We start from the raw sequence: 480050 nt of genomic DNA, 5'->3' as shown, positions 1-480050 counted from the left end.
CGCATGCAAGGTTGATAGCTGGTGTCTGGGCCTGTGAAACGGATGTCCCTGGCAGGATGTATAGTACAGTACAGTCCTTACACCAGAAGAATTTTACTGCTCACTAGCTATGGACAAGCCGCTGGGAATATGAATGAAGGAAAGTCGAAGACGAATCACAGTTTGCTTAAAATGTAGTAGAGGAGATAGGACTTCACCTACCTGCACATCAGAGCGGCGCAGGTCATTGCATTGAGAGCTCAGAGTTGCAAACGGGGCTTACGGGAGACTTCAGCGAGGAGGCCATGCTTGAGGTGAGATTCAAAGACTCACACGTTTAGGAATCAGAGTTGCATGAAGAAGATATTCAAAAAGTGGTTTACTGGGGCAGCCGGGTGGCTAAATTTGTTAGAGCGGGAGCTCTGAACGACAGGCTTGGCAGGTCCATTCCCACATGGGCCAGTGAGCTGCTCCCTCTACAATTAGATTGAAGGACGATGACTTGGAGCTGATGGGCCCTGGAGAGACACACTGTTCCCCAGTATTCCCCAATAAAAATATAAAAAAATTATTTAGTCTTTAAAAAATAAAAAAGTGGTCCACTGATTTGACCTTCAGGTATATGAACGATTCAACTGATACAGTTAAACCCTAGACTGCCCTGGGTTTCTTTTTCATTAGTCACACTTGATCTTTGACTAGGTAGTGATGGTCAGTCATTTAATCTCTCAGGGCCTCAGTTTCCTCATCTGTAAAATGAGACTGCACCAGATGATCTCAAGTGGTTCCTTTCAGTGCTTATTTTCTGAACCCAACAACAGAGCAAAGTACAAAGGCCTGAAAACACAGTCTGTTTAGTGTCAATGGGGTAGACCAGTTGCCTGGCACTGCAATGGTACTACATAAGGTTAGTGAGGGAATTGGGGCCCGGAAGTCCTGAATGCTGAGGACTTTGGGCTTGTTCTTGGCAGCGCCGGTCAACCATTGGGAGTTTATGACCACAGCAGTGACCTGCTCAAGGTTGTGTTTTAGGCAAAGTAGTGGGGATAGTTTGGAATGGGGTAAGACTGAACATGGAGGTACCATATGGCAGGCTACTACAGCAACATAAGGTGGGCCTGAAAGAGTTGCCAATGGAAGTGCAAAGGCAGAGGCGTGTCCAGGAACATCCCGAGGAGAAATGGCTGAGACTCAGAGTGGCCAGAGCCTGCAAGCGGCCGGCAGATGGAAGCATAGGAGATGAACAAATTCTCCAGGCTGGGTGATGGCATTCGTAGGAACAGCGGAGTCAGAAGGAGGGAGGATCCTGAGGAGGGCTCTGCCCTGCCAGGAGAAATGCCAGTAAACCTAGGAATCAAGAGGCGACCCTTGACTAAAGGAAGGACCTCTTCCTTCTTCCAGATCTATCAGCAAGTGCTCAATCTGTCTAGGAAAACACTGCCTGAAAGAGAGACTATGCTAGGATACATCCAAACCACACCACACCCACACCCCGATTTGATAAATACCATTTCTTCAGCTGCATTTAACACCTGTGAATAGACTCTGAAGACTTCAAGTTAGGTTGCTGCTCTCACAGACCACATAGAGGGGGGAAGTGTGGGCAACGGGACACGATGGGTATTGTTTCAAAGATCCATTTATTTAAGAAATATTTGTCGAGTACCTACTATGTGCTAGGCACTGTTCTGGTTACTTAGATAAATCAGTGAACCAATCAGGCAAATTGTTCTATGCTTTGGAAAAAATAGAACAGGACTGGTTGGCAGGAGGCCACTAAAGGAGCCGTCTAGGGCGCTGTAAGAGTTCCATACCTTGATCTGGGTGGTGGTTAGATGAGTGTATGCAGAGATAAGAGTCCATTGACCTGTACACTTAAGATGTGTCCATTTAAAAAATCATAAAAATAGAGCAGGGTAAAGAGATTAGGAGTGGGAGAGTGAGTTGCAATTTTAAATAATGTGGTCAGGGTAGGCTTCATAAAGAACTGCATTTGAAAAAGACTTGCAAGGTGAGGGGGTTTCTTTCTCAGTGAAAGAAATTCTTTGAAGGCCCATCTTGCCTGGAACTCACCAGAAAAGGGCATGCTCAAGCCTTGTCCTGGTGAGTTTCCCTCACCTAAGCCTTCCGAGCCTTCCTGGTCATTGGGAAGGAACTCTTCAGAACATGTCAGCTGCTGTGCTGTTGCTGATAACGGAAGTGGCTCACCTGGAAATCCTGACCCTTGTTCTCTCTAAAAGAACTGTGCCAGATTTCAGGGTGCCTTGTCAGGTCAATCATTGAAAGCGTCTCACGCACGCAACAAAGAAACAGTCATTTCTAAAAGGGTGACAATGCTTTTCAGCTTTTGTAGTTCGTAATTTCCTCCAACTGTGTGTGTGTGTGTGTGTGTTTCTTTTCTTGGCAACACTCCCGTGTATTTCCATGATGTGGGTTGAAAAGTTGGGGAGGTTGCCAAGAGAACTAGCTCACTTTTACTGAAAATGAATTTCCTAGAATATTTTTCTACGAGATAAGAGCTAAGGGATAAAAGATATGTTTAAAGGGAGGTGATACTGCCTGTATTCAGTTCTTTGCTAAACTCAGTGGTCATTTAAGCTAAAGCATTTAATGCCAATGGAAAGGTAGTCGTGGCCCACTAGGTGTTACTGTAACCCATGCTTGGCAGTCAAGATTAACTCAGTTGGAAGATGAATTCTTCACAGCCATTGTCTAGACCAGCTCCAGAATTTTAAACATGATACGAAGGTACCTTTTATACGAATCTGACTTTTTAATAAGTAAAATTAGCAGCTTCGACTAGTCTGCCTACTTTCTTTTAAGTGATATTTAAAATAGATACAGATGATATATTCTATCTCTGCCAAATAATTTTCCAAATTCCTTACATGCTTTTCATTTCCTTTACTATTTAATGACTTCTTTTTTCTGACCAACATTTTAAATTAAAAAATTGGATTGATTGCAAGAGTAACAGTAAATGTCAGGTAATTGTGTCTGTTATTTTGGCTTAATATTTCTGAGAGGTTAGGAGAAGTATTGTTTGTGGGCACATTACTAAAATTCACTTCTCTTTCTTTCATAATCATGATATGTAAATGTATAGGATTAATCTACGTTTTTCTTTTCTACAGGATACATTAATAACCTACTATCTATCTACATAGAATGAAATGAACATTACATTGAACTTATGTTGATAATATAACACGAGTTGAACTTAATTTACATAATTAATTTAATGAATAAATGTCCCAAATATCCTGTGATCATTGTTAGTATGTGTAGCCATGTTTTCATGCAGCTGTAAGAAGTGCGTATGTATTACCTTATGCTCTATTTTCACAATTGACCATTGTGTTATGAAAACATGTCTACCTTTCTAACTTTATCCCTCATCCCCCATGACTGGCATGCTAAGCTCCCCCCATCCCAATCTGTTTGCAATTCACTGAATTCTGAATAGCATTTGATACTCCCTCTGCTTGAAAAGTTGTTCTCTTCTCCCTGATCTCCAGCTCCAAAGTGACTTCCTCTGGTTAATCTTTGCCCTACTCTCCCCCAGACAGTAGCTTCCATAGCATTTTGCACCTTACTTCTGGGGAAGCCTTTATTTCATTGTATTTTAACTGTTTATCTGTCTCCTACCCAATGCACTGTGAGCCCCGTGAGACCCAAGATGGAGTCTTCTTCTTCTTGGTCTCACTTGGCATAGAACATCTCCACGTGCCTATTAATTCTTGTAGAATGAGTGAATGGTCTGCATCGTCACCGTCTCTGTGTGTGTGCTGATAGCTGTATAGTATTGTCTTCTACTGATGACTTCATCATTTGCTATTGTGGAACATTTATGCATTTTCCATATTGGTTTCCAGAAATAGCTGACCAATCACAACCCACCACTATTTTAAGGGCTTCTAAACATCTTCTTTCTCTCTGGTTCCTATTATTTTGTGGGTTGAGATTTGATCTTCTTTACGTCATTCTAGAAACAGTATGCCTCCGGTACAGGAAAAGGTTTTGGTTTATTAGAATTAGGACACGTGTAAGCCTTTGTTGCTGTCACTGGAGCAATAGAAAGAATGGTATTCAAGTTCTTCCATAAAGTTATAGCATTCTATGCTGTGGATGAATACTGCCTTCTTTAGTTTCCTAAATTGTCTAAAGAGTATGTGTATATAAACAAAACATATGTGTGTGATGTTTATAGGTTGTCTCTATTTGTATAACATATAAACAATATATGTGTGTATGTTAAAATATTTATATTTTTATACATTATAGATAGACAGATAGCCTTCCCATGACCTCACTGAGGCAGACAAATTGAACGCAAAAAAAAAAAAAAAAAAGAGAAACAAATTGTTACTTATCACATTATCAAAGAAGAAAATTCTGGAACTATTATGCACTGGCAATGATTATGAGGAAACAGACATTCATATGCTGTCGGTAGATGTGCAAATTGTATAACTTCTTCAGAAGAAAATTCAGAAACATAGCAAAATTTTAAACATACATGCCTGGTGCTCCAAAAATTCATGTCTAGGAATTTATCCTAGAGATGTATTTGAACATTTACACAAAGGTGAATGTGCATAGATATTCATTGCAGCCTGTTTTTTACTGCAAAAGACCAGAGGTGGCCTCAATGTCCATTAATGGAGGTCACATCCATACAATGGAATAATAATCAGCCATTTAAAAAAAAAATTTTAAGGAGATCTAGTTATGCTGTTGTTTGGAACATCTCCAAGACATATTAGCATATAGAAATGCAAAGTACAGAAGAGTATATGTGTGTAAATAAATTATGTGTGGGATTTTTATAGGTTGTCTCCACTTGTGTAACATTTAAATAATATGTATGTGTGTGTTATATTTATATGAGATGAATATATAAACTGGAAAGAGGCACAGAAATAAGTAAAAATCCTTATCTCTAGGGAAGGCGACTAATTTTTCACAAATGTCTTCACATGGTTGAAATTTTTTTACTAGGTTCTGCTTAATTTTTTAAATTTAATTTCTTATTTTGGTCAAAGTCATAACGCATATATAGTTTAAAACCTCAAGTAGCACTACAAAATTTCTAATGAAAGACAACAATTCCTCACCCACCACTTCTCACGCTGTTTCCCAGAGACAATCATTTTTAACTTTTAGTTGGTTCTTACATTCACTTTCATATTATTAGTAACATGCTTTTATTGCCATTTTGTGATGTTTGGCTCTTAGACATTATCTATTGACTTCCTGTGATGGGTGAAGATGATTTAAAACTCCCTTACGTATCCCACTCCCAGCACATCCTCTGCGCACAAACACTCACACTCCCTCCATTTGCCCGTCATAATTAAATGTCCACTTACAATTAAGTCATATTCAGTGGGCACGTTATTATGAGTATGGAAATACTGTTTACGGCGAAGCCATGTATACTATGATTTCATTTTCTTTCTCAGAAGATGTTTGAAGGGAATAATTGCCTTTTTCCCCCATGGACTTTCCCCCCATGTTCCTACCGTTAATTCAGTCCCCAATCTTCTCACATAACCATAAACCTTCTCACAGGATAGTCAAACAAGTCATGTGTCAGTTTCCCTTTTCTCCCCCTTGAGACATTCCGGGCTGTTGTCTCTTGTCCCGTTGTTTCAGTATGGCTAGATGGCTGCCATGCAGGACTTCCTTTCATCATCACCCCGAGAATGCCTGTTGTTCTGCTCCTGGGAGTTACCAGAAATTGCTTAGTGAAAGGCGCTTTGGCAGTAGTGCTGTCTCCTGATTAGTACAGGATTAATGCTTTTTGAGGAGCAGTGTTTCCATCCATGAGTCATTTTAACAGGGTTTGACTACTTGTGTAGGATTTGAATCTGAGGTGACAGCAAAAAAATCATCTCTCTGATGTTTTCCTTGGTCTGCCCCTCACCTCCTAGCTCAGAGTTCCACAAATTCCTCAAATACGTCAGTCAGGCGGTCCCCAGAGGCCAGCTTAGTAGAGAGGGCTCAGAGACAGAGGTGCCTAAGGACCAGAAGCAAGCACCTTGCATTCCTTTCCTGCTGCCACCAGTGGCTCTAAATATGTTGCATCCACAAAGAATTATTGTCTTCTATCAGGCACTGCCATCCCCAGGTCCTTGGAGCTTCAGAGCAAGGAAAGCTGTCCTGGGGCTATGGGAGAAGGAGAAATGTAGTTACCGGGTGGGGGAGGAGCGGGGGGGGGGAGGGGGAAGAGTCTTGTTATATTTTCAGTAGGGTCAAGATCACTGACATGTGGACTCCAGTACCTCACAGCATTTTTAGACCCCAAGAATGATCCAGAAGAACAAGGGGTAGAGCTAACTAACAAAACCCATGCTACACTCAGGACAGCTTTGTCCTCTAGATTAGCAAGGACCTGCTAGTACATAAAACTTGTTGCTTCAATGCCGCTCTTTCCTTAGATGAGGATGTTTCTCACATTTTCATACTTTGAGAATTCTAGCTGACTCTTCTTCCCCTCACCACTAACGGAAATAAATGCCAGTATTTAAAACTCACACCCAAAAATCTTTGGCTTTTTAAGGTATGCTTCATCTGAAAGCAATTTCTAAATCTACATGTATCAAAACTAAACAATCTGTGACATCTGATTGTAGGGCCCCGATCAGGAATTACTCAAATTCCATCCCGTGTGTTAAAGGTTACTGTGCTTCCCTGAGTCCCAGCACTTAAGTCTTGTATAAGCGTGTATGTCCTATGACTCACTTAAAATCATTTAATGTCTTTAAAACGTTGACAATCACACGCTGACAGGTGATTATGTCTGCTATGCTGGCTGGTCCTAAGCAATGCTGCGTGACAGCACGTGCAGAGCAGTCATTTTCAAACCTTTTTGCCAAGTTTTTTTTGTTTTTTTTTTGTTTGTTTGGTTGTTGTTGTTTTTAAACTATTAATATAATATCTTTAAAGCACGTGTATCATGTGTAAAAGAGAGGTAGGAGGGGCTGACCTGTTTACATCAATGGTGGGACCCCAGTGGCAGGTTGACAGGAAGTTGATGAAGTTTAACTTCAGGGAGACTTCAGGGATGCTTGTAGTGTTTTTGTTTGCTTGTGTTTGTTTTTAAAGAGCCTACCCATCCACCAATCGTATAAACTTCAGGCTCCATGAAACCTGGTTCCACCTGTGGCAGAGCCCCAGCGCATCTCCCCTCCCCCTCTCCTCTTTAGCCCTTCTCCATGGAACCCAATACTCTATGAAACCAAATAAAAAACAAGTTGTGAGGTGGTACAATCATGGACTAGGAATCATGAGATTGGCTCTAAGGCCTGTGCCAGCTACCAGCCTCAGTGCGGTCATTTGACCATTCTCAGACTTGGTTTTATTATCTCTGACAGGGCATCACCAAGGTCCCTTTCAAAAGTAAAAGTCTTGGATCCAAATCCCCTGGAGCCACTTCCTATATCCTCTCACAAGAGCTTGCATTCCCAGGCTTGTTCTTCCTCCCTGCTGGAAAACTTCATGCCACTCCTTTGTCATCTGGGGCCCTGCCCAGGCTCCACTTGGCCCACCTTCTCTAAGCAAGGACTTCAGTGATTGTGACGGGATGGCTCTCTCTTCTCCCCATGATTCAATATCTCCTCTCCCACTAGATATCTGTTGAAAGAGAGAAACAACAGGTTATAGCTATATGTTAACCTTTCCAAGGGTATCTTCATTTTAAAGAGAATTAATGTTTTATTTCAATGGCATAAGTCTTTAGGGGTGAAATTTTAGGCAGTGGCTGCTGTCACGTCTGAGGAAAAGAGATCCTCGTGTAGCTCTTGAAGCAGGCATTCTTTCAGAACCCATCAAGTCACCAGGGGCCACTGCCCATTATTTTGGAAGCAATAGATCAACCCAGGTTGAAGGATACAAGAGTCCTGTCAACGTGGGCACGAGGGGAACTTCATCTCACTTGGAATGTCACTTGCACTAACATGATTAGTAGGTAAAACAGTAGTGTGGTGGAGACTTCAGTTGGCCAGCCCCACATCCATTCTCTATTTCTTCCCTCGTCACAGACCCTGACATTATTTGGGGCAGCAATGTGCCCAGTGAAAGGACCACATATCCCAGGCTCCCTTCAGCTAGATGTGGCTATGTGACTATGTTCTGGACAATGACGTAGGGTGTCAGATGGGATGTCCAGGAAGGCTCTAAAGGTCAGTAAAACATGCCCTTTTCCTTAGTCTTCTTACCTACTAGGTGGTCATGATGGCTGCTGAAGTGATCGCCATCTAGGATCTGAGGGGACTTTGAAAATAGAAGCCATTTGCTGAAGAGGGTGGACCAGAAAGATACAAGGAGTGTGGGTCCCTGAAGACATCACAATGCCACTCCACCAGCTGAGACCGCCTCTCTCTGAACTTATTTTATGGGGGAAAAATAAGGTTTTGTGTGTTTAAGCCACTGTTCTTCAGTTAACTCTCTCATAGCTGAATACAGTTCCTCACTGTGGTAAGGTAAGACCATACGGTAAAACTCTGCCTTTTTAAGAAAGAAGTCAGCGAGTAAAAATATAATATATCCTATGAGATAGAAACAACTTTGAAACTCTCAACCAACCACCCATTTTATACAGAGAAAACCGAGGCTCCAGGGGAGGGTGTGGCAGAGCCAAGCGAACTTAACAGTTTCAATGGCCCCCTGTCACATTCCACTTTCCCCTTTGAATTGTTCCAATTAAATGTAAATGCTTTTTAGCTATTAATACAGCAGAAGGACACTTTTTTTTCAGAAATGGTGGGCATTTTTGAACATTTGTAGCTTTAAAGAAACCAAAATAGGGAAGTATATATCCATTTTCCTAGACAATGTTCTGTTGGGACTCACTCAAGGAGACATTTATTTAAACCCCAAATCCCAGAAAGTTAGACTGTATATTCCAAGGAAAAAGGGGGAAAAAATGGAAACACCTTCCTATTAGCATTAGTGGATTATTGTTCTTCCCCCACAAGGTAGAAGACAAGTGGGTCAGTCACATGTCACCTGTGTTACAATCTGGAGTTGTTTTGGAAGGAAGTGAGCTTCCCAATGCTTGAGCAATGCGAACATTATCCCCGCTTTGGGGAGCATACGCTAACTCACATTCTCTTTGCTCCCGAAGGATCTGTCTCCCTTGCACCTCCCTCAGACCAATCTGTTGCGGCTGCTGTGGCTACAAAATCTTTCCTGGTGTAAGACGTCGTGAGCCATCTTTGGGAAGCAGGGATTTCGTCTTTGTGGAGGGATTCAAGGCTGTGTTTGTTTCATTTCTGCACGTCCTGTGCACAAGCCCCTATAGTAGAGCTGGGAGTACAACAGCAGTCACCACCTGGATGGGAAGTACACCTGAGAGGGAAGGCAGGTAGGAAGAGAGGAGGGGCCCCTGATTCATTCTTAGAAGTCACAGGAAGCTTCTTGAAGAAGGTGACATCTTAAATAAAGACCTGGAGATTCTTCCTCCACTTAGTCACTGTTCAGTGGTAGCTACTGTCATGTGACCGTTGTTCACTCCTGTTCCATAGACTGAGGTAGGTAGCAATGAGGTGGTTCGAAAAATAAAATGCCCTCTCTCTTCCATCCCTTGAAGTCTGCAGACGGTTCTATCTCATTTGCTCCGGAAGGGGTCAGAAGTCAGGGTCAAGGGCCAGAGATGCTTTCCTCCCCTGAGGACACAGTGTCAGGAAATGCCAACCTTGGCACCTTGGAGGTCAGGCCCAAGGGAGTATTCTGGCAATGGGCAGCAGTGTTTATGGCCGTGGTATATACATATATGCATATATAACTCTGAGATACAATTTAAAAACCATATAATTTACCCATTAAAAGTGTACAATTTAATGGGTTTTAGTATATTCATAGAGTTGTTCAACCATCTCTACATTCAAGTTTTGAACATTTCATCGCCTCAAGAAGCCCATCGCCTTTAGCTGCCACTCCTTAATTCCCCTATGTCCCTCAGCCCCTGGCACCCCCCATCTACTTTGTCTCTATAGCTTTTTCCTATTCTTAACATTTCATATAAATGGAATCATATAATATGTTGTCTTTTGTGACCGGCTTCTCTATTTGACATATGTTTTCAAGATTCATCTGTGTTATAGGGTGAGCTTCCTTCCTTTTTTATAGCAAATTATACACATAGATCATTTTTCGTGTACTTCAGGTTGACATCCGGGCCAGTATCTGACAATAAATAATGCCAATGACTTATGTTCTACAAATATGAATAAAGCAAATGCCACTTGATGCCTAGGGTTTTATGTCCCCCAAAGCTTTCCAATTCATCTCCATAGCTCTCTCTCTGCCACCCCCATCCCAGTCTACCATCCTCTGCCTCCTGCTCCAGGGAACATTCCTAAAACGTGAAGTTAGGCTTCAACAGTGACCTTCCCACCCTCCTTTGGTCTCGAATAAAGATAGAACTCCTGGGTGTTCTATCAGCACTGCCCCACACTGGGCCTCCCCATCCACTGTCTCAGCTTCTCTCTTTTGGCTCCAACTGTCCTAGTCTTCTTGCAAGCCCTCTTACTTGCCATGGTCCCTGCCCTCTCCACTGGAGGCCTCTGCCTGGAACAATCTTCCATCTCTTTCTTCCCTTGACTAATGCCTGTTTGTCTTTCAGCCCCAGGCCAGCCATCTCTTCCAAGAGAAACCGTTCCTGACAGTCACATCCAAACCCCTCATAATTCTCATAGCATTCTGTAGCCTTCCTTTGTCACAGAGCTTAACCCAGGTTCAACTGGACATTTGTGAGTGTTTGATTAAGGTCTGCCTCCCCTCTAGACTGAAGCTCTTTGAGGGTGGGCCATTGCCTGGTTTTGCTCATAATTGGATCCCTTGGATTATAAATACAGAAAGCAAGTAGGTACCAACATTTATAGAGTGCCCCTTTAACCAGACACTTACATACACTAACTAGCTCATGCGATCCTTGCAATAATCCTGTGCAGGAGATACTGTTAGCTTCATTTTACCATGAGATCAATGAAGCTGAGATAATATAAGCAAATAACCTGCCCGAGCTGATAAGAGGAAGAGGAGGATTCTATCCTGGGCCTATTGAATCTCAGTTCTAAGAGCTTTCCACTAATATCAGGCTGTTTCTGGATTAAAGAGCATGTATCTATTCCGTTCAAGAGTTATTAGATAAGCCTCTGTTCACAAATGCCAATTAAACACAGAAAAAAGAGCAACAGGACAAAAGTCTCTGCTCCAAGGACAGCATAAACCAAGAGCTGCCGTGATGCCAGAGAGAGTGTCCTGATACCTGAGACTCCTAAGAACCTCCCCACCCTTGGTCAGTTTCATTCTTATTGGCTTGCTTATCCACATATCCAAGTGGAGACAGATTATTTCCTTTGGAATTTTCTTATATTGTCTTATTTTTGGGTGTCACCCTTTTTATTTCAAAGAGCACACTGTTATTTCCTTTGGGAATTCCCCCCCCCCCTTTTTTAAGGAGGCAATGCCTCCACCAGGAAAAACTGGTTACCAGAGCCGTCAGCAGAGGTTGGCTGCTTTTGCATAGTTGTCACTGAGGCGTTTCCACTTAAAGCTTCTCCCGTCACTTTGAGGTGGCCTCAGAGCACATGAGTCGAGGCTCATCAGTGATCTCATCCTGGACCTGGTCCAGCAGTGGCATGCTTTGTCATCACAGGGCTCGTAGCTGACTTCTTGTTAATGTAGTTAAGTCATTAACAATTCTTTTCCAACCAGGAATTTCCCAATTAATGCTACATGGGGAAAGGATGGTCAGTCAGGCCCCTGGTGGTAGGTCATGTTCATATTACAGTGACAGCCCGTTTAGGGGAGTGGCTTTTGCCCAACCTAATGGATTCCTTTTGCTCTGAAGCATTCTGGGTATGCTCTTCAGTAATCAAAACTGCTGGGCCCCGTCTGTTTCCTACAGAGATAAATATACTAAAAAAGAGTGTCTCTATGCAGACAATAGAATATTATTCCTGCTGCAGGGAGAGGTTCTGGGGGTGAGGCTGTAGTTCTCACGGCCGGTACTGGTTGGGTCTGCTGATTTCCCTCAGCCTCAGTCCCCTGGTGGTCCTGGGCCAGGACCCCAGCAGCAAAAAAGGGAAGATGGCCCCCGTTCCTCCAAGAGGAGTGGGAGGCTCTAGACCCCCAAGCCCTTTCCCCAGGAAAGAAAAAAAAAGCCATCCTGTATGATATCATTTATACAACATTCTTGAAATAACACAATTATAGATGTGGAGAAGAGGTGAGTGATCGCGGGGCTTACGATGGGAGTTGGGGGGATATAAAAGGGTGACATGAGGCAGCCTTGTGATGGGGGGACACTTCTCCATCTTCGTTGTTTTGGTGGGTACACAAAGCTACACATGTGATAAAGTTGCGTGGAAACACAGTCACAAGCTTGTAAAATCGATGAAATGTGGGTAAGTTCTGTGGATTGTGGATGATGACAACGTAAATTTCCCAGTTTTGATATTGTCCTGTAGGTGCTACAACGGAGGGAGGCTGGACAGAGAGTATACTGGACTTCCCTGCACACTTGTTTTTCTCCTGCAACTTCTTGTGGATCTATCGTTATTGCCAAATAAAAATTTTTTTAAATTGCAGTTGGGTATAAAAAAATTTTTAAAATTTAAAAGCACCGTAGGATATTCATGTACATTTATAGAAGTAATATTTTATAACTAAGACTAATTTGTGTGGATAAGAGTATCTATCTACTCATAAATCCCTCCCGCCAATTCAGTTTCCTGTGTTCTCTTCTGCTAAATATAGTGTTAAACAACATTTTTGGTACGATAGTCTTGGACTATTGTATTATTTTCTAGATTTTTGCTAGCAGAATCTAGCTATGATATGTGGGCAGTAACTGGGTCAACTCGTTTGAACACTGTGGTTACTTTTGTAAACATCTCATGGTAAATCTTGTTGGAGAGCTTCTGTGGTTCCCCATGGTGGTGGTTAATTTGCTCATCCTTGGGGCATTTGGAGAGTTATCAGTGTTTTTCATGACTGTCACTTCCTGAGCTTGGATCTTTATTGCACTTTCCATATTTGCTAATACATCTGATACCTTTGAGGTATATCTTTAAAATAATGTGACTTTTTAAAAGCACACAATACCTACTGACCTCCTATTAGGCACCAATTGTTTTGCCCATGTTATTGTATATACCATGTTTCCCCGAAAATAAGACCTAGCCAGCCCATCAGCTCTAATGAGTCTTTTGGAGCAAAAATTAATATAAGACCCAGTATTGTATTGTATTATATTATATTATATTATATATTATATTATATTATATTATATTATATTATATTATATTATATTATATTATTATATTATATTAGACCTGGTCTTATAGTAAAACAAGACTGGGTCTTATATTAATTTTTGCTCCAAAAGACACATTAGAGCTGATTGTCCGGCTAGGTCTTATTTTTGGGGAAATAGGGTAGGATTCACACTAATCCAATGCAAATGAGTACTTCCTTTCTTAAAATACAAATATGTGAAATTATTTATCTGAATGAATGATCCTTGAACGTTGTTATCTTAGCAATGCTGTTATTGTTCACAACATTGTTGAAATTCTCCTTTTGGGCTTGTTTTCTGACTCTGGCATATTCTTTTGACTGCTCTCAGTTGTAGAAAAGTTTTTACCTTTTAAAGTTTAGAATTTACCTACCTACCTCTCTCTCTACCTATCTACCTATCTATCTATCTACCTGCTTATCTACGTACCTACCTACCTACCTAACCTACCTACCTATCCATATATCTACCCATCCATCCACTCACCTATGTCTCTCTGTCATCAACAGTAATTCAGCACGAATTAAAACAATGAGGTAGTATTTTCCACTTGCCGGGTTGTAGAAAGTCATCACCAGTACCAGCAAGGATACTGAGAAATAGGAACTGTATGCATTGCCGGAAATAGTTTGAATTGCTACATCTTTTTGGAAAGCAATTTGGCAATATTTATGTCCAAAACCTTTAAAAATGTTCGTACCTTTTAATGACTCATTCTGCTTCTGGGCACATATCCTATATTTTAAAAAGTTTATCCAAAGTGTCATCCACTGCAGCAAATATCTAATGGACAGAAATGGAAACCAAATTCATTGCCTACAGAATACATTCCAACCCCCAATTTACTGTAATGTTTTACTTCTGTTATGATTTCTTGCATGTACTTCCTTGGGTCATAAAGTTTATATTTATATTGATATCTTCCAAAGCACCTAGCATATAGCAAATGTTCTGAATAAATTTTATCTACACATTTTATAACTTACTTAACCCTTATATAGCGCTTATCATGAACCAGCACTGTTGAGATATTAACTTACTTCAGAATCCCAAAACAACCCTATGAAATACGTTCTTCTTCCTCTTTTATACATTTTATAAGTGGGGAAACGTGAGTCACAGTGAGGATAAGTAATTCTCCCAAGGTCACACATCTAGGAAGGAATAAAGTGAGGTAGAAAGGTAGGCAGCTTTACGTCCAACTCTAGACTCTTAACTGCTTCTCCAGCATGAGCAAACACTCACAGAGTGTTTATACATGTTAATTAAATAAATAAGAATCCAGGAATAAATTCACAAACCACCATTGAGTAACCACGGTACATTTTCTTGATGAAACATTATATAAGAATTGAAATCACGTTTTCAAAAATTACACATCAGTCTGGATGGATGCTTATAACACTAAGCAAAAATCGGGAAGCAAAATAGTACGTGGTTATGCGTACTATCTTGTGCAGAGCGAAACGACTGGAAGAAAATACATCAAAATTACGATGGTGGCTGCAAATCAGAGGTGGATTTTTCCTTGGCTTTTTTTTTGTTTTCTTTTTGTGGGCAGGGTTGGTTCTTTCAGGAGGCTCTGAGGCAGAATCTATTCCATGTCTTTTTCCCAGTTTGTGGTGGCTACAGGCCATACTTGGTCTTGCTTGGCTTGTGGCTGTATTACGCAGTCTGTGCCTCGGTCCCACATGCCCTTCTAAGCATATTAGTCATTGGATTTGAGCCCACCTGTCACATAGGACTTGAGTCCTGCTCCCCGCATAAGAACGCAGGATATAGCGAGGCCAAAAAGGAACACCCATGGAGATATAGATAGGGGAGTCATACCACTATATTCTCGCTGGCGGCTGGGTTGGAGACACAGGAAGCAAACATCCACCAATACCCCAATAAGGGCTCTTCCTGCACCTCAGTCTCCCTGGCGGCTGGGCGAGAATATAGTGGTATGACTCCTCTATCTATGGCTCCATTGGTGTTCCTTTTTGGCCTCACCATGTCCTGCATTCTTGTGCGGGGAGCGGGAGCTGAGACCCCGCATGAAACCACCCTCACCTAGTAGAGCTCATCTTAACTTCTTACATCTCCAAAGACCCTTTCTGAGGTTCTGGGTGAATATGAATTTGGGAAGGGGGGCACACTATTTAACCCAGTAAAATGAGTAGTTTTTTTTCTATTATTTTACATTAGCAAAATAGAAGTATTAAGAAAACAGAAGGGGTAGCGGATTAGCTCAGTTGGTGAGAGCATGGTGCTAATAACACCAAGATTTCTGGTTCGTCCCCACATGGGCCACTGTGAGCTGCACCCTCCTTAAAAACAGAAAAAAGAAAAGAAAAAAGAAGCCTGCGCCAAGTCTATTAAGTTAGGTAGATGATTAAGTCAGATCAAAATAGTTGTGACTGAGAGTAATATGGTTAAAAGACATGTTTCAAAACGTTTCAGACAAAGCAGCATGACCTTGTCAGGACCTAAGGCGAGGGCCGTCCATTGCTCAGTGCTGGGCTGTGTCACCTGTGGTGCTGTAATATACCCACAACATGAGGGGCACTGCTCTCTCATTTCCTCAACTTTCAGTAACAGTTATGACACACAAGTGTCTTATATATTATTGATGGGGGTGGGGTGGGAGAATGCAGGAAAGAATGAGGTGTTCTCACTTGGGAAGTCACAGTGGGGCCATCAAAGGAACCCATTAAGCCCTGCTGCAGAGAGCAGGGAGAGCGAGGCACCTGGGACAGCTGCATAGTCACAGCCACCCCCTAGCAGGTAGGCTAGAGTTCCAGCTAATTTCATTTGCATCTCAAAGTACCAGGTATTTCAGCGATTTATGCTTTGCATGTATAAAGAGCCCACCACAGCACCTGCAGCAAGAGTCAATACATCCTGATTTCCAGCATGTGTATCATAGAGACAGGCCTCTCAGCACTTCTATTTTGATATAAAGAGTTATTTAAATGTGTGTGCTCACATGCTCGTTTGCAAATCAATCTTATTCAAAGACGTTTCTTCAATGCCATTGTTACTTTTGGCCTGTCCTTCTCATCTCTCCCCTGGTTTGCTTGCTTACATAGTCTAGCAATTTTACCATTCTCTTCCATCCTGCCCTCAAATTCAGCCTCCTATTTCTAAGGCTTGAAAGGTGTTTGTAAATTCTTTCAATATGGGTTACAAATTAATCCTTATACACACTTTAAAGGGACCTACCTTAGTTCCCCCAAAATAAGACCTAGCCAGACAATAAGCTCTAATGTGCCATTTGGAGCAAAAATTCATATAAGACCCAGTATTATATTATATTATATTATGTTATATTATATTATACCTGGTCTTATATTATATTCAAATAAGACTGGGTCTTATATTAATTTTTGCTCCAAAAGATGCATTAGAGCTGATGGTCTGGCTAGGCCTTATTTTCTGGGAAACAGGGTAGCAATACCTTTAACAGTCGCCATTCACCTGTACCTGCTTATTGTCCCCGTACAATGTCCAGCCTAGTTCCTTTCTTGTTAAGTAGGTAAAATCATTGCAACTGTGGGGGTTCAGAACGAGTCACCGCAAGATATGCATCTGTGGTATACAGACTGTTTTGTTTGTTTATTTTAAGGAGAGCGCAGCTCAGAGTGACCCATGTGGGGATCGAACCAGCAACCTTGGTGTTATTAGCACAATGCTCTAACCAACTGAGCTAACCGGTCACCCCAAGACCAGACAGTTTTGAGGTAAAGTCACCTTTAGCCCCAGGCTCAAGAGGAACTTCTGCCCCTCCCTTAACCGCCTAGAACTGCCCCATAAGGGATTATCAGCAATCACCTTTTTGATCCACTGCATAGCAGGGCAAAGTTCTATCTACTAAGTATCTGCTCTTCTCATCATCCTGCAATGACCTTTTTAAGCCCCCAAGGCACCTTACCTCATCCCTAGCTCAGACTGTCTCATATACCCACTTTCCCTTTCTATCCCTGAACCTCTCGTGCATGTGGGCTCTCTGACTCTCTCAAGTATATGGGGTTCCCATACATGTGTATGTATTAAAGTTGGTTATTTTCTCTTGGTAATCTGTCTCATGTCTGTTTGATTATTACTAGCCCAGCCAGAAGCACCTTGATGGTGGAGCGAAAGTTTCTTCCTCCCCCACGCTCCCCATACACAATCCCTTCTTAGAAATTCTTCTCTTACCACAGGCCAGAGGGAGATACCAGGACTGGGGTGAATGAGCTAGGTTGTGGCAAATGGAACCTTTCCCAGGAATTGAGAATTGGGACAGGAAGAACCTCTCTTTGGAATTTGGACATGGGGATGGAGTAAATTGTGAAGGACTAGACCAGAAGGCCAACAAGATTTGGGGACAGTAGCAAAAATTAAATGTTACACGGATGGTGTGGAGGGGGAATAAGGAGAGGAAGAGGGAGAGGGAGAGGGAGAGGGAGAGGGGGACAGGGGGACATGGCACCTTGAGCTGAGCTGCCTCCCTGATGGCTCAGTTGGTTGGAGCGCATCCTCTCAACCACAAGGTTGCCGGTTTGACTCCCGCAAGGATAGTGGGCTGTGTCCCCTGCAACTAGCAATGGCAACTGGACCTGGAACTGAGCTGCGCCCTCCACAACTAAGACTGAAAGGACAACAACTTGACTTGGAAAAAAGTCCTAGAAGTACACACTGTTCCCCAATAAAGTCCTGTTCCCCTTCTCCAATAAAATCTTTAAAAAAAAAAAAAAAAAAAAAAAGCCTACAGTAAACACCATAATTAATAATTAAGTATGGAAACAAATTTTTTTTTTTTTATATTTTGGCAATAAGGCAAGTGTGTTCATTAATCGCTGAAAAGCAGATACCAAGATGGGTCTAGAAGTGTAATATATTTATTGGAGGCAATACTTGTGAAAGATAAGAGAGAGAGCAGGACTGGGCAGAGAAAGCCACAGGCCTCAATGCAGATGTGACACCTAGGAAAGGAGATGGGAAGGAAAGAACAGGAGAGGGAAAGCATTAGACTGCAGTGCAGCTCTGAGAATACCTTCACCAGCCCTATGGGGTGCTGCGGCTCAAAGATTTCCCCTAGAGGAGTCCCGTGCTGGCCAATAAGGTGAATCCTACCACTGCCATGCTCACTCATTGGCTGGAGGCTGCTTTGGAAGTGCATGGCCTCAATTCAAATCTGAAGGAGATCCTGAAGATACCTGCAGTCAGAAGCTGTGAGCTAACTACAGTTTCCAAGTCCAGTTCTGTTTCCAAGGGGGATCTGAGAGGCACACCTCCATGACTGCCACAGGATATCCATATAACCAATTCTGTGTAACATTGAACTTTATCCTAGTCAGGACATAAAGAATAGGAAAACATGAGAACATGTTTTAGAAAAGAAACAATACTGACATTGAGAATGATATGAAAATGTACGTACAAAATACCAAAGGAATGTAGAAATAAATATTTAGAATAAGTGAGTAAAGTAAGTTTGTTACATACAATATCCATTTAAAAATTTAATTGCAGGGTTGGCTCGATTGGTTAGAGCACTGTGTTCACAGCACCTACATCGCCGGTTCAATTCCCACATGGCCAGTGAGCTGAGCCCTTCACAACTAGATTGAAAACAACGACTTGACTTAGAGCTGAGCTGCGTCCTCCACACTAGATCAAAACGAAACAAAACAAAAACAACTTGACTTGGAGCTAATGGGTCCTGGAAAAACACACTGTTCCCCAGTTAAAAAAACAATAAAAAGTTAATTGCATTCCTACATACCAATAACATAAAAAATCAAGTATGTAGGAATACTATTAACAAATGATATGCAAATTAACAAATGATGTTCTGTTCATACAGAGAAGTATAATACATTATTGAAAGAAATACACACATTCTTGCGAGCACACAAAAAGATCGAACATATGGAGAGACAGACCATGTTCATAGATTGGCAGAATAAATATTGTAAAAATGTCCCTTCTCTCCAAAAACTAAGTTTTTTCTTTTATTTTTATGGAAATTAACAAACTAATTCTAAATTTTATATAGAAATGCAAAGGACAAAGAATAGCCAAAATATTATTGAAGAATAAGGTGGGCAGACATACTTACAAGACTTTGCTGTCAAGACTTATTATGGAAACTATGTTAATTAGGCAGTGTAATATTGGTGCAATGTCGATAATGAAACTAATGGAAGAGATTGGAGACTCCAGAAATAGGTCCTGCATATATAGACACGTGATTTATGACAAGTATGGCTCATCAGAGAAGCAGGGGGAAATCTTTTCAATAAATACTGCTGGGCAATTGGACATTCATGTAAGGAAAATAAAACTTGACCCTACCTCACACCTAAAGTTAATAACAGGCTGATCAGAGATTAAATGCTTAAGACAAAATAACTTAATTTGTAGAGGGTAATATAGACAATACCCTCATGTTCTTGGAAGAGGGAAAGATTAATTAAACAGGACACATAATGCATTAAACATAAAGAAAAAGATTAATAAGACAGTGAAACACAAATCACAAGCGGAAGAAAATATTTGTAACACGTAATGAGAAAGGTTTATACTTGGAATATACAGAGAAATTCTATAACTCGATAGAAAAAAGACAATAAAGGGAAAAATGAACAAGCGATTGGAACATACTTTATAAAAAAGTTATATCTAAATTGCTAAGAAACATGAAAATGAGTAGTACAATCTCATTAATCATAAGAGAAATGTCAATTAAAACAACAACGTGAAATGACGATACACGTACCAGGAAAACTAAAATTAGAACCACTAAAAAGAATACAGCATCACTTACATACTAGTCCTCTCATTTTTGCACAACCTGAACTTAATCATGAACAAACATTAGATAATCATAAATTGGGAGACATACTACAAAATAACTGTATCCTTCAAAAATGCCAACATCATGAAAGATGAACAAAAGCCAAGGAAAAACCAACCATTTTAAAGAAAACTAATCAGACAGAGAAATGCATTGAATAACCCTGGATTGGATTCCATACTACAAAAATAAAAATTGCTACGATAGAGGACATTTTTGAGACAATTGGTGAAATTTTAATAAGATACAGAAACAAGATAATAGTATTGTTTCAACGTTAAAATTTTGATTTTGGTAGTTGTACTATGATTCCATAAATGAATGCTCTTGCTCTTAGGAAATAAATACACAATATTTTAGGATTTTAGGACTAAAGGGTCTGATGTCTGCAACTTAGTTTTAAATGTTCAGGAAAGTAGATATATATAATATAGTATAATAAAGATAGATACATAGTAAAACAAATGAGGCAAATGCTTTCCACAGACTAGATTGATCAAAGATACTGGACAAGCCTTTGAAAATGTAATCTATAAATTATTATTGATTTATGCAGAACAGTTCTGCGAAATCCTCTTCAGTTACACTAGTGTCCTCAGATATATTGAGAGAATGGGTAGATGGCCATCACTTCCTTAGCAGATTCCCATAGATCTCTTCTATGGCTGGTTACCAACTGCTTTTTTAGACATTCTAGAAGACTAGAGATCTCCCAACTCAGTTGTCTCCCTCTGGATGGTAGACAGCACATTACCAAGGTTCAGTTATCTTTGGCTAATGGTTGTGACATTTCCAAGCAATAAAAGAAGGTTGGTTGATGGAGTTCATTGAAGAGATTATAGCTGATAGCAGAGACTTGCTTTGCAAACCCAGTTTCATCGTCTTGAGCCACAATTTAAGGCTGTTCATTTATCATCATAGGAAGATTAGAAGATGCCATAGTCCACCCGAAGGTAAATATTAATATTCGTTTATGCCTGGCAGCTTCCTCTTTTCAGCACAGACACGTCCGTGCTCCCATTTAACCTTCAGTCACAGATGCATAATCTCCTTCTCAGCTGAAGCACAAAGAATTACAGTTCAGAGTGATATTTTAAACTAATAGCACATCTATTTATGCATACACCTAGCCCAGTACTGATCAGTAGCCTGGGTTGTCTCTACTATTGTTAGAAATTAAAACCATATAAGGCCCTGTATGACAATTTTTCTCACACCCAAAAGGAAAAAATCCTGGAAGAAGATTACTTCCACGATACATGGTGTTTTTAAAATCATCCGCAGTTTACAATATACCCGAGGTCATACACACTTGTATTTAACTAAAGAAATTCTGGAAGAATGTACCTGAAAACGATAAAAGTCATAAGGGACTTGTGAAGGTTCACAGATGAGAGACCCCAAATTTTTTCACTGTAAAGCATTTCATATTTTAAAATTCAGGAACTGTGTGAGTTACCTATTATTGAGGAAGAAAAGAAAAATCCACAGCTATCTGGGTGGACTCAACAAAAATGCAAACTTGACTTGAGAATGGTGTAACTACAGTTTTCTGCCTCTGAATGCCTCTTTTGTTGTCCATCAAGCAGGTGCTGTTAACAGGTGGCAAAGAATAAGTTGAAGTTTATGAGGTTAAGTGAAAATAAAGGACACCTGCCCCTACCCGTTCTTTGGCAATCTTCTATCCAAAGATAAACTTAGTACATCACAAATGAAGTTTGTGGCATTGTTCCGAAGAGTCAGGATCCAATGAAATCTTCTCAGTGCCAAAGGGAATGATTTCTTTTATTTATTTATGATTAAACTTTTTAAAATTAAATTTATTGGGGTGACATTGGTTAGCAGGTTTCAAGTGTTCATTTCTATAACACATCATCTGCCTATTGATTGCATTGTGTGTTCACCACCAAAATCAAATTCTCCTTCCGTCACCATATATTTGACCCCTTGACCCTTTTCTACCACCCCTCTCACTTATATGTGGAACCAAAACTAAACAAAAAAACTGAGCTCGTAGATACAGAGAACAGACTGCCAGAGGAAGGGACAGGGTAGGGGAGTGAGCAAAGTGAAGGGGGGGTGTGTGTCAAAAGATACAAATTTCTTGTTATAAAATAAATAAGTTCTGGAGACATAATGTACAACAGGGTGACTATAGTTAATTATACTGTATTGCATATTTGAAAGTTGCTAAGAGTCGATCTGAAAAGTTCTCATGACAAGAAAAAAATTTGTAACTATGTATGATGACATGTGTTAACTAGACTTATTGTGGGGATCCTTTCACAATATATACAAATATTGAATCATATATCGTATACCTGAAACACATATAATGTCATATATCAATTATACCTCAATTTTTAAAAAATCTTGTGTGCAGAGAACATAGTAGTTCCTTTTGCTTTTTTCTTGAGGTTCTCTGAACCTTCTGGGGCTGGCGTGGTCTGAGTCGACCCTCCTCTCAACAATGAACATAAAATCAACAACATGACCACCAACAAAAATAATTAACAGGCAACAACAAGAACAAAAACGACCACTACTACTTACAGCTCACTTACTCGGTTCCAGGCACCACGTTTAAAAGGCACCTCCCCATGACTTGGGGAATCATGGGAAAGCTCCCTGGTGGAAGCAGCTTCCATCACGAGCTTTGAAAGACATGTAGAATTTCACTGATTTGTCCATTTAATTTTTCTATGGTTAGCAAGGACCTTTTAAGTCCAAGGCATTATGCTAAAGCAAAGAATATAACAACGACAGAGAAAGATGTAACCTTGCCCTCATGGGGCTTACAATGTATTGGGGAGACAAACACGAAACGGATAATTATCCTCAGAGTGGGTGTGGGAGAGGAGCGTGCTCCACTTAGAGGACGAGCAGAGGCAGGGGCCCCGGGGCTAGAAAGCGTGTCTGCTGGAAGGTTCTGACGAGGGGTGGTGAGAGATAAGGCTGAAGAAGGGACAGGATGAGATCACCAACCTGGTAAGTCATGGTGTGGAGTCTGGGGTTTATTCTGGGCTGGTGGATTCCCTGCAGGCAGTGATCAGATCAGCATTCTAGAAAGTTCATGTGGCTGCTCTGTGGGTGCTGGATTGGAGGCGGAAAGCCTAGAGGTGGGGAGTCCGCTTCTTACCTGGAGGCTGTTGCTGCAGGCCAGGTAAGACGCGATGGTGGTCTGGACTAGGGCAGGGTGTGCTATAGAGAAGGGGAGATGGGCGCTGTATTCAGGGTCTAGCGGAGAATGACGGCCCCCTCTCCATTTTTCTGTAAGAAGGGGTTCTTCCTCTTCTTTCCCTTGCTCTTTCTCTGCCCCCTACCCATAGCATTCAAGTAAAATGTTCCACTTCTGGAAAGCAAAAGACTTTGTCTCTTCCTCCTGAGCCAGGGACAGATAGACTCCTGTCTCCCTCTCTCTGGCAATGAGAAGAGATTATTTTTTTCCCTTTAATTCCCCTTTTCCCTGTAAAAGCTCCAAGCCAGGAGAGGGGCAGGAGCAAGTCTTCATGTAACCCTCCCCAACCCCGGAAGCAAATGTGTGCGTCTGGAGAGGAGGGGCGGGGGAGCTCTGGGTTGGGAGTTGAGAGATGGGGGCGAGGGGGATGTTTATTCCCAATGCTACCCCCTCCTAGGCCTCCTTGAGCAGGTCCCAACTACTTTTCTATGGCTTAGTTTTTCCTTCACGGTAAAGCCAGAGGCCAGGTTAAAATCCTGTGACTTGTAAACTAGATTTCAGAAAAGCACTGGCAGAAAAGAAAGTCATTTCAGAAGCTGTGTTTACTTTGGTGGTTGATAAAAGAACATAAAAGGCTCTGATTGGCGCTATTTAAATATTTGATCCAAGACTGATATTTGCATTTAGGGTGAAATGAATTGATGCACATTATTTATGATTAACTCTGAAGCTCAGGGGAAGAATAATAATATACTGAGAAGGAAGATAAATTATCCTGATCACGAGTAAAGTAAAGCCCGTGCTATCAGCTCTTCCTCCTACTCACTAACTCCAAGTCCAAGTTGCTTGTACATTTTCATATGGCCTTAAAAATCTATTCTCAGGCGGACCCGGTGGCTCCAGTGGTTGGAGCTCAATGCTCCTAACACTGAGATCACAGGTTCAATTCCCACATGAGCCAGTGAGCTGCACCCTCTACAGCTAAGATTGTGAATAACAGCTCTCCCTGGAGTGGGGTGGCTGTGAGCAGCTGGAGTTTGGTGTGAGTTGCTGATGCTGCCATGGGCTACCGTGTGCTGCCATGGGCTGGGCTGCTGTGTGCTGCTGTGAGTGGCCAGCAGCCAGTGTGGGTGGCTGACAGCTATCGTGAGCTGCCATGAGCTGCTGTGACTGGCAACCGACTGCCTCAGCCGTGGGGGAGCTCAAGGCTCATAATACCAGCATGGGCCAGGGAGCTGTGTCCTACACAACTAGACTGAGAAACAACGGCTTGAACCAGAGTGTGGGGGGAAGGGGGAGACGGAAGACGGGGGAAAAAATCTATTCTCAATGCTTTCAAAGGTTTACAGGGTATGGGGAAAAATGCATGCAGTTGAACTAGACACTAAACAGTAAATACCAACTGCCTCCCAATGAAAAGCTAATGGTCTTCGAGAATAATCTATAACAGATCCAATTTAGCAGCCAATATTCTCCTGCTAATGGTCAATTCACTTTCAGCAATAAGGATCAAGGCAAATGACCTAAAGTTTTTTGAAGAACAGAGTACAATGAAAGGATTGCAAATTGTTCCTTTATCTTTAAGCATTACTCTCAGGAGGAAAATTTCAAATTGCTAACTGCCACAATATTGGACAAGTAGGGATTTTCCTACTAAGGGAGCAGAGAAAGTGACAAAAGAGGGCGGGAAACTGGGAAAATCAAATCCTTGGATCTGTGGCAAGATTGGAGCTGTGAAAATAGGATCAGACAGTTGTCTAGCCTTCTCTTGCGTTAGCCTGCAAAGGAGCCTTCTGAATGCTTGTTGCTTGTTTTAATGGTATATTCACACCAGAATCAGATACACCACTGCAACAAAAAATCCTGGATACATTTAACAAAATCCACCCATCTTCCAGGGAAATACATAAAAATCACCTTTTTTTTTTCCACTTTGATCTTATAAGTACTTCTGAAATGTCACCTGATTCATGATGGTAAATAGCCAAAACGAATTTAATGACATATGAATTGATTAAATCCTACATCAAAAGGAATCCTTTAAGAAGGAATAACTGCAATGGGACAATCAAAGTATCATGGAAACATTTTGGAGCTAGAAACAACTGTGAGATCCTTTTCTGAACAAAGGAGCTGAAACCCAGGCTTTAATCTGCAATTCCCTCCTTTTTTTCTCCTGAATTTTTTTGATCCTAGGTTTAAAAAAAAAAAAAAAAAATTATCCCTTTCCCTCACACCCTACTCCACCCATTTCATTTTTCTGTTCTCCTTTACATCAAAACTTTTCTAAAAACCCATGGAAGTTCAGAACAAGCCACCCCAAAATGTGCCTCTGTGGTATGTAGATTACTTTGAGCTAAAGGCAATTTTAGCTTTAGGCTCAAGAGAAACTTCTGCCCCTCCCTGTAACTGCCTAGAAGAACTTACCCACAATAAATGATCTTCAATGATAATCTTTTTGACCCACCTATATGCAGGACAAACTTCTGCTTCCTAAACACCTGTTTTATCGTCCTGCAATAACCCTTTGAAGCTCCCAAGGTGCATTTCGTCATCACTAGCTCAGAATGTCTTGTATACCTCAATCCCCATTTCTAACTCTGAACCTCTCATGTATGTGGGGTCTGTCTCAGGTATATGGGGTGCCCCTGTGCATGAGATTAAATTTGATTTTCTCTTGTCAATCTGTTTCCTATTGATTTGATTATTCAGCCAGCCAAAAGAACCAGAGTAGGGAAAGGGGATTCTTCCACTTCCCCACACCCGTCATACTTCCTCTCTTGACTCAACTGTCTTCCTATTCTCTCTTGCACCTACTCCACTTAGGTGTTTGACTCCACCACTTTCCCCAAACTGCTCTCATCCAATCCTCACCTTAGTGACAAATCAGGAGCATTTCAACTCCTTGATCATTGTCTCTGTCCTGCATTTGGCAATCATGATACTTTGATGTAGTCGAAGTTCAGTAAGGGTCAGCTCATGTACAACCTTATCGACCATAAGAAAAAATTCCAGGCTTTATTTTATCAATGACGAAAAACCACTGGAGAGTTTTTCACAGGAAGTCGACATGATCTGACTTATGATTTCAGAAGATGACCGTGGTGGCTTTCAGGAGAATAGGATACTGAGGAGGATGTGAGCAGGGAGATGAGTAAGGAGACGCTTGCAGAGGTCCAGGAGAAAGCTAATGGTTGAGAGAAGGATGCAAGGAGGGAAGGAATGTGTACAGGAGGGTAAGGGGACAGGGTTCGCTCAATGTGTTCATCATTAGCTGACATTTAAAAATTGCACATTATTTTCTTAATAGTTATGTTCTGCTTCAAGAAGCCCAGTAGAGCAGACACACAAAAGCAATTCTAAGAAAAATGCTGATGAGCAACTGAAGACTTGATGTCAGCACTTGACTTCTTAGAAAAAGGAAATTGTAGCCATTGCTATTTCTATCATTGGGCAAAAACAGAATGACGATGTCACTGGGTTTTGCACACAAGGCCAATAAGAATATGATAAACCTCTGGACTGTGTTGGAATTATTTCAGATTATTTCCTTAGGATAGGATCCCAGAAATGGCATTATTGGGTCATTGTGTATAGACATTGCTAAGGCATTTTGCCAATTTTTTTCGTTGCAAGAATAGAATGACTACTAGATTTTAATATTTATAAGATGGCTGGTTGTGACTTATTTGAAGAGATGAAAATTGCTTCCATATTGGGCCTTTTGAAGTCAAGCATCCTCTCCCGTGTCTCCTCTAACAAGTTTAGAAAAGAGATATTCATTTATTGGCTTATGAATTCTTTGAGCACCTACTGAATTGGGGGCTAAGAATACAAAGATAGAAAAAGCACAGATTCTGTCTCAAGGGACCAACAGCCTAGAAACAGGCGATTAGACAAGACGATAGGTAATTACACGATGATGTCAAGTGTTATGTTACAGGTGAGCATAGGCTGTTGTGGGGCCAAGGAGGGGCCCCTGACCAGGCTGAAGTACTAAGGGAAGGTTTCTCAGAAATAATATCACCAGAGCTTAGTCTTGAAAACGGGACAGGAATTTTGGAGGGGAAGTGGGGCAGCTGAGAGCACTCCCACCAAAAACCCAGAAGGGAGCAGGAAAATGGAGTGGATCAGCAAGTTTGAAGAGTAGGGTATGAGTTTCAGAAAAGAAGCTGGTTGTTGGAAGGGCTTAGGTCACATCCAGCAGGCATATCATGGAAAGGTTGGAATTTATCTAGAAGGTCGTACTGAGCCAATGGAAAATGTAACTAAGAGTTTATTATATAATTCCTGTTAGCCAAGCAATGGTTATTAAATAAACTTGAAAAAAAAACCTTGAAGATAAAAATTAATTCCCTATATCCCTGCCACCCAAGTCAACCACGTTTATGTATTTCTTACTTTTAAACATGCTTTCATTATGGAGTTGTATTTGTTTTACATGGTTGCTGCCATGTGTTATTTTCACATTTCTATCCTGCTTTTTTTTTACTTAGCACAACTGGAGGAATTTTGCACATGATTTCAAACTCTTCATTGATATTCTTTTAAATGGTTACATAATATTTCATTGAGTTGATTTGTCGTAGTTTACTTAACCATTACCCAATTACTTAATCATTCTTTTCTTGACCTCTTCTGTGTTTTTCTCTATTACTAGGAGTAGTGGTGTAATAAACATCTTTGTTCATAAAGGATTTCTTTTCAAAAATATTTTAGAATGTTAGATTATTTCCTTAGGATAGTCATACAGGCCAGTGAGTAGTCACGCACCCCCGCCACGCCCCGAAAAACTTTTAAGTTTTCTTTCCTATAGAAATTTTAAGTTTCCTTTTCCTTAAGTTTCCTCCCCCCCCCCCCCCCGTTTTTTAGTTCCTACCCCTGCTTTAGATAATTACCCTAAAACTTTTGATTCATACTTGTTAAATGTAATCACGGAAGCCTAATGTTCTCTCCTACCCATCCTGGGCCTAACTCCTGAACAATTAGTGACACCTGAATGACAGGTTGAATGGCCACAGACTCTATAGAGCTAATGGATTTATTAATTAAAATCTATTTTTCCTCATTCAGGGGCCTTGGGGATACAGAGGACACCCCAGCAAGATTGCCAGTCGCAACCAAAGAAGCCAATGCACTCTTCCAGGCAGATCTCGGGACCCTTTCCTCTCATCTGAGATCAGATGAAGTGAGAGTTCCATGAATCCCCAAATAGGTAGGGACAGCTCTACACTTTGTCCAGCAGGAAGCAGACACAAAAGAAAAGACCTCCTGTCCCTCAACTTCCCATAGAGATTTTATGGGGATCATGACTCTCCAGGGGAAAACAAGGCAGGCAGTTAGACAGGCATCGGGTCTCTGCATTCCTGCACAGAATGCAACCGCCCAAAAGACCTCCCCTCTCTGACCAAAACTTCCTCTTTTCATTGTAATTATCTACCCCTATGAGGAATAAATGGGTACAAAATACCCAACTAGATTAAACTGGACACTCACACCTGCAGCAGTAAAGGCCACAACGACCTTCACTTCACCTGGGCCTCATTATACAATCATTATAATATCATACATATGCCAGGAAGTCCGTTATAACACACTGAATTCTGGGAAGGAACATGCGCACTCTAAAAAAATGAGGTAACAGCTTCTTGTCAATCAAATGGTCCCACACCCAGAAAGGAACAGCCCATTCTAGAGAAAAGAAGGATAAAAACTCCAAGTCCTCGCCAGTCCGAGCCCTTTGAGCCTTTGGAGACTTGCTTTTGCTCAGGGACCAGTTCCAAACCCTGTGGAGTGTACATTTTCTTTTAATAATGAGCCCCTGAGCCATTCTCTGCTGCTTGAGTCCACTCCTATTTCTTTGGAGTGTACTATCTCTTCTAATAAACTATTCTTTCATCACTTTATTTCTGTGTCTCGCTCAATTCTTTGCTCAAGGTGCCAAGAACCTGGACACCGCGCCAAGAACACACCACTCTCTGGTAACAATAGGATCCCAGAAATGGAATTATCTGATCAAAGTACAGAGATATTTCTAAGACAATTGTTTCATTGAAGGGGTGAAATGATTAGATTTCAATAGTTATAAGATGGCCATTAGTGACTTATTTGAGGAGGTGTAAACTGCTTCCAAAACAACCATTGGCCATGGTTAACCTAGAAGGAAAGAGATCTTTTTTTCAATGAGGGGAATTATTTTTAGAAGCTCTTAAGTTCCCTGTCATTGGAAATATTTCAACTCTCTCTCCATCTTCGTGGGCTCCTGACTGCCTAAGTGATTTCCATCTTAGGTGGAAGAATGGTCCATATCAGTGTTTTCCAAAGCAGCCTGCCCATCAGAACCATGTAAAGAGCTTTTAAAAGTTAGATTCTAGATTCTGGGGCTCCACCCCAGAGCTGCCTACTTAGATCTGTACACTGGTTCTTACCATTCAAGATGATAAAGGAACATGAAGCTATGAAAAGTCTTTGTGTTGGGCAATACAAGTGGGTGAAAACAATTTAAATTACTTAACTGTTGTTCTAAAAGTTGTTTTAAAAATAAACATTTAAACAAATTAAAATGGTTTAGATGGATAATACTAAAGTAGGAGTTTGTTCTTCCCCCCCCCCCAAATACACAGTGTATGAGGAAAAAGACTGAGTAGTATACATTCCTGTTACTTATTAACTATGATTGGAGCCCAATATCATCAATGTCATTTAAGAAAAGAGTTTTATGAAACACACAGATGTCTATTACTATTCACTCTCTGTTTTTTTGTTTTTTTTTTAGCTGCTGCAGCCAATTTTTTTTTTTTTTTAATTGGGGAAGGGGAACAGGACTTTATTGGGGAACAGTATGTACTTCCAGGACATTTTCCCAAGTCAAGTTGTTGTCCTTTCAGTCTTAGTTGTGGAGGGCGCAGCTCAGCTCCAGGTCCAGTTGCCGTTGCTAGTTGCAGGGGGCGCAGCCCACCATCTCTTGCAGGAGTTGAACTGGCAACCTTGTGGTTGAGAGGACGCGCTCCAACCAACTGAGCTATCCGGGAGCTCAGCGGCAACTCAGTTCAAGGTGCCATGTTCAATTTTAGTTGCAGGGGGTGCTGCCCACCATCCCTTGTGGGACTCGAGGAATCAAACTGGCAACCTTGTGGTTGGTAGCCCACTGGCCCATGTGGGAATCGAACCGGCAGCCTTCGGAGTTAGGAGCATGGAGCACCAACCACCTGAGCCACCGGGCCGGCCCCCTACTCTCTGTTTTTTTAAAACTGAATTTTGCTTATTACAGGGCCTCTTTTCCAATATTATCTCTATTAATATTCTTAAAAAACTGTCAAATAAAATTTGTATTGATTGTAGAATGAAGATAGATGCTCTTAAAATGCAGAATTAAGATTTTTATTGGTAGAGTCAAGGATTTATCCATGTTCATTTGGGAAGAGTTTGGATCCTTTCCATTCTCCTCAGGATGCCTAATTTTGAAAAAAACTGGGGATATTTTGTTATAGGCTAGTAATAAAGCAGGAAGATAACTTGTCCATGAGATTACTTGATACATTTTTGTGTTTTTAGAATTAAGAAAATGGCGTAGTAAACATTCGTTGAATAAATGAGTGACTATATGAGAGGTTCAGAATGACTCACTTGAAGACGTGCCTCTGGTATACTGATTATTTTGAGCTAAAGGCAACTTTAGCTGCAGACTCAAGAGAAACTTCGGCCCCTCCTTTAACCATGTAGAAGAACTTGAATTAGGGGCTTTGCCCACAAGCAATTATCAGAGATAACCTCTTTTGACCTTTCTATAGGGCAGGACAAGCTTCTATTTACAAAGCATTTGCTCTTCTCATCATCCTGCAAAGACCCTTTGAAGCCCCCAAGGCACCTCACCTCCTCCCTAGCTCAGAATGTCTCATATACCCACTTTCCCTTTCTAGCTCTCAACCACTTGTGCATGCGGGGTCTCTGACGCTCATGTATGTGGCGTTCCCGTACATATGTATGTATTAAATTTGGTTATTTTCTCTTGCTGATCTGTCTCATGTCGATTTGATTATTTAGACCAGCCAGAAGAAACTTGAGGGTGGAGAAAATTTTGTTCCTCCCCCACAAATGAATGCATGGAATACGCACATGAATGTGCATGATGAATATATGGAAATATATGGAAAGCTTCTATGGAAATGTACTTATCCCGTGTCGGACAGATCCTCACAAGCTTTGTGGTCATTAGCAAAATACGCAGTTTTTCCTAATCTCACTTTTCACCTGTAATATGGAGACGATGGAACATAGCACAGAGGATAGTTACATAGTTTAAATCAGAGGATGCAGTGCCTGGTGTAGTGAGTGACATGTGAGCTATGACTAGAGGAGCTAAAAAAAAACCAACATTCTTTTCCTTCCCATTCAAAATTTAAAACTATATATTTTTATCAGAGAGGGGGATCTCAGCTTCTATTTATTCCCAACCAACTCTGTCACATCAACTTCTATAGATAATGACGTTGTTGACATTTCGGTAGGAATTTTTAAAAAATTCTATAATTAGTGCAAATCTCATAGTAATGCAAAATCTGTCTTTCTTAAGAGCTTGATATATGCTAAAAACTTGAGTATCTCGAGTCATGGGAGGATAGATTGCTCCAGGATTGTGTCAAGCTTTCTGTATTGAATCAAAATTTGGGGGGATTGGGAGGAGAAGCCTCCATTTTTGTCCATAGCTCTCCAGGGGATTGAGAGGTATAGCCATGTTTGGACTCTCCTGGTCCAATTTTCAGTGTCACAGATGAAGACCTGAAAGACTCATCCACAGATGGCCCCGTTTGAGAGTGGTTTCTTACTGACTTTTGGTTTTTACCAGACTCACTAGATCATTGATCCTACTTATCATTTCAATGCAAATTTTAACCCTGTCTTTTGTACTTTATGATTTTGGCCCCAATGCTGTTGTTGAGAGTCGGTACCAGGGAGGACAGACCATCCTCCTAGCTTTGAGGGCCACCAGTGGCATTGGCTTGGGGCTGGTCTCTGGGCTATGTAAACTTGGCTGATGGCTCCAGGCCAGTAGTTAAATTCTATGAAAACAAAGCCACATCTGCACACTGGTAGAGGAAGTTGGGCAAGGGCCCTCCCTCTGCCTATTCAAACTGGTGACTGGAACTCCTAAGCCTTAGATCAGCCACAAGGCATTGTGGGAGCTGCTGGAGACAAGGCAGCGCAACGCAGTGGTTGAAGCATTTGGGCTCTGCAGCCACATGCTGAGTTCCTGTTCCAGACCCCACTGACTCTCTGCGACACCTCAGGCAAGTTTCCTTCTTTATAAATGAGGATAATAATATTACCCACCTCTTAGCGTTGTTATGAGGTTAAATGGGCTAATATTTATAATGAACTTAGAACAGTGCCTGGCATTTAGTGAGTATGAGGTAAAGGCCAGGTAAGTGCTTTCTTAAATGCTTTTCAAAGCACTTTCAGCCTGTCTTATTTAATAAGGAGTCCCAGATGCCTCTTAGAAGGACAGGGGATTGGATCCTCTCAAAACACATGCTGTTTTGAAACATGACTTTCTTTACTGGGTCACTAAATAGTCTGCTGCTCTTCTACCCACTGAAACGCCCCGACCAACTGGCTGGTCTTCCTCTAGTGAGACAAGATGGAACCCAGCTTTCTTCGAGGACCCCCAGACTGTTATATTAGATCACACCCACCATTTTCTGCAGTCAGCATATACCAAACTCTGCCAAGGCTTGGAGAAACGTGAACCTTATTATCTCCTTTGACAGAGGACCTTCGTATCTCACCATCCGGGTCAAGATGACAAGAGGTGGCCATGAAGTTCACACAGTCAGAGTCAGTGTCACTGAGTAAAGTCCTTTCATCCACAGAAAAAAGGATCTAATTCAGGCTCCACCTCTGGAGCTAGATTAATGTTTTATCAGACTAACACATCATCAGTTATTACATCCGACCTTCCCTAAAGTGTCATAAAACAATGAGGACAATTGGCATGGGGAAAGGGAAATATTAAATTGCATTTGCTTTTTACCACTTCATTACTTTAAAATATAGTAACCACTATTCTGAATTTTGTGCTAAGCATTCTCTTGCTTTTCATTGTAGCTTATCATATATGATATACCCTAAAATATATTTTTTAGTTTGTGTCATGCAGGGTCTCAGCTCCCTGCACAAGAATGCAGAATATGGTGAGGCCAAAAAGGAACAACAACGGAGCCATAGATAGGGGAGTCATACCACTATATTCTCACTGGTGGCTGCGTTGGAGACACAGGAAGCAGGAGCCACATGATCTGCAACCTGCCGTCCACTTCTCTGCCAACCAACCCCTTGCTAGCTGCAATCCACACTTGCTAGCTCAGCCACAACAGTTATATCAGTGGCTAGTGGCTAACCGGTAATAGCTGATGGCCAACTAGTCACAGCTGATGGCCATCTACTACCCAAGCCAGCACCTTTCCACGTGAGGCCAAGAGCCTGGAAACTGCGCTCTGGGGCTCTGTCCCCACAGTTTGTTACATGTTTTTGAACTTTCTATAAATGGAATCATACTATATGCACTCTTTTGTGCCTGGCTTCTTTAGCTTGGCATTTTCTTAGATTTATTAGCGTGGCTGAGTGTAGTAGTGCGTTCATTTCATTGTGTAGCATTCCATTGTGTGACTACGTCACTCTAGCTACTCTGCTGTTGACAGACATTTTGATTGTTTCCACTGTTAGATTGCTGTTACAAATCATGGTGCATTCCTACAGATTTTGCCTGCTGCCCTTGTGTAAATGTAATAACCTTAATTTTTTGAAGACCATAGAATCTAACAAGTGACTGCACTTACGTTTCTTCATTTGGACCTCAAAATACCTCTGTGGGATGGTTCTTCTGCTACAAAGGATGTTGAAAGCTGGAAAGAGCATTGCTCTCACCCTGATAATAAGAGAAAGCTGGGTGCATGACAACATCTTAATTTCTTGCGCAGTTCACACAGCTGATGTTGCAAGGCAATCAAGTAGCTGGAATTCCAAGGAGGAAAAAGACCTACCAAGTAAAGATGGGATGCATGTTAGACCTGCAAGTGGCAATATCAGATAGATAGAGTGAGTCTGGTGCTTGAGAGAGGGGGCTATGAGTTGGACAACAATCAACTTAGTTTATGGATTTGTATATATAAAGCCCCAGGACTAGAAAAGACTGCTTAGAAAGGGAGTATAGATACAGAGAAGGAAAGGGATGAAGACAAAAGTCCATATAACATGGATACTTAGAAAGGGGAGGAGGAACCAGTACAGGAAGAGAGGCCAGGGCAGAGGGAGGAGACTCACAGAGCCTAAAAGTATTTTGAGGACAAAGAAGTCAACTGTGTCAATTACCTGAAAGATCTAGTCAGGTGAAGATTAAACACTGACTATTGCCTTTGACCATGTGACGTTATGATGACCTTGAGAATGGCAGTCACTGGGAAAGTCCAACTGGGGCAGGTTCAAGAGCTAGTAATAGGTGGGAAAGGGAGCAGGCGAGAGAGGCAGTAGCTGAAGTGGGATTTGGAGTCAAGCAAGAACATTTTTTCAAAGACACATGTTACCCCATCGTGTTCTGGCCAACGGGAATGACCTGGCTGAGGCACAAATCCCCATGGTATAAAGAAGGGCTTAGTGCAGGAGCGGGTCCTTGGGAGCAGAAAAGTGTTGAAATCCAAAATACAAGTGGAGGATTTGGCCTCAGGGAAGAGCACGAAGCCTTCCTCATCTCTAATAGGAGGGAAGGTGGAGCTTGCAGGTACCCACACAGGCAAGCGATAGACTTGGTGGTAGAGGCAAAGCAGTTCTTTTCTAACTGCCTCCCTCTTTCTATGAAGTTCAATGGGGGAGGGTGATTTGAAGAGAGAGGGGAAAATATGAAATAACCATCAAGAAAGCAAGGAAGGGAATGTTTTAGGAAATTGTAGGAAGATTGACAGATCCTCCTAGTTGCCACATGAAAGCTGTGGTCATAATTTTGAAGTAAGTCAATTCAACTTGGTTTGTGCAATTAAAAAAAAATGTATTCAGCTGTTTAGAGGTAGGTGCATAGTCAAGGGTGTTGGGTTAGACAAGGGTTTGGTTTTTCCTAGGTGTAACAGCTAGGATATTTTTGATTGCAAGTAACAGAAAACCTCCCTCAAACTAGCTTAAACAATACAATGAATTATTTAACTTAATGGGAAGTTCAGAGACAGGTCAAGCTCCAGGGTTGGTTGATTCTGTGGCTCAATGATTTTATCAAGGATCCAGGTTCATTTTTTGTTTTCTACTCCACTCTCCATTATTGTTTTCTTCTTACGGCATGTGCCTTGCTTGCGACATGACTTGCTTCTTCATTCACGTAGAGCAGGAGAGAAAGCAGAGCTTTCACTAGCCAGGCAGCGCACGGCTTTTCCTTCTGATCCTGACAATTACTGTGGGAATGACTTGTGCTGACTGGCTTCAGTCAGGCCGCTGCGGGAGGGCCATGGCATGACTAGGATGGGTTTAGACCCGTGGCTCTCAAAGCGGGATTTTTGGAGCAGCGGTATTAGCATCTCCTGGGAACTTATTTAAAAAGTAAATTTCTGGGCCTCCATCGAGACCTATTGAATCAGAACAGGTGTGGAACCCAGCAATCTGGGCTTGAATAAGCTTTTCAGGTGATTCTGACGCTTAGTAAATTTTGAGAACCACTGGCTTGGGAAGTATGGTGAGTACCATGAATGGAATGAGGGTTCTGTTAGGAAGGAGGGTGTGGGAACAGACATCTGCTAGTGTATGCTAGACCAAATGAGCATCTTAGAGTGAGAGAGGGTCAGCAGAGTTAAGGGTGTTTGCAAGGGAGTGATTCTAGGGATGGGCCCTGAAATCCAAATTGTGTGAGAAGGGAAATGAGGACACGAAGGAATGATGGATAGTGGAAAAGTGAGGTTAGCAAACTGAAGATCTTGATGAGACCGGAGAACTGAAATGAGCTGGCGGGCTAGACTGTGTGACAGCCATGAGAATGCATTCACAGAGCTCCAACTACCAGGAGTGTAACTGACCAAGGGCACTCTGTTTGCATAAGATCCTATTGACCATGGGCTGCTCCCAGCCAACAGATGAGTGAGACAAGGGCACTACGCTTGCCCATTTAGGGGCATACACTCCTTAGATGGCTGACTTTGGCTCGAGGACCCTTCCCTGCCCCCACAGCTTTGAAGAACCTTCTTTAGACAGCACAGAAATCCAAGAATCTCCCACCCAACCTTCTCTCCTATTTTCCTTCACTGCTCTTAGACTGTGTCACGTCCTACAGCTCTCCCGGTCTTACCCAACTCCCTCCCTACTTTTTTCTCACACAAGCACTTCCCTGTTAAAGTCCTTGGTTTTTAATACATTTATTCCCATCTTGGCGTCTACTTCTCAGAGGACTTAGATGAACACAGAAGACGATGGCTCTTGAGTAGAGTTTGAACCTGAGATGATACGTCAGGCATTGTGCTATACGTGGAGACTAAGAAGTAGATAACATGGTGCCTGCCCTGTAGGAGAACCAGTGGGAGATAAAATGCATAACTGACCACTGCAAGACAGCATAGGAAGGGCCGTCAGAGACGCCCCGGCAGTCCCAGCCGCCCTGGAGTTGACTGGGGCATCCTTCACAGTGGTGGGAAGATAACACTTTGGGTAGGCTGGGTATGCCACCAGCTGAAAACACACCTGCTCATTTAGTGACAGGCCTGGGTCATGCAGGGTCTCTAGTCCTGCTCCCCGCACAAGAACGCAGGCTATGGCGAGGCCAAAAAGGAACACCCACGGAGCCACAGATAGGGGAGTCAGACCACTATATTCTCAATGGCGGCTGATAGAGACACAAAAGCAAACATCCCCAACACGGTGTCTTCCTGCACCCCCGCCTCATTGGCAGCCGGGTGAGACACAGGAAGTAGGATCAACACGATTCGCAATCCACCGTTCACTTCTCTGCCAACCCACCCACTTGCCAGTGTAGCCATGGCAGTTATATCAGTGGCCAATGGCTAACTGGTTACAGCTGATGGCCAACTAGTCACAGCTGATGACCATCTACTACCCGAGCCAGCACCTTTCGACGTGAGATCGAGAGCCTGGAAACTGCTCTCTGGGACTCTGTCCCCGCAGCCTGTTGTTCAGTTGCTGGCCTCTAAGGTGTCCCCATGAACACCTGAGTGGGTGTAGCTCAACTACTCCACTGAACGAGCACGACCTCCGTGGATATCACCTCCCCATGGCGTATAAGACAATCCCTCCCCTGTTTCCTTTCACTGTGGCCATCAGCAGATAGCATCAAGGGTATGGAGAAGAGGCGCCAATATTTTAGAAAGATTTGGTTAGGATAAGGACAAAGTCCCTGTTTTCCATCTGCATTTTCCTGATACTTCCCTTGGTGGCTGTCACCTTGTATTGAGAGCTTTTGCTTCTACTGACCTCAGCAGGTGGTTGTGAGAGATCATGAGATAGTGCTTGGGAGCCACTCTGACAACGGCGAGCTGCTCTACCATGCAATGCTTGTTACAACTCTGTCTCACTTTGTCTACGTACAGCTGAGGCAAGGCCTGAGCTCCCCTCCCAGCGGCCTCTGCGCTCCCAGACTGAAGAGAATGTCGGCCCCTTTTGGACTCTTAACCTGGAATCCAGGGTCCATGAATGGGCTTGAGGGAGACTGAGGCTCCTGGAGTCATGTGTGCACTTTTGCGTGCGTGTGTGTGTTTGACGGGCATAGGAGGAGGTTGGGTCTATAGCTTTCATTATTTCTCAAGAGTTTGTCATCTCAAAAATACTAAGAGTGAGCAACTTCTTTTTAAGAGAAAAATATTCAAACCAATCTGTAGAGGATACGAGTCTGGGTTGTGAAAATTTTGCCTTTAAATAAAGCAAAGTTTTTGCAATTCTCCACTTTTAGATTAAAAGGAAGACCCCTTTAGTTTGTGGTAGTTAATATAAGAAATATTATGGAACTCTGTGGGATAATAAGAAAGGGGGCTGGTTTATGGAACAAGTAGGAATTGATTTTGTTTCTTACTAAATTCTATGTCATAAGAGGATTTTTACTACCATTGAACACTGTCTTGGGAAACAGAACTAAAAAAAAAAGCATTATAGTTTTTCTTTTTTCTTTCTTTGTAGACGGTTAATTTAAGTAGACGTGGATATTTCATGTCAACACGTGAAATGTTACAGGTACAACAGATGGCTGTTGGAAATTCCATGACAAATTTAACTGTGGTACAAAAATGCCAAAGGAGAAAAGTTTTCAAAGCCTGTTTGTCGGCCCTTTCCCCCTTCAAACACTAGAGGGAACCACACACCACAGAGACGGCTCCCTTCGTTACCCGAACCCGCTATTGTAACGCGAGACTCCCTTGCGGTGTATTGCATTATAGGCACAGAGATAAGCAAAAACACGGAAGAGGAGTACCTTGTTCCATTTGTATACTTGTCGTGAAGGACCCGGCAGTCCTTTCCGGTGTCTGTCCAACTCTGGAGGCTCTCAGCAACCCCAGAGGGAGCTTCTCAGAGAGCAGCTGATTGCCTTCCTTCAGAGTGAAAAGCCAACCTCAGTTCCTTCCTTGACAGGTCACTGAGCTGGTAGATTAATAGATACACCAAAAAATTAGTGAACATGCGAAGGCATGTATGACCTTTATTATGACCTAGTGGATGAGGAAAATGATGATATCAATGGGAGATTGACGTCAGGTTCATTCACTTATTTTTTATTCACAAATTTCTGTCACCTGTCCATGCTACAGACTGCTTATATTCGAAGTGTACTGACTCAAGCACTGATGACAGTTGGAGGGAGGTCTTTAGAGGCTGGCCTTCAGGCTGGTTTTTTTTTGTTTTTCACTTGTAGTAAAACGTAAGTAACAAAAATTACCATTTGTAACTATTTTTTAAGTGCACAGTTTAGTGTATGAAGCACCTGTGCGTTTGTCATGCGGCGTCTCTGGTCCCGCTCCCGCTCTTGGCGGGTGGACACAGAGTACGATGAGGCCAAAAAGAAACACCCACAGAGCCGTAGATAGGGGAGTCATAGCACTATAGTCTCGCTGGCGGCTGGGCTGGAGACGGAAGCAGAAGCCACATGATCCCCAATCTGCCATCTACTACCCGAGCCAGCACCTTTCCACGTGAGGCTGAGAGCCTGGAAACTGCTCTCTGGGACTCTGTCCCCATAATGTTATTGTGCAACCATCACCACCATTGAGCTCCAGAATTTTCTTATCCTCCCAAACTGAAATTCTGTATCTGTTATACAAGAACGCCCATTCCCCACTTCCCGTAGGCCTTGGTAACCCCCATCCTACTTCCTGTCTTTTTTAATTTACCTATTCTGTGTAAGTACCTCACGTAAGTGGAATCATACAATATTTGTCCTTTTGTGCCTGGCTTATTTCACTTAGCATAATGTCTTCAAGTTTCATCCATGTAGCATGTGAGACTTTCCTTCCTTTCCAAGCCTGAATAATATTCCATTGTATGTATAAACAAACTTTTGCTTACCCACTTAATCCATTGATGGACACTTGGGTTGTTTCCATGTTTTAGCTATTGTGATTAATCTAGCTATGAACACGGGTGTAAAAATATCTGCTTGAGTGCCTGCTTTCAATTCCTTTCTTTTTATATCTAGAAGTGGAATTGCTGGGTCACATTGTAGGTAATTCTGTGTTTAACTTTTTTGAGGAAGTGCCATACTGTTTTCTTTTTTGTTAATTTTTTTTTTTATTATTGGGGAATATTGGGGAACAGTGTGTTTTTCCAGGACCCATCGGCTCCAAATCAAGTCATTGTTTTTCAATGTAGTTGTGGAGGGCGCAGCACACTGGCCCACGTGGGAATCGAACAAATGACCTGGGTGTTATGAGCTCCATGCTCTAACTAACTGAGCCATCCGACTGCCCTCCCATACTGCTTTTTACTGCAGGAGCACCATTTTACACTCCCACGAGCAATGCACAAGGCTTCCATTCCACATCCTCACCAACACTTGTTGTCTGTTTCTTGATAATACCCATCCTAATGAGTGTGAGGCGGTAGCTCATTGTGGTTTTGACAGGCTCTGACTTGGACTAGTCTTGTTCACAGTTTTACCGGTGATTTAGATGGAAGCAATGAAAGGGTACTTATTGGACTTATTAATTAACAGAAGGTGGAAAGCAAAGCTGATGTGTTACATGACAGAATTGGAAACCAAAATAAAATTAATCACTTATATTAGGGGTTGGCAAACAACATTCCGAAGGCCAATCTGGCCCGCTGCCTGTTTTTGTAAATAAAGTTCAATTAAAACATAGCCATGTCCATTATTTGCATATTGTCTACGGCTGCTTTCGGCCTACAATGGCAGCATTGATTAGTTGTAACAGAGACTGTATGAACTGCAAAGCCTAAAATACTTACTATCTGGTCCTTTCAGAAACATGTGCTGCCTTTTAGGTTATATAAAAGAGACATTTCATCTGTATCAAATATTCGTACTTGATGTATAAGAAAATCAAGTACATAATAAAGAATTGGGGATCCATGGTTTCATAAAAAAAATGTGATTATTTTTTCTTACCAGTCGATTTCTATGACTCAACATTGTGATGAAGGAGGCTAGAAAAATTGGTTGTGATATTAGACCATGATAATGGGAAGAAGTATCTAGAATAGTGCTTCTCAATCTCGGCTGCACATGGGAATTACCTAGAAGCTCTACAAAGATATTGATGTCAGATTTGGGGGGAATTTGGTGTAAGTGTTCTGGGGGGTGGCCTGGGCATCAGGATTTTTTAAAGCTTCCCGGGTGATGGCCATGTGCAGCCCAGGTTGAGACCCTGAGACATTCCTGTTCTGCTGGGCTAGGGCCCAGTCACACCTACGGTTCTTTCCATGTGCCCCACTTAAGGGAAATAAAGACAAGCTGGTTCCTATTCAAGGAGGAGTCAGAATTGTGAAAGGACAAGAATCCATTTTTATAAAAGGAACAATTGAGAACATCCAAACATGAAGACTCTGGAATGACAGTAGGAAGTTTGTACCTGGCATTCAGTCTTTGAGGGCTGTCTCATGGAAGACACTTCTTCTTGTGGCAGGCTCAAAAAGAGAAGCTGGGAACAAGAAGTAGAATGTATTAGCTATTCTTATTAGTTTTTATAACATCAAAATTTAAAGACAGCACGGTCCAAAGAGGGAAGCAGTGAGTCCTCTTTTGAGGGACATACCGAGGGGTCCCATCCACCAGATCAGTAGCAAGGATGTCACAATACAGATCTGGGAGCGGATGGGTGAAAGTAACAGTCAAAATAACCCAGTCCCAGTAGAGGACACTGACCGGTGCTTTCTGATACCAGGCATTGTGCTAGGATACTGCATTCTCTTATTTGCGAGTTCACACCATTCCCACGGGCAGGGGACTAATATTTTTCCAGTTCATGTTTGAAAAAGTGGAGGCTCTGAGGCTTGTCCAGTGTCACACGTGACCCACAGCACCTTGATGGATGCTCTTTCAGCCTGGGCTTCTCTGATTCTAGAACATACAGGGTTCTAGTAAATAACCAAAAATACAAGGTCGAATGTTAGCAATAATGAGGCTGTATTTAAACAAACCTTTGGAACTGATCTATGCAGAGAAGAGGTGGTATGTGAAAGCGTTAGCTTAGAATCCCACATGTCAGAGCTTCAAGGAAGGCGAGAGGTGATTTAATCCACTCTCTCCCTCCTCAGTTTACAGATGAGCAAACAGCCCAGAGAGAGTCCTGAGTTTTATCCTGGTTACACATTTAATATTCAGATTTGCTGACTCTAGGAGCCGCTTTCTTGCCCCTGCCGCCTTAATCAAACAGTTCTACCCTTGCCTGAAACACTCTGGAAGCTCAGCTCCTCTCAGGGAATTGCTTTCAGAGCCAATCCAGCCGGTACACAGGAGAATCAATCTCTTCACTTTATTGATACATTTTGACTTTGATTCAAAATAGCATGACTGAGGTTCTGCTTTGTGCTCTAGACTTGAGTCTGAATGACTCATGACTAATTTGCAAGAATTAAATCAGCTCTCAAAGAATGCATATTGCCACTATTGAGAGAGCTTTGATTTCCAAATTGCTTTAAAAGTAACATCCAAGGAAGAGTTGCCAAAGACCCACTGAGTAGGGTCAGCGTCATGGGGCAAGCCTGCCTGGGGAAACTCGAGTGGGAGAGTGTGGCAGTCCCCGTTGGACACAGTCTGGTGTGTTTGCCACAGATCACCCAAACTAGTTGCCACCCAAGAGAGAGGCTGCCTTCTGGGAAGAGGCTGCCAAGCTAGGGTGTCATATCTCAGTTCCCCACCTCTATCCACTCACGCCAGACATGAGTGTCACTTCTGGGCAAAGGTGACAAGGAGAAAGGTGTGCCTTTCCTACTCTGGCTCATTTCCCAGCAGGCAGCTGAGTGTGAATCCCTCCCACACCCCAGGGGAGGGTGGAGACACAGGAGGGAAAGAACCTGGATCAAAACCAGTTTTACCCTTTATTGGAACACGAAGTGCACTTTAATTTGTTAAGCGTTAAAATATGGAGATTTATGTTATAGCAGCTAACCTAGCCCTAATACAGCTACCAAAATCTGATTTCACTAAAATGTAAACATAAACACAGAACCTGTCACAGTGCCTGGCACACCATGGCCTGCAATAAATGTACCCCGTTTCCCCCAAAATAAGACCTAGCCGGACAATCAGCTCTAATGCATCTTTTGGAGCAAAAATTAATATAAGATCGGATCTTCTAGTATATTACGTAAGACCCAGTCTTATACTATAGTAAAATAATACGGGGTCTTATGTTAATTTTTGCTCCAAAAGACGCATTAGAGCTGATTGTCTGGCTAGGTCTTATTTTTTGGGAAACACCGAGAGGTGCCAGGAAGTTCTTATACAAGATTCTCAGAACATACAGCCTGGAAAACCAAAAAGTTGTTGTAGAATAAAGTATATGGGTGGATATTTGGCAAACATGGAGTAATTTATTAAAGGAATGGAGAATTCAGGTCTTATTCATGTCTCAGGAATGCTCTAAAGAGAGTATAAGTCCACTATTGTTCTTCAGTGTATAAAGGAAAGGAAAATGTAATGAGAATAAAATCAATCCTAAATGAGAGAGAGAATATAATATAAAAAGCAGCCCAGGAAATGAACATGGTCAAATATTCCTCGTCTTTGGTTTTAATGGTAAGATTCAGAAGACACTGACTGTTAATGGATTTAATATTGCAAAGGAGTTTATCAGGCTTTGGAAACCATAGAATGCCTGGCGTTTGTAGAACTGCCTAAAATCAGTTAGTGCTTCCTTGAACAAAGCACATACCGTATATCTCCCATCAAGGTCCCCTGGCCCACCCTTCATTCCAGAGTGGAATTCCTTAAAACATCCACAGCAGATGGTTGTCAACTTCTGCTTGGAGGCTCAGCGCTGGGATCCTTGGGGAGCCACAAGGCCGCCCACTCGTTACCAGGCAGCTTTAACTGTTACAGAATTCTTCCCTAGACTGGGCCAACAATCTGCCTCCCTGGAATGTTGGCCCATTGTTCCTACATTCATCTTCTGGTGTGAAACATAAATCACTTTGCTTTCTCCCTCTTGATGGTGATAGATTAGAGTTAGACCTTCCTGGGTAGAATACTGGCCTGGACATTAACTTAGCTATTGGACCTCAAATGAGTTGTTTAAGCTCTCATTGCCTTGATTTTCTTTCTTGTGAAGGTTAAAGTTGGTGAGTACTATGTGCATAAAGCATGGAGGCTACAGCCTGGAGCCAAGTATTTACCTAATAGTTGGCAGTCCTGAGTATCATTATTACAGGCTTCACTTCTTCCTTCTGCCCTGCCTTCATTGGGCCTTGTCCTGTAGAAACGAGGCACTCAAGCAAGAAGGGGTGCACTGGCTCCTGGGGTAGGAGTGCAAGGAGTATAATTTGGGGGCTGGGTCATTCTTGTTGGGAGGAGGCCTTTGGGATGCCCCAGGAGGAAGTCAGGGTCAAGGCTTGGAGCCCAGAGGTCACTGCTCCAGGGTCGTGGTGTTTGGAGGGAGAGAGCTAACGGGGAGAGATTCAAGCTTTTCTCTCCGAATGTCCAAGCCTTCTTCAACAAGGAAGAAGCCAGCCAGGGTTCAATGGAGACATTCTGTTCACAAATAAGAGACTGTCACACTGGAAGGCACTCCCTTTTCTTGTGTCCCGTGGGATTCCGAGCTCAGTAAATGGGGTACAAGATGGAACCTCTTGCTAAATGGGGTCTTTTTGCTCCCCTGGATCTGGGCACTACCGTGTCATGAAAACAGCCTAAATTTGTGTCCCCCCTTTTGCAGCCACACCTAGTGATGATGTTACTCATTGACTGAGCTTGTGGTCAACTAAACCTTTAGCTTGTCTCCGGAACCACTGTTAAATACATTTTCCTTTTCCTGAACATGTATAGCTGATTTTGGAAATCAAATGGGGAAATTATAAGAAACTAGTACTGCTTCTATCCACTTGTAAGCACTTAAACACATGACAGTATTTTATTAGTAATATTAGTGTTATCCTTGTTAGGTTTAGTTTTCCTGATTTCAGCAAGCCAGCTTGTTGGGACTGAGTACTAGTTCTGTCATATCTATATCTATCTGTCCATCTCTCTATTATCTTTCATCTATCTATCTATCTATCTATCTATCTATCTATCTATCTATCATCTATCTATCTACCACCTATCTCAATCTACCTACCTATGTAGCTTTAGCCTCCCAGCTTCAAATGAGGCACATGTTTGACCAGTGTGCTTTCTGAGTCTTTCCCAGATATTAATGTAACAAAATTATCTGATAGAGCCTGGTAGAAGGAATTCCACTGGAAGAAATCCTGCTGTTCCACTTTCCTCTTCCCTTCTCAGAAATATATTGCTCACCAATGTTCACAATTTTACAAGGAGAAAAATTTTTTTACTGATGTTAGCATTGTCCTCACTATTATTCAAATTTAAACTGCAAATATCTGTGAAGGAAACATATATTAATCCCCTAAAAATCCTAGACTGAGCGAGTCAGTGAGCATGAAGATCCTGGGCTGTGGAGAGAAGGCAGAAACAGAAGGAGGCGAAGAGGAGACAAACCAGTGAAGAAAGGCGCCAACAAGTAGAGCACAAACTCAATTTCCATTCCACACTTGTCCTGGGAAGACATGACACAGAGAGTGTGGTGGGTTGAACAGTGGCCCACATAGGATATAGCCACATCCTAATCACTGGAAGTGTGAAAAACGGGTCTTTGTAGATATACGGAAGGATCCTGACTGAGATGAGATCATTCTGGATTATCCAGGTGGGGCCTTAAATCCAGCGACAAGCATCATTTTAAGAGATGGGCAGAGGGGGATTTGCGGCATGAGAGGCAAAGGCCATGTGAAGACCAAGGCAGAGATTGGAGTGACAAGGAATGCCAGGAACCACCAGAAGCTGGAAGAGGCAAGGCAGGATTCTCTCCTAGAACTTTCAGAGGACATGTAGCCCAGAGGACACCTTGATTTCAACTTTATGGCCTATAGAACTGTGAGAGAATACACTTCTTTTGTTTCCAGCCATCAAGTGTGTGATAATTTGTTACAGCAGCCACAGGAAATTAATACAGGGGGTATTTCCCTTCCCCAATGAACTCCTTTTAGCATCTGGAGGACCTCCTATGGAGAAGTAAACTGCCTCTTCTTTCTCTGACAGTCTCATAACCATGAGGAAATAGGATGTGAGACTTAATATTAAGTGAAAACACTCAAGCAGGTGATTAAGGAATTAATGTGTTACAAATCAGATGATAACATCTCAGTGAGCAAGAGGCATCCAGCCAGAGTTCATAGACATCTAGGAGGCCTGACAGGCTCTGGGGAGTCACTGGCAGGTCTGGCCTGAGGGGAAGAAACGCTGCCTGGGTGACTGGCGTGGCCATCTTGGATCCCAGTGAGGCAGGAAGGTGGCTAGGCCAGCTGGAATGTGCACATGACAGGGAGTCATCCAGGCCGGGACTTTTCTGTCTGCTGGAAAGAAGCATTTATCTTCTCTGGCCCTCAGCTTTCTAAAACGGAAAAAAAAAAAAAGATATTCTAGCTCTAAGAATACTGCTGTAGGCTAATTTATTCATGGCTGTGACACATGTAACTTTTAAAAAAAAAAAATAAAGTCCCTGGTGTGGGTTTTAATAGGGCTATAAATATGCATAGACAATTCAAAGAAGCTGTCATTTGGAGTCTGCATGAGACTGTTCCTTTGTACCAGGCGGGATAGTCTGGCTTATGCTATGGTAACAGCCAACCCCCAAATTTCAGTAGCTTAAAATAATCAAGATTGTTACATGCTGGATATGACCCTCTTCTCAAAAAATTTCATATATTAAAGTCCTAACTCCCAATGCCTCAAAATGTGCCCATATTTGGAAAGAGGGTCTTCAAGAGGTAATTTAATTAAAATGAGGTTATTAGGATGGGCTGTAATCCAACGTGACTGGTGTTCTAATAAGAAAAGAAAATTTGGAGACAGAGACAGAGGGTAGACGATATGAAGATAAAGAGAGAAGATGGTCATCTATAAGCCAGAGAGAGAGGCTTGAAACAGATTCTTCCCTCACAGCCCTCAGAAAGAACCAGAGCTGCTATACTTTGCTCTCAGGCTAACCTCTACAACTGTGAGAAAATAATTTGTTGGTTAAGCCATCCAATCTGTGGTACTTTGTTAAGATAGTCCTAGCAAACAAATACAAAGGTTTTTTTTATTTCTTGTTCATACTAAGTACATTGGGGACTGGCAAGAAGGCTTTGTTATTAATGGTCACTCAGGACCCCGAGCTCATGGGGCAGCCACCATCTTGAATGTCACCGGTTGTTGTGCTAGAAACAAAGAGAGCTCAGGAGGGTCTTGCACTGATAATTAAATGCTCTGTCTCAGAAAGGCACACCTCACTCCCTGGCCAGAATGAGTCACACGGCCCCATTCAACCCCATTAGGGTAGAAAATGCAGTCCTATGTGTGTTGGGGAGGTGGTATTACAGATCCTGGTCCAAATGTGGAAACATGCCTGCTGCGTATGAAAAGCTACTCAGGACCTCAGAGCTGGTAAGTGCACTCAGTTTACACATTCCTCCAAAGAAAAAGGAATGCCTTGCTGTGCTCTGCCTTTCAAAGTCATTAAAATACTCTAAGCCTGCATTTCTCATAAAGAACTTCGGAAATGTTTCTCAAATTGGCATCCAAGTCCCCTGAGTTTTCTATGAGAAATTGTGTTCTCAGTTTGATGATAGTTCCTAAAAAATAATACAAACGTGATTTATTTTATCTGGATTATGAGCCATCAAACTTTCTGTGTAAAGGGCCAGATAGTAAATATTTCAGGCTTTTTTGCAGGCCATATGGTTTCTATTGCAACTACATAACTCAACCCCCTAGTGCAAAAGCAGCCATAGACAATACATAAATGACGTAAATGAATGGGTGTGGCTGTGTCCATAATTAATCTTTAGCTACAAAATCAGGCAGCAGGCAGGATTTGGTCTATGGGTCATACTTTGTCGATCCGTGAGCTATGCAATTTTATCTCCCAAATGCAACAGCATTCTTAATCTATTTTAGCCCATTGGAGGCCAAATGATATAAAGCTTTGCTGGGTAAATGAACGTTTGTCAATAGTTCCAAGACAGAACATTGGTGAAGGAATGGAGTCATGACAGGGCACCCAGTACAATCCTTGAGCTACAGGATAAACAACCTACATGTGGCAGATGGCACCCCCTTCAATGGCGGCATCATGGAGGGACTTGGACAGGAGCATCTGGAGCCAGATTTGCCTGAGTTCAAATCCCAGCTCTGTCACTTACTCTGTGTCTCACCTCAGGCGAGTTACATAACCTTTCTGTGTCTCAGCTTCCCCTCATTTGTAAGGTGAGACTGGAAGCAGTACCTGGTTGGAAAGGTTGTCAGAGGCTTGGCTGCGTTGATCCCCATGAAGCATTTACAACAGCTCCTGGGACTTATTAAGTGCTAACAACTGTCTAACTGCAGGTGAAGATGCTTTCACTTCTCTATGCATACCAATTGTTACAACAATTCTTTAGGAATAACTGGGGTAGGAACTAGGCAAAGAAAACATGTTTTCTGTTCTTAGTACCAGCAATATATGGAGAAGCTACCCATTCAATGCTGAGTTTAATAATGCAAACTGGCTAGCCTTATATTCGATTGAACAGGATAGTTTTACAGAATAATCAGATGGCCCATGACTAAAACTGGCATCTGGATTCCGCTTGCAAGAAGACTTGGTATAACTATGAGGTCTTGTATCCTAAACTAGCAAAGTCGTGAACATATTTATGCAATTTTTTGTAACACACTTAAATCGTTAATATTATTGAGGATAAAACACAGGACGAGATTAAATATAGAACCAGACTCCAAGCTATAGCTTTCTAAACCCAATGAAAGCAATTACATTTGCCACATGAAATTGTGTTGTTAATTTGAAAATTTGACCAATTTTACAGCTTTTCAAAAATCTGTAAATGCATTTAGGTTTTATAGTTTTATAGCTCCTATATAGTTTATATAGGAGCTAAAAGCCAAAGGAGATAAAGGAGCTCACATATAGGTAGGTGCTTATACCTATCCAAGTTTACTCATCCTCAACTAGAATGGGAGCTAGAGATTTTTGTCTGTTTTGGCCATTGTCTTCTCCCAGATTCCTAGAACAAAATTATATTCTAGATGTTTAATAGGTGCTTAAGAAGCATTTGCTAAATTATGTTGAATTAACATTAGAATGAAAACAGAGGTCAACTTTAGATGTCTATGAGATAGTCATCTGTTCAAAATAATATTGTCGTGCAGGGTGGCATGCAGCGTGTCTGGTCCTGGTGCCCACATAAGAACGCAGGACATGGTGAGGCCAAAAAGGAACACCCAAGGAGCCACAGATAGGGGAGTCATACCACTATATTCCTGCTGGCGGCTGGGTTGGAGACACAGGAAGCAGAAGCCACATGATCTGCAACCTGCTGTCCTCTTTTCTGCCAACCAACCAACTTTACTTGCTAACTGCAATCCACTCTTGCTAGCTCAGCCACCATCTTCTTGCTAGCCCCCATTTTCTGCATGAGTGGCCAATGGCTCACTGGTTACAGCTGATGGTCAACTAGCCACAGCTGATGGCCATCCAATCACAGTTGATGGCCATTTACTACCGGAGCCAGCACCTTTCCATGTGAGGCTGAGAGCCTGGAAACTGCACTCCTGGCTCTGTCCCCACAAATATCTTCACATAATTTCTCTGAAATAATAATTACTGAAATGGGAGAGACTGCTAAATTATATCGCCGAGTCTTTGGTATAATTGCCTGGAGTTGTGTGTGTCTTGGCCTTGACTCTTGCCCTATAGTAGCTAATCTATGCTCATCTGGACTTTTTGAGATATTAAGTAACAAAAACCTAACTGAATCCAATTTAAAGAAAGGAAAGATTTTATTTTTTAAGGAATTGAACAACCAAGTCATAGTAAGGGTCTGGATGGGGGGTGAGGGGGTGGTCCTTCTGGCCCTCAGAAACACCTAGAACAAGGGATTTAAATAACACCAGGAAAAACTCAAAACTCTCTCCATCTCCTCTCTCTCTCTCTCTCTCTCTCTCTCTCTCTCTCCTCTTCTTCACAACAACTTGCCTCTTTTCTACATTCTCCTACTGCAGACTGTCTTCCTCCACAGGGCTGGGGCGTGGCTATTGGATCCTTCCTTAGCTCCAATTTGAAAACCCTGGAGAAACATGCTGATTGATCCACCTTGGGATGGGCCCTTCCTCTGGCCCAATCAACTGTGGCCAGAAGACCAACTATACTAACCCAGCTTAGGTGTTTGCTTGTCTCTGTTCACTGTAGTTCTCTTAGCTGTGGTCAGAGGAACAGAGTTGTATAGCACAAGCATGGACGCTGGCCACCCTCTTCTCAGTATTTGTTGAAAGGGAAACTAGAAACCCACCACCACTTATGTTCACACACAGACGTTGACTTAGCCTGCTGTCTCAGCTTGATAGTTGATTTCTTGATTGCCCATCACAGCCTACTCTCAGTAATTAGTCTTGATCTGCCTGCTGCTCATCCCTGTCGAGAAATCTCCTAAACTCCCAGAAATGCCCCATCCTAATACAAAGCCCGTGCACACCACAGGCTATACAGCATCTAGGATGCTGGAGCACAGCCCCAGGCTGGCACTCAGTCGGCCTCATATACAGTATTTAATAAAAGGGTCAGAGCTGTGGGGTGTGCCCGTGGGCAACAATGTTCCCGGGGCTCTGATCTCTTCAGGTGGGACCTGAGGTCTGAGGTCAGCCCCTTTGTGTCAGCCCCTTGCTGGATTTCACTCTTTCCCTTGGGTGCACTTATCCTGGTTGAATTCTACTGATTGCGAGGTGGTTGTGTGTCCGTGCCCCCATTTCCTCTCCACTCGTGCCCTAAACTCCATTAGGGCAGGCATTCTTCTTTTCGCACTGCAGGCCCAGCACCTAGCACATTGCCTGGCATATATTAGGGACTCAGATAGCTGCATGGGGTGATGGGTAACAAGGGCTTGGGGCGGGGGAGGAATGAAGCAGGAGACTCAACACGAGACTCGGGGTCAGGAAAGACATCCCTGAAGGAATGACCGAAGGCTGGGATCTGACGCTCAGGTGAGAATAGTCTGGGAGAAAGGTGAGGCACAAAGCTCCGGAGAGAACAGGTAGGGTGAGTCCCATGGGCAGAGAAGTCACATAGTGAATTACTACCAGAGCCAGGCCTAGAATTTGACTCTGCACTCCCTGTGACAGTCGAGAGAGCCTCTGGTTTGGTTCTGTTCTAGAAGGATTGTAGGAGGTCACTCTTTTTTCAGCTCTAACATAATTAAAATAGTTACCCAAGCACTCAATCCCAATCAGAAAACTCTTAATATTTAATATTCTGTTGACTGTCAAGAGGAAACACCAGTGCATTAACAAATGTTTAATGGGGACTTACCACGTGTAGGGTATTCACAGAGATTTCCAAAAATAGCAACCCATTTTTGTGGTTGTCCTGGGAGATCTCTTTACATCCAGTGATTGCACCTTGGATCCATTTGTCAATTAAAAGCACTGCATTTATGGAGGTTCTCCATCAAGTATTTGCATCCTATCTCTCTTGCTATTTGGCTTTCTTCTCCAACAGCATCTGAAAATGGAGCATGAGCTCACATTCCCCTCTGCTTCTCCTGGTTCCCTCTTCCCTCTTCTCACCACCCTTTAGGGGGCTGGGTTTAAGAGACATGGCGACAGACTGTCCAGCTCAGCTGAGTCCTTCAAGAGTTGTCTTGTGGCCTACAAAAATCATCCTTCCTCTGTATATAAGTAGAACCTCCCCGAGAACACCAGGAATCCCTTGCCTTTATAAAATGACATACCGGGCATACAGCAGTATTTGGTGAATGAGTTCCCCTCTCTCCCCTTGTAGACCCACATCATTCCCTCTCCATTCCTTTTGCCATGGTTTGACCCTTCACAGTGATAGAGTTAAGACTGGACTGATCATGTGTTTGTAGTGTTGGGGTTCAGGATACACTACTCCAGCACGTGGCCCCTTGGCATATTGAATATTACAGGCTGAAGGAATTTGAGAAATGACAGGTGCAGGAAGGACTTGCTGACCTTCCCGTGAAGCAGGTCATAAGACCTTCATGTGAGAGGTGCCCTCCCTACACCTGGAGGAAAGGAGCATCCTTATCTCCAAGACAGAGGGACGCTGAGAGGAATCAGAACACACAGGCCTTGCCAAGTTTCCCCAGTTCACGACACTTACCTCATACCCTTGGCTCTTTCATGTTCCTCCACCATTGTCTACTTTACATCAAACGTAGCATAAAAACACTCAGGTTTGGGCGCTCAGATGGCTCAGTTGGTTAGAGCGTGAGCTCTGAACAACAGTGTTGCTGGTTCGATTCCTTCATGGGATGGTGGGCTGTGCTCCCCACAACTAGATTGAAAACAGCAACTGGACTTGGAGCTAAGCTGCACCCTCCACAACTAGATTGAAGGACAACGACTTGACTTGGAGCTGATGGGTCCTGGAAAAAATACACTATTACCCAATAAACAATTTTAAAAAGAAAAAAGAAACATTAAAAAACACACCACTCAGGTTTAACCATTTCTTTGGGTCTCCATTTCCTTATAAAGGCCCTTGGGTCACGTAAGACTTACATTAAATAGATTTATATGTGTTTCTCCTGTTAATCTGTCTTTGTCAGTTTAATTTTCAGACCCAGCCAGGGACTCTGAGAGCATCAACGACATCTTTTCCTCCCCTATAGTAGTGTCTTCATTAGAGGAGGCCAATGTTGACATTTCAAATTGTCCTTTTGTTTGGCACCTGGGACGTTTTTTAATACCCCTGGGGCAATTGTCCATAGTAATATTCTAGGTAGGTCAGTGGTATCTATTTGGTACAATGGGAGAGGGGCGATTAGAAATGGGCAGATGGGGAGGGTCTCCTTGTATGTACCATGGGACAGCCTTCTCTAGACATAGTCTGGACATCCCAGAAGGCCTGTGTCCATTTGGGTCTTTCAAGAGGCAGAGGCCAAGATGGAATGAGACTTGCAGGGGATTTTTGGGGGGACTTGTCCGTGAATGGTAGAGAGGACAGGGAAAGGAGAAGGTGGGGATAGCCTTCAGAGCAGGACTCTGATGTGATACCTGTGAAAGGAGAAAGGGAAGGAAGGAATATTATACTATTTGTGCCTTATAAGAGAGTCAGAAATAAGCTTTAGTAATCTCTCTATCTGATTTTAAAGTCTTAAACTAGAGTTAAATTTGTGGGAAAGAGAGACAGAAGCAAAGGGTCAACACCAACTCACAGTAGAAATGTTACCTTGTGATAATGCTGTTGCACATTTTTTCTCAAAAAACATGCATTGCTGATTCCTCATAACTAATGGTCGCAACAACCCTTCGATTGTAGAACTAAGTTGATGGCATGTATTATTGAAAACTTAAAAATGAGGCATCTAAAGCCCAGAGTGGTTAAGTGGCCTACCCAAGGTCACACAGCGAGCAACCATAATACTAGAACAACAACGTTTGCCTTTGGACTTCTAGATCTGATATCTGTGCCGAAGAGGAAACCCAAGTTTCAAGTCTGGAAGTTGAAGAAGGAAGCAGTGTTTGGAGCAGATTGTGCCCTCTACAGCTCACGATGAAATTCTGTTCTAGGAAGAGGTTCTAATACAAGGAAGTGTTTACAAGTCAGTGACCCCCAATGAAGGTTTATTGTCGGCCATAATACCAGATTCTGGTCCAAGTGTTTAATCTTTTCATCATATGTTCTAGACTACATTATTCGAAAGAAAAAGCTCCAAAAGAGCGTATCTGAAGACTCAAATATCCCAAACAGCCAAAGACATAGGTAAAGTAAAGCGCTGAAGGTGGACGTGGTTGTCAAGTGCCAAGGGGAGGAAGATGATGGATTCACGCAGGGCACTGATGCTCAAGACCTCTGAAGATGTCACTTCGCCTTTGGAGCCATGGTTCTTAAGCCTGGTTGCATTTTGGAAGCACCTGGGAGGCTTCTAAAAATCCCGGGTCCAAGTCATACTCAGGACCAGTTATGTGAGAATCTTCTAGAGGTGGGAGCCACAGCACTGGGAGTTTTGAAAGCTGTCCTCAGCATCAGCCCAGGTTGAGAACCACTGTGCTACAGTGCCTAACACATAACCACTTAATAAATATGCATTGAAGGGATAGATGGGTGAATGAAGATCGGCAACAGAACTGAAAAAGGAGAAACAAATGAAGAAGCCAAACATGGTTTTTATCCAGATGGAAATCCTGAGATCCTCACTCGAATTTCAAAACAATCCTGCTAAGCTTAGATGTCAGGGTTGTAAGCTGGGAAGGTATGCTCTCACTAGCAGATTCACCGACAGCAGCAAGAAGGAAAGATGTGACACCCTGAAAGCAGAGTAAGAAATATATAAACCCTCCAAAGCAGGAGACAGAACACCAAGGAGAGTGGTGTGGGGCCATTTAATACCAGGGCAAGCTGACCTGCCCCCTCCGGTTTCCCTGAAGGCATCGTTGTATTAGAACAAAGTCATAATTGATGTTCATTGTGATGCTGAATCATCCCTCAAAGGTGGTCTGTTCCATGGAGGCTAAAGCTGCTCCAGGAGCAGAGGGGTACCGGGAAGAGGGCTGAGCTGGTACCACACCCTGACCAGAACGGCGGTCTGTTTTTGGAAAGCTTGATGGACTTAGTAGTTTTAAACCTAGAAGTGGTGTCTACTTCTTCAGAGGTGAATATTAAATGTCTCTTCCTGTGAGGCAGGCTGTCCCTTTGTCAGAGGAAGCCCCTTGCTGAGGGTACAGCAGACGTAGAGCTAGTGATGCACAGACCTGTGGGGGGAAAACCGGGTCTGGTCCAAATACAGATTTCTCAGACTGAGAATTTGGTTTTGCAAACTGTCTTTTTTTCTGTTTTTAAAGGAGATTTGGTATTTTCTTAGAGGAGATTTTATTTTTCTCAGCAGGGAGTAGCTTGCTCTGTCTGTAAGATAATTGCCCGTTCTTGGGAGTTGTGTATATTCTTGAACAAGCAGGAGATCCAGATCTGAGTTTCTGTGGGAACAGAAGGGCTCTGCAGACTTAAACTTGACATCCCACGAAAGGAAAGACTATGCAAAAGAAGTGGATATATCTTGGATGCAGGGTCATTTAGGTCTGAACACCCCAGAACATAAGGATGTTGGGGTTATCACTTTCCAGTGTAATTTCTTTTGTCTCACTTAGGGCCACAGTGCAAGCTATTGGGAGGGAAGAGGGACCTCACTGAGATGAGTGGCCATTCCTGCTGTCAATCCAAATAGCTCAACACTAGGTCAGGAAACGAGAATCTGAAAGGTGAACTTTAGACAAAGGGAACAGGAAAGGTCCCTTTCTTTCTCTGCACTTTCATGTTGGTGTTTCTGGGCCTCATGTACAGCAATGCAGGAGCTGGCACTTCTGTTTGGAAGCAGACTGAGAACCAAATGGTTAGGAACTCTGAGGGTGGGTCCAGGCTGGGAGCCGAGCATATAGCCACATCTACTTGAAGTTATCAGTTGTTCTTTGAGTTGCATTTTCTTTTCTTCTGTCCGCTGAACAACACTGCAGTAAAGCTTGGTTGAAAGTGACCACCTCGCCCCTGAGAAGCTTTGGGGAGAATAAGGAAGGTGGGTCCCACCTTGGAATGAAGCAGCAAAGGCGGCCAGAGAGGGGCTATGATCAGGCGTCACCAGCAGAGGGCAGAGGTGCGCAATGGAGCAGTGAGCTCTCCATGGTGGTGAGCAGCAAAGGGAGGAGTGGGTGACATCCTGACAGGCAGAGTGGCGCTTAGCAGGGACCTGCACCTAGGCAAGCGGGAAGCAGCCCCACGACGTTCACAGAACTCTCTGGGAGGGGGGACACATCAAGGGTTGCTAGTTCCTGACAACTAGCAAGACAGGATTGGAGCCAATGTAATGTGAGTATGTGGTGGAAACAATCTCTAATTATAAACCGTTGGTGTGGGGACAGAATCCCAAAGAGCAGTTTCCAGGCTCTCGACCTCACGTGGAAAGGTCGTGGCTCGGGTAGTAGATGGCTATCGGCTGTGATCAGATGGCCATCAGCTGTAACCAGTGAGCCATTAGCCACTAATATAACTGCCGTGGCTGTGCTGGCAGGAAAATGGGGGCTAGCAAGAAGATGGTGGCTGAGCTAGCAAGCGCGGATTGCAGTTAGCAGGGCGGATTGCAGCCAGCAAGTAAGGTTGGTTGGCAAAGAAGTGGACGGCAGTTTGCGGATAGTGTGGATCCTGCCTCCTGTGTCTCCAACCAGCCACCAGCGAGACTATAGTGGTATGACTCCCCTACCTATGGCTCCGTGGGTGTTCCTTTTGGGCCTCACCACATCCTGCGTTCTTATGTGGGGAGCGGGACCAGAGACCCCACATAACAGTTCGACTTAAACATTTGGGAGACGCTTGGAATCAGAGACCTATGTTCAAAAACATATCCGCCACTTCCAGCTCTGTGACGTCAGACAACCCACCCATAGCCACCCAGTCTGAGTTTCCTCACATGGTAAGAGGAGCAGCTAATATTTATCCTCCAGACCTCTTAAGGTTGTTTTAAGGAACAAAAGAAGTGAAGCTCAAATATATTTTCTAAATGGCAAAATACTATGCAGACTTAAAGTGTTATTTCATCTTTGAAAGTTTTCCAACTAAAATGATGAAACGTTAAAAATTTTTGCTTTTACAGATAATCTTGGTCATTAACAAGAACTTTAGGGTATTCTATCCCACAGTTTTGGGAAACTCAGGAGGCGTCTGTCCTTGGTTATTCATACCACTGTCTCCCAACTCTGGGACTGTTCATAGGAGGCAGCACATGGAGGGACAGAGAGGCAGAGTGGGGTGGCATGTTCATTGGTGACTTACAGGAAAAAAATAGAAGCTGCCTCGAAAGCAAATAAATAAAACGCAGAAAAAAGCAGCTCAGCATATACCCAAGATAACCAGGCAGAGAAAGACATATTTTTCAAGTCATGAAATGACAGTTTAAAGAATTGTAACATGCTGAGTTAAAATTCATGAGGTGATTGGTTAATCAACAATTTCTTATTCAATTAACTTTAGTTTGATAAGCAGCCCTTGTGGGCAGGGCACCGTGGAAGTTACAATGTTAAATCAATGTCCACCTTGCCTTTCAGGAGTTGAAATCTCAAGAAGAAAATACATATGTGCAGAAACAGTGGCAGGCCAGCCAGGCATGAGCAGTGAGGTCTCCCACCTCCCGGTCCACAGAGAGGTGCTGTATGTGTAAAATACACATGGATTGTCAAAGCTTGGTACCAAAAAACAAAACAAAACAACAACAAAAACACACAACCCAAGCAAACAAAAAAACGCAAGATGTTAAGATATTTCATTAGTGAATTCATACTGATTACATGTTGGAATGATATTTTGGGTATATTGGGTTAAATATAATATATTAAATTTTTGAAAACTTGCTTTTAAATAGATGAGACTTAGTTATCTGATTAATGTATTCATGTGGGAGCCCTCACATCTGAATGATGAGGTTTAATTAGATGTCACTGTGCCTCTGGGAACACCATTCTCAAGGGCCTCCCACCTTCTTAGCATGTCTCTTCCTCTTCCACTAGCACTGCCGTCCTTAAAATGTAGTTAGAAGGCAGAGTCTATGTCCACCTAAATTTAATCTCAATCTGATTCCAATCGAGAGCCAAATAAAATGCTTGTTCTGTAAGTAGTTTCCCAGACTCAAGGGAGCAACACAAAACACATAACGAACAACAGCAGATTCCTAATACTTCCAACGCCTGGGGCCAGACGTGCTTCTGTGGCCATTCAGTTTCCTGCACAGTGGGAAGAATTCTGTCTCCTGAGCTACCTGGTATGGATGGTTGACTAGATGAAACACAGCCCGTTTAAAATCTTTTAAGCTTCCAGATAATGTGTGCCACGCACTAGTACCTTTACCAGGCTGATAATGGCACCTGACACTCAATGGGTACTTGTAAGTAGTTGCATTGATGAATTATCAACGTGATTCTTTAGGCAAGCTAAAATCCAGTCAAACGGAAGAAGCACGGAGGCTACAATGTTTTTGTTTTTAAGTGGTTAGTGATGGAACGTTAGCCCTTTGGAGATTTTGATTTTATTCTGCTTTTAAAAGCTGCACCAAATCTGAACTTCACATAGACAGGGCAGCACTCAGGCCAGTGTTGATGAAGGGTCTATACACTTGTCACCACTTTCCCTCCCTCCTGGGCTGACCGGCTCTCCCTCAGCGTACTTGTCACCCACTTCTTTTCCCCTGCGTGGCGTGAGCCTGCGAGCTCTCTTGAGATTTTCCCTTTTGCAGGACTGAGCCACACAAAAAAGTGTTCTCGCAGCTGCTGGCATGTTCACCTCAGCAATTCTAGAAAATGCTTTGTAATGACTAAGTAGAAAACATGTCATCTAAGGGGATTGGAGGACTAAGTTTTCAAATACAAAATCCACTTCCATGTAGCCTTGTATACCAAGTGTTTCTAGTGTAATTGGGGGAATGAGAAGAGCTTTGAATGACTGACCAGATGAATTTCATATGAGAAATTTAAAATGTTGGGTGACTAAAGAGTTTGAACACCTTTTTTTGTGTGTGACTGTATTGGCTATTCATGCACCTTTTGTGAGGGATCTGTCAAAGTCTTCTGCCATTTTTAATGAGGTTGTCTTTTTATTGCTGATTTGTAAGCATGGTTTATATTGGTTAGATACAAGTTCTTTGTCAGGTATATATGTGTTGTATTTTTTCCAAGTCTGTGGTTTGTCTATTCATTTTCTTAATGGTTATCTTTTCATAGCTGAAATTTTACGTTTTGATGACATGAGTTTTTTTCAGTGATTAGTGCTTTTTGTATTCTGTCCAAGGACTCTTTGCCCATCCCAAGGTCATGAAGTTATTAGGCTTCCTTGTAGCCCCTTCATGCCTGTGGGTGTTACATTTAGGTCTATGACCCATTTTGGATTCGCTGTTGTATATGGAGTGAGAGCAAAACCAAGGTTCAGTTTTGTGCCACACGTATGTCCGGCTGTTCCAGCAATGTTGTTAACAAGACTTTCCTTTCTCCATTGAATTAGAGCCAATGTCCAACAATCCAAACGTCCATCGACAGATACATGGATAAACAAGTCGTAGTATATTCATACAATGGAACACAGCTCAGGAATTTTAAAAAAAGAGCAAACTGTGGAAATATGCAACAACCTGAAGGAGTTATTAAAAAACATTATGTTGAATGAAAGAAGCTAAACAGGAAAAAGTTCTTACTTATATGACATTCTAGAACAGACAAAACGAATTCTACAGTGACAGAAAGCAAATCCGGGGTTGCCTGGCTGGGGATAGGGATGGAAACTTTCTGGCATGATGAAAATGTTCTCTGTCTTGTTTTGGATGTTGGTTATATATAGGTAACAGCTGTCAAAATTCACCCATCTAAACATCTGAGGGCTGTGGATTTCATTATATGTTAATTACACCTCAATTTAAAATATGTTGAAAAAGAAAGAATTAGGATATAAACCTCTCTGGCTTATGCCCAAGCAATAGCAAATGCCCTCCCTCTCTGCAGATGGCTTTCTGGTGAGACCTGGGGAAGGGAGGGAACCGTGAAGCACACTTTACCTCTCCCTGGTCCTGAGACTGTGGGAGAGATTTTTCAAAACACTGGTTAGGGCACTTGCCTTGAAAACCAGCTGAGTAAATAATGGGACTTTGGTGAGCTGTTTTTTTTCTCCTCCGTGTTTGGAAATTTGAGCCTGGTATATCTTTCTCAAGCACATTTCATTCAGAAGATAATTTACATTTGCACAAAATCATGGCTTCAGCCCATCTGCTCAACAATTATGTAAGATCCAACACTCATTAGAAAGTGACATGCATTGATCTTAGTGAGCGTAAGAACTTGAGTGCTTGGGATTCAAGTTCTTCTAAAATAATCCCCAGCTTTGTCCAGTTACCATACCTGTCGTTTCTAACGTGGTTTTTTTTTTGTGTGTGTGTGTGGTTTTTTTTTAGCATCACAGTTACTATCCATTTCAGGGCAACTGAATCATTGGGGAGCTTTAAATTCTCAATGGCTACCCCAGAATTTGTACTATGATTAAGCAGGACTATGTTGCCGGTAGTGGAGGGGTGTGGGCTAGAAGGAGTTGTTTGGTTATTTATACCTGATGGTTTTATCACCAAAGATGATTTGTAACAACGAAACAGCTGGAACAGTAACATGATTCATATTAATGTATGCATGGAATTGGGTTAGGAATGGAATTAACATAAATTCTGTGCTTTGGTTTGCCCTCAAAAGTTGAGACTCCTGGTTTATTTACAGTCTGCCGTTTGCACAGCCAGGCAGTGATGTTGCTGCACAGATGGCGGGGAAGGGAAGGCCGTGTGCTATGGATCAATGGGTGAATGTCAAGGTTACAGAGTATGGGTGCAGCTCTTCAAAGAGACCAGAGCCCTGAGGAGAAGGCAGATGACAACAAAGGCTCCTTTTGTCTTCCAGAGTTCTTAATCCTTCCATTCAGTCCCTTTGCTCTTGTTTCTTCTGCCAGAACTTTAGAGAGGCGGGGAGTTGAGAGCACAGTGAGTTGCCAGCAGCAGGGTGATCAAGGCAGAAACTTGTGGGAGGCCGGAGCCAGGATAGGAGCTGGAGCCACCAGACTCAAGGGCATTAGCAGGAAGCTGGGGCTGTGAACCAACGGGAAGGTGGCCTCGGAGATACTGGAACTGAAGGACAGGCCAGAGGAATGGTCCACAGACCTGACAGAATCGGAAAGCTGGCATGGTGGTGGGGAGCAGGGGCAGGAAGCACCCTGCTCTTGGGGCAGCAATGAGGCCAGGGAGACAGGAAATGCCACTGATACTGAGGGGAAGTCATAGTCCACTGGGGAAAGAACTGAATTCAGTCTCAGCACTGAGAGGTCTCTGGACGGAAGGTAAGTGCCCAGCCAGAAAGTAGGCCGGGGAGGTTGCCATTAGGTCGTCTTCTGTATTTATCCCTCTCAGCCTTCCATTACAATTCATTTCCTCCTCAGGCCAAGTTCACTCCCACAGCTGAGGAAGTAAACCCCACTGCTACACAAGGGAAAAAGCTTCCATCTCCCAGCTCAACTCTCTCTCCTCTGTCTCCCAATTATGTCTGTGTGTGTGTGTGTGTGTGTGTGTGTGTGTGTGCGTGTGTGTCCATCCCAGGGAAGAGTGAGAAAGATACCAGAAGTCAGAAGTGTTACACTTATGGTTGTCTCTACAGGGAAGGAAAAAGTTTTCCCTGACCATCTTAGGCTGGCTCTGAATATTTAACTGACAAAGACAGATTAACAGGAGAAACGCATACACATTTATTGAACGTAAGTTTTACATAACTTATAACCTTCATAAAGAAATGGGGACAAAAAGAAATAGTTAAACCTGAGTACACTTATGCTAGGTTTGATGTAGTGTGGACAGTGGTGGAGGCACATGAAAGAGCCAAGGGTATGAGGTAAGTGTCGTGAACTGGGGAAACTTGGCAAGGCCTGTGTGTTCTGATTCCTCTCAGCGTCCCTCTGTCTTGGAGATAAGGATGCTCCTTTCCTCCAGGTGTAGGGAGGGCACCTCTCACATGAAGGTCTTATGACCTGCTTCACGGGAAGGTCAGCAAGTCCTTCCTGCACCTGTCATTTCTCAAATTCCATCATCTTGTAATATCAATACGCCAAGGGGCCACATTTTGGGTTAGCATGTCCTGAACCCCATCACCTCCCACAGGAAACATGAAGCAAAGGGGCATGTTGTATTGACCCCATCCACTACTTGGTTCTCAATATATATATATTTGAATACGTGCATGAATAATTCAGAAGTACTTCGTAGTAGGTTTTTATTCTTCCAAAGGCCATCTTTGTAACTATATGGTTTCAAATATTCATAGTCTTCTGTTTCGTGGGATAGAATCCATTGAGTCTTCCCTCTGAGCCATCATGAAATACACAGGCATTAACTTCCTTCACAGAATCTTGCAAAAGTAAAAAACTGTTTTTATTCTCTAATGAAGTTAAGTGAATTAGAAACTGTAGGGTCTTGAAAACAGGATGGTTCTTCCAACCAGCTGAAGATGTGAGAACAGAGGCACTGACTTGATTCTGAGTCTAAAAAAGATAGACTGTGCAAGAAGCTTTGCACTCAGCATAGCCAGCCATCTTCAAAGATGGCCTCAGCATCACCTGGGGTATCCTGTCCTCTCTCCTGGCCGCCAAGCTCTGTTAGGGGTGGCTGGCCTAACCATTCCCAAGGTCCCTGCCTCCGGCACTGACCAAGCACACTTACGCACGTAGCTGTTCTTTTATCAAAGTGTCTCAGTATCACCCATGTGCTCCTATGACAGCTTCCATTTACTGCGTACCTAGTACCCTGTTTCCCCCAAATAAGACCTAACTGGACAATCAGCTCTAGTGAGTCTTTTGGAGCAAAAATTAATATAAGACCAGGTATTATATTATATTATATTATATTTTATATTATAGACCCAATCTTATAGTAAAATAAGACTGGGTCTTATATTAAGTTTTGCTCCAAAAGACTCATTGGAGCTGATGGTCCAGCTAGGTCTTATTTTTGGGGAAACAGGGTAGGTGCTGGCCAGAGTGGTGTGGGCTTTACACATATGACCCTGTTCAGTACTCACGCTGACCCTAGAAGTAAACATTATCCCCATTTTCGGATGCAGAAACTGAGACTCAGAAAGTAAGACATTTGCTGGAAATCAGAGTTGAAATTCATATTCAAGACCTCCCTATTGCAAAGCCTGTTCTTTTTCCTCTACACTATTCAGATTTCTGTATCCTAAAAGCTTTTTAGTTCTCAGTGGTTTTCTATTGAAATTAAATATCTGGAACAGTTTGAAACCCTAAAGAGCTAATGTCTCCGCTATGCCAATTGAAATACAGCAAATGCAGATTCAATGTAGACAATCGTCAGGGGGCAGCTGAGGGGCAAGGAAGTAATAATTGAGAGAAAGGAGAGAAATTGTGATTGTTTTGTTCTAGTCTGCAGAAGTTCAGGAAAAGCCACAAAATAAATAGGATGCTGTAGGTGTCCTTTGTAATTCTTTTCTGGCTGTTTAGCTTCTGACCCATCTTGTGATTGAGGTTCCTCACTTATGAGTTTGGTGGCCTAATTTCCATCGTGTAAGATATTGATATTCACTTTGCTAGCCTGCCTTGCAGCTGGGCATAAGAACATCGCCTAGAACCTTCTGACCAGACACATCACCCTAGACTTTGATTTGGGAACACTCTGGAGTGGCAGCAAGTTTGACTTCCTGGGCCAAAGGTGGCAGTGTACTCAAGGCACTGTGACTTTAAGCCTCCAGGTCATGGTGGCCTGCAGCACATTCTAGGGCACCGTTCCTAACTCTTTCACCTTGAATATTGTTCTTCAGCCCCTCCAATAATTCTGTGAACCATCCAATTTCTCTCTCTTAAAAATAACAGCTACATTGAGATAAACTTTATATATCATAACATTCATTCTTTTAAGATATACAATTTGGTGATTTGTAGTATATTCTCAGAGTTGTGAACCATCAAAACTATAGAAGATTTTAATAATCTTCCCCCCACAAATCCATACCCATTAGCAGTTACTTTCCATCTCCTCTTCCCACAGCCCTTGACAACCACTAATCTACTTTTTATCTCCATGGATTTACCTATTCTGGACATTTCATATAAATGGAATCATAATATGTAGCCTTTTGTGTCTGCTTCTTTCAGTTAGAATGATATTTTCAATGTTTATGCCTGTGGTAATATGGAAATAGCACAATTTGTTTATCCATTCATCCATTGATGGACATTTAGGTTATGTTCACTTTTTGGCTATTATAAATAATGCTACTATGAATGTTCATGTGCAAATTTTTGTGTAGACATACATTTTCAATTCTCTTAGGTATATACTTAAGAGTGGAATTGCAGAATCATATGGTAGCTTTTTGAGGAACTGCCAAACTGTTTTCCATAGTGGCTGCACCATTTTACTTTCCCACCCGCAATGAATGAGTTCCATTTTCTTCACATCCTCACCAACACTTTTTATTTTCTGTCTTTTTTATTTTAGCCATCCTAGTGAGTGTGAAATTGTGGGTCTGATTTGCGTTTCCCTAATGACTAATGATGCTGAGCCTCCTGTCATGTACTAGTATATCTTGTTTGGAGAAATATCTTTTTTAATCCTTTGCCCATTTTTAATTTTTTAAAATGTTGAGTTGTGAAGTTTTATTAAATTTTTATTGTTGAGTTGTAATATTTCTTTGTATAGTCTCAATACAAGTCCCTTATCAGATAGATTTGCAAATATTTACTCCTGTTTTGCAGGTTGTCTTTTTACTTTCTTGATAGTATCCCTTTTATTTTTTAAAGTAATTGCAGTTTTACAATTATTTTTAACCTTTTAAAGCACAATTACTTTTTTTTTCTGTTTAAAGATTTCATTGGGGAAGGGGAACAGGACTTTATTGGGGAACAGTGTGTACTTCCAGGACTTTTTTTTTCCAAGTCAAGTTGTTGTCCTTTCAGTCTTAGTTGTGGAGGGCACAGCTCAGCTCAGGTCCAGTTGCCGTTGCTAATTGCAGGGCGCACAGCCCACCATCCCTTGCGGGAGTCGAAACTGGCAACCCTGTGGTTGAGAGGACGTGCTCCAACCAACTGAGCCATCCGGGAGCTCAGCAGCAGCTCAGCTCAAGGTGCTGTGTTCAATCTTAGTTGCAGGGGGCAGAGCCCACCATCCCTTGTGGGACTCGAGGAATTGAACTGGCAACCTTGTGGTTGGGAGCCCACTGGCCCATGTGGGAATTGAACCGGCAGCCTTCGGAGTTAGGAGCATGGAGTTCTAACCGCCTGAGCCACCGGGCCGGCCCTCAATTACTTTTTTTTAAAACTTTTTATTTTATTTAAGTGGGGTTTTCCAGGGCCCATCAGCTCCAAGTCACATAGTTGTTTCAATCTAGTTGGGGAGGGCGCAGCTCATAGTGGCCCATGTGGGGATCGAACCAGCAACCTTATTGTTAAGAGAACTGTGCTCTAACCAACTCAGTTAACCGGCCTCCCCCTTGATAGTATCCTTTGAAGCACATGTTTTATCAATTTTGATGAAGTCCAATTTACCCATTTTCCTTTGGTTGCTTGTGCTTTAAGGTGTCATAGCTAAGAAACCATTGCTTAATCTAAGGGCACAAAAATACTATGCTTTCTTCTAAATGTTCTATAGTATTATCTTTCACATTTAGGTCTATGATTCATTTTTGGTTAATTTTTTGTATATGGTGTAAGATAGGGGCCAGAATTCATTCTTTTGCTTATGAGTCTCCAGTTGTCCCAGCCCCGTTTGTTGAAAAGACTATTCTTTCTCCATTGAATAGTCTTTGTAACCTTGTCAAAAATCAATGGATCAGAAATGGAAGGGCCTATTTCTGGACGCTCCATTCTAGTCTATTGATCTGTATGTCTATTCTTATGCTAGTATCTTCTGTCAAGAGTACAACAAGCATAATCAAGAATCAAGAGAACAGCAGAATTCTTAGCACTGGGAATCCCTGACGAGTCCACTAAGCAGTCCATACAGAGAGTCTCAGAGAACATGCCAGCTTTCCACGATACCATTTCTAGACCCTACCAAGTACTAAAAATGTCTGCATGCACTAAAGGAAGAGGATGGGAGACTGGAGGAGAGTAGACTGCACTTCTTTTGTACTCCCTATTATGTACCAGCAAAGGGGGCAAGCCAGCATTTGCACTCAGTGGTTAACTTGGGTTCATTTGTCACACTCCAAACAGTATAGAGGGGATATTCTAGTAATAGATTGCATGTGTCTAGGGCCTGATTACAGTTTTGCTTTGACTTTGGCCACCAAATACTTTTCTGGATATGTCCTATTCTTCACATGCCCTTCACCTCTCTTCTCACATCAGGTATAAGGCTCTCAATCTCAGCCTCCCAGGCTCCACTGGAGCCCACAGGGCAGCTCTGCCAGAATACGTGATGGCCTATTCTCATGGCTTGGGCCCTTTCTCAGCCATCTTCAGTCTCATATTCCCTGTATTCATTTCCTACTGCTGCTGTAACAAATTGCCACAAACGTAGTGGCGTAAAACAACACAAACTTATTCCTGTATAATGCTAGAGGTCAGAAATCCAAAATCAGTTTCACTGGATTAAAGTTAAAATGTTGGTAGGGCTGGTTCCTTTTGGGGAGAATCTGTTTTCTTGCCTTTTCCACTTTGAGATGCTGCCTGCATTCCTTGGCTCGTGTTCCCTTCTTCCATCTTTAAAGTCAGCAGCATAGTGTGTTGTTTCTGTGGTCACATCACCGTCTCTTGTCTATGGTCAAATCTCCCTCTTCCTCCTTCTTGATAACAACTCTTGTGATTACATGAAGGACCCACCCAGACCGTCCAAGGTAATTTCTCTCAAGATCCTTGATCACCTCTGCAAAATCCCTTGTTACTAGAAGGTAACATTAACAGGTTCTGGGGATTAGGACATGCACATTTTGGGGGGACCATTATTTAGTCCACCACAGCAGGTGTGGCTTGTACAGGCTGCATTGGCTGTTGAGAGCTGGAATCTCCTCTGGCTGGTGGGGTCTCTGCCAGTGGTCTCTCTCTGGACTATATTTTGACTCTGGCCAGTTGTCAAATATTCTGAATATCGTCCCTGTTATCAGCCCTCTTTGTTAGGGTGATGAGTAGATATGAATTTGTAGGAGGCTGAAATAGACAGCTAGTGAGCTCAAAATGTGTGAAACTGATAAGCGCCCAGCTATGAGAAAATCAAATGTGAGTCAAAAAAAGGAAAATCATATGCAAAGTCCAGGGATGGGTCCGTGACACAGCCTGAAATAGTGGAGACAGTTAAGAGAAAAGTCACAGGAAAGTAAAGAGCCAAGTTTCTTGATCTGCTGAGCAGGTAATAAACAACCTGATCCTGATCGAAGGCTTTCTGGAGTTTCAATCTGACCTGGACCCAACCAGAGAGACAGCCTGGGGACCCAACCAAGAAAGATGACGCAGAGTCCAGTCTAGGCCTGGAAGTAGAACTCCCGACAGGACTGGCAGGAACTACCCAGAACTGAGCGTGCAAACACAAAACACTTATTTCCCGCTCAGGACCCTGAACCTGTACTGGGAGCCCATGCCTTTCCTCCCTCCTTGGGAGGCGATGTCTCCCAGAGAATAATCACCTAATGAGCTGCATCAGAATGGCTTGGTAAAATGCAGGGTCTGGACCTCTTCCCATAACAATCAGAATTTCTGGGAGTGGGGTCCTGGAATCTGCATGTGACTAGGAGGGGATCATTCTTAATTGTTGAAGTTCCCAGGCTGAGCACCGGGAATGGCATATGTGAGGAGCCTCAGGAACACATAGAGTTTTGCACAAATTGTTTGAGTCTCCCATGAGTGCAAGTTAAATGGGAGAAGACGCCAGAATCACCGAAGACCTGAGAGGGCAGATAGGTTTCTACTCACTAACTATTGGTGGTTGCTGCCTGGATGGTGGTGTTGAGATGAATGATGAGGCCTTATCTGGGTTGAACAGGAAGAGAGCAATGATTAATTAGCAATGTCTGCCGTGGCCGCAGGTTGGGGGTGTGTGTGAATGTGTGCCTATTTGTCATTTCCTCCTAGAAAGACCCAGCCATCCTTTCTCGTTTTATGATGAGCTATAGTGTATGTACAAAAGACTGGATGGAAACATAGATGTACACTTTAAAGAACAAAAATAAAATACATTCTCTTAAACATTTCTCTAGATGTGTTACCCAAAATCTCCTTGGGTAACACGTGGCATTGTCTCACAACTTTTTTAATGTCTCATTTAAATAAATCCCTTTTGGCATATGTTAAGTCCAGTGCCTTTAATTCTGTCCTCAGAGAAAAACAGAACAGCTGCTCCTGCTCTCTTATTCAATATGCCTCCCTATTTTTAAGAATTCAGTTCTTTAGAAAAAAATTAATGAGACTCTTCTATTTTAATGAGTTACTTGTTTGGTGGATTGGCATTTTTCCTCCCCCAAGCTCAAAATTCTTGGTTACAGAGAAAAATTAGAATAGAACATTGAGAATAGAAGGAATCCAATATCATCCAGCTCTCACTTTTCACAGATGGCACAAGAGGTTCAGGGAAATGGGGCACCTGGCTTGCCCACACAGCAGTCAGAACTATCCTGCCTTTTAGTTCAGTTACTTCCATCAGACCATGACAATTCAACAATCAGTGTGTTCGCAAGTGAGAAGATAATCCCAGGACAAAACATGGTTGGGCGTTCATTTTTCACACACATCAATAATTTTCTCTCTCAAGCCCTTGGGTCTTTTTGCCAGAGGGCTTCAGATCCACACCTGAGGCAGACCAGAAGAAGGGGGCACTAATTCCCCAGGAGCAACATTTAACCACGCAGGAATGGGAATGGATGGTTAACTACCTCTGACTCCTCACCCTTCCTTGAAGGGACAATTCTGAGGTATCTGTTCCCTCTGTCTCAGAGGCTCCTCAGTAGGCCTGAGCCCTGGTGGCCCCACAAGTGACCCTCCCATTAATGTGCCCCTTTTTCACCTTCCTCTCTCACTGCCCTACTCCCTCATTGTGCTTTCTGAGACTATCTCCCAATAAACCATTGGCACCCAAATCTTTATTTCAGGATCTTCTTTTGAGGGAAAGCAAACTGAGACCATGCTTTACAAGAAAAGAGCTGTACAAGAGATGGGAATTTAGGAAATTGCCGATAAGTGGATTTCCAATGATGAGTAATCTCCAGGACCAGCTTTGTAAGTTATGGAGCTCCGTGCAAAGTGAAGATGTGAGGTCCCTTGTTGAAAAAGTACTAAGAATTTCAAGATGGTGACATAGAGCATCAAGCCAAGGACAGAGTTCTTCTGAGAAGAGGCCTGTGTGACAGGCTGCCCACCCCAACACTGACCCTGGCAATCTTTCTGTGTAAGAATTACTCCTGTCGATGATGGCACTGTTTGTTGAGCCCTCACTGTGGGTCAGACATGTGCTAAGCTCTTTAGATTGCATTATGCCATGTATTCCTCATGACAATCCCATGAAATAGATATCACACGTTGGAAAATCTCCTGTTGAGGACTTTTCCTGTGTTCCTGGAATCATGGCTAAGGTTGAAAGTTACCACACACACACACACACACACACACACACACACACACACACAAAAGCACCAAGTGTACCCACTATGGTAGACAGAATAATGGTCCCCGAAAAGTGTCCACATTCTAATCCCCAGAACATGTAAATGTTTACCTAACATGAAAGAAAGACTTTTAAGACATAATTAAAGATAAAGACCTCAAGACGAGAGATTTTCCTTCATTACGTTGCATCTGAATACCCTTCCTGGTTGGCAGTAATGTCACAATACGAGGTAAAAAGGTCCTGCTCCCCATTACAAAACAAAAAGAATGGCAGATATTCCCTGTCACTGCTCCTGGTGACAAGTGTGGGAGCATGTACCAGGCTTGGGCCATCATGCTCTGGGAGCTGGGTCTCTGACCCTCAAGGAGTGAAGCACAGGTACAGTGAAAGATTATTACCGGTTGAGGCAGACAGGCATCCAGGAGCCCGCGGGAAATGTCCAGGCGTGTGGGGCCCATATGGCAGTGACAGCATCCTAAGCAGACTGTCCCTCTCAGCAGATTCTGGCGACATTCCCAGCTGCTGGTGCTGTTTGTTCCAACCCATTTCCCAAGCCTTGTTTCTCAATATTCCCATTATGTCTATGGGTTACCCACTATCCTTTCAACACATTGTTTTTCCTACTTAAGCTTGCCTGAGTTGACGTCTGTGTGTTGTCACCAAGAAACTCAGACTGTCACACTTGTCAGTTATGCTGGTTACAAGAATTTGTTTTTAAAAGTAAGCATCAGGATCCCCATATCCTATTAAAAGACTGCTGTCTGGGGAAATCAGATGGGACCCACCGCTCCTTGTGAAGGACCATTATGACTCCATATAAACACAGAGTCTTTGTGAACTGGAAGTTCTTGGCTTTGATGCCTTTTGTGAATACAAATTTCATTCTGTTACGGTTCCCTTAACATCTCATATACAAATCACATTTTGAAATTTATCTTTTTTTTTTTAAATCAAACCCTCTGTCGTAGGCTTGTGACACCTCTGTGCCCATGTCCTTTGCCAGATCCGTGGCCTGTGTTCCCCACGTCCATAAACTTACCTTTCTGATTCTGCTGCCTGGCCCCCAGGACTCTGACCATAGCACTCCTGTTCTTTCTAGCCATTGATGATTTCTCTGATTTTGATCTCCTTCTACTAAGCATTCCCCACCTCCAAACCAGGTCCTGGGCCTGACCTGCCTGACAGCCCTGACCTGCTTTAGCCCACGCCAGGCACAGCAGCCGATAAAGGATTCTCTGTGGCCAGGTGCTTAGGCGTTTATTGCCAACCAGATATAGGTGGTTTATGAATGCTCTATCAGAAAAGGGTCTCCAGGAATCGGTTCCATGGTTGAAGATCTGGAAAAACAAACGTAAGAAAAGGATGCTCAGGAATTTTCTGAAAGAACGGTAATGGAACGGACTTGCCCTACCAACAATTACAATACATGAGAAAGCAAGCTCATGTATAAACACGGGTACCGCAGTAATACACAGCTCAATGGGACAGAGCTTGCAAAACGAGAATTAGAATCAGGAAGGAAAGATACATTGTTCAGTCGGTGGTATACATGGACAATTGGCTAGCCATTTGGGGAAAAAATTCAGCAGGCTCCAACACGGAAGGGTGGTGTGCTTCGTGGAAAGATGCCAACAAATACAGCCAAAGATGTAAAGTTTCTTTAATGGCAGGTGATACTGAAGGGTGTCCAAAAACAACAGGGGCAAACCATGCAGACGCCAGGGGAGTGTGGTCCCAGGTGGAGACCTTCCAAGCCCCAGATGCTCCCCAGGAGATCACACATACCTAGGATACCATTCTCTTGGCAAGAGAAGCACACGCCCTCCTGTTCTTGGGGAGTCTTTGTGCCCCCTCGGTCTCTTCTGACTGTTCTGGAAAGTCTGGCTCTGTTCTTGGTCTAAGTAACTTGTTTCAAATTGCTCCTGGACTTTCCTGAATGTTTACTGCAAGACAAAGAAAATTAAAGATCAATTTCTCTGGCTTTGTAGCGATATGACTATGTGTTGGCAGGGCCAGGCGTCAGGCCTGTGTAAGGACTGTTCCTATGGATTCCCCCCACACTTCTTATTTCACAGTATCTTCCAGTTGGACCAAAGATCTAAATATAAATAATATTAGTAATAATAGTCCCAACGTGAACAAATATCTGAGAACAACATGAATGACACATTTGAGAAATGGGAAAAAGATATGAAAATAATTCTACAACAGAAAAATACAATGGCAAATACACGTATGGAAAGATGTAATTCTCAAAAAATTAAATGCATTTCCCAAGAATGAATCTTTTTGTTTTAATGATCAGATTGGAGAGTGTGGGAAACAGACATTCTTACTTCTGGAGAGTGTTAGTAAAGTTATCTCGGAGAGGAATTTGGTAAGAATTAGCCAAAGTTGAAGAGTACATTGCTAGTAGGAATGAAAAACATGGTACAACCATTTTGGAACCTAGATTCTTTCTTATAAACTTAAACATACCTCTACCACATGACCCAATCAGTACACTCCTGGGTACCCAAGAGACATGAAAACATGTGTCCACACCATGTCATGTACAAAAATGTTCATAGTAGCTTTACTCATTTTAACTCAAAACTGGAAACAACCCAAAGGTCCATCAACAGATAAATACACAAATAAATTGTGGCATGCTGTGCCATCCTGTCCATCCACTGGAAACAAGAAAAAGGAAGGAGCTACTTTAATGTGCAACAACATGGATGAATCTCAAAGGAAGCCGGACACCAGCATATGGACTGTGTAATTCCATTTCTAAAAAATCTCGAAAATGTAGGTTAATCTACAGTGACAGAAAGCAGATCAGGGCTTGCCTGGAGCAGGGAGTGGATGGAGGGACAGCCTGCAAATAGGAAAGAGGAAATTTCTGGGTGACAGAAATATTACCGTATATCTATTAACTATGCTAGTGGTTTCACAGATAGATTTTCATAGGTGTGTGTACGTATATATGTACGCATATACATATAATCTGTTAAAACCCATTAAATTGTACATTTTAAATAGGTGAGTTTATTGTATGTAAATTATATCTCAACAAAATTGATTTTAAAAGCTTAAGAATGCATTCTCTTTGACCCAGCAATTCTGCTTCAGGAATTTATTATGCAGAAAAAGTCGCACAACTGTGCAAAGAAAGGAGGAAGGCAGGAATAATCGCTGAGTGTTTCAATAGCCTCTTCTTTTGCATTAAATGTATCTAAGATCATTGCCTCACACAACTTCAAGCTCTTTATTTTATTCTTTATACCTGGATTTATTTCCATGGATTGTGCATCCCCCTGCAAAGCCCCAGAGAGCTGACTGTATTGGTGCTTTCAGAATTAATTTATGGGACTCTGAGGGCACTTGACACGGTCTCCTTTGCCCAGGTAACCCAGGAATTGGCTAATATTTTGTACCAGACAGATGTTCTCTGGAACACAAAACAAAATGCCTGTGCCACCAAACAAACACGAGGTCTGAACAAATAGAACAAACCCATTATTTTACCATATAAACAGCATACGGAGGCGGGGGAGGAGGGTGGAACAAAATTAATCTAGTTTCTGGACCATAAACATTTTAGTTTTGTTTCCAATGATTACATTAGCTCAGAAAAATTTAATTTTTAAAAACCGTATGTATGAATCATCTTAGAGCTCAACCTGGGGCAGGGGGCATATTCTGAATAAATGTACACCCCATAGCGACAGACGACTGTAGATAAAAATTCAACACCCCTTCCCCCTTGATCTAAAATTTTATAGAGAATTTAGAAGACTGGAAGAATAAAGTATTGCTGATTGTAATCGGGTCTCAGTAATGGAATTAAGGTGAACAAAAACTCAAAACGTGTGACAAACTCTGTAAGGATTTATTTAGTTGGGAGAACAGTTTCTAAAAGGGAATTCTTATTGCAGTTTCATTAAGAAAATTAGTCTGGTTGTAAATATTACCTATTGAATCGTTCCTTATGTAACTCCTTGTCATTCACACAAAGAGCACATTCATATTGGGAAGCTGAAATGGGAAAACAACATATGGTTGACAAAAGGCATGTACCCAGATTTTTCAGAGAGCGTCTCTCCCCAGCAAACACAATGTCCCAATAGCAAGTTCCAAAAGCTTCAAAATAATAGGTGCTGTTAGGGTGAGGGCGTGCGAGCTGCAGGGGCAGGCGCTCCCCCTGCCCAGGCTCTTTGGGGTGGGGGTCTCAGGCTTTCCTACTTGCTCTGAAGTCTCTCCTTTCCATTCAGGATCAGTTCCACTCAGGCCCTACTGACGCTTATCAAATAAGTCACTGCCTATTCATCCAGGCTTCTGGGAGAGAAATTTCCAGTATTTGTTATTGGTGGGGGAAGTCAGTAAATCAGCAGGTGAATGAACGTGCAGATTACAGGCTAAAAATCAAGATTTCCTTTCTTCTCCCATTTCCATACAAGGGTATGTGAAGGTGTGCACGTGAACACACACACACACACACACACACACACACACACACAGAGACGCAGGTGGGCCTGGAGGCAGGAGAATGGGCTTTCTGCTACATCTCTGCCACAAACTGTATGATTTAGAACACCCCCACACATTCGAGACCTTGGTTTCCTCTTTTATAAAATGAGGGAGGGGGATTAGATGCTCACTGGGGACCAGCCCAGCTCTAACAACTCAGTGACTAGGACTGTACTTCCCACTGTTTAGAGGAGAATTCCATTAGGGGGTTAAAAACAGACCAAATATACAGAGGGTCTCTACAGTGGGGACAATGAAAGTGCTTGTTCTGAATCCTAACCACCCCAGTGATCAATTGTCACCGTCCTGATGGGAGCCTGCTGCCATGGGTAACCTCTCTTGCATTTTCATTTGGCCCCATCCTCTTCAGAGCACTTCCCAACCTAGTTCAAATGCCTGTGATTATTATCTAAGTTCAATTACAGTAGTTAAAGTAGTTAGCAGATAATCACCGCAAAAGAAAGGCGTGGAAGTTTTGCTGGGAGAATTTTTTAAGGGTCAATTAGAGTTATTCTTACTGGAATGTCCCAGTCAGGCAGCCCATGCACCTCCCAGAGGTCTCCCGTGAGTCCTACAGATGCCAAAAGGAAGCTCCTCAAGAAAGGAAGCCCAGCTACTTTTCTACCCCAACAAAGAGCAGCTCATGCAAAAATAGACACACTGCACTTTTTCAGTTATCCATTGCTGCGTACTAAGGTAACCCAAAATACACTGGCTTAAAATAGCCACGATTTTATTATATTTCCCAATTATGTAGTTCAGGAATTCGGGCAGGGCAGGCATAGTTGGGTGGTTTTTCCACCCCATGTGTTATCCATAGAGGTCATTTAGTAATGGTGGCTGCATGGGCAGGTCTGGGGTTGGGGGGTGGGTGTGGTGGTGGTGGTAGTTCAAGATGGCTTTTCTTGCATGTTTCCTGCTTTGGCAACAATGGCTAGAAGGCTGGGCTCAGCTAGGACTGTTGACTGGAGCACCTACACTACACCTCACAGGCATAGGGGTCTCCAGGTATGTAAACTTCTTCCTCAGCTGCTTAGGGCTCCTGCAGACTATTCCAAGAGGCCAGGTAGAAAGTAAGACATCTCATGATTTAGCCTCGGAGGAGCCAGAACATTACTTCCACTGCATGCTATTGATGAAGGAAATCACTAAGACCAACCCAGATTCAAGGGGTGATGAATGAAATTCCACCTGTCAGGGGGATGAGCAGCAAAAAACTTGCAGCCATCTTTAATCTATCACATTCATCCCACACCTAAAAAGAAAGATACCCATAGCGGGCCCTGTGGATTTTCAATAACCTTATAGGATTGACTGCCTCAAAGGTCACATACCTAATCAAGTACACAGGGCTTTCACCTCCATGCCCGTAACACTTAACCCAAGTGCTGGTGACTTAACTCTAATGGATACATCCTGTGGTCTATTTTCTCTGTGCTACTTAATTCAATCTCTTCCTCCTTCTTATCATTTTTCTTCTCCCTTTTGTGTTAATAATAAATATGGTGTTTGTCTCAGTCCGTTTGGGCTGCCATGACAAATACACAACAGACTGGGTGGCTCAAACAACATTTATTTCTCACGGTTCTAGAGGCTAGGAAGTCCAAGACCAAGGCACTGGCAGATCCTGTCTGGTGAGGGCCTGCTTCCTATTTGCAGACAGCTGTCTTCCGGCTGTATCGTCAAATGACCAAGAATAAGACATCATTTCTCTTGGGTCTCTTCTTGTAAGGGCACTGATCCTATTCCTGAGGGCTCCACTCTCATGACCTAATTACCTGCCAAAGGCTCCACCTCCAACAATCACATTGGGGGTTAGGCTTCAACCTGTGAATTTTGGGGGGGACACAAGCATTCAGTCTATAGCAGCAGTGTAAGAAAACAATCTGGAGATAAGCATAAGTAATATATCCTTCTATTCTTTCTGCTGTGTACACATATTTATATTTATATTTGTATACATATGTGGGGACAGAGTCCCAGAGAGTAGTTTCCAGGCTCTCGGCCTCACGTGGAAAGGTGCTGGTTCGGTTATTAGATGGCCATTGCTGTAATCGGATGGCCATTCGCCACGGCTGGGTGGCCATTAGTTGTTACTGGTCAGACATTAGCCACTAATATAATTGCTGTGGCTGTACTAGGGGGTGGGTTGGTGGGTTGGCAGAGAAGCGGACGGCAGATTGCACATCATGTGAATCCTGCTTCCTGTGTCTCCAACCCAGCTGCCAGCGAGACTATAGTGGTGTGACTCCCCTATCTATGGCTCCGTGGGTGTTCCTTTTTGGCTTTACCATATCCTGCGTTCTTGTGTGGGGAGTGGGAGCTGAGACCCCGCATGACAACATATTTGTAGGGATGGAGTCCCACAGAGCTGTTTTCAGGCTCTCGACCTCACGTGGAAAGGTGCTGGCTCGGATAGTAGATGGCCATCAGCTGTGATCAGATGGCCATCAGCTGTAACCAGTTAGCCACTAGCCACTATTATTTTGTATATAACTGCCGTGGCTATGCTAGCAAGTGCAGATTGCTGCTAGCAAGTGCAGTTAGCAAGCAGATTGTGGATTGCAGACCATGTTGATCCTAATTCCTGTGTCTCTCCCGGCTGCCAGCAAGACTGGGGTGCAGGAAGATCCCTCCCTGGGGTGCTGGCAGATGTTTGCTTTTGTTTCTCGACCAGCCACCATTGAGAATATAGAGGTATGACTCCCCTATCTATGGCTCCGTTGTTGTTCCTTTTTGGCCTCACCATGTCCTGTGTCCACCCGCTGAGAGTGGGACCAGAGACCCTACATTACAGTATTTATATTTGTAGTTTACATTATTGGGAGCACTATATATATATGACAAATCTTGCTTTTTAAATAAACAACTCATGACCATTTTCTTAAGTGATCAAATACTCCTTACATTATTATTATTATTATTTTTAAGGAGGGCACAGCTCACAGTGGCCCATGCGGGTATCGAACCGGCAACCTTGGTGGTGTTAGCACCACGCTCTAACCAACTGAGCTAACTGGCTACCCCTGCATCTTTTAATGCTCACATACGATTCTACTATGTGGGTGGGGCCATAATTTATTTAACAATTTCCTAATTGTAGTTCATTTAAGTTGTTTTCAAATGTTGAATTTAATAAGTAATACTCAGAATATTCTCACATATCAAACTTTGTCCATATTTAAAAAATTATTTCTTTCAGGGAGTTTCTGAGAAATAGAATTTGTGGGTTGAATGAAATTCTTCTTTCCTTTAACTTCCGGGTCATTTTTCCCTTCGGGATTCCATTATCTCTTAGATAATTGGTCCTTAACATAAGCCTTCACCTTTTCCTCTGCATATGACTGGTTGGTAAAGTCATCGAGCCTGGTAAGAAGTGCCTAGGAGTTTAAAATCCTTCAAAAAGAAATAAAAAGATTATTTTCCAGTGGCAAAAATATATTCCTAATAAACCCAAAGAAGTAAACACAAACATTAGTGAAAGCTATTTAAAAGATTAATAAAGTGTCTGGTTATGAAAAACATCTCCAAATTTCAGTATTATGTATAAGAAGAAAATATAATTAAACTAGTATAATGCTCATAAAAGCAGACAAAAATACAAAATGGTTGAAAATTATTTAATGTGATTGGAGAAAAACATTATGTTCATTTAAGGACAGGAAATATGGTAAATAATTCTCTCCAATTGTAAATCAGAGCTTTAACACCATTCCAATTAAAATTCTAATGGCGTGCTTTACAGAACTTAATGTAATAAACCTAAAATTCATTTAGGAAAATAAAGAGAATATTGATAAAAAGAACAGTGAAAGACAATTAACCTGAAAACTGATTTTATTAAAATACTGAAATAGTTAAAACGTTATTTTTGGGGATTTGGTCTAAAACATAAACATAGACCAAAAGAACAAAACAGAAATGGAATAGATCGTAATGTATATATACAATTTAATATGTGAGAAATCAAACAAAACAAAGGAAACAGATAATAGAATAATAATTTAATTGGGGAACAGTGTGTTTCTCCAGGGCCCATCAGCTCCAAGTCGTTGTCCTTCAATCTAGTTGTGGAGGGCGCAGCTCAGCTCCAAGTCCAGTCACTGTTTTCAATCTTTAGTTGCAGGGGGCGCAGCCCACCATCCCATGCAGGAATTGAACCGGCAACCTTGTTGTTAAGAGCTTGCGCTCTAACCAACTGAGCCATCCGGCCACACCTAGAATCATTATTCTTAAAATGATAGTCTCTGTAGGTAGATATCAATAAGGAGAAAAATTGATTTGAAACCACACCTCTCATCAGGAATGTTAAAGAATAAAACAATATATTTTTTTAAATTGTGAAAACTAACAAAAATAGGGTACCAAAAGAGATTATTAAAGAAAGGGATTAATAAATATTTTTCAAGCAATGGAAGTACTTGGCTCAAAACAGAACATTTTAAACAAACTTAGAAGATCAGGGAAAATGTCTATTCCATATGTCGCTTTTAAATGACAGAATTTCTTATTTCATGAACTGAAAAATTCTGGAAATGATCATACCTCTGGATCCTGGGAAGCCACAGCTGCTTACTTGCAGGGGAATTTGAGATGTACAGAGGGGATAAAACCTGCCTGTAGACCTTCCCACTGGTGACAGGGAACCTGTCCAACTTCAGGTAACAGTATCCAGAAGAGGCTTGGTGACCAGCCTAGTGTGCAAGGTTTTCAACTCCAAGATAAAGTGGTTATTATCCCAGGCAAGGGCAGACACCAGCAAACAGGTCTGTGGGGTAACATTTCTGCAGAGCTCAGGCTGGTGAAGAGCAACTGCGGGCTCTTCTGTGGACAAGAGGGAGGGCCTTGGAGGGAAATTATGCAAGTGAAATTCGGGCTCACAATGCTTCTACATCACGCTGCTTATGAGATTCCAGGGGTGGCCCTGAACCTCAAGGGCAGCTTGGGTGGAAGATCTGTGATGAGAAGGAGAATGGTACATCTTTCACCAGGACTGTCAAAGAAGCCACGTGTAGCATACTGGTTTTTATCCTTGAGAATTTGAGAGCGGGGGTGCCAGCTAAGCTGAGAACCAGTCTGAATCATATCCAAGTTGATCCCATCAATACTTCTGTGCCTCCCAGAGGGCAGAACATTTATTGTTTCCTTTATTGTTTGAAAAGGGAAAAGTGGCGAAAATATACCCTGCACCATTTCCCATCTCAACAGACATCTTTTAAAAATGGAACAGCTTCACTTGCAAGAAAAACGCCTATTTTAGGAAACCTACCTCTTGTTTTACATATCAGATAGATCAGATACATTCTTAACACTGGGTTAGAAGAAGGGGTTCTATTTTAAATACACACAGGGCAATTGACTATATAAGGGAACCCTGTGGTGAAACCATTTGTAAAGCAAATGATCATTCCTTGAGTAAATCTGTCTCTAAATCTGGATTTTCATATTCTATATCAGATTTGCCTGAACGGAGTGCTCTCTACCAATTTATCTTCGGTTCAAATTAGAATTCATCTGTATCCATGCAACCTTTAGAATATCACTGCTATAATAAGGTACCAAATACGTATGTTGTAACAGTCCAACTCCATCCACAGCTTTAGCTCATTTTTGGTCTTTTATCCATACTTCAGAAAATGTAGATCTCTTTTTTTGTACAGCTCCCTTTGTAAAACATTAGGGCTTAATACACAAAAGAAGGATCCAAATGGCAGCTAATATGTGAAAAGAAGGTCGGTCTCACTCGTAATCAGAAAATGGAAAATCGGTGTCCCCAGGACACCTGTCTCTTCCAGGTTTCAGCTAGGTGGCTGACACGTTTCAGAGCAGAGACCTCAGGGTACCCCATGCCTTCCCTTTAAAGCAGAACCATGCTTACACACCCTAGCAGCAGACTGGACAAATGCTCTATCAAAACAAATGCTAAGTAGTTTTAATTTGTGGGAAGAAAATGCTGTTTGGAAAGATCAAGTTCTTAGTGCTCTGCAATAGTTTTCACTGTGGTAGGGCTCAGAGTGCTTGGAGAAAGCACTTTTGAGGTCACAGGTCCAGCCCCGTTATTAGTAATTCATTTGCTTTAGCACATAAAGGAGATAATGCGTTTGGGGGCCTTTGGTCCAGGTGGTCAGCTCTGCCAGCAATGATTTGGAAGCGCTCCCGAGTCCAGAGCCCCGTGGGCTGCTGCTGGCTGGTAAGGAGGCCACCCTTTTGCTACAGCTGCTTGAACAGCTGGGATGGAGGCTTCTTCCTGTGTCTGGTAAAAGCCAGTTTCCAGGTTTAGCTGACGATAGTGTGTTCTGCAGCCCAGACCCACCAAATGCATATGGGATGCTCTCAGATGCCCAGGGAGTCCTTCTTGGTGAAAAAGTCCATTTTCATTTTCCGCATCAGACCTGACTGAATTCGGTTCTCACTTTATGTAAGGTGACATTCATGGTGTCACCTGGTTCCCCAGGCACATGGTATCCCCATAGGGTTGAGTGAGATACAAGAGTCACATTTTAAAATCTAAAGTGGATTCTTGTGAATTTTCAGCACATTCTGTGCTAGGTTCATTATGAAAAAGAACTCTCTAAAATGGGAGACAATAATGTGTAGCAACCTTACATGAAGCGTGACTCTTACTTATTAGTCTAATTTAGACTAATCGGGTAAACAATATTTACGCAATGTCTCCTCAAATGTCAGTGGTAATGGAGGAGAGCAATGCTATAATCTACCTATTTTGGACCCACAGATAGCCAACACATACCTTTCATTGATTTATAATTATACAAATCAGTGTTTGATAAAAAAAAATAAAAATCACCCACTAGTTGATCTACAGAGTGGGATTGCATGAAATGATGTTCTCTCACAATTAGAGTGCTTGTCTTTTCATTGTTTTGCTCAGGCTGGTGCTGAAAGGAGCTTGCATTTCCCAGGATCCACCAATTAATGCTACAGAGAAGGAACCAGGAAGTGTGCTTGTGAGAGGAGGAATTGGATTTGGGACTCGCGTTTCTACAGCATTTTCTGGGGGAGGGCAGAGGCAGCTGGTTTTTTGTTCCATGGAGAAATCGGCTTCGCTCACGTGATCATGGCACTTTAATTCCAATGTTCAAAGAAAGTCTTTCATACGTCTCTTTTTATCAGTTCCCCCAATAGGCAAGTGAAGGCTGTGATGTCACCATCAAGATCCCCTTTACATGGTTCCCAATTAATGGATCAGTCAGGACCAGTGCCATCATCCCTGTTGAAGGGCAGGATTGAAATCGCTCTAGTCCAATTTCTAGCCAGAGGAGAGGAGGGAAGAGCCCAGAATCTTAATATGCCAACGCAGAATTCACCAGAACCATGGAAGGTCCAAGTCTAAGCCCTTCCCTAAGCCACCCCTCCTCCCCGGTGGCCCCATTCTGTGATATCTTACTACACCAATTGCTTTGTACTCCTTCTCAATGTTTACTGCAGTGACCTTTTATTCTGTAATGCTGTCATGAGTGTTTGTCTTCACTCATTCATTCAGTAGTGGGTTACAACCTTGGATTGGATGGTCAGGCCTGTGAAGAGGTGATACTGGGCTGACACCTCAGTGATGCACATTGCCAGTTGGATTCCGCGAGAAACAGACTCTGGGATGGAGATGAGCATACACTGTGTTTGTGGGTGATTAGGAAGTGCACTTGGGACCAACACCCATGAATGGAGAGGAAGGAAGTAGCACTGGGCAGAGGGAGAAGCTAAGCCAGATGCACTACCAATGAAAGCCTCTGGGAGCCAGAGCCAACCCCCAGGGGAACTCTGTTGCTGAGATGTCCTTTCAGAGTTGCCTTGAGTTGGGGCAAGAAGTGTAGGCATTGATGCCTCTGTGACAATTACACGTGGGCTGCTCTGTTAAGGAAACAGGACCTTGGGAGAGGCAGCTCTCTTTAGTGGAGGCAACTCCCAAAGGAGGATGGCAGCTGAGGGCTGGCTGCTGACAACACTTTCCGCAGTACGGGAGAACGCCCTTCATTTCTGAAGAGGGATCTCAGCGGTGTAACACAGTATCCACAGCAATGAATGCAAGTGTATGGAGGAAGAGCATCCCAGGTAGAGGAAACAGCAAATGCAAAAGCTTTAAGATAAGAGTTCACTTGGTGTGTGCAAGCAATGGGAAGGAGGAATATAAATACATGAAAGAGAATGTGGTAGAAAACAGAGTGGGGAGGCAGACAGGAACTTTGAGTTTTGTATTTATTCAGGTAGCAATGGGAGCCATTTGAGGGTTTTAAGCAGGTGAGTACCAAGATTGATTTATACTCTTAAAGATCACTCTGCCCGGTATAAGTGGGCTGTAGGCCTAAGAGTGGAAGCAGGGGAGTAAGGCGTGGTTGTAGCAGGCAGGATGAGATGATAGGAACTTGGGTTAGGTTATGGCAGTGAAACTCGTAAGAAGTGGTCAAACTTAGGATTTATCTTGTGGGTGGAGCTAATGGATCTTGCTGGTTGGACATAGGACATAAGGGCAAAAAGAGAACTAAAGATGATGCCTAGGTTTGTAGCCTACCCAATGGGGGAGACGTTTGGAGCATTAGATAGAGGAAGACTAAGAAATAGTTTGGGTGTAAGTATGTGTGTGTGGAAAATAGAGGAGCAAAGGAGAGTTAAGAATTGTCCTGGACTTGGTAAGTTTGAGATTCCTGTCTTAGTCTTGGTTCCTCTGAGACAAGAGTTTGAATGCAATGATTTTTTCGGAAAATGATGCAAGGAGACACAAGTAGGGAGGTGGGGAAGTGAGCTAGAGAAGCGAAGGCAGCCAGCAGGGTGTACTTTATCAAGCAAGTTACCAATGTATACACAGAGGGAGCTTAATGTCACTGGGGAACTCTGGAAAACGGTGTAGGGCATGTACTGCGGAGTGGTCCTACCCAGAAGGTAAGGATGCTGGAATATTCATCAACCACTCCCATTAGTTCTCCTGGGGTTATTCATTCCTTGGCACTTCCGGCCTGCTGTAAGCTTGAGCAGAGTAGGCTCTGACAGCCAGAGAAAGTCCTTAGGCAAAGAGGCAGATGCCGGCAACTGGAAGTCAGGCTGGTGGGCACTGCCACAGTAAGGGCTGAAGGAGGCATCAGGTAATACAAGGAGAGATCCAGCATCCAAGGGAGTGAAGTGCAAGGGCCAACTACATAGTAGTCCCAGGGAGCAAGCAAGAGGATGAAGGGAATATCCCCAAGAACAAATGCAAGTGAGAATTTATTTGATGTGTTTCAAAATATTGGGAGATTTCACTTTGTTTTTCCTATTCTCTGTTGTGGAGTGCTGTCCCATCCTTGAGTTGTGTGAGGAGGCACTACTCGTTTGGATTCAACAATCAGTTAAAACAGATGTGGTGGCCTTGCCAGCAGTCCTTTCATGGACAGGCAGTAGAGAGATGGAAACCCTACAGAGTAGAGAACCAGGAAACCTCCCTGTAAAGCAGAGGTTCTCAACCCTGGCTGCATTTGGGAATCACCTGGGAAGCCCTAAAAAACACTGGTGCCTGCATCTGACCTAACTGGTCTGGAGTGCAGACTGGGCATTGGAGATATTAAAATATCCCCAGGTGAACCAGTGAGCGACCAAGGTGGCGTCCCCCACGCCCCCACAAACACACCCACCCTCACCCCTCCCCCAAACCCATTTTGTGCTAGAAGTGTTTTCTCTTCTGCTACAGCCCAAGTTTCTGTTTTCTAATATCTCAGGCTTATTAGTCAATCTGCATCACACTAGGGCAAATCAATGCTCTTTGCCCATTTTTGATACAATGAGAACAAACTCTGAGACCATACAGGTAACGTGTGAAGTTTAGAAAGTGCCTTTCCTCCTAGGAGGCTGTTTTGGTTGTTCAAGTGAAAATGTTTTTTCTGCCTCTCTTTTGAGGACAGAGCAAGAAGGTTAGGATTTGAGTGAAGCACAGCATAATGTGGGGATACCTGAGAGAACTTTGACAGCTGGGATGGTTAAATGTTGAAATGGGTTGTTTTTAGGGACCTTATTTTATAAGGAACTTTGTGTGGGATAGTTTAAGATATTCACATTTAGGGCAAGAGAATTGGCCAAATTATCTCGCAGAGATGTTTTCTAATCTTTGACTCTAAGAATGCTATACATGCAGTTTCTGTCGCCCTCCATGTTTCTTTCCATCCTACACCACATGTGTGGGAATCGATACATACATTTGTGTGTGTGTAGGTCTGGATGTGCCTGAATGCTCTTTCAAACCAGCATCTACAGCCACCTGTAACACAATCTTAACGTATTTCCCCCAGGAATATGCCTTTACATCACTCGATGTCAAACCTTTCATGTTGTAAAGCAGATGAACAAAATCCTGCACAAACTGCATGAGACAGATGTTAATTTAATTGTGAGGTAGTAATTTTTATTTATAACAAAGATGATTAATCAGTGAGAAGATGAAGGGTGGTTTGACGAACACCAAACACTTAAACTTTTTATTTGGAAATAATGCCAAACTTACAAAAAGTTGCAAAACTAAAAATATCACAGAGAATACTGGTATGTCACTTACTATGACTCACTTATTGTAAATATTTAAGTATTTACTTTTATCATTTGCTCTCTCCCTCTTTCTACACGCCCTGCCCCACCCACCTAAAGAATTTCAAGACAACTTAGATATGTCATGACCTTTTATCCATAAATATTTCAGTGTGTATTCCTAAGGATAGGACTATTCTATTATGTAATTACAGTACAGTTATCAGCTTGATAAATTTACATTGATTCACTACTCTACCATCCTTGCTCCAATTTTGTCAGGTAACCTAATAATGTCCTTGATGACATTTCCCCGCTTCTACTCCAGGATCCAGTCCAGGGTCAGAGATTCCATTTAATTGTTATGTCTCTTTAGCCTCGTTTAGTAGAGAGCATTTGCATTTCTTTGCCATTCACATTTTAAAAAATATAGTTCCCCCTCTGTCTTTTTTTTTTCTCAAATAGGACATTCTTCATTGTGAGTTTGTTTGATGTTTCTTTGGAATTGGACTGAGGTCAGGTACCCTTGGCCGGAACCCCGTCCAGATGATGCTGTGTCCTTCTCAGAGCATCCGATCTGGACATACACGATGCCCATCTGTTCTTCATTAGCGATGTTAATTTCGATCACTCATTCTAGGTGTTGCCTGATGTTTCCACTGTATAATAACTTCTTACTTCCTCCCTTGCAACTAAGATACCTTCTCTGGGGAGGCACTTTAAGACTATACAAATATTCTGCTCCTCATCAAAATGTCCCCCTAGATTTAGCATTTGTTCCTAATTCTTGCCTGTTCCAATCGTTACCCAGATGTTTGAAAAATGATGATTTTTGGAAATATGGGGAGGAGCAAACTTTCCTCTACCCTCAAGAGTCTTCTGATGGGTCTAGTCAAATAGACATGAGACAGATTAGCAAGAGAAAATATTCAAACTTAATACATACATATGTATGGGAACCCTGCATACAATGAGAGAATCAAAGACCCCACATGCATGAGAGGCTTAGAGATAGAAATAGGGATTGAGGTATATAAAGCATTCTAAGCTAGGGATGAGGTAAGGTGCCTTGGGAGCTTCCAAGGACCATTGCAGGATGATAAGAGTGATGTTTAATAAATAGAAACTTGCCCTGCCCTATAGAAAGGTCAAAAGAGGTTATCTCTGATAATCTCTTATGGGAAAAGCCCCTAATTCAAATTCTTCTAGGTAGTTAAGGGAGGGGCAGAAGTTTCTCTTTGTAAAATTGCCCTTAGCGCAAAACAATCCACATACCACAGAAGCACATCTTGGGGTGGCTCGTTCTGAACCCCCGCAGAAGACATGTTCAACTCCAGCACTTATTCCACATTTGTCAGTTATCCTTAGCCCAAAGAAGAGCCCTCCCTCTTCTCCTGTCTATTTTGTCATATCATATCATATCATATCATATCATATCATATCATATCATATCATATCATATATCATATCCTACCATATCACCTTATCTTATCTATCTATCTTTTAGCTGTATGGAGCCATGAATTTCTATTTTTTCAATGGTTTAGAAATTATTATTGTACTTAATCATTTGGGTGCTCAGATTGTGCCACATTTGGCTAGTGTGAGCCCGTTGGCTGGATCCAGGTCCCTCTGATATGCCCAGCATTGTTTAGAGCACTTCCTTATTTTCTGGCATTAGGAAATGTTCCAGGGTAGTACCACCCTGAGACTCCTGCAAGCTCTGGGCCCATGTCTCCGGAGGCCATGTGCTTTAAGACTGCCATCCTTGAAATTTCCTACGTCCTCTTCTGGCTCCTGGGACCTGCCAGGGCCAGCAGTGTCACTTGCCTGAGACACCCTGTCACATTTCTTCCCTTAGATGCATTTTCCCATCCTCACCTCAAGGTTGGGCCGCCAGCAGGATGCTGATGCACTGATTTGGGATGACTCACTGATTTGGACATAGGATGCGTTCAGGGGTCTGGGCTGCCTCCTGTCTTCCTGTAGCCCTCGGACTTAAGCCCTGTGTGTAGGCCTGGGTGTCAGCTCCCATCCATCCATGTTCTGATCTACATCACGTGAACCTTGCCTTTCTCTGCTAAGGATTGTTGTGAGCCTTGTCTGCAACCAGAGTTAGCCAAACTGCAAGGTCTGAGGACCAGTCCCCACAAGACTGCCCTCACTTCTGACACCAGTTGCAAATTTGAAGAGGTTCCCTTAGTCCATTCAATAGAAGGACTCAAATTCACTGAAAACTATTATATTCATGGTTACAATTTATTACAGGGAAAGAATCCAAATTAAAGTCGTGAAGGGAAGAGGCATATAGGACAGGGGCCAGGGGGGTCTAGATGCAGAGCTCTGGTTCTCTCCCTGTGGAGTCATGAACAGCAGGACCTCGTCCCAGCCATGACGTGTGGTTATATATATGGAGAGAAAAAGAGAGAGAGAGAGAGCGGTTGAGAGATTGTCAACCAGGGAAGTGCACCTGCGCATTTGGTGTCCAGAGTTTTTATTGGGGCACAATCTTACACTGCTCACATGAGTGACGAGTGACCTTTAGTCTCCAGTCCTTCCCAGAGGTTGGGCTAATATTATACCTTTACTCTCTAGTTCCTCTAGAGGTCAGAACTGATTTGGCGTGGCCCAAAGCCCCCATCATGGATCACATTGTTAGAGACTGTCTGGCAGCCAAGGCTCTCAGGCAAACAAAGATACTCCCATCAGGTAGGACATTCCAGAGGCCAGGAGATCACCTCCCAATAGCCAAGGGTAAAGGCCAGACCTCTCTTTGGGTAAGTTAATTCTTTACTACACTCTCTGCAATGCCAACGAGCCTTTCCATTGTGTTACTTCTTGTCTTCCAGATGAGGTTTAAGTTGTGCTGAGGTGGGATAGATATTTCTTGCATAAAGGGTACAGCTCTTCTCATTTTACCCATGAGCCCCTCATGTATCCTCCCTTCTATTGGTGGTGTGTGCAAAGCAGGGGTGTGGTCAACATTGAAAGAGAGCAAATTCCTGCAATGCAGTGGTGAAAGATCTAAGAAGTTCAAGAGATGACACGGTTGGGAGACATGTCATTCTACATTTAGGCTATAAAATTCAGAGTAGGATATTTAACACGGTCCAGGCAACAAATAATATTTTTTCCTGCACACTTTAAGCTTTGTGAATATCATCCACAAAGCACAGTAACAACATCTGATCGAGTCGTTAGAAGTCAGCATTCATAGGCTGCTCCATGGATCATGAGTAAATGGTATTAGAGGACTGTAAAGGCAAGAAAATCTATATTGTTTCAATAAGAACACATTCTGAAGAGCCATGGTATTGTGAGTAATAACAGTGTGAGCTAGCTACCTTTTTTCTTGTAGTGAGAGGTGTGGAGTTAGCCAAGGATGGTGGTTTTGACAAGAAAGGACGGGAAGGGGTGATGCCAGGGCACTCGGAAGGATCTTCCTGTGTATTGTTTGAAGAATCAACACATACATAACAACCTCTCCTCTATCAGTCTGAATATGCATTAATTAATGCTATACCTTACATGGTCTTACGAATTTTGTAATATGTATTCTAATCAAAATTTTTATATAGACAGAGAGCCTGCAGAAATGATTTGCCTGCTGTCCCACATACCCAGGGGCAGCCCTGTTCATGGCCAAGGTACTTACCCTGCTCCAGTCCTGGAATCCATTTTTTCTCCATGGAGCCTCTTTCATAGTATCAAAGACCAAGATCTAGGTACTTGTTAGGTGAGCTCAATAACCACACAACTTTGAACTTGGGAGTTATGGTTACGTTTCAGTCTTTTCTCAGACTCGCCATCGGTAGTAGACAATTGTCAGTTAGGGCAGTCCAGCATTGAACCCTCTCTCCCTTCTATCAGCAACTCATCTTCCATGGGTTGTCTCTGTTGTGTATAGTTGCTGGGAGGTGGTTTCTTTATCACTATGGAAACGAAAGGAGCAATATGCTCCTCCTTACTCTAACAGAGCCACATGACCTAGCCTCAGCCAATCGGATGCTTTCCACTGGGAAGTCAAATCTTGAGCAAGTATCACAAGAACATAGATAGTTGGAAGCGATCCCAATGGCAATGGTCTGCAGTGGAATTTTGGCATGGGTTCCTGTTGTCTCACCTTCCCGAATCCCCTTTTGACCATTTCCCAAGATAAGTTTCATCATCTACCTGTTGATTTTCTTAGTCCCTAGTGTTCTTGCAGTAAATACCTCTTTTTTCTTTTTGCATAAGATAGTCAGGATTGACGTTGTGTCTTAAAACAATGAATACTGATTGAATCAGTACAGTATTTATTTCTGGGGTGTTGTTGTTGCTGTTGTTTGGTGTCAAGCAAATTCCTATTCTGTTAAGTTTTTGCAAGTGGTAATAATTTAACAGCTTGTCATGCAGTCTCAGGATACATTTAAGTCCTCCAGATGTTTGAAAGTAGAGTTAAAGGAAATTTCCAAGTCAAAGCATGTAAAGTGCCTAAGAACAGCTTATAATTGGCGATTGTTTAATTTTGAAGGTGTTAATGAACAGCTTTCTCCACCACTTACAGTTTTTGCTGTTCATAGAAAATACTTTCCAAATATATCTTATAACATTATGAAATGTTCAGTGATATAAATAAAAAGAACCTCAAAAATCTCCGTGCTCATTCCTGATACTCACTTATTCAAAGTTTCAAAACAACCAAATTTATTTTGTTTTACACATTCGGGATAAACTTTATTTCATTTTTATCCTTGGTACATTATTTACATATATAAGCATATTAATGAAGACACTGAAGTCAGCCCAAAACAGCCTTTTGGCACAATTCACACTTGGCAGCTCCATTGATGTTTCAACTTGTATCTATCTCATCAGAGTGTATGTGGTGCTTTTACAGTTCTAAAAAATAGTTTTAAAAAACTGCAGTGTGAGAAATAAAATTTGGGTTATAGGCTTCTATGTATTATAGCATTCTAAAAAATCTGCTGGAAACCTCAGCTTCTGCTGGGAATACTCTCCCTCTTCTGTTTAATTTTCTTAAATTGTACTTTTCTAGGCTAGGATAAAGTTCTGCCTTCTTCCTGACATCTTTCCCATGCCCAGCCCACAGGGAGTCTCTTTCTTCCATGTGCTTAAAGCAACAGTTGCCTTCCCATGGCGGAAAAAGAGGCAAGACATGGCTTACCCTGATCCATTACCATTTGGACTTGGGATGTGTTTATTTTCATTTGTGTATGCCTTGTGTTCTCAAATACATTTTAAGTTCCTTAAAGACATAAGTGAGTTCTTGTACAGATACGTGTCACTTGATCAGTATTAAATTTCACTTTTGAGCTTTAGACCCATTTTTATCTGCTTAGTGCTGTGTTTCCTATCATGACACCTGCCATCTCTCCAATTTTGCCTCATCTTCCCGGCCTGCGTACTACTTTTACTAGACATTTTTCTACAAATAAACTCAATTTTAAATTTGAATTAATTTATTTGAAAAGAAGGTTTCCACAAATAGATAACCAGTAGTTTGCCCCAAAATGAAGGTAATGTTAAAAATACATTAAAAAAACAACAACACTATCATTGATTAAACTCAGGCCAGCTACTGTTGCCTTTGGGCTTTAAGCTTAAGGGGAGAAGGGAGATCTTCAGCAAGTGTTAAAGAAATTTTTCCTTAACTAATCAGAGGGAGTTGGAAAGAGCATTAGAAGGGAGTACCTTCCTTTCTCACCAGTGTTGTTTAAGTTATCCCCATGGATTAACTCTGATAGCATGGGAGGCTGACACCTCTAAGTTGAGACTCATTAATGTAAGGGGAGCAGTTGGAACCCAAGAAACATGTCTCATACTCCGAGGTCCTGCTTTCTGTGTCTCCACTGCTCACTCTGCAAGCTGTGCGCCATTCTTCCTTGCATGATAGGACCATATGATGCATTTCTCCTCATTGTCTGGGTCTTACTTTTCTTATCTGTAAAATAAGAGATTTCTCCCAGATGCTCTTTCGGTTGCTTGACCAGAGTCCATGATCAAATGTTCGTGTGGTAAAGTGTCCATGGAACCCCGGACCTGCATTCCTATTTACAATCACCATCCAGCGACTGCTCACTATTTATCAAATGCCCACTGGTATTCACTAGGAGGATGATGGCTGTTATCCTCCCCTGGACAATGGACCAAAATTAGAGGAGCGATTCTTTCTCCTTCTGAAGGACAAAGTGCTCAGGGAACACAGAGAGGCTTGAGCTTGGCTCTACCCTCCTGAGTTTCCATTGTTTCAAAGATTCCGGACTCTCTCACATTTTATTTCCATAAAGGGAAGGGAGTCATAGACAAGCTAAATATATTTTAGCTTGCAATCCCAGTTGAAGTTAGCCAAGGGTAACTGAGCTACAACATCATGCTGACATCACTCAGAAATCATTTTTTAACAACAGAATGTTGGGACCTAGTAGAGTGGATGGTAGTTAGAATGTGCAGATTGTAAAGCTGGTCCTTCCCTCTCCTGGCAGCAGGATCTTCTAGAAGCTCCAGCTTCCTCAGCCATTAGATGAGGGATTTGGGCTTGTTAGGCCACCTTCATTTTCTCTCCTAGAAATCACCTTAACTAGCAATCACCTTAAATCTTTGCAAAATCTCCTAGTTCTGAAAAAAAAATTCAAGAATCAAATTTGTAGTTGGTCCTAAAACCACTTAATAATGCAAAATGCAAATAGGAGTTAAGATTTAGAAATTGGCTTTTATATAGTAGTTTTTTTAAAAAAAATCTTAGGTGTAAAAATAAATGGGAATTTTTTATAAAATGAAAGGAAAATGTACTTCAATATGAGTCATATTAATATATAAAGTCATCATTTCACATAAGCCTTTTTCTGAATGAACACCTCATATTTCATTCCAGGCAATATTAGTGATAAAAATATTTGCCTACAAATATATATTGGAAAACTGTTGACTTATCTACCAAAATATTAGCAACACAACACTTAAACCTAGACTGTTTGAAAATATGTTATAATTCAACACTGAACACTAAAGCCAGCTCACCTGCCTAGCAATTTCCTGACAGCAAAGATACAGGGACAGCTTATAATTATACCAGCAAGGGTTACCTACAGAATTTTAGGAACAGACTACTGTATAGGAGGGAAAAAAATATTTTTCTTCTCCCCTTCTAGGGGCTCAGCTGGGGCTCTGTAACAAAAGAGATTAACAAGAGACAAGCATACAAATTTGCTTAATATAAGTTTTATGTAACACTGGAGCTTTCATAAGGAAATGAAGACCCAAAGAAATGGTTCAACCTGAGTAGTTTCATACTAGGTTAGATGAAGAGTAGAAAGTTGTAGGAAATGTGATAAGACAAATGGGTATCAGCTAAAGGTAGTGAACTGGGGAAACTTAGCAAGGCCTGTTCATTTGGGTTCCTCTTCAAGACCCTCTTTGGAGCTAAGCGCGCTCCCTCCCTCTGGGTACAGGGAGGGCACCCTCACATGAAGGTCTTGTGACTTGCTTTAGGAGAAGGTCAGAGAGTCCCTCCTGCACCTGCTGTTTCTCCAGTTCCTTCAGCTTAGAATATTCAATATGCCAAGGCACCATATGCTTGGGTAGCATGTTCTGAACTCTGTTACTACAAAGCTAATATGTTCATCACCCTGGGAACACGCATGTTTCAGCAAAAAGCGAGCCTCTGGCTTCTTATGCTAAACCAACTTCTGAGTGAGGGGGAAGCATTAGCCACACTATGGCAGGTGAGGGTCCCAGCTTTTCTTACTGATGCTCACATTACAATGTCTGTTGGAGAAGCCATTTAGAAAGAGCAGAGAACACCTTTTTACTGAAGTAAAATTTGTCCCTATGCAGGAGCAAGTTCAAGCCCATCTGTGAAATGAGGCAGTGATTCTCCGATTTTTTTCTTTTTACAGTCCTAGATTCCCAATAAAATAGCTACAAAACTGGTTCGAGTTATATCTACTTTCTCTCCAGAAACCCTTACCAAAAACATGCATAACCTCATCACTCTGACCAGAACTGGGTAGAAATACACAGACAGGGCTTGATAAGTAAACTGATTAGGTGACCAGCACAAGGGAAATATGGGGGAAGCGGAGAACAGGAACTTTAACTACAAAAAGGAAGCAGTCTTCAGCCACGTGAAAGTGTTTCGGAAGTATCCAGTTCTTTTGAAATCGTTGGTGCACTGATTTTGTGTGTGTGTTCATTCAAGTGGGTAAATTATGGGATTACTATTCTAATCACTAGAAGATCTGCACAGAGAGACATGTGTATGTGAATGGAATTAGAGTTACAAAGTCTGAGCTACATACAACTGTTTCTGAATGTGGCCTATGTAGTGAGTAGGGGCTTGTGCATTTTAGGTGAGACGTCAAGTTGCCATAGGGGATATTAAAAAGCTTCCCCCAAATTATATGATGCCTGGGATTTCATTCAAAGTGACCTGGAGTGGGGTGGGGGTGGGGGATAGAGATGAAACAACATTGGGCAAGAGTTGATCATTACTGAAGCTGGTGATGGGTACCTGGGTGTTCACTATAGTCTACTCAGTACCTGTTTGAAATATCTAAAAGCCTATTTTTAAATTTTTTTAAAAAAGGAGCTCACAGAGGGCAAATGGTCAGGATCCTGAGGAGAAATAGCAAAGGTACAGACAGCAGTGGGGTTGCAGGGAAAGCTGGGGTTAGAGGGAGTAAGCAGGCCAGCTGGGCAAGTGTGGGCTAGTGCTGCAATGTGCACGTTTGCTCATCCATAGTGGGCAGGAAGGACCAGAAATGTCTGCCCATGCCAGTCCTGGGTCAAACTGATGACAGCTCATGATGCCTCAGTGCTCCCTGAAATGCCCAGGCTTTGCTATGTTTTCCTTCCCAGCAATGTCCGTTCTCTCCCATGCGCTCCAAGGGCACCTCCTTATCAAATCCCATCTCAGAGAATGTTCGGCGCTCCAAATATTAACGTTCTTAAAAAGCAAACATGATGGTGCTTTCCTCATTTTCATGTTTGTGTTTAATGATCTTCTCCCCATTGGCCTGTCTATACATGAATTTGGGGCAAGAAGGAGGTGAGATTCTAGCCCGTGAAGCGGGTGTTAGAACAGGAGGGAGCAAAGAGAAAGAGAGGATTCAGCTTCTGGCATCTGAAATGGGATTTTTGCCCATAGATGGAGGGTGACAAGCCACACTTTGTTGAGAAATATGACTTACATTTTCTTTTCTCTCCTCTGAGAGTATCAAGAGCCTGGTCCCCTGCACCATAGAGTTTTAGGTTAGAGAGATCCCATTGGTATATAAAGGGAAGAGGAGGAAGTCTGCCCCTTCTACCCCAGGAGAACATGGGGAGATGAAAAGGGACAGGCAGAGGGAAAGGGGAAGGAACATGCTAAGATCTTCATTTTCTCTCCCTGCCCTCTCAAGGAATAGGTTGCAAACAGCTTCAGAAATATCTAGAAATGTGTTCAAAAGCTGGAAAGCAGTGGGGCATCTGTTCTGCTTCCAGTTTATAGCTCTAGACTGCCTGCTTGCACCAATTTGGGGTGTGGCTCCATCAAAGTGAACGCAGCAGCTCAATAGGGTTAAGTAGAGGGAGGGAGGATATAGTCCCACGTGGCACTAATGGAACCTCTATGTGAGGCGGAGGGGGGCTCAGCAGACAGCTGGATGAGACAATGGCAAGGGATGTGATGACACACAAATCCCCACCTGCTTGCTGAGGCCAGATGGACAGCACAGCAGAGATTCAGCCAGATCCACGATGAAAGTAAAAGCTGTAGTCAGGCTGGGCTGAAGTGTAAGGGTCAAGCAACCAACCTAGCAGGTGAAGCATCATCCAGGTGGGCAAGGAACATCACCGCAGAGACCAAAAGAGTCAGAGGTTCCACACAGATCTACCCTCCTTTTCCCCAGTGCCTCAAGGGCTTATCATCCAAACCCAGAGGTGCTGCGGGAGGAGAAGGGAAGAAAGGGGAAAGGAAGGAAGGTAGGACAGGGGAGGGGAAGCGAGGGAGTGTTTCTCAGATGCTCACCATTTTTATGTAAAAAAGCTGTTAACATTACTGTATCATCTTTAGATTACCAGATTAGACTGAAAGTTGATTAATATTTTGTTACCCAGTGAGCAGGGTTCTTGAGGAAGACCTCACATTTTATCTGAATATCTGAGTGTAGTATCAGTGACTTTGTGATCTTACCTGTACAGGTAAGATCCAGGGGGCATACATTCCAAGACCCCCAGTGCACAGATAGTACTGAACCCTATATATACTATACATACTTATGATGAAGTTTGATTTATAAATTAGGCACAGTAAGAGATTAACAACAATAACTAACAATAACATAGAACAATTGTAGCAAAATACTATAATAAGAGCTATGTGAATGTGGTCTCTCGCTCGCTAATACTCATTGTACTGTACTCACCCTTCTTTGATGATGTGAGTTGGTAAACTGCCTGCGTGAAAGATGGAGTGAGGTGAATGACACAAGCATTGTGACGTAATGTGAGGCTACTATTGTCTTTCTGACATACATAACAAGCTTCTCTTGGCATATCCGAATTGCCAGCATCCTGGCTCTTGCACTGTGAAGCCATTATTAAGTAAAATAAGGGTGGCTTGAATACAAACACCGCGATAATAACGAGACAATCAATGTGATAACCAAGATGGCGACTAGGTGACTCACGGGCAGGGGACGTCTACAATATGGAGACGCCAGACAAAAGGATGAGTCCCATCCAGGGCCTCACATGATTTCATCACACTACTCAAAATGATACACAATTTAAAACCTATGGATTATTTCTGGAATTTTCCATTTCATATTTTCAGACCACAGTTGACTGCAGGTAACTGAAACAGCGGAGAGAGAAACTACAGATAGAAGGGACTATTGTATATTTGTGCGAACTTTGTTCCAGTTGTTGCCCTTGTAGAAGTACCAGCTTTATCTCTGTAACTGAGGAAGGAGAGACTGTGGGCGCTGGAGCCCTAGACATGCTGCTCCTGCCAATGGCCTTTTGCAGGACGCTGAGTCCTCCATCTCATACCTGTTTCCTCCGATGAATAGACTGTCCACCTCATGTGCCGCTGATGTGATTCCAGCCACCATCTTTGTCTAGATCTCTCCCATTGTCCCTCCATCCTCAATTGACTTGAATGCTGACCCTTACAATGATAAGAATCATACACGGAACTGACATAAAGTCACCTGACCGAATGCTTTGCATTATCATCACTTTTAATCCTCAAGGTTACCTTACAAGGTGTGTACCAAGATTATTAACATTTTCCAAAAGAGAACATTGAAGCTTAGAGATTTTAAATGACCCCAGGTAGTAAGTGGATGAGTTGGGCTTTGAGCCCTTAGCTCTTCACCACCACACAGCTTCTCCTCAGCTACGCTGCAGCTGGGTAGCACCAGGGCAAGACTTGCCATGTCGGTTGCCGAATCTTCCTCTGCTTGGACCCCGGGCTTGGCAGGCACGTCACTGTTGCACCTCCCAACAGCCTCCCTCATCCCACAGCTGTGGTTGCTGGAGTCCCTGCGTGTCTCAAATCCTTTGTGCTACTCCTTCAACTCACATCACGACTCAGATCTCTGAGGTCACCTCTTTGTTTGTAGAGCTTCCTATGACTCCCCATGGCAGTGAGTCATTCCCTTCTGTGCATTCCTATAGCATCTGGCATGTGGATAGTACATCACACACAGCAACATAGTTGCATATATACAGGGCACTCACCCCAGCTGGACTGGGAACTCCTCCATGGCAGGTTTCTAGCCCAGCGAGGACATGGCAGAGACTGCCTTGCTTACGGCCCCTCCAACCCTCAACTAGTGTGTCTTGTGGTATGGCAGAGGTCGGAAAGCAGAAAACAACATTCGAAGCTAGGTTTCCATGATTAATTTAGGTCCTGCCAATCAAATGCAGTCTTGAGATTCTGACTCAAGGCTGAGCTATGTTTGGCAAATGGTGAGGGGTAGGGCATTCATTTCGCTGGAGTGGATCTTAGTTTTTCAACTCCAACAGCAATTCCCTGAGTCAGATAGATCTGTGCAGTAGGTAGGCCACACAGATTTGTCATGGGGAAAAAAGGAAGAAATTAATAAAACTGCTCTCTTGAAAGTTGCCAACAACGTTTAAGAATTGATATCAGTCCCCGTCCCCCTTGACCTGCTAACCGTGAATTTCTCACTTGCCTTTTCAAAGAAAGCAGGCCTTGTATTGTGTTTGACTTAGATCTATTAGAAATTCTGTTAAATTGGGCACAGATTCCAGTTGTTGGGAGGAGAGTGAGAGATAGCAACACAGAAATGCAATATCATCAAAAAGAAGGATTCTCATTGGGCAGCAAAGTCAACAAGTATTCCCTGAATCCACAAAATCTCACCAAAGAGTCAGGAACCTAAGCTTTCACGTAGCATTCAGCCTTAACTTGTATTTGTATAATTTTGATTATGTTTCTCTCCACCCCTAGAATTCTGTTTCCATGACATCTGTGATGTACCATTAACCCATAAAGTGCACCAGGAAAGAACCTGAGGGAATGGAAGTGAGAAGTGAGGACAGAATAGAAACTTCTGGTAGAATTTTACCAGCAAGACAAAGGGAGAGGTTTGCTGAAAATTCCAGTGAGTTGGTAAGCAAACCAGTTCTCTTTCTGCTATGCACCTTAGAAAGTGGCTGTGTTTTCAATCAACTTCTTGGTAGGACTTGAGAATGGCTGTAGCAGGAACTCCCAGAGCAAGAGGCCACGCCTCATGAAATCTTGCCAGGCTCCTATGCAGTTGCGTGGGGACATGGACAGACACCAGAGCGCCAGTAGAGCCAGGGGAGGTAAAAAGAGGCCCCGAGTTTTTCACAGCGTGGGCACTGCTGCGTCCCAGTGAGCAATGGTGCTGAGAATGAATGAATATTTGTACGAATCTTCATGTAAGAATCACATAGGCCTGAAGAGATTGATCCTTCACAGCTCTAGAACCAATGCTAAAAATAAAGTCTTAGTTTTGAGGTGGGGCCAACAGTTTGCTGCATGGGTCTGCAGGGGCCTTCCCTCAGTGTGACTATTTACATCGTGTTTTCAGTACCACTCTCAGAAGGGCTGTACCAAGCGTCCATTTAGTGGGTGTTTAAAGATAACAATGTACCCACACACGGTCCTTTCTTTAGTGTTAATGGATAGGAGCAAGCTGTATGGCTTCTTAAATAATACAGCAGCCTTTTGTGACCTCCCCCTTCTCTGTCAGCTCTCAACACCAACTCAATTATTTACTTAGAAATGCAAGGAACATTTCAGACGTTACATGAGTCCTCATCATCCACGCCACCCGCACAAATGATATAAAAGGAAAACAATCAGATACTTAAATAATCACAATTTTAAAACATAAAGAGCAGAACAGAGCATTTTATATTAGATCATAAGTGAAAGTGGATTAACGTTTTCCTTAGAAAACATTTATTTGAGAATTTCAGATCAATTCCTGCTTTGCCTCCTGCTATCGAATTCTGCTTTTTAAACCTCATCTCTGCAGATTCACTCCTTCTTCTCCAACCACAGTCACTGCCATGGGTCTGACCTTATGTCTCTGTTATTGGACTAGATAACAAATGTCCCCAGGAAATGTGCAGAGAAGGAAAGTTTAAATGTCTTGATATTCCTCAGCCATGACCATGACCACCACGTGTACATACCATCACTGCCCAACACCACACCCATCTGACAACACCCAACGTCCTCCCAAGCCCCTCTTGGTCAGCCCCAGGCACGGCCCACTCTCTCCCTTCCTGTCTTTCCCATTGTCTGGGTCTTCCCTGCCAAGGTCAGGGCCAAGGACTTTTACTTTCCTGGATCCCTATCCAGAGAAATAAAAGGCAATGATCCAGAAATGCATTTAATCATAAAAGTAATGAATCAATATGAAAACAAAAGTTAAAATATGGTAAAAGGCTCTTGAGTGAGAAGAAAACATCCTCCCCCCTTTACCCCATTCACCTCCCCCTCCCCAACAATCACTCTTCAGGACCATTTGCTTTTATACAGCGTGAGGAAATCCCCCCATAACTAAAGAATATATGCCCCTATTGCTTGACTTGTCTCTTTAAATAGTTTCTCTTGACTTCTCACCATGAAAATGAGGAACTTACTTTGTCTTTTCCCTCCTTCACCAAATTATTGTTTATTATATTTTTATCTTTCCGTCCTTCTATGAGTCACCGTGGTCTTCAAATAAATGAAGGCCAACCAAATGAGAAAAGCAAAGGCTCTTTATTCTGAGCTTTCTATTACAGGAGAGTGAGCACCGTCACTTGTGTTTTGGCAGAGACTCAAAGGCAGGCACAGGAATGGAAAAGCTTTATAGGGGGGAAAAAGAGAAGACTTCAACGTGCTTTGATTGGGCACTGTTGGCCTGGGACTCTGTAGGCAGGCCCACTAGAAACAGGATATCCTACAGGATTGGGTAAGGGTTTTTATGTGACTGGCTAAGCATTTGGCTTCCTCAGGTAGGTCTTAAGTTGGAAATAGGGGAAAAAATTAGGAAAGCTGTCAGTTATTAATCAAGTCCTGCCCATTGGGGGCTGACTGTTACAGAATTTACTGTTTAGCATCCTGGATTGTCACTAGAGATGGCAGTCTGGCTTCCTGCAAGTCTGATTTATGGCAGGCTGTCTTCCTGCGTTGTTTATTATAGGGAAGGAGTTGGTTTCCTGGGTGGATTGCTGCAGGTTGTGGATCAAATTTCTTTATTTGTATATGGTTTGGCCATTGTTCATTTGTATATTCAGTCTCTCCCAGCTTAATAACTAAACAATAGGATTAAACCTCTATTTCTTGATCTTTCAACTGTAAACAGTATCTCTTTCTCCCCATTCTGTAGGTCCTTCCACCGTTTTCGTCCTTCCACCGTCCCTCCACCTCTCAATTTCTGCCAGCTATACCATTATTTTTATGATGTGAAGATTTATAATATCACTATCCCTTTCAGTAAGTATATTTATAATATTTATAAATATTAAATAAACATTTATAATATTCTATGATGTGGCTATGGGTCAAAATTGAAAATCATGAGCCAATAAACAGCATTTATAATAATATATAACTATGAATAATAATTTAATTAAATAGTATAACTATTATTTACTATGTACTTGAAAAAAGTAGTGGGATTTCACTTGTGGAGAAATAGCAGTCATTCTATGACCTTAAACCTGTGCCATTGGAAGGGTAATATTTCAGGCATCGATAGAAAATTGATTCTCTTTTATTACACTTACAAACATTTTTTCTCAAGGGCATACCTGTCAGGTAAACTTCCTGGTTCTTGAAAGTCTGAAATGTCATTATTTCAATCTTACATCTGATTGGTAATTTGGCTGGGTACTTAATTCTAGGTTCTAGGTTTAGAACGTTGAAGGCATTGATCCATCAAATACAACATTGTGGATTTCGTGGGTTTTTAAAAAAACATCCTCAACAAAACAGTGAATGGGAGATTTCAAAACTTTTATAAAGGAAAATTTCAAGCAGACACAAAATTATAGAGAATAAGTCATTACATGTATTCACCACTCAGCTTCAAAAATTATCAATTCACGTCCAATGTCAGCAATCACCCATTATTTAGTCTTTTGTGTCTGGTTTATTTTATGGAGCTTAATGTTTTTGAGATTTATCCATGCTATCTCAGTATCATATTCCTTTTTCTTGGTGAATCGTATTCCATTGCACTTTGGGTTTATCCACTTACCAGTTTATAGACCCTTGGATTGTGTCCAGTTTGGGCTTATTATGAGTAACGTCACTGTGTTCATTCATGTACAAGTCTTCATGTGGACGTATGTTTTCATATCTCTTGGATAGATTTCTTGGGCAGATTTCGTAGGTATGTTTATATTTAACTGTTTAACGAGCTTCAGAACTGTTTTCCAAAGTGACTGTACCATTTTATACTCTCACCAGCAATTTATGAGGGTCCCAGTTTTTCTATGTACTTGGTATTGTCTCTTTTTTATTATCACCATCCTAAGTGGGTGGGAGGTGATATCTCAAAGTGGCTTTAATTTCCATGTCATTAATCATGAATTATGTTAGGTATCTTTTCATATGCTTATTAGTTGTATGTCTTCTTTGGTGCAATAGCTATTTGAGTATTTTGCCCATTTTTTAACTGGGTTGTCTTTTTATTGAGTTGTGAGTCTTCTGTATATATTCTGGATGCAAGTCTTTTGTCAGACATATGATTTGTAAATGTTTTCTCTCAGTCTGTGGCTTGACTTTCAATTTTCTTTATGGCATCTTTTGAAGCACATTGTTTTTAATTTAGTAAACTTCAGTATATCAGTTTCTTTCCTTTATGGCTCATGACTATACTGCTCTTTCTAAGCACCCTTTACCTAAACCCAGGTCACAAAAATTTTCTCCTGTTTCCTTTAGAAGTTTTGTACTTTCAGCTTTTATCATTAGTCTGTGATCCTTTGTGTATGATGGATGTTAGGGTCTAAATTTACTATTTTTTATATGGATATGCAATTGTCCCAGTGCCATTTGCTGAAAATAAATCTCATTGAAATGTTTTGGCACATCTATGAAAAATAAATTGACCATAAATGCCATAAATATAAGGGTTTATTTTTGGACTCTATTTTGTTCTATTGATGTATTTGTCTATCTTTACACAAATATTATACTGTCTTAATTAATTATAACTTAATTGTAGTAACTTTTGAAATTGGGTATTAGAAGTCCTCTAACCTTTTATTTTCAGATCTTTGTTTTGTGATAAAATGATCGTTAATACCAGGATACTCCTATTTCAACTTGCTCTGAAAATCTGAGATCAAACCACATTGTAATCAAGCTTCAACAAGGGCTAATTTATCTGGCATAGAGACGTTTCTTTCTTCAGCCACCAAATCTCTAGTGGGTGCCTTCTTTGGGGCAAGCACTATATCCATTGTGATTGAGATTCAGTCTCTGCTGGAAGGGTTCAGACAGACATGCATGTTTATGAAAAATACCTAAGTCCTAAAGCTCAAGTGCACATAAATTATGAATACAAGATGCCATCGCACACAGAGCACAGTACAGCTCGCTCTGCTGGATGGGGTCCCAGAAGGATTTCCAGAGGAGGTGACAACTGAGAGAGGCCTTGACCAATGGGTTGATTTGACTGAGCTGAAAAAGCTCATTCAGGGCATAAGTAGGGGTAACAGGGCTTGGAGGCAGATCAGAGAGGGGTCATTTTGGAGAAGGGGCTAGGGACAGAACATGCAGCTGGAAAAGCAGGGCATGCCCTTCAGGATCAGCTTCAGGCAACATCTGGCATGACCGAGGGAAGGAGAGACCGAAGGGGTTACACAGGAGGCAGGGCGCTCACCTGATCTGCACAAAGACGCAGTTTGCCCCTAACCCTGTTTAATCCTCCCAAAGAGCACTCTTTTCTGTTAGGGAGGGGACGGGGAGAGAGTGCACAGCCCACACAAACCTACTGCTCTTACGGAAAAAACAAGTAGGAGACACTCTACCAATGTGAGTCACCAATATCATCTTCAGACCAAAACGACAAAACATTTTTTATTATTGTTTCTTACCGCGCACACTTGGAACCTAAAAGGTCTGAGGATTCACTGGGGCCATTATCCTGCCTGACCACGGGATGACCTTTGTGCCGTCCTGGCCGCACCAGTAATACCGCCTCAAGCTTTATTCTTCTCCTTCTCCTTTGCAGAGTCTGCTGGGCACTTTCAAAGACAAGTCTTTGCCCCTAGAGCCTTCCTTCCATTCACTGTTTGGAGCCAAAATGGTGACCATAAATGTGGTCTCTTATCCGGTAAATTTTCACTGGCTCTCGTCTGTGTCATACTGAACTGATTATGTGTGTTATGTGAGCCCTGGAGACCATTTGAACCCTTGGAATGGAGGCTGAGTCTGTATTTCAGACATAGCAAGCTCGCAGAATGCCACCAGTGTCCTCATCATAGATTCCTGCCAACAGGATTCTGCCTGATATATAAGAGTCCAAGCACTAGAGGTCATTGACCCCGCTTCCAGCCTACCAGGATTCTCAGAGCTTGTGCACAGCCTTAGCCCTAAGCAAAGCACCATATCCAGATAGCTCTGGGCATAGAACACTGAGGTAGGACTTGAGCAAGTGTGTAAGGAGAGGAATTGGGCAATGCCAGAGACACCTTTCCTCCAATTTATCATGTCTTCTACCTTTTGATCCCTTAAGGACTTTGAACAGAGGTAAAGTTAAAAATTTTGTGATTTAAGGGCTTTTTGAGGGTCAAGATTTATGATACAGATGGTCAATTGGCTAACATGCAGCCATTCCAATCTCTTTCCTCCTTGAGTGACTTCCTCCATAGAAGCTGAAAAGTGAAATCACAATTTACCCAGCCACCCTTACAGCTAGAGGCCGTCATTTGACTCAGTTCTGGTCAATGAGCTATAAGGAGATCTGCGACAGAATCTTTTGAAAAACTTTTTCTTTTATTGAGAGACGGTTGAGAAAAAGTTCTCTTACTGTTGGTTCTTGCCCCTCCTCTACGGCTTTTTGTTTTGGAATTCTGTTGCAATGTCGGAAGCTGTACCAATCATTTTGTAATCATACGGCCTTAAGCACAAAGATGAAAACCAGCACATGGATGATGGTGGAAAAGGAAAGTAGAAAGAGCCTAGCTCCTTGATGGCGTCACTGAGCTGCTAGTCCAGCTCTGGTCTGCATTCCTCCAGATTTCTTGTTAGGTGAGATGACAAGATGCCTTCATTGTTTAATCCAGGATTAATAGAGTTTTCTGTTGCCTGTAGCCAAATGTATCCTAGATGGTATAGATCCTACTTCTTTCTCTTTCTTAACCTCCTTGCCTTACTCACATCAAAGCGTGCAGAACGCTTCTAGTGCCTGCCTGGAAAATCAATTAAGAAAAAAAAAGTAGCCGAACTTCCAGGAAAACACCCTAGTGATAGATGATTAGACGCATGAAGAGTCAGCAACAGCAGTGAGAAAGGAGGGAAAATGGCTCAGGGACCCCCTGTGATAGTACCCTGTGCTCCCAAGTATGTCATGGGGAAAATGGAAGGACCAGTATTTTGTTGTACCTCCTTGGGTAATGAGTAGGTTTAACAGTGACTGATGAGAAACATGGCATCTCGCAGGAAGGAAAGAGGAAAGAAAAAAGGGAGAAAGGATGGAAGGAAGAAAGAAGGAAGACAGGTTCAATACAAAATTGAGAATATGGAGGTGAAGGATGGCAGAATATGCTACCCCAAAATATGCCACTTTGTATTACTTTGAGCCAAAAACACTTGAAAAACAGGCGGTGCAAGAAAGGCACTCTGACTTCTCCCTTTCTTCCTCAAAGTAGGAGATAAAACTCCCTGGTAAAAGATACCCAACCTGTTCCAGGAGGAAAGAAACATTCTGATCACCAGAGACGGGGAGTTAAGGCTAGAAGAAATCTGTACAAACAGACCCTGTTAAAATAACTCTTGTCTGCCTTTCGTCTCCCCAGATATTTGAGTTACTTTTTCAGAGTCACTACTCTGTTCAACCTAGTATATAAGTATTCAGGCCTATTCACTTTTGGGGTCTCATTTTCCTACGGGGCTCCATGTGTATGTAAAAATGTTTGCTTTTCTCCTGTTACTCTCTTATGTCAATATCATTTTTAGGCCCAGCTGGAGGCCCTAAGAGGGAAGAGGTGAAGTTTTGCACTCCTCGCCCCAGGGAAAAGCAGGGGTGTAGAAGAGTTAGGGGGCAACAGACAATACCAGGATTAGAATCAGAAACTAGGGAGTAAAATTTTGCCTGTGAGGTAGTTGAGAAGCTTGAAAGTAACCACATGAAGGGGCAGGAGAGTTGCCTGAAATTAGAATTTGTCCTGCAGGAAGTTGCATGTAAAAAAGTATCTTGAAAACTAATTCATAAAATCTTGTTTCTACAGGATTCAAGGAATTTAAAGAGAAACGCTCTAGCTTGTTTGGGAACGAGGCAGGCAGAACCAGAGGAAAATACCCAGGGAGAAACCAGGCAAGTGAAAAGCAAGCACAGAAAGCAGTCGCATTTGTAACCAACAGAGCACCAAGGGCCAGACAGCCAGGTGAGAGTTCCTGTAGTCTTCGCCATAGCACCTCTCCCATCCGGGTGTAGAAAGAAGGGGTGCATAGTGGGGCGTCATGCATGGTGAAGTGCAAGCTGAACTGGAAACAATGTGGCAGATGGCTCAGAACTAAGGAGAGGAAAAGAACAAAATGGCAAGAACAGTCATTGGCAGGCCAAGGGGTGGCTTGGGGACTTAGCACCTCTGTAACCTTCATCAGCCACTCCACCCCCCACATTTTGATATGAACATTTGACTGATGTTCAGTGTCATGGAAAACGCTATATTCAGCCTATAATCCAGCAACACAGCCAGTTTTCTTAGAGCAGCCTGTATTAGTTTGCTCAGGCTGCCATGACAAAGCACTACAGACTGGGGAGTTTAAACAACAGACATTTATTATCCCTCAGTTCTGGAGGCTGGAAGCTCAAGATCAAGGTGTTAGCAGGGTTGCTGTCTTCTGGGCCTCTCTCCTTGGCTTGCAGACAGGCCACTTCTCGCTGTGTTCTCACGTGGTCTCTCTCTGTGTTCTTTGATCTTTTTTTCTTCCTATTAAGTTATTTATCTTTTTCTTATTGATTTATAGGAGTTCTATATATAATCTGGATATTAATTCTCCATTATTATATTCATTTCAAATACTATGTCCCATTTTAAGTCTTGTCTCTTAATGGCATCCTTTGTTGCACAGAAGTTTTATCTTTTCATGTAGTTGAATTTTATCCACATTTCATTTTAGGTTTGTATTTTTTAAGACGTTTAAGAAAACCTTCTCTGCCATGATATCTTAAAGAGAGCCTCCTAATTTGGAAACAATTTTTGCCTTTTCATTTAGAACTTAATCTCTCTGGGATTGATTTTTATGTGTAGGAGTAGGGACCTAATTTTATTCCCTTCTATAAAAATAAGCAATAATCTCAGCATTGTTTCCACTACTGAAAAGTCTGGGTACTCAATGTGCAATATATCTAGATTATAGAATTGAACAAAGCAGATAAGCAAATGTTTGTGAAATCTAGTAGCCCGGCAAACACAGTAAAAGCAACAGGCTATTCTACTAGTTCTCCCCAGAAGACAGCTCTGTCAGCATAATCTCTTTAAGGTCCTTAAAATGCCAGTCTTTTCACCCTCCCAACCACTACATAATTTTGTTATTTGGTTCTCCTAGTTTGAAGTGCCTTCCTGTCTTCTCGCCTTCCAAATCCAACAAACCCCTTCTTCATATCAGGTTCATGTTTCTCCTCATCTATGACGTCTTCCAGGCCAATACTATCCTCTTTTCATTCACAACATTTATCATTTGGGCCATATATTTTAGTATTTGATAAGTTCTTTAAGGGCAAGATCTTAATCATACAGGTGTTTAATTTCCACACAGCAAAATAACTTAGATCCATTCATTCATTCATTTCGCAGACTGAGCATCTATATCCTGAATTAGATCCAGAACTACAAAGGTACTGACCCGGAGGAACTAATGGTCTGATGGGGCAAGTAGATGTGAAAATAAGGACGTAGGGAAGTCTGCCAGGCTGGTAACCATGGTCTGGAAGCTAGAAAGCAAGATGTGATGGCTGCTCAACACCAAGAAGCTAGAAGCCATCATCAAAAGTTATAGGAAGTCATGGAAACATACCAGGAAAGGCAGGTTAAGGTAAGTGGGGAGCCGATTTGGGAAATTACGTATACCTGTTCCAGTTACTATGGCTGCATAACAGATGACCTCCAAATTAGTGGCCTTAAACACCAACAATTTTAATTTTGTTCATGAATCTACAATTTGGACATGGCTTAATTGGGACGCCTTGTCTCTGCTCTACATGGCATGATCTAAGGGGCCCCAAAGTCTGGAAACTGGAATGATCTGAAGACCCATTTACATAACTGGTGGTTGATGCTGGGAAGACTCAAATGGCTGGGGGCTCCATGGGCTGTCTCTTTATCTCTCTGTGGCCTTTCCATGTGGTCTCTCCAGTATGGTGACTTCAGCTTACCCACATGTATTGGGTATCCTATTGCTCTACAGCAAATTACCTCAAACTTAGTGACTTAAGCAGCATAAATTTATCTCACAGTTCCTATGGATCAGAAGTCTGGGAATAGCCGAGTCTGGGTCCTCTGCTCAGGGTCTCACAAGGGTAAGTGAAGGTGTTACCTGGGCTGTACTTTCATCTGGCGACTCAACTGGGGGATAATAAGCTTGTGAGCTCATTCAAGTATTTGGCAGAATTCATTTCCTTGTGTTATAAAACTGAAAGGCCCGGCTTCCGGCTGGTTGTCAGCTGGAGGCCAACGTTAGCTCCTGCCCAGATTTACAGGGAAGAACAGAGACCCTGTACCTCAGTGGAAGGAGTAGTTCTCACACTGTGAGACAAGCATGTGGGACTGTGTATCCATTGGTGCGAACCCCCTTTAGAAAATGCACTTGGACACTGTTTGCCCTCTGGCTACAATTCACGGGCCTCCCACATGCAAAATACACTTATTTCCTCTCCCCCTCTCTTTGCTTTGCTCACCGAAATATGGCATCAGAGAGAGCTGCTACATGTTAAGAGCCAAGTGGGAAAAAATTATGAACATAATCTGTGAAAAAAAACTTTCAAACAGAGGCTTTTTCATCTGAGCTGAATTCTGAAGTGGGAATTAGTTAGGGCTGTATAGGAGCTTGTTAAATGAATGATATTCCCTTTAGCACCTAGCGTGTAGGGTCTGGTACTGCTTTCTGCTTTCTGCGTGTCTGTTTTATCTCCCTGACAAGACTATAAACTTCTGGGGAACAGAGACATTGCGTTTTGCGTCTTCTATATTCCTTGAGTTGTGTTAGTCCCAGGGGAAGGATTCAGCTCATTCCTACTAAATACATGAATTCCTCAATTCTCCCGAGCACCCTGTGTGTAAATTACTGCCAATTCTTGGAAAAGTCTAACCTGAAAAGGTGTCTGTTTATCAACTCTGTGAGCACAACAGCCTATTTACATCAAGAGACACAGCGTTATTTCGAGAAGGTGGCTGGATGTCCAATAAATTTCTTCCCTTTAGGAATCTGTCTCCACAAGGAGTGGGAGGAAAAAAGGAAAGAGAATATACTGAGGCCGTTGGCTGTCCTCACAGATGTGTGGAGAGCTCTGTGGAAGGTTGGGTCTCGGAAAATATCTTCAAGGGCCTCCCTTCTTGCAGTCCACCTCCAGTGGAAGTAATTTCTAGTTTGAGGAATTGAACTGGTGTGGTGGCTTAAAGAGCAACTCCATTTCCTCCTTGTTTGGTAACATCTCTAAAGGGATTTTTTTGACTCTGAGCTTCTTAAAAAAAATTTAAATCAAAGCTAACCCAAGCAAAACTTTGATAAAAAGGTTTTCCCCAATGCATTCTACCTTCCCTTTTGTGCTTCTTTTTTTTTTTTTGCTAAATTTACCTCACACCAGAACCATTACGAAATAACCTCCTATATTTAACCATAGGTTCTCCTTCTTCCTCTTAAATACAATCAGTAGTAAGGAAAGAAATTGAAGTCTATTTGCAGGAATGTGTGAATGACTGATAATTGCTCAAAGCTAGGTTCTCAAACTGGACAGTGTCTAAGAGTCACCTTGGCAGCTTGGTAAAGACAGAGATACCTGGCCCTACCCAGGTCCTTAAATGAGAAGATATGCGTAAAGGGCCCCCCATCATCAGCTTTCCATGCTCCTGTAGCAAATTTTCTTTTCGTTTCTTTACATCCTAAGTTTGCCTCTGGAAAGAAAAGCAAACAGAGGGTAGGACTAATTGATAAGGATTTTTCTTGCTCTACCATATATGATTCTGTTAATTATATCTGCTCACAATTCCCAAGGGATCATATCTTCCCTACAAGATTGCATTTTGCTCTTGAAACCAAACTGGACATACCACATATGTGTCTTAATTTCACAGGTTCCATACTGTGTCGCAACTCTTCTGATTAAACCCAATTCCCAATTCAAAGTAAAATTAGCATTAGGTATTGAAATAAAAACTAAAGCAGATCCCAAACGTGCTCCTTTTGCTTCCCTTTTGGGATCCTTAGCATTATTGTAGCCTTGCTAATAGCACCCTTTCCTGACTCATCTTGCATCTAGAGTAATCTGGGGCTGAAAACTCCTTTTACTGCCCCTCTGGCCAACAGCTTCTGAGCCATCCATTGTAGACCTGCCTTAGAGCTCCTGGAGAATCTCGCGGGTAGCACCAACTTCAGTGTGTCTGATTACTTCCTATTGTCCTGTGGTAACAATCATTTATTCATTCATTCATTCATTGTACCAACTATTCAAAGGACAGTAGAGGGAAGGGCAAAATAAAAGATATGCCTATGGTCTTCGGGAGTTTGTACTTGCTCCATCCATAAGGATAGAGGGTGTCATTGGGGACCCATCCTTTCACCATGCGTACAGATGGAGGACTAATGGGAAAGGAAGACTAGGTTCAAGAATTTTGTAACTGTTTCCATTTATAATATGGATTATTGACATTAAAATTGACGTAGAGTGTTGATCCCATCATTCTGTAGATAATGATACTGAGACTCAGAGAGATGAAGTAACTTACCCAATATCACACAGCCTGTCTAGTGTCTCCTTACCCACAACTCTTTCTACTGTAGCAACAAGCAAACTGACAGAAGCCAATACATGGCTTCTATTCACCAATCCTTTTCATTAAAATCTTCCTGGATATGCAAATGGAAACTTGGCTTTCTATTTCTTTGGTAAAAATATCCATCACAGTTTTTGGTAGGCAATCTAGAAAAAAAAATGTTACTCATCACCAACCCTAAAACTTTAGAATTCAGAGACCTTTCATATCATTTCTTCCAACCACTCCCTTTACAGACCTGGAACTCGAGGCCAAAAGGTTACAGAGGAGAGGCAGAGGTACACTGGAATCCAGGACCAAGTCCAAGCTCACAACCACTTCCGCTCTGATGAATCTCTGAAAAATTCACCTCCGTGTTGACTTCAGTGTAAACATATTTAAAAGGCTTTGTCACCTTTTTTGTTTTTCTAACCTTTGTGTGTTCACACCTGGACAGTGTCGTGCCTTTAGCTGTCATATTTTGGTCCTTAGTCCTCATAGGTGGTGACATGTCTCAACAGTGGGCGGGAATGGCATTAAAGGGGAAATAGCCTAGAGACTTTAAAACTTTCCCAAAGAGTATGATCTACAAATGAATCTTTAAGGATTATCTCAGAACGCAAGGCCCGCAGAAGTTCAATACTTAATATAATGTCACAACTGGTTCAAAATCCATACATAATGAGAGAGAAAAAGGCATAACTGATGAGCTGGGGAGGACGCTGTGTGAGTAAAACACACAATCATCTACAGCCTGGTTACCCAATGTGATCGTGCCCAACAGCTTGGCACCACCAGGACTTCTTACAAATGCAAATCTCAGGCCCATCCCAGACTTGCTGAATCAAATCTTCATGTTCACAAGATCTCCAGGGGACTTGCATGCAGGTTTAGTTTGAGAAGCATTGGTCCACAGTGTTTCTCTATTAATGAACAGAGCAGTGGGCAATAGTAAGGGTTATACAGTGGGATAGCTGGGACGCCTAGCAGCTTGAGTTCTACGGTTCCTTGCATGGCCCTTGCAAATTCAATCTAAACTTTCTGAGGATCATCTTCCCGCAGTATAAACTGAGGCTTTGGCTGAAGAGGCCAAAAGCCTCTTGTTGTAATGAGCTTCTGGCAGAAAGCGTTTCTTCAGTCTAAATTGTGCAGGATAGTTTGTGTGATGCGAGTTGAGTGACACGCATATCACATTTGGTACGCTCAATGAATGCGATTAATAAAAATGTAAATCACACATTTTACTCCCATTTCAGGGAAGAAAATGTGTGCATTGCACAATTCATTGAATTGGGCTGCCCAAGTCTCATTTTCCTTCTGAAAAAATTCTGAGAGTCAAGCCAGTGTAGGCTTCATCAGGAATCCTGACTCAGGTTTCCAAAGCAAAATTGTTGCCCTTAAAAGTCAACATGTGACTTTCCTGTTTCCTGATTACATGGCTTCAGTCCCTCCCCGTCTGAAGCTTCTTTAGTCTGCAGGCTTTCAGCTCCACCTTAAAAGTTTTGATGCATTATTGATCCCAAGGTAAATACTGAATAAGGTGGTGGCAAAGTCAACATATTCTTTGAAAGGCCATTAATCCAGGTGTTGAATGAAATCAGATGTCAGCAGGCATTGTTGTTACAATTCTATTATACAACAGGGCTTAGAGGAATTCCTCTCTCCAGGTAGTAACTACATCATACCAGTTATTCTGGGTGAGGAATGGAATCTATGTCTGGTGAGGACCGAGGAATATTTGACTTCATAAATCAATAACTATTCTCAAAGCTTCTATTGACCTCTGATCAGCACATCTGACAGCGAGGAGAGGTTCTGGTAACTGTGCTGCTGATAAAATGCAAACCTGTTGGTTAAACATTTGCTGAAAGCCCTGCTGGTGACCTTTGATGAAAGTGAACCCAACGTGGCCGTGTGTTCTTGCAGTGTTCTGGGACATGAGGCGAGAAATAACTGGCTGATCCAACACGTCCTAGCTCCTGGAGCAAGAGATTTGTCTGGGTGGAAAGTGCGGGCAGAGGTCATTCTTTCCTCAGGTTCTCTCTATCACTGGGCCCAAGAGAGTGGGATGTCTGTTAGGAGATTGTGAAATAATGATAGTTGCTGTTGTGAACCTTCCAAAGAGCCTCAGAAAAAATTTCTTCTCCAAACTTACTCCCTCCTCCACACAAAGAAAGGGTGCAAGAATTTTCTCATTCCTTCATCTCTCTCAATGCCTAACGTAGTGTTTGGTACACAGCGGATACGTAATACATTACTTAATAAATAGGTATTTAAAAAAAAAAAAAAAAACCTGTGTAGAGCAGTTTTAGGTTCACAGCAAAATTGGGAGGAAAGTACAGAGATTTTCCGCGTCCCCATCCTGCATTTATCAATGCCCCCCATCAGAATGGTACATTTGTTACAGTCTATGAGCCTCCATTGACACGTTGTTGTCACCCAAAGTCCACAGTTCACATTAGGTTCACACTTGCTGTCGTATATTCTATGGGTTGGACACACTTATGACATGTATCCAGCATTATGGTATCACACAGAGTAGTTTTACTGCCCTAAAAATCCTCTGTGCCCCACCTGGTCATCCCTTCTCTTCTCCCCCAGCTCCTGGCAACCACTGATCGTTTTACTGTCTCCACAGTGTTGCCTTTTCCAGAATGTTGTGTGATACAGTTGAAATCATACTCGTGCAGTATGTAGCCTTTTCGGATTGCTTTCTTGCACTTAGTAATATGCATTTAAGTTTCCTCCCTGTCTTTTCATAGCTTGATAGCTCATTTCTTTTCAGTGTTGAATAATATTTCATTGAACGTATGACAGGTTGTCCATCACCTAATGAAGGACATCTTGGTTACTTCCAAGTTTTGGTAGGTGTGAATACAACTGCTATAAATATCCAAGTGCAAATAAATACTTTAAAAATGAATAAATTACTCTTTCCACTGTGCTTCAACTATGTTTTATACAATCACCTATTTGAAACGTGCCTTATTGGATCACATGATTTATTTATATGTCTATTTTCTTTTCGGAGCCCTATCTTTTTAAAGAAAGAGCCTGTGAGTTACTCATCATCATCTCTCCTTCCCTCGGTATAGAACCCAACCCAGTGGTTGTGAGGTTGGCTCATCCTTTTGCTGTTTCTGGGGAAGCAGGGTGGTAGATGAGAACAGGGTAACCCTGCTTACAGATAACTTAGTGATGGATTTAACAACCTTGTCTTTAAAAGTGCAAACACAACAAAAATATCAACTGAAAGAATGAGATCCAGGATTTCCCCAGAAATGGAAAATTAGGAGGTTAAGCAATTTTAACCATATGATAAAAGGAGAATTTGATTCTAAAGTTTAAAGTGATTCTGTGAAAGCCTTTGTTAGTATTTTCTGTGTTTGTGGAAAGAAAACGAACAGTCAAGAGCATTCTAAATAAGAAAATACTAATGATGCATTACATATCTTTAATTAGTACTAATGGGTACTATGTAATTAATTCAATTTACCATTCTTTCTTCAGCAGAAACATCTCTTTCCCCTGCAGTTCCCACAAATGCTACAAATTTGTCCTATTTGCTGCAAATAAGATGCCCTCCTTTCCAGTCTTTCTGATCTTATGATCAGATGGTTCTCTGGATCTTTTACAGGAGAGTGACCCAAATGATTTGGAGGTTTGGGGTAACTTTGGTTTCCTCTAGTTGGCCTAGCTTGGTAGACATGTCTCAAACTCCTTCCCCAAGACCCAGGAGAGTGCAGATTTAATGCTGTTCCTACTAACTTCCAGTTCAACTACCAAGGGACCCACTCCTTACCCAGATCTCAGCTTCTCTCTCCTAACAGACATCAGAGTGAACTCCAACTTCCTGCTGGACTTTCTTCCACTATAATTAGCACCACGTTAATGTCTGTCTTTATTTTCTACCACTAATTCCTGTTCTGAGGGTTATAAATTATCCCGACCCACTGTCCCTCTTGCGTATTTCAAGTTGAGCCATTAACCACCATCCCTCATTCACCAAAACACATGTAATATGCCATGTCAGCTGATTAAAGATCAAACTGCTCTTTTGAGCAGGGATTTCCGATAACACACAGCGTCACAAATAGTGATCTCTTGGACATGGGAGTTAAAGAAAATAGTTTACATGCTTCAGAATGCAAAGTGATGCCCATATTGCCTTACATACTCCATCAAGACGACAAAGAAGCTGAAATTCCCTTTTCCACCCCAAAATGTATTCAGGTGGAATGAGAATAGAAAGCAAATAGCTATGGAGGGATGACAATACCAGAACTCTGCATAAGGCAGAGTCCAGATCAAGGGCAAAAAAAATGGGCTTTAATCCATCTCACATGGAACAAATAAACATGGATATGTGTTAGGTATTTCTTAACAGTGTGACCTTTTGGCTGCATATAGTGGAGAAAAGTTTGGAAATCTGACCTTTGCAAAAATGATGGAAAAACTGGTCTGATACCATTTTTCTTTGGGAAAAGCCATTTTCTACACTACATCCAAACAGAAACACTTGAAACCCTTTATGTCAGAGCCAGGGCTAGTCATATAGTGTCTCTGCGGAAATGAGAAAAATGCTTCCCTCTCTCCAGTCAAATGTAGCCCCTCCCTGGGCACATGTCCTGGTAAATAGAACACAGGCTGCATTTCAGCCTTTGGCCCCCTCAGCCAGACACCTCTGAGCAGTGAGTAAGCATCATCTTTCATAAAAACCCTACTCAATGCTCTACTTCAAATTTTCCAATGGTTTGTTAAAATTAAGGTTCTATATTGTAGGCCAAATCTTGGTCTCCTCTCCTGAAACTCTGATTAGACAAATATGAGACCTTTTAACACTGTCTTCTGTATCTTTTAATTTCCCATGTATATTTTCCATCTCTCTCTGTGCGACATCCCCCACTGTCAGCTCTTCTTACTTCTCATTCTACTCCCCTCCTTGGCTTTTTGTCCCAGTTGAACTTAAATAATGATTTCTGCAGTTATTATGTAATATCTGTCTCCCCAGTTAGACTAATCTCTAGGAAGCAGGGGCCATGTCTGTCTCACTCAACCCCACAGCCCTAGTTTCCAGTATGCATTTGACAGGACATGTTTTAGGCACTCACCAAAGAGTTGTTGAATGAATGGATATGGATGTCTCCATTTTCAAGAAAGCACAAACAAAATGTGGATTCTATCTAGGTGGAGAGGGCTTATTGGATAATTCCTACCCCTGGTTAAGCACGTAGGCTCTGGAATCAGGCTAGGTGTGAAGCTGCTAACCTTTTGTATCCCTGTTTCCTTTTCTGTGAAATGGGAATAACAGTACCACTTACACTGTGGGTTACATAAAGCATTTAGTACGAGCCCCGCAGGTGGTAAGAACGCAATAAATGCTAGCTGCCATGATTTCTGCTATCTTTTTATGGGGGGAGAGGGGGTCGTCCATGAAAACAGTTCACTTTAAGAAAGCATAGACTATAAAAATAGGGGCTAAGGATCATCCTGATATACACAGAATATATCGATGTTTTCATTTGTCTTGTTTCTGAAAATGTGTGTGACATGGTGTTTAGATGAAAAGCAGAAAAGGGCTTCTCACGGTGCCTGTGGTGTTATTCTTTTCACTCTCCGGGGTGTTACTTTAGCACTTGACTAGAGAAAATGTACACACATTTATAGAAAGAGCTTGGGGCTCCTCAGACCCCATCAGCTTTCACCATTTGATTTACATTTAGAGAAATGGATTATAAACTTTTATAAAAGTCACCAGAGCAAAGTAATGGACTGTTCTGAGGACCAGTGGGAAGGGAATCCATCTCTTAGGTTAAGAATCCGTGTCTTCCGGGCCTGTGGGGAAATAAAACACAAGTCCCTCTGAGTGCAAACTGCAGATACTGTGATTGTGTATCAGCCTTCGGACAGGTCTTATAAACTTACAGGTTTTAGTTGATTGTGATTTGTGTGAACTTTAGCCATCACCATTTCAAATGTTGCCATCACTGTATATTACCACCTCCCACTAAGGTTTACACATCACAGGGCCTGGTTCGGAGATGTAATAGAAGCGAGTTTGGTCCTCAGATGTATTTCAGGCCACCTTTTCTTACCTTGTTGTCTAAAGGAAAAAGCAGAAATAATGTCATAAAATGGGTAACAGTCTCCTATTTTGAGGCTGGAGTGTGGTGGTTAGTTGAGTTGAAATAAGCTGTAACACAGCAAAAATAATAAAATAAAAGTAAATGGAAACATGTTTTGTTCCTCCTGGAATAATGTCCCTTTGCACTGTGTCAGTCAGCTTGTGGCAGCAATCCTAAGTGTCAATGTGCTGTCACTCTTCCCTGAAGGCAAGAACCAGCACCTCATGGTTATTGGCAGAACTTTTTTTAAATGCTGATTTCAATGGTGGTATCATCATATTCAAACCGGATGAGAACTCACTGTCCTTAAAATTAACCGACAGCAGTGCTTCTCACCCTAACTGCACATTAGAATCACCCAGGGGACTTTAAATGCTCCAGTGCCCCACCATTAATCGAATTAAATCCGAATTCTGGAAGTTGGGCCCTGAGGTTGGTATTGATTAAGTTTCCCCGGTTATTATAACATGCTGCCAAGGCGGAGAACTGCTAAGCTAGTCTCTTGTTATCTTGGCGTAAATCCTACCAGCACTAGTGCTTGGCAAATATTTTTCCCAGCTGATGGTAGGAGAGATGTTATTATCCCCAATTTACAGATGGGAATACCAAGGTCCAAATTACTTAGTTTTATCTGAAGTTTAGCTGAACCACTGCTCAAGTATCAGAATGCAATAAATACCTTTGAGGAGAACATACCTCCTTAATTTTTTCTTGGTCTTAAATAAAGGACCCTTGAATCATGAATTTTTAGAATAGGGAAGGACCTAATTTGAAATGAGGAAATCAGAGAAGAGACAGAGCTTATGTCATGCATCTTTATGTTCCCTGAACTTCCTAGTACCACACATTAAACAAACATTTAATAAATTCAGTGAAATGAAGTCACCAAGGTCACACAGCCCCACACCTGGCCTCTAGTCACTGGATGGGCAATACCTTCTTCCTCCCCATTTGGAGTTTGCATGCATGTCCCTTTTATGTGGGGACAACACCTCCTGCCTTATATGGGTGGGCCAGGTTTTAAATGGTTTGTCTCATTCTTTCCAGAGTACACTTGTTTTATTTTTCAAGCATGTAATGGTGTTTTGTGGTTGTTGTTTCAAAACTGCAGTAGCTAGTTACAGAACAGAGATATTTGTTACTAAATTGGGGTCCAGAGTCCCCTGGATCCCCGTGAGCTTCCATGATATTACTTGTTGAAAGTGCAGGAAAAGCAAGTTCGGGAATGGCCTTGTCTTTGTGCAGGAATTGTTTACTCATTAACATCAAGACCTGTCCCTGCCCCAGTTACACAAAACATGATGAACAATCCCTCAGGGGCTTTCTCAGGCCCTGTCAACTTCCTGTGTTTCATGGTTGTGCCTCTCCCCAACTTTCCACATTTGATTCATTTTCTCCCTGGCCTGCCTGTGGGCAACGCTCTCTCATGCACACTCCTTTGGGCTCTGCTCCCACCTCTTTGTCTACTGAGTTCCTCTCTGAGGAGGGCCGAGTTTGGGGATGGTGGGAGTGAGGCTGGACCCAGGGTTTGTGACTGTGATAACCTGGGGTCCTCTGGTTCTTGGGCTGTGACAAAAGTGGGGCTGTGTAGAGGTCAAGATTGTGAGGTGAGATGCTGCATGGGGTTTGGGAATGTAAAGGGGGAGCTGTTGTTGGTATTGAGTACAGGATGGTAGGTGAGGGAGCGGTGGGGGCTCAGAGGTCTGGATGACAATTTCACCATCCATTAGAGAAGAACCAGCCTGTCAGGGAACCGAAAGGAAAGAATCATGTCCTGAGTAGACAAACCTGGAGACCTCTCAACATCGAGATGCTTTTCAGGGGACTGTACGGTGTGTGCCTCATCCTCCAACATAAACTTGTTGAGGGCAGGCCCTGCCTTGGTGCTGGGATATAGGCTCAGTGAATTATAGGGGAAGGTGGGCATCACTGATAGTTAGACAAATATCCCGAAATGGAGTCACGCTAATGCATAGACATGGAGACAGAAACTTGCATGAAGGTGGTATTGAATCAGACTTGCCTACATTCTCATCCTGGCTGTGTGACCTTGAGCTAGCTCCTTAATTTCTCTGGGTCTCAGTTTCCTTATCTGTAAAATACTACCTGCTACATAGGATTGTTGTGGCTGCTATTTTGTATTAAAAAAACACAACACCCATTAAATTCCCCCTGTATGGATTTTTGTATAAATAAAATAGATTCACAAAACAAAGCAAAGGGAACTTCCTTTTCTATGCATCCTATTGTCTGGACGTCCGTAACAGACTATGAAGATAATTAATATTAATTATGACCCCTGAGAGTACATTCTGAATTGTTATTATAAAGGGTAATGTCAGATTTAGTAGTTTATGAATTATTATATTCCTACCAAATTCTCATTTTCAGAAAATTAATAATCCAAGTATGTTATACGATGTCTTTCTGCTTATTTGACTACTTAATTAAGTGACATTTTGGAACTGTGCTGAAGAATTTGTAGTTGCAAACGTGGTGCTGTGTACTAAATCAGTAAAAGATGGGAGGGGAAGCAAGAAATGGAATCAGAACAGGGATTCTGGTCATTTCCATGGGGGGGGGCTCAGGGAACTTGTATGCTGTGTCTTTGTAACAGACAGGATGTGTGTGTATGTGTTGTGTGTTTGTTTCTTAAACTAGGATTCAGGAGATACTAATAAAAATCACTTCAAAATGACTTGATAGCTACCAAAATTTTTAAAAATTTATAAACAAGCGCTAAAGCCCATAAATTGCAGGCACAGTGGGGCAAAGTACATTAGGTTTTTATAAAACTATGATAACGACATTATAAAATGTTATAATACTTTTTATTTTACTATCTTAGAACATATTTTACAATCATAAGCTAATTGGTCTTAAAACTATCCATACATGACATTGGTACTATGATCTCTATTTCCTGCTGGGAGGATGGACGATAGAGCGATTAAATGATATATTTAATTAGGAGTCAAGAGTCTTGGATATTAGTCTTCAGTTAGAACTAATCACTGAAACATTATTTGGGTAAAAAAACTCTTGAACCTCTTGCAACCAGTTATTTATTTTAGAACAGTCTAGTCATAAAAAAGAATTCTAGCGTTTTCTTCTCTTAATAAAAAAACTGTTGTCATGGAAATATTTCAGTTCCCTACGTCCTCCAATTCCCTGCGAATGAACAGGTTATAAACAGGCAGCGGTCCAGCAAAGCCTTTTATGATGGAGGTAAGGTTTGTAACAGGCTACGTTACAAGGCTTTCCAAAGTCCATTTCCCAGGATAAGGAGAGAATAAAAGAACTCTCCCAGGCCCAGCTGTGTTCTATAACCCTGGCTTCTTATCCATTAACTGGCTCAGACCGCTCCCTCCTTCTAAACCAAATATACTAAATCCATTACTGTTTCCCATGCAGAAGTCTTATTTTATGTCTATAAGCTAATAAAAATGACGTTCTGCGTACTAGAAATGCCATGGTCTCTCTCAGAGTCTGTTTCCTCCCAGCATTGGGAATTGATGCATTTTCCAGACAGTTCAGGCAGTTGTTTGCTTTTTAATCAAATGATTTCATTAGCTGATGCAATCATTCATTTCATTTTAGCTGGGGAACCTACTAGTGTATGATTTTATATTCACAACAAAAACATTCTCCTTACTTACCTCAATATAGAAGCTTTGCATCACGCATCCATGAATTCGTTTAAATACAGTGGTGCAAGAGCAATGACAAGGTTCAACTCAGAGCAGGAATGTTTTATATCCTGAATGAAGAAGAAGAGGGAGACGGAAAGTCTCGTCTTAATTCATGCCTGGATCCATGATTCAGAAACATGTTGTTCTGTTTTATTCGGATATAGTGTTTCTCCCAGCTCTTGAGCACTATCTGCTATGTATCTTTGTGCAAAACTGGAGAAAGCAAGAAATGAATTTTGTTCATTTTCACACCCACCCTAGAACTGGATGATGTCCGGAAGGGTAAGTGTGGAAACTGCAAAATTGGCTTTTGAGATCAAGAATCTAGACAATATATCAGTCTCCCACCTATATTGTCACACTTAGTATTTGTGTGGGAAGACAAATGTGGGCAGAGAAGGTGCACATACCTGCAGGAGCACGCATACATGTGTGCACAGCTAGCCAGGTTAGAGCCTGGAGCAAAATATGAAAAAGATCATGTTTATTCTTTAAAAGAAAGACAAGGATGATTTGTCTAAACTTGCAACATTCATAACTAACATGATAAGCTGTTCATATAATGTCCTTTATAATGCTGGAGGCAAAGGACAAGAAGGAATAAATAGCTTGTCATCGTACTGGGTCACATTGCTGACGACCAAGCTAGTATTCTAATAGTGGCATTTGGGGGCTATGTCGTGGGACACCGTAATTGTCCTTCTGGTATAAGCTTCAAAACACCAAAGGGCCTAGTGAAATCCCCAAATGTGGTGGCACTCAGTACATCTTTGCTGTGATGGTACATGACAGAAGCCCTCTCTAAATTGGTTGCCCACTTACTTAACTGAGCATTTTCTTGAATTTATTTTCATTCTGAGTCTGTATCACTCCTGGAACTAAGTTTCATAAGCTTACTGTCCATGGTGTAAGGTCTAAAATGACCTCTTTAACTTTCAGAGGGTGTTCTCTAACTTGAATATTCTGGAATTTAATAAACAGACTGAGGCCTGTCTCTCTCGTGTGTCCGTGATTTGAAAAGTATTCTTCATTTTAACCTGATTCTTCATTTCTCCAGGCTGGACCCTCACCATTTTCAAGGGTAGTCTCATGTGGCAGCACATCTGTATAAAGCTGTTACACAATGTAGTTATCACATTTGGGGGAAAGTGGTTGGACATGTATGATAGTAAGTACATCCTGAAGGCTACTAAGTATGTGGAATTTATAAATGCAGGTCAGCTTTCAGAAGCACCATCTAATTTATTCACATCACCTTTTAAGGAGGCAGAAGGGGTAGGCTTATGTTTAAGTGGTTGCTTAAAGTCTTTTATTTTATCTTTTTTCCATTTCCCAACATGTTTAGCCTCATAAATTCACTTACAACTCTTAGATCTAGCTGTCTCACTCAGACTTCCATGTCTCTGGTCATACTACTTATTCTGTCTGGAGTTTATTTTGGGAATGGGTAGGTGAGTGGGAGGAGACGATAGCTTCAACTTGGAGCACACTGAATTTGAGGCTTCCAGGAGTGGCTATACGGTCGGGTGAATATATACATACACTTAGGTTTGGAGCTCCAAAGAGAAGCGTGGGACAGAGATGTATATTTCAGAATCTTTGGTGAAGAGACGGTAATCAAAGGTGGAAAGGAGAAAACACGATCACAAGGTCATAATAAAAGGTAAGAAGAGACAAACGCTCAGCAGTGGGCCCCATGGGAGCTCACCAGATGGAGGAGAGAGAGCCCATGATGGAAACTGAGTAGGTGAAGCCAGAGACGTAGACGGGAAACCAGGTGAGTGTGCTGTCACTGAGCCCAGGAAACATGACAGGAAGTTTCCAGAGAAAGAAAGAGACCTCGGTAAGTAGATGCCATCAAGAGAACAAGTAAAGTCTAAAAAGTATCCACTGGCTTAAGTGGCATGTATGACTTTGTTGTGAATGCAAGAAACTTCAGGGGAGTGACAAGGGTGAGAACCAGACTGGAGGAGTAAGGAAATGAATGGTTGTGAGCAAGTGGAGACATTTAATTGTGAAGGCAGGGTCAAGATAAGAAGATAAGTGGAAGGGGAGGTGAAGTCCAGAGAAGGCTCGCCCTTCCTTCCTTCCTTCCTTCCTTCCTTCCTTCCTTCCTTCCTTCCTTCCTTCCTTCCTTTTCAGGTTGGAAGAGAATTTAAATCCTAATGGAAATGATGCAGTGAGCAAAAGAGGAGATTACTGGGAGGGAATGGGGCCCACTCACCCTTGGGATGATTGATCTCTAATAGAACAGACAACGTAGGTGAAACAGGACATGGATGAGGAGACGTTTCTATGTGCTGTGGTGAGAGGCCTGGCGAATGGTTTCTGTTTCCTCCTAGACCAGTACACAGTCGTCCACTGAGAGTGAGGGAGAAGAAGGGACATCTTGAGAGCACAGTTGAGGTTGGTGACTGTGAATTCACAGGGAGCAGTAACTCCTGAGTCTCTTTATTTTCTCCAGTGATTCTTAGTTACCCAGATTCAGGCTTGGATAAAGCAGAAACAGGAGAGAACAGAGGGAAACATAGTTTAAGAGTAACTGCAAGAGAAAGACTGAAACGAGAGAAGGGGATTTAAGCTAGACCACAAGGATGGTAGAGTTAAGAAGCAGAGGTCTCAGCATTAGAAGATGCTACAGGGGATAATGGTCTTGCTTATGTCAAAGAACATGTGAGACTGAATGGGGTGCGAGGACTGTTGGTCAGAGAGTTGGTGTTGAAACCACTCATTTCTGGGGTAGAGCATTTGACAAGGTCTAGGAGGGAGAGAGGAAGAGGAGACGGCCACTAGAAATGAAGAGGACGAGGACCTGAGGTTCCAAGAGGTTGAATGGGACATCTTTGCATATGTTCATTATGTCCCTGGTGAGTGATAACCCAGGAGTTGAGGTGGGTAGGAGAATGGTGAATTTGACACCTAAATCTTCCCTCAGAATAAGTGTGGGGAGCGAGGGGGTTTCTGTGGACGGCAGCAACAAGAAGAAAGAGGGGTGTGATGACCCAAGCCTCAAAGCAGTGCTTTACAGTATTAAACTTGAATGATAAACTAAAAAATGTAATGGAATATATTTATAATGTGCTGCAGTTTTAACCTAGGGCAGTCAATGCTTTAAAATAAGAGTTCTGATTTTTTAATAGAGACCTTGAATTTCCATGATTATGAGAAATTCCTGTCGTTCTAAGAGCATAGGAGATTTGTTTGATATTAATTGGAGTCGAGGCTTCACTGAGCAGATGGTGGGGACCATGCAGAGTGAGTGGCCATTAGCTAGCAGGGCTTACTGGAATCAGCTCTCAAAAGATAAGAAGGCCGTTCCCAGAGGCTCAGTGTCAACCATGGGGAGCAGAAGGTTTCTTGAGCCAGAGTGCAAAGATGTTCAGTTTTAGGAGAAAGGAAAAGAGAGGAGGAAATTAATTTTCCGTAAGAATCCATGAGCGTGGTCGTAAGAATGGCCTCAGATGTCTTCCTGCAGAAATCGGTGGGAGACTCAGGTAATCTGAACTCCTTAGTCATCACAGCCTTTGGATGCCCAGAAATGTTGTTTTCACATGGATGCTTTGCCAGTCTCTGCAAATGCGAAGGCAGGGTAGGCATCCTGCGTACACAAGGCTTGCTGGAAGCTCTCTGCTTGTCCCAAAGTGCTTCTGAGGTCATTATCCTCCTTTCAATAAGCAAAACCCTGCGTTTCCTCTCAGATCTCCATTAAGGCTGGTCCCCAGAGAATTTCAGAGGCATCCACACCGCCTGGAAGCAAAGGAACTGTTCTTTGGGTGAGAAATGTAACACCAAAAGCTGTTTTGTCCTAGTACAAGTGAGTCCTGGTGTTTTCATTCCACCCTTACAGTTCAGAATTCACTTTCTAAACACCTGCTTTGTTTCCAGGTGATAGGCTGCAGATTCCCTGAAAAATCTAGGAGGTGAAGTGGACAAACCAGAAGCAAATTACAATACAAGCACAAAATTAATTCAATTGAATTGCTTTGGATATGAAGTTTTAAGAAATGCTTATAGCTGCTTCCATCTGATAATTCAAGTGAAGAAGGCAGCTCACAATGTCTGTCGATGTCATGTATTTCACAGCATTTTGAAATCTGGACAAACTTTGCCATCATCTTTTCCCATCATCTCGTTCTTAGAGGTCTGAGCCTGTCATGGGCATCTCTTGTCCTGTGTGTTTGGTGGCCCGGTTTCATTGGGGGACCTTCTCCACCCTCATGCCACATGGTCCTGGTGGGGCTGTCAACTAGTCTACTGTGTCATCTCCTCCACCTTACACAGGGATGGGTCTGTGACTCAGGCTGGGCCTTCCTTGATTTGATAGAAGAGCTCGGGCTGCAAGCATTTGTCTCGGTTATTGTGTGGGAAGAGCCAGGCTGCAGAACGAAGCCAAGCGCACATCAGCAGAGCCAAGAGACAGAGTCCTGATGACATTATCTGTACTTCTGGACTCAGGCATGTTTTCCTATTTGCATATAAATGGTAGCCTAGGATAAACATGGTTCTGCAATTCATTTTTTCTTCTTCTTTTGATTAAACAATATATCCTTGGGATTCTCCATATCAGTGTGTAGAGAGTGTCCTCATTGATTTTTACAACTACATAGTACTTCATTGTGTGGATTTATTAATAATTGATTCAGCCACTTCTCAGTTGATGGACATCTGGGGTTATTTCCAATCTTTTGGTATTTCCAATACACGTGACTTCATATTTTGCCAATGCTGTTGGTCTTAAAAGTGGAATTACTCGATTACGTTACCAATGTAACGAGAAATGGAATTGTTGAATAAAACCTCAATTGATGGATTAAACAGACAATTAGATTCAACAAAACAGTTATTTGGCAAAGTGGAAGAGAGAGCTGAAGAAATGCAGCACAGGTGGAATATGTTAAAGACGTTAAGGGCTACTGATGATAGAATAAGAAGGCGTACATGTGATTCATAGACTCTCTGAAGGACAGACAAAGAAAATGGAGAAGGGGCAATATTTTAAGAGATGAGAGCTGAGCATTTTCCAGAAATGATAAAGGATGTAAATCCACATGTAGAGAAAGCACAAAGCATATTAGGATAAGTAAAAAGAAAGCCACATATAAATTATATAAAGTTTATAAGAACATCAAGAACAAAAAGCAACTAGAGAGAAGGCCAACCATCTACAAAGGAACAATAATTAGACTAAGAGCTGCCTAGTCGTCAACAAGAGAAGCCAAAGTGCTAAGAATGATACAACCGTTTTTTATCTTAGATGGGACTGTTGAGTAGTTTTTCCTAAGGGTTGTCCTGTCCCCTGGCCTCTGATGTAAATAGATTTTACAACCTAAGACTTCAGATGGCAATGATGGGTAAATATCAGTGACACCAGTTACATTAAGAATATTTATTCACATCTTTCTACAATCCACACAGCTTTGAGTCTGCTTCTAATGTATAATTTTCACCATCTTGCATAGCTAAGGCTAGATATTTTCAGATAAACAAAAACTGAGTTTATCACCAATGGATCTTTATTAAAGGAATTTAAAATGTCCCTCAGGAAGAAGGAAAGTGATTCCAAAGGAACGTCTATGAAGCAACAAAGAATCCTTAGAAACAAAACATATTGGTAAAGCTAAAAAAAAAAAATTGTACAGTATAAAAAGAACATCTAATTTGGTGGTTTAAAAAAGGACAGAATGAAACTAGAATACCATGGAAGTAATACCACAGAAAAAGTTGATCAAAACCAGTGTTTTAAACTCCATGTACTGTTCAGATGGGGGATTAAGATATTAACTTTTGAAAATTTGTTGAGTTAGGCATGCATGTAAAATGTCAAAGGTAAACAGGAAAAGAATAGAAATGCAATGATTAACATCCCAAACAGGAGAGGGAAATAAATACAGTAATAAGAAAACAAAGGAAAACAGCAAAACTCAATAAAAAAAGTCGCCTTAAAATGTAAGAAAAAAATATACAGTAAAAATGTGGAGGCCAATCCATATAGTTTAGAAATATTAGTGAATTTTTAAAAGTCAATAGCTAATTTAACCAGTTAAAAAGCAGGTAGTTTGTCAGATTGGAAAAAATAGGAATCACGTATCTATAGCTCAGATAATGTTATTTATAAAGTGCTAGAATGAATAGCACATAGGTGTTCCAAATGTATTTCTTTAAAAGCTTAGCTATTTTTATATCAAAAAAAGATCAGCTATTTACAAATCATTCTTTGCTACCCACTTCTATACTAGTCAAAAGTTTGAAGCATGTTTTATTTCCCTATATAATCATAAACATTTTAAATTTGTGAGAGTCCTCCTTGTGTCAATGAATGCTGCTAAGTTTCAAGATAGCTCCAGTTTTTAGGTACATGGCGGTGGGGACAGAGCCAACAGTGCAGTTTCCAGGCTCTCGGGCTCACATGGAAAGGTGCTGGCTCAGGTAGTAAATGGCCATCAACTGTGATTGGATGGCCATCAGCTGTGGCTCGTTGGCCGTCAGCTGTAACCAGTGAGCCATGGGCCACTAATATAACTGCTGTGGCTACGCTAGCAGAAAAATGGGGGCTAGCAAGAAGATGGTGGCTGGTAAGCGCAGGTTGCAGTTAGCACGGCAGATTGCAGTTAGCAAGCGGCTGGTTGGTTGGCAGAGAAGTGGACGGCAGGATGAGGATCGTGTGGCTCCTGCTTCCTGTGTCTCCAACCCAGCCACCAGCGAGAATATAGTGGTATGACTCCCCTACCTATGGCTCTGTGGGTGTTCCTTTTAGGCCTCACCATATCCTGCGTTCTTATGTGGGGAGCGGGACCAGAGATCCCACATGACACCTTGCATGACAATGGCCTTCTTCAAAATGTCTGCTTCATGAACTTTCTTTTCAAAGGACACAAATTATCAAAAACTGAAGAGAAAAATCTCGTACTATTTAAATGAAATTTAAGCAAATATGTGACAGTACGTGTTATTATTCAGCTTTGGGTACTTCTCAGACTTGATTAAGATCTAGTTTGCTAAGCCAATTCAATAATTTGCAAAGAGGCTTAGCATTAAAATGTTTTCCATTTGTGATTACCCATTGTACTTTAAAATTGTTCTTGCTAATTTTTCATTTCTGATGATCCAAGTGAAGAGCATTTACTAAATACCCAAGATGTTAGAGGCAGCCTCCAAAGGGAAGGAAACGAACAATTTCTGGAATAATCTACAAGTTAGGTTCTATATAATTGTTGGGTAGATGCGAAACTGATTGGAGGATAAAACAATTTTGCTTTGTGGAAGACTGCTGAATAGTTTCTCTTAAGGGTTGTCCTTACCACCCTCTCCTAGCTTCCCTCAAGAAATTGGATTACTAATCTGAGATTTGGGAGTGATACAGCGTGGGTAAAATTGATTCAGGATACTAGTCACATGAAATCTATTTGTTTATGTCCTAGCTTGTTCCACAAAGGATTCAAATATGTTTATAGTATGTAATTTCCTCTAAATTGAAAAAAAACAAAACAAACCAGGATCATGGAAATTATGTAAAGAATAGAAATATAAGTCTAGGCCAAAGATCCCTCAATTTTGCTGTGCATTAGAATTACCTAGGAGCTTCTGAAACTCCTGATGCCCAACAAAATCAGAGTATATGGGGTGGGAGGTAGAGAGCAGTAGTTTTAAAGATCCCCAGGCATTCCTATGTGCAGCAAAGTTTGGGAACCACTGGCTGAGGCTGCCCCTCTCAATCTTAACACGCACCTTAGCGTCACCTGGGAAGCTATTTAAACTACTGATCCTGGGCTCTTGTCCTGAACCAATGAAGTCATAATCTCTTATGCTGGCAACTGGGCCCTTGGTCATTTTAAAAGTCCCCAGATGATAACAATGTGCATCTAGGGTAGACAATATTGCACTGGGAAAAAGCTGGCACATAATTACACAGGGGATTGATTTGGGTTTTTATTTTTTTATTTTTATGGATTTTGTTATGGCTTAAGGCCATAAAACTGGTCCTGAGTTTCCTGGTGGCCAAAGTAAATAGAAAAACAGAATCAGTTGATATAAGTGTTGTCATCTATAATGCAAAAGCTTATCAGTTCCTTGGAACTGATAGGTCTGAAATAATGTCTTGTTTGAGTCTTTTTACAAGGGCCGTTGAATGATGTTATGAATCACGATTTTATAAATACCCCCACAATAAATGACAGATGGCAAGTTTCATATCGTAGATTCTAATAATCATCCCTCAGGGAAAGCCAGGGACATGACCTCAGAGTGCAGGCAGGGCAGGCTGTTGTGGTAGGGCTGCCGGAGCAGCAATAATGGGGAAAGGAGGAAGAGAGGAAGTATGACACAGCTCTCCATTTCCCAGATCATAGGCCTTCACCCCAAGGTAAAGCCTGGAACTATGCACCTCCAGCTATTGGTGGGGTGTCCTGTGTAACTAGAAACTATAATTTTCTTTAAAAAAAATTTAAAGATCTATTGCTTTTCCCTTCATCTTTTAAACTACCCAAAGCTTGACAAAGAAAGGCCTGGCTAATGAGGGTTAAAAAAGCTGCGATTCCTATTTGGCTAGGAAAAATTGACTAGAGACCTGCCTTTCTAAATGCTCCTTCATAGAGATGATTTTTTTTTTTTCTTCAGTTGGGCTTTTGTGGCATGTAAGTACTGTTGATTTAATGGCTCACGATTTGTAGAGAAGGTTTCTGAGTAGGGTGTTCACTGCACGGGGCTGAGTCTTGAAAGGAAACCCATTATATGGCACACGTTTTAAGCCGCAGTAACTTGGTTAGGGAAGCCAAGGAGAGCTTAAGTTAGGGTGGGTGTGCCCCTTTTCTTTCGCAAACAATATAGCAGGGCACACAGCACATTTTGTCTAAAGTAGATGGGGTCAGGCCTGATTCTTCTGAATCACGTGAGTTCTTTCTTAAACAACTTACTTGAATGAAGATCCTGAACGAACCCTGTTATTACCCAAGTACGCACTCCGATGTTTTCAAAGGCAAATGGTACGTTTGGCTTGTTTTCTTTTTGTACTCACAACTGCACTTCACATCTAAATTTAAGAAAGCCTTCCTGAAAAAGTCGGGTGATGAATTTCTTTCACTTATTTAGTCTCTGGCTTCCTATAAACCTAAAGGATTAAATGAACTGCTTGCTAGAGAAACAGCAGCTGAGATGTGGAGAGAATCCTACGGTAGCAAATAAGACGTCGTAATGGTTTGCACACGCGGAGAAGAACCTCACGCTTGAGTTTGATTTTTCACGTTGCGGCTCACAAATAAGCTGCCTTTTATTCAAAGAACCACGCTATCTGCTTTCGAGTGGGTGGGTGTGTACTCAGAGCAGGCGCTGTGTTGGTTTTGTTCCCTGTAAGGTTGATACGGGCAGTGGCAACTCGCGGCCACACCGGGGCAGCCTCTTCTCGGCTGGCGGCCCGGCCAGACGGACCGGCTCCAGGGAGCTGACAATGCAGCCAAGTCCGGCTTGCTGGGGTGGCCCGGAATATAAAGGGGGCTAGAAACATCCATGTTTCCCCTTTTATCAATTACGGCGGCTCAAGGCTGTTGGTAAAAAGACCACAGGGAAAAGGAATGGACTGAGTGTTGTGTTTCTTGTGGAAAATGACTTCAGCGCCCCGAAATGCCCACCCCGCCCCCTCTCCCCAAAGCAGAGGGAAAGCGGGAGAGGAGGGTGGGTCAGGGGGGAAGGCCAGACCCGCACAGACACCCCTCCGCGGACCCGCCCCACAGCGCGGGGAGCCGGGAGGAACAGCGAAAAGCGACTCCAGAGGCCCGGGGGTGGGGCGAGGTGGGCGTGGGCGTAGAACTCCGCCACCCCCGCGGCCCGCCGCCCAGCCCGGCCTCTGATTGGCTTGTGCCCGCCCCGGTGAGGCGGGGAGGGTCCCTTCTGGGCAGCGGGTGGGCGGAGGCAGAGGAGGGGGCGGAGAGAGCAGGGGCCGGGAGGGAACGAGCGAGGGGGCTGGCGAGCGGTGTTCCCGGGAACTGAGAGCAGGCTCCGCGCGGGGCGGAGAGCGGCGGGCGAGCGGGGAGGGAGGGGAGACGCGAGGCACGGGCGACGGGGAGGGACAGCACGGCGGGCTCCGCGCCGCCGCCGCCCGCTGCTCGGCGCGCTCTCTGAACTGGAAGCCCGCACGATCCCGCAGCCTCCCGGGAGGAAGCGGCGCGGGCAGCAGGGACACGCGCGCTCGGGCTCCCTCACCTGCGGCGAGGCACGCGCGAGGCCGGGTGCTGGGCGGGCCGGACCCGGAGGAGGAGTGCAGATCCGGCCCCCCGCATCGCAGCCCAGCCGCCCGGGAGCGCCTCCGACCCGCGCTGGGCGCCGGCTCCATGGCGACCGGGCTCGGAGAGCCAGTCTATGGACTTTCGGAAGATGAGGTGAGCGGCGCCCCCTTCCCGCCTGGGACTCCCTGGGGAGTTCCTGCCCCGGGCCGGGCAAGGGGTGGGGCGATCCGAGGGGTGTGCGCCCCCGCGCCTGCAGGGGAACCCCAAACGCAAGAGCGTCCGGGAGCGGGGTGCCCGGGGGGTTGCTGTTCCGGCCTTTCCGCCCGGCTCCTGCGCCCCCTCCCCCCAGCCAAATGTATTGTTTGTAAATAAAGCGGCGCGGCGCCCTTGGAGCCGGGGTTCACTCGGCCGCTCCCCGCCTTTGGTTGAAGGCGGATGCGCTTCTGCTCGCGAGTTCCCCCTCCTCTCCCCGCCGCGTTTCCTGGGGCTTTTGGGCAACTTTCCGCCTCGCTGCTGCAGCCCGGGAGTCCCCTGCTGTATGTCACGTCTGGGTGGGGGCTGGAGACCCGCGGCCCAGAGGAACCTGAATTGCCTTCCCCGGGAACTTTCTAACGTTCGTGTCAGCAAGTACTCTGACGCCTGTGTGTGCTTGCCACGGTGCGAGTCGGTGAACGTGTGGAGCGGTGTGTGCTTTTTTCCCCTGAAGAATCTAATGCCAGGAATTTGGATTTTGGGGATCTTTTTTTGTGGGGGGAGGAGGTCTAGGATGGTGGCAGGTGCTCCTGGAAACTTGGAGGAAGCTTGCAGCCCTGCCATTTTTTTTCCTCGCAAAGATCAAAGCCCGGTACCTCCAGGGTGGCTGGAGAGACGAAAGCTCAATCGATCGCTTTTATTAATAAAGAAAATTAAATAAGCCACGCCCCGAAGGCTTCGGTTTGACTGGAAAGGGCTTTGTTTTCACCCTCGCCCTCTCCTCGCGGTTTCCCACTCCTCCCCTTTAGAAAGGATCCTGCTAAATCACTGCTTAGCTCTCTCTCGCCCAGCCACACTCGGCTCTTATTGGTGTGTTGCTCTGCCAAAAAGGGGGGTGGGAGGCCTGTCGCTGGCGCGGCGTGACAGGCAGGCTGGATGGAGCAGGTAGGAGGGGTTTGCCATCTGGCGGGGCACGCGCTCAGGTTTGGCTCCCCTTTCGAGAGGTGAATTTACAACCCAGAAGCATTACTCAGCAGGGAGGTATTTCCTATCCTGGTTGTGCATTTCATGAAAAGTTGATGCCTGGCAATTCAAGGATTTCTGGATTTCTCTTTCTTCCTCTCCAGCTTCTTTCTTTTCTGAGGTCCCGTCTTTCTCTGCTGATGGGGGTGGGGTTCATGAAGAGGCTATTATCTGAAACATGCCCACGTTATGGCTTCTCTCTCACCAGCTTTCCTACTCTGGTACTCTGGTACAGTGTGTGTATGTGTGCTATTTGAGTGTGTAATGGAATAGGTATCTTGAAGTGGGGCGGATGTTTGGGGCTGTGACTTATTTTTCCCCTTAAGGATGCTAGTGAAAGCTTGTGGTATTTTATCAAAGAATGATCACAATGCAAATTATGTGCGATTTACATTTTTTATTATTTTGCTGCGCTGTGCTTGTGTAAAGTAATTTCCCCTTTTTGTGTAGTTACCTGCGGATGGGTGAAAAGTAGCATTGCTTCTTTTGCCCAGGGGCTTCTCCTCTTCCTGGCTTCTTTCCCCTTTGAGGAGCTTTCTCTTTCATTCTCTACTTCTCCATTTAATTAGCAGCAGTAGAGGGCAGGCAGCGAGCTTTTAGAAAGGTGCTGAGAAGCAGACATTCCTAAACAAAGGGCTTGAGGGATTGTGGAGGATGGAGACAGCTGCGTTTTCTCTTACTCTTAGATCTTTAAAAAAACAATTACATGATTATTTTTCACAGCTCCCTGAAAAAAAAATATGATTCTATCAGTGTTTTGGGAAATGCAGCTGGGTAAATGCATGCATATCACTGTTCGTGCTTCGTTCACATTTACAGCTAGTGTCAGAATCTACCTAGAGTGCATCTTGCCTCTTTTGTGTAGATGAGTTAATAATACTAATCATTTTAACTGGTGTCTAGTGTGAAAGTGAAGGATGGAGTATAAAGAGTGTGTGTGTGTGTGTGTATAACTGGGTTCGTGTCTGCATGTTACTAGAGGGGTATTTGTGTCTGTGTGTGGAATAGCAAGAGGTGATGAAGACAGTTTATTGGTGGATTGAGTGATGGCCATGTGGCTGGTACTCTTTAGTTCTGCACACATTATATTCCAAAAGACAAAAATCACATCTGTCTTTTTCAGCTTCTCCTACCAGTGACAAAATAAGCCAGGGCTGTTTTGATGATTTCACAGTTTGATGGTGTTTGCTTTTTATGGGAGGTTTCATGCTGTCAGGTTGCCCTTCGGAAAATCAGGGAATGCCTTCGTAGAATATTAACAAATTGCTTGTTGAGTTTGCATAGCTTGTTTTGTCTCCCTGCATTAGCCTGTGCAACACAACAAATGGAAGATTTTAACAGCCTCTTAAAGTAGAATGCCTGATGAAACAAACTGCAGGGTTGTTTTTCCAAGGCGTGTTAACTATGGGTGCACGTCAGTTCACACACTTGGTGTGCTGCAGACCATCACACGTAAAGGTATTTCCAGGGCTCTATAGAAGTCGTCCTATAAACCTCTTAGCAAAATAGACATCCATACTTAGTGAATTTTGTGTTTCCATTGGAGGGGGATGAAAAGCATTGTATGTTTGGAGGGCACTTAGTTATGTCCCATCTCAGAAAGACTCGCTCTAAGTACTGCTGATGATGAAGCATTGCATTAACCTAGAAAACAGCGGGCTGCCAAGACAGAGGGCATTGTTCCTACGTCTGTCCAGCTTGTAGAATGAAAGGGATGAAGTGTGGGCTTTGCTTGTGTGAGTGCACGTGCTTGTTTGTTTATTGTCATGTGCCTTTCTGGCTGGGGTTCCTCTGGTGAATTATAGTTCATGTTCACCCTGATTTAAATCAGGTCAATTTGGGTAAAACCAAATTTGAAGGCGCCATCAGATGAAGGATGTTTGGTGTTTGGAGGGATTAGCAAATTAACAAAACTTCTGATTCAGGGCCCAGGATCAGATTTGGGCTGAAATCAGAACTCTTTGGACTAGTTTCTGCATCTGGCTTGGTGCCATGGCTGTTGTTTATTTGGATTTTTGTTTTTATTTTTTTGGCAATCTGTAGCACATTTTGGCATAGTTTACTCATGAATGTTACTGTTAACCTCCTGAAATCTTCTATTATAACATCTTAGAAAGGCATTGAAAAGATTTTCTAGTGGGTGAAAGTTTGAATGACAGCTTTCTTAGTAGATGTGGCATTTAAAATATTTTTGGTGATTAGGATGAGGCAAATGGCATAGAAATGAAGGCCAGGCTGACTTGGGATGGTACTTTGACACCCTCCCTCCTTATTTTATACAAGTAAGGATAGTTGGCCAATGTTTCATATGCTTTCTCTGTACCTAGCACTGTGTTAAGCCTTTATGCACTTGCTGTCTCGTTTAATCCTCATAAGACCCCTATGAGGTGTGATGTACAGATGAGGAATGGAGGTTCAGAGAGGTTAAGTGACATGCTTAAGGACACACAGCTAGTATGTCATGGAGTCAGGATTTGAACCCGGTTCTGTTGATTCCACAGCCCTAGTTTTAAATATGCTCCCTCTCTTCCAAGTATCTTGAAGGGTCTTCATAGTTACATTATTCAGGATAATATAAGGTAGAGATAAATGTCAGGGGTTGTAAACTGATGGCATGTGGGCCAGAATGAATCAAGAGCCCTGCTTAGTATGGTGTCCACAGTGTTTTAAAGCTTGGGAATTTTCATGGAAAATGGTAAAAAAATCTGCATTGGGGCTTCATTCTCACCTGGCAACAATTAGTGTGTCTGAATCGTGGCCCTTGAGATGTGGCCACTGTGCTGTAGTTGCCACCATGTCCAACTACTCCCTGTTGTCATAGGGAACTGCCCATTTGCATATAACACTTTATCACAAACATTCAAGATGAACCTTTGGCGTAGATATCATATTTTAAGATGCTGTCAATTTTAAGATGCACCATTATTTTGCTTTATGTATCACTATGAAAAAAAGAAAAAAATTGTTGTCAGGCTATGATATACCATTGATTTTATGAAGCATCTTTATTTCAGAGATGTTAAAATATGAAAACAGGGTTGTTTTAGAATTCATGAATTTCTCTAATTAGAGACCTGTGCTAACTGTGGACCTTCAATTTCAATACCCCCAATCAGTCAACACTTTTTAGTCAACTGCTAGCCAGATTTCTGCTTTGCCGTCTCTGAGAAAAGTGCTAGAATAAGGGCAGTGCTCTTAAGTGGGCGTTAGCAGAGAAGAAACAGGGAACCTAGATAAGTCCTTAATTTATAAAAAGTGGTCCATGTGTGTTTTCAAGAGATTACTTGGGAAACCTTGCATGCTGTCTTTGCAGTTGTGCAAAGTGGTCACAAGATTGCTTTCAGAAATTGCAGTTTCGGTATTGTTTGGCTCTAAAGGTGCATGCTGAAAGTCAGTTTTCTAGAGGAAGCTAAGACTTGCCCATTCATTCCAATTCCAAATGCCTGAGTCAGGCCTAGCGCCGCTGGTCTTTGTGCTGTGTACCCAGCACATGGGCGACTCCAGTTACAACCGAGTCCTGACCGCTAACCTCTGGGAAACAAACCCCCAAAGGGCCTAGGTTTTACTGTGACACTGAAAAGCAGTTTTTAACTTGGGCAAAGATAATATATGGTGTTAAATTCTACTTATTCTCTTTAGATATTTTATTTTCTTTAAGGATTCTATGGAATTTGTAGAAATTGACATTTTAATTTATATTCTGTTTACTTGTATCGTCAGGGTGTTTATTTGAATTATTTTATGATTGAAAAGTAGTTTCCTTAATTTAAGAAAAAAAATAGTTTTGTTCAAAGGGGTGAAGACATGGGAAAATGGGAATCCACAGACAATTGCAGTTGCTTGACCATGCAGAACACAATCGAAAGGGAAGCCATTGACTGGTACGTGGCGTCTCGTCAATGCAGTGAGTGTCCGCACCCCAGGGAAATTTCTTGGAAAGTTGTTTTGGGGTTCTGGGAGTGTCAATATGCTGACATATATTTAGGAGAAATATGAATAATGTCAAGGAAGACGTACATCCCTGATGTGAAGAATGGCTTTAGAATGTGACATCATCACAGCAGTGCTTGGGAGTTCCTGCTAAATTGCTTTTGCACTCACTGTGGGGGAGAGAAACTTCATGCTCATTGCTAATTTAATAACCTTTCTGTATTGTTCAGGTGTTTAAGTAATGTCATAAGTGACTGGTGGAAGAGACTAATTCATTTCTCATTGATAGATTGAGATCATATTAATTTTTTTTTAAACTTCATTTAAGTGTGTTTTTCCAGGACCCATCAGCTCCAAGTCAAGTGGTTGTATCCGTCTAGTTGTGGAAGGCGCAGCTCACAGTGGCCACACCCTGGTGTTACGAGCATCGCACTCTAACCAACTGAGCTAACCAGCCGGCCCCTAACATTTTTGTTTTGAGTTAAAAGATCTGTTTAACCAGATTTTATTGCTGGCTTTGAATTTTGGGTCCTAGATGAGTAGCGACAGTAAAAAGAGATCCAACTTAAAGAGTTTTCAAGCTTTTTGATGCTGTAGGTCTTTGAATAAGTGTTTTTGTCTTACTGATATATTTGTTAATTATAGCAAATATATTTGTTAATATGTAGCAAACTACACGTTGATCTTCTGGCAATCCATGTTAAAGAGGATTAAAATAATATACAAGTAATATAATGATGATAAACATTAGGGTAGTAGGATTAATGGAGGGTGTGAGAAAGGAGACACAATGTTATTGTTTGTTTTTACATTGTTTCTCTTCCAGGTCACAGTATAAACAAATGTATTTCATTTTCTGACTATAGGTGGCAATATTTGTACTGTTTAATGATGTGACTGTTGACTTGGGAGTTGCTTGCTGGTGGAATATGGAAATGAGAGCATAATTTAGAGATAAGGATAAAGAAACTAGATTTAGAAAAGAATATTTTCCTACAGACTAAAAAAACATCATTTAATAATAAAAACACCTAAAGTAATATTTCTCACTGTGGGCAGTCTCAGGAATCATCTATTTTCCAAGTTTTTCAAGGTTCCCCTTATCCAGGGTTTATTGAAATTTGGAAGAGTTTTAATTTTCAGGCATTTGGATTTGGAAAAAAAGCCCCCGCAACATACAAACACAGAAAAAGTCCTCTGAGAACCACTGCCATATCCTTTCTTCTTGGGTGTGTGGGGACTTCTAAATAATTCTAGTTCTGCTATACTTACCGCTCTACAATTGCTGCCATTGACTTTGAGAAGGAAGTAATAATTATCACCACTCCTGGGTATTTGATTGCTGGAGATATTCTTGATTCCTGATGCAAGACTGCGGCTCAAGTTCTGGAAGAGAGAAAAGCGACGGTATAAAGATCTGGGACCTTATTTCTTGAGTATATAGGCTCTCGTTATAGTTGCAATGTTTTGTTCTGAACCTGAGTGGCCTGAATGCTGATTATTACTGTAATACCTGTAGGTGACAAAAGCCAGATTACTTAAGTGTGTCTGTGGTAACCAGCTTAAATTGACACTTTAGTCGACTTTTTGTCCCTGACTCCAGAGTCCTGTATTGATTCAGAACTCGCCAAGTTTAATGGTGAGGCTATCAGATTCCCTTGCTGTCATCAAGTTCAGTGTTTGGTGACTGCTTGGCAGGCAAACATCCACTGAAAGATTTCATATTCTTTTTATACCTCCTATTCACTAAGAAAAAAGGGACATTCGAAAGTGGATTTTTTTTTTTTTTAGTGTAAAATACTGGGATGTGCAATCCACCTGGTGAAGGTGGGACTTGGAAGGGCTTGTAGGGATGGTGGTCCTGGGCATGAACAAGCCCAGGAAGCCCAGGAACGGTCCCATTGCTGGTTAGGGTGGTATCCCCTCCCACGGCCCCTGCTTCCCTGCCGTCTCCACCCCCCACCCACCCCCCCCACCCCCCGTGGCTTCCCAGGCTCCTGAAGTGAAGTTTGGATGGATCCCTTGAGTGGCTCAGGCACGTGTCTACCCTCCAGTTTGTTCTGTCTCCCTCTGCATCTGATTGGGCACCTCCAGACAAGGTGGTGACCAGTGGTGTAGGGACAAGGGCCAGTGCTGTGCCTCTGATTCTTGGTCTTGCCTTTGTTAACACAGTTATCACGTCTTAATAATATTTCCCATTTTGCAGCCTCATTCAAGGCCTGGCTCTTCTTGGTCTCCTTAGATGGTTCTGGACCATGTTTTATGATGTGTCTTCTAGGGTATTTTGTGAAATAGAATGAGAACCACAGTTGGGAAGGATGGCCAGCGCATTCCTACCTGGCAGGCACCTACCTGCATGGCCCCAGCTGAACATCTGTTTTAATATTTTAAAACGCAAAATGAAACAGTCTTTTTGGTGCTGTCTCTGACTTCAAATTTTCTAGGTACATTTTGTCAACTCTGTTAGATATCACCCACATGAGGAGTCTAGTGAAGACAGGCTTGGGTCCCGTAATGTAGGTGAAGATTGTCTCTACTAATTTTTCCTTTTGTTTAACTGAAGATGTTTGTATTGAATGAGTTCTTCTTTTTTTTTTTTTTATGTGTAAGTTTTTGTTTTTTGTTTTTTTTTTTTTTTTAATGCTGGAAGTCACTTTGATCTGGTTTTTCAGAAAACGAAAGCAAGCCTCAGCTATTCAGAGAATTATTTTGCTTAGGAAGCACTCGATATTAAGTATTAATGGAAAAACAAATGTGTGTACATGTATCCCACTGACTTAAAAGCTCCATATCCTTACGAATCTCCCAACTACCTGTAGAACATGAAAGATGGGAGTCTTGAAAATCTTGAAGCATGGGAGTGTTGAAAATCTTGTCCTTTCTTTTCTAAGTCTCATGATTTTTCTCTAAGTTAGTAAGTGATTTATCTTTGGGTGTTATCATAATGCTACTGTGTTTCCCGGAAAATAAGACCTAGCCGGACAATCAGCTCTAATGCGTCTTTTGGAGCAAAAATTAATATAAGAACCGGTCCTATTTTACTATAAGACCTGCTCTTTATAATGTAATATATAACAATATAATATAATATAATACCAGGTCTTATGTTAATTTTTGCTCCAACAGATGCATTAGAGCTGATTGTCCGGCTAGGTCTTATTTTTTGGGAAACACGGTAGCTTTATCTTTGGCAGTTTGGCTTAGAAAGGGGAAGCAGTGTGAGGTTTAAAGGAAAAGCAAACCAGAATCAGTTTGCTTTCTTTTATCCTTTCTTCTTGTTCCGTTTGTGCTTCTGGTATTGTGTGTGTTAATTGGATGCAACCCTAAAACCACCAGTGAGTTGGTTTTTCACCTTTGAACTGTGTATATTTCCTCCCTGCTTGTTAACACCACAGGATAAGTGAATGTGACTCTTGAAGGTAGCTGTATCTAGAGGAAGCTGAATGCTGTGTGTTGGTGTTGAGTTCTTCATTATGTTTGTGGTGGTAATTGAGAAACTGGTATGTGCCATGCTGCCTGCCTTTGGAATAGCTGTCTTAATTTTCAGAGAATGTTATTAGTGAAAGAGAACACTTTAAGCTGAGAGTAAGACCCTTTTCCTTTATTCTTTGAGAAGTGAGGTAAAGAGTATTGTACAGCCCTGGGGGGGGGGGTTGGGTGGGGGAGATATTGCAGAATATTTAATAATGTGGAGATGTCAGTAATATAATATTCAGTGGAAAAAGTAGGTTACAAAACAGTGGGTGCACTGTTTATACAAAACAGTGGAATCCTTTTGTGGTTAAAAGTGTTTATGCATAGATAAAATGACTAGGAATATGTCCCAGGATGTTAATGGGAGTTCTCTTTGAGTAAAGGGATCACAGGTAATTTTCATTATCTTTTTTGCTTACTTACATTTTCTGTATTTCTACAATAAACTCTTTTTTTTCTTCTTAAAATAAAAGTAAGTTTAAAAGTGAGGCAGAAGGAAACCTCCCAAATGCATGTAGTTCAAGCTTCGGGTAAAAATTAGAGCAGTTGTTCAGTACAAATATTGATAGTGTTTATTCAGTTGAACGTGTGTTTATCAAGGGCCCACTTTGTGCTTTGTGTCTAAGGATTTCAAGGTCATTGTCTTGCCACCCGTGCCTTTTAGGAGCTCACCATCAAGGTGGGAAGTGGAAGGACAGATAAAGGGTTGAATTTTTCAGAAAAAGTGACTTGTAAATTAGATTTTTTTTTTTGCCACTTGTGGCGTGCAAAATATTAGACTGGTGCAAAAGTAATTGCGGTTTTTGCAATTTTTTTTTTTTTTTTAACCTTTTAAACCGCAGTAACTTTTTTAAAAAAAAACTTTTATTTTTATTTTTATTTTTATAGGGGAATAGTGTGTTTCTCCGGGGCCCATCAGCTCCAAGCTGTTGTCCTTCAATCAAGTTGTGGAGGGCGCAGCTCACTGGCCCATGTGGGAATTGAACCAGCAACCCTGTTGTTCAGGGCTCGTGCTCTAACCAACTGAGCCATCCGGCCGCCCTAAACCACAATTACTTTTGCTCCAACCTAATAGATGTTTCATTTTCTCTACTGTGGACACTTAAATTTTGTATTTTTATTCTTCTTTGCACTACAGTTGCTTAAATGTAATTTAAACCTTGAGTAGTGTTGTGAACATTTTTTGTGTGTACTCTGAAAAGTGTGGCCTGTGATCAAACTCAAATCTGTTTCTCTTTATTTTAGTTTTCTTGAGTTTTGAGTTAGAGGTCTTGTTATTACCCTATTGCAGCATTAAATAGGTTTAGATGTCAAAATGATAGCCATGCATAGCTGTAGTCATCGGTACAGATACCTAAGTGGCCGGAAGTGTTTCTCATTTTGACTTTGACAGGTGTTGGTACCTCCTAGAATATGTTTCATGGTGGTCCCTTCCTGAACAAAAGGGGGAAGGTAGTAAATAACATGTTATGTCTAGTCTGAGATTTGTTTTTATCACCTCCACCTCTTGAGTCTTTTAATATTTCTGAAATAAGGATGCATCTTATGATGGATATGTGTGTTTAATGTGATGGTGGATTCTTTGCACTCACACCACACTCCCCTATTCTCCCCATTCCCCCAAAATTATAGCTTACAGGTGAGGGGGATCTTAGAATTGTAGCACTTGCGTTGGCCAGTCTCGGTTTGCGTAGTATGGTGGCCCATGTATTATGGTCGATTATTGATAGTTGTCATGGAGACTATAACCGTATCTGTCGTTAAGGTTAAGATGTGTGTCAGTTAAGATGTGTCTCAGTTAAGATGTGTCTCTTAAGGAGTGCTCACCTGGACAGTAAGGACAGGAGCCAGCTCACTGATGTCATCAAGGAATCAAGTTCATTTCTCTACTATCTACAGTCTGACCCTTTTCAGAAGCCTTGTTGGTCTGAGGCTGGCTGCCCGTGGCAGTCAGAGCTCTGTTCTGATTTTTTTTTTTTTTTTTTTTTACTTGCAGAGGAAAGAGAATGGCTTCTTGTGGCTTTCTCTTAAGATTAAGGACATCTCTTCCCAGAATTACCCAGGAAATCTCTTGTGTCTCATTGGCCCATGGAGGTTTAGATTGCTCACCATCCCTCAACCAGCCATTGAGAAGGAGGGGGTGGAATTGCCTTTATTGCCTTAATGGTCCATTCCCTGAGCGGGGGTGAAGTCCATGACGACGCTGCAGACCACCTGTTGGGTAATTCATCCACACTCAGATCTGTACACCTTCAGAAAATGCCCATGGCTTCACGAAAGCACATGCTCCCTTTCCCCAGGGAGGCAACCCAAATATTTACCTAAGGTTGCGAGACTGCATCATACACGGTCCCTTCTCTTAAACCTGAAAGGAGGCTTTCTTCCCCAATGGTATGGTGACTCATGGCTGAATGGGTTATCCCCCCCCCCCCCCAACATCTGACCTATAATGGTGAAGAGGGAACAGGATACTGCAGTCAACCTCCCATTTGGAGAAGGGGAAAAAAGAAAACTCAGTGTGGTAGCTGGGAGAACAGGAAGAGCAAGGAGTCCTTGCCGTGGTCAGCCAGCCTGGCAGCTTCTGGCTCCGCTGGATTATGTCCAGTGTGAGACTCTCTCTTGGTCCTTCACTATAGCTGCACCTGGATGGGACGGGCACTGGCAGAGTGCCTCCTCTTGGGTCCTGCTTGGGGCTTCAGGGTTGTTTGTCGATCCAACAGCCATTGGCTGGAATCAGCTGAGCCGAGTATTTGTCAGTCCTGCTCCCATGAAAATTTAGGATCCTGGTTTGTTTGCTTCCAGTCAGTTCCTTGGACTGGTAAGGACAGCCAGTGATCTTATCTAGATGAAGTCTCCGGTTCTGGGAATTTCCTTGTCTTAGCGACAGGTCTTTTTTTTCCCCCCCTTTCCTCCCCTTCTTCGGCTTCCCCCACCATTCTGGTTCAAGCTCCTTGCAGTAGCCCACGGCTCCAGGGAGAGCCGTTGTTCACAATCTTAGCTGTAGAGGGCACAGCTCACTGGCTCATGTGGGAATTGAACCGGCGACCTCAACATTAGGAGCACAGCGCTCCAGCCACCTGAGCCACCAGGCTGGCCCTGGACAGGTCTTTATACCCTGTTCATCCCCGTTGCTTCTGCCTCGAGGCAATTTTAAAATAGCCTTTAATGAAGAGGCACACAGTTTGGGTCCAAGAGACAACAGGGGCACTTGAAGCCCTTCTGCCTTGGCCTTTCCTTTTCAGAATGACTGCCTTCCCCAAGCTAGGCTTGTGGGACTTACAGGACCTTCTACTCACCCCGCCATACCACACCCCACCCCCACCTCAGCCATTGAAATTTTATTTATAGCACTTTTTTTGTACAAAATCAGTGATGTTAGGGCTCTTGATTGCAAGCAGCAGTGACTGATTCTGCTGAGTGGAAGCAGAAAAGGATTTACTGAAGGCATTTTGCAAAGCACAGAAGTACCTGTAACAGCTGGAGAGCCAGGCCTGGACGGCGGTTAGGAGCCAAGGGAGGCTGGGCACCCAGAATTGTAGCCAGAAAACCCAGGAATCATCCCACCAGGCCCCGGGGCTCCCGGACACTGCATGCCATCCATGACACCGCTCCACGTCTGTGTGGATGCTGCGAGGTGATGCTCCTCTCGCTGTAGCTGCATCAGCTCTCCTCTTTCCGACCTGTGTTGGGGGTCCTCAAAACCTGTCTCAGGCACAATGATGCAATAGACGGACTCACGAGACCCAGAGATTGTTAAATGCAGTTACGTTTTATGGCAGAGAAAGGATAAGAAAGCAGAATAGGCAATGGGAAAAGACACATGGAGTGAAGTTCGGAGGAAACCAGGTACAAGTGTCCAAGAGTCCTCTCCCAGAGGCATCACACAGGATGTACTGAATTCCTCTCGAAACAGTTGTGACAACAGGGGTGACATGCTCTCTACAGGGAATCTCTTTAGAGACTCGATGCCCGAGGCTTTTATTAGGGACTGATCATGGATGTGCCCTTTGCTTAGCACATACTAAAATTCCGGATTCCCAGAAGGAAAGCAGGTGTTCATAAACCACGTGGTTTGCACACAGTGTAGGTACACTTATCATTTAGGGGAATGTTTTATATCAGTGGAGGGAGCAGCTTACCATTCAAGTTTTCAGAAGCCAGCCAGGAGCCAACCTTGCAAGCAGGCCTTTCTAAGGACAGCAGTCTCAGGCCTGCTATGCAAATTCTTGCAAATTTTTTTCTGCTTCCCCGACCTCTTTGAGTCTCTGGTGGGAAGGCTCAGACAGGAGCTTCTCATTGGCTGACCACAATCATGTGCTTACAACCCTTGCTGCTGGGGGAGGGGTGGGAGAGGTTTGTTTCCTCTCAGTTTAAAGTTTTGGTTTCTGTGGTGGGAGGTGGGGACCAGCTTCCTATCAAAACACTGGGGAACCCCAAACATAGGAAGTGGTTTCAGATGCTGGTCAGCCCCGCCTCCCTGTCCCCAAAAGAAAACCCCTCTAAGCGCGAATCAGACCTGACATAAATGTGGAATTAACGGTTACAGTTGTGAGGCTAGGTGGTGGTGTGTGATTTGAGCGTTTGCCATCCCGGCATCAGGGAGAGGCTTTGACATGTTTTTTCAAATGTTGTGTCCTCGGAGGAGGGGAGGTAGAGTGCACCCCAGGTGCTGTAGAGGTGCTGCTGCTTTCCAGGAACTGACACTAACAGGGGGTACAGCAGTGCAGGTGAGGCCAGCAATGAGGTGTTGCCAGCTACTCAAGGTTTGGGGACAGAATATTCCAGATGGGAATAGCAAACACAAAGGCCCTGAGATAGGAACAGCCTTGAGGGGCAGAAAGAAAACCATCATGGCTGGAGCGTGGGGGTGGGGGGGTTCCGGCAGGCAGTGAGGTCAGAGAAGGGGACAGAGGACAGACCTGGAGGACCCTGACAGCCGCTGTGGAGGGCTGGGTTTTCTCAGCACAGTGGGCAGCTGTGGGAGAGTTTTCAGCAGAGGAGTAACAGGATCTCATTTGTGACTTGAAGTGACTCTTGAAGAAAGGATTGTTGGGGGAAGGACAAGAAGGAAAGCAGGGAGACCAGTCAAGAAACTCTGGTTCTAGGTGGCTGGAGGTGAGCTCAAGCCCGGCACAGCAAAGTGTGGTGAAATGGGTGGGTTTCACATATATCTTGGAGGAAGTCTCTGGGACTTGGGCAGACAGATAGGAGATGTCTGTCACCTAGGATTTGGGCATGAGCAATTAGGTGGAATGTCAGTTGCTGAGAGGAAGATTGTGGAGGAACCAGATTGGGGGGAAGTGGGGAAATCAAAAAGTCTGTTGGATTAGGTTAAGAGTAACATACCTACTAAGTGTCAGAGAATGCTGGCAGGCAGGTAGATACAAACGTCTGGAACCCAGTGGAGCCCTTGGGGCAGGGATGGGACTTTGTGGTCCTTCGCATGTGCTGAAATTAAGACCAGGGGAAGGGATGGGGATTAGACAGGGCAAGAGCAGGTTGGCTGCCCTCTACCCTCCTAGAGCGTGGTCCCAGGAAGGGTGATGAGGGAGTGGGACCGTGAGGAACATGCGGAGCTGGAGCACAGGTGGTAGGGCAGTGAGTGTGCATGGATTTGGGGGTTTGGCGAGGCTGGTGCCTTGGTGATCTGGACAAAAGCTGTGTTGGGAGAGTGGGAATGGACGCCCCCTGGAGGAAAGGAATGAAATTTGAGGCCGTGGAGGGGACTCTTCCAAGGAGTTTTGCTGTGAAAGGGAGTGGAGAAGCGAGGCTGCAGCTGAGCAAGGACACGGGTCCCGCAGGGTGTTTTTTCTCAAGTTGGGAGATACCAGAGTGTGTGTGTACGTGGCAGAGAGGGAGACATTGATGCCGGAAGTGGATCTGCTCGTACGGTGAGGTTGGAGCGAATGCCTGGTGACCAGCTGTTAGGTGATTTGAAATCGTCTTTGATTGTGTTGGCATAAGTGATCCTCTAGTTGTCGCAAGCTAGAGACAAGACAGAAATGGACTTAATACGTCAACGACGTCCTCCACCCAGCGAAGGCCAAATAACCGCGTGCCTGGCCGTGTGAATGTGACTTTCCCTCTCCAGCAGTTAAAAAGACGTGGGAGAATTGAGTGGACATCAAAACCCGACTGTGGTGGCAAGCTGTTTGGAACCCCAGGGAACCAGCTTGGTGGCAGCGAGCGCCACAGGACGTAGACCTAGTTTTATGCTTCTATAAGTGAAATAACAACCCAAAGATGGAAGTCAGCATGGAGAGGAGATTTGAGAGAATTTCTTTTCCCTTTTAAACTGAACGTCAAGCTTGAGAAGTTCTGTTCTAATTAGTAGTTGCTAACCATAGTTCGCTGCCTGGTGTCATCTGACTGTTGAAACCTTTGTATGGTCTTATATTTTATATATTCCTTTGAGTAACTTCAGCCTTCTTAGAATGAGCTTCGTCTTAATACACAAAAAAAGAAGATTCATAATTATAGGAAGGGACAGGAATATCTAATAATAGGCAATTTTACGAGTAGGAGGGGGGTGGGTTGGAAAGTCCCAAATTTCATAACATCTCTGTCACTCAGGAGTGATGTCTCAGTTTGCCTGTCTGGCTGTGACTTTAACACCTGGCAGCAAGGACATTGGCCTTCTTTGCCAGGTAGACTTAATCGTGGAGTCTGCAAGATGGTGGTTTCAAGCAGGTGCTCTGGTACGGGCAGTGGCTGCGTCTTGTCCTTTTAAGAATCTGATGGGATGGGGGTGGAGGGAACCCAGTGTAAACCGTCTAAGGTGAGTCTGTATCCTTCCTCTGTTGAACGTGTTTGCCTCTTGAGGCTTGGAGAGGCAGGAGGTCTTTCCCCTTAGAATTTTGAGGGAAGGAGGATAGTTCAGAGTAAAATTCTAAGTCATGATACATTCTAAGACTAGGCCAAAGGAAGGGTAACGTGTTGCATGTACAAATTCGGATTCAATAAGATCTTAAAAATGTTTTTGACCAGCTGACCCGATGAGATAGCCTGCTCTGAGACTTTGGCTTAAATGGAGTGAATCCTCAGGGCCTGATACTGTGCTGGGGGTGCGATAGCCTGTGGCAGGCCACCCTAGCTCTGCGGAGGGTGTGGTCTACTGGAGACAGGCAGATAAACCACCACTGCTCTTTGCGGCCGGGGAAGTAGTAGAAATTACTGTGCAGGATGGTGCTGTTGAACCTGGGCTGTGAAGATGGGTGGAAAAGACAACGTGTCCAGCGTCCAACAGTGACCCGTGAGCGGAGTTTTAGATAAAAATAAAGTAAGCTCACAGTTAGAATTTGAGCATTTTCCATTTGCTAGGTGCTGACATAACTGTCTCACAAAAACTAACTTACATAATCATGTCAAACAGCCCTTTGAAGTGGATACTTTGATCCTTTCAGTTGGGGGAAACTGAGGCACAAAGAGGTGTAAATACCTTGTACTGAGATCACAGAGCTAGTAAGTGACAGAGCCAGGACTTGATCCAAGGCTTTCTGGCTCTAGAGCCCGTGGGTGGAACCACCCAGTGGGTGTGTCAGAGGAGTGCTTTTGGCGGGGAGGGACATCCAGGGACTCCTGGGTGGCCAAATTGAAAGTCAAAGGTGGAAGTGGCTGTGTGTGAACAGCCTTGTGGACCTTGTCAAGGGACGGGGACGTTTTTCTCTGAGGCACTTTGAGAAACCTGTTTCCATCTGTGCCTTTCTAACATTCACCACACAGTGTGGGGAACATGGATTTGAGGTGGACGACAGCGTGAGGTCCCACAGCTGGCCAGGCAGCGTTGGTGGTGATGACAGGGAAACAAGTGAGGGGGATAAATGCAGGAGGGATTTAGGAGGCGATGGCATTAGGTTTGGTTACCGCTTGATTAGGTGAGGAAAAGGAAGGAGTCTAGAATAATCTCACAGATTTCTTGTTTCAGAGGACTACGTAGGTGGGAGGAAGGGAAGAAACCTGCATTTATGAAATACCTAATGCAGTGGTTCTAAACTGGGGGATATTTTGTGTCCCTGTTCCTCCCCCCCCCCCCCCTCATTTGGCAATAACTGGAGACTTTTTTTTTTTAAAGGACTTTATTGGGGAACAGCGTGTACTTCCAGGGCTCTTTTTTTTTTTTTTCCCCAAAGTCAAGTTGTTGTCCTTTCAGTCTTAGTTGTGGAGGGTGCAGCTCAGCTCCAGGTCCAGTTGCCGTTGCTAGTTGCAGGGGGCGCTGCCCACCATCCCTTGCGGGAGTCAAGGAATCGAACTGGCAACCTTGTGGTTGAGAGGACGCGCTCCAACCAACTGAGCCATTCAGGAGCCGGGAGGCAGCTCAGCTCAAGATGCCATGTTCAATCTTAGTTGCAGGGGGTGCAGCCCACCATCCCATGCAGGAATTGAACTGGCAACCTTGTTAAGAGCTCACACTCTAACCAGGTGAGCCATCCGGCAGCCCCATGACTGGAGACATTTTTGGTTGTCACAACTTGGGAGGATGCTCCTGGCTTCTAGCAGGTAGAGGCCGGGCATGTTGATGCTAAACATCCTACGATGCACAGGACAGCCCCCACTGCAAAGAAATATCAGGCCCCAAATGCCAGTAGTGACGAGGGTGAGAAACCCTGCTCTAATCCATACCAGTTTTACATGGTGGTTTCATTTAATCCATGAACAATCGTGTGAGATTGTAAGTACCATTTTGTGTGTTTTTCAGATGAGAAAAGCAAGGCTTAGAGAGGACAGGTCGCTTGGCCAAAGCCACATAGCTTGTAAATGCCAGAGTTTAAACCCAGGTCTCCTCGTATATCAAAATCCAGATGTATTCTTTTCAGTTCTCACCGCTGCTTAATTTCTCAACAGTGCTGCAAAGGAAGAGGCATGCTGGATTGTGGGGTTCTTTTTCTGTAGTATTGGCTCCAGACTGGAGGAGGCGGGAAAGAAGGTGTTTTTTTATACTCAGCTCTGTATAGGATCGAATTTTCCAATCCTGAATGTCTTACAGCAGGGAGTTCACAGACGTTATCATCATTTAGGCGTTGGTTTACCCCTGCAAATATAAAAATGGGAACACATACCATCTTTTCCTTTAAAAATACTGTTAAATTAAGGCCAGATAAAATGCAAACATTATAATTCAAAACTATTTATTGCCTGTGCATGTGAACTATTGCAGGCTTCTCTGAGTAATTTAATTCCCAAGTATCCCTTTCGGAGGGGACCAGACAAGAAGGGGAATTTGAAGGAACGTAGAGGACCGCTCTGGAGTTAGAGATAGTTGAACTATTATGTTAAAAATACCTTGACTTGCCGGAGGTGAAGAGTCCTTTTGAGAATCAGTGTGTTTCAGCTGGTCTAGAATGTCTAGAGGGCTTTTTGATCGCTCAAGATAAAGCATAAAGCATGGCGTTTATAATTCAGTTAGCTACTGTCCACTTCCAATGGTTACTCTCCAGTTCCAGGGCAGATTTTAGGTGCCCACGGAGCAGACTTACTCTGCCTCCCATGACATTAGGGCTTAGGAACAGCCTTCTTACAGTTGAACTCATTCCTCATCATACCATTATTGGCATTTTCCGGGTGATGTACTGTTTTAGGACACAGTGTCTGGTGATCTGAATGAGGCGGCCCTACTGAGGCTGAGATAGGTGCTTTTGTGGGCTTGATGTCCCTGTAAAAATGCTTTCATGTTGGCCTCAAGTCTTATTTTTCTTGCTGGCCAGATAGCACTTGTGGTGGTGCTTGAGCTGCTGGCACCTTTCAGCGACTGTGAAGGTTCTGTACTTCCTCCATCGGATCTGCTGTCCTCAGCGGTTTGGGGACTCCCTAATCCAGGGGAGTCCTTTCCCTCTTGGGGGGAACCTATTGGCTGCACCTTCCAGTCTGATGCCAATTCTGCTAGAAAGTGGACGCTCAGAAGGGCATCAAGGGATGCTTCCATCATGGGGTTTAATTAGCAAACAGCAGGGCCTTTATTTATGTTGGGAGAATGCATGCTTTCGTCTGGCACAGATCAATACGGCATCAGAGGAAACGGGGGGAAACAGGAGGACTTAACATTTTACTGTTTGTTGCTGCTGTCTAAGTGTAACTGCCTTGCTAGCCTAGATTATACAACATACAGCCTGGGACTCAACACGGCTTCTTCTTGTCTTGTTTAGATGCACGTGTATAACCTGAAAATAGTAACAAGAAGTTTGGAGGAAGCAATCGAAGGGGTGATATCAATGAAAGGAACACTTCTAAATTTAGTCCAATATTGAAGAATAACCATAAAAATGACAAACGTTCTAGTCACTATATTAATGCCAATATTACTCAGTGCTTAACTGATTTGGCTTAGGTTATTTTTTCTTTTCTGCTCCAACATTTCCCAACAAGGAAATATTACTTGCCTTAGGACAAACAAGTAATCCTGTGTCCTCTTTTCTGAAGACGGCAGGCAACATAATACAGTATAATATTTTTTTAAGCTTGAATAACGTAGACTCCTGTTAGAGAACATGTCAGGACTCCACATGTTGCTTTAAATTATTTTTATTAACGTTTCTTAAAATATATCCTCATGTAAAAGGAATAACCATGTTTATATATCACCATCTGTATCATATATCACCATAACCACACTATACCCAGCATACATATTTATTACAAATACAATTCCCAACGTAATCCAATTCAAATTAACTGTGTGGTTTTAATGTGGCAAGCGATGCTGTTCTGTTAAACCTACACTTACCATCTGTGCTCAGGAAGTACAATCACAAGGTTGGTAGTACGAGTTTTCCTGACCTCCCAGGTGCCAGGTGGTTGTCACTTACGCTGTTTTCCTTTATTTCCGTCACTGGACTTCTATTGTTCTGTGTGCTGGAGCATGAAGACATGACTGACCTCAAATCTCGTTAGCTGCAGACGGTAGAAACTCACTGTTGCCATCTTGATCATGACTACCAAGGCTGATGGAAGCTCCAGAAATCCTGGGACCTATGCAGTTACCTAAGGTGGCCACGTAGGTGATGTACAACGTGCTTGTATTATAATAGTATATTGGGATCATCATTGCTTCCTGTGCCAGATGTGGTCCATGCTCTCAAGTGGTATCCAGCAGGGATGGAATTCCTGGGATGGGTGGTGGAGCCTTTTTGGAAAGCTGATGTGTTTTGTCTGTCGGCTCTGCCATTGCACAGCTGGTATGTGTCAGAATACGGGTGACCCCCACCTCGCCCTTGCAGTGCAGCTATGTTGAAATTGCCAATGAGATCTCACACATCTTGTGCATTTGTTGCTGTTTGATTCTGCACAGATCTCGTCTCCTGTGGTGGCTTTTACAGTTGGTACTGAACATTTCCCTAGTAAAATACACAATGCACTTAGTTTCTCCTCTTTCCATCCCTTGGCAACCCTTTTCCATTGTCGTCATCTTCAGATGACCTTGCTGATTTTCCAAGTAGTGGATGCTTTTGTTGTAATTTTCTCAAGGCAAACAAAAATCAGTTGTTATTGGCTCTGAAGTCCCTGGCAAGGTACAGCCCAGGGTGGAGCTGGTGCCTCAGCTGCCCACTTTTGTTGAATTAGTTTCCTGTCTAGCTTGGTATTCTTGCCTTTAAAAAAATTCTTTTCTCCTTCTGCTTTTCTTAGCCAGGGATGACCATCAAATAAGAATTTTTTTTTTTTTTAAACAGGTATGCTGCCCATCCTAATGAGCACTGACTTTCATGGCGGTTTCTTGGGAGGCCTTGCATTTATTCCTAAGGGGTAACCGTGGGTCAGTGAGTTTCTTGGTAATCTTTCCTTTGTCAAAACTGCCTTCTTCACTGGGTTGGTTACTAGCCATATTCGCCTCATTACCTTACAATAACATTTCATTAAATGGTCTTAACTGTATTGAACACTCATATTAATCACCATCATTGGCTTTGCAGCTGTTTGTAGAAGTTAAATTTATTGCCTGGGAAAGCACGCTTGCCCACACCTGGGGTGTTGCATGTCATGAGATATGGACATCTCCTTTAGCGGGATATGGCAGCTCCTTCAGTAGACAACGTCTAAGAAGGTGTTGAATAGTAACTTACTGTTCAAATAAGGGCTTCGAGTCCCAAGGTGGTGTAAATGGCATACCAAAGTTCAAAGTTATATTCTCTAGGAATCAGTCACATTCTTCAATATTCATAGCTTGTAGAGTTAGTATCAAGGAAGAAACTTAGGGGGGTGGTCGGTTGGCTCAGTTGGTTAGAGTGCTTATAACACCAAGGTCGCTGGTTCGATTCCCACATGGGCCAGTGAACTGCACCCTCCACAACTAGATTGAAAACAATGACTTGACTTGGAGCTGATGGGTCCCTGGAAAAACACTGTTCCCCACTATTCCCTCCCCCAAAAAAAATTAAAAAAAAAAAGGAAGAAACAGTAATTTTACACTATTTTAACAAAAGTAAAAGGGTAGAAATTCCTGGTGGATTTTTATACAGTAGAAAAGTATGCACATTTCCTTATTTCTCCACCGTCACTTCAGTTGCTTGTCTGTTTTCTGTTACACGTCATATTTTTGAAGCCTTTTATAAATCCTTTTTCAAAACCTCCATTTTCATAGAAGTTAGGTGGTTCTGGTTTTTACTTTTGATGTTGATTTCTAGGCACTAGGAAATTAAACAATTGGCCAAGAGAGATTTTTCTCACTGAATGCTGCAACTTGTTTGGGGATTGGGTTTACTTTTGTGAAGTTTGTAAACTTAGCTCCCCCCAACCACAGTATAATTCAGAATTTGTCATCTTTAAATGTTTTTTTAATATATATGCTTATCATTTTAAGCATTTTAAGGCCCATTCTTTAAAGTGAACTTAAATGCATTTTTGTTTCTGCCAAGAAGGAACAACAGTAGAACAAGTGAGAATTTGATATAAGAAAACTTAGCTCCACAGAAGCAAATTGATGTGGGGAATTATGTTGCTGGTTTATGATTTTGATCAAGCAATGTGTAGTCCTAGTTTGAAACAAGTCTGGATAAAAGTCCAAATTCACATATCATACTTGCAAGGGTTTGAACCCAAATTTGAGACTATATATATATAAATCTAATGTCATGGTGACCTCAGGCTTTGAAGAATGACAATAAAAGGAAATGACAGAGTATCTTAATACCACTGCTTAGCTCGCTGATACCCCTTTGCTGTTCTTATTTGAGGGTTTATCAGGGCATGATTGAATATGACATTTTCTGGTTAAAGGAATGGCTGGGGTAGGGTGGGGTGAACCACTGCAAGGGCCTGGGGGGCCACACCTGGCTCACCTGACTGGGGGGTGGGGCTGTGAGAACAACAGCTGGCTCACCTGGCCCGTCTATATTTCCTATGGAATAGGGTCTCTTAGCTAAGAAATAGAAGTCTAAGCTAGGAAGTAAAAGGAGTATCTCTGTGGGAACTTTGCAACACTTCCAGTTCTCTTGTGCCTGCCCACATATATTGTCCTTTCTAATGTATAATTAGGGCCCCAGTGGAGCTGTAGTGGAAGCTGGAGGAAGAAATGTCTTACAGTGTTATGCAGGTTGGAAGCGAGGCAGCGATCTGGGAAGTTGGCACTTCTCAACCGGCCTGGGAATGCGAGCATCGCAGATGACAGCTGGTGGTAGCAGCCTGGGGATGCAGGTGGCTTTAGTCAAGGTGGGAAATTGAGCTTGGGGGTGGGACTTCCTGAAACCAAAATGGGACTGCACTGTTTGCTAACAGCGCTGAGGAATTCTTAAACATAAAGAACAGAAACATCTCTGTCACTGTTCTCAATCCTGATTTATTTTCACTCTCAGCAGATAGAAAAATGTTACTTGCAAAGTGAGGAAAGAGTGAATATAATTCTGATAAGTGATAAAAGTGAGCAAATTCTCTTAATTATTGCCTTGTGTTAGGTGTTATGCATTGTCTTAGAATCACTCTTTAAGAGACAAATAGGAGACCTATAAGGGGAAATTGCCAGAGTTCCCCACTTGACTATTTCTCTTTTTTCCCATTACTCATCAAAGAAAGGCATTAGGTTGGTGCAAAAGTAATTGCGGTTTTTGCAATTACTTTTAAGCTCTTAAACTGCAATTACTTTTGCATCAACCTAATAGACGCTTAAGAGATGTCAGTGAGGTAGACGGCTGTGGACCAGGCCGGGCCCTGAAGTGATGGGGATACACTGTCAGTAGGAGACAGAGCGAGGCCTGAAACCACTGGATTCTTTAATTCTCCTTTTGAAAAAGATGTGTTCCCCTGTGGCTCCTTGTTACAGCCTCTTCTCTAGAATGGTTTATTAGACTATATGCCTGTCTCCTTATGCCCTTCCTCAGCAAGTGTTAACACAATGATGAACACAAATGTTAAGCATTTATTTCCACAAATTTTCAAGTCGCTGAGCTCCCACAATGTTAGAGCTGAAATTGGGGCCATCTCACTAGGAACCAACTTTCAGAAGTTGAAGTCAGTGTACATTTAATAATGTGGGAAACTTATTACTAAACGTATCTCAGATTCTAATCATTTTTCTTGTTTGTAAACTCAGTTTTTAGGAAGCAGTCTCAGGGATTCCCCTGGAAGAAAGTTTGGCTGGCACTGATTGTGGACTTTCCAGATCGTTCTTGCCCATACTGTTAAAGAAGCAGCAGTCTCCCCGAACATGATAGGAAGGGTGAATGCTGTAATGCTGAGTGACACCATGATACTGAGTTTAGAATGATGTTAAGCACCCCATGAAGATTCCATGTAAAAAGACAGATAAGGGCCCTAGAATTCCAAAATGGTGGAGTAAGAACTTCTGTAGATTTACTCTGTAAAAGCATTAAGAACATAGGCAATACCTGTTGCTATCAATTCTTTCAGAACTCTGGAAGTTGGCTATAGACTTGCAACAATCTGAAGAATAGTTGTTCAAGAAAAACACTGCAATCTCAGGAGGGACAGGGAACTATGATGTTTCAACTTGTGCTAAACCCATCCCCTCTTGCCCCAACTCTACTGTGGCTTTGAAAGCCAACAGCCTTGCAAGTATGGTAGGACTGAAAACCAGTGATCTAGTAGCCACTGGATGGGGCAGAACAAAAGTTGAGCGCCCCAAAAGGTCCACCCCCCAAAGAAACATCTCTATTTGACAACTTGCTTAAACTCCATTCAGTAGGGCTTTCTTTATTTGACATGACTCAGAGCTCACATTTTGTAAAGGGCTCTACTCACTGAGCATTTGTTGAAAACAAGATACAATTGTTTAATCATAGCTGCCTGAGATGGTCTTGCTACTTGGGGCCAAAAATATACTAAAAGGAAAACCTGGGAATTTTCAGGGGATTTGAAAAGCTCCAACATACTCCTGGGAATCTACAAGGCTCTTCACATGCCCAGGAAAGACCTGAGAAGACCCTAAGTTCTCACCTCTGACATTGAAGCTCTACATAATATTTAAAATGTCCAGTTTTTAACAAAATATTGAAAGACATCCAAATAAACAGGGAAATAGGGCCTCTAGAAAAGAAAGAAGAAGCAGTTAATAGAAACATTCCTTGAGAAGACCTGGGTCTTGAATGGCCTACATAAAACTTAAATCAGCTATGATAGATATGTTCAAAGTACTACAGAAAACCATGTCTAAAGTATTCAAGGAAAGCATGGGATGATGTATCACCAAATAGAAAATGTAAATATAAAGGTAGCTATTATTTAAAAAGAACCAAATGGGAATTTTGGAGTTGAAAAGTACAGTAACTGAAAAGAAAAAATAACTAGAGAGACTGTAGCAGATTTGAGCTGGCAGAAGAGTGAATCAGTGAACTTGAAGTCAGGTTCTGAACTTGAGGTCAGAACTTGTTTCCAAACTGAGCAACAAAAAGAATAGAGTGGAATATGAACAGAACCTTAAAGATCTGTGGGACACCATGAAGTATACAACATACCCATAATGGGAGTCCTAGGAAAAAGAGAGAGATAATGGGGCAGAAAGAAATTATGCTATAAATAGTTATATGCCAACAAATTAGATAACTTAGATGAAATAGACAAATTCTTACAAAAACAAATGACCGTAGTTGACTCAAGAATTAAAAAATTTGAATAGACCAATAATAAGAGATTGAATTAGTAATCAGAAAACTTCCCACAAAGAAAATCCCAGTCCTAAATGGCTTATTTGGTGAATTTGCTGGGTGAATTCTACCCCATATTTAAGGAAGAGTTAATATGAATTATTACCACAAACTCTTCAAAAAAATGGAAGAGGCAACACTTCTGAGTTCATTCTATAAAGCTACTATTGACCTGATACCAAAACCAAGCAAAGACATCACAAGAAAACTACAGACCAATATCCTTTATAAATATAGATGCACAAATCCTCATTGTAATACTAGCAAACTGAATCCAGCAACATTTAAAAAGGATTGTACACCATGACCAAATGTGATTTTTACCAGGAATGAAAATGATTTACCATACAAAAATTGATGTAATATATATACTACATTAATAATATAAAAGATAGAAATCACACATCATCTCAATAGATGCAGAAGAACCATTTGACAGTTCAACACCCTTTCATGGTAAAAGCAATCAACAATTAGGAATAGAAGGAAACTTCCTGATTTACTAAAGGCTACTTATGAAATAGCCGCATCTGAAATACTTAATGGGGAAAAACTGGATGTTTTCTCCCATGATCATGAGCAAGACAAGTGTGCCCATTCTCATCACTTCTATTCAACATTGTATCGGACAGTCCTCGTTGGGACAGTAAGTCAAGAAATGAAAAGACATTCAGATTGGAAAGGAAGAAGTAAAACTGTCTTTAGTCATAGGTGACTAGAGGATCTTGTGTGTAGAAAATCGTAAGGCATCCACAAAAAGAACCAACTTGAACTGGTAAGTTCAGCAAGGTTTCAGAATGGAAAGACATCCCATGTTCACGGATTGGAAGACTTACATTGTCAAAAGGGCAGTATGCCCCAAATTGATCTACATATTCAGTGCAATACCTATAAAATCCTATCTGGCTTTTTCCAGAAATTGGTAAGCTGATCCTAAGAGTCACTTGGAAATGCAAGGGACTCACAATAGCTAAAGCAATCTTGAAAAGCAAGAACATGGTTGGAGGACTCACAATTTTCGATTTAAAAACTTACTGCAAAGCTACAGTGTAGCTATATCGATCAATGGAATAGAACTGAATGTCCAAAACAAAAGCAAAAACAAAAACCCTTACATTTATAATCAGGTGTTTTGCAACAAGGGTGTGAATGGATAAACAAAATGTGGTCTGTCCATACAATGGAATATTATTCAGCCGTTAAAGAATAAAGGTCAGAAGATGGTACAATGTGGATAAACATTGAAAACATAGTAGGTAAATGGAGGCAGGCATGAAAGACCCCACATTTATTTGAAATGTCCAGAATAGGCAGATGCTTACAGACAAGTGTTTAGTGTTTGCTGGAGGCTGGTGGGAAGGAGGAATATGGTATGACTGATGGGTATAGAGTTTCTTTTGGGGTGATGAAAACTTTCTGGGATTATCTAATGGTGATAGGTGCACAGTTTAGTGAACGTATTAAAAATCAATGAATTGTATACTTTAAAAGGGTGGACTTTATGATATATGAATTAATCTGAGTAAAGCTGTTATTTTAAAATAACATATAGACTAAGGGCACATCCAGATAGAACCAGCGTATTGGGAAAACAGTGCATTAGGCGTCAGTATCCGTCTTGTGCAAACTTTGAGCATTTTGTTCCTTGTGTACCATTCTAAAATCTGCATCTTGTTTTCCATACCCCCCTACGCTGCTGGTAGGTCTGCTTCCGTGTCACTGGATCGAGCGAGCAACATGGCAGCGTTCCTCCGTGAAGAGGGTGCTATGGGCCGCAGGGCCGCTAGAGCACCTCTAAGCTTTCATCACTGTTGGGTGTAACAACGTTTCCTTCCATTCTCATTATTTGTACCTTGTCATTTTTCTCTTATCCTCCCCAAGTCATGCTAAGAAAAAAATTATTTAAGTAGTACAATGAGGAAAAAGCCATACAGATGATCTTGGGCAATTTGAGCCTGTCAGAAAGCATCTGCCTGATGGATGGTGTGAGACATCCACGTCGAGCAAACGATTACAAAGTAAGAAAGGATGATTTGTTTGAAGGAATAAAACAAATTCTTGCCCTCTGCTAGTTAACTCGAGGGAAGAAATGGGGCTGCATATTAAGACAAGGAGACGGAGCCCAAATGACAGGAAAATAGAAGAGAGGATACTAAGACAGCCAGCCAGTGTTGGCTGTAAACAGTTCAGTATGTAACACATGATTGGCTCGGAGCAAGAGGATGCTGGAAAATGTGAAAGGGGAGTGGGAAGGGAGGGAAGGAGCCTCCTCCATAGGTGAAGAGCTGGACTGACAGGCAGTTAAGACAAACTAATAATAAACCTGTGTATATTTTAAATGCTTTCTCTTATGGATTTATCTTACCCATCCTCCTCTTAGGAGGGATCCAATTTATGGTGTACTTGTAGGACCAGAGAACATCATAGCAGGAAGTTACTAGAAAGCAAAAGGGAAGTGTAAAGGGTACGAGATTCTAGGAGGTACTTTCAAGAACTCTTGGAGGTAGCTGAGATCATGTATTTTGTTACTGATTTTCCTCCAGTCTAGCTGCACAAAGCAATCGTTCGGTTGGCACAAAGAACCATTGCTGACATCAAGAGGCACTATCATGCCATTCAATAAATGCAGTGCACTGAATTACTAAAGTGCACTTTTTGAAATGTTACAGTGGAAATGTTACCTGTCTTTTTTTTTTTTTTCTTTTTTTTTTGTGGTCATGGTTTTTTAATAAGTTGAGAAACCCACAAGTATGTGAGCTGATGGTGTATTTTGGGATGAAGCCAGACTGGCAAGGTGTTAGTAATTTGAGTTGTATAAACTGCAGTATGGGGAGGCAGAGTTGGTGGCGAGTGTCCCGTGAAGAGCAAACCCTTGATTTTTCTTCTTAACGTACAACAGGACGCCCTCCTTGCTGAAATTAGGCCCAGTAAAGGATAAGAAAAACACTTTAGTAGCCTATGAAGAACTCTGCCTCAGTCTTGGGACTGTTAACAAGAAAGAAAAAAATAATAAATTAGGCAAGGTGGTAAATTTTGTTTTATTTTAATGCAATATGAGGATATAAAGGAACAGGGTGCAGGGCCATAGAGGGAAAAGGGCCAGCTGAGGTTTTTAAATCCTGTTTGAGATTTGGATCCGCTTTCTTGAATTTCTTGAGCTGCCGTTGGCTTATTACATAACGGGTAAAGTGAGACGTGCGATAAAGCCTGTGACCTTCAGCCAGCAGAGGAGTTGGATCCATTGTTTCAGTGGTTTTTCAAATCCTGCCGTTCGTCACAAGCGCTCCAGTTTTTCCTCCAACATTGTACTGTGCAAACTTTCAAGTCTACAGACAAGTTGGAAGAATGTGTGGTGAACACCCGTACACTCCCCACCTAGATTCTACAATTAACATGTCACTGTACTTGCTTAGGTATATTTGTCCCCTCCGTCCATGCATCTCATATTTCAGGGCACGTGATAGACAGCAGTACACGTCAGTCCTGCACACGGTTGCATCTCACTCAGATCAGCGCAATATTTGCTCATGGATTGCTTCGAGGAACTTTTCTGAAGATTAAATTCCCAGGTGTCATAGAGCTTCTGATTTGGAAGGGTGGGGGCAGGCCCAGAAATCTGCACTTTGAAATCTCCCCAGGTACTTCTGATGGTGAGCCAGGTGTGGGGTCTTCTGGTTCAGGGAGCGCTTCTGGGTTACTTCCTGGCTAACTCGCACCTGAAACAAAATGCTGGATTATTGCCCGTATCCTGACCACAGAGATCCAGTTTCGGCTTCTCCGAACTCTTGTGCTGAAATAGTGGTTCGCAACTGAGGGTGTTTTGGTTGTCGTACCTGAGGAGGCGGGGCTGCTGGCCTCTACACACGCTGTAATACACAGAGCAGCCTGCTACGATGAGGCGTTCCCTCCACCAAAATGTCCGTGGTGCTGAGGGTGAGAACCTTGTTTTCTTTGCCTAAGAGGAAACGGATGGTTAAGAGTTGTGTGGGACCATCAGAGGCTTTGCCATATAATATCAATATCTAAACGGTCTCCACCAAATACAGATTTATGCTCCCGCAAGTTGCTAATGTAAAATAAGCTCATTTTGGAAAGCTTGTTATCTGAAACTTTGTTTTCTTTTAATGTATCTAAAGACGTTTCATAACAGAGAAAAATAGAAAGGAGTGCTTTGGGGTTGCAATAATTAATGTAAGGCAAAACTGTTTTGCAGGTCGCTGTATTCCGGGTCCTGTCCCGCAGGTAGCCGCCCATGTGATGGGGGAGGGCGAAGGGAGCCGAGTTGGCATCTCAGCGGTCATCCCAGGGCTTTAGAGGCCGGTGAGGCTGTGCTTCACAAAGTCTAATTCAACCCCACCATGAATGGCTTTTCTGGCTCTCGATAAAGACGCGTTTCTAGTATGGCTCTGACTGCTTATCTACATTGCACTGGGTCTTTCAGAAAACAAAATTTAAAATAGAACTGAAAGAGAACTAAACAAAAGCGGGCTGGGTGGGGGGGAGATCTTTTGTGAGGTGAGAGCAGGGGGGAGGCAGGGCTTGCACTGGACCTGGGAAAGAGGTGGGAATAAAAAGATTCCTGGGTCAGATTGGGTGAAACGGGACTTCATTTCTGCATGGGTCAGTTCACTTCACACCTACTGTTGAGGAAAAATAATACCTTCTATGACTGTTGGAAGATTAAATGAGACTACGAGTGGGAAAATGTTGGTAACATTTACTGTACAGCTCCAAATGCTGGGTGTTCTTGTTACTTCCTGGTGGAGGAAGCAGTTGGGGCTGAGTGTGGCAATGTGCTACGACCCCAGTAACTGCACGGAGTGTGTAAGGTGTACGTCCTGCATACCTCGGGATGAGTGTTCTGCTGGTTTTGCTGCAGGTAATGCTGCTGAAGTCATCTCCATGGGAGTCTTGGCTCAACTCTGTGGTTTAATTATAATGTATCCTTGGGCAGGCTACTTAATGTCTCTTATCTGCATTTCCTTCGTTTCTTCATATCTTAAAATGGAGGTACTGGGATGATCCTAGAGATCCATTCATCTTTAGCATTCTTCTGATGTCGAGCTTTTTGGAAGAAAGGCTTCTGGGAGTGGAGGGGCAGTAATGACAAGCATGATCAGGGATGGCCGTGTGCATACCCTCTTTCTCGTTTATTTAACAAACATGAAACACTTACTGTGTTCCAGGCCCTGTCCTCAGGACTTTAAAAATAATCATTAAAACATTTCATAACACCCTGTAATATAGGTACTATACTATTATGTCCATTATATAGATTAGGAAACTGAGGCTCTGAGGAGTCTATGATTTGCCCTAAGTCACAGCTAGAAAGTGGCAGACCTTTATGGGATGCAGGTAACCATTTGGCCCCCTCCCCTGCCTGTGGTCTTTGAGGAGGCTGCACTGGGCCCCATCGGGCTGTGGCACTGGGGGCCCTGTGAGCTTCTGGGATGAGGGCTGATGGGATGTGTGTGCGTGCGCACGTGTGTGTAGGATTTGAGGAGCTGTTTTGCTGTGGGTGGAGTTTTGGAAGTTAATGGTTTTTTTTCTGTTTTAAACTGGCTGAGAGAATGTGACAACGGAGAGGGAGGGGGGCACGGAGGTGGTCCCTGGGGAGCTGGGAGGGGACGGGATGCAATGCTCATGGGGAAGGATTCCCTTTAGATGGGGAAAGCACTAGCCACTGGGCTCCAGCAGTGTTTCACTCACATTTTAGAGTTCTGGTAAAAGCTTTAGGTTTGACAGATAACCTTTGAGGTTTTTTTCTTCTCACGACGTTGGATAACCTGAAACCTGTGGGTTTGATATGGAGAGTAAAGTGGAATTATTTCTATTAGACATCCCTGTTCCCCTAGAGACATTTTGGTCTAGAAAGGTGAGAAGCAATATATTCATTAGTTTGAGCTATCTGATCGTTAATTTGTGGAAGAAAAAGCTATTTCGGGGTAAACATCTGTCACTCTAGATAGCAGCAGAGGGAGACCAGGGAGGTCTTCATTCCTGCATCTGCTGCCTATTTGAAAAGTGTCCCCATATGCTGCTAGGAGGAGCCACACTTGGTTGCTATAAATAGAGAAGATTTTTAAAATTTGTTTGTTTGTTTTAATCATCAAGTACAAAGCAAGGAAAACGAAAGCAGTCATTCCCTAATGGATAGAGTGAGCAAGAGCTGGGGGGCTGCCCCAGGCCAGCTAACTTGTGTGATGTGTGACAGAACATTCTGCTACTAGTTGGCTGGCCTTGTTGGTGGAGATCAGGGGCAAGTGTGTTTTCCCTGCCCCTGTCCCACCTCTGCCAGGAAGCGAGAGCAACAGTCCCACAGAGCAGTCTCTCAAGCTTTCAAGAAGGGAAAAAAAAAAGCTTCCTTTGGGGAAGGGAGAGGAAAAATTGGGGTGGGGGAGCCCTTGTCAGAGAAATGTGAGCAACCAAACTCCTAAGCATCAGAACTCCAGGAATTGAAATTGTTTGGGCCTTTACAGCTGTTGTGTAGCAATGACTATTACCCTGACATTGTTCTCTGCTACTTTCTGTGAATAAAAAGCTTGTGGTATTTTAGCTACATTGTGAGTTACATAGATGGTTGTGGACCAGCTTTGCAAATTCTGTGTTTGGGGAAATGGATTCCAAGTTTCAAGTAATTAGCTTGCAAATAAAGTTTTGGAACACAACCCCTATTTTTAAGCAGTGGATTTATTATTTGTACAGAAGGACGTTGGAACACATGTGGAAATCTGGATGCTGGAATGAATCGTCAAAACAAAATAAAACCATCATGTCTTCCTCTACCCTGATGTGAACTACAAGCTTTGTTTATTTTTGTTTTCCGACTCTTTTGAACCTGTGTAGTACAGGTTGAACCCTCATACCTGCCTCAGAGTATTACTTACCTTAATTATTAGAGAAACAATTATGATTGGAAACTCTGTGAGGAACTTCCTGCATTTTCTAGGCAGTTTCTCCTTAACAAATCTGTTTTGCATAGAATTCAAGTTGCATGTTTCCCCAGTAACACCTGCATTACAGTGGCAGCAACTACCTAATCTAGCAACCTCTCCTGGTGTTTGATAGGCTATTTAGACTTAAGAGTGATACAATACATCTTTTGCATTTGAGAAAGGAATTGTTCAGAAAATGGTTCCAGCCCAGGACTAAATGTGCAACTCGAAATCCCAGCTATTTGTTTATCTGGACTTTGAAAAATAGTTTTAGATTTAGCACGGGAAGTGTACTGTATTCATAATTTATTGATTTCCTTCCTTGGTATCATACAACATTCCATTGTTCATTCTTGTTCCAGGACACTGCTTTTCTTACCTTTTGGTCATATATCTTCTGTTACTTGGTGGCATGTCATAAGGCTTTTCCAAGGGTTGGCAGTGCAAGTTGGTCTTTCAATTGAAGATGCAAGAAATACTTTGTAGCATACCAGGTGGTATTTTCATGGCACCTGGAATTTTTGCTCGTGTCTACAAGCCTTTACCATCACAGCAAAAACAGGAATAGTTATGTGTCACAGAAGAGTTAATGGAATATTTCTCAAGTTTAAGACTTGGTCAGTGATGCGTTTATTAAGTGTACATAGTAAGTGTGTATTAGGTGTATATATATTTACGTGCAAAGGACGTGGGAAATGTGATGATTTAAGTTGTGATCCCTGCCTTCAAGGAGCATACCTTAAACAGTTTTGGACCTTTTTACTGTGAAATACAATACATGGAAAGCACACAAAGCAGAAACCCCAGCTTGAGTGTAAATGGTGACTCCTGTGTGTTCACTGCCCAACCTGCAGTCACCGCCCCTCCCTGGACTCCTGTTTTCCTAAGCTTTCAGATTTAACTTAGAAACTCTAATTCTTAAACAGTCTGATGTTTTTAAGGGATATGTGCTCATCACTGGAAAAGTGAGGGTGGAAAATTCATAAATAACCCAACCAGAGCCAACTAATGTCAAAATCTTTAATGCTTCTAGTTGTTTTCTAATGAATATTCTTTTACACATTGACGGTCTGTTGATGCATTTTTTACACTGCCTTTTTAATGGATAAAAATTAGCATTTCCCTTTTAAAAAAATGCTTTAGTAAGTGATTGTAAAACATTCCATTGTACGGATGTTCTCTTGTTATTTGTCTGTTACATAGTCTTGGAGTCTAGTTGTTTGTAATATTTTCCATATTACCAATAGGCTATGGGAAGCATTTTTGTTCATCATGATCTTTTCTTTTAAATGTCCTTCACTATGAGTTTGTCTTAATGAGTCAAAGAGCATATGCATTTTTTATGAGGAACTTAAATTCTAAGTAGAAAGTAAGTAGCACACAATATATTAATTTGTAAGGGTAGAGAAGGCTTCTGATTTGATAAGTGACTATGTAGATGTAACATGGTGCCTTAATGTTGTAGGTACTCAGCAAGTGTCTATTGACTGAACATAAAAAGACAACGATCACACGGAATTGTACACTATGTGGCCTTTTGTGACTGGCTCCTTTCATTTAGGTAAAGTTTCCATCCATGCTGTAAATAAGAACTGGTACTTCATTCCTTTTTATTGCTGAGTCATACTCTGTTCTATGCCTGGCCACATTCTGTTTGTCCATTCGTCAGCTGATGGACACTTGGGTTGTTTCCATTGTTTAAGCCCACCTGATTTTAAAGTCTCATTTCCTCCCCAGAGTGTGAACGTTAGAAGTGAACTCCCTCCACCCCCGGAATCCCATGCGACAACACGTCAATCACGTACATCAACATCCAGGAGTCTGACTGTTACACACTCAGCATCAGCTATTATCTTAAGTATTACCTGTGTACCACTGTAGCACTGCCTGTGCAATGGACCGAGGGCTTAAACCACAGGAATTTGTTGCCTCACAGTTTTGGAAGCTAGAAGCCCACGATGAAGGTGTCAGCAGGGTTGGTTTCTCCTGCAGCCTTTCTCCTTGGTTTGCAGATGGCCCTGCTCTCACAATGTCCTCGCATGGTCTTTCCTTTGTGTATGTGCTTCCCTGGGGTCCTCCTGTGCATCCAAATTTCCTTCTTTTTTTCTTTCTTTCCTCAATAAGGACATGAGTCACATTGGATTGTGGCCCACTCTAATGGCTTCATTTTAACTTAGTCACCTCTGTAAAGGCTCCTCCTTACACAGCCACATTTTGAGGGACTGGGGGTTAGAGCTCCAGCATATGAATGTTTGGGGGACATAGTAACAGTGGTTACCAGGGTGAGCTGAGGAACTAAATGGAGACGCAGGGGTAAAGGTAAGTGGGCCAGGGACCTTGTAAATGTTTCTAGGGCCAAAGGCTTGGCAGCAGTGGGGAGGTATGTATGGAAATGTGGGATTGGGTCCGATGTGGATGGGTGGGTACAGCAGCCTGCAGGGTGCACGTGGTCCTCTAGGCAGAGGTGTGTGGGGGGGTGGATGGACTGAGAGACGCACTGAAAGCTTCGGGGAAATTAATCCATGCTGCTACTGCTTTGCAGATGTGCTGCAGAGGGAAGAGGCTGGAAGGGAGGAAACGAGTGGGCAAGGTGATGACGGGAAGTGTAAGGCTTGCAGACTTTGCACAGGCAAGTTCAGAACTGAGGAGTCTGAGATGTCCTCAGAGTTTTGAGCCTGGACATTTGTAAATGCAATCACGGGAAATAGGGAAATCAGGTAAATGAACATGTAGGTCCCATTTTTGATAAGGTATGGTATGTAAAATATTATTGATGGTCTCTTTAGTGTGTTGTCTTTTTTTTTTAAAGTGAAAAAGTGTGACAGCTTTCATAGCTTCCAAGCTGAACCGTTGCCATAGTCCCCTACCCCCCATTAAAAAGGAATTTTTAAATTATACTCTAATTAACCACAGATTTTCCTAAGTTTTCAGGAAGCTGACCCCAGGGGTTGGATGGAGACAAGTGTATTTGTTTATCATTTACATTAGTTTATGTTGTACAGTTTAGCAGATTTTATAGCGGTTCCTTGGCAAGGGATGGTTAGGATTCCTGCTGACTGATTTTGATTTGGGTTTTTACCTTGTTTATAACCTTCAGAGCATAGGGGTGTGTACTCCATGGTTTGGGTAAATTTTGCTTGTAGACATTGCAGTTTGAATTTCATATCTTATTTTGACTTTTAATCCTTTAAAACCCTTGGCTCTGACTTCATTGAGCACTGTAAGGCATTTGTCATTTATACTCTCCCTTGTCAGAGAATGGAGCATTGAAAAGAGCTGGAGGCAGCTCTCCAGGTAAAGCTCCTTGAGATACAGAATAGTGGTAAAAAGTACTAACAGCTGTGTCAGAGGAGAGCGTGTAGGACGTTTTCGCAGCTGCATGTGTCTACAAAAAGAAACTGGAAGGATTCTCAAGAAACCTAGCAATAGTGGTTCCGTGTGTGTGTGTGTGTGTGTGTGTGTGTGTGTGTGTGTGTTAGAGGGGGAATGGCAGGATGTGGGTCAGGGTGAGAGGGATGTTTCTAGAGTGTGTCTGTCATGCGGAGTCTCTGGTCCCGCTCCCCACACCAGAACGCAGGACATGGTGAGGCCAAAAAGGAACACCCACGGAGCCATAGATAGGGGAGTCACACCACTATATTCTCACTGGCGGTGGGGTTGGAGACACACGATCCGCAAGCTGCCATCCGATTCTCTGCCAACCAACCAACCCCCTTGCTAGCATAGCCGCATCAGTTATATTAGTGGCTAATGGCTCACCGGTTACAGCTGATGGCCAACTAGCCACAGCTGATAGCCACCTAGTTACAGCTGATGACCATCTACTACCTGAGCCAGCACCTTTCCACATGAGGCCGAGAGCCTGGAAACTGCACTCCTGGCTCTGTCCTCACAGTGTCTTATACATTTTTTGAACCATATAAATACATTACTCATTTAGGAAAATAATTTTATTTTGTAAAAATGTTAGAGAAAAATTCTTGAGTCCCTTGGTTTTTAGCCTTTTTTTCTTTTCTGTTTGCCACATCACACAAAAATTATTAGTTATTTTAGCATTTAAAAACAATAAATATTTATTATGTCACACAATCACCCTTTCTTTTCTATGAAAGTCAGTTTCTATTTCTAGCTAATTAGATGTCTCAGCTTCTTGCCAAAAGAATTTTATTCTGTCCTATCTCTGTGCCTTTCAATCCAAGCTGATGATGTTTCTGCCAGAATAATTCTTTTACAAATATTGGGGTTGTCCTGTGAAATGTTACTGGGATTCACATAATTAGACAGACACCACACCTGCAGATCTCCTCGAGATAAGCTGTTTTGTACATTGGGCTTCTGCTGAAACTGCTGAGGCACAGCGCCCTTACTTCTTAGAACACTTTATGTTTGCAGAATGCTTTTCCCAAGGCTCTGCCTTGGAGATTTTTGAAGGCCTTAACGAACACATTGTAGGAGGGCATCTTCAGCACTTCCACCCGAAGTCTCCAAAGCTAGACCACTGTTTCATTTGATACATTTGTTACCTTCTATATTACAGCAGGCAACAGTGTTGCCAAAGTTTTGTCACTATGTAACAAGGATTCTCTCTGTTCCAGCTGCTAATAACATTTCTCTCACGTGGCACCATCACTCACAGCTTCCTGAAAGACCATCAGGGTTCTACTAAGGGGCGTATTAAGCGTTCTCAGGACTCTCCAGGCTTTTACTAACACTCTTTAAGTCCTTCCAGCTTCTCGCCACTGCCAGGTTCCAAAACCACTCATATATTTTAGTGTTTTTTTGTTGTTGTTTTTTTGTTTAACAGCCGCACACCAATTCCACTCACCAAAATGCCTATTAGTTATTTATTGCTGCAGCACACATTAGAGGCTGAAAACTCTGAACATTAGTATCTCACACAGTTTTTGCAGGTCAAGGGATCCTCGAGTGGCTCAGCCTGCTGATTATGGCGAAGGATCTGTCCTGGGTTGCCTTCAGTCCATTAGTCAAGGCTGCTAGAGCCATCTGAAAGCTTGAATGGGGCTGGAGTACCTGCTCCAACTTGCCTGACTCACATGCCTGGCAAATTGGTGCTCGTTGGCAGAAAGCCAGTTTCCTGTCACGTGGGACTGTTTGAATGTCTGTCTCCACTAGTATGACAGCTATTCCTTTTCTCAGAATGTGTGATTCTAGAGAGCCAGGTGAAAACAGCAAAGTTTTTTTTATTTTTTTTTTAAATGAGATAATCTCATAAGTTACACTGTCATTTTCACAGTATCCTATTAGTTGTAGATCAGTGCTACTTTGTGTGGAAGGTGAACTTACACAAGGGTATAATTCAGGAGGCCAAAGTTCACTGTCCTGCTGGGCCATCGTGGAAGCTGGCTAGCACATTCTTTATGAAATTCAGTGACACACCTCACCCGATTGTGGCATGCCAGTGAGAATGGCTTGCCTTAAAGACAGGCCGGTTAATTTCTGTTATGTTAATTGGGTTGCTATTTTGTTACCATTTGACCCGTGTTTGCAAAGCTCCTCCTAGAATAGGCCTCAACAGGTAGAAGTTTAATGTTACTTATATTCTCTCTGCTTTTATTAGTGGATTCCACGTGAACTTCATCATTGCATTTTTGTATACATGCAATGGAGGCATTGTTTATTTTATTACTCAGTGTCCATTTTATAATTTCTCAGAGAAGTGTTTTTCCCCAGAAAGTGTAAGCAAAAGCTTGATTTTTTTTTCATTGTTGTCCTGGCTATGAAGGAGCTGAAAGTGAAATTTGCTCAAGGATGGCAATTATGTTGATTTGCCATATTTCTGTTCTTATTACCGGATATTTTGCTCTGAGATGTTCCAAATTACTTGTGGGGACGAAAGCCAGGTATTCTTGAATTCAACAACTATTTATTAAACTCCTGCTTGCTGTACTGTGTTCTAGGTGCTGTGGACACAGAGGCGTGCAAATGCATGAGACAGCTCGCAGATGAGTAGAAAGAAAATACATTAACCTTTGCTCCAGTATTTGAAAGTCTTGGTTTCAGAGAAAGCCTAATTCACACCGTGTTTCCCCGAAAATAAGACCAAGCTGGACCATCAGCTCTAATGTGTCTTTTGGAGCAAAAATTAATGTAAGACCCGGTCTTGTAGTAAAATAAGACTGGGTATAATATAATATAATGTAACATAATATAATGTAATACTGGGTCTTAGATTAATTTTTGCTCCAAAAGACGCATTAGAGCTGATTGCCCGGCTGGGTCTTATTTTTGGGGAACACGGTATATATTGCCATCTTGTCCACGTTTTATTTCATAATTCTGTAGTTTGTTCGTAGGAAAAAATAAGGCAGGAGACAATGTCATGAATAGGAATGATTGATTTTGGAGAAAGCATTTGGAATTTGGCACAAGGAAGGAAGGTTCCAGAGCCGTCCAGTGCAGCACAATGGACAGAGCTCAGGCTTTGGCGTCCCTTCAGTTTTGAGTTCATTTGCATTTCGTTGCCCTTGGGCAAATTATTGAACCTTCTGGAACCTCTACTTCCTCATTTATAAAATGAAGCTGGAGTGAAATGAGATAGTATGTGTCAGTTACCTGAAGGGGACTGGCATGTGTGGTTGGTGCCCTCTGTAGAATGATAAACTGCTAATACTTGCTGCCTTCATTGAGGGTTTACCTGTACCTGTCCCTGTTGCCCAGGGCTTGACACAGATTCACTCCTTTAACCTTCTTCACTCCAGCCAAGAGTGCAAGTTTTAGTTTTATCCCCATTTTGCAGAAGAGGCATTTGAGTCTCAGTGAGGTTATGTAACTTGCCCATGCTCGAGGAGCTAGGAGAAGGAGGAGCCAGGGTTTTCATCCAAGCACAAGCCGCTAGGATCTGCTTTCTTAACTGCTGTTCTGTGTTCTAACGCACTGTGGCATGAGACTCTGTCTGAATGTAAATACACACGTGATACTGTTACGCATGTTGCTATGCCAATTGCCAGAATTTCAGTTTATGTGGAATTTAAGAATTCACAGATTAAAAAAAAAAAAAATCCTCTTCCTGGTACCAAAGAAAAGAGATGCATGTATTCCCGGCTTTGAATGGTGTTATAGCAACATGTGGACAGATTCTGTTTTAAGGTGAACAGCCAGGGCAAAGGACATTTCAATGAAATGCAGTTGGTGGTGGGTTTCTTTATAGGTCATGAGCTCCTGGGCACGTGGGTGTTGCTGAGTATAGTGAGTTTTAAATTTTATGGTGTCTAGAATGGTGTTTGCACAGAGGAGTTTTTCAAGAAGTTTATGCTTCATGGTGATCTTGAATAACAGCAAGACATGTGGTAAGAAACACGTAAGACATCGTATCACGTTCACTTGTTCTTACTCAGCTTCCCAATGTATCACAGTTGGTGAGTTTCGTAATTATTCTTGTCTCTTATAACCGGTATTGCAGCCAAGCAGGTTTGTCTTGAAAAGCAGGACTAGCCAAACAATTATCTCCAGGCCAGGGAAAAAATCCTGCCTCCTCACCCAAAATGGAGCTGAGACCCTCACGGTACCACAGTGTATGTTCATTTTTCACTTGAAGAAAGTTCTCCTGTAAAGAAGTGTGACACAACCGGTGGCCCTGCCCCGCCCTCCTTCAGCAAGTGCTTTCATGTTGTGTGATGGTGATGCTGTAACAGAGGCCCGACATTGCACAACTTTTGCTGGAGAAGAGGTCTCCCCCCCACTCTCCAAACATAATAAATGCTTTGACACTGTGGGGACAGAGTCCCAGAGAGCAGTTTCCAGGCTCTCGGCCTCACGGGGAAAGGTGCTGGCGCGGGTAGTAGATGGCCATCAGCTGTGACTAGTTGGCCATCAGCTGTAACCAGTTAGCCATTGGCCACTGATATAACTGCCATGGCTGCGCTAGCAAGGGCGATTGCAGCTAGCAAGGGGTGGGTTGGTTGGTGGGTTGTCAGAAATATCAAACAGGATCGTAGGGCACTGTGAGACAATACTTATTTATCCGTTTAACCAAAGTGACAAAGACTGCAGGGAAAAAGAGATAGTTATATAGTTGAAAAAAACAACACAGAAAAACACCATAGCTCTTTTAGTAAGGAAGACTCAGCCACCTTAAATAATCAGAGACCTGATATGAAACACAGGAAATTATCCTGACAAGACACAAAATCTTTTGTTTTCCAGGAAGATTTCCTGAAAGGAAACAATTATTTTACTTTGCGACAAAGTTACTTTCTCTTTTGCTTTCCCCCAAAAATGCATTTCCAGTCCTCACACCTTTTTTTTTACTGACAACATACATCCTGCTGTTCATATAGAGCTATTTTCCTTCATCCTTATTATTTCTAGTCTAGGAAAAAAACCTTTTACTCTTTGTTTTCTTTTGGGCTCTCTGTAGGCAGTGTTTCAAGGACATGGTAAGATTTTCAACCTTAGGGGACAGAGAAAGATGGTAAGTTTTCTCCTAGGCATTTTGGGGTAATTATTATTCAAAACTTTCCTTTGTATGAGGGGTCCAAGCATCCTTCTTTGGATTCTCACTACTCTCCCTGCGAGTCCTCCTCTTAGGGTCCTAGTGAGGCTTTATCATAAACGCCCCAGATCTTAATTCACGCCATCCTGTGCCTTCCTAGCTTTGCAAACTGATGCACTGAGGTCTCTTAAATTACCCTGTTCCCCACTTTGTCTGCCAGCCCAGAAGCCTGCTGAATAGTGGGCAGCCACACCTTCTCTAATCTCAGCTCTTCCAACGTTTCAAACTGTTTATAATATTTGCTTTCCAGTAAAATCTAGGAAGCAGGCCGTTACACTGCCTGTCATATATTAGCATCCTTAGGAGATTAGCAAACTTATACATACATTTCAAAAAATTTAGAAGTCTATTCTTCCTCATAGTAAAAAGGTTTTTAAGGTGGCCTGACCCAGCTAGCTCATCTGTACAGAGATCTTTAAAACATTTTAGCCATGTCCCAGGTACAAAACTCAAGAGAATAGTTGGATCCAGACGGTGTTGCTAGCAGATGGAAGAAGTTAAGGGTAGCTGCTCAGATGACCAGTCTCATGCAGTGAGAATCCTTCTTAGAACAATTTTGGAGTCATGTTTTTCTTTAAGAAGCTTCTGCATACCAATCAAAGAATACATTCCATTATCTGAGAGGTTTGAGATCCTCTCTTTTCAAGGGGGCCCTTTAAGGTGGACTTATCTAGTGTAAAACAAAGTTTCCCCGGAATGGCTATTACAATTCCAAATTATCCAAAAGTTGGACCCCCCCCACCCGCCATTCTCCCCCCATCCCCCCCCACCCCCACACACTATCCTACTGCAAGCACTAGGTGGAACCTGTCTTGCCTTTGGGTTCCCTACGGCTTAACTATGAGGGGCCATGTTTTCCAACAGCTGTTCCAAACACTGGGAATCGTGTTTTCCCCTTTCATGAACAGGATGGGGGACTTAACAAGAATCTTCAATAAACAGAAATAGACACCAGAAACAAACAAATGAAGAAGCAAGTCTGCACACACTAAAGTTGGGAAGCTCAGAAGGCAGAGAGAGGAGCTCGGATCCAAGAGAGACCTTCCCGGGAACTCCTGGGTTCAAGAGAGAGCAGTGAGCTCAAAGGGCTCCGTGTGTGTGGTACCTGGTTTGCTTACTGCCCTTGGGGTTGCAGGCGTCTGTCTTCTTTGGGTACCACATTTGGGCGCCATGAAATGTCAAAGGTTCAGATACAGCCAAAATAAGACCAGTGAATCACTGTAGTAGCACTTGGTAAAATTTAGTTGTGCACACACCAAAAGACATTTCGCACATCAACGCTGGCATGAACCTCAGGTGTGCACCGTTACAAAGCAACTTTTATAGTGAGAAAGCTGTGTCTTTACAGCATTGGACAGTTATGCTCAATTAATGACTAACCTGGTTTGTCTGCTCTGAGAACTTTCAAGGCTGGTCTCCATTTACTTTGGTTTTTAATGAGCATAAAACAAGTTGTGCCTGTATGTTACATTCTGCCAGAAAGCTTTGACTTGTATGAAGTAGAGTTTTAGGCGTTTAGGTCTGGGGAATGCCAAGTGTGTGCATTTGGGGGCTCCTTTTACTAGGATGAGCTTGCCTCTTCCCCAAGGGAACTCCTTGGTAGAACCTCATGTTCATTTGTGGCGCTTACTTTTTTGTGTTTGTTTTAAGGAGGGTGCAGCTCAAAGTGGCCCCTGCAGGGATCGAATGGGCAGTCTTGGTGTTAGTAGCCACACGCTCTAACCAACTGGTGGCTCTTTATTTGTGTTGTGTTCATCTTATAGCCAGTAGGTATGTTTCTGAAAATGTGGGAGAATGATTTTTGAATAACTGAATGAGTAAGTGACTTGTTCAGGGTGGTTTGCTGACAGAAGTCATTGCGTGGTTATCCTCATCTAAAACTCTCGCCCTGGCTTTAGTGTGAATCTAGATTTCACATTGTGGTGAATTGTGTTTAAAACAAGAAGCATCAATAGGTTAAAAACCCAGCTCCGGGCTTCTACTTGCTGTAGTGGATGTTTCCTTTACAAAGATGCCGTTGATCTGTCTTGAAGACCCAGAGATCATGGGATGTCAGAATGTGAATTCTTTGTAGCTTTGCTAAATCTGATCAATGTGGTAAATTGAAGTGAGAAGAAGAGCAGGTGGCAGTCAGAAGTTTGGGATTTTTTTCCCTACAGGTTTCACATTAACCATTTAACTTTCTAATCTTCACAGCACTAAGATCAGTGCTTCATACACTTTCAAACCAAGCCTTGGTATCTCAGGAGGCAAACCGTTTAGAATTCTTCCTTAAATTACAAAAAAAAAAAAAAAAAGAAAGAAAAAAGGGTAAAAGCAAATGCACGATGTCTGTTTTGTCCTCAAGACTTGTGCCACAGCCCTCCAACTCTGTGGCATTTTATTCTGATGGAAAGGCAACGAGACCATTGTAGTGCACTGTCAGAAATAATATTTTAGCGTCAGCTCTGCCCTAAGAGCTGTTTGGAACTTGGAGAGAGCTGCTGAATCCTGGCCAGACCACAGTTTGCAGTAGGGCCCATTCCAAGTGGTCATAGCATTCCATTCCCAAGATGAGTAAACAGAGAACCTAAAGCAAACACGTTTAAATGAACTAGTACAGCCTGAGGCCAAGTGCTCTACTTTGAATTGGTGGAGGGCATCAGAAACAAGAGGTCAGATAGGGCCCCACATTTTATCCTCACCTGTTTCCAGCCTGAGAGCACGGATCCTCCCTTCCTTATCTGGAGCATATGATGTCTTGTCTAAAGTTTAAGGTTAGTTGAGCCCAGGGCCTTAACATCTGCAGAGACACACGCTGACATCAGAAAATCAGGTGGGCAGGTGGTCACGGGAAGAGCTGAGTAGTCTCAGACACCCACCTGCGGCAGTCGCATGCTGGAGGAAGTTGACCGGAGCAATCGGAGGTATTTGAAAACGACAGTAGCACCGAGTGGCTTTCCCCTCCCTCCCTTAGTTTTATCGAGAGAAGGGTCATGGAGTAATGGGGCAGACGGCAGCGTGCAGGGCCGTGGGAAGGGAGGAGAGTTCCTGTGTCAGGTCAGGGCCAAGCAGAGGGGACTGAGAACTGAAGACGGAACTCGCTCACAGCCGGTGGTGTTGGAATGCACTTTATGGGAGGGCCAGCAGCAAAGGATGGTCGGGGGGTTAGATTGTGCCATTCCATCCTGCGGGGGTGGGAAGGACTGAAGCAGACGGCAGACGTCACTCTGGCCGTTCCCTTCAGATCCCATGTTACCTGACGAGGCTCAGACTGGGCCTTAGAAGGCTGTTCTGGAGCCTCAGCTCCACTTCTGTTCCCTCTTCATGGGCTGCTTCCTGTCATTTCCAGCACACACTCAGCCTCCAGGCCTTTGATTGTGGAGCAATGCAGATTCAGTCATTGTCCTGAGTGGTTGGGAACAGGGACTCCCCAGGCCAGCTGTCTGGGTTGGAGACCTGGCTCTGCCACTTCTCAGCTGTGTGAGCCGTGTGTGCCTCAGTTTCCTCATCTGTAAAATAGGAATAGTAACGGTGCCTAGCCTGTCGGGGTCCTGAGCCTTAGAGGCTTTAGCTGCTGCTGTCTCATCATCATCGTTGTCATCATCTCAAATCTTCTAGGGCCAGATCCACACACTTTCCCTGAATCACTTCCGGAGCCCCTCCACAGGAAATTAATATCCTTTATTCTAGGTTCCCTGTCTCAGTCCGTTCCGGCTACTATAACAAAAGTACCATAGCTTGGGAGGCTTATAAACTTCAGGAATTTATTTATCACAGTTGTGGCGGCTGGAAGTCCAAGATCAAAGTGCAGGCAGACTCAGTGTCAGGTGATGGCCCCCTTCTTGCTTCACAGACCACCGTCTTCTCACTGTGTCCTCCTGTGGTGCAGGGGAGCTCTTTGGGATCACGTCTGTAAGGGCACTAATCCCATTCCCAAGGGCTCCAGCCTCGTGATCTAATCACCTCCCACAGGACCCACCTCCAGATCCAGTGGGAATGAGGGTGTAACATGAATTATGGGGGGACGCAACATGCAGTCTGTGGCATTCCCTGTGGAGGGCACAGAGTGTCAGAAGATGGCGATCACACTTGAAAACTTACCAGTTCCTCATGGTCTTGAGCCTCGTTCTCCCCCAGGTAAAAGACGGATGGCGATGCCCTCCTCCCCTCACAGGGTTTTGTTAGTAATAGTCACACCGCAGCGTAAGCAGACATTCTCCACAAACTCCAGGTCACTGGCCATAGATTACTTGTCCCGACGAGGCCTTTCCAGCATGTGTTATTGTTGTGATGGTGATTTTTCCCTCACTCCCGATTGGGACATATGATAACAATGGAGTCAGGTGAACTTATTTTCAGATACTGAAACTGGGATTGTCTTTGAATATCTCGGCCCTATTTTTGTCCAGATTCCAGTTATTTTGACTCATTATATACGTCAGTAGTGTATAAAGCAGTTTCCTCAGGGCCAGCCAGCACTTGTGTTATCTTTTTCAGCTTTATTTTCCTGCTAGATCCTCGCACAGTGCCTTCCTTATACCAGGCACTTGGCATATGTTTTTGAATGCATTTGTTATTAGTTGGTCATAAATATTGAAGTATTTTTATGACAAAATAAGCAAAGATAACGGACACTTGTTGAATGTCTGCTTTGACCCAGCACAGCTTTCTTCTTTGTTAGAGTGGAAGAGGTATATTTCAGGTCCCCACGTGACCACTCAGGGCAAGCCCATGTTAAAGGACATTGTCATTTATGCATGAAAAATAAGGCTGCCACATTGTACAGTGCTAGGGGCGCTATCCATCTCGTCCTAATCAGGAGGCCTACTTCATCCATTACTTGGTACATTGAAAGAGTTGGACAATCCGACCTGGGCGGTTGAAGTAGACCTTAAGAGGTAGAAGTGGCCCCTTCAGAGCTCTGAGATTTAGGAATGGTTTGAGGGGTCACATGCGCCCCCATACCCAACGTGGAAAAGCTTTGCAAGGACAAGCAGCCCCAGGTAAGAGCGGTAGTATTCCATTTCTGTTGCTTGATATGCGGGCGGCTATGGAAAATAATCTGAGACATCTTATAATAAAAGCGTTGGCCCAATTAAAATGAGAATGATTAACAAGAACCAGGAAGGAAGGGATGAAAAAATGGATTTCCAGTAACTTCGAGTCTCCTGGCAGCCAGGACAAAGAGAGCAGCTTGCTGGAGTGATGCTTTCTCAGGCCACTTGAAGGAGGGACTGTCCCTAGCCCTGTGGGTTCCTGGAATAGACGCTGGAGTTTTTGCGGTGAGCAGGGTGGTGTCATCTGGCTGGTGTGGGGTGGTGAGGGGTATACCCGTGGGCTGGCCATGTCATTAAGGTCCTTTTAGCCTCCTGGGTAATTCTGACATTCCCCTTAGAAAGCTGAGGATTATGATGTGAGACCGAAGCTTCCTGAAGCCAGTTCTCCTAGAGGCCAGAGTCATGACTCAGTGTAATGAAGATGATCTGGCACCTGCTTGTGAGAGATACTGGGTGGTTAAGGGACTTTTCCCAAGGTGCAAAGTTGTGGCTTTAGTGAACAGACCAGAAGGGGACAGACCGTTCCTGCGCTCTTTCCACCCCAGGCCATTATCCTAAACTCGGTTTTACGGGCAGGGTTAACCCTTTCCACAATAAGAGCATTGTCCAGTCCTCCCGTCCGAGTCCCTGGCCAGGCCCGTTGTCACAGTTTGGCTTAAATATTCCACATCTCTCCACTGGGGAAAGAGACTTTGACTCTTGTAAACCAGATTGTCTCTGATGGTGGGAAAAGCCTAAAAGAAAACCTTGGTGGGGAGGGGAGCAGGGCTGGCTAGTGAAACCTGAAGAAAACACCTTCCTCTTCATGTTGCTCATATAGGAGTTGATGGAAGTGGATATTGGAGTAAGAAGCTCCTTGGAGGGTGCGAACAAGAAACAATTGACTTGAGGTCTAGGAAGTTTAGTTACAGCTTCAAAAACTGCCAACAGGGAATCATGTTCAATTTTCAGTGTGATAGAGCCAACCAGGAGAAGGAAAAATATCACGGAGAAAGACTGGGTCAGTGGAATAGAATGTTTCTGGTAGTAAAAGGAGCACGGCTTCCGTGTGGCTCAGCTGTGTTTCTCCTCGGGCGATGTCCCCCTCAGGGTCTGTGAATGGCTGAACTGAGAACAAGGCTTTTGCAATCTGTGCCTTCTGAATTCGGTTTTTGTTCTCTTAGTTTCATTTGCATTTGGTGTCTGGAGTGCCCGGTCATGGAAAGAGCCAAAGCTTTGTTTTGGGGAGTGAGGGCTGGGGTTTCAAATCAGTGTTTCTCGGTTTACCCAGTGTCAAGTGCTGTGTTTCCCCGAAAATAAGACCTAGCTGGACCATCAGCTCTTAACGCGTCTTTTGGAGCAAAAATTAATATAAGACCAGGTCTTATTTTACTATAAGACTGGGTCTTATATAATATAATACAGTATAAGACCAGGTCTTGTATTAATTTTTGCTTCAAAAGATGCACTAGAGATGATGGTCCAGCTAGGTCTTGTTTTGGGGGAAACACGGTGTCATTTGAGTAACAAGTGACTCTGTTGCTTATGGCACTGAGGTCCCGCGAACTTCCATTTGCCAATTAAACTTTTGCATGCCCCCAAATCAGTAGATTATAGAATGATATGAAAGAGAAAACTTCACAAATGAAAATTCTGTCTATAATATGCATTTTAATTCTAGGACAGATGCCTTTTAAAACTTCACATGCTTAGTTCTGCCCTTGTCAATTACTTTGCAGCAAGTGTCAATGGGAAAACAAAAGAAAGGGAGAAGCCAGTGCAGAAGATTCTTGTTTACTATTTAATTATATCATGTTGGGTGCTTCTTGGAAAGTGGGTAAATTACTCATGATGACATGCGTGGGGGTATTATTGTAAATCAGTACAGTAGCAAATGGTTAATGGCCCATTTTTTAAGCTGCTAATGTTGATCTGGCTACCGGGAAGATTCAGAACCAGTCAGGGCCTACGAGGTCGGACAGTTAAGTTCGCGAACTCATCCTAGAAAAGGTGCTACACACCTCATTGCTGAATATCACTACAGTCACCTTTGAAGTATTCCCCTTGGGAAGCTTTGCACTGACACCAGCACCTAGTCCACCCTTCAAAGCAATTTTGGAACTTTTTTTCTGGAATGGCCTGAGCTGTCGTCGTATTACCCTTGATGTCCTGAATGTCATCAAAATGTCTTCCTTTGAATATTCCCTTTATCTTTGGATAAAGAAAGAAGTCATTGGGGGCCAGATGAGGTGAGTAGGGAGGGTGTTCCAATACAGTGATTTATTTACTGGCTAAAAACTCCCTCACAGACAGTGTCGTGTGAGCTGGTGCATTGTCGTGATGCAAGAGCCATGAATTGTTTGTGAAAATTTCAGGTCGTCTAACTTTTTCATGCAGCTTTTTCAGCACTTCCAAATAGTAAACTTGGTTAACTGTTTGTCCAGTTGGTACAAATTCATGATGAATAATCCCGCTGAGCTCAAAAAAGGTTAGCAACGTTGTTGCAGCAAGTTTGCGAACTTAATTGTCAGGCCTCGTATGTGTTGTGCTCCTTGGTTGGTTGGCTTTTATTTGTCGACTTAACCCCAAGTCTCATTTTATCCTTTTCTCTGATTTGCTTTTCCTAAACCTTGCCCCCCCAAGTTTTCAATGATTCATTTTGGAATGAGGTCAGGTATATAGTTCCCTTTCTCTTTGTCTTTTCCCCCCTCCATCACTGTCACCACCTGAAGTCACATTCCCGTTGTTTGAGAGGCAGTATTGACATCAAGGGAGGGCCGACGCTTCTCATTGGGTTGGTGCAGAGTGTGCATGCGGTAATATATGTAAAACTTCTAGCACCGTGTCTTTCCCGTGGTGGGCACCCATCATGATGATATCCAGAAGGTAGAACTACGTGAAGGAAGGTACTGTTGGGCAAATGAGGAGTCTTTTAAAAAGTTTATTTTTTTTATTAAAGAAGAAGACCTTTGGATTCATTCCTGCATTCAACAGCAACAACAAAGTCAGAACCAGTCATGGTCGATTGCTAGAGATTAGAAAATCAAGGCCCCTGCCCTCAGCAAGCTTCCAGACCAGGTGGGCAAGACCAGGAGGGTGTGATAGGTGCTGGGCACCACGTGTGCTCCTGTTGCCAGGCAGGTGTTGAAGAGGGCTGCGTTAGGAGAGGATGTTTTTGCCGGAAGAGTTTCACAGGGGAGCAAACACTTGCATTAAAATCTGAATTCTTAGGAGAGATTCATCACCCAGAGAAGAGTGGAAAAATAATTTCAGACAGTGGTGACGGCATGGGAAGAAGTCTAGTGGTATTGGAGAGGGTGCGTGGCATGGTTGGAAAATAGCAGTTTAGGGATCAGTATGACATGTGGGGGGTGGAGAGTGGAGGAAGGTGAGACTAGACATGAAAAGGGGGCAGATCACATAGGCAATGGGAAGCCACCAAGAGATTTTAAGTTGGGAAGTGACGTGATGATATTTGTAGTTGAGGCAGACTAGACCAATGGTGGCGTGGAGGCGGATTTGGAGAGGAGAAAGAGTGGAGACAGGAAGAGTTTTAGAAAGAGTTGGGGATGAACCAGGTGACACTGCGGTCCTGAACTTGGGCTGTAGCTACAGGAGCCTGGAGAAGAGGACCAGCTCCAGAACTGTCGATGGTGGTTTGTGTCAGGATGGATGTGGCTGGGGTGGTAATGACTGGGTCTCTAGCTGGGGTGTCTGGTGGATAACGGTGCCATTCATGCAGAGGCTGGGGGGAGGGGGGGAGGCAAGCCGATACTGTGATCTTAAGATTGTTGATCTTAAGATACTGTGCTCTTAGGGTGGTTGAATTGGAGGTGCCTGGGGACAGAACACGTCCTTCTGGATCATGGGCCAGCCGCTGGATCTGGACCCATGTGCGTATGGAAGGACAGTAAATGCAGTGCCCGTGTCTCTCTAGAGACCTGACCCTGAGGAGTAATAGAGCTGGAGATTTGGTGCGAGGGTATCGTTGAGATTGTTCACACACGTTTGGACCTTTCTTCTTCAGGATAGATGTAGGAATTACATCTTCCTGCCCCACTAAGCCCAGGTGTGGTCATGTGACCACCTCTGATGAATTGAAAAGTGAACAGGTAAGACTCCTGTTGATTTTGAGCCAAGGCAAGACTCACTAACACTCTCGGCTGTGGTGCCTGGGTGGACCCATGATGGGCCTGCATTGAGAAAGAAACCTTTGTTTTTGCCTTTTAAGACGGTGTTGAGATGTTAGCCCCTCCTGACTCAAGTTGTCTTTTTATAAGAGGCTGAACCTTGTTAATTTTCCTTTTCTAAACTACCATGTTTCTCCAAAAATAAGAGCTAGCTGGACCATCAGCTCGAATGTGTCTTTTGGAGCAAAAATTAATATAAGACCCGGTCTTATTTTACTATAAGACCGGGTTTTATATAATATATAATACCAGGTCTTATACTAATTTTCGCTCCAAAAGATGCATTAGAGCTCATTGTCCAACTAAGTCTTATTTTTGGGGAAACACGGTATAAATCATTTTTAACTACTTTTTGCCTGTGTATGTGTGTTGAGTGCGCACATAGGTAGGTAAATGTAGCTGCGACCCGAAACATGTCTTTTGTCACTGTTATCCTTTCACCATAGGTATTTTAAAATGAATTAAATGTCAGACGCTCTCGTGCTCTTTTTTTAAAACAATTTTATGGAGATATAAGTCCCATATCATATATTTCATCTGTTTAAAGCGCACAGTTCACTGGCTCTTAGTATATTCACAGATTTGTGCAACCATCACAATTCTGAAACATTTTCATTACCCCAAAGAGAAAGCCCACTCCCATTCTTCCCCACCACCCCCTCCTTAGCCATAGGCAACCTCTGATCTACTTCCTGTTTCTATAGATTTCATCTAAATTGAATCATACACTATCTGGTCCTTTGTGGGTGGAATCTAATCTTTCATTTAGCTTCATGTTTTCAGGGGTCATCTTTGTGGTAGCGTATCTCCGTAATTCATTCCCTTTTGTTGTTGAATAATCTTCCATTGTGTGGAATACAGTGTACTCCATATGGTTTCTAAAGTCAAACCATGTGATTTCTAAAGATGGAAGCAGTGCTGACCCCTGTAGAGTTGGGTATCCATTCATCAGTTGATGGCCTTTTGCCTTGTTTCCACTTTTTGACTATTATGAATAATGCTCCTCTGAACATTCACGTACATTCACGTACATTCACGTACCGTCTTGTACAAGTTATTCTGTGAGCCTGATTTCATTGATTTTCACTTTATACCTAGGAGTGGAATTGCTGGGTCATATGCTAATTCTATGTTGAACCATTTGAAAAACTGCCAGACCGTTAGCCAAAGCAGCTGCACTATTTTATATTCCCACGAGCAGTGTATGTGGGTTCCGATTTCTCCACATCCTCACTAACACTTGTTGTTATCTGTCTGTGATAACAGCCATCCTAGTGAGTGACACACGTTGCTTTAGATCATCCAGGAGGAAACTTAGATATACCATAGTTCTGCTTTCTTGTCTTGGTACATGCTTTCTTTCATTTGCAGCTCGTGCTTTTATTGCTTTGTACAGCATTATCAGCGTTGTGTGTGTCAGCATGTATAAGTTGTAGGGAAATGCTTACCTGCCATTGCCACACCCGCATTCTCAGTTTAAAATGTGGTGTTTTGTTCTGTGTTAGGTTCTTCGGCTTAATGAACTGGTAAGTCCAGTGGCTTTTGTTTGAGCAACTTTCATGCTTAAACTGAAATGAGAATGACGTTTCAGCACAAAATTCACATCCCATCGCTTCACTTAACGGAGGAACTTTGGTGGTGCGTCCTGTTTGCCTTCATTCTTGAGCCTACTTCAGCTTGTGGTGGGAATGATCAAATGTATTTTCAGTATATGTGTTTGAATATTCATGTTGTAAAGCTCGGGGGTTTCTAAAGATCGGCGCGGTTGTAAAGATGGGAACCCTCTGGAGTTCATGTCTTCAGTCAACAAGCCTTAGAGAAACTAGTCTGTGGTGTTGAGCAGGGTCCCTGTCTTCATGGAGTATCGGGCCTATTTGGGGGGCAGACCTTAAAGGAACAAAGGCATATGGGGTTACACATTTTAACAGGGCTGTGAGAGGAATGGATTCTCTGTAGGGGCAGGATAGGGGCTCCCAAGTTTTACTTTCTTTTTGGTGGGGGAATGTGTCCGGAAAGACCTGTGAGGAAGTGACACTAGAGCTGAGACATAAAGGAAGGGGCCATGGGCTTATGGGAGAGGGGGAAGGATCCTGTGACAACCGGAGGGGGTTTCTAAGCCAAGGAAGCTCTGGCAGGTTAGAGGAAGTGAAATAAATTCAGTGTGGTTGGAACCTGGGGACTCTGGGAGGATCGGAGATCCAAGGGAGAGGACAGATGGGGCAAGGCCTTGTAGGTGTGTTAATAACTTGGACATTATTCGAGATGCAAAGAAAGACTGCGAGGTGACAGATGTTAACTAGATTTATGGTGGTGAATATTTCACAAGATATACATATATCAAAGTATTATGTGGTGCGCCTGAAGCTCACGTGTTATGTCAATTATATCGCAACAAAACGTTCGAATGAATCATAAAGAAGATGCAGTGAGGTATCATTGAAGGGTTGTAAGCAGGGAGTGGGATCATCCGATTCAAAATAAAACATCACTCTGGTTGCTGCGTGTCAAATGGATTGCAGGTGTAGGGTGGGAGTGGTGGCAAGAATGGATGCTGGAGGTAAGAGCTGAGACTATGGGGGGGAGGGGGGGGGCTTAGCAGCCTGGCTTGATTCTTTGTTCTTCACGAGGATATGCCTGCTCTCATGCCAGCAGTAGGTCCCATTGCATGCTTGCCTTGAGAGAGTATTTCCTTTAATGTTTGTTGGTAAAAACCCACCGGCAAAGACAAGGCAGAAACCATCTTTGAGCTTTTAGGGCCATATTTTCTCTTAAACAAGTATTTGAGTGACCCTTCCATAATTAAAACTCATCAACCAAATTAGAAAATGTGTTTTCACAAGTTTCTAACACTTGGGCAAATTTGTTGTTTATTTTCATGGGGAGCTGAAGTGTGGCTTCTAGTGGCAGTTTTGCTGTGTCAGGCAGTATTTTTAGGGTAAAGGTGTTCTGTTTTGTTTTTTTCTGTCAGAATTAATTTGGGGATTAGTTTTTTGAAGTCTGTCTTTTTTCTCTCTTGCTTTTTAAACTCCAGCATATCTTTTTGTATAACATTTAACATAATTAGAAGTCATTCTGGTACTCGAGAGAAAGGAGCCACAGACATTCTGTAGCATTAAAATAGGTTTCCTGTGGCTGTTTGAACCGATTGGCTTAAAACAACACATTTATTAGCATACAAGGTCAGGCAATTAAGTTCATGAACTTATCCTAGAAAAAGTGCTACATACCCCATTGCTGAATATCACTATGGTCACCTTCAAAGTACTGCCCTTGGGAAGCTATGCACCAAGTGTACTCTTCAAAGCAATTTTGGAACTCTTTTTCTGGAATGGCCATCAGAGCTGTCGTCATATTACCCTTGATGTCCTGAATGTCATCAAAATGTCTTCCTTTGAATATTTCCTTTATCTTCAGGTAAAGAAAGAAGTCATTGGGGGCCAGATCAGGTGAGTAGGGAGGGTGTTCCAATACAGTTATGTGTTTCCTGGCTAAAAACTCCCTCACAGACAGTGCTGTGTGAGCTGGTGCATTGTCGTGATGCAAGAGCCATGAATTGTTGGCGAAAAGTTCAGGTCGTCTAACTTTTTCACTCAGCTTTTTTTCACTCACTTCCAAATAGTAAACTTGGTTAACTGTCTAGTTGGTACAAATTCATAATGAGTAATCCCTCTGATATCAAAAAGGTTAGCAACATCGTTGCAACAAGTTCGCGAACTTAATGATCAGACCTTGTACCTTTCTGTAGTTTAGAAATCTGATGAGGGTCTCACTGGCCTAAAACCGAGGTGTTGGCCAGGCTGCATTAAATGTGGAGGCTCTAGGAACATGGCCCCTTATCCCACCCTCTCCAGCTTCCAGGGATAACCCATCCCTTGCCTCATGGCTTCCTTCCTCCATTTTCAATGCCAGCAATGTAGCATCTCTCTGACCATTTCTGAAGTCACACCTCCTCTCACTCTTCTCCTGCCTCCCTCTTCCACTTTTAAGAGCCCTTGTGATTCCATTGTGCCCATCTGAATAATTCAGGGTAATCTCCCTAGTTTAAGATCAGTTGATTACCAATCTGAATTTCCCTTTCCCATTTAATTTAAGGTGGTCACAGGTTCCAGGGAGTAGGACATGGACATCTTTGGGGGCCATTATTTTGCCTACCACAGTGATAGATTTAATCTTAGGCTGTCTGACATTAGGAAATTGGTTGATGGATTCCTATTGGTACTGACCTTAGATTTTTTTTTTTCCTCTTTTGGGCACACATTAGGTGCTCTAAAACCACAGAGTGGAATTACCTTCTGGGAATTTGTATAAGCCCCCACTGGAATTCATTTGTAATTAAAAGCAGTCTTAGGAGAGAAGGAACTAATTATTGGCCTAGGTTCAGGTTTTTTATTAATACCAGTTTAGGAAATACAAAGGGTTACCTTTTTTTTTTTTTTTTTTTAAGATTTATATTGGGGAACAGTGTATACTTCCGGGACTTTTCCAAGTCAAGTTGTTGTCCTTTCAATCTTAGTTGTGGAGGGTGCAGCTCAGCTCCAGGTCCAGTTGCCGTTGTTAGTTGCAGGGGGCACAGCCCACCATCCCTTGCAGGAGTCGAACCAGCAACCTTGTGGTTGAGAGCCCATGCTGCAACTCCAACCAACTGAGCCACCTGGCCACCCGGGAACTGAGCAGCATCTCATTAACTTCATTCTAGTTGAGGAGGGCACAGCTCATTGGCCCATGTGGGAATCGAACCGGCGACCTTGGCATTAGGAGCACAGTGCTCCAACCACCTGAGCCACTGGACTGGCCCACCTTTTGTTTTTTCTTATTAATGCAGGACATTAAAATACTGCAGGGGCAGCCCAGGAGTTTTCTCCAGATTAATTTAAAGGTTTATCATAATTATAGAAGTTCTTGAGAAATAATTAGATTCTAATTTCCAGGGTTTGGGTGGGGGAGGGGGCTGTGACACAGTCCCAATCGAGAAAGAGGATTTAGGATTTTAGGACCTTTGAAAGAATGACTTACATTTTCATTGTTAAATGTGCTTAATAGCTCCCTAAATGGAGAGAATGTCCATCCTAGATGTGGTACATGGCAGTGCCATTGGGACAGTTGGGACATGAGCTGCACGTTGATAAATGGTAGCACGTCTGTGAATATTATTAATACGAAGTTAGCAAGTTTTGGTTTAACTTCACCTTTTGTGCAATCTCGACATTATAGATCTTGGAATATGATTCTTTTCCCGCTGCTAAAAGGTTAGAAAAATCAATGCAGTGTGTCTCTTTGGCAAGCCCAGGACAATCCCCTGCATTTGTTAACTTCACATTTGGGTTGGAGATGGGGGTTGTTGCAGGGGACTTGCATTGAGACCTAATAATTTTTGGGTAACTTGATCATACCCAGTACTGTCAGATTGTCCCCCTAACTGCTGTGTCCCCTCTCAATGGTCACCGTGCCTGGACCAGACACCCTCCACAGTGCGTCTCGGCTAGCATCTGACTGAACACAGCCACACATGTTTTAGCACTCTCAGAATTGCATTTCTCACTTGTAGTCTTGTCCTGTGAGCGTTTTCTGTGGTCACTGAATCAACCATAAAATCATTTCATTGTACAGAAATGGAAAATCAGATTTATTATTAACACACTGTGTTTTTTAAGCTCAGAGGTCCAGGCAGTGTCCCCAAGGCTTTCCCAAAATGTGGTTTCGGTTTAGTTGCGGTTGTCCAAGGTACAGATTTGTGAGCTCCTTCTCAGGCCTGCTGCATCAGAATTTATGGTCTTAGGTCTGAGGAATTTGCATTTGAGATACACTCTGCAGATGAACCTTTGCACTCTAAATTTAGAGCCACTCCCTGGCCTCTAAACTCCTCTGTCCTCTGCAGTAGCGCAGTGCTGGTGTTCAAGGGGTTCTGGTAAATACGTCCATCAGAGAAATAATAGAAGAGTTTGCAGGGGGAGACCAAAGCATCATCTTTATTCGAGCTAAAGCGCTGCACAGGAAAATGCGCTTATATATGGCCTGACCAGTGGACTTGGCGATGTGGAATTGGGCAGACTGAACCCCGCCCCTCATGCCCACTCTGGTCAGTGCCAGCACGGGCTCAGCCTGCCTCCCCAAGTGGAGGGTCCGTCATTTGATAGATCTGTATATGGCAGGTAAGATGGAACCAGAGGAAGGGGCTTGGCTTAGCACACACAGTCAGTTCCTTATCCAAACTCAAGGCAAGGTTGGCGTTTCTTGCCGTGGGTGGAGCCGGTGAGGGTGAGTGATGCAAGAGGACGATGCTGGTCGGGGCTCCTTCCATCTAGAAAGAAGTTCCAGGAGTGGGGAAAGAAGCATCGCCTCGTTCCCGATACCTAGGAGAGATCAAGTGCTTAGTCAATATTTGAGGAATGAACTAAGAATTTAAAAACTCAGATTTTCCTAGTCCTAAGTGTTTGCAGAACTGCCTCTTCTCTGAGTGCTGTGTTTTTTTCCAGATACATTTAAGGTCACGGTTCCAGATGCTAATTTAAATCATCACATATATTATTCAGGACGTAGGAATATATCCAGGCCCAGTTTGCTTTTGAGCAGGAAAAACAGCCCATCTTTATTGCCATCTAGAATAAATTATGCTCAAGGTAATATGCAATCAATTCATTTTTTATCATGTTCAAATTTAAGCATATTTTTGAGTTGGGATGTCAGCCACGTTAGTCTTTATTTATGGGGAAGCAGTCAGCCATTTTTGCTCTTTCCTGGGAAGCCGTATCATAGTGGGAGCGCTAAACTTCTAAGCTGACTGGTCGGTAAGTATGAAAAATCATTCTCATCACTTTATAGTTACCTTTAAATGTGTTTGAAATGATGAAGACGCGGTTCTTGGTTTGCCCGACACCCTCGCCTGGGCCATATACAGACTGTTTCCTTTCTTCTTCGTTAATGCTGTCTGGACAGGCCTTTTCTCTCTTTACCTGTGGATGATGGCTGCCTCTTAGGTATTTTTACTCAGGTGTTGTTGTTGTTGTTTTTTTATCTCTCTCGTTTTCAGAGTAGCTGCTGCCAACTTAGTTACTGGGTATGACATCCCAGCAGAAAGAATGTACTTGATGCTGGAGGCTGTACAATCCTGCAGCCCTTTGTTTACTCGGCATCATTAACTAGTCACGTCCCTTCTCATTTATGAACTGCTCCCCGAAGCTCAACAGAATCACAAAAAGTTCCAACACACAGCACTTGCTACGACGCAGAATTCCCATGTGCCCTGTTGGTGAACACGCAGGTTTGTTCATGAGCGTCTTCGTTACGGATACATCCTTCCTCTTTTGTTTCTGCTTGATTCCTATAACGTTGCTTGCAGGTTGAGTTTTGCTTTCCCACTGCCCACGGCGTGTGTCGCATGAGGCTGTTGACGTGGTTGTCGCCATCTAAAAAGTTCCGAATGGCTGAAAACTGTATTGGTGAAGCCATCGTGTGGCTTGTCATGTTTTGTTTTTTTTTAATCTCATTTACTGATATAATTAGAAGTTCTGCTTCATCAGTGATTGTGCGAAAACAGGTTGTTTATAGTTAGGAAATGTTTTTTTTTCTTGTTATGACAGGTTAATTTTAAATCTCTTCCTTCGATTAAAACAAAAACAAAAACAGTCCTTAAGACTGCCCTGCCCCTTTCCAGCCGTGTTCACTGCTCTAGGAATTTGTATTCCTTCTTCTGTTGTGTCGTGTTTGTTGTTTCTTTGCCCAATAATCTTTTGCACCCAATCTTTCCAAATGTCCTGAAGTACTTACAAGCTATAGAGCAACAGGGATGGAGGGAGCCTGTGTGATTTCCTCGTTTTCCTAATGAGGAAGCTACTGCTCATGCCACCTAAAACAACTGTCACCCCAGGACACTGCTCCCTCCATTTCTCCAGGGAAGGCCCCTCTTGCCATGCTCAGGGCACTCACAGTTTCTTGTTTTCCAGTGCTGGTTGTATTGTAGATACCACTTTTGGCCTGCAACCTGAACACAGATTTCTCCTGACCTCAGCTCACACCACCCGCCACCACTCTCCTGGGCCACATCTCTGTACCTCTCCGACCAGTGTCATTCCCCACCACACCTCCGCGTCATGCTAAGGACCTTTGATGTCCCCGTGGGTGGCTGTTTAATACATTGGCCTCATCATTTTTCATTGAAATAAATCCGGTAGTATTTCTCTTTAACCCAAGCCATGATTTCCATTGAAAATGCTTCGATTTACCTCTAAGCTCTTCAGTTCTGCGGTCTTACCCCTCTGATCTTACCCCTCTTTTGTTCACACCACCCTTTCCTTCTCAGGGGGTCAGGGGTACCAGAAATACTAGGGAGGCCTTTCCAAGTACCAGAATAATAGGGGGTGGAGAGGGGAGGTGTGAAACTCATATACCTACATCCATATGTTGAAAAGGTACCCAGGCCATTCGTACACGCCTTCCTGCCCACAACCTAGCCTTTTGGCCTCCCTGGACTCTCCCTGTCAGGCAGTTGTATCCTGGACTCACTCACCTCCATATTTAGCCTGGACTCTGTCATCAGCTGCTGCCACTGTGTCTGCACCCACTCCACACGCTTCCACCCGTGACCCACTGACTTGCTGTCATGGATGACCCTGCTGTGTTGTTGTCTCTGCTCCTGGCTGCAGACAATTGCTGGTGAATGTCAGCAAGCTAAACGGTGTGGCTTTATAACAAGTGTATGCTGCTAACGTTGGCTAGACTACTTCTGCGAGTTTGCAGCACCCCCGTCCTTTGTTACTGCCTGATTTCAGTCCTGGCTGTTGGTTTGGCTCAGGGGTTCTCCATGGTGGCTGCACAGTAGAGTCACCTGGAGGTGGGTTGAAACTTTACTGATGTCTTGGGGCTCACTCCGAGAGGTCCCGATTTCAGTTTCTGGGGTCAGGCAGGCCGGGGTATGGGTGGGTGTATTTCAGAGCGACACAGGTGGGTCTAAGCAGCAGCCAGATTTGAGAACCGATCAGTCCTCAATCGCAGTGTCAGCTAGTGCATCATAGAACAGAGCATCTGGCAATCTTCCTTAACCGTCTTTGAAGATCTTCTCTCTGCCTTCTAATCGTTTGAGGAAGATACTCTGTGCCAAGGTGCGAGCCTCTCCTGTCTCTGGGTCTCCCTCACCTGGTTTCTTTAGCACCTGGGCCCATGAGCCATCTTTCTGCCTCCCAACTGGACAACCCAAATAAAAACATCAGAATCTTATGAAAGCTGGACAGCAAGGGCAGGGAGGGGCTGGCGATGGAATGAAGTGCTTTGCCAATGGATTAAAGCAAGTGTCGGCCCATCTGCTCGCCAAGGGCTCTGATCAGAGAAGGTGTGGGTTAGGCAGACCCTTGCTCTGCTGGGTTTTCCCCTTTTCTGTAAGGAAGCTCATCAGTTACCGCATTGGATTTTGTGAGGGTGGAATTCGGTGGAAAACAGCATAAACCACTCTCAGCACAATGCCCTGCCCCCCCACCCCCCCATGGTGAGTGCTCAGCAAGCATTCACCCTTTATAATAGGTTCCTTCTTACCTTCAGATTCAGGAAAATTTTCCTTTGTCCGACAGACATCATATTTTACCCCCTGTTGAATCCCTTTGTGCTTGGATGGTTATTACCACGTTCCACTTGTGCTGTTTTCATAAATTGTAGGTAATTTGAAAGTGAGGACCAGGTAGATTTTTAGTGTTCATATTCTCTAATTGAGTGGTTATGATGCTTTCCATCAAGAGACGAAAATGTCAACTGGTATTTGTTAAATTTAACCTGAGGAAGACATGCCATTTCAGCTATATGATTGCTTGTGTTCCCCATCTTTTTGGGGGGTGGAGAGTGGAGAGGAGAGAGGTGAGATTGATATTGGACAAGTGGAGAAGTGATGACTGAACACTAAATGCTAATGTTTTAATAGAGGATGAAACAAAGAAAGAATCCCCATGTGTTAGGCTTCTGGGAGAGAGTTGGGTGTTTTAATTTTGTCCCTGTTATTTGAGCAAATTACTTAATCCTTTGTGGCCTTATTTTCCTTCGGGAAAAAAAATACAGAATTAGAGGAGATGGATTTTAGATCCTGTCTGAACAAGGCTGTTCAGAGTCCATCTGTAGTGAGTAGTGAAGTTTTGTTTAGTGTGATACATTTTATATAGTGTATATTCTGATTTTTAATGCATTTTAAAGTTACACAAATAATATGTGAATGCATTCCTGACAAATACTCAAACAGCAGTATATAGACTAAAAAGTGAAAGTGAGCCTTTGTGTGTGTGTGTCGTCCCCCGCCCCCGCCTTACTTTTGCCAGAGTAGAGCCTCTGTTAACCAGTATAAAATCTTTGAGACCTTTTTATGTCATATCCATACACGTGACGTTTCTGTGTTTTTATAGTGTACCCTCTTCAAATATGAACTAAGTGAATTTTGAATTTGAGAGAACTTTCAATCACTGTCTGCCTGCTCCTGCTTGAAGCTTTGTTTTACTAAAATTAGTGCCTAGCAGTTGCGGAAGTCTTTGGGCTGTGTCGCCCTCTAGTGGTGGCTGACTTTGCTTTAAAGCTGCCCTCTTGTGGGATGCCTGGAGTGGGGGTGACGGTTGTGCCAAACAAGCTGATGGAAGACAGGGTGGGCTGTATTCAGTTGCCGACAAGTGTCTAAAACATACTTTAGTGAGCTCTGGAGTTGCCATTGCCTTTATGCCTCCAGCTTGACCTTTCTAAGAGACTTAACATTTGTGATATCTTTTCAAATGAGGCATGCATGGTACTGCAGAATTAGGCCATAGCTGGCTGATTTACTGGTCACCACCAAGCCAACTTTAAAGTGGTTTCCACCCATTGTAATGACTACCGTGTGCTGTAGTGTTCTTTCCCCTGTTCCCTTTGGGTCGGTCCTCTGTCATCAGCAGAGTCCCCATGTCTTCTATCTCCTGGGTGTTCCTCTTGGGGCTAATGAAAACCTGCATGGCTGTTCCCAGAGGACACTGCATCCATGACCGTCTCCTTAAGGAGTAATTTTTCCCATCATCATTTCTAACTAACCTAACTCTCCCGCTTTTAAACCTCAGCTCCCGTAGAAACGCGCCATCAACTGTAGCACCCATCACCCTCGTTACGTCATCGTCTCCAGGTCACTGGCCCTCAGTCACTGATGAATTCCTCCCTGTCTCACCATCGCCACACACCATTTTTAGAAACCTCAATGTGCACGTTGGTGATCCACCCACCCAGCAACCTGGCTTCCTACTTCTTGACCACCTTGGTTCCGACTACCTTTCTCTGCCTCATCTTAGTGACCCTCTTTAGATCTTGTTGATTAATCTCCAGAATTGTGACTAAAGCGTCTTACTCCATGATTTGCCATTCCCACCCTTCCTGTTTGGGACTGTCTCTTCAAAATTCAGAGTTTGCAAATCTGTGGACTCCACCACCTTTTCACCACCTGTTGTCACCCTCCTTGTGCCCTGAGGTGACTTCTGTTTGCAGCCTAGACTTCTTGGTTACCGTCTGTAAACAACCAAACCATCTTGATCCCACATGTTCCATTGGACTCTCTGATGAGGCCCCAGCCAACCCTGGTTAGACTCTACCTGGTTAAACTCGTTTTTCCAACTATTCCAAAACGGTGCCAAGTGGCCTCACATCACATTTGTGACCACCTACCTTAGATGGGCATCTATCAGACATCTAATTACACTTTTTGAGTAATTCTATCAGGTGTAAGAAAAAACTATGTCACCACCTCTCATTTCATCGGTTCTCCCACACCTTCTCCCCCCTTTTCTTAGCTGACGACCGCTTCTTGTTTCATTGAGAAAGAAGAAGCCATCTGTTTGCCAAATCTTACCACCAGTTCCACCTTCTGACCTCTGCCTCGTCAGCTACAACAAGCTGAAGCACAGGCCTGGTCTTGTCTAAGGCCACTCCTCTGGCCCCAAAGAATCTTCTCTTACCTCCTCGAGGATGACTCTCCTGCATTTCATTCTTTTTCTCCTGGATTATGCACTTCTTTCTTTCTTCTGGATCATTCCAAATGGCATAAAAACAGGCCTTTTAAGATTTCTGTTTTAAAATTTCCTTCAAAGTTCTGTGTTCCTCTCCAGTCATTTCCCATTTTTGTCCTTTGCATCATAGAAAGTAACCTTTCCAGAATAGATTCTACTCTGCACTGTCTACTTCTTTCCCTTTTTGAGCCTGCAACTGTGTCTGTTCCTACTCTGATGAATAGGGTGACCAGTTGTCACTTCTGAAAGTGCCAGAGGATGTTATCCTGATGGGACACTGGGCATCAGTGCCTACCTGCACCGTCCTAGGCATGCCTGCTGGTGACCCACGTCTGGTCAGACTTACATATGATCTGGCTTTGTCATCCTCAACCTTGGGGTACATTTGAGACCGTTGACTCTCCTCCTGGAAGCCCTTTCTTATCCCCCCATGTTGCCTATTGATTTTTTTCTTCCCCTGCTTCCCTGATCATCCCTTCTGAGACTCCCTCTGGTTCCTCCTTTGCTTCTAGGCCTCCAAATGTTGGCAGGCTCCAGGGGTCTGCCCCCACCCTCGTGTTTCCTTCTGTACTGTCTCATGATGGTTCACTTAGCCCAAAGCTTTAAGCGCTTCCTATAAGCTGGTGAGTCACACTCAGAGCCAGCTATCTATCTGACATTTCCTCTTGATGCTCAACACGAATCTCAAACTTATCATGGCCAAAGTAGGACTACTTCTGTTCTGTCCCAAATTTGCCCCATCCCCACCCCTCCATCTTGCCCTCCATCACTTAATGGCACTATCTCTTACCCAGTGTTTTGGTTAAAAACCTAGTGTATCATCTTCATATTCTTCATTCCATAATAATCACAAGAAAGTGATGCTTACGATGTGTAAGGCACTATTGTAAGCATTTGAAAAAAAGTATTAAACTGTGCAGGAAGGCTGTTAGCTTCCTATGTTACGGATGGGAAAACGTAGGCATGGAGAGGTTAAGTAGTTTGTTCATAGTCACAAATTTTCTAAGTGTTGGAACTAAGATGCAGGTCTAAGCAATGTGATTCTAAGCTTGGACTCTTCACAAGGACACTGTCTACCTCCCAGCAGGCGAGGCGGCAAGCTGAACCATCATCTCTAGCCTGAACTCCCTACCTCCCTTTGCCCCTTCCCCCACCTCCAGTCCATCTCTGTGGAACCGCTAGAACGATCCCACCATGGTAGCAATGAGATGGCATCGCATCCCCAGTTCCCATCACACTTGGCTCCAAAGCCCGGGCACAGTTATGGCTCTGAGTCCCTGTATGATCCTCCCCGGATCCCCAGCCGAGCCTTCTCCAGTCTCCTCTGTGTTCTGCCCTAGTTCTGCCAATAAAAGATAACGTGAGCCACAAATGCCAGCCACATACATACTCTAACTTTTCTAGTAGTCCCAGTAAAAAGTAAATAGGTGCGATCAGTTTTCAATGTTTTAGTTGATGCATTATACCAAAATCTCATTTCAACATGTAATCAATATCACAAGAGACATTAATCCTTTGTGTTCTTTTTAGACTGGGTGTTTGCCATCCTGTGGGTATTTGACACTAAGAACACATCGCCGTGTCTGGCCAGCCTCATTTCAAGTGCTCGGCAGCTGCTTGGGGCAACCCCACTGCATGGTGCAGGGCTCGTCACCCTGGCGTACTCTGCCCGCAGGCACACCAGGAAAGTCCAGCCTTAGGAACTTGGCCTCTGCTGTTCTTTTGCTCAGAACGCTGTTCCCCTAGATCTTCCTGAGCCTGCCCCCCTTGAGGCTTGAGAAGGTCATTACTGTGCGATGCATTGCCTTGTGCACTGCGGCTTTCTCCCCTGTCACTCCACCCAGCCTGAAATTAGCTTGTTTCCTTGTGGGTGTGTGTCACCTGCCTCAGGGATGTCAGCCTCCTGAGGACACTCGCACTGAGGTTTTGCTCACCTCCACCCCAGCCTGTCCTACCTTCTTATTGACTGATAAGGACATTCGTGTTTCTGTGCTCTTCCCTTCCAGGGTGGGTGAGACCTGCGTCACTACTTCCTGCTGCTCACGTGACCCTTTTCTCTGCTCATTTGCTGAAGCTGCTGTGCTTTTCTCTGATATCAAACCGTGTGTTCTGGAATCTTCTACCACTTCCTGGGGATTAGAGCTGCACCAGTGGACCAGGAAGCACTGGCCACACAAGGCTAGTCAAGTTAAGGAAACGAAATAAACATTAAAATTAAGGTTCTCGGTTGTGTTAGCCACATTTGAAGTGCGCGGTAGCTACCTATGGCTGATTGCTAAATAGAGGGTGACGGTGCATATGTAGGAGAGTCCCATTGTCACAGAAAGTTGTTTGGGTGGTGCTGTTTTAGGTTCAAATGCAGTCATTAGGCACGGAGGTTCACGACATGATACCTTTTCCATTGATTCATTTCAACATCCCTGGTATCCCTGGTTGTGGTTGTTTGTAAAATTCTTCTTATCCCAAGAAGATTAACAGGTGAAAGAACCGTATCACTGAAATGGTTTTGATGGACTGGAGGGAGGGGCGGGTGTGGTGTGGATGGAAATTTGTATGTCCCGTTGCCTGTGTCAATAACAGATCTCGACAACTTGAAGTTTTGAGTCCAATAATGATGGATTCATAATATAAACAAAATGTAACCTAAACATGTTTTGTCTGCCTCTTCCATTGGATACCTTTAGTTTTGTTCTCTCTGGTTACCACCTGACCGAAGATTGGTGCAGGAGACCTAGCATTTGTTGCCTTTCTAGGTTTCACAGGCAGGTAAGGCTAGATAGTACTTGCTGTCAACATTGTGTAACATTGGGATTTGGCGAATTAAAAACCTCCCTTGCCTCACGCACTGTGGCCGGACACCATCTGGATGCACCGTGCCATCTCTCTTGCATGTTGAGGGCAGTGATGCTTTCGTTTTTCCTGGCTGAGTTTGGCCTTTGGATTCCTGACAGCCATCTCACTGTACTCAGTTAATGATTTCCAACCTGCAAACCCTCGTTGCTGCGTACATCCAGTGCGGTGTGCTTAGTTCCAAGCTATGAAGCTCCTGTCATGCATGCACGAGATTTCTCTTTTATTAAAAGAAGGGCTTTGGCAGGGGGTTAGATTTTCTAGCACTTGTTTTCAAAATAGGAAAAAAAAGAAAAAAAAAAAGGTCTAGATTATACATGTGAGATTAAAAAGAAAATAGCCTTGTACTTTATCAGTTTCTTAGACACGCATACAGGTAGGTGGTTGGCTCAGCCCAGATTGCTAATAGAGAATGTCCGAGAAAGTGGTCTGGCCAGTTGCTTGTGCTTCATGATACAAAGTCCATCTGAGGAGACGGAGTTCAAAACCAGCCGGGCTGCCTTCTTAGGCTTGGTCAGTTCCCAGTTATCAACAGTAAGAGGAAAACAGAACAGTTGATTCAGAAGGAGTAACAAAGTTGTCTGCATTTGGCTACATATGTGCACTGCCCCAAAATTTGAGTACAGCCCTGTGTATCATGTCCCGGGATCAGACAAAAGAATGGAAGCACATAGTGAGTTCATCTAGCTCATCATTTTGCTTGGTCATCTTCTTCCCTTCTGTTCTGGAAGCTTCTCCATTAAAATAGAGCACCCAGTGTAGTTTCTGTGTTCTTTCTGGCCCATCTGAGTTGGAGGCGTGATCAAAAACTATGGTGAATGTTTAAATTTAAAAAAATTTTATTACAATAAAAGACACATTGCCATTAACCCCCCTCAAAATACTCTCCCTGGCTTCGAACATATTTATCATTCTTGCCACTTTCTGAAGCAGTTCTGGAAGTCCTCTTTCGTGAGTGTCTTTAGTTGCACTGTTGTGGTTGCCTCGATGTCCTGAATCATTTTGACTTTGGGGAAGAGCCAGAAGTCGCACAGTGCCAGATCTGGTGAATAAGGTGGATGAGGACACACCGTAATGATTTTATTTGCCAGAAATTGCTGTACCAGAAGCAATGTGTGACACAGAGCATTGTCATGATGGAGGATGATTTACGGCACACTTTAAAACACACCTTCTCTCAATCATAGCTCACACCTGACTGACTGCACCAAACAAGTTGAAACTTGTCACACACTGTTACTAAGGTTCAACGCACCGCTTCCCATATTAAAGATCCCTGCCTTTCAGTTGGACGGCACTCGGCAGCAGCATTCACCCCATTTTATGATCACAACGAAAAGCCTCCATTATAGTTTTAAAGTGTTATAGTTTTAAAACTCTTCCTGCTTGGCAGGAGAGGGGATCAACAAATGATTTCATTAAAACGACTTATGTGTGTGTTCTTAATACAACTCTTGAAAGATATGTCCCAGAGAAACCGAAATAGGGGTCTTGCAACCTCAGCCGTCCAGGATTCATTTTGTGCATCTGTGGCTTCATTGTACTTTGGTTGGCTGTGAACTGTTAATGATAGAACATATGATAGAACATTAACATGTTCATGACTTACCTGATGGTTTTCACCGTTTGTGCTCTTTGGACCTTTGTTTTGGGTTATTTTGTGCACAGCTGCTTCTTGGACTCTTGTGTTGTTGTATACTTGGAAAGTTGTAAATTTGGTTATATCACTTGAGATGTTCTTGTGTAAATATATTCTACAAAGAGGGGAGAGAACATCCACTTTCTAGTCTAAAACAGGCCCCTACCCTTCTCTGTGCCAGCAGAACCCTGCCTTGGCTCTCTGTCCTTTTCCGGCCCCCTCTCCTCATTTCTGGAGCAGAGGAACGAAGCCCGAATAACCAGGAAGCACCATGTTAACCCGAGGACCTGGAAACCACAGAGCCATGGCTCACTGACCAAGTCTTTGAATTTTGTTCTCTGCCCTACTAGACCTGAAGCCTTTTAGCTGTTTCCTGGCAGGCATGATCTTACTCCTTAAAACAGTTTTCTTGTTTGTTTGTTTTTGCCACCCATTGGCAAGGGGACTAGGGAAGGAAGACCTATGGGTCTTCCTTAGGATGAATTAAATGTTGGGCGGCCGCATAACGACAGATCCCAGGGGAGTTGTATTTAAATAATTATTTCTGCAGATGTGATTATTTCACATTTAGTACTATGATAAAGTGAATGTTTTCCTGTTGGGTTGCAGCATAATAAGGGGTACTTTGATAATTTAGGGTCTTGACCTTTGAACCCGCTACTGTCAGGTCGGGCAGTGGGTAAGGTTACCCTGTCCCAGAATGCTCTTTGCAAGTTAATTAATATCATATTCCTCAGTTTCGTCATCCGTAAGGTGGCAAAATACTATGACTTAGAGTTGTCATGAAATTTAAGGTGTTAATAAGTACACTGTGTTTGCAAACAGCAGATGCTGAAGCCCAGCCTACCTCCCTCTCTGCGCTCAGAGAACCATGGAGCTGTCAGAACTTGGGGCCCGGCAGTCAGCATTAGTCTCTGGTTTTTGTTGTTGTTGTTGTTTTGTTTTGATTTGATTTGTTTCTTGAAGGTGATGAGTATCTGTGATTTGAACTCAAAAACTAAACTTTTGTGGAAAAAAAATGCCCGAGCTGAAAGACAGCCTGTGAAAAGTGATTTTTAACAGATGTGGTAGCTAAAGGGCTGAGCTCCTTCATGTATCAAGAGATCAGACAAATCAACTAGGAAATCATCAAACTCAAATACCAAAATGTAAGTTAACTCATATTTAGGAGGTTAATGCTGGCTTTAGAAACCATAGCGTGCATTCCAGAACCAGATGGAGGGGGCCTCTTCTCTCTGCAGGTTCCAGTGACCCATGTGTTATGTGGCTTCCTTCTCTTACAAGCCTGGTGTGGAACATGAGTAACAGCTGGGAGTTGGATGTCTTTTCTGATTTATTTGGGAGATCCCGTGCTTTTGACCCTAATGGGATTCTTATGGTTTTATATGCCTAAATGTTATTGTTTAGTTAACATTTTGAAGATTCGAGGAAAGGGATAATTAGGAGAATGAGGTCCTAATGTTTCTGTGCCCACTGTTTTCACTTCACTGTGTTTGCACAGCTCCAGGGCTTACAAAGGGTTTTTGATAGTCCTTTCTTGAATCTTGCCCTTGGGAGGAAGATGTCACTTTCCGTTTGTAGGCGAGACTGAGGCTCAGAGGAATATAAAGACGTTTATTCACAGCTGATGTGCCAGGTTAAGTGGCGGGGTCAGGACTTGAACTCAAATCTTTTTTTCTCTAGATCATGTGCTCTTAGTATTAATGAGTGGATGTGTGGTGTGTGTACCTACACGCACGTGGAAAAAAGTGTATATGTTTAAATGAGGTAAACTCCTAAATTGCAAGTTCAGTTTTTTTTTTAATATACTAATAATGAAGCAAAAGGATCATGTTCCTTTCATGTACATTAGACGGCCTCATGTGCGTTCATGACGATAGTTAAATAGCTAGTGTATTAAGCGCTTACTTTACAAGCAGAGCAGGAGCTCACTTAATCCTCATAACAAGTCTAGGAGAGAGGTATTAAGTTTATCCTCGTTTGGGGGGAATGAGGTTGTGAAGTATAGAGAATCGAGCTTCATATTCTAAATTTTGCTGTCACTGGTCTCCCAAACCAATCAAAGCAATCCCAGTTCCCAGGTGAAACTTCAGAATTACTTTTTTTTTTTGGAACGAGGGCTGCTGTGATGGGACTGTGCCTTTTGTGTCTGCAAATCCAGGCTTTCACATCTTGTTGGCATTGCTTGCTTATGTATTTCCATCTCCTTGAAGGCAATGACTGGTCTTCTCATTTGCCTAATATTAGTCCTGGCTATGACCCCTGCACAGGCTAAGCCCTCAAACACATGTGATGAATGAATGCAGTGAAATGAATGAATGAGGGAATGAGAGGAGAAGGGTATGTTGAGCCTTCCAGAGCAAGGAGGGAAGGGATGAGGACGTGGAAGATTTCCCCAACACCTTGAGATCCGGAGTGAGTTTGGCCTCATGCTGTGGTGTTTTTTGTTTGTTTGTTTGTTTGTTTTATTAAATTTATTGAGGTGACAATTGTTAGTAAAATTACATAGATTTCAGGTGTACAGAACTGCTGAAATATATGGTCATGCTATGGTTTAATGTCATCTCTCTTATCCGGGGAATGTGCTTTTTAAACTGCAGCGTGCATTGTAAATGTGAATGTTGTGTCTCTTCTGAGAGGCAGGGCCCACCGGCTGCCTTTTGTGTTTGCTCTTCTATCTGATTCAGTTAACATTGAGCTGGAGGCTGTCTGACCTTGCTGAGAGAGATAAAAATCACTTTCTTCTTTTCCAGAAGCTATGTTAGTGCAGACTCTGAAATTCCCAGCTGTGGTCTCAAGCATTCGGCACAAACTAACCTTTGGCATACTTGGCTGCAGCCAGCCTCTTTCTAGTAAATTCCCCACTGGCTCTTGGCTTTTCTTGTGGAATTAGCACATTTACAAAGTTTTCTTCATTGATATTCTTGGTGCGTGGATTTGAATATCCTTCACCCCTTGATGTGTGTGGAGTTGTTTGGTTTGTCTTAGGGTCACGCTTAATGCGAGAGAAGCCAGACCAAATTTGGGAAGAACAGAAACATGTCTTCTCATGTTGGGAGATCCTGCGTTATTTGGACAGTGGCTTCCAAGTTTCTGAAGGAGACACACAATTTTCGTTTTACTCCTTGTTGTGAATAAGCCCTAGAATGGTTGGCCAGGGTGCTACACGCTCGTTCCCCCTGTGACTAAGTACAGGTATTTGGACTGGCAAACTCGGTACTACTCACTTCCTGCATCCACTAGGGAACCAATCAAAGAGAGATTATAACTGTAAACTCAGTTTGAAACTTTTTTGTGTCTTAGAGGTAAAGCAAGCAAATAGTGAAGAAAACAGCTCACCTGCTGAGCGTGTTTCTTCATGTGTTTTTATTGTGGAGTTAAAGGCAATTCTGGCTCTGTGGGAAGCAGTTTCCTACGATTAATCAGTTGGCAAATAAAAGTACTACAGGGAGCACAGAGAGTGGGGTTCCAGTAAGAACGTACCCTTGTCATTAAACAAAAAACTTTTCACTTCCACAGCCAAATGTCTTTTAAAAGAAAGGGTTTAAAAGAAAGGGTTTATGAGGCCATTGCTGGCGGTTGGGGTAAGGGTGGGGGGAAAGACTGGTCTTGGGGCATGGAGTCTGAACCACCAGCAGCATGGCTAGCTAGGAAAGATAATGTGCCCATCTTCTTGGAGTTTGCAAGCATTTTTATACACCGAGTAAGGGGACGGGGGAAGAAAGATGTAAGCTGTCTAAAAGAATTTACATTAGCTGCAGACAGAAGGATGGGAGAAAGTGAAGCAGGGCCAGCTCTGGGATAAGCACAGCGTGGACAATAAAGAAGTGTCCTCCTGTGGGTGGCTGTGGGCAGCAGTCTGGACAGCCCATGCCACGTGCAACAAGAAGTGGAGGCTCCTGGTGTTCGATGGTGCCAGGCTAAAATAATCCGTGGAAATAGCCACCTAGAAATGAATCTGAAGGTCCGACAGATGTCCCCGGAATGGGAGCAGTCTTTTGTTAGCTGCCCCCCAGCCTTTAGCCGGCTAACATAACTCTTTGGCAGGCCACTGTAATTTAATTGAGAACATCTCCAAATTTTATCCTTTTCAGTGCCCTGACACTGGTTCAAACTTATCTCTACCTGACTAAGCTACTGATAAAATGGTTTTAATGACCGATTGTCTGCTGGCTGGGGGACTGGTGCGAGCATCTGTGTAGTTACCAAGTACCCTCTACGGAGTTAAGCTGGGTTTGGGGTGAGGGAAGGATGTCTTCATGTGATGTTTTGCAGGAGAGCGAGTGAGTGGGAACCTGGGAACTTCTGACTGTGATTCCAATGGATGTTCACAAAAGGGAGACTGTTACAATGGTTTGAAGTAATAAGGGAAAGGTTTATGGAATAAGAGGTTTAAGTAAACGTTCAAGGTTTAAAGTAGATGGAAAGTGAGGCATCGAGGGCATTCCAGAAGGACACAAAGGAGCCAAAGAAATCAGGCATTGAGATACTGGGGTTGTGAGGAGACGCTGTTCCAGACTCAGCACCATTCTAGTACTTTCCTTTGGGCCCGTTTTTGTTTTTCTTTGACTCCCTCAAAATGTACAACCCAACACCGAGCACATCATTTCCTTAGTAGCCCAGCTAATGCCACGTGCACTGGCTGACAGGTTTTGCCACTAAAACTGAATTATGCCATGATTTTCTTAATTCACACAGAGAAAAAAATACCAAGAAATGATGAGACTTAAAAACTTAAAGAATTTCTTCTGTATGTTTCTCTTAAATATTTGGTACCCACCGTTGTCTATTACATTGAATTCAGGTAACATGTCTGATCTGGCAAAAACATAATTATTTTAAGTGTGATTAAACAGTATTTAGTGGCTTTCAAAAAACAGAGACTCCCAGGAAAGTTCCGCCTTGATGGGTGCGAGGTTCCCACAAGGGGGCAGGCTGGGCTCTGGGGTTATCCTGTTGACAGAAATGCATCCCGTGTGATTTATGGGCTGCGGTAGTTATGTGGTTTCACTCATTATGGGAAGTAAGATAACTGAACTCTTTATCATAAAGCTCATCCCACCCGAAAGACCAGAGACAATCTGTTCTATTTTTTATTAGGCAGGACCTGGCTTGGTCCTCCTGGGCTGGGAAGCCCCTGTGGGAACAGGAAGTTGCTGGGGGGCAGGAGAGTGGTGGCAGATGGCTCTGTGAGGAGGATGGTGACAGCGGGGACTCGGTTACTGAGCTGGGAAAGGCCTCGAATGCCAGGAAGAGGTTTGCATTTGACAGGATCCTGTGGAAGGAAAGAGTTCCAGCCCTAACATGTGTAGCCATAGCTCACTTCTCAGAGGCAGCCACAGTTGTCTCTTTTATCTCCTGCGTCTAGCTTTTATCGCCATGTCTCCTAAACATAATTCATGGCTGCTACTTGAATTTTCAAACTGGATTCCCATTTTGGAAGTTAAAGATCCACTACTGTCACCTACACACCCCTGTCCCTCTCACATCTGACAGTGGTTTTATCATAATATTGGTTAGGGTGGTTTTCTGTGTTTACCTGGTGGTGACTTTATAAGTGCTCTTGACTGTGCCCCAGGTGGTATGCTATGATTTCTGTCCCTTCACAACCCTTTTTCCTGCCTGGTATTTTGTTTGCTAAAATATTCCCCAACTCTTCTCTCAAGGTCCCGTCCTGGGCTCTCCTGCGATGGCCCTGAGTGTTCTCTTTACTTCTCTCTGATATCGGGGTCTCTGTTGGCTCCTTTTCTCTTTTTTCTGTTTCTGATGTTTCTGGTTTAGTGGTGCTAGGTTACTCTGTTCTATCCTATTTATTTCATTAAATAAAAAGCATCCACCAAATTAATTTCATAACCACGGGTTGTCTGACTTGCATTTTGAAAAACGCTGAGCTAGTTGACTACTTAAATTGATGCTATAGCATTGCTGGTGTTAGTCCTACCTTCGTATCTCCATGAAGCTTTCAGAGAGAGCAAATGGCAGAATTAGAGATCACAGAGGGAGTTCACGACAGGGGTCCACACCACCAGCCATCACTGTGTTGAACACGGGTGTTTGAGGGCCGTGCAGGGTGCTATGGTGTGCGCTGGGGGTGGCCCGGGGACAGGTGCTCCAAGCTGAGGGCTCAGCAGGTGCACACCTGATGTTTTGATACCTGGTCTGAGAAGCAAGCCATTGTACTTCCTTTTTTTGGATAAATTACTAAATCATGTGGGAAATAAGCACCTTCACCCCTCCCTTCTTGCTCCTTGGCCGAGGAATGGGATTGGGCGCTGTGTGGCAGACACACAACAGGAAGCCCAAGTCCCTCGAGGACCTCGCTGGCTCATTTCACAGGGGACCACAGGTCACTGTAGCCCAGTGTCCACTCGTTCTCTGGATGTTATTCTGTGTCCGCGGTGCTCTGCCTTCAGATTGCCCATGTAGCCCTTTGCACCAAAATGTACGTACTGTTAGTTGGTATACTTGGGCGTTTTACAGTGCAAACTCCACTTAAGCTATTCCATTGGGAAGACTAGAGAGCATTTATTTTGTTGTCTTTATGTAAGACTGCTGCACGTATTCTAGGGGTGAGCTGGGAGGAGAGGGTAATAGGATTCCCTATTATCTCTCCCTCACTGAGCAGGAGACCCTCAGTTACATTTCTTTCAGTACCCTCAGTTATTTATTTTGGGGGACATAATCCTTAATGAACTGAAACTTGGTTTTGATGACATACGAGGAGAGAGAATGGGGCTGATAATGTACTCAGAAGATAATCCATGCTATCAATTTTATAATCAGAAACATATATTTAAAGTAATGCATATTTGTTTTAAAAAATCAGGCAAACACCAAAAACAAAGCAGGAAGTGAAAACCCCTGAATCTGGTGGTGGTCCTAACAGATGAAGAGTCAAGGAGTCCTTTGCATCCATTACTTGATAATTGCCAAAGTCACTCTATGCTCCGGCAGAGCCGTGGAGATCTGGTTGAGGTCAGACAGCTGTTGAAGGCGCTCAGCTTCCCAACGGCTGCGTTCATACATCTGCTTTCTTGCTAACCTCCAGAGGGGGAAACTTATGAAATACTTGCAGGACACCCCCCCCCCCCCCCGAGAGTAGAGTGTGGCTGAAGCGCAGAGTGAGGGGTGGAAGGAATGGAGAGAGAGCTGAGGTGGGGGCGTTTACGCAGGTGGTGGTCAGGGCTTTGTCGATTGTTAGGGTGACTGGAATTGGAGTTGTCCACAGGGTGTTGACGTCAGGTTTATGTTTTGGTTCCATTGCCGTGGTTCAGTCTTCATGGTCCTGGAAGAGGTCAAGAGCAGAGGCTGGGACACATTAGGAACTGTCCAGGTCACCGAGGTGAGAGATCTTGGTGGCCTGGACTAGGATTGGGGCATCCAGAAGGTGGATGGAGTTATCAGGTACCTACACCTGGTCTCAGAGGGCTTCCATCTAGTGAAGGGCTGAGCGTTCAGTGTAACAGCGGCCACACAGTTGCAATATGGAGGGCAAATGTGTAACAGGGAGATTCGGTTGCAAATATCAAGAAACGGTTCAAGTTTCGGTCGGTGAATTTTTTTACTTGATTAAAATCAGAATTCCCAAAGCTAATAAAAGCCCACTGTTTGTCCCACAAAGGGCCACCAGCACGAGGAAATATACAGTATGTTCGCTCGTCATATTACAAAAAGGCAGATTGGTGCTGCGTGCTGTAAAAATTCCAATCAGATTGGTTCCTTTCTTAGTAATCAATGGATTCTTTTGTCCATTTCTGAGCAAAGGATTCCTTTCCATTTTTAGTGCTGTATTTTAAGTGTTTTTCTTCGAGGAGGAATGCATCCTTTGTGTAATCCATCCATTCCCCTTTTGGCTGCAAAGTTCTGCCAATGAATGAGCCCTTTTGTGCTGCCCTCAGCCCCTCATGTCTCCACTGGAGATAAAACAGGTGGAGTTGCCTTTGCTTTGAGTGGTCTCTTATTTTTCTGAGATTATGGGAGGCCTGAGAGGAAGTGTTGAGGGTTTCATCATGCTACCAACGGCTGTCAAATTGGTGACAGATGATTCTGATAGGAGCGCCATGGGGACAGAGCATGGGTTTTGTATCCGACCGGAGTTTGAGGCCCAGATTCCCCATCACAAACTCTCCTTAGTCTTGTTTCTCCCCTCTGGGCCTCAGTTTCCTCCTGTGGAGGAGAGCAGTGAGACTTTCCTGATAGACTGTGAAGGGCTGAGCGTTCACAGTCTGGGGTGATGGTCTTGGCCAGGAGCCATGTCCCATTACAGGCATCCAAGGAATGGCTGGTGCTTTGGTTAGTGTCCATTCGCACGAAGAGGGGCCATCAGCAGATTAGGGATTTCTCTCCTTGACGCTGGTGATCCGGGTCCTTACCTTACAGGGGCCTGGGATGGATCGGTGTGTTTTTAAAACACCTTTTATTATCTCCACCATGAAGCTAAGGGAGAAAACAACATACATTATTCAGATTAGAGAAATTATGAACTCTCGTATAGTATTGTCACGGAGAGGCAAGTTATGGTTTGCTGGAATGGGATGAAATAAGTAATCTTGAATTACACAATACAAATAAAATTCCTCTAATGCATCAGGGGTGGGATGGAGGTGAGGCAGAATATGTCCTATTTGAAAGAGTTGAGCCACAGTCTTTTTTTTTTTTTTTTTAAACTTTTATGTACTAGATCACTTCACTTGGCGATGGTTTGCTCTGGTTCTCTGAATGCATGTAGAAATAATTGTAATTTATATGTCATATGAAGTTCTGTTTCTCTCTCTAGCTAGACTACTGTACAAATATATATGCACCATATGTAGTGTTATGCATACATGTATGTGTGTGTATATATTCATATCATTTAGATGGAGTGTAACTAATACGAATATTGGAAAAATTTCCCTCACCCTTCCCCAATTTCTAAATTTCAAATTAAAAACGTGAAATAATCTTAGAACCCATGCCTGTGGTTAGTAAACCTGGCTTGGCTCTTGCATTCCAGGCTTCTGCCTGACAAAACTCAGGGGGGCTGTGAAAACAGTACTGCCCTATTTTGTGAAAGCGCATATGATTTATGGTCATGGCAAATTTCAGATAAATGTAATACTAGCAGGCAGCTGTTTTGTCTTTGTTTCCCTCTACAACATTTCTAATTGAATTTGAACTACCCACTTTTAAATTCGGATTCTAATTTAATGTCTATAATTTTGTTCCGTTTTCAGAAGGAAATGTCGTGTGTCTTCCTATTGGGGTGCTTTAGGGAGCTGATATTGATGGATTTCTCTGTCTGAAATGTAATAGCCTTGCAAATGGGCTCGGACACGTTGTAAACCTCAGCTGATTTATGAGTGGCAGCGTTTAAAACTCAAGCTATTTAAAAGGAGTTTTGAGAGTCTTGCCTCTACTCTGTTTTGTAGAAACAACTGCATTTAATGTATTTCATTTCTTACTCCTGGCTTAACCAAGTCTGTGTTCAAGAAAAGACTTTTTATACCATTTTAATGCCATATATTTAAGGAACATTGAGGCCCAGATAATGAAGACTCTTGAAATGAGAATTTACTTTCTCATCTCCTGTGCAGCATAAAAGGAGCTTGAAAATTATAAACCTCACTTTTGATTATTTTTACTAATTACTTCTATATAAGAAGACCCTTAATCTCAGGTGTTGATGGATTATCAAGACAACCATCAAATTGGATTAGGGCCCACCCTAGCAGCCTCATTTTAACTTATTCACCCCTTTGAAGACCTTTTCTCCAAATATACTATAGTCACATTCCGAGGTACAGGGGGTTAGGGCCTCAACATAGGAATCTGAGGTGGCATACTGACTTAATTTTGTGCTTTTTTTGTGAGAATGGACCAATGTGCAGTGGATTTTTGGAGCTTTCTTAGAAGAAAGGTGAATCCATATTTTTGGTGTTTTAAGATTTTGTTATTTGTTTGCTCTAAGAAGTTGAGAATTTAAATGTCCTTTGACTAAATGATTCCTCTTCATGGCACATCTAAGGAGCCTCATATGTTTGTCTTGATTGAGTAAAACAATGTGGATCCTTTCTGAGATGCCTTACACCAGCTGTGTAATTGCATCAACGGAAAGTGGCGGAAGAGGAAGCATTTGCTCAGGGAAAAGGTGAACTGTCAAAAGGTTTACTTGAAGACTGGGTGTACCTCTAAACATTTACTGAAGGTGGTGAGACGCTGACAACTGATGTGACCTTAGGTGGAGTTTTCTGGGTCTAACTCATTAGGTTTCCTGAAGAAATATTGGAGGGATCTGAGAACCTGAACGGTGGTGGGTCCAGGTGGCAAGCTGGGATGAGAGCACCGCTTTTCCACAGGCATGCACTTTCCTGGGAGTCCAGGTAAAGTTACTCACCTTTCCCCTTAGCACCTGACTGTGGAAAGTTACCGCTGGTGGCAGCCAAGACTTCCGCATACTCTTCAGAACTGCTTACGCCCTTGAGTTTTCCAGCTTTATCTCACCTTTCCCGATTAGTGTATTCTCCTAAATGAGGCGTCTCACAGTTAAGGAATTAATGTCACTCGGTAAGACTTTTCTGGGTGGGGGTTTTACCTTCCTGGGGCATTTAAAAACTCTGCTAATTCATCCGTAGTCGTTTTACATTACCTCAGGATTCTTCAGCTAGTAATTCCTCTCTAACATAGTTGAGCTAACTTACTTCCTTCTAGAAGGATTTGGTTCAAATCTCAGGGTTGTGAACTTTTATTTAGGAACAAGTCTAAATGGGCATGATTGGTTTTCTTAAATGACTGTTGCTTTGGGGAAGTAAACATAAGAAAATGAATGGTAAAAATGTATGAACACTGTGCAAGCTGTGAATTTGTTTTCCTAAAGGAAATGTTTCTCTTAAATGATATAGTGAGACAGGAAGCTTTACTGGGGATAGTAGTTTATTTCTGTGCAGTTACTCGAGTAAGGTCCTCTCTAGTATTAAATATTGAGTAGAATTGTTAGATTAGTTTTTGGAAGAAAGGTGGGTTTTCTTTAAGGTTTTGTATTGTTTCGTTATTTGCCTGTTAAAAGAATTTGATGAAGATTTAAATGTAAATAGCTGAATAACAGCACTGTGCATGAAGGGGTGGTACCTTTTAGTTCTGCAATCAGTACATCCGTTTACCTGCTATTCACCCTGTGCTATGGACCTGTGTGTTTTTGATAAATTTTAACTACTAGTTTGAAACCTTTGTTTCTAGTACTTAAAGGGAAAAAACATTACAGGCAGCAATTATTTGGGCAGACAGAATGCATTTTAGACCTTAGATAGCTAGATTGCTTTGAATATTTACTTATGGAGGAGTAGAGGCGGATGGCACAGACCATTCTTTTTCTGAGAGGGGTACAAGGTGTTCCTTCTGGTAGCAGGTCCCTTTGTGAGCTGGCTGCCCATTGTTGCATGGTGGGCCGGGCTGGCAGGCAGGGCACTGTTTCCTATACTGGGGACCTTGTTTCAGTGGGGGTGGGGGTCCGCTGTGGTCTTGCCTCCCTCCCTTCCCCTGACGCAGGTAAGTCAGTGTAAATCCGGAAGCCTCTGGCTGCAAAAGAACTTGAACTTAGATTCTGTTAGGGAGTTCAGGCTGCCCCTCAACTAGGCAGAGAGATTAGAATCTAATCTACTTTTTCAAAACCTCTACATGGGATTTCATAATGTTCCTGAGTATTATTTTCTGGTGACTAACAACCTTGACTTTTTAGAGTCCTTCCTTTGCCAAACGTGCATTCCTCACACGCTCTCTTAAAATAATTCTTAAAATTATGCCTGAACATGCAGCCCTCTGGAATGGGCAGGGGGCGGGGTGGGAGCAGAGGTTGAGGGAAACAAACTGCTCCTTCTGCTCTGGAGAAACTTGCAAGGGAAGAAACTGAGGACTGTTCTCCGGGCTTCCAGTCTGCCATGTCCACCCTCTTTCTTCTCTTCTTGTTTCTTTCTCCTCAGAGTTTTAACAGGCTCCCTTACTGTAACTCCATGTAATTTGATGTTTCCTGCATCATGGTTTGCTTGCAGAGGTCAGAGATGAGTTGCGATAATTCAGCATTTAAATCTCTGGTGCATAGTTGGTGCTCAAATAATGGTTGCTAAATATGAGGGTCCAGAACCAGTGTGAAAATACGGAAATCGCCGTAACATGGTAATTTACAGGGTGGTTGTGAAAGCTAGGAGTAGTAGTGTGTAGTGTGTGTGTGTGCACACGTGTGTATATGTCAGGGAGGCAGTCTGGACAGGCTTCCTGCTGTTTTAAGTAGTACTGGACACGTTATTGGGTCAAGTCTTAATAGCAATTGAATTGACTGGATTTTGAAGTAAACTGTGGGATTAGAGAGCACAGAGGAGCCTGTGTAAGAGGGTGGAGCCGGGACGATGCTCAAAGAAAAGCCTTAGACTGGTGTAGCCAGGAGTGCCTGAGTGTTCCTAGGTCAGGACGGGAAGAGAGTGTGTGTGTGTGTGCGTGTGTGGTTATTAAAATATATTATTCATGTATTTGATGAAATCGAGTATAAATAATCTATGCCACAGGATAGAAGCAGCAAGATTCGGTAAATATTGGAAGACATAAAAAGAATCTGTTGCAGTGTAAAGACGTTCTATCTTTTCATGCAAACACTTGAGTTTCTTCTTATGAAAGCATAATTCATGCTCTTTGGAAAAAGAAGAATAAAGAACCACCCAGACATGATTGAAAATTATGACTGAACGTGAAAATACTCCCAATTCTCACCACCCTAGAGGAACCTTTGATCACGTTTCGGTATATGTTTTTTCCCCACGGAGTGACTCTTCATATGAGTTTTTAGGAAGCTGGGAGGCTCTGGGACAGAGGCATTGAGATGAGCACTGAGAATCTGTTTCGTTTTTGGTGTAGATCGCAGTTCCTCTTCTCAGCCTTGCTGGCTCAGAGAGCGGGACGTATTCAGGGCTGGGATGCTTGGACGAAGGGGGTGAGTGTTGGGGATGCAGATCTGGGGTCCCCTGCATGCAGAAGTGTTGCTGACTCTTCTCACACATGTCCATCCAAGTTTTTGCTGGGAAGAGGGGACTGAGCTTATCCCTGCACATGAGTCCAGGGCAGCCCAGTTGCAAATGAGAAATCTTTAAAAATGGTGCCAATCGCCCAATTTACTCTGGGATACCCCCTCGTTTGCTTTAATATTTAATAACACTGTTTCTCAAACTTCATTGTGCTTCAGAATCACCTGGGACCTTGTAAACACAGCTCGCTGGACCCCAGCCCCAGAGAATCTGATTCTGGAGGTTGGGGTGGGGCCTGAGAATTAGCATTTCCACCAAGTTGCCAGATGGTGGCAGTGCTGGTAGTCTGGGGTCCACACTTTGAGAACCACTGTCCGTCCTGCCCATTAAGACTTCCAGAAAAGTTGGTACTTCCAAGAAGATGCTCCCTGCTGGTCCAGTGGCTTCTTAGCACATCTTCCTGCATAGAATCTTGCAGAGAGCTAGCACCTATCAAGTGTGGGAAATGTGCGGCGAATTGGCAAGACGGGTATCAACATTCCATGACTGTTACCAGCCATTGAAGGGCTGCTGAGGTCCTTCCTGTGTCCCCGGGGTTTTAGGGGCCAGAGGACACCAAACGAGCAGGTCAAGGTTGTCTGGCTCCAACTCCCCCTTGGGTGGGATGGTTATATCATGAGTTTTATCATCCGATGAATGAATTTGTAGGTTCTACAATCTCTCATTGGATAATAATTTTTAAAAAATTACCCTCATAAACCTAACAGGTTCTTTATAGATGGACCTAAAAAAAACAGAGGCTTTATAAAAGATACAGAATGAGGCCTGTAGCTGAAGAAATGTAAGTTAGAAGTGGGAAGAGGTTGCTGTTTGTGTTTCCTAGCGTGCATGTTGGAAGAGTCAAAGGAAAAAGCATGTTGCTAAATATCACTAAACATCGACAGTCAAAACCAAGTGCAAAGTGCTTGGCATTCAGATGAAACATGACTTTCAAATTATAGAAAGAAATGGCATTCAGCAGAGATTGGTCAATAAAAGAAAAACGAATAAAATATTTGATAGATAACCCTTAAAAATAAAGTAAAAAATAGACATGTGATATGGGCCTTAAAAAAGGCCGTAAGTCCAAGATGTTTTCTAAAGTGAAAACTATGCACAGGCTGTCCTGACTTTGCACGATTCCGCGGGAACTGAACTTCTGTCCGTTCTGTATGTTTACTGGACCGCATAGGACCTTCGGCTGCTCTTGGGGTAGAAGTCTTGTTTCAGACAGAGGGGACAGTGAGGAGTTGTGTGCTGTAACCACTAGGGGCAGAATGAAGTGACATTTACAGCTCCTGTTAGCACCTGCTGCGTCCCAACCCCCACCTGGAACTGGGAAGCTTCAGTTTTCCAAACTCTCAGAAGCTGCTGCCAGGACAGGATCCGGTAAGCCCAGATATTATTCACATATCCAGTTATTCATCAGATTTTTACAAGGGCCTCCTGTATTTCAGATGCAGTTCTGACAATGGGAAGGAAACGTGTGTGTGCATATGTAGGTAGAAAAACAAAAGCAGTTTTGAAAGGTTCACTTCATGTTGGAATTTCTCCCCTCCTACATTATGTGAAATCCGTATCATGACAGTTCAGAAATAATCAGACTTCACAAAATGTTGCTGCAAAAGGAATAAATATTTTAAAATGTATTTCAGATGGTCTTTCAGAGAACTAGCACACTGACACTCGCTGGCATCCTGCTGCTGTCTTCACCTTAACATTCTTCGTCCCCATCCCCCCACCCCCCCGAAAGTGTTCTGTTGGAAGTAACACAACATTTGTAATTTTACTTCTGGTATCACTTAGTTATAAATATCTTTTGAAACAGTACACACCCACGTAGTAATTATTTTGTAGTTTGAAAAAAAAGTGAGAAAACTTGACTTTGATAGTTTTATATTAAAAAAAAAAAAAAGTCCAGAGGTGAAATCCTGTAATTTCAGTATTTCTATGAGGAAACTGAAAAAAAAAATAATTTAACAGATTCCTAGTTTGCTTTTTTAAAAAAAGTTCATGATTCCAAACACGGCAACATTCCAGTAAGCTAGGAATAGAATTTTTCCGTCACCGTCTCATTAATGAGTTACGTCTTTGTCATAAAACGGCATTGCTGAATAATGAGGCTCAGCTGCAATGTGGAATCTGCTAATGCACGTTTTAAGGAAGCGCAGCTCTAGAGGTGGTGATTCTGCCCAATGTGAGCTCAATACCTCTGGCATACTTGTCTCCTTTGAAGTGTGAAGCCAGTGACCGTGAACGTGATTCTGATACCTGGGAGCTAAGTTAGAGATGAACCTCACTCATGCTTTGCCACTGGCTTTTCAGCCACAGAGATGACAGGAGGTGCGGGAGGAATTAGGAAGGCCTTCAAAGGAAGGGGTTGCTTTGTGGGCCTCTGGCCATCAAGGGTGGCACAAATCCCATTATCCTTGTCACCCCGTGATGTGCTGTCCTGGGGTTGCCAGCAGCTCTCCTAGGTTTGTGGCACTGGGCGGCGTGGCTTCTTAAGCTTTCTAATGGGACCGCTCAGTTCTGCTTGCAGCTTTTCCCTAGGGGAGGTTTGTCTCAACTCGCTTGTTCCTGTTGCTGATTTTGCTTTTCTGTGTTGTTTCCGTTTAGCTTTTCTGCAGCCTTCAGGCTAGCTCCAGTCACTCCTTGATCCAGTAACCGCTTGCTCTTTCTTCTAGTCCTTCCCTTCCAGTTGTCTCTTAGGACAATGCAGAAGCAACCGTTGCAGAAGTGTTGCTATTCCTCATAAGAAGAATTTTACATCTCTTGTTAGAGCCAGTTAGCCACCATAAATCCATTTTGGAATAAGATGTAGAATAACAGCAAATGAGACCCTCCCCCCCACCCTTTTACCCCCGCCCCCCACCCCGCAAATGTTTATGAACGCTCTTATTTCTATTGGTTAGTTCATTCATGATGTTTTGAAACTGGTTGCAATTAAGGAAGCATTCTGATTTATGCATCATCTTTTATGTTTCACTGGGAGATAGATGGGGATTGTAATTATTATTCCTCGGTTTTGCCTTAGAGAAGTTACATAATATACACACTGAAAGTGTGTAATCTTGCATAAATCGCCTCAGACTGGGTTCTTGGCTCCTCAGGTACAGGTCTTCTAAGATCACATCTTAGAGTTGGGAGGGGATGGGGGGACCATCTGGTTCATTTTCCTCCCTCAGTGACATCTCTGGCAGGTGGCCGGCCTTTGCTCTCGCCGGTTCTCACCAGCCAGCTCTCTGACTCAGGAGGCCACCTGCTCTGTTTGAGCAGGAGGTTTAATGACTAGAATCTCCTTCCCCTCAGTAAGATGCATCTGCCTTCCTGCAGCTTTCACTCCTTGCTTGCAGTTTGCCTTTTGCAGCCGCATAACATACAGTGACTGATTCTGCCACACACACACCCCCACCTCCCTTCCTGCAGAAAGAATCTGTATTGTTTTTTTTTTAAATAAAAAGGCCTGGTTAAACATTCCTAAGTCTTCATGTGATGTCTGGTTTGTTTGTTTATTAACAATCCTGGCTACTTAAAAACAAATGTTTTGAGTTGTTAATACATTTAAATGGTGTTAAATTAAAAACGGACAGAAGGCTGTGCAGTGAGAAGTCTGTGTGTATGTGTGTCTGCCTGTCTGTCTCAAAAATCTCTGTCCGTAGCCACCTGGTTCCTGTCCTCACAACCAGCCAGTTTTGTGTCCTTCTAGAGTTTCCTTTATGCACATGCAAACAAATACTGGTGTGTGTATACGAGCACATCTCCTTCCTCCTTTTTATGTAAAGGATAGCATACTCCACATGTTCCCACCTGGCCTTTTCGTGTGACAGTATGTCTTGAATTTTCAAGCCCGTACATAGAGGACATCCTCATTTTTTTCTTAATGGTTGTTTAGTCTTTTGTTGTTTGGATTTTGTTCTATTGGCTTAAAAAAACCAAGTGAAACAACACCCACCTCCCTCCTAAGTAAGTCATGCCACGTGGGTTTCTACATAATGCTGGCCCAGGGCACAGTCTGGTGACACTCCTGCTCTGGACTTTGCATAATGCAAGTGGTTTACTTGGTCATAATCCTGAGCTTGAGATAAAATACAACCTCACAGGTGTTTCCCCACTTTTGATGCTCTTCTGTCCTTCTCTTGTGCACGAACTCCGGCAGCTAAGTGTACACGCCACTATCAAATGCCATCCTGGGAGTTCTGGCCCATCACCCATCCTGGTGAAGTCTTTTTGGATTCTGATCCAGTCATCTGACATTTTATCCAGTTGTGCATATCCACCACCAATTGGATTAGCCCGCCATCAATATCCCCATCCAGATTTTCCTGACACAGTGTTGCCCCGGATGGAGCTAACAATAGAGCCCCATGAGGTAACCCCCTGAGACCTTCCTGGCGCTTTCTAATCATTATACTTTGGATAGGAGTTGGCAGCTGGGTGCAACCAACCGCTTCTTGCTTAGCTTTAGTGTCAGTTCACTGTCACACGGTCATCTTGTCTGGAAGACTAGAGTGTGGTTTGGCCAGAGTCTATGCAGCGATTAACCTCACCAGAAAAGGAAGCAAGTGACTCACTCTTTAGCGAACCTCAGCTGTAGATTGTGGCTCCTTTTGTAAATGCTCACAGAATGTTTAGTAATTCACTCTAAAACTTGGCCTTGGATTGATGTCATTCACTCAGTTAACCCCCCCCCCCAAAAAAAAAAAAAAAAAACCACAAAAAACATGTGGGTGCCCTGCTCTTTGCTAGAATCTAGGAAAACAGTGCTGAGCAAGCTAAGAGATCGCTTTGTGGCTCTCTGGCCTTCTTGTCCCCCCCCCCCCCCCCCCATAATCTGCTGTCTTGTTTCATCTTTGGGTGTGAGAGCCAGGAATTAGAAATAGTTACCTTCTGAGGATTAAGCCAGTCATGAATAAGGTATTTGTGGGAGCAAACCAAGAAATGATCTATAACTGTGTGGCTGAAGAGTTTGGGAACGTCCACAGTTTCAATGCAGGTAACGTGGGTGAGATCTCCAGGAGGCAGGTTTGGAATTGGGTTGCAATCTGTGGAGGGAAAACCTGTCAGTTGTGTCGCACACTCAGGACAGAGCCTGGGAATAGAAGAGAGACGGGCAGTCTGGAGCACAGGAAGTGGAAGCGAAGGAAGGTTTCTGTCTGGTACTGTTCTTTGAACTTGGGAAGCAGTGGGAGGAGTCTTTCTGTCGGGGAGATCAGCACAGCCTGTGATGGAGTAATCCGACTAAGCGCTTGTTCTGCGCTCCTGCAGCCTTCCGGCTGATTGCAACTTGCATGTGTCCAACTGGCTTACAGAGTAAAGGTACCGGTCCGTGGTCCTTCAGAGCCCTGCAACATGCCATTTTCTCATTGTAAAATCTAAAACTTGACACCAGAATGATTTACCGGCTTTTTTCATGTGTGTCTTTTCCAAGATGCGGGAGCCCTTGGCACACTGACATGAGCCACACTTCTGATCCTCCTTGATCCTGATCTGGGACCCCAGTGCACCCCGCGAATGTCTTCCTTGGGGCCCTTGGCAGTCTCTGCCTCCTGAAACCCAGACCTCTTCCAGTTCCTTCTAGTCAAACTACACATTCCACCCAGAAACCCAGACTTGACTTCATTGCGAGAGGTCAGAGTTCTGAGTGCCATGAAAAATATAGAATTTAGATCTGGAGCTAGGACTTTTGGCTTTCAACAAAGTGCCATTGTTTACTATGATCATTTTTAGAGCTATAAACACAAGATAATTCTTGTCTTAGTGATCTTGTGGGAATTTAAAAATGTTTCCTGTCTTATGATTAGAGTTTTGGAACAAACAGACCATTGATAAATGGATTCTTTGAAGACCTTTTACATGGAGTTTTACCAACTCTTCTGGTAAAAAGAGAATTTTTAATTAGTGGAAGAGAGTGGCCATGTCCTTTAAGCTGGAACTCTTGCCAGCTCATTCATTTCATGGACACCATTCAGTGGCACCTTTCTCTCCCCTCCCCATAATCACTGAATTACTGTGGATTCTTGGCATTTGAAGATCTAACATTTCTAATTGAGAGCCACTCTGAAAATTGACCTGCACGTGGAGGAATCTGCATTCTTGTGTGTTAGATGGGAGGCCCCTGGGGACGCGCCTGTCCCTTAGCATGTCACTGGCCCTAGTCACTACCCACTGCTAACCCCTCAACCTACCACCAACCCCGAAGCCCATGTGCTCCCCATCTCTTCTTCAGGGGTGTATTTTCCAGGTGAAATGATGTGGAATAGTGATATCTGCAAAGAACTTGGGATGACCACCTGGGTTGCCATGGCTCTTCTCTGTTCAGCAGTCAGCAACAAAGACATGTAATGTTGTCACTGAAAGAAAGAAATGTAATACTAGGACTTTTAAGGCATGGGTCAAAACAATAACTATTTAGTTGTAAGGGTAGAGGGGAGGGTATGAGGAACCCTGCCTGATTCAGTGCCAGCTGTGCGGAATGGGCACAGAAGCCCTCACAAGTCATCTATAACTTCTTGGAACTGCCACCAAGTGGCACATAACAAAACCAATTTTACCATAGGCGAACTGATATAAACAAGCGTTAAGTTCCTAGGGCGTCTCATCAATGTTATAAGGAAACAAAACAGCGTTATTTGAGGACCTGTTGTATTAGAATTGACAGAAATCTTATGGGTGCTCTGATGTGATTCTGTTGGAATTTATTTAACGTTCAGCCACCTTGCCTTTCTGGAGCAAGTGGATGCGGTTGCAGCTGGTCTGCCCGATGTCCTGGTCAGAAGGCCTTCCTCCCGTCGTCTTCAGTTTGCCCGTTGGGCCTGGTCTGTCTTCACTCCACAGGGCTCCTTCTAAAGATGTAGTTTTCTAGATGTTGGCCACTCCTATTCGTCAGCCGTTCTCAGTTTTCTGAGTTTAGTTCCCTTTTCTTACCAGCCCTTTCCGTCTAAATATTTCCCAATAATATCAGTAATTCTCTCAAAGGGACCAAGTAAGAAACCCTGTTGAGATTTTACCTCTTTTACCTCCTGAATACTTTTTCTGTGACTACTGTGCAACATTTAGCCACCTCGTTATGCTCTTGACCTATAGTGGACTTAGCGAAAACTCCCAAATCTTTGTCACACTCTGTGAAAGTCACCATCGCCGCTGTTCCTTTATTTGTATAACGGGTTTTAAAATGTCTCGATGCAGGAAGACTGTACTATACAGTATTTGCTTTGATAGACTTCACAGCTATTAATTTATGGATACTTAATTTACATGACAGTCTTTAATATTTCAGAGGAAATCTTGACCCTAGAACATGTGATTACAGTAAAATCCATCTTAGTGCCAGATAGCTGAAGTCCATAGTTTAACTCTTCTACATTATAATTGTGTTAAAAGTAGGGGTTTCAGCCTCCATCCCTTCTTTCCTATCTTCCTTTCACAAGAGATTATTCAAATCCTGTAGCATTTTTGCATGCCTTTGAGCAGTACTGTCCAATGGAACTGTCTGTGAATATGGAAATATTCTCCGTCTACACTGACCAATACGGTAGCCACTAGGCATATGTGGCTATTGAGCACTGAACTTGTGACTAATGTTACCAAGGAACTGACTTTTAATTTTAATTGATTTTAATTAAATAGACTCAGGTAGTTAGTGGCTACCATATTAGACAGTGCAGCCATAGAGTTCAGTTGAGAAAATGAGACTGACTTACAATGAAAAAAAGACTACAGTGATTTATTATTTAAGTGCCAGAATAAATGGTCAGTCTGCAGGACGGGCCAGAGGAAGGCGCCAAGCCTCCCACACTGGGTGTCCATTTCTGACCTCTGTACTGGACGGAGCTCTGGTTTCTGGCTTCTAACTGCCTCTTTGACCTCTCTGCCTGCACACTGGAAGGTAACCTCAGCTCAAGAAGCCCAAGTTCTTTATTTCCCTTAGCCTCAAACCCACTCGTCTTCCTTTATTTTCTATCATTTAATAGCATCCGCCCCCACTAACACTGAAACTGGACACTTGAGTTGATGTCTTCTCTTGCCTTGCAGGACAGAGCCAGTCTGTCACCAAGCCATGCTGTCCCCCTCGGGAATAGCTGTGGAACCAGTCCCGTGTCCTCCATCTGCCAGACCGAGTGGCAGCCGGCATTAGTGCCCCTACCCTCCTCTCTCTGAACTGGCTTCCCCTTCAGTCTGCTCTCTGCTCCTGTCATTAGTGAATTTGTCACTCACATGCCTAAACGTGTTTGCCCTGCACAGCACAGAGGACGAAGCCAGATCCAGGCACCTCTTCCCGTTCCCCACCTCCCCGCATACTGACTGCCCATTTCGAGGCGCCCTCCTGCTTCTTTTGTCTGAAAGGTTGTTCCTCCCTTTTCCTCATTCTTCAAGGCCTGGCTCAAATGTCTACTCATCTGGGGCTTTCCCCAACTTTCTGGCCTATTTCCCTGTCCCCACCCCTCGCAGGTACATTAATTTCTTCCTCCTCTGAGTTGCCGCATGATACCATCCGTTGCTGTTATTCAACTTAACTATGTCATCTTGTAAGTGTGTGTGTGTGTGTGTGTGTGTGCTCCTGATGCACAGAAAGTAAATTCCTGTGGGCGTGAGTTCTGTCTTATTGATTCCTTATTCCTTGTACTGCTTTCAGCACAGAGTAAGCGCTTTTGGTTGAATAACTAACTCACGGACCTGAGCACACCACTGGGGGTGAAGAGGTGCTGTGTGGGAAAGGTCAGGGAAGAAGGGAATTGTGTCACCGTGAAGAGCACAGGTAGTTCGGGAGTAAAGCAGGTTGTGATGAGCCTTCGGTGCCAGGAAGAGGAGTTTCAGTTTGATCCATCGGTCCATGGGGAGGTCTCACTGGAACAATAGAGAAGAGACATCTGGACTAAGGAGGTGGCAGGTGACTTAGGATGAAGCCAAGCTGCCACACATGAATAGTGACTGCATAGGGTGGGCACACGGTAGGTGCTCAGTAGCTTCTGGAAGAAGGGACACTTGCGGTTCTGCTAGCTGGTGGGGGACCACCTTGCTATGAGCGGTTCCATGAACGAGTCTGTGGAACAAAGAAGGGATGCAAGTGGTTTTAAAGGTAAATGTAAGTTTCACAGCTACTCTCTAATGTTATTGTCATTTCTGGAATTATAAAAAAGTTTCATACTTAAGGTCATGTATCCTAAATTTTTTGGAGTTGTCTCAGTTTCAAATATTGACTGTACTTATGGGGCATCAGGTGCCAAACTTCTTAAAAATAACACAGTTGTTGCACTTATATTGAGCAAGTCATCAAGTTCTGTTAATTCTCCCTTAAAGATGCTATGCTTTTTTACATGATAGACAGCACAGGCTATAGTCTTTGACTGTTGTCTTTTCCATGTATTAAACCATTGCTTCTAATACACGGGAAAATCTCAATTTATCAAAGAGAGACATTAGACTCCAATTATTGCACTGGATTCTCCATGGGCATTAGTTATCCACTGCTATAAATAAATTATTCCCAAACTTAGCTTAAAACAATAAACATTTATTACCTCACAGTTTCTGTGGGTCAAGAAATAACAAATGTCTTTGCTGGGTGGTTCTGATGCATGCCACCATCATTACTAGGATATAGCAAGAAGGGATTTCTTATGAGGTTGCCGTCAAGATGCCAGCCAGGGCTGCCGTCCCTGGAAGGCTTAATGGGCTGGAGGACCCACTTCCAAGATGGTTCACTTACATGGCTGTTGGCAGGAGGCTTCAATGTCTCACCATGTTGACCTTTCCTCTCATAGGGCGGCTTGAGTGTCCTCATAACATGGCAGCTGCTGGCTTCCCCCAGAGGGAGTGATCTGAGAGGGAGGGAGGGAGGGAGGGAGGGAGGGAGGGAGGGAGGAGAGAGCGAGAGAGAGCGAGAGAGAGCGAGAGAGAGAGAGAGAGAGAGAGAGAAGCTGCAATACTTTTTATTACCTAATCTGCAAAGTCACACACTGTCACCTCCTCAGCCTTCTGTTTATTAGAAGAGGTCACTAAGTCCCAGGTGAGGGAGGAAAATTAAGTCCCACCTCTTGAAGAGAGAACTATCAAGAATTTGTAGACATATTTTAAAACCACACAACACAATTTATGAAAGTTAGTCATCTTGAGCATTACAATTACGATTCTACTCTAGAAGGTCATCATTTAATTCTTCCCATTTCTTAACTTTTCTATTTGGTATAATAATAGCCCTGATCTAGTAAAGGTTGAGAAATTTAGGGTGTGCAGAATCCTATGTTTCTGCAGTTTTTTCCGGTACTAATATCCTTCAGACTTCCACTTGTTTAGAATAATACATGTTGGGCTGACGGTGGTGAACAGCTACAGTGGATGGTTCTGAGTTGGGCTGTTTGCTGACGTCATGAATTCCAGCTGGACATGTTTTCCGTCTTGTACCTTTGTTGTCACCACATACAACGCATGTCTCTATTCCGCTCCTGTATTATATTTTAGGTATGTGTAGATCTAATCTCCACAGTTGATTGTAAGCCCCAGAGGGGCAGAGGAGGCTGCATCTTGTTCAGTTTTGTACGCCTCCTGTCTGCTAGCACAATGCCTTGAGCATAATAGTCACCAGTATGTTTTTGTTGAATGTGTAATTAGCAGGTCACAGTGGAGAACTGAGTGAAAGAGATAAAAGTCAGGAGGGATGGCAGCAGTGTAAGGTCAGGGAACCAATGGCGTGAAGAGGGGACAAGGTTTAGAGGGTAGGAATTAGGGTGAAAGAGGTGGAGAGGACAGGATACAGGATGTAACAAGAATTGCAGATGACTAGAATATGGGAGGGTAGGACTCTGTAGGAGATTTCAAACAAACGTATGGAACAGGATTTTATCTTGTAGTTGGAGGAAGAGAAGGTGAACATGGGAAGACCAATGATATTTACTGTGTAGCAGGCACACTGTGAACACTTTCTATATATGTTCGCTTACTTGTGTTTTCTTTTTGTTTGTTTGTTTTTAAGCAACTGAAGTTAATTGACATATACAGCTTAGATATTTCCATGGTACAAAAAATAGCGATCATCTCTTTGAATCCGGGGAATGTGGACTGCAAGCCTGCGAGTGTTATGGGTAATAGCGAGGGGGATAAACGTTGTGTAGAATACGGAAGGTAAATACATAAATTGATAAATGCATAAGGGAGAAGGTTCGAGATGTGCAAGTCCCTGGCTCAGGACTTCCTTGTCCACATGAACAGCTGGTATATGTGGCACCCTGGGGTCACAGTGGATCCTTGTGGAGAAAGAACACTATTTTCCAACCCAGATGTCACCATTTTGGGATGGAGATCAGCTGCCATTGTGAAAAACAGAGGATCAAATATACAAAGTTACCTAGACCAGGCAGATTCACAAGGGAAAAGGTAAATTGTAGTATCTTGTTTTGAGTTGGAACTTGAGATTTATTTTACTGTAGGAACAAGTTTGATAGATTATATACTAGGCTTTGTGGGTGGGGATGGGAATTGGGTAACCACTTAGACACAGTTTATATGAGCAGGCTGCTGCATGGCACACAACTGTCTTACAAATGAGCCTTCACAATGCCCCTGTTTATAAGTTGGGACTTCCTTTATGCCACTAATTTATGGTTTGGGCACTTTATCATGGTTTATGTCTTGATGAAGAATTAGAAAATTAAGTGTAAAAGAAAAACACATGTCAAATACATAGAATCATCTCTGTTAGACAATAACAATGCAAAACAACAGCTTAAGAATGACTGAAAGAGACTCTGAAGGTCATGAGAATATCTGTGGTTATTCAGCCTCACCTCTTCCGTGCTTGTGCTTTCTCTGCATTGTACAGTCCATCTCCGAATAGTATTTTCATTGTCATAAGCCACCTTTGTTAAATATTTAATTCTACGGGAGTCATAACCAGGGACCAAAATGTCATGCATAGATTTTATGAAAGTAATAAAATGCTCCAGAAAGTACAGTTGCTCGGCTTGGGGCCCATTGCATCTGACACATTGGTCACACACCTGGTCATATGTTTTCTTCCAGAGTGACAATAGCTGCTTATCTGTATGCAAGCTTGTTATTTGGAGGAAACAAAGATAAGAAGTTTTTGCTATACGTCTGAGCCCCATGTATAAAGAGTAACATTGCCTTTCCTGCTCCCTGCCCTTAACATCAGAGAGAAGTGAACTTCCTGTAACAAATGCTTGTAAATAGTAAGTACTCAATAAAAGCCTCTCTTCCTTTCATCTCCCAGCTGTTGCCTACATATTATACACGAGAACCGTTTTCATGTCTTCCAAGTATACACCTCTGTACCTTTGTGAGTTGGCTAAAATATAACTTGTCAGTTTGTTTTTCTTATGACAAAAGAAGGTTTATTCATTTCAGAAATAGGGAAGCTTGGATTTCTAAACCTATGATTAAAATGTTTTCTCTTTTTTCGTATGTGTGTTCTGAAGTTTCTACACAAGATTAGTTTCCAAACAAAATTAATGTTTCAAAAAGAAAAAAGCAGATAAGCAAAAAGAAGTTATCCATTATCCAGAGGTAATTGCTATTAAAATCATCCTTTCTAGGTCTTTTCCTGTGCATATAATTGATATTTATTTTAAAAATGAGATTATATGATAAGCTAACTTCTAATGAAACCTTCAGTTCAGTGGGAATAAACAGTACAAGTCTATTTCTAGCTCAATGCCTGGGCAGGGTCAGTAGGTGATGGTGGAGGGGGCAGGATTGGTAGGGGACGGTCTGTTGCACTCTACTCCTTTCATGGAGTTTATCCCTTCTTGGCTTCAGGATCTTCTCCATTAAGGAGGATGGGGGAGAATGGAGGATGGTGAGTGGGAGGGTCTCTGGGCCTGATCTGGAAAATTTGGACATCATTTCTGTCCACATTCCATTGGTCAGAACATAGTCACATGACCTAACTGCAAGGAATGCTGGGGAACGTAGTCTAGTTGGGGGGGGCGTCCACATGGAAAAGGGAAATAGCTTGTTGAACAATCTGCACATCTCTGACTCAATTGTATAAACCATTTTGAAACTTTTTTTAACCAAATAGTTTATTTCAAACATGTTTTTGTATGCTAAATCTGGTCACCTTTCCATTTCTATCCAATGCGAAGCTCCACCATCTCTTGTCAGATCTCTTTCTAATTAGTCCCCCTCCTCTGTTCTTGTTCCCTTGTAGTCCATTACCCCACAACACCCAAAGTGGTCTTTTAAAAAGTGTAAGTCAAATTTTGTTACTCCTCTGCTTAAAACTTCCCAAAGGTGGTTGGAAGAATGCCCACCCTCGACTGGCTGCGGCTGGCCTCTTGGGTCTCTGGCCTCACCGCACCAGGCTGGCTCTCCCTGGAACGCCTCCCAGGCTTGCTCCCCCACAGGCCTCGGCATTTACTGTCATCTCCATGACTTCCCGGCCACTGCATCACACACTCTGTCTCGTTCAGGTTTTAGCTCAGATGTCTCCTTTCCAAAGAGGCTTTTCCTAACCACCAGTCATAAATATCCTCCCCGCTCCCTGTGCTTAGTTGCTTATATTTAACTGTTTTCTTACGGTCGAAGCACTTACCATCAGAAGTTACCCTGCTTGTTTGTTTGCATTATATATTTAGATTCTGTCTGTTTTCTAGACTGTGGATTCCTTGAGGCAGGAACTCCATCTTGCTCACATCTCTACCCCCAGATAATGTGTCTGGCATGTGGTGGTGGGACTTAGTAAATAACCTGTGGAATTAATGAAGGTCGTTACAGATCCTCACGTATTTTTAATGATAGTATTGTCGCCCATTGCACAGAATTGCTGTAAACATTTAGATACCCACTTCTGAGGGACTTTTGGATTTCTTTTGATTAAAAAAAAAAATGCTTGGGTGACGTGACTAATCTTTAGCTAGTTTTTTGGATTGTTTTGTTGTCATATCTGTGCTTGTGTTCTTAGGATTGATTCCTAAATGAGAACTTGTTTGGTGAAAGGGTGTGTGTACAAAATGTTAAGTGCTCAATAAAGCACTTAAAATTATTACCATTATGTATTTCCAGTTGTCCTCCTGACTCTCCTGGTTTGTTTGCCCATGGAGTTGAGAGCCCTCAGAGAGCATGCTCGCAGTAGCACTAGAGGGTGGGCTGGGCTGGGTGGGGCGTTTTATCTGTGTTGCTGTAGCCCCAGGTCTTAGAACAGGTGCTCATACTCACTAAATGAATAGGCCAATTTCCATCAAAAATTTAGTTAGCCCTTTACTTAAATTTATTTTTATTCATGTATTCATATGAATGTTCCCTCATTTAAAAATATATGCCTTTGGAAAGTAGGCCTGTCCACCCAATGTAAGAACATTCACCCAACATTGATGTAAACCAACATTGATGTAAACCAAGCAGTGCTTATGCTGTTCCTTAGAATCCAGACAAGGTTGAGCTCTCTATCCAGTTTGTGGAAAGTCCAGGACCCTGCCCAGGATTTATGGGAATTCCAAGGGCTACGAGACAAAGAAATGGTTTCTTACCAGAATTCTTGTTGTCTGCTCTGTGACTTGCAACTATATCTTGGTTCCCATCCTAGACACCGTCCCTTCTGTATCTCCCCCACATCAGTCCCACGTGGAACTGGGACTGATGGAAACTTGGGGTGGAAGCAGACCTGCTGCTCTACGTGAGTTGCTTATCAGAAGGAGTTACTGCTCAGCAGATCCTCCATCCTCCTTCTCAAAGGTCCTTTCACCTTCCTGCTGCCACATCAAGCATCTTCTTTTCCCAGCACCAAGGATTGGCCGGAGATTTAACACTTCTCCCTTAGCAGTATCCACCCTCCATGGGTGGTCCAGACCAGAGAGGCGGGCTCTCCCCTCCTCCCTCCCCCCCCAGTTGTGTTTGGGAGAATTGTTGATTCGCAATATTTGTAATTAGGGCGATGGGGGAAGCAGGGAGACAGAAAAAAAATGTTCCCTGTCCTCCATTTCTTCTTCTGACTGATTCCTCATTCCTTCTCAAGTAGTCTTGAACCCTTAGCCTGGCAGACAAGAATTTCGTTTCATCCCACGGTTCTCTATTTGTATGCTGTGAGGACTAGTGGGCCATAAACTCTTCCCCAAATATACTGTGCACTCTACACAGGTGTGTTGCCAAATTGTGATCCATGTGTAAAAAGTACTTTTCACTGTGGCATTTCTTGAGCTGAGCAGGCCATAGCAGATGTCATGCGATTGACAGTGGGGTACAGCCTGCTGTGAGAGACAGAACAGAGCCTTCACCTAGAAAACATCTGTGCTAAGAAAGAATCCTTGACAATTCCCACGCAGCACTTACAGGAACCAACGGCAGAGCATAGAACCCCGGAAACCTTGGTAACCACTTGGGGACACTGTATGCATAGGCGGTTTGTCCCTGACTTGTCGTAATCCTTTGGCGAAGGCTGCCAGACACACTAAATGCTGCCAAGCTTGAGCGCAGGCCTCACTTGAAAGGGATCATAAGCACACACAGGTTGAGAAACCTCTTCTCAAACGTGCCCCACATGTCTGCATGGGGGCAGCCTTGTGTCACAGCTGGATGGCTGGAGGGATGGTTGAATGGATGAAAGAATCCTGGGAAGTAAACGACCTCAAGCGTGGGTTCCAACTGCATGTATGCCTGCTTGATCTGTGTGGCTAATTGACAAAGCGTCAACATCCTGGTCTCTCCATGTTTAATCTCACTTGCATTTATCTCCTTTGACGTTATATGATGCATACAGTCATGTAGGTTTTCTTTTCTTCGCCTAGGTTGGACTAACCATATTGGCGAGATGAATTTTGTATTCCTTCTCTTCTACTCCTCAGTGCTTGTATCCCCAAGGACTCCATCCCCAGCTATTTTGTCGTCTTACCCATTGGGATAACTTTCCGACGTCCTCTGGTGGTAACTACCAACTACCAACTGTACGTGGATAACAAGACGTCTCTCCCATTTATCAGTTTAGTCATTTATTTTCTTCTACAAGGTTGTTTCATAGGCTCCTTGAATTCAACTTAATCCTCTGTTTTAACTTACGTTACCAGTTAGTGGCCCAAACCAACCTGGACTTCCGCCTGCCATCACCCCAAAGCCATCTCGTCTGTCTTGAATGTCTTAGCCTTAAGTGCTTCTCCCACCCGTGCCCTGGGGTGTGGTGCCACCACGGGTCCTGTGCTGGTGGCCTGCTCATCACTCAGTTGACTAAAAGCATATTCGTGTCATATTTCAAGGCCTACCTCAGTGTCCGGCACATAGGAGCTGCTGAGAAAATACTGGAATGAATGAATAAATAAGCAGATAAATGAAGGAATGATTTTGGAGATGGTATGGGATGATTTCCGTTTAGGATGATCTTTTTACTGGAACTGAGGGAGTGTGTTTGTCAGCGCTGACATTTTGAAACCATAAACGCTGAAATATTTTACCACGTGAACTTCGTCTCTACCTCAGGCCCCACACACAAACACATAAACTTCAAAGGAGGAATTGTTTATTAAATTTACGGGAACTTGCATTTGGGCACTTATCTAAGTGGTGTCATATGTGAGTGTGAGTTCTTGGTACAACTGGGAAGCATTTCCTTTCAATGGCAGAAGTAATTGATCTGTGTGACGTAGTTTGAGTTAAACTTGTGTTCAGTTCGTCTGGATTGCTGTAAATTTCTAGGGTCATAGGATTTTTGAGCCGAATGTAGCTTTTTGACCTTCCGTGTAAGGAAGAATGGCCTGTGCTCGAGTTGGTTTGTTCTGTATCTCAGTCTGGCCGGAAGAGGAGTCCTTGACTTTGCATACTGGGTGAGAATGTGACCCACTGAAGGTCCGTTTTTTTAAACTTGTTTTTTTTTCCCCCCGTCCAACAGGGAGAGTCACGTGTTCTGAGAGTGAAGGTTGTTTCTGGAATTGATCTCGCCAAAAAGGACATCTTTGGAGCCAGGTATGTTTGCTTTTTTTTTTTCCGTAGGCTTTTGTAGGTTTTTTAGAGACTCAATTCAAGCACTTTTCTAATTCAGGCATGCATCACTCACCTGGAGGCCTCACCTGCAGTTTCTGACTGAGAAGGTGACGCTGAGGCGGCCGGTTCAGGAGCCAGACCTGGTATCACTGCAGCAGTCAGTAGCTTAGTGCTTCCTGTGGGTGGCTCTCAGGAGGAAATCAGATTCTCATGTTTCTGCTTTTCACAGTGGAAAAAAATACAGTTTGGTGATAAGTCTGTGCTCATTATAACATATTCCTTTTTTAAAAAAAAAAAAATCCTTAGCTTAGGGAAGCGTAAAGGTGTCACTTTATTCGGAGGAGAAGAAGATATTCTTTGACATGTATCATCTGAAGTAAGAGATTTGGTAATATGGGTGCATTTGGTGATTTCTGTGGCTTTTACAGAGGTATTAGTGGGGATCCAGCCTGATCTTTCTGGGTGTTTTCAACCTTTTTATTTTGGGGGTTGCACCCAATATTCAGAGAGTATCTTTAAATCAGCCCTTTCATTCCTGTTTACTCTCTGCAGTGCGTTCTGTTGCATGTTGGACGGGTAGCAGTGAGGTTAGAGCCACTTCGAACAGGGTTTGAACCAGATTTTGAAGAACAAAGACCCTCTGAACTTTAGACATAGAGGAGACATTACATGTTCTAGTGCAACGTTCCTGTTTTGTGGTTGACAAAGCTTAAGTCCAGAAAGGTGACTACTTGCCCAGTCGCATGTACCAGTAGTACTAGAGCAGTGATGAGAACAGGCCTCTTGTTTTCCTGCCCGGTGTCCCTGCACGTTCGGTACAACATTGGGGTTTAACCATGAGGGCCGTGGTGGCTGCTGGGGAGAGCTACCTGCTGTGGGAGTCAGCTCATTACCACACTGGTCCATCCTGTGAGTCCCTTGTATTGTTGTCCATAGTGGCCTTCTGGTTTCAGGGCCTCAACCTCACACCGGAGACCCTTCGTGACGAGGCCCCCTTCTGTCTAGCTCATTTCATCTTCCCGCACACCCAGAAGAAGATTTTTCTGCCATTGGTAGGCAGACCTCTTTATTTTCTGTCCTGTCGTCATGCACCGTTTTCATTTAGCCCATCAAAGAAATTTGGTTACTAAAATGGTATTTAGAGAAGTTACCAAAAAATAAAATTGATGTGTGTGAAACATCAGTGAAATGTTTTTTTTTAAATTCCTATACTGACGTGTGCTCCAAGTGTCTAATTGAGGGTTCGCCGTCTGAGTTGTGTGGCAGGAAACCTCACACCCAGGGGCTCTGACGTCAGCCTGAGCTGCTGGTGATGTGGGAGGGGGAGCAGGTCCCACCCGCAGGATTTTCCTCTTTTGACCCTGAAGTTGCCCTGGGTGGTTTGCGATGTGCCTGCGCTAATACTCTGCTATGTCACTTGTCTGACTCGATGAGACAGTCACTGTGGACAGAGGCGTCTTACTTTTTAGTGTCTTTGTCCTACTGCTTACCATTCAGAACACCAAGAATAAGACTGGGCAAATTGGTGGGGTTTTTTTGTTTTAATTTTAGACATTTGCATGCTGAGTAGTAGGTTGTACTCTTATGTCAAAAATGCCTATTGCAATGAATTTTATAGTTTTGAGGGAAGAAGTTGGATTTGGAACATTTCTGTGATGTTTATTTTGATTGGTTTGGTTTTGTTTTATCCAAAACCCGTCATAAAAAATGAAATGGAGCCAGATTGTATTTCTGCTCAGAAAATCAGAGGTTAAACTTGGTTGGGAAATTAAGGTCTCAATCTGAGAAGACAAATTGGAGTCTTGAATTTTTACTATTTCTATGAAGAGAGGGTCATTTCTTCAGGACAGGGTAGAAAGGAACTGTACATAATGCTTCAAGATGTTAATTAGAAAGATAAATAGTGTTGTGGCTGCATGGACGCAGCGCCAGAAAATGAGTCAGAAGCCTTGAATCCTCGTTCTGGCCTTCATTTTCTTAGTTGGCTAAATGCAACACACACACCCCTGCCTGCCTTCCTCCTTCCCGCTCCACCTCTCTCCAAGGTCAGCTTTCTCTGAAGGGCCATAGTGCTTCAAGGACCCATTTGCCAATGCGTGCGCCTAAATAGAAGGATTAGGTGACAGTGGAGATTCATGCCATGTTGGCAAATCACTCTACAGTGGCACCATTTTATTGCCTTATTGTCTTGCGCAATAACCAGCATTCTCCTCCCCATTCTCTTGGGCAAATCCTTGAAAACCACCTCTGTCACAGCATGTTAGTGTAAAACATGGAGGACTTCGTAGCAGGCGTGCTGGAGTCGGGTGACTCTAGTCTCCTGGCAGCTCTCACGCATTTTTGAGGTAGCGGTTATAATGAGTGCGGGAGGTTTGGTCATGTGTTCTCTGCTCTCCCCTGAAGTGACAGCCTTTTCGCTGCCCTTCAGAACCCCTTCACCCTCAGCTGTCACGGAATATTCCCTCCACCTCTGTCCTTCAGGCTCCCTTCCCAGAAAAAGGGCTGGATAAGAACTGGAACTCCTGCTGTAGAAGGAGTCATGGATGGAGAAAGAAGCGCGGTTTTCTTGAGCGAGAGCGTCAGCAACTTCGAAGTGGTAGAAATCATATAATACAGATGTTGTTGTGTTGAAAGACAGGAGTTATGGTCTCTGGGGCGTCCTCTCCTTTATCTCCAGGGGAGGTAGGTAGCCTGGGTCATTGGTCTGAGGTGGGGGAGAGTCAGGGTGAAGGGGAGAAGAGGCAGGAGTGTGGGTCAACCGATGGTGATGGCTGTGGGTGGGGGCGGGGAGCACCCCTTGTGTCTGCCCGCTGGGCTCCTTGCCCCTGGGAGGCTGCCTTAGGCTCCGGTTCAGAGGACTGGCATTTGTGGGGCCCTCATCTCTGGGCCTGCCTCTGAGTTGGGGAGGGGATTCACCCTTGAGAGGCCTGTACCTGAAATGCCCTTCTCCTGCTCCGCTGTCTCTGTCCCAATCCATCTCTGAGCGTGTCAGATCATTTTTCAGCTTCCTTCCAGCAAAATCTAACTTTATTAAAAGAGGCTTTGTTGAAAGAAGATTTGACAATTGGGCTGTCGCTTTCCTTGAACATTTGAGCAGTTGGTCTGTGTGGAAATGGCAGTCACAAAGCAAGATGTTTTCATTTGGACCACGCTTGCAGGTCAAAGCAGGGCAGCCATATAATCTGTCACTAAACAGGGACACTTTTGTCTGGAATAAATACTAAATCAAATGGGATGTGAGGACATAGGATGTAAGTGGAGGCTGGTCACCCTGCATCAAAGACACCCAATCTTTATGATGTATACTATAGACAAAATGCTATGCGATTTTTTAAGTTTTTTTTTTTTTTAAGCTGAGCCTAAGAAAATCTGTTTTACCAAGTAGGCCCTGTGTAAAATGCCATCAGAAAGGCAGTAAAACCATGTTGAAACCGTGCATCCATAGTGTGTACCCACTTCCGTTTTGGTTGTCTTCGTGAGGTAAAGCGTGGTGGAGGGGCTCACGGACACACCTTACCTGGGAGCTTCCTCCTGCACCTGCCCCTCCCGCCTCAGTGTTTGTGGATGGATTATCACGTTTGCCTTCTGCGATGAGGCACCAGCATCTCCACACCTCCCATCTCCACCCCGCTGCAGAGTGTTTCTGCAAAGGCACGGACCTTTGGGATGCACTCAGCTCCCCTGCGTGCAAGCTCCTTTGGTCTGCATTTGCCTGTGGAGTAAAGTCTCAGTCTCCTTTACATGTAGGATTGAAGTCCCCGTGGGACTCGGTAAGCCAAGCCCTCTGGTTCCATCCTCCCCTGCCCCCACGAAAATCTGGGCAACTCCTGCTTCTCCTTTACCACTCAGCTCAGTTGTCATCTCCTCTAGCACACAGGGCCACCCCCCAGTCCCCTGGCAGATGACGTCCTCTCCTTGGTATGCCCTGCCCCCCGGGAGTACCACGTGTAATGTCGCTCTGTCAGTAGAGCTGTTTCTTTCTCCCAAAGTAGACTTTTAGCTTCCGATGGCTAGGCTTCTATTTTATTTTTTATTCTCCAAGCCTAGCACGTAATAGATTCTCAAGAAATATTTACTGAAAGTGTGAGTAGACTGGGTCCTGATCTGCCACATCTTTCCCTCTTCCCTTTTCCTCCACCTTCACTGGAAACTCCCCATTCTCTACAGGTGCCGCATGTGCTGGTTCTTGTCTTTGCTTCCGTTTCCCTTCGACGTGGAATCTGCTGGCATCCTTTCGGCGCTACTCACTATCCCGCCAGACCCAGTTCAGGTGACGGCACCTCGTCTAAGCTCCCTACCCCTCTTCCCCCATCAATCCCAGCCCAAGAGTACAAAACAACTCTTATCCCCGGGCTCAGAGGACAGCCCTGTCTTATTCCTCGGTGTAAGCCCAGAGACCTTGGCACATGGCGATTGCCCAGTAAATTGATTCAAATTCAATAAGTGGAATCTAATTATGGAATGTATGGCACTGGATTGCCAGCTGGAGGAAGGGCCACTTTTTCCTAATTCTCATGGACGTGCCATTCGCTCATCGGGCTTCACCCTCACCCCCACCCACTCTGCCATCCAGGGCAGGTGCTTTTTGTAATTCTCAGAAAGACTCTGTGTAGACAGGTGGCGGAAACCTGCCTAGGATTCAGGTAATAGGTGGGTGTGGAAGAGAGATGGTTATGAGAAGCAAGTGCAAAGGCTGGTGCCAGAACAGAGTCTTGGGGTGCCAGTAGGATGGCATGTGTGTGTGCGGGGTCGCCCCTGGATGCCGACGTCTGTGCAAAATGACTTCAGCCCCGACAGAAGGAACAAACCCACTCTCTTGTGGTGGTGGGATCAGAAACTTCTACTTGCAGGTACTTGAGGCCGAGCTGGGGCTGCGATGGAAAGTCAAGACCCAGCACCAACTCCGTAGTGTTAGGGTCAGGAGAGAGCCAAGGAAGCCAGTCACAGGTGAAGCAGCACACAGATGCCGCGGGGCAGCGTGGCGGTCATCCCACACAGCAGAAGTGGACACCAGTAGGTCAGGAAGCCCACCAGCAGTTACAGGCGGGGATCAGTGGGACCACTCTGCACTTACCAGGAGCCTTTTCGGCACTTTCTAGTGTGGCAGAAACGAGTCGTGGTGTTTGGCCACTGTGACGTGCTTGGAATAAGTGAGTTGTGCTTGTTTGCTTGCTTGCTTTTTAAAATTAGAAAATACATATTTTTTCAATTACAGTTGACATACTGATATATTAGCTTCAGGTTTCCAACAATGATTAGATGTTTATATAACTTACAAAATGATCCCCCCGATAAGTCTAGTACCCACCTGGCACCGTCATAGTTATTACAATGTTATTGACTGTATTCCCTGTGCTGTACTTTACATCCCCATGACTGTTTTGTAACTGCCAATTTGTACTTCTTAATTCCTTCCCTGATTTTCGCCCCGCCGCCCAATCCCCCTTCTACCTGGCAACCATGAATTTGTTCTCTGTATGTATGCGTTTGTTTGTTCCTTTATTTTGTTGTTTAGATTCCACAAGTAAGTGGAATCATATGGCATTTGTCTTTCTCTGTCTGGCTTACTTCACTCAGCATAATACCCTCTAGGTCAGTCCATGCTACAAATGGCAAGATTTCATTCTTTTTTATGACTGAGTAATATTCCGTTGTATGTATGTACCACAATCTCTTGATTCAGTCATCTGTTGATGGACACTTAGGTTGCTTCCATAGCTTGGCTCTTGTGAATAGCACTGCAGCGAATAGGGGTGCTTGTCTTTTTGGATTTCTTCAGATAAATACCCAGAAGTGGAATAGCTGGGTCATATGGTACTTATATTTTTAATTTTTTGAGAACCTCCATATGGTTTACCATAGAGTCATGCTTTCTTAAAATGGGGTGTAAGGAAAGAGGGGAGTGAGTCACAGTAGCTCGTGTTTATTAAGTGTGTCCTATGTGCCAGGCATGGTTTGAGCTCATTTGACTCTCCCAATAGTCTTATGCGGCAGATAATGTGGTTCTCACCCTTTTGCAAATAAGGAAACCGAGGCAAGAGAGATTAGATATGTTGTAAAGTCTATACTTCTAATAGGTTATAGAGCGGTGATTTGAGAGATTCCTAGGGTAACGTATTCACAGACTGTTCTGTGTGTTTACAGGATAGCTGGCACAGTGCCGGGAATGTGACAGTGTCATCAGATTCTGCCCAAGCTTTATAAAGAGGGAATACTTACCTGCATTTTATAGGTGGCAGTATTGAGGTTCAGAGGGATTGTCATCAGGCCAAGAAGGAACAACTCTATAGTGAGTGCTGGGACCCAATGAGCCCAGATTTATCTGACTTCTGTGCTAGGTTAATACTCTTCTTAAATGACAAAAGTTCTGCCATTGGATGGGTCATTGGACCAGATGACCGTGAAAGTCCTTCTATTAATCAAACCTGAGATTTGACGACTAGGTATTCTTTAAGAGCAGATTTAAAGAACTGGCCATTATATTTGATGGCAGCTGACCCAAGTCTTAGAATTGTGTCATCAAGTATGCGATTTAGAATAGGTGTACTGTGCTAAGTACGATCTTTAAGTGTGTTTTTTTTAATATCTATATACTTAGAATATCTTTTCAAGTTTCAAGCTGTATTCTTTTTCAGTTATGCTTGTATCTCAAGACTTTTAACCTTTTGTCATAGGCTTAGGCAGTAAACGGAATAGGGTCTTTTAATATAAGTTTTAGGTCTACCCTCCCCCTTTTCCCTCCTTACTGTAATTACAACCAAAGTCTTCATTTGAGGTTACTTAGGATGTATTTGAGACCTGTAAAGCTGCTCCTTCACATTGAGCAATGCTGGCTGAGACAAACCACCTCTAGAATTTCATGCAGAAGGTTTCAGGGAACTCATTTCACAGTTGCTTCTTTATTTGGTATGTTTGGCTATTAGCATCAAATTATACCTGTTTTGGTTGCTATCATTTTTTTCTTTTGGCAGCTGGTGATTTGAAATTTAAAACACACATGGACTCAAGGGCGTTGGATGTCACAACAAAATCCTTCTGTACTAGACGAGTAAGTGACTGAGACCAATGAAGACTTACTGCCACATCATGGTGGCTCGGTGGCAGCAGCTCACCTCTTTCCCCAGGATCTAGGTTTAAGTTGTTAACGTTTTGCTGCATTTGCTTCATCTGTTTGTTTTTTTCTTGCTGAAGTATTAAAATATGGATGAACAGACATCATAACATTTAGCCCTTAAATCCTTCAGCCGACGTCTCTAAAAAATAAGAACGTATTTCTTTATATCCACAATAAAATTTTCACAGAATGAACAATGATTGCCTAATGGACTCCTATTACCTAGCCCATTATTTAAGTCCCACCCCCCGACCCCCAAATAAAGTCCCTAAAATGTCTTTTACAAATGGGCTACTGAAATCCAAATTCAATTGAGGATCTTGTATTGCATTTAGTTGTTATGTCTCTTAAGACCCTGTTAATTCAGAAGAGTTCTCTCCCCCGCTCTTTAAATGACATTGAGTAGTCGGTAGGTTGTCTCACTTACTGCATTTGGTTGTTTCCTGTGGTATCATTGAATGTGCTCTTGCTTTTCCTGGGTTTCCTGTATATTAGAACTTGGATCTGAAGCCTTGATCAAATTGAGTTTAAACATTGGGGATAGGAACGGCATGCTGTTTGCTCAGGAGTGACAGTGTCTGGTTGTCCCATAATCAGTGGTGCTAAAATGAATGAATTCCTGAGTTGATGTGGGACCAGTCTGTTCCTTCAGCTGTCTAATTCACATTTTCTCGCAGGTAACCAGCAAGAAATGGGTGAGGCGATATTTTGGCTATACATTATATATATATGTAAATTTTAAATATTTACTTTTTCTCCCAGAAGTTTGAAACTGGGTTTTTTTTTCCCCTTGCCCGTTTTTGAAAACATCGCACAAAATAAGTCTCCTTTTACTAATGGGGGAGCCTCAAGGCTGTAAGCACCTGGAGAATCCCCTCGCTAATCTGTAAGCTCTCCTAGGACACTAAGAGGCCAGAATTTGCCAACCGTTGGTCCCTGTGGGCTCGACTGAACCCACAGGTGTGTTTATTTGGCCTGTGCAGCACTAAAAGAAAGAAAAGCCTGAGCCAAGACTGGGGAGATTTCATGTCAAAAATCCAGATTTTCAGATTTCTGGAAAAGTCTCAGCGATGTAGACACATGGCTGGAGGTGTCTGCTGGATGCACCCTCTATATGGGGCTGTAGACCGACCCCACACCTGTGTCCCTGCAGCTGCTTGCTCCCCCTGCCACGGCCCTGAGGCCCCTTGAGGGACAGGCCTGCATTTGGTTTTGACCCCTGCACTGACTGGGTGGTCTTTAGCGTGCAGGGCTGACTTTCCCCTCTTCTTTCCCTGTAGCACAGTCACCCACTTAGGCTGGTGCAGAGCACCTCACACTGTCGGCTCTGTGTGTGTGATTTGCAGGCTCCTTGCAAATCTCCAGCTCTCTCCACAGGCCTTTTGGAGGAGCCGTAGTCTCCCAGGGCATTGCTGAGAATCACAGCATCAGTGCTAACAATCTCTGGGCCAAAAGCATTTGTCTTGCAATCTGTGCACCGAACAGCTCATATGGTCACTCATGCCACTCATACAAGAGCCCCGGGAAACCTAACGCTCAGGCTGTTAATTCTATTCGTACTCCTCCCCACACCCAAACCCTGAAATGACGTGAAAGGATATGAACCGTCTCCTCCCCAATAAAAACCTCTCTTAATTCCATGACAACCATACAGCTCTTTATACATTTGTGTTTACCACCTGGCCTTTGAACATATGGATGTATGCGCCATCCTCTGAAAATATGCCAGTCATAGCTGGCACATCATTTGGGCCACCAGGTGTCCCAGAGGGTCACATTGGAAATGGCAAATGGGTCAGTGCCTCGGGCCAGCATGGCTCTGCGTTAGGCCCCAAGGCTCACTGGACTGTAGCTAGTGCCATAATAATGGCTGTTTAGAATGATCTGGAACCACTGAGAAGGTTCTGTGGCATCAGGTGTGCACTAATGGAGAGTACTTGGGTTTATCTGATCAGTTTTCAAATATCCCCATATGAACTGGTCTTTGTGTCCAATTTTGCTAAATAAAGGGGTGAAGTCGTGAGGCCTCATTTCTATAGTGTTCCCCAATATTCTGTTAGGGAGAGTCCCTTGTCAAGAACCTCCTCCTTTGCCTTGGCTCTGATGGTGGATATGTAGACAACCTAAGGGAGCCTTTGCTCTGCCAGTTGGTTTGACAGAGCGGAGGGGAGACTGGAGCACCTCCTGGCCTCCTTTTTGCCCGTCGAGAATTTGCTCTGGTTAGTGAGTCTGGAGGGCCGAGAATCTAATGTGTGTTAGGGAGATAGGGATTGCCCCCTTCTCCCCTCCCCCCACCCTTCCCCCCCACAGTAGATGCTTAATAAGTTTTTCTCATCTGGTCAGTGGAGCCTGAAAAAACTGAAAAATCAAAATGCAGTGGATGAGCTCTAGGCAGTAATTTAACTGATGAACGTAATGACACTTCCAGCTGCCAATGGGGGCAGAACGCGAGGACGCCTGGGGATTGGCGAAGTTGGCATCGTGTGCCTCACATTGGGGTGCCCTGGACCCTTCCTCTGCCTGCTCCTCAGCTGCCTGTCCCTTCTTACTCCTTCCTCTGTTCCTCAGCTACAGGCCTTTGCTATGTCCCCCAGGCCTCACCCCAGTACTCTTGCTTTATCTTTAAGTGTTCTGTATGTGTCTCACTGTTTTCCTTTTTTGGGGAGGTAGGACAGAATATAAAGAAAGGAAATGCAACCAACTTGAGAAGAGTCAGAAGTGAGAACATTTCTGAGTGTGTAAAACAATTAAGAAATTATTTATTGTACAAAAACTGAGCTAACAACTACGCCTTCAGAGACATAGGCAGGACGCACTGCCCAGAGGTCCGGCATTCAGATGGCGGAGGACTGACTGCCATTCAAGTTTCATCACCAGAGATGTTCCTCTCTGTGTTCATGGTTCCCCTGTGGTTTAGGCAGTGAGGGTGGCTCGCCAACCCATTCTCAGTGGTCCGGCCTCAGGGACGCCTTGGGAATGATGCCGTCTGTCCAGGCTCCCTCTGCATCTGCTTTGACAAAAGTGCCCTTACTGAAGGTGAAAATGTTCTCTTATACCTAAGAGGCGTGCTTTGGGGAATGTGCAATCTAGAATCCAGTTTGGATACGTTTCTGGAACTCCAAAATAATATATTTCTCAGATACAAATCTCATATGTTGAATGATTTCATTTTGTAAGAAACATTGCCATAGAATTCATGAAATTATTTCTATTTAATGTTTGTATTTCAGGGAGGGACCTGGAAAATACGTTTTTTTAAAAAGACTGCTGATAAGATCAACTTAGCTGGCAGGTTCTACGTGGTAAATACCACCTTTTCTAAGGGCTGTAGGTAGTTAGCTAAGTCTGAGCCAGCTAATGTGTTCAATAAGAGGGCCAGAGAGTAAATACTAAATGGAGGCTTTGCAGGACTTTTCTCTGCGCTAGTCCAAAAGCAGCCAGGAAGGTGTATAAACAGATGGTCACGTCTGTGTGCCAGTGGCCTAAGGGCCATCATGCACCAACCCCTGAGAGTACACGCTGTTGATTCTCTATGACATATATATATATGACATATATATATATATGACATATATATATAGAATTGGGAGTGCCAGGATCATTTGGTCATGATTTCTAGATTAAACTATTTCATTGAGCTGCTGGTTGGTCAGCGACAGACAGGACGTCAGCCAGTATTGACTTTTTGGGTGTGGGGGAGTGGGGTTCCCAGATATGACAGTAGCTTTTAAGTTGTTTTTCTTTTTTTTCCCTCCCTTTTCTCTTCAAGGGCTACTGGCTTAAAATATAGCTTATGACACTTGATCGATATGCACTGTGTATTTTAAAGTCTACAAGAGAGGAGAACTGTGAAGTGTTTTTGTCGTAGAGAAAATGATTCTCAGTACCTACAGGTTATAAATATGTGAAAAATGAAGTTGAATTTATAGACATGCAAGCAGATAGAGACAATAATTTAAATGGAAGTATTGCAATTAAAATATTGCCTGTTTTCTCCACGGGCTAAGCCTTAGACTTATGACTTTATTGCAAGTAATGTTTAATAAGGAATCTGCAATGTGTAACTCCTCAGTCAATTATTAAAGAGACTGGCATTACTACTGTATAACACCAACACGAGCCATATAAATATGCCCTGCCCCGAAATGAGTGTGCGCTGACATTCCTTCTGGCACATGGAGAGGGATCATTGATACACGTGCTCCCAGGGTTGTTTGCATTCGTATCTTTCCTTGTTACATGTCCATCATTGTATGGCTCCCATTGAAGAACTGATTCTGGTTTCCTCACTGTTGTTTTTAGATGCTCGAAATTAGCCATTCATGGTGGGAGAGTAGAGAAGCATTTCAAAGAAATACCGTTTTTCAAGTTTGGGGGCAACTGGTTGAAAATCAAAATGGGTGACTCTTACACCTTTATCATAGTTCGTTTCCTTTTCGCTAGTGAGAAAATGATAGTGTTGGTTGTATATTGTACATTCCCCCCACCTCCCACCCTACCCCCCACCTCATTCTGACTTGTAAACTCTTGGGAGTTCATTGTGACCAAGGGTTCTAATTTTGTTCAAGTGATTTTAAATGTTTTCTAGACAAGTTTGGACAGTAAAAGAGAAACTTGCAAATTCCTCTCTTCCAGAATGGGTGACTGGTTCCCTGTAGTGTGATTTCATATTCTCTGTGTTGTTCAATATGTAGTCAAACCGTCATGGCCTGGAAATGAGATTTGAATGACTAGTGAGACCATATAACTCAGTATCTTCTGTTTGCCCTTTCACAGTTTCTTGGCCTGCAATGTCTAAATATATGAAACTGTTCTTCTTCTGGAATGATCTGTCTCAGCTGGTGGCTCCACCCTCTGTCTAGGCATCCCAGCTGGGGACCTGGGAGTTGTCTGGGCTCTGTTATCCCTCCGACCCCTGCCTGAGCTCAGTGTTTGTGCAGAGGGCTTCCCCAGGGCTGCCCTCTTCTCCCTGGCCCTCCACACATATACAGAATTCTTTCTCTCAAACATGAACTGTATTCTGCTGCCCTTCAGCACTGCTACCCTCTCCCTCTGCTATGGATTAAGGTCCTGGCTCCTTAACCTTGACACAGGAGCCCTCTGTGCAGTCCTCCTGTATCTCTTGGCCTTGGCTTTCCCCAGCAACCATGCTTGGGCCGACATTGCCCTCAGAGGCTGCACTTTTCCTCCCCTGTGCCTTTGCTGGCACCCAGAAGGACCTCCATGTTTTGCACCACTGACTTATTTTTGCCCTTCACAACGCCCCCGCCCCACAACCCCCACAGGCAGCTTGCCCTGTATCTGCAGCACCCTGCTCAGCTGTGGGGACCCTCGGCTTTATTCGCTCACTACGCGCACCTGTCCGGGGTCATGCTGCGAGCATGGTGTTGGGACATTCCTCTGCTACACCTTCACCTTTGCACCCCTGCCTGACCCACTGTCGTCTTACGTAGGCGCAGGGCCACCAAATCCAGGACTGCCATCACCCCGCCTGCCCCTTTATACACATAGTCCCTTGGCTCTTCCCCCTCCCCTGCCACTAGGCCGAATTTATTTTCCCTGCTTTTGTACTCTCCCAGTGATTTATACATGCCTGTGTTTTCCTTACCCTCTGAGTTCATAATTTCGTGTTTATTTTATTGTTCTGTATGTATCTTTATGACCCTCATTCTTTACAAGGTGCAGGTTGTAAATTTTTATAATGTAAAATTTTTCTACTAGCACATACCACATTATTTCTAGTTCCTTCCTACTTCGAAATGACCACAGATACCTTTAAGGGATGCCCTCACTCCGAACCTCTCTGTCCGTGTAAAGTTCACTGGAGGAGAGGAGTTGTGAGGCGTCCCTGACAGGAGTGGAATGGCTTGGCTGGGGAGTATCGGGGGAATTATAGCTCCCTCTGGTGGCCAGATCACCGGTGCGCTTTTGTTCTGGACTGTAAAAATGGTATTCAAATCTAATCCTTTAGAGGTCTTTTTTAAATTAATTTTTAAATTTTTAAAATTTATTCAAATTTTGTTTGTTTTGGCAGATACTTAAATCCTTCTCAAATAGTGACACTTATACGGAGAGAAGAATTATTTTACTGTAAGCAATTCCTACTTTTTACCCAGTTGGTTTAACAGTAGACAATACATAGCATTAAACTTTATTTCCCCCCTTTTTCTTTTCCTTTTTCTACCAAATAATTTCTTAATCTTGTAGAATCATCAAAATTAAATGCCTCAGACTACAAAGGAAGGATTGATAATTGAGAAGAAATGAAATTCTTCAAATGTGGGGTACTGTATTCAAGTACGGTCCCATAGACAAAATGAATTATAAGGCATTTTTAGTTTCACTTTTTTATGGATCAGAACTTCAATGCTCTTTTAGTTTTTGTTAAGAAAGGAGTTTCCAGGCTGGTGTTCTTAATGTAGAAAAATAAGTATTGTTATAAATAGTTGCCTATATCCATGTGCATTATGGGAAACAGGCATGGATCGTCTCAACAATATTTGTATTTGACTTTGGAATTAAGAAAACTGCTCTGTATATAGTTCTGTCTGAGGTTGCGGGAATTTTTAGTACTACAGAGAAACTTAATGAAGCAGTCATGACATGCAAAACAGACTCAGAAGACTAGAGAGGTTTTTAATTTTTTTTCTCCTGCCATCTCTTCCCTGTAGCTAAATTTGTAATGATGTGTGTAGACAGCATTACTTTCAGATCGATGATAGAGACTCTCAAAGAACAATAGCAGGCCCAATCTTTATTTTTATTTTTTTTAATGTGTCATTGGCTAATTTTCTCTAAGGTGTGCTTAGGATTTTTTTGGATAAAATTTATTTGGGGGCAGGGGAAGGAGTCATGATGTTTTTGGGTGGTCTGCCTTAGTGGGTAGGTCATAGCAAAGGACTTAATTAAACAGAGTAGGGGTGGTTCAGACTCCCGTGGAGGAAAATGGTGTGGGTCACGTATCTACTGATTTTGCAATCTCCCTTTGCCGTTTTTTAATGTCTGCAAAAACTGACAAAAAACAAAAGGAAAGCCATGAATGCTTCCAGTGGGACAGAAAAATTGGAGAGGTACTAGGGAGAAAAATTAGGGAGAAAAGGATTTGTCGTTTTGAGATGATATTAAAATCATTTATTACCTTTTTTTTCTTCTTCAGTTGAAGACATTAGGATTTATTCTCAGGACTTTAGGACTGTTCTCATGAGGTATGGTTTCCATGTGATAATGCGAAAACACTATACAAATACAGAGTCTTACTTATTTTCTCTAGGCATCTCCCCCTGAAAAAAGGTAGCCTCCAAAGCAAACAGGTGAAAAACAACAAATCCTTAAACCGTCTCAGCCGAGAGAAGCAGATGCTCTCTAAGTGGAATGGTACTTTACCGCCTTCCGTGTGGATAGCGTGAAAATGCAATGGGAGCTACAGAGGTTTGGAGGGTGTTGAGCGTGTTGATCGCAGGAGACGCTTTCCTCACAGTTTCACAGCACCACCCAACTTTCCCTCAACCCTTTGCTTTCCTCTGGCTTCGTTTCATGCTTTTGGGCATTTGTGGGGGACCTGAGGCTTTATTTGCAGAGTATCCCTAACAGCAGTGAGGGTGGCAAAACAATGTTGCAGTGCTTGATGAGGTTATAAATACTGTGAGGAGGGCCTAAAGTGGGGTTGGAATAATAACAGACATATTAAAGAAAACAGTGGGAATGCCCACTGAAATGAGAGGATCAATTCTGTTCCTTCGTTCTCCCCCAGAAAGAAACGCGGTGCTGCTGTGCCGATGGGCCGTACGTCAGAAATGGTTTTCCAGTAGGGTAATGAGAACGGCGGATGTGAGGAGTGTTGGGTTGCTTTTAAATTGACATATTTCAGTGATGTAGAAAGTGGTGCCTGTTTATTGTGGCAGTCTCAGGAGACATGGATGAGGCAGGAAAGACAAACCCCTCTTGGCCTTCCAGCCTGAGGTAGATGCTTTGAGTGTAGCCCCTCAGATCTTTTCTTTGTGTGGGGGTGGGCTGTGGAGGGGAGAATTGCATGGTACAGTCTTGTTAACTTGTTTCTAACTCCACAATATACTGGTCAGCATATGCTCCCCTGCCTTAGCCTTCTCTATGTCCAAGGAGAGTTTGAGAATGCTCAGAAGTCACCGTGTCAGAGGCAGATCACCATCCCTTCAGGTCCAGAGCAGCCAGGACTTGGCCTGAAAAACTGACCTCGTAGTTCGTTTGTCCGGAAGTGACTGCAGTGGCCCTTACTATTGCTGCAGCTGGACATTTATGATTTCTACCTTGATTTTTCAGATGATTTTTTGAGCCCTGACAGTGTTCCATGTACTGTGGAAGGCACTGGGGAAGTTAGACAGGGTCCCTGCCTGCTCACAGCTTAAATTCTGCATCCCCTTTATCTTCTAAGTCTTTGGCCAACTGCAGAGGAAGCCACCTTGAAAGATGCATGCCCCCACCCCCACCCCTAGAGCCCCTGCCACGGGAGACCTGGCTGGAGGAAGCTTACTCCTCCTGGTAACCAGGGTTGACACTGGTTATAATAATATTCCACGCAGAGGTTGCTTGTACCGGGCTGGCCATCCTTGGTGCGCACATTTGCCGAGAGACGTGCACTTAGGTTGGGACTCAGAGTATCCTTAGCCGGAGTTCACGGCCGAGGCATCCTTCAGCAGCTTATGTTCTCTATGTAGGTAGGATGCACACCATCACTTGTGCCCAGAGCCAAAGCTACTCACCCTGCAGAGGCCCCCCTCCTTGCAGAGAGCTCTTCCTATAGCATCTCATTTAGTTGGTTGAATATTCACTTTAAAGCTCTGTTCTGCACTCATGGGCCTGTTATCTCCAGCTGACTGTTTCTTGCATTTGTGGGTATTATTTAAGACGGCTTCATCAACTTTGTTACCTACGTTTTACTTGGCTCACTCTAAGTTTGCAAAAACATTTTTTAACCTAAAAATTTCTTGTTTTTTTCTTTTAAGTTTGACTTCTACCCTCTTTCCTTTTTTTTTTTTTTAAGTCTGTTTTATTCATTTCAGCTCTGAATGTCAAAAGAGTTCCCAGTTTCTTTGTAGAAAAAAATGAGTTATACAAGAAGAAACAGCTACCTAAAGGAAGTAGGCTTGTGCTTTCCACCTTTAGGATCATCTGTTTTGGTAGACAGTAGGTGTGTGTTGGTAGGTGTGTGTGGCTTTGGGGTCACCCGTCTCTTAGGAAGTGCCGTATTATGGAACCCCATCTTGTAGGAGAAAGGTTCTGAGGCCGTGTGCGGGTCTGCCCTTCTCATGGGGCTTTCCTGCTCTTGGTGTTCCAGCAGCAGCCTTCTGTGATGGTTTGAATGTAGACCTGGCCCCACGATACTCCCAGACGCCTTGTTGGGCACGTGGGATGGTGGCTTACAGACGTTTTCTAGGGGAGTTGGGTCAATTTTTAAAGTTTCTTTAAAGGACTAGCATAGTGTATTCCAGAAATGTATTTCACGGACTCTTGTTTTTGAGGTCCAAGGAGGGGTTCTTTTTCTCTGCCCTTCTCCCCAAAACAGGACTTGTACGCCACTGCCAGGGAGAAAGGCTTGTGCCAGGTTTGTTTACAGGTGAATTCGCACCAGTGATGCTCGTTAAGGGTGGTCTCCTCAGTGAAGGTCCTTTTGCTCAAGGCACTTGCATCCCAGGGCAGTGCAGGTGTGCTGCCCAGTGAGGAGCACAAGTTGATGCTGGAGCCTCAGGAATGACAGGGAGGCCTCGTCACAGTGAGAGGACCCTGGGGTGAGGTATGCAAAGCTGCGGCCCAAACCTGGCTCGCTGCCCTGTAAGTCTCAGCTACGGACCTTGTCATTTAGCCAGGTTTGCTGGAACCAGATGTCAAATGGAACAGTACCTGTCCCATCACAAGCACTTTAAAACTAACAATGTCTACAAACCTTAAGAATTAAACAAACAAACAAAAAAGAGGTTTACAGTCTCATCTCAAGAACTAAAACAAGAGAGAAGCTATGATAAATGACATACAGGTGTTAGGATGTGTACAAAAAGTGTATGTGACGAAAATACACCATAAAGTTAAGCAAAGGAAATAAATAAATAAATAAATAAATAAATAAATAAATAAATAAATAAATAAATAAATAAAAGTTAAGCAAAGGGCAACCTGGGGGGAAACATGGCCATTTTCTGACACAGCGAAAGAGCTAATTTCCTTAATATATAATGATCTCCTACAAATCAATGAAAAGGCCAATAACCTAAATGAAAAAATCATCAGAGAGTACAGGTAGACAGTCCCGAGACAAGGGAGTAGCAGTGGCAACTAAACAGAGTGAGATAGTTAGCCTCACTTGCAATAAAAGAAATAGCAATGAAAATTCTCATGAAAGACCCTTTGCAAAGATCCCATTGCAAAAATTAGCATCTTCTTGGCGCAGTGTGTTGACAGGAGAGCCAGGAAGCAGCTACCCTTTCAGCTGTTGTCGGAGGGCGTGTACGTGGGGATGACCTCTGGCAGTTTGGAAATATTTATCAAAATGAGAAATGCCTGTACGCTTAGAACCTGCGCTCGCAGTTCTGTCAGTGGATGCAAAAGATGCACATGCGTGAAGTGAAGGGTGTACAAAAAATTTGCATTTCCTCGATACAATCAGAAAAAAAAAGTAGAAATGACAGGAGTGTCCACTAAAAAACAGCTGCATCCTGTGTTCAAATGTCAGCACCAGCTCTGCTCTCCCACACACCATCCCCTCTGCTGCTTGCTTTGCTGGTTCTCAGCCAGGTTTTCTCTATTTGATGGCAGTTCTGGGCTCACCTTCACAGCAGGGACGGTGGGTCTGGCCAAGTTTAGGGCTTGCCTTTTATTGGGTCACCCCTCACCTGTGAGCAGGGGAATGGAATGTTCCATAAATTGACCTACAGTGGAGTAAATGTCTCATTTATATTTTTACAAATCCAGTCCTCTGACTCTCACTCCCTCCTGTCTTCATTTCCTCTTCATGTCCCTTCTTATGTCAGATGAAGCAACAGAGTCTGAGACCTATTGTATTTTCAGACATTGTAATTTTATGCATTATAATTAAATCATAATCATCGCATCAATCTTATGAGGTAGGAGTTAATATAAAGGTTAAGCAACTTGCCTGAAGTCACAGCAGATAAGTGACAGAGCTGTGCCACGTGTGTTGGCACACCCTGCTCTCATCCTGACTGCCAGTCTGATGCAGCAGGTCTGGGGCGGGGCCTGGGCGGGGCCTGGGCGGGGCCTGGGCGAGACCTGGGTATTGGTGTGTAGAGCTGCCCCCAGCTGATTGGACCAAGCGGCCGGAGCTGGGAACCACTGGTCCATGACACCAGTGAGTGATGACTTTCACTCAAGATCTCGACGGAATTAAAAGCTCAGCTTCTTGGTGCTCTGCGTGCAGCCTGGGGATTCTCCTGCACACTGCCAGGCCTGTCTTCATGTAGGAAACTCATCTCTGAAGTAATAGGCGCTTGGGAAGAATTCCAGCAGGCAGTGGGCAGGACCCTGAGGTAGTAAGGCCGGCATGCCCGAGTGCCTTGAGGGCTCCACAAGAAATTTGATTCTGTCTCCTTGGCTGGTAGTTTTCCTTGGCTGGCAGTTGTCAGGTTCACATGAGGTGGCTCTAGAGAGACTTGGGGAGCCCAGAGGAACTTTGGATGACTTGTTTGTTCTCATCTTCTGCACGCCTGGAAAAGGTGCTCAACTGGATTGGGGGATGGGATGGAGGGGACAGGAAACTAGGAGAGAAGTGCAGCTTCTGGACAGAAAATCAGCAGACAGATACACCGGCAATAGGGACTAGGGGAAGAAGGATTAAGAAGGGGGGAAAAAAGCGGGGTGGCCAGATGGCTCAGTTGGGTAGAGTGCGAGCTCTGAACAAGGTTGCCAGTTCAATTCCCACATGGGATGGTGGGCTGTGCCCCCTGCAACTAAAGATTGAAAACAGCGACTGGATTTGGAGCTGAGCTGCGCCCTCCACAACTAGACTGAAGGATAACAACTTGGAGCTGATGGACCCTGGAGAAACACAGTATTCCTCAATATTCCCCAATAAAATTTATTTTTTAAAAAAAAGAAGGAAAAAAAGCCTTTTTAAAAGGTCCTTGTAAATCAGAAGGAAAAGAGGAAATTGAAATTTTAAAGTACGTGATTAGGGTTTAAGTTCAGTAAACTTCACTACATGTAAACACTTAGTATGTTCTGTAGTAGATGAATGGAGGAAAAGTAGGACTACTTTTGTTTTTCTTCCCAAATGTCACTGAGATGTTTGTGTTCTCTTAGATACATTTTAAGATGAATTATGCACATCAAATTACCAGACACTTGAGATGGAAATATATGTTAGTAATATTCAAAGAGAATTATGTGCTCCATTTCCTTTTCTCAGGAAAAAGAAGCAGGCAGAACTTATATTCTGAAAGAAAATGTGAAAATCGCATTAGAAGTCAGAAAACCCTCACCCCCCCCATACCCCCCATTTGTTTGATTTGTCATTGATCTGAGATCATGGGAGACTGGAATCACCAGGGGACCTTCAAAAACAGATTGGTGCCAGGACTCACTCCAGACAGCCAATCAGGTGGCCCGGAGTTCCAGGTAGAGGCCTGATTGGCCAGGGTCTGCAGTCCAGTGAGCAGAGGGCACAGTGAATGTAGCCCCTGCCCTGTCCAGCACTGGGACTCTGGTCCCGTAGTCTGTGCTTCTGACTTTGCCAGTGATGTCACACTTTTGGGCAGGGATCTGCAGAAGCCTACCGGCCCCTAGCACCTCCTTTGGAATAATGGGAGTTAAGTAAATGCACACTGATGCCTATAATGGGGAGGAGACTGTCTCTTCTCACAAGTAACCCACATTGATCTGTCTTGCAAGTGGGTTCATTCACTCACTGTCCTAACGAAAGTGGGTGCACAACCTGGTCTGTGTGGCAGAAGATACGCGAGGGGTTCTTTTTCAGCCCTACTCTTCTGCCTCTGAAACCAAGCCCTGACCTTCTTCTCTCCCAGGTCCCTTTGTCACGCCGCAGCAGGACTGGGAACAAAAGATGATTGTTTCACCGGTCCAGGATGCCAAAAGCAAAGGAAGCCCTCCTAGAGCTTTGCAGCCCCCCAACAGCACTGGAAGCCCTTATCCTCTGATATTTACTCAACACCTGACACCTCCTGGGAATCTTTCAAATTGTTCTGGAAACAAATCATTCTGCCTCAAGTGCCTATTTTTAGACTTTATAAAGCCCACGTTCGATTTTTGCTTTCATTCTCTCTATCCACTAAGCCTGCTATTTGAAAGGCAAGGAGATCTTTTGTCTTTAAAAGGTCAGCACCCTCTGGCTCACTCCCCACAGGAACCCCCAAACCCTGGAATGCACTGGGGTTATGTCTCTTCCCTCGTTCTGACCACAACCAAAACCGCAGGTGATGACCTTCAGACCAGAGTAGTTGAGACAATACAATTGGGGGAAGAAATTTACTTCAAAACAATGAACCTTGAGTTAAAATGACAATAAATTGGTACGTCTTAGAACTTTTCATCTGCCCTGGGCATGACTTGTTCAGCGAGACGGGTTTGAGCTTTGAGTTCTCCAGTTGGCTGTCCAAGTTCAGGACAAGTGCACGATGGTTACTAGCTCAGGGAGTGAGCAGCTATCAAGTTCAATAACGAACTATAGGAAACAGGTTTCAGTCTTTGAGGTGGGGGGGTCTTGACCACATTCCAGTCCAGCTGCTCTTTGGCCAGAGGTTTCGGCTTTTCTCTTCACATGAACCCATGGCAACCGTGTAACTTTCAAGGCAGTGATAATTCAGAGTGAAACCCGAGACCAAAGGCAATGGTGGGGGCAGTTTCATATCGTCTCTCCCCTTTCCTTTTCCCTTCATTTCCGACCTTCTCTCCTTGTTTTCTCCCTCCCTTTCACCTTATGGGGCCACACAAAAATAAAACAACTCAAGTATTTTTTATTTCGTATTCCTTATTGAATAAATAAAAGTTTTAGGATTCGTGTTATTAAATTTAAAATAGGTAAATTGCGTATTGTCTAGTGAATTCTCTAAAAAAAAAAGCCAAAACGCTAATAAAACCAAACCAAGTGTTCCTTTAGGCAAAATGAAAAAAATAAATTGGGAAAACAAAAAGAGGACATACATTCATAGAAAAGATTGGAAAGCATGCGCAGAATATTAACACCGTTTCGGGGTAGTAGGGTGATCAGTTAATTTTGCTTTTTGTATTTTATAAATTTTCTTCAATAAGTAAAGTTTAATGTTACCAAATATATAGAAAGAAAAATGTGCATGCCTAATGATCTAGCCAACGTGCTTCAAAGGAATTCATCCTAAGGAAATAGTGAAGAGTGTATTAGCATAGCCTTATATGTCCAAAGAATTAACTATAAATGTAAGGGTGAAATTCGGTAAATCAGTAACGCAGTTCGAGTTAGTTTGCAGTTGAAGTCACTGCTTGTATCTAGTACGGCTTGCTATCTAGCTACCTGTAATTAGATTTAGTTTGTTTTCAGTTGGATCCACCTTGATATTGGCTGTTTTCTCTTTGTTTCTCCCCTACTGATTAACTTTTGTTCTCAAGGCTCCCCATATCTCATTAATTAACAACATCCTATCCTGAAAAGAGCAATTTCTGAATCCTCAGGTGCCCGCACACTAGAATCCAATTTACAACTCCCTTGCAGTTTTTACTGGTGATGCATAAAAGCCCAGGCCGTGATGGCTGAGTCTGGGAGATAACATAATCTTCCAACAGACCAGACCCCCAGGAAGTGATGTCAGCCCTCCAACCTGCCTGACCAACTCCCCCGTTCCTACTTAAGAAAAAGCTAACATGAAGTTAGTGCAGCTGTCTACCAGACTCTGCCCTGGTGAAGGAGTCTGCCAGTATTTCTCTTACCCCTCTGTCTCGGCAGCTGTCCCTATAAGACCCTGCCCCCGACAACCCCCCCCCCCCATGTTTCTCTCCTTATTACCCGAAACAATCCTCATCTCTGGACACTGCCATGGGCATTTTCTCTCTGCCCTAACTTTGTAGAGTCTGTGAATGCTTTCACCTTTTGCGAATGACCAGGGGTTAATTCCACACCAGGACAATAAAGATCAGAAGTTGTTTGTCATGGATTAAAACAATCTAAATTGGTTTCATAATGGTATATGTCTAAAATGAAATAGTATGAAGCCATTAAAACTGAGTCATAGATATGTATTTGATGATATGGAAGCATTTTATAACAGAATGAAAAGGTAAGCCACAAATTGGTTTGTATAATTTGATCCCATCTTTTTGTAAGAAATATACACACATGCAGAGATAGTGAAGATTTGAAATGGTATTATTATACTACGTTAAGGTATTATTTGTGTTACCTCAAAGAAAGGGATTCTTGGATATTTTCTTCGCCTGACTGTGTGTATGTTAATTTTCCTGGAAAGGATCCATTTGCTTTTGTAGAAATTGGATAAGTTTATTTCAGTTTTAGAAAATAATCGCCTCTTTATTTGAGTGAGAACCTATGATTTACACCTCATAGCTGACCTTTTACCCCCATTGTTTAAATCCATCTTCCTACACCTTCAAGGGAATGAAAGTAATAATAAAAAGAGCTTAAAATGACAAACTGCTGAATGGACTATTGATAACTGTAATGGCTGAGATTTTCAATTGCCATTTATATCAATGAATAGTACTCTTTCTTTTCTGGTGTGTTTAGGTTTTTATAGCAGAAGTGGCACTGCTGTTGATTGCACTTTATTGAGGATTTGAAGCTTAATCTTTGTAATTGGGAGCTAAATAATGAAAATTGTTCTAGATGGTGTTACAGTAAGTGAATCTCTGAGCCCAAGGGCCTGGTGACAGTGGCTGTATTTCAGAATTCAGAAGCTGTTTTTGTGTTGATTTGGGTTTTACAGCTACGTTCCCTGGGCTGAGGCTGGCGGAAGGCAGCCTAAGGTAATAGGTAAATTACTAAGGAAGACATTGACTTACTTTGTAGCAGTTTAGGATTTCATTCGTGAGATAGGCTCATTGAAGATCCATTACAGTTAAGCTAGAACTTGGTGTATAACCAAAGTGTTACATTGTATGTACAGATGACAAGTGTTGAAGACGTCAGGAAAATAAGACCTGGATGGGCAGTGATTGGCAGGCCCTGACAAGCTCATCCATCCTGGAACCCCCGGAGCCAGCATGGTACTTGGCACATGGTTGGAGCTAGATAAATACTTGCTGAGTGAGCTGGCTTTCCCAGCCTGGATTCCTAATACACGAGCCTGGGTCATGAAACTTCAGGAGAGGAGCTGCACCACACATATGAGTAGGGTTTCCAGGCGGGAATTCCCGCCCGTTCTCAGGAATTTTTTTCGCTTTCCTGTTGTCGAATCCTGAGATATAAACTGCTTTCTGTTCTCCACAATGAATCATTTCTACAAAGTGACGGCCGATACTACCAACCACCTGGGTTCAAGGAGCCGATTTTCCCAATTTCCCCGATTTCCCGACCAACTTTTCTCAGGATTCGGGAACGGAAAAGCGGAAAAAATTCCCGAGAACAGGCGGGAATTCCCGCCTAAAAACCTTAGCGATAAATAGGAAAAATGTCTAAGAGATACATTGTGAGTAGTACGTTTATTTCCCATTGTGGGTATTACTGGGTTCAAGGAGCCGATTTTCCCGACTTCCTGACCAACTTTTCTTGGGATTTGGGAATGGGAAATCGAAAAAAATTCCTGAGAATGGGTGGGAATTCCCACCTGGAAACCCTACAAATGAGCACTCTGAGACTGGGAGAGTAAATGAGTGGTTCAAGATCACAAATGATTCCTGATTGTCAACACTACTGATTGCGTGTTAGGTGCACCATTGATGTACTAACAAGAGATGAAAATGGCAGGCAAGTACCTTTATGACTTCCTATGACAGGCTTGCTGATTTCAGAAAGGTGAAGATGCTGTAAGTTGCCTAAAATGAAACGAAGATAGTTAACGGCATCAGGAGGTCTCCTGACACTTTGCTTATCCAGTTAGCAACTCATGTTAGCCCTTTGACAGTTTACCGCTTACTTGAATGTCTTTACTAGGTTGTCTTGACGAGCTTTGGAATGTCTATAGAGTTCGTTTGTTTCCTGCCTAGCTTTCTGCTGGGTTGGCTGTGGGGGTGCAGCCCACGGGTACTTGTGTTTTCCTTTCAAGGGAGTTCAGTAACCATCTAGTCATGTGGAAAGCTGCTGTGCTGGGAGCTGGAGAACACAAGAGTTTTGGGCCTCCAAGAGTTTATTATCAATTGCTAATTTGAGCTCAGCCTGGCCCTTGAATGTGGGCCATAGATTTCCAGATATTAAAGAAAAAGAAAAAAGATCCTTTAGTATATAGAGTTGTCTTTCTTCCTGCTTACTTAATTTCTGATTGTTTTAAAAAAAAATTGGAATCTAAGTGTGGTATGTCATGTTCCAACACAACATGGCAGCCTGCGTGGCTTTGAGGGTGTGACTGTGATGGTTGCAGAGGTTTTCAAAGTAAAGTGGCTAAGAAGAGAGGGAGACCTGTGTGTGTGTGTGTGTGTGTGTGTGTGTGTGTGTGTGTGTGTGTTGGGGGCCATGTGTGGACTATTTCTTGATACAATCTATTTTACATACGACGTGTTCTTTGCTCTATTTCATATATGACAGTGTACATCTGATTAGAAGACAGAATGTACTAAAATTTACCTCTTGAATTGATCTAGTATAAAACTGAACTAAATATCAGTCAAGTACTTAATTTTATAGTGGTTTCAAATAGCCTATTGGGGTAATGTGGGTAAAAAGTTTTTACATAGTATAAACTTCTGAAAATGTCTGTCTTCTTTTGTACCTAAAAGGGGCATCGGCCTTCTTCTGTTGTACTCCAAGCAGATGCTGCTACTACATGGAGACAGATTTGCCAGCTGTGGCACAGCTGGTCTCCCAGGCCTTTTAACAGCTGCCTATGAAGCACATGTAGAGTCTTCAACTAGTACTTGCTTCGAAATCACTAGTATCATTTTAGAGAGTGTCCCCGTGACACCACTTACGTGCAAAGTTTTCCGATTTCTTCCTTCTCCATGGCCCTCCCTTCCTCTGGCTAATTTTTCCTAAGGTTGTTTGTTGCCTGCTTTTGCAAGCCTCCAAGTAGTTTCACCATGGACTGATGGAGGCTTCTAGGGAGGGAACTGGTTAGGAGCATTTCGTCAAATGTCACCCGATTGGTAGCTCTTTGTTTGTGACCCGATGTCCAGTGCATTCTCCGCTCTGGAGAATTCTGCACAGAACAACTCTCCTGCACCCACGCAGGTCGTGCCCGCTGGTCAGGGCCCAGCTCAAAGGCTGTCTCTGATGTATTCTGGCTCTCCCACTTGGTCTCTTCACTTGGTAGAGGTGCCTGCCTCATATTTTCCGTTAGAATTGGCTCTGGGCTGCTACATTCTGGGAACAAACACACTGGCTCTTTGATTTTCTTTTCTCCTTTTTGGGAATTTCATTCCTTGTAACCAAATCACCAGATGTTGGGTGGGAGAAGACGAGGTGATGGCAAAGAACAGAACTTTTCTCCTCCCTCTTGTATTTAGCCGCCTGATGAAAAGCCTGTGGGAAAGAAGGAAGGTTGGAAAGATCTGGTGGGGAAGCATGAAGGTTGTCCTTGAGCAGCCAAACTTGCTGCCAGGAGGTTAATGCAATGGGGAGAATGGATGGAAGATGATGTATAGTTCATGACTGCAATACACAGGAGCTACCACCAGATGGCGATGATGGCTTCTTGGCCCTTTGGACTCTGGGACGCCCCTTCCTGGTGAAGGTCTCTAGAGCATGTATAACCTTGACCTGGTACTCAAGCTGTTGTCATTCATATCAAAGAGTGGTATTGTAAGTAACCTGTGAATTCCATTTTAAGAAACAATTGCCTTTTTAAAAGCAAGCATTAAAGAAAAAGATCTGGCTCAATTAAGAGCCTATTCTTTAACAATTTTGGCTCTTAAAAGTGGGCATGACCTTGGCCTTGAAGTGGGAAGCTACAAGGAATTTGGGGCAAAAACCTCTAACTTGGGCTGCAACTTGGTATCTCTGGCAGTGTTTGTGCCGAGGGACCATATGATCTGGTTTTGACCGTTGTATGCCAAAGGGGTCTTTAACTTGGCCTCCGCAACTGTTGGAGACATTGGTTAAAATAGAGGTAGGAGAAACAAAGAGATTTTGCTGTTGGATATGCACTGGATCAGTTTCTAAGTTGAAGGACGGTGAGAGGGGTGCCTGGCTAATTGAGGACAGTACTTACAGAGTCACAAGCCACTGGAGGCGAGTAGGTGAGAGCAGAAGAGACAGAATCCTGTAGATTTCAGGACCACTGGTCTCTCCACCTGGGATCTCACTGATTTCGCACAGTGGTCCCTGAAGGAGGTTCCAGGGCTCCAACGCTACAGATAAGGAAGCCAAAGGTGAGACAGGTCAAGAAGCTTGCCCAGAGTCCCCAGCTAGTGAGGTCGTGGGGATGGACTCCAGAGCCCGTTTTGTCTGATGAAAATACATGCTCATTCCACATCTATGAGGACAACAGAGCAGTTCTTTCAACAGTAGTATCCAGAGGAGTTTCTTCATTTCCTTGAACGTCCTTCCTCTCAACATTGGCATGAACATTTAGGAAAATATGCCATTCATTTTCCAAAAGGGACATTCTATATGCCTTGGGGGTCCCAGAGGTTTCAGGGTCACCTCAGCCAGGCCAGGCGTGCACTTCTTACTGGAAGTTAGTTGTTAACTTTCATGATGTTTTGCAGGGGGGCAGTGTTGTGGGATCGTGGTTTGAATTGGTAGTTGTGCCTCTCGAATCCACAAAGTTCCCTCTGTAAGTCATTGGTTCTGCTGCCTCTGATGAGCCACTTCGCTCTTCCCCACATTGAATTTGCTCTCACTTTGAGCAAGGCAGGCACGAGCAGCAGCTGCCAGCCCAGACAGGCCTCAGCAGGACACCAGCCGGTACCGCTGGAGGGTGTCGGGGTGGGTGGCTCTCAGTGGAGCCCTGCCTGGGCGGTAGCTGCCTCAGAGCCCTCCGTCTCGGAGCCTTGCTGGGAGCTCGGGGCTCCTGGGAGCTCGGCGCCGCCCACCTCCGGGCTGTTGATCACCTGTCAACAGGGGGAACTGGCAGAGACCAGGCTTTCTCCTCGCTGCTGTTGTCAGGGGAAACACACCACCATCTGCCTCCAGACCAGCTCTTTCTGTCTCTCTTCCCCTTTAAAACGAGGTCTTCCTGCCTGGAATCTGGTAAGTGCCACAAAGGATTCCATTTTCCTTGGTTAACATCAAGAGAATGTGCTCTTATAATGGATTCATTAGTTTTAAATGTGCCAGAATTTGGGGAATGAACCAACCTTCCTCCTTCCCTTCCTTCCTCTTTCCTTCCTCCTTCCTCCCATGTCCATGAAACATTTTTTGCATGCTTCAGAAATCAAATATGTATAGTGAAAATTTTTAATTCTGTGTATAACCTCTGTCATCTTGTTTGAAACCTTTTTTTTTTTTTTCAGTGCACGGAAAAATCATTATACAGATATTGCTCTCTGGTGCCTTCCCCCTTCCCTTTTGTGAATACATGAATGCGTTTGTCATCACTGTGTTCCTGAAATGTCAAAAATAGACACAGTGAAAGGATCTGTCATGCAGAGTTCAGAAATTTCACCCCCAGGTGAAATGAGGGACAGATCTTTAATTTTTTTTTTTCTGTTTAGACTTCATTGTGTGTTAAGTTCAATTTTAAGCACAGGTAATGCAATCAACGAGGTCACAGTGGGGCAGTGTTTTAGATTTACCTTCATTGTTTTAGATTTGCCTCCTGGGACACAAACACCTTCCTCACTTGTTTTATAACCTTTGCAGGAAATGCGTGAGGGTGAGTCACATAACTCCCAATTTTAGCTTTCACTTGTGTTCACACAGATTAAATGCTTTTGCTCTGAAGTGGATAGATATTCAGTTAGGAACTTTACAAAATTTTAAATGAGGTGCTCCATACTCCTCCGCCTCCAAACATGTAAACTTGTATTTGCTTTAAGAGAAAGTAAAACTGACGCTTCGTCTTTTCTTGATTCGAAGGTAAAGGGGACTCACATTAGATGTCGTTAAAAATGCATACAGAAAATTAATCTCCAGGAGTCTGTCATCTTTCTATTCTAGATTAATCTCAGCAGGAATCAGTGTGGTTCTACCTTTTTTTTTTTTTAAACTTGCATCACCTAATGCTTTATGGCAAATATATGCCTGGAAGAAAATTCAATTACGTAATACTGGAATGGAAGAACCAGGGCCATGCTTGCTCTTTTTGGGTGAGTCTATACACAGCCTTAGACAGCGTGGTAGAGGAGCTCCTGGTGAATTTTATGAGTTGTGGAGGAGAGGTGTGTGGGGGCGGGGGCCCAAGCATGTGCAGCAACTTGAAGCATGACAGAAAGAACACTTGTCAGACACCTTCAAAACCCTGCCTGTTGGTAACATGTGAAATTGAAATTCTGACCCTGTTTGCTGGACGGTGACCCCTTGTTTTGCTTGAGAATTGCGTGGTCTTGGGTCCCTGGGTGTGTGAGAAACAGCAGAGCAGCTTAATGAGTAGGGAAATGCCATCCTTTCTGTGTGTGACTTGAAATTGTGGAGTCGAAAGGATCATCTTAAAAGGAGATGTTTCCACTGACAAATGGACGATGGGAGACGCAAACTCTGCAGACCTTACCTGTTTAGGCTTCCTTACCTGTAAACTGCCTTGCACGTGAGGAGAGACAGTTACGCCTCATTCGTGATAAGGAAGAACAGGAAATAAACCCTAGAGAATGAACTGCAGCTGTGAGTGGAGAACAGTTGTGGAAGAAAAGAAGAATCCCCCTACCCCTCCAAGACACCCCTGTTTGGCTCTGCTCCCTCTGTGCCATTGCGATGCCCTTCTCCTGAAATGACCCAAACTGTGTGTTTGGCAACAAGAAGCTGCTACGTTATCTAAATGCATTTCTTTCAGCTTGTGAACGCCCATCCCTTGCCAAGGGGCCTGTGTGCCTGGTTAATGATCTTTAATGTAAATGACTGTCTGCCCGATTAACATTTAGCTTGCTTGGTACCAGACAGGTTGAATTCTGTGGTCCTCCCGAGATTTATTCTCTGCCAGCCATCTGCCCACCTACCTGTGGGAACTGGGCACAGCCAGTTCTCTCTGTTTGTGTGCTCTTTCCCTCGGGGGGCGGGAATTCGGTGTGAGCCAGATGAGGTGGAACCAAAGGTATTGGGCAGAAGGGAACAGCTGCACAGCATCCTGTGTGGTGGGAGGGCTCCCGGGTGGGTGGTTTCCAGGCTCCTGAAATTCAGACCTAGTGAGCCTTTCCGCTGAGCCTGCTTTCCAGAGGGCTGCTGACTGGAGCTCCATCCAGGTGGCCGTGATAGTGGGTGATCCCCATGTCTTAATTACAAGTGCCGGCTGCCTGGGTTTCTAAGTGCCTTGGCAACTGTCTGCTCAAGTTACTTTCTTCCTGGTAGGTCACCTGTTGGCGTTTCTCCATGAAGGAAATAGACGCGTGGATGGTCTTGCAACTCTGGGGTGGGTAGAGTTAGCCTTTTTCTTCTGACCTAAATACTCGTATATGTATTGGTGATTTCTACATACGGATGCCTAAAAAAAGATATGAAATAGCTTTCATAGCCACAAAAATGAGAATGTCCTTTTTTTTTTTTTTTTATGATGTTAAGAAACAACTTTTACGACCAGTTTTTAAAAATCTGGTGGCACCCACCCGTAATCTGTCAGGTTTCCCTTAAGAATTACTACTCCTGTTTAACGGTTGATTATTGAAGTATTCCTCTCTAAGCAGAGTGACACGAAAGAAACCCGGGGACATCGGCCTAAAGCATTTAGAAGGCACACACTTCCATTAGAGCTTTCATCTTTCGCTGGCCTTTATTTCCTTCCAGGAATTGGGGTCTGTCGTAACCGCCGGTGGCAAAATGATGCTGGGACGTGTGCTTTTGGTCCTCTGAGGCAGAATGTGAGGGGTTGGGTGGCACCCAATGTCATGAGTCGTCTGCTTGGCCTCTTTCCCAGACCAACTTGTGCCTTATGCTCGGTTGGTGTGGCCAGTTGTAGAATCTGATGTTTACTTGAGAATCCTGGGATGGAAAGGATTAAGAGGGGTTTCGAACCCAAATTCCTTATTTCTAGGGAATTCTCAGGTCTATGCATTACATTTATTTATTGCTTTAAAAAGTACTAACTCTTAACAGATGGGGGGGGCATCCCGTCATTTTGCTTCTTTGGTCTTCCATAGTGATAATGTTTTCTGAGACAAATACCAACTTTATGGTCTAATAAAAGATTTTTTAAAAAGTTGTTTACTAAGTATTGCTTTGTCTTGTGCACCTGAAACTAATAAAATTATATATATATAAAAAAGGAAGCCTTGAGTTAAGAAAAAAAAAGTTGTTTAATCCATGTTGAAATCTTACAGTGCTATTGAAGTCTTATTATATTTATTTATATTTATTGTGAATTGCTTTATCGTTCCAGTTGTGCTTCTTTCCTCCCAGGGGATGCGTGGCAATGTCTGGACACATTTATGACTGTCCTGTAGTGGGACAGGCTAGGGATGCTGCACAGCCTTTTACGGTGCCCAGCGCAGCCCCTCATCACAGAGAAACGTCCAGCCAAATATCAGTAGTGCCAAGGCTGAGAAACGTTGCTCTAAGGAATGCACAAAATTAGAAATGTCCTGGAAAACCTGAAATCTCTGGACAGCCTATCCATAAGGAATAAAAGTTTTTTTTGCAAAAGTGTTTCATGGGTCCTGGTTGAATTAACACATGAGTGGACCATGTGGATTGTATAACATAGTATTACGGTGGTAAACTGTCTTTCTTTCGAGTTAGAATTATTGGCAAAGTGTCTCGGTGTAACATTATTTAGTAGACAGTTACTTGATAGTTTGCTAGTATCATCAGCCTGAACAGAGGATTTGATTGCATTGTCAGGCAGGACAATCCCCTCCGTGTGTGGTGGAAATGACTCTGGCTGCTGCTGGGAAGACCCGGTCGTGGTCAGGGCATCCCTGAGGCCATCTGTGGCAGAGGACAGGCTAGGGGTGTGCCCGCTTTTAACCTCACTGTGTTGTTGGAGTCTGAAATGAGAAGGACTTGTGGAATTTTAGACACAGAACAGAATGTCAGTCAGTGAAGTCTAATCATCTTCTCTTTCAAGATAAACTCGAGCGTGGAAAGGTGGACTTCCCTTTTCTAATCATCCTGACGTGGTTTCTCCCTTGTTTCAGCTCTTAGGGACGTTTCCCCTGCTCAGTGAATGCACTTTCCAGTTAATCACGTGCTCATTTTTGGCATCTTGCGTTGTCGTCCTGCCTTGCTCTTTGACATCGAGGTTGACCTTTTATGCCCATCACTCCTTAATTTGGTCAAACTAATGTTGGGGAGGGGACAATGACGTATGCACCTTTGGGTTCGGTCGTAGCCATAGAGGTGTTTTATAGGTTTCAGACCCCCAAGATGCTATTTGTTGATCAGATTTAAATGACACACGAGCTTAACATGACAGAACCAGTCTCAGTATCCAACTGACTTCCAGATTGGTATTCTTCATGCCACAACCCACTTTATACACATGGAAACTCCTGATGTCTCTGACAAGCCTACGTTCTCTAAGATGGTGGTTACCGTAGGCATAGATTAAGGCTGGTCGGTTCAAAACCAACTCTTGATGGTGTTTCAGCTGATACTTGCATTATTCTTGAGTTCATTTTAGTTCTTTATGTTTGTATGTGCTGTGTTCGCTTAAATAGCCTTCCTATGGTAAATTTTAAATTGTAAGAAAGCCAAAATTGCACCTTGGAGCAGGACATTAGAGAAAAACAGAAAATCTGAATAAAGTATGGCCTTCAGCTATTGATACTATTAATATATCAACCTTGACAAAGATATCATCCTAATGCAAAATGGGGGAAACTGGGTATGCTCTGTACTAGCTTTGCAATAATTCTGTAATTCTACAGCTGCTCTAAAATAAAAAGTTTATTTAAAAAAAAAAAATCCTAAAATTGCCACCATTTTGTTACAAGGATAGTAGTTCATTGTATTGTTTTCTTTTTCTTTGAAATAGGCTGCCACAGAATTGAATTCCTTTTTTGCCTCCCTGCTCTCTACTCAGGATAGCCACGAAATGCCCTTCTCAAAATGTGGCCAAATTGGTTTGAGCCATTTCAAGCCATTATTGTGTGCCTGCCATGGCACTGACTCATTTCTAGGTGGTACAGTGAAAAGACCAGACAGATTTTTCAGGTTAAAAGGTTACATCAACAGAAAGTGTCTTTGTGGGTGCCAGTTGAAATATAATCGGCTGGGAATGCTACCCGCAATGCTCGTTGGACAATGGGACGTGTCCTCTTTCTGTTGGGCCTCCAAAGGCGTCTGGGTGACAGATGTCAGTGTGTCCCTGCAGCCTGGTGTGATTCAGTGCCTATCAAAGAGGACTAAGGAATTGTGGTTTCTGGGCACCAAATACACATGTGGGCCTATTGTATTTGATAAGCCACTAAAAATATTTTTGTGTTTATAGAACCATGGATGTGTTATGGGAGAAATGAAAAATTAGTGTGAATTTTTAAAGTCCTACTGGAAATTGCAGTACCTCAGGCCTGTGGCCCCCACCCTGCTCCTTTCCTGGCATGGAGAGTGGGGACCAGTCTGAGAAGCACTGGATTTGGAGATAGAAGAACTTGAGCCCCAGTCAGTTTGAGTCAATTACCTTAGCTGTACACAAGCATAATAGTCATCCTGAAGTTTTGTTGTGAAAATGCAATGAGATCATGTAAAATACATAGCTCCTCAGTAGCCTTCCCTTCCCTCAAGCTCTGGCCTCCTCTGTGATACCTGATGTAAGGGTTGTTGCCCTTCAGGCCAGAAGCCACCAGTCCTGCCCCAAGTTTTTAAAGCTAGAAAAAGACGTTAGACATGGGTTCATCTTTCTCATGTTACAGCCGCCCTGGGGACCATGGTCTTCCTGTTAAACTCCTTCCCTCTGGTCACCGTTGGCCAGGCGGTCGTCTAGGGCAGAGGTACTCAGTGTGTTCATGGGCCTGCAGCATCACCTGGGAGCTTGCTAGAGATGCACGACCTTGGGCCCTGCCGCAGACGTACTGAATCAGAGTCTGCTTTTCACTGGACTCCCCGCTGCCTCCAGCACAGTCAGGTTTGAGTGTGGTCGTCTCACAGCGATGGTTCACTGGCGAGGACGGTGCAGGTCCTTTCAACAAGTGGATTCACTCCCTCCGCCCGCCGCACCCCTCCAGTCTGCCTGTCCCTGCCTAGAAAGGGCTCAGCGTTGATCTCTTTGGAGGCGGAGTCTTGCCTGCTTAGTGCAACCTGCAGCCTGCAGCCCCCTTCATGCACAGCCTTCATCCTTCGGGATTTATCTGTTACGTCACGCTCGTGGTACTGGGTTAGTGCTCTTGCTTTTATTTCCTGACTCTGTTCATGTTAATTTGTGCATTTATGGTGCATTTTCACATCATTGATGTGAAGGGCCTTAAAATGCTAGTGTGTATATCACGCTGAGAGTTTCATCATCGTTATTATTATTAGCTCCATTTCTTTGCTTTGCTGCTGCTATTGTGGTGTGTGTGTGTGTGTTTGTGTAGGTGTGTAAAACTGATAATATTAGGCCTTGATGCATACTTGAATAAACCTTTATTGGTAATTATTCCTTTAATTATCCAAAAACTGAATTGGCAAGCTGAAGTGACTCCAAGGGGTGAAATCATTGTCATAATAAAATCCTTTACTATTGGATTCAGTATTTCCAGTCTCTTACATTTTAGTTTTAGAAGGTCAATTTTTAGAAAGTGGAAGTAATAATGTATCTAAATTCAGCGCTGAGGTTTTACACTGGAGGAAAGATTGTTGTTATAATATGTAGTGTTCGTAAATGTATAAGAATAAGAGGGTGTTTTTTTTAAGGCATCTTTTTATACCAAGGAACAGATGATCCATTTAGACACCAGTCTAAACTATGTTAGCTGCACCCAAATTAGTAAATGTTAAAATGACTATGACTGGTAAAAACATTTTTCAAATTCTTTTTGCTTTTTATATAATTAAATGAAATTCTCCATTTGGTAGTTGATCTCTCAGATAAATTAAGTCTTGCCAGACTGTCTGAGACAATAACTAGTGAATCAGACCCTAAAAACTTGCAACATTTGAAAAATAACTACAGCAATTTATATGGCATAATTAATTAAAGACTTTTTTTCAGTATTTACAAATTTGTACTTACAAATCTTAGGCTGGCTTAGGTGAATCTAGTTCAGCTGCTGTGAAAAAGCCATTACTTCCAGCCACAGAAAACAACCAGTTTCAAAGAATGACTTTTAATTTAAAAATTCAGCCCTTTTTGAATTTAAAGCTCTAGCTGACCTCGTTACCAGATTTGTCATGGTATCCAGGCACTTCACTTTCTAGGCACAAATGAACTTACAGAATGGTTAAGGACGATTCATTGCTTCACAGGAAGCATTTATTTTCCTTTTGGTGTATATGTGACAGGTCGCTATTTGGTATACAAGTAGCTATTTGGATACCTTGACTTCAAGATGCTTATAGTCTAATAGAAACCTTGCAATTCCCGCTGGGCAGGGTTTCATGGAACATTCTAGCCAAGTAAATGAGTAGGCATCTCCACTGGTGAAAATTACTTTTGTAACTTTACAGATACTTGACATTATGTTGACTGGCAACAGGTCGTGATGGATGGGAATTGCATGTGTTTCTGAGACCCAGTTACTCTTTTAAAATCAGGTTAGAATTTCCATCATGTTTGTAGCATTAAACATTTCATTACATAAAGGGTTTCATAAGTATGGTGCATCTTTCTGAGAGACACTTGGTAAAAGTTTAAAAAAGGAAGACGGTGCCAAAAAAAGAAAAGCACTAGAAAAAAGATCAAATAGTTGGAGATGAAGCAAAACGCTCCAGCTCTGAAATATATAGAGTTCAATGAAGAAAGAAAAGAAAAAATAGGTTAAAAAATAAAAAGTAGGAAAGACAGGAACTCAGTATTCTGCCAAGTAGAATGTGTAGCTGATGCAAATATCCAAAAGGCATTGAGCACCTCAATACAAGAATTTGGGTTGCAAGTCAAACTAATTGAACAAATGTTATTTTATGAACAATAACAAGATATTCGAAGACCATCTACCAAGTATAATAAGTAACACAGGATCAACTGTAGGTATCGTCATTTAGCCTGACCTATGTGTGTCTCCTGCTGTTTAGATCATTAGTCTTCTTAATTGCTAATGAACGAATGTGGTTTTATGGTCACCAGCTTCTAGCTACTACTTAAACAATCCTAGGCCAGTAGGAGTGTGAGCCGTAGAACGCTGAGCCAACAACACTCCTGGTCAGCTGCTGTGTTCACAAATGGCCAAAGGGAGGACAGATTCGAGAATGATAAATAGTCACCTGGCAAAAATATTTGTCCTTTTTCAAAATTGTGGAAGTTATATTTAGGAGAAATGTTTTTGGTAAAAATATTTGGAAGTTTGTTTTATAATCAGAAGTAGCTTGAGTTATTTTGTCTAGAGGGAGGGGCGTGTCTGTGTGTGTGTGTGTGTGTGTGTGTGTGTGTGTGTGTGTGTGAAAGAGAAAGTGGGGAGGGATGGAGAGAGGGAGGGAGAGAGAACGAGAGGGGCAGGTGATAGGGACAGGAGTTTGTCAGTTGGGAGAGGGAAGTGAGATGATTAATTGGTGCAGAATAAGAATAGAAGACATGTAGGATGTAGGCTTTTGAAACTTCAGGGCTTTCCATTTAGTCATTAGCTGAAGACTTATGGAGAGATGGCGGAAACCACCAATAATTAAGAAAAGAAAAAAGCATAATGAAAAAGGTCCCACACACTTTTCCTGGTATTCAGGTAGAGTGTAGTTCTGGTCCAACCAAATTCTCCTTACTTTCTTTCCCACCCAACGGCTTGGCTTTTCTTCTAGTCATGCTGACCTGCCTCAGTTCCCTGTCTATGTTCTGATTTTCACCTTCTTTGTGCCATTCTTCATGCTATACCTTGGGTTCTCCGTGTGCGCTGGCCTTGCTTATTTGGAGAGACCAAGTTCAGACACCATCTTCTGTATGAAGGCTTCCTTAATTCCTTTCCATTGCGATAATGTGATTCTCAGAGAAATAAAAAATGCCCCCCTGTGCATCTTTGCCTAAATATGGCTTAGTTGAACTGGACAAAGTCAGTTTAAAGGTTATACCACGCTTTCTACTCGGATGAAACCAGTTTACTATGTTCGTGAGCTGTATTCACACTGGGACGCTACCTCCTGTCCTCAGATGTCAATCCTTGGAGGACACATCTGCCCAAGGATTAGACAGATCCATCTTTGCCTGTCACGGTAACTTAGGTGTAGAGATCTGGCATTTGAGCTTAAGATTTGTGGGAGAAATCACAAAATAGAGAGAAACCTGGTGAGAAGAGGCAAGGGGACAGGCCATACCACTGAAGAGACAGCAGAATTGCTGGCTAGACTGGAGGCATTGCGTGGGTGTATGTTTGGGCCGAGGCCTGGTGGACAGTCTCTCCTGGACCTCATCAGGCACATAACCAGCGTTAAGCTTGCAGGAAGCAATTGCACTCCCACCTGTATACCTCCAAGGTCATCCTAAAGCCACAGTGTTGGATTGTGACGGGAACATTGGTGACCCTCAGATACAGTCCCCCCACTCCTCCTTGCCCAAGACAAAGCCTTTGCAAGTGCCTCCCCTCCCTCTGGTCCTTTGTACAATGAAACACACTTTAGTTTCGCCATCTACTCCCTTCTCTTTCAGCTTTAGCATGTAGCTGTTTGCTAAGCATAGAAATGCTTAGAAATATTTCCACCAGAAAGTGAAATTTAAGTATTTCAAAATATAGTATGAGAGTATCTGGAAATTTTAACTGGCCCAACCCAGTTTATTTCTTAACCATAACAAGTAACTACTGATTGCCATTGAACCCTGGAAAATAGAGGTTATCCCATTTAATTTTAACAGTTGAAACCAGAGTACCATGCAAGAAAAAAAAGCACCCCAGCCCAGTAAGTACCCCATTTTAAAGATTTTTCTGGGGAATTAAAAACCAATTTTTGGTTATAGCCAGTCCTAGGCCTTGAATATGAGCTATGACTCATAGTTCTGGAGTAGTATTCCGCACCCCCCCTTTTCACCTTCCCACCCCCGCCGCCCTGAACAGTGAGTTAAGGCACTTAGGACTCTATGCATATAGACTAGGTATAGGGGACATTGTCTCCGGGATTTTTTTCCTGGTGCGATGGGAATATGTTAAGGTACAGTTGATTCCTGAACAACATGGGGGTCAGAGACACTGACCTCCCACCCCCGCCCGGCACAGTCAAATCTGCTTATAACTTTTGACTCCCCCAAAACTTAACTACTGATAGCCTGCTGTTGACTGGAAGCCTTACCAATAACATTAACAGTTGATTAACACATTTTGAATGTTTTCTGTATTATATACTGTCTTTTTCCAATAAAGTAAGCTAGAGGGAAGAACTGTTCCTAAGAAAATTGTAAGGAAGAAAAATTACGTTTATAGTATTTATTGACAGTACCCGTGTGCAAGTGGACCCACGTGGTTCAAACCTGTGTTGTCCGAGGGTCAGCTGCACTTGGGTCACCAGTCTTGTGCGGACAGAACCAGAGGCTTGAGAGCTTAGGGCCCCTGAAGCCTATTCCACCTTTGTAACATCTGTGCGACCCATGTCCACCACCTAATAATGTTCGTGGGGTGCAGTCACACAGGGTCTCGTCTCTGCACTCTCACACATGCACTAGGGACTGACCTCTGGCTATGGATCAGGGGCTGCAGATTGCTGAAATGGGATGTCTCTGGAAGGTGGAACCGTGGTCCTGTCCCCAAAAGAAGTGATGTAGCATAACTGGAAGGGATGTTCTCTCACTGGTTTCAGAGACACTTTGGAACGCTCAGTGGTTCCTACCAGCAGACTTCCTGTTGGAATGCGGGTTAATTGCAACATCCTACTTACTGGGAGGCACTGGGGAAAACACTGAGGAACAAAGTGGAAAAAATTAAATATAAAACATGTTAAAAATTTAGTTTTGGTTTCAGTTCTTACAGAGACTTAGGGGAGCAATCCAAATACAAGTATTTGCTTTTACCAGCAGATAAATTATTAGCACATTGAGTGTTTACACTTGAGTCAGAGCTTCTAAAATTTGTTCCCATAAGTAGGTTGAGCCTCCTTCTCTGCCTATTGTCATAGGGTCTGAAAAGGGAAATGTGAGTCCAAACTCTTTCCAGATCATAAAAATAATTCTAAATGAGTGGAGCATAAATGAATGTGATTTTATGTGAGTGTCATCTTCAAGTTCCCGAGGCCAGGTTGGGACCTTTTAAGTCTTCTGAAGTTCCCTGCAGTGAGAATTAAGGAAGTAGTAGCAGCTTTGCTCCTGGCCTCAGACACTTTTCTGTTAGGTCAGAGCTGCTCACCCTGGGATAAGCAGACCCTCTTTCTGTCCCTTTAGCATCGCTCTTTAAGAGTTTTCGTCTGAAGCGACCCCATAGACCAGGTCGCTTCTTGCAGTGGTACATTGCTGACCCTGGAAACGGAGTGGGCTCTGAGTGATGAGTTCTGATTACCTCTGTTATGTCCTGAGGGTGCGTCTCAAACGTATGAGGTCACGTTCTCAAATTAGTAAGTTTGTTATGTGACATAAGAGTGAATCTTTGTTGATTTAGGATCTGTGGTTTCCTAGATTTGGAACACTGTTCTGATAACAGAAGGTTTAATATTACGCTAAATGTGTACTGACTCCAGCATTGATTCTGGTCGTAATGTTTTTTTAAACCTATGTATGAATCTAGTCACTGTTCCCAAAATGTGAAATGGAGGGTGAAAAGTTAACAACTCAGTGTGGGAGATGGTAGAATTTGTCTAAACTTGGCCTGTACTAAGGAAATGGTCATAACTTTTCCTCGTCCTGTTGATTTGTTAGTCCCCTGCTCTTACCGTGTTTCCCCGAAAATAAGGCCTAGCCGGACAATCAGCTCTAATGCGTCTTTTGGAGCAAAACTTAATATAAGACCCGGTCTTATTTTGCTATAAGACCGGATCTTATATAAAATAATAAAATAAAATAAAGTAAAATAAAATAAAATAAAATCTGGTCTTATTTTACTATAATAGAAGACCCGGCCTTATATAAAGTTTTGCTCCAAAAGACGCATGAAAGCTGATTGTCCAACTAGGTCTTATTTTGGGGGAAATACGGTAGAATGCCAACTAATAGATTAATTCCATTGTTTGCTTGCAATGTGGTGCTTAAAATTTTTATCTAGGTACTTTCTTGTTCTTTCTAAAAATTATAAATATTGTAGAACGTAATCACCTAGAAAGGGAACACCATCTTGATTATTAAAGAAGATGAAAAATAAAGGAATTGAGTGTGCATCATAATAAATTAGAAAAAGAGCGACTACACAACAAAAAGCTAGGAAGGAGGAATTAAGAGCCAACAAAGATAAACGTTAAAATAAATGCAACAAAATAAAGTTTAAAGGATAAACAAATCCAGTAACTAGTTATTTGAAAGGACCAATAAAATAAACGCCCACCCTAAATGAGGAAAAAGGAGAGCACAAACAGGTTATGGGAATAAGAAGGAGATGCAGGAGGGATTAATCGCCTCTATAAGAAAATGTTACAAGCAGCCCTATGGCAACACATTTGAAAACAGGGATAATGTCTTAGTAAAATACAAATTACCAAAATTGATCCAAGAAGCATGGAAAACTTGAAAAGACCAATTACTATAGAAGAAGTAGGAAATGTGATTAAAAGTTACATTGAAAAAGGCACCAGGACCCCATGGGTTCTAGCTGAGTTTTATGTAACCTTTAAAAAACCAGAAAATTTAATTTACCCTTTAAAAAACAGAAAATTTAATTTACCCTTTAAAAAACAGAAAATTTAACCTTTAAAAAAAAGTGTTCTTTATAGAACTGGAGGATATGGTGGAATTTGAAAAGGTTCCTAGTTCATTTTATAAAACCAGCATAGTTTTAATACTTGATAAATTTTAAAGAAAAGTACAGACCAGTAGTGTTTATGAAAGTAAATGCAAAAATTTTAAATCATTCATCAACAAATAGACTCTTGAGTGCATCGAAAGGCTGATGCACTATAATCAATAGTTTATTTTAGTAACTAGAATGATTAAGTGTGAGGACTTTTATCACCATCATTCATTGTGCTAGCCCACCACATTAAAGGAGAAAAGTTGATGCCAGCCAACAGAAGCTGAAAAGTCATTTGACAAAAGCTAAGCGGCCAATCCTAATGTATTGCAATCTAAAAAAGCAAAAGCGGAATAAAAATAAATTACTTAAACATAAAAAAAGTCTACATAGTACCAAAAAATCACCCGAACCATACTTATTTCCTGAGAGGCAAAACACTAAAATTATTTCAACTGTAATTAGGAATTATAAAAGAATTCTGCTTTCAGATTTAACATTGCCTCAGAGGTGCTACTGAATGCAATAAGACAGTGACATGTTCACATGTTTAGAAAATCCAAGCGTCTCTAGCAAAAAAATTAAATATCTACAGTTAATAGGACAATTTGTCAAGGTAGCTGGATAAAAAATTCTCTAGAAATCGTCATCTTTTCTATGTTTTGACAATGAGCACCTGGAAATGGAAGTCAAGTATTTCTTTTCTCAATAGCTGTAAATGCCCTAGGAAAAAATTTGTATCCTTTTCAGTGAAAGATATGAAATAAAATATATGTGACATGAATGTTGGTTATTCCAAAATTAACACGTTGCATACGGCGGGGTTTAAATCCCTCGTGAAGATTCTCGTGATCCGTACGCAACGTGTTAATAATATTTATTGCAAGTCCCTTTAGAATTTCCAAAATAGTGAGGTTTTTGCTTTCTTTTTTTTGAACTGAATAAAATAATCCTGAAGTTCATATAGAATAAATGCATAATGCTTGAGAAGAGCCCAGACAAATACGGAAAAGAAGACCAGTGAGGACAAATTTGGCTTACAAGTGATCGTCATCTGCTAAGAAAGTCTGTGACCAGATCAATGTGGTATTGATACCGGGTTACATAAGTAGCTCAATGGAACAGGACTGTGTTTCATTCAGTAAGAGAAGTTAATGTATGATAACACGAATAGCTCAGTACTGTTGAGAAAATATTACATTATTCGATGGATGGTATTGCCTAACCTATTCTTTCAGGGGTTGGGGTGGGTGAGAGAGATGGACCGCTAACATTATAATCAGAAATAAATGCCAGAATCTTCAAACGTAAACAAGTAATTCAAATTTATAGGAAATTACAAGAAACTACTTATATAATCTTGTGGGTGAGGGACAAGGTCTTAAGCAAGATTTGATACCCCAAAAAACACGTTGGGGAGGGGTATTTGTAACACGTATGACAGAAAAGGGGATATTATCAATAATATTAATAACTTAGGAACTGGAAAGAAAAACATGACTCGGAATATAGGCCAAGAATATACAGCTCACAGAGAGCAAATACAGACAGCAAACCTGTGCAAAATAATTTACGTTTGCTAGGAAAATGCGTATTAAAACAACAATGAGACGTTACTTGAAACCCATCAGACTGGTAAAAATAGAGAAGAACACTTTTTGCTAGCAAGGGTGTAGTAAAAGCAGTATTCTAATAATACTGATGGAAATGTGAATTGCCATGCTTTATTTGGAAAGCAGACTGGCAATGCATATTTAAATTAAAAATTAATATAACTCTCCTAAGCAGCCTTTCTCCTGGCTATCAGTCTTGTACAAATAGAAGTGCCTGTACACAAAATCGTATGTACAAGGATGTTTATTGTACCATTATAACGACAAAATACTGAAAATACAAATGCCCATCATTTGACAGAATGCTAACTTATGGAATATTTGTCCACTGTCTCATTATGCAGCCATTGAACAGGAAAAAGTAGAGCAATGTTAGAGTTGGCTTTGGAAAGGTTTCTGTGAGAAATGGGTTACATGAGAAGGTGCAGAAAAGTGTATAATATTCAGTTGTGAAACAAAGACGTAGTCTCCCTGTGTTTGGCCTGTGTGTAAATCTGTGAGTGTGGAGAAAAAGATGAAAGCACCCATTATCTAAATTAAGAGGGAGTGGGGGGGGCGGCTGGATGGCTCAGTTGGTTACAGCGCGATCTCTGAACAACAGGGTTGCTGGTTCGATTCCCACATGGGCCAGTGAGCTGCGCCCTCCACAACTAGATTGAAGACAATGAGCTGCTGGAGGGGCAGGAGGGGTGCTGGAGGGAGAGAAGGGATCTCTAAGGCTCCGCCCCTCTTCCCCCCTCAAATGTGAAAACCCAACCGTGGTGTTAACTGCATCCCATATTTTTCCCATGGAGGAAGGACCCTCTGATTGTGAAAAGTTACATATATACATTTTTCTAAATCTAAAAAAAGGAATTGGAAAGATTAGAAGGTAAAAAGCTATCAGCAACAGAAAGAACATCACTCTCCATGTTTTGCATTTTCCTTTCACTTGTCTTCTGGTAGGGAATGTGTATTTTTACATAATTAGCATCATAATGTAAGTATACTTTATCGTCTAGTTTTTGGTCATTTAACAGTCTAATATGTGATATATAGCATTCCATCTTCTCAATGCACAGTATCTTATTTAACCATTTATTTTGTGCTTAAATATTCAATGTTTCCTATAAGAGAGAAAAGGTGCAGTGACTATCTGTGCAAATACATTTTTTTTTTAAGAAGTTGGATCATGTTCTTATGGTCCCTCCCTGGAAATGGGATTACTAAATTAAGCACTATTAGGACTCAAACCCTTTTGGTACTTATTACCAGCTTGCTTTCCTAAAGTGTGGGACCAGTTGATGTTCCCATCAGCATGAAGACGGCTTCCTCAGAAGATGAGTGCCAGCCTGAAGAAGAAAGATGTGGGAGAAGAGCCTTCAGAAAGAGACACAGCCAGTAGGATGCCAGGCACTCAAGTGGAAGAGAGCTTCAGAGGTGTGAGGAAGGGTGAGCAGGCTGGGGGAAGGGAGCAGTGGGTGGGTGGGGAGGCGGGGAGAGGAGCAGACACCAGGGGCCTTCGCTCCCGAGGGCTGTATGGGCCGCCATGAGGAATTAGCATTTTATGCTCAAGGTTGTAGGAAGTCAGCAGAGAGAGCTGCCAGACAGGGGAGTGGCTTGATGTGATTATTGTTACAGATAAGAGTTTCCCAGAGGCTGTTGCTGCAGATTCTGTGTGAGAGAATGGTTTGAACACCTGGATGGTAACATCCAGGATGGAGAGAAGGGGATAGCTGGGGATATGTGTGTATACACACATGTACACAGAGGGTCCCCAAAAATGTATACACATTTTAAGAAAGAAAAAAAAAACTATTAAAATTGTAATACTCAGTATATACTGATAACAAAAGATGAATACAAGTCATGTGTATACACTTTCTTGACACCCCCAGTGTGTGTATATTTGTAATTGAGCTCTTAGAGCCGACTGAGGGACTGGATGTGTGAGGGATACAGAAAAGAACCAAATCGAGAAAATTTCAGTTTGAACAGCTGGCTGGGTGGTGGCCACCAAGATGCAAAGGGTTAGCTGGGGAACAGGTGCGGAGGCAGAATCAGAAGCTGGTGTTAGGTCTCTTAGATCTCCAAGTGGAGATGTGATGGAGATGGTGGGAAGTGAGGATGGAGCTGAAGGGAGAGGTCAGGCGTGGGTAGGTCTTTAGAAGTCGTGATAACCAAAGGGACTGGGCAGGGTCACAAAGCTTAAGGTGTTTCTTCCATCTGAAAATTTGTTCAGGATCCTAACTGTCCTACAATAATGAATGTTAGGAACACAACCTTTTCTTAAATTAGGGAACTGTCTGTAAGCTGTCAGGTGATACATACTTGAGGATACAAATTGTTGGGTCTCGGCTAGCATCTTAAGTACCGGCTGACTGATGTTTAAAGATTCAAGAGACCTTCCCCTTCTTGATAAGATGATTTTCAGATGTTGTGATAAAGTCACTAATGACTTGTTTGTGTAAACCTGTGAGGCATGTAACCACACATTGTCCAGTTTTTTTGTTTTTTGTTTTTTTGTAAGAAGTTGGAAGAGAAAGCCGATTCATGTTAGGAGGATTTGATTTAAGACCTTGTAAGGAAATTCAAGACTTTGTGCTATTATCACCAAACCTTGCCTGTGTTATGTAAAGATTTTTGTCTGTGTCATGTCATCCTTGTTTTGTTCAATTTATTCCTCCCCCTCCAAGTGTCCTAGTTTCTCTTCTACTGTAGCTGATTTTGAACAAAATAGAAACTTGGGTTTTTTCCCCCCCAGGATTTGGATTCTTCATTTGTTACTCATTCTTTTTAAATAAGTGATAATACATTCTTAGCAATTTTGAAATCATGTTTTCTTTTTTCCTGCTTCTAAAAGAATTAGATATTGGAAAAGATAAAGTATAAAGTAGTGATCCACCTGTAATCCAAATAGTCCTTTGGCTATATGTACATGGAGATAGTTAATGTATTTGGAATAATGCTATAATGGTGTTTAGAATGATGCTTTTTAACCAATATTTTATGGGGCACATTTTGCGATAACTTGTAACATTTCTTGAAACATGATTTTTGAAGGTTGCAGAGTATGGGTAAATTCATGACGGCTTTTAAGGAAAAAAAAAAAATCTCAAGATGATCTCAGTAATTGACAAATCCTCTGAAAATTAAAACGAAAAGCAAAGAAAATAGAAACACTGTGAAGTCTTTGGAATACTCCGGAAGTTCAAATGTTGTGTTCGTAATAAGATCTTGTTTTGAATGAAGGCAGCCTTCACACTTTGCTTACTCCTGCAAATTTCATTACCTGTTACTTAAAATTAAATTATCTTTTATGCACATCCTCTGTTTTCAGTTGGAACATACTGATCCAATATGACCCCTTGTGGTGTTTCATAACATCCCACGTTACAAGACATCCCAATTTTTAAGTGTGGTAAATAAACAATAGTGAGCAAATGTTTTTGGTACTATGTCAGAAGTGCTGGGAGCCATAAAAAGATGTGCATTTAATTGTACATAATAAACAATGAAAGAATCTCCATGAATTTTTAACATGATTTAGAAATTTAAACTTAGGGAGGAAAAACAATCCCTCAGGGATGTAAGTGAACATGGAAGCTGCCTTTCCTATTGGCTGACTTCCAGGAGAATCACCCTGGTCATATGTAGGTTTGCCTGCTGTGGCCTTCCTTTGTTGGTAAGGGCTGAAGAATTCCAGGAAAGGCTACTATCCCTTCTGCCCCCTTTTCCAACTGCGTTCTGCCCACGTTGTGACACGGAAGTATCTGCCTCAGGACACCAGCAATTTCCTGTTCATCAAATCCAGACTGGATTTGCTCAGCACACTCCTCTTCAACCTTTATGTGGCCCTTGATCCCTGACTAGCTTGGCTCCTGGTCCTCTTTTCCTCTCGGACATCCTGTCTGTTGTGCCTTCTTCTCCAAGACTCGAATCCCATTTCCTTATGATCTTGTGTGTGTGTTTGTTTTTACCTTGGAAATCTCATTGTGTGTGTCTCCTATTGCCTCCATGGAGATCAAGACTCACAAGCTATAAAAATGTGTGTGTGTGAAGGTGTAAAAGTTTGCAATTGGGCTGTTACACGAGTAGATCGTTTTATGGCTTACAATTCCTGACATTATCCTGCAAATGTTTTCCCATGTTGTAAAATATTGCTTGAGGACATGAATCTATAGCTAGCTATAATTTATTTTCTCTATGGTTGGTCATGAGGGTTGCTTCCAGTTTTTCAGTTTTGTTTTTGTAATGAACGTCTTGGTTTGTGTCACTCGACTCTATATCCCTGATTAATTCCTTAGGAAAAGTTCCTTGGACGAGAATTATTAAGCCAAGGCGGAGGTTTTATTTAGTCCTCTAGGTTGTCTGTAGACTATTTTCTTCTCACTGATAACCCACTCTTTAGGCCTTCTTCATCTTTATTCTATTACAACAGATGCTCGGCAGGTTTCCTTGTTTTCAGTTTCAGTTAACTCGGGGTTACTCTGTACCACTCACTGCTAGCCGTGCTCAGTGATCTTGGAAACTACAGCACATCTGGGGCACCCGTGTGCATATTCCTTTAGGAGCTTTGGCTGCATTCGTGCAGCCAGCCGCCATACCTTCTTCCTGGACCCCCCCCCCCCAACTTGTGTGTGGGGGTAACCTGCAGTTTCGTACATGCTGCAGCTACTCTTATGTTTATGGTCCGGCCTTCCATCAGACTTCCTTGCTGCTCAACATCCCTGCCTTTGCCTGGCTCTGCTCCCTTTTGCTTTCTGTTTGTTCCAGACTTTGAGATTCTTGACTCAATCTCTACTTCCTGTCCCACTCAGCCTATGACCTTGTCTTCTCCTTCTTTGGAAAAGCAAAACCATAGAACACACAACAGCAGTCCTCAGTTGGGGAAATATGGGTAGAGATCAGGGGTGCTGCCAAACGTCCTACAATGCACAGAACAGCCTCCCCCGATGAATTACCTGGCCCCAAATATCCATGGTGCCCAGCCTGTTTCAGACCTACTCGCAGACCCTGGCCATCATCCCTTCATTATCCATTCGTCTCTGTTCACTACAGCTGCATTGTGGAATGGTTGTTTTCTTGTTGGGATATTAGATTTGAGCAGTTTCAGGATCCCCTCAGGTCATAGTGGGAGCAGGGACAGTAACACTGGGTTGGGACTGGATGTTTGTGTTGAATCCAGTTTGGCATCTGTTCCTAGATTGTGGTGCCGTTCTGGTTGCGTCCTAATTGCCTGTAGATGGAGGGTCTTGAACTAAGACTTCTGATGTTCCTGTCATTGTTAACATTTCTTAATTTGGTATTAAGATCATTGGTAACTAGGTTTACTTGTGTTTTAGTGGAGGTTGGGCAGAAGCTGATTTCCATGAGGGGGAGAAAGATATAGGTGACATGAAACTCACTTGGTCAGTAAGTTTGATTGTAAATGGAGATAGCAGAATTGGAGTAGGAAAGGTCAAGTGTGGGCTCTGCCTCCCTCTCCAAAATGAGTTTTTTTCTGTGCGTTTTTCAAGGCAGAGACTCAATGGACAGGGAGAGAATAAATATACTAAAATGAAATGCTTGGCTGTGGGAGAAAGGTTATTAATCAGAAATCTGAATTCTGTCTTCATTTTTATATTACTACTTGGCATGAAATGACAATTTAATTAGTGTTTTCGTTTACTAGGGCTACCATAACAATGTACCACAGATTGGGTAGCGTGAACAACAGGAATTTATTTTCTCACAGTTCTAGAGGCTGGAATTCTGAAATCAAAGCGTCAGCAGGGTTGGTTTCTTCTGAGGCCTCTCTCCTCGGTTTGCAGAAGGCCTGTTTTCCTTGTCTCTTCACATCGTCTTCCACTGCACCTGCCTGTGTCCAAATGTTCTCTTCTAATAAGGACACCAGTCTTACTGGAATAAGGCCCACATTAATGACCTGATTTTAACTCAGTTACCTCTTTCAAATAAAGTCACGTTCTCCAAATAAAGCCACATTCTGAGGTCCTGGGGGTTAGGACTGTAACATATGAATTTGGGAGGACACAAGTCAGCCCATAACAACTGGGTAATATTTGATGTGAGGTCTAGGTGCATTTTATCTTGAAAAGAACAGGCAAGTTATTAAATAACTTATTCTGTCTGTGTAGGTATATTTTCTTATAGTGTATTGTGGTTCTTCTTTTTTTTTTTTAACCCTCCAGCCAATGTGTAAATGTGAAATAGTTTACTTTTATAGTTTTAGGTATTGTCAAGAAAGTGGAGTTTCTGCTCTTAAATTTAGATTGTTGAGTACTTGTGTGTCCTCACCTGCTGACTGCTGAAATCTTGGAGTAGTTTTCTTCTTTCAAGAACTCTACTGAAAATGTTTGGAACTGTCAACCTTGCTAACTGTGAAGGGTTAGGGCTTCTAGTAGTAACCCAGGACTGACTTTCTCCACCAAGATCTCAGCTGTCCTCCCGGCCACAAGAGGTCTCTGGCTCCCCTGGTGATCTGGTTTGTTGTCCCAGAACCTGTGGGAATTCCAGCCTTTGAGCACCTGTGGGAACTTGAAAGTCTGGTTTAGAGTTTCTTAGCTGACATGCCAGGAATACTTAATGAGTGAACATGCCACCAAATTTGAGTTAATGTGGAAAGTTAGCTTTTTGAACAAGTGGGAGCACTTCCTGTTTCAGCCACACCCAGTGGGCTTGTAGACTTGCTTCCAGTGAGAGAAGAGACGTAGCCTAGAGCCAGTCACAAGCCAGAGAGAGAGCCTCGGGAATGCAGTAAATAGTGATCAGGTGGGTACACCGTACCCCTCAAACAGGACTCTGTGCCCTTGATCTCTGCCTAAGGGCACCCAGCTGGTTCCTTGGGAAATGGCTTGCACACCAGGGGTGTGGATTTATAGGGTGGTGGTGTCATCTATCATGTGACATCAAATCCCGCTTGTCAGTTCTGTTTGGTGTTGTAGTTTGTACCATAGTCATCTTTGTTCCAAACCCGCCGTCCCCCCCCCCACACCTGGGTGGGGACCGGTGGGGGCCTCGAAGGTGGGGACTGGAGAGAAAGCTGAGTTCCTTGTAAAGGACAGACCTTGAGTGCCTGTCTGCCCAGAAAACTCGGACATAGCCTTAAATAAGCACATAGCCCAGCCCTGACGTACAGTTACAAAACGCTGTGCATTCTGGCTGTTGCCTGTCCTGTTAGGAATGTGTTTCTCATCTTTTTACCTACTGGGAGCTGTCATTTAGAGATGCAATGCTGCAGGTAACAACGTTATGGCAGGTGTGCCTATCTCAGCTAAATGCTGAGCTGGGTGGAGTTACTTCATCCTTATGGTAGGGGTGGAGCTTGACTCATTGCTTTTCCACCAACGAGCATTTCTTTTTAGCTGTCATTGAAGTGAATCATCAGTATAAGTAAGCCAGCTCGGGGCATTCCTTGTCAGTTGTGTTCCAATTTACTGGTAGCCTCTGAGTACCAGCAGAGGTTCAACACAGAAAGGAAAAGACACAGCCAGGCATCCTGAAGGTCGTCAAGGTAGGTTTCCAGCTGGGTCACTGTAATGTTGGCCCAGCCAGATGCTCTCTGGCAGGAGAGGCGGCTTGTTTTCCGTGAACCTTGAGGATAATTATGGGTCGGAACAAGGATGCCTCTGTGTGTTTATTCTATGAATGCATAACATCTCCTGTTGGCACGGAGTTGGATCTTGGCATAGTACTGTGTTTATGTCAGTGGCATTATTCTAGCTCATACCAAAAGTTTCCTTTATAAATTACTTCTTTCTGGTGTTTAGGGTTAGCCGTAGTCAACCAGTGTTGTCCTCCTTATGTGTAGACGGGATGGTAGCAAAAAATTGAGACTTGAAAAGAATTGTCACCTGAACTCTCCTGATGCTTTACTTTTTGTTTCTTACCTCTATCTTGACTATTTAGAAACATGGACACTTGCTACTCGGAAAACAAAGGTGTAATGGATACTTTTTCGTTTTGAAATAATGGAACATGTAGACCACTGAATGTTGTTCTCTGGTTTAGAAATCACTGGTTTAGGAGGAAACAATTGTGTTTTTCTTCTTGTTTGGTTTTGGGTCTCTCTTTTCTCTATTTTGAACTTAGAAATCTCACTGGAGAAGAGGGAGACCCAGCTGTACTTGGCCTAAAATGAAATAACATTTGAGGTTTTGAAGTTGTTTGTTTGGACAGTGATTCAGGGTTTATATCTGAATTTTTGGTTGGTAGTGATAGAAATCTTTCTTCCCCTTTGTATTTGGCTTATGTGTCTTATTCTAAGTGCATTTGTTGTTGTTGTTACTATTATTAGTTTAAGAGACGAGACATTAGCACCCAGAACATACTCAACTGGATTTTTCCTTTGGGTTTCGCTGTCATTTTCCCACCTTACTACTCATATGTATGAATGTACTTTATGATTAACACGTGGTTTTTCTTTTTCTTTACTGTCTCATTTGATGGTGATTCATAAACTGTTAGTTTACTAGTTAGTATATGACTGTATGTTGCCAAAGCCTGAAATACACTGGAATGCAGGCCACACCTTTATGTTAATGAGCTAGATTACTTTCAAAAAAGTACTCCTACTGTTAAATGTGGTATAACATTGATGGAATCTCAGGCAATAAAAATGTAACACGATGTGGAGTAGCAAAAGCTATTGTCAAATTGGAGCAAATCTTTAACAAGACACTTTATTGCACACTGAGAAGTACATTGTTTACATGTGTTTGATTTAGATTGTACCAATCAGAAAGAGAATAGAAACCAAGTAACTACACTATAAGCTAAGAGGGAAATTAAAGAATTGATGTACTGATATTACCTTTTTTAAATGTCTGTGAGGAGGATAGGGTGAGTTTTAATTCCCATGGGAATTTGAGTAAGATTCAAGTAGAATCAAGAGAGGAAAAAATTTTTCTATTTAATTAGGAGAAAAGGAATGGGAATGATTCTCACAGATATATATTTTTTTAATTAAAAAGTTTTTTTTGGAGTCGTATTACCACTCATTGTTGATTTAAAACAACACATTTAGGACATTTTTCTTGTCACTCTAGAGCAGGAGTGTCCAAAGTGTGGCCCGCAATCCATTTTTAATTGGTCCGCAGCAAATTCCAAAAATATATTTAATTTACTTAAATAAAGCAGGTGAGGCAATACGTACTTCACCTCAAGTGAGTGGTCCGGCTGTTTGTGTATTTTACTGCATATGGCCCGTGGTGAAAAACATTGAAAAAAGTTTGGACACCTCTGCTCTAGAGTATAAGTGAAAGATATACGATGAAGGCAGGGACAGAATGATAGGAATTTGCTAGTTGGGGAGTATAACATTTTTATTTTAAAGTGGTTTGTTTGGTGGGTGTCGTGATGGTGGAGAATCCTCTGTACTTCTTGACAACATCTTAGAAACAGTTAATAAGCAGGCTTTTGTGGTTAATGATGGTCATGTGGGGGCGGAGGCGTTGTTTTGATTTTTTTTTTTTTTTTTTTATATTTCATTCCAGGCAGTATTTATTCCATTAGTCTGTACTTCTTAGGGCTTTTCCAAATCAACTTTCTGGTGAAGTCATTTACATACCATTTCTTTCACCGGGCAGAAATCTTTCCTTTCCTGGTTTCCCTTCTTTGCAGTTTGTTAATGATGATTTATTGTGCCAGCACTGTGGAGGACTCCCCATTTTACAAGTCGGCTGGAAGCAAGCCTGCTAATCTCTCAGCTTGGATCGCCGGGGTTTGTGAGGTCATTCACCCCAGGGTGATGGCAGAAGCACGTGCTCTCAGGTGTTTTCAGAATCTCTCTCAACTATGCTCTCAGTGGCTCAGAATTCCACAGAGGGTCACCTGGCACACCTTCACCGACAGTAAATATTTGTGCTCCCTCCGCGCTTGCCCTAGTTTTCTTGGTACCCAGGTAGGCAGCTTCCCCATGCAATCCTGCCCACTGGCCAGGACTCCTGGGTCAGGCGTGGGTGAGACCACCTGCTGCTCTCCTGTAATCAAAGGGTGTTTTGTTTTTGAGTCCTCCTAAGGCCTGATGTCTAGATCTCATAGAAAGTCCCTTCTGCCTTGCTGTTGTCACCAAAAACTAGATGAGCCAAAATAATCACGAGCTCTTGAACCATGAGCTGTACTCGCTCAGCTGAGACATATGTGAGCTATTTATTCATCCTAGAAGTAGTTACTGGAAGAAGGATTAAAGTACCAGCTCCTGATTGACTTCATTCCTGAAAACAAAAGATTGATTTTCTTCTCTTAGAGAATGGACGACTCTGTGGAAATTTTTGGAACAGCACATGAGACGTGTGACATACCATCACCTCTCAGAGGTACACACCAGTGTCACTTCCGACTACGTGGAAACACAGAGACGATAGATTCAAGTGGGGTATATGGTGTTTCACAAAAATACACAAAAAAGCACCGCTTGAAATGAGGTAGGCCATTGTGTTCACGTCACTATTACTCATGTGGCCAGCTGCAGCGGAGAGGGTCACGTGCAATCATAAGCCACCTCTGACTCAGGCGAGTGACTGGAAACCCTGGCACATTACAGAGGGCATTCGGTCATAGGTTCTTGAGCAGGAGGCCATGTGCAGTTCTAGGGCCGTGATCTCCAGGAGCATTTGCCGGTGCAGGGGTTTGAACCTGGAGCTCCATTGACAGGGTTGACGAGTTGGTTTTCGCCACGATATGCCACGCTAAGTAGACAGCCTTGAGACTCAAGGAAGTCTCTAGTTTTATTAACGGAAATGGTGTGGCAGGCTTTAAGGCATTTTAATATATTCCTTTTTTCTTCCCTGCCCTGTTGTGTTGAGGTTTTTAGGGGCATAATTGTATCGAGTTTCATCAATGAGTGATCTCTCTGAAAGAGACACGTTCTCTTTGGACATGTGCCTGTCTGGTGTTATATCTGTTTGACTGTTTTAACTCCTTGACAAGGCTATTTAAGACACTTGTAATACCTTGTGAATTACTCTTAAATAACTTGTCTTTTCCTTATCCTATTAGTCTATCAGTTACCAAATATTTAGTAATATCTTTGTGCTAGAAACTGAGGGGTACCTCTTTCTCCCTCACACTTGGCAGTTTTTGTTGAGCTAACATTCTTTTAAGTTGACTTAACATTCTGTTAAGTTGTTTTTTTTTTCCTTCTCTTATTCTTGCTTTCACTTAATTGATTAATATTCTTTGTAAATACACACTTAATAGCCCTTAAGCATTGGGCTGAGTGAAGGTGGCAATTAAGACACTTCTTAAAGACAATTAAGAGGTGATTTGTGAGAGTAATCAGACTGGAGCAATATGCCCCCTAATTTTGTCAGCTGGTTTTGAAAAATTCGTTTTCTCTTCAGTTCTTTGTTCTTTACCGGGAGGCCACGCACCAAAGGTTGACTGGGATTCCTTGTGTGTGTGCGAGTGGAATTCTTTATGAAGAAAATAAAGAATTTAATGGCTACAAAGATGACGTAAGCTGACAGGCATGTATGTCAAAGGGAGAGGGAGAGAGAGAAGGAGAAGACAGAACGAGGGCCCATCACCTGCCAGGAAGGGCACATCCCAAGAGCTCATGCCTCTGCAGGGACATCGCCATTTTGAGCATGATACAGGATAGAAAGCTTTGAGGACAAAGCCAGCATCTTAGTTTAGCAATCACCAGTTTAAGGATAAGACCCAAAAGCTCAGCAGTGAGCTTCAGCAGTGCAGTTGTGGGCGGCGCCACCCCTGCCCCTCCCTGGGTGGGAAGCACCCCAGCCTCTTCATCTGCACTGAGCTGGAGGCTTCCACAGCCTCCTGCCGTTGCCTACTCCTAGATGTTACCCGCGTCATGATTAAATTGCCCTTTCGTTGTGCTTTGCACATCTATATTTGACTTTGCCCTTCTTTTTTTTTTTTTTTTTAGGGGAGGGGAGAAGTGTAGGCAGAGAACAAAATATTAATCAAAAGCAATTTGTGAGCTCCCAAATCAAGAGTGTACCAGTTAGGTGACCTCCCAGCCTTGAGGGGAAACTCATTTATTCAACAGGTCTGCACTGAGCCTCGGGCCCCTTGGGATCTAGGTGCTGGGGAGGCCAGTGTAAACAGGAGAGGCCAAGTGGCCCTCAGTGCCCGGTCCAGCGGGCTGCATAGCTGTCTGTGGCCACCTGTCTCCCCACCTGCAGCCTGGTGGGGAGACTGCTAATAACCAAGTGAACAGAGACAGTAACTGAAGCTAGTGTGAGGGGCTGCAAGTAGTGAAATCAGGAGAAGGGGTGACAGTTGCATGGATGGGCATGTTGTTTTCCTTCTGCATGGTAGCTCCTAATATTTTCCAGAATGGAAGTTGTGGCTGAAACGAAGGCTATAGGTTAGAAAACTGTCTTTAAAAAAATTCTTTGTAACATCCTTCCCATAGAAAGCTATGAATTGTTGTGCCCAGAAGGGTACATGGTCGTTGATCTTAGAGCAAAAGGAAAGATATTTCCTGGAGAAAAATATTTCCACTCATCAAACATGATTAAGTATCATCTTGTTTAAACAATATTGGAAAACTGGGGACATCTGTGTCTGTGGAGTAGCCTCAGAATGAATGAATTCTGCCGTGTCAGAGGCGTGGCAGCCTAGACATAGAGGGAAAGCGTTGAACTTTGTGGCTGTACCATTGACGTGACTAAGCTTCATCATTTGCCAAACGGAGTTGTGTTAGGTTATGTGACCTCCAGTCTTGGAGCTCTCATTTTGCTTTTTTTTCTGAGTCAAGATTTATTAGAGCAACCTAAGGAACCAAAGCTTTATAAGGAACCAAATAAATTGTTACTGTTCTGAAACCATGAGATAAATATTGAGTAGGAAGAGTGACTATGAACACACGCAAAGCAGGGCATTTATGAGACATCCACACACACTTCTTGAATTTATTAAACCCAGCATTGCTGAGAATGAGGTAACGTGTTCTGAGTTTCTCAGATCATCATGGCCATGAGTCCCTGTGCTGCATCTGGGGGCAAGGGAAGCTCTGGGGACGAACTGTGGTCTAACGTCACCACTAAGAGCAGTAACAGCTTACCAGGTGCTAAAGTAAAGGGTATGGAGGCCTTGCCACCGCTGGATGAGATTAGCTGAGAGAGATCGTGACATCTGATAATTTCCAGTTGCAGGTGGCAGAACTAGAAAACCCACCGGGCTGTGTCTTACTGCAGAGTGCATGCCCTCAATTACATTGTTATCTTACTCTGCATCGAGGAGACCTAGGCAGCCATAAAAGAAGGAAAAAACTCCTGTGTCTTTGTCGAATGTGTAACTGTTATATTGTTGTGAGGGTCTTCTCCCCAATTAATGATTCCCCATTTCCTTCCTGTTGTTCAAAATCTCTGTCTCAGAAAGGTCCCTGGACCATCCATCCTATTAAAAGTGCATCCAACACCTCCCTCCCCCTCCCAATATCAGTCCTCATTGCCTGCGGTATTTCTTTTCTGTTTAGTATTTGTCATCTTCTGACTCTATACTAATTTCTTTGGTGGTGTTTACCACCTCTCTCCCCTCCGTGGAGTGTCACCTTCACCAGGGTAGGGAGTTTGAAATGTTTTCTTCCCTGGTGTATCTCAGGTGACAGGGCCCGTGCCTGAGACATAGTAGGTGCTCAGTGAATGCTTGTTGAATGAAGCAGTGGGAGAGAAAACCAGACTCCCGAACCTTCTGAGGCCTGTGAAGGGAACCTCTGTGTGCCCTCACGATCCTGACTTGGCTCAGTTGGAAGCTGAGGTGTCTTCTGAGTTTTCAGCACTTCGTGCTGAGTTGTCTACAGGTCACCTGGCCGCACCTTTATGCGTTTGTAGAATGGAATCTAGGACGGAATTGGCTGGGTGGCTCTCACTTTCACCACCACTTTGAGATGAATGTCTGATGGCCAGACTTCCTGACATGCTTTTTCTAAGGTTGCAGTTGAGTCCCTGGCTTCTGTTACGCAGAGCGGTCTGGCCACAGGGGAACAGCTCTGTGAAGCTCGCTGCAAGCCGTCCGTCGTCATAGCATACATTTTACCAGTGAGGTTTTTTCCTACCTAGTTGTCCCTCTGGCTTTGAGTGCTCAACATGTGGCAGTTACATGTGCACTGTGGTCTGCCTGAGCCTTAATCCCTTATACTCGCCTCTTGTTCAGACACCCTCAGAGCAGATGCTTCTTCACTTTCAGCTCCTGCCCCATCGCTCTTGGCTTCCTTTGTTTCAGTCATGAGGAGACAAAAATTAACCAAGAAATCGCAAGGGAGGCTGTTTTATTTCCGTTCGATTGACTCCTATTTTAGCAGTGCTACACTTTAAAAGATGGAGATGGCCGTTGCTCAGCGTATGTGTTCCGGGATAACGTACAGTGGTGTTTTCCAGTATCTCTACCACAGAGCACCAGGTTTAGTCCCCCTACCTCACCTCCAGGCCATATATGCCTAACCTGCCCTTGTGCCATCAGGATACCCTATAAAGCAATGACTGGTTGCAGACCTACTGTGTGGCTGGGATGTCATAGATGCAAGTGACCAAGACATGGCTCTGTTTGCAAGAAGCTTCCAGATCAGTTGCAGAAATGGACATAGAAACTAACAATTGCTATACTGATAGGCTTTTGCCAACAGGAGTGGGATTTGGGGGTTAGGAAGTTTTCTCAGAAACCGTTGAGCTGTTGTTAAGGTTGAGTGAAGGTCATGTGCAGGCAAGGCAGGGGCAGGGCATTGCCAGCAGAGGAAAAAGCATGATGTGCTCAAAGAACTGAAAGTCGTCCCCCTTGGCTAAATAGGTAAAAGGTACATGGAACGTGACATTAGAGGGTCAGGGCGGGGCCAGAGCCAGGCAGACCAGGTGTGCCACGGCAGTCTGCACTTGATCCTTGAGGTCACAAGAACCAACTCAGAGTGGGTGATTCCCACGTGTCTGGCTTGGGTGATTGGGTTAATATTTGGCTGCATTAACAAGATAAGGAATACAGCAGATTGGAGTGGGCAGCAAAATTTATCCACGAGGCACTTGATCACCGAGGTTGGGATGGCCATAAGGTTCCTTCATTTGCTTGCCTGGTACTTAAGCCTGGGGTCCTCAAAAGTATAGACTATAGGATATGTAGAGTGTACATCTAATTAGCAGGTCATAAGTGGTATTTGGCTGGAATCCATAACTGTCCCCATACATACCATTTCTTCCATTTAGGGTGCCTGGGTCTGAGGTGGGTTTGTGTTCACTCTCAAGGCATGCTGCAAGCAGGCACACTACCTAGCGTTAATTGCTGCAGTCACAGACTGCTTGTGCATATAGTTACTGTTTATCAGTCCTACAGAACGGGAATGTCCCACGTGCATGTTCATCTTGCCTGGAGTAACCGAAAACATCCTCCCCCAGCCCCCACCCCCCTCAATGACCCAGTGAAAAGAGCGCAATCTTGTCTCATCTCACTTTGCGGTGACACCTGCTACCTCCACAAGTGGCATATGTTTGGTATCACTGTGACCAGTTTTTAACAGTATCTCAATCCTTGTAAGCTGCACCCAAAAATTGAGAATAATCACAATGAATGTTTTCTCAATCATCTGCTTTTATTAAGGGCTGTTGAAGAGTTCGGTGTGTGAAAATTCGCATCTATATTGAGGCTTACGCACCTTTATTTTTAAATAAAGCTTTTCAGGGTTGGGGGGCAAAATCAGTAACACTACAAAAGCATGAAAAATGACCCTGAGAACTTGTGCCATTGGAATAAACATTTTATAAGGGTGCATAATGAACTCGTGATCCATTTTTAAAATGTGAACGCCTTTTCCAGTTTGATTATCAACAGTGTAATGAGGGTTTCTTAAACTATTTTGTTATTTTCTCCCTAAGTCAGTTCGCAAATGTTAATATTTCTTGTGTCCTTCTGATGTGACTATTAAGTTTCTCTCACAAGAGTATGTCAATTCTATAGTGAAAACTTAAAAGTTTTGCCGTTACTTAATCAAAGTGGCTTATGATGTTAGTTTTTGGTATCAGGTAATATTATTGCTGAAATGAGGTTCACTGAGGGAACACCCCCCACCCCGCCCCCACCCCAGCTTTGTTGTTTCTTTGAGTATATTTGAGCTTAGAACTCAGGACAGTCTAGGAAATGACCCTGTGTCTCCCACATTGTGGAAAAGTGAAGAAAGTGAAGCAAGTTTAAGAAAATGAAATTTGTGTGGAAAATACATTCTATATCTAGTTGACGGTCAGGTATGAGATAAACTGAGAATTCCACATTCTGGCAAATTGGGCAAGACAGTGGTTCTGGATGTGTGGCCCTGGGAAGAAGGTGACCCGTCACCGTGGTGGGTAGGAAACCAAGCAACCAAGGAACAGTTATGGAGGATTCATTCTGTGCAAGGTTCTGTGGGAAATGCAGACTAGCCTAAGGTGTCAACAGTGGCTTTTAAGTGACTTGCAGCTAGTTTGAGAGAATTAAGATTTCTACACTCGACGAAGGGCAAATAGTGCAGAAAGGCACAGGAGTTGGTGCCAAAGGAGTAAAGACTCATGACTATAGGAATGCAGAGTATTATGCGGTGGTTTGTTATGGGAACAGCAGGGGGACGTGCTGGCTGCCTGGAGCCTAGAAGGATCTAGGGTTTCCATCAGTGTGAGAGGAGAAAACATAAAGAATCACCAGTAAGTGAGTATGTGCCCGAGGTAAGTGGGCTGAAAAGTTTGGGGATAGTGGATTGGTGTATTTGGAGAACCAAACAGTGGTGTTATTGACAAGTAGTTTAATTGGATTCTGCACTTACTGCCTAATAGAAATTCTTAAGCATAGGGCAACAGTGGGGCAAGGATTCTGTGTTCTGTTGAAGTGTAATAGAAGTCTGCCGCCACAGTTCTTTTTGGTTTTTTTTTTAATTGGGGAATATTGGGGAAAGTACATGTTTCCAGGACCCACCAGCTCCAAGTAGTTGCTTTCAGTCTAGCTATGGAAGGTGCAGCTCACTGGCCCATGTGGGACTTCAACCGGTGACCTTGGTGTTATGAGCACCGCACTCTAACCACAGAGCCAACCGGCCCCCCGTCTCCCCACCGTTCTGATGGCAGAGGTATGTTTTATTCTACCTAAATTCTTCTCATCAATCCTGTGTGCTCCCACCCCATGATTATTTAACACTTTCTTATTCAGGGTCGAAGGGATAAAGAGAAACATATATTTATACACATAAAACAAAGTCATCTAGTAGCATAAATCTTAATGCTCACGCACACACCCTTATGAGGTGAGGCATGGTATGTTTGGGTACAGTGCCTACTATTATAATAAATGGAACCCAACCTCGGCTCTCTTTAGAAGTTCTTCAATACCCAGTCTCATCTAACACAGTAACTTCAGGGAAGATTATTAAAAATCTGAACACAAGGAAAAATCTCTAGGGTGCATTCAGCTTTGAGATGTATGGGGACTCTGGTGTTTGCAGTTGGTTGATCTCCCGAGCTGGTCAACCAAGATTTTTAACGTGGATGAAGGCATCATTTCTTCTATAAATACCCTTTCTTCTTGATAATATATGGGTCCAGGAAATCCAAGTGTGAGTGCCTGCCATATATTTATTGGCGTAACGGGGAACAAATGTGGGCCCTAAAATATGCATCCTCTCGCTAGCATTGGGGTGGACCATTATTGTCATCGGTCCCCTCTCCCTGTTGATTCCAGTTTTCGCTCCCTGTGATAATACAGTGAAGTGGAATTGCTTTTGTCTCTTTTAAAATTTGACTTTAAAAAGTCTTGTAATAATGTAACACAGAATTTAGCGTAACGGAACGATCAAGTATCTGGTGGCTTGTTTGCATGTTTAATAGTCTTGAAGATAAAACTTGAAAGAAATTATTTTGACAAATATTTTTCTGAGAGTTGAGAGGATACTTGGTTTCCCCGAGGAATTCTAGGATTTCACAGGCGGTTCTTTGTGTTTTTGAGAGCAGTCTGAATGTGGTTGGCAGGCCGGCAAGAGGAATAAGTGTTCTGTAACTTAGTACAGGTCCGTAATCCTTTATCTGCAGTTTGAAAATTCACAAAGCCCTGGAAACTGAAAACATTTTTGTAGGTTTGTAGGAAAACTTACTTGAACGTGACCTGAATGGACTTGAGAGTATTTCTGGTTGTACTAGAACACTTAATATAACTATTCATACATATCACTGCACACATACTAACATTTGATTATGGGTCCCCAGTCCCCTACTGGGAATGTTATGTAATAACTGGAATATTCAGAATCATTTTTCTAAAACGGGAAAAAACTCAGAGTCCTGTAACACATTGGGCTGGCTTTAACGGGGGTGTTAGTTTCCCAGCACTGCAATAATAAAGTACCACAAAGGAGAGTGCTTTAAAACATAGAAATTTATTGTCTTATGGTACTGGAGCCTGGAAATCTGAACTCAGGGTCTGAACTCAGGGTCAATGAGGCCATGCACACTCTGAGGGAAAGCTCCTTCCGTGCTTGTTCTCCCTTCTGGTGGTTACCCAGAATGCTTAGCATCCCTTGGCTTGTAGGGGCGTCCGTCCAGTCACATGGCTGCCTTCTCCCTCTGTGCCGTCACATCACCTTCCTGTGTGCGTGATGGTCTCTGTCTCCAAATTTCCCCTCTTACGAGGACACAGTCGCTTTGGAGTAGTAACTTCATTTTAACTTGATGACCTCTAAAGGTCGTATTTCCTAATAAGGCCACATTCTGAGGTTCTGGGGTTAGGACTGCAGTATATCTTTTTGGAGGGACATGATTTGGTCTGTATCACAGGGAACAGTTCAAGATGAGCTACTCCATGCTTTTTCTGTGTTCAGGCCAGTGCCAAGTTTAACACCTTTGCTTCATGGCTTTCCTGGTGACGTGGTTGCTGCTTCACAGAATGGGTGTCACTCGTGGATCTTCCTCTTCAGACTTTACACTATCACACGTCATGTTGACTCCACTTAAGGGAGGATCCTTTCCCTCAGAGAATCTTGCCTGTGAGAAGAAGACAGATTTTTGCAGTAAGAACTGGACTGGGCTTGGGGTTAGCTCCTGTGGTACCTCTGGCATCACTGCCACTCCCACCTCTGAGAAGTCTAGAATGTTCCTACGGATGTTGAAGGATTGTACAGGAAGTGCTTAGTCAGGACAGTGCTTGACAGGCAGTGAATACTCCGGGACAGAGAGGTTGATATTTTTATGTGCATAGGAAATGTTTCGCAATCTACGTAACTGTCCACCAATTCCCTCTTCTCTCCACCACTTACCCTGTCTGCCCTTGAAAATTGGGCCCGTGAGGTCCGCTCTCAGCATAGTTGTTGTTTAGTAATTTGCATGGCGTCTTCCTCTGCTAGACCTTTGTTCCTGAGCACTCAGCCCACGGGGGTCTCCGCAGTGTCCATCTCTGCAATGCTGGGGGATTCTCATTACCTCCACGTGCCATCTTTAGTCCAAGCATCCCGGAGCATGCAGTGCCGGCAGAACTAAAGCACAGCTGTGCTCTGGAAGCTGACAACTCGTCCTGAGTTAATTAAACACATCTTTTTTCTCCCGGTTTAGTTAATAGAGGCTGATTCCCTGAGTAGTTCGCCTACCTCGGAACTTGCCCTCTTTTCTAGTTCAGCACAGTCGGTGTTGATTCCACATTGGCATGAACCTCAAAGTCCCTGTGCTTGACCGGGGGTATTTCTTTCCCATCATAAGGGCATGGTGGGAGTAGCCAAGGAATTGACTTCAGGGTTACGGGAGAGGAATGACTTTGGAAGTCTGTTCCCGTACTTGGTCATTTCCATGTGATTCTGCGTCTGAGTACCTGTTTTTTGTAGGCTACTGACTTCATACATCAGGGGTGGCAGGAGCTAATTTATAAACAGTGAAATATAAGCAATTGAGAAAGTATCTTGGAATTTTTGTTTTATGAAGTTCAAATTAGGTTTGACTTTTCTAACCATGAAGGGAGTAATGGGCAGGTGTCAGTATCCCACCAGAGTCAAGTTAGAATAAACCGCTGCCTTAGGTGATCATATCTCAGAATTTTCCCTTTGCCTTGTGTCCTCTAGAACTGAATTCCTGATAGGCTCATATTATTATAGGGTACTTGTAATTGTTCTCTCACTAGACAGTAGTGTTTTCCAAATAGGCAAGAACTGACCTGTCTTTGCTCTGCTCTCTTCCTTCCCCTCACCCCCATTGAAATAAACAAAAGGTGGTGCTAACAGTTAATTTATAATTACAGCTAGGCCTTGTAGGTTGCCCTTCCTATGACCCCAATAAACATGGGCAGTGTCAAGCGGCCGGGTAAGCCCACGAGGAGGGGCAAAATCCTTGGCATCCAGTAGAGATGAAGCTGCACCTTCCTCCCAGCCCCTCGGGAGTGATTGGCTATTGGGGTGGAAATACTAAGTTGAATGAGCTCATTGTGGTGGATCCTGGAAAAAGAGGAAAAGATGGAGTCTCAGTGGCTCCCAAAGTGAGGTGCCTCGATGAGCAGATTGTTACAAATGTGGATTATCAGGTTCTACCTCAGATCTGAGTTGGAAACTCTGGGGTTGGGGCTGAGCAATCTGTGTTTTAACCTAATCCTCCCGGTAATTCTGATACCCACCATAGTCTGAGACTGTCTGCTCTAGAAATTCCTAAGTTCCAGGCTTTCTGCACTCATCGTAGCCGTCATGGTGATGCCGGCTGGTAGAATGAACGTGTCCGCACCTATAACAACAGAGCCGTCTTCTTGGTGCATATACAACAGAGAGGGCATATGTAGGCATTCTCAGTTGTTCTAGTTAACCATTACTGTGGGCAAACACCACCAGGGTGTAGATACTGGCAAGAGAGAGAGCAAGAATGCAGCCTAAGTAGGTGTCTGGGAAAAGGTAAGGAATAGGCTCTTTTGAAGAAGGGCCATCTTGGGACAGGACAGAGTGCTGATGGGGAATACTAGACTGTTTCCGTGATCAATCTCATCAACTTTGTAACTTTTCATAGGATTAGTATTCTCTGGGACAGAAGACTTCTTATATTGGTGATAATCTATGTGCCTGACATAGATTGCCTTTTGTTGCCTGGATAGTTACTAGATTGAGCAAATTTCTATTTCTGCTAGAGTATAAAATATTACTTAAATAGTAGAGTCGAACTGACGATTTTCAAAGAACTTCATTGGGGTGATTTAGCATTTGGTTCTACCATTATTTAGGATCTTTAGGACTTAAAGACTCAAACCTCTGGTCAACCAGCCCAGGATTCTCTTGTCAGCAGGGGCCGGGAGGAAAATATTAGGAGAGGCTATGGTTCTCCTCTCAGATGGTTAAATGGGAGCGCCATGTATGTTGCACTCTAACTTGATAGCCATTTATGTATCTGTTGTTAACACGTTTGCCCCATCTGTAAAATTTTCACCTGTACTGCCTCTTGGAATTCTTGTCTATTTTACTTCTTTGGAATTTTAGAAGTGTATTACCTTTTGTGTGACATAAGTTACATAAACATTTACCAGCTGATAACATTTCTGTAGGCAGGAATTAATTCTGTGGAGCATTTGGTAAGTGAATACACAAGTATGTTAGAGATAAGTTGGCCATGCAGTTGGCCCTGCAACCATGACCCAAGGTTGGGACCCCCACGTGATGAGTTGGAGATGGCAAGGGACAAGGAGAGAGTCGGTCCTGACTAGAGAGTTCAAGACTTGAGTGACTGGAACGGCTTTAGGGTAAGAGTAAACCACTAGTTGTTCCAAACAACAAAATCATAACTTAAGTATCCAAAAGTGTATGTTTCAGCAGCTTTACAAAATATGCCTAAACTGTAAAATTTTAATTCCTCTTTCACCTGCTTAAAACCAACATAAGAATGCATTTGTCTGTAAATTGACACATTGCTGTGTTGTATTTGTTGAAAGATCATACTTATTCAAGAGTGACTAACTCATAGCCATTATTGGTAACAAGTGATACATTTCGAAGTATACTTAATACCTTCCAATAAATCTCGAGAGCTGGAATGTATGTGCACATTCTTTCACAAACCTTCAATGGTCATCCATTTCAGGCAATTTTCTGGATAGGAAAAATATTTGAAACCCTTTTGGGTTTGCTGTTGAGATGTAGGCTAAACATGAAATTGCAGGGTTCGGTGCCTAATTGAAGAGTGTATTACAGTTGAAGCACACGTGTAACTATGATTGGTATTCTCTTAATTTCTTGTATTTATAAAAGAACTTGCTCAACAGTAGAAAATTCAGAGAAAAATAACCACAAGGAAGAAAATAAGCATAAGTCATTAACTTACCATCTAGAAAGAACTATTAGCTTGGGCTATGGTTTTCTAAATTACACACACACATAGACACACACATATATGTATATGTATATATGTATACATGTATGTATATAAGTCACATTTTTAGATCCTGCCTATTCCCTAAAGTTATACCATGATTATTTTCTCACATTTAAAAATATTCTTTGAAAACATGATTTTAATATTTAATAACATTCTAGTCCATGATTATACCATAGTTTATTTAATCATTTCTCTATTGTACTAGAAGGTTGCTTCTAATTTTTCTTACTGTATATGATGCTGTAATGAATATCTTTTGCAGATAAATATTGCCTGCATCTCTGATTATTTGGGATTAATCCTTAGAAATAGATGTGTTGAGACAAAGGCATCAACTGTTTCGATGTTTTTGATACCTCCCGCCGTATTTCTTTCCAGAAAACTTGTAATAATTTATTTCCAATAGTAGAGTATTAAAATGGCTGCCCTCCTTTAGAAAGGATTAGCTTTTTTGTGTCTTTGACAATTTGTTACATAAAATCCTCAGTCTCAGGCGGGCCCGGTGGCTCAGGTGGTTGGAGCGCCATGCTCCTAACGCCGATCGCCGGTTTGATTCCCACATGGGCCGGTGAGCTGCGCCCTCTACAGCTAATATTGTGAACAGCAGCTCTCCCTGGAGCTGGGCTGCCAGGAGCAGCCGGTGGCCAGCGTGAGTGGCCGGCAGCCATTGTGAGCGGCCGGCAGCCAGCAAGAGCTGCCATGAGTGGCCGACCGATGACTGGTGACCGACAGCCTCAGTGGAGGGGGGGAACCCAAGGCTCATAATACCAGCATGGGCCAGGGAGCTGTGTCCTACACAACTAGACAGAAACAATGGCTTGAACTGGAGTGGGGGGGGGGTGAGAAGAGGGGGAAAATCTTCAGTCTCGATCTATTTTGGTATTTTTTCCCCTTATTTTGTGTTTTTGTGTTATTTCTTTATCAGTGATTTATGTAACACTAACTGTAATGTTAATAGTACATGTGGAAAAGAATGAGGAAATCTTCTACAAAACTGGATTTCCAATGAAATTTTCTCTGAGTTAGCTAAGTCTCAGTGGGATAAATACATCAGGTCGTCAAAATAAAATTGCTCTGCGGCGCTACGTAACCTGCTACCTTAGCCCTCCGCACTTTGGTGATAAGCAGCAAAGACGTGATCCTTGCACAGGCCGTGCCAGTGGCGTATTGAGCAACTTCATTTTACAGGAAAGAATTACTGCTTCCTTCAGGTTCTGCTTGTGGTGCTCCCTAAGGAGGGAAAAATGGCTGAAAAATGAAGCCCTTTCTCATTTTTCTTCTGATATCCAAGTATCTTGAAGGGACACCTTCATGGTGGGTGGTCAAGGTGGTGTCATTCCAGCCCGGCTGCAGTCTGAACGTAACACACCTTGAACCTTTTGCCCAGTGGAGGCAACTCTGCCGTCCTCCCCACTCTCCTCACTGCCTTGCTCCTTTAACATATGTGGATCTCAGCAAAGACTATTTAATCTGATAAAAACGAGTAAATAAGTGTTGCAAAAGGATTAGCCTTTACACCTTCTTGTTTGTCATAGAACAGTTCAGTGGGTCAGATAAAGCATCACCCCATTAATGATGTGTCAGGACCAACTGCACAAGTCATACAGCTGCCAACAGAGGGGCCAGGATTGCATTTCAGCAGCAATGGCCAGCTCTTTAGTTGCATATGAGCACCTTGTGGTTTGAGCTGGGACCCCCCTCTCCAGCTACCTTTTCTCCCCAAATCCTCCAGCCTGCCACTGGACCTTTGCTTATGCTCTTCTCTCTGGAGAACCCCGACCCTGCTCTGCTCTTGGTCCCCCTGTCTCAGCCTCAGAGACTCCTCTCTGGCAGGAGTGCCCAGATGGACCAGTGAGTAGAAATCACCGGGAATGCTTGATCAATGAGGATTCTCAGGTCTTAACCCTAGAGATTGTGGTCTAGAAGCCTGGGGTGGGGCCAGGCACCTGGTGCCAGCTGACGCTGGCGTGCACGAGGTCTGGACCTGCTGCTGCAGAGTGGTGTGTTCCAGGGTACATACGTGGTTCACTCTCTGTGCCCCATTCGCGTGAGGGCAGGGACATGACTTTCATTTCCCACGCTTATCTCCTTGCCGGGAATATGGTAGGCACTCAGTAAAGAAGATGTTTGAATCCTAATGTCAGTGTGTTGTCTCCTTTTAAAGGCTGCAAAGAATGTGATAAACAGCTTCGCTTTGCAGAGAAAACAAAAGGTTTGCCAAATGGAATGTCTCTTCTAATCCACAAAGCCGTGAGCTTCTTAGAGTCATGGTAATACTGGCCCTGAATTGTATGAAACACCAGCCACTAGGACAGTAACTAGTTGCTGCGAGTGATGCTTTGTTGTGAATAAGGTGACCAGTTTGATATCTCCACCCAGGTCCTCAGGGGGCTTCCACACAGTGTGAATAATTAGGAAACGGGGTATAGTGAGTGAGCCGTGGTTGCCGGCACCCAGTTTGTCCTAGGAGGTCGTCAGTGTCAAGTCAGCAGTCACAGCAGAAGTAGGGGGCAACAGAGATCCTCAGAAGTCTCACAAGTAGGGAGACAACAAAATCCCAATTACAATGGCTGTCACCCATAGGGTACTTGCACTGTGTGTTTGGTGCTGAGCTGGGTTCTGATATCAATACATCATTTTCTCTCAGCCTTACAGAAACCCCCTGAGTTAGGAGTTGTCGTTCCTATTTCATTCATAACCAGTCTGAAGTTCAGAGTGGTTAGGTGACTGCCTGGGGTCCCTCAGAGAGCTGGTAAAACAAAGATTTGAGACTCCAGTGGAAATGGTCTAGGGTGTCAATTGGAGAAGCACCAGCAGAGGAGGGGTGGGTAGTCTTCATCTTGCCTGCTTCCCTCTGTGCCCCGCCTGCTTTGTTTAATTATTGTACAAGTATTATGTGCTAATGGTTAACAACAACAAAAATCTTCCGACAGTGATTAAGAGGGGAATGTGAAAACCAGGGCTCTCACCCCTGTACCCTGTATCTACTCCCCGTAATAGTAACTGCTGAGCTACTTGTGTGTCTTTCCGAAATTTGCTGGTGATGTAGGAGGGGGCGGTAAATCGTAAACATAACTAACCCTTGACCTCAGGACTTTGCTGATCTAGCAAAAATAGGTAATGTGTTGAGGATCTGAGAGGTACAGCTTCAGAGGACAGAAGTTTCTCCCAGAATTTCTGCCTTTATCAGATGACTCATGTGGAGTCATGTGAAAAAGTCTCTGGGAGCTGAACTGTTCTTTTTACCACTCATAGACAGCATCGTGTCCAGAAATGAAGGCCATCAGAGGTTAAAATAACGTGCAAGCATTTGAAAAGAAGCTGGTGGTGAGGTTTGCTATCCCTTAGCCTTGACACACACACACACACACACACACACACACACACACACTTTTGTTTTGGTTGTTGCTTAGGTGATATGTTTTTGATACCTAGTAAGTAAGTTGGTTAGAAGCTGGTAACATGTTAAGGAGAATATCAGCCCAGTGGTACTTGAATCGACCCTCATACTCAAGCTGTGGGCTTCCCCTTTTACGCCTGGATGGAGAAAACCTCTTGGTAGAGACTAGAGTCTTACTCCATCTTCCTCTTATATCTTTAGGAAGTCATCTGTGTTCACTTAGGATGGGCTGGGCTGTTCTTATGAATGATGAGAAGCGAGTTTGAATTGTTCTCAGATCCAGAATATTCTGACTAAAAGGGATTATCCAGTCCAGTGGCTTTAAAACCTTTTTTTTTTTTTAAGTTCTAGAACACTGTCAAAAAAAAAAAAAAAATTCTAACTTGGAAGCCTGATACATAAAACAGAGGAAGGTGGAATGATGGCCTGTGTTATCCTGACATTGTTATGCAGAACTGAGGCTCTGCAGTTCAAAAACCACTGATTTTGTCCAACCCTTTTATTTTGGAGATAGGAAAATTAAGATTCAAAGTGACTTGTCGAGGGTCATGCAGCTAGTTATTTGGAGTGTTGAGAAGATCTCAAGCTATGACCTTCCCCAAAGGTAGACACTTAGCTCAGGCAACTTATTCTTCCTCCTACAACAGCAAAGATAAAAGTTAAGTCGTAACTGCTGCAGCGCCTGGACATGCCTTCCAGCCCGCTCCGCTAGTGGTCCACGGAGCGTACTGAAGCAAGGCTGTATAGCATGCACTCGGAGAGTTGGATTCTGGAGCAAGCATGCCTGTATCCCTCTCTTCCCATCCCTCGTACTTACTGTTTAACCTTGGGCAAACCAACTGCTTGGTTTCTCTGTCTCATTTTCTCATCTGAAAAATGCGCCAACCTCAAAGCTTGCACAGTAAGGATCCGATGAGATAGTGTATGTAAGAACCTCATGTATGCCAGGAACGGACTGGATGCTTCATGGTGGCTGGATGCTGGGCTTGTGGTCATGGTGGCGCTGGTGCCAGTTGTGCTAATAATAGTGGAGGTAGTATTGATGGCTGTTTAGGCTACTCTGGCATCTTCCTGCTCATTTTCTGATTCCGGTGCCCTGTGCCATATCTCAGCTTGATGCTCCAGCATTCACCTTGCTGAAATGGGAGGAAAATGCAGTCACCTTCACTCAGCTGGGCTGAGTAGGACCATTCATAAATGTCCATTTGTGACTTTTGTTGAACGAATCCTCTTTTAGCCACCCCTGTCCCCCGTTCACTTGCGCTTGTGTCTTGCTCCTAGCAGTCCTTGGAATATAGTCCGTACTCAGTAAATATCTGTGGATGTGAATGGAACTGCTGTAACATCAGAAAGGGAGGAGGAACCTGAGACCAACCTGGGAGGCTGTGCTCCCCACCACCACCCTTGAACTTACACCTGACTATCCTTTCACCAGCCCATCCCATGTCCTGTGCTCCTCTCCCCTTGAACTTACACTCCATTGTCCTTTCACCAGCTCCCACTGACCTTTGGTTCTCTCTTCAGTCTGAATTCTCTTCCAGGGAGTTTCTTAATCTTTCATGTAGATACCCTAGTACCTCCCTCTACCTGGATAAGCACTAAAGACATGCCCAAGCATGCCTTCCTGGTTCCAGTTGGGAGCTACTGTCCCACCCTCAGAGACCCTACTCTCAACCTCCACCTGCACGTGTCACGTACGGTGACTATCTAAGGGATACAAACTGAGGTAAACCAATGATGAGTAGAAGACTGCAGAGGTTCTATTAAAGTGAATGGTTAGCTCTTGACTGCAGTTATGTAACAGGCAGCAGTCATGATAGCCGAGGGACATGGGAATAAGAGTCGGATGGCAGTCAGCAGAGTTTATGGAGTTCTCTGCAATGTGGGCGTGTGTGTGTGCGCGTGTGCGCCCGGGCATGCATCTCCATGGCACACTGGGGACCTGTTCTTGAGATAACAGAGATACCAGGCCTTGAACTTTGTTTAGCAATAGCTTGGTGGCTGGAAATGGAAAATTAGTTTCGATAACTTAAAAACAAAACAAAACTCTTTTTAAATACCATCTAGAACCCTGGTTCTCAGAGTGTGGTTCCTGGATCAAGCGTATCAGCTTTACTGGGAATTTATCAGACACACAAATTCTAGAGTCCACCCCAGACCTGCTAGATCTTTGGGGGTCTTTGGGGTTGGGCCCAGCAATCTGTGTTTTAATCACGCGCCCCCCTCCTTCCACCGCCCCCCAGCAGTTCAGATACGCTAATGTCTGAGAACCACTGACCTAGCAATTGACACCTGATTCATCACCTTGACCGTGGCTCTGATGAGGAAGGTGCTCTTAGGTTCTTTAGACCTAGGTTAGGTCTGGCTCTTGATTCATCTTTATTCTAAGGCTAAAGGTGTTTAGAAAGGAAGTAGGTGCATCTGGTTAGATGATCTTTAAACAAGATTCTTCTATGTCAAAACATTAAAAATGACAATTATACTCTGAATAGAATATAACTGAGCAAATTGTTTTGCTTTATTTTAAAGAGGTGTTGTAGCTTCCATTAAGATGTATTTTATGGATAATAAATACCATATGTATTATAAATATATACGCACACACATACCAACAATATTTTTCACTCACTTTTGATCTCTGGGTTTTGTTTGTTTGTTTGTTTGTTTGGTATATTGAGTATAGTCCTGTTACTAACCAACTAAATTTTATCACCTTTCCTTAAAGGATTTCATGGCATATTTATTGAAGTAAAAAATAAAAATCAATATAGTCTTAAGCATTTAACAATACTCTGTGCAATCTTTGGAAATATCCTAGAAGTTGCAAAAGAAGTGTTAATAGTCATGGTAGGTATAGCTATTAAAGGGTAATTCTCAAGTTGGATAGAAATACGTGATCAGCTCTACATAATTAGATGAGTGAAAATTTGGGGAATGAATACATGCGAGCCCCTTCTGTCTATGATTTTCAGGGTCTCAAGTGTGAGATGGAAGAACTTGGATCCCAGATTTTTATAAAATGATAGTTTGGGGAGGTTTGAATGATCTCAGGTCACCAATACTAGCTTGTGTGAGTGGGTTTCTCATCTTCTTGGTAGATAGCTTCTGTTAAGTAATCCTTTCAGTGCATGTCTTGCTAAAAGTTTTCAGTTTCCCAGGGAAATAATAGGAACTCTGGACCTTGTAGTCAGGAAACTTGAAATTTAATATAGACCTTATTGAAATCTAAAACTTTGGGCCAATCTCTCATGACTTCCCGGGCCTTAGTTTTTTGTTTTTGAGTTTTTGTTTTAATCTGTAAGATGATAGTTGTTGTTGGTTTAGAGGAACAATGTTTATTTTACCACCACTAAAAGGAAATTAATTTTTAGCTACATAGTGGAAATCAGAATATAAATAAGACACAAACTAAATTTTCTAGCTAGATTTTGCTAATCTGAGCAAATTTTGTATGCTTTTAAAATTTTCTTAGAATTTGTTTAGGGAAAAAAACTGTGGTAGATGAATTCTTTTGAATTAATAATAGGGAAGATTATCTTTAAAGTTAGAATGTGAGTTTCATGATATTTTTGCTTTTAAATAAACATTGGCTCTGGTTGATAGAAACTTTTCAGTATATTCACTTCCTAGGCATGTTGAAAATGTTACTGCTTCGTTTGTGGAATTTACATAAGCTGGGTCATTAACTGATATTTGCATTTTCATTTAGATTTTGGCTGATTTCTTTTTAATTTTTAAATGATAGTATAATCCTATTAAATCTGAAATATTGTCTTTCAGTGACCCATATGTGAAACTTTCATTGTACGTAGCGGATGAGAACAGAGAACTTGCTTTGGTACAGACAAAAACAATTAAAAAGGTAGGTGTCAATCCTTAATTCAATTTCATTTAAATCATAATTAATCAAATTATGTAATTTTGTTCTGTAGAAGTTTATATTTTAAGCTGGCAATATTTTTATTTTAAGCATCTCCCTACAGATTTAAGTATTAAGTCTGTAAATTCAACATAGACCAAAATTTTTCAGTGTTAACCCAAGATACTGGTTCTGGCTTTTAGATACATGACTGTAAAAACCATTTTCTTAAAATGAGTATTATTACAAGTAGCAATTTTTTTCCTGCAAAGAATACAGCAATGCAATGATTTGTTCTTGTTATTTTTTTCCATAAAGAAGTATAAAATAATTGAATACACATTTAATGAAATCGAGTGGCTTGGGGAATTAGTAGGCACGAAAGGAATGATTTGACTTGAAACGTGTTTCCAAAGGAAGCAAACTACTTGCTTAGTTACATGAAAACTAGTACAAAATACTCATAATAAAACTAGATGTTTATTGTGTGTATGTTTTACTTTTTAAAATTTCCCATACATGATTTCATTAAAGATGTTTCCATAATTATATTTTAATTCATCTATTTCCTTGTTTATTTTATACACACACACACACACACACACACACACACACACACTGTCCATATTTGGGGATTTGTTGAAGATGCATGTTTTCTATCAAAAGTGCTGTTCTTGTCTGTGCTTCAGTGTTATTTATGGATTACTACTATTTTTTCCTCACTACCTTTGGCTAGTGAAATAACACTGTGTGACAAGTATTTCCTGGAAACCATGATGGCTTTAAAAAAGAAAAGGTAACTCTTCTGCTTTGGTACAGAGCCTGGGCTCTAAGACCAGCTCATTTTGTGTAAGGAGCAGCAGTTGTAGTGTGTCCTCTACCTGGCATTCAGACTGGCATTAAAAATCTGTTTTGCAAACAGGAGCCAGTGTTTTGATTAGTGGGGAGGATGCCTGCGAAGGACGAGGCCATTGTTCCCTGCGTTAGGCGCTGTCGCTGGTTCAGTTATCAGTGGAGAGGGCGGCCGCCTTGCAGGGAGGGCAAGCCGGGAACCTGGTCGCCTGCTGAACACAGAGGGAGGGAGCCGAGAATCAAAGCCAGTGATTTTGGAGATTGAAATGTTTTTTCTTCCGAGGGGAGGTCCTCCTCCCTCCTCGCCACAGTAGAGGGTGTAGCTCCGTAGCTGAAGCTGCTGTGCCGGGCTTAGCAGCCAGCCTCCTGGTTGGTATTTCCGTGCTGTGCTCGCTGGGGTTTCAGAGCTGCTTTCATCATCCTCTGCTGTCCTGTCCTCCTGGCCTCGTGGTTGTCCTCCCTGTGTTTTGTGATCTTACGTTGTTGTTTCCTTCCCTCATCTGTCCTTTGCTTCCTTCCCTCTGCATTTCTGTGTAGCTGGTCCCCACGATTGCTGCAGCCCATGGCAGGCCTGGGCCGGCCCTGCCTCCTTCTGGCTGCCTGGCACCTCTCCCTGCCTCTCTCTCTCTCTCTCTCTCTCTCTCTCTCTCTCTCTCTCTGCAATCCCCACTCCATTCATAGCTATAAGTATGAAACAAACCCCATCATTTAGGGTTGCATTCACTGTTGAATTGTGGGTGGGGGAAGTGTTGGGGGTTTTTTTTTGTTTTGTTTTTTAAATGCCAGTTCAGTGTGGTATGAATTCTGTGTTTTTATTTTTTGGAAAATAAAATAAATATTTTATTTTCCAAACAATAAAATATCTGTAGCCATTGGTGAGGTTGTGATTTTTCAGTCTCAAATTTTTACGTGCAATTTTTGCGAGATGTGTTTTAGAGTATTATGCATGTCTAAATGCAGAAGAATATGTATATATGTATTCTTTCATAGATCTGTCTCATCTTAGTTTCAGAGGATGTTTGGCAGTCCGTCTATTGTCTATGCTGAGGACAAAGTATCCTTTGTGTGATACATATTTAGATAGATTGACACGGAGATGGATGCATGGATAGACGGATTAAAGGATAGGGCGATGAATCTTTTTAAACCTGATTATTTTTTTGGGGAAAATTCACTTTGGTTTATAACTGGCAGTTTTGTTTTTTTCCTTGTTTTATACTCTGATCATCTCTATTGTTCTTATAAAATGTTCTTTGGAATTTAGTATTTCTGTAAATAATGAACATTTTCACCCTTTCACCACCGGCTTCATTTCTCTCCAAAATGGATTTGTTGCCGGTGGAGGGAAGTGAACAAAGTTTATTTCCTTCTTGAGAGAATAATCATATCAGTGTTGATTTTTTTGAAGGATGTCTTTATATTTTCATGACGATGCCCCTTTCTAGGTCCCTGACGTTATTCCTTCTGGTTAGTAACATGTAATTTGTGGTTTCTTATCTATGAATCATCTGTTGCATAAATACATCCCCTCCCGATCTAGTTTAGTTTATAGAATAGTCTCAAATAATTGATCAAGTGCTTCCTTTTATTGCTATTTTGAAAGTCTCTTAGCTTTTTCTTAATCAAAAAAAATGTTTAAGCAAATATGTGGACCACATTGTACTAGTAACTGTTAATGTTTCAAAGACTGTAAAAGATATTACAAATTAATCTCTCTTGCAGACGCTGAACCCAAAATGGAATGAAGAATTTTATTTTAGAGTAAGTTTTTCATTTTTTGGTAACAATTATTGTTGATGACTGTGGATGGATATATTATCCTAATGGATTCACATTGAGTGAAAACTGAAATTTTTATTGTGACATTTCTATTAATGTGAGATATGGTTGGGTAACCTCCTAATGTGTCCCAATTTTTCCAAGACTGTGACTAGTGGTAACAAAACCTAGACTTGTTTCATTTGGGAATGTTTTAGGGAGTAAAAAAGAAAGTTATCCAAATATCGTATTTCAGCTTTTATATTCAAGTTTTTCTTTAAAAATTTGGGTAAAATATAATGAAAACAGTAGCTTAATTGTTTCTATGAGACGTGTGTTACTATTATTTTAGAGATAGGATAAAACAGAAGAGGCAACATAATTAAAAAGAAGCCTCAAAATTACCAGTCATGTTCCAGTAAGGAAGGAACATTTTTGTGATTCAAACATTTGGTGTGAGTGTTTGTGTGTAGTATAAAGCAACTTCTGGAGTTGAAAATCACCAAATTGGGTAAAATTTTCTCAATCTTTTGTATTTAATATCTTAGAAAAGCTCTATGTAGAAATGACTAAATTCTGTGAATTAATGGAGATTACTGTTCAGTGAGTTTTTCTGGTGGTTGCTGGGTTTTTTTGTACTGAGGCTTTGGAAATGTTAAACTGCTATTTAATGGAAAGAAAAGAGTTGTTTTCTCTTCAAAATAAATGTATTTTAATTATCTGTATAGACATGATATTAAAAACTTTACCTTTAGAAATGCTCCAGATGAGATCTGATTAGTGAAGATTGCCAAGGGAACAGTATTGCCATTAGACCCATTATAATTGGTCCTGATTTCTTCTTTCAACCACAATAATATTATGTGTGCTCCAAACTTAGATCACTATATACATCTGTTTTCTATTATGTTCAGAGCTGAAATATGGCATTGACATTTCAATACTTGGTGATATCCTATGTATAGCCTCTGCCAGATGTTTTTAAAATTACTTCACGAAGGACTGAAAAGCTAATGGGGGCAGGTAGATGTTACTGACCCTTAGTTAACTCTCAGACAGAGCTTTCCACTTGTAAAACTGAATTGTTTAGTCAACTTTCAGTTTAATACCTCGGCCACATTTAGGTAAATTTTAGTACATCCAAAATTTTTTTCAACTAGTCTTAGCTCTCTAGGCGTCTGTAAACTCTAGTTTTCTTGGCTTTTTTTTTTATAAAGGGCTTTGTTTTATTCCACAAATCTTTATTGAGTGCCTGCTGTGTGCCAACTCCTACCATGGCCTGTGGATGCGTTGGTCAGCAGCATGGCTCTTCACAGAGCCTAGATACTAAACCCGTCTCCTTGCTCTGTGACTAGGCTGAGGGCTGGCCAGGGCCAGAAGCACTGGTGGTCCCGCTCTGTGTTGTACCATCAAACGTAATTTCATTCCACTCTCTATCATAAAGCAGCTGAGACTTACTAACAGTAGACCTGGGTCCCATCTCTGGCTCTGCCACATATAGCATTTGTGACACCAGAAAAGCCACCTGAGGACACGTGTTCTCTGCAGGTTCCTTCTCCCTCATGGAGGAGAGAGAAGCCCTCACTGAATAGGGCTATTTCCAGGATTTACATGTGATGGTGTAAACGAGAAGGGTCACCACCATGACTCACACATGGTTGGGACTCAGGAAATGATACGTGAGTCTGCATGACGGTTCCTGCCATTTTGGGGAGGTTTTGGTAAAGAGACAGAAAGAAGCAAAAAGACATGGAAAGCCTAGTAGCTCTGACATTGACACCATGGTTGCTGGAAGTGGTGCCATCTTTTCTTCCTTTGTCTCTTGAATGGTTCAAAACACGGGCTCTGGAGACAAGCAGGTCAGAGGTGGTTGGGGTTCTGGTGGCCCTGCATACGCCTGTGGACACGTAGGCAACATACTTCACTCTCATGGTCTCAGCTTCTCATTTGTAAAATTGGGGTTACAGTTATACATCATAGGGTTGCTGTCATGATTAAATGAGATCATGTGTTTCTGATATTTAATAAGAAGATAGTGTCTGAAAAATAAGATAAGCATACAATAGTAAATAGCTGCTTTTACTGTTTTCATTATTTTTATCTTTGCTATTATTAGGTCTATTATTGATTATTAGGCCTAAGAGATTTCGTGAGGTAGTGACCTCATGAAGATGTAACCTTGGTTTTACAGGCACGAGCATGTCTTTTATAGAGAAGATTGAGAAACTCTTTAGAATTATCCTTTCCTATTTTATAAAAGCAGCTAAAAGCATTTTCTTCTCATGTGCCGAAACATTAGGCATAGAGCAATATAGAAATCAATACTAGAAAACTTGATTTAATAGGTACAGGATTTCCAGAAGAGGTCAGTTGTTGAGATTATACAATTCACTTGGGTGCATTGTAAGGCATTCTATTCTTTGTCTCTTATTTCATCCTTTCTGCCCATTTTTGAAATACTATTTATGTCCCTATAGGTAAACCCATCTAATCACAGACTCCTGTTTGAAGTATTTGATGAAAACAGATTGGTAAGTGGTTCCCAGTTTTTCATTTTTGCTTCATTTTTTAAAAACTTATTTTTTAGAACAGTATCTTTTCCCAAACTCTGTTTATGTTGTACTTCTGACAGTATATATGCCCCATCAAAAGACTTTATGTTTGTTCTGTTACTAGTTCATGATTCCAACAAATAGTTTTGCATGTCTAGAACAGAAATTTTATTTGTATATATATATATATATGTGCGTGTTTTTATCATAGTTAATATTGGTGAAAGTCACATTCATGATGTATTAAACCATATACTTACATTCTTCTGTTGGGAACGTAGAGAAGCAAGCAAATCTGTGAAGAGACCATCACTCATGTAAACGAACCTTTCAGGGATTTTAACTATAAGACAGACTACCATACTGTCACCTATTCAATAGTGAATCTATAGTGATTCTCTTTGGGAAAATAAAAATCTAATTAACAGTAGATAGAAAAAAGTGAGTCTATATTTAGCAGGTAAAATTAAGCTGTATTTTAAACGTGGCACTTTTTCAAGGGAAATTAGTAAAAAGTACCTTTAAAGAATGAACCAAAGTTATGCCTGAAGCATAAAGCTGACACAAACTAGCATTTTATATATAGATTGATAGATAGGTAAGTGAGATATAGATATATATCATTATATAACTGATAAAAGTAAAATTATGTTTTAGAAATGGAATTTCAGAAGCATATCTGGCTTTCAACGTTTTGCCAGTTGAATAGAATATATACATCAAGTACCTGTGAGTCAAGTGTTCCAACTATGAAAATGAATGTTACTATGTTATGTGTAAGCTTTTGAGTTACTCTTCAGAAGTGGTATCATAGCTCTCGTCAGTTGTCACTCAAATTTACTTTCCCTGAAACTTACATACATTTTTTTGGTTGAAGTGAGTGAGCTTATGAATGCGTGTTGCTGCAAGAATTCACCTGAAACCCCCAAGTTTTGAATAGCTTGAGATGAATAGAATATTTGATTGGAAGGGGCCTTATAATACAACTCAGTTAACCCCATTCTGTCCAGACCTCTTACCTAATTTAAACATGTCAGTGAGTTATAACGCCCTGCTGGAACCTACTGTTCTAGTCTCAGGCCAGTGGTAGTGAATAGCGAAGCTTTTTATCCTGATTGTAGAATTTGGCAATGTATTTAATTTCCTACGCTTGGTATTAGTCTCCAGATTAGAAAGCCAACAGATTCTGGCTTACCACCCTGATATCTTTTCTATTAAAATTGTAGTTGGGTTCTTGGTGGCTTTGTACTGAACGCAACATTTTATACCTTGGGTAATAATTAGTCGTCCCACATCACTAAATCATTCTCGTGGTGTGTATGAACTCATTTTCTTGTTAAACTGAATGAGAGAGTCTGCTGAAGGTGCAGTTCTCTGCCCCTCGTCTCCCTCCAGGGAAGACTGTGAATTAGGTGGTGTTCAGTAGAATAACAGTAAAGTCCCTGGTGACATGGATGCTACTGCCGACTAATTAATCCTCATTCTCTCATTTACTGAGTACGATAACACTTCTTCAAGGTGAAGGAAGGATCAAATTTGAGGGAAAATGGCCTCTTGTCAGATGTGTCTTAATTATTAAATTTTCTTCCATTAAGAGAAATTCGCTGTCAAACAATTTAAGTTTCGCATTTCCAATATCTAACACAGTGACTACTGTTGGGATGACCTTGCCATGGGCTTTCAACTGTACTTCCAGACCACAAAGGGCTTTCAATGCAGAAATCCTATGTGAATACAAACTTCATCTGAAAAGTTGTTTTATTATATTAATACCTAGCTTTGCCCCAGCCCATCTGCAGTGTTGTTACTATGCGGTGAATGCTGCTGGTGGTGTTTTTTTCCTTTGGCTATTAATCCAGCTAAGACAATACGTGACTGTAGTGGTACTTGACAGTTTTAGCATTAAACAAACTCGCGTCCATTTCTCTCATAGAGATCATTTTTGGCATTTAAAACACATGCCTTTAGCAAACAGGTTTGGTTGTGTGTAAACGTAGGGTTAATCCTCCACGCCCTGGGCTGCAGAGCTGTTGACAAAGTCATGCTTTGTGGATGTTAAAATAAACTTTTTGTCACTCTTTGCAGCTTGCTACGTTCCCCTCCTAGTTTTTACTCGGTCCTAAATAAGCCTCTTTGTGAAATAACTGATGTTGCTGGATATGGAAAATAGTAAGTTTAAAACACACAGAATCTGTCCAAGTTAACTACAAATCTGATGACAGGTTTTTGAATGTGGACTTTTATTTCTTAGCTCCTTTTCGGACCTTTGCAAAAAGAGCAACATTCCATGTGTGTATCCCAACTGTGTTCATATTGCTGACTTCTTACTGGAAAACAGTCAGCCCCGGACAACCTTTTTTTTCTGTATGGTATTGAACTTAACAACAAAAACCACATGTACACCCTTCTTCAATTTTCCTTTCCTTATTTTGGGGTGTGTGTGGGGGGAGGAGTAGTTGTTTTTTCTCCTATCTGGCATATGTTAGAAAACGTTTTCTCCAGCTGCGTCCCTTTTCTCTGGTCCTTCCAGGTCTGACAATCATACTGTATGTGTGAGATCAAAACACTGCCCTCCCGTGAAAAGTCTTGTAGTAGCGGGAGCCAGACCACTAACTGGCATTTTTATAAGTTGTGCCCTCTCCACTTAGCTATTTTGCTACTTACAGATCATGGTCTAATTATCTAGCATTAAAGGGACAGTAATTCTGTGGGGTGTGTAACTGTATTTATAGTACGTTTTATTAGTTTGCATTCCGTGGAGTAGTGTGGTGCTATCATAAAAAACAGGAACACAACCTCCGAAGCTTGTGAACGGGTTTTCCTAGAGCCAAGGCATTTTTACTTGTCGGCATTTGGTTGCGTGGGGACGGTGGGGAAATACCGCGTGTGCTTGTGTGTTCAGTGCCAGGTCTCTGCATTGGTTAGAGAGCGTTCGCGGTGCCCGGCTCTGTTCCGAAAGAACTGTCTTGTGAATGTGATGTGGTTTAGATTTATAGCAGCATGGCTCCGAGTGTGTTTGCTGCTTAGTCAGCTGTGAGAGCTCCCTGCTGGGGCCACTCCTGTCTGATGGAAAAGCAGCAGCTGGGAAGGTGCTGTTTCAGGCTCTTGCTGTTTGGAAAAAAAAAAAAAAAGGCGAGAGGGGGAAAACTCCACTACAAGTCCACAAGCTGGCATTGGAGGGGGAGACGGCGGTCATGTGGTTCTGGCCATCCTACCCTCTGTCACAGTGTGGATGAGAGCTTTTTGCTCTTATCCAATCATGCCTGGAATGCCGCTTGCCACTTGGGTTATTTCTGCTATCTGTCGCTCTTGGTGCGGCAGTGCTAACGGTTTGGCAGATGGGACTCTTTTTCTTGGAGTTTGTGTCTTCAGTTTTTGACTTCTGGCAGCGTCGGGCGTGTTGTTGCCGCTCGCCCTCTCCCTCCCTGCCCTGCTGGGCACCATGGCCCATCGGCTTCGGTTTCATTTTGGCTCTGGTCGCAGCAACACAGCCCCCGAATCAGAGATCCTCGACCAGGAGAGAGAAGACGACTTTTTCATGGCATTCCACACCCTGCCACGGAGGAGCGGCCCTCACCCCTTCGCCCACAATGGAGCGGAGGACAGCGGCAGCCTGCAGGAGGCTGTGGGCGCGCTCAAGCGCAGCACGTCCATGTTCATCCCGCAGCTCCTGAGTCCCGTGGACCCGCGGCCCACCCGGAGCTCGTCAGTGCAGATTTCGCTGCAGCGCAAAGCGGCGGACGGCGCCCCGGACACGTGTGGGCTGTCCGAGGGTCTGGACGGCGATGCGGGGTCGGTATCTCGGGGCAGCTGCTGGGAGCCCCCAGAGCCTCAGGCCCCTGAGAACTCCCTTCCCAGGGACGCCAGGGGTGAAGGCCCCCAGGTCAATGGCACGTGTGGCCGTCAAGCTCGGGGTCCTGTCCCTGCTGATGGCCTCAAAGAGACTGAACTTGCAACCACCCAGGGTTCCGAGGGTGGAGGGCTCCGGATCCAGCACCGAGCCTCCAGCGCCGATGTGCGCCAGGTGAAGCTGACACCATTCGGGGCCGATGGCCAGGGCAGCCCATCGGCGCCGGAACCCAGGCGCTGGTCCCTGCAGCACGTTCCAGATGCTTCTGGAAGTTCTGGGAAGCGGTGCTTTGTCTTCCAGTTGCAGCAGCCGTCACCAGGCGTGCCAGGGCTAGGTGGTGACTTTAACTTCGGGTTCACGGGCACGAAGGGGGACAGGTTGGTGAGGTACCCCCGCATCCGACTGGAAAGGAGCACCTCGTACCCCACGCAGCCCCGAGCAGAGCGCAGCAGCCCCACGGAAGAGCGGGGCCACCCAGAGACACCACCTCGGGGCCACAGGGTGGCTCCCGAAATCCACAGGACGAATTCCATGGAGAGGATGCCACAGGGTCAGGGCTGCACGTTTAAGATCAGGCAAGATCAAAATGCGGGACAGCAGCATTTCAGAATTCTTGTGACTCGGGGCCCAGAGGAAGCTCACCAGAATCCTGAGGAGAGGACCACCACCAGGCCTGGTTCCATGGTGGCTGGAGCCCCGGTAAGTTAGCGTGCGTGTAGGTGTGGCCGCCCGTCGGAAGGGACTGATTCAAGCCCAGAAAGCTTATTCTGCAGTGTAATTAAAATAAACTTCATCCTCCTCCCTCTGGGAGTTTCCCTGCTTTGGGCCACTGTAACTTAAGGGTGGCCAAGTTGTGCTCTAGTGTTTGGTAGAGTTCCATGAAACTGGTCAGCATTGCAGAAAAGATCTTTAGGTACTACTACTCAAAGCCAGACAACTCTGCCTGTTTTGAAAATCCAACCTGTCCCCCCACCCCACTCCCTTTCCCCCTTCTGAATAAGATGATTTTTAAAATTTATTGCTTTGAACTAATCTGCCAGCGCCCCAAGATGTTGATATTAGAAATATATTTGAAAGTGATTTGCAAATATAGTCCATGACAATACTTGCCTTTAAAAAAAAATCAATTCTAAATACAGGTGAAAGAATATCACCAAAAACTTCAGTCTAGTCTCTTCATCATTAAATGTAGGTAAAGCGTGACCAGTTCTTCCTAATGGCCTTTTTGCTATAGAGGGTCAGCGCTTGTTATATCATTTATTGTCTTTGGGATTTTTTTTTTTGTCCCTTAAAACTGAACGAGTGTAGTCACACTTGTGGGACAGTAAGAAATGCGTTTTCTGAAGCAGATTGGCTAAGGGACCCTGACCAGGAACTTGGTAATGGTCAGATAGCATGGCCGTGCTGCTTCTCACCGCCCACTTGAGTGTCTAAGCCGGGATGCTGTATATAGAATAGTAAGTGCCCTGTCTCCAGCTGTGGACACAGATGCCCAAGAACAAATTTTAGCCTTTATTGTTCCTGTGTTCTTGCTCTCTCCCTTTCCGTGAAATGGAGTACAGAAAGACAGCTGCTAACCCCACCAGGCAAATCATGACTTGGCAGCTTTCATAGTTTGTAGTGGGATGAAAAGTTTGAGCAGTTAGCTTTCTTTTGCTAGTAATTACTAGCCATTAAGAGCTTTTTTTTTGTTTTTTTTTGTTTTTTTTTTTTTTGAGAACTAGCTCCTTATCTTTTTGAATTGGATTCCCACCCCCACCCCCCCAAATTTCATGTGATTACTGGTTTGCATATATGACTATGAATTGTCTTCGGGACTTTTTGTGTGGGTTTCGTTTATGAATTGTGACTTTTCAAGGTGGATGGCTGAGTGTTACTATAGAATTGTATCATCTTTTATTGCTTTATGTTTGGCCATTCAAGTACACTTGATCACTGCTCCATCGTTTGTCTTCACCGCTTTGGAAGGGGCAACCAGATGCTAAATGCAAATGTTACAGTTTTCTTGGTGTTATATAACTATTCCTTCTTACCCCTTCCCTAAGCCCCTTTCTTAGGAAATGTCTCAGTGCTGTGTCTTGGTCTGAACCAACCCCATTTTTATACAATGGTTCAAATGTCAATAAAATTTTGATATTATAAGAGCTTTTAACCTTCACCCCAAGAAAGCACCATCATGACAGTTGTGGGCTTTGGTGGGCAGCACATGTCCATGCTGACCTTGGACCACCTACCACAGGAAAACAGAAAAGCAGAATGCATTTCCTAACGTTTTGATGACTATTCGATTGTTACCAAAAACTATATCGATTGTTACCAAAAACTTAATATCATTTGTGCAGTTAGAGATGAAGGACAATTGGGTTTATATAATTAAAGTCTCCTTTGACTTGAAGTTTCTAATGTAATTAGAAAACAAATAGACTATTCTAAAAGTTACGTGTACCTTACATACAAGGACTATTGTAACTTGCAAAAACTATTATAGAGGAAAACAAATTTCTTCAAATTTGGAAATGGAAGTTCTCGAATAAAGAGCACTTCTTGGAGAATAAGTTCTGTCTAGCACAAGGTGGTTTTCATTTTCACAGGTGTGTTTTTGTACGTAGACATAACCATTAGTAAGTGGTTAGTAAGAAGTTGGTTTTCTTTTAAGCAAAAACTTTTTTTCTTTAAGAAGCAAAGAGAAAACTTGTCGCATAACAAAACTATCTGCTCCATTCAACACTTTGTACGTGTTTCATATGGGCAGGGGTGTTAAGTGCAGGCAGCAGCTGCCACGGCCGTATTTATCTTGAGGGAAAACATTCACTGCGGCGTCTACAGTCTGACTGCCACCAAGCTTTTTGATGTTTCAAGTATCTGCTGCTTTGGGCAGAAGGGCATTTCATTATTAGTTTACATGAAAAAAAAATATCTATTGCAGTCTGGTTTTTGAATGATGTAAAAACTGTTTTTTGGGAAAATCACTCACAATTCCTTTTACAAATGTGGTCGTATTTCATAATCTATGCCTTAGACCTTATTACAAAGTTGACTTTTGAGTACTTTTCTCAGTCTGTGCCTCCCAAACATCCTGTCGTGAATAAATATAAATTGCGCCATGACTCCAAAAAATGTTAACCAGCTAGATTCCCAGAAAAAAAAAAAAAGGCAACGAACCCCTTATGATGACTGATTTTTCACCCCGTCTGACACCTTCACAGTAAAATAGAATTGGTTCTTACAGCCATCAGTTTTAATCAGTTATAGTATTTAAGAGGTCTTTGAACTTATCAGTTCAATTGTGGCATTATTAATAGCCATCTAACAAATAACTTATTTTCTTAAATTAGTTTTTGAGTTATTTGGTCGGGTTATGAGCTTCTTAACTGCATTCGAGTTATTCCAAGGAAGGTGAATCACTGTTTACCAGCATTTATGCCCTCTTTCAACCCAGTTGCGTGCATAGTAACTGCTAGGCTCTGCCTTTTACAAGCTTCAGGAGCCAGTTTTGTAATCCCATTAATGTCAGTAAGTGTTTAAGACCCACTGTGTGTATAACATTACAATGGATGTCAGCTCCTTGCTGACATGGAGTTTGTAATGTAAACAGAGGGAAGAGGGCCCATGGGGGGCAAAGACCCACATTCTAACACCCACTACATACACCAATAGGGAAGTGAGTATTCTTTACTTCCTTCCCAGGTTCTCTGCGCCTTTCCCTGTGCCCCTTCAGTGGACGTATACTTCACTGAAGTAGTATCTTTGGTGATTAAACAATTCATTTCACTGAACAATAAGAGAATATCCAAAGTGTTTTTCTTTGGGAGGGATTTTAGTTGACTCTGTTTTAGAAAAAGGGTGATTTTTACTGTACAGAAAAAAAATTGACATTGGTATTAGTTGATGTCTTTTTTTACCTTAAAATATAATTCTATGACTATATGTATAAGCCACCCTTTTATTTAAAAACCCAACAACATTCTAACGGATAAGAAAAAAGTTAGTATTATTTTCATTGACTTGGTTTCTTAATGGATTTTATAAAGTTCCCACCCCCGTCCCCGGGTATAGTAGTAGTCTCTCTTAATGGGGTCATATATGAGAATATTCCAGTATTATGCAACAAAATTTCACCCAGGGATGTTTTGAAAAGCGTAGGCAGTATACAGGATTGGCACTGATAAGTGTTTTCACACACAGACACACAGGACGTGCAGTGATAGCTCCTGTTTCTATCGCATGTCACCGGTGATTGGAGAAGAGCCTTTATTTATTTCATGTAATCTGTAGAACCATCCCATTGCGGAAGCACTGTCTCACTCAGCCTTCCCAACTAGCATGAGATAAAGAGTTTTACTGTTTCTGCTGAAGGCATGCCATAGTGTCATTAGACATGATAACTAGTGTACTGTCACAGCACTGTGTGTGTATATACTGGGGCTTTTAAGACTGTGTGTATCTCGCACAATTAAAAAGCCTGTGTTGTCAAAAAGCAGTTTAATGCTTCCTGTGATGTGACATTTTTGCTGAAAATTTTGGAGCTGGCACTCACGTGGTGCCTGGCAACTGTCATAATGGAGAGAAGGCAGCATCTTTGGAGCCCGCAGCGCCAAGCTGGGCGGCGGACTGACATGTCCTGGGGAGATGCCCTCTGAGGGTGCCGCGTCATCAGTGAAAATAAGAAGTCCAGCCCACAGGTTTATGGTGAGGTTTAAATGAGGCGGTGTAGGGTGCCTCATTGGCACCTGACTGGTGTTCATTTGGGCTTCTTTTCCTTCTTAACCAAGTTATCCATCATATAAAAATCTTCCTGCAAGAAAAGTAATTAGGTTAACTGTGAACAATCAGTGTTTGATCAGCATGGTAGTAAACATAAGGCAACGTGAATTTAAGGCACATCCGGAAATGTGTCACCTTGTAGGTCCTGAGTGTTTATCCATTGGATAATGGGCGTCCCAAAGCCCCAACACTGCTCTGGGGTGATGCAGTGCCTGAAAAAACTTGACTTCATTCCTGAGCTATGTATTGTAGCAAAGGACCTTTCATTGTATTTACTTTATTGAATTTTGAAACTTTGAAGCATTTACTTCAGCTGGTGTTTTAGTCATCTTATAACTTTACCATGTCATTTTGCTATAATGTTCCCAGTGGTTAAGTTTACTTTTCTTTCTCATAGGCTGAGGCTTTTGAGCAACAATCTAATGTCATCTGTACAATATGTCTACATTGTGTGATTTACAAATGAGGGCAGTATTGACAATGAGCCTTATTAGATACCGCCTTTGAGAGGATTTTTATAAATGCCACAGCTGCTTCTCTTGGCCATGCCTGGAGGCAGGGTTCTTAAAAAGGCCATTGAAATAAAACTATAATTTCATAATACATGTTAATAAGAAAATTGTGATCTCTACATGAAAGTTCACCATACCAGAAGAAATTTACTCCCTGTCCGAATTAGCTGTAAATTTAATAAATGTTGGGTTTCTTTGTAGAGTTGATGGTTTAAAACTCCTTGCGGCTAATCTAAACGGTAAATCTATTTTGCGCAACTTGAAATAATCCAAGCAGATTTTTAAAATAAAATACTTAACTGCATATGATTACCGCGGACAGAGATTGCTGCTCTAAATATATTGACCTCTTTTTAAACTCTTAATGATGCTACGAAGACGTGCTGTAATGAGGGAGAAGCAGGAAATTTGTGTGGATCTAATGCGTAACGATGAGAATATCTGAGTTTCCTCTATAAATGCCAAAAGAAGCTTGGGAAACCCAATCCAGAATTGGCTGGTGCTTATTCAGTGGTTGAGGATCCTGCCTGTGATTCCTCATGGCCCTTCATTCACACCAGGCAGCATAATATTCCATGTCTTGCACGAGAGACACTGACTAGATAATCCATCTGCTGTGTAGACTCAACTCCAGTTGAAAGATTTCAAAGGCCTAAAGGGATAGAGTGTTCAAATTATTAGCTAAAATATGCATGGCAAGAGGTCTGTGATTTTTCTGGGCAAATGGAGATTATGGAAAGATTTTTAGGAATAATTGTGACTCAGTATGTACCATGCATGTGTGATGACCTCAGTGGGTTTTCCTTTTCGAATCTCTTGTTTGTTGTTCTGCTATGGCCTACTTGGGCAACCCGGGATGAGGAGGAATATAAAAATAATAAGTAAGTGAAACAGGTGGCCTGACATGAGTGGGCCTCAAAGTAAACCTTTGATGTCCTGCGGGGTTTGTGCTGTGTCCTGAATTGACACTTTGGTGGTCTCTAGACATCTCCACATTTTAACAGGAAGTTTAGCTTTCAGGTTGGAGGATGGGTGGAGTAGATTGAATTTCAAGAAGCTGCCTTTTATACCGTGATCATTTTAGACCCATGGATTGTTCTGACTTTTGAATAAAGTACTTAATGTGAAAGGAAAGGTGAAATGAAATGAAAGCATAAATTGAGTTGGAAAGGGCCCTGCTTTCTCTAATTTGACTATTGTTGCTACACTTTAGTGTTCAGATACTTTGTCTCCATTCCTGTAAGTGCCCGTCCTAACTACTGATTCTTTTGAAACCATTCTGTGTTTATTTTAGTGTTAAGTGTCCTGCCATTTACGACTGGGTAAACAGAAAGTGAGGAAATTCCTCCAGGGAGGAAGAGACTAGAGTTTCCCCTAGGAAATCTGCTTTTCACAGGTCCCTGGAATTTATATAACCTTCTTTTGTGGCTTCATTTTTATAGATCAGGGTGAGTCAGGTGGCTTTTACTTCCCCGATATAATAACTTGGGCAGTCTGCTTTCAGCCTGTGATGTTCCATTATTATGTTTCTTACCTCTTTCTGGGGGCCTGGGATAGGGTAGGGATGTTACAAAGCATATTAAGTATTTGATGATTCAAATAGTTTGGTAGATTTGCAGTTTCTCTTTCTTACTCTCTGTAGGTCAATCTAAAACTGATAGACTTCAAAAATATATTTAATGATCCACATATATTATAACATCCATTTCCTTGATAGACTTTTTAAAGCTTCATAATAAACCATACTTCTTCAGAATCTGTTTTTCATATTATTTAAAAATACATGACTAGATATTTAACTCTTGAAGGCAGGAAAAAAACTGCTTTGGTGCAGATTTTTTAAATTGAATTGACTAGAAAAGTTGAAGGTGGAGCAGGGTTATTAAAATGTATGTATTAGTCTCCAACCAAAAAACCTAGCACTTCATCAAAGCAGGGAGTTTTTCAGGCTAGGCGTTCTACTGCAGAACTAACAGCTCTCTCTCTCTCTCTCTCTTTCTTTTTAATTTATAATTTTCTATTTTTTTTAATGATTAGTTTCAGTTGTACAAAATAACATAATGATTAAACATTTACACGCCTCACAGTGATAACCCCAACACGTCTACTACCCATCAGACATTATACACAGCTATTACAATAATGTTGACTATATTCCCTATGCTGTGCTTTACATCCTGTGGCTGTATATGTGTGTGTGTTTATATATGTACATGTGTACATATATAAACACAGAACACATACATATTTTAATTATAGTTGACATTCAATATTATATTAGTCTCAGGTGTACAGTGCAGAGGTTAGGCTTTTATATAATTTATGACGCGATCCCACCCCACCCCATAAGTCTAGTGCCCATCTGACACCGTACATAGTTTTTACAACATTATTGACTATATTCCCCGTAACGTGTTGCACGTTACGGGGAATATTTTGTGACTACCAATTCTGACCGCTCTTTTACTTTTCTAAAGTTAGTGGGAGTTGGACACTGCATGCTAGCAGCATAACACTAGGGTCCTTTGGTATTATCTTTCTCTTGAGTAAAAATGCCTTAAGTTTATTATTTGTTCTAGATGCTCTTACTGATTGTGCTTTTCCACCTGAAAAAAGAGATACAATGTTGTAATATAATTTTAAACATCTTACCATAGTTTTAATATTTAAGTTGACTTAACCTCGTCTTGGGATAGAAGCCATGCTTTTTAAAAAATCCTGATATGCTGCTGTACACATTAGGATGTGTGAGTAGGATGCCCAGATGCTGTCACAAAGGACAAAGCAGTGAAAATCGTTTCATATAAACACAGTGTGCCTACAGGCCGGCCTGAACTCTCGGTTGAAATTTTATTAGCAAGAAATGTGTGTGTGTTCCTCAGCGTGGCAATCTTCTCATGTGTGCAGGAGTCATTTTTAAACTTTATATTCATGAACTTACAGAGCCGGTGAGTTTCCGTAGGCGTTCCGTAGGCCAGTTCCTTTCAGTTGAAAGATGAGGAAACAGAGAGCATTATTGATGCGATTACAGAGACCATTCTTTTTATCTCACAAGGGTGAAGTCATTATTAATTTTTTTAATAATACACATGAAGCACTGTGTTTCTTGACTTTGGAAGTCTCAAAGGTTGGGATGTCTGGCCTCTAGAACTTTCAGTTCAGCACACAGGACAGCTGAGATGAGGCATACCCCGTGGAAACATTAATTCATGATAGCGGGCCCTCCGGAAGCACTGATCTCCAGCACAGGCAGCGGGGGACAGATTGGTTACACGTGGAATGGGGCACGGGGAGGGGGGGTCACGATGGACAGGAGTGATGTCATGGAGGGAAGGTTGGAACTAGGTCTGGAAAGATGACCAGGATTTGTCTCAGTGGGTCAGTGGGAGGGGCTGTGTTTGGAAGACTGAAGGCAGAAGTGACTGCCAGTGACGTGGTTGCTATATTTGCCCAGGAATTTCCTTGATCGTGATGAGCAAGTTTCAGCAAATTGTGTTTTACTGTGAAATGTCGTTGTAGAATTTTGGGGTGTGGTGATTGGCATGAATAATTCCTCTCTTCCCCATCAGATAAGGAGTTGAAGGAATTCCTTCCTTGTCTGCCTGACTTCCACAGAGTGTTCCGTGAGCACCTTCCTGGGCGAGGCTAGGGGACAAAGAGACACCCTGACGACCCCTCCCGTTGACTGTTGGCAGCAAGAATTAAACAGATACCGGTCACCTTCATTGTAAATCATGTTGTACGGCCGGAACTTGAACAGAAACCAGGAAGCCTGCTTTATAGAGGTTGAGACCGTTAACTATTTAGATGTGCAGTAAAGAATTTATTCTGAAAATGAGCTAAAGAAATGAATATTGTAAGCATTTCTCTGCATATTTTTCTGTTTGAGATGACATTATAACATCAGGAACTGCTAAACCTCAGTCTGCGTTATGATGTTTGAAATACTATATTAGTTATACATAGTACACACACTTAATTGTATGCAGTTGGATTTCACAACAAATCAAGAAAGGACAATAACCCCCATTTTCACCATTCAAATGAACCATATTCAGTTATATAGGGTTATTAAATAAACAGTTATTAAATAAAATTCATGTTGGTTGGATCTAAAACCTAATCCAAGCATTAAAGTAAGTTCAAGATTTATCTAAATCTAGATTATTTAAATAATTTCATATAAATTTTTCACATAATAGAATAACAAGCAGAAAAAAAAAGAGGATCAGATCTGTGAAAGAGGGTACATTCCTAATCTTAAAAGCAGAAAAGTAAATAACAAAGAAAGATGGATTCAGCCATATAAAAGTATTAAATTTATGAACCATGAAAAAAATTAACTCAGGAAAACAACAGATGTTTATCTTAGTGAGTTTTCTAATACAGTGTATCTTTTCCGTGTCTTTGATTCTACTCACATTTTTGCTAACAGGTTTACATCTACATCATAAAAGTTTATTCTAGTAAATGCTAGAAAACGCTAAGGTTTCCCTCTCCTGCTTCTCTGACCTCTGCACTGGGAAATAGATACATATAGGTGAGTCACATAAAGGGAATGACAATAAAGACCTAAATGTCCAACTCTCAAGTTGTATCACTTTGTACCTTTTACATTATGAAAATGATAAATAACTCATAAGGAATAAAATTGGGAGAATTTGTGGTTGAAAATAGTATACTCAAATATCTGATGCTAGTATCCATGGATGGATATGACTTTAGAATGATTTTCATTCGTGTAAGTATTTTTAAATGATAAGGCAAATTGTTAGGTACTAAAATTCTTGTTTTGAAATATTAGGGTTAACTCAGAAGAAGTTAACAAATTAAGCAGAAGCCTTTGTAAAGAGGTTTTTGTTTCTGCTTTTCTAGTATGTTTGCTTTCCATACAATTACAGAGAGCCGATGGATGGAAAGAAGTTCTTTGAAAGTTACTGGCTACTCTTAAAATAATTTCGCGATTGTGGCGATTGTGCAGTTATATCCAGGTGTGAGCCATTAGGCCTTTTGGAAAAGGAATGCTCCCTTAATCTTTCCTTCAATATATTTGTCACCCAGAATTTTAAAATTTGAAATTTTCTTTTCAGCCAATGCATATATGAAACAGGTAAATTGAGTTTTATATATCATTATTCTTTGCTTATAAAAACTCGACTGTCCCAAGAATATGCTTCCCAAAGTTCACTTAATTAAACACTCTAAAATGTTCCTATTCTAATTGTTAGGTGTTAATCCCATGAGTTTAGACGTGGTGTTTCATTTGCAACTTATAAGAAATTGTCCGTATTTCATAGTTTAAAATCAAGTAGCCGAAAATCCTATGACGTGTCAAATGAAGACCTGTTACCGTAAGAGGCAATGTGACCTTAAGAGTTAAACGATTAACTGTGATAATGCCCAAAGAACTGAGACCACTGAGCAAGTGCTGTACTGTCTCTTGGCAGAGAGAGGTTTCCCATTACACGTAGATTATAAACTTGGGAAGGGTGCCTGCAGTTTGAGGGATCTAGGAAGTATCTCTGTTCCCAAGGAGTTGATCCTCTTTATTGCGGACAGGGGCCTCACACACAGATGAAACGTTACTGAGTGTGTGAGGGTGGCCCATTTCCTTTCATGGTTCCCTGCTCTCAGAGAGCTTCTGATCTAACACACGAACGAACACTGAGGAAAGTTAGGAAACAACAATATTGGCTTTGTCCGGGGAACCCTGGAAGGGGACCATATATGCATGGATCGGGTGTATATTGATCTGGGGACCATGACAAAGCAGAAATCCTGGAGAGGCCATTCTGTGACTCTCCAGAGCTAAAGGTACATGTGACTCATGGATGAGACAGTTTGTGAAAGGGACCTGGGCGGAAACAAAATATTCCCCTGGACATCAGACCACCAGGTTGCGTGCCTTAATCTAGATGAAAAATAGTTAAGCGTCTTTTTTTTTTTTTTTTTCAAATCGAGTACTAAAATTTTGGGGGGAAAGGGGTTGGTGAGTTTTTTTGTTTGTTTTAAACAAATGATAGAAAATCCATTGTTAAACCCACTTCCTCACTTACTGTTACCTTTGCATTGAAGAATAGCCCTATTTTGAACAGCTCAGGCAATGAAGTAAGTACAGAATTGTACCTAACATCTGTCTCTTCGTAATAGAACAGAGAAAAACTGAGGGTTCTAGGTGTGGATGACCTCCATTTCAGTGCCTTTGTTTTGTCAGTATTTTGGAGAGAACTGATGGTGAGGTCTAGAAGATGGTTATGTGTTTCTGACTCATGGAGTCGTAATATTTGTTTATGCTTTCTCAAAACCTCCCTATTTTTCATAGATGGAACTTTTTTGCTGCTTGAACAAATGGGTGGAACTCCCCAGTTGGGCTGCCTGGAGGCTGATAAAAATCATTTGTGGTGTTGCTAGTAGATGAGATGATAAACATTTATTAAATGAATTCATTAAGTACATTCTGCATACCAGACCCCATCCTAAGTTCTGGGTATGTAGTAGTGAACAAAAACGACAGTAAAACTCTCTGTCCTCATGCAGCTTACATTCTGGGAGTGGCGAGGGGGTGGGGAATGACAGAGGAACAAAATAAATAAGTAAAAATACAGTATGTTAGATGATGATGAGTGAGTGCCATGGAAACAGCAGGCAAAGTGGGTCAGGAGTGTTGCTAGTTTAGGGTTTACACAGAGAAACCAAGAGAGATGTCTCTGACATGGTTATGACAAGCAAGGCATGTCATGCAGATACTGTGTTTCCCTGAAAATAAGACCCAGCTGGACAATCAGCTCTAATGTGTCTTTTGGAACAAAAATTAAGCCCCAGTCTTACACTATGTAAGACCGGGTCTTACATTCATTTTTGCAGCAAAAGACGCATTAGAGCTGATTTTCCGGCTAGGTCTTACTGTCAGGGAAACACTTTAGCTGGGAGTAGATCCTTCCAGACAGAATGCGGAACCAGTGCAAAGGCTCTGAGGTCTTAGGGTGCCTGAAGAGTAGGAGGAACAGCATGGAGGTGAACACGGCTGAAATGGCCGTACAGGGTTGAGATGCACAGAGTTGGCAGACAGAACGGTTACAAGGATGGGCGGTCACGGAGGGCCACTGTGAGGACATGGGGATGGGCGGCGACAGGAGGGGATTGAGTAGAGGAGTGATGTGACCATACGTACACGTCTTCACAGACCACAACGGCTCCTGTACTGAGATGGCAAGGCAGGAGTGGGAGGCCATTGCAATGGTGCATGTCACTCACCTTAGAGGGTGGCAGTGACCTGGCCCAGGCCTGTGCTGCTGGAACACTAGACATATTTGTTCTTCCAAATACAAGGGACAGCGTGATTTTCTCAGGAGTTAGTCTAACCTGAGTTCTTAGACTGTCATTTTCACGTTGCCATGCCTAGAAAATGGGAAGCATTGATTCTCCTGAAGCAAATGTTATTTGAAGATGCTTTCTGCGCCTGTGTCATGCCAGGACGTGGGTGGATTTATTTTTACGGTGTTGCACCAGGGAGTCTGCTTCTGATTTGCAGATTGCATTTATTACAAGGCATATTGTCCATTGATGAATAATGTGTGGGCTGCAAAGCAGATACACAGCTTTTAAAATAGCTCGTTTATCCTGCAAGCCTCACTTCCAGAGAGAGAGAGAGAGAGAGAGAGAGAGAGAGAGAGAGAGAGAGAGGCAAGCCCTTCAGAAGTGTTGTCCGGGAGCAGGGTTTTTTGCATGTTTTTCCCCAATTGCTGAGGTCATTGGTTTTGCCCTCTGGTTCATCATGTTTCCTTGACAGGCCCTAGGACTTGAAACAGACGGACACAGTCTCAGTTCATGGATAAGAGCTGCGATGGGCAGAGAATTTTTAAGTCACTGTTAAGGAAATAGGTGCCCCTTTGTCTCACTACTGAAAATTTCTGTTGTAAATGTGGGTTGAAACAATGGGAAATACCAGACATCATGTTTTTGTACCAAAGTTCTGTAGGCATGGTTTTCAGGGCAGTGGTCACTGCCAGTTTATCCTTGTTTATTTAAACCACCAACTAAGCCTTGTGCAGAGGCTCTGGGTTTGGAGGAGCAGATGGAATCCTCGGAGAGCGGAAAGTTCCACTGGAGGGAGTGCTCCCGGGAACATTCTCTGTCTCCAGGATGACAGGGTTACGGGCAGGGTGTGGCGTGAAGTGGGTCGGAGCCACCTCCCTAATGGAGTCCAGCCCTGCAATCTCTGTGATCTTTGCTCACAAAAACCTCACTGCAGATAACTTTTCCTTTTGAGCAGGTTTCTGATTTTGCCCAATATGTTGCAATCTTCACTTAGTGGCCAGGTGGCATCTGTTGGAATCCTGGTGTGTGCTGCCAAGCAAAACAGACACAGCAAGATTTGGCTGAAGTGGGGTGGGGAGAAGGGGAGGCAAGGGAGGGTGGGGAGTAGGAAGGTGGGCTGTGTTGGGGGATGAAACAGTAATTATCTATAGAACCGAGGTCTGCAGTTTAGTAAGTCACTGCTTTACAATTCTCAGAAATTCATCCTAGGTTCATGAAAGGGTTTCCAAGGCGATTGAATGCCTCTTTCATTTCGCACCCTCCGTTCAGAATAGTGTTTAAATGGTACAGCAGAAAGAATTAACTAGTGTTAACCTTCTGCCCAGTGCAAGCCACTGGTCATCAGATTTGTAACTTTATTTTAATTTATTGCTATTAATAGGTTGACTTTTAATGGCCTAGAATCTGCCAAGGATAACTTAGGCTGGATAAAAGGGATTTCACTGATTCTTATTATCGAGCTCATTAAAGGAACCCACTGCCAGGAATGGATATATTGATGGGGGGAGGGGGAGAGAGGGGACATAGTACCCAGGTGGCACCCAAGGGATTCTGACCTGCAGTCAGGGTTGAAAACAAGTAGTTTAAGAAGTCAATATTAGTGACAACCTAAGTCTTGATTTGGTTAATAACCTTTGATGTAAATACTGATTTACTGCATTTATTCCCCCTGTTCTTCCTTCATTACCCCAAAATATACATTTTGTTTGTTTATGGGGTGGCTTGTGCTACAGGTGGGAGTGTCCTTTTGTGGCTCAGTGGTCCACACAATCAATTTCCATGGAAATGAGTCTGTACAAGACCGATGCATTAAGAGCAACAGAGTATTCCAGTTGACTGGCATGTGGAAAAAAGTATATCTCCCAAAACAGCTTAGAAATGAAAGGAATCATTTTCTCCTCTGTTTTCAACTGCAAGTAGTAAGTGAAAGTGGAATTCCAAATCTTGACTGGCAAGACCAGTCTATCCTGTTATATCTTATGTGCAAATACCATTTTTCTCCAGGTAACTAAAGTATCTTCCTTCTGTAAATATTAGCCGAGTGTATTTTTGTGGCTTTTGAAAACTCCACTTCTTGAAAGTGTTGACCAGCTGTCCAATTTTCATGAATTTCAGAGATGTGGTAATAGGTGATTTCTTCCTTAGTGTATTTAAAGCAAACTATTAAAAAATGCAAAGGTCTATAAAGGTTCGCCGGGCCACCATCTCATTTTTGGAAACAGGAAAGTGGGGTGCCTTGTCCAAGGGCACCCAGGAAGGTGGTAGCAGAGCTTGATGCCCTGACCAGTGTTCTCCCCACTACACCCAGCACAGGGGAGCATTGAGCTACAGCATTCCTCCTTAAACGACAGGCACACCGCCCTTTATTGCGCCTTGTGGATGTTGCATTTTTTAGGAATGGAAGGCAAGACCCTCCGCCAGCAAAAAGATTACATTTCCTTGTGTTATGGCCATCCAGAACCCCAATACCTCCAAGGCCTGCCTGTTATAGCTACATCTTGACCATCTGGAGCCTTTTGCAAATGAACTGCCCAAGGATAAGTCCACACTATTCTGCTCTCTTTCTTGCCTTCTTAAGTAGAGCGTTCTAAGCATATCACAACAGTTTTTATTTATTAATTTTTTTTTTGACTCACTGTTCCCCTCATAGCCATGGATTATTCTCTAATCTAGTCATTCTTTATGTAAGTAAATATTTATGATGCCATCAGGGACTGATAAGGTATATAATTTACTTTCCTTCATCTTTCAAGTTCTCAGGACACCCGTGCTCTTGGAGCAGTTTGCCGCTTGTGGATTTCTCGTTTCTTTGCTACCTGATTGCCACTTCTTGTGGCTCTCGTATGTAGTGTATGTAGCCCACCTCCTTCTTGTAAGTTGCTGCGTCTGATCTGCTGAAGACTTAGAAGCGTGTTAGGATGGTTTATAAAGTGAGAGTAAGGATCTGAGTCATTCTTTTTGAATAAAGTGCGCAGGATCTGTCTTTTGTCTTTCCTCTCCCATGTCCCTTTGCCTCTTAGACTTTTCTCTGTCCTCCTGATGCAGCTCTGGATTCAGATTATTGGAAGATTTAAGAATTCAGTGGGTTAAAATACACCAGCTGCTTCGCGTAGCTCCTGGCACGAATTAGTGCTTAATAATTGTTAGCTGTTTTTATTGTTCCCTCTGAAGGAGAAGATGTAAATTCTTCACAGATGTTTAGGAATTGGATACGCAGAAAAACCTGTCAGCTGAATATATATATGGGGAAACACATTTTTTAGTTCATCTTATTTTTTTGTGCTGTCTGGATTTCATCCTTTCCTTTTAGGGTTAATGAATTCTCTACTGTACTGCATGGAAGAACCATGGGGGCGGGAATCAATAAAAAGTATTCTTAAAAAAGATTCTATGATTCACTAGACTACCAGGTGTCAGCAGACTTTTATGTTTATGACTTTAAGTTAAAAGGACTTTATAGGCTTTGGTGGTTTATTCTCCTCTTTTCAAAAGGCCAAACCGGGATCACTTTTTGAATTATCTTTTCTTTCTTTTCCTGAATATATTTCTGAAAAAGTTTTGTTCTGATTTTCATTAAACCGAAACAGAGCTTCATAATTTAAAAGTTACCCTTTAGATCTCTATAAATTATGAAAACCAAATTATGAAAACCAAGCTATATGGCTGATTCTAGATCATTTTGTCAACAGTGATGTAATTGCACATACAAATCGTGTGTTGTGCTTACTGAGTAGGATGTAAAAATGTAGGAATTGAATGCGTAGTTCTCATTCATCATGTTTGTTTGATAATAATTATATGAAAATGAATATTTTTCCTTCTGTGTTCCCCACTTCACCCTGAATATGCTTCTGTCTAATCTAATCTCTGAATTTCAGGAGTCTATTAATAAAGTATGTGTAAAGAATTAGTTGCTAATTTTGGATGTGCTTGAAATGAGATTGTCAGCAAATTGCAGCTTCTAACCTAGGACTGCAGTTTGTTGTGGATTAGCCATCATCCCTGGTACAGAAGATAAATTCCAAACTCATGAAAAATATGAAAACTTCATTTCTTATGATTTTCCCCCCATATATTAATCTTTCCTTATATACCTTTAGGGTCCTTAACATGTTATGTGAGCTCATGGATTGTTTTTCTTTTCCAGATTTATTTTACTTGCATTAAGATTTTGCAATATGAAATCTGTTGGCAATTAGAGACTAGAAAGCACATCTTTACTGATTAAATAGTAAACATAGAGAAATATGTATTCCTAAACCCCATCAGTAGGTAATAGCTGTGAGATAAGCTTCAGTTCAATCGTAGAGGTGTCAGGTAATTAATATTATTTAATTCAGTGTGCCCTGAACTTCGTCAAACTTCATTAAACAAAAAATAAATAAGGTCCAGAAAGGTCATGTGAATTGCCTGCTGTTGCCACCTTTATAGGCTGAAGTCAGTAAGGAGAGGTGACCCTTCTGAATGCCTTTTACATTCCAGAGATGCAAGTACGAAGGAAGAGAAACATGATCACCACTCTTTGGACGCTTATTGCCCAGCTATTGTAGTTATGAATAGTAAAGAGTTACTAATAAATGAAATACTTACATATTTTCCTAAGTATGCCAAAGGAAGTAAACGGGAGGCTGACACAGAGAAAACACTAGGGAGGCCTGCTTGAAGAAGGGTGCCTAGGACGAGCCCCTCTCAAGAGCTGACTGCACGTGGAGGCCTACTGTGTGAGGAGGAGAGCGTGAGCCGCGTGGGGGGAAGTGAAGCCCAGGAAGAGGGAACCGTGCCGGACATAGAGGTCCTGCAGTGGGACAAGAGTTGTGCATGTTGGAGAAGCTGACGCTGTGTGGCTAGAGCATAGTCAGTGAAGGGGTGAGTGGTCCAAGGGGAGCTGGATTTGCGGGGGCCCCAAGATCATTCACAGCACAGAGTACATGTGTCCACCTGTCTGATGGTGAGTAACATGGAGGTACCTTGGTAGATAAAAATAACTTGAATTAACTCAGCTTCTCTAGAGCCTGGGAAAGTAAAGGCCCTATCTACAAAGGAATAAAGCACGCAAACTTCTAAGACCTTGGAGATTTAGAAAGGGTCCCTTCCTCTCAAAAATCACAGGAAGCCACTGTTTGTTTCCTTCTCACAATTCTGTGCCGTGTATTTTGCCTCGCTACCAGATGTCATAAAGATAAAGCAGACAAGAATGTGAGTGAGGGCATAAAGCTTTCGTGACCTCTCTTTAGATTCCATCTTCACTTTTGAACCGATTGGCAGACAAGTCGAAGCTTTTTTGCCGTTCATTTTTGGACATGAATACTTGTATCCAGTATGCACACCGTATGTAGTTGTTGACAACTGGGTGTTGTAGAAAGGTCTTGGTGACCATACAACAAGTTGGACATATGTACTTATCCATTCAGTGAGCTCTAACTTGCAAGGTGCTTCACTTCAGACCAAAATGGTAGCCTGTGTGGCCTTCGGTGCAGATTTTCGGTCTGGCCCTAAGACTACAGTTAGAGTTTACATCAGCATATCCTTTTTAGAGTCAATATGAGAAGACGTTGTGGCAGAGTAAAGATGGCTGCACATGTTTTTATCCCTTCCCCATCAAGAGGTAGAATGTATTGCCCCTCCCTTTGAAATCTGGGCTTGTCCTGTGAGGGCAGTTGCAGTGATGTGGGCTAGTTCTATATTTAGCCTTTAAAAGGATTGCAGCTTCCGCTTTCTGTCTTTTGGGAATGTGTGATTTTAGGATCCAGCAGGACACGATCTGCTTGACCATGTAAAGAAGCACAGGGTAGCCACATCTCTACGTTCCACTTTCTAGCCATCCCCACCAAGTGCCAGACAGGTAAATGAAACCTTAGGTGTTTCAGCCCCAGTCACCATCTGACCACAGCAGGTCAGACCACAGGCTGCCCAGTCAGTCTATAGAATCCTGAGAGAGAATAAATGGCTGTTGTTGTTTTAAGCCCGTAAGTTATGGAGTGCTTAGGCAACAACAGATAACCCAAAGAGGCAGTATCTTTCATATTCAGTCCTGGGGGATTTGAACTTGGCTTGTTCAGTGGAGCCGCCTCCCGAAGGTAAGCTTGGTGGGGTGTGGGGTGGTGGAGTACTCAGACAGCTGTTTTCCTGGAAGCTGGAGGAGGGTAGCTGTACACAGGATGGGCAGACCGAATAACAGTTCAGGGAGACACTTGGCGTAGACAGCTGAGAAGCAACTGCAGTGGCCCAAATGAGCAGAAGGAGTGGGTGTTTTGGAATTATTCAACTTTAAAGGAAAAAGATAAACCATTTAAGGAAATTTATCATATTCATAGAAGCTGCAAGAAGCGCATTCTTAGCCTAGATCTACACCAAGATGCAGTTCTTTGTTAAAACCTGGTTTAGTAGCTGGGTAGTAAAGTACTTCTCTCAAATACTAAAGAATGCTTTAGTACAAGGTGACAGGCTTAGTTTCCTTCCTTCTCAAATGTTAGTGAATTTCAGTGCCCACTAAAATTTCATTGACTGTTTGCTGTAGGCCTTTGTAGCCATAGCAGGGGGTAAAGTGTTTTTTTTACGTTGTAGGTACTCAATATGTGGGATCCATTTCGTTTTCCATAGTAATTTGGTTCATGTTACATACGATTTAACTAAGTTTGCTGTAAACCAAAAGTCACTGTGTTTGAAATCACCGCAGCACAAATCAGTCACATCATGCCTACATAATGGAGTTTTTCCATGTCATGTGATATCTCTCTCTCTCTCTCTCTCTCTCTGTCTGTCTCTCTCTCTCTCTCACACACACACACACACAGCTCAGACCAAAAAAACTTTTTTGGGGGGAGGGGGACAAGCAAAGAATTTCCTATGTCTTGAGTAATTTGAAAAGATACACAGCTCAGGTGACACCCTAAGCACAGATGTGTGTGAAGTCCTCAGCAGCTGGATGCTCTGTCCTGTCTTCATTTGGAAGGAATCACAGTCTGGTGGCTGTGTCAGTCCCTCCCTTTGCCGTGGCCTTAATCACCTACCTATATGTTGTGGGGGCTGCGGATGACACCCAGCCTTTCTGCAGCTGCAGCGTCAACAACCTCAGGGCCACAGCCTCACCTGTTAACCTGACCCAGACTTGGGGGTCAGAGGTATGTCGTTCGGAGAAGGATGGGATGGATGAGGGCAGGAAGTCTTTAAAAAGCCCTGGCTTGCTGCACGTTGGAATTAGAATCCCCTGTGGGCAGCTGATGTCAGCAGGGGCGTCTCAGCGTGTCTGTCATCTTTGGTGCCGTGTGGACTGTGCCAGCAGGAACAACTGGTTAAAGTCTTTGGCCTCTGTTGACACTTTTTAATACTAATGTTTTGTTAAAGATCCTTTTTCAAGTCAATAGCAAGAAAAACATTAACACTGGCTTTTTGTTTAGAGTCTGTTTACAGTCTTAAAAATAGCCTGCTGGGGTGTATTAAATAAATAAAACGCTGGATGTCAGGTCCTTTTTCTGCCACTGACAGGTCCTGTGACCCCTGGCCATTTAAGTTTTCTGAAACCACTTCCTTATTTGTAACATGATATTTGCATTAGTGTTTCTGTAAGGAATAAGTGCAATAACTTGGAGAGCTACGTGAATGCTAATGTAGTTTCACCAATGTGGTTGATTATATTGTTATTAGTGATAATACAATGCTTGCTAGAAAAGATACGTAGTTCTTTTTTTCTCCTAAGACGACTCAAGAAGGATTTTAGGCTTAAGCAATGAAGGAAGCCACATGACATAATGAACAAAATCTCCACTTTGAACTATGCTTATGGCCGGGCCCTGGGTAGATAATTGTTGGAATGTGTTAGGTGTCCATGGTTTTGAACTTGACTACAATGGTGCTAAGGCTTTTGGTTAAGCAGGCCATGCGCTGCTGCTGATCAAACATTTCTGTGTACACAGACTTTGTTTTTTCCCTGGAGAGTTTGTGTTTCTTAGTGCCAGGCTCCAGGCTGGCTGTGCTACCCTGGCTTGTCGCTTGTTAGACATGCAGCCAGGTCAAAAGAGGGATTTATGGCAGGTCTCTGTAAGAACGCTTGATGCAAAGGAAGGGGACTTGGCTCCTGAAGAGGAAGCATGTTAACTAACCTTGGCTTCTCTGGGTCCATGTTGCCCTGGGGACTTTGATCTGAACACTGTTATCTTGTGAGCCCCTCCAGAGAGGGGGCGGGGGAGGAAAAGCTTTAAGAACAGGAAAGAAAAACAAATGCTTTGGTGAAAATACAAGCAACAAATAAAATAGAGAACGGTAATTCTAGACTAATCCCTGACAGCAGAGAAAGGCAAGCTGTAGGGAGAATGTCAGGAGCTCAGTTCCTCTGGGTGGAAGCGGGAGGGTGTTGTGTGGGTGCCATGGTGTATTCCAGGATGTGTCAGGCTTGTCCAATTGGTTCTGGGGAAACTGGTAGCAGTGAAAAGAAAGGTTGTTGTCCGGGCATCTTGTTAATGGGGTAAATCTTGACCTGTAATTGTGACAGCCCCCCTCCACCAGGTAGTTGACAGATATTAGTTGCTGGCTTGGTCACTGGTTGCACATGCATTTTTGACTTACTTCTCAGTGGGTATAAATGGAGTAATTAAAACCTGTGGTTTTCAAACTTTGCTCCCAAGGCTGCTTCTAGGGTTGTACAAACCTTCACCCGCTCCGAAGGTTTGGCCAAACCTCCAAAATTCACCTGAATTTTGTCTTTATTATTTTTAACCTTTAACCACCAGGAAGCTAGGCATCGTAAATTTAAACATCAAATGTATAATGATACAATATCAGTGAACATGTTTTATATTTTGAGATTGTATGTATGCTATTTGACACCCATTGGCTAGTCTGTTAGCTTATTTTTAACTACTTCTAGATTATTGGAATATCTTAACTAGTTGGATTGGCGAGGTAGGTAGGTAATGGTCAAACCCTTCAGTGTTTATGAGCATCTGAGGTGATTCCAGTACCAGTTGTCTAGGGTCTATGTTGAGAAACCTTAGTCTAAGACATGTTGAACGATGCCTCATAAAAACTGACAACCCCGGAAATATTTTCTCGCTAGTGTAGTTATTTTCAGCTAGTGTCATTGTTTGAGAAATATCAAAGATACCTTCTTTTTGAAGGACACACGTCAACATTTTTTTGTGTGTCCATTATCCCACCTACTTCTTTGGTAGCATTGAACCTCTGGTAGGCCTAAGAACCTCAGGCAGGCTGTCTCTCCATTGGACACCTGTATATTTAACAACTAACGGTGACTAAGGCAGTTTGTTCCAGAGTTTGGAGTCTGACCTCTCACTATGGCCAAAGCCATTTGAAGATGAGAAACTCTGGAGTCACCGAATGCTCTTTTTCCACATCCAGCCAGTGGCCAGGCCATGCCCATTCTGCCTCTTGCAGTGGCGCCTCCCCACTTGCGCCCCCACCGCTGCTGTGGCCAACTTCTTAGCCCCAGCAGGACTGTCCTGACTGGTTAGACTCCTAGGCACCTCCACACTGACTCCTTGCATCCATCTTCCACATTGTAGCCCCAAAGTGTGCTCTTCTGCACTGCAAATCTTATCCACTCATGTTCTGCTCAAACCCCACCGCGGCTCTCTTACCGCTGCTCACCCTCTCGCTTTATGGGCCTCTTGGCTCCCCCCAGAAACATTCCCTGGTGCGTACACTTCTCTGCACTCTTACTCCGCAGTGCCCTTCTGTCCAGGATGCCCGCCCAGCCCGTTCTGTCTGTGCCTCAGTCACAGGTCCTCATTGATCCCCTCTCCCATGTTCACCACTGTACCTGTGTATGTGCGCGTCTCTGCCTTCTCTCAAACGACGTTGGAAAATTTTAAGTTTGAAGACAGAGCTTTTAGACTAAAAACAACTGTTCTCACACAGTGAGTATGTATTTGACGTCTTTTACTTTAAAAAGGTTTATTCATTAAGGTGAGGGAGTCCAAGGTGGCAGGGCCCCTGCCCTCCGAGAGCTCTCAGTCTAGGGCCAGAAGCAGGTGCAGACACGATATGGGCTGGACAGTGTGTACTAATTACAGTAGGGAAAGTTCAAACCAAGGGGAAGGCAGAAGTGAATGAAAGCTATGGCTTTTTTCAATGAAGGAAGCCGAAAGGCCATAAAGGAAGGGGGTGTGAATGGGGTCTTGAATGGGAATTGGACATGCAGAGGGAGCATTTCTAGCAGTAAAATTTAGAGATGAGGAAATCTCAGGTGAATAGGCCTGTGATGGAAACAACTAAGTGCATGGTTGAGTAGAGAGGACGTGTGACCGGAGAAGGAGGTTGAGGCAGGTATGTAGATGGCTCTTCCTGAAGATGTGGGTAGGATTTTTGGTTGGTACAAGGGCTGGGAGGACATCTGTGCCCCTTGAGGGCTGAGCTTTTGCATTGTTGGCCGTGACCATGACCTGGTTGATGCTGCTTGATTGGACAAGAGTTTGTTTTATGCTCTAATTCAGGAGTCAGCAAACGTTTTCCGTGAAAAGCCAGCTAGTAAATATGTTAGGCCTCTATTTAGAGTCTGCTTAGAACAGACTGCATTGTACACTGTTAGTTGTGAAATACACAGATTGTGAGTGGAGGGAAGGCCTCTCTGAATTTCTCGGTCTCTGCTCTAAGCCAGGCTAAGTGTTCTTGGCAGGATTCCGCCCCCTCCGTCCCTGAGCAGGCTCTGCGAACAGGACTCCGTTCCAGTTTAGAATCTGCAATGTCCTAGGAGGGGCTGTGGGCGTCTTTTAAGGCAGTGTATCTCTCCGTTTATAATGTGATTGTCCGCCAGTTCTCATGTGTTGTGAAGAGAGGGCCGGTGGCGCAGGCCTGGCTGGGAAAGCTTTCTTGGCAGGGGCTGTGGGGAGAGGACCATGAAGAGAGCAGGAAGGACTCCAGGGTTAGCAGTTTGATTAGAATAAAGAGAGAAAAGCTGGTGGGCACTCCAGAGGCAGGATGGATGACGGGGACCAGATATGGCAAGGATTTGGGAGGCATGAATAAGCGTAGGTCTGTGGGGGTTGGAAAGTTCTGGAGACAGGCTGATTCATTGGAGCCTTTCCAGAAAGCAGCCAGTGTGTAACTAGGAAGCTACAGTGGCAGAAATGGAGGCAGGGGGAACAGAGAGAATTGGAAATGAGGGCTGAATCTGAGAAATAGTCCTTTTCAAGTGTTTTACGTATGTTTGTTTTTTTTCTGTGTCCAACCTGCAATTAATATACGTTCATTTTTAGAAAAGTTCAGAAGTAAGAAAACCAGAATAATGTCATCTTATCACCCAGAGATAATCGCTGTTTCTTCTCTACTCCCCTGTTTGAGAGGCACTTAAAAGACGAACAGTGGAATTTGGTAAAAGAGTAAACAAAAAGTGACTTAATCTAATAATTAACTACTTTCCACTTAGGTGACAACTTCCCCAACTCTGCTATAATTTCAATTCTCTCTCTCGGTTTTTAATCTGGAAGGGATAGTCCAATGGAAATGGTGAGACTTCCGACAGAATACGTTACTGTGTTTCCCCGAAAATAAGACCTAGCCGGACCATGAACTCTAATGTGTCTTTTGGAGCAAAAATTAATATAAAACCTAGTCTTATTTTACTATAATATAATACCGGGTCTTATATCAATTTTTGCTCCAAAGGATGATTAGAGCTGATTATCCAGCTAGGTCTTATTGTCGGGGAAACAGGGTAGTTAGTGTTAGAGTGTTTGCCTTACTGTGTGGTGCAGATGGTTAAAGCCTTTTGAAGAGGTTTTTGTTTCCTTTTCTGTGACTCTGCCCACTCGGTGGCTCGCTTTTTGTCATGTTGTCTTCTCACCTTCTACCTTGTGGTTTCCTTCTGTGTATTATAAAATCTCTTTTAATCATCAGGTAATTTTTCCTCCTCCTCGCTCTCCAGGCCTACAAACAATGTTAAAATAAGCAATGTTTCAAAAACAAGTCAATCAAAATTTCCCGTAACCTTTGGAAACTTGTTTTGGAGGGGGGGGGAAATGCCTTTTTTCCCCCTTAGTACACTACAACCTGTACTATCAGAGCAATTTTAAAATTAAGGAGTTTAGTAAATGTAATTTTTAGTCAAAAGTAAGGTTGGTAGAAGTCTTTATTGTATACTTCCAATAAAATATCCAAATGAGTCGTGCCTAGTTTCAAACTGCTTCCTTATTTTTCCATCTGCTCATGGCATTTCTGACAACAAGGAATGTTTTCTGATCTGGTTGAAATGCTGGCCCTTCGCTGGTGAATCCAGTTCTACCACCTCAGAGGAAGGGCAGGGGCTCTTTCTAAAACAGAGATTGAACTACTTCTCAGGATCTTATGCCTCCATTTTTTCATCTATCTGATTTTAAAATGCCACCGAAATTTGTACTCCAAGAAATTTAAACAAATGTAGTAATTGGAAAAAAAAAAAAAGATTTGCAAAATATTGTTTGCAGGGATTAAAATTAAAGGGATTAAATAAAAGGTAAATCAGTACATGTTGGATCAGTCCAGTTGATTTAAATGACAATTTTATATCCGCTGAATGGTTGAGTGAACAAATGAACTTTGCTTTGTGTGGCTCACCTCACTGAGCTTACCTGATTGAGGCTGGGTCTGTTTCACTCCCTTGCAGGCTTTGATGCCTCAGGTGAGTTTGAATGTGCTCAGTGGGTAGGGCAAAATGGCTGACTGGCATAACATTCTGCAGTTAGGCCTGTTACTTTACATGAGCTCATGAAATAGACTTCCTTTCCTGATTATGTACAAAAAAAGAGAACCCAAGGGAATAGAGAGAGAAACAATTCAAAGTAGAGGGTGGCCAGATGGCTCAGTTGGTTAGAGCGCGAGCTTTCAACAACAAGGTTGCGGGTTCAATTCCCGCATGGGATGGTGGCCTGCGCCCCCTGCATCTAAGACTGAAAACAGCGACTGGACTTGGAGCTGAGCTGCGCCCTCCACAACTAGATTGAAGGACATCTGCCTGTACTCAGCTGCTAGATCCGAGTAGCACCGTGCATACTCACAGGTGAAGAGTTGTACTGCAGTAAGAATAGCCATATCTCCACCCACATTCTTATTTCACTAGATACCTGTTCAAAGAACTGTGTTCCTTCAGTTTTTCTTTCTGTATAAATCCTCCACTTTTATTTTGTTTAGAAATTCTCTAAATTAGAATGGATAGGAATATAATAAGAAAAGCAAAACATGAAACTTAAGCCATTGGAAAGACTGTTTTGCACACAGTTGATTCTGGCTTTGAGTGTCTCACTGCATTTTTCATACAAGAGGAGTCATTAGTGATTTTCTACTAGATTATAGTATTTCTAAACATCCTTCTGTGTGTCTGGCTCTGCTAATGGCTGTGATGGGGAATTGTGTGTGTGAAGTTGAATAAATGGCCTCTGCGATCAAGAAATGCACATGCTGTTTGACAAGATAAGACTAGCATACCACACATTAGATAACATGGCTTCGTTTTTGGAATTGTATAAAAATTAAGGTTGTGTATGTGTATACCCCTGTGTTGAAAAACAGTATGTTAAGATACACCCTGTAAATGTTGTTCCTTAATGATGAGAGCAAATATTGCTCTTAAATCTAGTCTCAACCTTCTTGTTGACTGAAAGTAAATGAGGGAAAAAAAGTCATAGTACAATAAATTACCAAAGTTTTACACAGTTATCCTGACAGCTATAAGTTTTCATTTTTTGAGTTTATACTGATTTATTGTTTTCCCTTTCCAGTAAGCCTGTGAATTTTTTTTTTTTAATTCTTTTTTTTTTTTTTTTTTTTGCAGTCTGATTGTAACAGTTTCTCTATAATTTTTGGTTATGTCCAGAAATATCTTCAGATACCTTCAGATATCCTTGTATAGTGGGCCGATTGATGTGTTCAATTCCCTTTGGGTTTTTTTCTCATTAATTTTTGGTCTTATGAAAAAGTCATAAGAGGACAGTTATTTGGGGCTCCTTGAATTAATTTCTAGTTAGCTGCAGTTTTCACAAACTTCAGTTCTTACTTTCTCACTGTCCTGGATAACTGAGCTTTTAGGTACATCATATTTCTTTAGATTTATCTTAATTTCATAATGCTTCTTAATAGTGCATTCTTAATACTTTTGTTCTTTTCTATCTAATTCTATGCCCCTTTAAGTCTCCTTAATTCAGCTGTGATCACATTAATATTTTAAGATATGACGGAGTTATTTTGGTGCACTCTAGTTAACTTTTTTTGTTGGAAGCATAGACATCTTTCTGTTTTAGTTATTCTGCCTCACATCTTGAAAGAAGTAACTTTGTAAATGGAAAGAGTGTTTGTGAGGATGCCCAGTAACTTTCTGGGTTATATGTTGGTTCTTTCTTTGCCTCATTTTCACTCACTTGCTCAGAAATACGTCACTTGCCACCTAGTAATATGTATTGAAGGTGACAGACATAAGTTCTTGTTGACTGAATGCATGAATTAAATATGCCTGAAGTACTTAGAAAAACCCAGCTCTTAGTATTGTCAGTTCCAGGAAAAATGGCCTTTTATATTATTAAGATTTTCTGAGTGTCTAAAATTTGCCATGTTATAGGAGTTATAAGTTGTTACTATCATTTTGTTTTCAGGAAGGTCAGGAATTGGTGTATCTTCTTGGCTAGACATTGTTCACTATTCTAAATTGTTGGGATTGTTTGGACAATCTTAATTATTAGACAGAAATCCACTAGATAAATTTACATCTTTTGCCTTCTAGATTTTTCTAACATTGGATTACTTCCCACACTTTCAATCAATCAGGCCTTTTCCCGAGACCAGGCTCTGATACTGCTTAATTAAGATAGAAATTGATAATAGAGATTACCTATAAAACCTATGGAATGAATTGCTCGGAATCAGTCATACTGGATGTTTCTCACTCCTGTTTAGGAGAAATTCTGGATTAGTCCAGTTAGTAAAACTGACGTTCCTACTCCTAGAACACAGATATTAAAACCTGGCTTTCATTTTCAAATGATTTCTTTCCAAGAATCAAACACTTTTAATCAAGGTATTTTATGAAAGCAGAATGTGAGAAATAAATATTAGATGAATTGGTGTTTCTAAGGGAGCTGTTTCCTCACCTGTTCAACACTTCATAAGTCTTATTCAATTAACATGTTTAATAAGTTGTTCTCTTGCTTACACAATAAATGGAACATTATTTATTAAGATGGAATCTCCTTACCTATGAAAAAATTTAACTTCTTTGTAAGTATGCACACAATCTCTATACCTTATGTTCTTAATTATATATGCACATTTCAGAAATATTGAAGCATTTTTGCATTTTTGCATGTAGCTACACATTCTTACCCATAAAATGTCAGTGTTTACAGACAGTCACTCACCACAATTATATTTAGGTCTATGGTAGTAAAAAATAAAAATTCAGTAAAACTTCTACATAGCCAATTCTGAGTTGTCTTGGCTAATTTAAGTATGCAAAATGAACTCCACGGACATTTACTGAATCTGTGCCTATGGAAATGCTTGTTCTTAAATGTAAGGCGATACCACGCAGGTCCTCAAAGTTTCACTGAAGTGGTCAGCGCTCCAGTAAAGGTGCCTGCCATATTTGAGACATTAATTTGACCTCTGCAAAAATGTGCTGTCCTTTCCTGAAAAATGAGTTTCACGTAAAGTATTTTAAAATACTTTGTATAAAATACCACGTTCTTTTTTAATTTTGTAACTCGTTTGCATTTAATTTTATCAGAAACGTCTGTTAGCGAATGGTGTCTTAAAGGCACCCTGTGAAAATAAAAATGAATTCTTACGTCGCCCCTACTCTTCATCCTGTTGATACCGTGGTCCCTAGCAGAAAACACAGTTTCAACAAGTGTGAGAGCAAAGCCCGGGGACACTTCACGAAGTGAAGGACAATCCCCGCGGCTTGGAATGTTGAATCGATTGCTGACCCGTAGCACACAGTCAGGTTGGACAAGCAGTGAATATGGAACACAGTAAGCGCTCTGCTGGATGTGGCAGCCGCAGTGAGGACGACACGAGCCCCTCCTCTGCATTACCTGCATTTGGAAATTGTTCATGGTTTGAGGGTCATGCACGGGGCCGACAGAGATTTTTTCCAGAAGGCCAAGCACCTGTGGGAATGTGTGATTGTTTTGTGACCATAATTGTGTCACCTTTTCATGGGCCCAGAAGGAGCAACTGCAGGCTAACTTTTATGCAAAAGGAATGTGGTGTGCTGGTGATACTTAATGGAAGAACTAGAAGAGCTATTTTAAAACACCTACCTTCTTTCACATTTTTACTGGACACTGAGAGTTTGACACTGCTCAAGTTGAACTCTGTTCTCACTCATTTCACTTTATCCTGCTCAAGGGCTGAGGAACTTAATACAGGTCTATATGATCAAAAAGGCAGCTCTCCACCCTGTGTGAAATGTATTTCTGTTTCTCATTTATTTCTGTTTGCCTACTGCCAAAGAATTCAGACAACTGCATGCTTGACTTACAAATAGAGGCCAAAGTTTTGGTCAGTAATTGTGTTTAACGTGTGGAGCTGAAATAAGTTTATGTGAAATGAGTCCAGAAGAAGAAAGTAAGCAGGATCTCTCTTCTAGCATGTGCTTCAGCCCATGGAGTCCACAGAGTGAAATTGTGGTAGGTCTTAGAGGAGACGGCAGCCTGCACGGTGACGTTTGCCCCCCGTGATCATGAGTTCACTTCTGTACAACAAGACGTTTCTGAACGTATTAAGTAGGTTCTGGCTTTATAGAGCAGAATCCAAATCCCTGTGCACAATGGTCTCTCGTGTGCTCAGGCTGTCCCTACATCTTTAATATTAAATATTCTTGCAAAATGAAGTCTAAAAGAGTTTTGTAGTGCTTATTTCCATTTGCTTCTTTATACATTATGTTTTGTCAAATACAAAAGCAAGCTTGGTAGACAGCGGAGTCATAGTGTTGGGGGTTTGATTCTGGTGAGTTTCCTTCCATAAGTTGTGTGTGTGAACGCTCATGCCTGTGTTTTGCTGGGAAGAACAACGGGCAGGCTAAGGGCAGAGAGCTCATTTGTTCTTTCTACCACAGATGTCAGGGAGAATTCTCTTACAACCATTAAAAAAAACAAGAAAAAATCAAAAATGATAATCATGTGCCTAGCTCATATTCCAGATCCATTTACAGCTGAGCATGGTCTTGAATGTTACAAGGAAATAAGCTTTAAAATCAAATTACAGTAGAACTTTTTGTTAATCCATGCCTGACTAATTTGCCCACCCAGTAGTTCTTACTGAAATCTTGCTGTTCTTCTATTGACTTTGAGAAAAATTTAATAGTAGGCTGTGGAAAGGCTCATGTTACTCCTATTTCAAGGTTCATTGTGGAATATGGAGTGATAGGCCTTAGGGTATCATAAACAAATGAAAAAGAACACAAATCTATCTGCCAAGCCATGGAGAGAGAAAACATCTGTTAAAAGGATGGATTCTGTTTTCTTTCTTATTTTTAATTACAGGATGTTTTTATTTTCAAATGCATCAAATAGAGTAATTGTGAGTAGTCTCCTAGTTTCAGAAAACCTACCACAAAATGTCATGATGTACAATAAAATTTTAAAAGCACTGAACTGGAGATAAGCTTCAGACAGTTTATGTAAGACTGTGCAGTTGGCTTTAACACGATTTAGCAATAGTTTTATGACAGAATTTTGTTCTATAAGGAAGGAAAGAAACGTGAGTGATTTAACTGTACTATTTTACAGTTTAGTGTGTTGTATCCTAAGACCTTTGGTTTGCTATTTTAAAAAAAGAGAAGTTTTGATTAAATACTGATTTTTATTTCCAAAACCTATGATAAATACTAAATACATACCAACAGTACTACTGAGGGTTTTTTAAATATATACAGTGGATGCCCAAAAAATGTATACACATTTTAAGAAAGAAAAAAACTATTAAAATTGTAATATTCAATATATACCCATAACAAAAGATGAATACAAGTCACGTTTGACTTCTGCAATTACAAGACGTGCTCAAAGTGGTTACCATCAGCGTCCAGACACTTCTGATTACAGCGAACTACTGCTTGAGCAACGTTGACCAAAGTGTCCACTTGTATACATTTTTTGGCAGCCCCGGTACATACCAGCGCTGCCAAAAAAATGTATACACATGACTTGTATTCATCTGTTGTTATCAGTGTATATTCAGTATTATAATTTTAATAGTCTAGTTTTTTCCTTAAAATGTGTATACATTTTTTTTGGCACTGTGTGTGTGTGTTTGTGTGTATCCTAGTGAAGATGTGTTTTAAGCTTTGAACACTATACATTATGTATGTATCTAGACTGCAGAGCACGGTACACGTCCTCTGCAGTCTAGATAAACATTACCAACTTGCTTCCAAAAAACTGAAAGTATCAGATAAACGAGGTGTTCCATTTATACCCTGTACTCAGTATAGATTCAGCTTGATTACTTACACCACACATTCAGAGGTATGAATGTAAGTATGCAGGCGAAAGAAAAGCCCCATAACTAGGCACCATATTCTAGACTTCATTACACTTACAATGTTTACTATTTCATTCTGAGAATTTAAACATTTCCACTGTAGTGCCACTAAGTTAATCTGCATACTTATTTATCTCGATTAGTCAGAAAAATAAATGAGCAAATGACCTACATTGCTGCAGTGACAAGAGTGCTATATCAGTCATGAATGTTTTCCCAAGTAAATTAGGTAACACATTTCTAATGTTCACAAATGATTCCTTTGTGTATAAATGAGCTCAGATTCAAGCTTTTTGCTCTGAAAACTTCACTCTCAGTTGCGTCTTACTCTGCGCTGCTGAGTGAGAGCAGGAAGAATGAACAGCTTTCTGTCTCAGGGACTTGATGATAACCCTGGGTGCCCCTGAGTTGCATCTTTAGGGGTACATGGCCAATAAGAATGTCATGCCTGGGTAGGAAGAAAGGTTGAGACCCAGTGAGCCAAAGCATTCCAGTCATTGAATTCTTAATATTTTGATTAGTAGCATCTGCTTGTACGTTGCTTTTAAAATAACGTTATGAGCAGAAGTGTGTTTTGCACGTACCGTGCCAAGAGCATGCCTCTGGAGGAGTCAGCTGCACAAACTCGGAGGTCCATTCTTCCAGCTGCTGGTGGTGATGGCAACTGAAGCAAGAGACCCCTTTAGTAATGAGGGAAGGAAGCATCTACTTGACACCTCACACCAACAAGTATTTACTGAGTGTCTTTAGTGCCCAAGGCAGGAGAATGTCTTCTGTGTATTTTAGGGTTGACCCACATTTTAGGGTTGCCACAGTTAATAAAATCCCTTAAAATCTGTATGTACTAAGTGTGAATATCTACAAAGCTCTTGACAAGTGTTCAAATTCTACCTTAAATGAACTCAGTGGTGCTCATGAACCTGAGGTCTCATCCCAGGATTGTACACCATTGATAATCATTATTTCCGTAGTAAAATTAATTTGACTTTCAGGAACTTCATTCCTTTATCCATCAAATTCCCATTAACAATTAAAAGTTACATATTTTATATCCATCCTTTTGCACTATTAAACCAAAATCCCCATAACTGCCAACTATCCAGTGATCTGACAGCTATTTCAGTAAGTATTGTAAACCCACAGATTGGCATTAGACTCTGGGTGCTTTGAGCCTATCACATGCTTGGCGCAAAGCAGGCACTAAATAAATATTTGTCGAATGAATGAAGAAACACAGAAATGACTAATGGACCAACCATGTATTGTACAGTTTAGTAGTCAGAGAGTTCAACAGGGCAGTGCAGTGACGAGATTTCTTTTGCTAATCTTATTAGCACAAAGTATTTGTTGTAAAAATAGGTACACATCCATTGTTTCACGGGGCAGTCTAAAATAGATCCAAACTCATTGCTTGTGGACTTCATCATAAATGCAGGATAAAACCCATATACTTCCTGTCATCTGCATGATGCATTGCCATTGCTGAAATCTCACTCTTGGCAAACGTGAAACAATAACCAGCGTGAAAGCTTGGCGGTTACTCCAACTTTATATAAACAGCACTGGCCAGGCTCAGAGCTGGTAGAGCATCTAAAAATAGGCAGGTAATCCCTTATCTTGTTGCATATGAAAATAGTGTTTGTATGAAGCAACATTATTAGAAATGATGTGTGAGAAAAGAATCTCTGCCATGCCTTTTACAATTTAGAGTGAGAAAATATGTGAATGTGACTTTGAAGTACCGGATTAGTGCTGCTGGAATGTGAACGAAAATGGTAGCCAGTTTCTCGCTACGGAAAAGGAACTGGTTATTTATGCAGACATACAACATTCTGTCCCGTAGAGACTGGTCCTCTGCTCGCAAAATAGCAGCACCCTATTTTTCCACTGGCTGTCCATTGAGAAACCCACTAGGGATGGCCATTGAAAAAGAGAGTTATATTAGGGTATCCCCCAAACCGTAGTGGCTTAACCCATCAAAAGTTTATTTCTCACTCATGGTACATGCCAACACAGGTTGGCAGGCATTCTGATCCCCATGGTCACACAGAGACCAGACCGACAGAAGGTTGTACAGGAGCTTTTCACAGCCTCAACTTGGAGGTGACGTTATTGTCACCTCTTGTCACCTCTTCTCAGAGTGCATTGGCCGAAACTAGTAATATGGCCCAGTCTGACTGCCAGAGGGCTGGAAAGTATAGTCTTCTCTGTGTCGGGGAAGGAGAGTGAACTGGAAAGTAGTAAGCAATTTTTGCAACTGGTGAGTAATATTTTTATATTAAAATCAATGAAAGTATGGTATAATACATCTAGCACCACGGGTTCAGTTTTAAATGGACTAATTTAATTTGTCTAATTCCATGTCAACTGGCTATTTTCTGAGCCCTGTGAATAACTGAGTCTGGTTAATTTTCCCACGGTACCAACTTCCTGGCACATAATGAATGGATTTTTGCCTGTGGTACAATCTTTGCCTAAGAAAGCATTAATTTTTGTTTGATCTTTTCCTATAAGCTAATCTGATATATCAGTTTTTAAAACTGAAGCATAGTTGGGTGAAACGAAGTCAGGACTAAAAATTCGCTAATAGTTGTTGATAGTGAAACAAGAATTTTCAGGGATTTTTTGCCCCCCATGGATAGAGTGAACACTTGCCCGCGGCTGAGAGTGGCCAAGAGAAAATGTATTTAATTTCCCCCTTCCCTCCTGTCTTTCAAACCACAACATCCACATATCCCCGCTTATTTAGAAAGAAGCAACCCAAGTTATCTTCTCTCTCCTGGGATTTAAGCGATTCAGGTAGCTAGATCGAATAAGCTGTCTGGCCATTTGTTACCTATAACCGTCAAGTGTAAAAAGTAACATTGAAAAACACAGATCTGGGGGTTCCCAAGAGGCGCTCAGTTCACATCTCTAAAGGAGAGCGAGAACTTGAATGCATAGTTGTCAGGTGCCTCCCAATGCTTTCAGGAGGGACCAGTGGGTACCAGTGGACTTACTGCAAAAGCAACAGAAAATTAAGCATATTCCCCCTCAGTTCCAAGTGGTTCCCAGGACTTAGATGAGTTGACCTGGAGTGATTTTTTCTGAACCTCAGCCTCTATTCTGGCTGCTGCCTCTGTCGACCTCCCATTTCCCACCAAAAGGAGTCCATATGCCTGCAGACGCTCTGGGCCCTCTTTGGTCAAGTTACCTAGGTTCTCCTGGGTTGTTGCCAGAATTCTCCTCTGGCCCCGCCTGGGACTGGGGGCCTCCTTTCTGCTGTTGTCTCACCCCACCTCCCTGTCCCTCAGGGCTGGGGTCCTCTGCCCAGATCCTTGTCCCATTCCAGGGGTTCCCTCAGCCCCCGTATAACCATCCCTTCCCAAGTCACACTGTCTGTCCTCTATTCTCCCATGGTACTTTAGTTTTGCCTTGCCTGTGCTTGTATTACACTCTATCTTGTACTCGGAGGTATTTCTATATAGGTCTCCTTTTATTTACAGCCTTTTCTCTAAGCTCCTATGAGATCAAGGATTGTTTGCTGCATTTTCTCGTACCCTTATTGTCTAGTATAATGACTCATATGTGATTAAATGCTCATCAAATATTGAGTGAATGAGTTTATTATACTCATTGTCCTCTTCTGTACAAATAAGTGTATGGAATGTCGGCTCCCCAATATTAATATTCTTTGGATGCTTACATGCAATGTGTTTAGTAAATAAATGTCTGTAAAATAGAATTTAATCTGGGCAGTGAAATCTTTTGATCCATATTTATCTTAAAAATAATGAATTGACAACCATGTAATTTTTTACTCTCTTTTATAAATTTTGCTTATTGGGACCACAGAATATTCTAATCTGTGGGGTAGGATGTACCTAAAGTAATAGCTTTCTCTTGAATCATTTTGCTCTGTTTTATCAGATCTAACTGGGTGATGCCCAGGAATTTGAGGCTAGTAGTTCAGAGAAACGTGTCAAACAAGACGAGAAGAATTGTACTCGACCAGGGAAACACTGGTTGATCATTATCTGGTACATGCTGTGCATAGCTTTGTTTTTCCGTTCGGGAATAATTGCATCTTTGAATTCTTCATTTACTGTTGGATCATGGTTCTTAATAAAGTTATTTTATGAAGCTAAGATGAGAAATGGCTTGTTCTCTTCTTGGCAAAATCAGTGCCAGTGTCATTAATGCACCAGCCCAGCTGGGTTTTAATTTAAAGAACACATTGTCTTTTAAAATTGTAATAAATCCCCCTTGGGAATAGCAAGACGATGTGAACTGTTGCGTTTGGGGTAAATATCAGGTGCTTCAATGTCGTTAAAAAGCACAGCAGTTTTAACCCCAGTTTTGTACAGTACAACCCTGGCTTCTTACAAATACATCAGCCATGTGCTACGAGCATGTAATACTAAATTACTTTGTATTTATGTTGTTATTTATTTCAAGTTTTAATTAACATAACCTAGTCTTTGCAAAACATCTTATTGCCTTTGACTCCTATGTTCTCTGATGTGTAGTAAGGGGTTCTCATGATTTGTTTATTTTATAAGAAACTGTAGGTAAAAGCAGTTGAATGAGTTCGGATTGTGTGTTTGTCCTCTGTTTTTAACTAATGGTTACCATTATTAAATAGTGGTAAAACAACAATAAGAAGACAGCAGCCACAACAAAACCTTTCAGTATTTGGATGGCCAATGGGGCTTTATTTTAAAAGACACTGTAGTTCAAATAACACTTAAATACTTCAGTATTTTAAATATCTCAGTGAATTGTGTGGACGCATAGACCACAATTTGATGAGCTCAGACTCAGGATGGATATCGAAGCATTTTGCTTCATGGTTATGTATAATATTATCAAGAAACAATTGTAGTGATTGTAATAGACTTCTGTGGAAATAGGTATACAGTTAGCTGAAGCTCTACCTGGGCTCTCAGGGCAGGCAGATAAAACATTGAGAGAGGAAATTCCTAGAAGATAGTAGAAATTCTTTTCAGGATCCTTTAGTTTTTATGGGGTGGGGGGATAGTTGTTTTAAACAGGTTTTTGAAGGGGTTTGGAATGAAAAGGTGTTTAGTTTTTGCTTATGTGGTCTTTGTGTTTCCAGGAAGAAAGCGTCTCCTGGGACATGAGCACACACCAAAAGCATTGGCAGAATAGGGAAATTTTGTTGTGTTTGCATCTCAACCCAAGTCCGTTGTGAAATAATGTTGGGGGTAGACCTCAGTCAGCCTCCTGATTTCCCTTGCGGAGTTTGAGTTTGGCCTATGAATAGCATTTTTATTTTTGGTGGTGCCCAGGGTAAGGGTTTACATGGAACCTCACAACACTCTGGGTGAGAACAGGATTCATGGTAAGAACATCCTGGTCGATCCGAGGGTGAGGCACCTCCCAAACCTCCAGCTCTCTTCTTTTCCTCCTAAAACAGTTTTTGGATTGGCCTTTGCCCACGTATGAGTTGCCTGTAGCTGCCGTAACAAATTACTACAAACTTGGCTTAAAAACACAGAAATGTATTCTCTCACAATTCTGGAGGCCAGAAGTTCAAAGTCCAGTTATTACTGGCCTGAAATCAGGATGTCGGCAGGACTGCACTCCCTCCGGACGCTCTAGGAGAGAATCTGTCCCTGGCCTCTTCCAGCTTCTTGCGGCTGCCAGCATTCCTTAACTTGTGGCTGCATAACTCCGGTCTCTGTCTCCATGGCTGCATTGCCTCCTCCTCTTCGGTCTGTGTCAAATCTCCCCCTGCATTTCTCCTGTAAGGACACTTGTGATTTTATTTAGGGCCTACTTGGGTAATCTAGGATAATCTCCCTATCTCGTGAGCCTTCATTAAGCCACATCTGCAAAGGCTATTTTTCCCCGTGTAAGGTGACATTTACAGCTTCCAGGAATTAGGACTTGATATCTTTGTGGGCCATGATTCCACCGGCTATACCCCATTTTCCACAACTGGGACCGCTTACGGAGAGAGGCAGAAGTTCAGATTCTGTCCTGCATGGGGTCATTTGACTCCAGTTAAACCAAGCGATTATCGAGAACATACTGTGTGTTGGTACTGTTGCTAAGCACTGGGGGAGATACAGAAACCTGTGCCTGCCCTGAGGTCGCTTGTGATTTTGCTGGAAGAGAAGACATGTACATGTAAAATGAGTCACAAGAAAAAGGCCATGGTGGATGCCGAGAGCCAAAGTGGTACCCACGGTGATTGTCCCAGCCCCTGAGCCTGGGCACTTGGCATGTGTGGCTCTGTGTGCTGGAACATCGGACCCAGAAGAGATTTAGGAGAATGACCACGGCCAACCCACAGCTCGACTATTTCCTAAGCTATTGTTTTTCACTGTGTCTTGGTCTTTTCCCAAGAGCTGCCTCCTGTGAGTGCACCTTCCTGTGTGTGTTATTCTTTCCTCTTCATGCTTTGATGGTTTCATTGTCTATTTGTCGGTGTCTCCTCCCGCAAAATAGCGGTTCAGATCCTTGAAGAGAAACAATTCAGAGATAATGCTGCTGTGCTAACAAGTATGAATAAAATCGCTTCTGTAAATCAGTGATACAGAATAAGGAATACAATCAGGGAAACTTAAATTTGCCGTAGAATCTATCTGCCTGTTACAATATTCTGTTATATCATTTTGGGTACTTAGTGAAAACTATGGAAATACCCCTTTGAAAAGAAAAATATTTTTTTCCGGGTATATTTTGAGGGCATCTGAATTTCTCTTGAGTTACTTACATGCGACTGGTAAGAGTGCAGGACTCGATGATCATTTTAGCTCTGGGACCCGTGTTATCTTAACTAAATCTGCAGTGACAGCGTAAGAAGACAAGACAAGCCTGAGTGTGAACCCTGGGTCTCACTACCTGGAACCTGACCCTGCTTACTGGATAACGTGAGCAGGTTACTTATCTTTTCTAAACCACACTTTTTTCATCTTCAAAGTGGGGCAAATAATAATAGTGTCTACATCAGGGCTACTGGGGTGATTAAGTGAGGTAATGCATGTCACGTGTTCTGAACATTGCCTTAAAGTTTGTCTTTTCCTTCTCTCTCCTCTTTTTCTTTCTTTAAGAAAATGTCTATGGCTGGGCAAGTTTATTGGCTCTGTTCAGCGTCTTGCCCTAAGTAATTAAACACTGTCCTGTCTGGTCCCCTTCGACAAGCACACGATGACAAATTCAACATTTCTTGGGATACCATTTCACCTTGGATACAAACCAAGCTTCTAAATTACATTTTATATGACAGTGTGACCCCATATTTTTGTCCCCGGGACTTCTTGCATTGCAGCATAGCATGTTTCTTCCAGCAAAACTCAAAATGAAATAAATAAATGGTTAAGTTGCGGACTGTAGCTAATAATGATTTATGACGGAGGATTACATGGCCATTACATTTAGCAGAATGACAGTTGGCTTCTAAATATTACCTTTAACCAAATCACGCGAATATTTGCATATCCTTTTGCTTCTCAACTACACTGTGTGTGCATGGGCATGTACGTACCCATCTGTGTGTGATACGGTTGAAGAAAGCTCGTGGTTGAATACAGTTCGGGCTGCTTTGCATAACTCTTCCGGAGCTTATGATTCTATTTTGTTAAAATTCTTATTTGAGTCTCAAGAGTAAAAAGAAGATCCCTCCCGCACAGAGCTGCTAATTGTCCACATAGCGTGTGCGTCCTGCATGATAAGTGATTGGGAAAGCTGTCACATTCGTGCCTTTGTCCAAGTGTCATCTTTTGTCTTCAGTCTTCTTTGCAGGGAGAGTGTCATGGATTGAGCTTGACGGAAACGAATACTCGTAATGGCTTTCTTGGCTGCTAGCCACCTAGATATTATTTTTTTTGACAGATTGATGCCTAGAAAGAAACATGCAGTATGTGCTAATGAATCAAAACCATTTTGTAATACCTGTGTATACATTGAGCGAGTTTTGGGTTTTCTGAAACTGTAACGCTGAAGCTAGTATCCATCGCTGTGGCTTTTGAAATACCCTGAATTATTTGCTATGGATGGGTAGACCATTTGAGCACACGTTGACAGCTTTTACAGCTATAATTAGGTTATTTATTTTATAAATAAATAGGTAAGCAACCTTTTCCCCTATAATGGCCCCCCCTCTTGAGAGTTAAAAGACTTGAAGGGTCTCATAGTTAATTCTTCTCAGTGTTTCTCGAGGTGGCATCCAAAGTAAAGCTCAAGTTTGTAACTTGCTCTCAAACTGTAATTCAGTGGTCCATTTATGATCTGCCACATGCCCCACAGACTACTTCCTGAAGGAAGGGGCAAGGATGGTGCTAGTGTCTGGGGAAGATTTTTATCCAGCAAAAATGAAAAGACCTGAGAATTGGGGTTTCACTTTGAGCAGGGGTTAGCCAAGCCTACGTGACTATTCAAAGACTGTACATGTTGGGTAAGAGTTCAGATCTTGGCTGTGCTCCGTACCGACTCTGACCTTGGACAAGTTACTTAGCCTGTCTGTGCTTTGGTCTGCTTGTCTGTATCATGGTTGTTAAGAGGATTAAGGGAGATGAGTTATGGGAAGTGCTGAGAATGTGCTGGGCACAGAGTGAATGTCCCATATGTACCGATTGTTGCTGTTGCGGATTTCTAGCTTACAATGAATCGTGTCGTGCAAACATTTAGGACGGTTACTACCCCCCAGCTTAACAGGAAGTTTTTACTGCACTTTGTACCCTTGAGAAATGTATTCAGGTGTAATTGTACCTCCCACCTGATGATCCAAGGGCTTCTCTCCCAGGTTCTTTCCATACAAAAGTTAATGCTCACCCTCACCGCCAGCTCTCAGTGTGGTTATTATGCCCACTTTACAGGTGAGGAAACTGAGGCTCGGAGGGATTGCATCAAGTCACCATCGAATAAGGTGCAGGGCTGGGAATAGAACTAAAGTCAGCGGACAGAACCACCCTCTCTCAGTGCTGCCTTTCACAGGTCCTCAAAGTTGTCCAGGAATGAGAAGAAAGGAATTCTGTCTGCACAAGTTATGCTTGTAGTTTTTTTTTGGACGTGGTCGTCAAAACAGTCCCCGCTCCATTCAGTGTCATATATATGACTGAATTCCCACACATGCCGGGCTCTGCTAGATGCGAGGGGCTCCACATAATAAAGTGTGTAGTCCAGAGGGCAAGCTTTTCAGCTCTGTCTACTTTGCCAGCTTTTCCTTTCCGTCTCTAAATCAAAAGTAGCTGCATATTGCTTGATTTACAGATTATTATAGAAAAGTTTCAGTTACTGTTTTGTCCAAAATTGATACTGAGGGTAAGAGAGACTGATATTGAAGGAAAAGTTAATTAGTCAGTTTCTGAGACTTGTACACATATAAAGAACCTTAGAATTACTGAATCTTCACTCCCCATATTTTATAATGGAGACAATAAGGCACAGAAAGTTTAAGTGATTCGCTTTGGCTTCCACAGTGAGTTAGGGCCCCAGTTAAGAGTATGGATGGACTCTTTCCTCTGAACTAGGGGGGAAAAGCTCACATGAGAAAACAGATAAAAGAATAACAGTTTACAGCTCATGTAAGTGTTTAACTGTATGTGTTTAACTGAGAGTGTTTGAGCTCCTGAGCCATTGCTGTAGGCTGACATCCATCCCCCACTTACCCTCATGGTCCAGTAGTTAATATTTAGCTTATGGATGTGGTCATTAGAAATGTAATTTTAATGAAATCAGATGCTTTGATCAATGAGAAGGTCAGGAATTACGTGGCAATTCCTACATAATTCCTTGTATCTTCGTGTGCCCTTGTTGTATAGACCTCTCTACAATTTACGGCCCTGAGCACCTGGACCAGCTCACAAGCACAGTCTCTAATGCATGACTCTTCCTGGTTTTCTTCCTGTGGAAGTACACTGTAGGGTGACAATAATTTCATTTACTTCTCTGTCATCTCTTTTATTCAATGTCATGTGCTAGTTTTGTACATACTGTTTCACGATTCCAATAATAATGCATTGCATTATATACAGTTATCCCCCCTTGGAGACTCTCAGAGAGGGTGGGGAGCTTGCTCCAGGTCAGAGACAGCACGCCACTGCCGTGGTTGGGGCAGCCTGTGCTTTCCAAGCTGCCATCTGTAAATAACAAGATAACAACATGACGGGTATTCCTGAAACCCGAGGTTCACTTACAGATTTTTGTGGGGAAATCGTAATTCTTTAGTCAGCCATGGCAATCTCATGGAGTCATCAAATGCAGAATTCTCATGAACCTTTACGATGACCAAGAACTTTGCCCTGGCCCCAAACCCAGTTCCAGAGGTGACTCGTCTCTGCGATCAGAGCCATTGTCCCCATGCCCTCCCGTTCCCTACAGAGGTGCCCACTGGTGTGCAGTTGGCGGGGTGACAGTGTGATGCTCTTGGCTGGTGGGAACTCATCCTGTCCTTTTGTTGCCCCAGCTAGTGTGGGGGGGAGGGGATTAGCTGAGAAGCTGCGTGTGGTGGTGGAGTGTAATGAGCCCTGGGTTAGTGTAGCTTCACGGCCCAGTCACTTCATCGATTTCACTGGCTTTGTAGTCTAGTCTAGGGATTGTTACTATTTATGACACAATTGTCTTCAGGGTTATCGGTTTGATGTTTCAAACAACCACCATATTCATCAACTGACTCTTACTTGTAAGTTCTCTTATACATAGTCTCATAATCGATCGTCTTAAAAAAAACACACACACGGAAGAAAAAAGGCCATTTCTAAGCTTAAACCAAGATTTTTAGTTGTATTGAGTCTTCCGTCTTCGTCCTTAACATTACATTTTATTTTCGTGAACGTATTTTTAAGGCACAATTAACTTTATAGAATGCTATTTTAAAGTTGTTTCTTTATGTGTGTTGGCCTCACATGATAGAACAGGGTTTCTCAAACTACGTGCTGAACTCTTGGCAACACAAGAAAAGTTTTTTGATTGGAGACCAGAGTGATTGAACCACTGACTTCTGTGAAAATAACTGCTTTCCAGTTGGTATTGGCAGGGTCCCCACCAATCCTCCCATTTCTCAACTCTGAATTTAAAACGTCCACTAATAATAGTGGCTTAGGAACATTCAGCGGTAACTTGCACAAGCCTTCCCTCCACATACACTGACTTTTGAGGAGTGTAACAGTTCACGAACTAGGAAATACAGGTGGTCATAGTCCCATCTGGGAAAGATGAAGCACTGGGTCCAGGGAAGGCTTAGTGTCCAAGGTCATTCAGCTGGTCAGCTCCTGAACCAGGACTCGCATCCCAGGTCTGTCCCCCAGACGGGAGGCTTCTTTTCCTGGCGCACTTCCGATCCACACCTGTAATTGAGAACTTCTCAAAGACAGTACTGCCCCCTTGGTGCAAGGCATAGATGGGGCAAGAGAGGTATCTAGGGCTCGGATTTAAGTAAGACTTACTGTCAGCCTTGCAGCCCTGCTCTCGGGGCCTTGCTAGCCTCGTTGTCATTCAAGCGCTGGTGGGTTTTAAGATGGCGTGGATATGCGTCTGCTTCTTGCACAGCCTATGTGCTCTTCTTGAATGGTAGTCCCCAGCAATGAGAAAAAGTCACAGCCGTCTTCTCCCAGGTTTACCTTATGGTTTGAGCCATCAGTAAAGAGTTACAGTTTGGTGACTTTGTGCTAGTTCTGTCTTTGGTGCTTTGATTGTTCAAGGCTTTTGATGTGACATTGAAGGGAGTATTGGGGACATCTTCCTCCTCTGTGATTTTTACCTAAAATAAGCTCGCATTCTCGTTCCCATGCTCCTGGTCCTCCCTGGCTTTGCTGCCAGCCCCAGGTGTGCTCCCAGTGATAGCCCTGTCTCTACGACATGGCTCCGTGTTCTGGACACGTGTTTGGCCCAGGGCCTCAGTTCCTTCCTGATAACTTGGTAGCTTTTGCTGTGGAGTTTGGACACAACTCGGTCAGTTCAGGAGCTCAGCCTTCAGTCTCCGCATCTCACCTTTTTCTGGCAGCCACATAGTGAATGTGTCACACTCTGTTTTACCCATTAATTAGGAAATAGTTGGGTGCTTGTCGCTGTACTTGCAGACCTCATGTTTTTGTTTTTAGATACTCGGGGGGTAGGAAGGGAAACCAGCTGGAGGATAAGGACATGGTAGCTTTCATCAGATAAGTGATTACGCGTCCCATTCCCACGTTTTGTAGAGAATAACACGGTGTAGGAACAGATGTAAGTGTTGGAGTCACATCCCAGCTTTGCCACTTCCTCGTTATAAAAACTAAGTTACTCTGGCTTCTTCCCTGGTGCTTCGGGGGTGTGAGAGATAAAGAAAAGTGAACTCTAGGTCACCAGAGCATTCTTACAGAATTGTTCCTAGATGCTATGAACACCTTCCAGAGTGTAGGGGAGGGAAGTGGAATTGGACAGTGGTTCTCACCTGGGGGCAATTTTTTTTGCCCTCCCCAAGATATTTGGTAATTTTTGGATACATTTTTGGTTGTCATAGTGGGGGTACAGGAGGTGCTGCTGCATGCCGTGAGTAAAAGCAAGAGGTGCTTCTAAACACCCTACAAAGTATAGACTAGACAGCCCCCTGCAGCAAAAAATTATCTGACCTAAAATGCCTGTGGTGCTGAGGCTGAGAAAGCCTGGGTTAGGAATCACATTTATTGAATCTAATTTGTCTCATTTAATATCCGATGACTATGCAAGATAAAAATTTTATCTGCATTTTACAGATGAGAAGATTGACGTTTGATGGTGATTAAGAAACTTACCTTTGGTTATTCAGCTACTTCTAGATAGACGTGGGATTTCAAACACGGAATATATGCATCTAAAACCTGTTCCATTTCTACTGACCCAGTAGGTAGTGAGATCCCCTTCACTGATTCATAATCGGGCAGGGTGAGCAAGCCCTTGAGAGGGATGGTTGGAGATACAAGTCTCCGATGTTTGTTGCACCAAATGACTTTTGAGGTTCTCTCCTAAGGATCACATTCTCTGATTCTATTTTGAAATGGGATTTGTCTTTTGAGCTGCAGTATTAGAGTGGCAGGCGGAGAGCCCTTGGACATGACCAGTGAAATCCCTGTGCTTTGTGTGTGCACCTGTGACCCTCATTCCTATTAATATCCCAGCCCTATCAGGCCAGAGGACTAGGGTTCCCAACAGGGGCAGCCAAACATGCACCCCTTCCCCCGTCTCATCCACATTCCGGGCCCAGGCAGTTATTTTTACCAACATGTATAAATGGGTCCAGCTAGCTCTCATGTGGGAGGACAGTAGAGGCACAGATGGGGGGAGCAGAGAACATGCTACTTAGTTGTCTCAGGTGAGTCCCGGGTACCAGTGCTTTTAGAACTTCCCATGCGATTCTCACATCCAGCCAGGCCTGAGAGCCCCTTCTAACTCCACACTGAGTTCTGCTGTTTCTGCTCAGGAAGACTTTACTCAGGAACTTGTTGATGTGATTCTGTCACAGAGAGACTAGAAGGCAGAGGAGTTGGGCCTTGTTTCCCAGAACGTCCTCCATAGATTGTTGAGAATGGAAGACGGCCCACACTCTGGTCTGAAATATGCACCTGCTGGAATCCTAAATTAGCATGAAGTTTCTCCTCCTCCTTCAAATTCCTTATTTTAAATGGTTTGATCTCAAGATACACTTAATCATTTGCTTAATTTTTCAGAAAGCTTTGAAGTTTTCCTCTCCAGGTTATTTTTCTCACGAACATCATACATAGAAAGGAGTTTTTCATTGCTGCCATCTAAGAATCCTATCTACCCTGAAGGAGGAAGCTTTAAATACTCAATGAGTTTTGAGGGAAACTTTTTAATAACAACCCAGTTAATGGCCTGACTTTCTGATATTCTCTAAATGTTTTTGCTTAGTGCACCTTGTAAAGAATTTTGAATAACTCTTCCTCACACATTTCTGAAGTTGACATCTGTAATTTGTCAGTAATTCCAATATGTTGTTAGTCCAGTCGCTGCAAAAGATGTAGTTTCTAGTGTCTTGAGTATTATGCGTGCTTTAAATATACTTCATCTTATGATTGCAGATATGGCTCATTTATTGGAAAATATCAGCCATAAAATTAAATTAACAAAACCAGCCCTTATTGTTAAAGACAACCAGCCATGTCAGGCTTATTTCCTGTCACCAAAAATTCCGACTTAAATTTTTAAATCAAATAAACATGAAAATTAGTTGGATGAGTGATAAATATGCAAGACATTGCCGTTCCATGGGCCCACCGCCTAGGTGAAGTAAGGGAGTCTTTTTTATGTTCTCTCACCTCTCTCTGCTTCCTAAGGAGCGATGCATTTGCAACCTGTCCCTTTGTTTTGTGCTTCGGAGGTTTTCATACCTGGAAAACTGCACCATGTTAAGATTCCGGAAGGGCGAGAATTACACTTCTCTTTTTTTTTTTTGTTTTGGAAAGCAGGAAAAGAGAGTTGTGATTTAGGAAAGGAGAGGAAGCAGAAGACAGACACGATTCTCAGGCAGATTAGATTTAGGGAAGAAGACACGTGGAAGGATCTAGAAAATGATTTCTTTAAAACTGCCCAAGGCCCCAGGAAAGGATATGTATGTCCCCAGGGGTGTGCATCCTCCACTTTGAAGAGCTCTGCTTTAAAACATATTGGGGTTCAGTGAATTAATAAAAGAATAAAAATTATTCAAGTCGATTTTGTTTCTCTTTCAAAGTTGGCTCATTTCTTTTTTTCTTTTTTTTTTTTTGTATTAAAATATAGATAAGGAAAGAAGGGCAAGTAAGAATATGCACATGACATATAATGCCAAGATTATGTTCCTTAGGAATTTACAAATTGCGAGAACTGTATCTGACAAGCGTAACCCCTGCAGCATAACAAACTCTGGTTTTTGGCTGGGAGGGGGGAAGGGGGCCTTGAGGGGGTGGCCGTTAATGTTTTCCTTAAGTCCCTGGTATATGAAGTTACAGGCTCTGTCTTGGTGGCAAGAGTATGGACTCTGGAGCCAGACTGCCTAGGTTCACATTCTGGCTCCTACTTACTAGCTCAGTGACCTTGGGCAAGATTCTTAACCTGCTAAGAACAGCTTCTGACACATGATAGAGAAGCTACATGTCAGCTTATTATTCTTTGCAGTCTTGAATCTCACCAAAGTACGGCTGGAGTTTTCCCGCAGCAGACTGATTTCAGCCAAAGTATGGCCAATGCAGCAAAGAGAGTAATTAGGATCTACCCAGGATGCTGAAGCTCATATCAAGGCTCTTGTAATGGAATCTTTATGAAAAGTCGGTCAGTGACCTTCTGTAAACCTATATAACTCTAGTTCAGAGTCGCATGACAATTACAAGAGTCATACCACACTGCATTTCTGTTACATGTAATCGGTTGTCGCTTGCTTTAGTACGAAATTCCAAACTATTGGCCAGCCAGAAAGTGGACTGCTAGTTTCAAAGACTCTGAGATGTATGAGGAAGAACTTGTAGCAGTAAGCATATTGATGAAATCAAACTGTCACATTGACCTCGAACCCATGGTGTACTTAGGTTCACCTTTCCCCATTATCCAAATCATAACCTTGACATTGCACTGGTGACCAAAGGTGTCTGTCGTGAATTATTTCAGGTCTATGGTAGCTAAATTCAGAGAGAAAGGACAGAATCTAGAAGTGTCTTTGCTCTCTTTTTTCACTTACACATTTAATTTGTTATTTTTAAATTGTTTGCAGAAAATTTGATTTTAAAACTCCAGAGAAGAAATGAGACACTTATCCTGCGACAATTGTCCTGAAATCTTGAGGAGGAATTAAAACGGTTGCACCATAAAATCAGCAGCACAGAATTAAACAATATTGTGTCATTAAATGAACCCAGTGACACATTGTCCTTCCCAATTAACTTCGAGGTTCAATCCCAGGTCAGTTTGCTTTGTAGCAAGTAGACTGTATGTGAACGTCTACCTTATTTTTGGCAGTTTATATTCATTAAAAGGTTTTCATTCAACAAATAAACATAGCGTTCCTTTCACAAGGAATGATAGTAATACCCACGGTTTATCTACATTTGCATTTTTTTAACCAAGATAAATTGGCGTTATAAGGATGTCCGTGCCATTTGTGTGGGAGGTTTTGTGCAGCTGGACAGCTTTGAAGCAGGTGTGAGAGGTAACTGATGCCAGACCGTGCCCCAGATCCTGGAGAGGTGACAGTCTCTTAACTCGGAAAAATACACAATTGTAGATTCTAATCAGTTCTCCTAGGTCTGTGTCAACAAGCATGTCTGGGCTGAAGGGGAAGATGTCTCTTTACAGACAGGAAAATAAAGGAAGTGAACATCATGGTGACACACAGTGGGGCTAAAGATACTCTGTGCCCCACAGGCAAGCCCACTGGCCTGAATGGGACAGCAGTGTCCTCACCACTCCTTTCCCTTCCCGTGGCCTTTTCCTCTGCCATCTTCTGAGTTTGCTTTAGGTCACTCCCACGTCCTCGTCGCTGCCTTATGAACAGTCATACCGGCTCCTGAGCATTCCTGGTGGGTTCTGTGCTAAGGACTTCATGTACGGAATCAAATTCCCTCAGCACACAGTGAACAAACTCCCTGCTGAGAGGGAGTCCAGGAGCCGGATGGGCCCGAACGGGCAATGCACCTTCCGGTTTCCTGCGTGGTCCAGACCCTCACGTAGCCTCATCTGAACAACTTCACACTCTTCTGACCACTCGTTCTCCTCCTGAGTCTTCTCTCCAATACGTTCCCCCTCCAGCTGTCAGCCCTTGCCAGTCATTTCCTCCTGAATGTCCACAGGTCTTCTTTTCCCCTAGGATGCCGTAGTCTCTCCTAAGCAAGCCACAAGGACCCTTCCTACCCAACGTCATCTTCTTTTCCCGCTGTCCTTCCATCCCCGCCGTGGCCCTCAGTGGCACAGACGTCCCACCCAGTCCTCACCAGGCCTTCTCTTCAGGACCCGTAGCTTGAGTGTAATCTGCCTGCTGGATACCAGTCCCTTTCCACCCCCATGCATCCTCCTGGCAAACTCCTCCTATGTGACCCTGCTTGAAGATTATGTCCTTCATAAAGTTAACCCTGCCCTTGACACTTGGTAGAACGAGTTACCTCGTTTGTGGTCTTCCTGCAGCATTCTGTGGGTGCCTCTGCTACGTGGCAGCCACCGTGTGGTCCGGTGACTGTCTATGGAGAGCTGCAGGTATGACCCACCTGTGGTTCCTGAGCACTTGAAATGCGGGTGGTCCAAATTGAGGTGTGATACGACCAAGAAATGCACATCGGATTTCAAAGACTCAGTGTGAAAAGAAGAATGTAAAATATTTAGTAATAATTCTATTGATGGAATGTTGAAATGATAATAGTATATATTGGGTTAAGTAAAATATATTGTTAGAATTAGCGTCACCTGTTTAGTTGTCCTTTTTAAACGTGACTCAGACATTGTCAAGTTCTATACGTGGCTTCCGTTCTATTTCTGTTGCACAGGGCTGGTTAGGTTCTCTCCCCAGGAGATAAGAGCACCTGGCCCTGCACCTTTAGGGCCTGGCACAAGAAAGCACAGTTTCTCCATGGGCAACTCCCTACCTGCAGGAGCCAGTTCAACAGTGCTGCTCACTGTTTGTGTGTCTGGTTCCCGAAGTTCTTTCCCAGTGATTGCACCCTGGAGTGTATTGGATCTTAGGTTCAGATTATGAAGTGTTCCTATTGCAGAAAGCTCCCATTCCTGTGCCCGGCAGTTGACCCCTGGCCTGGAATATGTGTCTATTTGGAGCAGGGAGAGGACTGGATGTTCTTGAATCCCCTCCACCCACCGGCAGGAGGAGGGAACGTCGAGCCCATCTCATCTCCTGATGTGCTCGCTGGGTACCTGGAGCAACTGGGACGCCCTTTGAGCCCACGATGCCCTGGCTTCTCGCAGCCCCGTCTGCCTGGGCTGGTCTAGTTATGCTCCTGGATGAAAGCCAGATGGCTGTCACAGGGCTGCTTTAGTCTTTGCCAGCACGAGAAAGGTGCTTTGCTCTGTCTACCCCTTCTGTTTTGTCTTCTGAGTTTCAAGCAAAGTGTCCCTTAAAATAGATGGGCTTCACGATCGCACATCGAGCCAGCATAGTTTAGTTCTGCCTGCCTTCCCAGTGTGATTTTACAGGAGTCTAAGAGTCCTGTGAGGTTGCTCTGACATCTGGTTGACATGAGGTCTTGTTTGTTGTTATAAATAAGAGCCACTGTCTCCAGGACACATCATATTGGGTGGTAGTAAATGGGAGGTTGTGTCCCTAACCTCAAAACCCTAAATGGCAGAGGGGCTGGCGGAGAGAATGCTGTTACGTGTTTGGATGAAAAAGTCTCTGAGTTTTGTTTGATTTTTGTGTTCTGGTGCACATCAAATGAATTTGGGTAAGGACACATGCATTCAGAGGATTTCATCATATGCACCTTTGTCTTTACTTTTGGTAGAATGCCACGTGACTATTTGAGTTCTGATAACGTTGACAACATATTTTGAAACGATTCACCTTGAAAGCTAAAGGCACCAGGTGCTGACACGTTGGATTATGCCACACTCACTCTGCCTTCATGAGCCTCAGCATTCTGCTGTCCGTGCGACAGACGCTGGTGTGCATAAGGGGAGGAGAAAACTTTTGGTGTGTGACAACAAAGCCGACTTCATGCTTTAGTGAAGAATGAGACGGCGCCTCCACCTGAATGCACCTTGGCAGTCAGGGGACTCTCCTGATAATAAGCTGTTGAAGAGTCAATGTATTTGGAACAGTTTGTCCGAAAGCTTCTGTAAAAGATTCTCCAGCCATTCATTGTTTAGAGAATTCTGAGTGCATGCTTCGATCACTCTGAAATGGAACCCTGGTCAGTCCTGGGTTCCGTCTGGTCAGTCCTGGTGCCCAAGTGTGGGGCCACATGCTCCGGAAGGAAACAGTACATGTGGAAGTTGCATTTCATGGTTTAGTGGGACAGCAAAGGTTATTTGTCTGGCTTAGAGTTAGAGGTTGTGATGTTTACCTTGATTTGTAAGCTGTAAAGATCAAATCATACTCTGCAGCTTTACTCCTAAATTCTTGTTTTGTAGCTTGTGTTCTAATTCCTTTGCACCTCTCTTCCATGTGTCCTGAGAAATCCTAAATATAATTTCCTTGGAAGTCACCACTTAATGTATTTCTAGGATAAAACCCCAGGCAATTGGTAGTACCAGGTGGCTTTCGTTTGCTGTAGTCGAGTGGCTTTTAAACTTTTGAGGTTGACACATAGAAAGAAATTCACTTTAGATCACAGCGTAGTGCACACATTCATATATGTATGTAATTGAAATGTTTCTTGAAACAGTACTTGCTGAATATTTCATGTGAGGCACTACTATTTTCTATTCCATTATATTTTATTTTAAACCATGCTTCTTGTGAGCTACTAGTGAGGTTGCATCTCCGTGTAAAAATGGTTGCAATCATATACAGCTCGAGTATTAAGTGTGCATTTACCTCGCAAGAATCGCCATTCCCTTTGATGGACTCGTACCTCTCCCAGTGAGCCTTTATGGCCCCCGCTTTCCCTGCGAGCACCCCTACTTGCTGCCCGTGCTTTTCTCCCCACATGGTCCCTCCGCTCTCCTTTCAGCTTCGATGTGAGAGGCACAGTCCTAGCCTCACTCTCGCCAGGGCTTCTGTGGTCATCCATGTGTGGTTGGACTCAGGTCACATCCTTGGAGTGCAGTTCTGACCTAGAGATCAGAAGTTGTCTGTGTTATTTTTCGCATGGGTGTGTTCTTTGAGAAATTCAGTCTTCTTTATTTTGTGAGGACAACCGAGCCTGGTGTCCACTTCAGCGTTGGCAGGTCTGGCCCAGCGTGCACTCAGGAAGCCTTGGGAAATGCCCCAGGGCCTAATAGGGTTTCACTGGCGCGGTTGCAATAGTCTGCAGGCATTGGGTTCCGGTGGCATTCACACATGATGCCACATACCTCCATGACCATGGGCCACACTTGTCCCCTTCCTTCTTCTTCAAAAGGGAATAGTTATTTTTAAAGTGGGATGAGCATTCCTGGATGTAGTTAATCAACATTTAGAGAGTAAGCTCTAAGAGAGGCAGTGTTTGGTATATGCATTTCACTTTTCCTGTCGTGGAATATAATTTTATTTTTAATTTTTATTTTTTTACCTTATATGACACATTTCAGGGGCTCTGTTTTGCATTGTCGTGACATTGGAAAAATAGATGATGGCCTGTCAGAAGGGCACATTTGTAATTGGTACTAACCTGTACATTTTCAGCCTCTAAAATAATGCGACAGATAATGGAGGTTGAACTTGACAGCGTTTTTCACATAAAAATAAGCACAAGAAATGCCAGAAGTCATTGTATGTGTTGAAACTAATTTGGTTTGTGAAGTCTCATAGGTAACGTGATGCTTGATGGAAATAATTTCGTAATGGAAATTATTAAACATTGATTTGACTAATGTATATTTAGAACATTGGCATAAGAGGTCATCCTGTGGCCGTGATGACCTAGGGTATTGTGATGGCCTGAAGCCTTGTCTCTCCGGGGCCCACAGGTGGGGATCCTACCTTAGATTATCCCTAAGATTTGTTACTGTCACACCCAGGTGTCTGAGACACTCCTGCTTCTCTTCTGGACATAAAGTCATTAGTAGTAGACTCCTGTGGTATTGAAGACATGTCTTAAAATTAGTATAGTGTCATTAATCTAAATATTTTATGTTGCTGGAAATTTCTATAGTTTTGGCAACAGCGGGTTGTTTTGAAACCTAGATCTCACCGACACATTTCAATGACTGATGGAACACTTGTTTTAAGTGTTCCGTCAGTCATTGAAATTCCTTTGCCCATGTGCTGTTCTATGCTTGATCCCTATTTTATTTAGAAAATCATTTTATTTCAGTCATCCCTGATGTAAACCAGAAATAAGAGCCTTGTGTTTATTTTAATGGTGAACTTGCTCCATCTTTGGCTGTTTTTTTAGAAATTGTTTTTTAAATGTACTGAGAAGACTTGTTCAGGTACAAGTGAAGTCCCCTAGCTTTCCAGCCAGTGCCTCGGGGATCCAGTAAACCGTTTCATTTGAGGAAAGGAACAGAGTCGGAACAGGAGATAGTGTAGTGTTAAAATAACATAGCAAATGGGCATTTTAACAGAACTTCCCCAAACCCCCGCCCTCCCCCGTGTCATAAAACTGTGCTCTCATCAGAGTCCCTTGTCAGCCACACCACTCAGAGCCCGCATGCCAGTGAGAAGCCCAAAGCTGGTGCACGGCCGGGGTTCCCTGCTGGCTACTGAGATACAGGACAGAGGATTGCTTAGTAAAGAGCCCAGACTCTGGCACCAGCGTGCCCAGATAGGAACCTAGAACAGGTCACACACTTCCCTGGTCCCTGGGTTCCCACCTGTATAACGGGCCCCGTAAATGTGCCAACCTCCTAGAGTTGTTGTGAGGGTTAGGCGTGGCCTTGGCACACTCCCTGCTTCGCTGCTGTAGCCCTTAGTGGCTGTGCCTGTCTTTTGGTGTCTGGGCAAAACTGAACTTGTTTGTTCAGTTTAGAACTCTGATATCCCCCAGCAAAACAACATGGGTGTGTAGGTGTTACGTGAATTTTTATTACAGTGCACTGAGGTTAGTGATGGATGAGTAGCCTTTCAGAGGTATCAGGTTATAAAGAGCTTCCAGTAAGATGGCCTTCTCCTTCTGATGGTTGTATCCCGTGTCCTTTCTGTCACAGCATCAGCACCCGTAGCAGGAAGGGAGAGGGGACAAGTGACAGTAGGTAGATACACAATTTATGGTCAGGAATCAACACACTTCTGTTTTGTTATTCTTATATTTTTTTATTGTGAAGTTCACTGATTTTTCACGAAATCGGCTCGATTGTGGCGTGGAAATGCTCCCTGCCTGACTCCTGGACAGCAAAGGTGTCTCCCTTTTCTGGGCCTTCTGCTGCCTGCTTCTCTTGTTATGAAGTGCAGCATTTATTGGCACCTCATAGCCTTGTGCTCGATGAGGTATCTCCATGGTGGGTGGTAGCAGATATAGCTGAGAAAACAGGAGACATGAGGATCTCTTCACAGGGATTGGGGCCCATCTCATGCTTCTTGCACACCCGACTAGTACTCAGTCGGATTTTTCATTATCTTTCATGCCTCGTTTAGAGGAGACAGATAGCTTTCTAGTTAATTACATTTTTTAAATTACCTAAAAGGAAATCCTAAGCCCGGAGCAAATCATTTCACCAAATCTCATTTATATTTACCTGCTGCCTCTGCTGCTGCTGTTTAAATACAGGAAGAGAAGTTTTTCAAGTACATTTAAAAAGCAGTGTCTGTAAAGAGGAAAATTTCACGGTAAACCAGTCAAGAATGAAAATAAGAGCCCAGGATTCGGAGTTACGAGGCCTGGATTCTCTTTTGGGCTTTTCCCTCAAGCTAGCTGTGGCACAGGTCTGATTACTTCTAAAGAACGTTCCAGCTTTTAAGGAGTTTTGAATATGGCAGACACCGCTGCGTGTGTTTTTTTTATGAGGGTAACAAGTCATCATGTTCCAATTTGAAGCTCAGGTCATATAAATGTCAGGGGCTCTGGCACAGGCCCTCTAACAGCAGGATATAGTGTAAACATGACCTACCAGATACCCTGGGGTCCACGCCAGTGACCCCTGAATCTGAGTTATGACTTCCCAGGTGTCTACCAGAGTCTGAAAGGGGACTGACTTGTAAGCGTCTCCAAATGGATTTCATCTAGGTCTCTTTTAAGTCAGAAAGATGCGTGCTATGTTGTAGATGGAGGGAGGAAGAAGCATGGGGTCCAAAAATTAACCAGTAACTAATCCGTGAACTTGGATTCTGAAACAGTGTACTTACTAGATTGAAAGTTTGAGGCCATTTTTTAAATGATAAGTAATTTATAAGATTTATTAATCATTAGACCCTATACTCTTTCCCCAGACTCTCAGCTCTCGTGCAGCGCTTTAAGTTATAGCATGTGATCAATAAATATCATTCAAAATGTTCCCAACCTGTCGTTACCATCTTCTCTTTAGATTGGGCCAGTTGTGCCCCCAAATCCTCTGTGGTCCCAAATGTCCCTTCCCTGACCAATCATACGTTCCCAGGTCCAAGAGATATCCTGTTACCAGTCTGTTTGGTAGTGGATGCTTAACAGAGTCTCGGGCAGCTAAAGGTCAGGTATGTGAGGCCTTGGGCTCACCGGTCTCCGAGGAAACAGCTGTCTGTGCCTCATCTGGGCCGTGTGCCTTGGCACTCCCCACTGCACTCCAGTGTCAGGCCCTGGACCTTTGTCTGTATTTGTACAGAAACATTTTTAAGAATGCTGATGCTCAGTGAAATAGATGGACACATTAACTCTTCTCTCTCTTCCCAACAGACACGAGACGACTTCCTGGGACAGGTCGACGTGCCCCTTAATCATCTCCCGGTAAGGACGGTTACTTGCGTTCTACACTGTGAGCGGCGGTTTCTGATTGTTTGCAGCTAGATGTGTTTCCAGAATAATATATCATCAACACAGTGAGGAAGGCTGGAATAAAGAGCATGTTCTCTGGCCCTAGTTCTTTTCTAGAAAGTGGTCCTTTCCAGGGGATAGGCGATAACTTAATTGTCAAAAGCAAGTGTATCTGGATCACCCAAGTATGTTGTCAACATCATCAGCATCCTTCTCTTCTGCTCTTTAGTAAGTCTTGCTTTGTCACATTATGCAAAACAGCTACCTCGTTCTATCAAAACCCTCCCTTGTCACTGGTGTGTTTTTGCTTTTAAATTCATCCCTTGGGTCTAATCAAACGTTTGTTCCCTTTGTATAGAATTGCGGACGCTGTTTCTTCTGGGCTCCATCTTTACAAGCTAGTGTTTCCCAGATTGTGCTGTATGGCTTTCTCAGTCAGCATCCATGAAAGAAAAGATGCTGTTGGTTCTGAGTGAACTTGTCACCTGGAAACACCCACCCTAGCTTCAGGGATTATACTGAGTTAGCATGTGTGGTGTTGCTACCATTTCTCTCTGCTCAAATGAGTAGTAAAACATTTTGAGCTTTTGAATAGTAACTGAGGTTAGAGGTGTCACCTACGTGCCCCAGAGGCAATATAGATAGAATGTTGGGACAAGATAGATAGAACGCCTGGTGCAGAGGCTTTGGTGAAAGGTAGACGACCTTGTATTCCAGCTTCGGTTTTCCAAATTGCTCCACCCCTCTCCTCTGGCCTTTGTCCTCTGGGCAACACAAAGTGACATAAGTAGCAGCTATGAGAGGGTAAGTCCAATGTTTCTGCCTTCCAAGAGCATTTTGTTGTTGTTGTTGTTGTTTTATTAATGCTTTGTGTGAGTAAATACCTTAAATAGTCTATAAAGTAAAAATGGCTTGAACCAGCTCGTGTAAGCCTACCACTACGTTAAAATGGTGCCTAGTACCATACGTTAAATACCAAGAAAGACTGTATCTGAACCAGGAAGCTTTGAAGATGTGTTGTGAACGAATGTGATAGCAGGCCATTTATTCTTATTTACTCAGGAGAGCTGTTAAGGAAAAAAAGTTCCAAGTGCATTCCCTTCCAAAAGATTAGAAGCAACAGTGTTATCGTTAAAATATTCTGTTTCTATATAAAAAATCCTGAAGCTCCCAGGTGCGTGCAAAGGGTGCATGTGTGAGCATGAGACCGGTTCCATAAGCCATCAGAAACCTGATTATTCTTTTAAAGTCACACTGAGAGGATATGGAGATATCAACATTTGTGAGGAAAAGTGCTTCCCGTATTTCTACGTCAGTAGGTCTTCTGTTACGCTCTTCAGGTTGAAGCTGTAATGTCCTCACATTTTTAGACAGTATTGATTGGTTGGCCACTTCTTTATCATAGGGATCCTGACACCTTTGTCCCTCACATAAAAACCATATCTCTAGTCAAAGCAAATTATGTTCTAATATTCTCTAAGGGGTGGAAGTGAAATTTCTAACCAACTTGCTCCAACAATCCCTTGTTTGAGGGATTGAGTGCAGATTGGTTTTGAAAGGTTGGGTGGGATTCTGAGAGAGTAGAAGAATGTTCCTCTTCAGAGACCAACTCAGCAGAAGGAATGGTTCAGCTTTGAGTTTGGATGGAGGCAAGAGCGAGCTTTCAAAGAAGAACGTGGTACGAAGGCTCAGGGCTAGAACAGAAACCAGCCAATGAAAGAGAATGGAACAGCAAATGCCTAGAGACGACTGAGCGCTGCTACATGAGCTGAGCCAGCTGAGTCATGGCGCCTCCTCCCAATTTTGCATCTGCCAAAAGATTAGTTTATGTTGGAGGGCCATGATCTCCACACTTAAAATGGACTGGCTTTGTGGAGCCAACTACCGTCTGGGAGATGGACCACAAAGGAAGCAAAAAGAGAAGGGTGAAGGTACATTCTTTATCCTGGAAGCGATGATACAACACACCTAGCATATTCTGAATGGACGTAGCCTTTGGGCCCCGGGATTTGAGGTGCTCCCGTGTATGTGTTTGACCATATCTGTAGGATTCTCATGGGGAAAATGGCAGTGTCACTGTGATCATTTTGTGTGATCACCTAAGCATGAGTGTGTAAAATGGACGTTAGCATGTGACTATGTTGTGTGGAGTAGGTGATGGATGCTCTTTTCCTGATAGCTACATGGCCATTGTTAAGGCAGATTCTGTACGGCCCATGGACTCAATATTGGTCAAAACCATCAAATTTTAGATAGAAGAAATTAGGAAAGTTGTCTCATTAGTAATGAGAGAAGGTAATGGAGAACAGTAATATGGTGGTAAAGTTACCATTGCCAACCCACCCAGGCCTTCTCGAGGCTGAAGAAATCTGACTGGGTGTTTGATCGTGAATCAACCTTACACAGTCTCATTGGCTAACAGAGAATTTATTCCTTCAGCAGATATTTGCTGACAGACATGAATCTGATCTGTGAAGCAAGTTCCTCCCTCAGGCAACTTAGCAGCACCACCCAGTGTGGTAGCCGACCATGTGAAATGTGGCTGATGTAACTGAGGAACTGAATTTATAATTTTATTTCATTTTCATTCATTTAAATGTAAAAAGCCACATATGGCAAATGGGTACCATACGGCATGGCGCATGTAAGGATCAGAGTTCCCTGGCATGGATCAAAAATGTATGGTTCTGGTTTCCCTTTTCCTCAAATAATTTTGGTTGTGGGAGGGGACTAGGGGAGGAGAGATTCCCAAACCTGCCAGTTTTACTTGGTGATTTTTCATTCAGCTTTTTGCCCCCTACATGAAGCTGTTTCTCTCTGTTTCTACGTATCTAATATACCAAGAATATTGAATTTAGTTAATATGGCCCTGACACTTGGAATCATAGAAATTAAGATAATGAATAGTTAATTTTTTATTATTTTTAAAAAACTGTGTTTTCAATTTTTAAAATCTGTATTAGCATAATACTTTAATCACCAATGCCACCATGTTGACATAGATAGATAGATAGATAGATAGATAGATAGATAGATAGATAGATAGATAGATAGATATGCGTTTACTTATTTTAAGGCATTTTAGCCCGGAATGAGGCTTTCTCTTGTTGCCCCAAGATACCACGAACCTGTCGTTGTTCTTCTTAAAAAATAAGTATCAGTATCTCTGCCTATATTTGGTCTAAGAAGTTGCCAGCATTTGAAGGAAGCTCTTTTCTGCTTGATGGAGAAGATTTAAGACAGCAGAACTAAACTTGGTATAACATAATCTCTTGCGATTGCTGGAAAATTATTGTCAATAATTTACATGTCCCATTTTGTGTTTTTTGAGTGTACGTTTTTGCAAAAGGAATCTTTGAAACCTAGCAATGATTGATGCAGAATCTTCTTGACCCTTGCTGAAATCCTAAAGGCGTATTGGTGCAGTTGCCAGTGTTTGCCATGTAAAACCTTGCTTTTGAATTCTTAGGAGTGGTTCTCCTAAGCTGTTCCTTATTTGCAGCCATAAATTCCCTGACCCCAAGAAGCCTACTAGGGAGGCGAGAGGGTCCCAGTGACCTAACCTCTCAGGGGCTGATTTAGGAGAGCTGACGCTTCTGAGGACACACACTCAAAGTTACAAGCACTTTGGCATCTCGAACCTGGCACACACAGGTCCCAATGCCTGGCCCACTGCCCAATATTGGGTCCCTGGATTAATTACGTGCCCTGCTGGGCCTTGTGGGCCATTGTGAAAGTCCAAGTTGGAGCTCTGCCAGGGAGACAAGCGAAGGAAGCTGCCTGCGATGAGGCGAGCAGGGAGGACGGTGTGAGGCCGGGGTGCACTGAGCATGCGGCTCTACCTACCTCAGTTTTTGACCCCAGTGGCCAGCGGAGGCCAGTGTCAGCCCTGTCATTGTCCCCTAAACAGGACAGAGTAAGAGTGATAATGAGAAAAAAAGGAAATTTCTTTTTCCTGCTTTCATCATGGACGGATTCCTTAGTACTTCATACTTATCACATGTTTCCAGATGAAAGAAAATAATTTAAAATTGTGATTCACTTTCATTTGTGGCCCGCAGGCTCAATTCTCCCAGGTTTTTTTTTTTTCTTCCTTTTTCTGGAGGGACAAGAAATGAAAAGGAAATGGGATTCAAGAAGTCTAGAAGGGTAGAGACCTCTGTTTCCTTTGCTTCTATTCCACGTTTGCCACTCAGCTTTAGTATTTCTTTTCCATTTTATTGATTTTTCAATGAGTGAAGAAGAAGGGGCAATGGGGAGAGTAAGTAAGGTTACTAATCTGACCTTTTATGCAGATCCAAGAATGCAACATTAGTTCATATTCATGGAAGTCTCCACAGGTCAAGCTTTACAAAATCTCTTTGGAATTGTTGACTCCGATCTGGGAGATGGGCAAGTTGCCTTGCTAATTTAATAAGTTAGTATTGAGCTCTAGGCCTCAGTTTTCTGACCTGTGAAATGGGGGCATTCACATAGATGCCACCAACTTTCTGTCCAGCTGTGTGATACAGCATCTTAGCTCCTCCATGGCGTTCACTAAGCAGAGGCATCAACGACCGTGATTCCATTCGTGTTACCTGGGAGACTCGGGCAGCGTGATGCACTGACAGCATGCGGAGGAGCGGAGACTGTCATTTAGGAAGTTACTACCCAACCAGCCTGACATCTGCCCTGCAGCTGAAACACAGCTCTCTTTTTATTTTCTTGTACAGTGGGGCACCAAGAGTAAACTGAGCTGTGAGATTTTAGTTTTCCTAGAGGGAGGCCTTTTCAGGGTGGTGGTGTGGTTGGCCATCTTAACTGTCTTTGAAGGTGACTCAGATGATGGTCCACGGCTGGTAGCAGGCTAGGGCTCCCTCTCACGTGTACAGGATTCAGCATCATAGCAGTTAGAGGGACTTTAGAGACCATTTATCCACACCTATATTTTACAGGTGAGGACACCTGGGCCCAGAGAGGGAGGAGACTTGCCCAATGGCCAGCAGGTCCATGCAATGCTGGACCAGACCCTGGGTCTCCAGCTTCAGTGTGTGATGTAGCCAAGGACCAGGGACGAGGGCATGCTTAGCGTAGGCCCTTGGGTGCTTTGGGGCGTTGCATCCAGGTTCTGAGTCTAGGGTCCTGGGAAGGCCATTTCCTTCCATTTGTTCACAAAGCTATTTATCTCACGGTATGTTGTAGTGACTGGAGTTATGCTGAACGCATCTAATCTTTTAAAGATGAAAGTGCTGTGTATCCAGATTTTCTTTGAGTACTCCTGTCCTGGGACAGAAGGGAGCAGCATCCATTCTGGCCAATAGTGTACTCTTAGCATCATTCTGTTTGAGATGGCTTTCTACCAGGAGCGCTCTCAGCGCTGGGAGTCTCCACTGGGCTCTTCTCCAGGGAATATGATCATGTAGGAACCGGGGTCAGGTCAAGAAGGAGCCTATAGTTACCCACAAGATCACTAGAGAATTTCTGTGGAGGTGAATTTTTTTTTTATTTTAATGCCCTGCCTTATATTGCAGAGCACCGAAGTTAGCAGTAGTCACAAGTGACATGAAAACGTAGAACTGGCCGATGATAATCGCCAATGTTCGTTAAATGTGCCAGGAACCCTTGTGAGGACGTTGTATATACCAACTCGATTGATTGATTTAATCTTCACACCTCCTCTGGGAGTCGGATCCTGTTACTGCCCCACTTTATAGTTAGGACAGAGAGGCTAGGAACTTGGCCTTGCCCACGTGGCTCTGTAAAGAACGAAGCCAGGACACAGGCCTAGGAGGGCTGCCTCTTGGTATGTGTGGTGTTTGTCCTTTCAGCTACGCAGGGTATGGACAGTTTCATTTTCAGGGTCCCTCTGAGCAGTATGGGTTTCTCTGTTCCCTTCTCTCCCACGCAGAGACGCTCTCTGCGGCTCCTTGCTTCCTCACACCTGCTGATGACCCCAGACACAGCTTTGCTCACCCTGCTGATTTTCTCAGCTTGACCTACCCTTCCTCCCAGTTCTCCACCTATCAAAACTTCCCTACGCATCACGGATTATACCACACATCCGAAAACCATTTTGATCGCCAGGTCAGAATCAATCCCTTCCCTCCACCCCAAGTCTCACAGAAGGTGGCCTCCACGTGTCAGTGAATTTGCTCGGTCTTAGAGTCAAGCTATTTGTTGATGTGATGGCCCCGCCTCCATATCTGTAACCTTAAGGGAAGGTGCAGGCATAGCTTGGAGATACCGAGTGTTCAGTTCCACTGCAATAAAGCAAGTATCACAATAAAGTGCATCGTAGTCGTTTTGCTGGGGGAAGGTCTTGCCTTCAGTTTGTAAAAAGAAAACACAAAAGAAAAAGAAAACATCTGTGAAGCACAATAAAGTGAAGTGTGATAAAACGAAGTGTGCCTATACCATGTTGTAGCCACGTGTCTTTCACCTGGGTATTCTCTAAAATTAGTTTGTTGGTTGACTAAATGAGAAACGGAAGAAGTACCAGCAGTAGTATTCAGGATTAATAAATTTTCCATCATACGTGATGACTGTTTGGAAACATTTTTTAAAGAAATGTTTGAAGAAAATATTTCCAAAATGTCTAACCTTACTGCCCTCATGAGAACAGTCTAGAGAAGAATAGACTTGACTTTCTTCAGTGATGGTGAATTTTCAGGTAGTTTACTGTAGATCGGATGAATTAATCAGCAACTGTACAAGTGCCGACTTTGTTCCAAGCAGTGTTCTTTGCACCAAGGATACAAAGGTGAGCAGACCCAAGTCTCTGATCCCATGAGCTTACATTCGAGAAGTGATGGGTGATAAACTAGTAAATGAATCAATGAACAGGATAATTTCAAATAGTGAAAAGGGGAAGATAAATTACACTGCTCAGACAGAGGGTGAGAAGGGGAGGCTAATGGTGGCAAGTTATGATCCGATGTCTTAGGTGTGACCTGGGTCCTCAGACCTGGGTGGCAAAATGGAAGCAGCCGTGGCCTCTGGGGCCAGAACTGTCCGACAGAAGGACCTACTGGAGCAGGATTAGATGTGATGTGTGCATCAGACAGAGGAAGCCAGGCCCGATGGAAAGAGGCGTGGGTGGAGATACTAGTTCCCAGTAAGGTTACAGATAATTAACAGCCAGATCCTGTTTGACCTTACAAGCCATAGGAAAGAATTTTCAGTTTATCCTAAGCAAAGTAGGAAGCCACCGGGAGTTTAAAGCAGAGAATGACATAAACGGATAACATTTCAAATATAAATGGATACACACACCCTTCTGACATAAAAATTGTTGTAGTGTGGTTTGTCTCTCTTGTTACAAAAGTCAATATTTTACATTGTGTTTCATTAAAGAGTGTACGTATTGGAGGTTTTACTACGTATAGTGTTTTAAAATTAATGAAATAGGAACAATTATTTTTCTAATTTCCTGCCTGCTTTGACCAACTGATTTTGCACCATCTTTTGATTTCTTTTAAAACTGTGACAGTTGCATTCATAGCTTCATGAAAGAAATACCAGCCAAAGGCTGACTGATGGTGCCAACTCGGACGATCTCTGTGGAGGAGATACGTACTCTTCCAAGTATCTTAGGCTGATGACATGTTACCTGAATGTGAGCAAACAAAGTAAAATTGCCTTCACAGATTGGACCTTGCGTATTTTCCCATGGACTCCCTTTTTCGGTGTCTTGAATCAAAGGGACAAGAAGGCACCAGTGACCACTGGTTCTCTGACATTAATCTGTGTGTGGGATTGAGGCCTCCACCCTGCAGTTAGAAATTACACTTGGCAGTGACAACTATAATTTTGTCATTTGTCTAAGCCTGGGGTTGGCTCCTAAAATCTGATGTTGATAGTGACATCTAGTGGATCTTAGTAGATGAAGTTCTGTGACCTATAAAACATTTAATTGCCGAGTACTGGGTGAGGAGCCAACTCCGTCTTCACCATTCCCACATTCTAAAGTACAAACGTGGACTCTCTGTAATCCAGGTTGGTGTATCTCAGGTACAAACTGTTAGGAGTGTTAAAACCTCCTTTTTCTTCCTCTAGACAGAAGACCCAACCATGGAGAGACCCTACACATTTAAGGATTTTCTCCTCAGACCAAGAAGGTGAGGCCTTGGGAGCAGACGTCCCTTTTATGCCTTGGTTATTGGTTTTCTCTGAGGAAGATTCCATTTCTTTTCCCGTTTCATCGTTTTCAAAAGTCATCATAAATATGAAAGGTGTAACCAAGTCATATCCTTTATAACCAATTTTCTTCCGTCACGCAGTCATAAATCTCGAGTTAAGGGATTTTTGCGATTGAAAATGGCCTATATGCCGAAAAACGGCGGTCAAGACGAAGAAAACAGTGACCAGAGGGATGATATGGAGGTAAGCTTCAGAGCTTCAGGCCTTCGTCTCTCTTCCTTGCCTAAGATCATATTACTGTTTTACTGTAACACTTTAGAATTTAAGGAAATAAAAGTTTCTAAAGCTTAAATGTGAAAAAACTTAAAACTGCACATGAATCTGTCTTTGATAATCCACTGATGTGTTTGTTTTTCATAAAAAAGATAGATTTTTCATTTTATGTTACAACACTAATAATCGAAGGGGGTTCTTCCCTTTATAAAATGCTAAACCCCTATTTTATTAATAGCCCCACCCCTATGTGAAATTCTCACATGTTTAATTGTCTTATTGCTTTGGACTCTCAGCTCTTTGTAAATTCCTTTTAGCACTTGGAACTGCTTCAAAGTGGATAAAATGATTTAGAAAATCTTTTCCAGGTTTCTTACTTATTTGGCCCACAGGTGATAGCATGCATCAGGAAAGCTTTCCTCTAGAAATGCCATTTTGGAATTAGCTGTCCAAAGGAACTTTCTTTTCCCTCCTGGCATAGCTGCCATTTAACTTTCTAATCATACACCTATACCGTGGGTCCCATTGTACCTTCTCAGCACACCTTTCAGACAGTGCTCTTTTGTGAGAGAGAGTCTCATCTTGTTCTGAAAATATCCATTAAACAAGGCCTCTCTATGGCTTATTTGCACATCTGTTTGCAGCTGTTGCATCTACGTGATATGTGAATAATGCGTTATGGGCAAGTGAACCAAACCTCCCTCAGACCGACAGGTCATATTTCCAGGCGGTATTTCATCTGTGAGCTTTTATCTCTCTCTGTGAGGAGGAGTGAAGTGGGTGGTAGACTGTCATGAATGTTAAGATTTCATAAGCACATCAACAGATTTTTATCTCCAATCCAAGGAATTTTTTTACACACTTCTAGCCTTCCAACTGCAGTAACCAGTGAATTACTTAATTTTCCAGTGACTTTACTAGGGGATGTTAGGAAGGAATACTTAATGCCTAAAATATGTGTTGCAAAATGTAGCTCGAACTCTGGTACCTTGAAGCCTGTTTATGTGGTGGTGAGGAGCAAGTGGGGAGTTTCTAAGTAGAAAGCTGCAGGTTTCCTCTGGCTCCCGTGCTGGTAGTAGACCCAGAGCGGGAACTTCACCTCCAAAGGCAGCCTCAGTGCCACCCTCCCTGGGGAGCGACAGGGCCCTGGGCCTCCTGGTCTTTCATGCTGTGAATTCTGGTAGAACACACGTGCAGTACAGCTTCTCTTCCCAGCTCCCTTACACCTTAGGGAGGTGTTGAAAAGACAACGGCAATACCATGACCCATGTCATTGCCATGGTTTTGTACAGCCCTGGAGGCCCTCAGGTCAAAATAACCAGCATGAACGATGAAAAGATTTCGACTGTGACTGAAGTCACATAACAGACCGTACATATCCAACCCTGTTGCTCCCAATAATAAAGTCATCTTAGAAAGCAGCACGGTTAATTGGCCATTGCTCAACATATTGTTAAGACTCTTCTAGAACTGATTTCTTTGCCCTCATTGGGAATTTCTCCAAATGTGGCACCTGAAATTGCGACAGGAGCCCACGTGCAACAGAGTGAGGAAGAAGACGCAGCACTGTGATTGTCTCTGCCCCCCATCTGAAGAACCACCCTCCTGATCTTCCGTTTGGTTTTATTCCACAGCACGGGTGGGAAGTTGTTGACTCAAATGACTCATCTTCTCAGCGCCAGGAGGAGCTCCCTCCTCCACCTCTGCCCCCTGGCTGGGAAGAAAAAGTGGACAACTTAGGTCGGACTTACTATGTCAACCACAACAACCGGACCACTCAGTGGCACCGACCAAGCTTAATGTGAGTATATACGGCGACTACCCTCTGCAGTTAGGTCCCACCATGCCGTTCTTTGGAACAAGGTTGGGGGAAATAAATCTCATGTCCATAAAAGCACATGGTTCTGCAGCACCACGGGATTCCCCCTCATTTAGTGAAAGAACGTGGGAGCCCGTCAGGATTTGTATGTTATAAAGAAGCTCTCGCCTTTGTGTCACGTTCTGCTATTTGAAACACAAACAAGTTTATTTTGTGTGTCTGCTTTAGACAGATTTCATGAAATGCAAAACAGACGTTATGTTTCCTAGATTTATCTTATGTGTGGTGATTATATCACTTCCCTCCTCTTTGTCTTTCTCCTCTCACTAACCCAGGATGGAAAATAAGCAAGCAAATTGTCTTTGCAAGTCTCTCTTTTCCTGAAGATTTTGGGTTTTTATTCCCTTCAATTATTTGATTTGGCAACCCTCTCAAAAACTTTTGTTTTTCCTTCTTGGGAAATTTATCTATCACCCCCTTGATATAATTAGGAAGACCTGGAAGGGTGGCAAACTCAGAATTAGTAATTACTATTTATTGTAATCCCTCCCCAGCCTCAGGGATGCAGTCAACTGATTATCATTTTGTTTACTTGGCCGTTTTTGGTTTGATGGTCGCAAATAAACACTAGTTAAACCTCAGCTACTATAAAAAAGATCTGAAGTTGTTTATTTTTAAATTATGTAGCAAGACCTAAAACTATTACTATGCAATAAAAGGCAAAAACAAAGTATTCAAAGGAAAGGAAAATTATCCTAGACGTCATGCGCTCCCTAGCAGCCAAGATAAAAGGTAATTATTATATCACTGAATTATATAATTTTTCAATATGTAATAAAAACCAAGTATATTAGGTGAGATAATTTTCTCCTAAGCCAGACTCTGAAGGAAATTTGCTAATGTTTTTGAAACAAGTGGTATTAGTGCTGTGATGATGGGTGATCATGTTGATAACCCTTGGATCTTTAGAAATTGCAAAGATATTCAGCATGTGACTCTGGGTGGGGAAGGTGGCCAAGAAGTTTGGTCTCGGTTTTGTTTGATTTAGAGATAAAGCTTGCAGAATCTGCAACACCAGATAGCCAATCCTTCCTAAGCCCCCAAATGGGTTCTCGTGAATATCAGCTGCCCTTGGTCAGCTGTGGACCGCCCAGCATAGACATCAGCTCCTTGTTCCCAGGACACCGTAAATGTCCAAACATCGGGGTAATGTTCAACTCTTCTTTGTTGTAATATTTTTTTCCCATGGAAATGTTTTAGTTGATTCTTTCCATTTTTATTTATTTATTTTTTAGTATTTCTCTTTGATTAATGACCATACCTATTAAAACTGCTGTAAGCCATTTGACTATCTTTGTAGTAATAAAAAAATAAAAAATTGGACTCGTCTTGGGCTTGGTTACAGGTAGTGATCAGAAGCATCTTGGTAGCAGGACCCTAAGCAAAACACCATTATCTACCTTCGCTAAACATCATAAGAAAGGAGCACCTGAAAACATAGCACTCTGTGGGGACCATGGGCACATGGCTTAGTGAAATGTGTAGGGCAGGTGTAGGCCTGGACGTAGTACTTCCAAACAGAAGGTGACCATAGAGGAAACCCCAACCCTCTCTAGTCTTGTGGTGGCTTTTTAAAAGAGTGTCATGTGACCTCTGTAGAACAGTGACCACTAGCAACTCACAAAAGAAGAACTACTAATACATATATGTGAAGAACGACTAATACATATATGTGAAATCAATACATATATGGGAAAATGTTCACCTCCATTAATAATGGTCATGCAGACTGAAAGTGTGTATTTGGGGGACAAATGGAGTTAATTGCTATTTCTGTACCTCCCAGAGTTGTGAAACTAATGAGAGAATTCTTGAGAAAAGACTTCATATGTTTTTTTAAACATACCATCTTTGGTGACAGTGTCCCAAGGAACTAAACCAAAACAAAAGATGTAACTTGTGACGTGCTAGCTCATCAGTAGTCCAGGAGCAACATTGGAAAAATGCAGTTCTTCTCCATCCAAGTTCAGGTTCACATGTAGCTTAGGGAGAAGTCAGTGACATGACTGTCCCAGCAGTGGGCCAAAAGGCACTAAGCCAGGGAGGACACCAGTGGAACTCAAGGAGTGCCTCTTGTCCAACAGACATGAGTTCTAGAAAGCAAGAGAAAAAGTTGGATGAGGAGAGAGTCGGTTTCCACGATGAACTCTTCATCCCATCTGAACTATTTGAGAATTTGGGGTTCTTTCTTCTTGGCTTTATTTGGCTTGGCCAGAAGCCCTCAAGCCTTCCAATTGTTTTCATAATTCGGTTTTCACAGAATACTACAGTTCTCTTTGGCGGAAAATTGATATGAAGAAGTGTCTTTATTAAAAGGCTCTATCTGGGGAAATCAGATCGTGATTGCCAAGTACTAAGCAAAGAATCAAGACTCTCCTAGTGACTCATTTCTTACCCCATTTATGACAGACGTGTGCCTCAAACTTCAACCCCCCTGAGAAAGTTTCACCCTGAAAACTCCCTGTGCCCTTGGGCAGTTCTTACAAAGTCCTACCCCACACGTCTCTCACAGACTCGCCACCCATGATCATAAACGAGCACTGAAGTGGCCTGACTACGCCCAGCTGCCTTCTGTTTGCTCTTCTCCCATGGCCCCAAGGTTGTACTAGTGCCCTCTTCCCCCAAAAGAGCAAAACAAAACTCGAACCCTCCCCCCAGCTACCTTCACACGTCAGCCTAATACACCTTCCACTGGAGAACCATCCAGCTGCTGACAGGTCTCTCTGATTGCCTTTTGCTTCCCCTATCACGGCACAGAGCACATAATATTCCAACTCCCTGTGTGAGCAGGACTGTGCTTTCTTATTCACAGATCCACCCTTGCCTCTGGCACAGAGTAGGAGCTCCGCAAATACATTTTAACTGAACGAGTGACCACAGATGAATCCCTTCTGCACGTGATGGTTGAGTGAAATGTCTAGGGCAGGTGTAGGCCTGGACGTAGTCCTTATGGAAAGTGACCTTAGAAGGTACCCAGACCCTCTCAAGTCTGATGGTGGCTTTTAAAAACTCCTAATAGTAGATTTGTCCTTTTCCTATTTAAATATAAACTGTAAACTTTTTACAATAAAGACTAATTTTTTTTAAATAGTGAGGGATTATGTTAAGACTGTAAATAAAGATGAACTTGTTAAACTCAAACATTTATTTTAACTCCTTTCATCAGCTTCTTTCTAAAACACTTTGTACATGTTCTGTCTTTTGTCCATGTTCTGTCTTAGCAGTAATTTAGTCATACCTGGGTAACTCTGGTCCTAATTAGAGTCACTAATGTACACGAACGTAAATGCTCTGGCACACTGATCTTAATCGGCACTGAACTTGATAAATTTGTGTGTTTTTTCTTGCCTTTATTAATTTGTATAGTTCCCATGAAAGTCAAATGAAGAATACGTGTGTGAAATGAATGACTGAAGAAAATTGAAATAGCCATTTCTTATATTTTTTCTTGCCGCAATAAAATAATTTTTCTGTGTTAATTTGTCAGATAAGAAATATTTTCACATGTTCATTTTCCCACCAATGACCATTTATGCTTAGTCAGTTTCAGTAACTTCTAGTCCAAATCCTTTCGTTCAATTGCGATGGCCTCCATCGTGTGAATATTTTCATTTTATCACTAAAAACCATAAAAGCTCATGGTTGGAATTTCAAAATCAGAGGTATCTTGCTTCTTTATGCTCTTTGGTTGTTTCTGGTTCACACTGATTACTAATTATTTGAGCATGCTGAGTAAGGAAGATAGGCATAATTGATTTTAAATGCCTTCTTTTAAAAAAAATACATGTAAATATATATATGTGTGTACATATATATATATATTTACAAGAAGCGGAGTACAGCATTAGGAATAGAGCCAGTGGAAATATAAAGGCTGTGTGCGATGTCAGAAGGATAGTGGATGGGTAGAGGGGGGTTGACACAGTGTGAGAGATATAAATGATAAACGTCTAAGTATTACTTTGTTTTGTGCACCTGAAACTAATAAAAAAGAAAAAAAAATAATAATAAAATTAAAAAAGCAGTCCTTCCAAAATAATGGAATTTTTGTGTATTCTGAGAGGCACAAAATGCAGACATAGTAATATGAAAACTATTCTTTTTAACCTCTCAAAAGTTCCTGTAACAATTCAAGTATGTGTGAGGACCTGGCATATAGTGTGCGCGCAGACATTAGTCAGTGTTGACTGTATAAATGATGACTGGTATTTCAAGGGATGATTTAATGTTTTGATGAAGCTCTTTATATAAAATATTTTTAAAGCCAGTCATCATTACGTGAAATTGCTTTTATCCTCAAAAAATAAAAGAAGATAATGTGAAGTTCCATTTGCCTTCTTAGACACTGCTGAAATATTTTACATGTTTCATAAATGTATTCTGGTCTTCTCATTTTCTGTGTGTTCTGTAATACCTTATATAATAATTACTTTTTGTTATAATCGTTGTGTGCTTAAGAAATGAAAGTCATATAAAAATGACTGCGGCAACATAAAATCACAAGCAACAGTATTGCCTTTGCTAACATATCCAATAGTGTCATTTTTTTATCATTCTGTTTTGGTGGTTTCAGAAATTTTATTAGTACACTTGTGTGTGTCCCTTGATTTTAATTATTTTCTATATAGCCATAATTATGTCATTTTTGCTGAAGGTATCTATTTAATGTACTATTTTTAGTCTAGATATACTTCAATATAACTATAAAATGTGCAGGATATATATTTCTGTTAGAATTCAAAAGTTTATGTATTGGGTGTACAGACACAGTAAGACTTTGTTAATTCAGAGTTCCATAATAAGGAGTTATCATTTTAATATGGGGTTGAATGGAAGCTAACCTTCCCTTACCAATAAAGATAATAGTGTAAACATGTTTGTGGAAGTACTTAAACTAGCTCAGAAACTAGCATTAAAGAGTCACCTATTTATTTGTATACAGTAATTGCAAACTGGTCACTGTTCAGGGGCCCAACAGGCTCTTTATTGTGATGTAGTATCAGTTTGAGACTGTATTTAAATGTTTTAAAACCTATGTTTTAGGAAGAATCTGTAACAAGGGCCCTTAATACTATATTTCAATTAGTCTGAAATAATGTTTTTAACTGTTTTGAGATGCTAATTTGAGACATCATTTTTGTTAATAGGATGTCTTATCAAAAAAGTCTAGGAGTTTTCTCTGAAAAACATTTTGACATTTAAACTTCTGCTCTGAAAGCCTCCGAGTAGTATTTCTCCCAATGGATGACTGTCTATAACTTACCACAAAAGGTTTCAAGATTGCATCGATGCTGTCACATCCGGAATTGAGTTATATGACAAAAAAATAAAGAGTATGAAGTTGCAGTATTCTTCAAATCCCGGTTGATTTGGGAGGTTATCACCTGATGTTTGAATGTTTAAAACTAGTTTAACAGGGAGAAATGCAGGGTCATGATTCTGAGATTCTGTCAAAATGAGATCCACCGCAGCCAAAAAATTCATGTTGGGTCAGGAGCATTTCCCTCCAGACCACAGCCTTGCTTTGTACTGTGTACACGCTTTGGTCAGTTGTGAATGCCCAAAAGTTGCCATCTTGTCATTGCTAGGCTCCCAGAAGGGTCACCACTGACTCGCCATGTGTGTCAGCTTCCCTGTCCCCTCTCCTTAGAAAGGCCTGACATCACTGGGGCGAATGGGTGGAGCCCTTAGATTTCTCTTCTTTTTAAATACGACAGCACATGTTGAAATATATACTTGAAAGACGCCCACAGTATTGGGACTGATGGCATGTAAAAGCTGTATTTATTTGATTGAAACGAACGCACCAAGAACTCTACTTGAGCCAAAATATGGCGGAAGAATTGTCATAGGTCGAGGCCCCCTACTTGTCAGAGTTCGCTAAGAGCACTGGCATTTTAGTAGATGTGAGGCCCGCAGTGGGCGTTGGACTCTCGTGGTCGGGCCACTTACTGATGTCGGTTCTCCTGTCTCACCCCCCCTCGCCCTTCTCCCACAGGGATGTGTCCTCCGAGTCAGACAGCAACATCCGACAGATCAACCAGGAGGCAGCGCACCGCCGGTTCCGCTCCCGCAGACACATCAGTGAGGACCTGGAGCCTGAGCCCACCGAGGGCGGCGAGGGCCCTGAGGTACCCCGTCCCCCGCCACCTCCAAACTCTCAGCAGCTCCTGCTCTCTGTGCCCTCCAGCTTCATTCTATGTCATAACCTCTTTTCTCGGTAAAAGCCGTCTAAAAAAAAAAAGCCCGTCGTGATATTAATTTAGAAAGTGCTTATGAAAGCCTTGTTGGATGAATCCATGTTAGCTGTAGCATTACAGAAGGAAACGACATCGTATTTAGTATGGAAATCTTCAGATCTTTTCACCCATTGATTTTTCCTACATCGTAGTAAATGGCAACGTGGTTATCATATTTGAGCAATTGAAAGAGCCCTATAACTTGTTTGGGTACCAAAAACAAGTTTTTTACTGAATAGTTCTGACATCACAAAAGAGATTTATCACCAAGAAAATACAAATTTGGGTGATTCAAATATTTTATAATTTCCCCCTTAAATGGTTATGGAAAATTACTGAGGGGAAAAGTTATGAATTGAAGAACAAATTAGCAATTACCATAACTTCCATGTGGCCTTAACAACTCTGTTTACTTACTAGAAATCCATTAAAGACATTGTGTTAGGAAGATGGTTCACAAAATGTTCCAGTGATCAAGACAGGAAAAACAAATTAATGATTCCGTAATAAATTCACTGAATGGTACTTTATACCAGTGTTTAACTACAGCTTATACTATCTCTGCTTTCTTCATTGTGAATCCTCAGCAGTTAGAGTAAAAGAAAATCCATGAAAATCATGAATGAATTTCCGAGAATATTTTTTAACCCACGTATGTAGTAACAAGTGCTAAGTCATGGCTCAGAGGTGGCATCATTTACATGGGTTAAGAGCACAGCCTCTGGAACCAGGCTTCCTCAGTCCAAGTCCTGGCCCTGCCCCTTCCTAGCTCTGTTGCCTGGGGCAAGTCACCCCCCCACCCCAGTTTCCTCATCTGGTAATTAGGACAGTAGTCGTATCTTCCTTATGGTTGTTGAGAAACTTAAGTGCCTTCCTTCATGTTCAGTACATGTTAATTATAGTTGTCATAATGGTTATTGTTGGGGAGGGGATGAGACGATCCCTCGTTCCTAGCATTTACCTCGGTGTCTCATTCCTTGATAGCCTTGGGACACCATTTCAGAAGAAGTGAGTGTTACTGGAGACTCCCTCAGTCTGGGGCTGCCCCCACCGCCATCCTCCCCAGTGTCCCGGACCAGCCCTCAGGAGCTGTCTGAGGAACTGAGCAGAAGGCTTCAGATCACCCCAGACTCCAATGGGGAGCAGTTTGGTTCTTTGATTGTAAGTAATAGTCCCGTTCGAAGGAAAAGTTGAGCAAATATTTTATCACTTCTTGTTGCTTTAAGAGAATGTTGTATGCAAACAATGACCAAGGGTCTTCCAGCTCCCAGGTAACTGACATTTTCCCAAGTTCCTCCTAACTTAGGAGAAGCAGGACTATACAAAAATTAGCCCAAGCAGATGAGAATCTTTCGTTGTCTGTAGAGAACTCGGAGACTAAGAGTCCATCACTTTTATAATTATCAGCTTTAACTTTGTAGAATTTCTTTTCCCAGCCAAAGGCTCATAAAAAGGCGCTTTCATCACATAGGTGATGTTTTGCACTGGGACGTAGGAGACTTTGGGCCTCTTAAATCGTCCTCTGCATTCTTTATCATTCTCATTTCACAGATGAAGGCATTATCTTTAAGAGACCCATCCAAGACAAGGTTAGAATGGGAGATAGAAGATACCTCCAAAGTCCCAGAGGATGAATCCTAAAGAAAGATGGTAGAATTGGGACACTGACATCAGGGTAGCGTTTGACCTTGGGTTATCAGCCATCGAGGACAGACTTTCTATAAGCTTCAGATGGGGTTAAGCCCCAATGAGAAGCAGCAGAATCAACCAAGACCTGTGCTTGATAACACAAAACTGCAGAAAAAACCCATAGAAAATTTCTGTTTGTGCATAAAATGGAGAACCAGTGCAGTCTCAGTGTTTCTTGAGAAACTGAACTTAAAGATTTAGTGTTATAAAGATGGTAGTGACCCCACTGAAAATGGCATCCTAGAAATATAGTCATTATTACAACCAGATCAAATGTAAATGGATAGGAGAACTGCATGAAATGTAAATGCTCACAAAATTGTTACTCCTCTACTTATGCTGTTTTTGTTTAAAAAGACCCCATGGCCCATGTTGCGTGAGTTGCAGTGATTACTCATTTAATGTGGTTTTATATTAAAATTCTATGAATTTTTTCAGAAAGAGAAATGTCACTGAGATGAAAAATTAGTACTAAAGGGGCAGGAAAAAAAAGAGTTTGCATACATGGGATATTTGAATTGGTAAAACCGTTGCTATGGAAACAACATGAGCAATGAAACCATGTATTTAAAACCTATGAAGGGAAGTAAGTACTGCAAGAATTATAGCAATTGTATACCTTTGATCAACCAAGTGAAAAATCGTAACATTCTTCAGCATTAGTATTACGTTAGCATCTCTAATTATTTGTGTAGGGAGCTCCTGCATTTAATTATGAAAGCTATATCAAATATTTTTAAGATCCAGGTGCAAGTGTCAGTATTATTTTAAGATTGTGTTGAATCTGGTTCAGCTATTAAATCAGAGTGCCCAGGAAAGAGAAGAACATGGGACTCTTCTCCAGTTTTGCTCGGGGTCACTCTTCCAGGACAATAGCAATAGCTTGAACTGTTACTAAAGAATGAATCCTTCATGGCAACTATTGTGGAAAGACATGAATAGCCCCCCAGTTCCGGTACTGCCACAGTCTTTCTTTGACCTTATCCCATTTTACTTATCATTGCAAAATATCAAAAATGAGTAAATGCTACAAACTTGTCCCATGGATGGACCTATTGCTGATTACACCCTGGGCTTTTGTGTCTGTGACCTGCTGCCGTTCTCTGCTTGGATCTGTTAGGCTTTTTTTTCTTTTCTTTTTTTCTTTTTTAAGTCATATAGGTGAAGATAAACAAGTGAGAGGAGCATTATACATCACACATTAGATTTATTAGGTTAACCTCACTCTTTTCTCTCATTCCTCATCTGTACACCTTCAACTCTGTTGAGAAGCTAAGATGATAAATACTCTACCTTTTATTATAGAAGTAGCACAAAATTATATTGGAGTTCTTCTGACAGAGAATCCAGCTGGTTCTTTGTCAATGATTAATAATAGTCAGTAAATGTTTAATAACTATGTATCGGTATTTCTTCCTGTATCCATATCACACGAGAATTTACCTAGAGGTTGCATCCCAAACCAGAATATAAGACTTCCAGTTTCTTTCTTTTTTTTTTTTTTTTTTAAGATTTTCTTTCTTTTTATTTTTTTCCTTCTTCCACCTCATCTCCCATCCCCCCGTCTCCGGTTCAAGCCGTTGTTTCTCAGTCTAGTTGTGTAGGACACAGCTCCCTGGCCCACGCTGGTATTATGAGCCTTGTGCTTCCCCCTGCTGAGGCAATCGGTTGCCGGTCATCGGTCGGCAGCTCACGGCAGCTCTCGCCAGCTGCCGGCCGCTCACGCTGGCTGCCAGCCACTCATGCTGGCCACCGGCCACTCCTGGCAACACAAGGCAGCCCACAGCAGCACACACCCATCTCCGACTGCTCAGCTCCAGGGACAGCTGTTGTTCACACTCTTTGCTGTAGAGGGAGCAGCTCACTGGCCCATGTGGGAATCGAACTGGAGATCGGCGTTAGGAGCACGGTGCTCCAACCACCTGAGCCACCGGGCTGGCCCCAAGACTTCCAGTTTCTTATTTCCATTTTTAAAACAATCTTCAAATGTTATGGTGGCCTGTTGAGTCCCCTTTCGTGCTGTGACCTCGTGCTCTTATGTTTTGGTGTTATTTCTAACTAGGAACCAATCAAAACCCCAGTCTGCTTAAAACACTGAGAAAGAAAATGGGAGATAGCTTCACTCCTTAAAGGATTACTCTCATTACTCTGAAAAGATGACGTTTCATTTAATTACTTTCTGTTGTCATAGAGCAGTGAATAAGGTTGAGTGGTATATTTTTTTAAAGCAATGAGAAAGTTGTTTCTAAGAATGTGTTTTCTTGATGCTTCATGTCCTTTCCTCCCCTGCAGCAAAGAGAGCCCTCCTCGAGGCTGAGGTCCTGCAGTGTCACCGACGCGGTCGCAGAGCAGGCTCACCTACCACCGGTAACCCACGCTCATTTCCCGTCCTCACCGGGCTCTTTTGGCTTTTATTTAAAATCATCGGGGCTACTGGAGAAGAGTTTTTCCTGTGCAGATCCATTTACCATGTAAACGAGACATTAAAATTTCCTAGCAAATTGCCCAAGGACAGTGGATTTCCAATACGAAGAATTATTATTGCCACCAAAGTCTCTGAAATGGTGAAAACTTCATTACTTCGTTTTTCGCCCAAATTAAAACCAATTCTGATGCCCTCACTTGCCTTAACTACTTAACTAAAAGCATCCATTCGTAATTCCTTTTCTTTAAAAAAACCACAAATTTTATTTAATCACTAAAACTGTGCACCCACAGTGACCTGTATTTTAAGGGCTTACTGAATCCCTTAAACAGGAAGAACTCTTCTGGGTTGGCAGCAAGTGTTCCTTTCCACGACTAATGGCCTAAACGCTTAACCCCACAAAGCCTCTGTACCTTCTCTTTAAAGGCAGCTCTACTGACTAAAGAATTAGCTATAATTTGTTCCCACACTCCCACAATTTTTACAACTAGCAGCAAATATGTGTGAGGGTTGTTTAAGAATATGTATAGAACATACATAAAAAGGAATCTTCAAATTGGAAGACAGACCAGAACTGCCTTGGGAGATATTTGGTGTATACATTAAAAATAAGAAACTTGATGTAAATTTGTTTCTTCCTTTGGAGGAGAAAAATATATGGTGTTAGCATGTTCAGTTTATTAGGTGGGTGCAAAAGTAGTTGCGGTTTTGGCAATTATTTTTAACCTTTTAAACCACAATTACTTTTGCACCAACATAATAATATTTGCCCATAACCAATTTTTTTATGACTACAAATCCTCAATCACTTTTTAGCACTAATAGTTTAGGATGTGTGAAATGGAAGAGGGAAAATGTGTACGTACAGTTTTTGAAATTACAGTGTCTTCCCTATTGTGTACATTTTTGCACAAGTCAAAAGGATATTTTTGCCTAGGTTTTCGTCTTTTATGTTTACAAAATGAATTAACGAGGACACTAATCAACTGAGTAATTAAAATAATAGATGCATTGGGGGCTTTTATCAATTGCGCAGGTTGATAAGAAGCTTGACAAGAGCGTCCTTTCTGGGATGGTTTCAGTGGAGGCCTCCCCACAAACAGAGCAATCAGCTGTGATGGACTAGTGGGATTCTCCTCATTCTGTGATTTTCCTTGATGAATTAATGGCACTTTCTCTCCTTTTCAAAATCAATGTCAATTTTAGTTGCCAAAGAGATCCTTTTCCTGAAAACAGATGATTCCTCCCTCTTTCCTTGGATTCTCTGAAGCTGTAAACTCACTGATCACCAGTGGCTGCTTATTTGAATGTTGAGTTTGGCAGATTTAAGAATCTGCTAATTACTTAACAGCAGGGCGAAACAACAGTGGTTTTTGATTGTTTTTGAATAAGACGTCTCGTGTGATTATTATTGAGGCTGTCATCTCCTTGTTCACGCCGGTCAAGGCTGCAGCCTGAGCCTTCTCTGGGTGAGAGGGTGACGCTGTCGCTTTTTTCCTTCTGGTCATCAGTGATTGCTCAGCTTTACCTGGACAGGGTGGACTCGCAAGGATTCTGATTGCCTTACTGGCTGCGACAGCAGTGATTTCTGATTCAGTCAACAACGGGTGGTCTGCCTAAGTGCATTTCACTGATGTAAATTATCATTTAACAGCCCAGTGCCCCAACTAGGAGAGCGCGTTCATCAACTGTCACAGGTGCTGAGGAGCCAACGGTAATGATACCCTTGATCAGACTTGAATGGCAAAACTGTCGGTTGGTTTTAATACTTTGTATAGTATTTTCTTTTTTTTTTTTTCTTTTTTAGTAAGATCAAAAAGCTTTTTTTGTGCTACAGAGATGCACATGGTTCTTAGTTGAAACCTGTCGCTTTCTCATTGTTCAAAAGTACTGGGTGAAACTGAACCGTTTTTAATCTCACAGAGTTTTATTAGGAATACTGTCAAGCTTCAGTTAAGTGTGTTTAATTTGACCGTTTAGAATATATTTTTGCCTTTTAGTGTTTGTACTGATAAGCTTTCGCTGTTCATTAGAATGCTTGGGTGAATGAATTTGGTTGAAAGAGAATTAGGGAAGCCAAAGGAAATGAATGTGAGTATTATACACATGGGTCTTGCCCAGGCTGTCTCTCTTGTACGTTCCCTGTACCATATTTTAAACGCTGGGTTAGAGTTTCAGTATCATGAGCATGAACCAGTGACCTTCTTCTGCCACCAGGGGCTCCTTACAGGAAGGAAGAAGTATTTTTATGCTTCTGGTGGGAGGGGGAAGGAGGGAGCATATTTAAGAAGTTTGAAAGGTCTAGAAAAAATGGTGTTTCTCTAAGCCAAGTATCTGTTGTTCTTATTATTCATTATTTTAAATAACTTCTAGTGTTCATGTTTGTGAGTCCCTTGGATTTGACTCTATCTTAATTGACTCTTTTCTCCTTGGTTCCTTAAAGACAGGCTAGCTTACAGTTTATGCTTTGAGCTACTGTAGCTCTTTGAAGAATTTTCGTCATTTTTTTTCACCTTTGTTGTGTTTGTTATAACTGCTTATTACTTGAGAATTCCTGTAAGTACATATATAATTTCTGATTCTCGGCAGGATGTTGATGATTTAAAGGAACAGTGTAGTTATACTGTTAGAATTTAATGCTCAGCATTGTACACAGGAAAATCAATTGCCTATCAGCAAGAATCAGCCTAGCGTAAGGTACTACATGCAGTGAATTTATGTGAAAGTCATGTGTTGGGTGGGCCAGGCTCACCCTCCAGCAAAATTCAGGAAACGCCAAAGGAACCAGCATATTTTCTACTGTACAGCAGAAATTTCTGTGAGAGTAGAGCTACAAGGTAGATGAGATCATGTCATGAAACAATTTTAATAGAATTCAGTGCTAATGAGCCTCCTCTAGCATCCATTTTTGTATTTTATTGGCCTTGGAACCTGCTGTTAGTATTGGAGTGTTGTGATAGGTGTGCTATTAAATGACGGGACAGACTGAATTGTGAACGTACTGGGCTCCATGGTAAGAGCTACCTGGCAGGACAGGTAGTGGTCATGTCAGTGAGATCCCGTGGCATCTGCCATGGTCGTTTTTTCTTGCCTGTGCTCTCCCCTCCCCCACTAACAAATCAAAAGTAAGAGTTCAGTTTTGTTTTTTTCTTTTTTAAGCACTGGGCCAGAGTAGTAGTTCCTAAATGTTTTACCTCCTTTCTTGCTCTCCGTCTGCCTGGTAATCTTTTGGCTGCAATAAGCCCACTTATTTTATGGCTACACTAGAAATTTAGGTAGGTTTCAAAGTATCACATCTGTTTCACTTCCACCCTCCCCATCCCTTGTTTCCAATGCCCTTCACTTACTCTTTTCCAATTCCACCTCGTACCGTGTATTTTCCCTCTTTTAGGCCGTCGGCCATCCCTTCACATCGCACCACACTGAAGTGTACAATCACACTGGAGCTGTGCTGTCACAGATGTGTGTGTGTACACGCGTGCACACACACGGAGAACAGGGGGCTCTCATGTACATATTCCTTAGCAACTTGGTGTTTTTCACTTATGCCCATTTCTCTGGGATGTGTTAATAATTGCATAACATTCCGTGATGTGAATGCACCACAGTTTACATAATTTTTCCACATTAATGAATGTTCAGCCCCCCCAGCCCCACCCCTTTGGCACTACACACCACGTCGCATTAACCATCCTGGTACATCGATCTTTTCATGGTAGTGCTTTTATTTCTATCATGTAATTCACAAGCCCTGATTCCCACCTGCACAACCACAGCCCTTTCATTTACGACAAATAAGTACACACTGGTGTCCCTTTCCAGCTAGCTAAGGACTAGCCCACTCTGTGAGATAACCAGGGAGGGACAGCCTCGTCCTTTTGGTTTTTGCCAGCTATGCCCTGAAATAAACAGAGGTCACAGGTATGGTAGGGTTGGAGTGACCCTTGGAGAGCCTGTGAGAGTGCCAAACCCTTACCTGTAAAAGCATGTTGACACTTTTACAGTGTAATCATAATTGAGTTCTTCATTTCAGTGAAATAAATGGAACCCCTATGAAGCGATGGCAAATGGCTGTCTGGCATTGTGAAACACAATAGCATATTCAAATGAAAAGCTGTGAGATATGAAATGAAACTGACTTGCAGTTTTTAACTTGTCTCTAGCCAGAGTTTTTCTTAAAGAAGAATGGAATGCACATAGGTGCTCATGTACACGCGTGCACACACACAGCAGTAGAAGTCTGATTTTGGCTCTGTCGAAGCTGTCCCCCCCGCCCCCCAGCTGTGTGTGACTGGAGGCAGTGTTTTGAGTCACAAATGAAATCAACAGCACAGGTTTTCCATGGTTATTTGGAAGAAAACCTATAAAGAAACATTTTAATAATACCATCTCACATAAATGGAACTAGATTATAGGTTGCCAGTTCAGTTCTCAATACAAGGTAGAAGGAACATTTTAGTCACATTCAGTTTCTCTGCTATGCTCCTAATTGTCCATAAACTGATTTGTCCTGTTAACTGGGGATCTGCGAAAGGAACCGGTTGCTGGAATACTGCTTAAGAAGTCCTACAGCGTTAGAACTCGATTCTGAGATGAGCCACGACACATCCAAGTTATTTTAGTTTATCCGTCTCCTCATAAATATCTTCTCCAGAGATGCTGTAACTGTAAAACTGTCCTTAAGGTTTCCAGAATGGAGTTTTGTGAGGGCATATCTCGTTGCCTCTCCCAAAAAAATAACAGGGAGGAGGAAAAGAGGCCAGTCTCATGTAATACTCCATTTAGCCAAAGCGTTTTTGGTCATCATATAAGCAATAGTAGGTCAAAGCTTGATAGCACGTAGTTTGCCAAAAAGACAAATTGACCACTAATTTAGGTTACACCTTGGGTTCTGACTTGGCTCACCAGAGTCAATTCTTGTAGTGCCCAGATAAAAAATGCCTGGCAGTCGCTCTGTTGTATTGGTGCCCTAGCTAGAGGGTGAGGGAGGAAAGAGCTTCAGGCTGTAGATGAATTCATCTGTCTTAAGTATTCGTGGAAGGATGCAGCCTGCACGTTGGTGTTTCTTCTGCTCTTGTTGAATCCACACACCTAGATCCAGGACGCCATGTGGTCAGAGTCTTGGAATTACCATTATGGGGCCTTCAGATTTAGAAAAACGTCAAGGAAATAGGTGCTGCCGTTTTAGCAGACAGTTTTCTTACAAGTAATCTTGCCTTGCCCCATAAACATTTTAGAAATACCCATTGAGGCAGCTGCCTCAGGGCCTCAGTTTTTTTCTGGAATGTGCTGTTGAGCTCGTGAAGTAGAATATTTAGCCTTATTAACTGAAGTCCCCAAAGGACATGGCAGCCTCCTCGATTGTGCTTTCTAATTCAGGGTCTTGCAGCGGACTGGGGACCCTCTGATGTGACCGTCTCTGCCACAGCACGTTGTTGATAGTGAACCCAAAAGATGGGATGAGCACAGGGAGTAACGGGGCTGCGAGATGTACACCCTCGGCCTAATCCCAGGGACATTACAGCTGGTGAAACATCTGGAGGGTCAGCAGATCCTCGTTAGGGAAGATGATACCCAGACACAAGTGCTTCCCTTCTAATCTCATAGAGGAGATGATTCCTAATGTTTGGCCTCTTCTTATACTTTCTTCTGGGGGCCTGGGGAGTCATGGTTGGCTTCTTGTTTCTAAGATCCCACCCTTCGAGTAGCACCCCTTTCCCAGTTACACCTCTCTTATCGGCAGCATCCGCATCCAGGAATTCCTCCTGGGACAGCACTGACCTCAGATGTCCACCTCATTGCCTCCATGAGTCACTGAAACATCCTTGCTACTCCAGCATTTGTCCGCCCCAGCCACGTTTCTCAGACGGCTTCTCACAGGTCCAAGTGTCTCAGGAATCCTTTTTCGATTTAATTTAGACTATCCAGATATAGTCACGCGATACTGGACATGTCTCTAGACCTGGAAGCTGCCTGTGCCTCCTTCACCCTTTAAAGAGACAGCCGTCTCGTGGGCAGACAGGGTAAATAAGCCTCAGTTATCAGGCTCGCTGGGAATCCTCCCCTCAGATTGCCAGGAGGCTTCCGGAGCTGGGGCTATGAGGTGTGTTGGTTGGTCCTCTTGATTATATGCCACCGGCGTGAATGCCGGCTTCCTAGAGAAAAGACTCTTTTGTCCCATGAAAGAGAAAATGTAAGGGCCCTAAGCAGATGAAGAATTTAGGAATAAGAGGAGGGGATCCCTGTGGCAGCTATACCGAGGCAAAAATATTCAGAGCGTTCCTCTCACAGACAGTGACACCTGACAATCTGAAATACCTTTAAGCTCTACGTGGTTTGACGGTAAAATTTAGGAACAAAAACATTCTTGTAATTTGCTCTTTCCTGATGATCGCGTTAGCAACGACCCTTTTTATCGAAGCCTTCAGGGCCTTAGAACTGAGTTCTGTAAGATTTTGGACTCCCCAGCTGTACGGGGTTCATTTCACAGTAGACGTGAAGCTACTGGAAATCTATTAGCTGTTTTCCAGATGCTAATGTTTTCTGTACAAAAAGAATTAACTTTGTCTAGGAAAAAAAAAGAAAGATGTACATTGCTGTATGAAACTGATCAGAAAACAAATGCAAGATATTAAATAATAATGATTTCTTACACAAACAGCCATCAGTGGCCTATGTACATACCACGCCGGGCCTCCCTTCAGGCTGGGAAGAAAGAAAAGATGCTAAGGGACGCACATACTATGTCAATCATAACAATCGAACCACCACTTGGACTCGGCCTATCGTGCAGGTACGCAGATCGCCATGCAACTTGAAATTGCAGCAGCGGAAATGAAGCTGAAATGTACATGAGCTCCATAGTCCTGATGTGTATGTGTTGTGCTAGAGAACCCATGTTTCAGAAATCGTTTTTCACCAGGAAAATGCAGTATTTGAAGCATAATACTTGCCTAAGGAAGCATTTGGTCCCCAACTTGGTCTATCCTTAGATACAGTTTTAAAATACCCCGGGAAAGATACTTTCCAAGTAAGAGCCTATTACAATGCATAGCTTCTCTCCCACTCCCTCCCCGCCCCCAGATGAGTGTCTATGCTGGGGCTAGTGATTCATTTTTATTTCCCATGAATGTGTTTCCCATCCTTTTCCCCTTTATTATGTTCAATCATTTCCTCCATGCTTTCAGTAGGCCAGAGCTCTTGTCATGGCTGGCTGTGTGGTTGTTTGGGTCCACACTCCTAGTCACACACGGGGAGGTCCTCATGTGAAGCTAACTTGTTTTTGCCTCCAACGCAGCTGGCAGAAGACGCTGCTCGTGGACCCGCCACAAACAGTAACAACCACCTAACTGAGCCTCAGATCCGCCGGCCTCGTAGCCTCAGTTCGCCAACAGTAACTTTATCTGCCCCACTGGAGGTGAGAAGGCTACTCCTCTAACTGGGGTCACATCTGTCCTGGGACTGTTCATTCTCTCTTCTCTCTTAACTTGGACTTTGTTTCACAGCCCCTTTCCTGTCTCTGCTCAGTCGTTGTGTTCGTGGTGGAGGGTTTTCTTGTGCAGCCTTCCTCCGTGCTTCTCTGTGCCACCCAGCTCACACCCCTGGACTCTCACCTGATTCTCATTCTCATTTGCCTGAGTCCCTGGTGACTTGTGCTGGACGTGTGGGCCCCTCTTTTCAGAACTTTCTCCATTCTTGTTGTGTTTCGCTCCTTATGGCCTGTTACCTCATGAGACTTGCAAAGTAACTCTTTCAAATCCCAACGCTTCTATTGAGTTTTAAAACACAGCTGTGGCTTTGGTCATTTTTTTTTTCCTTTTGACTTGAGGGTCTGTCATTGTGTGGGCCTACGTGCTTCTGATGCATAGTTGCATCTCTGAGTCATTGCTGGGCATCTGCTTCTGCTGTCCTGTTTGTGTGGTTTCAGTGCCATCCGTCAACGTCACAAGTGCCAGAGAGTTAGAGAAGCCAGAGAGTAGACATTCTCTACCACGTGAATGTGTCTTAGAGAGAGCTGTAGGTTTCTCTGTGCCCTGGGCTTAAGATGCTGATAAATGGGAATGGATGATAGCTCTTCCAAACTGTGATAAAAATGTCATGGGGAACGATGCAATTCCAGGTGGTTGCGTGCAACGATACAGGTTTTCCTTGTAGTGCTCTGCAAATTGCCAATGCATTCTTTCTTAGACTGTGAGCTCAGTAAGAGCAGGAGCACATTTTTCTCCACCCTCTGTAAAATCTCCATTTATAATGCTCAATAAAGAACAGTATTTTGGTATATATACCCAGTAGCGATCAAAGGATGGTGGTTATAAGTAATTAATATGGTTGTGTGTTTAACCAACAGAAAACTGTTCAAGTTAGATTGATTCAAAAGTACAAGAATGACAGACACAGGTTTTTTAGGAGCTTCCCCCATCCCTCTCCAAAGAGGACCATTCCGTGATACCCAGGTACATTTTGACACATCTGGAACAGCACCTGACAAGAGTTCTAATGCTCATTGTTATTTCTTAGGGTGCCAAGGATTCACCCATACGCCGGGCTGTGAAAGATACCCTTTCCAATCCACAGTCCCCACAGCCATCACCTTACAACTCCCCCAAACCACAACACAAAGGCACACAGAGCTTCCTGCCACCCGGCTGGGAGATGAGGATAGCGCCAAACGGCCGGCCCTTCTTCATTGACCATAACTCAAAGACTACAACGTGGGTAAGGCTGCTGCTTTTATTTGGCTCCATTTTCATCGTGAGGTCTGGCATTAATTCCTTCATTTCCTCACTCCCTATTCATGGTTCTTGTAGAAGACTTTCACTGACACTGAAGCTTACCTCCAAAGGGTCTTCTCAGCTTGCTTCCAGACGCTGCGCGTGTGGGCTGCTCGGAGCGGGTGATGGTGGGTCCAGGTGAAAGGCCAACTTTGGTGGTGGGGCCAGGTTGGATGCCTTTTCTTCATAGCACTCCTGGAAGCTCTAGTTTTGACAATTTATCATATTTGGGGCGGGGGTTGGGAGGGGAAGCAGTGCTCCATATTGCTAGGATTTTGATGTCACTGCTTTACATCTCATGATGTGAATTCTAATAGAAATTCTAATCCTTTGAAAAAGAATTTTTATCAATGTCTTTTTGCCTTTTGATTGACATTATCCATCTTTATTTGATTTGTCCTTTTGATTTTTACTGTTCACCTCAGATGAGTATTTTACACATCTGTGCCACATTTCATATCTTTAATGGTGAGTTAGGAGATGAACTGGAGGACTTTGGTTGTAAATTTGTGAACATTTTGTCAAAATTCGTTTTTCTTATGCTGCTCTTCCGTGAGTCCCTGAGTCACACATGAGAAAGAACCTGTGTGTCGTATTCACTTGGGCAAGATGAGATTCATTAAAAGTGAATGTGCATATCTGTATATTCCTCCTCATTTTATTCTTTTTAGCTGAATCAGTAGTGCTATGTAATGTATCTTATAATTCTTTGAAAACTCAGTGGTATTTTTGTCCTGTGTGACCTCTAGACCTGTGATTAAACTGAAGTTGGTTTTCTTGTTTTCTGGCTATTTCCGATGCTGCAGGTTTGTTTTTCTTCCTCTCCCTCAGGTCCCCATCCAAGGGTCGGGGTACACAGTGTAGCTCAGTCCTTTTAGCACCTGTGCTACTTGCTTGGAGCTGATGTTATGTGAAAGCTGGGTGCATTCTGGTGGCTGTCGTTGACCCTAGTCTTTGGTTTTGGATTGACGGTGAACACATGCTTTAAATTCCCATTTCTAGTGAAGACAATGAGTGTGTCCACTTGATAGAACAGCGGTATTGTGTTAACGACGAGGCTTGGGCCAAAATGACCTGGACTGTCATTTCTACTTTGCCCAGGTTGTGATGTTAATTCAGTCCCTTGAGAATTTGGATGTGATGGCCTAGACGGCTCTCTCTCTGTCCAATCCTATGGATCATGGTACAGCACGTCTCCATGAGGACATTGTCGGCATTTGGGCCAGGACTGTGACTGTGCCTTTTTCTTGCAGGACACTTAACATCTTGGTTCCTTCCCGGGAATGCTAATCTTTGGTTCCTCCTCCCCCTACTCCACCATAGTGGTGACCAAAAATAACCCCACATATTTCCAAACACCCCTTAGTGAGAAGCACTCAAAAAGTTCTTCCTATTTTGAAGTAAAGGAATGCCAAGAGAACTTACCATTTCGATCCTGGTGACATTCATTTAAACTCATCACTACCTCTAAGGCATATAATAACATGTAGCTAGCTTTGTCTGACTCACCTTTGAGTCTGAAGATGGTATTATAGGGTTGTGGGCAGAATGAGAGTAAGCAATAGGCAGCTTTGGGGAAAATATACTAATGGAGTTTGGTGTTTAAGTCTTTCTTTCTCACTGACATGTAATCTGTGGTTGTCCAGCTAGTATACCCATTTCTATAAAGCCTCTGCCAGAAATGAGAGCTCCAGAAATAGGGGATATAAATATTGTAAAAGTAGATGGATTAGTGTACGGAGCCACTGTGGCTTGCCAACATAAGCTATGATTTTAGTAATTTGAACTAGCTTAGTAATCAAATCCCCTAACCTTTTCACAGCCTTTCACGCCACAACTGCAGTGTAATTGCAGCTGGGCGGATTTTATTTTAAATAGCACTAGCTTTGTTTATTGCCTGCTTCGTTGCTGAATGAAACCCAGTTTGAATTTCCAGTTGTCCCTTTTTTACCCAGATACTTGTTATTGGCTAATTTACTGATTTAAATTTTTAATTTGTGAGAGCAGCATTTTGGTGCTGCTGCCATTGTTGAAAATCCTTAAGCTAACAACTGGAAATTCCACAAGTTACTATTCTTCTTCACTAAGCTCCGAGGTGCTACATAGCACAGCTGTGCTGTCTCTTCTAAACGAAGGCCTGTACAAAATGCTCACTGTCGAAGGCCTAGTCTGCAGTTCATGTTCATTTTGACAAACGATGGAGGGGTAGAGGGAACTGGAAAGATAATTTTCAGCTTAAAATCTGTTTTGAGTCAGTTTGGGATTTGCTTCTGTTTTAAAAGAGAGAGCGGGCAGCATAGCTCTTCTTAGATTTGAGAGTTACAATAGAAAAAGGAAGACAAACTGGTAGGACAGGTTGAGAATAATGAAAATAGCACCCCTTCCCCCTTAACCTCCGGGCTCTTGGTTCCTACAGTCACCAGAAGCGGGGAGATGCAAGCCAACATTCCCTTCCATACGTTGACAGAGGCAAGTTCCCTCTGAAAGTCTATTTATAAAGCATGGCCGTCTATGAAAGCAGTGTGCCAGCAATCCGTCTGGATGAGCGTCTGAGCCCCCGAGCCTGAAAGCGAATCCTGTCGGCGGTGTGCCCAGTCCCTTAGTAACACCTGGAAGGAGGCAGTAAGCCTGTGAGATAGTGACAAGCCCTGTCCATCTGAGGAGTCCTTGTAGCCAGACTTCCCAGCAAGTGGCTCACTTGTCCCCACCCTGGTCAGGCCACCAGGTGACTGAGGAGAGATTCCAGGAGGCCTTCAATTTGCCCATTCTTTCTGCTAAAGAAGCAACTCGATGCATGTATGTGAGAGTATATTTATGTCTTTTACAAGACAAAGCATCAGCTTATTTTTGTAGCAAGAAAGATTATACCTTAATTAAGTTTCAGGTTTCTTTTTCTACCTGGGTCCAAACTAATAAAACTCACTGTAGCCTCGGCAGGGTTGTTGATCTCTTCCAGCACGGAAAACCACAGTTGTTGTTTGAACCAGCGAGCATTCTCATATATATATATATATATATATATATATATATATATATATATTTTTTTTTTTTTTTAATGATTCTGCTGGAAACCTTTTTTGTTTTTTAAAAAGGTTGGTCTTTGCATGCTGTTTAAAACCGCTTTCAACTGAATTGAGGGAAGCAATTGTGAAATGTTGAAATAATTGTGAAATAGTAAGAGCACTCTTACAATGCTGAGGAAAGGGAGAAACAACCAAATGTGCTTTTCATATTTTATTCATTTGTGTTCCTATCATTGGAGACCTCATTACTGGTCCAACTTATTGTGATCCCTAAAGTTGCCATAACTCACATGGCGCCTTGGCTGCCCCCCACTTGTGCCATCAGCTTGGGGGTGTCTGCCTCCTTGGTTGTTCCAGGAATTCAGTGGTCGAGGGTTCAGTGTACCCACTAGACTTAGCCTGCAGAGCTTGAGGGGTGGCAGCTACTGCCATTATTTTTATTTTTGTTGGTATAGTAAAATAATATGACCCCTAAGAGCCTCTAAGCCCTCATAGTCTATGAATTCTGGGTTTCCATGCAAAGCCATTATAGCAGACCTATGCAACTGAGTTATTTTAATACGTCATGCCCCCCTCCCCCAGCTCCCACCCCCGGCACTTTAATTTCAGCTTCTTTTTTTTGTTTGCTTTTTTATTTCCTTTAAATCACCAGCTTTTTACCAAAAGGGCTGATTATCTTTCACAGTAGTCTGTGTGTGTGATTCCAAGGTAAGACTGGCCTTGCATGTAGCATTCAGAAGCCCTTCTCTTCATTCATGTATTTAATAGCAGTCTCAGGCTTTCTCTAAACCTAGCAAGGTCGGGGCTCTGTGGGTCCCCAAGGGTCCCCTGGGGTTGTGGCATTAGCTGACCCAGCTCACAGTTAGCATCGAGTGGGTAGCTTTTGTGCAGTTCAGTGCTCTGAGTTTTTCCTCTGTCATGAATAACCTATCACAAATGTTCCCCAGATTATCAGCTGCTTGGACTTTCTGAATCCTAAACCTACTCAGAATATCTGTTTACACTGTACGTGTTCCACAGAATAGCAGACCTATTTTATGCCTCTATTGTCCTTTAAAAATACTTATTAGTGAGGTTCAGGGTCAATATCCATCATAAACTACTATCATGGTTTATTTCTTCAATTAAAAGTTTGCTATAGCTAACAGAAAGCAAAGGTTAATTTTATTTTTTGTGGTTTTTATTTTATTCTTGCCAATTCTAAAAGTCTGTTACTTTGTTACATGTAATCCAGTGATATTAATGGTTAAACTGTTGATTAGGGGTGGAAAAATTTTTAACAACATTATCAAGATATAATTCACATACCTACAATTCACCCATTTAAAATATACACTTGAATGTTTTCATCATCCACAAAGGAAACCCCATACCATTCACAGTCACAAAGTGAGTTTGATTTTTTTCCAAGGTTTACACCAATTATTTCATTTTCTTATTGACGCAGGAAAATACTGAGGCATAAAACCTTTTAATAATTTGATAGTAATAAAAGCTTTAATATAATTGAAGTAAAGGGTTATTTTTAAAGGATTTTTTTTCATCTCAGCATATTTGATTGACAATTTATTATTCTGAGTTTTATCATTTGTTCTCTAGTCTTTTGAGTTTAAAATGTGAATTCCCTCAGTTGCCTTCCATTTTCATTGGGTCTATACAAGTGAGAGGCAGCTCCCAGACTCTGGGTCAGAACCTCTGGGCATGTTCTCCTTCTCCGTGAAACCCAGTTCCCTCATCTAAAGAAGCAGAGACCAGGCCTAACCCTAACCCTAACCCCAGCCTCCAAACAGGGTGGTTGTAATATCACATCATATGTCTCACTGTTCTCTGTCAATTATGAAGCATGACAGAAAATGTGAGAATACATATGTCTCTTGTTGGTTCTCTGTGGTATCTTTTGAAGCATACCCCTTAAGGAAAATCTTTTGCAAACTTTTAGTTTTTGGATATAAATGAGAATCTAATCTGTAAAACTCGAGGATCTCAGGAAAGTTGTGTACAGGCCTATGACTTGCTGTTGTGAGGCCGACTACGTCCAGGATAGCACAGGACTTGGCCGCCAGACCACAGTCAGGTTCTCAGCTTTCGTTCAGGAAAGAGCAGACGGGAGATGCAGGAAGCGCAAGTGCTAACTGTTCCTGACGTGTGAGGCCAGCGGGGAGCTCCGGGGCTCCGGATCCATAGGGAGACTTACAAACCACTGTCCCCACTCCCTCTCTGTGGAAGCCAGCCTGCTCTTTGCTGTCACTCTTCATTCTGGTTTCCATAGTAACATCACTGCTGGGACCCTCTTTCTCTTCACCTGCTTAAAGTCTTCCGGAAATGGTTAACCTTTTATCTAAATATTCGTTCTTCCTTCTTTCACCAAGGTTGGGGGAAGGGTGGCGGGAGGGGGTGGCGTCTTTTTTCTGAGCGATGGTTCAAAGATGGGATCTCCATGTCTCCGTGCAGGCGGGAGTGCAGCTCCATGCACAGGCAACCTGGTTGGTTGCCTTGGAACACACAGCTCCGGAAGGGGAGGAGCCAGAACTGCACAGTCACTCTTACCACCTTCTGCCTTCTACATTTTTCTTACAGGAAGATCCACGCCTGAAATTTCCAGTACATATGCGGTCAAAGGCACCTTTAAATCCCAATGACCTTGGCCCTCTTCCTGTGAGTACACTGGAAACATGTGGACACATCTGAAAACGGTTATTGATTCATCTGCCCATTGTTGATGGAGGGTCCCTGTGACCTTTTTCTCCAGGCTCCAAGTCCCATTGGTCTCATTTCTTAATAGAATTGGATATATGGCTGAATTCTAGTAGTACATGCATTTCATACATATGAAAGAGGTTTCTGAATTGCTAGCTGCTGGTAGAAGGTAGACCTTGTAACTAGGATGTAAGAGGCATGCTTTACAGGTGACAATTTAAGCAGCACACATTTATTTTGTAGCTTAGCAACCACTAAGTTCCACCCATAATGCTTATTTAGTCATAGGGACGAAAACATTAAAAACAGTGGAAGAAAAAGGCATAGGTAATCACAGGAGGTTTTTACAAGTCACTTAGCCTGTAGATGTTTTAAGTTTTTCTTCCTCGTTGACGACTGTTTATAAATCTAATGTTTTTATCCTTTTGTTCTCTTTGGGGGCCTGAGTGGGATTGAGCTATTTACTCCAAATTGGATTTTGAATGACATTTTCCACACATTCTCCTCAACCCACCCCCAATAAAAAATCCTTACAGTGGCACGAAGAAGGGGAGACTCAGCCTTCTTTTGTTGCCTGGTGTGTAGTATATTATGGCAAAATTTTGAAGCTAGGAAGGTTAGGGCTCAATCTTTATTCATCAGGTTATACAAATATCCCTCGCTCTCCACATCTGCTTGGTTCCTGGGTTTTGATGCCCAGACAATGTCTGGAGAGTGAATTTAGAAAAGTGAAGATTGCGTGTGGTCTGGACCTGTTGGGTTCCTGAGTTTCAGGTAACAAGTAGGCACAGTTCAGGTAATGAGAGCGCACCAGCCCTCTCTTGAAAAAATTATTCAAGTCTGTTTGGTTCTCGAGTTTGAACAGAGAGAGTTCACAACAGAGAATTACAGATACTAGATTTTTCAACTACCTGATGACATGAGTAAAGCATCTGTCTAACATTTTCATATTAACCATCCTCCTCCCTCTAGTAGTAAATATTTAGTGTATTAGATGAGCTCTTGAACCCCAAACTCAACTGTTTTAATGGATGCTGAAATTTTTCTCTGAAACTTTTGAAATAGCAACCCCTGTTTCCTGTTCTTCATACGGTGAATGCATGTATCTGAGACTGAGGGACCTGTGATAAATTGTGTTGCTAGATGCTATCAGGGGTTAATTTGAAATGTTTGCAGTTTATTCTTAAAGTTAAAAATGTACCCTAGAAGAGATGAGTAAGAACGTACCCTACAGTTTCTTCATTTTGCCTTTGATTTCGGAATGGCTAGCTAATGTCTTCTCTTTCTCTCTTTCCCCTGATAACTAGCCTGGCTGGGAAGAAAGAATTCACTTGGATGGCCGAACATTTTATATCGACCATAGTAAGTAGACGCTGTTATGGACACACAGGGATTGCAGGTAAAGGGAGGGGGGAGGGTAATTCAACTATTAGAGTGAAAGCTTTGTCATTTTACTCTTTGTCTAGGCAGCCAGGTGTTATGTGGAGAAAATGATACCAGAGAATCAGTGCCCTCATACGGTACTGTGCATTCATCCCAAGTTTGCTTTACAGTCGCCCGTCAAGCTTTCACCCAAATTGATCTTGTGACCTATTAACTTTATTTAATTAAAAAAAGTATTTTTTTTGGTTTATGACCCCTCTTGCGCTTTTTTTAATAAATACACTCTGGTAATAGAAAATAAGATTAGAAGTGATGATTGAATCAAAAATCTATGTGTGCGCAATGCTTAAAGCAGCATATGAGTTTTTTAAAACACTGCCTTCACAGGTCTTCTGGCAAGAGGCCCATTCTGACTTATTTTCTATTCATAGCATGTTTCCTTGTACCCCACACACTAATACATATGCAGTTCTTTTCTTGACATTATAGCATATTTGCTGTAGACCTTTGCTCTCCAGCACCTATGAATAAATGCGTGGTTTCTCATTTCAACTAAAAGTTAAACTAATAAAGGTTTGCTTTTAGCCCGTGTTTTGTTTTGGTTTTTTTCTCTTTTGAATTGACATGTTCTCCATATTTGTATATCCCTTAAAATTTCTGAAAATGTATATTAAAAAGAAATCTTTAGGTCGGTTTAAAGTTCAAGACAGGCGTGCAAGTCCGTAATGTTTTGATCGTTGTTGTTTGGTTCATAAACAGTAAGTCTGCATCAGGGTTCCCAGCCTCACATTTTCTCAGCTCATCACACTGATCAGTTAAGCACATCGATGAGCCAGTTGCTGGGATGTCTGCCCATGAGGAATCCTCACGTGGATAGGGCTTAGCACTATCTCTTAGGTTTGTGCCTCTTCCAAGTGTCATTAAGCTATCGAGCACATCGTAGACAGACCTTCGCTTTCAGGCGCAGAGGATTGAGGGGTTATTATAAATACACTGGATTAAGGAAGAACCCCAACAATTCCAAGGTAAACCCAAAGTAGTAGTCCTAAACATCCTGAGGGGTATGGGCTACCCTTGGGTATAAGTCAAGGTCCATAGGCCTAGATTTTGTCTTTCACCAGTAAAAATACTGATTTGCCTACTTCCCAAAATTTTACAGTGAGCATAAAATTGCTGCTATAAATGCTTCAAAATATGTGTTTTCCGTAGTACACTATTTATTTATAATTTTCTTAGCACAAATTGCTAAAATAGTAGAAGTGGGTCATACCCCTTTTTCCCATTAAAAACAAAAAAGTTTCTCTTTCAGTTTTTTATGCATTCCAATTTCAGTTTTCAAAGCGAGGGACAAAGCATAGCAATCATTTTATTAAAACAAGGTCTTAACCCATAATGCAACCTTGGTCTGCTGCACACAGACACTGTCACACAACATTGTAGCCGTGTTCTGGCTGGTGAGCTGATCTTTGGGTCAACCTGAAAAGAACTTCGTGAATGTTCCTAATGTACTGCCAGGACCCAAAAACAAGAGAAACACTCTGGAAAAGGGCCATCCTGTTGTACATTAGAAATAATGAAAGGGGTGGACTAGTTTTCTGATGGCATGCCTCGTATAACACGTAGTAGGTGCTTTGGTAGGCGGTGACTCGAAGTCAGTTGATGGACGGTCAGTGGTGAAGGTCTTAGGAAGTTAATGTTTTGGGTCGGAAAGAATTTGCCCTGAGAAACAGCGGCACTGTCCAACCTCAGGCCTGCCCAGTGCCCATGTGCTGGGAGGCAGGAGACGGATGGTCGGTAGTTGCCTGGTCAGTGGGCAGTTCCTTTATTGCTAATCAGTCCAGCAGAGTCCCTCCAAGTTCTCCTCTCACATACTCCTTCCTCTTGACAGATCAAAGAGCTCATGGGAGGCTCCTCTTTGCAGAGACTGAAATTTGCCTTAACCACACTGAAAGGTTGTCTTAACCAGACATAGTGTACATTAGACCCAAAACTATCTCAGGAAAAGATCTGTTTATGAGAATCCCATTAGCTGTTAATATAGCATTTCTCCCTAACTTGTTAAGGTTTACTCAGTGGAAAGCCATAAAAAGGTACATATCAATGAAACAGAGTTCAATTCATATGCTTTTCCCCCAAAATCCAGTCTCTGAAAAGTGCAGAGCACCTCTCTTTTTAAGAGGCTTTTTATCAGGCTGATAGGTATACTCCAAAATGAGTTTAATTACCTGGTCTGGTAGGTGACAGGAATTTGTTTGCCTTGCAAGTGAACCTCTTTTGAAGATTTCTGATTTCTAGCAAAATTCAGCATCTCATTTTGTTGTCCTGCTGCCTATAGGACAAAAACAAGATCATCCTTATTTATGCCATTTTACTGTGAAAGCAGTCAGCTTGTAAGTTATTCAGTGCCGTCCTGTCTTCCAACATTGATGGGACAGGTGACCGTGCACTGAGTGACAAAGACAGCAATGCACTTGTCTTTTAAATGATTGTTATTTATTTTCTGCTTCATAAATTCTTAAGAATTAGACATTTTCAAGATTAATAATATTCAGCCATCTTAAAGATTTAATTTCAGAAGAGATGAATGCTCAATGCTAATCTCCTATTTAGATGCCTTGATTCATTTGGTTGACATTTATTGAACAGCTCCTATGTCTCAATCCTGGTGTAAAAGGCTAAGGGAATACCTTCAGCTGAATCTCTACCTCTCTTAGGAATTGTGTGATTCTTCTTAAAGACCAGATATGCCCAGCAGCTGAGTACTTGGCCACAGGTATATAGATACAAAGCTAGAAAAAACAAAAGAAAATTCCAGTGATGCTATGAAATCCTACCTTAAATGTCTTTTCTGCCAACAGTCTTACCAAACCCGTTAATAATAGCTAAAATGACTGAGTTTCTCATTCTTCTACTTCGTTCTTGTCCCTCTATTTGAAATATAACATCTCAAAGATGAACAGCAAGTTAAGATTCAAAAGTTATAGGAAAAAAGTAGATAAACTAGCCACCATACAGTCATATATTGACAATGCTTAGCTGTAAAATTGATCTTTGTTGTAACCACACAGAAACTTGCATAGTTCTGAAAGCTTAGACGATTTTAAAGGAACTTGGAGTTCACCATCAGCTTCCTTCGGTCATTAAAAAAATAACATATTCGGCTCCTGTTGCCTGCTGGGAAATGGTGGAGAGGAGGCTGCAGGGAGGAATTACACACAGTCCCTGTCCCTGAGGGACTTACGTGCTAGTAGGGAGTACCAGAAAGTATTTTAAGTGTTGTGTTAAAGGAATGAACCACTCTTCATGTGGAAGCAGAAGAGGCAAAGACTGCACCTGCTTGCTAAGTGGCTGGGCCCTTACGGAATGGATTACTTTTCAGATGGATCCCAAATGATAAGTAAGATTAGCCAGGCATGCCCAGTGAAGAACGATTCCAGGAGGGAGAAGACATGTCTGGGGGTATGAAGTTGTGCAGTTGGTGCCGTGTTCAGAGAAATGTGACAAGGTTGCAAAGGGCCCGGTGTGCAGAGGAGGCAGGCAGGGCGCATAGCTCCAGTGAGAGGGGTCTCCCAGGTGTCGAAACGCGAGTCCCTTCTGCAGGCAGGAGAGACCTCCTGAGGGATTTTCCAGAGGGAAGTGAAAGTGGTCAAATTTTTCTTTAGAAAGATCCTTTTGGCAGAGCCATAAAGGGAGTTTTGAACAGAGACTAGACTGAGGCCAGGGAAAGCTAGAGAATAGTCCCGGGAAAAGACGAGTGCTCCAGAAAGAAGCCTTTTATCAGAGAGAGGCAGGGACAGTTGGGTGACCACTGGAGGTGAATGGTGAAAGAGCATAAAGGATGTGTCCGGGTTCCAAATTTGGGCAGTGAGTGGATTATAGTACTGTTGACCAGGAATACAGGATTGCATGGACTATTTTGGTGTCAGAAGGTTATGGATCCAATTTTGATAGAGTTGGGCTTGAGGTAGAAATCCAGGTGCAGATGTCAAGGATGGAGCTTGAAGTTCAGGTCTGGACTAAAGATTTGGGAGTTGTCAATTTATTACATTTGCAGCTTGGAGGACAATACCCAGTCCTTACAGTCCAAGGCAGTTATTACTCAGCTTTGTTCTGTTTCCATGATTTGGTTTTCTTTTCTATTGTTCTCCATCACAATAGCAACTTTTATTTTCCAAAGTCTTGTTTTCAAGGTAAGGGACCCACAAATGTCCCTTGCTTTCATCAGGGTTCTCTAGAATGGTTGAAACAGTCCATGTAAATTTTCCACCAGCATGAATCTAGAATCATGTGCTTTGGTAGCTTTATTTTAAAACATTGCCTCTGCTTTCATTAAAAGAAGTATAATACCAGACTTTGAAAGATTCCTGTTATGGTCATTAAAACCAAATATATTTGTTATTTTTATCAGTCCCCTTACAAAGTATACAGGAAATAATTAGAACCAATGCTTTCCTCAAACAAATAATTCCTGTGTTTTATTTTAACTTAGATTTTGTAAAACTCCATCAAGAACCCATTTTCCCCCAGTCTACCCACCCTTCTCATATTTTCACGCAAGTCCATTCCTGTCCCCACCACACACACACACACACACACACACACACACACACAATCCATAACGTCTTTTTAATTACACAAGGTCATAAATCCCAAGTGATCCAGGTGGCTGTTGTGTGTTAACCACCTATACCATTGAAGTAATGGTGTAGGTGGCATTGAACAGTCTTGTTAACACTGACTTATTTAGAAGAAAGAAAACCACTTCTTGCCAACTTGGCTAAAGGGAAACCTTTCTCTGGAATCTTCCTCTGCTATATCTAATTCTCATTTTTTGGACTGCCTTAGCTGCTTTGATTGTTGTGTGCATATGAGTGACACATGTAATGGATTACTCATTTGTTCAATGTAGGATTGTTAATTGAAAGCAGGTTTTCAATACCATAAGCAAAAAAAAAAAGTATTTGAAATGAGAAAAGAAATCCTGTGTGTTTGTTAACTTTGGGGGGACTAAAACTTTTTATGCCTTTTTTCAATTAAATGAAAATCAAGATCAAGTTATAAATCCTTGAAAGAACAGGGGTTTATAATTGAAATTTCAGCAGATTGCTTGCCAAAAACAGTGTAAGTAGATGGTTTTACTTTAGTCGTGCATTTTTGATTGAGTGTTTTTAACTAAACAGTATGTAGGAGGTTTGCCATATAAAGTATGGTTCTCTTCTAACCCTGAAATACTAAGTTACTATCTTTGGGGCCCAAGGTGGGAGACTGGACAGCTTTTGAAAAAACCAGAAATAATTATTTCTAAAATTTTTTTGATATACAATAGATTTGAACTAATATTTTGATATTTTTTTTTTTAACTGTTAATTTTCAGATAGCAAAATTACTCAGTGGGAAGACCCAAGATTGCAGAACCCAGCTATTACTGGTCCGGTCAGTATTCTCAAGTTCTGAATCATCAGTATAATATTTTGGTTGCATCTAAACACACATTTCTTGTATATCACTGCTTACCTTGGTGCCAAGGGCCTGGTGTCATTGAATAGTTTCCCATCATTCCCATCTCCTCCTTCCTGGAATTTCCAGGTGAGGTACAGCTGCATTTGCCTTTTCATGGGGCTTTCATCATAAAGGGACAGAAAATGATTTGTTAGTGGTAGCAAAACTAAACATTTCCTTTTCTCCTTTATAAAAGGGTGGATTATGAGAGTAACAGTCAAAATGTCCTCCCTTCCTTTTTATGTGAGGCAAAGCCAGCCTTACATTTGTAGCGTTTTATCATTTCTTTCGGCCAAGGGTAGTTAATGCATGCTACAAATCTAAGCTATATTCTGAATCTCTTCCAGTGCTAAAAATCTGTAAAAGTTTGGGGGAGGTTGACGCTAACTTCTGGAGCTGGCAGAGTTAAGAATGTTTATCTCTGCTGACCCACTAACTCTCCCATAGTCCCTTCATATATGCCAGGTGGGTAAAGAACCAGTCCTGCCTGGGGTATGGTGTCCTCTTAAAAAACTGTCATGCGCTGTGTTCACAAGGGAGAGTGAGAACCCGCCGGTCGTTGGGCAGGAACGGACACATGGTATCAAACACCTGGGAGGAGTCTGTAGAAGGGGGCCATGCTCATGGGCAATGAATGCACCAGCGTCTTCTGTCAGTGGTTATCTGAGTGCGAGGAGATCATTTGGAATTACAGAAAATGTACTGGGATCACAGAAGAGTGCCAATTTGGGATTCATTTAAAAACTGGAGGAGCAAAAGGAAGTAAAGTTTATTTATTATATTGAGTGCTGAGCTAAGAGGCCAATAGATATATTTAAAATACTAATTTCATGGCTTTAATCTGATTCAGTTCAAATTATGTTCTGAATTATAAAGATAGGTCCATTTGAAGACTTAAATGATACAGTACAAATGCATCTTGATACCTGACATCCCTTGAGTTGTCTGTTGGACCTGTTCATTGAATATGTTCAGCTGCTTTGATACACATTACAAAGTGCTGGTAATGCCTAGGCTAAAACAGACAGCCTCTCTTTCTCTGTGTAGCTTAATAAATACCTGCCTTTCTACTGTGGCTTTTTTTGGATATAGTCACAGTCACGATAAGTTGTTAGAATAGCATTTTCTGTACTCCATCATGAGAAACAGGTGAATTCAAGAAACAATGCTGTTTTCAACTGGCAGAGGACTTTTGACTTGATAATTCTGAAGCTTTTTCAAACATTTTTATGATTTATTGATCATCTACTTTCACTCAAGCTCTTAGTCTTATTAATTGCTATTAAAAACTCTTCAGCATCATAAATCCAGGTAGATTTGCCCCCAAGAAGGATCTCTATTTCTTTGTTTTCTAAAGAGCTTTGTTTACTCTTTTATTATCATTAGTGATATGTCTTTCAATAAGAGTGTGTATTTAGGTAACTATCAACTTAGTGTAGACCTCTGGCCTTTGTTGTCCTTCAATTCTAAATATTTGATAATTTCCATGATTTCTCTCCTTGACTTAAATGTTATTTGGAATGGACTTTTTCATTTCTAAGACTATGGGAGAATTTTTGCCTGTCTGTTTCTTCTTGATTTCTAATTTTATTGCACGGTGGTCAGAGAATATTGTCTATGGAATATTGATTATCAGATATTTGAAACTTTCTTGGAGGTTTGGCCATTTTTTTGTAAATGTTCTTTTTGTGTTTGAAAAGAATGTATATTCTGTCTTTCTTGAGTATAGAAGAGTTCTTTAAACACCCATTAGATCAGTCCTGTGGTGTTCAAATTACCCATTTCCATTTCTACTTTTTTCCTGGCTGTTTTATCCAACCAAGACAATGTATCAAACTCTCACAGTGACAATGGCTTTGTCAGTCATTATAGTCACTTCCTCTTCATTAGTATTTGCGTAGGATAGCTTTACTATCTCTTAACTTGCTATGGTTTTTTTCTTTTTTTTTTTGTCTTACCTTCTATTCGGTGGATAGAGCTCTCTATTTTCTCTCATTTTCTATACTTGCCTGGAAGTTGTATTTTCTATTGTTGTTCTCTTAGTGTTCACATTAAAATTTTGACTTAATGTCAAAATTAACCACTCTCTATTCTTCTCTTGGTTAATATAGGACTTTAGGAGACTTGCGTGCCATTCTTCCCACTCCCATTTTACATTGTTCAGTGGCGTTTTAAAAGTGCCTTGTCTTTAAACTTTCCAAATCATCATTAGTATTTTGTCTTTTTTTTCAACACTTAATGCTTACCTAATTTTACGTATGTGTAAACAGATTTCTTTGCCCACCACTGGTTCTTGCATCCCCTTTTTTCTAGATTAAAATTTCTTCGTAATGAAGTATAACCTCGAGTTCATAGTTCTCAAAGAGTGGTCTACAGATTAGCACCATCACTGTCATCCAGAAACTTGTTAGAAATGCAAACTTTGGGTCACATCCCAGACCTACTGAAAACCAGCAACTTTGGGAGTCGGCCCAGTAATCTGTGTTTTAACAAACCCTCCCAGGGATTCTGATGCCCACTCTTCTGAGAATCTCTGCTCTAGCAGCAATTTCAGTGAGAGCCTGAGTGGCAAACGCATGTAGTCTGAGAGGACTTATTTGACTTCTCTGGTAAATGATAGTTTAGCTCATTATAGAAATCTTGATTAACAGTTATTTTTCTTCAGTACTTTGGAGATATTCTTTCATGTCTTCTGGCACCTTAACTGATGCTGAGAAGTTTGTTATCGATCTAATTATCTTTTATAGTGTCTGTGGTTAACTGTCTCTTCTCTGGGGATTTTGAATTTTTCTGTGTCTTTGATGTTCTGCAATTTTGCTGTCACGTGTAGATTTTCTCAAAACCTATATAATTTCATTAACCAATGTCACCCCAATAAATTTAATGAATAAATAAGTGTGGATTTCTTTTTATTTATTCTGCTTTGGACTCATTGTGATTCTTCAATATGGGGACCATGTCTTTCCTCCATTTTGGAAAATTCTCAGCAATTGCTACTTTACATGGTGCATCTTTCCCATTCTTTTGGATTATCTATATCAGTAACTTCTATTGGGTAATTGATTTACTTTCTCATCTATCTTCCTTATCTCTTAGCTTTCATATTTTCCATCTCTCTGCTGTATTATGGGCTCAGCTCTTCCTGTTAATTCTTTCTTAAGCTTTTTATAGTCTACTCTTTGTCAGTTCATTTTGTCTATTATTTCAGTGGCTGTGTTTAATTGCTCAAAGTTCTATTTGGTCTTTTTAAATTTGCTTGGTCTTTTTAGTTGTTAGTGTTCTGTCCTGTTCTTTCTATTTATTTATTTTTAATTTATACTTCCAACTCTTTAATTATTCTTAAAATAGCCTCTTTCAGATTATTCTATTATCTCTGGTCCCAGGAACATAAAATTTCCCACTTGCTATATCTGTAGGCACTCCTGAATGGTAGTTTATTGCCTAGTTCAGTTTATAATTTGTGTGTGTGTATGTATGTATGTATGTGTGTGTATGTGTGTTCTCATCTTCATTTTTTTTGTTTTTCCCTATGGGGCTTTTATAAGTTCTGACCTGTATTTACTGTTAACTACTTAGCTTGGGTTCATTCATCCCCAATTAGTATAATTATGCATCTCATACCCACTTTGGTGTAGGCTTGGAGTATGAATTTATTACAGGTCTGTTTCTTTTTCTTTTTCTTCCATTTATGGTCCTGGACAGAAGGTAAGCTTCCTTGCAACTTTCCTGGGCCAGTGGGTATAGTTGCCTTGTCCCCTTTTCAGATGTCAGTTTTAAGCAGGGCATTCTGTTTTGGTTCCCCAGGTCACAGAGACTGTCGGCCAAGTTCTGTGCCCCAAGTGAGCATTAAAACCCAAGCCCAAACACCTATGTCTAGGTCCAGTGCCCACTTATTTCTCTATTTTAGAGTCTTTTTGCTTATCTGGTACCTAAAGTTTCTCTTTTTTCCCAAGTTTTAAAAATGTCTATGTATTAGGGGATAGGGAACCCTTTCTACGTCAGCCCAGCGCAGCATTACTGTAAGTCAATATGCTTTCTGTACAACAGACATCACCATTAAAAGCATTTATAAATTGCTCTCCACACTTGCTGCTCTAATGAATACTATCTCATGCTTGTATAGCACTTTGTACTTTTGCGAGAACTTTACAATCAGCTGAGTTGAACTCTCAGCAAGCCCCATAGGAAGCTAGGGAAGATGTTATTATTCCCAATTTGTCGAAAGATCACAAAGCTAATTGTGTTGCTAAAACTTTGGAATCAGGACTAGAGCCCCAATGTGCTGGCCTCATCAGTGTCTCCTCATCAGTGTCTCCAAAGAGCTCGAGTACCAACTGGACAGTAATGACATGGAAACATTGAAAACCAACTTACGCCATAAATCAGGTTTTCATTTAGCTCCAAAAAGAAAGCATATTTAATATTGAGCCAAAAGGCTTTAATCAAAAGACATGTTAATTTTTTAAGCAGGCTTATTTTACATGTTAAATTTTATGTAAGAAAAAAAGATGCCAGATTTTCAAGAGAGAATAATTTGGCCAATACAAGATATGCACTATCCACGTAATTCTGTTCAGAGGCTACATTGATGGATGTCTTCATCCTGTTTTGTTGTTGAAATCTTTTCAGGGAGAATATAAAAACCTACTCTTCTTATTCCATCCTAAGAACTATCTCTAGAGAGAAAAGATAAGGGCTGGAGGAGGATAATGATTTTTCAACATTCATGCATCATCCTACAGAAGAAGAAAGGCCAGAATCTTATTACCACCCACATCTAGTCAGACAAGGGAATGGATAGCACAGGATGGGGGCAGCATTTTGAAATCTATTCCATGGGAAATTTGTCATTTGAGACTATTGAAGTTATAGTCACAATGCTGAATGTTTAAGCCTTTTTTCAACATTTTTCAGGGGGGGAAATAAAAACAAAAAATAATTGCTGAGAATCATAGGGTTTTAAAGTTTGTCTTGTCAAATACTTTTGCTTAATGGTGAAGAAATTCCATCAAGGAGAGGTAGCTGGCAATAGAGTCTGTTCTAGAAGTCAGAACTTTAAAGTTAGGCATGCAGTACTGAAAGGAAATAATTTATTTAACTTAATTCCCCTTTATCACAGTGAATCATAGCTAAGAACACCAGTGAAATATTTTCTCTTCTCAAGAGTTTGCACTCACTGTTCCTGTCGTAATTTGTTCCCTCCTGTCACTCTGGTTTCTACTCAGGTATCCCTTTCTCAGAGCTGTCTTCCCTGACCTCAGATAAAATAGCCTCCTAGGAACTCTCTATCATGTTTTCCTTGTAGTGTTTACCACTGTTTATTCATTTATCTCTTATTGCCTATTGCTCATAATAGCTTGTAAGCTCCAGGAGAGAACAGGGAAAGAACTCTTTGAATGGACCATTATTTCCCTAGCACCTAAAATGCCTGGCACAGAGTAGGTGCTCAAGATATAGCTGTTGAATGAACCACCAAAAATGAATAAATAAAACTAGATAGAAAATACTAGTTGTTAGGGGGTATAGTATTGGTAAGAGCAAAAAACATGGTAAGGTCTTTATTAGCTTATGTCAGAACATTGTATCCTTTTCCTTATGTTGGTGGTTGTCCAGATATTGATGAAATCTCTACCTTTTCTAGAATCAGAATCCATAGTGTGATTTTGTCAAACTAAATGCTGTCCAGAGTAAATATAATATGTGTTCAAATCTAGTGTTTAGTGGAAAAGCAAATGAAGACTGGTTTAAAAACTAAGAACAGACCATAGATAGTATAAATTGTCTTTAGAATGTTCTTAAGACTGGTTATTTGTTTTTGTTTTGGCTTAGTTATTTGTGTGAGTGTGTCCTAAAGCGGTATGAAAGAGGGACGCTTTTGTTGGTCCTTTCTCCTCTTTCTGGTTGGGAATAAACCTGGTGAAGGTGTAAGGTTTGGACACTGGAGACACTTTTAGTAAGGATCAGTTTATTTTACTAACTTCGCCCAAAATGATATCAGCAGAACTATTCTTACCCAGTTCACACTACTCACTAAAAAGCAATGAGTTGTTCTGAGTATGAGGCTGTCACCGTTATGTCCTTGTGTGTGTAAAGGCCAGTCCTTTCAATTGTAAGCTTTTTCAATAGCCTGAAGTCAGGGCTCTGGCACTCAGATATTGTAAACTATCACATAGCAAGTGCAGAATATTTAAGTGACTACGTTAAAATGTTATTCCTTTGCCTAAAGAGATTCTAGAACTTCTGAGTAATGGTAGTTAGCTCAGTTACTGAGCCCACTCCTGTGGTGCCATTACTCTTCTTCATAGATAAAGCATACCAGATTTTAAAAGTCCTTGCCCAAGACTACTTACTACTTAGTAAGGGGCAAACCTTCTGGCTCCTCAACGGAGGGCTTTTCCAGAATGCTATCTGATGCTCTATTCCTTGACAAGTGTTATCAGTTCACATGCCTTTTTGCTCCTTATAGTTCCTCCTATAGATTTTTAAAGCATGATAAGTCTTTCAGAATGGCAGTTTAGGTCATTTTGGGTTGTGTCTTAAAGTATCATAGCTAATAACTGTTATCTCAACTACAGCAAAAAAAAAACAGATCACACCCTACCTGACTCTTATTCAGACAAAAGTCAAAAGTCATGTGGAAAATATATTTAGTTTATGCAGCATATCCCTAAATGATTTCTTGAATATTAATCTAGTTGTTTTCAGAGGTGAAAGTCCTATTCAATGCTAGGTAGCTTTAATCATTTCTAGAACTTTCCCATGTGCTATGTAGACATTGTGTAAATTTCAGTAAGGTGGAGCACGAAAATTTTAAGGTTTATGATTCATGAAATTCTCTGAATGTTCACTCAGTATACATAAAATTTCAAGCATATTGTTTACATTATTTAAATTTATAAATTTATCTTCCAGGCTGTTCCTTACTCCAGAGAATTTAAACAGAAATATGACTACTTTAGGAAGAAATTAAAGAAACCCGTGAGTAACATGTCTTCCAAAAATGCTGTTTTAGTCCTTTGTAAGCTACCAAAGTTACTTCAGTGAGAACAACTTGTTTGTTATTTTTATATGTATACTAAAAATATTACCTTCCTTTTTTCACTGCACTTTGATCCACCTGGATCTTCAATCTGAATTTTCTTTTTAACAGAAATGGTAAGTGAAGATTAACTAGTATTACATATCAAATCACCCGAAGGGTAATTTCTTATGTAATACATAAAAAGATAGAAATGATTTTTGTGCGATATAAAATAATTCAGGACATAGTCAAAAAATCTCGGGAAGCCTGTGGAAGCCATTACTGTCATTGTATCTAACAGAACCTGGATCCTGGTTAGAAAAATGTTCACGTGCTTCCCTTTAAATTCAAATGTATAATTTTAATTATATTTATAGCATAAATGTAATTTATAATATTTGTCTTTACTATTGGGTATATTAAGACCAAGTGTAATTTTAAGATTAAAATTCTCACTGGGAAACACTGTAAGATTTTTACAAAACTTAAAAACCCTATAAGGTTTTTACAGGCAGTGTTTTAAATTACAATATTATAGTTTGTACTGACTCATATCCCCCAAGTTTTCAACATTGCGTCTTCTATTTGACTTTTTTATTTTACCCCTTTGGTATAGGTTTTGCCCATTTTCTCCTCAGTCTGTGCATTCACAGTTATTTTTTGGTGTTTTCGCACCAGTCACTGTTTCTTGGTTTCTTCCCATTGGGGACAGGAGGGTATCTGCCTCCACTCAGGTCATCCCAGTTCGCTTGTACTCCATTGCCATCTCTCCCTGCTCCAGTCCCTCAACTGAGGCCTCATTTTCTGGGCATCTGCTGCGGATGAGGCAGTGGGGATGCAAAGAGGCCTGGGACACGGGCTCTGCCTCCAGAGCGCCCGCTTAGGGGCTCTGTCCTCTCTTCCAACACCCTGATTTGAGTCGCTCTTGGCTAACCACTTTGGAAAGGACTCACATTTGAACACAAAATCCGTGTTTACTTGTGAGTCACCTGGATGCCCCCCAGTAATAAGTGATGACGTTGCAGGTAATCGCCCTGTCTTACTCTATGGCACCTTCCCTGTGCTATCCTCTGCCTGAAAACTTGACTCTGCAAATCCATTTGCATAGCAAGGCCGCCCCTGGCCCTCATTTGTTCGGGAAGCAATTGCTCCCAACTTTTGTCAAGTGCTTTTCTATGTTGACGTGTATTAGCTGTGGACTTTGGGATGCTTTCCCACAACTCGGCATGATAATCAGGGTCCCATTCCCCACAGCAACGGAATTAGCTCATGGGCATTGTGGAGCCCACCTGCCAGCTGGAGTCCCTGCCCAGGTGGGGATTGTTGATGGGTTTTGATTACCTAGACTAAAGTCCGTTTCTTTGACAGAAACAGTATATAGAGTTGACCATATTTCAGTTGCTGGTGGGTGGCTAAGTGTCCCACAGTTGTTTAGAAAAGGGGGAGAGTATGACTGTCTCTACTCAGCATAGTCTCTGGCTCAGACTAACAGCTGCTGGTGGAGGCTGTGTGTGTCTCATCCTGACTGACACAGTGAAGCTTTTGTGCATCTGAAGAAAAATCCATCAAGGAGAGAACCTCCATTGGAACCATTCGTCACAGCTTGTTTATTTGAAGACTGCCATTATTTCTGTTCTTTGTTGTTTTTTCTATTAGAAAGTAAGGTGTATATTTACTGTATGATCACGTGCTAATTTTTTCTTTTGTGTAGGCTGATATTCCAAATAGGTTTGAAATGAAGCTTCACAGAAATAACATTTTTGAAGAGTCCTATCGGAGAATCATGTCTGTGAAAAGACCAGATGTCCTAAAAGCTAGACTGTGGATTGAGTTTGAATCGGAGAAAGGTCTTGACTATGGGGGCGTGGCCAGAGAATGGTTCTTCCTGCTGTCCAAAGAGATGTTCAACCCCTACTATGGCCTCTTTGAGTACTCTGCCACGTAAGTTAGAATGTGTCCCCACTGACACAGTTTTATTCTTAATGACTTGAAACGTCACAAAAGAAGAAGCAGCTCACTCATTTGCAATGAGTTAACCCCCCACCCCACCCTTTACACGCCTAGCACAGGTTCTGATGCGGCCTGGTGAAATAATGTATGTACTCTGTGAACGCCTGAACAAGATTTTTTTTCTTGTCTGTTGGGTTCGTGTCATTGAAATTGAACATGGGCTGGGTACTTGTGGTAAGGAACAAAAGGCAGTTTTCGTTGGTCATGTTATGTTAATTCAGGAGAATTTTTCAGTGTCACAATTCAGAAAGTCGCCATTATCATCATCGTCTTATGAACAAAAATAGTTTCTGAAGTTATACCAGTTAAAGGCAAATGATGGTGGCTTTGAGGCGCATTCATCAGAGCCCAAAGGGCCGTGCCCTGGTCCTGTGACGGAAGAACCAGATCCTCTCTCACATTAGGATTTCACCATTGCCAGGCATGGAAACTAAGAGATTCAACCGCTTTCTCAGGAATCAAATGCTGGCTGCTTACAAGGCCAAACATTCCTCCCCAGGGTGTGGAACCTCCAGACACTTAGGCTGGACCTGAGCCTCCTGTAGAATAGTTGTTGACCTTGAGGAAAGGCAACCCATTCGCTAAGAGGACATGGGTTCGTCCACATCTTCCACCTGGTGCCAGTCTCCTAGGGGCTATTTTGGAAGGCAGCCTCAGTATCCTAGCCAGTTGCTCTAGCCAGGAATTGCCTAGCTTGTTTGTCCTGGTTGTGACCGAGTCCCATGAGAGAGCCAGCTATGTAACCTTGAGAGAAACCATTCAAACAGCGGCAGGGTAGGGAGACTGTATCCTCATCTCTCACCCATATTCCCGGAGGATCTGTCTATGGAGCCCAATTTGAAAACCATCGATCTTCATGATTTTGAGACCAAAGAAGGACGATTAGGGACATGAAAACATTTTGTGGTTTACATTGTTGAGACAGCGGAGCGGTGTGCATCTCCCAGGGGCCTTGTGGCTTTTCAGGGTACAGTGGGGGCCAGACCAAAGGTTGGACCTGTAGGGAAAATCTTAATCCCCAAACCAAAAGCCTTTCAAAGGAATGAAGCCTCCTCCTCACGTAGACAACCTAAAGGGACTCTCCCGTGTGCAGTCCCTTTGTTACATGGCATTTTGCCTCTTCCCAAGATATTGGCGGAATCATATGAAATTGACATTTTTGTTCCTCAAAAATAGTCAAGTATCAACAGTTTCTTTTTTTTTTTCCCTAGTGGTCTGTCCTTTTTTTTTTTTTTTTTTAATTTATTGGGGTGACAATTGTTAGTAAAATTACATAGATTTCAGGTGTACAATTCTGCATTACATCATCTATAAATCCCATTGTGTATTCACCACCCAGAGTCAGTTCTCCTTCTATCACCATATATTTGAACCCCCTTACCCTCATCTCCCACCCCCCACCCCCCTTACAACAGTTTCTTATGGTTTAACTCACATAGGGCATATGCACCAGCTCTGTTAGACCTTGGTCATTGGTCATGGAAAGGGACTAACTAAACGGTAAGTCACGTTCTCTAGCTTAACGCCTTTCCCCATCAGCTGCAGAAAGTTTGCACGTGCACTATAAAAGCTTAATGACAGGTGGCAAAGGAGAATTCAAATTCTTGCATTTCTTACTGAAAAATATGATCGGGCTTTTTCTGTCTCTTCCTCCCCAAAGGGACAACTACACACTTCAGATCAATCCCAATTCAGGCCTCTGTAATGAAGACCATTTGTCCTACTTCACTTTTATTGGACGAGTTGCTGGTCTGGCAGTATTTCATGGGAAACTTTTAGATGGTAAGTTATTAAAAAGTCTTGAAGTAATAAAAATAGTGGACAGCACTCAGTGCTGTTTGTGGTTCCTTATTAAGTGTCTTATCTTTTACATCATATAGATTTTTAAGCAAAGCTTCACTGGTTCTGTGTATTTCAATAAATTATTTTTATGTTTTGCTCATAATGGAGGTTCTTTACCCTGATGTCATCTTAATTTGAGCACTGAGGACATAGTGTGAACATACAGTTTAAAAATTTTTTACAAAAAAAAACCTTGTGTGAAGCACAGAACATTCTGTAATTGTGCATTTTCTATTTTCCAGAATAACTTTCCTTTAGTGAGAGCTAGATTTGGTGACAGATGGAAAAGATAATTGAAAAGTTAATTAAAATGATGTAATTCACCCAATATCCTGCTATTGTTTCATTTGTCCCCAAATTATTATTTATTTTTTTGAATGAGAAAAGACTATAACTAATTTCAAAGCAATATTTATAACTCAGCTAAGTCCCTGACCCTGGGACCACTGCTGAAACAGATGGCACAAAATAATCTCATTCTTACTTAGAGCATTTAAGTCATGGAAGAATTTCAAGGAACCTTGAAAGTTAGAAATGAAGCCCGCTCCCTGGCTATATCTATAGGCTTATAATAGAGACTTCTAGTGGATTTAGTCATTTCAAAAGTAAGAGAACACTGTAGAAATCAGTGAGGAGGGAGAATCGGTAATATTTTTAAAGGATTTGGGGGTGAAATGGTTGAAGATGGAAGAGAGAGAGTAAGATTTGAATTTAACATTATAGTCTATACAGATTTCCAGGGAAATTATGTTAATTGCATCTATAGAACCTTTGCTAGTCTAATAAATAATTGATGTATCCTCTGTACTTTATCCTTCAATATATTTTTACTAGTAACTGCTAGCTGATTTTGATCCTTGATTTCAATATTTTATTTTAAGTGGGGGAAATAAGCACTTTTTTTCTGATGAGAAAGAAACTGTATTCTTTCTGTATACGTGTATCCTGTGAATATATTTTAATATGCAACGCTGGAGTCATACCATAGACTGTTTCCACTGATAAAATCCATTTCAGCCTTTTCTTAGAAGGCCATTTTATTTACCTTCTGCCAAGTGAGAAGACATTCTTAGTTGCTGTAGGGAAATAGAAGATTTCCATTTCGTCCCCTTCCTGTTTTTCCTCCTCATTACTGCCCAAGAAATATAGAGAAGATGTGGTCCTGACCTCAGAGACCTTGTAGTCTAGTGGGGAAAAAACAGAAGACTCAAAGTGATAGAGCCCGAGCAGAAGGGAACACGCGGAGAACTCCCAGGAGACACTGGTTCGGCTGAGAGCGCTTTACCAATAATATCAGGCTTACCTTGCAGAGGGGGTAGGATTTGAGCATTTAGCAGCTGGGACCATTTCAGAAGAGGAAGGGCTGGCCAAGGGAAGACTCCATGGAGGGAGTAACGAGAGAAGCAGGAACAAATGGGGGTGTCTAGGAGACCGCTGCAAAAGATGATGCCAGCGTACGTGAGGAATTACAAAATTGAGAGCCAGGATGGCCACAGAGTGTGTGTCCAGCAGTGTCTTTAGTTTCTTAAAAATGGGAGTGCCCCCAAAGTCTGAGCACTCATATTCCCTTCTATCAGCTTCATTCTCTACCTCCCTAGACACCAGAGGTGTTTGAGTCTGCAGCCCTCGGGCCACCCTGAGCCAGTGAGAGTGGGAATACGCTACAAAGGATTAGTGACTGATTAGATGGGGGGTGGGGATGGGGGGGCGAGCCTGAGGTGCCAGTGCCCCCGCTGAGGAGGTGTGTGATACTCACTCCTTGAGGCTTGTTTGTTACCTCCCAGGAGCCTTTTTGACCCCTTTCTGCGATACCACCTCTATTAGCGTAACTGCCCTCATTACTACCCGTCTCCCCCCCAAAAAACAGGCCCTCATCTCCTTGGTCACAGATTCCTATAGAAAGACTTTGACGGTCCTGTCCTGGTCCTTCATTCAAATGGCAGGCACGTTAATCTTGGATGTCACTTCTCGTGCACAACAGTATAAAAGATTTGAAACTAACCCCGTTTTCATCATATTTTAGGTTTCTTCATTAGACCATTTTACAAAATGATGTTGGGGAAGCAGATAACTCTGAATGACATGGAATCCGTGGTGAGTAAATAACAGATCACTCCCGCTGGGCATCACAGGCCACTCGTGCCTTACAGAGAAGTAGCTGCGACCGTGCTGTAGTCACAGCAGTTTTTATGGGTGTCATCGTTCAGTGTGAAAACATTTCGTTGTTCGAGAAATGAATTGATCTCCTTAATTTTTCTAACCAAGTCGTTCCCATTAACTAGAAGTGTGGTACTTGGGTTGGATACAGCCACATGTCAGTTACCTCTGCTGAGCCAGGGCTGGGGTGACCAAATTAAATACAAGACTCATCTGGAGACCTCATTGTAGCCCTTGTTTTCCATCGAAAAGTGCTAGTACTGAATGTTCAGAGATTCATCTGCTGTCCCTCTGTCTTCTGATCTCAAAAAATGTCGGGGACACAGGCCAAAAGCCTAGATAAAGGGAAGGATACACACAGTCACCCTAGACGTGGAAAGGTAAGCGACCACTACATGTGGAGAGGAATAAAACGAGTTAGAAAATGAATGCTGTGATACGTTTTCTGGAAAGTGATTTGGGTTTCCATGTTTCATTTCACTGATTTTATCTAGGCTGAAGGGATTTTCTACAAGCACGAAAACTGATGCTCTTTTCTTCATCTACTGTTTGCTTCGGTTTTTCTTTTAATTTAACTGTACCCCCACCGTCTCACCTCTAAGCCTAGGAGTATTTGCCCAAGCCCCAGCACACTCACACAGGGCCATCGAGAAGCATCTTTGTCCCTTAGAGTATCTGCAGATCTGCTTTCACTGTCACTCGAGTCAGAGGGTCTGGATACCCTTGGCCTTGCTGTGGTGCAAACTGTGTTTGTCTCTTGTGTAGTTGGGTCCATGCACCATCTTCTCATTACTTACCAGGACCGATCACCGTTTATCACATCGCCTTTGTGTGAAAGCAGAGGAGGACGCTGCAGTGCACTTGTATCCTCTCCCTGGTTTTCCCATGGGAAGGTTGCTAGACACAGCCACAGTACCAGTCTCCGATTTTTGTTTCAACTTTCACCTTGAACTTAACGTTTGATGCTTTTATTATTGCACAATGAGGAAGCTAGGAACACAGACATTTTTCTAAGTCTTAATTAGTTTTATACCCCGTGTTGCCAGATGGTGCACACATTCTGTTTTGCCTTCTCAGAGCCCATCAGGTCCCAGCACCAGAGCCCCTGGGGGAGGAGGCCAGGCCTTTGCGGCTTGTGTTCTGGGTTCTGACACCAGAGCAGCCATCCCGTTTGCTTACCCTGATTTGTAAAAGCACAGCGAGGGGCGTGGCTTTCAACCGCTGATACTCAGAATGTTCTCTGTCCTTCCTATGGTCCTCTGATGTTTTCACTCTTAAAAGTTGGGAAGTATATTAATCTCTACACGTTCAATTTTATAATTTGATGACCGCCATCCAGAGCAGGCTGCTTCCTCTACACAGGACAGCATTCAACTACAAACCCCTGTTGCTACTAAAACATTTGTTTCATTTGTATTTTAAATTAAAGGGGTAGAGTAGGTTTGGGGTGGAGCAGAAAACATTACATTAGTGACTAATGTAATTCTTGACCTGTCTGAATGGAATTAATTAGAAGGACTTAATTATTTAAAGTCAAACAAGTTTGTCTTTTGGGGGGGAAAAAAGCCTAATTTTAATTTCCATGTCATTACTGTAGGATAGTGAATATTACAACTCTTTGAAATGGATCCTGGAGAACGATCCTACTGAACTGGACCTCATGTTCTGCATCGATGAAGAAAACTTTGGGCAGGTATGTGTGGGGCACCCCAGGATCCCCTCTTTGACTTTCAGAGAGTCTTTGCTGCTTCACAGGTTGTAACCCAATTTTGCTGGACAATTAAAACCAACCCCCCCAGTTCACAGGTCCCTTCCTCAATGGAGCCGACGCGCCTGACCCCAGACCATATTATTTCAGGATGTCTCCCATGTTTCCTTGTGGCATATGCCATGGATGACTTTGCATTTATTTGTGTGACTCGGAGCTTAGCATCTGCCTCTCCCACCAGGCTCAGTCTTAGTGATGGCAGCGTTGGGTCTGCCTTTGGCTCACCACCTGGCAGACTGTCTGCTACGGGGTCAGCCGGCACTCAGAATAGAGTTGTTGAACCGAAACCGTGGGCATCAGTGATACACTTAAGCCCTCACCTCTTTGAGTCCTCGGCAAAACTGTTGCCTGCGATGCAGGTTATTCTAACCCATAGAGGAAACCCATGCCTGTCTTGCGCCAATAGATGCCATCATTTCTTCGGCAGAGTGAAGTTACCACAGAATTGAAATGCCATGCATCCGGCCTTTCTCGGTGCTTGGAGCTGCGTTTTTTGTTTGTTTGTTTCATTCCACAAGTAGAAATACCAGACCATGAAGTTTGGCGGTATCTGTCACTTCATGTATGAAATTGCAGCTGTTGCCATTATTTTGCCAGTTGTTTTCTTAATGGTTGATGAGACTCTGGAGCTGCTGGTTTCTGGGGCCTACCATAAGTAGCATTTCAGATGAACAGATTTCAACCTATTTGAACAACTGTCCTATGCCAAGCGGAAAGAATAAGCCGTATACCCACGCAATCATGTACACACACAGACACATGCACACACCCTACCTGGAGGAGGCACCCTTATAGCGCTAGAATAAGTAGAAATTCTTACTGCAAGTTCAGTACAGCAGCATCTGATTTGGTTGTTTCGAAGAGGCACTAGAAATGTGGGCTTTTAAGAAGCTGTGCAGGGGGGAGGGGCAGAAAATGGGCACCGGGCCTGTAGGAAAATTCTTCAGGACCAGGCATGAGTTAGTTAGCTTAAGGCATACATTCTCAACTGAGGAGCCACTGCCCCAAGGGGGCAAAACTTGGTTCTGGGCGGACGAAGGTCTCAGCCATTACAATGGCTTGTGACCTCCAAAGGGCAACAGTATATGTCACAGATGTACTGTGGATCTCTTTATTAAGATTGCATGGGAGAAAAGGGGCAAATGGGAAGGGGAGCTGTAAAAGCTCTTTAGGGGGTGTTCATGAAAATAGGCTGAGAAGCACTGGGTTGGAGAAAGGGAGTGAGTGAAAAGGCAGAAACTGGAAATAGGAGAGAAAGGTGAGAGACAGAGCAAAGTCCTGGCAGAAACTAGAAAGAACCAGCCCCAGAGCCCAATGTGGAAGTGGCCCCAGGAAGGGTGGAGGCCCTGGCTCCTCAGAGACCAGGTCAAGGAAATGGATGGCGGCTACAGGAAATGCAAAGGTAGAAAGGGGGGCTGACGCAGTTCTCTCAGCACGGTCACTCGCTTCCATGTCTGCGGGGAGAGGCCGGGAGGGTGAGGAAGGTCCAGCCCCTGACGATCGTCCCACAGGGTTCGTGGAGCACCAAGCATAGGGGAAGAAGAGCCAAACCTGCCTGGTCAAGTCCAGTACATGCCATGTGATTCAAGCAGCTTCTCAGCAAATTCCTCAGACACTGGGCATAAGGCATCTTGGAAAGATTGGGGGGAAGCATGTGAATGCAGCGTTTCAGCTGTGAGAGTCACAAGTCCTCTGGTCTTTGTAGTCTTTGAGAGTTAAGTTCATCCTCGGGCCAGCAGACTTACAGAAATAGGCCTTTTTTTCCCACAAGTACTTAGTGAGCTCCGTGTTAGTGCTTTGCGTGCTGGGTCCTTAAAGAATTCTTCCACAAGACAGTGCTGATGCTGGCCCAGTGAGTAGTGGGGAAATGGTCGGGGGTGGCAGGAAGCCCCCAGAGACGAGGTGGAGAAGGGTATGCTCCCAAGGAGCAGCACACTTGGGTTCTAGCACTGGCTCCATCTCTCCTTGCCTTGGTGTCCTGTCAGAGCAGTCTGCCTGCCTGGGCCTTGGCCATTGCCTCTCTAGCAGGATTGGCTCCTGAGCTTGGCCCCTAACGTCAACTATGGGAATCGAGGGTTGACACAGGCCCCCTGTTGGACTTGCACTCCTGATTGGACGGTCCCTGCTTCTCCTATCTGGCCGGGTGGGCAGGTGGCCTCAGTGGCACATGCAGCACGGTCTGTGAGCATGTTCAATCCGTCCCCTCCTGGAGCAGCGCTGTCTGAAATTAGCAGGTGTGAAGTGGCAGGGAAACACACAAACACAACCAGGCCACGCTTAGAATGTACAGGCAGAGGTGGTGGCAGGCCCAAGACATTTATGCACAAAGAGTCAGGCTGATCCCATTGTAAGAGTGTGGGCTTTGCCATCAGACCAGTTCAGGCTTGACCCAGGCTCTCTCCACTTCCTGCCAAGCCTCCCTCTCAGCAAGACAATGGAGGTGATGGTACCTGCCTAGTAGGAACAGCAGTGATCTCCCCTGTGACGAGCCTAACATGGCACCTGAGCCACAGGAAGCAGTCTGCAGTCCAGCCTTTGGAAGCCAGTTTAAAAAGTGGCATTTGCACAGCAGCTGTAAGCTACTACCCACTATCAGTGAAGAGCAAGCATGGTGCACATTTAACACCGTGGAAAGCTTGGACTAAGAGGCACTGATGGCCAGGCTCTTAGGAATTACCCCTGATGCTTAGGGAGCAGACCTGAAAACCCCCCTCCTCTGCCTGTCCTTGAGCCATCTGTCACTGCCGTCTGCAGAAATCCTCGGTCAGAATCAACCAGAAAAACCAGACCACTGCCCTCAGACCCATGGTGGTTTGACCTCCTAGCTTGGTATGAATAGTATAGTCCCTTTAAAAAAAAACACAAAAAATATTATTTTAGTATGTAGTTTATCTGATTACAAAAGATTAATCTTTAGAATAAAATTAAAGCCAGCACAATAAAAAAAATCACTTCGAGTACCAACCACCTGGAGAAAAATCACAATTAAAATTCTGATTTATATCTTCAGAATAATTCTCTGTAAACACATGCATATAAGATGTTTTTTTACAGAAATGGAAGTGTACGATGCGTAGTTTTAACTCAGTATATCCTAGATACCTTTCCATGTCAGTACATATCAATGTATACCATTTTAATGGCTACAGTGAATTCCATTTAATTGATCATATACTTTTTAAGCATGCCCTGTTGGTACACATCTAGGCCATTTCAAGTATTTCACTCTATAAACAGTACAGTGATTATACCTGAAAATACGTATTTTGCACACTTGACCAATTTTTCCCTTGGTATAAATTCCAAGAGAAGTTATTAAGAAAAGGGATATGCACATCAAAATTTTGATGCCTGTTGCCAAGTCATCTTCCAAAAAGGATGAAATCACTAGAATCCCACCAACGATGTAGGAAGAACCATTTCTCCACACTCAGCAACACTAGCTGATTTGGCTCTTTTTCATCAGCTTTTGGGGGCACCAGATGTTTTTTTCCTTCCCCCTCTCCACCCAACTTCATCTGTGGTTGACCCTGCCATTTAATAGCCCTCTGGAAATTGCAACTCCCAGAAAAAATTCTATCTTATTATAGCTGATCTGTGCTGGAAGCCTCTCAGTACCCAGAACTGGGGTTGAGTTTATTAACTTGTCATTTGGTGTGGATCTGCTAGAAAGGGTTCATTCCTGAGGGGAACAGCAAGACAATCTTTGAGGAGGAAGAAATGGTGGGGGGTAAGGGTGGGGAACTTTCACGAGTTTATTAAAAAATACTGTAAAAGTATAAATAAATACTGTCCACAAACTTCCAAATAACTGTCAAAGAACCGAAAATATTTTACCATAAGAAGCATCCCCACCCACTCCCTAAACAAAACTGTTTAACAGCCTCAAGAGTTGCCATGACCTGTCCAGGACAAGAACAGAGAACCACAGGGGAAAACTGGATGAGATGAAAGACAGCAGTGGAGAGAGGGAACACGGGCAGGGAGGAAGGATTTGAACAAAACTGAAAATACAATAACAGTTCAAGTCCATATTGGGAAAGTAAAGAGTTGAGCTGACATTTTGAAAAATGGAGTTCTGTCTTGTGGTGGAAAACCCAGATACTTCCCAAATAAAGAAAAACATGTGAAGGGACTAGATCAATGTGCTCTGATTGGGAAAGCTGTCTCAATGTGAATAGGAACAATAATCGAGTGCATAATCAGAGCAAACCTTTGGCGATAAGCAAGATCTAAGTATTAAGGTCAGAGAGGCCAGCCTGTCCCTGGGTGTGTGTGGCTGGGGGGAGGAGGAAGGCTGAACGTGGGCCTCTGCCAAAGCAAGATGTCAGTACAGGCTTGAATCTGTCCCTCTTGATGGATGTAAGTTGGAAACGTATTCGGAAAACCTCCTCCTTCAGGCGTGGCCTGCTGTCAGATGTAGCTGGGTATGTGTGTGTGTATAGGGGCGGCGGGGGGGGGGGGGGGGGGGGGGCGGGGGGGAGACTGAAAGGAATCCCACCAAAATACCGATGTGGTTATCTTTGAATAGGGCAGTTGTGAGTGGTATTTTTTTATTCCTTTTTCATTTTTCAAGATTTTTATGAGAATAAACATTTTATTTGTAAAACAGTCGGCCTCTCCCTCCCTCCCCTTCTACCGTTCATTGCTTTGTATTCACTGATATTAAGCCAGGGCTGGCCCACGTGACAGGAGAAGGCCGTACCTTCATTTCAGCTGCTTAGCTCTTTATGATCAGGTAAAGCCATCTCTCCAGCTTCGTTTCTTAGGTTCTTTCTTTTAAGTCCCTGCATTTTGCCTCTTTGAAAGCAATTCAACATATCTTTTTTATGACTATGAAATCTAATTTTCGGAAACAAATAAAATCCATTAGAATTTGGATCTCGGTCGTCTTGATGAATGCGCCCTGTCTTTTCTGTTAACATACTTAATTTCTTAATAAATGAATAGCAGATGAAAAAATGTTGCTCCTTTCCATTGTTGCTAAATGTATGAAGAATAATTGAAACTCATAAATAACCATAATTTGCTTTTAATAATAACATCTTTGAATGTGTGACATTGTAACAACTTAAAAACCTCGTTAGACATTCTCTTGTACACAAAGCCTGTTTACTCTAAACTATTTCTGAATAAATTTTGCTTATCTTCCTTTTATAGTAAGACATTATTACTCGGTAATAATATACAGAATAACTTCATGATGGTGACCGTTGTTTTATCTTTGTAATTACAGACATATCAAGTGGATCTGAAGCCCAATGGGTCAGAAATAATGGTTACAAATGAAAACAAAAGGGAATATATTGAGTACGTATATACATATTTACTACCTTTTATTGAATTGAACAGCGTATTAGGTTGACAGCCTTGCCTTATAAAACAGTTCATATGGACATATTTTCAACAATATCAGTTCCTTGCTGGTTTGGGCTAGTAGGAAGTTGAATTATGGGGTGGGAGGTATGACTCATATCATGACTTCAGTTTGCTGCCATAGGAGGGAGCAGCGGAAGGAGGAAAGGGTGTACGTGACTGAGTCACGTGGCAGACACTCTATTGGAGTATGTGGATATCTAGTCTAAAATTGAGAATCGCAACAGGGGAATGAAGTATCAAAGAACACTGGGTAAATTTAGGAACAACCAAAGTAAAATATTTCATCTCTCTCCCAACTTCTTTTCCATAGTGAAAATGTAGCAAAGTAGTAAAAATGGATGGGGAAATTCAGCACATGCAAACATAATGAATTGTTTCCGGTATTTGTAATTTTCTTAACCCAGTCTCAGCCTCAGTTGGTGGAATAAGATGCTGAGTCCTTTGGAAGTCCAGCTGTTAAGTAATCCTAGTGCATTTATACCAGGCAGAAGGTCTTTCTGTTGGGCACATCACATTTTCAAATTTGGTATATATGTATGCTTCAAGCATACAATTCTGGGATTTTTCCAAGGGTTGCCAGGTTGCCCTCGCTAGCGCTAGAGCAAAGACGAGGTCAGTGCAGCAGTGTTTGGTCCCCGGGTCCTGGTTTCTGCTCATCTAACAGGCTCCAGCTGTGGCCTGGCTCTTTGATTCAGCAAGCTGGGGCTTCTCTTTTCTCAGTGTAATTGGTCAGCAGACTTAATTCGGAGTGTTGGCATCTTTTAGTGTGATCTGCGAAGGAAAATCTACTGCCCTTCCTACTTAGGAGGAACTGGAGAGGGTTGGATTCTCTACTTAGAGACCCTGACAATGCATGGAGTGTTACACAGCAGAATTCTTCTCCATGCCCAAGTTCAAAGCTTGCTGAGCTTAATAAAACACAAGAAGTAAGATACTGCCGTTCTTACGTGTGCACATTAATTGGCACACTTGTTCTGAACTTAGACAGTCTCAGCAAGCAGACAGCACCCTGGAAGACACCACTATTTTCATTCGGAAAGTACAGGCTTTGAACAGATTTTAAAACCACTCCACCCCAGGTGACTGGGGTCGAAAGTCTGAGGATTCAGATATTGTGATATGTGTTGTGCGTCATTCTTTGCAGTTAATTCTTTTAGGTTTCAAATTAGGTGGGTGTGGGGTCAGGCAGAGTTTCAGCTGGCTTCACTGAGAAAAAGGACAGTTGAAATCTCTACCTGCTCCCCGACTCCTATATTTCTCTGGTGCAAGAAGAAGGTTATTGGGCTGATGATTGCAGCTCTCGGCACAGTAAAGCCTGATATGGCTGGGCAGTGCGGGTGAGCAGGGCTGGTCCTCGAGAGCCATCGCCGTGGTGCCACCTTGTAGGTGAGAGCCCTTTATGACAAGGTCCTTGTGCTATCTCATAATGGAACACTTTAGATGAATCCGGAGTTGATTCACCTGGCAATACATTCTGCTGTACACTAGACACTGTCAGAAGGAAACTGGCTTCAGTGCATTTCTGTTGCTTAAAGAGCTCCTACCATTAATTCCCCAAATTTTGGTATTGAAGGATTAGTGTAAATCATTTTGCTGAGAAATCATTGTTGAACATCAGTACAGTCGATACTTGAATGAAATAAGCATATGACAATATATGTTGTACTGGGTACTCCCTTTAAAAATATATGCATACTTGTGTGGGTGTGCACGTATTGTGCACATATATGTATGTATTTACCCCATGACCTTTCCCCCCTTTCTCCATGTGGTCACATTTATAGAGCAACTTGATCAACTCAGGCTTGATGTGGGGGGGGGGGGGGAATTAACTATTCTTTTGAAATCCTCAGTAAGATTTTAGATTTTTCACATGTGTTCCAGTTACTCTCGAAAGAATTAATAAACAGTGTGTGCCTCAGCACCAGACGCTCCCCCAACTCCCCCACAACCCCTCCCATGCTTTGCCATTGTAGGGATTTCTCTCCCCTGTCTGATGAGAAGCAGTCACAGGTGTGAAGAAAAAATGAGTGCTCGTAATGACGAAGGTGGTTAAACACTCCCCTTTTCTCCTGCAGCTTAGTCATCCAATGGAGGTTTGTGAACCGGGTCCAGAAGCAAATGAACGCCTTCCTGGAGGTAAGCTGTGCCCACTGGGCTTCTCTACCTGTAGTCACAGGGTGAGAGCGGATGGCTTTTCTCCTTGAGGTGGGGTGGGGTGGACATGATCACGCGCTCAAAGACGGGCGTGGAGTGAGGACATGGCAGAAAGGTCAGGACTGCACAGCTCACCCACTGACCCGGCCCTGGGACGGGAGCGTTTAGCCACTGCACTGCCACCCTTTCATTTGTTGTCTTTTGTTTAGTGTTCTCTTGCTCTGCTTCTCTTACTTTTAAATTCGCCTGGGCTGTTTTTCAAGAGAACTTTTTACAAGCTTGATCCAGAAGGGCAGGTTTCCCCACAGAGGCCAGACCCACTGGCTGTCCCGCTGTTGCAGGCAGTACGCAAGCGAAGGCTGGGAGATGCATCTGTGCCTTGTGCTCTGGGGACAGGTTCTCAGAAATCCGAGGGCTTGGGGCTGAGTAGTATAAAACAGTTCCCAGTCCTGCGCCTGCCCCACTGCCAGTGCCCTCCCCCCTTCCTCCATGGCTGCCTTCAGAGCCCCTCAGAGCCGTCTTTCCTATGGAGGTCCATGTGAAACACAGTTTCTTAAGCTGGGTTTATACCTTATACCATGCCATCTGTGCCAGCGTCCACCTATTACAGGGCAAAACAGGGACTTCTCAGACCCAAGATTTAACGTCAGTGATGCCCCCAGGCCCCTGGTGAGAGGCCCCTAGTGGAGAGGGGAGGGGAGGGGGATTCATCATTTAAAAAAAGGTTCACTTTGACCAGAAGTGAAATTCCTTCTTAAATCTTGGTAATGGGTTTTAGTTACTTGGAGCGAATCTAGGAACGAGCCCCAAGTGCACATTATAAATTTCCATGGAAATGAGGCGCAGTTCTCGTGGGGCCCTGCTCCTAAGCATACTCCAGCTCAGGAACCGACACGTGGTAAATACGCCCCAGCCCCTGGCAGGATGCTCAGAAATGTTCAGGACGTAGAGGCATAACATGTGAGTTAGAGGTACTTGAGAACAGCAGATTTCATACTTTATTTAGATAAGAAAACCCAGGAAGCAGATGCCTGGGCCCCACCCCAGGGGATCCAGCCGTACTTTCAGAAAGTGGTCACACACAAGACCCAGGGGCACGGAGAGTGGCCCTAGCTCCCTGTACTCCAGTGATGCTTGGCTGGGAGCCGAAGCAGGTTTCCGAGCCCCCAGTCTCTTCTGTACCGATCACACTGCCTTCGTTTGTGTTTCACCTCGGCACCTCTGCTGCCTGAGCATTACACGTGTTCTCTGGCTCGTCTGTGGCCTGTGTATTTCAGGACACTCTCACTCACAGCCCTGTGTCGTAAAGGGCTCTTGGACGCTGCCTGCCTACAGTAACCCATGTTTTCATAGGCTTTCCACACATACTCAAGTACCTGAACCTTCCAGATCCTGCTCGCTTTCAAATTTTTTATATTGTGACTATGCTGTTTTTATTGGAACTACAACTACCAGCTAGCTACTGTCACTGGCATAGAAATCATTAGTAAAGAATGTGTTTTTCTTAGGTAACGCAAAAAGTTTGTTTTTCCTATAAAATATGTCTCTTTCAAGAAAAAGCATGTTTAGGGTGATTTTTTTTCTCTCTTTCTTTCAGGGATTCACGGAACTGCTTCCTATTGATTTGATTAAAATTTTTGATGAAAATGAGCTGGAGGTTTGTATTGTAAACATTTTGTGTAAATTAGATTTTTTTTTTTTAAGTTTCTCATTGCTTTACAAATGATATTTTAATGTTCTCTGATCCATGATGTGCTGGGAGTGAGCTTAGGTGGTATTTCAAATATTGAGACAAATAACCTCTCCGAAGGGGAAACAGCCCCGATAATGAGCAACTATAAATGGAGCACAAGGAAATCTGTGAGCACCATGCTCAGGTTAGCGGGGGACGGCAAAGCGTGATCTGGAGTTTTAATTTCCAGTTTGAAACGTTGTGGCCTATATAAGCTTTAGCCATGGGTCCCCCTCAGTACCTACGTGTGTCTGTGATCCGTGGGGGCGGTAAGATTTGGAAGACGTACTCCCTTCATTTGTTTTCATGAGTTGCCAGCTTACCTGCTTGGCACACGGCAAAGTGCTGACGCTGAGGAAAGGCCGTTTCTCTGTGTGCAACTTCACATCCTGCCCCGTTTATATCTGGTCACTCTCTAGTTGCTGATGTGCGGCCTGGGCGACGTGGATGTAAATGACTGGAGACAACATTCTATTTACAAGAACGGCTACTGCCCAAACCACCCTGTCATCCAATGGTTCTGGAAGGTAAGGCCAGGGTCCTCGGGGCCCTGCTCCTCACCTGGGTCAGGCCCGAGGGCGCTGTGTGGCCCTCCCCATGGTCTTGCTTTAGTCCAGCTGCTGGAAGTTGGGGCTCTGGGGGAGAGAAGACACAAACTTGAGCTAGACGCAGCCCTTCCTGCTGTATTTCTGTAACTCCAGTGGACAGCTGTCCCTGGATAAGTCTGATCCGTATCAAAGCGCACTGCCTTTCCCCGACCACCGGATTAAAGCGACTTCTGGTTGAGGAACCCATTGAGTGGGATGCTTCTTAAAAGAGGTCGTTGGATTCAAGAGTTGGAACTAGTCCTCCAAAGTATACATAAGAATGGGAGGCTTCTCCGGCCGAAGATGGGCTTCGGGACTGACTTTTCCAAGATGCCATTTTCAGTTAAAAAATCATTTTCCCGATATTTTGTTGTTGTTAGTTCCAACAACCTTTTTGATCTTTTCTATCTTTCAGTCGGCGATGGCTACAAATGAAATTTGCTTTACTATCTTGGGGCCAATGTTTGCATTCTGTTTAGCTTAGGAGAAAAATGAAGTAGGCCCAAGGGAAAGACAGTAAACGGACTTTAAAAGAACAATTAGGGGGGAAATGCTGATTATTTTACAGAAATAAGAAATCATATCACTTGTTTTAATTTCTGAATGTCCACTTTTAATAACATTTCAAGTGCCAGCAGAAATAGAGATAAAAAGAAAAAAGGAGAATCTCAAATCCTAGTTCAAGTTTCGCTCAGTTTTGATTTTGGATACATTTTTTTTTTTTTTTACAAGTTCAAGTAATCTTACCAGTAAAGCTGACTCAATTCTTGCAATAATTCAGACATGTAAGATACATAGATTATTTCAGAGCCCTATCCTTATCTCTGTTCTTCTTTCTTTTTATAAAATCTTATCTTTAGAGAATCTGTCTGCAGTGTAAACTTCCACCCCCTAACCTGGGCTCCCCCAGGGTTGACACTTCTCGAACCCTGTATATTTATTTATAATTGGCTTTGGGGAACTGGCAAGCCTCACACACAGAAACTGGAGCTCAGTGCCATCCAAGAGTTTGCTTTTTATATCATTTATTTTGACGTATTGGCAGAAGAAAGAGATGTTGTGATCGCTCACTCTCGAAGATGAGAGAGGCCAGTAGTATGGTGGACGTAAAAAAAAAAAAAAAAAAAAGACTTTTCAGAGTCAACTGTCTCAGTCTCCCATTGCCACAGAAAGAAGGTTAAGTTCGCCTGTCTGCAGTGTGTGCCGAATGCCACGTGGGGATGTAATGACTCTGCCTCTGTCCATAGGCTGTGCTGCTGATGGACGCTGAGAAGCGTATCCGGTTACTACAGTTTGTCACGGGGACGTCCCGAGTGCCTATGAATGGATTTGCCGAACTTTATGGTGAGCAGGATACTACCTCTCTTTCAGTTTGGTCTGGTGTGGTTTATTTTTAAAGAGCAGATTTTGCAGAATCATCCACGTGATTATAAACTGAATGCGTAAAGGACCCCTCACCTTCAGGAAGCAGAATTCTTCAGCCCATACTATAAATTAAAAAAAAAAAATCACACTTTCTGCTCTGCTTAATGAAGGTCACATGTCATTTTCTCCCACCAAAAGTAGTTTCCAATGTAAACTCCCAAGGTGCAGCTAAAAGGCGGTGGCTGTCTGCACCTCCATATGTGGTTGTGTCTGTGAAGCTTGGCTTGGTTCCATGCTGGAGGTGACGCGGAGTCTGTGTAGTGAGGTTGTGCAAACCTCCTGCTAGCCCCGGCATTAAAGAGTAAATATTATGCTGCAGCCCTGGACGGTGTCTCCGCTCACCCTCCTTCCTTTTTCATGAGTCACACCTTAGCTTTGCTCTCCTGCTGTGAGCAGCACTCTTAGCATTTCTTTTTCTTTTCTTTTTTTTCTTTTTTTTTTGTCTAGGTTCCAATGGTCCTCAGCTGTTTACAATAGAGCAATGGGGGAGTCCTGAAAAACTGCCCAGAGCTCACACATGGTGAGTGACAAAAAAGCACAGTTGTCAACAAACTGTATTTTAAATACTTAGCTTATTTGCTGCAAGGCTAGGGGCTACAGAAGGCTACATTCCCTACCCAGAAATAGCTTAGAGTCTGAAATGTGAGTGGTGCCGATGAAAACATAAATTGTATAGGAATGCTGATAAAGCTTAAAGCAAGCTTTGAACGGACCTGGTGTGTTTGGCACATATAGGGTTAAGCCCTCCATGCTGTGGGGAATTCCTCCTCCCAACCCCACCCCTCCCTAATTACTCTAGGAAGCAGAGATTTCACTAATATTCATCGAACATGGAGATGATGACAGCTCCTAAATTCTAAACAGATGAAGTGTTTATTCCAACATTAAATTGGCTTTTTAGAACTTGGGATACAATTCCCTGTAGGAACACTGTTTTTAAAAGGCTTTCCAGGGCCATCAATCACCCATAGGTCTCTGGCATTTGGTAACAGTCTGATTGTGGCCTGAGAATGGTAAGAGGTCTGACACAGGACCACAGCCCAGGGAGATAAGGTGAAGCATGGCGACCTCCAGGATGCAGGGCAAGGAGGCGGGTGTCCAGTTTCTCTGAAGAGTTATGTGAAGCCAGTGCAAGGATGAACCTGGCAGCGCTCAGTGCCCTCTTGCTAATCCAAGCTCCAGTTTCCTCGCGTTGGTGTTCCCCACAGGCTTTTATTTCTTGCTCTTCGGAAGCGAGTGGAAGTGGGCCCTCTGGAAATGGTGAGCCACACACACACAGCCCACCTTTCCTCATGAGCAGCGAGGGCTTCGTGGCCATACAGGGCCACTGAGCGCGCCATGGTAGAGACTAGAGTGCCACCTGGGAGAGAGTTCTCATGGAAGTGTATTCGTGAAAAATTGGCTTCTGTTTGAGACCCTCACTAGAAAGTTTCTTCCCGTTTAAACCATTCGTGTGGCTGTGAATAGAATGCATACGTGACCGTTGCCCCGTCAGACCTTTGAAAGCAAGCTGACTCCAGCTAAAATTGGCGAACACCCAAAACAGTCATTGTCTGTGATTCTCTGCCTGTATTCTAGGGGAGAATGTTTTGGTAATTTGGAGCTTTTATTCTAAACAGTCCCAGACTCAAATGTAGTTTTCTTGGGTTGTGATAGCCTTTGTTGGAGAGGCAGCCAGCACTGAGCTGAGCCCAGGACTGGGGGTTGATGGACAACTCCCAAACCCATAGTCTAATAATGAGAGATAGAGGTAAGCGCCAAATGACCGGGCACAGCCGTCATCCGTGGGCCAGGACTCTTTCATCTTTATGGCAGCCTTATGGTATAAGGTTCTCATTCCCATGGGCCATGAGGAAGCTCGCCCAGGATCCCACTGTTCACAGATTCCCAAATCACAGGATTTGAACTTCGGTCTGCCACAATTAGAATCTGCATTCTAACCATGACACTAGATCTAAAAAAATAGTGATGCCAGGGTCCCGCCCATAGAGGTTTGGACGTAGTTTGTCTGGTGAGTGGCCTGGGCCGTGCGATTTTCAGAGCTCTCCCGATGGTTCAGGCGGACAGCGAGGGTTTAAAATCACTGCTCTTTCCTAGGAAGGACCGAGGCCTGCCTACAGGAGGAAGGCGACCCAGTGGGCTATCGCCCGAGCCTCTTTTCTTCTCTATGTGTCATAGAAATGAAGCAACCCAAGAGGTTTCTTAATGATGCTCTCGCCAGACTAACTGCCACCTGACCAGGAGAGGCTCATTGCAAGCAGCACTGGCTGGCAGGGGTGGGCTTACTCTGTTTGCTCTGCTGTGTGGCTCTCTCCCCAGCCTGGACCTGGTTTGTACTACCGTGTTTCCCCGAAAATAAGACCTAGCTGGACAATCATCTCTAATGTGTCTTTTGGAGCAAAAATTAACATAAGACCCGGTATTATATTATTATATTATGTTATATTATTATATTTATTATATAAGACCTAGTCTTATTTTACTATAACATTAATATTAATTTTTGCTCCAAAAGACTCATTAGAGCTGATTGTCTGGCTAGGTCTTATTTTTGGGGAAACACGGTATAATGTAGGAAACCAGCTGGCTGCTTCATAGCAACAGTTCCACAATCAAATTTAGCCATATACTTTGTGTGTGTGTGTGTGTGTGTGTGTAATTTCCTCCACGCTTTATGAAAATGTAAAATACACAGTTACGCTTCAAAATGCAAAGCTGATTTACCAGGAGAACAAAAGCTGGGTGATCAGGTTCTTTCTCAAGGGTACTTTCCATAAACCTCTCAGGTATAGTTATTGAGTTTCTGATATGTAAAGGGCTTTATTTGTTCTCTCAAAGGCCACTGCTTGGATATTTAAAATTATACTTTACTGAGAATCACGGACTTACCTGCTCTTTGAGATTGACTAAAAATAATCTTCCACATGAAGACACTGCAGCCCACTAAGGATAATGAGGTCACACAGTAGGTGGCAAGACAGAACCAGACCCCAGCCCCGTCACCTCACAAGTCACAGTGACTAACACTTATTAAGGACTTAGTATTTTCCTGGCATTGTCCTAAATGCTTTATGTGATTTAACTCAAATCACTGTCATAGCAATTCTAAGAAATGGGTCGTACTCAAGGGAAAAAACGGTTACAGGCATCAAAGAATACATCTCCAGACCCCACAGAGATTGCAGGTCCTGGACTGTGAAATAGCAACTTAAAATTCAGACAAAAGCCACCTTCTGTGAACAGTTCTTTTAAGTACAGTCTGCAGACGTGGAGTATTTAGTACTGGTAAAATAATACTCGAGATCATTATCAAAATAAAAACCAAAAATTCGAAACTACTTTTAGGATTCCTGAGTAGCTGAGAACTCCAGTTTGAGAGGCAAGTGTTACTCTCTGCTATGTCTTTTAATGTTTAGTGACTGTTAAGGAATCTGAGCGCTCAGTGTCTCTTATTAAACATTTGAGGGGTTGTTAAAAGGCCCACCATGGACATGTATCTATTTCTTTACTGCCACTGATAATCATTAGCTTTTAAAACTTGGCACCGTATCTCCGTGCCAGGAGGAAGCAGTTTTAGATGCTGAGGCACAAGGCAAACAGTGGTTAGAGATGGGTTTCGGACTGAATAGCTGTTCTGCTTACTGTGTGACCTTGGACAAGTTACCTAATCTCTCTATGCCTCGAATTCCTCCTCTATAAAATAAGGGTGAAGCGTTAACTGCCTTGCAGGGTGATGGCTAGGCTTTAATGAGGTAATAAATGAAAAGTACTTAATAACAATACAAGGGGTAAATGCTCCTTGAACGTTAGCCCTTATTAAATCATTAGCTGTGGCGAGGGTGTATGGCCGTTTTCATGACAGGTACATGTCAACCATCCACCCCCACAGCCATGTATTCTGTGAGGGGCTCTAAATCTTTGTGCCTCATGCGGGCACTCAGTGAATGGTGAATGAAGGATAATAGTGGTCACCATCTTTGGGCACTTGCTGTGTGCCAGGCACACTTGACATATGTTCTGATCTGACCCTTTTAGTACCCTGAAAGCAATTTCCCCTTTGCACAGAAGAGCAGACAGACTCAGGGAGGTGACTTGCCCAATGTCAAGGGGCCGAGACAGACTTGGAACTTGCTCTCGTAGACAAGTGTGCTTCCTCTGTCTGAAGGCCTCACTACCATTGAGGTGATTTGTGACACCCTGAACGAAGCCTCCAGCTCTTTAGGCTTTGTGAACAGGCAGCCTTTCACTCCAAATGTTGGTTATTTCCCTGACTGTGGTTGGAGGAGGTAGCTTAGCATTTGGGTTCTGGAACAGCAGACAGCCTGGCTCTCGTCTGGAGTCTACCGTGCAACCAGCGTGAGAGCCCGGGCACAGTGACCTGGCCTCTCTGTGCTTCAGGAACCACATCTGCCGAACAGACAAAACACTACCCCTCTCCTAGGCCTGCCACAGAAACGAAAGGAGTGACTCCACGGAAAAGCACTTGGCTCACGGCCTGATGCAGAATACGTGCGAGTGTTAGAGTTAGTGGTAGAAAATGACGCAGCCTCCATTCCTCCGGAAGTCCTGATGAATAGATTGTCTTGTGTTTCAAAGGTTTTGAAATCTGGGAGTGTATGTCAGTTACCTTGCCTCTCGTGTCTCCGTCCCGACAGGAATTTTCCAGGATCCACACCTCACTGTAGTAGAGAGAGGTCTCATGGACTATCAGAAAATGCTTTGCTCCATAGGTTGCATAGCCTAAGTGGTGAAGACGGCTTCATCGCTGGAATGTATTTTTTGATAATCAGAATTTGGTTAAGACATATCCATGCTCTTGCTCAACACCAAATGCTGCCACCCCCTTAACCAAATCTAGGAAAATGCTGTTATAACTAACGGGTAATAACGATGGCTTTTTACCTACACTTTTGTTACCATTGCAGCTTTAATCGCCTTGATTTACCTCCATATGAAACCTTCGAAGATTTACGAGAGAAACTTCTCATGGCGGTGGAAAACGCTCAAGGATTTGAGGGGGTGGATTAAGTGCCCCCCCCTGCCTGGGGTAGTTGTCCGTGGAGCAAGTCCTGCTTGCACTTTCGAATTTGCCTAACAGACTTTGCAGAGACGGTGGCAGAAGAGCAGTTGCACAGCGTGGCTCGTGGAGCAGAGCCTTCACCTGGCACTTGCCCAAGTTCAGACGTGGGAACCCAGTCCCAAGTCGCGTTCCTGCCTTTTCCACCGCAAATTATCAACTGGTTGATGTGTACACTAATTACATTTCAGGAGGACTTATTCTATTTATGTTGTGCCTCTGTAGGCAAAGCCCTTAATAAATATTTTACATACTTTATAATGACAATGAATGGAATTAATCACCCTGCAGGTATAGTATTACAACTCATGTTTACTCTTTCAAATGATTTAGACCGATTTTCCCATTTCATTTCATTATAATTAAAGATGTCTCATGTACTTGGAAAAGTGAGCATATTTTTTTTTTTTTTGTATTTGAATTTCATACCAGGTTTAATGTCTGTGACATTTTTATTGTTGAAGTACGTTAACACCCTACCCCTTGACTTTATTAGAATTGGAAGGCGGACTTTTGTCCAAAAACCTTCTTATAAGTAATTTGAGAGACTTTAAACTATAACATTAAGCATAATGATAATTTTTTCCATACTTAGAATGAAAACAAACTGGATATTGCTTTTTTTTTTTTTTGTACAAATTTAGCATAATAGCTACAGGCTGGGAGAATTGTACCATAGCATGACAAATTTTGTGTTGACTCAAAGGCATCACACCATTATTCCTTAGAAGTAATTACGTGTGCTACAACACATTTGAGACAGGGTTGGAATGTCATTTCTCGTAGAGAAATGACTTAGCCCTTCCTGACGCTGTACAGTCGTTCTTTTATTATATTTTCCCCTTTGCTGTTCGTAGTAGAGACATTTGAATGAAACTTGGCAGTGCTTGATTTGAAACTGTGGAAACCAGGTCTGTTTCGTCTCCTATTTGTACACATTCGCGAATAGCTAAATAACCAATTTTTGTTCTAACTGCACCAATTCTGAAGGCACTTTATGTACTACATGGAGGTCATCCCTGGTTTTGTTTATGTGTTGTTTTGTTTTTGTTTTTCTATTGTAGACATTCAATGTGACGACTAGTTCTTCTCCCTGCATACATATTTCTGGTGCAATATCTATCGATAGTGAATCTGGCTGCTGGTGTACAAAACAAACCTGGCTGTAAAGCTGAGCCTACAGATCTGCCCCCACCGATCGTTTTGTGATTTCTCCTCAAAGATGAATTTAATATGCACTTAATCGAACCGGTTTTGTTACCTGTGACATGTTGCATGCTTCGATCCTGTGTGTTGCTTGAGCTGTGTCTGTCGTGTGCTAGATTAACAGTGAGCGTAAAGACATTCGACTCGCTGTGGTCAGGCCGTGGAGCCAGTCGGGGCCGGGCATCGAGGGTGTCCGCGCGGTTTGATTCTTTGCCACTTGTGATTCTTCGTTGCAGAGTTCTGTCGTGTTTTAAGAGAACGCCTGAGGTAGTGTGGCATTCAGCCACCCTGCTGTCCTTTTTCACCTGTCCTAGAGCCTGTCGTGGCAGTCAGGGGACACTAGAGATGTGGTCTCTTGCCAGTCAGAAGTAAGACCAAAAATGGTGGTTTCAGGCCCTGCATTTGTTTCGTTAAAAAAAAAAAGGACCTTTTGGTATAAGAAATACCGTTTTGGTGGCTTGTGAGAAGCCGTGAAGGTTTGTGGTTTTAAATCAGTTGTCTAAAGGGGTGTGGAGATCTGAGGTGTCTGGAAGGTGGATTGCTACAGAGCTAAGGATTGGCTCCTTTTTTATATTGACTTTCAAGTATCTAATAGTGAGCAGAATACTTAGCTATTGAGTACAGTAGGACCTTGGTTTTCAAACATCTCCAGTGACGAACATTTCGGTTTACGAACGCCGTAAACCCGCAAGTAAATGCTTCGTTGTTCGAACATGCCTCGGAAGTCAAAACACGTCACACGGCTTCCACTGAGGGGCAAGATCCTGAGGCCTAGCTGTCGGCTGTTTTCGAACATTTCAGAACTCGAACTATCTTCTGGAACGGATAACATTCGAAAACCGAGGTACCACTGTAGTTAGACAAAAACACTATTGCTCATTATTTTTATCTGTTGGTGAGATTTTTTTCCCCTTTGGTCAATATAACAAATGTCTCGGGCAAAAACCCCCTCGTTGCAGCCCCTCCTGCTTTCTTTTGAAGACTCATGCCAAAGCCCAAATGGGTTCTAAAGTGATCATGTGACTGTAGGGGGAGAAATCCAGTGATTCTGGTTTAAGAACCAGGGTTCTTTTGTCATTTTAAAGCTGCATATTCAAAATCAGAATATTCGCTAAATGCACATTAGGCAAAGTATTGAAAATACGAAAGGAAAAAAACCATCCTAAGGTCATTTCTACGCCAGGAACAGATGAGAATTATCGGAATATACCCCAATGAACACTTGAATGGCAGTAATTGTGAATGACAGTTCTGTTCATCTGTCCTTCAATATCTGATTTCAATGACAGCTAAAAAGTGCTGGGTCTGGGGTTTGTTTTTGTTTTTTAAGCCAAATAAGGTTCTCTAGTTCTCAACAATTCTCAGTGTTTCACTCTTGGTTGAAAATAGTCATATAATCTTGTTGTCTCTAAATCCTGATGACCACTGTCCGTCATCTTCAAGACTTGCTGACAGAGGGCAGTAAAGAAAAGGTTCTGTGTGAAGAGCAGACTGATGGGTCATTCCTTGGGCCTCCATTGGCTCTGGTCACCAGGCCAGGGGGCCCTAGCAGTGACGCTAAGCAGTGTTCTCCTTCGCAGTGATGCCACTCTGAAGTCTAGTGTCTCTATAGCCTCTGGTTTCTTAGAAATCACGTAAATGCAGTTGTTTCAGTTGCCGGAAGAAGGTATAGTTATTATGGGCCAGTTTGTCATGAGGTTAAGAAGTCAGTTCCAGAGTTTCCATACTGGATGTTGAAGGTCTTTTGACACCAGTTATCACAACTTTCTATAGATCCTGGATATTTCTCTTCCTGCCCCTTGTTGGCCTGAAGATAAATTTGGAAAGTGGGCCTAGTGGGATTAGCTTCAGGCGGTTTGCTGCCTTTCTACCTGGTGCCTCTGGGACAGAAACAGTGAGGTGTTTGCCTGTTTGGCAGTTGTATTCAGGTTCAGTGCTCTTTTCTCATTCGCCCCCCACCCCATAACGTTTTCCATTATTTACTTTTCTGTAGCCAGTCCTCTACGACATCACAAGAATGTAAGATGCTACTTTGATTTTTGTTTCCATGGCCCTTTGGTAGCTAACGTCAGGTATTCCCTAAGGTCAGATGATGAATGCTATAAAGTGACCTGACCTGGATTGTTTCTCCCACATACGGATGCAGTGACAGGGTCTATAAGAAATGGTTAGCAAAATATTTGAACCACTTTCTGCATCTCACATTGTTAAAACAGACAGCATGTACCATTGCTGTTTGATCTTGCCAGATCCAAATTGGATCTCTTGAAAGCCAAGTTCACATGCAGTCAATTACTAATTGTTGAACATGTGACTAATATTTTCCTAAGTCTTGTCTCTCAGCTCTGAAATTTTAAAATCTGTAAAGAGAGCCTGGATTAATCAATTCTCAAGCCTCTCCCCACGGTGTGTGCAAGCTCTCCTTTCTTTGCCCCTTTTCCTCCTCACCCTGGGTCTGTACCCCCTACTGACGGAGGGGAGGGGCCTGCTGTCTGGGCTCATGCTCCGCCTTGCCAGTAGGGGGTGCTGCTGTTCAGGGTAACTGCCTCGCCTGCTCCCTTCCTGACCCCCAGGAGATCATGCCTCTACCTCCGTCTCAGTCAGGCTTTGGGGTACATCCTGATACGTCATGTCAAAACTGCCAATTGCAGGTCTGAGATGTGTTTTTAAAAAATACTTATAAACTCCTCTTTGTACTTTAGGTTTTAAAACTGGGAAGAAAATGTGATACACTTTGGACCACTTTTTTTAATTTATCTAAGCCTTAATGAGCAGTGTATATACACTCACACACCCATGCACACACACACACACCCCAGAGTGTTTTCAGTGTGTCAGAGAAAGTGCCGTAGCATCAGGACATGGGCTTTGTGTAGTGTTTTATAGGAGAGCTTTCTGTGTGTGTGCGGTTTTCCAAGAAAACCTCCCACGAGACATCATCTTTGGTTAAAGGTGTTACACACAAGGCAACGCATGTTTCAAATGCATGTCTGTTTGTTGGCGAGTCTGTCTGTAAGGAGTAACAATAGGAATCTAACAGCATTGACCACAGACCTCTGTGTACTGCGTTCTCAACCTTGTATCCGTGCAGCGAAAGCCTTTCTCGTGACCATAACCCTGTGTCTGCGCACATCTGTGTTCCTATAGAAGGCAGTGTGCCCCTCCCACTCAGACTGAGTTCACCTAGATCGTCACGGTTTCCTTCACGTTAATAACTGTGTAACTTTGTTCTTTCTCTACTACTATGTATGTAATATATATACATATATACGTACATATGCTGTCCAAATATATATGTATATATTTGTATAGCATTTTTACCTTTCTTGAGTAATCTGGTTTTGAAAGGGAGTGAGAGCTTAGTCCCTCCTACAGTTTTCTCCAAGCTGTATCCTGAGAATTCGGACCCTCGGAGCCCGAGAGAACCCCCAGAAGATGATGTTAATACGCTGTCATTTCTTAATTCAGGATCTATTGTCAAATGAAACATGAAAAAAAAAACCACAGTGACTTTGAAGGTGAAAAGAGTTTCAAGCATTCCAAATGAATTCTCGATGTTTCATAACTTTTTATTATAAACCCACCTCCTAATATACAGCCAAGTACTATTTGATACAGTGATTAAAAACCAAACTACTTTGAAATTTTTTTAAAGACAACTTATAGACAATGCTCATTTTCACAATCCAGAGTAGCTTTAAACTATGGTTGAATTTGATACAACACGGGAAAAGTTTTGTTTAAGAATAAATCCTTTTGGCTTTTCATTTTTCTTGAGAAAATTGTAGATTGTTTTCCTGACAGCAAAAGAGTAATGTGACAAAATGAAGTCGTTGTAAAGAAGTGATGCAACTTGTCAAATATTTAATAAAGAATTATGGAAGCTGGAACGTTTTCTACATCCAGTATGATGGGTTGTCTGATTTCAAGCTTGTTCGTGAGTGGATAACCTGGTGTCGGTGGGTTAAATCCCTGCAGAGTCATGGTATGTTGATGTCCTTAAGCTCCCTGAAAGTTCCCTACCTTTAAACACACCATCCAAGTCTTCCTAAAACATATGGCTTAAGCTGAATGGGATGCACATCTAATCTTAGCCAGCTGTCGTCTTATTAAACTTGAGAACTAACGACTATCGAGCACTTTATGACCTAGACGAGTCCATCTCTGCAAAGGCTTATTTCTAGTCTTTATCCGACCACCACTCAATGGATGTGAGTTTGACAAGACTCAGTCATGAAGCCCAAAGGGGTTCTCAAAAGAAAGGCTGTCAGCATCCAGATCGCGTGTCCATCTTCTGGGAAACTCACAGTCTCCTCCACGTTTTTGCCATTTCCTGTAGTGCTGAGCGTCCTCTTGATGGCCTTCACGTGTCCCCTCAGGGACTGCCAAGAGCTAAATCCAAGCAGGACATAATGTAGTCCTTGATTTCTTGTGACTTGTCTTTTTCAGTTAACTGGTGGACGTTATCTCACTGGAAAGGTGTCAGAGCCTCTGTGAACTTTCTATGGTCTCCCTTAGAGAAAAACACAAATGGTGGAATTAATAAAATAGGGGAATAAATGATCCTACCTCAGTTACACAGTTGCTAGGTGAACCAGCTCTTAATCTGCTGTGAAATTTTAAAGCCCCCTGTAACGGGTGAGTGTGGGTCTCCAGGAATTCCGATTCCCATGGTTGATTGTGACGACCACATTCAATGGGGTTCCAGGACATAAAGATGCAAAAGCCACTTGCTGATTCATCCCTTTGGTGCTCCCTCACCTGCGAGAGAACACTCCTCAAAACTGCGTTTGCAGAGTGATCGGGCTGTGGGATCTCTAAGCAAGTGTTTGTAGGACTTGGATCGGACAGGAAAACACACTCTTTCAGATGTAGAATTCAGCGCCCTGTCGCTACCTGGGGGCTGCCTGCTGGGGGGTCTGAGGAGGGCGAGAACCGAGATCCCCTTCCTTTGTAGGAAAAAGGTAAATCAGCCGCAGTCAGCCTGTCCCTTCCTGCCCAGCCCCTTGCAGTGCCTCATCCCCTCCCCCAACCAGTGTCCCCATGCTGCCCATGTGCCTCCTTCCCTTCCCCCAAGTTGGTCCTGGCCACGTTCCCAACTGGACTGCCAAGTCACACAGGTCACAGGAGAGTGGTGGAGAGTGCCTGTCTGCCTTTAGGCAGAGTGACATCTCACCTTCGCTGGGGCCTTCTGGGGACAAGGCCTCACGGGTTCAGTGCTTCAGGGGAAGGTCAGAGACTGCCCTTGTGACAGCCTCACCCAGGCCCACTCGCGGGCAGAGCCCCAGCCCCTCCACGCTCATCTGTGGCTCTTGATCTTGAAGTTTGATCTGACTGTTCTCACTTAATCTCGTCTTTGGCCACGTGCCCCGAAAACTTGCCATTTCAGCTGTGCTTTAACGCCTTGTGGGGCGCCCATGATTTGAAGCTGTGCGGCCTTCGTGCATGGCTCCGTTGTACCGAGTACAGAGCCACGGAGACAGCGACTCAGGGGTGAGCTGGTAGGAGCGGAGGGCGCAGGCTGTCTCCCCAAGTGTCCTGCTCACCTCACCGTACCCCAGTGCTGGGGGAAAGCCTGTGGTTGCTCCCTGAGGGAAAAGCTGACTTGCAGACAAACCAGCTTGGAGGGGTTGTAGGTCACTGCCCCGGACACTGCACCCAAACCCACAGTACGGGCACTGAAGGTGATTGAGGGGCGCCTCGCCCTGTGATGAAAGGAAAAGGAAACACTTGGGCCATGTCTAAGCCATGCCCTGCCCTGCGAGGTTTACATGCAGTGCCCGGAATGAGGACGTCAACAGCTTTCAGTCCTGCTTGGCGCTGTCCAGACTGAGTGACGAGACCAGCTGAAGGCGGAAGACTGCGTGCTACGTGCACGGGGCTCATCAAGCTCAAATCACAGAACCGAGAATGTGTGGCCCAGAAGGGCCTTGGCCATGCGAGCCCTGGGTTCTTGCCCTGGGTGAGTCCGCATGTGCCCGGTGCTGTTGGCCTGGGGGACCAGACTGCGTCCTCACCTGTTACCCTGGGGACTGCCAGGGTCATGCTGCCCTCCCCTGCAGAGACCTGAAAGGCAGCGACTGTGGGTGCCTCGTTCCTGGGAACTGGAGGCCCATGGGGAGGGGGTGATCAGCTTCTCACTCTGCCCCTGTGGGACCATGGGTGCTGGCGTGACCTCATTCACTCCATCTCCTCCGTCCAGGGCTTGTCTTCAGCAAAGGGGCTGCTCATCACTAAGCCAGGATTGAAAGGAGGGGCACTACCAGCCCAGCCTGGGACAGCGACAGACCCTCAGCCTCGATGTCACTCCTGGCAGAACTAAGCCCAGGGACATGGCCAGCAGAGTCTGACCCTTCTGCATCCACTTCAGTCAGAAAGCCCTGCAAGCACCTCACGCTGGTCTCATTTCCTAAACCATCGCATGGAGGGAGACAGCCCAGCACCCTCAGCCTCAGGGTGGGGCGAGGGCAGGTGGGCCCTATGTGGGGAGTCAGGGCACAGAGAGGGTGCTGGGTGCATAAGGGCCCTACTGCCCCAGACAGCCTCTCAGCATCTTGAAGATTCGGATGAAGACTCCACACCAGGACAATTTAAAGAGCTTAAGTCAACCTCAAGGAACACATCGCAGTCGTGGGGTAAATCTTGGCAACCATCTGCAGGAAATTGTGTCCCTTCCTGGTTGGGGCCAGAGCCCACCGCTCCCTCTGACTGTCCCCTTGTCTTCCTTAAAATTCAGGAGAAGCCCTTGAGCCAGAGTAAGGGCCCAAAAACGCTGGAGTGAAGACGCGGTTCGTCAGGATGAGGGCTCCCCACCCCAGCACATCAGTGCTTCGGCGTCTCAACAGTAAGTGGTGGGGTTTGGAGATGGAGGAGCTGGTCCCGGGCACCGAGGCAAACCTGCGGTGGTGATCACTGCAGAGTGGTGATGTGCGCCCAGGCTGAGTGGCACCCAGCCACCATGCCACCACTGCCCTCTCCGCCCATCCACCATCCCCTCCACCAAGCCTCCTCACAGAGAGAGGAGCCCACACACTACTTTACACTAAGATATAAATGATTGATGAGACCAAACCCATGACTCCTTGCAGAAGTATTTTTAACACACTCCAAAGAAAGAAAAGTTGAAATTATGGCACTTAAGGACCAGCAAACTGAGTAAGGGAGAGTTTTGAGGGCAGGGCCCCTGCTTCAGGCCACAAAACCCATTGTGCACAAGGGACAGCCACCTGAAAAAACAGCCTGTTCTCAAGAACAGCCCCAGCCCAGGGCCTCCCAGGAAGCCACACTGCCTCTGGCTGCTGCAAGACAGAACTCTCTCCACCCTCACCAGCATGTGCCTCTCTTTTTCCAGTTACCTTCCAGGGCAACACAAACGCATCTTGGCCCAATTGAAGAGAATCCAGTGAGGGCTGGATTCTCTACCCCAGGAACTTGATGGCACTCCAGGATGTTGCTGTAGTTTTTAAGGTTTCTATTTCATAAAGGATCTAAGATGTGAACTTACCTTTAATATTATTTGTGGCAGAAAGTTTGGATTTGGGGTTTGTCTTTTGAAGTCTAGTTGTTTAGCTATCTTACAAATTCTAAGACCCCTTCTGCCTTTCGGGGTGGGGGGCTTCTCACTCCATCACCTCCCCCCAACCTCAGCCCCCCTTCCTGGACCTCACTCAATAGTATTCCCCTCTGGCCCCACCTCCTCATGCCTTCTCGGCAGTCTGTATTTACTTAGAAGATCCTTGCTTGTTCATCAGTTGAGATTATCAGGGGGACATACCCTCCCAATGTAATGAGTGTTTAAACAAAACTCAGGCCTTTGAACCCCAACTCCAGTTAAAAAGTAACAGGCTGGAGACTGGATCAACAGGAGACAAATATTAGCTGTGGGGGCTGGAGAGACACAGCATTGGGAAATACCCATTGCTGGTGACATGGAAAGAGCAATGGTCATACCTGTCTTGGGGGGTCCAGGAACCCCCAAGGACCCTGTGACCTTGGGCCATTTTCTTGCTCTGCAAGCTGAACATTGAAGCCAGCAGCCCTTCCCATAGCTTCCAGAACTCCCTTGGTCTGGGCAATAATCTCCGGACTGCACGTCTCACTTTTGTCCTCTCCCAATGCGCAATCCAGTTTGCACACAGCCACGGCTATAGCCCGACTCTAGTCACCAAACTCCCCTGCAGAAATCCTTCAAAGGCTGCCAGTGTCGACTAAGGAAAATCCAAACCCCTTAGTCAGGCATTGCAGGCCATTCAGGATCCTGGCTCACGTTCCCTCCATGCCCCATCTTCACTCCCATAGACCATCCCCCCATCCATCACATCCCTTCCATTCACCTTTTGGCCTTCGCTCATACTGTTCTCTCTACTAGGAGTGTCCTTCCCACATGTCCAAATCTACCCCTAAGTCAGAGCCAATCTCAGGTGTCACCTCCTCCAGGAAGCTTTTCCTGATTTCTTCCCCCAAATGAAGTTCCATCCCTCCTCTGAAACTACAGCACTTTGCCCCTTTCTGCCTCTTGTTGTGGCTGTTTGTATAATTGTTCCTTCCTGTATATCACCATAGGCAACCTGAAAGCACAGGGTTACAGCAGTGCTCTCTGTGCTGTGGGTGCTCCATGAAGATGTATTAAAAAGAACAGGATAGGTGCCTGGGAAATGGGGTGAAGCTGCTGCTTGTGAAGAGCTTGGAGGTTGTGTATTGCATTTTGAGGCTCCTCCCTGGTTCCTGCCGCTGTCCGCTCCTGAATAATAATCAAACTTTGACCAGGCTGATGAGCGTCTCCCACTAATGACCCTGCGAGGGACCCAGTTGACTGTCCATAAGAAAGTCATGTGGGGTCCCTGGTGAGGAAACAAGGCGACAGTCAGCAAAAGACAATGACACTTTAGAAAGCGATCTGCTAAGAGTCACACCGCCGTAGCCCGAGAGTTTTGGCGCCTGCCAACTCTCCTTGTGGCCTAAAACACAGCAAATAAACACGTTGCCATTTTTCTCTCTGCTTCTCACCCTTTCAGACACAATTTTCGAGCTTCATATCGGCAACACGTTAGTTCTCGAGACGTGGCAGTTTTCCTGGAGGTTTCCGGCGTCTGAGCCACACTTGGCTGTCTAAGCAGAGACACCTGGCAAATGGCTTCTGGTAGCTGCTCCGCAATCTCCTTTAGATGCTGACCAGGGCGTGGGGAAGAGCCCTTTGTGCTGGGGTGGAAGGTGGTCCTGGAGGAAGCGAGCCTGCTCTGCCTCTTGGTGTGGGGGTGAGAAGCTGCAGAGGAGGACATCGTCCTGGGATCGTCCCAACCCAGAATGGTGGGAAATTTCGGGAATTCACCAATTAGCCAGCCCCCTAAGATTGGATGAGGGGACAGCACCCAGGATGTATGGTAACAAAAGTTGCACAATGGTGGCTGGTGGGCCATAATTTGACTGCCCATGAACTTCGTTTGGCCTTCCCGGAATTTTTGAATAGGAAACTTTCACCTGAAAGTCAAGTTTTTTCCAATTTCTCTTGAAAATGTAGAACACCTGGGGTCCGTCAGCAGGAGCTGAATAGGGGATGCCCTCTTTAAATGAGGCACAAACCTTCCCGTTTGCCACACTCCCCTCCACTCTCCTGTGTCACATCTGGCCCTCTTCCGTCATCGTCTGCCTGGCCCGCACAGGCACTGGAGTTTGCGACCTCTGCTCGTGGTCATTGGTGACTTGGACCAGTGTGAGATTTGGACTTGAATGACCTAATATTGATCCCATTTCTCGGTCCCTGGAATGGGACTGTTCTCCTTCATTGTGACAGCACATCCCAAGGGCCTGGGGTTATTGATCCTGTACATCGGGAGCTCAGTCTCATAACTATTTCTGAGTCTTCTCAGCCCCTCCTCTTCTAATGGCTCAGCTGAGTTGGGAGCTGCCGAGGTGTCCTACCCAGTTTCCTGTCCTGGAGTCCTGGCTTTTATCAAGCCTGGGAGGGGAGGGGAGGGTCTGGCATCCCCCCACTTTTGCTATTGTACAGGTAGAGCTTTATCTTGGGGAAGGAGGAGAAACGGGGGATCAACCCATCCCCCAAATCTTGGAAAATTCTTTTATTAAAGATAGTCCAATGCCCCAGAAATGCCCCCTCTTTTTCAAAGCCCTGCTCCAATGAAGAGTGGAAGAATCTAGTGGTTTGAAACATAATTTTCCCAGGCCCTACTCACCCCAATTTGGGGACAGCCTACCCAATGGCAGGCCTGGTCCCAAGGAGGCGGAACCAAAGAGCCATGTGAAATTAATTTTACAAAACATACCACGAATGTCATGGAGAGTGAAGGAATGTCTCAGAGGGTAAGAAAGACAGGTAATTTCCTCTACAAGAAAGCATTCATTCATTCATTCAAGAAACACTAATGGATCATTATTGAACCAAGCATTGTGCTAGATGCTAAGGATGCAAAATGGACATCGGGGTCTTTGACCTTAGGGTTCTGTTTAGTGGCAAGGCAGAGGAGAAAATCAATAATCAGAGCGAAATGGGCTGCAGATCCACAATCCAAAACTTGGGGCCAGGTGCGTTTTGGAATGCAGATTTTCTTTTTTGCATTTTAAAAAAGCCATATCCCATAGCTTATGTAGCATTGCTAGTGGAGCCCATCGGTATCTCTGCAGCAAAGCATATTAATAGTCACACTAAGTGGAATAAAAAGACTATAAGGAGCATGTCAGTTCAGGTCAGGTATTTGCCATCAGATGAGCTTTTTGCCCCACGTGAGATTGCTTCATATCGATCAAAAGTGGATTTGGGAATGACAGACTAGGGACTGTGCTCCGGCCCAGAGGGCCAGGTCTGTCGAAAAGGCAGGTAAAGAATTTGTCCTGGAGGAGACGTCGCTTGAGCTGAAACTCGAAAGATGAACTTGTCAAGAAGACGGAGAACTTTCCAGCACACAGCAGATAAGCCATCTGCAAAGACTCAAACAGCCCACGTGCCAACTAGGGCCAGTCCCAAGGGAGGCAGGGTCCTGCTGCCCAGGTGGGGGACGCAGGCACAGCAGGGACCGGACAGCTAAGCTCCTGCATCAGTGTCACTCGGAGATGGTGATGAAAAGCAACAAGCCTGGGTCCTCGCCTAAAGCTTCTCGGGGAGCGAAGCCATACAAACTCCATAGAAATAAGTCCTGCAGGAGATTCTTCTCCAGGTCGAAGTTGGAGAACCATTGATTTAGTGCACTGGGTGTAATACACTAGGTAGGTGCATTATTGTTCCCATTTCTCAGATAGAAAAAAATCAAGTACAGAGAGGATTGAAAAATCTCACCCAAGGTCACAGAGCTTGTAAGAGAAAGACCAGGTAATCTGGTTTCAAAGTCTGTGCCCTGAACCCCAGGGCCGCCTGTTGTGTTGATTTAGGCCTCCCTTCCAAGCTAGAGCCTCCCTGCACCTGAAGCCACAGCAAACCTGGGGCTTTGAGTACCTGGGGCACTGAGAAAGCATCCCTGAAGGTGCCCATCAACCCTGTGTCCCCCTCCTTCCCCCCCAGGGAAGGGACCTGCAGAGCAGGTCTCAGGGAAGGAAGGGAGCTTTGGTCTGTCCCCCTGGGGGCTGGAAGCCACAGAGAGAAGTTGACCAGTTTGCCATAAGCCTATTGGCCTTGGGGTCCAAAGCCCATGTTGCTCTACTTTTTATCTTTGTTATTGCTTCTCTTTCAATCGCTTCTGTTTGAGGAGATGGAGCAGGGAAGGGGGTTGGAGTCGCCTGACCGGATGGTCAAGCCTGGCCAGCAGTTTGCCCTCTTCTTGTGTCAATTCCAAAAGGCAGGGTTTGGAAATCAAGTCAACAGAGAGTTTGTCTTCATCTCCACATGAACAACCGTTCTGCAGTGTTTGGAGAGAGTTGGGCAATTCTGGGAGGAGGGGGGTCAGGGAAAAAGCCGACTTTGACTTTTAGGTCTCTGCAGCCAGCGTTGGTTTCCTTGTTTCTGTCAGCACACCTACAGCTCACATCAGAAAGAAAATGCCCCTCCCCACCCCCACCCACCCACCATGGAATCATGGGCATCAGAGAATGTTCTGGAACATTCTGCTTTCTCCCCTACACTGGTGTCTTTTACCCCTGCACAAACTGTCACCAAGCAACCTCTTTTTGGTGGCCCCAGCATTCTTGCTCAAGGACAACTGCTCTCCAGCTGAAGCCAATTCAGAGAGGACTGGAATCACACATGTAGCAAGAAAAATGGCCAAACGCCAGAGGTAAGCAAAGCAACCATCTACCGGGAGAATTTTAAAAGCAGATAGAGAACATCAGACTTTTTTTTTTTCTCCAAACCCTTTGCTTTACAGATGAGGAAACTAAGGCTCACAGAGAAGTTTCCTGCCAAAATTATCCAGTTAACAAATGGTGGGGATAAATCAGAGCCCACTCACCCACCCCCCCAGGTGGTTGGATTTTCCCACCCCATTGTTTGGCTTAGCATTTGTCTTAAAAACTTTCTAGTTCATCTTCTCAATCATCCATTCAGCCTTTTATTTATTCTTTCTGGAACTACTTCTATGAGCCAAGTGATGGGCTGGAATCTGGGGCAAAGTGATGACAGACCTGTTCCTTCCTTCAAGGAACTTCCAATAAGAACCCTTCGTGGTTTCTCTGTCTTCCCTCCCTCTGCCCTTCAGCAATGGCATCGGGTGCTCCTTCAGCCCTAACCGATTAAAGCAGAATCTCCGGGGTTGAGGCCCAGACATTCGTCATTTAAAAATCTCCCAAATGATGGGGTCGCTGGTTAGCTCAGTTGGTTAGAGCGTGGTGCTGATAAAAATCTTCCAAATGAGTCAGAGTATGTAACCAAAGTTGAGAAGTAAGAGCACAGCTTTCGGGAGTCCTGAGCCTCAATTCTACCTACTATGGCTCCCTGGGGCCTCCCTCCTGGCAGCAGAGGGAAGAGAGTGGAAGTGTCTGAGCACTGTCACAACTGTCATACCTCCTCACCTGTCACCTGTGCAAAAAGGAGGCCAACGCAGCCAGCCTCCCAGCAAAAAGCCTCGAGGGCCTGTGGCCACTAAAATCCAAAGAATGGTTCTCTGCCATAAGCAACTCTAAAGGAAAAGAAGCAAACGGGCCGGAAAAGGAGCTGGAATTTAGAATGTGCACAGAGCCGATGTGGCCGGGCCAGGTCAGTGGGAACTCTTTTCCCTTAAAGGGACCCAAGTCAGGAGCTCAAAGTAGTGGGCCAGCCGCAGTTCTGTTTAATTGATCCAGTAAATATGCAATGTGCTGTGAGAAAGCCCTGGGCAGCTTCCTGCAAAGTCACCGAGCGCTTTCACGAGAGTCAAATGTACGAAAGAAATTCGTGAAGGAATGGAGTTCTGCTAAGATCTTTGCTCTCCCCCTGCATGCAGTCTCTGTCATTCCAAAGACTCAGGCACCTGTGAGAAGAGAGACTAAAAATATTCAAGCACGACGTCTTCATCTATTGAAGAGTCATTGTCGCAGGTGGCTGGAAGCTGGGTTTCCTAAAAGTTGCCAGCAATTATCTGCCTCTGCTGCTGGATATTTATGGCTTCCAAATGCTCTCGAGAATGGAGGATGCTCAGGTGGGCCCGGTGGGCCTCAGAACCAAGTCAAGCCATTCGTTGGTTTACCAGCAGCAGCAGTAAGATTCAAGTATTTAGACAATCGAGGGCGCAGTGCCTGGTGCTGCAGCCTGCCCTTAGCCTGCCCCCATCTCTTTAGTGGTTCCCCACCGCCACCCCCATCCCACACTCCCAGTGGCTGGGAGGGCTGATGTGGCCTAGTTCTGACTTCTCCTCCCTCTTCTGATACCCAGGCAGGGAGGAGAAGCCAGGCGGTGGGCCCTCTCACTTGCTGGTGGCCTGTTAGTGGCAAGTTGTCCCTGGTGCCTACTCCCATAAGGGAGGGTTCTGAGGCCTTCTGGTGCTCTCTGAGGAGGTGGTGGGTGTGGCTTCACCCCAGGTCCTGTCACTGGGGACCTGCCAGAGAAGTGCCTTGTCTGCCGTTGGGCCACACTGGAGGGCACAAACCCCCAAGCCCTTCTCAAGGCACTCCTCGTCCCTGCCCCTCTCTCACCTTTCTGTACCTTATCATGAAGGTCAGGAAAAGCTCAGGTGGGTCCTCCTGATACCCCCTGAGGCCTAGGGACCTGGCATGGCGGGGCTGTCCTCTTCTTCCCAGACATAGCACTTACACCCCACAGGTCCCTCGTGCCCTGCTGGCACAGGCGCCCAGGGCTACCCAGCCTCTGTGCTCAATCGAGCTGCCGGAGAACATGTCAAGCTGTCTCGCTCTCCCACATTACATGTGCCTTTAGCAAAAGTGATAACAAAACGGTGAGCCGAGGGACACCACCAAAACGTGGGTGCCGACCAAAGAGAAAGGGGCATGGGTGCCAGCAAAGGGAAAAATCCCATTACTTTTCTACGTAAAAATAAATTTGCTTGTCGTGCATCACTGGCTTCTAAAGCGATGAGAAGCAGCTTCTGATAAAAGGTGCCAGTGATTTCATAACCTTAAAAATAAAGGAGAAAGAACCAGAGCCACTGGAAAAGTGGAGAAGTAGAGCAACAATTGTGTCTAGAACTCGGGGCATAGGTTTGGCACTTGAACGTATGCATAAATTACTTGGTCACATGCCGTCTCATTTAAACATCACAGCCACCGAGGGAGAGGCTGTAACTAGCCCCACCTCAAAGACGAGGACACTTGGGTCAGAAAGGTGCCTTAGTCATGTCACACCCCATGCCAGGCAGTGGCATAGGGGCACCAGACTCAATTTTCCTTATTTTGAGTGTGAGTCTTTCTTCCACACATGTGCCCTGAAGGGAATAATCAGAATACTATCAAAAGCTGAAATTATGGAGTCCATGGGGTGCCATGTGCTTGCATAGAAACCCCCCTTCCCGCATGCATTGTCTCAGTCTGTCCTCTCACCAACAGCTGTGCACTCGCTTTTACTATTTCAATTTTGAACCATGTTACGACCATACCAACTCCCAAAAGTAAATGTAAGACAAATCTTACCACATTTGTGGTCTGATCCTTTTCCGTTCTGTTTTATTGCTGGGACTGGGATCAATTTGTCCATGTTGAAGTGCTAATGGGTTAATAGGCCAGGCTCTCAGCCAAGATACTGGAACCTCATTGCGGGGTGTTTGGCGACGAGGCTTTAGCTAGAAGATGTGTACCCTTCACACCCCCAGGCACCCATTTCCTTCTCATGGTGACCACTGTGACAGTTCCCCCGATGTCCTTCCAGACAAATAAGGACATCGTTTTACTCTCCTCCCCATTTTTATAGAAATGGAACTAGGTGATGTGCGCTGCTGAGTATCCTGCTTTTTTTTTTTCTTAATAAAAACTTTGAGAGTGTTCTAAGAGCTTTTAAAGAACAATCGATCTTTGAGATTGTTTCATTGGTTAGTAAAAATCTCTCTCTCTCTCTCATACAAACACACACAATTCACATTATTTTAATGGCTCCAGAACACTTTATTCTATGAATAGACCTTATGTTATCTGACCAGTGCCTTTCTCATAGATATTTGGTATGTCTCTAATCTTTTGCACATAACCAATACTGCACTGTTGTACACATCTGTAGGATAAGTTCCTAAAAGTAGAATTGTGATCAGAAGATATGGGCATCTGTGTTTTAATAGGTGTTACTAAATGGCAGTGTAGGTTGTACTAGTCGTGCATCCTCACTGGCGGTAGATGACAGCTCCTTGGGCTCAGGCCAACACCGCGTAAAGCTGGTGAATGTCTACGGTGGGCCAGAGGCAAGAAGGCCACCAGCATGGGATGATTAGGCCCTGCATGGTGTCCCGTGGGGAAATGGGGTTGCCCAGGAGAAGTCAGGCTGCCACCAGGAATATGAGAAGTTCTGAGGCCAGCTCCACTGACCTCGCAGTCCTGCCAGGGTGCAGCCAGCAGCTAGGCCCCAGACCCCACAACAAGGAGCTGAGCTGGTGTCGAGACACCTTCCTCTCTTGGAGGGGATGTGAAATCCAAGTGTGGGGCTGAATCCCAAATGCTCAAAGGCAGTTGCCCGAGTTTGCTGATGTTCATGCCAAGGCAGCCTCTCGATTATCCAGCACACAGCACTCGTGGGCAGTGATAATTAGTTCTCGCTCTACTGGCAGGGGATCTGCTTTCTCCAGCAAGATCGCGAAGTCTGAGATGGGAGGGCTCCATCTTTGCCAACCCCTTCCCCTCACTATCTGGGCAAAGGTGGTTTAATTAATCAGAGCCTCCAGGAATGGCCTTTGACCTCTGTCTTCTGGTTTCTGGTCAACAGAAGACAGGTCCCTCTTGCAATAGCATGCAATAACTATTGCCTGAATGAGGAACACATCTGCCCGTGAAGCCAGATCCTTTGCCCTAGATTAGTAGTTCTCAGGTATAATGACCCCTTTTGTAAAACATCCACAGCATCCCATCACCCAACACACACACCATAGCTGGTTGAACTTTTAAAATCTGTTAAGAAAATACATAATGCCCAAAAGTTATATTGAATTCAATAGAGCATTGAAATACATTTCTATTTCGTAAATCACAATGGTACGCACATCTATTCAAAGGCTTGGTGCCCGTGTGGATTTTCAGGTCTTTGCAGCCTCTCCGAGGCACTGCTTCCCCATAACTGACGTCTACGAGGGATGCGGTACTTACGGCAGGAGAGAACCTTGAAAAGGCCCAGGGCCTCGGTGTCTCCTGATTCATAATGTGGCCAAGAGATGGTCCTGTCTCTCGATATTAATGGAAAGTAAGAATGAAATGGGGGGATAGATAAGGTATCGATATTTGGAAAGTCAGTGATTTCCCTCAGAGCACAATAGTGCTTATTCTCATGTCTGGCCGATATTAAAGTCTAACGCTGATGGCGTGGACATAATCGTCTTTGTGTCCCCCAATTCGCAGGAGCAGCAGGTGGCAGGAACGGGGTGGGAATATGGGCTGCAGACCACTGTCTTACAGAGTCTGGCGCTCGCACCACAGGTGCTCAGGTCATTTTCATTTCTTTTCACTTTTGGTCCCCAGCCCTAACACCACCCTGCAAGGCAGCTCAGAATGGAAGTTGTGCTAGGTGGTATGGTCCACAAGAGGCACCCACAAACTTCCACCCCCCTTTAACACCAGCTCTGTGTCCCCACAGCCCCCATCGCTCATGTGGGCTTCACCAAAGCCTCTGAACTTCCTCCCTTACCTTCCCCAAGCCCCTCTTGGCACTGCCAAGGAAGTGATCCCGTCTGTATATGATTACCACCTTCAATAGCTTCCCAGTGCTTTTGGATAAAGATAAAACCCCAACCTTTGCCCCCAAGTCCCGTAAGAAGCACCCTGCCTACCTTGTGGCTCCCCGTGCTCTCTCTCCCTCTCTGTACCTGCTCCAGTCACATGGGCTCGCCATCTGTTCCCTGTCTGAGACTTTCACACGTGCTGTTCCCTCCACCTGGTATCTTTCCAGCCCTTTCCCTTTGCCTACACAATTCCTATCCCTCCTTCAGAGCTCAGGCCACACCTGGCTTCCTAAAGGACTCCACTACGAGGTCAAGGCTCCCGTTACATCCACCTAACACCCCAGTCACATATGCTGCAAGCACTCTGAGCTGTCTCACTCACGTCCAGGACCACGTTAAAGCTCCCCTAACTCCAACCAGACTGACCCCAGACTGCCGAGTGGCACTTGCTTCCAACTGGAGTTCCCTTCTGTTGGTGCTTGCAGCTTTATTATAAGCTCTAACGTCAAGCCAAGCAGCCTTTATCTGTCCTTGGAGGTCTTGCTGTACCTGTTCTCAGCTTTTGGACGAGAGACTGTGTCTTCCTGCATCTGTTGCCAGGTTTGGAGCTTTTGGGGCTCTGCTTCTGATCACACCTCCGAGCAATTAAAGAACAGCAAGGTGAAACCCTAAACATAAAGCTCCACCCCATCTCCCAACTACTAGCCCTCTCCCCAAAGGGCCACCATCAGTTCTGTTCTTTGTGGCTAAAGAAGGAAAGAAACAGTATGCTGTTATCACCAAATAAGTACACAGACGAGTGCACAGAAGTATTTATTATCCTTTTTATTTATGCCAAATGCATTCTGATATTTCGGATTTAAGAGGCATAGGCATCGTCATTCTCACCCCAATTCCTGGTGTTTTTCTTTTTCTGTTTAAATGTCTGCACAATATTATATTGTATGGCTGTATTTCTACACTATTACGTTGTATGACTGCATTATTTCCTTAACCAGTCTACCATACAGATATTCAGTTTTAGTTTTTTGCTTTTGCAAACGATGCTGCAATGAATGTTCTTATATCCCTGTCTTAGTGTGCTTTTGTGAATGTATCTATACAGTAAATTCCCAGGGATAGAATTACTGGGCCAAGAGAGATGTGCTTTCAACTTTGGTAGCTATTGTCAAGTTATCCTCCAAAAAGCAGACGTGACCCCTTCCAGCAGCAGAGTTTGAGAATGGCACCTTGCCCACGTACGGCCAACACTGGATATCGATGATCAGCTTTTTAATTTTCACTTCTTTGCTCACTGAGAATTGATATCTCATCTACATTTTAATAATTATGAGTGAAGTTAACCCTATGGTCATGTGTTTATTTTTCTGTAAAGTCCATGTTCATATTTTCTTGGTTTTCATCTTGACTTACTCACTCAATCTTGCTTTACATGAATGATCGACAAAACTGAAGAACTGTGACTGTGTTGCTAATATTCTCTCTGTGGGTTTTTTTGTTTTGTTTTGGTTTGGTTTGGTTTTTGTCTTTCAACTTAATTATTTCAATCATGTAACATTAGAAATTCTTGATTTTAGGCTTTGTGTACTACTTAAAAATTAACTTGATGTAAAGAGAGGAGACTTGAATTCTTCCTCCAAACTCATCACCCCCTTCTCTGCCTTCCTTTATTTATTTTGTTTATTGCTTGCTCCCTTCGGGATATAAGCCTCTTGAGAGAAGGCGTTTCAGTCTGGTTTGGTTGGGTTTTGTTTTTGCACACCCACCATATAAAATGGTGCTGAGGGGCGTTGTGGCCTTCAACAAATAGTTCTCCAACGAGTCACTGAATGAGCATTAATCTTGACTGGATCATAGTTTAAAAAAAAAAAAAGAATGAAAGGAAAACAATGCTAAAAGAGATTTTAGAGATAATTGGGAAATTAGAAAATGAGCTAAATATTAGATGCTATTAGGGAATTACTGTTAATTTAGCTCTGACAATGGTTAAGCAGAAAACTCTTATTCTTTGGGGATGTGTGCTGAAGTGTTTAGGGGACAAGTATAATGTCTGCAACTTGTTTCAACTGCCTCTGGGGAGAGGGTCCCTAGCGCTCTTTCATGTGATGACGTCTCCTTTGCCCCGCCCCCCGCCCCCCCAGGCCCCTGCTTCCCCCTTGCCTACCGGTGTTCTGAGCCTGTTTCAACTGAGAAGAGCAGGACCTTTAGTGGGAGAAGGTGATACGTGTGTGACTACAGTGATGAAACCAGGACTACCTGACAACAAACATTCTGTTTTCACTTGAGTCCTGGATTCGAACATTGGTTTGAAAGCCTCTTTGATTCTCTTGAGAGCAAATCTGAGACTTTGGCAGCTCAGCATCTTTCCAGTTCCCCTGTGCTCAGCCCTGATCCGCGAGGGTTCAATTTGATTCCTGTGGTCTCTTTTCCTGTACTAGTCTAATAAATAACCATGCAGCTCAGGACCATTGTAATTTCTCTATGTCCAGCTTTGCTTTTCTCTATTCATTAATAAAAACAAATTCATCTCCCGTTTCACCTAAGATTTAAGAGCAAACGACAAGCAAGCATTCTCAGCTGTACTGCACAGAGAGGAAACTAAAGGCTCAGAAATATAAGGTATTATGTCCAAAGGCAAAAATCCACATGGCAAAGACTATGAAATGAGCCCAGATTCCCAGTTCCCAAACTTCCGCCTCCCTCCTGGCAAAAGTTGGGCATTCTTCTTTGGAACTGACCACCGCTTAGTTTTTATTTTTTTATTGTTATTTTTCCAGAAAGCCTGAAGCTCAGGCAGGAAGATGAGAAAACCAGTCGGTCACCCCCCAAGGGGCGGGGCCTGCTTCCAGCTGCAACCAGTGGAAAGTTACCTGATTGTTTTTTACTGTTTGGGAAGCCCGGGTTTGCAGCCTGTATCTGAGTACAAACAGGGATTGAGCTGTTCCAAACTGAACTTCAACCTTGCAAGATTCATATCTATCTTATCTTAAAAGAATGTATCCCCTTTGATTTAAGTAAAAATAAAAAAATGTTCCTCTTAAAGGCAGGTTAAATCGGGGTTGTGTGATTTGCTGGAGGAAGTTTGTTAAGGGTTATAAAGAGGACAAGATCGCTCCTCTCTGTCTGAAATTCAGGATTCTTTTACATACCAGGACTGGGCATTGAAAGGAATCACCTGAATGTTGACCATTTGTCTTCATCACGGTTTTTCCAAAGAAGGGCAAACTCTCAGCAAAAATGCATCCATTTTCATAGACCGAGGGAGGCTGAGGAAAGTGACCCGAATATCCATGCGGTGAGGCCTGGGAGTGGGAGGGAGTTGTCCTGCCCTTTGAAAGAATATCTACAGGGTGGACTCGAGAATCTGTGTTACTTTAAAAGAGAAAAACCAACAGTAATTCTGACAAGAAATAGGATTGCCTTCACCAGGAGAAGCAACTTCAAAAAGTACAAAGGAAGTTACCACAGGCAGTGCCAGTAATATGATCTCCGGAAAAAAAGTCACGTTGATGCCACATCCCTTAACAAAGCTGGAGTGCACAGGACCTTGGCAGTTTCTACAAGGCCCACAGGGATGCTTTCCCCATTTCATGATGAATATTCGGGCTCTTACCAAAGGCCTGTGCCAGCCTTTGGAAGTCCACAGCTAATCCCTCATGGGAAGCCCCTGCTCTTTTCTAGGGGTGAGTTTGCAGGATGACCTCAGGTGGTCTGAAGACACCAGAAGGGGTCTCCCACAGGCTCTTCGCGACCAGAGAGCAGCAGCAAGTCTTTGGACTCACTTCTTGAGATCCGCTAGCGGTTCTTAGGGAAGAAAAAGAAAAAGCCACAGCATGTTTTGCTTTCCACGTTCACCTGAAAAGAAACGTGCTAACTAAGAGCAAGTGTAGGGCGAAATGACAATCCCAGCTCGTTAAGGCTGCCCACCTCCTCTTGACCATCATGGGCTTTGACCAGGATAACCAGGCCTCGCTTGAGATTGCATTTATTACTAGAGAGTGCAACAGATAGCTTCCTTTCAAAGCTTAAGAAAGCAAAACGACAAAGTGGCCCGAGGAAAAAAAAAGAAATAATCAAAGACATTAAAAATAATAGCAGCTAACAGACTACGTTTAGGAGCGGTGGCAGCCTTCCCCGCTGGTGGTTTCTGTTATTGCTTTTGTACCTATCCATCTGCCTTTGCTACCAAGTTGTAAACGCCACTGTCTTGCTCACCATTGCGTTACCAGGGCCTAGCAGGCAAGGAGGAGCTTAATAAATAATTGTTGACATGAACAAATAAATAGACTGTAACTACGTCAGAAACGATTCGGTCAAGAGGACAACGAGTTTGGCTTCCAAATATTGGTCAAGAGCTTTCAGTAGGATGAGCCAAGGATTTTTTTAAATTATTAGGTTCGTATGACCCGGTGACTTTTCTGGGTCTAGAAATCTGAGGAGGTGACAGTGTAATAAACTGCCATTTTCCTGTCAGGAAAGAGTTAACGACGTTTAAACCTGAGTTTCTGAGGGGAATAATGTGTTCACCAGGGGCAACTGCCTGCTCCCCCAGTTGGCCTCCATCTCTGCCTGTGCTGCACCCCCCCCCCGCCCCCCCACAGTAGCGGAGGGATGCGGGGCTTTCCGGTCGTGCTTAGTGTGCTAGACCAAAGGTGACGATGACTTAGTGGGCTAAGGTCGTGCCCTCCCTCCCTCCTAATCGATAATTTAATGTGACTTATCAGAAAGAGAAAGAACTGTTTACTTTAAAACTCTGGAGCCCATAAAGGGCGAGGGGAAAGGTCTAAACCCCACAGAAGCTCAAGGCTCATGCCCACAGCCGCCCCCGTGCAGCCAGCAGAGCAGGGACACTGGAAGGCACCACCCCAGGGCCCGAGAAGGGGCCCTGAGCTGAGAGAAGACTCAAGCTGACGGCAAGGTAAGTGCCTCTCTCCTCTGTGCACCTCCAACTCCTCTGGGATTAGGCTACTCTTTTGGGGGGTCACTAACTTTGAAAAGTGGGGGTGAGCTGTGATCGAGGTGTGTAAAAGGAGGACCCCACATGACACCTGAGCAAAGTGCATTAGTAACATAGAATATTTGAATTTGTCTGCCTTGCTTATTCTGTTTCTTCAGAAAGCCTGAGAAAACTAGAGACTTTCCTAGAGGTTCTTCTCACCCCTGTGGAGGGAAAGGATCAGGCTAGAAAGGAATCCAGGGCCCAGAGGTGGCGTGGACTTTTAGTTCTGCCCTTGGAGCGGCAATACATGAAGCCATTTCCTGTTTTATGATGGTCTGATTTAACAATAGCACCAAGGCCTGCAAAATTCCACCAGAAGACTAACTAGAATTAGGAGGTTTATTTGACCAGAAGTCCCTCCCTTTTCCAAGCTTCTGGGCAGGCGTACCAGCAAAGCTCAGTCTGCTTTATTCTCCTGCTTCTAACATGCCAGTGTCTGAGGTGTTTATCTGTCCACATCCTATTAGTCCATTGACGGCAATGGAAATCAGATCTGGACACCTGCACAGAAATGAAATGGGTTAGCCGAGGGATCCCCAGGCCTCAGCAATTCTCTTACAAAGAGTCTGTTGAGACCCCAACTTGGCTGAGAATTTGCTCAATGATCCCCTCTTCACCCTTGGTTGGTGATAAACATGGATAATAGATGCATGCGTCAGAAGCATCCAGATGTTCCCTTCTAGATGGATTTCAACGAGAAAAGAAATGAGTCTTTGCTCCCTATTGAGGAGAACATTCTATTTTAAAGTTGCCATGTACTTTCAAAGTGACAAGACTCAGACGTGTGATATTGACTTTGTCTTCATCTAGACTCTAATTGACTAAAAGAATCAAGTTGATGCATTTAACACATCTATTCGAAATGACAGAAAATGTGGATTTAGAGTTAGAAAAAAGCATCTCCTTTTTCTTTTTCTTTTTCTTTTTCTTTTTCTTTTTCTTTTTCTTTTTTTGGTGCCGATGGACTAGGTTTGCAGCAAGGTAACAATTCCCACTCCCCAAAGCACTCTTTTTCTCAGCCCTCTGGAGTTGGCCCTACAAAGTTCTCAAACCCTGGGAAACAAAATATGAAAGCAAAGACACGCTGCTCATGCCCAAATCTGATCTAAGAAAGAAATAGGAAGCTTAGTGATATTCCTGGTACTTGCAAATCTAAGACGTCTTGCATAGAGCTGTGATGCACACGGAATACTTACAGGCTTCCTCCTTGATGGACTCCCCCTCCCCGTGACATAAAAAAAGGGGCAAACCCAGTCTTGCCTGTTTTTCACACCCATGGGCTCAATGGGAAAACTGCTTTCTGAATTGAGCGTGGCATCTAGAACTGTCTAGAGAGCCAGTTCAGGCTGGGAAGGTAAGGAAAGGGAGACAGGGACACTGCACAGAAATTTCATTTTAATAAACAGCCATGTAGGCATGCCTAGCCCTGAACCTCTTTTAGGAAAGCTCAGGAAGCAAGACCAAAGAGAGAACTCTAGAGTTGGTATTTAGTGTGAGTTGCAGCAAAAGAGGATTAATGTGGCTGAGATCAGAGGAGAGAAGCTCCATAGGAACTTTCCAGGCCTTTTCTGAGCTGTAGAAAACTGTGTTGGCATTTGGACATGTCACTTTGATTAATATCCAACATCTTTGCCGTAAGCATGAATTTTTTCACAGGAAACAACAGGTGTAATTATTTCCCAACCACCTTATAAACTTTCTGTAATTATTAACTGGTACTATTTAAGTTCAGTTGTCAAATTTGAAAATATTAGAACGAAAGACGTTTTATAGCTATAAAATGAGAAATAACTATGTGAATCTAGGAAAACTATCCAAATAGATACAGGCATTAACCACTTCTAATGTTTTTTGTTAGTGACATATTATTGGATGGCATTGGAAAAAAATGAAAACATTGTGCTTGCTTGTTTAAACTGCTTTGCAGGTTGACAGTTGACAGAGTTTAACTGCGCCTGCAGAAACAATCGAAGAAATAAGAAAAGATGAGAACCATTATAGCTATATCTAAAAATTGCTCTCAAGGCTGAGAACATAATAGGCATGCAATAAATATGTGTTTACTGATTGATGCAATAATACCATAAAACGATTGTACTGCATAATAAAGTATTTTCCTAATAATTTGCTAGGAAATTAGGCTGAGGGGCTCATCTCTCAGCATTAGCCCTAACTTTTCAAGCTTGTTGACAAGCAGCGCAGAGATGGGAGAAGTTTTAACCTCTCAATTTCAGAAGAGCGTTTTGCAAGAAGGAATTTTCATTAGGAAGCCAACAACACAAAGAAACTGTTTAAAAATTGCTCAAATTCTAATTATTTTTCTCAGTACAAAAGCACTACATGAATTGTAGAAATTAATAAAAGTTGAGACGCAAAAGGAGGAAAAAGCGGAAACCCTAATGCCACCACTCAAAGATAACTATGGTTAATGTTTGATGTTTTTGCCCTTGGCATGTATGCATTTTTCACAGCCAAAAGGGCTCATACTGTGTATATTGTTTTGTAAACCACTTCATTCAATAACATATCTTGAATCTCTTGCCAAGTCAGCAACCATTTTTCTACACTATCCAGTGACTAGGGTGTATCATAAACATATTACCTTTTCCTATACTTGGACATAGGTTGTTTGCTGTTTTTATTATTATAAACAATGCTTACATGGACAACCTTATAGCTAACACTTTCTACAAATTTGTAGAAGACAACATCTTTTCTACAAATTCAAGGACTTTTGCCTTGAGATAAATTTCCTGGACCAAAGAAATAGAGGTTTATTTGGGGAAGGAGTTTGGGAAGATTTACCTGTAATGCATTAACTTCTCCTCTTTTTTCTTCTTCCCTGTTTCCTCTTCCTTCCCTTTTCTGTCTTTTGCAGATTATTAAAAGCCTGACGCATACAGAGCGCACCCTGGGAAGTGGAGGGGCTCAGATGCTGCCATAAGGTCCTGAGAAGTAAAATGGACCAAACCCTTGCCCCATATAGAGCTCTCCAAGTAGGACCTTTTAAACTAGTGAATTGTTCACCTCCCATTGATTCTTCCCAAATGAACTAAGAGATTTCTGGAGCCTCTTGCCATGGTCAGCAATGTCCCTGAGTAGCCAGGAAGTGGTTTCTATTCTAGGTCCCTCAGGCAAAGACAAAGCAGGTGAGCCTGGCTGACTTGTTAGGAGTAGAAGGGAAGGGAAGAATCAGATAGTTAATCACATGTGCGTGTCCCCCACGTCTGCACCCAGAGTGCTAAGCGTGGGTGGTAGCATCTGGGGCCAGCTGGAACTCTACAGTTTGTATGCAGTGTGAGTTGCTGCAGAAGTGCCCAGGTGGAGAGTTCCACCTGAAGAGAGCAGGGCTGACAGCGAGGCAGGTAGCATTTCCCTGCTGCCTTGCAAATGGCCGCACCCGGTAAAGGCAAGCCAGGGTCACAGACAGGAACCAAAGGAAGTCAGTCATTTAATAGGAAGATAAGCAAATCAACACAGACAAAAGGAAACAAAAGAAAAAAAAAAGGCTGGGGTGATATATCCAAAGCAAATCCAATGTTATTTGTATGTGCCAATGATGCCATGTTTCCCCCAAAATAAGACCTAGCCAGACCATCAGCTCTAATGCATCTTTTGGAGCAAACATTAATATAAGACCCGGTCTTATTTTACTATAAGACCAGGTTTTATATAATATAATATAATAATATAATGTAATATAATATAATATAGTAATGTAATATAATATAATACCTGGTCTTTCATTAATTTTTGCCCAAAAGACGCATTAGAGCTGATTGTCCGGCTAGGTCTTATTTTCGGGGAAACCCGGTATCTCCATAAAACTGAAAAGCAAAAAAAGGCTGGGCTCAACATCTAATCCTGTGGAGACTGAGTGACTTTCACAGTGTGCTGATAACAGCAGCCTCGGTGGAAGAGGGTGATTTCATGGTCTGCACCAGAATAGGGTATTTTTACTGAAAAACACAGAAGCCTTTATTTTTAGTTGTTAAGAATGGGCCAGTTTTATGGCCAAAGCAGGCTCTGATCAAATGTTAACCACTTGGTTATCCTGCGGTAAAAATCAACTGGCCCTCAACCCTCTCCTTTTCCAGCATTTGGAAGAAAACAAAGCATTATGTAAAATGTTTATTTCCTCTCCTTCTCCATTGTGGGCAGGAATTCATGTATCAGTTAGAAACCAGTTTCAACAGGAAACCCAGTAAACCAGAGGGATTCAGTCACAGAAGGCGCCCTTTTGCTCGAAAATGGATATTATTCATGAAAAATTGAATAGTTCCTCTCTCCATTTTCCTTCCTTTCCTTACCATGCCTCATCTCCCACCCACTGCAAGGGTGGAAAACGACTGTGGTGAATAAGATTTAAAATCTGGACGCCTGTGTATCCAATAGATGCTACTGAGAGTAGATTACAGCCCATCTAAGTGCTAGCTATATCCCCATGAAAAATCATTTTAATTTTCTTAGACTGTGGAATTTATCACATTTACTGATGAGGAATTGGGATATGTGGTGAGCTGAGCGTAGGGAAGGATCCATTTATTCAGTCGTATTATTATGGCTTGTAATGTGGTCTACCACTAAGTATTTGTTTCCTAAAATCGATTCGCTCTAGAGATTCCTTCTCTCTTAGCCCTTTTAGAAAATTGATGCAAACAAATGTCTCATCCATTTCCACAGGAAGTCTGCCTTCCTGTGGGCGTGTGGCCTTGGTGGGATGATAACAGAACATAAGGCAGTGGGTCCCTTTATTAGTTTAACTATTCTAGAACACAGAAGCCTGACATCTGTAAGTCTGTATCTCCTTCCATTGTTGAAGATGCTCCCACCCCTCGATCCCTCTTTTCTCTGCTCAGGTCATTATATGGAGCTGGGGAGCCTTCCTGATGACCAGTGGCCATGGCGGAATGGGGAGGTGAAGGTAACGCCTTCACAGCTACAGATGTTCCTTAGCAGAGCTGTGGAGTGTGACAATGGTGTTTGTGTCCAAACTATCAAACGCCATTATCACACTAAATAGCTACTGTTAGGCAATCCTTCCACTCCATAAATGCCTTGGCATCTGTTTGGCATGGATAAGAAGGTCCACCTGACAGCAGGGCTCCCAGGCATGTGTAATTACTGAATAATTTACGGTCCTTTTGTGCTCATAACCAATATGTCATCTGAACTTTGCTTCTCACCTGCTGTTGTTGAATACTTTAGCCGATGATAAATTTTCTTATTTTTCTGAGTCAATAAAAAGGTTGCAGTGTCCCCCCCAAGCATCCATCACAAGGCTAGGTACATTGAAATTGCTCAACCCACACGTGTTGAGTTGAAATGAATAGTTAGGAAAGTGTTAGACACAGAAAACTAAACCTGGGTCGAATCTAGTCTATGCAAACCACACACTCATAGGTACAAAATCAAGGTATGTGGGTCCTCCACTCTGCGTCATAAAAAAAACAACTTTCTAATAAACTCACCTGTGGCTTAGCTGACCTTTCAGAAATTCTAAAACATGTTTGATTTCTACTGATTTTAATCCATTACCAGGCTGATTACCTAATTTGTGTGCTAGGTTCTCCTTCTTTTGTTGCAATGAATTGCCATCAGGAAATTTTACATGAGCTATGTATGAGTTTCCAGAGCAAATCTCACTATTTTAAAGCCAAGAAGCTTCTGGGACAGCTGAACCAGCGGGGTGGTGTGGTTTGAAACACATACTTTCTCTGGGAGGCATTATAAAGCAAGGAGTAGTTTCTGTTTGCGCTGAGCTAAAGCTTCTCCTCGTGACTTGCTAAATGAACCAGTATATGTTTAATCAAATTGAAAGGGTTGGAGCAACTCCCAGAAACAAGTCCATCCAATCATCAGCCATTCATTTATTAAATAAATATGAATTGAGTGGCCACCATGTGTCTGGCACTGCCCTAGGCACGGAGGACACCTTTCAATTATATGTGTCTGACGTCGTCCCCAGAAGTGGTGTTCACTGACTAACATTCTGTTTGGGACCATTCTGATTGTTTGGTTATGTTTATTAGGGAACCAAATGAGCAAAACTTTGCAAAAATCATTCCGAGTCCCTTGCTGGAAAGCACCAGTGAGTGTAGTCCACACATCTATCATACACTGCCCGGGCTCCAAGGTCATGAGACACTTCCATCCATTCCGCCTGCCCTGCATCTCCTTCCACCTCCCCTTTCTTCCTTCTTGCCATCATCCAATGTCAAGAGGAGAACCAGACCCCCCTGACATAATTAATACACTGACATTCTTGTTGGTGCATTTTTTGGAGAAAACACTAATTGAATAAGCATTGATGGAGGGCCGTACTATTTATTCAGACTGCTTCTGTGCACACTATTTAATTTGATCCACGCAACACAGGGCAAAAATGACAGGTTTGGGGCTCCTTCCCCAGATGGAGAACTGAGAGTGAGAATGGTTCTGGAATCATCTGGTCATGCAACTGCAACTCAACTGGGGTCTCCTGAATCTAAAGTCCTCTCATTTACGTGTCACCGTCCTTGGCCTGGTTATTCCACAAACAGTACTGCTTCACAGTTGCGCTCACGCAGCAGTTGGGTTAATCATCCCAGTGTTTGATCAGTCTCCTCGGCCTCCCCTGTCTGCTTTGTCAAGGGATTCTGAGGGAAAGCCTGTAGAGAGAGAGAGAGATGAGTGAGATGACAGTCTTTCCCTGTGAGTGTTCATAACGCAGAGAAAGCCAAGTGCTGTGGAATCGTGAAAGGGAAGAGAAGGGAAGGAACACCTAAGTGGTAGCTTTGGGGGTAGAAAGGGGTGACCAAACTACCCAGACATGGACCAGCTGACTTAGTGAGCCAGCGAACTGACGCAGCAATGACTGACCCAGAGCCTTCAGGCTCGGGGACAGTGTGAAGTCGGCCTCACAACTCCTCGTCACTCCCACGCACCCGGAGATTTTGCTCAGATGTGATTAAACAGGGAGCAAAAGAAAGGGCATTCTATGCCTTTTCTACTGGGTTGGCTCACATAATGGCTTAGTGTGATTCCTGCCTGGGTGAGCGCTACATCCAAGGCTGGGGACCCATTCTTTGTGTAGCTCTCTAAGGAACGCAACAGAAGGCCAAGCTTCCACTCCCCATTTTAAAGCCATGGCTAGTGCAGTCCTGCTGCTCTAAATGTGATGACACCATCCTTCCCCAGCCCAGCTTTCATCTCTCCCACCCCCACCCCCCAAAGATGGTTACTGCCAGCATGCCTGGGGCACACACGGACTCCACAGGTAGTTTGCAAGATGAAAGGGTCCACCTGCAAGTGCAGTTAAAGTCACACTGGAGCTGGGAGGCAGCAGAGAACCAGGAGGTCATATTGAGAGGTTTTCTTCCCTAGGAGACTTTGCTTTGTCTGTCACGCCAGTGAGGCCCTACAAATCGTTTCATCTTAGGACAATGTGTACCTCTAGTGTGACAGTTGCCACTTAGGGCCTGTCCAAGGTTCCAGCCAGCCCCAGAAGAGGTTTGTGAAATAGCATAGCAGCTGTCATATGTAGATGGCCCATCTATACGTTTTTTCTGAACTCTTCTGAAATCTTTCTTTTCGATTTGGTATATACTTCCTTGAATCAGAAGACAAAAGAATATTAGTTAGAACTGGAAAACAGTTTCCTTTTTGTTCCAATGAGGAAATTGAAGCCCAGAAAGGTTAAAGAATATGCCCAAGGTCGTTCAGTTAGACTGTGGCCGAGCTGAACCCCAATGCCTGGTGTAGGGACAGGGCCATGAGAGCAATATCCAGGCTCTCGGCCTCACATGGAAAGGTGCCGGCTCGGTTATTAGATGACCATCAGCTGTAACCAGTTGGCCATCAGCTGTAACTAATTGGCCATTACCCACTGTTGTTTTGTATATAACTGCGTCAGCTACGTTAGCAAGTGTGGATTGCAGACTGTGTGGATCCTACTTCCTGTGTCTTTCCGGGTCGCCAGCAAGAACATAGTGGTATGTACCCCCTATCCGTGGCTCCATTGTTGTTCCTTTTCAGCCTCCGTGTCTCCCACGTTCACCTGCCAGGAGCAGGAGCTAAGAGACCCTGCATTACATTTGGCACAGTGAGCAGGGTTCTCCCTGTCAGGTAATGGAGTCATCTGCCCCTGGGAGGACATGTGGCCCCCACACAGCATGTGGTGCCTGGTGGCCTCTGTTTTCATGAGCTGGACCCCGTGGAGGGGTGGGGGACGTGGACAGTTCTCCGACCAGCATAGGCCAGAGAAAGCAAAGGTCATTGCTGCCATGTGGGCTGGGAGGTGCTTGCTGAGGTAGCCGAGGGGCTGGACTTGGAGTCCCAGGAGGAAACGCTTGCTGAGACCTCGGTGGAGAATGCGGGTTAGGTCGAAATTGTCCTTCACCCCCAGGTTGGGGAGAACTTGGAGCCCTCGCCCTACAGAGAAGGACAGCCCCCAGTACCTGAAGATGCCTGGTATACTGATGGCTCTAGCTGGGGAGCAGCTGCCGTTTGGACAGCTATTGCAGTTCAGGCCAAAAAAGACATCATGTGGTTTGATACTGGGGTCGGGCTATGTGGCACCACCTCTGGGACCTAAGGCAGGGAAAGGAAGACCCCGTGTTGGGGTGCTGGTGGATGTTTGCTTTTTGTGTCTCATTCAGCCGCCATCGAAAATATGTAAGCACCTTGGCTCTGAGCCACTATTGTTCCAGCATGGTACCCTGAGAAAGCCTGGCTGTGCCCAGGATATTGCATCCACCTCCAGGTTCCTCGCATAAGGTCCCTCAAGGAAGAGGCTTGTCACATAGATTGTGAGGCGAGAGTCTGGAGGGGTGGAATGTGGGGACAGAGCCAGGAGAGCCATTTCCAGGCTTTCTGTCTCACATGGAGAGGTGCTGACTTGGGTATCAAATGGCCTTCAGCTGTAACTAATTGGTCATTAGCCACTGTTGTTTTGTATATAACTGCGGTGGCTACCTTAGCAAGTGCCCATTGTGGATTGTATGGGTCCTACTTCCTGTGTCTCCACGCCTGGCCACCAGCGAGAATATGGTGGTATGTGCCCCTTATTTGTGGCTCCATTGTTGTTCCTTTTCGGCCTCCACGTCTCCTGAGTTCACCTGCCAGGAGCAGAAGCTGAGACCCTGCATTACACCTGGTTTCCAGGCTTTGTCACTTCATCCCTGAGGTGTCCTGGGATTGTTGCCAGCCCAGAGTAGATGCAAAGAGGAGTCAGGCAGTACTTGCTGAAGGAGTGGCTGGCTGATGCCATGGAAAATCCCCTTTTATTCATCTGAGAACTGTCTCCTCCAGATTGCAAAGGGACACGGCTTTGTGTAGTATTCTAGAATTTGGTGGACGGGTCTGTGTTTATGCTCCCCATTCACTAGACAGACGTGGGTTGAGTGGTCACGGGTGCCTCATATTGTACTGGGGTCTAGGGACACAAACAAGAAGAAGGCCGGGTCCCTGCCTGAGCTGCTCTCAACCTGGGAGTCAGTCGCCTAAACAGACACTGAGGCCCTAAGGAACTAGATGCCATCACGGTGCCATCAACAGGGAGCCCAAAGACTTTAATTATGCCCTGCCTCACGGAAAGCCTACTCCAAGGCCGCCAGTTAGATGCCTCACTGCCCCTCAGTTTCCCCTCCGTGGGGACAGGCTCAAGAAAGCTACTGGGAGCAAACCCACCCCAGGAGCCCCCAGGGCCGGTGGGGTGGTGGAGGGATGAGGGCATCCACTCTCATCTCTTTGATATTCAAGTTCCCTTCCAAGCTTTCTAAAGGAAAAGGAAGGGTTTCACACACACACACAAGGTCACAAAACTGTAGGTGGCTTCTGAACATTTCAAAGGGCCTAGTCATAAGATAACCTAATTAAAAAACAGGGTCACCATATAGGCTCTGAAAAAAGATTTATGTGACACAAATGTATTGTGTCCTTAGAATATTTGAACACTCTGCATAGGATGCAAAAATGAATAAGACATTCATTCATTCACTCCTTCACTTATTCACTCATTCATTCATTCACTCATTCACTCCTTCACTTATTCACTCATTCACTTATTCACTCATTCATTCATTCACTCATTCGACCATGTGCTCCTACCATGTGTCAGGCATTGTGCTAGTCACCTGAGAATTCAAAAATAAGATGCTGTGTCCAGAATATAGTGCTGCCAGTCTAGTGAGAACAAACACAGGCAAATGAGTAATGGCACTGTTTAGTCACCAAGTCTTTGAAGCAGGTAGGGGTTACCATCGGCCAAAAGGAAGGAAACTGCCATGTGTGTTATGTGAGAAAGGTCTGAGTAAGAGTGAGAGACAAGCACGCCAGGGCGGAAGCACTCTGGTGCTTCGGGCAGCCACCCAACTAAAGAGAAATTCACGACCTTGGCAAGTGAAGCGTAGAAATTTTCACCTTGACAGAACTTGAGTTAGCTTCAAGGTTCCTAAGCATCTTCCAGCAATTTCCTCCAGAGAGCCACCCAACTGTGAGCCTGGAATTTATTTGGTGGGGATTTTCCCTCTCAACAATGCAGCCAAACATCCACAGACAAAGATCCCCTCTTGAATGAAAGAAGCAGATTGTATTATTTGGCAAGTGACTGGGGCGGGTGTGTGTGGGTATGCGTGTTTGTAGCGCACATGTATGTGAAGAATTTTAATTTCTCAGAGGAGCTGGGTAGAATGCCTTTAAAGTCTCATTCAACTGGGACTGGTTTTTTTTCCCTTTTTTTTTTTTTTTTTTTTTGGAACCAGGGAAAAGCCAGTGATGTGATCTCCAATTTAGGCTGAAATGAGCATCCTTGTAACCCTCACTCACTAGTTATGATACTGCCTCCTAGTGGTAAGCTCTGTCCCTGCACATCATACCCTCAGTGCTTCCAAAGGATTTCAAGTTTGCTACCTCAAGTGTTCCAAATTGATTGCAGTAAGAGCTTTCCCGCCAGCAGAGTCCAGCTTTAATTTTGATAAAGTACGTTTCCAAAGGCTTGAGTGGGTATGGAGAGGAGTGGAAGAGATCGTTCTATTGAGTGTCTGTTGACCCATTAAGTACATTAGGCAAGAACTAATCTTGTTCTACCTAGAGAACGAGTCCCTTCCTTTTCACTTTTCTGGCACATTTAGCCCAGTCAAGAGCTAATTAAAGTTCTTCCCATTTTTAAGGCTGTCTGTCTTCTACACAGCACATCTTGTCTTGCTTTTCCTCTTGGCTTCCAATTGTAGCTGAAGTCGAAAAAGTCAGAAATTATCTCCTACTCTTTGGATGTGCCAGCTCCTGTATTCTGTCTGTCTCACTAACAACCTGTGCCCAAGATTTCTCTGGTCTGCCCTATGTCTCTGCGTGAGCTCAGGCTATCTCACATCAGATCCTTTGCTCAGCAGTTAGAATGATCTGCTGAGTTGGGTAAAACATAGACAGGGCTGCTATCTGTGTCCCAAAAGAAGTGGCTACAAATTGCCACCCCAAAATGTAAGTGGTGTGTTAGGAAATTTTGATTGCAAGAAGCAATTTTTTCTTAGATGACCTCAAGTAATTCTTACAGCAATATTTCTTAAGCACCTACTATGTGCAGAACATGGAGTTGGGGAAAATTTTTTGGAAGGGGCCACATGGCAGTAAAGGGACAGGAATCATCACATGGGAGATCCCCAAAAGTCAGAAGGCAAGCCTTTGTGAAAAGTGGCAGATAGTCAGGCTTCATGATAGTTAGAGATTGGGGTGTCTGGTCACCCCCAGTCTGTAGAAATAAATCAAGCCTCCACCATTACAGTGATTCATTTGCTCCCTTTTTCTGCTCTTCCAGCTGTCATACCTGTCTCCATCCTTACCTACAGTTTCTGCTCACCTCTAACTACTGCTTTCTCATTGTCTTCTAATTCTGGGGTCTCATGACCCTGTTACCTAATGACCTCTGCTTGCCTGCCTCCTTTTGGTATCTTTTCCATTTCTTCTGTGCTACCAAATGACTTCCTCCCTGTAGCTCCTGTTTGGGTCCCTAAGCCAACAGAAAACTGATCGTCTCCGTTAAGGTCAGTGTGCTCACTGGAGCAGAGCTTTCACTCCAGGACACTTCATAGGCTGCTGGTCAACCTTTGGAGCAGGACAAAACAAAGAGGGTATTATGTATGAGAAAGTTTAATGCAGGAAGTAATGCGTAAACTTTACTCTGAGTAGGAGATATCCATTCCCCAAAGAAAACGATAGGGAAAGCATTCTCAAGAAAAGAGGACAGCATGTGTCAAGTCCTCAAGTGGGATGGATGGAGTTTGGAACAGGCAAAGAACTCAAAGCTAACTGGCATGGCAGGAACATAATGAAGAAGCAGGAGATGAGGCTAGAGAGGTGGGCATGGGCTGGCATTCCTAGCAGCAGGATGGAAAAGGAACATATCAGAGGGCAGGCGTAATGCCAGTGTTATGTCATGGTCATGAATTTTACTGATGGGTCATTAAGACCAGGGGCTGACAACCTATAGCCTGTAGGCCAAATCCAGACTGCCTGCTTCGATATGAGCTAAGCTTGGTTTTTATATTTTTCAACTATGGGGAAAAAAATCAAAAGAAGAATACTATTTCATGACATGTGAAATATATATGAAATTGAAATCTCAGTGTCCAGAAATAACGGTTTATTGGAATCGACCAAAAGTCCCCATTTGCTCCGACTATCCCAGTTTAGCACTGAAAGTCTTAAATCCTGGAAAACGGCTCAGTCCCAGGCAAATTGGGATGGTGGGTCACCTGGCACACAGCCAGGCTTGCTCATTTACACATTGTCTGTGGCTGTTTTCATGCTCCAGTGGCAGAGCTGAGTAGTTGTGGTAGAAGCCATATGGCCCACAAAGCCTAAATTATTTACTCTCAGGCTATTTATAGAAAAAGTTTGTTGATCCCCAATCAAGACCAAGGAAGAGTCGATAATTTATCTGATAAGGCAAGGGCATATAATTGATTGTTACTATCATGAGAGGGTTGACCAAGCCTATTTATTTCCTCCCTTGGAAGCTGGTTCATTTTTAAAATCTAAATTCATTCATGTCACTCTCCTGCTTGAGATCCTTCAACAGCTTCCTGTCCCACTGAGAATAAAACCCAAGAATCCGGGCCGGGCCGGTGGCTCAGGCGGTTGGAGCTCCATGCTCCTAACTCCGAAGGCTGCCGGTTCGATTCCCACATGGGCCAGTGGGCTCTCAACCACAAGGTTGCTGGTTTGATTCCTTGACTCCTGCAAGGAATGGTGGCCTCTGCCCCCTGCAACTAAGATTGAACACAGCACCTTGAGCTGAGCTGCCGCTGAGCTCCCAGATGTCTCAGTTGGTTGGAGCGCATCCTCTCAACCACAAGGTTGCCGGCAGTTCAACTCCCGCAAGGGTTGGTGGGCTGCTCTCCCTACAACTAGCAAGGGCAACTGGACCTGGAGCTGAGCTGCGCCCTCCACAACTAAGATTGAAAGGACAACAACTTGACTTGGAAAAAAAAAAGTCCTGGAAGTACACACTGTTCCCCAATAAAGTCCTGTTCCTCTTCCCCAATAAAATCTTTAAAAAACCCCACGGATCCCATACATCCTTCTCAGACCTCATGTCCTCCTGCTCTTCCCCTTGCCTACTCCATGCCCACAACCACCCCTTTGCTGTTTCTCAAACATGCCGAGGGCAATCCTATCTCAGGACCTTTGGCACTTACTGTTTTGTCTGTCCAGACCCTTTCTCCCAGATATAGGCACATTTTGTTCCTTCACCTTATTCTTGTTTCTATTCCAAGTTGTCTTTTAATTGAAGCTTTCCCCCTCATTGTAACATTCTTCAACTCCTGACGTCACTTATTTATTTTTTGTGCCCACACTAGAAGGCCAGGCACAGAACAGGACCTTGCTGTATCCCCAGCTCACAGAACAGTGCAAGTCTCATGGTAGGTTTGAGATCGATATTTGTGGGATGCGTAAATGGTTGGTAAAATCAAGAATTTTATGTGTTGTCTCCAGGCTATGTCCCGACTCATTGGACCATATTACTGCTAATCAATATTTCACTTGAGCTAATATCTGTCTTGTTACAATTATGTAGCTGACTGTCTCTGTCGCCCACTGGCCTCTTTTCCTGCCAAACACCTTGTCTTTAATCATCTGACATCTGCTCTGTGGATATCTTCAGATGCCACCCTGAAATGCTGCCACTTCTCCTGTCCGAAGGATAGATGCATTACTCACCAGTCCAGGGGTGGAATCAGGGTGATTCTGCAACCCCCTGAAATCAACAATGACCTTTCATGCTGAGATGCATTTTTGGGAGGGCCTGGAGCTGTCATCCAATTCTCAGGAGGGTCCTCGAGGGAGGACCTCTGATTTTAAGCAGCAACAGTCCGTTGGGCTAAACATATGCAAAGCTTCCAGTTAGAGTTACAGGCCCTCCTGTGGGGCGCCCTCCTATGGGGTGCCCTCTACTCCCCAGTATCTTGTGATCAATGCTTATGTTCAGTACTCAGCTCCTTTCACTGGATGCTCTCTTCGCCTCCTGAAGGTTCTTCCCCTTCTGCCAACATTCTGAGACCGTGTAAAGAAACCACCAGGCTCCTCTGTGGTGATTGGATCCCCCACTGGCTGCTTCACAGCAGCTATTTTCTTCCAGGCTGTAAAAGTGCTGGGCTGAGCCTCCCACAAGTCACATGAGGGATCAGAGAACCCCTTCTGGGAGGAACCGCCTGCAGAATGGCTTCAGATGCACTTCTTCCAGAACAGGAGGCCTCATTTACATGTCAAATGTCTGCGCTGTGGGATTTGTTTCCTGCCAAGGTTCCCTGCTCATGTCCCAGAAAAATTGAGCTGAGGCCACCCAGCCACTGGAGCAGAGACTCAGGGTTCCTGATGGGCCCTTTTCCTCCAAGGGAACAGAGGGCACAGTCCTTTCTAAGGAGCAGCTTACTGGAGAGCATTTGGCCTCTGTCATTTCATCAGCTTTGAAAGGATTTTCCTTTCAGGAGAACAATCATTCCAAGAAGCTCTTCTACAAAGACAGAGGTTGCTGCTCTCTTTCTGAGGTAAGGAGGGAGGCACCAGCTCTGGCCCGTCTGGTTGTGCCCAGAGAGCACCTGCTGAGTGCAACACAGGCCAGTGCTTAGACTCACCATTTATCATCATCATCATCATCATCATCATCATCACCATCATCGTAAGACTTTCGGGTCCTGGAGAAACCTTAGGCCCAGTCCAGACTGTTAGCTACAGACTAAGACTAACTAACCCGCCCAGCACTGCTTGGCAAAGGGCAGCATGTCCCCCCCCCACACTCAGACCTCAGAAGGGCAGGGTACCCTCAGCGTCTCTCAGCCTCGGCACTCAGTCTCTACTGACCCTCGGCTGGAGAATTTTGTTTTGTTATTAGTACCTGTCATATGCATTTAGGATGTTTAGCAGCATCCCTGGCCTCTACTTACTAGATGCCAGTAGGATCCTCCTTATTATGACAACCAAAAACGTCTTCAGACACGGACAAATATCCCCGGGGAAGGCAGCATCGCCCACAGTTGAGAACCACTGCTCTACTGAACTACTTAAGACAAATCTGGATGAGTCAAGTAACGTCAAAGGCCCCACAAAGCCAAGTGTGTTTGGAGGATGAGGGAGAAAGAAGCAAGGGCAGAGTCAGGCGTAAAGATGGAGAACATGAGGACAGGACCTGGGCTTGTGGAGGGAGGGGTCTCTAGGGAGGCATAAACTGACGGCAGGCTGGAACTTGGGAGGGAAGTGTTCAGGTCACAAGGGACACACGGGGACGCTGCCTGCACTGGCTTCAGCTGGGACCCCTCCCCCGCCCCAGCTGTCCTCTCCTCTAGCAGAGGCCCAACTGCCTGAAGGCATCCTCTTTCTTTCGAGCAGGAACATACTTATGGAATAGCCGCCACATGCTGGATCCCAGGCCTAGAGAGAGAAAACATGTTTCTAGCCTCAGAAGAACACAGATTGAATGAGGCAATTGCAGCCAAGTACAAGGGGCTCTGAGGGCATAGACTTGGGTTTTCAAGGGAAGACTTCCTGGAGAAGGTGACATCTAAGTGGAAACTCTGAAGACAGTGGAGAGTTTTCAGAAAAAGAGTCAAAAGAGTCTTGGCATGAGATCCTAGGGTGCTACTGCCTAAAAGTCCTTTTTTTTTTTTTTTTTTTTTTAAAGATTTTATTGGGGAAGGGAAACAGGGCTTTATTGGGGAACAGTGTGTATCTCCAGGCCTTTTTTCCAAGTCAAGTTGTTGTCCTTTCAATCCCAGCCGTGGAGGGTGCTGTCCAGCTTCAAGTTGTCCTTTCAGTCCTAGCCGCGAAGGGCGCAGCTCAGCTCCAGGTCCAGCCGCTGCCGCCAGCCACAGGGGGCGCAGCCCACCATCCCCTGCGGGAGTCGAATCGGCAACCCCGTGGCCAAGAGGACGCGCTCCAACCAACCGAGCCATCCAGGAGCCCAGCGGCAGCCCAGCTCAAGACGCCATGCTCAACCCTAGCTGCAGGGGGCGCCGCCCACCATCCCCTGCAGGGCTTGAGGAGTCGAACCCGCAACCTTGTAGTCGAGAGCCCACTGGCCCATGCGGGAACCGAACCAGCAGCCTTCGGAGTCAGGAGCATAGAGCTCCAACCGCCTGAGCCACCGGGCCGGCCCCCTAACAGTCCTTTAAAAGGGAACCAGTTAATTGCCACCCCAATAAATTTTAATTAAAAAAATAAAAATAAATAAATAAAAGGGAACAAGCTTTGCTCTGCTTTTAATAGAAGGTGAATAGTAGAGCAAAGCAAAGAGCATTTAGAGCCCTGGGGTGGGGAAGGGGAGCACGAAAGGGCACAAGAGGAAGAGGCTGGAGGCAAAAGAAAACACACCCCAGCTACAGCTGTGGTCCCCAACCTGCAGCATCAATACCACCTTGGAGCTTATTAGAAGTGCAAATCCTCTGGCCCACCCCCAGACCCATTAAAGGAGAAACTGCTGGGGGCAGGGGAGAACCCAGTATTTTAACAAGCCCTTCAAGTTTCTGATAGACCACTGGGCTACAGGCCTGGTCCACTGTGGTGCTCATTAGTGTTTAATGAGAGCAACTGAGGGGATCCATCAACCAATGACTCTTGCCTTGGCAAAGAGTCCAACAGTGTTCTCCACCTCGGCGGCACATTAGAATCACCCTGAGAGTTTTAAAAATCCCATTGCCCAGGCTGTACACCATGCCAATAAGATAAGAATCTCTGAGGAGGACATAGAGGAAAAACTGAGGGTTGCTAGATGGGGTGGGGGTGGGGATAAGGGGGAAGGTGAGGGGATTAGAAAGCACAGTCAGTAACCACAAGATTGCCACAGGGAAACGAAAGTCAATTTGGGGAACGTAATCAATAATGTTGTAAAGATTTTGTAGGGTATCTGATGGACACTTGTCTCGTTAGGGAGACCACCTCAGGGATGGTGTAGATGCCTGACCACTGCACTGTACACCTGAAGCTGAAGCTGAACAATAATGAATGTCAACTACAATTTTATATGTGTATATATATATATATATATATATATATATATATATATACACACACACTTACAAGAAGCGGAGTACAGCATAAGGAATAGAGACAGTGGAAACGTAATAGCTGTGTGCGATGTCAGAGGGGTAGTGGATGGGGGAGGGGGGTTCACACAGTGTGAGGGATATAAATGACAACTGTCTATTACTTTGTTTTGTGCACCCAAAACTAAAAAAAAAAAAAAAAAAAATCTCTGAGGAGGACCCAGCCATTGACAGTTTTAAAAGCACACTAGGTTACTGAAATGTGCAGCCAAAACTGAGCACCACTGCAGTGAAAGAAGGTATTCATAAGATGCTCTATTTTGAATGACTTTGAGAGCTTTATTTTTAAACAAGAACAGCTTACATAAAAGTACATATCAAGTTACAAGTGATTCAGACAAAATAAAGCTTCATTTTTCTCTCCTTTATAAAAAATTGGGAGATAAAAAGCCTAGGACTGGGGCAGCAGCTCCACAGTGCGTCAGCAATTTGGGTCCTTCTGGGTGTCCACTTATCCTGTCCTCACGGTCGTAATGTGATTACTAGGGCTCTAGCTATCAACTTTGTGTTCCACGAAGGAACAACTTAAAGGATGAAGGGCAAAAAGGGTAGTTGCTTTCAAGCTCAAGCCCCTTTGAAAAACACCCCTGGAAGCTCCACCTGGAGATTCTGCTTTGATCTCATTGGTCAGACCTGTGACACAGGACTACCCTTAGCTGCAAGGGAGTCGGGGAAATGCAGTATTTTAACTAAGCACTTTCCCACTGTAAACAAAATTGTGTTCTGTTTCTAAAGAAGAAGGGGAAATGGATATTGGGTAGAGGGAATGGATTTAGGGTGGTTTTTCTTTTCTTCCTCATGTGGATTGTTCTTGTGTAGGAAGGCAGAGATAGGTTGTTGCCTCAAGGAGAAATGGATTGTTGTAATAAGACTGGAAAAAAGAGCGCAAAATGAAGTATAGTTTTTAATTCTTTTTCGCCAAACAGGCTTTTCAGAATCAAAGGTGAAGCAGGACATAGTTTTCTCTTCCTACCCGGTGAGGAGGGAAGAGCATGCAGCATGGAGGAAGGGGTAGGACCTTGGAGCATGTTGGCATGAGGGTGCTGAAAGGACCAGGCTTGGGAGGAGGGATGCTGTGGAGGCACTACCTGGAAGCTGAGCCAACAAAGGAGATACTTTTAAAAGAAGTGAAATGTATATTAGGTCACATGGCGATGAAGGCTATAGAAATAAAGCCCAGAAGACAGAAAGGGGAAACCAGGGAGGGGGCTTGCAATTTTAACTAGGATAGGTAAGGAGGGACTCCCTGAGAAGGTGACTTTTGAACAAAGACCCAAAAGTGATGGAGCAGACAGAAAGTGCAAAGGCACTGGGGCAGGAGTGCTCCAAGAATAACATGACTGGTGTTGGACCTAAGTGAACAAGGAGTGAGATCAGGTGAGAGAGGGGTTTGGGAGATAGCGTAGGGTCTCACTGACCTTTGTAATGAATGTGGCCTTTGCTCTGAAGGAGATGGGAAGCTGTTGGAATGTTAAAGCGTTCTAAGAAGACAAGCAGCGTTTTATGACTTTGGTTTGAACAGGATCACGCTGGCTGCTCTAATGCAGATAATCTGAAGTGGAGGCAAGGATGGAATTAGGAGACATTTAGAAGGCCACTGCAGAAAGCTAGATGATGGTGCCTGTGACAAGGAGGTAGGAATAGAGGTGACCCTGGATATATTTAAAGGGAGGGGAACAGGATTTGATGATGGATTGGATGTGGTGCATGAGAGAGAGAGAAGAGACAAGAATGTCAGCCAGCTTTGGGACTTGACTAGCTGGAGGGCTGGAGGTTCCATTCTCTGACATGAGGAGACTGTGAGAGAGCAGGTCTGGGAGAAAGTCAAGAGTTGTATTGAACAGACTGCATTTGAGACTCCAACTGGAAACCCCGACGGAGATGGTGAAAAGGCTTTGGAGAGATGGGTCTGGAGTTCAGAGTGATACCCATTTGGGAGTTGTCAGTGTGTAGCTATGCTTGGGTGTCACGATTCTGAAGTTCACAGGTGGCCTTCTGCAAACTCAAGGGGGCACATTCCGATTTCTCCTGTGTGTATAGTAGCCCCTGGAATTATGCCAGGAGGTGGCCCTGCCCAGGTTAACCTACCTCCTCTGCCCTGCGCCTCCTAGTAATTCTGGAATCAATGGGTGAAAGGGGAGAAGGGAGTAAGGCTAGGGTTGGCCGGTTACTTATAGGGCCAGCTCAAAAGGGTCGGGGCAAGTGAAGACAGGAAGAGGCTGGTGGAATAGATGCGAGGACCAGAAGTGGGTAAGAGTTGTACCTAGTGTGCTGCCATGGAAAGAACCCGCCAGAGCTGGAAGAGCAGCTAGAAAGATGAGAAAGGGAAGGGCAACTTCAGTCAGAGAATGGTGGGCCAGGTGAGTCAGTACAGAGCTTCCATTTTAAAATAGGGGGGAAAGAAGTGGCTTTTCTCTCATTCTTGTCCTCAAACTTGTGGAAATGAACCAGAAGAATGAACTGTATGGAAGTCTACTTGATTCACAGAGAAACCAGAGAACAGCCATCCTCCAAATCAGTCTACATTTGGGCGTTGGGATAGGGCACAGAGGGATCCATTCAACAAATATGTATTAAGTATCTACTATGTTCCAAGCACTTCTAGGTGTTAGGGATACATCAGTAAACAAAAGAGGTAAAGATCTCTATGCTCATAGGGCTCACATTCTAATGAGTGAGATAAACACTCACCATCATAAATGAGTCAACCACGTAGTGTGTTAGAAGTGGGCGTGAGTGCTGGAGGATCTCGGAGGGAAGAAATCAGAACTGCAAGGTACTGTTAGGATTTGAGATCCGTGGTCAGTCAGGGGAGAGTTTACTCATTTAGGATGTTGGGGGGGGGTGTCACACCATGGGAGGGCTAGGGCAGGGGAAAGGCAGCCCCAAGGAAAGTATTGTGGGAAACTTATCGCTGGGGAATAGCCGCTACCTTATCATTCCACGTAGATGTAGGTGGAGAAAGAGGATGCAATAGGAGGGAGACAGAGGTGAGATATCCCATTAGAATTGCTGCTGAGACTTCTGGGCCCTAAAATGGAAGCTGACAGACTTTTCTTGATTATGGCTGATCAAAGACATGTGATTTTTTTTGGAATAAGCCCCTTCTATGATTTCTGTCTGGGACCATCTGGGCTTCTCATAAAGAAAATAATAACATAGAATTTTAAATTCTTGATCTAGTGGTACAATTAGAACTTGTACATATTTGTTTGTCATATTATAAAGTTGAAGTCTGTGCTCACATGACCACACAGAGGAAACTGGCATCCATCTTGCCTTTCACCCTTTACAAAACCACTTTAGAACACGTGGGCTCTCAGAGGGTTTCAGAGCTGCTAGGGCAAACAGTTGTAAAATATACCCTGTACCAGGAGGCAGAAGAGGTTTTTGTGTCCCTTTGATTTTTTTAAAAACAATTTAAGCCCAAGTGACATCTGCGGATCTAAATGGGGGTAGAAATGCCAGGCTGTTCACTTTTGCACACATGGTCCAGCGGAACAGAACACACAAATGGGACACAAGCCAGCACTGGGCAAGTTCCGCCCACCCGCCGGCAGCTGAACCCATGCCCAACACACACACAAAATTGTATATTCACAAATGAGAACACTTTGTAATTAGAAACAATTGTGATTGCTTTGGATATTCTTTAGAATAAGAATCTATTGCAACTCTTAGCTATTATGGGCTATGAGAAGCTTGGCCCAGGAGACGCTGGTACAATAGATAACATAAAATATTAACACAAGCTAGACATCCACCATCTAGAACCAGACCTCTCCAGAACACGATGACCATCGGCAAGAAGTCATCACGTCCCTGCCATTCTCGCTAGTGATAAACCTGCTGTTGAAAACACGGGCCCATTTTAATGAAGCATTTGTTTCTTTTTGTCATCTGCCCATCACAGAGTCAGAGAGCCCTGTAGGAAATGGAGACACTTATATGTATATGACCACCCTGCAGGCATCAGGTACAAACCCCCAGCTAAATCCAGCAGGCCATCCTAGCTTGAAGACTGGTTTGAGCGTTCATTGTATTTATAGATTCTTGACACTGTATACTTACGGAAACCAAGGGGAAAATCAATAGAAACTGGACATGTGGCAAACTGAGCTCAAACAATGGCTATGAATATGGGCATTTCTGAGACCCCAGAGCACCACCTTTGGTGGGGGAGAGCTCACTGCACACTTATCGTTATTTGTGCAAGGAAAACAGTGATTCATCTCAGAACAGAAGGTCAGGGTTTGGGTGAATGCACAGATGGCCACACAGCCCCACAAAGGCCATCCCTGACAGCCGTGGCGGGGACAAATCCCACTGAGGGTGACCCTTTTGTCCCTGGTCTTCCAAATGTTTTTAAACAGATGAAATCAGAGTACAACAAACAATAGGGCACTTTGGAAAAAGAATGGAAGCATCTGTGAAAGGAGCAAAGGACAGCTCCATCTAAGAGGGGCATCGCATGGGCTGACTGCAAACCGTGAAATCTGAGAGTAGAAAATCCTTTCAAATTGTCTCTGCAAGATACACTTCAAAGCCAGATAGAGGGGAGGAGGTTTACAGGATGACTTTGACTTTTCATTTTGTACCTTTTGATCATTTTTTAAAAATTTTAATCACGTGTGCTGATGTTAGTTTTATTATTAAAAATTATTACTAAAGAAAGTACCCTGGTCTGTTGGGAGGGCTATGGACACACACACACACACACACACACACACACACACACACACATTCTAATCAAAATGTGTCCTGTACCTTTTTGCTACTGTGAAACGTCCTAGAATTCCACTGCTAAATGCATCTGTAGGGTCTCCATGGGGAAAGCAGGCTGCAGGCTGCCTGGGAGAAAAATGAGCATTTTGTCATTTGTAAACCAGGATAAATCACTTGAGAAGAAAGGCTGGAGATGGCAGGTTTTCTGAAAAGATGAGATGTGACTAGCTGACGTGTTTTCTCCTTCAAACCCCTTTTCAAAACAAAAACACCATCTATGTTCTCTCTTTTATCAAAACCCCATGCCGGAGGAGAAGAGTACTTTAAAATAGAAGTCAGGTGTCCTCTACTGCAGCCCATGCCCTGGAGAGAGGCACCTGGGGAGTCATCCTGTACCGTCAGTGTGGCCTGGGGTCCAGCACCTTGCAGGGCAGGGTGTCACAGATCAGTATCGTGGCGTAGCTGGGTGTTCCAGACTGTTCATTGAACTCTAGGTCCGGCCATGCACCTCAACATTTCAAGACCCTCCTACCTGTGGTCTAGACACCCCCTCTAAGTGTGGTCCCTGGCCAGCATGGAGATCCCCCCAGAGCGTGCTAGAAATGCAGGATCTCAGCCCCCCCCCCCCCCCAGATCTACCATATCAGCCTACACGTTCACAAGAGCCCAGGGGACTCCCAAGGGACTCGTGGGCACTGTTAGCAGAAGAAGCATTGATCATGCTGCTCAGAGGAGGCCTACCAATTCTTCCAGGAGGGACCAGGGAGTAGGTGAAGTGGTCTTTAAAAAAACAACCAACTATCTGAAATGAATAGTCTGGGATTCCAACAGAAAACTCTGGAGACCAGTGGGCACCAGGAGTTGGGAGGTGTGGGGACAGAGTCCCAGAGAGCAGTTTCCAGGCTCTCGGCCTCATGTGGAAAGGTGCTGGCTCGGGTAGTAGATGGCCATCAGCTGTGACTCTTTGGCCATCAGCTGTTACCGGTTAGCCACTAGCCACTGATATAACTGCTGTGGCTATGCTAGCAAGCGCAGATTGCAGTTAGCAAGGGGGGGTTGGTTGGCAGAGAAGTGGACGGCGGTTTGCAGATTGTGTGGCTCCTGCTTCCTGTGTCTCCAACCCAGCCGCCAGCGAGAATATAGTGAGTGATATGACTCCCCCATCTATGGCTCTGTGGGTGTTCCTTTTTGGCCTCACCATGTGCTGCGTTCTTATGTGGGGAACGGGACCAGAGACCCCGCATGACACCCTGCATGACAGGAGGGCAAGAAAGGAGAGATGAATTGGGGAGCACAGGGGGTTTGCAGGGCAGCCCAACGATTCTGTATGATACTGTCGTGGTAGCTACGTGTCATTATACGTGTGTCGAAATCCAGGAAGTGTGCAGCACAGAGTGACCTCTAATGTCAACTGTGGACTTTAATCAAAATGCATCAAGAGGGGGGTTCACACAATGTGAGGGATATAAAAGATAAACTTCTAAGTATTACTTTGTCTTGTGCACCTGAAACTAATAACAACAAAAAAAACAAGGGAAAAAAATGCATCAAGATTGGCACGTCAATTATAACAAAGGTTATCACACGAATGCAAGGTGGTAATAATAGGGAGACATAATGGAGTGGGAGTGAGGGACATATGGGAATTCTCCCTACTTCCCCTCATTTTTCTGTAAACCTAAAACTGCTCTTAAAAAAATAGAGTCTATT

General features: G+C 43.0%; 1 protein-coding gene and 2 long non-coding RNA genes across 20 annotated transcripts; 2 read left to right on the top strand and 1 right to left on the bottom strand.

The window, feature by feature from the left end:
* The first annotated feature begins 128574 nt into the window (after positions 1-128574).
* Positions 128575-437711, top strand: NEDD4L (NEDD4 like E3 ubiquitin protein ligase). 13 transcript variants are annotated; one of them, XM_074339904.1, is made up of 32 exons: positions 128632-129018; positions 224551-224624; positions 295899-295980; positions 298552-298590; positions 301065-301118; positions 359387-359437; positions 367499-367560; positions 367723-367825; positions 369490-369656; positions 375733-375865; positions 376958-377134; positions 379955-380029; positions 381742-381801; positions 386749-386880; positions 387385-387504; positions 388605-388802; positions 394459-394536; positions 395886-395940; positions 396045-396098; positions 401336-401394; positions 408373-408438; positions 410193-410422; positions 412152-412273; positions 414357-414427; positions 416088-416183; positions 421495-421568; positions 423716-423776; positions 425392-425451; positions 425946-426053; positions 427361-427457; positions 427986-428058; positions 432464-437711. In XM_074339904.1, exons 1-32 carry the CDS (start codon positions 128971-128973, stop codon positions 432564-432566), a joined length of 2982 nt encoding a protein of 993 aa, XP_074196005.1. In that variant the 5' UTR covers positions 128632-128970; the 3' UTR covers positions 432567-437711. The 13 variants fall into 13 exon arrangements, with proteins under 13 accessions (XP_019610868.2, XP_074196005.1, XP_019610865.2 ...); XM_074339908.1 differs by lacking the exon at positions 128632-129018 and adding an exon at positions 205034-205055; XM_019755306.2 differs by lacking the exon at positions 396045-396098 and having other exon boundaries at positions 128634-129018.
* Positions 437370-442903, bottom strand: LOC141573136 (uncharacterized). 2 transcript variants are annotated; one of them, XR_012498740.1, is made up of 2 exons: positions 441515-442903; positions 437370-438334 (listed from the first exon to the last, which is right to left on the bottom strand). It is a non-coding gene; the product is annotated as an uncharacterized LOC141573136 (long non-coding RNA). The 2 variants fall into 2 exon arrangements; XR_012498739.1 differs by having other exon boundaries at positions 441772-442903.
* Positions 442904-455351: 12448 nt separating this feature from the next.
* On the top strand, positions 455352-472719 carry LOC109460183 (uncharacterized). Of its 5 annotated transcripts, none has more exons than XR_012498736.1 (4): positions 455790-455961; positions 458921-459191; positions 463937-464015; positions 472329-472719. It is a non-coding gene; the product is annotated as an uncharacterized LOC109460183 (long non-coding RNA). The 5 variants fall into 5 exon arrangements; XR_012498735.1 differs by lacking the exon at positions 472329-472719 and adding an exon at positions 469085-470248; XR_012498734.1 differs by lacking the exon at positions 472329-472719 and having other exon boundaries at positions 455796-455961; positions 463937-470250.
* Positions 472720-480050: the final 7331 nt, after the last annotated feature.

Source organism: Rhinolophus sinicus, linkage group LG09, assembly GCF_036562045.2.
Source record: "Rhinolophus sinicus isolate RSC01 linkage group LG09, ASM3656204v1, whole genome shotgun sequence".
Lineage (NCBI taxonomy): Eukaryota > Metazoa > Chordata > Mammalia > Chiroptera > Rhinolophidae > Rhinolophus > Rhinolophus sinicus.
The sequence above is the reverse complement of the archived record's forward strand: the minus strand, read 5'-3'. Positions and strand labels throughout refer to the sequence as shown.

Coding starts and splice junctions, on each gene's coding strand:
- NEDD4L (XM_074339901.1), top strand. CDS start 304,582: ATGGCCCATCGGCTTCGGTTTCATTTTGGCTCTGGTCGCAGCAACACA. Junction 388,803..394,458: donor ACTCAAAGACTACAACGTGG/GTAAGGCTGCTG, acceptor TTTTTCTTACAG/GAAGATCCACGCCTGAAATT. Junction 394,537..395,885: donor ATGACCTTGGCCCTCTTCCT/GTGAGTACACTG, acceptor CCTGATAACTAG/CCTGGCTGGGAAGAAAGAAT.